The sequence below is a fragment of the Lynx canadensis genome, chromosome B2 (assembly GCF_007474595.2).
Source record: "Lynx canadensis isolate LIC74 chromosome B2, mLynCan4.pri.v2, whole genome shotgun sequence".
Taxonomy (NCBI): domain Eukaryota; kingdom Metazoa; phylum Chordata; class Mammalia; order Carnivora; family Felidae; genus Lynx; species Lynx canadensis.
The window spans coordinates 130,833,878-131,410,593 of NC_044307.1; the positions used below are offsets into that span (position 1 = coordinate 130,833,878).

Below are 576,716 nucleotides of genomic sequence, written 5' to 3' on the forward strand. Positions count from 1 at the left end.
CTTCTTCTTCTTCGTTTATTTACTTTGAGAGAGAGGGAGAGACAGAGGCATGAGCAGAGTGGAGGAGGTGGCAGAGAGAGGGAGACACAGAATCTGAAGCAGGCTCCAAGCTCTGACTGTCAGCACAGAGCACGACATGTGGCTTGAACTCACAGACTGCGAGATCATGACCTGAGCCAAAGTTGGACGCTCAACCAACTGAGCCACCCAGGTGCCCAAGAATGCCCCTTAATCTTGCATGAACCAGACTTCATCTGTCCTCCAAGATATATTTTAATGTCTTTTTTTCCCACCCATGAAACTCTGACTTCTGCATACTTGAAGTTCATTGACTGAACACAGACTCAGGAGTTTGTGGGACCTGGTTCCATTTGTGACCTGTCACTTACAAAGTGGATGGTGCTTGGCAATTCATTGAACTTTGTCCCTGGATCACAGGCTTCTTATGTGAAACGTGGGGTTGTTTTCCCGTTATTCTCACTTCACCCATCCCAACATCTCCTAAAGAGGCCATCGACTTGTTTTTTTGCTTTTATAGAGTGAAGCGAAAGTCTGTTTCAAATGCAGTTTTAAAAAGCTTTAATACTTCAAAGTGTAAATGTGATTAAATTTACAAAGATAACATGTGAAATGTTAATTATCTAAACTTCTCAATATACTTAGGTAATTCTGACAATTTTGAAAAGCACACATTAAGGGTTTTTTTCAGGCCCTCTGAGGGCGTCAGATTTTGAAACAAATTTGGAGTTGACACAGTCTGATTGAGAGCAGTCTGTCTCCTCTTGTCTCTGTGTGTTTACACAGTTGTAATCTTTGTCAGATTATTCATAATATTTATATATTTCCATGTGCCGTTGTCATGCATATTGTTTCAATAAGTGAATTGATCGTGTCCAGAGGCCGATAAAGTGGGTGTGAGACACGACAGAGCTTGCTGAGCTTGGTTTCTTTGGGCTTGATTAAATAAATGCACTACCCAGAAAAAGTAGAAGTGGGAGTGTGGTCTGAAATGCTTTCATTGCTTTCGAAATAATCTCTTCTGCTAATGAGAAACTGGCTTTCTAGGGCGAGTTGCATTTCATGAGAGGCTTTAATAAAGCCAATCCAAGTTTTAAATCATCCAGGAAGACATTTCTCTTTTGGCTTAAAGTCTAGGGACTTCCTTTTCTCAATAGCTGCATTTTATGGAACTCACGTTATTGCCAGCCAATTGGACCACTCTTCAATTGCTTTGAAAGATGTACCGGGGGATAATGCTTTCTCTCTAATAGTAGTCGAATTTTAATGGTGGTATACATGTTCCTAGGACTTGTGTGTTTCCATAAGGGAAACAAGTCCTAATTTTTCCGCCACCTTTCCAATTTAGGATTTAAATTGAGATTTGTTGCTACATTCTGCTGAAAGAAGTTTTGATACGCATTTGAGCTGGTGAAGTGAAAAAAATATTGCAAGCCAGTTTCCTGGAAGATTTATCAGGCAGTTTTGTTGATGTTTCTTGCTTCACTTCTCTTACCCATCACAGAAATAAAATTCCAGGCTAGGCAGCAGCAAAGGCCCTTGGATCTGTGTGAGCATGTCAAAAGCATTTTAAGAAGAGCAAAATATTTTAGAGGAAGAATTTGGAAAATCAGCCTTAAGGGATTTAACACATTTTTCTTCTCCTAATTCAGTCCCGTGTTTGTCCCTGTAAGGGAAGAAAGGTCATTAATGGATAAGATTTGCCTAAGCTCCAAAAGACTTTCAGAAACTAAAGGTTTTCTTGAATACAAATCTAAAGAAAATGCTTGTTTGGAAACTGGAATGAATGTATTTAGAGTGTAAATTATACTAACTTATTTATATAAAATAATCCTGTTCTATGTAAGATTGTGTTGTCCATTTGCATGTTTTTATTTTGGAGAAATTTAATTGACGGATTGGCTTTGATAATGGACAGCTGAACAACTTCGAGACTTTGGAAGTTTTGTATACATTTCTAGGAGGGCCAAAATGATCGATCAGAAATGCATGGCTGAGATCTTCAGTTGTCTTGCTACACTTTGCTAGCATATTTTCAACTCCCAGAGCAGGACCTGGGCTGGGATTGTCACCTTAATTGTTGTGGTGCAGAGGGCAGTTCTCTAGTAAGTGTTCCAGATTTGTTACATTTTAATCTTATAATTTAAAAGCTACAGGCTAATTCTAGTTCTTTTACTGAATTCCTCTCTAGTAGAAAATAAGGGGTGTGTGTGTGTGTACGTGTGTGTGTGTGTGTGTGTGTGTGTGTGTGTGATTGAAAAAGGGGAAATGTGAACTAAAAGCCTTATTGATATATGAACTTTTTCCTTCCCTTTTTAACTGTATCAGGAAAATGAATACAGATGAGTGTTTATATAAATTTGGGAGTATTTTTGAAATGTTTGGATGCTGGATAATTTTCTTTACAACCTCATACTTTGTTTCATATTGGTTACTTAGACTCATATTCAAACTTTGATTTGACCAAAAGATCAAATATATTATAGAAACATTAACTTATTTTATAAACATCTCCATATGGCAGGAGTCTATTTTTAGAATTTGATTTCATTTTTTTATGTGATAAAGTTGAAAAATCTTACTTATCATTTGGTAAGGTGTGGACACTCATTCTTTGTCCAGTGTATATCTGTAGAGGAACCTACGAAGTCTTAAATATTTTAATATGGTTTTTGAAAATAAGAAGGTTTAAGTGCTCAGGAAAGAGGATAAGGGAAAATGGTATTTATTAATATTAATCCCTTAGAATTTTCCCCATTTTTATGGCAAAAATATTTGAAGTTGTAAAATGTAATGAAATTAGGAGAATTTAATATTTGTGACTTTTATATATATTTTTGTTAGAGCCTGGTGGAATCATTTGTATGTTAAAATTTACAAAAATAAATCCAAAGGTTAATGGATAAATAGTTAGATTTTCTCAGTGCTCTGAACACTGATATTTAACATTATATTCCTCTTGGCGGGGCTAGTATGGTGCTCACTGCAGGTTGATGTATGTGGCTACCTTATATTCTGCGTATAATCTCAGTTCTGTCCCTCTTGGGTGTGATTGCAAGGTGGGGCATTCAGAGTGTGTAAGCAAGTCCTCTTGGTTAATAAATGGCTTATATGTGGCATTGATCGATGGTAGAAAGCCTGAAATCAGGTCTGATGCTGACTGCATTGTCCTTTCTGGAAGGAAGGCCACCTCGCAGTGCAATTAACATCAAGAAGGTTCTGAGACAACAGTTTTGTTTTTCATCCAGTTGCTCCCTTTGTGTCTCAGAGTCAGTCTCTAATTACCTTTATGGATGTGTAAAAATGTAGTCGTTCCTGGAGCTGCTGCTATGGTATTTATTTCAGGAATGACCTTTTAATTGCAAACTCTCCTTCCAGAAGAGGGTAAGGACCAGAGATATCAACAAACTTGGTGAAGTAGTGGCTGAACTTCTAATGACGCTGTTAGGGATGAGTGGGGAGGTCTGTGTTGAAGGCAGCCCTTTGAAATTGATGCACAGAGGGCAGAGCATACTTGGAACTCTGTGTTATTATTTTGCTGTTATGATGTGGGAGGCAGCCTGGCAGTATGGATGGAACTGGGACAGGCAGTGTATTTATACAGACAGGCAGAACCGCAGCTTTCTACGCTGTTCCAGACACTCCTGAGGCAGCTTTCAGAACCAGTTAGAGATTGTTAATGTGCTGTGCTGTAGGCTTTAAGCCAACAGTGACTTGCTGGTTGTAATAGAGAACGGGGCGGGGGGTGGGGGGGGGGGGTGGGCAGTTGAAGAGTATATGATTAGGAGTAACTGAAAGGGTAAAATGGATATTTATCTGCCATATTTACATGTATTCTGTAGTAATAATTATAGCAATAATGATAACAAAGAGCTCAATGCCAGCTCTTTGCTAAGTATTCTCCAGTCATATTCACCAATCTTTACAATGCCCTTGCAAGCTGGGTGGTATTTATTATCTCTATTTTATAGGTGAGAACTCTGAGGAGAGGAGGCATTGTAATGACTTACCCAAGGTCACACGCAAAGTGGATTGGGATACGGAGGCCTATTTTGTTCTGTAGCCCATGTATCAAATGGTTTCCTTGTACTTAACTAAATCACGCTGCTTATCTTCAAGAAGTTCAAGATACTGTAGCTTTTAAGGTCAATTTTTATTTCTTCTGGCTTGGAAGATGAATTTGTAATCAAAACTAAAGTTGATCATTTTCTAAAACACGGCTCTGGGGGCGCCTGGGTGGCGCAGTCGGTTAAGCCTCCGACTTCAGCCAGGTCACGATCTCGCGGTCCGTGAGTTCGAGCCCCGCGTCAGGCTCTGGGCTGATGGCTCAGAGCCTGGAGCCTGCTTCCGATTCTGTGTCTCCCTCTCTCTGCCCCTCCCCCGTTCATGCTCTGTCTCTCTCTGTCCCAAAAATAAATAAACGTTGAAAAAAAAAAAAATTTAAAACACGGCTCTGATTTCTCTACTTGTAAAATACGGAGGTTGTATTTATAGATCAAGATCATTAAAACCTTGTCATGTCAGTCTTACTACAGGAAAACAGCTTGTGGAATAAGTAACCTTATACTAGTTTTTGTTCTGGAGGGTGTAGGACCTTGTATGAAGAGGAAGAAGATCGTGAGTGTCTTTGTTTTTAGTGGATAACTTCGATTTTTGTTTGGGACATGCTGATGTCTTTATCTTGCTGAAATTATGCTTAGAGAAAATGCAACAGAAAGTATTATGTATAACAGGGTGAAAGTGAAGTGCTGGTTCTGTCCCACACATGTGGATTTAATGGTTGGCGGTGATATCCCCAGGCTTAGGGATGGACGGGAGGGCCAGCTCCCTGGGGAAGGTGCCTGAACCTTCCTCTGCTGCAGGCATTAGCCAACTCCGTCAGCCATCATCTTTCTTAGCTGTGGATCATTGTGCCTCATGAACTACTATAGGACTGCTATTTTAAACTCTCCCTGATGGGGATGATTGTATTTGGTACTCTAAAGGTACAAACTTTCATTCTTTTCCCTTCTCTCCTTTTCCCTCCCACAGATGAACACAATGACGTGCAGAAGAAAACTTTCACCAAATGGATTAATGCTCGATTTTCAAAGGTAACAGAGACTTTCAAACACTTTATGGTGATTTAAATGCCTCTTTCTGATTGATGGAGTTTGGTTGGAAGTACAGTGAATTTTGCCATGAAATGTGACCTAACTCTAGAAGTCTTCTGAGTATGCAGATACATTTATACTTTCTTTATCTATACTTTCTTTATTCTCTTCTCCAATATGTTTAAGATTTAATGGTGTAAACACCTTCATGGTAATAAACAGCTCTTTATTTTTACCTGGCATTCTCCAGATATATGCCAATAGTTTGCTGCTTTTGATACTGTGAATCCTGGGTACATTTAGGAAATGAATATATCATTGGGCAAATTTTGTGTTCATTTTGCTAGACAGAAGATGATTTCACTTTGCCTAGTGAAAATCAAATTATTATTCAGGCAGCTTTTCTACCCTGTGCAGAAATGCTTAGGGATTTTTAATACCTGTGGATGTGGCTAATAGTGTTTATCTGCATTGTGGTCCCCCCTGCCCCCGCTTTTTTTTTTTTTTTTTTTTGTGAACTTCTTCACTTCTTTCCCCAGGGATCCACTCTTTCTCAGCATTTCTAACCACTTGGAACATAATCTGTGTTTTGAGTAATATTCCTTTTAGGGGCAAAGCAAACTGAAAGAGAAATTGGCAGTGCTGTTTTCAAACTTGTAATTATCCATTGGTTATTGACATTGGAATTTGGTCCTCTAAGTTTGAAGTGGGAGGAAAATTTTCAGGACAGCATGATAGAAAGATGGGTAACAAAGGTTTCTTGGAGAAACATAATCATGGTCTTTTAAATAGTCAGAAAACTACTTTATTATTATTATTTTTAGGAGGGAGGGAGAGAGAGAGAGAGAGAGAGAGAGAGAGAGAGAGGAGGAGAGAGGAGAGAGAGAATGCATACCTGTGGGGTAGGGGCAGAAGGAGAAAGACTCCCAAATAGGCTCCACGCTCAGTTCAGAGCCCAGCTCGGGGCTTAATTCCACAATCCTGAGATCATGATCTGAGCTGAAATAAAGAGTCAGATGCTCAACTGACTGAGCCACCTAGGCACCCCAAAAGCTACTTTAATTAAGAGTTATTATTTTCAAACTTTTCTCTTTGAGAAGATTGCAGAGGTCAGGACCATAAACATTGATATTTCTTTGAGGCGAGGTGAGAATGTTTTAGATTACTTTTAGCAGCAGCAGGGTTTGAAAATTGTTCCACATCCCAATAATTACGGGTGATTATTTGATTGCAAGTGTTTTCTTTGGTTTTGCAAGTTTGTGTTGAGGGATGTTTTTATTTTGCCTCTGAGAACGTGGGGGTTGTGAAAACTGACTTTGACAGAAGGATCAAGAATATAGAAGTGCTTGCATAATTGGTGGTTTTATGTGTAGGATTATTCCAGAGCAGACACAGGTATTTAGGGGGAAATTTTAACTTGTTCTGTTTAGAGACATAGGTAAGTAACATCCTGGGTGCTTTGGATTTGGCATTATTCAAAACTTTTGAAGTATTCATCTACATGTGACCATGTTCTGAGTAACATAGTTACAGCAACTGAGAGAGTCTGGATATGAGATACTTTATTCCACTGGTTTTATGAGTGACCAGATACGTAAGATCATCTACCCTGATTGTTATTGAGGATGATATGGTCATTTCTAGGTGGAGCAAGTTAAGCAGACCTGCTTTTTAGCAGCTTAATATAGTCATTGGGAAAGAATTACTGTAGAGCTGATTTTAAAGATTGTTTGAAAGCATCGTAGTCTTCATAGACCTGTGTTTGGGGGACATTTGAAACGGGGCAAATTACTTTTGCCCCTAGTTACAAGAATGGAGAGAAACAGTGCAATAGGGCATGGAAAGGTGGAGGGTAGGAGAATAGAGGTGACAATTGAGAAAGAAGAATTGAACATGTTTAACTTGATGGGTATCGCCACGAATTTGGCTCAGGCAAGATAGCACCTCGGCAGTGTGGGACAGACTGTTGAATGGGAGCATCTCCCAGTGGATCTGCTTAATCTCCAGGCCCAGAGCCATCAGTGATGCAAGGCTGGCACCAAAGCTGTACCTCGTACCCCGTGTGGCCGAAGTACTCCTTCTCTAAACTTTAAAACTTTCCTCACTGCAGTTACTGTCCCTTGACTTTTTCTCCATTGGACAGTTCTCAGTGTCTTTTGAGCATTTGGCTCATGTATCTGAATTTTCTCAAGAAATAGCTCAGTGTTTATCACTGGTCATTAACATCTTTAAAAAGACCTGAAATGACACAAAGTCGAGTACTACCAGAATTGTTTACTTAATGAACTTGATCTTTAAATTTGTACATTTATAATGTGTATATTATTCTGTAATATTAAGTGAGGGTTTTAAGCCCCATGTAAATTATTTGCCCCAGGAAGGTTGTAATTATTGCCAGGATGGTGAAGAGACCAGGTAATTATTATCATTTTTAACATTTTTAACATTTCAACAGTTTCAGTTATGTAAACTGACACAGAAGCTAAAAGCTTATTTTGTTTGGAGAAAAAGTATCAAAAGGAGAGCTGACCCTGGGAACATTTCCTTTCAGATGACTTCTAGTAAAAAATCAAAGTAGAAGGAAAATTTGATGGTTCTAGAACACACTTACCAAAGGAATGGTGAATATTTGGATATAAAAAGACAGAGGGTTCATGGCAGTGGCATTGAACTTCATCCACATTTTTTCTTTCCTCTGGCTGTCTTAAGTCCATAAATCAGATTGCTTCCACACTGGTGATCAGGAAAGGGAATAGCAAATTTCTAGGCTGGGAGATTTCCAAAGACTCCCCATACAGCTTAATTCCACTGTGCTGGGAGAAGGTGGTTATTTGGGCATTGTGTCAGTAGGTAATCCAGAGGCTTGCATGAGGAAAAAAAAAAAAGTCCTGTTGAAGAGAATGAATTTGATTTCATTTATTTCTTATCCATGTCCTTTGGTATATTGTGAAGTTTAAAATAGAATTATTGATTGAGTCTGCTGCTTCCCTGCAGCACGGGTCTCTTTCCAGAGCAGTAGAGCCCTTGTGTTGAAAAATGCAAACAGACACTTGACAGCATCATCTGCCATTTAGGAATTTATTTTGAATTCTATCCCTGGGTATTTCCCTCATGGTCCTCTCCCCAGCCCATCTCAATCAAACACCAACTCTTGTTGATTCTACTACCTACATATATTCAAAATGTCTATTTCCCTCCATCTTTTTTTTTAAAAATTTTTTAAACATTTATTTATTTTTGAGAGTGAGAGAGACAGAGCATGAGCAGGGGAGGGGCAGAGAGAGAGAGACAGAGAGAGAGAGAGAGAGACAGAATCCGAAGCAGGCTCCAGACTCCGAGCTGTCAGCACAGAGCCCGACGCGGGGCTCGAACCCACAAGCCGTGAGATCATGACCTGAGCCGAAGTCGGATGCTCAACCGACTGAGCCACCCAGGCGCCCCTCCCTCCATCTTTTTGACACCACTTTTTGCCAACTCACTATTATCTGAGTTAGGAAAAAACGTGAAAGACTTTAAGATGGGTTGAAAGATTAGTAGGAGTCCTGTCAGCTCAGACATCTGGCTCATTGCCTTCCCTTATCTTTGAGCTACTCTGCAACTCTGAGAGTTGTAGAAAACAGATAATAATACAAACGATTCTTATCCATAAAAATGCAAAGTAGGTGGAATGCAATTGATTACTATCCCTTGAATAGACCTGTTTTGCATCTATTGCAAATTTATTTCCACTTTCCTTTATTGCATGTAAACAACATGTGGTCTTTTGAATTCTCCTTTGCACTGGTTATAACACCATACTGGTTCTCTCGTTAATTAATGAGTTGAAGCCTTTGACACGTGTTGATATTACACGTGCATGAGAGTCATGATTTTACGGTTTTTTGAAAATTATCCCTGAACATGTTGTCATAATCTGCCAGCTGGTTCTACCTTGCCAGGCTTCGCCTTATCCATTCCCTTCCTTCTACTTTCTACAGAGTAGCAGGAGTGATCTTCAAGTGTAAGCCTGAATGCCCTTTTCTCTTCAGCTAAATCTTTCAGTGGCTGTCCATTGTTCTTGGTGTTTAAGACCCTAAATCGTTGAGCCTTCCAATTTACTCCTGATTGCATTTCGCTTCACTCTCGCTTCCTCTTTATGCTCTGGCCATTGCGATGAGCCTTCTCATGGCCTCTACCCTTGCTCCTTCCTTCATCGTTTCCTGGCCAACTCCTCTTATTTCTTGCCTGAGCTTAAATGTCATTTCCCGAGGGACACCTTTTCGGAGCTTCCAGACTAGGGTAGATATGCTCTGTACTCTTAAAGCATTATCCTTTGATGCACTTATCATAATTGTATTTTAAATAGTTACATTTGAGAATATTTGCTTCTTCTCTCTGAGATAGTGATTTGCTCTGTGGGTGCAGGGATTGCCTGTTTTGTTCACTGGCACCACTTCTAGCATTTAAAAAGCATCCAATGAGCATTTATAGACTTAATAGATTAGTGAATAACAATGGCAGAAACATACTAAAATGCCTAATACTTTATATCCATAAACTGGTTGGAGGTGGTTATATTGGAAAGAGGTAGGAGTATAGAATTGAGTGCAAAATAGCATAAATTGTGTTATTTCATGGATATGAATACATTTTGCTGCATTTACTCACAAAAATAGACAAACAAACCTAGCTATGCAATTTCCTTATTTACCTGTTTTTTGGAGTTGTGCTGGAAAGATTGTTAAATCACCATTTGGATTTATACGTATGATTCTCACATTTGCTGCATAGGATTCTTCAAATAGAATCCTCCTATTAAATTTGGTGATGAAAAATGAGATTTAAACCCTAAAATCAGCTCAATTCATTCCTTGATAAGGGATTTGGTAAAGAGCTTGAGAATATTGCGTAATACGGATCTAAAACCATCCTGTGATTTTTTTTTCACTATATAAAGAAATATGATAGCTAAGACAGCATTCACTATAAATATATATTCTTTTTGCTGAAAATCCTTGTTAATATGTTACAGAGATATGCTTTGGAGTTTGGGAATCCTGAGAAGTCACATAGCATAGAATAACTTACGGTTGTTGGATTTGAAAAAGTTATGAAGGGCTCACAAGAAAATGATTATCTAAAGGAGCTAAGAGTTAGGAAATTTAACACTTATTCCTGGATGTGCTGCTCATTTATTTATGACCTCAGGCAAATTATTAGCCAATTTTTCCAGATCACTTGGTTTTTATTCCTTTAGCTATAAAACACACTTGATCATAATTACTTGCCTCATATTGCGCAGAAATATTGAGGCATTATTGTGAAACATTATAGGAGATTGCAATTACTTAGGAATGCTAAATTAAGACCCTCTCAGGTAATCCTAACTTGTGGTACCCCTGGTCTGTGCTACACATATATTTTAGAACAGAAATGGAAAAAAAGCATTGGCTCATTAAACCCACTTTATTCCATTGTCTGGTGGGTAAAGCTTGAGTGTTTTGTTCCTTCTAATTTTAAAAGCCTCTGGTTTGTTAGGGGGCCCGGTCTCCCTGGGGAGGCAGCGATGGCCTCATTGCTTCACCGCTGGGAACTTTTTTCTGCCGCCCAGCCTGCATTTTCTTTGGCTGACTTTCAGAGCTGCTCATCTGGCAGAGCTGAGACGTACAAATTGCAGAAGCTCTTTTATCAGTTTGGTGAGGTGATTCTCAAACGTGGTTTAACAAATAAAGGTTAGGCAGAGAATATGCAGACTTAAAAATGCTGAACTTCAGTTCGGGCAGATTTCTGCCTTTCCCTTTTCGAAGACAAAGAAGTGCAAAGTTTTCATATACATCACAAAATTCCAAACTTGAAATTTAAATCGATGGAGCATAAAGGAGGAAGTCCCTGAAGCGTTGTTTTTTTTTTTTTTTTTTTTTTTTTGTGGATTTCAACATGGAGAGCTATTCAAATGTGTTCCTTTTGGAGAAAGTTGGACTTTGCTTTTAGCGTCCCATTGCTTTCTACTGTTTTCATGTTGGAAGTTGATGGTCACAAAAATGAGAGTGGGAAAAGATGTGTAGGGAGCTTTGTAGAAGATGGGGCAATAAAAGCAGTCTGCAGAAGTTGGGTCCTCTTTTCAGTCTTGTGAAGGAGATGGTACAGGCTTCCTGGGTGCCGTATCGGTGCACCTACAGTAGAGATCTGAGCTTTGCAAGTTAGGCCCTGAGTTCACCGTTGATTTATTTTCCTGACCATGAGTATGGCAAGTCAACTAATTGTTTTAGGTGCCATAACCATTCAACTGTTCCTTAGGAAGTTTTGATTTGTATTTACTCACCAATACCTTTAAAAAGCAAACGATAAAACGCACTCTGTATTCCTAAACAGTTCCAAGCCGTGTTTTGGCTATGTTACATAAGTTTGGTTTTGTTGTTGTTTGCTTTCATTCAATTTGATACCTTTTGTTTGTTTTGGTTCTAAACATTATACTTGCAACATGATTTTCACCTGGTTACTGTGGTTAAAGTAAAAAAAAAAGTTGTTTAGTAGGCTGTGTTTTATGTTTTGTACATATTGAGTACTTAATAAATGATTTGGACTGAGCCTATTAATGTTTGTAAGTGTTAAGCAAATTTGATGATATTTGCTGAGTCTGTAACTGATGTTCAATTTTGATGGATGAGCAATTGATTGGCTCAGGAAAATGCCTTTTCACCCATTACCTGGAAAGGGGGGAGCAGAGCCACATACCTTGTGCTTTTCCACTCAGCCTGTGTGACCCCACCATCCCCACCTTCAGAGATGGGCTCTGATTGGTGCAGGGGTGGTAGGCCTGGGCCAGTGTAGGCTGGAGAGCTCTCAGGAGAGGATTGTTGAAGAGATGGTGGTTTTGGGGGAAAGAAGCTCTTTCTGTTAAACAGCTAGGAGACACTGGACCTATTTTCAGCTGTCCCTAGCCTTAGGAAGCCATTAGGTCCAGTTGCTACACGTAGCCACCCGCCAACTATGAGTGGAGGCAGATCGGGTTGGGTGGGGGTAGTTGATGCTGTTAATTTTGCTTTTACCATCTGTTGGGGAAATTAAAAAAAAAAAATCCTGCCAACAAAAAGACCTCTATTCGATATAGACTACAGAGCACACAGAATTTATTTTTGGGTATTTCTATCAGATTTGGTGAATGTAGGCAGTTGGTGAAAAACTGGAAGGTCTGGACAGAATTTCACACATTATGTAGTAAAGTTGAAGAAGGAATGATGAACACTTACCTCCTGGAGAGAAAAATGGATGCACCTTGTCTGGGCCTCTGTCTGCCTCCTAAGAGACTCGATTACTTTGAGGTCATTGTTATCTTGCATTGGAAAACTGGAGATGGGGGTTTGTTTATCTAATTCCTCACTAAAAAGTTGGTCCGGTTGTGTTTTTTTTTTTTTTTTAATTTTTTTTTTTTTTAACGTTTATTTATTTTTGAGACAGAGAGAGACAGAGCATGAACAGGGGAGGAGCAGAGAGAGAGGGAGGCACAGAATCTGAAACAGGCTCCAGGCTCTGAGCTGTCAGCACAGAGCCTGATGCGGGGCTCGAGCTCATGGACCGTGAGATCATGACCTGAGCCGAAGTCGGCTGCTTAACCGACCAAGCCACCCAGGCGCCCCAGTCCGGTTGTGTTTTTAGGGAGACACCCTAAGGGGATGGAAAGGGCAGGTCAGCTGCCTCTCCTTGATTACACAAAGGAAATGTCATTTCATTTACCTTTATATTATCACTATCAATACCGTAACTAATGCCTTGCTCTCGTCCCATGGTACCCTGTCTTTTGAGGAACTGCATTCTGCAAACATTTCCCCTGCTTTGCCGGTTGTGCATATCTGGAATGAACTGTATTGTTACAGACCTTGCCTGGTATGCACGTGGAGTGGGTTTATTCAGCCTGCACCTCACCCGGTTGTTTGTCCATGGAGTATGCACTTGGCCCTGCACCTGGCTGCCAGCTGTGTGAGCCTCACGTGTGGTTCCCTATCATCCCGGTTTATCAGCTCCCTCAGTTTGCTTGCTTACCCAAGATCAAGGTAAAAATTCTGTTACATGCTGTGTGACTTCTGATTCTCTGAAAGATATTAGGTAGGTTAGCTTGTGTTTTATAGTATTTTGTAGTTTTTAAGGCAAACACACATTCATTGCTTTGATTCCTATGTGAACACTGCAGAAAGTATTGCTCTGCAGTTAATTGTCCCTTGTGTGTTTTTTTTTTTAATTTTTTTTTAACGTTTATTTATTTTTGAGACAGAGAGAGACAGAGCATGAACGGGGGAGGGGCAGAGAGAGAGGGAGACACAGAATCGGAAACAGTGTCCCTTGTGTGTTTACCTGAGCCATGTTTCTCCAGTCTCTCACTCTTCTTCCTTTCCTCCCCTCCCTCCCTCCTTCCAAGCAAGCTTCTAAATGGAATCTTCTTCAGTTCTTAAGAACTTGTGCTGACCACCTTGAATTCTTCAAAAGAATGGCCAAGTGCCATGTGTTCACTGATTCTTTAAGTGACCATAGAATGTCTGGCTGGTTTTCTTTTGCAAGGTGTTTAAAGACCTCATTAGGCATTTCACTGCACTCATTTTGTTCTTACTCTTTTTAGTCCAAAGCAATAGTGCTTTCATTCTTTCCCCGTGGGGTGGAATCAAAAAGTTGATATTGACCATCATATGGTCTTCATTTCATTGGTGAAGCTATAACTTTAAAATTGTGATGAACCTATATTTATCACGTTGCTTAATCTTGCGTAGAGATCCCATTCTTTGTTTTGGTCTATTATTTAACTTATGCAGTAATAATAATACAAAAATCATAATAGCACAAAAATTAGGTGATAGAAGAAATCCAAAGAAAATATTCTTCAACTCCTTTGTTTCTTTTTAAAGTTTCATTTATTTTGAGAGAAAGAGAAAGTGCAAATGGGGGAAGGGCAGAGAGAGAGGTAGAGAGAGAGAATCCCAAGCAGGCCCTGCACTGCCAGAGTAGACTCCAACGCGGGCCCCCAACCCACGAACCATGAGATCACCCCCTGAGCCGAAGTTTGTCACTCAACTGACTGAGCCACCCAGTGGTTCTATAACTGCTTTTAATTTGACTGCCAAGAGAAAAACTATAACGTTTTTGTTATAAAATGCTTTAAAAAGTATATTTGTATGTAAACATAATTAGCCAAAATGGCATTGCTCTTGGGGCTCACTCATGTACTTACTGACCTTTAAGAAAATGAAGAATTATCGGGGGCACCTGGGTGGCTCAGTGGCTTGAGCGTCCTACTTTGGCTCAGGTCATGGTCTTGCGGTTCGTGGGTTCAAGCCTCCACATCTGGCTCACTGTGGGCAGCATCAGTGCAGAACCTGCTTTAGATCCTCTGCCCCCCTCTCTGCCGCTCCACTGCTTGTGCTCTCCCCCAGAATAAATAAATACTAAAAAAAAAGAAAATGAAGAATTACAAGAGCCAAAAGGGTGCTACGTTTGTATCAGTGCTGACATTTGCAATTCATAAGTGAAAGAGTCTGGTTTTAAAAATATTAAAAGAGGGGCACCTGGGTGGCTCCGTCGGCTAGGCGTCTGACTTTGGCTCAGGACATGATCTCATGGTTCATGGGTTTGAGCCCCATGTCGGGCTCTGTGCTGACAGCTCAGAGCCCAGAGCCTGCTTTAGATTCTGTGTCTCCCTCTTGTTCTGCCCCTCCCTGGCTTGTGCGCTCGTGCTCTCTCTCTCTCTCCTTCAAAAATAAATGTAAAAAATTTAAAAAATGTTAAAAGAAAAATTAAATTGCTTATTTCTTATTGAATTTTGAAAATAATCAACCCCTTGCCCCAAACAATCAAAAACCTAAAACAATAAAAAAAAAAAAATAAAAGAGAGAGATGCTAAAGCTTGCAGTATGTTATCAGAGGTTGGGGACATCAGATTCACCTGAGATTAATCAGAGAAGAATGCAAGAACATTGTGGTATATATGCTATAGATGCGTATGTGTATGTGTGTGCGTCCATGTGTATGGTGCACACATGCATGCACACACATGCAGTACCCAGTGGAGATAGTAACTGAATCGCATAGGCTGCCTCAAATCCTGATTTGAAAATAGGGAGCATAAATAAATCACAGAATAGGCAAACAGTGTCAAAGGGCTCAAATTTATTATTTGTAAGATACCGTATCAGATATGTTAGTTGTGAAAGCATTTAAAAACTTATGTTTTCACTCATCTCCTTATTATACTCAGTTGTAACTTGATTATTTATAATGAGATTAGGGCAGTCATAGGACAGGTTCTGTCTGTGTACTGTATCTGTTACTTGGTACAAATTTGGCAGCTCATGAGTTCTTGCTAATGTGCTCAACATGCCGTGTTGCTACTGGTTTTGTTAACATCTTGGTTCTGAAGGCCTTGAAGACAAGGCCTGCATTTGTCAGCCGTGGGTGGTTGGGTGGTCAGTGTCAGCCTGGCAACCCCAGGGAGGAGGCACTGATCAGCCTTCTAAATGGAAAATCTGAGTCCCAATTCTACCTCTGGTTGGTTTGCTATCGGTATAAAGAATTAGCACTTTGTTCTCATAAGAACTCCCAACTACACTTTCTAAGGTTTACTTTCTTATTCAATATTTGGCAGATCTTTCTTCCCATTGCCACTCCTACTATTGGTGAAAAACTTGACCTTTATGATGGAAATAACTGTTTTGGGAGTACTGAAGAAGGGGGAGAGTAAGCCAGTGCCAGCTTAGAGAGAAGGTGGGGACCCAATCACAGAGGATCTTTTACTTGGAGTCTGGATTGTCTTTGCCCATAATGGAGCCCTTTGCCTGTAGTTAGAGTTATTCTGTCTCTAATGCAGAGGCAGAGGGATCAGTTAGCCTTGTCCTAGAGGCACGAACCGGAGTGGGAGCCGTGATGACAGGGAGAGGTGGTTTTGGAGCGTGTGTTTGGAAGTAGGTGAAGTGGGGAGTGAGTGGAAAAAGTAGAATCTGAAATGACTTCTTTGTGTTTTGGTTTGAGCCAGAATAATGTCTGCTGGTGTTTTGTATTCAGTCATGTTCCCTAGTCTTTGGATGGTGTGGTGTGGTGTGGTGTGGTGTGGTGTGTGTGTGTGTGTGTGTGTGCGTGTGAATGTGCGTGTGGCTCCTTTCCACAGACTTGATCACTCCTGCAGAGGACTCACTGTTGACTAAACTTACCTCTCACCTGCACACGGCTATCCCTATGCAGAGGTTGCTACTCAGTCGCCCTATGACTTGGTATGCCTGTGGACACAAATTGTTTATCTGCACCATGTTTTAGGAGACTAAAAATAACAGGAGATTACACAGGTAAACTCAGATTTCCAGTTTCTTTTGAAAAGCCCGAGTCCTGAAAAGATATTTGCAAATGACATATCGGACAAAGGGCTAGTATCTAAAATCTATAAAGAGCTCACCAAATCCACACCCGAAAAACAAATAACCCAGTGAAGAAATGGGCAGAAAACATGAATAGACACTTCTCTAAAGAAGACATCCAGATGGCCAACAGGCACATGAAAAGATGTTCAGCGTCGCTCCTTATCAGGGAAATACAAATCAAAACCACACTCAGGTATCACCTCACGCCAGTCAGAGTGGCCAAAATGAACAAATCAGGAGACTATAGATGCTGGAGAGGATGTGGAGAAACGGGAACCCTCTTGCACTGTTGGTGGGAATGCAAATTGGTGCAGCCTCTCTGGAAAGCAGTGTGGAGGTTCCTCAGAAAATTAAAAATAGACCTACCCTATGACCCAGCAATAGCACTGCTAGGAATTTATCCAAGGGATACAGGAGTACTGATGCATAGGGGCACTTGTACCCCAATGTTATAGCAGCACTCTCAACAATAGCCAAATTATGGAAAGAGCCTAAATGTCCATCCACTGATGAATGGATAAAGAAATTGTGGTATATATACACAATGGAATACTACGTGGCAATGAGAAAAAATGAAATATGGCCTTTTGTAGCAACGTGGATGGAACTGGAGAGTGTAATATAAGTGAAATAAGCCATACAGAGAAAGACAGATACCATATGGTTTCACTCTTATGTGGATCCTGAGAGACTTAACGGGAACCCATGGGGAAGGGGAAGGGAAAAAAAAAAAAAGAGGTTAGAGTGGGAGAGAGCCAAAGCATAAGAGACTGTTAAAAACTGAGAACAAACTGAGGGTTGATGGGAGGTGGGAGGGAGGGGAGGGTGGGTGATGGGTATTGAAGAGGGCACCTTTTGGGATGAGCACTGGGTGTTGTATGGAAACCAATTTGTCAATAAATTTCATATATATATAAAAAAAAAAAAAAAAAAAAAAAGAAAAGCCCGAGTCCTGCCAACAATGGGCTGGGATTCCTCCATGGCCACTGGTGGCTGGAAATGAGCTCTAGCTGTTGCCTTCAGCCTTTGGGCTGATTCTCCGGGTGTGAAGGAGCCCATCAGGTTTGCTTCATGCCGTTGTACCGTCACAAGTGTCTGTCAGTATTCGTAGCCACTGTTCTCCCACAGACCCGGGCTTGTCCTCATGCGTTGTGATGACAGTTTGCTTGTATCCTCTGACACTTTTAAATCCAGAAGAGTTTGTGTCCCAGCTGCTGATATTAATACTGGTCCCTCTTGTCACAATGGCAGGGTTAGAGCTGGCATCCGGAAAATGCACAGAAGTCTAAGGTGAAAGGGTTGAAGGAGGGGGTGGCCAGGACTGGTCACCTATGACATCGTCACCTTCTGCACTCATGTTGCCTTTTCAGTATTTAAGACTAAATGTGACCCGTGGCTTATCTGCCCCCCAAGTTCAAGATTGTGCATTTGTACTGTTTTGTGTCTATTGGAAAACTATGAGAACCCTCTCTTGTGAATGGGGAGAGCGGCCTGAACTTGGCATTTCTGCAGGGCCAAGCACAAAGAACGTATTCACCAAATATTTGTCTGATTGAGTTATTAAGCTGTATTCTTTCTGTCAGAGAAGTCTCTGCAAATCTGTCTTTGCAAAGAATTAAAAATCTAAATAAGAGGTTGACTGTCAGGATGAATCAGTTTTTAATTTTATTCAATGATGACTTCTGACATTTCCAAACAGTTTCCCAGGGTGGACCCCATAATGAGAGCCTGTGATAGGAAGGCACAGATATGCTTTAAAGTTGTGTGCTTGGGAAAAAATCATCTTCATTTGGAGTTCATTTAAATATGATATATATTTTGTTGCTCTCTTTGGGAAGTCATTAAATACAACTCCCACTATTCTGCCCCCATCAATGAAATATTTCCTTCCATAAATGTCAAAGTCTGGTGCCCTTGTAATTTTGGTGGCAGTTTGGCAAAGACTTGTGGATTTGGAACCAGATTTTGTAGAATTAGATCCAGGTTCTGCCTCTCACCTGTCACATCACCCCTGTTTTGGTTTTCCTGCTTTAAGATACTATTATCAAGAAATAACTAATACATGTAAATAACACATCTAAATCTCTATAAATCTCTTAGAATGTATCTAAGTGGTTGCTATAACTATGTCTAAGAACATTTCATATTTCCAGTGTCTGTTTTTGTATGGCCCACAAGCTAAGAATGGTTTTTGCATTTTTTAGCTGGTGGCAAAACATAAAGAATATTTTACAACACGTGGACATTATATGAGATTCAAATTTCAGAGTCTACAAATAACGTTTTGTTGGAAGATGGTCATCATTATGATTGGCTCATTTGTTTCTGTATTGTCTGGGATGCCTTCATATTACAACAGGATTGAGTAGTTTTGGTAGAGACCACCTGGCCAGCATTGCCTAAACTAGGTACTCTCTGGGCCTTTACAATAGAAATTTTCTGGCCCCTGCTTATAGGGCACAAAGTACTGAATCACATATGTATAGGGTGTAAGTGGAACTTGCTCTTTGGCATAGGCTTGTTCTTTCCATTTGTTTATGAGACACTCCCAAGTTGTATTTGTCATGAATGTGTAGTATTTTGTGGTGACTGGCCATGTGTATGGTGAGTGTGGGTGTGTGCTTTCTGTGTAAGTTTTGAACCACAGTTTTGGATTTGTATGAGCCTAGGTACCTTTCTTTACTCTTTGTCCAATGAGGAGAGTCATAGGCTGTATTTCCCCCTCTTTGGCCATCTTACAGTTGTGGTCCTTCTGAGGACATCCAATGGGTATATACACTGATAATGCCATTACTGGGTTGGGGTGGGAGAGTACTGGAGAAAGAGACACCGCAAAAACCATATTTCTTCCTGATCGCTATCAATATTCATCTGAAATTGGGAAATAGAATGAAGAATTCGAGTTACTGTTCCTGTAGGGTTTTGTTTGTTTTTGTTCTTAAAGAAAGTGAAGGCATTGGTTCTACTGTATGAATGACTGACTTCCAGAAAGATAGGGCTGTGTCTCCATCATGTGTGTTTCAAAACAATGCTCCACAGGGAGGTTTTCTCAAGGTTTGTTGCTCAGGAAATGAATGAACTAGACAAGTGAGAGAGGAAAGGAGCGTCTCATCTAGAAAAATTAATGCTACTTCTTAGGCTTTCTACTTTGCCATTGAGCAACAGTGGGGCTTAGGGAAGAATCTAGGGAGTTTTCTGGTGAATTATGGCTTGTCTCATGGTACATACCTACAGCACAGTGTGGCGTGCTCTTGTATATCTTGTTCATTATTTTGGAATGGGATGTAACCTTACAGGCCATCATACTAGAAGATCTTTATGAATTGATACTAACGTGTACTCAGGTTCCGAATCTGCTTTTACATTCCTGCCTGGAAATGAATTATTTGTTTTATTCATCCATTTAGATATTGTTGAAACTTTATGGCACTTTTATGACAGTAGAAACACTGAAGTGATGTTTCTAATATGAATGATAGTATCAACCATTTATTGAACATCTGTCATCTTAGTTTTTAACAGATGAGCAAATAGATGTGCAAAGGCTAAGTAAAAGGCTTTTTGTCAGTGAGGTCATCGATGGATGGACATTCATAATTATTTGTCATATATTTATATTTACTTTATATTATGCTGGTTTATGTTATTTTATTTATTTATTTGAAAATGGATAGTGGATTTGAGAAGACCTTACTTCACTGCACTTGTTATCAGTAAGTTTTTAAAAATACAATGTATTGTCAAGTTGGCTAACATACAGTGTATACAGATGCTCTTGGTTTTGGGGGTAGATTTTCTGTGATTCATCGCTTACATATAACACCCAGTGTTCATCCCAACAAGTGCTCTCCTCAATGCCCATCAGCAATTTTTCCCTCTCACTCACCCTGCTCCCCATCAACCCTCAGTTTGTTCTCTGTATTTAAGAGTCTCTTATGGTTTGCCTCCCTCCCTCTCTGTTTGTAACTATTTTTTTCCCCTTCCCTTCCCCCATGGTCTTCTGTTAAGTTTCTCAGGTTCCACATATGAGTGAAAACATAAGTCTTTCTCTGACTGACCTATTTCACTTGGCATAATACCCTCCAGTTCCATCCACATTGCTACAAATGGCAGGATTTCATTCTTTCTCATTGCCAAATAGTATTCCAGTGTATGTATAAACCACATCTTCTGTATCCATTCATCAGTTGATGGACATTTAGGCTCTTTCCATAATTTGGCTATTGTTGAAAGTGCTGCTATAAACATTGGGGCACAAGTGCCCCCATGCATCAGCACTCCTGTATCCTTTGGATAAATTCCTAGGCACTAATAATGAAACAACAGAAAGAGAAATCAAGACATCGATCCCATTTACAAGAACCATATGTTTCTTGCATCAAGAACCATAAAATACCTAGGAATAAACCTGACCAAAGATGTAAAAGATCTTTGTGCTGAAAACTATCGGTAGTTTTTAAGCTTTTTTTTTTATCCTAGATAATCCCTCTTTGCTACTCCCATGAGTTTCACCTATACTCCTGTGTCTTGCTGTAAGATCAGAGTTACGCATCTATCCCTGAAAGAGCATCTGTTTGTTTGGTGGCTAGTTCTCTGAAGTGTACTTTTGCTGGTTCAGAGAGGAGGAAGGTAAGAAAGAGGTAGCAGATGATGAGGGCCCCTTCTCCCTTTTGCTTTTACTGATAGCAGGTGGGAAGTCGAAATGTGCAAGGAGCTCTCCCTTGCTCTGCCTCCTGCAGTATCGCCTCTGGTTCCTTGGGCCGTAACTCCCACATGGTGTATATCAGTTATGGTGACTGATGGAGATGATCGACGTGTCCCTGACACTATCGCTGCTCACCAGAAGGGCAGCTGGGACTAGAAAAGCAGCTTTGTTGCACACACAAATATGCCATAGTTTATTTTTTAACTGATTCTATAGTGAAAACTTTACCATACTTCCCCTCATTTCGAGTATGGGACCTATTGAAAAGCCATGTTAGTCATCATTAGTTGACAATACTTTATACTTAATTAAAAATGTAAAAAATCAGGAGGGGAGGAAAAATGGAAAATCCTAAATTTTAGGAAACTTCAGAATGGCTCCCTCCCTCCCCTCCTCCATTTTAGGCTCAGAGTAAAATTGTGCTTCATATGACTTAATGTATATATTTTTAAGGGAAAAGTGAAGAAGATAAAATAGTTGTTGGTTATAAAATAGCTGTATTATTATTTAAAAAAAATTTTTTAATGTTTATTTATTTTTGAGACAGAGAGAGACAGAGCATGAACAGGGGAGGGGCAGAAAGAGAGGGAGACACAGAATCTGAAACAGGCTCCAGGCTCTGAGAGGTCAGCACAGAGCCTGACACGGGGCTTGAACCCACGGACCGTGAGGTCATAACCTGAGCCGAAGTCGGCCGCTTAACCGACCGAGCCACCCAGGCACCCCTAAAATAGCTGTATTATTGACAGGCACCAGGACTGTAATCTCTGTGGGGATTTCATACTAAAGGGGGATACTTTGATACAACACGACTTAAAAAAATTTTTTTTTTGATGTTTATTCACTTTTTGAGAGACAGAGACAGAGTGTGAGCAGGGCAGGGGCAGAGAGAGAGGGAGACACAGAATCGGAAGCAGGCTCCAGGCTCTGAGCTGTCAGCTCAGAGCCCGACGTGGGGCCTGAACCCACGAACCATGAGATCATGACTGAGCTGAAGTTGGACGCTTAACCAACTGAGCCACCCAGGCGCCCCCAGTACAACATAACTTTGATTACATTGTGCTTTGTAGTTGTCTGGTCATTTTCACAGAATAGTATTTATTTGATTTTTAGCCTGTGATTTAGAGGAAGGTTAAGAGTGGGCTTAGGTTCATCAGTTCATTAACGGTCCAACTGGAATTAAAACCCAGGCTTCCTGATTTTCTGTGTAGGAATCCTCCTATTGTTTACAACCGTCCTAACACACACACACACACACACACACACACACACACACACACAGGCAAGGAGCTGCCTGTCAATGGTGGGATTTTCTGGCATCAGACACTAGGGTATGTTGGTTGGTAGAAGTTGATGCTATTCATCAATCAGGGTTGAGAGTTTGGGAATTCTATAAGCTTTGTCGTTTGAGATACTGGACTGGTACTGGACTTAGATACACAGCCCGAAATGTCTTAATTGTTCAGAAATTACAGCTAGAAGTATAGGTCTAGCACCGGAGAGCAAACATTGTTGACAAAATGACGTGCTTCTGTAGTGGAAATGCTGCAAGACAGCATCATACCGTGAATGTAACGTGAGGTGATGGAACGAGAGAATCTGCACACTTTTGTTGGCCTCTGCACACAGGTGCTGTATGCCCATTTATATTTTCAGTGATTCTCTGTAGCATTCCTTCTTGGGAACATATACCATAGACAAGGCATCTGGACCTTGGCCATAGCTTTATTTGCTCCCTTTGTAAGAAATAATGCAATTTATATTATTCATCTTAAAGCATTTGTTATGGATTTCAGAGTTTTCTGTATTTGTATTTCTTTCTATACAAGGCAAAGCTGAAAAGTCTGCTGCCCATCCAGACTTTTAATTGGAAAAAATGAAACCATTCATTTATTTGCCACAGATGTATATGATTTCTGCTACTGAAGAAACTGATAATTTACTTTTTCTTTTACAGAGTGGAAAACCACCCATCAATGATATGTTCACAGACCTCAAAGATGGAAGGAAGCTCCTGGATCTTCTGGAAGGGCTCACAGGAACGTCACTGGTAAGAGGGGTCATCTTTGAGAACCAGGCTAAGTGTCTCTCATCATTACTGATACTTGAAGACCCTTTACGGGTACTTACAATGTAAAGGCCCAAAATAGGAACATTTTTAGAAAGGTGTTTAAATGAATCTTTGATAGAGTAATATTTAGGCTTTATTGAGGGCTCTATTTTTATCAAAGATAAAATTATTTATTATATTTATTACTCCCAGACAGCCCAGGACAGAATTACAAGGAGGGATGGCTATGTTAAGAGGGCATAATGTTTTGAATAGTAGAAAACACACTTAAATGTTACTTAATAAATATCTTAAAAAGCTAAGAGCTGGGGCACCTGGGTGACTCAGTCAGTTAAGCATTCGACTTGGGCTCAGGTCATGATCTCATGGTTCATGAGTTTGATCCCCATGTCTGGCTCGCTGATGTCAGCACAGAGCCTACTTCGGATCCTCTGTCCCTCTCTCTCTTTGCTCCTCCCCTGCTTGCACGTGTGCTCTCTGTCTCAAAAATAAGTAAACATTAAAAAAAAGTTGTTAAACGCTATGCATTTATTTTTATTTGGTTTTCCAGTATTATCTTCATTTCTTCATCAAACCCAACTCTATTATTTTACATCGTAAGGTACTTTATACCCACACAGAAATAACAGTGCTAATGAAGAGTATGCATTTTATGGGTACAAACTTTAACACTAGAGGTAAAATTACTATAAAAGGTATAGAGAAATGCACTCCTGAAGATGAATTCCTTTCTTGCCAAAGTGTGGGGTGTTATATACTCTGCCTTTTGCCTTCCAGATGGTGGGTAAGGTACCTGTTGCAGAGGCTGATCCCTCTCTCAGATGAGATTCCCTGGCCAGTGAGGCAGAAAGTGCCTCCCAGATCACCTTTCTCCAGGTGGCAATTCCTGCCTTCCCAGGGGGGCCTTGTAATGCTACCCGGAACCTGGGATAGTGCCTCTGAATCCTCCCTGCTCTGGGCACGCTGACTGGTGCAGTATGAAGGTGACATGACTTCTCAGTCTTTCTGTGTCCAGCCCAGTTAAAAATTGTTTTTAATGTTTATTTTTAAGAGAGACAGAGTGTGAGCAAGGGAGGGGCAGAGAAAGAGGGAGACACAGAATCTGAAGCAGGCTCCAGGCTCTGAGCTGTCAGCACAGAGCCTGATGCAGGGCTCGAACCCATGAACCTTGAGATCATGACCTGAGCCGAAGTCAGATGCTTAACTGATTGAGACACCCAGGCGCCCTGGGCCCAGTTTTGATAAAAGAAGGCTTTCTCCCTGGAGCATTGGTTCCCAAAGTGGTCTGCACATTAGAATCACTAGGGGAATGTTTTAGAAATTCTAAACCCATACTACATCCCAGATTCATTAAGTCATCATCTTTGGGGGTAGGGTCAGACATAAGTTTGGGAGTTTTTGAATGCCAGGGTTGAGGCAAGGGAGTGAACTACTATGTCAAGATGTAAGTGGGGTAACTTGCATTCTGTCACCACCAGCCTCCATGGTGGCCTGAGAAGCCAGGCGGAGCTCCTGGCACAGAGGGGCTCCGTGTTGAGCTGTTCTCTGTACGTCTCAATGTCCATGTTTGTTGGCAATGTTGAGGCTGACTTATTTGATCCCGTGTTTTGTTTTCTAGCCAAAGGAACGTGGCTCCACAAGGGTACATGCTTTAAATAATGTCAACAGAGTGCTGCAGGTTTTACATCAGAACAATGTAAGTGTGCAGTGTGACTTTTGGGGTTCTTTGGTGCTATTGGGGTTATTTATTGTCACGCTGGCCACGTGCTCTGTGCATTGTCATTGACTGATTTTTGGAAACATTTTTCTTACGACAAGTATTGAACCTTTTCTGCAAGCGAAGGGACAGTCACGCTTTTTTTGATTACTTGGTTGATCTATTGTATAAATAATACATTTTTGAGATTTAGGTTTACCTGATTCTCTAAAGTGAAATTTCTCTTATCATTCACTTATATTTCTGTCCAAGGGTGCTAAAACAAAAATCTTGGTTTCTGTGGCAGAATTGTCCTAAAAGTTATTAGTATTATTATTTTTTATTTTAATAGGTGGATTTAGTGAATATAGGAGGAACTGACATTGTGGATGGAAATCACAAACTGACTTTGGGGTTGCTTTGGAGCATCATTTTGCACTGGCAGGTGGGGCAATTTTCAATCACTTTTTAATAGAAATTGAAAATGTATAATTTGTGTGTGTTAGTTGCTTAAGGCCGCCATCACAGAGCACCCCAAACTATGTGGCCTCAACACCAGAAATTTATTTTCTCACAGTTTTGGAGGCTAGAAGTTTGAGATCAATGTGTTAGCGTGGTCGGTTTCTTTCAAGGCGTCCTTCTTTGGCTTGTGGATCACTACACTCTTCCTGTGTCCTCATGGTATTCCCTCTTTGTGTGTGTCTTGTCCCGATCTCCTGTTCTTCCAGTCAGATTGGGTTACAGCCCACCCTTAAGATCCCATTTTACCTTAATCATCCCTTTAGAGACCCTATTTCCAAATATATTCTCATTACCAGGTAGTGGGGGTTAGGACTTCAAGAATTTGGGCAGTGGGGAGACACAATTCAACTCCTAGTAATTTGGAATGAAAGAGTCTGACAAACAGCTCTATTTTCCTGGCATAGAAAAAAAAGTATCTTTCTTTAAATATTAAATTAAAAAAGTTGACGTAATTTCAGATTTATAAAAAAGTTGCAAAAGTAGCTTGAAGAATTCCTGGATACCTTTCATTCGTGTCCCTCAAATGCTGACAGTTCTCTCTCTCTCTTCCCCCTTGGCTAAAAACTTGTGTATTTGTAAAAACAAACCTTTTTCCTAAAAGTAAGGAATTCTCTTACATAACTAGAATATAATGTTTATATCATATTATAAAATGTGCTATATACAATATAATACTAGCATCGTTAAGCATAATTACAATATATGCTAAAAATAATACGTAATTATTAAAATCAGAAAAATAATATCAAAACAATACAATTTTGTAATCTACACATCCTTTGGAGATTTTGTCAATTGCCCCAATAATATCCTTTATAAAAGATAAAAAACAAAACAAGATCATGCATTACATGTATTTCTCACATCTCCTTAGTCCTCTTTTATCTGGAGTAGTTTTTGAGTCTTTCTTTGTATTTCATGATATTGACCTTTCTGAAAAGTACAGGACGGTTATCTTGTAGAATATCCCTCCATGTGGGTTTGGCTGGTATTTTCTCATGAACAGATTCAGGTTATTCATTTTTTTGGTACAGAATGCCACAGAAGTGATGTTGAGTTCTTAGCATACCCTATCAGGAAACAAGTGCTTTCGATTAGTTTTTTTTTTTTTTTTTTTCTGGCAGTGTGAACTTTCACTATTTGGGTTAAGGTGTTTCCCCTGTATTGTGACTGTGCTTTATTATTAAAAAGTATTCTGTGGGGATATACTTTGAGGCTGTGTAAATATTCAGCTACTTACCAAACTTTTTTCCATGAGTTTCAAGATCCGTTCGTAGCTCTTCCCTGATCAGTTATCATTGTGATGCTTGGCAAACAGTGATATTCCAGTTTCACACGTTCAAATGTTCTGAACTTTCAAATTTATTTATTAGTTGTCTTTCTGCTTGTGTGGAAGAGCTTCCCCTTGCCACTTGTTTATGTATTTATTCATCCATCCATTCGTTTATAGACCAGTGTAGACTCATGAAGTTTTACTTGATAGGTTACTAATCTTTCACTATCTTTATTTATTTTGCATGCCTTCTTAAGTTGGCTCTTGTGTCCTTTTCTTATGTCCACACCATTCTTTGAGCTCTTTCTTATAATATGTGTGTTACTTTAGAATAATTTAAAATATCAATTCTAGATTATAATGGTTTTTACCGTCATCAAATGTACTTCATTCTTTGATTTCATAGTTCATCAAAAGTTCTTCCTTTCTCATTTTTGTAGAAGATAAAATTGTTTTCTTCTTATTAAAAGGTGTTTGTTAAGTGTATAGTATGAAAAATTACTTTGTGGCTATGAAAGTAATGTTCACTGTGACCAAACCTAATAGAAGTGTTGCTAAGATACAGAAAATACCATAGTGTATGATGGTGAGGTAAAAATCACCTGTAAATCCTAGTACCATAAAATAATTACTGTTAAAAACATTTATCTTTTCAGCGTTTAAAGGAAAATTTTGAGATAAAATGAATACCAATTACCTGATCCATAATGATTAATTAATGTAATATTCCTTACTCAAGGACTTGATTCCAGCAACTATTTTGAGTTATAGGCAGGCATGTTTTTGTTTGTTTGTTTGTTTGTTTTGAACAGGTAAAAGATGTCATGAAAGATGTCATGTCAGACCTGCAGCAGACAAACAGTGAGAAGATCCTACTGAGCTGGGTGCGCCAGTCCACACGGCCATACAGCCAGGTCAACGTCCTCAATTTCACCACCAGCTGGACAGATGGCCTCGCCTTTAATGCCGTGCTCCACCGACATAAGTGAGATATGACCTGACAAGATGTGGGCCTTACAAATTTGTATCTCCTCTCTGTCTCTCTCTTACTATTCCTCCCTAAAGCCCTTTGCCCACAATCACTGCTCTCCTCTCTTCACACATTTAAACATGAAGAAAAGAAACATTATGGAAGAAAATACCCATGGAGTCTTTATTTCCATAGGACTTAAATGCCACAGTGCAATGTCCGTGGTTTCTTCTACATATTTACACGTTTAAAAAATGTAAAATAATTCACATAGTTCAGTCCCACTCACTCAGCACTAACCAGTAGTATATATATTGAATTGTGTTATGTTTTCATTCTCATACCAAAAGGGAAACTCTATAAATCCAATGCAATTTCAATTAAATATAGATAACTGATTTGTGTGTGTGTGTGTGTGTGTGTGTGTGTGTGTGTGTGTGTGTGTGTGAAACTTGTAATTATATAAAAGACCAAAGGGGCAAGAAGAGCCAGTATATTCCTGAAGAAGAACCAGGCCGAAGTACTTCCGAAACAGAAATAAAAGTAGTTATGAAGCTATATTTATTAAGACTATATATATAGTCTATAAATAAGTACACGAATATAATAATAGGCTGAACCATGTGAAATTGCCAACATTTGACTGTTTTGACATATAAGAATGGCAGTTTCATATAGTTCAGCCTAACAGGATAAAAAACTCAGAAATAGCTTCATCCTGCTATACACCTGAGCTAATGTTGCAGATTAATAGTATGGGATAATTGGTTACCCATATGGAAATAAGTGTATTGGATCTTTACCTCCCTATACCCAAAAGAAAATTCCAGATGCATCAAGGATTTAAATGTGAGAGGCAAAATTTATTATATGTTTTATTGCTATTGTAAATTATTTAATGTTTCAGGTCCTGTTTCATATAGGTTTTTTGCTGATATATAAAAAATGTAATTGACTTTTCTAAATCTTAGATCTGGAAACTTGTTAAACTTTCACAAATTTTACCAAAATGTTTACAAGTCTTACAAAAATGTTTCTTCAGTTTTTTAAAAAGTTTTTTTTTAATGTTTAATCATTTTTTGAGAGACAGAGCATGAGTGGGGGAGAAGCAGAGAGAGAGGGAGATACACAATCTGAAGCAGGCTCCAGGCTCTGAGCTGTCAGCACAGAGCCCAATGTGGGGCTTGAACTCATAAACCTTGAGATCATGACCTGAGCCAAAGTCAGCCGCTTAACTGACTGAGCCACCCAGGTGCCCTGGTATATATTTTTTTTTAGACTGTCCCTGAATCATAATAGTTTCTTCTCTTATTTTCTCTTACCTCCTCATTTATGCCTTGTCCTTCAATACAATATTGATTTGAATTGGTGATAGAGAACAGAATGTTTTTTTCTACATAGTGAAGGGTGTGGTTTCAATGTTTTACCGCAAGACTAATATTTACTGTAGCTTTTTTTTAAATATACTTTTTATCTAGTTAACAAACTCCTACACCCAAGTGTCTATAGACCCTACACTTCTCCTTTATTAGTTTAAGAGGGTTGGACTCTGTTCCTAGATGGTTTAGAAATGTTATCAAGTAACTAGAATTTTAGCCCAAACTTTTACCCAACTATTATTTAATTGATTCAGCAAGTATATATGGAGTGCCTTTTATGTACTACATACAGCATGTGTAGCAGAGAACAAGACAGGCAAAAATCTCAGTCCTCTTGGAATTTCTGTTCAAATAGAGGGGGGGAAGACAATTAAATGAAAATGTAAGTTGTATAGCATATAGAAATGGTAAATGCACTGAAGAAAAACATATTGGGCAAGAGGGGAGGAGGTACCTGGCATGCAGGAAGTCAGTGGGTGCAGGGGCATGAGTAGGAGGAGAAATAGGAGATGAAGTCAGAGAAGGAACTGGGTCTGAGAGTAGGGGAGGCAAGTCCCAGAAATTAAGTGGGTCTAAGATGTAAGAAAAGATAGAGTACAAAGAAAATGATCAACTTTTGGGTAAGACAGAGCAATAACAATGTCCAGTTTGTGGGATTAAAAGAAAATCAAGATAGAAAGGAAATATTAGACAATGATAGTATGGAGGAAGATGGATGGTGAAAAGTTCTCTCAGGGCCTAGTTGTAGGAGTATCCCATGAGCTGATCAGAGCTGGATTTTCTATTCTGCTAATCTTGGTCTTTGAATTGGACAATTTAGTCCATTAACATTTATTGTAATAATTGATGTGTTTAGGTTCATTTTACCTCTTGTTTTAAGCTTTTCATTTCTTTTACCTTTTTTGTATATTTTTCTTTGCTGTCTTGTATTGATAAGTTACTCTTACCTTTTTTTCTTTACTATTTGGGAAATATCATATACCATTTCTAATCTTTCAGTGGTTACTTCATAAGTTTTATTCAGCATATTTGACTGATACAAAAAATTTAGACTCTTTTACCTATTGTTTTGTATTGTAAATTACTTTAAAAAGTAATATGACAAGTCTTTGAGATATAAAAGATAAATTTATTTTTATTTTAATGTTTGTTTATTTTAAGAGAGAGAGAGAATGCACACACATGTGCAAGTGGGGGAGGGGCGAGAGGCAGAGAGAAAGAATCCCAAGCAGGCTCCACGTTTACAGTGGGGATGTGGGGCTCAAACTCATGAACTGCGAGATCATGAACTGAGCTAAAGTCAGATGCTTAACCGACTGAGCCACCCAGATGCCCTAAAACATAAATTTCTTAATTTAAACTCACAGTGAAATAATCTAAACCTGAAGTGTATTAGATTATAACAATGACTATATATTAGGTTACAGCAATGTCCATATATTTCATCTTTACTCAGTTTTATTTGCATGGTAATTTCAGACCTGATCTCTTCAACTGGGATAGAGTTGTCAAAATGTCCCCAATTGAGAGACTTGAACATGCCTTCAGCAAGGCTCAAACTTATTTGGGAATTGAAAAGCTGTTAGATCCTGAAGGTATTGTTCACTGTTTAATTTCAACCTTGATTTTGCCTTTTTAAAATTTTTTTCTTTTTGGAAAGAATAATGAGAATTGTGGTGTATTTTTTCTTTTGAAATAGGGTGCAAGCCATTTCACTGCAGACAAGTTATTAGTACTGTTATACTTAATTTGTAGGATGAGTTGGGAGGAAATGTAATTATATCATTGGAGATTAGTTACTTGATACTAGCAGCATAAGATTTAAAGATTTAGGAAAATATAATTATTAGGGAAACAATTCAGTATTTGACTTATTTAATGATACATTTTTATATGATCTTCTTGCATATAATGTGAAAACTTTAGTTACAAATATTGCAAAGTTCTAGACTTATTTTCATATTATAAATAAAGTCCATGTCATCTTTTTGTTTTTATTTATTTTTAAGAGTATTTTTATTTTTGAGAGAGAGAGTCAGATCATGCACAGGGGAGGGACAGAGAGAGAGGGAGACACAGAATCCGAAGCAGGCTCCAGGCCCTGAGCTGTCAGCACAGAGAGCCCAACAGGGGCTTGAACTCATGAACTGTGAGATCATGACCTGAGCTGAAGTTGGTCACTTAACCAACTGAGCCACCTAGGCACCCCAATAAATTCTGTGTCATCTTAAATTGTAGTTTATCTTTGAACATTTTTGGGAAGCTTTTAGGGGAGACTTTTAAGAAGTGGGATATTGAGCAAAATAAATAATCGTGTTTGCCTTTGTCTCATATATTATTATATGACATAGAAATTTACTGAGCTATGGTATTGCAAGCATTATGTACTAGTATTGTTTATGGGTACCAAGGGTGGTTATTTTATATCTAATATTGAGCGATTCACATATTTTGGACATCTAATTTAAGCTGGTTCTTATTTTCTTCCCCTTTTAGATGTTGCTGTTCAGCTTCCTGACAAGAAATCCATAATTATGTATTTAACATCTTTGTTTGAGGTGCTTCCTCAGCAAGTCACAATAGATGCCATCCGTGAAGTAGAGACACTCCCAAGGAAATATAAGAAAGAATGCGAAGAAGGAGAAATTAGTATACGGGTACAGGTCAATTTTTAATAAAAAGTTTGACTTGCCATATTTGTTTTCTCTTACATACTAGATAAAAATACTTTCAGGGGATTTTTTTTCTTGATGGAGAACACCTTGGCTTCTCAGCTTACATAGGCACAAGAAGTTCAGTTTTTCAATTAGCATGCTTTCATATGTCATATGTATGCAATGGAGAGCTGTAGCTCAACTGATTTTATTGAGAAGGAACACACATCATTTCACACAATAAGGGTGGAGTTAGAGTCTAGGGCTGGGAGCATGCAGCTGCATGATATGCTTAAGAACCTACATTTTCCCATCAAGTATTCATTTTATCTTTGTCGTCAGGTGCTGAAGTTGGCTTTTCTCCTATTAGCCTAGTTTTGCTCTAAGTACTAATTTTTTTTTTTTTTTTTTTTTTTGGCCACTGAAGAAAAGATTTTTATCATTATATTTTCACAAGGGCTATCAAAACATAAGCTTTAGTTCCTCTTTCATTTAGGAGGAGTAGTTGACAATAGGCTACTAGGTGAGTTTTTCATTGAAGGGCTTAAAATGATTTTATTCATCAGGGTATAGATGTATTTTTGGGGAGAGATATAAAGTTATGAATTTTTCTTCCTGAATTATCCTGCCTTAAATCAGTCTGTGTTTTCTTACTCTGCTTTAGTCTAACCAGTTCTTTTAATTCATAAAATGAGAATTTTAACAGTTGGGTGAAACCTTAAAAAGTCATTTGGTCCAACATGTTAGCAGCCCAGAAACCAAGGGATACACGTGGATTTCAGAATGATAAGAAATACATTTTAGAGAGAAAGCATGGGATGTGAAGCTCAAAGTTCATCTCTGTTACTGTTTGTTTTGGGTTTCTTACTTACCTTTTCAACCACAGTTTTATCTGCAAAATCTGGATAAAACCACCCTACTTCATAAAGGTAATTCAGAGTGCCTGCAGTAATATTAAGAGGCACTCAGTAAGCAGCACCTATCATCATTATAACTTATAAATTTGTTTTGGCATTGCCATTCACTCATTCAACAAGTTCCTTTTTTAAAAATGGGCCACCTGGGTGGCTCAGTCGGTTGAATGCCTGACTCTTGATTTTGGCTCAGGTCATGATACCAGGGTCGTGGGATTGAGCCCTGCATCCACACTGAGCCTGGAGCCTGCTTGGGATTCTCTCTCACTCTCTGTCCTTCTGCCCCTCTCCACTCACTCCCTCTCTCTACCCGCCCCCGGCCCCCCCCCCCCCCAAAAAAAGTTAGTTAATTCTCATATAATGACATTGGTCTTGCAATCAGCATAACACTTTTTTTTTATTCTCTAAAGCTCGGAGAGCTTACTTATTATTTCAGATTTTTCTTTGGGTAGTAGGTACCAATCCTTTTATTTTCTCCATTTTGGAATACATCATGATTTACAAAAAAAGAAAATAACTTATTGAGGGAAAGAGGGCAAGAGATGTGTCCAATTCTGAACCCAGGACTCTTTATTAGTTTTGAAAATCAAATGATATTGAGGAAAAGCCCTAATGTTTTATAATTGACTGAAAAAATGCTGAGAAGCATTTGTCTCTAGTAGCATAGCTATTATCCTTCATTAATGATGCACCCTGCTGAGTGGCTCAGATAATCTTCTGAGGTTGCCTTTTGGTTTTAAAATCACTTCTTGATGGGATCGGAGTCCCTCTTGTTACAAAGATGGGATATTTTACTTTGCGTAGTTAAGGCCATACTTTCTTAAAAAGCAAGAAAGTTTCAGTTGCCTTTCATGATGTGTGGATAAATAATCATTTTCTCTTTAGTGCTCAGGATTACATGATAAGAATTGCAGAAGCCGTTTGCTTTTTGATTAAGAGCCAGTGTATTAACACTAACCTCTTCATTTCATGCTTTCATTAGTGCCTTAGAGGCTGAAATAAGTTAATTGGAAGAAATAAAATATGCTCAAGTTTTAATCATCTACCCTTTGACGGAGTTTGCCACCCGCTACTTTCCAGTGAACACTGAGAGCCAGTCTTCCTTTCTGGCTCTTCCTACAAAACATATGCTGTAGAGCCATTAGGTTGGTCAGCAAAAATATTCGCATTTCTCTATAAATCAAACTTTCAGTTGAAAGTCTCCTCTCATGTTTCACTTAATACCTTCTGAACATTTGCAGTTAAATAATACCTTCCACCTCACCCCCTCATGAATACTAGTGCCTATCTAAGTGACTGTTGGCTGGTCACTAACTGTCCTTGTTCTCAGGTGTCCGCATTGGAGTATAGAAGTTTGGTAGTCACTTGATCTCCAGGGTTATTTTGTCTCCACAGTTTCAGGATTTTAGGCCCAGAACTTACCTCATTTTCCCTTCTCTGTTGTTGGCACCATCTGTGTCTTAATTACCCAGTGTTTCATCTGTGTGCTCCCTGATTCTTCTTTTTAACTCCTGCAAATGGTTTATGGGGTCCGTTTGATTCTTCCACCAGAATGTTTTTGGTGTGTGTGTTTTTTCCGTTGCAGCCTTCATGCTGATCAAAGGCCTCATCTTCTCTTATAGTTTACAAGACCCAGACTACCTCTGTAATTCATCTCAGGCCACCGCCCTGTGGTCCTGGTGGACATTTCCCTTTCCTTCCCAAAGATTTTGTGCATGTGGGTTCCCGTCTATGAAATGCTCATCCATCTACCTACTATTTGCATGGCAAGCTCCCCGTCTTTTCTGTTTCGATGGGACTTTTTCAGAGAAGTCTTCCCTGATTAAACTATTGAAACCTATTGAAACCCTACACACACACCCCTACACACACGCCCCCCCCCCCACTGTTTCTTGCTGCCACAATATTTTTGTAAACTGTTAGGAATTTTATAATGTTTACTAAGAGCATTGGGAAAGCTGTGAAAGATTTTAAGCAGCGAAGTCTTATGATGTGATTATGTTTTCCAAAGATCGTCCTGCTGCTGTGTGAGAAGTGGATTGTAGAGGTGGGAGTGTGGGAGGCAGTGGTTAGCGGGCAGTTGTAGCTCTGAAGAATGACATCAGTTTTTGTGGAGATGGAAGGGTCTTGATGGATTTGGGATAGATTTTGAAGGTAGGGATTGCTTACACATTAAATGTGGGAGGCAAAAGTCAAAGAGAAGCGAAGGTGGGCCCCCTAGATTTTTAGCTGGAGGAATTAAGTGCCATTCCAATGGAAATGGATGAGACTACTGAGGCGAAGTAAACAGAAAAGAAAAAGGGGCCCAAGACTTAATTTTGAGGAGATTTGTTACTTAGAGGTTGACAAATATTATTTAACCGGGAAGAAAGCCAATGTGGTGTTACCGAAGCAGGGAGAGGAGAGTCCTGAAAATAGTGGGGGGTGGTCAGCCGTGTCAGATGTTACTGAGAGCTTAAGAAACATTGGGTGACTAGATCTCTGGGTTTGCTTGGAATAGTTCTGGTTTATTTGTGTCATCCTACCCACCATTATTATCAAAGTGTTCTAGTTTGTTGGTTAATTACATGGTCAGTCTAAAGATGTGCTAGAAAAAGTGGATTTGTCAATGGGAAGGTAATTGGTGACATTGACAAAAGCCTTTTCAGGTGAGTAGTGGGGACCAAAACCAAATTGGAGTGAACGGATTGTTGAGAAACTGTAAGTGCTAAATATGTGAGCTTTCATATATTGTTCTCTCTATATTTTGTGTTTGAAACATGTATAAATTGTGGATGAGAGGTAATAAAGTGGAGGAAGGCTGTACACAAATTTTAATGAAGTTTTGCTCTGAACGGGAACAATGAGTGAGATAGTTGATTTGGTTCTAAGATTCTAAAGTGTATGAGAAAATACTCCATTGCTAGGAAGAAGTTAAGATGAATTTATTCCACGGGTCCTTAAAAAAAGGCCAGGAAGTAAACTTGAGGGCAACTGCCTCAAAAATACCATCGGTACAACAGCCTACATGTGTGGCTGTATTTCATTGTCCTAAAATGCAATGCTAAATGCAATTCAGTAAAACTGAGGGTCAAAGTCGAGGTTCCAATTTCTATTTTCTTAAATTATATCATCCTGAAGGCCCCAAATGTTCCAAATTCTCTGTAAAATTTTCCTATTTTAAGCCCTTGTTGAACTCAAATAGCATCCCTTGTTGCATCCATGGAATTTATAACTCTGCTAATAGCCATTTTATTTTTGTTCCGAAGTGATTCATGTGGGTTATTTATCTCTCTCCAACTATATTTGAATCTCCGTGAATATAGAATCCATGAGTGTATTGCACTTTTGTACCCCTTGTCTTCTAGCATGCTTAATAAATGCTTCCTGCCTGATTCATGGCTTTGCTTGCCCAGCTCCTGAAAATTGGATGAATGCCTGAGTCATGGTGGCTCCTCCCTTAAGGTTCTCCATAACAGTGTGTCTTTGTTGAACACCTTCATGATGCTTGTGGGTATTTCTTGGGTTTGTTTTTCTAGAGCTCAGCGCGGAGGAAGAGCACGAGAGTCCCCGAGCTGAAACCCCCAGCACTGTCACTGAGGTGGATATGGGTCTGGACAGCTATCAGATAGCCCTGGAGGAAGTGCTGACCTGGTTGCTTTCTGCTGAGGATACTTTCCAGGAGCAGGATGATATTTCCGACGATGTGGAAGAAGTCAAACGCCAGTTTGCTACCATGAAGTAAATAATCTGTAGCTGAGGAGCAGAATACATCCACCGTGGTGGTGCCTGTGCCTTACTCAGGGGCTCTACCCTGATGTTTGTTGCCTACTGAATTCTGCTCCACAGAATGGTCATGATATAGTTCAGGACTTGTGATAGTTAAATAAGGCTCTGTTATAAATTGGCCTGGGTGATTACCTGTGCCTTGGAAGTAGATTTCAGATCGTATTCTTATCATGACTTGTGTGTTCTGTGGAGCCACCGACAACAGTTAGTGTGTAGGACTGCTTGTTTCTGAAGCTATAGTTCTATTGTAATAGTTAAAACAGCATATGGCTAATCAATGCACCAGATCTTTAGGTTTTGAGTGTTCCCTAGAAAGTGATTATTTTATTGATTGGATGATGAAGCAAATGTCATATCCATTCCCGTGTAATTTTCATATAATGAAAATTTCCTATTATTTTGAGGATATATGTTGTATTGTAGGGTAATGATTTGATTACATGGAGATTTCTTTTGATTAAGTAGGTTTTGGGTGGGTATATTAATTGGCAGGTTTTTATTTGCTATTTTGATTTGACAATAATAGAAATGGTAATATTCCTTGAGCGGTTCCTCTTGGGTGAGCATTGTGTTTATTTATTCTGTTTTCTCATAATTCCATGTCACAATCAGTAGCATAATCAACAGTTATTAAAAATAGCTGGTATTATCAGATGTAACATTGTCCTCTTTGATCTGTTCCCCTTTTACTGAGGACAGCTAGTATTTTCACCTTCAGAGCTTAAACAATCGGATCAAAGTCTACTTTATTTATACTCTACATGGAGACTTCTTTTCCTGAAGCGTTAATATTAGGCATTAACAACTTACTAAGATTTTTTTTTCTTCAATGAGCAGCTCACAAATCATAATGATGTACCTTTCTAGGATTTTATGATGGAGCTGACAGCACACCAGAGCAGTGTGGGGAATGTCCTGCAGGCAGGAAACCAGCTGATAACACAAGGAACTCTGTCAGATGAAGAGGAATATGGGATTCAGGAACAAATGGGCTTGTGAATGCTAGATGGAGGCACTTAGGGTGGATAGTATGGACAGACAGTCCCGGTGAGTGAAGCAAAGATATTAACACTCTATTCATTGACTGCATGCGTGGTTTAGCTTAGTAAAAGCCTGGTCGTGTCTGTGAAGAAAGATAATTTCAGAACTTTGCCTTGTAAAATTGCACTTTTCCTTTTGTAATGTTGCTGGAATTGTGTGCGATCTTTGTTCCTCTTTGATTGTTCACCAAAATGAGAAGGCAGAAGTTGGAATACAGAAATTAGCAAAAAAGGAGGAAGACATTTCGTTGGGATAGTTATCTCTTTGCAGTATTAAAATCGGCTGACTTTTTAACTGGAGACGAAAGAATGGCTATGTAGTATTTTATCGACAACTCCATCTTGTAACAGTTTTAAGGCAGTGTTTTTCCCATGGTTCTTTTATTTCATGTATTGTGTATTAGGGAGCAAGCGGCATTCCATCGCAATTTCCACCTATTTAATAAGCAGGAACTTCCTGATTGAAGAAACACTGATTCTGATATGAATAGAGGTGCTGTTATTTGCATCTTTGACCATACTTAATGGACTCCATCTTAGGAAGAAAGTAAAGTTTTTTTTTTTTCTGTTTCTATATTGAAAGACTAACTGCTACTTTAAATGGTTAGACAAGACTGCATCCCTTGCCCCATTTCTGGTGCCGGAGCATGTGTTTGCCTTTGCAAAGGGGAAAAGGAGTGGGGATGACGTGTGTTTGTCCCGGGACAGGCTGCACGATGGCTGATGGAATTGCAGGAAGAAACAGCTGCAGCAGACTCTCCGCCTGGTTGACACTCACGGAGGAACGCATTCAGAAGATGGAACCTGCCCCCTGGAGATGATTTAAAATCCCTACAAAGCTGCTAGAAGATCATAAAGTAACTCTGGCTCCTATTTCTTTTAGGACCGTATCAAATATGAAAAGGCAGCACTTAGGCATGCTAGGGGCTGATGGTTCTATCATTAGTGCAGGGATGGGACACTTCTTCAGTGTTCTCGATTATTCCATATTGATAAGGTGGAGCTCGTGGGGGCTTTTCAAGCGAGGGATGAAAGTGCCAGGTACAATTTATGGAAGGATGTATCGTTTCAGTATGAAAGTACTTAGTGTTCCCACGGCTCTCAAGAATTTTTGTTTTGGATGTGTAAGTGGTTAAAGACCCTGGTGTATTGGCATTAATGCAGTGTGTGGGTAAAGAAGCAAACCCTCAGATTATCTGTACCTGGTCCTTTAATGAAAGCTGTGTTTCTTCTATGGTATAGGAGAATATCAGGCACTAGATGAGGAATCATAATTTGGTGGTTAATTTAATTTGGTCACACAGAAGATAACTTTAGAAGCAAAATAGCTTCTCCGCAAATTGTTTGAAACTTTTAGTTTTCAGTGGAATATCTAGACAACTGATAAAATAAAACTTTAGGGATACATTAAACACAATTCAAGAGGCATTTGACAACACTATTGGTAGTGTTTAAATAAATACCTATATACAAGCATCTTATGACCTCGCCTACTCTTCCCATGGAAGAGGAGAATGGAAGGCGTCTGTACATCCTGAATTGCTTTCTTGGTAGCTCATCTGAATAGCTTCTGACTGTCAAATAGCATCCTACTTATCTCTCAGCTTACATTATATTGCACTAAAATGATCTCTGACTCTGTATATGTAAGGTTTGTTTTTTGTTTTTTTTTTTGGTCTTACAAATTCTACTTCTTAATTTCAGTATATTCATTCCAGTCATCTATTCTACTTTTTCCTTTTTTTTTTTTTTTTGCAGAACATGGACTAAAAGTGATGATATCCCGTTTGCAATCTGTTATGACACTGCATTTTCAATCTGCTTTGGTTCATAATGAAATGTGAAGATGTATAAGGGACTTGTTTCATCTAGTAGAACACTTAGGGTAATGATTGAAAATTTAAACATGCTGTCTCATTAAGTGTCCTTAATTACTATGACAGCTGAGTGGATTTTAAATAGGTATATGTGAAAAGAGTAGAAATGATGGTGTATCTTAATTCTTTTCTCTAGCGTTTGCAAAATGATCTTGAGGCTGAACAGGGAAGGTAAATTCACTGACGCACATGGTCGTGATTGTTGATGAAAACAGTGGTGAGAGCGCTACGGCTGTTCTCGAAGATCAGTTACAGGTATGGACCCTGGAGACGGGATACTCATAAGGACCTGTGTCTGAAACCCTTATATGGCACCCCTGTTCTTCAGGTCCTGTATCACTGTTCATTAGAAGAGTAGGACTCACCTTTGGGGTGCCCGGGTGGCCTCAGCTGGTTAAGCATCCAATTCTTGCTACCAGTTCAGGTCTGATCTTGTGGCTCATGGGATCGAGCCCCGAGTGGGACTCTGCCGGTGGGGCAGAGCCTGCTTGGGATTCTCTCCCTCCCTCTCTCTTTGCCCTTTCCCTACTGTGCTCTCTCTCTCAAAATAAAAATAAACATTAAAGAGCTTTAAAAAGGGAGTAGACTAACTTGAAGTTGTACTTCTGCGTTGGGGTCCTACAACTTGTGGGTTTACGGAGTACTCAGCATCTTTCCTTCCCTTCAGCCCTTGGGTAGATGGGCAGGGCTGTTGTGGTCCCCAGCTTCTCCTGCAAATGGAAACAAGCTTGGGAACCAATCTCAACAAGTGCTCTATAGATTCTTGTTCAGAATTGCTTGAGGACTTTGTTGAAATGTAGTTTCCGGGTCTCCATGCAGACCTAAATCCCTGGGGGTGGGCCTGTGGATCTGCACTTATGTGCATACTGAAATTTGAGAATTTCAGCCATCTAGAATTTAATATTCCTGCTTCTTTGGTACATCAGTGCATGAATTTCAACAAGAATTTTGGGAACCCCCTAACAAAATTGTGCTTTAGCACAGAGGTTATAGTGTATCTTTACAAGTCTTTATTACGAGGGTTATTGGTATTTTATTTGACACAGTGTTTGGATTACCCAATATGATGTCGCCAAATGGTTTTCAGTCACTCTCAGACTATAATCTTATCATCTGAAATTCTTTTTCTTTTATAACAGTTAAAGTTGGCCAGTGGTTCTGAGAACTGCTGGTGTAGTACTACTTAGTTATTGTAGTAACCTGAGAGATAGGATTCATGTTTTGCCTGTTTCACAGTGAGGAAACTGAAATTCAGAAAGGTCATGTGATGCCACTGAGATTAAGTAGGCATTGAATTTTCATGCCAAGATTGGAGACCCTGTCTTTGGCTCTAACTTCTCTACCCTTTGCATCCTACAAAGCTTACTGTGGTATTAAATATTGAAATAGTATAATATGAATTAAATAATTCTTTGCATATGTAAGTAATGTAGAAATTAAATGTAACATTGTCAATCATTATAAAATGGTGGTTAAAATAATTGTTGGGAAAGTCCTCATGAATATTGATTTTTAAACAAATTTACTTATTTAGCACTATTATACTCATATAAGATTATGTTCCTGATTTTGTGTAATATAAACAGAACAAATCAAGGTAAGCATTTTTTTTTTTTATTTTCTAGGAGCTCAAAACAGGTTTTATAAGGTTAAAATTTTTTTTCATGATTTTGGCATTGCATATGAAAATTTTCTTAGCACATAAAAGGTGGTTGATGCAATGAATTTTTTGAAAAGATAATTATAGCCTGAAAAATTTGAAGCACAAAAGTAGACATGTATGCTCTACTTTGAAGATATGTGTAAAAATGTCAAATTCTTGTATAAAAACCGCAGCGCTATGGAAAGAGCAGGATTTTGGAGTCAAAAGTTTAAAAGATAGGGGCACCTGGGTTGCTCAGTTGGTTAAGCGTCCGACTTTGGCTCAGGTCATGATCTCGCAGTTTGGGAGTGCGAGTCCTGCGTCGGGCTTTGTGCTGACAGCTCAGAGCCTGGAGCCTGCTTTGGATTCTGTGTCTCCCTCCCTCTGCTCCTTCCCCACTCATGCTCTCTCTCTCTCTCTCTCTCAGAAATAAAGAAACTTTAAAAAATTTTTAAAAAAATAAGTTGAAAAGATAGAGTTCTAGGGGCACCTGGGTGGCTCAGTCATCCAAGCGTCTGACTTCGGCTCAGGTCATGATCTCAGGGTTCCTGGGTTTGAGCCTGGTGTTGGACTCTGCGTTGACAGCTCAGAACCTGGAGCCTGATTTGGATTCTCTGTCTCCCTCTCTCTCGCGCGTGCGTGTGCACTGTCTCTCGAAAATAAATAAATATTTATTTTTTTTATTTTTTATCTTTTAATAATTTTTTCATGTTTATTTATTTTGAGAGAGAGAGAGACAGAGCATGAGCAGGGAAGGGGCAGAGAGAGAGGGAGACACAGAATCTGAAGCAGGTTCCAGGCTCTGAGCTGGCAGCACAGAGCCTGACGCGGGACTTGGACTCAAGAGCCGTGAGATCATGACCTGAGTGGAAGTTGGACGCTTAACCGACTGAGCCACCCAGGTGCCCCAGTAAATAAACATTTAAAAGGTAGAGTTCTAGTTGTACCACTTTCTAGCTATGTAAGGTGAAATTGTTAAACTCTATGGAAATTAGTTGTTCTCCTCTACAAACTTACAGGATTTGTCTGTATTTTAAAGCAACTTTTATAAAATTTTTCATAAATTGCTACCCAGTAGTAAAGAGCAATGGATGGCATGAATTTCTTTAAGGATCATTATAACTGTCTTTTAAGATTCTGTTGACAAAGGATGGTTTCTTCCTTTACTAGAAACTTGGTGAACGCTGGACGGCAGTGTGCCGTTGGACTGAGGAACGTTGGAATAGGTTACAAGAAATCAATATATTGTGGCAGGAATTATTGGAAGAACAGGTATGAAACTGTTATCCATAATGGGCAAGACAGATGGCGAAAAGTAACCTATCTTTAATTATGGCATTACAATAAACTTGTCTTGTTTACTTTACTTTGAAAGGAGAATACACAAATAATTTTTATTATATTAAAAATCATATTTCTATGTATTTTATAACTGATCATTTAGCTTATTCATAGAAATCTTATGACTTTATTGTAGTAACACTTAATTTGATGTTCATTATTTAGAATGTTAGTATTTAGACATTCTACGTTCACGATTATGATTTTTCTTTATATTTCTGTTGGGTATTGTGTTTGAACTTGTATCAACACAAGGCCTAGCATTTTAGCTCAGTAAATAATGAATAGATGAATCCACTCACTGCTTTGTGAATTTTAAATTACAACAATTTTCTTGATTTCAACCAGAATAACTACTGAAATTAACAAGAAAAGATTATTTAGCGATACCATTCATTTAATACTGGGTTAATACTATTTTTTTTCCAATACGGATTCCAGCAGCCAATGAAATTTTGGCACAAAGCTGCCTCTTTAAGTTTTCAGTCAGAGTGGTGGCCCTTGGCCCACCTTCCATCCTTCCAGAAGAACAACAATCAAAACAGAATACAAATAAGCAAAACTTTTCTCCCAAAATGTCAAACATTTGTGGTTTTCGAAAATAAGCAGATACTTTATTCCCACATCTCAGTGTCTGTTTAGATTCTTTTAAATGCTTTTCATTTCCATCCACAAAAAGCAACTATATTCTTTTCAAGGAATAAAACAAGTGTATGATGTTTTGTGGTTTACTAAATATGGTGGCCGAGAGAACATCTTAAAAAGTAGGTTGCAAAATTTGTCCCCGTGTAAATTGTTAATCACTACCTCCTGCCCCCAATCTTTGGCCAGAATTTTCTTATTAAGAATTCTATGATGGATCTTATTCTGAGTTCTGAAATATTTACATTTCACTTTATAAATATTTACATTTACTTGGACCCTCGTATTCAGGAAAAGGAGTCACATAGAATAGTTACATTTTACTCCAGTAGTGACAGGAGAAGACACTGATCATTAGAAAAGACCTTTGTGTTACTCTTCTACTGAGTAATTTAAAATTTGGAAGTAATTTGGCAATTAAAAATATTTTAAAAATAGAGAGTGACTAGTATTTTGGCCACTTGTATTACTGTAGATTTAAAACTAACCTTTGAATGGCTTTCTGCTAGTGTTAGGGTTGGAGGAATCGTGTTAAGATGTAGAATTGGAGCCAATGATGGTACTTAATATATACATGATTTGCTTTTGCATGGAATGAGACTAAATAAACTTAATCTGAATTAAAAAATCTTTCAAGGGACTATCATTCACTTGGTTGCAGAGGCTTTAAGGTAGTTAGAAATGGGATCTGAGAATTCCAAACTTCTCCAGGATAGGCCAATTTCAAGTGTGGCATGTAGGATATTCTGTAAGGGGTTCCAACCTACCTTTCCAACTTTGATTTTCCCTCTGTCCTTCTGTGTACCGAGGTTCAGATGCTGAGTTCTCAGCTCATAGCCCATTCTTAGGATGTCAGTGCCACATGAGTAGTGCTGGTTCATCTTCAGGGTGCTGTTCCCAATGCATTGCAGATTGTAGATTCCTCATAGTTTGTGTTGGTTTTTTTTTTTGTTTTTGAAAGAGTGAGTGTATTTCATTTATTTTCTAGCCTGTCTTTTGTTGTTTAAGGTGTGGTATCTGCTGTGGAATGTCTTCTTACCAGTTGTTTCATTTTTGAAATGAAGTAATCTATTAACTCCCTCTCCTTCCCCCACTCTCCCCAACCTGGAACCCATCTCTTCTTCTTTGCAATTGCCATGACATTTTGTGTGTGTGTGTGTGTGTGTGTGTGTGTGGTGTGTGTATTTAATTACCAAATTAAAATATAGTGCAGACATGTTATATAACATATTTAATAATAAATATTATACATATATTATAGTATTTATATATTATAAATAAGCTATCATTCATATATATATATATATATAATCTTTTGTGGTGTCCGCACTTTCTTTTGTCATAGTTTATGTGCATATTTTATCTTTTCTATATTGAAGACAGCATCTGTATTTGCCACTTAATTTCTTAATCTTCATCTTTTTTTTTTTTTTTGGTGGAATATAGAGGCAGGGAATAGTTGTTACATAAACTGATAAAAAAAGCAGTTAGAGAATGAATTGATCCCACTGCTGACACAGAACCAAGACTTTTCCCTCTCAACTATATAGAAAAGAGCTTCTGCAATAGATATTACACTTTGCGAAAAATGATCTCAATGCAACCATATGGTTTTCCGCCCCTCTTTCAAGTTTATCTATGTATATTACTAAATATCTTCTGCATGTTGGCCAATGAGATTTAAATATCTGTATGTTGGCTTTGGACTATGGCTAAACTTTCTCTTTTAATCACAATTGCTGTTGAACCTGGAACATTAGTATGGTTTTCTTGAATGATGCTGTGGAAAAACCATTAGTTTTAGGGTGTGGGTCTTTGATTTGATTCCCTTGTTAACTAGCCAAGTGATCTTGGACACATAATGACTTATCTCTCTTTCCTTCCTAAAATGAAGGGCTTGGAAAGGACAATTCCAGGAGTCTTCCTGCTTCTGGAGAGTTATACTGTGATTCTTTTGGAGATTTGCATAGTTGGATTTAGCCTTTTAGTTCCACGTACGTCCCTGAGAATTAGTTTAATTACCCATGTGTGGGGCTAATGTCAGCTTGATCTGTTGCAAATCTGAGAAGGATAATATCTTAAAGAAAGATATTAGGCCATTCATACCTTGAGCTTGGGTGTTTGAAGTCCTTCCTACCCTAAGTAAGAGTGAAGCCTCTACCAGCATAAACGTTAGAGATTTGGGAACTTGATTGAATTGAATGACCAAATGATTCTCCAAATATATTTCTAACTTTTGTTATTACATGTAGTGCTTGTTGAAAGCTTGGCTAACTGAAAAAGAAGAGGCTTTAAATAAAGTCCAGACGAGCAACTTCAAAGACCAAAAGGAACTAAGTGTCAGCATTCGACGACTGGCTGTAAGTGGTGTCAATGTCAGCATCTGTCTTGTAAGCCTGTGATATTTTATTGTTTCTATCAATGGTTCATACAATTTAGTGAATACAGATTATGAGTCATTAACCAACACTAGAATGCTGCCATATAATCATCTAGAACCAGGAATCTTATGTTTTAGCATTAGTGAACTGTGTAGCAGGTAAATTTTGCTATAAAATATGTTTACATTTCCTGCTTGTGGAGCAGGACTATAGAGTCCTTTTAAGAGGGAGTCATCTAATAAAATATTTGAAATACTAGATTTTGAAAGAAGACATGGAAATGAAACGTCAGGCCTTGGATCAGCTGAGTGAGATTGGTCAGGATGTGAGTCAATTACTTGATAATCCCAAGGCATCTAAGAAGATCAACAGTGACTCAGAGGAACTAACTCAGAGATGGGATTCTTTGGTTCAGAGACTAGAAGATTCCTCCAACCAGGTACCTTTTGCTTTGGATTATATGTTGTACGATGAAATAGAAGTTAAATGTTCAGGTTAGTTTTAGTTTTTATGAAATAAAGTATAATAGGTAAGCTGCAAACTAAAAGTGGGTTCCTTATACCTGGATTACTGAAAAACTGAGAAATTGACATGTAAAAAATCTTTCCTTTTCTGAAGTCAATTTTGATAGATTGTTGAAAAACTTACTAATACCCAGTAATTTCTCTTAATAACTGATAACACTTAGACACGAATCCATTAAATCATCTTTAAATTTTAAATAATCTTATTAATTTAAAAATATATTAGTGAATTCATTGAAAATGCAACTGTGGTTTGTACTTGGATGTTCATAGTGGTATTATTTATAACAGTGCAAAAGTGAAACAGCCCAAATGTTCCATCAGTAGGTAGATGGATAAACAAATGCGTTCTGTCCATTGCATGAAATACTGACAGTATGAATGAACCTTGAAAACATTGTGCTAACTACGAGAAGCCAGTCACAAGATTAAATGCACTGTAATTCTATCTATATGAACTATCAAAAATAGGCAAATCCAGAGAGATAATAAGTAGATTAGTAGTCGCTAGGGCCTCGGGGAGAGGAGGATGGGGAGTGATGGACTATTTATTAATAGGTACAGGGTTTCTTTTGGGGCCAATAAACCTCTTTTGCAAGTACAGAGTGGGGATGGCTGCATAACACTGAATATACTGATAACCACTCAAACTGTGTATTTTCAAAGGAGAATGTTATGGCATGTGAATTATATCTCAATAAAGCTGTGACAAAACGTTAAAACATTTGGCTGATTTATACTTCAGGTGACTCAGGCTGTAGCAAAGCTGGGGATGTCCCAGATTCCTCAGAAGGATCTTTTGGAGACTGTTCGCGTAAGAGAACAAGTAACTACAAAAAGGTCTAAGCAAGAACTGCCTCCTCCTCCTCCCCCAAAGAAGAGACAGATTCCTGTGGATTTGGAAGCTAAGAAAAAGTGAGAACAGATAGAGACATTTTCTAAACACAGTACCGCACATAATGTATTTGTACTAATTACTAATCATATGCAAATTTAGATGTAATTATTGTGATGGAAATTCAACTGCTAAACCACTCACTGCCCCCCAGCCTTCCAATGTTCTCCTTCCCACTGGCTAAGCGTCTAAATGGTCTCTGGTGATTTTATTTATCCTGTAGTCTGGAAAACTGTGTGACAGAACCCTTCCTTCTTCCTTTCCATCATCTACCTAGGGAGGATCTGACTGTCCATGATTCTGCATTTATTCTTTCTTTCACCACACTCTGAGAACCCTGGCAGGTTTGCTTTAGATAGATCTCCTTATTCTTTATGCCACTCCTTCCTCTTCACATTCAGCAATACTTCATTCAGGGAAGTCATTCCTTTGTCGTCCCCTTTTTCTTCCTTTCCCCCCTCATTCTTTTTTCACATTTTCTTTCTTTTTTTGTTAATTCCTTTGTCAGATTCATTAACAAATTCTTTATGTTTGCCTTAAGGATCCATCTTTGACATAATTTTTTTTGTTTGTTTGTCTTGCTGATTCAAAGGAAACTCAGGAATTTTAGAAAAGGACTAATCGCAGCTAATATGTAGCAAGCATTTACTAATGTCAGATACTCTGTTAAGCTGCGCTGTGTGACAGCCGGGTAATGTACCTCAGATACCCTATAGCAGCTGATCCTTAAATCAGCCCTTTTATTCTCTCCCTTTTATAGGAGGATCCGAGTGCTTGGGTAAATGGGCAATTATTTTGGGCCAGAATAAAAATGATATGGTTTCCCCGGGATAGCTTCTGTAGATGAAGTGGGATTCCAGTTTTACCGGATGATTTTCATTTTGGTAATAAGGCTGTGTTTCTCTGCCTCTTACCAGCATCTCCCTGTGGAGCCAGAGTGCCTCCAAGGTGCAGGCAGCAGCTGTGAAACCTTTGCTTCTGGAGCCGAGGCAGCACAGGAGGAAGATGCTTCTGATGTTAATAGTGCCATAGATTTTGTTTCCTGAGTGTCTAGTTTCTGCCAGGTAGATCTGGCACTGTGCCTCTCCAGTGCTGGCTTTGTGCATTTGGAAGGAAGAAAGGTTATAAAAGACCAAGGGTGCATTACTATAAAATCTTAAACATGGTCGTGTTGTGTGAGTGCATTCTGCTGCGGGAAACAGAATACTGTACCAAAAGTGACCCAAACAATGAGGTCATTGATTATCTCGCAAGAAGTCCAGAAGCAGGGCTTTCACCATCAGGCTTGTCCTCTCTGGTCCCAAGATTCTGCTGTAGCACTGGGCATAACATCCTTGTATAACCCGATTTATATGCGGGAAGGCCAGTTTTTCCTCATTTATCTTTTTTTCTTTTTTTAAATCGGGGAGAAAGACCTTGCCTGGAAGACATCAGCTAACGTCCCCCGAGGTCTCAGTGGCCAGGATTCAGTCACTTCCCTGCCATGGGTGCATGGGAGGTTGAGACCGTCTGGCCATTTTGGTCTCCTGTCATTGCATTCTGGGGGACTTGGACAGCAGAGACAAGTGTGGGGAGGGGAATGTCTGTTAGTTGAACAGCCAGCTGTGAGGACCATAGGCTTCCAGTCCGTGGTTTGATTGGTGCAGAAATCCCTTCAGTTAACTCCTGGACACAGAGAAGCTTGTGTACATCCGGTTCATTATGATAGGAGGCAGTGAGATCTCATTGTTAGAAAGGTTATTTTTATGCCCAGCCCAAGTCCGCCCCCTCCACTTCTCCCTGTATTTGCTAGTTCTGCTGCCTGGGGTGCCATAGAGCGGCACCAGCCTTCAGTATGGAACCTCCTTAGTATTGCAGGGAGTTTCATATTCTCATTTCTGCTGGCCTTCGGTGTAGAGGATCTTCAATCCATTCCTAGTGTGACAGGGTTTCCAGACCCTTTAATACCTTCAGTCTGCTGTAGAAACCACTGTTCGCTTGTCTTAAAATGGGCTCTCTGAGCAGATAGGAGCTTCGTATCGTTTATAATACATGCTTCAGAAATGGCAGTTTATTTCCTCTTCTTTTTTCTTGGTGCTGCTGGTGGCTGGCTGGTTTAGCCTGCTCAAGGTCTGGAGGGGTGGTCATTTCCTATAATCTAGATCTCTGTTGACATGGCCTGAAACCATTGCTACCTTGTGGCGTTCACATCACCCTTGTTTATATTAAGGGCAGAAATGGTCTAAGTCCCCAAGGTACTTTCATATGTGCGATTTGGGGATGGTGTTCTTCTTCTCTGAAAGATTAAATAGAAGCCTGCTGTTAAGATGATGGAATGAAAGTACCACTGTTTGAGGGACACCTCAACCATTGGTTATTTATCTACGGTGTCACAAAATCCCTTTACATGTTACAGGGAAAATTGATCTTGATGAAAAACCAAATATTCACAACTCGCCAGAAACACTTTAAGCTGTTTCCCAAGAAGAAACAGACAACCCGTGCTTACCCTAAAGTACCTAAAAATACCCAGAAGTTCTTTTGAGAAGCTCTGTGGGTAGAGTGCTGGTGAGGAGGACAGACTATCTGGTTTGAACCAGAGCTCTACCAGCTGTAGCTTTGTGGCCGGGGCAGTTGTTTAAAACCTCCTCAATTTTGGGGCGCCTGGGTGGCGCAGTCGGTTAAGCGTCCGACTTCGGCCAGGTCACGATCTCGCGGTCCGTGAGTTCGAGCCCCGCGTCTGGAACAGCCTGGAGCCTGTTTCCGATTCTGTGTCTCCCTCTCTCTCTGCCCCTCCCCCGTTCATGCTCTGTCTCTCTCTGTCCCAAAAATAAATAAACGTTCAAAAAAATAAATAAATAAAACCTCCTCAATTTCTTCATCATTAAAAGGGATAATATAGTATAGGTGTCTCAGGGTTGTGGTGAGGATCACTTAATAAGACGCACAGAACACTTTGAAAAGGGCCAGGTACATGGCTGACAGTGACTGTTTCTCCTCTCATTTTTCCTTGCTGTGGTTCCCACAGGCCTCTTCAGCTTTGTCCACTCTTTTTCTTTCCCACCATCACATCTCAGTTCTGGCTCAGGGTGCTACCGCAGCCTGTTTTTCTCTGGTCTTGCCACCCCTTCTTTCTCCTCAGTGGACACTGGAAGGTAAATCCAGTCATGTCAATCCTGTGCTTTCAACCCTTCATGGGCTCTCCCTTGCCCTTTGGTTGAGCCCAGACTCCTTTAATCTACCCTGCAGGTGGGTGTGGTTGTCTGCCCTTGTCCTTCCCTGCCTAGTACTCACTTTTCCAGTCACGCCTAATCACTTGCTGTTTGCACAGTGTGGTCCTCCCTTTCTTTGTTCTCCCTTTGCAATGAAAACATTTACTAGGCACAGTACTGGGGTTGTGCTCCAGGAAGGCATCCACCCCCCCCCCCCCCCCCGCCACCTCCCCTGACTAAATTAGGAGCCATAACTGTGAATTCCTGGAATCAGCATCTGGCAAGTTCTCTGGTGATTGCCTGCTACTTTCCATTGCCTCTCCCAGACTGGAAGCTCTGTGAGGGCTGGATTGCGTCTGATTTACCTTCATAGCAAGAGCCCAGTCCAGCGCCTGGCATATACTGGGCTCAATAATTATGTTAAATGAAAGAAGGCATTAACTTTAAGAATATCTGTATCTTTTTTTTTTCTTTCTGTTATTTTCTAATCAAATCTGTTTCATCATCTACAGGAGTTTGTAAAAATCTAGGTTTTTTACAAAGCTTAAACATTAATTATTTAAAAAATATTTATTAACTTTACAATATTATTTCTCTCTTCAAACTTTTAATTATAAGTGTGTGGTTTTATTTTGTATGGTTACTAGGTGTCTGTGTTGCCTTTTTTTTTTTTTTTGAGGAATATTTAAAACACATGCCTGAGGGGTCTTTTGATTGCTCTGTCTTGAGCCAAGTGAAACTATAGAAGGATAGGAATGACCAATAGTAACATCTGAATCTTAAATCAGGTTTGACGCTGTAAGTGCTGAGCTGTTGAGCTGCATTTTGAAATCAAAGACTGCCATTCAGGCCGCAGAGTAAAAGGGTATAAGAAGATGCAAGAGACTTCAGAAGTGAAAAAGAAGTTGAAGGTAAAACATTAAACAAAAACATCCTAGTGAATAAAATATTACATCAGGTTAGATTTGCTGTTGACATAAAAGTGTGATGGGATCCAGAGGCTTCCTGTAAAATAAATGTAGCCATAAGGTAGCTTTTAGGACGTTGTAGTAAATTTTCAATCCATCAAGCTGGCTGGCATTCAGACCCCTTTGTGGAGGAGGAATTTTTTTGCCCCCTTTTTCTTAACCTCTGAGATGTGCAGGAAAAAACATTTTCTAAGGTGGTCTAGTTGTTAGTATTATTTTTTACTTCGATTAGATCTACTTCAGTCCCTAATAATCTCTGACTTTGGGTATGCTGAAGATATTTTGCTCGCTGAATGCAACAGATGATTTCAAATCTCACAATTCCTTCCGATATATTTTCATTACAGAAGAGACACATTAAAAAGAAATAAATACCGTTAAAATGTATGGGATGTTAGCTACGCTACTTTGTTCCTTCTGTGTGACTGTAAATTGTGCCAGGAGATTGTAGTGACTTATGTCTTTGGTGCTCATTAAGTGTGTGAAAGCCTTTCACGAAGGAGTTGAACACCTAGAGCAAGTCTGTAGTGCCGTCTACACTGGCAATGGAGTTTGTCTGTGAAGAGTTTGGAGAACATTTCCAAAACAAGACGTGTATAAATATCAGCGGTATAAGCTAGAAGGGGGTAGTACCATGGAGTTGAGAGGAGGCCAGGATTGCATCTGTGTGTGTACTCGGGGAAGTCCAGGGGTGAGGTAGCACCAACGCCAGAACCACAAGGAGCTTGCTTTGGGCTGGGCGTGAAGGGCGCAGCAGGCAGGGGGCGCCCCTGAGCAGAGGTGGGGAGGTAGACAAGTTGTGTTGTGATAGTTTCTTTTTTGTTCTGTTTAGTGCTAGTGTGCATGTAAAAGTAGTTAGAGAGTTAAGGTTGGAGGTGGTTTGGAGTCAGACCCTGGTTGACATTTTGTGTTTGGATGAGAAGTTAAGACTGACTTCTGTCTTATCATTGCATTGTAACTGCTCTTATTTAGAGGTCACCATTGACTGTTGGTTTCTAAATCCGAAGGATGGATTTGTTTTCTTATCTCATCCGCTGCCTCTGTAGCGTTTGCTGCTATTTACCCTTCCTTCTTCTATTCTCACAGCCTTTGGCTTCTGTGACCAGTGATCATTCTAAAATAGACATCTGATCAGGCAGCTCCTATGCTTGCAATTAACTAATGGCTTCCCGTCGCAATGGGGACAAAATCTAAATCCTTAGCGCCCCAGCATGCAAGGGCCTTCCAGGTGGTGCTGTTTCCCCTATGAGTCCAGCCTCAGCTCCTACCAGTCTCCTACATACACCCTGAGCTCCCCACTCCTGAATCCTGCTCTTTTCTCACTTCCCTGCCTTCACCACGTGTTGTTTTCCTTGTGCAGAATGGCCCTTATTAAGCCTTTATGCTGTGTGGCTGAAAAGCCCTCTACTCCAGTAAGCCTCTTTTAGCCTCATTAGGAAGAGTTAAGTGATTCATCTTTTGACTTCCATGTTGCTTTGACAGAGGAATGTGGAAGGTTGTTACCCTAGAAACACCATTATCTGAGCCCTCTACACAGGGAGTTGGGAGGGCCAGAAAGGAGAGCTGTGTGCCATCATTTCATATGCTTCTTATAGTTCTGAAAGACCGGTAGATGATATTAAGGAGCATTGAACAACCCAATTCTCAAGGGCACTGAAATGGCAGAGAATTTGGAAGTGAGAGTGATCTTTATGAACCAAGTTCCAGAAAATATTAATAAGTTAATTTCCATTCTACGATCTAGGAACAATTTCACTTTTAGAAATCGTTACTATAGAAATTGTTTGTTACTATAAGGGATGATTGGCGGCTCCTATATTTTCCTTTAATAAGTTTTTTTTTTGTTTTTTTAGACAAGTAGTTATAGACGCCAAAAGGGTTTTGAAAAATGTGAAATGAAGAAAACTTAACCATCACTTTTATCTCTAATTTCCTTGCAAATTGGGGAAGATCAGCTTAATTGTGTTAGAGTAAAGGAATACCTTGCTCCAACTGATGTATACCTGGGTGGAGAATCCCTAGTTCAATCTGTCATCACCATAGAAAGTAGCAAAAAATCAATTTGTATGGAACAGGTAGTAATTCTTCTCCAGTATGATGGTGAGTTTTTGCATTGATACTTCAATAAAAATAAGTGGTGTTTCTTTGAATCTCTTGTTATTTCTTTATCTTTGTAACATGGTTGTTTTACTTAGTCCCATTAAAGCTGTGCAGAGCAAAGTAGGATAGTTTATTTGACAGAGCCTATATGTAGAAATTAGAAGTAGGACTCTTCTTTGGTTTGTCTGGTTGAAATAATATGGGTTGCCTAGAAGTTTTGATTGTGTATTAGGGGCGCTATTTGAGTAGTTAATTTTCTCAGTTGCGAATTGAGGAGTGGGAGAAATTTCAAATACTGACTGTTTATCCATATACCTGTGTGTGTGTGTGTGTGTGTGTGTGTGTGTGTGTCTTCCTGATTTTGTTCAAATCTTTCTTACTAGTTTTGGAAAGATTTTGTCTTCCCTGTCTCTGACATATAGGGGCATTGAGAATATCGAATTATAGAGACATAAATATTAAAATTAAGAGCCATTCTTCAAACATGAGGAACAAAATCTTCAGTTTGGGTTCCAAAGCATATTGTTATAGTTTAAAATTTATGTATGAATTATGCTGTGGTTGAAATTTATGTTAGAGTCTAAACTTATTATAAGATCAGACATAGTGAGGCTCAAAATATTTCTGTTTTTTTGTTGATTAATTTTTGTTCAGTGTCTCTGTCATAGAATATTCAGTTCATTTGACTCAGTTATTTTTATTGTGTGGCATAGACACTGAGGTTATATGTATGTGAATAGATATTCTGGATCTAAAACACTAATTTTAATTATTTTCTTTTGATAGGAACTCATAATTATAATGTGCAACTTTTTTCTTATAAAATCAACCAAAGGTTTATATTATTTGTTTGAATTTGCCTTTTGAAATTTAAATCAGCTTTGGAATTCTGTGGGGCAGCCTGGAATTACATAGTTTTGTCTTATAGTATTTCTCCTACCTCAACTTTGACTATAACACTGAAAGAGAATGTGGGAGGGACACGAAACATGAAAGTTACAATAGCATGCACATTATATTGAGAAGAAAGTTTGCAGTATTCTTATATTGGAATTTTATTTCCAGGCATTAGAAAAAGAACAGACAGAAAGAAGCCCCAGACTGAATGAATTAAACCAAACTGGACAAATCCTTTTGGAGCAAATCGGAAAAGGTGAGACCCTGATGTTTTTAAAAATGTGTTTTAGGTGGTAGCACTGAATAATATTTACAGTTTGACAAATTTATATTTAACACTTTTTTTTTCTAGAAAAGTGGTTTTCAATTTTTTTTAAGCTTTAAGCAGCAGAATCTTTTTTCACATGAAGTCCTGTGCTGAAGCTGATGACAAAAAAAAGTGAAGTTGTTCTGCTTTTCTGTAGAGTCAGACAACCTAAAGCTCTGATATCTTAGCAGAATGGTTGAAATCCACTGATGTAGAAAAATTTAAAATCTCCTCCTTTGACATTATATATTGGGACCTTTTTTTGGAGAGGGGGTGGCAAAAGAAAATTTTATGTTGGAAATCTTTGGGAAATGAAGTTACAGTAAGGTCAGTTCATTAAGATCATTTGGTTTTTGATCACGTTAAATTAATCTGTTAATTTATTGCAGGTAACATTTTATAGTTAAATTTGAGAAGGAGTTGCTTGTCTTGGAAATTTTTACCTGTATTTAGAAACTTTTTTTTTCCTTTGCCATTAGCCCTCAGTGACTCTGGGGAATGTAAAGATGAATAGTTTTGATATCCACTTTGCATATGATTCTTCCTTTGGTTTAGCTTTGAGAGACCTCTCCTGTAAATCCTATTCCTTATTCTAGTGATAGTAAATGCTTTGGAGGTCTGCTGCAGAGTTCTTTTTTTTTTTTTAAATAATGACCAACATTCAGTGAATATTTATTATATCAGAGCTCTTTGACAAAAGCCACAGATGCCCAAAGCAGAATCAGGAATACTAGTTTGACAAGAATCTTCAGTGTAGTAGTTGTCAGTCTTTTTAGTTTTTAACTTTTTATTCTGGAAAATGTAAATATATACAATGCAGAGTGATGAACCTCCTTATACTGATTACCTAGCTTCAGTAATTAATGATATTCTGCCATTCTTGAATTATCTATACCCCTACCCATTCCTCACTCCTTGTTATTATTGTTATTGTTTATAGTTTTTTTAAAGTAAAATTTACCTACCTTGAAATACATGAAACTTCACTGGGTTGTTTTGAAAAGCCTATACCCATAAAACAATATGTGGAAAATTTCCATCTCTCCAGAAAGTTCCCTCATGTTCCTTATGAATCAGTCAGCTTTCCATACCCCCTGAAAATCAGATTTTTTAAAACTTTAGATTATTTTTGTCTCTGCATTAAAAAAATGTCACTTAATTATATATATATATATACACACTGGGGACATGTAGACATACACACATTTATATACAAAACTATCTGTATGTCTAATATATGTCCATTTATTAGAAAATTATGCAAATATAACACTGTCTATCCATAGGTATTAGTACAGCTTAATTTATTTTTTTCTTTAAATATAAATAAAGCAAAATTTATTCAAAAATGGTGTTTTCATTCAAAAAGTGTCTTAATTACCCTGGGTGAGAGGACCCCACGTGGAGATTACTCTTTCAGATATTTACTTGAAGAAACCTACAGATACAGAGAGACCGTAATTTCCCCTGAGGTGCTGATTGAATAATTATAATAAATTGTGTGTTGAATTTATGTCTGTTACAATTGTAGGTTCTTCACTTCTGCATTAATATTGTAGTTTGGGAACCAGACTTTGTCTGGTATGAGTGTGGGGTGCTTTCATGAGTCTGGGTACTGAATTTGCCCTCATTTCTGCGTCAGCTTTTAGGCGCTATGTGAGGATTCGTAAGGCTGGTGGAGAAGACTGCCTAGGGGAGGAGTTGGTGAGGGGTGTTACGTTCCAGTGAGAATAACAGTAAATTGGGAAATAGGAGACCTCTGGGTCTCCTGCCCTTTCCTAGTTTTGTGTCCTTGGGTGACTCATGTAACCCTTTTATTTCTTTGCTTTCTTGCCCAGAATGTGAGGCACTCACTAGCATAGTTCAGCTTCTGTCACATGCACTCTTACTGTGAATAGATATGTACTGAGATATATACTCTGGAAACGGAGATCATGTCAAAGTTCTACTTGCAAAGTATCAAGTAGATGATTGGGGGCTATATCATCTGTGGCTTTTGTAAAGGAATGAATTTTGTGACGTAATGTGGACTTGTTTAATTTCATGGGAAACCCTTTATATTTCACATGACCATTTTATTTTTGGAGCATTTAGTAGGACTGGAAATGCATTCATTACAGGATCCTAATTTTATTTATTTCAAAAGACATATTTAGGATGGGGTGGGAAGCTGGGCACTGGGGGTGTTGGTCTGAATAGGGCACTTATGTTCTGGGTTTACTTTCTTGCTTTTTGAGCAGTGTGTACGTTGTGTTACTGAGATAAAAGTGATTTTTTCAAAATCTCCCCCACTATCTACCATTTTATCTGTTATTCTAATTTTATAGTATATATTACTTCTCTCCGTGTGGTTTTAGTGCTATTAATTCTACTGCTCTTATAAAGCAGAAATGTTGAGCAGAAATGAAAGCACAATTGGGTGCTTCTTGCTGTCCCTCCCTTTTCCCCAAGAAATTTGAAATAAGTCCTAGAGTATGGATAATTAACATAGAGGAAGTTTTTCACAGAGTGTAATTTGACCAGAGTCTGCCTATGTAAGCATGCAGATTAATGATTCAGCCCATTAGAAAACAAGTCTTTGGGGGGGGAAAAAAAAGAAAAAAAAAAAAAAAAAGAAAAAAGCCTGGGTAAAACAGATGTTCTAATAATCATGTCATTGATTCCTTCAAAATAATTCCACGAAAGTCCCACCACAGTGAAGTTTGATGGGACTTATATGCCTTGTGCATTTGAATTATGTTTTGTGGTACCTTATATAGCATAAAAATGTTTTTAAAAAAGGAAAATATATTTTATTTAACTTTCATGGCTATTATAATTGTTTTTCTTGATTCAGCTTATCTTTTTCCTAGAGATTGTCAACAAATAAAATAGAGTAGCTGGGCACTGGATGATATGGCTTTATGATGGCATATTATGACTAGCCTGTGGAATTTGATGGTGGTCCTAGGTTTTGTAAAATTTCTCTTGATTCCAATAGTGATAGATGGAAAGGTGTAAAGTCAAGTAAGAGTAAGTGCCATGAATATGTTATATTTTATTCCTTTTAGGTAACTAGTAAAATGATGGTCTATTGATTTGGGCTTTTGAATAGTCATTTAAGAGTTGGATGTTCTATAGAAATAGAAAATGTATAAATCGGGATCTCTGGGAGCAAAACAGTTATTTTAAAAGATAATTATTTTAGAGGCACCTGGATGGCTCTACCAGTTAAGTATTCAACTCTTCATATTGGCTCAGGTCATGATCTCGCATGGAGCCTGCTTGGGATTCTCTCTGTTTCTCTCTCTGTGTCTCTGCCCCTCTCCTGCTCATGTGCACGCACACACAAGTGTGCTCTGTCTTAAAATAAACAAACAAACAAACATTTAAAAAAGACAATTATTGGGACACCAGATGGCTCAGTCGGTCAAGTGTCTGACTCTTGGTTTCAGTTCAGGTCACAATCTCATGGCTCATGAGCTCAAGCCCTCTGTTGAGCCTGTCAGCTCAGAGCCTGCTTGGGATTCTCTCTCCTTCTCTCTCTGCTCCTCCTCCTCCTTCATGTGCATGCTTTTCTCTCTCCCAAAATAAATAAACTTAAAATAAAAGAATTCTTTTGAAGAGCAATGTATAGTTTTCTTTGCTTGATGTGCAAATTGTGCTTTAATTATTACCTGATATCTGTCCAACCTGCAATATCTCCAGCTTAGAGGAGAGGAGATTTAAATTTTGAGAAATGGTTTGAAGGGGCAAAATGAGTGAATTGTAATATATTGTCAGTGAATAATTACCTCCTACCTGTTTTCAGATGAGAAGGGATAATTTTCCATCTCAAAAATTTTACCAGCTTAATCTCCTTTCTCGTTTAGCATAAACTGCTCTGACATGAAAATGAAGTGGCTGATGTTATTACTTTGCCCCCCTAGAATAGAAATGACCTCATAGAAGCAGAGCCTGGCTCTCCATTGCTCAGAGAGTTTGTCAGGAAAATGGTGATTTGTTTTGTTTATAACCCTGTTAATAGAGACAAATGAACTTGGACTGTGGTGTGAATGATTTGCCAGGGTCTAATATTCTATTACCTGTGTGATCCTGGCCAGTGAACTTTAACAGCCGACATGGTTGATATATTCAAATTATGTCCCGTCACGTTTGCATTTCTGATTTTCTGTGGGTACAGTGTATTGTAGGATTTTTAAAATTGCATCCTCTGTAGCTCGTAAGTGACCTTTTGTTTTACATGCCATTTTATTCCTTAGGGCTCTCATTACCCTGGATTTTGATTGTGTATTTACAAAGTACCATTGTTTTTTTCCCCCTCCTACTCAAATAATAAAGATGTTAAACCCATTCTTTCAACATGCATGCTCTCCTAAGGAGATGAAGACTCCTTTGCAGATTTCCCATCTTTTTTCCTAGTAATTTTCAATGATTTGATGCATTTTATGTTAAGGGAAGGGCCGTGATAAAACTTACTATTACATAGAACTATTATTTTTATGGACATTCTTTACCACTCAAAAATACGGGCTAAAATTATGTCAGTAATAAACATAATGGTGTTTTTTCTGATGTGTTAAAGTAGATCATCGTACCACTGCTTTGATATTTTGATCTTTGCTGGTCTGTGTGGGGCATGCCCAGTAGGCCACTGAAGCTCTCGGGCCTGGCTGCTGGCCCGATTTTCCTACACTCCCAGGTTGCTCCCTGCAGTAGGGCTTCTCACCATTCATTCTACGGTTCCTAGGACACTATGGTTTGGTCAAACCAGACTCTTGAGCTCCCTCCTCGATTATTTAGCCAGTTGTCTTTTTTGTGATGACAGAGGGTTTACCTTTCTCATGTCAGAACTTGACAGGTCCACATAATTCATTGTATTTCCCTGGTTCACTGTAGCAGCTAGCAGAGTGGTAGGATGCACACAGTTTGTATAAAAGGCAGTGGCTGGAACTCTACTGATGTGCCTCTTGTGACAGCAATACCACTCCCCAACTGCTATTTCAAGCTTCCCATCTCCTGCTTTGGTCAGGGAGTGAAACAAATTAAGTTATTATTTTGAGAGAGAGAGAGGAGAGAGAGAGAATGAGAATGTAAGCAGGAGGAGTCGGGGGAGAGAGAGAATCTGAGCGCAGGGCCTGACACGGTGCTTGATCTCCCAAACCACGATATCATGACCTGAACTGAAATTAAGAGTTGGATGCTTAGCCAACTGAGCCACCCTGGCCACCCTGAAACATAGTTATTTCTAACAGTATCATTGTAATTTTGTTGTTATGTTAAAGGGACTTAAAAGAATGATCATTTATATGTGACATCGCCTCATTATTTTGAATAGGTCAGAATGTTATAACAAATTGAAAACAATTTTCTACTAGCGTATGAAGTGTCTGCTTATTTTTTATGTCCGCGTAGAAGGTATTCCTACTGAAGAAATAAAAAACGTTCTGGAGAAGGTATTCTCAGAATGGAAGGATGTATCTCAGCCATTTGGAAGATCTGGCAAGAAAGATTCAGCTACAGGAAGATATAAATGCTTACTTTAAGCAGCTTGATGATCTTGAAAAGACCGTCAAGACAAAAGAGGAGGTGGGTAAAAACAACCCCCTTTTCAGAATCTCCCCAGCAGTCCTTGCAGAGCTTGAAGGACTCCTGTCAGGTAAAGAGATAACCATCCAGACACATGACAAGAATCCTATGTCCAGTCCTGTATTTAAAAAGATGCTACTTGTATCATGAACGTTAGGTTAATGCCGCTCTGATTCACTTTTTGTGAGGATGTTCATCTCTCAGTGACTTCTGTGACCCTATTTTCTCTTCCGTAGAGGGACTGACAGATCTCCTCAGCCTCTACCCCAAAATTGAAAAGGTGCGTGCAGGTTGCTCAGCCCTGACAGTCTCAGCGCTCCACCCCGGATTTTGTCCAGCAGGGATTTGATACCTTTCTGGGCCACTACCCCGCTGTGCAACAGGGAATTAGAGCATCGTCAGCAGCAGCTAGAGAACGGTAAACCCATTCTCTTGGTTTTCTTAGTAGATGACTCCACTGTCTTCCTCTCAGTTTGCCTTAATGTTAACAATTAGTCCCAGGTGCCTCAGTTGGTTCAGTATCTGACTTTGGCTCAGATCATGAGCTCACAGTTTGGGGTTTGAGCCCCTCCTTGGGCGTGATGCAGTCAGCCCAGAACCTGCTTCGGATCCTCTGTCCCTCTCTCTCTGCCCCTCCCCCACTCACACTCTTGTTCTCTCTATCAGAAATAAATAAAACATTAAAAAATTACTCCCCATATTCACACAAAGAGCACACGTGTTTGTGTTACACTAGCCACATTCTGTTTTCCTCTGTGCCTGCTACTGTTCTGGGTCTTAAAGTATATTCAGAGTATTTCCTGGATTCACACTTGTCTGTAAAAGTGCAAAAGCTTTGACTTGCTCTACATATAATGATTCTTTTTTTTTTTTTAATGTTATCTTTATTTTTGGGACAGAGACAGAGCATGAGAGGGGGAGAGGCAGAGAGACAGGGAGACCCCGAATCCAAAGCAGGCTCCAGGCTCTCGGCACAGAGCCTGACTAGGGCTCGAACTCGTCAACTGTGAGATCATGACCCCAGCCAAGTCGGAAGTCAACCGACTGAGCCACCCAGGTGCCCCTACATATATGATTCTTAAAGAGTGTTCTGAAAGGTGCTCTTCCTTCCTTTTCTTGAAGGAGGCCAGCTAACATCATTACTAGTAGCGCTAAAAGGAACGATCCCTTACTTCTTTTTGCTCAAAGTGGTTCAGGTTTTAGCAATACCATCTCTTCTTTGAAAAGAAATCACGTTTCTTTTTCAAAGGCTGAAAAATTATAAAGAGTTTTTACTTTTGGAATAAACCGGGTTTTGGCACGTTAACTGTTAAGTGTTTTGAGAGCTCATCATTCATATGTTCTGTTTTTTCTCCTTAGCTATTGTGTAAGTCAGGAATTGTGTTGTATTATGTAATGTTATGGGTAATGAATGTTAAAAAGCTGTATGTTGAACCATACCCTGCCTTGTGGCAAATATATTTTGCAGTGACTTGTAGGAATCTGTATTGGTATACAATAGGAATCTGTATATGGTAAGCAAATGTGTCATGCTGTCTTTCTTCTGGAAAGGCATTTGGACACCATGCTTTTTTGTTCATTGAATTCAGTTAACCTACAGTGTAAAATAAATGTTTGAGAGTATTGCTTTTAAAATTTCCTGTATAAAACATGCCTTCATATTGATCCTTGTCAAAAATAGAAGCATATTTTGTAACAGTAAATTGAGAAAGCAGTACGTTAAAATATCTGTTTAACATTACGGAATACAACACAGTTCCTGACCTGAAACTGAAAAAAAATTCTAAATCTATTTTTTGTTTTTAATTGTGGTAAAATAGGCATAAAATACAATTTACCATGTTAATGCTTTTATTTTCTTTTATTTATTTTTTTAAAGTTTTATTCATTTCAGTAATCTCTGCACCCAATGTGGGACTTGAAATCATGACTGGAGATCAAGAGTGTGTGCTTCTCAAACTGAGGCAGCAGAAACCCCCCCCCCCCCATTTTAACCATTGTAAAGTGTAGAGTTTGTAGTGTTAAATATATCATGTTGGTATGCAACCACTCCCCAGAACCTTTTTATCTTGTAAAACCGAAACTCTATAGCCATCAAACAACAGTTCTTCCTTTCCTCCTCCCTCTAGCCCTTGGCAACCACTTTACTTTCTGTTTCTATGAGTTTGAATATTCTAGACACCCCATATAAGTGGAATCCTATAGCATTTGTTTTTTTGTACTTGGTTATTTCACTTAGTATAATATCCTCGAAGTTCATCTATTGGGTAGCATGTGTCAGTTCCTGCTTTTTAAGGACTGAGTAATATTCCATTATATGTATCATACCACATTTTGTTCTCCTTCTTTGTCAAGGGCATTTGGGTGCTTTCCATCCTTTGGCGGTTGTGACTAATGCTGCTGGTTTCTTAACTTTTGCTTCTAGTGGTTTGTTCTTTGTACTTCAAACTGAGCTTCCTTCCTTTCCCACACAACCTGTTGCTTGTCCTCGTGATTTTTACATCAGTGGCTGAGGTAGACATCATTCTGGCTGGCTTTTGCAGTCATTATTCTCAGAGTACCTGCGGTAACCTGGCTGTCCTGTCTGTGTAACACCCACCATTCTGTAGGTGGCGATTTGTCTACACCCTTGAGTTCAGAGGAAGACCGGGTGAGGGGACCCTGGTTTTCTTTTATTCTTTGGGTAGCTACTGGGGAAAAGGACCTTATATGAGACAAAAGAAACATGGTAGTACCATCTTTAGAGAGACATTCATCATGATGAAATGAAGAAAAAATGATAGTGAGTTAGTTGATATTTCAAACATCAACGTCCACAGGACTGAAGTCACCATCTGACTTTGAGAAATGCCAATGGAATGATTTAGGCTTAGTAACTAGCGGAGACCCTTGTAATTTTAATTACGGAGTTTAACTTATTAGCTATTAGGATTCACTTATATAGAGAAGATTAATGGTATGTATAATGATAATAATAATAGGTTTCTAACACTATTTTCTAAAAGTAAGTATTTTTAAATAACAGAACTGAAGAGCCAACCTGGACATGCATATTTGGAAACATTGAAAACACTGAAGATATACTAATGATTCAGAAAGTAAGGCCAGACATCTTTGAATGTCTTGAATGATCTTACAAAGGTGGAGAAAACCCTGCAGGAGAAAAAGGTAATATATATTGTAGGTCTTAGAAGTCTGGAGTCCTTTTTAATACCACATATCACTTATTTTGAAGTATATTTTCAGCTACCTAAAAAAATATTAGCTATTTGTGGTCAAAATTGATCAAAAACTCCTTATAATTTGAATGTTAGTTACTATAATGTAGGACGTCAGTTGAAAGAAACTTATTAAATATGACTAATAAAATAAAAGCATATTTTGTCCTTCTATACAATTAGTCTAGAATTCTCAACCTGTTCATAATCTGCTAAAATGTCTTGAATAAAATGAATATTACTTGAATTGATGTGTTCTTTTTTCTGTGTTGAATAAAAATGCTTCTCTGGTCATTCAGGATATGTGACTGTGCGTTATTTCATCAGATAAAACAGATCAGCCATTGAGCACTGCACACTGGATCCTCACTGAGTGTATTGTTATACTGGATTTTAGTGTGGAGAATATATTATTTCTGGCCCACGCACAATTCATGAAGGGAAAGCTTTAACGTTTTTTGGTTATGCTTATTTTTTCTTTCATGATTTTACACAATTCTTTTTAGTTGAATACCTCTTAAAAGTGACCTTAGTCTGTGTTATAGCCCGTATTATTACATGTGTACAAATTATTGTGTGTATTTTTAATCTTTAAAAATTTTTTCCAGCTCTTGATGAAATCCTTGAGAATCAAAACCTACATTATATAAACTTGCAGAAGAAACAAAGGCTTTGGAGAAAAATGTTCTCCAGATGTAAAAACAATGTATAAGCAAGAATTTGATGATGTTCAGGGAAAGTGGAACAAACTAAAGGTCAAGGTTTCCAAAGATCTTCATTTGCTTGAAGAAAATTACTCCCAAACTTGGAGCTTTGAGGTAAATCCAGAGGCCATTAGGACTTATCAGAGAGTAAAATGGTAATTATCATGTAAGACTCTAGTATGTATTATTTGGATATTTTGCATTTTTTTCTAGTCCCACATTTATTATGTATATAAGTTGGGATTTCTGACTTGCTCTTACTGTGCTGGAGAACACATTTGTTTTTGTTTTTGTTTTTGTTTTTTTGTGTTTTTTTTTTTTTTTTTTTTTGCTTTGCAAGAGAGCTTCTTGGTAGAGGTGAACTGGATCTTAAAGAAAGAGAAAATTGCTTAAAACTGGTCAAAGTAATGTTTCAGGATGAGGAGCTGGCATGATATTCAGACCAGTGATTAGGTTGCAGGGGAACTTGGTTAGAGTGGTAAAATTGCCCACCTCGTAACCAGACAGATGAGTGCTTGAAGCCGGTTTTTGAAGACTTCTTGAGACAACTCTGAGCTAGGCTGTCAATAAACGGTGTCATATTGGGAAAGCAGGTCAATTGAGGGACATGAAAATTCAGAAGTAGAATCCTTTCCTACATCTGAAAATGTTGACAGATGAAGCAGCGATGAAGTTCCAGAGGAAGGGGCAATGTTAGGACCTAAGGAGAAAGTGATAAAAGTCAATGTCAGGTAAGACAGGATTCTAACATTTCATCTGGGAGGAAGATGGAGAAGTAGTCTCCAGCAAATCACCTGGTTTCTATTAGAAAAGGTCTGGATGAAGAATAAGTCCATCACACTCTGTTCTCCGTCCTCCTGAGATCTCCTTACTTTGATCTGTCGTGTTTTGTTTTGTTTTCCCACTCTTGTATCTCAAGATAGACTTATGATATAGTGCCTGGCAAGAGAGGCACTCAGTAAGTATGTTTCAGTGAATGAAATGAAATTAGTAATAGATTTAAATTTGGATATATATTAATATATAATATAATATATTGTATATATATACATTATTTGGATTTAGTTTCTAAGAGAGTATATAAATGAGATGATTTACATATATATAAAATATATGTGTCATATGATGTGAGAATTTGTGTGAAGCATGTGATAAGTGAAAAGATTGAAAATTAAGACAAAATTATGAAAGTGATGTTTTAAAAATCAAAATCAGGGAATATGTGGTAGAAGAGAGGCTGGGGACTTTACAGATCAGTGTGAAGTTTCCAGAAAAGATGAGACAAGAGTGGTGACCACTGAACTTGGAGGGAGCTCTTTGCCCCAGTGGGCAGTTCCAATGAGTGACCAGGAGAATAAAGATAGTGAGGTTTCTCCCTCTCTCTCCCTCCCTCTCTCTCTCTGTGTGTGTGTGTGTGTGTGTGTGTGTGTGTGTGTGTGTGTGTTGGTAGTGGAAGGAATTTTTTTTTCTCAGTGTAAACTTCAGTTTTATACCAAGACTGAGCTCTCCTTAGAATAAAGCATTAATTTGGGGCCTGTGGGTGGCTCGGTCGGTTAAGTATCCAACTTCAGCTCAGGTCATGATCTCAAAGTGCGTGGGTTTGAGCCCCCGTCAGGCTCTGTGCTGACAGTCCAGAGCCTGGAGCCTGCCTCAGATTCTGTTTGTCCTCCGCCCCTCCCCGACTTGCACTCTGTCTCACCCTGTCTCTCAAAAATAAATAAATGTAAAAATAAATAAAATAAAAAAAGAATAAAGCATTAATTTTGAAGAGGAGTGTGTTATGTGTAGCTTAGTATTTTTGAATCATTTTACTTTGTGAGTGGATCCACTTCCCCTTATCTGCCTTCAGTTACAATTCTCACAACTTTAAAAAACAGAATTACCCTTACTCATGATTGTAAAATTTTGGTTATGGCTCAGGCATTGCATTATCAGTGGGGCTCAACTGAAGTGATTTTGCACCCTGCCCCCCTCCCCCCAGGACATTTGTTAATGTTTGGAGATTTTTCCGGTTGTCACAACTTTAGTGGGAGGGGGTGTGCTCTTGGCTCCTAGCGTGCAGAGGCCAAGGTTACAGCTAACGCACAAGAATTCCCTCACGAAAAAAGAATTTTCTGGCCCTAAATGTCAATAGTGTGAAGGTTGAGCAATGCTGGATTAGAGATTTCTCATCTTTTCTAAAGAGCATTGCTTTGCTTTCAAGTTTAAATCTGAGATGCAGTTAGGGAAATTAACAGGTTAATTTTCTTTGGACTTGCAAAAGTGTATTTTAGGGTTACCTAAATGTGTGCCAATATTTTAATACGGGTTTAAAGAAAGAAATAGTCTTCCAAAACGCAGAAGAGAGTCCTGTGGTTATAGTAATCCAGCTTTAGGCTTTCCTGCACTGTTGTTACTCATGTAGCCAGTCCAGGCACTGGCATTTGGAATGTGTGCCAAATTTACTTACATAACGAATACCCCAGATATTTAGACTTTTTAGTTGTTTTCACAGTAGCAGATTTGTAAAGTCCAGCTATTCTTTATTTTTTGTGTTTAACTACAAGATTGTTGACAGTGTTTGTATTCCCTAATTGCGCAACCTCTTTATTGAAATATATATATGTGTGTGTGTGTGTGTGTGTGTGTGTGTATTTTAATTTTTTTTAATGTTTATTTTTGAGAGAGAGAGCACGCGTGCATGCGGGGCAGAGAGAGAGAACGACACAGAATCCGAAGCAAGATCCAGGCTCTGAGCTGTCAACACAGAGCCTGATGTGGGACTCAAACTCACAAGCTGTGAGATCACAACCCATGCCGAGTCGGCTGCCCAACCAACTGAGAGCCACCTAGGCACCTCATATTTTTTAATTCTAAAGAACACTTTACTCCTTTATTTGCTTTGTTTTGCAGCATTGCGTGTTACTTAATTACTTATGGTTCATTTACGACAACTTAATTTTTCACCCAAAGCTAGTTACAATAAATATTCATTTGCAGGTTAGCATTTTTTCCCCCTTTTCAATGACCCGATGTACACTTTTTGGCCATTTAAATTCTATTTGTCTGTAAGGCATGAGGCACAGTAGGCTTTTGATTCATTGTTATTTTACGATGGTGTTTCTTAGGAAAAAAGTGGTTGGCTTGTTTATTTTTAAAATGGATTTTTTAATTATATAAGTAATGCATAGAGACTGTTCATTGTGAAGAATTGAATATAGAGAAGTATTTAGAATGAACATTTAGAGTCTCCCCCACCCCATACCATTTCCTTTCCTGAAGACAATTAATATTAACAACGGGTCCCATGGAAAGACATTACATGCTCATAGATTGGAAGAGCAAAGTTAAAATGTCTATACTAGCCAAAGCAGCCTACATATTTTGTGCAGTCCATATCAAAATACTAACAGCAGTTTTCACAGAACTAGAACAAACAATTCTAACATTTGTATGGAATCACAAAAGACCCTGAATAGCCAAAGCAATCTTAAAAAAGAAAAAGCTGGAGGCATCATAATTCTGGACTCCAAATTGTATTACAAAACTGTAGTAATCAAAACAGTATAGTACTGGCACAAAATAGACACAGATCAGTGACACAGAATAGAAAACCCAGAAATAAACCCTCAGTTATATGGTCAATTCATCTTCAACAAAGCAGGAAAGAATATCCAATGGGAAAAGGACAGTCTCTTCAACAAATGGTGTTGGGAAAACTGGACCACCACATGCAAAAGAAAGAAACTGGACCATTTTCTTATACCTTACACAAAAATAAGTTCAAAATGGATTGAAGACCTAAGTGTGAGACTTGAAACCATAAAAAAACCTAGAAGAGAACATAGGCAGTAGTAACCTCTTTGACATTGGCCATAGCAACTTCTTTCTAGATATCTCCAGGGAAACAAAAGCAAAAATAAACTATTGGGGCTACATCAAAATGAAAAGCTTATGCATAGCAAAGGAGATAATCAACAAAACTAAAAGGCAGCCTTCGGAATGGGAGAAGGTATTTGCAAATCACATATCAAATAAAGGGTTAGTATACAAAATACATAAAGAACTTATATAAAAACTCAACACTCCCCAAATCACTAATCCAATTAAGAATGGACAGAAGACATGAACAGACATTTCTCCAAGAAGACATACAGATGGCCAAAGACACATGAAAAGATGTTCAATATCACTTACCGTCAAGGTAATACAAATCGAAACTACAATGAGATAATCACCTCACACCTGTCAGAATGGCTAAACTCAAGAACACAAGAAATACAGGTGTTGGTGAGGATGTGGAGAAAAAGGAACTCTCATGCACTGTTGGTGGGAATGCAAACTGGTGTAGCCACTCTGGAAAACAGGATAGAGGTTCCTCAGAAAGTTAAAAGTAGAACTGCTCTGTGATCCAGCAATGGCATTAATGGGTATTTACCCAAGGAATAAAAAAACACTAATTCAAAGGGATACATGTACTCTTATGTTTATAGGAGCATTATTTATAATAGCCAGGATATGGAAGCATTAACTGATGAATGGGTAAAGAAGCTAAGTACATACATACCGTGGAATATTACTCAGCCATAAGAAGAATGAAATCTTGCCATTTGCCACGACATGGATGGATCTAGAGAGTATAATGCTAAGCAAAATAGGCAGAGAAAGACAAACATGTTATTTCACTCATATGTGGAATTTAGAAACAAAACAAACATGCAAAGGGAAAAAAGATACAAACCAAGAAACAGATTCTTAATTATGGAGAACAAACTGATGGTTACCAGAGGGGAGGGGGCTGGTGGCTGGGTGAAATAGATGATGGGGATTAAGGAGGGCGCTTGTGATGAGCATGGGGGTGATGTATGGAATTGTTGAATCACTGTTAAAAAAAAGGGTTCTTGCTAGAGGCTAACATATTCCAAGTAAAAAGGGAAAGCTTATGAATGTTATTAATTTTAATCATTTTTTTCACCCTAATAGAAACAATGATGTTGGAGCTCCATGAGGGACATTTAAGTAGTACACAGATGCATGAACTTGGAGTATGAATCCCCTACTGAAAATAATGATGATGCCTTTTATTGGCACAGCGCATTTAAACTTTGAACCCGTTCTACAGTACTTGCAAAAGTGTCGTTATTTGTGTGCAAATTTTAGTTTTCTGTTACTTGTTGACAAATAGTGTCTTTTTTCATCTGCCTACGTTTCCTTTGTCTGCATGGCTGGTTTCTCTGTACAGGTAGAGGTTTGGCCTGCGTATTCTTATTCAGTGTCATGTTCATGTAAGTTCTTAAATCTTTTTTTTTTATCTATTCCATGCCAAAATAATGACCTCAGTTCCTGTACTTAAGAATTAAAATATTGGTGCTTTTAAAACCCACTTCTTCCAGGCAGCTAGACATTTAAAAATATATGAAAAAGTTTTTTCATTATTGATTTTACTTGATTTTCTTATGAGTTATGAGCATTAAATATAAAATCCTAAGAGGCTGTTTATGTATCTCTTATCGCCAGTAATGATGTCTTTGGATTCAGGGGCTTCAGGTATTTTGTATTGTTTCTTTTTCCCTATTTAAATTCTTTTGTGGTGCGGTATCCCTGCAAAATCGTGCAACTGTCCCCAAGGCCCACACAAAACTCTGTCTTACGTTTACCACTGCTCCTCCCTTTCAGACACTCCTGTAGCCTCTTCCTGCTTTGTGCAGACTCTCAGTCCCTTGCCCTGACAATCCCATTGCCCTTTAAATCTGACTCCAGCTTCTAGTCGTGCCCTTTCAAATCCATCTTCTACAGTGGTGTCAGAGTTCCACTTCTGGAAAGTATGTGGTTGTCTTTGCCCTGGTAATAGAGAGTGCACTCATAAACATCCTAGCTTCTGCCTCTTCCTTGTTCTGAAGCCCCTCCTGCACTGTGCCCCCTGTCCCCACCCCCCTCCTTCCAGAGCTGAGTGGGGTGAGGAAAAAAACAGTGTAGTGGATCACAAAGACCCCACATTGGATAATTGCCTTTCTCCGGAAATGTTACTTGCTTGCTAGGAATTCACATCTTCCTCTTCTGAGCTCATCCTTTAAGAATAAGCTTGTTCCACAAGCAGTCTTTCGTCTCGCTCACCACCATACCCCCCAGCTGATTATTCCCTCCTCTGTGATTCTACTACGCCTTGTTCATGCCTTCACAGTCCCTCATTTCAGGCCAGTTTTTTTTATTAAGGCTTGACTGTGTGTCTGTCCTCCCCCGGCTGAGGACTGAGCTCTTTGACTACAGGAACCCTGTGTGGCAAGCAACAAGCAAGTGGGTGTGAATAATTGGTTTGTAGGTGCCTGCAGGCATCTTACCAGTCACATTTCTCTACGAAGTTGGGTCTCTAAAATCTAAATGCCCGCTTTTCATAAATGACGGGACCTTGTATAGTCACACCCCTTCCTTCAGTTGCTGAGCACTCAGAGGCACACACTGGCCCGCTGTTCTCTGGCCCAGCCTGTGGAAGGGGATGCGCCGGAGCTCTGAGACATGCAGAACCAACCAGGCTTTGAAATTACTCTGGAAGGCACTTCAGAGTAAAAACGCACTGGTAAATACCTTGTAAGAGTAACCTGCGACATGGCCGATCTCACTTTTTTCGGGTAACATATACCTGATACAGTGATTTCATAAGGTCTTTTTCCCCCCTCACTTTGAATGCATTTTACTTTACTAAAGGGAATATTGGTGCATTCTAAACCTTACATTTAAGAACTCTTGTTAGTTTCAGATGATAAATGCTGTAGCAGTGTCATTGTTGGTCTTCCCTGCTAAACGAAAGAGCACTTTTTAACGAGTGTTTTTGAGGTTAATGAATATTATAAAACCAAACAAAACAGAAGCCTCATTACCTCAGTTACTGTTTTAATTCTGGTTTCACACTTCTTCTCGCCTGTGTCTTGGGCTAGAAATTGCTTAAAAGCTGTGGACATTCCAACAGATGGGGAAGGAGTGAGATAAAATGCCAAGAATGTAGCTGTCAACAAAATCCTGGGAGGTAGTTGTGTACTTTGGAGTCTTATTGTCTGAAATCCAGAGTTACCAAGCTTCAGATTTCCTCCGTCCCTAGCTCAGGGGCCAGGCTGGGAGATGGGGTGCTTCGTTGGTTAAAGGAGTTGTTTTTATGACCTTGCACTCCTTTTCTGTGACCCACCGACAGGTGTTATCCATCTCAGATGCATACAAATAATGCCTTTGAGCAGAGATGGTCAGTGTAGACATTTTGGCCCTTCCAAACTCGAATATTGATCCTTTGGTTTTCAAAACTACCATATTATTCATTTTCTATTTGTTTCAGAATTTTGTGAGTGTAAATAAGGATGTAGTTTAGGACTTACAGTTTATTTATTTGTGTCTATGAAATAATGACAGTGAATTTAGAAGTTTACTAGTATTTTATTTTATTTTATTTTTTTAATTTTTTTTCAACGTTTATTTATTTTTGGGACAGAGAGAGACAGAGCATGAGCAGGGGAGGGGCAGAGAGAGAGGGAGACACAGAATCGGAAACAGGCTCCAGGCTCTGAGCCATCAGCCCACAGCCTGACGCGGGGCTCGAACTCACAGACCGCGAGATCGTGACCTGGCTGAAGTCGGATGCTTAACCGACTACGCCACCCAGGCGCCCCAGTTTACTAGTGTTTTAAAATGTTTTCTATTGCTTCAAAAGAGCTGAGGTCACCCGAAGAAGTGAGGACATTAGAAATTACCCAATGTGAACACATATATAATATTCAGAATATATATCATATATAACATATATGTGTGTATTCTGTAAGTGAATGGAGATGGATAAAAAAATTAAATACTCACTACTGTACATTAGAAACTCAGAAGTGCATAAGTTGAGTGATTTTTTTTTAATGGGGAGAGAAATAATTTTCATGTAAGCTCGTGCACTTTCTTTGGAATTTTTCTTGTATGATTGATTTAAAGATGAGCAGACTCTGGGTGCTTTTTCAAAGCGCAGGAAACACCTGCCACAGGTAGACTGAGACAATAATTTCTTTCCGGGGGAAAGGGGAGGTATTGGAGGGCGGAGCAGAGCTCCCCATCTCCCACACCTACCTGCACGCAAGTGCTAGCTAGAATTGCTCTTACTAACCCATTAATGCCCCCACAGGGTGGGGGGTTCTGCGAGAGGCTGCTGCTGCCAGGCCTTTCTAAAGTTCGGGCCTTCCCTCATTTACTGGGTTTCCTTCTGCTGAGCTGAATTCAGGAGATCTAGTGGCTCTTTCAAGCAGTTACTTTTGAGAACAAGGATTAATGTTGGCATTAGTTAAAAATATTAAGCTGAGTCATGCCAGCATGCACTCTCTCTGAACTTGGAAGTGGTAACTCTTCATGGCTTAATTTTGGTAATAAAGCACTTGGTTTTGTAGATCTTAGTAATAATAGCTAGGCTTTATTGCATGCCTGCTCTGTACCAGGCCCTGTCCAAACACTGTCTCTGTTTTTCTAGAGGCAAGGTAGTTGTTATTATTCGTATTTTAGAGATGAGCTGCTGAGGCTCAAAGAAAAGAAGTGAGTTTCTCAAGACCTTGTGGCTGGTAAGGGGCCGACCTTGGTATTTTCACTTTCATCTTCTTATCATGGGTCACACACCCATGCTTCTCTTAGAATTCGGTGTGGCCAGGATTATGTGAAGGGTTTTTAGTAGGGAAAACAGATTTTCAAATTCCTGTCTGTTCCTTTGTTACTGTTGGGATGATCAATTGGTCTTCATGGCTTGTCTGTCTCTGTTTCATTCCTCTTTTTTCTCATGTTAAAGTGTGTGAGAGAGAAGGAACAAGTGTGTGTGAATTGTGTGTCCTCCCCGTGGGTCTGTGTGTATCTGGGAGAGGGAGGAAGGAAGGGGGTTGATGCCACTTCTCACAAGCGCAGGACTGAGGCTGCTCTCTTCGGTCAAGGCTGGTTGTGATGAAAACCTCCATGGAGTGGAACGCTTCCACGTAAATTTCAAAAATCCTTGGCCCAGAAGACTATCAGTTTTTTATTTTTATTAATTTCTTAATGTTTATTTCTTTTTGAGAGAGAGCGAGTGGGGGAGGGGCAGAGAGAGAGGGAGACACAGAATCCGAAGCAGGTTCCAGGCTCCCAGCTGTCAGCACAGGGGCTGACGCGGGGCTCGAACCCATGAACCGCAAGATCATGACCTGAGCCAAAGTCAGACGCTCAATCGACTGAGCCACCCAGGCGCCCCTATCAGTTTTTTAAATTCAAAACTGGAGTTACTGAATTGCCCAGTTATACAGCAGTAATGCTGCTTTGAATTCTTAAGTTTAGAATGGAGAGTAACAGTGCAAGAAGTGGCAACAAATTAAATGGACAGTTAAAAGAAAGGCTTTTATGAACTCTGTATATGTATTTGTAGCTTCTCTCTTTTTTCACTTTTATCTTTTTTAGATATTTGTAAAAAGTTTATTTTGAGAGAGAGAAAGAGAGCGCGGGTGGGGGTAGGGGCAGAGAAAGAGGTCAGAGAGAGAGAACCCCAAGCAGGCTCCGTGTGCTCAGCGCAGAGCCTAACGTGGGGCCCAAACCCACAAACTGTGAGATCGTGACCTGAAGTGTAACCAAGAGTCAGAGGCTCAACTGATTGAGCCACCTAGGCGCCCCTGCACTTTTATCGTTTTGCATCCTGCCTCCCCCTGCCCAGGGCATGTCTTACCAAGTAGTCCTGTATGGTAAGATCTTAGGGCGTGGAGCAAATGCAGAAGAGAGAGGTAATTGATCAAAATAATATGGAAGAGCAAGAGTGCATGAGCCTGTGAGAACAGGCTAGTGACAGGCTAAAGAACAGAGGGAAAGCATGCTTGAGGAAGTGCACACCGTAACTGAAAGAGTTTACAAAGAAGCCGTACTTGGAAGCATGTGTGGAGTGCAGAGTGTCAGTAGAGGGGGAGGCTGAAAGGCCTAAACAACAAGTGCTTTCTGCTCCCTGTCTTCATCGGAGGAGGGCCCTGCAAATTGGAAAGGTGACCATTCTTGAGGGGGCATTAGCACCTAGATCAGGAGTTAGATGGGAAAACTACCCAGATCCTTCAGATGCCTAAATCAACATCTCAAGTAATGTGGGGATTTTACTCATGGTCTCAAGGCCATATTGTGCATCTTGTGAGAAAGTACCAGAAGAATGGAGATGATGCATGTCTTACTTAAGGGGGAACATTATTTTCTAGAAGGCAAAGACCTGAAGTAAGCTTGGTGTCCGTTCCTGGCAGAGCTGCGGATAAACGGCAAACCAGAGATCTTCCACATGCTTAGGAAGGAATGTGGTGGTCACCAGGAGTCATCATGGACACCACCGAGAACGCTTGCCCAGACTGATTTCCTTTAATTACTGCTTTCCTTTATTTATTTTTTGGAGGAGGGATGCTAGATTATCAGATATATAGATTCATAATCTTACATTTCATGTATGCTCATTTGGTTCAAATAATGGCTCACAAACTCATTTTTGGCAAGTATTGACTTCATCGCTAAAATACCTGAGAAATCTCTTCCGAACCTGTAAGAAGGAGGTGGCAAGCTAGTTAGATGCTAGTGTTACATAGATTCCCATATTTTGAAAACTAACCCAAAACTTTGTTGAATAATGAATGACCTGGGTCTTCGTGAGGAAATGCTCAGGTAGGCACTATTACTGGCCTTATTTTTCGCCAGAAAAAAAACCCAAAACCCAACAATAAAAAATTCCCAAAGAAAAAGGACACCCCTACTGTCAGATTTGCTGACAAGAGACAGGGGGAATAGCTGACAGCAAAGTGGAGAGACTAAAACTTCAAATCATTTTGTTGGCTTTTTATGATTACATTGTTAGCTATAAATGTTAGCATAACTAGGCAAAATTTAATATTTGTAAATATCAGTCTTGAATTTATTACAGCAGTCATTTAAGCAATCGATATGAGATAGGGGAAATGTAATTTAGAGGTAGTTATGGGAATTTTGGAGTTTTAGCTAACCATAAATAATAATTGTGACTAATATATCTATAAACAAACAAATAAAAAAAAGAAAAAAAACCCCACAACCTATAATAAGAAAAGTAAAACTGAAACAACTTTAGGTGGCATTTTATCAGTGGAATAGCCATACGTGAAACAGCAGGTTCTATCTTGACCATTCACTCCAGCATTATAAGGGGAAGGGTAGTTGGTTCTGTGTGGCGTGTTGCAAGGACATTAAAAAATTGATTTAGTGTCCTGAGCATGTTGATGAGTGTGGTGAGTGCCATAGCTGGATCTCATGTTCTAGAGACATCATTGAAGGAATTTGGAATGCTTAGCACCAATAGGAGACTAAGGGAAGATACAGTGGCTGCCTTTAAATCGGAAGGTCATCTTTGAACAGGAATGTAAATGTATCTCCATCCTTAGGGCTGAACGAGAAGCAAAGAATTGACAGGACATAAGGGAACAAGTTCAGCTCCACATCAGGAAAGCTAACAAGTGAGCCTGGCCAGTGACAGAATGAGAGGCCATGGGAAGAAATGATCATAACTTTGCTCTCGTACTGGAGACCACACTGCACCTACCTGATTGTATTAATGGCCCAGTTCCAATGTTACCGCCTCTGTTTCTCCCTGCAGCATGTTCTCTTTCTCACTTGTTTCTGATCCGCAGTACCATACACTGTAGGGATCTCAGTGGGTGCCTAGGAAATATTGGGTGAAAGCCATGCAGCTGACCTGTGGACTGTCTTGGGTTCCTAAGTCACACAGTGCCCAGCATAGAACTAGAGCCATCGATTGTGTTCCCTCCACCATGCTATTGATTTCTTCCTGCTTTGAGTAGCTAGCTTTTAGAGAAAAGTTGTTCTAAATCATAGGAGAACAAAAGATTTTTTAGCTAATTACACCTAGAAAAGCATTTTTCCTGTATTTTGAATTTATAATCATTGATATTACTCATGTTTAAGCAAAGTAGCTTGGTTCACTAGAGAGTGTTTTGAAATCTTTAGAATGATCACCAAACTGTCATCTCTTGAGGATTCTAGTCAATCATGAAGATCATTATTTTCAAATTTGGAAGATTTAAAGAAAGAAATGCAATAAATGAAAATGATGCTATCAAAGTTTTGAAAAGTTGCCTTTCTTCCAGTAGCGATAGGTCTTGAGATGCAGCGGGTTGAATGTCACTGAGTAATATCCCCCTTTGTTATTGTGTTTCATTTAGGCTGATTTGAAAGTCATTGAGAAGTGGATGGATGGTGTGAAAGACTTCTTAATGAAAGAGCAGGCTGTCCAAGGAGATGCTGAAGGGCTACAGCGTGAGCTTGACCAGTGCTCTGTGAGTTTTGCTGATTTAGGGACTCTGCTGTAATAAATAACATTTTCTTCTTTGTTATTTGCTGTTATTAAAATTGCAAAAATATGACATGACAACAAACCTAGATAAAATATCTTTCATCATAGACCTTTTTTTTTTTAACTTTACAGTTATTAAAAGAATGACTGGTTATTTATATGTCCATGTTTTGGCTAGGGTTATCGAATTCTGCATAGAGAGAATGAGAGCAATTTTAATTCATTAGGAGCTGCTATTTTATGTTCTGATGACAATTTTAGTGTCATAATTACCAATTTTATATTGCTCTTATTGTGCCACCTGGTGAGGCTTAAAGAAAAACATATTTAACATGTGAAATTTACCAGTAATACTGCATGCAGTTTGTATTTGGTGAAATCATTAGGCTTCTCTGAATTAATTGAGAGGACCATTCCCTGCCGAGAGTCAAATATTTCCAATCTAATTTGGCAGCTGGCTATATGAAGTGCACAGGTGAAATGAATATCTCAAGGCGCAGTATTGCTTAAGTAGTTAAAAGTCCTGACTCTCAAGTAGTCTGTTTTTATAGTATTTTCAGCAATGCAAGCAGACACGTTATAGTTATGGCATCCACTTATATAGCAATGAACTCAACACTGGCTTGTTTTGTGTGTTCAGGCCTTTGTTAATGAAATAGAAACAATTGAATCATCTCTGAAAGACATGAAGGAAATAGAGGCCGACCTTCGAAGCTCTCCAGTTGCTGGAATCAAAACTTGGATACAGACAAAACTAGTTGACTGTCAAACCCAAGTGGAGAAATTCAGCAAGGAGGTAAGTTTTTCAACCTTGCTATCTGTGTTTAAGAGCCAGATAGCTTTTCTTCAGTGACTGAATTCATTTTATAGCCCATCCAGTTTGAGAAACAGTGGTCTAGAATAACTATAGCATGGTAGCAGGTTGGGGCAAAAAGTGGATTTTTCTTCTCATTAGGGGAGTGTACTAATTTTCTGGTTTGGCTGCTTGGTGGGAATGAGCTTGGGTGTTCAACAAAGACCTAGAAAGGCAGAGTAGCTGGAACAGAATGAAGAGAGGAATTAGCGGGTGGGTAAGATTTGAGGTCAGAATGCAGGTGGCATGAATAGTATATGGCCTTTGAAGCAAAATTTTAAACTTTAATTTCAGGTATGATTTCACACAGAAAGCAGAGGGTCTTAAGCAGGGAAGTGATATTACCATGTGGATAATTTACTCTGGGAAAGCAAGAGTGAAAACAGATATTTAAGAGGTTATTGTTGTCTTGGCCCCTCAGACTAGAGAGATTGTGGTGGATGTCATGAGGAATGTTAGGTTTAGACTGTATTTTGAGAACAGAGATAAGAGTCTGGTAATGGATTAGATGTGTGATCTTGAAAAGGGAGTAGTCGGGAACAGCCGAGGGTCTGTGCAAAGCTTCCACTTTGTATGGATTGTGCTGCTATTGGCTGAAATGGTGGAGACTCGAGGAGAAGAAGTTTTTGTGAGGGCAGGTGAAACAATGATTTCCATTCTGGCAGGGTTAAGTGTGAGACTGAGACACGTAGATGGGGCTGTTCAGCTCTTTCTGCTGGAAAGAGGAAAGAGCAAGGCCAAGGGTGCCGAGAAGGAAGGGTCAGCCAGAGGAGAAATGCCAAGAGCCTGTGAGGTCTTGGGACCAGGTGGAGAAAGCTTTCCATGGTGCCCGGTACTGAGGATTTTTGAGCCCAAGGAGCACTGAAAGTCAGGCTTTCGATCTAACAAGATGGAGGCTTTAAATGACCTTGAGAAAAGTGGATCCAGTGGCATGGCAGGCCAGAAAGTCACATTGGGGAATGTTGAGCAGACAATGGGAAGTGAGCGATTGGGTCAAGTAGTAGCAACTTGGAGGAATTTTGCTATTTTTCTATTCGAGGGAGCAGAGAAATGAGGTGGGAGAGGGGACCTGGGGATCCAAGGAGGTATTTTTGTAATTTTAATTTTTATTATTTATTTATTTAAAGTTTATTTATCAAGAGAGAGAAAGAGAGAGTGAGAGAGAGAGCAGGGGAGTGGCAGAGAGAGGGAGAGAGAGAATACCAGGAAGGTTCTGCACTGTCTGCGCAGGGCTTGATTCCATGAACCGTGAGATCATGACTTGAGCCAAAGTCAAGAGTTGGATGCTTAACCGACTGAGCCATGCAGGTGCCCCTATAATTTCTAGAAATAAGGGATGTTATAGGATATTTGCATGCCCAAAAAGAAGGACCTTGCTTGGAGAAGATAATTTCTGGAGTGAAGTCTGTCATGTGTGAGAAGGCCAAGAGCCCCTCTACCAGTGAAAGAATTGCTGTTGGATAGTTTCTCCATGGAAATGGAAGGAAGGCAACTCTGGGTACAGTAGGAGATCGATGTAGTTTTACGATTGCTTCTGCTTTGCTAGTGAGGTTACACAAAGCTGAAGTGGGTGCAGAACGGGGGAAGTGGGAGGAGAAGGTGTGAATGCAGAAATGTTCCAGACAACCCTGTAGATGGTACCTATCTCTTCATGTGATATTTTTTGGTTAATGCTTATGTAGGAAAGACTTATATTTGCATCCTTGAATGTTTTGTTTTCATTGTTTTCCCCCAAATTCCTTACTCTGAATATGTCCAAACTTCAAGGAAGGTTTAGATAGTGGTAGAGGGAGCAGCTGTGGGCCCATTCCTTAATTTGCCGGTTGTTAACCTTCTCCCACATTTGCTTTCTCTCTCTCCCTCACTCTCTTCACACATAACACACAAACAGGTTTTTTTCCCCCTAAAAATGGACTTTTGACAGGAATTTGAAACTATCATGACACTTCCTCCCTGAATACTTTAGCATGAATACTAAATACTAAATACTTCACTCGTGAATAAAGACAATCTTCTACAAAACCACAAAACCATTGCCACACTTAAGAAAGTAATTCCATACTGTCATCTCTTCTGGCCAGGTTCAAATTTCTCTAAGTGTGCTATAATCTGATGGTTCGTGCTTGCATTTATTGAGATTTGGGGGCAAGTAAATAAGGAAAATGGTTTGAAAGTACCAGCAAGGAGGAAAGAAAGCAACAGCTAGATACGTACATACATACGTATAGACATAGATATTTAAACCTATGCATCTATCTACATACATACATATGTACATACAGATAGGACAGCAAAGAAATAATTATGAATTACTGTTGATTCATTGTATGAGAGTAAATGTGTGGGGAATTTTTAAGTGTCCTCAGCACGGAGGCAACCATGTGTTGTGTGAGTAATTATCTAAAGCAGTTCCAGAGTATTGTGTTTCATTGAGTAGTATAAAGGTGTAGATGTTTGGGGCAAATATAATGTGGCCAAATTTTTATTTTGCTAAGAAAGGATGGACATATGAAATCAACCAACAAATAAAAACAGTCTGTCTCATCTGTTATGTCCATGATGCCATGAAACGAGGAACATTTTATTTATTTATTTATTTTTAATTTTTTTTTTTTTTTTACATTTATTTATATTTGAGAGACAGAGAGACAGAGCACAAGTGGGAGAGGGGCAGAGAGAGAGGGAGACACAGAATCCGAAGCAGGCTCCAGGCTCTGAGCCATCAGCCCAGAGGCCGACGCGGGGCTCAAACTCACGAACCATGAGATCATGACCTGAGCTGAAGTCGGACGCTCAACCGACTGAGCCACCCAGGCGCCCCATAAATGAGGAACATTTTAATGCCAAAAGATAGTAAATAACCTCAGGATAATCAATTATAGTTTTGAGCTTTTTTCTTTTCTTTTTTTTTTTTTTAAAGTTTATTCCAGTGTCTTTCTTTTTCTCATTTCTCTCTGGATCTGTGAGAACTATATAATTATCCAGTGTCTGCAAACTACTAGTAAGGAGAATTTTCTGAAAGTGGAACCCAAGGAATCTGTATTTCTATGTATTTTTAAAAACAGCTGTCCCGTGTAAAGTGCTAATCACCAAGACTTAGGAACCAGGGCTGTGTGTATGGCTGTCAGTAAGCTCCTCAAGTGCCATGTGGGGCAATGAAATCAAAGCTCCTGTTTGGCCCCACTTATTTATTTAAAAAATTCTTTTGAGTTTGTTTATTTTTGAGAGCATGAGAGAGCGTGAGCTGGGGAGGGGCAGAGAGAGAGAGAGAGAGAGAGAGAGAGAGAGAGAGAGAGAGAGACAGAGACACGGAATCTGAAGCAGGCTCCAGGTTCCGAGCTGTCAGCACAGAGCCCAATGTGGGGCTTGAACCCCTGAACTGTGAGGTCATGACCTGAGCCAAAGTCAGATGCTTAACCGACTGAGACACCCAGGCGCCCCTGTTTGGCCCCTTTCTATTTTTATGGCTCTGATCCTGCTTGGAGAGTGGGAACAGGAAAGCCTCTAAGGATTTTGCCTTTCTCTCATGAGAGCCATCCTGTTTCTACACTGGCTTTTGTTCACTATCAGCTTTGCAGCTGAGCAAGCCTGGCAAGGTGACTCTGAGGTTTGATTTGAGTCAGAGGAATATCGAATAATGAAGTGAATGCTGGGTGATCTCTGTGGGATGGTACCTTCTCCCACTGTGGACGTCAGTTTGTGGTTGGAGGGAGGACCTCTCAACATATTTTTATATGAAATGTTTGGTTATCTGAAATATTTAAGTTATTGAATGAGATACAGATCATACCTGTTTTCCTAATGTAACTTTTTCTGTCTTTGTGCAATATACAAGTATAGTAGATTATCAAAACCAAAATTTTGTACAGCAGTGTTTTATAGGAGAAAACCAATTCTTTGGTTGCTTCCAGGTTTTTTTTTCCATAATAAACAATGCTACAGTAAATTTCCTTAAAATATATGCTTTTATGGTTGCAGGTTAGATTCCTTCATTTGAGATTACTCTGTCAAAAGTTATACATTTTTAAAATTATAATAAGTATTTCCAGGTTAGATTAATATCCAACATGTGGTGTAGAGTTATAATTATTATAATTATTATAATTATTGTTATAATTATTGTTTTCATTGTTGCTTATATTCTACAACATCAGCACAAAATGTATAAAGGATTTTATCTGAATGTGAAAACAAGGCTCTTTGTGGAAAGTTATCACTGTGTCCTTAGATATTGGAAACTAGAACTTGACATTTAATGTTTCAGCATTTGTTTATTTGGGTGAATGGCTTTTCCTTTCCAGATTGCTATTCAAAAAACTAGGTTGTCTGAAAGTCAGGAAAAAGCAGTGAACCTGAAGAAAGACTTGGCAGAGATGCAGGAATGGATGGCCCAGGCAGAAGAAGAATACCTCGAGAGGGATTTTGAGTACAAGTCACCAGAAGAGCTGGAGAGTGCAGTGGAAGAAATGAAGGTGAGTCTAGGCCGGTCAGTGCCCGTGTAAATAGGCTTCGTAGCTCCCCTTCTCCCTTACATATGAATGAATAAATGAATGAATGAATGAGTCTGTCTATCTATCTATCTATCTATCTATCTATCTATCTATCATCTGTAAAACATGATATGTACATATAATCTTTCATAGTTGGATTTCAATTTGAAAAAAAAAAAAAGGAAGGATAGCTACTATGACTCTAGTAGGGAAAGGAAGGCCACACTCCACTTGTTCACTTTTGCCCATGGGTTGAGTCCACGAAGGCCCCTGAGACAGTCTCTTCCATTAGAACTTCAGGGAGCCACAGAGGATGACTCAAAAATTTAGTTTTATCAGCTATGTTCACAGTGTTGTGCAATATCAGTGCTATCTCTTTCCAAAAGTTTTAAGGGAGAATCATTTTTTTTTATTAGGAACAAGAGTGACTTCCCAAATTGGTTGTGATTTATCTTCATTTCATCAAATGTATTCTTTTGGTTAATACATGGGAAACACATGGATATCAAAATTTTGTTAGAGCAGGTAAGAGTAGCAGTAGGAGCATTGTTGAGGGATTTAATATCAGTTTGGTCCACAGGATATATTTCCTGTAAACTTAGATTCCTGTGTCATTAGTCTTGAACACTTTCTTTCTTCTTCTTTTTTTTGTATAGTAAAAGAACTGGGCATCATTCCCAAATTTCTAACATTGCTTCAAGTGTCCTTCAGTGATCACGCCAAAGGAGATAGAGTCTTAAAGGCTATTTAAAAAAAAAAAAAAAAATAAGAGTAAGCCACACATTGACTGTTTTATGCCAAATTTAACTTGCCTAAAAGTATAACTAAAGCAAAAATCTCTGTGCAGATATTTTAAAAAAGGATTATATTTCATGAGTGCATTATTGAATATGAATCAAAGTAAATACAATAAGGGACTTTGTTCTTGTATGTGGTTATTTTCACTGAAGCATCTTTTTTAGTGTACTTTTTTTGGAAAGCTTTTTAAATATTCAGTATATAAGATATTTTAAAGGTAGCCTACCAGGTTAAGAATGGTCTTATTTATTTTCTTTACATTATTGGCATTGCAGTTCTGTGGTATTTCAAAGTCACTAGGGATGAAAGCTTAGAGAAATAAGTTTTTAACCCTTGATTGGGCAACGTTCCATCTATTTTTATTCTAACAACTGTTAGAATTTTAAAACCACTACATGTAATTAATTACTTTACTTGCAACTGAGGGAAATTTAAAACCATTTAGTAGTAAAGAAAGCTAAAAGGGGAAGTGAAAGACATTTTAGGTTGATTTTCCTAAATGTGAGACTTCATCGCCAGCCTAGAGGGAGAGAGAGTCAGGAAAGAAGCTATTTCTAGATTAGATCCTCCTAGTATAACTTCTATCACTCTTGAAATGCTGTTAATTATCAGAAGCATAGATAAACCTCTGTTCCAGGAGAAAAGAAATATGTTTAAATTATTTTTAAATGATACCTCTACTATGGTGCACCTTAGTTTTTGTGAAAATTTATTTATCTCACTCAGTTTAGTATGCTCAGACTTCCAGTGTTAAATGAGCTCACTTAGATTCTTATCATGGGCCCAGACTTTGAAAATACCTCCTGTTGGCAAACATAACTGAGCGTGACTTAGGTGTGTTAACATTGCTTTTTATTTTTATTTTTTATAAATCTTACAGTTAGCCTTCTTATTTCAAAAGCACTCTCTGGGATGATTACCTAAATAATGTTCCAATTAGGTCGTTAGAATCATGTCGGCATTTTAATTTTGGTTTAGTTATCTTTGAAAAAGGAAAGAAATTGGTGACTGAGAAAGGGACACAGTTTCAAGTTCATCCTTTCTTGGAACAGAGGGCAAAAGAGGATGTGTTGCAGAAGGAGGTGAGAGTGAAGATCCTCAAGGACAATATCAAGTTACTAGCTGCAAAGGTGCCCTCTGGTGGCCAGGAACTGACATCTGAGCTTAAAGTTGTGCTGGAGAATTACCAACTTCTGTGTAACAGAATTCGAGGAAAGTGCCACACGCTAGAGGTATGTTAATCAGTGATGTTTTTGAGATCAAACTCTGTAATTTACTGACCATTTCCATATCTTGGAAAAAACTAAAAAGCTCTATTTTTCTTTTCCAATACGGGATCATAAAGGAAAAGTCATTCCTGGATAACAGTTGATAAAAAGGAAACTGGGATTAAAAAAAAGAAATAGGAAACCATGATCTGCCTTCAGTTAGTAGAAGGTTCTTGGGAAAGTTATTTCATATATTTAGACTTTCCTTTTTTTATATGTGAAATCAAGGTTTTCATATTTCAGATGATCTGTAGGGTCTGTTCCAATTCCTGACATTCTAGAACAATGTACTGTGAGCCTTTCTTTTGTTTTGTTTTGCCTGGTCAGTACACAGAGATGAATTGAGGGTTTTTTTTTTTATTTCATTTCAACTGGGTGTCTGAAGTTAGAGAGTCACCTGACAGAAAGAAGAACTTGAATGTGCTGGTATTTTGCTGGACTATTTTATCGCTCTTGCCATTGGTTGAAGATGATTCTATTAATTTTTTTTTTAAATAAAATTAAGGTTTTGCTTGCTTGTTTTTAATTTTTTTTTTCAACGTTTATTTATTTTTGGGACAGAGAGAGACAGAGCATGAACGGGGGAGGGGCAGAGAGAGAGGGAGACACAGAATCAGAAACAGGCTCCAGGCTCTGAGCCATCAGCCCAGAGCCCGACGCGGGGCTCGAACTCACGGACCGCGAGATCGTGACCTGGCTGAAGTCGGACGCTTAACCGACTGCGCCACCCAGGCGCCCTGCTTGCTTGTTTTTATATCAGTGTGACTTTTCTTGCATTTTACTGAAAAGATGTAAGCGTTTTGATTTATAGAAATTAAATTTAACTTAAGCCTAAAACAAATGATTGTATTGTAGTAAATCCTAAAATGGTAAACAATCACAGCTGTGATATTTAAACTAAATTCACTCACTTCTTGCTTTTTCTGAATCTGTTTTGTGCTAAGATAAATATGTATAATTCAGGATGGTTAATAAGAAAACTTCAAGTCAAATAAAACCTCACTCTGTAATATTAATACACGGTTGACCCCGGAGAGTGTGGGGGTTAGGAGCACTGACCCCCCAACCTCACACAGTTGAATATCTATATATACTTTTGACTCCCCCAAAACTTAACTACTAATAGCCTGCTGTTGACCAGAATTCCTACTGATAACATCAGTGATTAGCACATGTTTTGTATGTTATATATATCATATACTATATTCTTACAATAAAGTAAGCTAGAGAAGAGAAAATGTTATTAAGAAAATCATAAGAGAAAATACATTTATAGTACTGTGCTGTAAGAAATCCATGTATAAATTGATTCATGCGGTTCAAACCTGTGTTGTTTAAAGGTCAACTGTATTATCTAACATAAAATACCTGAGGTCACTCAATTGAGAATTTAAAATTTAAAATTCTGTAAACATAATATGTAATGTTATGTATGCCCATTCTTGAGTCCTAGTGGATGATCTTGGACTTGAATTTTACCGTAGTTTTGTCCATGTTTTTGCTTTCCTGTTTATTTATAGGCAAAATAACAACTCATAATATATTTAAATAATGAGTGAAGTCCCCAAGTTATCCTAAGCTAACAAAAGACCACCAGGTATTCTGTGTCATTTCTTCACATTGTGTTTATGACCCAAAGGTGACAATTTGAGAATGAGGAATAAAATACGTATGTTGAGAATTTGGAATTGCTTTGAGAATTACTTTGGGATTAGTTTGAGAGAATTATTTTGAGAGAAGAGAAGGAAAAATGCCAGGAAAAATGATAAGAGAGAAAAGATGAGGCCTTGGTATCTTTAAAGGGGAAGATGAAAAGATGGAAATAAAGCTTAAAAATTGAAATGCTCTAAAAATGATGTTCAAGATGACTAAGGGGTCTGGGCAGAAATAGCCCAGATTCCGAAGTTTGGATAAGAATGCTTTTCTTCGGCAGAGTCCAACATTATTACCTTGATTATTTTTAGATTCCTTAACATATTTTTTAAATCATGAGATATTTCAAACTTCTAGAAAAGTACAGGTAATACTATTAATACCTATTTACATATCCTTCAGATATTAATGTTAACATTTTACCCTATCTTTCCAGATCTTGTTTTTAAAATAAAGCAAATTAGCATTCAGACTATATTTCCTTCTTTCTATCCCATCTCATGTCTCTCAATCCCTGTCTTTAAGTAATCATCATCCCGGAGTTAGTATACATTCTTCTCATCCATGTGTTTATATGTTTAATATATACACTTATGTTATCACTTGCTCTGTAACACACCTCACTGATATATAGAGCTTTATAAAAACAACCATTTACTCAGAAAAAAAAAATTTTAATGTTTTTAATGTTTAATTCGTTTTGAGAGAGAGAGACAAAGTGAGGTGGGGGAAAGGGAGAGAGAGGGAGACACAGAATCCGAAGCAGGCTCCAGGTTCTAGGCTGTCAGCACAGAGCCCAATGCAGGGCTCGAACTCATGGGTCACGAGATCATGACCTGAGCAAAAGCCGACACTCAACCAACTGAGCCACCCAGGTGCCCCCCAAAATGACAATTTATTATTTTATTATTTATGATGCTGTGGGCTGATTTGGCCCAACTGAATGGCCCTTCTGCTCCTATACCTATGTGGTATAGGGAGAGCTCACTCGGATAGCTGTGTTCAACTGGGAGCTCCGCTGGGGCATTCACGATGGCCTCTCCTCCTGCAGGTCTTTCTCCACATGGCCTGTTTTATGGCTTCTGGGCACTGGGCAGCTGGTTTTTAAGAGGGAGAGAGCAGAAGCTGCTAGTCCCGTGAGAGGCTAGGTCTGCAGTTTGGTAGAGCATCACCTGTGGAACATTCTTTTGTTCTAAGCAGGTTGCAAGGCCAACCCGCATCCTAGGGGAGGAGAAAACCATGTCACCACTTAATGGGAGTAGCAGCAAAAAATGTGTGGTTATCATTAGTTTGCCATGGTTATCATTAGTCTATCGTTAGTCTCTGGACATACATTAGTTACATTCTTCGCTAATGCAAAATGCACTTAGACTCTCAGGGACTCCCAAAGTCTTATCCAGTACAGCACAAGCTCAGAATCCACTGTCTTGTGATCCACATCAGGTCCACATGCAGATGTGGCTCCTTGGAGCAGTTTCTTCAGGTGCAGGTGTGTGGGAGCAGTGCTTCTGGATCTGGTGACCTAGGCACGAAAAAGACAAGTTACCTGCTTCCCATATACCCAACATACAATGGCAAGGATGGGCTCAGAAAAATCTCAGTGGGCACTTCCATTCAAAAAAGTTGGGGGAATAGAAGGTAAATAACTGTCACTGGTAATGGTGACTCAAAATTTAATAACAGTGATTCTGGAATCCAGCCAGGCACATGTGTGTAGCCCGTGCCCCACTTCAGGGGCAGGAGCTGTTGCTTGAATAGGGCCCAGTGGCTTCTTGGGAGTGCCTCTCTGGGAGCCATCTTTTTTTCCCCCCATAAGAAATAGGGTTCTTTTTAAAAAAATTTTTAAATGTTTATTTATTTGAGAGAGAGAGCAAGCAAGCAGGGGAGGGGCAGAGAGAGAGACACAGAATCCAAAGTAGGCTCCAGGCTCTGAGCTGTCAGCACAGAGCCCTATGCGGGGCTCGAACCCATGAACCGTGAGATCATGACCTGAGCCCAAGTCGGATGCTTAACTGACTGAGCCACCCAGAAATAGGTGCCCCAGAAATAGGGTTCTGCTGGCAGCGAAGTAGATCTCAGTCTGCTTTCTGTCTGTAAAAATTAGGGGACTAGACACCTCTTTTCCCTTTTATAGTCTTAGCCAGGGGTTGGTAAATTACAGCCTCGGGATTAAATCTGGTTTGTGGCCTTTTTCTGTATGGCTTGTGAACTAAAAATGGTTTATATATTTTTAAAAGGGTGGTTTAAAAACCAAAACAACACACATACAATAAACAAAAAAGAGTCTGTGACAGAGACTGAATGTGGCCTGTGAAACCTAAAATATTTACTGTCTGGCTTTTTATAGAAAAACTTGCTGTCCCCTGACTTGGTAAACACACCCCCTGGGGAGTACGCGCTGGAATGTGCTTTCTCTTAGTGGGTCTGAAAGAGAATCAACTCAGGAGGCTCCCTGCGGAACTCTTTCTCCTAAATTTATCAATTAAATGGGCTCTTCCTATAGATGAAGGGGCACTTCCTCTCATAATTTTGCTTCTAGAAAATGGAGTGTAAGTTTATCCCCCTGCCCCCCAAATTCCCCATAGGAATGGGGAATAAATGATTGTAACTAATATAGTGAGACAGTATAACTCCATTTGATTCAGATGTGACTCTCTTCATATATAGACACATACATATGAATTTAGGAGAAAATAGGAAAGAGTATACTGCAAATTGTTATATCAGTTAGCTCTGAGTTGGAACAGCATAGACCTCAGAGAGTTCTAATTTCCTCTATAATTATTAAAAAGTGTTGCAGTTATGAGTCCTTCTTACTTTTCTATTAAAAAAAACCCCAAACTAATAATGTTTCCCTCCTGGTTTCTCCTACTAATTATATAGTTTTATTTTTGGCATTTGAACAGATCCTTGGAATTTTTTTTAGTGTACAGAGGGAGGCAACCCATTTCTCTTTGTCCCATGACCCCCTCCCCTCCCAACTGGTCTAATACGATTTGTTGAAGAATCTTATTTCTTTTCACTATCAAAAAAAAACCCCAAACTAATAATGTTTCCCTCCTGGTTTCTTCTACTAATTATATAGTTTTATTTTTGGCATTTGAACAGATCCTTGGAATTTTTTTTAGCGTACAGAGGGAGGCAACCCATTTCTCTTTGTCCCACGACCCCCCCCCCCCAACTGGCCTAATACGATTTGTTGAAGAATCTTATTTCTTTTCACTTATTTGAAATTCCATGTTCATCAGTTCCTAAAGACGTATCTAGAGATACATCACATATTTAAATGACTTCTTACACAATTTAACTTTTTTCCTGCCCACTGCAGGAGGTATGGTCTTGCTGGATTGAACTGCTTCACTATTTGGATCTGGAGACCACTTGGCTGAGCACTTTGGAGGAGCGGATGAAGAGCACAGAGGCACTGCCCGAGAAGACAGATGCCGTCAATGAAGCACTGGAGGTGGGAACCTGTGTTGTGGGTGGTGGTTCTCTCTGTTGCCATGAGGCCAAATGAGCATTCACATGAGGAACATGGCTCTTTCTGTGGACAAACACATCGGCTTTCTTGGTAGCGTTCAGTGTGACTTCTGTCGTCTGAAGTATTTATACAATCATGTCTATTTAGATTATGGTGAGCCATGAACTCAGCCTCGTGGGGTGGTTAGCAGTTTGATAATTAGTACATTTAGACATTAGTGCATTTAGTAAATACCCTAATGATTTTCCAGCTTGTTTTTGCCAGTCCCCGGATAAAACTCTGCCGCATGCTATTAGGATAATTGTTCTCTTGTTTCTTCATGAAGTTATTTTTGCTCATTGGACAGTGGCAACCACGGTGTTTTCAGTGGCTCTTGCTCTGTTCTCTTTAGACGTGAAAAGCTGGGGACAGGTTAGAGGGGTCAGTATGTGAGGCCTGGGATCCTGTCCTAGGAGGTTGTCCCCAGGCCTAGGCTTGAGCTCTATGAGACCAAGAAATGTGCCTGCTTTTTCATTGTTCCCAAGTTACCAGCACAGTGTGTGACACACGATCACTTAATAACTATTTCTTCAGTGGATTAAAATGTGAAGAGGGTAGCTTTGCCTAAAATAAAAGAAGAGGAAGAAGGTATCTTTCCTTTTAAAACTGAAGGGACACAGTGTGGTAATTGAGTGGGTGACTGGACTGAAGGTCAGAAAGAAGTCAAATGTGGTACCTAAAGTCCAAGAGCCAGATGCTTGCTTGCTGGAGAAAAAAAGATTGATTCGCAAATAAAATAGCAGAGTGAGAGATGGAGAGATGGAGAGAGTAAAAAAAAATATGAAAGCGTACTTTAAAAATGATTTTCCTGGGGCACCTGAGTGGCTCAGTCAGTTAAGGGTCCGACTCTTGATTTCGGCTCAGGTCATGATCTCATGATTTTGCGAGTTCAAGCCCCGCATTAGGCTCTGGGTGGACACTGCGGAGCCTGTTTGGGATTCTCTCTCTATCGCTCTGTCTGCCCCTGCCCCGCTGGCATGCACAGGCACACACTCTCTCTCTCTCAAAATAAGTAAACTTTAAAGGATATAACATATTTTCCCAATATGAGAATTAAAACACCTGCATTCTAGAAATAAAGAAAATGGAGAGATATGTAAAACAAGATAGGCATTTTTAAACATTTTGGCATATTTCTTCCTAATTATTAGTTTTTGAAAATCCATCCACCCTGGAAAGCAGTACATTATAGTAATGGATAAAACCCTATAGTGTCATAACATTGGAACCTTAGGTCTTTTTACTGTGTGTTTTTGTGCTTAACCTCTGTGAGCTTCAGTTTTCCCATTGTAATATGGGAATAATATTTAGCCCATATAACTAATTAGATTTATGTATATAAAGTGGGTACATAAAATAGCATCTAGCTTTCTGTGTATGTTGTAGAAAAATGAGTACCTGCTTTAGTAATATAATCAATAACAATTTGAGGTAATTTTGCTTGTATGGTATTATCTTCTGCTTTTAAACTTTGCATCACACCATGAACTTTTACCCATGTAATTAATAATTACTGAAATTATTTTTATGCAATTATAGTAACATGGATCATCATTCTTACTGAGTTTTCAACTTTACATATTTATTAATACCATGATGGATATTTATGTAATCGTCTGCCTCATTTTTAATCTTGCCCCTTACATAGATTTCTAGAGAATGGAATTACTTGTTTAAAAAAGTAGACGTTTTAAGATCCTTGGTATATTTTGCCTCAGTAAATGCATGTATTTTTTCTTCTCCCGTCTAGTCTCTGGAATCTGTTTTGCGACATCCAGCAGATAATCGCACTCAGATTCGAGAACTTGGCCAGACTCTGATTGATGGAGGGATTCTTGATGATATAATCAGTGAGAAACTGGAGGCTTTTAATAGTCGATATGAAGAACTGAGTCACTTGGTAAGAATTGGGACATGCAGGGGTGTTGATTAGGTGTTACGATATAGAGCTCACCTCAAGAACGTATACCAAGAGGAAGAGTTGATAACCAACATTAATAGAAGTGTTTATGGCTTTGAAATACCAAGTGGTGAAGAGTAGACCTAATACTTCAAGGGAAGCAGAACTTGACGATTAAAAAATCTGTCTTTGAGATTGTTTCTACTTACGGACTATTTAATTTCCTTTAAGGATCATGTTATAGCCATAAGTATTATAACTCATATTATACTAGTAAATATTAGGACCATCCACGTTTGACATAATTTGCTATTATAAAATGCCCTAATCCCTTAGACACCTATCCAGAATGTATCACAACATCCATGTTCATATCAGTAAGTAGAGAAAAGAGATTGTTTCTTTATAGGAGGTTTGGATGGATATTACATGCTTTCGAACACATACTAAATAATAATGATTGATGCTTAGGTTATGAATAGCATCAAGCTTACTCCAAAAGTGCAGTAGACAGTGGCTCAACATATATGTAAATCTGTAGAACTTGACACTTTGGACAAAAAGAGATTTGTATATTCATTCTACTGATAGACATTCTTGCTCTATTTTATACTGTTATTGGTAGGCTTATTGAGGATTCCTAAAAATGCCCTAAATTTGTAATAAGTGACATTTTTGTTCTCTGTTTAATGTGTTATGTGGGATATCTTTACTTTCTTTCTTTTATTGAGGTATAATTGAAATATAACATTATATTACTTTCTGGTGCACAACATAATGATTTGATATTTATATACATTGTGACATAATCACCACAATAAGTGTAGCTAACATCCCTCATCTTACATAGTCCCAATTTTTTTTGTGTGATGAGAACTTTTAAGATCTACGCTCTTAGCACTACCAATCTGTTCTTGTATCTACGCGCTGGTTTTTTGTTTGTTTTAGATTCCACATATAAGTGGGATCGCGTGCTATTTGTTTTTCTCTGACTCATTTCACTTAGCATAGTGCCCTCAAGAGCATTTTTATACTTTATCATTGTATTTAGAAAGAAGTAAAAATTAATAATTCACTGTAAGATGGATCAGTTACTAGAAGAATCTTTTCACCGTTACCATTGCTAGTTATTATTTATTTAAAATGTAGGCCAGAGTTTTACACTAGTGCTTTCATAGTCTCTTTCTATTCTTGGTGGCCAGAACATAAGGGTTTCCTTATATTCAGCTCTTTATCTTTGTGCTGAGTGACTAATGATTCAATTTTTCCCCTGTGTAGGCAGAGAGCAAGCAGATTTCCTTGGAAAAGCAACTCCAGGTCCTGCGGGAAACTGACCACATGCTTCAGGTCTTGCAAGAGAGCTTAGGGGAGCTGGACCAACAGCTCACAACGTACTTGACTGACAGGATAGATGCCTTCCAGGTTCCTCAGGAAGCTCAGGTACTGCTGTGGATTTGAGGGCTTTTGAGTCATAAAAAAGGCATGTGTAACTGTCTCCTCACCTGGGAGAGAACTGGCCCCCCTTGCCGTTCCAGACCGAGTCAGTGAGAGAGGCTGACCTTCCTCACGGAGCAGGATTGGGTTCTGGAGTTCTTTTGGTCTCTGTGTGAGACCCTGGCACATGATCATCATTGTAAAATTATAGTTATGAAGTTGGAAAATTCCTTCTTTATAAATAAGTGGTGAACACTAGAAGTGACAAATGCGAAGACCTTAGTGTGTGTCCCCCCACGGTAGTCCTGCAGTTCAGGGGGCCTGTGTTACTATTAAACTTACTAAAGCCTATATAGGGGTCAGCATATTCTTAATGTACTGTGTGACTCTATGGAACTTTTAATAAAAAAAAAAAAAAAAATTCTCCCCTTTCTAATCTCTTTGTAGAAAATCCAAGCAGAGATCTCGGCCCATGAGTTAACTCTGGAGGAGTTGAGAAAAAATGCACGTTCCCAGCCTCCGACGTCCCCAGAAGGCAGGAACGCCAGGGGAGGAAGTCAGATGGACGTGCTCCAGGTGAAGAGGGCAGGCAGCTTCCCTCCGCTTTTTGATGTGTTGGGCATAAAGAAAAATTGGAAAGAGCTGATTACTTGGATGCCCTTGGTCTTCTTTGTTTATGACGTAAACAGTGGCATGGGAGTGACGTATTAGAGGTGCATTGTATCCCCGGAAGGGCAGCAGAAACAAAATATTGAATCTGATTTTATAGTTGAGTTGAGAAGAGAGAGCAAGCTAGATTTAGAAGTTATCTTTGTATAGATTTTTCCATGAACGCAAGCCTCTGTCGGTTCTGGTGTGGCTGGTGCACTGGGCTGGCTGAGAGCCTGCGATGGAGCACTGCTGAGAGTCCATTAGTGACGGAGGTGAGATTGACCGGGACTCTGAGCTTGTGGTCAAGGGCACTCTGAGTTTTAGGCTCCTGAACTACAGTTTTCAAACAGGTGAGAAAATTTGTGAAGCTTTAATTCCAGCGAGGCCAGCTTCGCCTTTTATTATACCTTCAGCCTCTACACTGTCAAGTAACTCGGGACAGTGGGCTGTGGAGTTCACTCAGTTCCTTTAAGGAATGTTTGTCTTGCTGCTTTTTCCTACAGCTTTTCAGCAGTATGTGTTGTGCTAATACTGTCTGCTGAGACAGATTGCCGTTCTGATGCAAATTGCTTATTATGTCCATTTATGCAAACAGAGGAAACTTCGAGAGGTGTCCACAAAGTTCCAGCTTTTCCAGAAGCCTGCTAACTTTGAACAGCGCATGCTTGATTGCAAGCGTATCCTGGATTGTGTGAAAGCAGAGCTTCATGTTCTGGATGTGAAGAATGTGGATCCTGATGTCATACAGAACCATCTGGACAAGTGTATGGTGAGGTCATCGGTGGATAATGTGTCCACTGGGTTTCCCAGCTGCTCTTATGGCGTCACCTAGTGCTTACATACATGGTTCATTAATAACTGCTAGTCTATATTGAGCTAAGAATACAGAGTGATGGTGAAAAACAGGTTAAAAATAAGAAGTAAGGTCCTGTCCTTCAAGGAAATTAAAAGAGATAAGACAGACAGGAGAAAGTAACATCAATTATTACAATGTAACAAGATAAGCTAGAATAGACATGCATATAACATGATTTAAAAAACAAGGGAAACACATCTTAATCAGAGTATGAAGTTAGGGAAGGTTTTGGCAGAATGTGACTAATAAGCTAAATTCTAAAGGATAAATTTGAGTCAGCTAGAAGAACCGTACTTAGAATAGATGTTAGGAATATTACAATGTAAAAGAAAATCATTTTTAAGGAAAGTCAAACTTTAAATCTTAACTTATAAAGTTTAAGCCTAAAATATGGAAGACAAAATTATACTTAGAATGGATGTCAGGAATATTATAACATAAAAAAACCATTCTCTAGGAAAGTAGAATTTTAAATTGATGTTTAAGCCTAAGATGTAAGACAAGAAATTATTTATAAGGCGTTATTACTATTTTAGTCTAGAACTTTATAACTCAGTTGAATAGAAATTTTTTAATGTGGCTAAGTGTACACAATCTTAGAATTAGCCTTCTCCTTAGGAGAGTCATGAGGAGGCTTAAGATGACTCCGGTTAAGACAAAAGTCTGGGGGAGTTGGTGCGTTTCAAAATTGCTTTCTCCATGTGTATTGCACACTGCAGGTTTGCATACTCGAAAACTGAAATGTGTGGAAGGATGAACAAATAGGATAAATGTGTGTGTGTGTGTGTGTGTGCGCGCGCGCGCGTGTGTGTGTATGTGTATAAGTACGGGTGTGTGTCTGTTGTGAGTATACATGTAAGCATTTATTTGTTTAATGAGATATAGAGAGCAAAAGAGCAAGCCTTGTCCTTGACCTTATGTAACTCAGTCCACTGGTCTGTTACTATGTGACAATGCCATGTGAGATGTTTCAGGTCAAGATCATGAGTGAGAAAAACAAGAGAACTTGCCCAGGTAAAAGTTTTTAGTTTCAAGTGACTAGGATGAGGAGGCCTCTGAATTTGACCTACATCACTCCAGTTTCTTAAAGTTACATACCTCTTGCTATATTGAATTTTTATACATCTTTTCATCATATAAGTAATGCATGCTTATTGTGGTAGACTGGTGGTACTTCAGAGAATTTTAAGAAAAAAAGTTAATGTTAATACTTCCAAATGTCAACAGCCAGAAATATGGCCAGTGTTAGCTTCATTCTAGTAAGAGCATTTATGATTTTTAAAAATGTAATTTAAGAAATGATAGACATTCAGGTTTTAGTCTTAATGTTTTTCCATTTTATGCAGGAAAAATGTTTTTATTATTCAGTACTTTCATGAACCTAGAAAACACACGTTTGACGTTTTTTAAATAAGTATAATCTCTATTAGTTTATTTTCTTATCTGATTTTAAAAAGATAATGCAACCTTGATTTCATTTCTCTCCTCCTTTGAACCAAATCTGAGGCAGATAAAGCCCTTTGATCTCCATAGTTACTTTGTAGCTGTCAATCTGTGGAAGCTGTGTTTTGAAATGTTTCCAATTAGCAACTTTTCACCACACTGTGTAAAATGTGCCTTGCTCTCTTTTAAAGAAACTCTATAAAACTTTGAGTGAAGTCAAGCTTGAAGTGGAGACTGTAATCAAAACAGGAAGACACATTGTCCAGAAGCAACAAACTGACAACCCCAAGGGGATGGATGAGCAGTTGACTTCGCTGAAGATTCTCTACAATGACCTGGGTGCCCAGGTAAGGGCAGCTGCAGTGCTAGCCTGTTTCGCTCTCATTTATATATTTTAAAATCTTACTCTTAGGGGAAGGCATGTTTGAATTTTATAGCACTAATAATAGTGTTTTCTTTTTTTTAAATTTTTTAATGTTTACTAATTTTTGAGGGGGTGGGGGAAAGAGAGAGAGAGGCAGAGAGACAGAGAGAGGGAGACATAGAATCTGAAGCCATCAGCACAGAGCCTGACACGGGGCTTGAACTCACAGACTGTGAGATCATGACCTGAGCCCAAGTCAGATGCTTAACCAATTGAGCCACCCAGGTACCCCAATAACAGTGTTTTCAATTATTCCAGTATTTTTTATTATATTTCGTTAAATCTGTATGTTAATAAATATTACAATGATGAATGATTGTATAGAAATTTGCTTTTAATATTTAATCCAGACTCATTTTTAGATTTTCTTTTTTTGTTGTTTTGTTTTAAGATTATTTATTTATTTGTTTGTTTATTTTGAGAGAGAGAGCATGAGAAGGGGAGGGGCACAGAGAGAGAGAGAGAGAGAGAGGGAGAGAGAGAATACCAAGCAAGCTCCACACCATCAGTGCTGAGCCCGATGTGGGGCTCGAACTCATGAACCATGAGATCATAACCTGAACTGAAACCAAGAGTCAGATGCTTAACCGACTGAGCCACTCAGGCGCCCCTTTTATATTTTCGATGGTAGTCACATTTCATAAGTTATTCTACAAGAACTCTACCAATAATAATAGCCCCTTTATAAACTCAAGTTACTGTTCTTTGGATTTCTGAATTGAATAGTCTACTGAGAAATTTATCAACTCTCTACTGAGAGTTTATCAAGACTCTGATAAATAGTAAGTGACAGGAAATTCACATTAATCTAGCAGGATCTAAAATCCTTTCAAGAAACACCTATAATTTGGGCATCTTAGTGAATCTGTGGGGGAATTTTTGGTCATTTATTTTGAGTAACTATATTTAGCAGGTTTAATGTCTTCTCTTATTGAGAACTCTGCCCTGAAGTTAGGAAAACAAAACAAAACAAAACAAACAATGACCACCATGTTTAAGTGAAACTTTATTGGCAATGTTGGAAAGCTGGGTTAGATAATATTTTAGGTCCTTCTTGGATTATTAAATATTACCTAAGTTTCTACATCAGCCCCGAGAACACTAGCTGAAACTTTGTTACCATTTTCAGATGAGTAAGAATGAGCAGTGCGTATATTTCCTGGACAACTTTTGGCTTCACTTCTGCAAGATAAAATTGCTGATGTGATATGTTTGTATCATTTTGATACACTACACATCTGGAGCACATAGTGTAGAGCTTCTTTCTGTTATTAAACACCTGAAGTTTTTTTTTAAATCAAATATTATTGTATTTATTCATCAACTAGGCATTTTATGGATGGCAATGGTGGTGTTGCTGGTTTTAATATTAGTTCTCTAGTTGTAACCATGGTTTTAGAGTTAAGTCATTTTCTCATTCAACACAGTTGAGACTTTACTGTGTGTCAGGTATCATAGAGGCAGTGGTGATACAGTGGTGAGCAAAAACATAAATTATCTTTGCTAGAACTTAGGGTAGTGAAGGAAGAAAACATTAAACAAGTAGTCATACAAAGTAATGCCACATTAGCAGTCTGAAGTGTTATGAAGGAAGGTGTATGGTGCTTGAAGAGTACAGGTACTTAGCAATTTGGCCCAGTCTGGAGTTATGAAAGCTTCCTTGAAGAAGTGGTGCATAAGCCGAGATCTGAAGGATGAGTAGGAATGGCCTCCTGAAAGCAGTGGAGGAGTCTTCTAGGTTGATGGAATGGTATGTGTAAAGGCCCTGTGGCAGGAGGCAGATGGTACATTTGTGTGGCCAATGCAGAGACAGCAAGGATGGGGAACATGGTGCTGGAGTGAGGGGCGAGACGAGCACACTAGTGTCTTAGAGTTGTGATAAAGGTTTTAATCTCAAGAGCAAGCTCGTATATTTGCTTTTAAAAGGTCACTTACTGCGGTTTGGTGGATGAATTGGATAAAGGCAGGGATGGATATGAAGAGAGCAGTTAGGAAGTCCCTGTCGCGCTCTTACTGAGAAACAGTGGTGGCGTGAACTAGGGTGGAGCGGTGGAGATGGTGGGGGTGGATTGACTCAGACATATTTAAGAAGTGAAATGAGTAGGACTTGGTGATGGGTTAGATGTGGGAGTACAGGGGAGAGGGAGATGAAGGATGACCCCTAGGTTTCTAGCTTGGTTACGTGGGAGATCATGGTGCCATAATTGGGAGGAGGCTCTGGAAGGAAAGGCAGAAACATGGAAAAATTATAAGCATGTATTGGGCATGTTCACATTTTAAGTGCCTTTGTGAGAATGGATTAAATATATCAGACGCTCACAAAGTTATTCAAGTCTGGGGAATATATCTGGGCTGACGCTAGGAATTTTATGAGTCATCTGCATAGAGATGGTAATTAAAGTTTTCAGTGATGAGATTGTCTAGGGACAGGATATAGTGTGAAAGAAAAGCCTATATGAGCCACAAAATAAAAAATAAATGAGTGGGATTACAGCACACTTGATCTTAGCCAAAAGGCCGAGAAGTGATTGAGTGGGACTACATTAAACCAAAGAGCTCCTGCACAGCAAAAGAAACCATCAACGAAATGAAAAGCCAGCCTACAGAATGGGAAAAAAAAAATGTTTGCAAGTCATATATATGATAATGGGTTAATATAAAAAAATATAAAGAATTCATACAGCTCAATAGCAAAAAAGCAAATAATCCAATAAAAAATGGGCAGAGGACCTGAATAGGCATTGTTCCAAAGAAGACATAGAGTGGATCAAGAAGTACATGAAAAAGTGCTCAAACATGACTAATCATCAAGGAAATGCAAATCAAAGCCACAGTGAGATATGACCTTACACCTGTTAGATGAGTAGTGTCAAAAAGAGATAATTCCCAAGAGAATGTGGAGAAAAGAGAACCCTTGTGCACCACTGGTGGGAATGTAAATTGGTGCAACCACTGTGGAAGGCAGTATGCAGATTCCTAAAAAAATTAAAAATAGAACTACCCAATGATCTGGTAATTCCACTTTTAGGTGTATATCCGACAGAAACAAAAAGACTACATTGAAGAGATATCTGCACCCTCATGTTGACAGTCACACTATTTAGAATTGCCAAGGCAACTGCAAAGGAAACAGTCAACAAAACGAAAAGGCAACCAATGGAATGGGAAAAGATATTTGCAAATGACATATCAGACAAAGGGCTAGTATCCAAAATCTATAAAGAACTCACCGAACTCCACACCTGAAAAACAAATAATCCAGTGAAGAAATGGCAGAAAACATGAATAGACACTTCTCTAAAGAAGACATCCAGATGGCCAATAGGCACATGAAAAGATGCTCAACGTTGCTCCTCATCAGGGAAATACAAATCAAAACCACACTCAGATATCACCTTATGCCAGTCAGAGTGGCCAAAATGAACAAATCAGGGGACTATAGATGCTGGAGAGGATGTGGAGAAACGGGAACCCTCTTGCACTGTTGGTGGGAATGCAAACTGGTGCAGCCGCTCTGGAAAACAGTGTGGAGGTTCCTCAAAAAATTAAAAATAGATCTACCCTAGCAGTAGCACTGCTAGGAATTTACCCAGGGATACAGGAGTGCTGATGCATAGGGGCACTTGTACCCCAATTTTTGTAGCAGCACTCTCAACAGTAGCCAAATTATGGAAAGAGCCTAAATGTCCATCAACTGATGAATGGATAAAGAAGTTGTGGTTTATATACACAATGGAATACTACGTGGCAATGAGAAAGAATGAAATATGGCCTTTTGTAGCAATGTGGATGGAACTGGAGAGTGTTATGCTAAGTGAAATATGTCATACAGAGAAAGACAGATACCATATGTTTTCACTCTTATGTGGATCCTGAGAAACTTAACAGAAGACCATGGGGGAGGGGAAGGAAAAAAAAAAAGAGAGAGAGAGAGAGCCAAAGCATAAGAGACTCTTAAAAACTGAGAATAAACTGAGGGTTGATGGGGAGTGGGAGGGAGGGCAGGGTGGGTGATGGGGGTGCAGATACCTCTTCAAAATACTGATTTTTGTTTCCTGTGGATATATACACCAAAGTAGGATTACTGGATCATATGGTAGTTTTATTTTTAATGTTTGAAGAACCACCATACTGTTTTCCATAATTGTATACTTGAAATCTGCTAAAAGAGTAGATGTTCCGTGTTTTCACTACAAAAAAAGGTAACTATTGGAGATGATGGATGCATTAATTAGCTTGATTATGGTAATCATTTCACTTAAGATGATCACATGGTACAAACGAAATATGCATCTATGAAACTACAGTCAGTAGCAAGAAGTGGTAACACCAGGAGAGTTCTGGGACAGGAAAGCCAGGGAAAAAGGGTATTTTGAGAATGAGTGTAGGCACTGGTTTTGAATTCTTGAACACTAAATATGATGTCCATTTAAAAATGTCCATTTAGATCTGTTGCCCTTGGAGTCATTATTGAGCTTAGCAGAGGCCTTTTCTGTGGAGTGATAGGGACAGAAACCAGAATGGGAGGAGGTAAGAAATGTGAGGGAGGTAAGAAAATGGTTTTGAGGACTGGTGAGGGAAAGATAGGAGAGAGAATGATCTTAGGGGAGTTGGAGCCAAGGAAGGGAGTTTTGCTTTTTTTTAAAAAACATCAGAGACTTGAGTATGTTTCATAGCTGATGGGAATAATCCTATTGAGAGGGAATGGTTGAATATCTAAGAGGGAGAAGGATAAATGCATAGGTAAAAGCTTTACAACTTGAAACTGCTTAATTCAGTATGCACTAGGTCTTAAAATGTATTGATTAGACTAGGAAGAGCAGATTGTTATAAATTGAACTGTAAATTATTTTCTTCTTGGAATATACAAATCTTTGGTAGCATTAAGTTTTATGATGATTGTATAGCTGCCTGGGCATGTCAAAGTCAGATAAGATCCTTTGAATACCTAATATCTTTTAATATAAATCATGTATTTGTCTCCTAAAGTCTGCATTAAGGGGCTATTAATTTAAAGTCATGAATTTTAATTAAACTCTGTAGGAAAAAATATTTCACTCTTAAGAAGGAATTTAATAATGATCAATCCTTGAGGTATGAAAGAGTAAAAATGAACCTAGGGGACCAGAAAAAAGAAATGTAATTCCGTGTTACTTATTAAGAAAATTTAGTCTTTATGTCATTCAAGAAAATTTCATCTCATACATGACTTATCTCTCTACTACTTTTGCAAATTGCATCTACCTATGTGCACATAAGAAGAACACATTTTTACTTATGTATGGTGTTGTGATGCCCTTAAAAATGTTATCTCAGCTTTAGATTATGAGTGATAACTTTGAGAGTACCATCATGTAATGTAAGGGGTCAGACCAGGCTCAACCAATGGCCATGCCACCCTGATCATGGCCTTAGCATCCTTAAGCTTCACCGCCCTGATCTGCAAAGTAGAAGGGATAGGGCCTATCACAGAGGCTGTTGTGGGTTTTATTGTATAGCATGTATAAGATTCTCCAGTGTAACACGGGAGCTATGTTAAGAGCCTGGTAGGGGCGCCTGGGTTGGTTAAGTGACCGACTTGATTTTGGCTCAGGTCATGATCTCATGGTTCATAAGACCGAGCCCTGTGTTGGCCTCTGTGCTGACAAGGTGTAGGTGGCTTGGGATTCCCTCTCCTTTTTCTCTCTCTCTCTCTCTCAAAATAAATAAACATTAAAAAAAGAGCCTGGTAAATGTTAGTTCAGTTGATTTTGCTTTCTGTCAACCACAAAAACAATTTAATAATAGAGGTTTATGTTGCATAGTTATTTATTATATTTTAAGTTAGATAATTACAAAACATAATTATGAAAATCATGCTATTCCCCCCTCAAATTTCTAGGCCAAAGTATGTATGTGTGTGTGTGTGTGTGTGTGTGTGTGTGTGTGTTTTAAAGTTTATTTATTTTGAGAGAGAGAGAGAGAGAGAGATAATGAGTGTGTAAGAGGGGCAGAGAGAGAGGGAGAGAGAGAGAATCCCAAACAGGCTCTGCACTGTCAGCATAGAGCCGGATTCAGGGCTCAATCTCACAAACTGTAAGATATGACCTAAGCTGAAACCCAGAGTCAGATGCTTAACCAACTGAGCCACCTAGGAGTCCTGTGTGTGTTTTTAAACAGACTTCTTTGAGAGGACTGTAAGGCATCTTCTGTTTAAAATAATAAAAGATACCATTTACTGATTCCTTAACTTTGTTACAAGGACTGGGCCAAGTCCTTTGTCATTTAATACTCTGTTGACAACTTTTGAGGGCTTTGCCTCTGCCAAGGTCACCTAGAAAGGAAGTGGGAAGAGCTAAGATGGAAGGCCAAGATTGCCTGACATTTAACTTCTATGGTATATTGTCCTCCTGTGGAGATGTAAGAATGGAGTGATTCTAGGTGCGAGAGAGAAGGGTTATGTATGTCTTGGGGTTTAAGTATGAGTAGAGTTTGGATCTTTAGTTATTACTTGGATTCACTCCTATCATGTTTATTTCTCTCTCTCTCTCTCTCTCTCTCTCTCTCAATCCCTCCCCTTTTCAGGTGACAGAGGGAAAACAGGAACTGGAAAGAGCATCACAGTTGGCCCGGAAAATGAAGAAAGAGGCTGCTTCTCTCTCTGAGTGGCTCTCTGTCACTGAAGCTGAGTTGGTACAGAAATCCACTTCAGAAAGTTTGCTTGGCGACTTGGATATAGAAATCTCCTGGGCTAAAGTAAGTTGTAGTTCAGGTTACCTGCCAGTATTACGCCAGGGTCACCTGTGGCATTTTGTTCAGGATGTCATTTATCTCCATTTCATATTAAACATAGCCTTTTCTTGTTTCCCATTATTTTTCCACCTCTGTGTGTTAAGAAAGAAGAAAAGAACATTAAAACCAACAATTTTAAGAAGATATTCCTACTTTGATTCCAAAAGCATTAAACTCATGGCTCATCAGTAAGGCCTTTATAGTCATTGAGCTTATGTGGTACTTGAAAACAATCATTGCCTTCAAAATTGGTGACACTTTTTGAGTATTCATTTTTCACAAAGGATTGTGCTGAATTTATTTATTAATTCTCTATAGTAACTTTTGTGCCAGCAACAAATCTTCCTACTGCAAACTACCTGATATACAGAGCATAGGAACAGAATTAAAAAAAAAGAAAACTAATAAAAGATCTAAGAGTTTTCTGTAGCTCTGTAGTAATTTTGAAATCACAGAGATTAGAGAGTAGATTTGCCAATTCTCCCTTTTGAGGTGGACAAAGAATTGAATAGAACACAAAGTAGTTTTATTTTTAACCAACACATTCTCTTTTCCTAAATTTATTTCCCAAGAAGCATGTATACTAGAGATACATGCTGAGTATAAATGTTCGATATGGTGACAGAAATTTATTTCAAGTCACAGGTATCAGTTTTGACATCTACAGGTGTTTGCTTGTGGGAAGTGAAGAGAAGGTCCTGGGTGATACAGCCGCTTCTTAATTTGAATACTTCGTGGAGAGGACCCTTGAAAGCAAGTCCAGATACGAGGCAGTAGAATCGCTCAAGAAAAGTATAGTTCTGCGTGGGCTGTGTGAGGTGACAAAGTTGTGGAAGAGGGGATGTAGGAAGGAAAGGAAGAACGCTGGAATTCGTGGGTGTGCCGTGGATGATAATATGTATTAATATTGCAAAAGCAAAGGCACCCCCAATTTTTTTTTGTTAAATTTAAGTTTTTCTTTTTTTTTTTTTAATTTTTTTTAATGTTTATTTATTATTTTTGAGAGAGAGAGAGAGAAGGGGAGGGGCAGAGAGAGAGGAAGACACAGAATCCGAAGCAGGCTCCAGGCTCTGTGCTGTCAGCACAGAACCCGATGTGGGGCTTGAACTCAGAAACCATGAGATCGTGATGAGCGGAAGTCAGATGCTTAACTGACTGAGCCATCCAGGCGCCCCTGCTAAATTTAAGTTTTTCAAGGAAATATTATCTTCTTTGTACATTTTGAAAGCTGTTATTTTCTTATGTTTTAAAAATTTATTTATTTGAGAGAGTGAGTGCACACGAGAGTGTGGGAAGGCCAGAGAAAGAGGGAGAGAGACAGAATCCTAAGCAGGCTTCTTAGGATTGTCAGTGTGGAGCCCAACGCGTGGGGCTCAAACCCATGAAACCTGAGATCATGACCTGGGGCAAAATCAAGTCAGACACTCAACCAACTGAGCCACCCAGGCACCCTGCCATTACTTTCTTATTAATAACTGAAGTCCTATAGGCTAATTGAATGACACATGCATAGTGTAATTTAAAAAGATAGAAGCAGGGCCCCTGGGTGGCTCAGTCAGTTAAACGTCTTGACTCTTGATTTCGGCTCAGGTCATGATCTCACAGTCCTTGGGACAGAGCCCCCAGTGGGGTTCTGCACTGACAGTGCAGAGCCTGCTTGAGATTCTCTCTCTGTCCCTCTCTCCCTGCCCCACCCCCACTCTCTCTCGCTCTATCACTCTGTCTCTCAAAATAAATAAATAAACTTTAAAATAAGAAGACAGAAGCAAAAATAATTTATAATCCAAGAATATACTGCTTTCATTTTAGTTTTTTATAGGCACATACATACAAACATGCATGGCCACAAACATTTACAAATAATTATATTGTGTCTAATGTTTTTTGACCTTGTTTTGAAAAACCTTTATCTTTAATATTCTACTTGCAAGTGTTTTTGTATCACACATTGGAGAGGCATGGTATTTTATTGTGTACTTTATATTGTCCCATTCCCATTTATTTCCATAAATTAGTGCCAATTTTCACTATTGTACAAAATGCTGTGAAGCTTAATCATAGCATACGTTTATAATTATTTCTTGAGGAAAAATTCTTAGCCTTAAAAATATTGGCCAAGGGATATATCGATTTAAAATTCTAATACATACTATGAAATTGCCCTTCAGAAATGTACCCACCAGCTGTGAGTGAGAGTTCCTACTTGCTTAACAGCAGGCAAATATCATGTTTTAGTTATTTACTACATTTTCCAAAGGTTAGAGGCCATTTATAGCTCTTTTTAAAAAATTGCCTTTTTGTCGTTTTGACCATTTTGGTCTTTTCATTTAGAGCTCTTGACCTATTGCAATTATAAATACTTAGTGTGTTGTATATTGTTCCACTTTTCTTAATCTTTTTTATTTTTCATTTATTATTATTATTATTTTTTTTGCCATTGCGCTTTCCTTTCTGTTCTGTATGTTTTTTTTAAACCACTGTATTATGTATTTTTTAAAGAATAAATTCATATTTTTCTTCATTGTTTCTGCTTTTAGTGCTTATAAAAGCCAACACTATTCTCTACTCCAAGGTTGTGTAACTATTCACTTATATTTTCTTCTAGCTCTTTTATAGTTTCATCTTTTACCTTTAATGTTTTAATCCAGTGGAATTTATTTTGGTATATATCATGAGGTAAGGTTCTAACCTTTTTTTCTGAATAGTTAACCATGTATCTCAGCACTATTTATTAATTATCATTTCCCCACTGATTTGACATGCTAAATTGTTTTTTTTTTTTTGTTTTTTTTTTTTTGCCTGTTGCTTTGCTTCACTGATCTGACCCTCTGAATTGTTCTTCAGCTGTTTAACTATATGGTTTCATGATATATTTCAACATGTAGCTGAATGGATTCCCTGTCTTTATGCTTCTGTTTTTTTTTATATACTTATATAAATTTTAGAATTATTAATCTGAAATTATTAAAAAATTCTGTTAGAGGGTGACTGGGTGGCTCAGTCGGTTAAGTGTCTGACTCTTGATTTCAGCTCAAGTCTCACAGTGGTGAGATCAAGCCCCACATTGGGCTCCACTGTAGGCTCTGTGCTGGGTTCCATGCTGGGCTGCAGCATACTTAAGACTCTCTCTCCCCCTTTCCCTCTGCTCTTCTCCTGTTGGAGCTTGCATATGCATGCTGTCTCTCTCTCAAACAAAATTCCGTTAGAAATTTTGGTTTGAATTGCCATAAATTTATAGACTTGTTTTCAGGGGAATTAATATCTCTGTTATAATAAGTCTTTTTAGTAACATGGTATGTTTCATTTTTTCCCCCCAATGTTTTAACATTCTATATAATGCTTTGGTTTTTTCCTTCAAAAACATTATGTATGGGTGCAAAGATGTTTATTCCTACATATTTATTTGTTTTTGTAAGTGTATAAAAAGTATGCTTTTTCTTTACTACTAATTACTTATGGCTTGTACATAGGTGACACTGATTTTTGCAGATTTAATTTTTAATCATTCATCTTTGTGCACTCAAATCAATTCAGTTAATTTTTTACTCATATCAATTCAGTTAGTTGATTCTCATAATTTTTTAAGGTAAAGACTTAAAATAATGGTATGTTTGTCTCTTCTGGAACTATTCAATTTTAAATTCCCATTTAATCTTATTTCAGGTTTGAAATAATGAAGATGGTAAATACAAGTCACAAATTCATAGCACATTTTTTTCACTCGAGTAAATCAAATGGAACATTAGTATGTAACATAATCACCCACTTTTTCAATATTGTTTTCAGATTTAAGAAACATTAATATTTCACAGCATTTTAATGTATTTGCACTTAAAATTTATGTAAAATTTTTTCATTGTAAAAATATAATATTTTCATTCCTGAACTTTAATACTATTTTTATTTGATAGCTTAAATATTATTATTTTCAGTGTAGTCACTTTCTTTACAGTAGTCTATTAGCACAGATAGTTGTATATACTGTTTACATTTAATTTCTTGTTAGTTATTTTTATAGTTCTTAAAGACAGTTCTAGTCAATCAGTACATTGCCACTGAAGGTATATAGAAAGGCTTAATTACAGAGAGAGTGGCTGTGGGTTTTTTTTTTTCTTTTCTCCCTTCTGGAGAAGAATATTTTAGTGTCTTTATAAGTATACCAGTATTTGATATAGCCAAGTGAATGTTTAAACCTTGACTGATTTGGGAATTTGCAATTTTTATGCCTTCCAAAATGAAATTTAGTGATGTGAGATTAAATATAAATGAGCTCCTTGAAATGATTTGTTTAAATGTTGGTTAAAAAAGGTACAATAGCAGTGGGATGGATATACTTATATTACCTTTTGATTGAAACAACTTTGTAGTTTTAATTTTGGGATCCAGCATTTTTGCTATATTTCTCTGAGTATGTGTCCTTTTTTAAAAAGTATTTATTGATTTATTGATTTTGAGAGAGAGAAAAGAGTATTTATTTATTTTGAAAGAGAGAGAGAGACAGAGACAGAGACAGAGACAGAGAGAATCCCATGCAGGCTCTGCACTGGTGGTATGGGGCTCAAACTTATGAGCTGTGAGATCATGACCTGAGCTAAAGTCAGTCGCTTAACCAACTGAGCCACCCAAATGCCCCTTGCTGAGTACACATCTTGCCTGGTCAAATTTATGAATGTGTGAATCAAGTTATCATTATACCATCCAGAGTATTATTTTTGCCTATGACAATTGTTAACTACAGCTTAGATGTGCTGGTTCTCTTATGATTTAGTTACGATGAAATATTTTTTTGTAATTCTTACACAACAGTTTATATATTAAGTCACCCAGTGCAGGGTGTTATCCTTGTAAATAAAGGTAGTATGCATCATTAGTTTCCTGTAGTAGTCAAGGAGATAAATTCATTATGAAACTTTCAGACTTACGAGTTCTGGAATTGTTCAGCTTTGCCATCTTATAGTGACTGAATATAAAATTGATTCTCTAGGTCTAAAATTATGATGAAGACACTTGGTGTTTGTGTGTAATAAATGGAATTTGTACTTAAAGTGAACAAAACTCAGCTTTTTTACAGCTGAGTTTGTTACTTTTTTGTATTTGCATAATTCAGTGTTTTAATTTTTGTTAGGAATTGAAGAACCCTGAACATTTAATAGGTTGTGGAACATTGGAAACCTTTCAGATATTGTAAATTATCTGGGGGACTCTTGGACTGCCATGCATATATGGAAGAAAAGTTCTTTAAAAATTAAAGTTGGATGAACATTTATAATGTTCTGAAACATCAAGTGGGTGTTGGTATTTTTATTTTCTAGAATATTCTGAAGGATCTGGAAAAGAGAAAAGCTGATTTAAGTGCCATCACAGAGAGTAGTACTGCCCTCCAGAACTTGATCGAGGGCAGTGAGCCTGTTTTAGAAGAGAGGCTTTGTGTCCTTAGGGCTGGGTGGAGCCGCGTCCGTACCTGGACAGAGGACTGGTGCAGTACGCTGATGGTATGTTTCAGGATGAAATCTTGTCTCCTTTAGTTGCTGAAAAACCAATACAGCTTTGATTGGAAGTTTAAATCCTGTTTTCTGTGTGTCACAATAATGTTTTGCTTCAAGAGAATTAATTTCATTAAACTACATTTTATTTTTTCATTTGAAAAGATAGTAAATTTCTAGGGTGAAAAATGTCTCTGTGAAGTAATACACCATTTGTGATATACATAGAAATATGTACTTTAATATCTTAGTAAGTGTACCTCTCGTTATATTTTAATGATTTGGTATTATATTTATTGTCATGCTTTCATAAACCATATATATATAATACTTACTATGTTCTAATAATGGCATACTAGTTAAGAGCGCAGGTTTTAGCATCTCATGGCCTAAGTAAAAATTTTGACTAGTAGCTGGGTGACATTGGTCAAGTCACTTCAAGCTCTCTAAATCTCATTTTTCTCATATGTAAATGGGCATTATTATAATTTCAACCTCATACAGTTTTTGTGAGGATTATGTGAGGATTATTATTATACAAGAAACATGTATAAATAACTAGATAGCTATACTTAAAACAACCAATTTTTGATATTATGGTGTTGATTATGATAATTGTTAAATGTTTTATGTTGTTAGTCTTTAGTTATTCCACTGTTAATTATTACCTGGATAGAGTGACCTGTTAAATTTCACAGTGGTTTTCTGTCCCTCTTATACTAACAATGAATATGGCAGCCTCCCTCTTTCTTCCCTTAGAGGGAGTTTATTTATAAATTATCATTTTGTTTTGACATATCTGGGATAGGACTTTTTTCAAATTCATAGAATTACTGGGTAATAAATAGAGATAGAAAAAAATAAATTATTGTGTGTTTGAGCATTTACTGGAATCAATCATAATGTGTGGGGCATTGAAGTTCATGGGATCATGTCTTGATTGGTGAGAACCGTACCCAGAATCGATTATTAAGAACAAAACTTGGGTAAATTACTTAAATTTTGCTACATTTTAATTCCCCTATATATAAAATCGGAATAAGAGAACATACCTTACAGAGTTCTTAAATGTTAAATAACAAATGTAAAACTTCTGGCTCATAGAATATGTTCATGAAATATTTTATACATTCATTTTTATTGTAACCAACTTACGTCCACATTCTCCCAGCCCTTACTTCTATATTCTTCAGTCTGTACTTTCCAAATTCTTCCTTCAAATAATGCCTTTATTTTCCTATTAGAACATTTAACATTAAATAAGTCTGGTGCTCATCAGTTCACCATTCTTAGAATCCAGATCACTGCCAAAACTTTTCTCATTGATTCTCATTTTCTTTTTTTAAACTATTCTTTCATATTAATGGATTTACAATTTGTTTTCTCGTTTTTGAAATACTTCTCAGTTTTTTTCTAGTTTCCTTTGTCCTATCAAATACAGTTCTTAGAAGTTGTTAATTTCATGTAAGGGCTGCCCCACTCTTTGATCAGGTTCTAAATTCTTGCTTTAGCCTCAGCTATTTTGCTTAGTTTTAATTAGTTTTACTGTTTTTTTCTTGTCTTCACATTTATTCTCTCACTCACATTTTCTGTCCTGCTTCAGGAAATGTTAGTGAGGTCTGTGCCAGCTATAATATTAAGTGCTGGTGGCACGAAGGTGACAAGCCACAGGCCTATCCTACAATCAGTTACAGTCCATTGAGCAGGCAGAATCTTATTCAGTGCATATTTTAATAATTCTTTTATATTACTGCTTTTTGAAAGTTTTTTTAATTTTATTTATTTATTTATTTTGAGAGTGAGAAGAGTGAGAGAGAGAGAGAGAGAGAGAATGAGAATCTCAAACAGGCTGTGCACCAACAATGCAGAGCCCGATGGAGGGCTCAAACTCATGAACCGCAAGATCATGACCTGAGCCAAAGTCGGATGCTTAACTGACTGAGCCACTCCGGTGCCCTTATATTATTACTTTTTAAGTGAGTTTTTAAAAAAACAGGTCAAGGGGTGGCAGATGAGATTACTTAGAAGAATGAAGAATAAGGGATACAAACAAAATGAAATTGAAAAAGAAAAGTTTCACCTTTTATCTTTCTTCAACCTTTAATAATATTGTATTGAGGTCTAAATCAAATAAATTTAAATACCATTTAACCATAGCTATGAAGTTTTAGGAATGAGACTTATTCACTGGGAAAGAGCTTTGCAGAAAGATGGAAACCTCTTTTGAAATTCAGCATACATTTAGCTTTTTGAAGGTCTTTTAAATGTCTTCTAAGATTATAAATGTCTGAAGTATTGCGTGTGATTGTACCAGCGTTTCATTAATTTCTTTTCTAGAATCATCAGAACCAATTGGAAATATTTGATGGAAATGTTGCTCACATAAGTACCTGGCTTTATCAAGCTGAAGCTTTATTGGATGAGATTGAAAAAAAACCAGCAAGCAAACGGGAAGAAATTGTGAAGGTACCAAGCACAGAGGATCAGTACTTCTACTTCTGGGAATGGAAGATTTAGTGTGGTCTTTTCTCTCATGCTCAGAGTTACTTGTGCACTCATTCTTTCCATGCATTTGATTCATTCATTTTTATTTTGGTGGGAGAAACTAAGGTTTCGAATGAGTCATGTGAGCAGCTCTTCATTACACTGATTATCCTGAAATATTTTCTAGGGATCCAAGAAATTTATTTAAACTACCTCTAATTCTGAGTTAGCATCACAGTGATGTTTGGCTTTGATTTTTCCCATGTGCTAATTTTGTGTTTTCTTACAATCAGCGTTTAATATCTGAGCTGGATGATGCCAGCCTCCAAGTTGAAAATGTTCGTGACCAAGCTGTTGTTTTGATGAATACACGTGGAGGCGCAAGCAGGGAACTTGTAGAACCCAAATTAGCTGAACTGAATAGAAACTTTGAAAAGGTTTCTCAACATATCAAAAGTGCCAAAGTGAGTAATAATATTTTAATATAAAAGTATTTTTCCTGTGGTCATGTGTCTCAATGATATGTGATTCTTGGGTATATACATCAAAAAATTTTATTATGTATTTACTTATTTATTTATTGAGAGAGAGGGAGAGCAGGGGTGAGGGGCAGAGGGAGTGAGAGAGAAAATCTTAAGCAAGCTCCACACTCAGCTCGGATCCTGACGTGGGGCTTGATCCCACAACCCTGGGATCATGACCTGAACCAATATCAGGAGTCAGAAGCTGAACTGACTGAACCACCCAGGCACCCCTACATCAAAAAAATTTTTTTTTTTTTATTAAAAATTTTTTTTTTTTCAACGTTTATTTATTTTTGGGACAGAGAGAGACAGAGCATGAACGGGGGAGGGGCAGAGAGAGAGGGAGACACAGAATCGGAAACAGGCTCCAGGCTCTGAGCCATCAGCCCAGAGCCCAACGCGGGGCTCGAACTCACGGACCGCGAGATCGTGACCTGGCTGAAGTCGGACGCTTAACCGACTGCGCCACCCAGGCGCCCCAAAAAATTTTAAATTAAAATTATTTTAATGACTTTTTCCTTGAATGGAGCATTGGTCCTTATTTATTTGTGATTTTGCATGTGAAGGAGAGAAAACAAGAAATTAATCTTGAAGAAAATAACCCATTTGAGAAAAGGTGTCAGAGTCTCATTCAGAAGTTAAAAGTGGCTATAAAATAATGAGACTCATTTCCAAGCTAGGGACGAATAGTAAACCCATTACTGTATAGTCTACTTTATAAACTTGTGCACACTGCACATGTGTGAAGTCATTTTTTGTGCTTTACATGTTATTGCATCTGAAAGTTACAAGTACTTTAACAATTTAGACCTAATGCAGAAAGCTATTATCTGCTGTTATAAATTTGAAAAGGGGCTTTATGAATTTAAATAAGAGGATGGAGCCCCTGGGTGGCTTGGTCGAGCATCCAACTCTTAATTTCTGCTCATGTTATGATCCCAGGGATGTGGGATCCGCACTGAGTATGGAACCTACCTGGGATTCTCTCTGTCTCTCGCTCCCTTTGCCCCTCTCCCCCACTCACGCTTTGTCTCTAAGATAAAATAAAAATAAAGTAAGAGGAGAATAAATAACAGATTTTCTTAAAAAGTTTTTATTGATTCTACCATATTATAATTTTTTCCCTCTGTCTGTGTCTTACAAATTCTCTTTCCTCTTTCCCTTGTCTAATGAGAGGAGGAAATGAAACATTTTATTGCAGTGTTCTCAAGGCCTGGGGTGTGGCAGGTGCTCAGTAAATGTTAACTTGAAAAGATGAAAGCCTTTTGATGGTTTGCTAGGGCAAAAACCAAAAGCCGCATAGCTCGCTTTGGGGGTCATTCAAACCAGCTGTTAATTTTGACAGAGGATTGTGAGTTTTTCAGGATCCCAGGTGGGCCCCTGGATTGGCATTTTTGAATATTTGGTTAATTCTACCTCTTGAGAGTCGTGTATGGAAATTATCTAGAGGAAGGACCCTGTTTTTTGCAAGAAGTAAATATATCTAAGTTTGCTTTAATTTGAAATGTCTGACATAAAAGGCCAAACTATCTTTCATAGCTCATGAATATACTTAGATTATTCACGTCTTAAGGAAAACAAGTAACTTGCTTTAACTTTTGTCTTCCTTAGCTTTGACCTTAACTTCCCTACCTTCTGTCCTAAGCTCATTTGTTCCTTTCAATAGATATATGGGAGCATTTTCCTCGTATAAAAGAGTAAGGCATGAAACATAAGGATAGAGTGAGAGGAAGTACAAAGAAGCAAAATCATTATATCCCCATAAATAACTTCTGTCAACATTTTGGCATACATGTCTACTCTTACATGTATGTGATATTATCAATTGTTTATATTGTTTCATATGTTCTCCTTTGACATGGTTTTCAACAGCTGTGGTGTGTTCCATTGTATGATCTATTATACTTTTCTAAGTCAGTTTTCCGCTTTTAGTGTGTTTGTATAAATATTGAATTGTCAAATCCTTTTACGCATGTCTTTATTTTTTATTTTTTTCTATTTTTTCATTGGGGCATTTTTATTTTATTTTATTTTATTTTTTAATATGAAGTTTATTGTCAAATTGGTTTCCATATAACACCCAGTGCTCCTCCCAACAGGTGCCCTCCTCAATGCCCATCACCCACCTTCCCTTCACTCCCACTCCACATCAACCCTCAGTTTATTCTCAGTTTTTAAGTCTCTTATGGTTTGGCTCCCTCCCTCTCTAACTTATTTTTTTTCCTACCATGCTCATGTGCGATCTCAGAATCCCCCACACTGCACTCCAGGCAGCCATAGTTATTTGCACACTAGTTCACATCTCTGACTGGAGTTTGGAGAAAATTGGTAACTCCAAGAAGCCCAAATAGATAAAGTCATTGCTATATGGATGAATGAAATTAAAGTCAATTCAAATAAGTGCTAGTTCCACTCTTGACACTCTATCCCTCTGATTAATGCCAGAATGTCTGGTGAAGAATGGATCTTGGGGCGCCTGGATGGCTCAGTGGTTAAGCATCCAACTTTTGATTTTGGCTCAGGTCATGATCTCATGGTTGTGAGATCAAGCCCCATGTTGGGCTCCATACTGGGCATGGAGACTGCTTAAGATTCTCTCTCTCTGTCTCTCACTCCTCCCTCACTCCCTCCCTCAGCTCGTCCCCCCCCCTTGTGCTCACCCTTAAAAAAAAATGTATCTTTTCAAAGAACACTTTTTCTTCTGCAGTTGCTAATTGGCCAGGAACCGTTATCATACCAGTGTCTGGTCACCACTGAAGCACATGAAACTGATGTACTTTTCGCTGACCTGGAAAAATTAGAAATTGACATAGAAAATATGTTAAAAGTTGTGGAAAAACACATGGAATTCAGTGATGAAGATGAAAAGGTTGGTTCAGGGAGGTTTTCAAAACCATGGTGTTCTTATCGTTCTGTTCTGTGCATTATATTTTTACATCAGTGATGTTTAACCAAAGAATCTGCCAAATCATGCCAAAGGATAGACCCAAATGTGATTTTCTCCTGAGTGTTGTAAGATTTGCCAAGTGATTTATGTAGTGCTTAAGAAAATAGATACACTTTCTGACTAAAGGTAGTGTTATTTTAGACGTTCTCTAACTTCTGCTAAATTAACATTCTTTATGAGATAAAGTCAAATATGAAATGTTTTTTAAAAACCTGAATTTTTGTTACTTATTCAGATGAACAGATTTTGACTGATCTACTTCATAGGTTAGTTCTCCTACTTGGGAACTGATTAGTAAGTGATGCTGTTATATATTTTTCTTTTGAGTAACTTTTTTTTTTTCCTATTAAACATTCAGATGGATGAAGAGAGAGCCCAGGTTGAGGAAGTTCTACAAAGAGGAGAACAAATGTTACATGAACCTATGGAGGAGAATAAAAAGGAAAAGATCCGTTTGCAGTTACTACTTTTGCGTACAAAGTACAATAAAACTAAGGTATTGTCCTGGGAGAGTCTCTGTTCTACTTGAAGAACTTATTTAGCTCTTGCCATTCAGATATTTGATGTTGCATTCATGGATACCTTAAAAAATAGGTAGAATAGTATTTATTACTAAATATGTCTATATTTTTGGATGGGACAGGACTCAAAGAAAATAGAAACATAAAATCTTATTGGGATCTCTTTTGGACTGTTAATAATGTATTAAATCTAAAAGGCATCTATCCTTTTTAGAAGTGACTTGTTTCAATTCTGTGTTTTATATGTGGAGGTCTTGATCGCCTCAACAAAAATTTTAGTTTACAAATAACTAAATTTGTGAATTGATAAATGATGATTTGTAGTCTAGAAAAAGATTCACTACCAGCTCTCTTTTCAATGACCATCTCCCCAGCTGCATTGCAAGTGTGTTGGTGTTCTCTAAAAGTCTGTTCTTAGGTAATCCTTCTAAGAACCATTTTTAGTTAGCAATGTTGAATATAGTAGAAGATTCTAGTCTCTCAGTTTGCTGCCTGTTGGATGTCTCAATCTGTTTGTACCACAAGCTTATAACATGTACCAAGCTAAATTTGTCCTCTCTCTTCCCTTCTAACCTGTGTTTCTTAAGTTATTCCTTATCTTAGTTTATTTCCTTAAACTCTCCATTCTAATTTAAGAATGGGTGGTTTTTCCTCACACTACATCGAGTAGGCATTAAAAACATCACTTCTGAATGAACTAAGATGCTGCAGAACCTGAAGTTAGGCACAGCGCTACCAATTACTTGCTTTATGACCTTGGGGAGATGACTGAATTTCTTAGCCCACTATTCTTTCCATAATTCAGACTTTTAGGATTTTATCCTGTTAGCTACTACAGTGTGTTTCAAGCTGAGTCTGTTTTATGTCCAGTTTTTCTTAACTCTAGCCCATCCTCCATATTGTCCTCAGAATTACTTATCCCAAAGTTGTCGCTGGTCATGACATTCCTTTACCTAAGAAAGTGTTGAGGAAAACCTTACAAAATACAGAAAAAGCTTTAAGTGCAAGGTTCATTATGATCATGGTACACTGATGCTTCATCTGACCTCCAGCTACCTCTTCGATTCACTCGCAGTCACCAGGTAGCAGAGTTTGCTGTTTTTCTGTATATTTTCCCAAAGAAACCAGTGCCTTTCCATCTTTAGGGTCTTTTCTAATTTTATTATTATTCTCTGGTGTGGGTTTTATCTCCTTATTTTACCTGAAAAATGTATTATCTTTTAAGGCTTGGCTCCATTTTTATTCCTAACATTTTTCAGATGATATTGTAGTTCTTTGCTTCACTGTTATTTACAGGTATCTTACTTCCCTAGAACTTCATCTTCGGGTGCCAAATCATAAATCATTACTGGTCCAAAATAGAAATAATTTTTAGACTTTTAACAAATGAATACATTTTTTAAGAGTACTAATATATACCACAAAAGGCGTATTTTATTTTGGGTTCACTAACATTAGTTATTGTAACTAAAATGTTCTTAAAATGTTTGAAATGCTTTTGTCCTTATTTTATTAGCCCATATACTTCTGCAAATCTAAAGTTTTTAAAACTTTCTTGTCTGTAAACATCAGAATCCCTTGGAGGAACTTAAAAAAAAAATCAGACTCCCAAACCAGTTAAATCAAAATCTCTTAGGTTGGGCCTATGTGTGAACATTCTTTAAAAAAAAAAAAAAAAAACAAACAATTTTCTAGGTAATTCTAATGTGCAGTCAGAATTTAGAGCCATCAGTGTATAGATCTTATTTTCTTATTTGAAATGTGTGTTAAATGACCTTTTCCCATTTGTGTTGACTAGGGTATGTATTACTATTTTTAAAATATGTGTGAGCTCTTTATAAAATAAATATATTAATCTCTTGTCATATTTGCTATAAAAGTATTATTTTATTGATTTTTATCTTATAATTATTTTATTTTTAACATGCAACCATTTAAAATTTTTGTTTAGCCCTACATGACTGTGTTTTCCCTTTGTGTTTTCTTTTCTTTTTGCCAGCCTGTTTGGAATCTAGAAAGTCCTTATTTTGCAGAGATGATGACTCTTCAGTTCTGTTTAGTCCTGGTTTTCCCCTATGGTTTGATAGAAACAAAACTTAGAAACTTTTAATAAAATTTTCATATAAAATAAACTTTTTCATCTATCTATCTGAAATTTTGGTTGTGTATGACATGATCAACATCAAGTAACACTAAGATTTTAGCATTACTTTGCAGTAGATTTGTATTGTTATGTCTAGCAGAATAAAAATAAAAGTATCCAGAAGTAAAGTCTGGGTCAGATCTTGAGGACTGTTTTTTTTTTTTTTTCCCCTCCTAGGGCATTTTGATTGATCACTCTCTTGGAATAAAATCTATTTTGGGAATCTAGAAAGCACATGTTTAAATTTTGAACTGCCTTGCTGCTTCTTCTGCAAGAGTATGGAGGCTCAGAAAATCCTAGACTATCTTTACAGACTGAATAGAAAAAGGCAGTCTGTAATGAAAGTGATTTTATTTTTAATTTGGAGCTTTCTATTTACAATAACTTCTGACCTTCTTGTTCTTTTATATTTGCTTAAAAATATAATTTGTCTTCTTGGACATATGGATAAATATCTGGAATGCTTTCTGACTAAAATTTGAATGCATGGCATTAGTATAACAAAACTAATATTAATTTCAAGTAGAAATAATCTTGTGGATAAAATCAGGACATCTATGTAGGCTTGCTTCTATCCTACTATCCGGGACTGTCCAGCAATAGGTGAAAGCAGTTTATCATGTTATAGGAGACAAATGAATATAGACCTCTAGGTTCAGTACCATGTTATTGACTCACTGGTTTTAGTCTTGAGTCTTGGTTTCATTTAGGAATGATAACTGTAAACATTTTCAGGATCACTCAGTGAATATGTGTTTATGATCATTTTCTCTGCCATCTTTGAATTTGCAAAGGAATATCGTTTTTTAGAAGTTCAATATAGGAAGATAGTGAAAGCATCAGGAAAGCCACCTTAATTCATGAGCAGATGTACTTTGCCATTTGCAAGTAGTAGATGGGCGTTTAATAAATTGTAGCCATTTGGAGTAAAGGACTTCAACTCCTGAAAGACTGGTAGCCCATCCCAGAGAGCACTGTTTTTGTTGAGAAAGCTCTGATTAAAGGATGTATTAATAAGTAGTCCACCCAAATAAGTTCACCCAGCTTAGGGTCTGTCTGAATTTATGTTAGGACCTGTTGTCTTATCTAGGAGAGTTATGTTCTGTAATATTGTTCTCAAAGGTTAAGATGTTACCCTGAGTTACCTGGGTTATTATTTTATCAAAACCACCACTGCATTTCTTACATTATGAACACATGTTAAACTTACTTATATTTTCAACGGTGAGGCCCAGAAGTGTTTAATCTAATTGTGACATTTTACTCAATGGGTAAAGTAATAACGGTATTAAAATGTTTTATTTCACATAGAACTTTATGATTTGTGGCATATTCTTATTTCCTCAACAGCTCAGGAAAGGAGTTGTTATGTTTTCTTGTTTGCTAAATGAGTTCAGGTGGCCCAAGTCTTAAAGAAAAACCTTTCAAGCTTTAACCTATTTATGCTGTTTAATAGCAGGTTTGGAAGAAAATCAGCATAGACATTGCTAAGGGTTTCTACAGCAATACAGGGCAAAAATATAAAAAATTAAAACTGAAAATTTTTAATTTGGGTTCATGATATTGCATTGCTGCAGAAAATAGTCTTGTGGTTTTTTTCTGTTTGCTGCTGTTTATTGTGGGTATATTTTAAGAGATGTGCCTTATTATTATTGTTTTTATAGGCAGTCCCTAATCAACAGAGGAGAACAGGTCAGCTTGCTCCTGGAATTCGATCGCCCCCTCCTCCCACAGATTATCTGGTTGAAATTAACAAAGTTTTACTTTCCATGGATGATACTGAATTATTACTTAATGCTCCAGAGCTAAACACTGTGGTCTATGAAGACTTCTCTTTTCAGGAAGACTCTTTGAAGGTAAAGCTCCAGGTACCTCATTTAAATAGCCACAATGAACTTAGAAAGAAAGCAAGGAATCTGTCCTTGTGTCTTTGTAGATGGTCTATAATTTTTAAAATTTGTGCCAAGGAATTAATAATGTGTATGAATAATCAGTCTTGCCCATTTCACCAATGAAATACTATCAAAATTTTAATTTTTCAGAAGTATGTATGCATAGTTATTAATACTTTGCAACATCAGAAACATTTTTTTAAAGTTTTTATTTATTTATTTTGATAGAGAGAGAGAGAGAGAGAGAGAGAGCATGAGTGAGTGAGGGGCAGAGAGAGAGGCAGACAGAGAGAGTCCAAGCAGGCTCTGTGCTGTCAGCACGGAGACTGGCGTGGGCTCACAAACTGTGAGATCATGCTCCGAGCCGAAATCGAGTCGAATGCTTAACCGACTGAGCCACCCAGGCGCCCCAGAAACTTTTTTTTAATCAAACACATGCACAAATCGTATTCTCTTTCTTATAAACTTGATTGTCAGTTGATGCAAAATATCAGCATTTATCTTGTCATCTAGAACGATTTAAGATTGGCCAGTTGTTGGGGTGTGAGGTATGTTGATTATAAGTTAATTAGGGATCTGGAAGTTTTTAGTTGTTCACAAGACTATTAAATGCCACCAGGGCTTTTTCATATAATTTGACTGCACTTATGTATAATTTTGCAATAAAATTGCTATTAGATTTGATATGTTTGATAGCTCATTTTAGTCACTTAAAGATATTTAAAAATATAAGTAATTCCAGCTTCAAATACTTTACCTTTATAGAATACCATTGAAGCTTTTTATATGTCCTGTACAAATGCTGCTTTGAACAACTGTGAGGATTTCTTTTCTGCCATTAGGATATTATGTAGCATTTCTCACACTTTGTTCAATACAGGGTATTATTTTTTAAAAAGTTGTCAGCTTTGATGAGCAACAATTATCATGTCTCATCATACTTTAAATAAGTGTTATGCAAGATAAATTTTTGGTCTTTTGTGATTCTGTTCTTCTGTTTGCTGGATTTTATTAATGTGTGACAATGCATTTGTAGAATATCAAAGATCAACTGGACAAACTCGGAGAACAGATTGCCATCATTCATGAAAAACAACCAGATGTTATTCTTGAAGCCTCTGGACCTGAAGCCATTCAGATCCGGGATACACTTACTCAGTTGAATGCAAAATGGGACAGAATTAATAGAATGTACAATGATCGTAAAGGGTATGTATAAATTAAGTTGATACTTTCTAAAAAAAATTTTTTTAATGTTTATTTATCTTAGAGAGAGACAGAGTGCAAGCAGGGGAGGGGCAGAGAGAGAGGGAGACAGAATCCAAAGCAGGCTCCAGGCTCTGAGCTGGCAGCACAGAGCCTGACGCGGGGCTCGGACCCACAAACCGTGAGATCATGACCTCAGCCAAAGTTAGCTGCTCAACCGACTGAGCCACCCAGCGCCCCTAAGTTGATACTTTTCTTAAAAAGACCTATAAGTTCATGGGCCATGACAAAGGTCATATGTATACTAAGCTTAATGAGAATATGTTTCACATCCATGTCATAGGCCTTGTTTAGTAAATTGTGATGAGTGTGGTTCCTTAAAGAAAGAGGAGTCAGATCACATGTAGATGATGATTTGCAATATAATATCTTAATAATTAAAGGAAGCACCTTTAATTTTTAGTATCTAAATAGCATTCATTTTCTTTAAAAAACATATATAGTATAAATGAGCTTCCTTTTTTCTAGATTTTGGCCAGAACTATTAATAAGTAGAAATAAAAACTGATGCTATTTTTAAAATATTTATTTATTTTTGAGAGAGAGAGAGAGAGAGACAAAGCATGAGTGGGGCCGGGGGTGGGGGGAGGGGCAGAGAGAGAGAGGGAGACACAGAATCTGAAGCAGGCTCCAGGCTCTGAGCCATCAGCACAGAGCCTGATGCGGGGCTCGAACTCATAAGCTGTGAGATCATGACCTGAGGTGAAGTCAGACGCTTAACCGATTTAGCCACCCAGGTCTTTTTTTTTTTTTTTTTTTTTAAGATTTTTTAAAGTTTATTTATTTACTTTTGAGAGACAGGGAAAGAACGAGAACAAATGGGGGAGGGACAAAGAGAGAGGGAGACACAGAATGCGAAGCAGGCTCCAGGCTCTGAGCTGTCGGCAGAGTCCAATGCGGGGCTCGAACCCATGAACCATGAGGTCGTGACCTGAACCAAAGCCAGACGCTCAACTGACTGAGCCACCTGGGTGTCCCAAAACTGACACCATTAGTAGCTGCATATGTGGTGGATAGGCAAATAAAGTGTGAAACAGAACAATGTAAAGTACTGCATAAGAGGAAAGTTAACCAGAAAAATGTACTGGAAAACTAAAAAGACATTCACACAAAAACTAAGCATTATGTTCTTCATCTTTGTTTTAGCTGGTGTATTTCAAGCAAATATACAGTCCTTGAAAAGATCACTTCTGACGGGCTTTGGGTGTAGTCCTTTGTATGGATTTTTAAAATAATCTCTGTACATTTAGAGAATATTCTTTTACATGCATCTTATGCATACTTCTACCTAATTCGATTTATTAGATGAAGATTAATTTGTTAAAACACAGTAACTTTTTAAGGCTCTAGATTGCATCAGGAAATTGGTTGTCCCATGCCATATGCCGGTCAACAGTATGTGTAAAAGGGTTCTGAGTGAACCTTGTCAATATTGACAGGCTGTCGTTTTTGTTTTTTAGACTTTTTAAGTTTTTTTTTTTTTTTTTTGAGAGAGAGAGCGAGAGAGAGAGAGAGAGCATGAGCATGAGTATGTGTGGGGGGTGTAGAGGCAGAGAGAGAGAGAGAGAGACAGAGAGGGAGACAGGAGACAGAGAATCCCAAGCAGGCTCCTTGCTGCCAATGCAGCCTGATGTGGGCTCAAACTCACAAACTGAGATTATGACCTGAACTGAAATAAAAAATCGGACGTTTAACTGACTGAACCACCTTGTTCTTTAGACTTTTGATAATTGTGTAGTGATAGATTGCATCTTGATTTTATTTTCCTATCTTCATTTCTTTGGTTATCAATGAGATTTCAATATTCTTAGATATATTTACTGGCCCCAGTATTATTTCTTCTGTCAATTGTTAGGTCATGTTCTTTGATTGTTTTTCTATCATGATGTTACTGTTTACTTATTAACTTGCAAAAGCTTTTATCCACGTTAAGGATATTAATCATTGATATTTTTTCATTGCTTCACTATTCACAGCTTTACCTGGGCCCTTTAATTTTCTTAATGGTGTTTTTTGACACATGGAAATTCTAATTTTATATAATCATATCTTATAAGTCTTTTTCTCTGTGATTTCATTATATTTATATGCATATAAGTTACCTTTGAATTGTAAGATTAGTTAAATATTAATGTATATTTTAAAAACAATTTTATTTGATAAAGTTTACATTGAATAACCCATCTAAATTTTATTATGGTATGTATTTTGGGTTAAGCCTCCAGATTCGTGGTTCTGTCCCCTGTTTCTTCAGTAGCAAGAGTAGAGCCCATGCATCTCTAGCTTTTAAACACTCCTCACCTTGTTTTTCTTGTGCAGTTTGGTTTAAAAAACACTAATCTACTTTATTTTGCTTTATTTTTTTAAACAAACTTTTTTTTTCAACACTTTTGTGGAATATTTTAGCTCTTCCTTATTATTGGTGGTACTTCCTTTATCATAAATTTTAAATGTATTCCCACAGCTCATTTTTGTTTAACTTTTCTTTTTATTAAAAGTTTATTTATTTATTTTTGAGAGAGAGAGAGAAGGAGAGTGAGAGAGCAGGGGAGGGACAGAGAGAGCGGGGGAGAGAGAGAATCCCAAATAGACTCTGCTCTGCTGGGGTGGAGCTTGATGTGGGCCTCAAACCCACGAACAGTAAGATCATGACCTGAGTCAGAATCAAGAGTTGGACGCCTAACTCACTGAGCCACCCAGATGACCCTTATTTAATTTTTCTAATTTTGCTTTGTTGCACTGTCAGTTTTTAGGCTGATACCATAATACTTTCATTTTTAAAACATTATAGGGGCGCCTGGGTGGCTCAGTCAGTTAAGCGTTCGATTTTGGCTCAGGTCATGATCTCATGGTCTGTGAGTTCGAGCCCTGAGTCGGGCTCTGTGCTGACAGTTCAGAGCCTGGAGCCTGCTTTGGATTCTGTGTCTCCCTCTCTCTTTGCCCCTCCCTGCCCCCCTCTCTCTCTCTCTGTCAAAAATAAACAAACATTAAAAAAAATTAAAAAATAAAGCATTATAAAATATTTTCATCTAGTACATCCAGAAAAATAATTCCCAGTATATCCAGAAAATTTTTTCATCCAGTATGTCCAGAAAATTTTTTTCATTGAGTATATCCAGAAAATGTATTTTCTCTAATTAAAAAAATTTTTTTTTAAATGTTTTTATTTATTTTTGACACAGAGAGAGACAGAGCATGAGCAGGGGAGGGGTAGAGAGAGGGGGAGACACAGAATCAGAAGCAGGCTCCAGGCTCTGAGCTGTCAGCACAGAGCCTGACGCGGGGCTCGAACTCACAGACCGTGAGATCATGACCTGAGCTGAAGTTGGACGCTCAACCGACTGAACCACCCCGGCGCCCCATCTCTAATTTTTCTTAACTTTAAATTCATCTTTCTTTTTTCTATATTTTTTGTCTGGTAAAATTTTAGTAATTTCAATCAATTTCTGAAAAAAAAAAAAGATCAATTTGAAATGTTTTTTTCTCTCAGGATTTGGGTTCTCTATCTCCTCAGTAAAGTTTTGAAGGTTTGTTGATACCTTTCTCCCCAGGACTGTTATTAAGCAGTTTAGTGTTTTACTTTCTTTCTTGTTTTTCTTTTAATTATTGAAGTCTGGTTGACCTATAATATTGTATCAGTTTCAGGTGTATAACATAGTGATTTGACAATTCTGTACCTTATTTAATGCTCACCACAATAGGTATAGTCACCGTCTGGCACCATGGAACATTATTACAGTATTATTGACTATGTTCCCTATGCTGTACTTTTCATATCCATGACTTACTTATTTTATAACTGGAAGTTTATTCTTTTTAATTCCCTTCACCTATTTTGCCCATCACTTCTCCTACCCCCTCCAGTCCCCAGTAGCCACTAGTTCGTTCTCTGTATTTATGAATCTGTTTCTGTTGTTTTGTTTTTCGGATTCCACATATATGTCAAATCATGTGGTGTTTTCTTTCTCTGCCTGACCTATTTCACTTAACATAATACCCTCTGGGTCCCTTTGTGTTGTTGCAGGTGGCAAGATCTCATTTTCTTTTTAAGGCTGAGTAATATTCTATAGTACATATACCACATCTTCTTTAGTCATCTCTTGATGGTCATCTATGTTGCTACCATATCTTGGCTATTATAAATCATGCTGCAACAAACATAGGCATGCATATATCTTTCAAATTAGTGTTTTCATTTCTTTCGGGTAAATATCCAGTAGTGGAATTCCTGGATCCTATAGTATTTATGTTTTTAAGTTTTGAGGAACCTCCATACTCCATAGCTGCACCAATTTACATTCTCACCAATAGTGTATGAGGGTTTCCTCCTGTCCACATTCTTTCCAACACTTGTTATAGCTTGTCTTTTTGGTATTAGGCATTCTGACAGGTATGAGATGATATCTCATGTGGTTTTGATTTGCATTTTCCTGCTAGTGATATAGAACAATATTTCATGTATCTGTTGGCCCTCTGTATGTCTTCTTTGGAACAATGTCTATGCGTGTCCTCTCCATTTAAAAACACATTTTTTAAAATGTTTATTTATTTTTTGAGAGAGACAGACAGAGACAGAACGTGAGTGGGGGAAGGGCAGAGAGACAGATACAGAATCCAAAGCAGGCTCCAAACTCTGAGCTGTCAGCACAGAGCCCAATGTGGGGCTCGAACCCATGGACCGTGAGGATCATGACCTGAGCTGAAGTCAGACACTTAACTGACTCAGCCATCCAAGTACCCCAGGTCTTCTCCATTTTAATTGGATTATTTGTTGTTTTGGGTTGAGTTGTATAAGTTCTTTACATATTTTAGATAATAACCCCTTATTGGATGTATCATTTACAAATATTTTTGCCCATTCACTGGGTTGTTTCTTTTGTTTTGTTGATGGTTTTCTTTGCTATGCAAAAACCTTTTATTTTGGTATAGTCCCAGTAGGATATTTTAGCTTTTTTATTTTTTGTCTTGCCTGAAGAGACATATCAATAAATATGTTGCTAAGGCCAGTGTCTAGGAGGTTACTGCCTATGTTACTTCTGGGAGTTTTATGGATTCAGGTCTCACATTTAGGTCTTTACTATATGCTTGTTTGTACTAGTGACTTTTTTTTCCCCCATAATTTTCTTACTTTTCTGGTTGTGGCCATTTTTTTCCAACTGGAGAATGATGAGGAACTCCTTTAACTTTGTTTGAGAAACTCTCTCTCTCCTTCAATTCTGAATAATAACTGTGCTGGGTAGAGTATTCTTGATTGTAGATTTTCTCCCTTTAGCATTTAGAATATATCATGCCACTGGCTTCTGGCTAGCAAAGTTTCTGTGGAAAAATCAGTTGATAGCTATATGGATTTCCCTTGTATGTAACTGTTTGCTTTTTCTTACAGCTTTTAAGAGTCTCTCTTTATCATTTGTTTTTGTGGGTATATCTTGTTTGGGACTCTCTCTGCTTTCCTGGACCTGGATGTCTGTTTCCTTTCCAGTGTTAGGGATGCTTTCAGCTATTATTTCTTCACATAATTTTCTGTCCCCTTCTTGCTGTCTTCTAATTTTGGGATCCCATTCATCAAGTGAATGTATTATACTTGATGATATTTCAGAGTTCCCCTAAACTAGTTTCATTATTATTGTTATTATTCTTATTATTTTTATCACTTCTCAGCCTTTTGGCTAAGATCAAATGTATTATTATTTTTTTCTTTGTGCTGTTCAACTTGGTTGCTTCCCATTATCCAGGCTTATGCTTTTCTTGTTTGTTATTCTCGAATTTGTGTGCAGTAGCTTTCTTCTGCACTCTGTGTGCATATGTGTGTGAGTATGAACTTGATTGTCTTGACCTTTGTAGTATATTGACACATCAATTGTATATAATGATCATTTTTTCTTCTTTTTAAAAAAAAGTTTCCTGTTTGCATATATGCATTTGGCTAATATGGTAGAACTTCAAGCACATTGTTGATTAGTAATGCTGATGGCAGAAGTTCTGCCATTTTCTTGATTACAAAAATGTTACCTTTTAGAAAATAGTTTATTCATTGGGAAGTTTCAAAAGTTTAGGCACCAAACTATATTTTTTATTCTAGGAGAGTGTAATCTATCACAACTTTTATTATTTTGTTTTCTTTGTTAACTTGATTATATTTGCTAAAAGGTTACCTCTATTATTCATCCCAGCACTTGGATGCATTATGTTCTTATTCTTAGTATTTTTAAATGTTTAATTTTGAGGGAAAGAGTGTGTGTGCGCATGGGGGAGTGGCAGAGACAGGGGGGGACATAAGATCTGAAGTGGGCTCTGTGTTGACAACAGCAAACCTGACGCAAGGCTTGAACTCATGAACCGTGAGATCATGACCTGAGCCACAGTCGGATGCTCAGCCGACTGAGCCACCCAGGTGCCCCTCTTATTCTTAATTTTTGTTTTTCTCTTTCAACTTTGGTCATCTATCCTAAATGCTTATTTTTCTCTATCCACATTTATCTACCTTTCACAAGCACTAAGTGAGAATTTCTTTCTATTCTATTTTTTTTTTTTTTTGTAAACTATCAAGACAATGGCAAACATCCTGTACTTTCATGGTTTCAGTTATCAGTTATAATCACATGAGGGTGACCACCAAGTCCATTAATCTATACCAGCTCCCTGTGCCATTTGGTCTATAAAACTTTCAAACTTTTTCAGGAGTAGAATTGAGTGATTCATCACTTACATAAACAACTGGTGCTCATCACAACAAGTGCCCTCATCAATACCAATCACCTATTTAGCCCATCCCCCTGCCCAACTCCCCCCGATGCCCCCTCAACCCTCAGTAGTTTGTTCTCTGTAGTTATGAGTCTATTTTATGGTTTGCCTCTGTCTCTCTTTTTTTCTTTCCCCTATGTTTATCTGTTTTGTTTCTTTAATTCCATGTATGAGTGGAATCATATGTTGTCTTTCTCTGATTTATTATACTGTATGTTAACTAACTAAATTTAAATAGCTTAAACAAAAATAGAGATAAAACTAATCTATGGGAAAAACTCCACAAACTTTTCAAATTTTGTTGGCCTATAGTAAAAGTGAGAGAAAAACCATGAAAATATATCATCTTACTTTGAGAACTCCCTTATGCCTACTTTACACTGGTGCATGGTATTAGTTTCATATTTTTCCAAATAAGTAATTTTACAACCATCGTAGACAAATAATGGAGCTCCCTTTTCCTGGAAGAATTTCTTCCCTTTATGTCAACCAGTTATTTCTTCCTTCTCATCTTGGATCTTTGGGTCCTTAAGTTATCTTCTCTCTTAAGAATGTCTTCTCAGGTACTCATCCTCTGTATTTCCTTTGGTGGCTTTCACTGGTATAAGGACAAAGTTCAGACCTTTCGTCTTGAATTTAGAAGGTTTTTAACAGTGTTATCCAGATGGCCTAATTTTTTATACCCTGTCTATGTTGCTCAAAAAAGGTTCCCTCATTCATTTCACACAAACTAGATTAAAATTTACTTTGTTGTCTTTTCCTTCCTAGTTTCTAATTCTTACTCAGAATTCCATCTTCTACAAGGAACAGTTTTCCTTCTTAATTTTATCATTCTTTTTCTATTGTCTAAAAAGTTTTTGAAATTCAATTTTATGACTTCACCCAGCTACCTACCTCTATGTGCTTGTCTATCCATCTATCCATGCACCATCTGTTTGACCAATATTTATTGAGTGTTGACTAATTCAAGGCACATGCAGCTATGTGTAAGTAGTTATAAAAGATTATAAGGCAGATGTACTAAATATATATAGTCTCTTTCCTGGGGTCCAAATGTATATAGTAGAAAACTATAGACAAGCACTTGTTAAGTAGTGCATGGTGCTGTGATGGGGACAATACAAGAGGCCTTGCTAGGCACCCTGAAGTATCTGGGAAGTCTTCCTGGAGATTGTGAAGTTACCTAGGTGAAGGAATAGAGCGAACACAACATTGCAACTGTCATAGATAAAAAGAGAGAATGCTGTGCTGTTAAGGATATGGAAATAGTCCAGCAGAGTTAGAACTCAGAGAGATGAAACCCAAAAGTCCAAAAGGGACTATATTAGAAGGACCTTGGGTATCACGTTAAGTACAGTTGACCCTTGAGCAATATGGAGGTAGGAGCACTGACCCCCCCCCCCTTCATGTAGCTGAAAATCTGTATATAACTTTTGACTCCCCCAAAACTTAACTACTGATCCTTACTGTTGGGCAGAGCCTTAATGATAACATGCTTACTGTTGACAAAAGCCTTACTGATAACATGGTCTATTAGCATGTGTTTTGTAGGTTTAATGTATTATATACTGTATTTGTATAATAAAGTAAGCTAGGAAAAAGAAAATGTTATTAAAATTATAGGGAAGAGAAAACACATTTCAGTATTTATAGGAAAAGTCCATGTGTATGTGGACCTGTGTAGTGCAGCCGTGTTGTTCAAGGGTCAGCTGTAGTTTGTATTTTACTGTGAGAACAATAGGGAGCCATTGCAGTATTTAAACAAGGGAATGAAAGTTTGCTGATTGCAGAATGCATTGGTAGAGGACAAGACTGAGCGCTAGAAGACCTGTCTATGCTGGTCACAGGATGATAGCTTGATTAGGATAGTAGCTATGGAAGTGGAAACTAAGGGAAAATTTGAGAATTAAATAGTTGAGTCAGTAAAATGTGGCGATTGGTGGGATGTTGGAGTAGGAGGAGGGAGGAGTAAAAAATGAGCCTCAAGTCTTTGACTTGAGGACCTAAGGTAGGTGGTGGTACCATTAGCAGAGACAGGGTACATTGGTGGTGAGATAACTTTTAGGGGGAAGTTGGCAAGGCCATTGAAATATTAGAGATTAGCAAACTCATATGTTTATAGTTCAGATCTAAACCAAGCATGCAGTAAGGCTGGAACTTCGAGTCTGATTCTCTGGAAGTTCACAGCCTTTCACAATACTGTGCTGTCTTCCATCTGAGCTGGCTGGGTTAGAGCGGAGGTGATGGCTTTGCAAGACCTTCCGGAGCATGCATCTCCCTTTCTTTTGACTTTTTCGTATTTAATCCATAGCTATGTTGCTTAGATTTATTTTGAATTTATGTTCTTTTTGCAGTGATAATGATCTTTACCAAATGTAATGTTTATATACTCCAGGTGTTCAGATCTTTGAGGAAGACTTTTTAGCAATGTTTTCTGTTCGTTATTGCAGCATCTGAAAAGTTGGAATTCTATGTTGGTTATTTAGTTTTTGTATAGTTTTGTGAAAAGTAGTGAAGATTGTCTCTGTATCTTCTCACAGTGTTTGTTTGAAGTGTTCTTATTTTTGTAGTGCCTAATAGAATGTTCCTTCCCTGTGGGCACTCAACAGATATTAACTGAGTTTTCAAAATGATTTTCATGGAAAAAGAAAATATAAACTTTATTTAGGAGTTAGTGATGCCAGGGACCATTTTATTATTTTCTGAAAATAATATTAGTTTTTTATTACACGAAGTAAAAATTTTATTAATATTGTTAAAATCTTAGGGATATCTTCTAAATCTCTCCTAGCACTACTACTCTAAAACAAAAGGCACAAGGAAATTTAGGATCCTAATCCAACAAAGCTTTCCTTTTTGTACTTATTTTATGTGTTCCAAATATGACAAGCAGTGGAGTGTGACTTTATCTTGCTTTTAAAGAAGCTATTTGCTTATTTATTATTTTAGAGGGTGAGCAGAGGGGGAGAGGCAGGGGGGTGAGAAAGAGAGAGAGAGAGAGAGAGAGAGAGAGAGAGAGAGAGAGAGAATGAATCTCAAGCAGATTCCATGCTCAGTGCAGAGCCCAACTGGGGACTCGATCCTGAGATTGTGACCTGAGCCAAAATCAGGAGTTGGACGCTCAACCAACTGAGCCACCCAGGTGCCCCAGAAGTTAGGTTTAAATAGGAATTTCGATAGCCCTGTGTCTCATTGACTAACCTGGGCTTTGTAGACACTTCCATTCTGTTCAAATGAAGGGGACGCTCCAGAGTAGTCATTGCCCAGAGTGTATTAGTTGGCTAGGGCTGCCATCATAAGATACCACAGACGGGGTGCCTTAAACAACAAACACATTTCTCTCAGTTCTGGAGACAGAAAGTATAAGGTCAAGGTGCCAGCTGGGTTAGCGTTTTTTTTTTTTTTTTTTTTTTTTTTATTAAATTTTTTTTTTTTTTCAACGTTTATTTATTTTTGGGACAGAGAGAGACAGAGCATGAACGGGGGAGGGGCAGAGAGAGAGGGAGACACAGAATCGGAAACAGGCTCCAGGCTCCGAGCCATCAGCCCAGAGCCTGACGCGGGGCTCGAACTCACGGACCGCGAGATCGTGACCTGGCTGAAGTCGGACGCTTAACCGACTGCGCCACCCAGGCGCCCCCTGGGTTAGCGTTTAATGAGGCCTCTCTTCCTGGCTTGCGGATGGTCAGCTTCTCACAGTGTCCTTCCATGGCCTTTCTTTTGTGTTGTTGCAAAATGAGAGAGAGAAAGAGTGAGGGAGAGAGAGAGAGAGGAGAGAAAGATCAATCTCTGGTGCTTATTTCTCTTCCTATTAGGACACCAGTCTTAACGGGATTAGAGCTCCGCTCTTACGACCTCATTTAACCTTAATTACCTCCTTAAGGGCCCTCTTTCTCCAAATATAGTCACGTTGTGGAACTAGAACTTCAGCATATGAATTTGGGGGGACACAAGCAGTCTATAACACAGTGATAATGGAGTGCAAGGAAATTTTGAAGTGTTTTGGCCTTTTGGGTTTTGTTCTAGCTAGGAACTGAGTGTTCTGGGAGTAAAACATCATATTTTTTCCTAAGAGAATAGAGTGATTTGTCATATTTTACATTTCATGGTATTTAACATGTTAAGTGTTTAAAGTTGGGTAGGTTAGCATGGCTACAGCTAATCAACCTTGATTTTCCAAGCTGGAGCAGTCTGTCTTTTCAGTTGAAAAGCTGCCTAGTGTGTGTGCATGTGTGCATACATGTTAAGAGAGAGAGGGGCAGGATTGCTCTTGGTATGGTGCATGTTTCTCTAAGAGAAATCTTTAACTGTAGTCCTTTGTGAAAACTGATCTTGTGGGAGCGGTGAGCTGTGAATTCACTTGTTGTGAGGCTTTCAATTTAAATGAGATTTCAATTGCCTCTTTAGAAAAATTATTTCTAGGGGCACCTGGGTGGCTCAGTCGGTTAAGCGTCCGACTTCGGCTCAGGTCATGATCTCACAGTCTGTGGGTTCGAGCCCCGCATCTGGCTCTGTGCTGACAGCTCAGAGCCTGGAGCCTGCTTCTGATTCTGTGTCTCCCTCTCTCTCTGCCCCTCCCCTGCTCATGCTCTGTCTGTCTCTGTCACAAAAATAAATAAAAACATTAAAAAAAAAAATTAAAAAAAAAAAAAGAAAAATTACTTCTAGACAGTCCTGGAAAGTTTGAAAACCTATTTTGTTTCTTGTCCTCTAGTTATTTTGATAAGGTTATGGAAGAATGGAGACAGTTCCACTGTGACCTTAATGACCTCACACAGTGGCTAACAGAGGCTGAAGAGTTACTGGCTGAAACCTTTGCTCCCGATGGTGGCCTGGACTTGGAGAAAGCCAGGATGCACCAGCAGGTGAGTGCTTTCCATCCGAGGATACGGGTCTGCTCAGAAGGTGGCATATTTTTTTCAGTATGGGACATTTAAGACTGATATGGAAAGTAAGGGCAAATCATGTTAGCTTTTCAGGAGTACATAGTCAACCTGTAATTTTTGTCCCAGTTCTACTTTCCACTTTCAAAGGTCTAAGAAAAATTGGTATTTACAGTCTTTAATTAGGACTTTAAAAATTCAAATAAAAGATGCTCTTTAGTGGTTAATGTAAAACACAATTTATTTTTAAAATTTTATATTCAAAACATTTGTTAATTTTGTACGTAAGGCTTTATTAAGGACAGAAAGATATCTGCATATCTCACCTCTGTTTTCTGTGCTTAAACACTAGACATCTTATTTTTCTTTGTATCATTGATAATTTTTGTACAAGTAAATTATTCTTGAGCTGTGTCAGGGCTGCTGCTCATGTGAGTCGAATGCAGTCTTGGGAAATATAACACAATAGTTAAATCAGTTCTGTTGATAATGGGTCTTTAAAAATAATAGTCAAAAGCAAGCAGAATTTCAGTTTACCATTGTTAAAATATATTCTTTTATTAAATCTTTAAAATATACTTTATGTAGAAGGCTCATGAGAAGTTAGAAAATGCTTTTTCTTTCATAAACATGTTAATGCATTTTTCTTATTTTATGGGTTATAGATAAGTGCTCACATTTGGCTTTAAAATATCCTTTTTTAATTGCTTAAAAATTTACCGACTCGTGAAGCAGTGTCTCAATGAAATACACATTGACATTTACTTATGTATGGTAGGACATAAGGGTATGTGGAGGTACACACACACACACACACACACATACACACACACACACACACACACACACACACACACACACTGTATTTAGAAATGCTTTCAAGCACATATTTGAAGGAAGACAAACCATCTACTTTACTCAAACATAATTCATTATTGGTGTATAGAAATGCAACAGATTTCTGATGCTTGTGCTTTCAGTGTAAACAGCTGTTGCTTATTTTATGTTATTAGGCTATCCTCTTTCAGTATATTTTGCTTGATGGCACTCATGAGAATGGGTTAGATTTCAAAATCGATTTCATTTCACGTGTTCATTGAGATGTAAGTAAAGTGTTTTAAAATGCCTTTTTCATGAACATAAAATATTCTTCCAGGACTTTGTTTTTCTTAACACTTAAACTGATGCCATAGTACCTTTGTGGATTCACTGCATAGTTCAGTTGTGGAGTTAATCTTGAGTTATACTCTGTTACAGGAACTCGAAGAGGGAATCAGCAGCCACCAGCCCAGTTTTGCAGCCCTAAACAGAACTGGGGATGGGATTGTACAGAAACTCTCCCCCACAGATGGAAGCTTCTTGAAAGACAAGCTGGCAGGTTTAAACCAGCGCTGGAGTGTGATCTTTGCGGAAGTGAAGGACCGGCGGCCAAGGTGATGTAGCGGTGATAACTCAAGGGCACAGGGGTAAAGATATTTTGGCAGAGCCTTTTAAGATACAGTTAGATGAGTTCAAAATTCCTCTATTATCTGATATCACGATACGAGTTGTAGTGACATTTAAGACCTCTGCTGTGATGTTCTATATATATTTTTATTTAAGAGAGAGAGAGAGAGAGAGAGAGCATGAGTGACGGAGAGAGATGGGGGAGAGAAAGAGAGAGAATCCTAAGCAGGCTCCATGCTCAGTGTTGAGGAACCCGATGCGGGTTTGATCCCACAATGCTGGGATTATGACCTGAGCCGAAATCAAGAGTCAGATGGTCAGCCAACTGAACCACCCAGGCGCCCCAGTGATGTTCTATATTTTTAGAATGTTGTCTCTTACTGTATTTTTAGGCTACCTGTAAAGTCTCACATTTCTACTCAGATGTGATATGTATGAAAAATATCTTTATTCCTCTCATTTCTGACATTTTATTATGATATGGCAACTGTGTGGAAGGAACTTGAACTAGGTCAGGAATACCTTGGACTTGCAGACTGAAGATCTGGGTTCAGGGTCAGACATTTCACTCACCCACTTCCTGATGGGGCCTTGGGGTCTTCTCTGAAATCCCTCTTACTTGGTTGTTCTTAATGTCTAAGGGTGTGTTACATCCACATATGCTGGTGCTTTTTAAATAATATAGTTCGTCATTTGCATAATATAATGAATACAATGAATTACTGTCTGATTTATGTCAGATTATGTTACAATGTCCCAGATTTTATTAGTGTGTCTTCGGATTGCAAAAATGCTTGATTACCAGTGAATATAATACTCAACATTACAAATTATTTTATATATTGCTTTAAAATTATTTGAAGTTATTTTTGAGACGCTCAAGATTTAATGGATGATTTCTACTTTGCTTAATACATTTCACCCCATTAATGATCTTCTTTTTAGGTTGATGGTAGTTTTGGATTGAAAAGCCCCCAATTTTTTTTTCTAATTTTAATTTTGTAGGTGATATATTAGTGATAAGCTATTGTTTTGTTATGGACCAATCTAATATTTTATCAAGTCCAGTGTTATAGTGTAAAATAGAACATAAAATATGGAGCTATGACTATTTGGCCGATGGCTGCTTTTTATAAAATAACATCATCTATTGTTTTGTGTGTTTCGGTCAGAGGCAAATAATGGTTTTTGCCTTTGGGTTGAGAGATTGCCATGTGGTAGAGACCACGTTTGGCACCTGGCATACATTGTTTCATTTTATCTTCTCAACTCTCTTCTGAGGGGACTCTTAGGCTCATTGTATAGCTTTTGAAACAGAGGCTGAGAAGGGAGAGGTTAAGTAATTTGTCCAGGTCTCACAGAAAGTTGGTGATAGCACGAACTTATGCTTTCACATACCGTGTGTGAACAAATCCCAGAAGACCACAGCTCTTTGGCCAAGTTTCCTCCTCTGTAAATAAGAGCTGTGACAACTTCTCAGAGGAGTGTTATGAGGATTAAATGAGACAGTGTTTGTGAAAAGGATATGGCAAACTGTTCATAGTAAACACTCAAAATATCTGGTTTTTACAATAGTAAGTGAAATGAAAACTTATTCTCTAAGCATGTTATTGCTGAGTTTTGGCAGTAATTGATTGGTTGGTTTGATCAATATCTTTTGAACCTCTAAGGAACTCAGAGATTAGGATGAAGAAAATATTCAAAAGGACAAATGATATGGTATGATTGAAAAGCATGTTGTTAAGGAGATACTGTGTTGTCACAGAGGCAGCAGTGATGGGGCATGGAATTATTTTTTTTCCTTTTTTTATTTAAATTACGGTCAGTTAATATACTGTGTAATATCAGTTTCAGGTGTAGAACCTATTGATTCATCACTTACATGCAACACCCAGATCTCATCACAGCAAGTGCACCCCTTAATGCCCATCACCCACTTAGCCCCCCCAAACCCTCTCCACGACCCTCAGTTTGCTCCCTATAGTTAAGACTCTGTTTTTTGGGTTGTCTTTCTCTCTTTTTTCTTTTTTCCCCTATGTTCATCTGTTTTATTTCTTAAATTCCACATATGAGTGAAATCATGTGGTATTTGTCTTTCTCTGACTTATTCTGCTTAGCATAATATTCTCTAGCTCTATCCATGTCCTTGCAAATGGAAAGATTTCATTCTTTTTGATGGCTAAGTAATATTCCACTGTGTGTGTGTGTGTGTGTGTGTGTGTGTGTGTGTGTGTGTGTACATATCTATATACCACATCTTCTTTACCCATTCATCAGTTGATGGACATCTGGGCTCTTTCCACAGCTTCACTACTGTTGATAATGCAGCTATAAACACTGGGGAGCATTGTACCCCTTTGAATCTGTTTTTGTATCCTTTTGGGTAAATAACTAATAGTGCAAATGCTGGATTGTAGGGTAGTTCTATTTCTGGTTTCTTGAGGAACCTCCATACTGTTCTCCAGAGTGGCTATACCAGTTTGCATTCCCACTAAGAGTGCAAGGGGGCTCCCTTCCCCGTGCCCCCCCCCCCAACTCCTTGCCAACACCTGTTGTTTATTGTGTCGTCAAGCCATTTTGATATCTCATCATGGTTTTATTTGTATTTCCCTGGTAATGAGTGATGTTGAGCATCTTTTCATGTGTCTATTAGCTATCTGGATGTCTTCTTTGGAAAAGTGTCTATTATATCTAATACCTGTTTCTTAACTGGGTTGTTTGTTTAGTTTGATAAATTTTCTATAGATTTTGAATACTAACCCTTTATCAGATATGTCATTAGCAAATATCTTCTCCCATTCTGTAGGCTGCCTTTTAGTTTTGTTGATTGTTTCCTTCACTGTGCATAAGCTTTTTATCTTGATGAAGTCCCAATGTTCATTTTTGCTTTTGTTTCCCTTGCCTCAGGAGACGTGTCTAGTAAGATTTTTCTGACTGGGGTCAAAGAGGTTGCTTCCTGTATTCTCCTCTTGTATTTTGGTGGTTTCCTGTCTCACATTTAGATCTTTCATCCACTTGGAATTTACTTTTGTGTATTGTGTAAGAAAGTGGTCCAGTTTCATTCTTCTGCATCTTGGCCTCCAGTTTTCCAAACACCATTTGTTGAAGAGACTGTCTTTATTCCATTGGATATTCTTTTCTGCTTTGTCGAAGATTAGTTGACTGTGTTGTTGTGGGTCCATTTCTGGGCTTTCTGTTCTGTGCCACTGATCTACATGTCTGTTTTTGTGATGGTGCCATACTGTCTTGATGACTACAGCTTTGTGATATAACTTGAAGTCTGAAATCGTGATGCCTCTAGCTTTTCTTTTCTTTTTCAGGATTGCTCTGGCTTTTCGGGGTCTTTTGTGGTTCCATACAAATTTTGGGATTGTTTGTTGTAGTTCTGCAGAAAATGCTGGTGGTATTTTGATAGGAATTGCATTAAATGTGTAGATTGCTTTGGGTGGTATAGATATTTTAACAGTGTTTGCTCTTCTGATCCATGAGAATGGAATGTGTTTCCACTTCTTTGTGTCCTCTTCAGTTTCTTTCATAATGTTTTATAGTTTTCCAAGTACAGATCTTCTACCTCTTTGGTTAGGTTTACTCCTAGGTATCTTGTTTGTGGTGCAACCGTAAATGGTGTTGAATCCTTGATTTCCCTTTCTGCGGCTTCACTATTGGTGTATAGGAATGCAACAGATTTCTGTATGTTGATTTTATATCCTGTGAGTTTACTGAATTCGTGTGTCAGTTCTAGCAATTTTTTGGTGGAGTCTTTTGGGTTTTCTATATAGAGTATCGTATTGTCTGCAAATAGTGAAAGTTTGACTTCCCCCTTGCTGATTTGGATGCCTTGTATTTCCTTTTGTTGTATGATTGCGGAGGCTAAGACTTCTGGTACTATGTTAATAGTAATGGTGAGAGTGGACATCCTTGTCTTGTCCCTGAGGGTAGGGGAAAGGCTCTCAGTTTCTCCCCATTGAGGATGATATTAGCTGTGGGTTTTTTGTATATGGCTTTATGATTTTGAGATATGTTTCCTTTATCCCTACCTTGTTGAGGCTTTTTATCAAGAATGGATGTTGTACTTGGTCAAATGCTTTTTCTGTATCTATTGACAGGATCACATAGTTCTTAGAATCCTTTCTTTTATTAATGTGATGTATCATGTTGATTGATTTGTGAATATTGGAGCACCTTGCAGCCCAGGAATAAATCCCACTTGATCATGGTGGGTGATTCTTTTAATGTACTGTTGGATTTGATTTGCTAGTATTTTGTTGAGAATTTTTGTGTCTAAGTTCATCAGTTCTCTTTTGGCCTGTAGTTCTCTTTTTCAGTGGGGTCTTTTTGGGACATGGAATTTAGGCATCAGAGGAGAAGTATCTTGAACTGAGGTTTGAAGCATTTGTAACAACTCCCCATAAATTTATCCGAGGGAGAGGCTTCTAGGGAAAAGAAGTTGAACAGGCAAAGGGGGAAGGCATGAAATAGCATGACCAGGTGAGAGATTTGCAAAGTTACAGGACAAGGAGGATTCAGGGGACTGGGGGTGGGATTGGAAGCTGAGGTCCCATAGGGTTTTGTGTGCCGTGCTAATAGGGTTTCATGGAGAGTCCTTCTAGCTTGCAAATCATCTAGCTCCCAGGCCTTCTTAAGGCAAAAGATGTATTTGCTGGCATGGTATTAACAATGCTAGCAGAAATTCTGCTAAAGATTTTCAAATGGATCTCTGTGGAATGTGGTAATTATTCCTCCTGGAACTAACAAGGTGAAGCTAATACATATTTTACTCATTTTGGGGAAGAGATAAGAATATTGAATCTCTTCTGCAACATCTTATATTTTAACTAAAGCAATATTTATTTTCATAAATTCATGTTTGACTTCATTCCAGGTTGTAACTTATCTTAAATTGGGGCCACCTTGCAATTTTAGGAGCTTGTGTGTGTACTGGTATCAGAGTCATTGAGGAATAGCACACAGTTTAATTTGTTTTTGTATTGAGTGCTTGTAGTTACGTATTTGTAGTTTGTCAACTTATGCTGTTATTCCTTAATGAGCAATTGTTATCTGTTTAAACATAAATCTATAACTTGTTTTTACTCTTGGTGATAACATTTAAAGGGTAGATTATATTTAGCTAGTTTGAGGATGAAAATTTTGTGACTCAAATATGTTATTGAAATTGCTTGATGTTAGTTTCCTTCATAGAAAATATATCCTTCATAGATATATTTTCAAAATACTGAGTTAGTCATGATTATGAAACATTGGAAATATAAATTCCAACTCTCTCTCTCTTTTTTTTTTTTTTTAGTTTTAGCTAGCCAGCATATAGTGCAACATTGGTTTCAGGAGTAGAATTCGGTGATTCATCACTTATATACAACACCCAGTGCTCATCTTGACAAGTGCCCTCTTTAATCCCCATCACCCATCTAGACCATCTCCTACCCACCTCCCTCTGTTAACCCTCAGTTTGTTCTCCATTGTTAAGTCTCTTGCAGTTTGTTTTTTTCTGCTCCTCTCCCCGCCCCCCCCCCATATTTTCATCTATCTTTTTTCTTAAATTCTACGAGTGAGATCATATCATATTTGTCTTTTTCTAATTGACTTATTTTGCTTAGTGTAATACATTCTAGCTCCATCTGTGTTGTTGCAAATGGCAAGATTTCATTCTTTTTGATGGCTGAATAATATTTCAGTGTGTGTCTGTGTATGTATGTGTATGTATATACATGAATGTTTTCCATGTACATGTACATGCATGTATACACACACACACATACACACACACGACATCATCTTTATACATTCATCAGTTGGTGGACATCTGGGCTCTTTCCACAGCTTTGCTATTGTTGATAATGCTGCTATAAACATCAGGGTGCATGTACCCTTTGAATTTGTATTTTTGTATCCTTTGGGTAAATACCTAATATGCAAATGCTGAATTATATTGGTAGATCTGTTTTTAGTTTTTTGAGGAACCTCCATACTGTTCTTCAGAGTGCACCAGTTTGCATTTCCGCCAACAGTGCAGGAGGGCTCCCCTTTTTCCACATCTTTGCCAACACCTGTTTATTGTATTGTTAATTTTTGCCATTCTTCCAGGGGTGGTGTGGTATCTCATTGTGGTTTTGATTTGTATTTCCCTGATGATGAGTGATGTTGAGCATCTTTTTATGTGTCTGTTAGCCATCTGGATGTTTTCTTTGGAAAAGTGTCTATTCATGTCTTCTGCCCATTTCTTAACTGGATTATTTGCTTTTTGGGTGTTTAGTTTGATAAGTTTTTTGTAGATTTTTAATACTAACCCTTTATCAGATATGTTGTTAGCAAATATCTTCTCCCACTGTGTAGGCTGCCTTTTAATTTTGTTCATTGTTTCCTTCTCTGTGCAGAAGCTTTTTATCTTGATGAAGTCCCAGTGTTCATTTTTGCTTTTGTTTCCCTTGCCTCTGGTGACATGTCTGATAAGAAGTTTCTCTGGCCGAGATCAAAGAGATTGCTGCCTATTTTCTCCTGTAGGATTTTGTAGTTTCCTATCTTACATTTAGACCTTTCATCCATTTTGAATTTATTTTGCATATCATATAAGAAGGTGGTCCAGTTTCGTTCTTCTGCATCTTGGCCTCCAGTTTTCCAAACACCATTTGTTGAAGAGACTGTCTTCATTCTTTTCTACTTTGTTGAAGATTAGCTGACCGTATAGTTGTGGGTCCATTTCTGGGTTTTCTGTTCTGTGCCACTGATCTACGTGTCTGTTTTTGTGCTGGTGCCATACTGTCTTGATGACTACAGCTTTGTGATGTAACTTGAAGTCTGGAATCGTGATGCCTGTAGTTTTGCTTTTCTTTTTCAGGATTGCTTTGGCTATTCAGGGTCTTTTGTGGTTCCATACAAATTTTGGGATTGTTTGTTGTAGTTCTGCAGAAAATGCTGGTGGTATTTTGATAGGAATTGCATTAAATGTGTAGATTGCTTTGGGTGGTATAGACATTTTAACACTGTTTTTTTCTTCCAATCCATGAGCATGGAATGTGTTTCCATTTCTTTGTGTCCTCTTTGGTTTCTTTCATGTTTTATAGTTTCCAAGTACAGATCTTCTACCTCTTTGGTTTGGTTTACTCCTAGATATCTTACTGTTTTTGGTGCAACTGTAAATGGAATCAATTCCTTGATTTCTTTTTCTATTGCTTTGTTATTGGTGTATAGGGATGCAACAGATTTCTGCATGTTGATTTTATATACTGTGACTTTGCTGAATATATCATGTATGAATTCTAGCAATTTTTTGATGGAGTTGTTTGGGCTTCCTATATAGAATATCATGTTGTCTGCAAATAGTGAAAGCTTGACTTCCCCCTTGCTGATTTGGATGCTGTGGTCTAATCGCTGAGGCTGAGACTTCCAGTATTATGTTAAATAGTAATGTGAGAGAGGACATCCTTGTCTTGTCCCTGAGGGCAGGGGAAAGGCTCTCAGTTTTTCGCCATTGAGGATGATATTAGCTATGGGTCTTTCAAATATGGCCTTTATGATATTGAGGTGTGTTCCCTGTATCTGGACTTTGTTGAGGCTTTCTATCAAGAATGGATGTTGTACTTTGTCAAATGCTTTTTCTGCATCTATTGACAGGATCTATGGTTCCTTATCATTTCTTTTATTAATGTGATATATCATGTTCATTGATTGGGAATATTGGCCTACCCTTGTAGCCCAGGAATAAATCACACTTGATCCTGGTGAATAATAATCTTTTAATGTTGTTGAATTCGTTTTTCTAGTGTTTTGTTGAGAATTTTTCCATCCATCTTCATCAGGGGTATCAGCCTGTAATTCTCCTTATTAGTGGGGTCTTTGTCTGGTTTTGGAATCATGGTAAAGCTGGCTTCATAGAATGAGCTTGGAAGTTTTCCTTTCATTTTTTAATCTTTTGGAACAGTTTGGGAATAGGTATTAACTCTTCTTTAAATGTCTGGCAGAATTTCTCTGGGAAGCCATCTGGCCCAGGACTCTTGTTTGTTGGGAGGTTTTTGATTACTGATTCAATTTCTTGCTGGCTGTGGGTCTGTTGAAATTTTTTATTTCTTCCTATTTCAGTTTTGGTTGTTTGTGGGTTTCTAGGAATCTGTCTTTTTCTTCCAGATTGCCCAGATTGTTGGCATATAATCTTTCATAGTATTCTTTGATAATTGTTTGTATTTCCGTGGTGTTGGTTGTGATCTTTCCTCTTTCATTTGTAATTTTATCTCTTTGGGTCCTTTCTCTTTTCTTTTTGAGAAGTCTGGCAAGGAGTTGATCAATTTTTGTTAATTCTTTCACAGAACCAGTTCTTAGTTTTGTTGATCTGTTCTCCTGTTTTGTTTTTGTTGTTGTTGTTTCTATGTCGTTTAGTTTTGCTCTAATCTTTATTATTTCTCTTCTTCTGCTGGCTTTAGGCTTTCTTTGCTGTTCCTTTTCTAGCTCCATTATGTGTAAGGTTAGGTCATGTATTTGCAACCTTTCTTGCTTCTTGAGATAGGCCTGAATTGCAATATATTTCCCTCTTAGGACTGCCTTTCCTGCATCCTAAAGGTTTTGGACTGTCGTGTTTTCATTTTCATTTCTTCCATGTATTGTTTTATTCTTTAATATTCTGGTTAACCCATTCATTCTTTCGTGGGATGTTCTTTAACCTCCATGCCTTTGAGGACTTCCAAATTTTTCTTGTGGTTGAATTCAAGTTTCATAGCATTGTGATCTGAAAATATGCATGGTATGATCTCAGTCTTTTTGTACCTGTTGAGAGCTGATTTGTGACCCAGTATGTGATCTGTTCTGGAGAATGTTCCATGTGTACTCGAAAAGAATGTGTATTCTGCTGCTTTCTAAGTCTTTTCTTTTAATACAAGGTTTATAATAGTAGTTGAGTGTTTATAAAGCTGTTATTTAAGTTAATTACTCTTTGATAAAGAGGGTAAATTACCTGTCTTGGTATTGTCAGTCTTTAACAATTAATACTATTGTTTGATTTATTTATTTTAATTTCGAAGCAGTGTTCTTTCCTGATGGATACTTAAAAATGAAAACTTGTGATTATGTAGTGATTATCATTAGATTTTAAACATTAAAAGACTCTTTCAAATATTACCGACTCTGTTAAATATGCAAGTACTTATTTAGCATTGGATTATATTTATATAGTGTATCATATGTTAGTTTTTTTGTGATTAAAAAGAAAAAGTCATAGCCATAAAAATGTAAATTTTTATTAGGGATAACAAAATGCAATTCATTTAAAAAATTGCATTTAACTTTTAAACTGGCAGCTAATAGCCACAACTATAAAAATAATGATACCACCACCAAGCTGTAAATAGCTTCCAAACCCTCTCTGAAAAATACATAATCTTGTCATCATGAGTTCTAGTCATATTCTCATCTTCTGACAGATGGTTTATATACTTATAAATGTTATTCTTATAACATTTAAAAGATCTAATTAAGGCAGTTCCTTTTTTATATTCATATGACTATTTGTTTCCTTATATCCTTTAAAACTTTTGCTTTGTTTTTTCTAGCTCTCTTTTTATAACTTGGTGCTATATTCAAATATAATACTTATTTTAACAAGCTAACCAAATTTCCATTTTTTTCTTGTCTTTCCTAATACTTGTAAAAACTTTCCATTCTCAGTGTCTTGCCTTCTTATTCTTTCTTTCCTATGAATAGAGTAATAGTTGCCACCTAATGTGAATACTATGTCATATAATGATGACTTTTTATCTCCATGGACTACTCAAAGAGAATTATGTGTTTTTTTCTTATTTTTTGAGGTAAAGACACTTTTCTTTCTTTTTTTAAACTTCCATTATGTTGTACAGTGGTCTCTAGCTTTAAAAAAATCTTTTGTATTAAATTTCTGTAGAATTTTTCATGATGAAAGAAGATAATGTTTAGTTTCAATGTTTTTGAGTTTAATGAAGGGAAAATGTTTATTATCATACTATCAAAGAATCTTTGGTATTGGACAATGTACATATCACTATTGACACTCATTTAAAAATATATATTAATTTTTAGGAACATTTTTGTGTGTGGTATATTTAGTCAGGATATCCAAAGCAAATATATACTGTTCTAATTGGATAATTTTTGTCAATGTTTTTCAATAATGTATTCTTTTAGGCTAAAAGGAGTGAGTAAGCAGGTGATGGAATATAGAAAAAGACTAGATGATATTATCTGTTGGTTATCAAAGACTGAGAGTGCTGTGCAAAAGAGATCAACTACTGAGCTGGAAGAAAACCTGCAAGAATTAACAGTAAGTGGTTTATTTGTCTCTATATTTGCCAATGCTTTTTGGTGCATGAACATTTATGCTAAAAATAAGAGGTTGCATGACTGAAGAAGAAAAGGGGAAGAAACTTTGTTCTTTGTGGTAAATGTGGTGAACTTTAGAGGAATTTTTTTTAAGAGCAGCTATAATTTTGTTCTTGCAGAGGTAAGGTTTCACTCAGAGAAAAGTGACAGATCATGTGGTCTCAGTATTAGACCAAAGATTTTTAGGGTATTTTAAACAGACTTCAACATTTTGGAATACAATAATACTGTAAAGTATAGTTCTTTGCTGTTAGATTTAGAAGATGGTTACTGATAACTATCTTTAAAACTGAGTTTTTAAAGAAAATTCTAAATGACTTAGGAGCAGCTCATCACAGCTTACCATATAGGCTTCTCATCATGATTGTATTAATCAAATGTCCTTTGTTGATCCACAACTAACAAGAATTTTTTATAGTTATATATGTATGCAATATGTAAAAATATGTAAAGATGAATATATAAATGTATCCAAATATCCATACCTTTTTTATATCTATACATTTTATACATTTTGTGTTAAGAATTAAAATACTGTTGCAGAACAATAAGATTAATGTGCTCATATTTTTATTAAAAAAAAAAATTGTTAGGGACGCCTGGGTGGCTCAGTCGGGTGAATGTCCGACTTCGGCTCAGGTCATGATCTCATGGTTCGTGAGTTCAAGCCCCACGTCAGCTCTGTGCTGACAGCTTGGAGCCTGGAGCTGCTTCAGATTCTGTGTCTCCCTCTCTCTTAGCCCTTCTCCCGCTTGCCCTCTGTCTCTCTTAAAAATAAATAAACATTAAAAAGAAGATTAAAAAGGAAATTGTGCATGTGGAAACACACATGTGCATGCATCTAAGTATGCCTAAAAGGATGCCCCCTAATTGGATGAAACATTTTGCTTAAGGAGTATGATTGAGGCATTTTGGGAAAGGAACTTTTAATATAATGAAAAATATGTGGCAAACAATTACTGAGTTTTCTTCTTGTTAGACAAATATCTAACAAAATTGTTCCTGTTTTACCTAAAAATTTCAATAGTTTTCTTGGAACATTTCACTTTGTGAACAATTTGGGGGCTGTCACAAAGAGTGCAATGGTATATTAGGTTAGGTAGAGATAAGGTAGAAATGAATGCATAAGGTGTTCCTGTGGTTTCTTTCTTTCTTCTTTTGTTTTTTTTTTTGAGTTTGATTAGAAAAGACATTATCTTCATTATCTAAGAACAGAATGTGAAACTACCAATGTAAATATGATATAATATGACACTGTTAAGAGATGGGGGTAAAGAGGGCCAAAGCACAAGGGCATACAAATGCACCCTGAAAATGTGTGTTCATTCCCATATCGGTTACAGTCTGTTAATATAAGTTCAGAGGCTCCTGGTGGTTCAGTTGGTTAAGTGTCCAACTCTTAGTTTTGGCTCAGGTTGTGATCTCCCAGTTTGTGAGTTCAAGCCCTGCATCAGACTCTGCACTGACAGTGTGGAGCCTGCTTAGGACTCTCTCTCTCTCTCTCTCTCTCTCTCTCTCTCTCTCTCTCTCTCTCTCCTTCTCTCTGCTCCTCCCCCACCCTCTCAAAATAAACTCAAAAAACCAAACAGTTTGTTAATATAAGTTCAGGCTTTTATAAGTTTATTTTCTAAGAAAATAAAAGAAATTAGAAATCCACATTTCTTTTTTTTTTAATGTTTATTTATTTCTGAGACAGAGAGAGGCAGAGCATGAGTGGGGGAGGGGCAGAGAGAGAGAGGGGGACACAGAATCCGAAGCAGGCTCCAGGCTCTGAGCTGTCAGCACAGAGCCCAACGCGGGGCTCGAACTCACAGACCATGAGATCATGACCTGAGCCGAAGCCGGACGCTCAACCGACTGAGCCACCCAGGCGCCCCGAGAAATCCACATTTCTAAGAATATTACCGAAAGAGACTTCTGATACAGTAGTTGAACTTTCCTCAGTATGACAACTTTCTTATGACAACTCTCTTCTGACTGCTTTAGGACTTAACCCGGGAGATGGACGTCCAAGCTGAAAAACTCAAATGGCTGAATAGAACTGAGTTGGAAGTGCTTTCAGATAAAAGTCTGAGCTCACATGAAAGACAAAAAATTTCAGAAAGCTTAAGAACTGTAAATTCAACGTGGAATAAGGTGTGCATTAAGAATTACTGTGATCCCTTTCTCATGTTTATTGATTTTGTTGTCAAGGAAGTGGGATTATATAACTTCTGCTTTTAAAAAGCATACCCAAACATGGGCACGTTTTACTAATGCTTACCGATGTTTGTAATTACTGTTTTTTTTCATCTGTCATGGACAGAAACATATATTCTCAGAGAATACTTTTTATTTTACATGGGATATTTTGGTCTAGGGATTTTGGGGTATATACTACATCAAATAATGAATGTTTATTAGAATTAGAAAATAAAATACCATATAAAGTTGTAAATTGTAGACCTTAAAATAACATCCTGATGTTGCACATGACTTCTCACCTATGTAGGTTTATTTTTAATGATTTTATTCAATCCATTAATTATTTTTAATGATTTATTCTTTTATTCATATATTTACTGGGGTCCAGGCAGAGTATGTGCTAGCCTAGTATATACTAGAAATGACTAAGCTAAGGTCTTTCCCCTCATGTCATTACTTTTTTTTGCAGTTAAAACAAATTAAAGGCAGATAAAGTCATAGATTCTATTTATTTTACCCCGGTACATACCATATCAGAGTGTGAGGTCTGTCTGAGGCACTGAATGGATGTGTCTCTGCCCCTGGTTTGGATAGATCCCATATCAGTCAATTTTACCCTTCTGGATCCCCTTAAAATGATACCCATCATTCTATATCTAATGATGCAGGTGCTTTATTGACCTAAATTCTCTAGTTGAGAATTATACCGTGATGAGTCACTGTTACTGATAACTCACACATGTATATCTCTGGCCTTGACCTCTCTCTATGCTCTAGGCTTCCATGTACAATGACCTGTTCAGTATGTTCACTTGGCTGTCCAATGGGTATCTCATACTAACATACAAAATTGAGCTCCTGATCTCCACTTCCTCCCTGTGCTTTACTGTACTTCTCCCACCTCATTTACTGGTAATTACTCATTATTGTTTGGTCAGAATCTTTGGAGTCAGTCTTATGAGTTACATCTTAATTTTAAAAACTCCAAAACTTGGAGTCACCATTATCAGTTTCTCCTTCAAAATACGTATCTATTTGATAGATGGTTTCCTGGACAGCTAGATGGCTAGATACATGATAAAGCAAATGTAGCAAAATTATAACAATTATAGGTGTTGGGTAGCATGCTGGGTATTCCCTGTACTTTTTTTTCAACTTGTTTTTTAGGTTTGAAGAATGTCATAAATTTGAATGCTTTTCCCTAACCCCATTGCTACTAACTAGTTCTAAGCCACCATCATCTCTTGTCTTGCTTACTACAACGGACTCCTCACTGGAGTCCCTGCTTCCTCCTCTGCCCTTTGCCAATCTCTTCTCAACAAAGCAGTGAAGTATTTGTTTAAACATAATTCCAATCAAGTAACTCCTCTGAGCAAAGCCCACTAATGGTTTTCCATCTCACTCGGAATAAAGGCTGAAGTCCTTACTGTGACTTGTTAGGCCCCTCATGTTCTGGCTTCTTCTTTTCTCTCTGACTTCATCTTCCCGTCTCTCTCCCTTACACTACTCTCCAGACATGTTGGCCCTGTGTCAAACATGCCAGGCACAGCTTTTGCATATTCAATGAGAGCACACATATGTATTTAACCCAAAGGATGTCAGTAGATATTGTGTGGAAGAGGACACAATGGTTAATTTGGGAGCACTGTGTTAGACAAAGCCAAAAGTTCCTTTATCACTTCACCTTGATTTTACTCTACTTAGGTGAATTATGAGTGTCCAAGGTCAGACAGTACTTACTGTGGAAAGAATTTCAATAAATGTACTTTGGGAAATACTAACCTGGGGCATTTCATTCATTCATGTATTTATTCACTCAGTAGTTTTGACTGGACTCTCGGTGTATGCCAGGCACCATTTTAAGAACTAGGAATACAGCAAAGAGTATGACACTGCTTCTAACCCAAAGAGTTTATTGTTGGTGAGACAAGTAGTCAAATACTTACAACATAGAGGTATCCATGGGGACACGAAGATAGTGCACCTACCTGGCTTTGGGAAGTAATCATGGAAGATTTGGTGGAGATCATATCCATGCTAATTTAGAAAGAATGAATAAGTATGGGTAGATGAAGAATGGGGGAAGGAGCATCACAGGGAGAAGAATCAAAAAAGTGGAAGGGTCTACAGGGGACAGGGAATGAGCACAGTGCATTTGGGTCCTGGAAGTAGCTCAGTGTGCAGCAGGAGAAGAATAAGAGATGCTTGCAGACCCAGATCCTAGAGGCCTCATCATGCCTCAACAAGGAATTCGAGCTCCATCTTGAGAACACTTCATCGCCTTGAGAGCAGTGGATGGGTTTTAATCAGGAGAAAGTCACATCTTGAAAAATCACTCTAGCTTCACTTTAGAGATGGATGGCATGATCCTAGCAATGGATGGCCTTAGGATAATATCAGGATATCAAGTAACTCCTCTGAGCAAAGACCAGTGTCCAGATCAGAATAACTGATCTGGAAAGATCAGTTAGAGTCATTAGATCACCTTGGGAAGGGGATGGCAGGGAAATGGGTGATGAATTCAGATTTGGACATGTCTGAATATCCAATTGACAGAATGAGCTGGACTGAAGATACATTTTTCGGAGTTGTCGGCCTGTTAAAACTCCATATGATAAATGAAACCATTAGAAACCAGAACTCAGGGAGAGAAGCCAGGGTCAAGGGTAGGAAGACCAAAAAAACCTACCCTATAGAGTGTCAGTATTTGATGGATGGGCAGAGGAGAATGAGGTGGTGAAGGATGCTTAGAAGATTGATCAGAGAGGTAGGTGTAAAGTCAGGATTGCAGAATATTAATGGTATTCCGAGGAGGGGAGGGGACAACATTAAATGTTACAAAGGACTAGGACAGCTAAGGACTGGAGGGTACTCTTGACAGTAATGTCAGTAAAGTGGGGGCTTTGGCAAGACTGCAGTGGATGTGAGGGTGGAGACAGAAGCTCAGGCGTTGAGGGGGAAGAAAAGCAGCAGAACTATCACTTAGAATAACACTTCCTCTTTCAAAAATATAATCATCTTTATTTATATAGTATTCTTCTCTTTGTTTGGCCTGATGCTGTAGATATGCAGAGAAGTGCCTACCACATTGAAGGAACGCATCCAGGAACCCAGTTCTGTGTCTCAGACAAGAATGGCTGGTAAGATACAGTTTATTTCTTAACAAAAAAATTTTTTATAGGCATAACAAAATTTTATAGTTTCAAGCATCCTATGGGAGTTAGAAAAACTTACTTAAAAACACAGTGCAGTTGTGACTTATTATTCTACTTTTCAGTTACTTGAAAAGAATGTCTTTTTTAAAACAAGATATATTTCACTGTCCAGCATGTGCAAGGCATTCCTTGCCATGGTAGCTGAGACTTATTTCCTGGGACTGGAGTGGGATCTGGGCCTCCACAGAGGCCGCTGAAGGCCAGGGGAGAACAAGGTGAGGAAATTGAGGAATAGTTTTCTGGAGACGTGCAGTCTTTTCAGGACATGAGCCACAACCTGCTGTGTTAACATATTCTGGGGTCGTATAATTAGACACTGATCAGGACTGGAAACAGAAAGTTTGAATATTCTTGGAACCAGGTGGGAGATGGGGATTTAGAAGTTCTCCATCCCAGTGAACATATGCACTGACAAGTGCTGATCACTGAGATTTGGAGAAAGAAGAGTCTGGTCACTGGTTATTTCCTTCTCTCCTTGTCCAGAGTAGAGGGTGGGCTACTGCACAGAGGCCACCCCAGTCACTGCTCATCACTGCCTTGCAGGCTCATTGAAACCATCTCACCCTGCTCTGCCTCTTCCGAGTCACCAGGCAAACCCCCAAGTGTGATTAACCCTAACTTTCCACTTATTCTGTGCCAGCTGTGGTGGTGCTGCTGATTCTCCCCTTCCTCCTCTTCTTCCACTCCCCCCACCGCTCCCCTCCCCTCCTTTTCCTCCTCTCTCTCTTCCTGCCTTCTTCCCTTCCTTTGTATTCCTCCACCCTGCCTCCTCCTCTCACGCATCCTCCTTCTCTTCCTCCCCCTCCTCCCCCCTCCCCTCCTCTCCTCTGTCCCCTCCACCTTCTGTTTCTCCTTAGGATTCTGGAAAAGTATGAGTGGTGAGACTTTTAAGAAAACTTATTTGAAATCGCAGGCTTGTTGAGGGCCCAGTTTGTGTTGTGTTCTACTTGTATTTCCCAGTACCTTACACAAGAAATACCTGGGGCCTAGTCGGCCGGCAGTTGATTATATTCAAAACACTTGAATTAACATTTGAGTATTGCTGCCTTGCAAATACAAACTCAACCCCTTAAGGACAGGAAACAGACTTGATGCATTTTAGGAAAGGGCAATAGGCTATCTTACCTTTTTAAATGTCCTTGTGACAAAGGAACAGAGAAAGTTTTAATACACAACATTTTAATACACATTTAGTAGAAGAGCTAATAGCAGAAGTACACCTTCCAGTAGGTGGGCAGTTCATTCTTAATAAGACATTCGTCCCTGGAACAGGTATGAGACCTGAAATTTATTTCACTGTGTCCCTCTCGTCCTACATGGTGTTTTTTTTAACTCCATTTCTTCTTCTTTTTATTATATTCAAAAAATAAAATTAACCATTTCAATGTGAACAATCCAGTGACATTTGAATTGACATGTGAATACATTCACAGTATTGTGCAACCACCACCTCTGTCTGGTTCCAAAATACTTCCATCATTCCAAAGTAAAATCTCTTACTCATTTAGCTGTTTCTCCCCATTCCATTCTACCCCCGGGCAGTGGCAACCACCAATCGCTGTGTCTCCATGGATCGTCTATTCTGGGTATTTCTCATAAACGGAATCAGACTGTGTTTCTTTCACTTGGCATGTTGTTTTCGTGGTTCATCCATGCCAGCTTCCCTTGCTGACCACGCTCGTGGATACTCAGCACTCACAGACAATCCTACTGCACTTTCTTCTGAGCTCCCCTGGCTGCCCATCTCTCCACTCATGACCTCTTCTCATTTTTAAAAGACGAAACACGTTTTGCCCAACAAGATCTTCTTTTTCCCATCAGAGAGAATCCCTGTACGTAGGTTTCTCTACATCTGTGCTCACAAACTGTGCGTGCTTCCCACTTCCCTGGAGGGTTTATCTCTCTTCTTTCTGAGATCACGTCCTCCCCTTGTGCTTTGCATCACATCTTCTCTTGGCTTTTTACTTACCCTCTTTCTCTCTTCTTTACTGGACCATTCTCGCTGGCATACGTTTTGATGCATACAGCTCTGGTCAGTGCATTTTCACCAACATGTAGTACTCCATGCACAGATCCACTGCAGTCCTCAGAACCCTCTCCTTTAGTATGCTCACTGGTCCCATGGCTTTAGCCACTTTTTAACTTTGGATAGCCCGGCCAGTGCTTAGGCCAATACACTTGAAGTCACCCTTGACTTTTCTGTGGAGTTAAGATCTAATTATTCAGCAAATCGTCGGTCCTGTGTGTCATCCCCACGTCTCATCCCAACTACTTCCCTGGTCTTGAACACCCTCATCTTTCATCTGTGTTACAGGAATAATCTCCTAACTCACTGTCCTGATTCTCTTCTTGCCTTACCACTCTTCCATAATCTATTCTGCTAGCAGCTAAGTCATGCTTTACAAACATAGGTTTTATTGTGTCCCTCGTGGCTCATAATCTTGTTATATCTTTTGTCATCCATAAATGAGTGCTAAAGTCTTACCTGGTCCAGAAGACTGTGTGTGATCTGCCTGCTGCCCCCCTTTCTAATCGCATTTCTTACCACTTTTCCCTTTGTTTGTTCTATTTCAAACACGTTGGTCTGCTTGCTATTGCTAACATGCTGAGAACATTTCCATTTATGGCTCGTGTGCTTGCTGCTGCTTCTTTCCTTCTTCTTCCAGTGCCCTTCTTTCAGATACCTGCCTGATTCACACACTCCATTCAGTTCTTTCCTCAGATGCTACCTCAGGCCTTTCCTGACCCTGACCGCCATTTCTCAAATACATCCCATCTCTCTCCCATCTTCTTGCATTAGTTTTACTTCACAACATCTGTCTATTCCACTAGCGTGCAGGCCCCCCGAGGGCAGGACCTTTGTCTCGCACATACTCCCATACTCGTAGCATCTAGAACAGTGCTTGCACGTAGTAGGTCCCTCTGAGGTACTTGGTGATTTGAAACGATGGGTGAATATTGAGGTTGTTTCAGTGTTTTGAAAGCAACAGTGAGGATTGGGCAGAATGATACGTGAGGTATTCTCTAGGGTCTGTCGTGGTAGAATTGCTGGGTCATAGAAGATGAACAACTTCTACTTCACTAGATGTTGTCTAGACAGCCTGTTCCGGTTCACACTGCCGCCAGCCACGGGAGGGCTCTCATTGTTTTACATGTTACTGCCACTTCAGCATTATATTCTCGGGACTCCTTTACACTTTTAAAAATCATTGAAGACACTCAAAGTGGGAGTTATGTTTATAAATATTTACCTAATTAAAAAAACCCAGAAATTTGAAGCATTACTTATTAATTTGTCTAAAATAGCAATAATGAATCTATTATGTTAGCAAAAACAGCATGTTTTTGTAAACATTAATATTATAAACTGATTTTTCCAAGACAAAAACAAATTGAACTAGAGAGTGACATTGCTTTACATTTTTGAAAATCCTTCGTTTCTGGCATCTGAGAGGACATCTGGATTCTCATTGCCACTTCTGCGATTAGTTTGTTGTGGAACCACACGTGACGCATGTAGTCTTGAGTGCAAAACCCCTCTATGCTCAGGAAGGAATGAGTGTGAAAAGGCAAATCACTTATGATAATCCTAATTTGGAAGGGTTTCTGGGCACCCAGAGCTCCCCAGACGTTGTGTTGTGAACCTGTGACGGATAGAGATAGGGCATTTCATTTCAGTTTGCATTTTTTTCAGTTGCCTGTATGATTGAGCCTTTTTCATGTTTCTTTCTTTCTTGCTTCCTCTTTTGTAGATTGTCTGATTGATATTTTTGGAGTTTAAAAAATTATTTTGGGAGTGCCTGGGTGGCTCAGTCGGTTAAGAGTCCCGACTCTTGATTTTTGGCTCGGGTCATGATCTCACAGTTGGTGGGATAGAGCCTTGTGTGGGGCTCTGCACTGCTTGGGATTCTCTCTCCTCTCTCTGCTTCTCCCTTGCTCCTATGGTGCATGCATGCGTATGCGTGCACTCTTTCTCAAAATAAACTATTTTGGTTACGAATTCCTTGTTTAGAGTGTACATTGCAAATATCCTGTCCCTTAGTCTGTGGCTTTTTTTTAATGTTTATTTATTTTAGAGAGACAGAGACACAGAGCATGAGTGGAGGAGGGACAGAGAGAGAGGGAGACACAGAATCCGAAGCAGGCTCCATGCTCTGAGCTGTAAGCATAGAGCCCAACGTGGGGCTCAAACCCACAAACTGTGAGATCATGACCTGAGCTGAAGTCGGATGCTTAACTGACTGAGCCACCCATGTGCCCCTATGGCTTCTAATATTTTTATTAGTGGTGCTATTTTCAGAATTCTTAAACATTAATGGTCTGTCAATAGCTTCCCCTTTTTGTGTGTTTTTAGAGCATTTTTAGTACTCTAAAATCGGAAAGCTTCTTTTTTTTATATTTTCAACTGACGGTTGTACAGTTTTGATTTTCATATTCAGGTTCTTAATCCACCAAGAACTAATTTCCCCAAGGTGCATGTGAGGTCAAATTCTGTCCCATCATCTCTTCGCTCCAGCCATGGGTGTCCACTCTTGCCAGCATAGCATCATTTATTGGCCAGTAAATTCCTCCTCATTGATCTTTAATGCAGTCTCTGCCAAGGTCAGGTTTCTCTGCCACCTATGCACTGTGGCTCGTCTCTTCCAGTGGTCTCTTTGGATGTCTGGGCCCATAAAATACTGAGTTATTCATTAATTATTAGCTAAGTGATACAACTAAATATCTGGTAGGGCATAACCCCCCACCTGTTTTGACTGTGGTCCTTTTCTTTTTTTTATTTCTTTTCTTTTTTTTATTAAAAATTTTTTTAATGTTTATCTTTGAAGAAAAGAGAGACATAGCATGAGTGGGGGAGGGGCAGAGAGAGAGGGAGACACAGAATCTGAAACAGACTCCAGGCTCTGAGCTGTCAACACAGAGCCTGACAGGAGGCTCGAACCCACAAAGTGCGAGATCATGACCTGAGCTGAAGTTGGTCCGCCCAACTGGCTGAGCCACCCAGGCACCCCAACTGTGGTCCTTTTCTATATTGATTTGAAAATCTGATTGTGAATATATGATTTTGCCAAGTTACATGTAGACTTGTTGGGATTTTTATTAGAATTGTGCTTAATGTATAGATTGACTATGTTTTTTTTAGAAAAAAATTTAAGCTCATCTAATATACCGTATACTAAAGTGGATTTCAGATGGAGCTAATAGTTAATTCTTTTATCAACACTAAAGAAAAATAATAACCAACCTCTCATTATTAAAAACAAAGCAAGACGAGACGCCTGGGTGGCTCAGTCGGTTGAGCGTCCGACTTCGGCTCAGGTCATGATCTCGCAGTTTGTGAGTTTGAACCCCTCATCGGGCTCTGTGCTGACAGCTCAGAGCCTGGAGCCTGCTTTGGATTCTGTGTCTCCCTCTGTCTGCCCCTTCCGCGCTCATGGTCTGACTGTCTCTGTCTCTCAAAAATGAATAAACATTAAAAAAAAAAATTAAAAACAAAGCAAGACAAAAACAGAAAAGCAAACAAAAAATAGAGAAAATATTTATCAAATCTTTGGAAAAGACAAGAGTGTAACTGTAAACGTTCTGGGAAAACAATCCCCCAAGACAAATTTATGGATTTGATAAAAAAAAATTGAATCCTGAAGTAGAAACATTGCTTTCAGCGACATGGCAAATGTTCATCTTTCCTATAAAAAGAATTCATCTAAACTGATAAGGAAGCAGATAAAGAACACAGTTATAAATTATCCCATATTTTAGTAAACATAAAAAAATGTTTGCATCCATTGACAGTCAAAGAAGCATTAAATGAAGACAATGGTGAAAGATGTATTTATCCATTGAAATAGGATATTGTTGGTGTGGACGTAGGATTTTTGTCAGTTCCATACACTGCTGCTAGAAGTCTAAACTTCTAACCATTTTTTTTAATGTTTATTCATTTTTGAGAGAGACAGACAGAGTGCGAGCCGGGGAGGGACAGAGAGAGAGGGAGACACAGAATCCAAAGCAGGTTCCAGGCTCTGATCTGTCAGCACAGAATATGATGTAGTACTTGTACTCACGAATTGTGAGATCATGACTTGAGCTGAACTCGGACACTTAACCAACTGAGCCACCCAGGTGCCCCTAAATTTCTAACTTTTAAGCAAAACAATTTGGCAATAAGTCTTAGATACATAAACTCTTTTCATATTTTCTGATCCCGTAATTCTACTTTGGTAAATTTATACTAAGGTGGTAATCAAAAATGTGCAAAAATACATAAAAAGATAACCCTTGCAAGTTCTTTTTTAAAGTAAAATTTCAGGAGCAATTTAAGTATCCAGCTGCAGAAGGGTTAACTAAAAGTTAGTGAATATATTCTGTGTAGATAGTGAATATATATACTAAGTACATAGTGTTGTACTTAGTATATATATTTTCTCTTATATACATATATACATACATAAGAATATATACTTATATAGATCAGTACATGAGTAAGTATTCATGATGAGTTTGTAGCTGGGGCCCAGAGGTGCTTGCACCTGGTTCTGGTGGTCCCAGACAGACCAGGTTTGGCCACTTGCGACTGACAGAATCCAAAGGCAGAGCGAGGACTGGTGGAGAAAAAAGAAAGGAATTTCTTTCAGTAAGGCCAATACTGGGAAGACAGCGGACTAGTATCTCGAAGAGTTTCCAAAGTGCTGAAAATACGTCTAGGTTTATGTAAGGAAAAGGTGGGACAAGGGTCAGTGATTATGTGCAGGTGGGCGGTGAAGGTCAGGTCCATCATTGTCCTGGAGTCCATCACATGGGGTCTTGCTGGCTCAGGGCATTCCTTGTTGCTTGAGGGGTACTTTCGGTTCCCATCTTGGGATGCTTTGCCTGCAGGGTCTTTTGCCTGAGTTCAGAGATAAGCTGGAAAGAAGAACTTAGTCAATTAGAAAGTTTGAAGTAAAAAGGGAAGTACTCAAAGACTTCTTTCAATTTTATTAAGAATGACTAATACTCATAAAGTTAATTGGAAAAGAATAGAAAATTAGAATAAATTGACTTTACAAATTAAGGCAAACATCTTGACAAAATAAAGTAGCAGTCCTAATTTTCCTATAGTCGATTTACTTTTTATTTTATTTTCTCTTGGTGTCAGTGTGAGTTCCTTCTAACTTACTGCTGCTCTAGACTATTGTGGGACAGTTTAATTGGCTTTATGGCTACCACGGACATATGGATTCGACAGGAAATACCACTGTCATTTTTAGGATGAAAAAATAAAAACATCTTACAATTTTTTTTTACTTAAACTAAATTTTATGTAAACACACACACAAATCACCACTAGGCCACCACAGTCAGAATCTCCTGTTGATGTATTAATACTTTGCCACATTTTTAAATTTCAGCTCATCCTAATGTCCAAAAGGTGGTGCTAGAATCATCTGCGTCCGATATTCCTGTTCTGTCTCCTCGTACTTCGGAAATTTCAATTCCTGCTGATCTGGATAAAACCATAACAGAACTAGCTGACTGGCTGGTCCTGATCGACCAGATGTTGAAATCCAACATTGTCACTGTCGGGGATGTAGAAGAGATCAATAAGACAGTTTCCCGAATGAAAGTAAGTACATAATGTAAAGGCTTGTCATGGAAATACCACACACAGAAGCAGACAAGATCTGTTTGGAGCTCCTTTGTTTGTCCTAAACCCTGGGAGAATGAGCTTTAAAAAACTCTCTATCTGTCGAAGAGCCATGCTGTTTGGCTAGCTCCAAAGAGAAAATTGTTTCTTGCATTTTTAGTGTTTTTGTAAGATGAGGTTTACCAACTTGAAGTGTAGACTCAGTGTATTTTATTTGTATTTAAAGTTTTTTTTTAATATTTATTTTGAAAGGGAGAGACAGAGAGAGTGCACATGTACTCATGGAAGCATGTGGGGAAAGGGCAGAGAGAGAGAGAGAGGAAGAGAGAGAATTCCAAGCAGGTTCTGCACTGTCAGTCCAGAGCCCCATGTGGGGCTCAATCTCACAAACTGTGAGATCATAATCTGAGCCAAAATCAAGAGTTGGACGCTTAACTGACTGAGCCACCCAGCCACGCCTAGACTCAGTGTATTTTAAAATCTAAAACTGATACCTTAAAGGGAGACACATCAATACAAATGTAAACTAGCGTTAGATTTAATGCCTACTGTGATGTAGGATATTTTCCTAAAGCCCCTTTTTACTTTATATTTTGTAATGAGCTTCTGTGTTTAATTGCTGACTTCAGAAGTGAGAATCTCATGCCTAGAAATTTGTTACCATGCATGCACCATCTAACATAAATTTTCAGTATTCATAGTGTGCTAGCTTCTGGGCTGTGTGTTATATAGGGATACTGAAAAGGACATACCAGGTAGAAATTGGCAATGTACCATAAAATAATAACAATAGCTATTGCTAACTTTTATTAGGTGCTTAAAATGTGCTGGGCAGTTTAGGAAGTATTTCACATGTATCATCTCCTTCACTTTTTTAACAGTCTTTTGAGGTGGGTATTGATTTTATCCCCAGACTACAAATATGTCCAAAGTGAGGCGGAGGCACTGGGTACACGTAAGTAGAGACGTTGCTCCAGCAAGGCAGAATCTGATAGAAGCCATAGCATAGCTATAAGCCGCCTGTTAGGGGAGCCAGGATGAGGAAGGAGATTACTTCACAGTGGTGGAAAGCGTACTGTGTGGGATTTTGACATCTGGAGATAAAGTAAATGGCATTCCTGATACAGGGAACAGAGTGAATAAGGACATGAGGTAGGGGAGCATGAGGGACATTGGGTCAACATTGGTGCAGGAAAGAAGTGTAGTGGGCGGTCAGATAGCAAAGGCAGGTTCAAGTTCACTTTGGGAGCGAACTCCCAGACCGTGCAAAGCCCGTTGGGTTTTTGGTCTGTGAGCAGTTCTTTTTACCCCTTTTCTTTTTCTTTTTTAATTGTGGCTGAGGACTGATGATAATAGAGTGCTGCTTTGGTAAGAAGACTGGGATGCTTCTTAGTGCTTAGGATAAATTGGAGGCAAGAGATACTTAAAGCAAGCACAAGAGCCCTTTCCGAGTGGCTAAGATGATGCTATTGCAATTAACGGAAATAAGGAAAGAAGAAATGGAACGTGGATGAGGGTTTGATTGATTTAGTTTCAGATATGTTGTGTTGAGAGGTTCTTAGGCCAATTAGAAGGAAATAATCAGCATTCATTGAAATGTTTCTCTGGGATTCAGGATTAGAAGTTGTGCATAATCCATTTCAAGATAATATTTGACACTATCAGGCTAATTGAAATCTGAAAAATTAGTGAATTTATAAAGAGGAAGAGCTGGGAGAGAATCTTTGCCACACTATTTGTACTTACTGGAAATTGTGTTTTCTAATCTTTATGGCTTTTTATTAGTTCTATGTTGGGAACACTACATTCCTCATATTTTAAACCTTTTGCCCCTATTTATCAGTACTGAGATAAATCCCCTGCAGCAGCATTTTTCACGTCTGCATGCATTTAATTCGCAGTTATCCCAATAGCCTTTTTTTACTGTCTCACCCCAGCCCTGCAGGTGACATTAGTTTATATTCATATCTGATGTAGGACAGATATGCAGGGTATCATCAGCAGAAGTCCCTGCTAATGTTTTCAGACCATATTTTTTTCATAGGGATTTTCTTCACTGAATCTGCTCAGACTTCATATAGCTGAGCTGTACGATTTTTATTATTTCTTTTTGTGAAAACTACAACACAGACAGAGAGTTAAGTGCTTTGCCAAGCGACCTAGATGATAAGTGGCAGAGTTGAGATTGAAACCCAGGACCCTTGCCTTCCAACCTCTCTTTCTCTGCTAGACTGCTGATGCCTCTCTGTAGGAGGAAAACGACAATTCTGATGTCAGCACGCTGGTTTTGCTTTGTTAGTAGTACTCTTATGGTACGGCTTATGACCTATCTTAATAATCATGTGTTCTTAACAGATCACGAAGGATGACTTAGAGCAACGCCATCCTCAGCTTGATTGTGTTTTTACATTGGCACAGAATTTGAAAAATAAAGCTTCTAGTTCAGATGTGAGAACAGCAATCACAGAAAAATGTAAGTTTTTTTTAAATGTTATATTACCCACTTTCCCTGAAAATGGTAACACACACACATACACATTTTCATAGATTATTTACCCAGAAATTAATATTATTTGATATTTGATAGTATCTATTAATAATTATAGTTTTGCTTCCATTTTTATTTTTTGTGAACATTATTATGATTCCCTCATGAATTCCTTAAAGCGTTAACCTTATTAATGTTCTAAAAATTTATTTCTTAATGTTTATTTATTTTGAGAGAGAGAGAGAGAGAGAGAGCAGGGGAGGGGCAGAGAGAGAGGGAGAGAGAGGATCGCAAGCGGGCTTTGTGCTGTCAGTGCAGAGCCCACATGGGGCTCGAACTCATGAAGCGTGAGATCATGACCTGAGCCGAAATCAAGAGTCAGACACTTAACCGACTGAGCTGCCCAGGCACCCCTAACCTTATTACTTTTAATTACTGGCACATTGGATTTTGTTCCTTTTAAGTTAGGATTTCTTTTAAAGGAATCAAAAAAGAAAAGTTAGAGAAAACCATCAGAATGCAAAACCATGCTTTCATTATAATTTATTTAGTAAAACCAGATCTCGCTTTGTCTCTTTAACTCCTCTTCTTCAAATTCATTCCAAAAAGAATTTATTGAGCAACTACCATGTACCTGTGGGCCGGATACTAATTTGGGAATAATTTAGTTAAAAGCAAAATAAAACAAAACAAAAAATAAACATACAAACACCACAGCAAAGATCCCTGTTTCATTTGCTTTCTGGCTTAAAATAAGCATCTGTGAAATCTGTAGAGCATATAAAACAGTCTAAATTCTCAAGAATGTCATGTAGGGATAGTCACTGTCTGCTTTCATCATCCCCTCTCCCATACCGCCTTCCACCCACTGTAACTATTCCATATTGTAGATATTCTTTAAAACATCCTGGAAGTTCCTCGTCTCCTTGCCTTTATTCACATTATTATTATTTTTTTTTTCCTCTCGGCCTTTTCTTCCCCAGTGAAATTCTGTGCAGCAGCTAAAATGTCACCCCCTATGTGATGTCTTCCCTACCCTCTAGTAGTCCCTGGAGAACTGTATTTTCTATCTTTAGTTTCTGCTGTGGCCTTTTGCCTGATAATGTCCTTGTAGATCTCACAATTATTTTAATTCTCTCTCCTTTCCATAGACAGTAAATATTCATCTTTCTGGCCCTGGGCCTCCTACAGTGTTCAATACAAAGTAAGGACTTCATAAATATTTGGGGCAGAACATAAACTGAAAGTTACTTTATTACCTTGTCTAATATTTTCTGAGGCAAAGCAAGTCAACGCTTCCTCCCATGAAAAGTGTGTTTTGATTTCAAAATAAACGTGGCTGCAGCAACATTATTGGAACAGAGGAGTTAGCAGAGAACTTTGTCACAGTGTTGGTTTATTTTTACTGCATAAGCCATTTTCTTTCTCCATTTTTTTTTTTCCAATTGATGGATTGCTTGGGTCTCTGTTGAAACTCTGGAGTGATCTCGTTTCCTATCACGTGGCAGGAGAGCTTCTCTGCCTCAGTGACCCCAAACTATTTACAAAGTCTTCTCCATTTTGCTTTATCCACATCTTATGTTTCCCCCACCCCCTCCTATTTGTCCACTGTTTCTTTTAAGGTTGTTTGACAAGACTTTTCTCTTTCTGAGTAGCTTCCCTTTGTAATTTAACTCCCTCTCTTTGTTTTTTTCTCCTTTTTTTTATTTGCATAGAGCCTACATGATCTTTGTCATTATTCATTCTATGGAAAAAAAAAAGCTCAGTAGGAGTGTACTGCCTATAATAACCTGCTTTTAACACTTATTCACAAAGAATAGAACAATTTGCTTAATGATAAACCTGTGATATTTGCTGTCACTTGATGTCTTTCATGTTATTTGTTCACTATTAAAGGATTCTATTAGTAATAGAGTTGATCATAAGTACTTTATGTAACTTTTTAACTGACAAGTAGAACATTATGATGAATTTGTTCTCTCTTGAAGTAAAAAACTTAGGCAATTTATTTAAACTGTTAAAGAAGACAGCTTAAAACAGATAATTTCATTGAACAATTTTTAGAAATTATTAAACGTAAGTATAATTTCCAGTTTTCGGAACACTATTAAAAATGATAGCTCTTATGGCTTGCTGTAACCCTGTTATCCCAAGAAATTTTACCAGAAGGTCCCATTATGCCTTAACTGCAATATTATTTTGTGGTTAAGCTCTTGTAGGCCTGGTATTTAACCAGAGTGCTCTGCACTCTGTGTGACATCCAAAGCATCTTCTAGACATTTTTGATGTCCTACCTACTTACGATCAATGGGTTGTTGAAGTTATTCGAAGCTACTGTTTACTAGTGCCTCAGTTCAAGGTCATGAACTACCCATAAAGTAATTCATCAAAAGTTTGTTTCATTAGATCTCTCTTTCCTTAGTCCCTTGTTAAAAATGAGAAGAGGAGAGAGGGTAGGGGAGAAAAAGGGTGGAGAACAGACAGAGGAGAAAAAGAAATAGAAAGAGATATTAAAAAAGAAAGAGGACAAGATCTAGTGTCAATTTTTTTATGGTAAAGAGCTACTGGGGACATAGAACTTGAATCTAATTTGCTCTTGGTGTTTTTCTTGAACATATAAAAATACTTTCTTTCATGCTACAGTAAAACAAATATGAAAAGTATTCTTAAATAGATTATTTCCTTTCAAAATCCTGACAGCCTTAGAGCATCTCCTTTGAAGATGACAAGTGACTACATCTGTGTCTTACAGTTCTGTCATAGGGTATTGTTAAACTCTACCTTTATTAAACCAGATTCTGTGAATATAAATTAGATAGGAATTTACTTTCTTTATAATTTTTGGTTTATCCATTTAAAATAGTTGTTATTTTTATTGTGAGCTATTTCAGTGCATTAAAAATAGAATTTATTTATTTTATTTATTTTTAAACAAAATTTTTTTAATGTTTTTATTTAAAAAAAAATTTTTTAATGTTTATTTATTTTTGAGACAGAAACAGAGAATGAATGGGGGGAGGGCCAGAGAGAGAGGGAGACACAGAATCAGAAGCAGGCTCCAGGTTCTGAGCTGTCAGCACAGACCCCAATGCGGGGCTTGAACTCATGGACCACAAGATCACGACCTGAGCCAAAGTTGGACGCTTAACCGACTGAGCTACCCAGACGCCCCTGTTTTTATTTATTCTTGAGAGAGAGAGAGAGAGAGAGACAGAGCGTGAGCAAGGAAGGGGCAGAGAGGTAGATGCAGAATCCAAAGCAGGCTCCAGGCTCTGAGCTGTCAGCTCAGAGACCAATGTGGGGCTCGAACTCACAAGCCATGAGATCATGACTTGAGCTGAAGTTGGACGTTCAACCAACTGAGCCACCCGGGCACCCCATTTAAAATAGAATTTAGAGGGGCACCTGGGTGTCTCAGTCGGTTAAGTGTCCAACTCTTGATTTTGGCTCAGGTCATGATCTCACAGTTTGTGAGTTTGAGCCCTTCATCGGGCTCTGAGCTGACAGAGTGGAGCCTGCTTGGGATTCCCTCTGTCTGCCCCTCCCCAGCTGTCTTTCTCTCTCTCTCTCTCTCAAAATAAATTTAGAAAAAGATTTAAAAATAAATAAGTAAGTAAATAAATAAAATAGAATTTAGGGGCACCTGGGTGCCTCAGTTGGTTAAGTGTCTGACTCTTGATATTGGTTCAGGTCATGATCTCATGGTTCATGGGATTGAGCCCTACATTGGGCTCTGTGCTGACAGTGTGGATCCTGCTTAGGATTCTCTCTCTCTCTCTCTCTCTCTCTCTCTCTCTCACTCTCTCTCTCCCCCCCTCTGCCCCTCCCTCACTCTCTCTCTCTCTCTCTCTCTCAAAAATAAATAAATAAACTTAAAAAAATTCCCCTAAGATGTATGTACCAATTTGCCTTCTTTTTCTTTTCTATTTATAACCTTACTTATGATAGACTTGGTATCAGGTATTTTTCCCCTTTACTGACAGTTACTTTCTGGGGTTATTTTTATAATGTCTCCTCCAGTGGAAAAGGTCAAGAACCAGTGGGATAGCACTCAGCATGGTGTCGAGTTAAGACAGCAGCAGCTGGAGGACATGATTATCGACAGTCTTCAGTGGGATGATCACAGAGAAGAAACCGAGGAGCTCATGAGAAAATATGAGGCTCGACTCTACATTCTCCAACAAGCTCGAAGGGATCCACTCATCAAGCAAATTTCTGATAATCAAGTAAGACTCATAGATTTTTTTTTTTTTTTGCATTATCAGTTTGTTGGATGTACTTTTTTGTTCCATCATGAACTGTAATTTTGGGGACCCTTGTCATGATGTTTTCACAAGTGCTTAGAATATACATCTAAATTTATATTAAAAAATTTGACCAGGAAGGTTTTTGAAAAAAATTGGAAGGCATAACAGATAGAAATGTACCTGTATGCCAGATTTATCCCTCACTGATTCTTTGCAAATGGAACACAACCATGAACCAGCATCTAGAAAGATAGGAGCCCTCCTCCTTTTACTCCCTTCCATGTCTACCTGAAGGTTATTTTTATTTATGAAATTCTCTGAGATCTTCATTTGAGGCTACCATAGTGACCAAATCAGGTAACAAGTGTAGTTTCTTTTAGTACCTTTATAACCAACTGTTTCATCTATATCATAAGAATAGGTGACTTTTTGTGATTGGTTTGAATATAAAGTTGACAACATCGAACATTAATGGTATTTTTAAAGTGCTATTTTGTATTCTGTCTATAATTATAGAAAATATTTGGGGCACCTGGGTAGCTCAGTGTGTTAAGTGTCCACCTCTTGGTTTTGGTTCAGGTCGTGATTTCACTGTTTGTGAGGTCAAGCCCTGCATCAGACTCTGCACTGATAGCCTGGAACCTGCTTGGGATTCTCTCTCTCCCTCTCTCTGCCGCTCCCCCCACTCACGCCTACTCCCTCTCTCTCTCAAAAATAAGTAAATAAACATTTTTAAAAAAGAAAATATTCTTGGATTGGGGGTTATAGGTGTTAGGTTATATTTTGGTATAACGTTTCTTTGCCCTTCGGGTAACTTAAGATGACAGTGTACATTTGTGAAGAATGTAATAAAGATATAATAAAGAATATGTGGGAAAGAAAATATAAATCCTGAGAACATGTATTTATTCTTCACACTTGTAGACTTTCCACAGTTACAATTTAGAAGTCAAGTGGCCGGGTGTCCTGATTTTGTGGATGATTTTCTATGTTTATGATATCTGCAGATTGTTTTAATTAAATGACTCAAGTATAATAGCAAAGCTGACTGAAATAAAATAAAAAGTGATACCAATGCTTTAATCAGCAGATATTAAAAATATTCCTTTCTAAACAATAGTGTGGCTCTTTTCTGCTTAAACTTTAGGGTGATTTTTTTTGCCAGTTGCTATAAAAAGCATTATAGGAACATTCCTTTGTCATTTGGATTTCATGGGGAGTATCTAGGTCCAGGGGTTCTGAGAGGTGGAAAACCAGTGCATGTGGACACACTCTGCATCCGTGTAGTTATTTAAGCAACTCTCAGTAAACCTCGCTTGACTCCTTGATCCACCCAAGCAGTTAACTTTGTCAACACACAGAGTGATCCAGGGGCACAGAAGACTTCCATGTTGTTGGCCCTTTTCATTTCTGCCAGTATGTAGAAGAACTCTATAGTAAGTTTATTCCTGTATGATTCACGTTGCTATAAGGATCAGGTATATAGCAGAACAAATGGAAAAGATAAATGGTTTGAGGAAGTAAAATATCTCAGAGAAGAAAAACAGAGAGTCTTGTAATATCATCTGCTATGTACTTGATCATTTCCTAGACACTTGCCTTTTCACTTCCAGAATTACTTTTTTTTTTTTAATTTTTTTTAACGTTTATTTATTTTTGAGACAGAGAGAGACAGAGCATGAACGGGGGAGGGACAGAGAGAGAGGGAGACACAGAACCGGAAGCAGGCTCCAGGCTCTGAGCCATCAGCCCAGAGCCCGACGCGGGGCTCGAACTCACGGACCGCGAGATCGTGACCTGGGCTGAAGTCGGACGCTTAACTGACTGAGCCACCCAGGCGCCCCCAGAATTACTTTTAATTAAGCTTATGTTCAAGAGTTTGTCTCATAATTTGCTTTTTTCTTTTGATATTTGTGTCTAAAACATGTCAAAACCTACGGGGAGGATGAGTGTTTAGGTAATACTAGTTACTGAGTGACCAAGGCTAATCATTACACCTACAATTACACCTTAGATATTGCTTCAAGAACTGGATCCTGGCGATGGTATTGTAATGGCGTTCGATAATGTCCTGCAGAAGCTGCTGGAGGAATATGGTAGTGATGACACCAGGAATGTGAAGGAAACCACCGAGTACTTAAAAACATCATGGATCAACCTCAAACAAAGGTAACACTAAGGGCCTGGCAGGTAAATGCATGTAGAGGTGAGAATTTAGTTGCTTTGGCTTTCTCATGGAAACATGCCAAATATGGGACTACTAGAAGTATATCTTATTACTTTTAAAAAATTTTTGTACTGTGCCGAGTTACTATTTTCACACTTAGTACAGAAGGTATATTTATACATTATCTACTTGAATTTCTGCAATGGGGTTCTCCTTGAGTGAGGCTAAACCTTGCCATAGATCATTTTATGTGCTCTGATTTTCCTCGGCCTCCCAGCATTACCTGGAATACATCCTGTAGTACTCTGGTGGTAAGGACCAGTTCGGTATTTACAGATGCATTAGGGTAATATCACCCCTAATTGTAATTAAAATAGTGTACTCTTTGGCCAGGTTATCCTCAGTTGAGGCTGAGAACACACGGATCCAACACCAGGCTTCTGAAACATGCTATGTATATTTAGGGCTTCAGCTAATCTATTTTCATTCCATTACTCTGTCAAGCCAGTATATTTGGAAGAATCTAAAATAGCATATGTGTTTATAAGAGAGATTTTCCTGTCAGTTGAACACCTAGGGTCTGAGGAACTGTAAGCAGTGGTTAGAGTCTCTTTAAGATAGCATACTTGGGGCGCCTGGGTGGCTCAGTCGGTTAAGCGTCCGACTTCAGCTCAGGTCACGATCTCGCGGTCCGTGAGTTCGAGCCCTGCGTCAGGCTCTGGGCTGATGGCTCGGAGCCTGGGGCCTGCTTCCGATTCTGTGTCTCCCTCTCTCTCTGCCCCTCCCCCATTCATGCTCTGTCTCTCTCTGTCCCCAAATAAATAAACATTAAAAAAAAATTTTTTTTAAAAAAAGATAGCATACTTATATTGATCATCAGGAAAAAGCGTTTACTTCCCGCATGGTACTGGGAATGCCTGTGTCTAATAAAATTATTCTCTCACACACATCTTTATATATTCAAATACAACCAACTGCCTGAAAGCTAATTTGTATCAAAACACATTTTATTTTGCAGTGAGTAAAATGGATGATATTAGAACACCTTATGATACAAATTATTGGTCATAAAGTATGGCCAAGCATTTAATAACAGTTTGACGTGGAGGTGTTTTATGCATTTTTACAATGTCATTTTTGGAGTCTTCAAAGTAGATTTTTAGGAAACTCAAAGTAAAGAATTAAAAGGCAGTATATGAGTGTGAGTTGCTACACATACCTAGGATTCTGGAGGAAATAAGACTAAGATAGCAGATACAAAACTTCAGAGTAGTTAAAGCCGAAGATAGCTATAATGCTGCCCTTTCTAGTATTTTAGTACATCTGTTGTTTTTTGTTGTAATTGGTTACTTGGATGTAGTAAGGATCCCAAAACTAGGGCAGGGAAGAGGGTGAATTAAAAACAACTATAGGATAAATAAGTCCTGGGGACTGCATGGCATCCATAGTTAACCATACTGTATTGTATATTCAAATATTATTCGAATGTATATTCAAATGTTATGTATATTCGAATATTACCAAGTAGGTTTTAAGAGTTCTCAGCACAAGAACAAAAAAATGTGTAACCCTGTGTGGTGATAGATGTTAATTAAATTTACTGTGTTAATCATTTTGCAATATATACTTGCATCAAATTACTGTTTTATACCTTAGGGCGCTTTCCTAAAACTAACGCAATATGATATGTCAATTATATCTCAACTTAAAAACCCAGCTTTAACACTAAGATAGTCCTTAAGCATACTTTATCTGTGTGTCTCCAAAAATCCATATGTAAGAATTATGACTTTGTTTTTGTTGTAAATGATACCAAAAACACTGATCACTTAGGAATGTGAAGCCTGCTTTATTTAGCACCTCCAATTCTTTTTTTTTTTTTTTGCTTTTACTTTGTAAATATTTTAAGACAGCCTACAGCAGTAGTTAGATTAGATGGAAGAGGCAATTAAAAATGAATTATATTCCAAGGTGATCTTTCATTTATCAGAGCTAAGACAAGCACAGTGTTCCAATTTTATGGTAGTTACAAGTCATTGTCCTTATTGTATTTTCTTACTGCATTTTGGAGGGAAATACATCAACATTAATATTTAGACACGATTTAGGTATATTACTATCTATAAAGCAGGGAAAATACAACAAAACTGTAGCTCACAGGATCCTTTCCTGAGTGACAGCTGGGGTTTCTATGTATTTCTAGAATTTTCCCTTCTAAACAGTGATACTTACAGTTTTTAACTGTTTTAATTGGAGACCTTTCTAGAATATACAAATCTTTCCTTGCCTTAAACAAAATATATAAACTTACAACAAACATTTAAAAAAAATCCTTGGCGTTCTTACTGTGATAGGTAGAATTAAAGAACTTTAAGGGCTATATACAATCTTACAGTTCATTTAAGCCAGTGTTTCTCGATGTTTTTATATTATCAACTCTCAGAGAGCCTTGTGAGATCCCCACTCCCATGAAATTTTAATACCATGGGTATACTGTATATCTCTTTCTGTACTTTATAGTTGTGCTTTATACATAAAAAGGGTACATTTTTCCACTCCCCTCCCTGCCCCTGCCCCACCAAACAACCACTTTTCACCTCCACTGAGAATGTGTGGTCCAGTGTAATGCTCTCAGGCTCTGAGAAGTTAAATGACATGTTCAAAGTCACATGGCAGAGCCAAGATGATAATTTTCTATACTAAGGTATGATAATGCTCTTCATGCTCTGAGTTCTGAAGAGTTGGTAGTAAATTTATTCAGGCTACTGTACTTTGTAAGATCTTCTGCTTTATTTTTAGTGTATAAATTTTATTGGGTGTCTTCCCATTGTCAGGATCTGTGCTAATCTGTTCACATGCATTATTTTATTTAATCTGCAAGCCACAGGAGACAGGCTGCGTTTTCATCAATGCCATGTCGATGAATAGACTGAAGCAGAGGAAAGTTAAGGAACACCCGAAATCACACAGCTCTTAAAAGCAGAACTGAGACTGGTATCCAGACCTTTTTGACTGTGCAGTCAGTCTTACCTTCTTTAAGAATAATTTTGTTCTTCTTCTTTGTTATAGGAATGTCAGCTATTGCTGTGACTGCTCTGTGTACCGGCCTCTCGGATCTGTCTGTGATTCCACTTACTGTTTCTTATCTGTGTTGAGTTTAGAAACCAGATCTGATTAACGATACAGGGGCCTCTGCTGATGAATAATATAACACTCTCCAGTATGTGGCCATTGTGCCCTCTGCAGTGGTCGCTGAGAGGGTTTATACAAGGGCTCTCCTCTTATCTCGAAGCCATACTCTGTATATGCGTCATTGTCAGCCAAATTCGGGGAGGGAGGTGAGGGGTTATTATACTTGCTCATGGAATACTGTCATTGTGGCATAATGTGTGAGGTTTAATATCAGCTTTCAAAGGAAATGTTTTGTATGAATTGCAATTGGCCTAAGTAATTTGGCCATTCACAGTTATAGGGCCTCAGTCCCTTATCTACGATGCCAAAATGCAATATGCTCTGATAACAGAAAGCTTTGAATTGACATGAGGCTGTTTATTATAGCCTTTATTTGTCCTGCTTAGTATAAATAGCCTTGTTCCTAGCTGCAGAAATATTAATGTGTTTGCTGCCTCAGACCCTACTTGGGGGTAATATGTCATACAGATACATTCATAATAATAATTTTTTATTGTACAGAAAATTCTTAATTCTGAAACACAGCTAGCTCCCACTATGTTGGATTCTGCAAACAACAGGCCTGTTTCTAATGTCTTTAACTAATGGACATGGATTGATCACTGCTCTTTTCATCTGTGAAATTGTTTTCCTCTTATATCTCTTAATGGCAATTAACAAATTTTTTTTTTTAGTGTAAGTTGAGATTATAGTGTGAGTTGAAATGTGCTCATAGTAACTTTTGAACTGTGGATGTCTGATTTGGGTCTGAAATGGTGTTTAGCCCTAGAGTGCCTATGTATATGTATATGTGTATATATATATGTATGTATATGTGTATGTATATGTACACATATACTTGCCTACATGCATACCCATACACACACCTAGTGATCTACGTTGAAATATTGTAAAGGAAATGAGACAATATCCTTTTGTGCTATAAGGACCATCTTATACATCATTAATCACGATGTGCTGGGAAGATGGAAGATTCTGTGCAATGAGCCTACTCTCTTTGTGATCCATGAATATGCCATCAGTGAGGTTGGAGGTGGGACTGAGAGATTTGGAGAGGACCACAGGTAATGTCAGCATCTGGGTTGGGTGGGGCAGAGAGCTTCCTGTGGGAACTTTAGTATTGCTGGGCAGAGATGACTGCCTCTTTGTGGTTGGTCGTAATAAACGTAAAGGGAAGATAGCCCTGTTATCGTGTTCTTTAGCACTGCTCATGTACTCAGAGGCAAGTAGAAGGAATGCAGATGGTACATAGGTTGCAGGGGAGAGGGTGGGGTTTGTAAAGTAGTGAGATGGAGATTGCTCTCAGTCCGTAATCACGGGTAAGATGTCTCTTTTGCTGGGTGGTACAGCCCCCACTAGAGCCTGTGGCTCGGCAGGCAGATCTTAAATTGAATTTCAGACACTACTTACCTGTTGAGGTAGGGAGCAACCCTTTTAACCAGTATGCAGTGACCATGGGTCTGGAGGTCATTATATGAACATAATGGGTAAATGCCTTGTGCTTTGAAAGAGTAAGGTTTTGCCTGGAAGATGAGAGAAACAGTATTTTCCTGGAAGTGGCAATGGAAAGCAAGGAAGAGGACCCTTATTCCAATTACTCACCCTGAGGCATATAGGATCTGTGAGGAGAAAGAAAAAAATGCCATTAAAATTTTCCAGAGGAACTGATGTTCCTAAGGAAGCCAATTTCCCTTAAGATGAAGGGGTTGATCTGTGGTCTGCTGATCATGGAAGAGATTTCTGGACATAATAGAAGAAGGGTTTTGGGGGTGAGTTGGGGTTGACTGGGGAAGGTGCAGAGTAGTATTGGAGTTAAGTCCTATATTGGCTGGGTAATGAAGACTGGATATTTGGTAGTGATTTAGCTAAAAGGGAAACAGGATGTGGTGATATAAATTCTGTCACAGAAATAGTTCTGTGGTCTTAGCTATTTACTTGCTGGCTGCAGCAGCCCTAGGGAGAGCAACTCCTTTGGGTTGTACAAGGTCAATGGCAGGCATCATCGAGTGGGGGTGGGGCCAGTGGGGGCTCCTTTCTTGAGCTTCCCAATTGGTGTGGCATTAGCAGCTTAGAATAGTCTCCTTAAATCCCATGGAGTGAATATTTCAATGCTTGATGATGACCCAATCTCTGTGTAACAAAGACTGGTCACCAAAAGACAATAGATTGTGGGGTATGTCTGTAGAGACTAATTCTTCATTAAATCAACTGCATTTCCCCAAAGTGTGCTTTAATACATTTTTTAGCGAAATGTTATTTTATTTACCAAAGAACAAAATTACCTTATGAAAGTATCCATTGAAAAGCTTAAAGAATTGTTTCATTGTAAGTTGTCTACATGCCACTCAAACTACTGATGCCACTATTTTCCTCTCAAAGGAGATAAATATATTTAAATCTCATGTAACTGTAAAGGTCACTTTTTAAGTATAGCAAAACTTAGCAACACATATCTGTGGGTTTCTTAAGGTATTCTTTTCCATTAAAGTAAAAAAAAAAAAAAGAGACATGTTTAGTTGTATTCACTCTTTTGACCCAATTATAACCACATGCTCACTTGATTAAATAATATGTCTTGTAGCTTAACTTATCAAAGTATTGTTTAACGTCTTTAAAGTAACATTTGAAAAGTCAGTTATATGGGTGGCCATGTTTTGTTAGGCTGCAAAATAACCATAAGCTATTTTGTAGAATATAGCTGCTTTTATAGCAGAAATCTCTTCCAAAAGCTGAGTTTACCTTTTAAAAATCCCAGTTCCCTTAAATATAAACTATTATAAATCTGTTACCCATGGATTCCTCAAATCTTTTATGAGAAGCTATTTATATGTTCAGTCTGCACCATTACTTGTCCCAAAGAATTCTATAGTCTGTTACTTCTGTTTGAAGTAAAAATTCTTGTTTCTGCTAAAGTTACCCTTCTAAACTTCAAATATTGTTATCTTTTAGGCTTTCAGCCTATCCTTTATTCTTTATAGGCTAAAAAATATTTTTAAAAAATTTAAGATTTAAAAAAAATCTTCTCTACCTTTGTCTAGTAGCCACAGTGTCCTAAACTTGAAATCCCCCTGCCTTTTTTTTTCCTCCTATAATAGTGCTCCTGCCCCTATATTCTCTAATTACACTTCCCAGAACCTCTTCTGACTCTTCTGATCTTAAGATGTAGCAAACCTGAACTATATAAATTCTATAGTCTGCTACTTCTGTTTGAAGTTAAAATTCTTGTTTCTGCTAAAGTTACCCTTCTAAACTTCAAATATTGTTATCTTTTAGGCTTTCAGGCTATCCTTTATTCTTTATAGGCTAAAAACTATTTTAAAAAAATATAAAGATTTTAAAAAATTTTCTCTACCTTTGTCTAGTAGCCACAGTGTCTTAAACTTGAAATCCCCCCTGCCTTTTTTTTTTTTTTTTCTCCTATAATAGTGCTCCTGCCCCTATATTCTCTCATTACACTTCTCAGAACCTCTTCTGGCTCTTCTGATCTTTTCTTAAGATGTAGCAAACCTGAACTGCCAGATATACACTCTTCACTGAGAATTGTAGACCAATGCCAGTTCAGTGCCGATGTGCTCTTAAGAACTTGCACATGAGTTCTTTCCAACCTTTTTGCTGCCTGCACAACACTCATGTATCCTCGTCAGTTACATTTCATTTACATGCAGTGATTCTTGATGATGCTGGACTTGAAGCTAGGGATGGGGGCGAGAATGGAGAGTCTCTTCTATAATCTCTGTGATGGATTATGTAGTTTTAAAAGGACCCCTGGTCGGGCACCTGGGTGACTCAGTCAGTTAAATGTCTAACTCTTTTTTTTTTTTTAACGTTTTATTTATTTTTGAGACAGAGAGAGACAGAGCATGAACAGGGGAGGGTCAGAGAGAGGGAGACACAGAATCTGAAACAGGCTCCAGGCTCTGAGCTGTCAGCACAGAGCCCGATGCGGGGCTCAAACTCACGGACCGCGAGATCATGACCTGAGCCCAAGTCGGCCACTTAACCGACTGAGCCACCCAGGTGCCCCAAATGTCTAACTCTTGATTTCAGTTCAGGTCACAATCTCAGGGTCATAGGAAGGAGCCCTGCATTGGGCTTTGTGCTGAGCATATAGCCTGCTTGGGATTCTTTCTCTCCCTCTCTCTGTTCCTCCCCCATGCATGTGCACATGTGCACTCTCTCTCCCTCTCTCTCAAAATAAATACAAATTAAAATAAAAGGACCTCTGGAGACTCTGAAATGGGTCCTTTCCTCATCTAGTTGAGGCAAATTACTTTAAAGGATAGAAAAAAAATTGGAGATATGAAGTGATTTATCCGAAGCCATATAGTTAGTGAATGTCAGAGGTGGTAGAATTAGTTGGTTTTCTGAGAGCAATGAACAAATGGCATTAAAGGTAATTTATTAACTTGTGTGATGAAGTGTGCATACATATTCCTGAGACTTTCATTTGAGCAATTATTTTGGCCTTATGATAGTATGATAAATCATGTGTAATTCCTTAAAAATGGATAAAAAGTTCTTGTAGTGTCCAGTATACCATACTTACCACTGGATCTCATTTTAAAAGAAGAACAAAATGGGTGATATGTTACCTTTGAGTTATATTCTATTTTAAATTGCATGTGAAATTATATTTAAAAATCAGACTATAAGTTAATGCACACTATGATTACATTTTTATAATAATATGAAGACAATTTGGACTGCTATAGAGTTTAGTTCCTAGTATGTTCATTATTTTTAATAATTGATTACATTCATGATAAAAAAAAATCTGACACCCAGATATATGTGAGCTTGAAAAAATTCTCTGGGACATTTATGATTAAATTGCACATTTGCATGCTGTAAGCAAATTAATTTCCCAGTGTTTCACTAAATTCATATACAAGATTAGGGAAAATGTTATTTATTGAGTCTTTATTTTTATATTTCTTTTACTTTATTTTTTTTTAGTTTATTGACACATTTATGTATATATACCTCATTTTATCCATAAATTATTACAGGATGGGAGACGTTATTTCTGTTTTTGTATTAATGTATTCAGTGCATACTGGAATTGCTACTGTGTGTAGGCCTTGGGGGTACCAGGTGCGCTGATGATCCAGAAGCTTCACACAGACAACAAAATAGTCACTTTTGGTCATGATTGGAGATGTGATAAGGTGGCAGAATGTCTTCCCAGGTAGGGAGATTATCTTGGATCATCTGAGTGGACCCCGTTCTATGACATGCGTCTTCATGAAAGTAAAGATGGAGGAAGGGGTCAGGAGCCAAGGAATATGGGTGATCTCCAGCCAGAAGCTGGAAATGACAAGGAAACAGGACTATCTCTAGGGCCTTCACCAAGCAATGTGGCCTTGCTGACAACTTGATTTAAGTCTGGGGAGCTCTATTTCAGAAACTACCTGACAGAACTGTGAGGTAATAAACTCAGGTGGCTCGAAGCCGTTGAGTTTGTGGAGATTTGTCATAGCAGAAAGGGCACACTAACAGCCAGGGTAAAGGACATCATGTGATTGTGTGGGACAAAGTGCCTGCACTTCATTGCAGGTGTCTGCACCAAGTTCTGGCGGGAGGGGAAGGTGAGCGGGAATGGGGGTGGGGATGAAGGATATTTAAGGTAAAGAATGTAAACACTAAAGCTCTGGACCGAGGATTAGTGATTGGTTCATTTTTAAAGGTAAATAAATAAACCCATTGGATTCTCAGACATTTGCATCCTTTTTTTCTAGGCTGGGCATTCTTAAGGTTTAACCGAGCTAATCTATAATGATCTGTTTTTACATTAGCTGTTTGCCACATAACCTATTACATACATGTGAATATTCTTCAAAATAAATGATAATGATTCTGTAAAATTAAAGCATTTGACTTCATCAAATTTTATAGTCATTAATTTTACATGAGTGTTAAGAGGTGCCTACTCATGGTCAACTAATTGCATGTGTGTACTCCTGTAATTTTTTGCTTTTTAGTACCTTTTTGGTACTGCCTTTATTTGGTTATTCGTAATAGTTTTTCTGTTGATGTTTTAAAAATTGGGTGGAAGATTAAACAACACCAGTACTGCCAACCACCCAAATTCTAGTGGGTAACTTCTAAAATTTAAAAAGTAACGAAATAGGGGCGCCTGGGTGGCTCAGTCGGTTGAGCGTCTGACTTTGGCTCGGGTCGTGATCTCACAGCTTGTGGGTTCAAGGCCCGCATCAGGCTCTGTGCTGATGGCTCAGAGCCTGGAGCCTGCTTCGGATTCTGTGTCTCCCTCTCTCTCTGCCCTTCCCCTGCTTACAATGTCTCTCTCTCAAAAATAAATGAACATTAAAAAAAATTTTTTTAAATAAAAAGTAAAGAAATATATACATATGTTTTAAAAAATTAGAAGTACTTAAAGGTGTATTACAAAATATAGTGGTTCTCTCACTGTTCACCATGGTTCACCCCCCCCCCCCCCCCAACCGCCGGGAGCAACTACTTTATCTTCTTTTGGCTTCTCCTTATGTCATTTATACATTTCCATATTCTAAATAAAATGAGTATACCATTATCTTCCAATACATCAATATTAGATATTGTCTATTGATATCCTATTCTGGTAAATACATAGGGCATAGCTTTCTCATGCCACTGTTCTCTTCCCTTCCTCATCATTGAATTTTTTTTTCACTTTATTTTTATTGTGGTAAAATATGCATAACATAAAATTTACCATCTTAACTATTTTTAAGTCTATAGTTCAGTGGTATTAAATATTCATGCCGTTGTGCAGCCATCACCACCGACCATGCCCATAACTCTTTTCATCTTGCAGAGTGAAAACTGTGTTCATTAAACGATAACTCCCCATTCTTTCTTTCTCCCATTCCTGGCAACCACCATTTTACTCTCTGTTTGGATTTGACTACTCTAAGTACCTCATGTAAGTGAAATTATACAGTATCTGTGTTTTTTTGACTAACTTATTTCGCTTAGTATAATGTGCTGAAGGTTCATCCATGTTGTAGCATATGTCAGAATTTCTTTCCTTTTTAGGGCTTAATAATGTTCCCTTGTATGTATATATCACATTTTACTTATCCATACATCAGTTGATGGACACTTGGGTTGCTTCCACATTTTACTTATTGTGAATTATGCTGCTGTGAACATGGGGGGCAAACGTTTTCAAGATGCTGCTTTCAATTCTTTTGGGTGTATCCACAAAAGCAGAATTGATAGATCATATGTTACTTCTATTTTTAATTTGTTGAGGAATCACCGTACTGTTTTCCACAGTGGCTATATCATCTCATTGCTGAATTTTTATTTTTATTCTTAATGTTTTTTTTTAATTTTTTAAATATTTATTAATTTTAAGAGAGAGAGAAAGAGAAAGAGAGAACACCCAAGTGGGGAAGAGGCAGAGAGAGAGGGAGCGAGAATCCCAAGCAGGCCGTGCACTGTCAGTGCAGATCCCGATGCGGGGCTTGAACCCATGAACTGTGAGATTGTGACCTGAGCCAAAACCAAGAGTCAGTTGCTTAACAGACTGAGCCACCCAAAGGCCCCTTAATGCTGAAGTTTTAGATAAACAGTTATTCTGTGTTGACACTGTTATGTGTGTCTAACCATCATCAACAGCCAAGCACTGAAGTTTACTATAATTTTGCTTCTTGTTTTTTTCATCTGAAATTAATAATTGCTTTGCTTTTATGTACTTAGGTTCCTTTGTACCTATTACTAATTCTTCCCACATTTTTCAATGACCTGACAGTATAATTTCTCACAAAGTCGATCATAGTAAGCAGTCTATTACTCCTAATATTTTTACTTAGAGACATTTCTTCTGCAGACATACTTTCTGGGCCATAATCCTGAGGATTTTCTGTGCTTTTCTCCTAGTTTGGAATCCCTATTTCATGGATCTAATGTGGGTTTGTCTTTTTTTTTTTTTTTTTTTTGTGCGTGTTTTTCTTTTCTCTTTTGGGTTATTTCCTTGTTTTGTCCGAATGTATCCTTTGTTAGTTTCATCTAGTTAAAACAAAAAAACCTAGCCCTCATCTGACCCAATTCATCAGCTGTCTCTTTTGAGGTCTCTTCTCACCATTAGCATGAAGGCCTGTTTGCTTCTCCCCCGTTTGCTTCTCTCTTGGCTCCCCTGTTTTCTGCTTCTTATATATATTTTCCTGATTTACAATCTTGATTGTCCTTTTCCTATAAATACTTATTATAATACTGTAATAAGGACTCTGAGAAATATGGAGATATACAAGACTCCTTCTGCCCATAGTGAGTCTACAGAACAGGAGGACAGAAAACAAATATATGTAATACAAATTAATTTAAGTGTGTAACAAGATCACAATCCAAGGGCTTTTCCAGGATCCATGTTTTTTAAAGCTTTTTTTTTCCCCAAGAGAGCTGCATTAGCAGGGGAGAGGGGTGGGTGTGGGAGGGGGAGGGAAGAAAGAGAGAGAGAGAGAGAGAGAGAGAGAGAGAGAATGTCTTAAACAGGCTCCACACTCAGCACACAGTTCATGGAGCTCAGTTCCACACTCCTGGACATGACCTGAGTTGAAATCAAGAGGCTGACACTCAACCGACTGAGCCACCCAGGTGCCCCCATGTGATTACTTTCTGGATAAAGAGGAGCAGTGACCTTTTATGAACTTAAAGCAAGGAAATCTAATTGGGCTGGGATGTTCTGAAGAAGGTGGTCCTTACCCCTGAAAGAATTGGCAGGATTTTGATAAGTGGAGGTGGTTAGAAGGACATTTTTATGTGGATATGAAGTTTTTGGGTGGACACAGTATTAAGAATATCCTAGAACAATAGGAGCATACCATGTTGATCTGAAGAGAGTTTTGGAGAGAACTAGGGAATAAGTTAGAAAAGTGAATTCGTGACAGATTGTGGAGGACATTGAGTTTCAGGAAAAGCAATTTGGGTTTATTCTAGGCAACCAAACACTACTGGAGACTGTTTAGTAGGTAAATGCTCAGATGAGGTTGATGACTTTCTAGAATGGCTTATGAATGGGAACATAAAGCTTTCGTGCCTGGCTTTTTTGACTTAGCAAAATGCATTTGAGATTCCATCCATGTTGTTGCATCTATCAGTTTATTGTTGAGTAGTATTCCATTGTATGCATACACCACAGTGTATCTATTTACCACCTGATGATATTTGGGTGGTTACCTGTTCAGGACCATTATGAATAAAGCTGCCTCAAAGATTTGGATATGGATTTTGTGTGAATATATGTTTTCATTTCTTTTGAGTAAATACTTGGGCGTAGGATTGCTAGATTGTTCTTGAGTACCTGGTTAACTTTATTAAAAAGACTGTCAAACTGTTTTTTGATGGCGGTACCATTTTGCACTCCCATTTGCAATGTATGAGTGTGGCAGTTATTCTACATTTTCCCCAGTAGTTGGTATAATAATTTTCTAAAGCCATTCTAATGTCTCATTGTGGCTTGAATTTACATTTCTCTGATGAGTACTGATGTTGAGTATGTGCTTATTTACCATCCATGTATCTTCTGTGATGGCCTGTTTAAATCTTTTACCCATTCATTTAAGAATTTGTTTATTGATGTGTGAAGATTGATGTTCATTGTAAAATCAAAGACTACAGAAAAGTACAAACAGGAAAGTGAACCACCTTAAATCCCAGCACCTAGAAATAACTGTTTTAATATTAACATTACAGGCTTTTATCCTTTTATCTAAATGTACAGACAGTCCTGTATATAAGACAGATGGATGGATGCATGATGTATGGATAGATGAGTGGATGGGGTAGAAAATATATATAAATATAAATGCGATTATATTACACATACTGATTTTTTTATTGTTATATAGTTCACATACCATGAAATTAACTCTTTTAAAGTGTACAACTCAGTGATTTTTAGCATATTCACCATGTTGTGCAACCACAACAATACTCTTAATTTCAGAACATTTTATCACCCCAAAGAGAAACACAATACCCATTAGCAGTCAATCCACATTGCCTTCTTCTCCAGTCCTAGGCAACAACTAATCTCTCTTCATTCTGTGTGGATTTACCTCTTTTGGAAATTTCATATAAACATGAATGGAATCACACAATATGTAGCCTCTTATGTCTGGCTTCTTCCACTTGGCATACTTTCAAGGTTGATACATGTTATAGCGTCTATCACTATTTCACTCCTTTTTATGCTTGAGTATATACTACATGTATACTACATTTTATCTATCCATTTCTCTATTGATAGACATTTGGGTTGATTCTACCATTTGGCTATCAGAAATAATGATGCTATATGAAAATTTGTGTGCAAGTGTAGATATATGTCTTCAGTTCCCTTGGGTTTAAACACTTAGGGTGTAATTGTTAGTATCCACTTTTAGCATTGTTTTTTTTTTTTTTCTTATTATGGAGCTTTGAGGCATAAAAAGTTTTAAAGGTTGAATATACAGGAATGTATATCTCTTAAATGTTTAAATTTATTTATTTTGAAAGAGAGAGAGAGAGAATGCATGAGTGATCACAAGTGAGGGAGGGGCAGAGAGAAAGAGGGAGAAAGAGAGAATTCCAAGCAGGCTCCACGCTGTCAGCGCAGAGCCTGATGCAAGGCTAAGTCTCATGAACCGTGAGATCATGACCTGAGATGAAATCAAGAGTCGGATGCTTAACCAACTGAGCCACGTAGTTGCCCCAGGAATGTAGTTGCCCCAGATACATTCCATGGACTGAAACTCCATGATAGTTCTATGTATTAGTTTTGACTTCGGTTTAATGAAGGGTTTATAGAAGCTTGATTTTCCAATGTTTTCCAAATGTAATATTATTAAATCAGTTTAAAGAACCAATTTGTATTGATTTGAGTTGTTTTAAAATATGTAAAGTAAGCCCTTAAAATTATTTTCATTTTATCATATTTCTTCAGATTTTACTGCTTCCTAGAATTCATTTAGCCACTTGTTGCATGAATATTTATTGATACTTCCTTTGAGTGTTAGGCATTATGCTAAGGTATTGAAATAAAATATCAGGGAATAACTTAATATACAATTAGGAGTTGTAAAATGGAGTCATGATTATTTTATGATATGGGTGTTATTTTGTTCATATTTATATGTCTCTCTCCCTCTTCTCACTATTCACATCACTCCTCTCATTCAGAATTATTCAAGATACACAGATCAATAAATATCCCAGTTACATTAGGCACTTAAATAATAAAGGTTCCTCGGAAGCTGTTAATGTGTTTTTCGGGGTTGCACGGTCCGGACTGTCACACCGAAAGCCATGGAACCGTGTGTGTCATGTTGTTACTTGCAGCGTTGGTGACAGACAGAGCGCCTTGGAAGCTGAACTGAGGACAGTGCAGGCCTCTCGTAGGGATCTGGAGAACTTCCTGAAGTGGATACAAGAAGCAGAGACCACAGTGAACGTGCTTGCAGATGCCTCTCAGCGGGAGAATGCTCTTCAGGACAGCGGCTTGGCCAGGGAGCTCGCACAGCAGATGCAGGCAAGTGCACGGGACACTGCACCCAGTGCTTTTATTTTTACTGCGCTCTTTTGATGCAGCTGCATGCAAATTTATTACCATTAAAAGGTGAGGTTGTTACCTAATTCTGTTAAGAGATCCATGCTCCCCTGTGAATAATTGGTTTCTGGAAATAAGATCTATAAAAATACTTTTACTTAATAATAGAGGAAAACCCCGTTTTATGGGAGTAATAATTGTTTATTTAGACTAACAGACTCAGAGCTGTTCTGTTTTTGTCATTTTAAGCCCTATTACACTTAGCCTTATTGAGTCCTAAATTATAAGGGCACCTCCTTTTAATATGAAGTTGTTTCTTTCTCCATTTATTATAAAGTACTTAATATAAAAGCTGCAAAGGCTCTGTGGCTTAATTTACAACTACGAACATTAGGCTTAAGAACATTATTACTTTTATGTCATTAGCTCGATACTACGATTGTATATGGAGTCTGAGGTTCAACTATCTCTCCTCTACGAAACATGCTAACACAAAATCTCTCCTTTACAAAAGTTTATGAGAAATGTCACATAGCACATGTGTATCTTTCCTCTGCCCTCAAGTACAACTGCTTCAGTGCCCTGGAATTTACCATCTTTGTATAGAATGACCTAATCCGGCCAATCACAGGCCTTCTCATTTAGGACTTGGTGTGAAAACCTATTTTAATGGAGAAGTCTGCTTGTCTACCAGTTTCACATCTGCATGTTTCTTTATGTCTTGTCAGTCTCACGTCATTCTGACAGTTATTATTTCTGATACGCTTGTGAACTCATGGCTCGGTGCCATCTGAGGCATGTCCGTCCTGTCCCGGCTGATCACTTGGCTCCTCAAGGGCAGACATTATGTTACTCCATATTGTTGCCTACCTAGTGTCATACGTGTACATTCTAGGTAAATACTGACCACTTCCTGTGGACCCTAACTTCACCATTATGAAATTCAGTGTGATGATCTTTTTGAGTCTTTTCTTAGAATTCTTTTCCCTTGAAATATCAGAATGTTCACAAATATACGAATCTGGTTAAAGGGTACAGTAGCTTTCTGGGAATTGTTCTTATTCTTTTTTTTTTTTTTTTTAACATTTATTTATTTTTGAGACAGACAGAGAGAGAGAGAGCATGAACAAGGGAGGGTCAGAGAAAGAGGGAGACACAGAATCTGAAACAGGCTCCAGGCTCTGAGCTGTCAGCACAGAGCCTGACGCGGGGCTCGAACCCACGGACCGCGAGATCATGACCTGAGCCGAAGTTGGACGCTTAACCGACTGAGCCACCCAGGCCCCCCATAATTGTTCTTATTCTTACAAATTTTCTCTATATTTTAAATTATTTTCACTAAAAAGTTATAAATTATGTTTTTAAAAGGACCTTTCAGGAATAGACTTCTTTGTAACTTGTTCCCATGTGTAAAGACTATTAGGGTATTTTAATGGTGGAGTCCTCAAGATTAATTTAATGAAAATCCATGTTTAATTACATTACTTCTCATTTTTTATTCATTGCATAATACACTTGTGACTTGGTAATGAGGGTGACTGAGCAACTATCGAGGTTAAATATGTCCTTTTGTCTTACCGTCTAGAATCTGAGGAAAACACCATACATGTTATTTGATAAAATATTTAGCTATCATCTCTTTTTCAGGGGGTTAGAGAGGGCTCTAACTGTAGGCAGATGCTAGAATATATTATTTTTTATGATTTAAACAACTGGAAGCCAGACTTATAAATGCTCACGGATGCTTACTTTACGTAATGGTGTTAAACTCAAAAGACACCAGGCTTGTGCATTTGAGGCTGCAACCGTGTATAGACAATGAGTGAAGGAGGCTTGACGTGAACCTTGATGATGAAGATCAGCAAAACAGACCTATTTTAAAGGTTGATAATGTCTTCTAGCACATTTTATCTTGGGATATATTTTTGCCATAGCCAAAATTCTTCTCAATACTTAACGAATACTCAAAACTGAGGAAATACATGTAAATGAAGATGCTTAAAATCTTTCCAAATAAAAATAACTAAGCCTAAGATTGCCTGTCTTCTGGCAACCAGCATCAAGAAGGAAAGCTTGCTGACTGAAATTATGGCATGTATAGTAAATGTCTCTCGAAAATAATTTAATGTTGCTGAAATTTAATGTTGTGACTCCTAAGAAGTATTAAAGAGGGGCATTTATTAAGAGCCTGTTACAGTGTCTTTGTCTAAGGATAAACACATGCATTTGTTTTTGTTTAGGGTATTTCCCATGATAGTAATTTGCATGATTTTTCACTGCTCTTTTTAAAAATGATCTTCATTTTATTTTATTTATTAAAAATATTGTCTTCTGTGTATTTATTTATTTTTGAGAGAGAGAGAGCAAGAGCACAAATAGAGGAGGGGCAGAGAGAGAGAGAGAGAGAGAGAGAGAGAGAGAGACAGAATCTGAAGCAGGCTCCAGGCTCTGAGCTATCAGCTTAGAGCCTGATGCAGGGCTCGAACTCACAAATCCTGAGATCATGACCTGAGGTGAAGTCAGATGCTCAACCGACTGAGCCGCCCAGGTGCCCCAAAATGATCTTCATTTTAAAACATCCTCTCTATTTTATTAAAAAAATGCTATGGCTTTATTTTTGGCACCTTATAAGTAGATGCATGTAGAGACTTAGTACCTTTTGCTTAGTATTCCTGAGATGAGAGAACTTAAATTATCCTGTGACTTTTTGTGCTGGTGACTCGTCCTTTTGTGGGAGTGAATAGAGAACTTTTTTGGGAAGGAAAAGATGTTTGTTGAAGAAAATAAATGTACAAACAAAAGTGCCTGAAATTATAAAATGCATTTTCTGGTGGCATGGTGGTGGTGGGGGTGGGTGGGCGGTTTAGGGGTGTGCTAAAAAAGGTGGAATGAGGGCCTTGGCGTATGTGTGCCCTGTGCACAAGGGGTGTATGTAGAACTGCTTACATGTCACACTCGCTGTTTGTACTTGCTCCGTGTCTCATGACAGCTGGATACAGAGATAGAGGAGTATTTCATGAAGATGAAGAAGCTTATTCTGTATTCATCTTAAGGTAATTTTGGGTGAATTTTGATAAACGATAGTTTAGAAGCACAATGGAAGATGAAGATTCATTTCTGGGAGTATGCTATGATACATGCCATTTCTGTTAAGGATGGATGACCATTTGGATTTATGTATTTGTGTTTCATTGCCTGACTGCAAGGCGGTAAGGCTTTACTCCTCAGCAGAGCTGGCAAGAGAAAACCCAGTCCTTTGGAGAGAGAAGCTCCGAGTTTCTGAGTGGTTCAGGTCACAGAGGGTCTTGTTCGACTTGCTGAGTTTTTTATATCGTAACCCAGTGGCAACAGGGAGAAGTCATTGAAGAGTGTTGTTGAGCAAGAGGGTGATGCAAGGGGATTTGTGTTTTATAGGACTCTAGCTGATGGCATTGCGAGGAATGGGTTTGAACTGGGCAAGATTAATAGCAGTGCATGAGGTCTGGTAAGATAGTCTTGCGGCCATCTGGTGAGAGGTGATTATGACCAGAAATGAGGCAATCACAGGGGGAATAGACCTAATGTCTTGATAGTGTGGTAGAGAGGGAGAAGATTGCCAGGTGGGATTAGAGCCTGAGATGAGGAATAGAAGGAAAGAGCAAGTCAGGGCAAGGGTGCAAGTTGGTGTGGAGTGTGAAGGAATGCTACGTTTCATTTGGATTATGTTGAAATAAGGTTTGTGAGTAACATCCAGGAGGAGATGCCCCAGTATGCAGCAGTCACTGTGTTTCTATATTTAGGTGAGGGAATTTGGCTAAAGTGCAGAAACTTTTTTTTCCCCCCTTTGGAATGAAAGCCTACTATTGGCTTGCCTATCAGTTTATCTGTTCGTTCAAACGCATTTATTCTCAATTTTCTTGTCTACGTTCTAGGATATTATTATCATTTTAATTATATTTCAAAATATAAGCTTTACATTTTGGCAGTAACCAATTAATAGAGCTAATCTGATTCTTTCCTGGAGAAAATCCTGCTGCCCTGCTGCCTTTCTGGGTTGTTCTTACAATAAGTAGGTGGCTGTTCTTGCTCTCGCACAGGATGTGTTTTTGGATTATTATATTTTCATCTCCTGTGTTCTCTTTCAGCCTAATTTTCATCCTCTCACTCCTTAGGTGCAGACTTTGATGATTTAGATTGTTGCCGATCTTCCCTGGTACCCAGCTCCATAGCCAGCATTGTGTTTGGGGGGGCGGGGGTGGTATACCTCTGTTGTGCAAACTTTATCTGCTGGTTCAGGGACAGGAATTACAACTTCATATATTTTTTTTTGATAGCAGATTTATGACATATAATTCCACGTTTCACACAATCCGTCCATTTAAAGTGTACAGGTCAGTTGTTTTTAAGTGCGAAAGGTATGTAACAATCACTACAATCAAACAGAACATTTTCCTCATCCCAAAAAGAAATCACAGGCCACTTAGCTATCAATCCCCCATTACCAACCCTCTAACCCCCTGCCCCTAAATAATCACAAATCTACTTTCTGGTTCTGTATATTTGCATGATAACTTAATATATTTAATTACATCATTAATTGACTGCCTCTTCCGATTCTGGCTTTGTAGAGATATTTTGATGTTGTTAGCCTATCCAGAGGGAGGCAGTAGAGGTTCTCAGTATAGACCTGCAGGGAAAAAAATATACAAGCAGAAGCAGAAAAATACACAAAAACACTGCTTGATAAACACAACAACTCTGTAAGACCCAATATAGGACTTTCAATCATGCTATAACATGAAGGGCTGAGAAAGCAGACAAAGTAAAAGAAGAGAAACAAATACTTTCAACACTGTATTTCTTTCAAAGAACCGTGACAACATTAGAGAAATAGCAGCCTTACCTGGGTTATTAGTTTGAGCAGGACACTGATAATGAGAAACGTCTGTCTTCTATTTCTGGCTGTGCCCCTTGACCCAGTCATTTAATCATTCTGGGTGATTTTGCTCATTTCCTAAGGGTACTTTACCCCAATTGATATTTGTAATAGTATCCAAGCTGCAGTGGAAAACACATCTCCCATATACACATACATATAAAACCCCCAAATTCTGTCCTGCGTTTTTATATCGTATAATCATGTTTTATATTTCTTACTCATAAAATTAAAACAGCTTTATGGCAAATAAAATGAGATCACGAAGATGCTGTGTAAGGGGAAACGTCGTAATTTAGAATGTTAGCAGTCAGTTACAGACTTTTTAAAAATTTTATTAACTTTACTGTTTAATTAGAGAAGTCCTAACCTAACATTAGAAATTCAGTTTCTAGTGGCTTTTCTCCTAGGCAAGCATCAGAGAGCCCACGGACGACACTGCTTTTAGGATGCTGTAGGTAAAGCCACATACCCCCCTCGCCACAGGCATTTTTTGTTTCGTTTTGTTTTAGATGATCTTGTTCTGAGACCTGTCTGGAGGTGATTTATAGCACTTAATGTATGGGCTGCTATCATTAGAGTCAGGTACGTTTCTGCTCTTCTCAAGATTTATAACAATGTCTATTCAGTCATCCCACAGAGCACGGCCCGAGCTGCATTCAGTCGGGGAGTGAACGCATCTCTCAGAGTGAGTGAATGAATGCCACTCCATCTCTTAATATAAACTAGCTTCAAGGCATGCACCGTGGTGATGTGTTGAATCTCCGTTCCCAGGAGATGTCTGCTATGTATCTGCAGCTTTAATGTTTCACTTAATATCCTTTTTGGCTACACAGCCAGAGCGCACTCCTCTCCAGCAGCAGGCAGCGTTTGGCTCAACAACTTGCTCATTGTCTGGCCATGCCGAGCTGAGCAAGTACCGGCTGTGAGCATCTGCTGGGGGGCTTTCTTTGTGGCGTTTGTATGTGTTTTTTAAATTGAGAAGAAGTTGAAGGAATACCAGCCTCCTTTTGCCTAGCATCTAAACCCCTGTATCTTTCAAATGCATTCCTGGAAACGAGCATGCTCAGAGAACTGGCAAATCATTGTCCAGTGACCGGGAGGAAATGATCATTGCTCTTCATTTATAATGCAAATTCTGAGGTGTCTCCAGAAGTGTGGTAAACTTAAAATGATGGCTGTGGTGAGAACATCTCTGCAGAAAGTTGTGGTTTTGTTACATCGTTTACAAAGGATGGCAGTTTCTTCTCCTCGGTATCAGAAGCTCTGTAAGGTAACTGAGTGATTGAAAATGAGGATCTCGGGTGTCTGACAATTCTACTGTTTCTCAGGCTCTAAAAACTAACCTTTCAGCGTTCTTAGCAAGGAAAGATTCCTTTTCTTAGTGACGGATTGTAAGAGCTGTTAAAGTGAGTTGCTTCATTAAATTTTGTTTAGGAATCTAAAACAAGTATTGTTTCAGTGCATATTTTATTTTGCATTTGACGAAAACCTATCTTCTGAGAAGGGCTGATAAACTGTTTGGAGAAAATATGGCAAAACTACATTCATTAAGACCTGTTACCTCCGTGATACTTTGTAGGGTCTTAATATTGCATGCTATATTAATTTTGTGTAAATTTTAGTAAATGTAAAAGAGCAGTTTAAAATAATCTTTCAGTAGATTACTTAAAAACTCTCCCTTTAGAGCTAATTGTTTTTTTCAATTAAAAAAAAAATAAAGCACATTTTAGAAACTCCTAGACTGAATCTCATCGTAAAATATCCCCTATACTCTTGAATCTTCATATGCTATAGTTAAACTTGAAGAACTTAATTTTATTTGAACAGGTGGATTAAGTACACTTTCAGGAGGCAACTTGTTTGACAGTTGCAAATTTCAAATACTACGTCATCCTAATCATAAACCATTGAATGAGCTCCTGTATTAAAAAAAAAGTTAGCTCTTCTATTTTTCATCATCGTTTTGTTTGATTTATACCAGGTTCATAGTGCCTCATTACTTTTGTCAAAAACTCGAGCAGTTTGATCAAAAGGAAGGAATTCTACCAGGAATGTAAAGCAATTTATTATAGCACCGCAGTATCACATTCTTCCTTCACATCATGCTCTCAGTACCATTCTCAAGAATATCTTGTTGCCCTGTTAGCTGCCCAAACTCATTTGGAACTGGAACAACTGTCTCTAGGGCAATATTAATTTTCTGATGTTACAAAATAGGACATGTCCAGGCACCTAAACCGCATATTATGTAGTAGTGCATTGGGGGCAGGAGGAGTAGTATTGTATTAACTTTGTCATATATTTTTACCTTTTGAAGTTTGGTCAATTAAACATATTTCTTTCCAGAAACTTTTTTTTTTTTTTTAAGTTTTAGGGGACAGATGAGTAGTATGGCATTCTTTACAGAAATACTTCCAAATGTGTTCATTTGCATGAAGTTAATTAAAATGTAATGTAACTTAATAATTTAGTTACTACAACCCTTAAATTAATTATTTCAATGTGTTGTGTTTTGGTTGACTTTAGATAATAAGTTTATTCTGGTATAAACACGTTATGTATTTCAGGGACAGGCAGTTTTGATAACAATAAAAACTCATTCACTAATGCATGTTACTTTACCTCTTTAACTACAAGTGTGAATATATAAACCATTCTTTTTGTATTAGCTAGGTTATTTTTCTGATCCATTTGTATGCACACTTTCACAAAATCAAATACTTTTCTCAATTCATGTGATCCAAGTATTTAGTCTGAGGCAGGAAACAGTAGAAGTTCAGATACTAGAGAAAGTTACTTAGTTTCATAATTATACCCCAAATATGCACAAATTCAACTACTGAAGTCATCGGGTAAGTTATTCCCATGAGAAGTATGCTTTGGATAGATTTCTTGAGACTCATAATTTCCTAAAGGAAACATTAAAATTTAAATGTTGAGAATGAATGCTACTTTTGCTTTTAGAAAATTAAAACTTGTGTTATTTGCAGTTGGAATGTTATCTTCCACATTTCTTTCCTCAGATGCAGAATTAACAACTGCCCAGATAATGAAATGAGAAATATGCAATTCCAGTACTCTCCAGCAGGTGTCAATAGAAGGCAGTGATATATGAGATTTTGGCTAAGGAACTGAAGTCCAGAATAGGAAATGGCCAAATTGCTATGCAAAAACCAGATAGTAACAGATATTATTTATTTGCTTGGTTATGTTTTGAAAATTGATCTTAGTTACTGAGCTGTATTAACTTACATGGTATAAATAAAAGTCTTAGTTGCAGAACTAAATATTTAACAGTTGCTATCTCACATATTGACATAGGTAGGTATCTATTTATAGAAAATGAAAACACATAATTGTATTATAATTATCAGTAGTCTGTATTACTTCAGTGTTTAAACAAGTTTGGTATTTATTTGCTTTAAGACACTTTAAATTCTTTCCCCCTTAAATTGTCCATGTTATAATGACTGTCTCTCCCTATACCTCCTACATTGTCTAAATTTAGTTTCTTAGAAAGGAAATGCTGTAAGTTTTCAACGTTTCTTCATAAAAATATAGAGGTCTCTTGTAAATTACATTTACAGACCAAAGTGAATGAGAAAAAAAAATGTTGCATAATGTAAAGGAGATGTGACTCTTTTAAATTCATATTGGCAGTTTGAAATCCAGTGTCTGTTAATATTCTTATCCTCTTTTTTAGTCATTTTTAGGATCTCTCTTTTTACATATTATATTATTCTCTGTGATACCATGTCTTTGCTTATTTTCAAACTTCTTCTGAGTGTTAGAAAATAGTTCATGTGTTACACATTTGGAAATTTGTGTTGAATATTCTCATTTTATGTGTTTTCCTGTATGTTTTGAAGGGGGGGAAATCATAGAAGGAGGCACCTGGAATTCATGGCTGTTGGAGTTAAAATGTGCTTTTCCTCCTCTCCACCTATTTACACATTCACTTGTCTTTTTGCCTTTGAAAATATTTCTTCCTTATGGTACATCCCATAAAATTTGGTCAGGAAACTGAAACAGAAGTGTTGTTTATTTGGAGATATAATTAGCAGCAATGAAATTGCCCTGATGACCTAAAATCACCTCATGTTGGATGCTAATTCTTCCAGATTTGGTTTTGATTGCTTAGTTCCTTTAAAATATTAATAGAGCACAGCAAAAATAGAACTGAATGCAGGTGATTAAAAAATAAAATCGACTTTAATTTGTTTTCCTTGTTATCTGATTATTTGAGGAAATTTTATTATTAAATCTTTGTATTAAAGCTGAATTTATGTTGAGTTGGAAAGGAATTTTGTAAGTCCTGTTTTCTTTCTTACTGCCAACTTTCGTAAAATATTTATTAATTGCAGGCATGGTGAAATCAGCTTTTTTTTTTTTTTTTTTGTAAAGCAGATTGAGATATGAACCATTATAGAAAAATGAGGAAAAAAATTAGTGTTATAAACTGAATTCCTCATGACTTAAGCATTAAAAAATTTTTGATTTAAGTATTATAAGTTCTATTTGCCTGCATATGTATGTAAGTCAGTTTGGCTTATATGGCTTTAATCATCTGCAAACCTTTTTGATCATGTAGTCCTATCAGTAAAAACATTTTAAACACACACACACACACATATATATATATATATATATATATATATACACACACACATACACACACATACATAAATATATATCCATTTAAAAAGTTATACACATATGCCATGGGAAAATCACATATTAAATATTAGTAGAGCATAATTTTGTTCTTACTTTCCACTGTTCTCTTCTTGCACCCCAGTTGGTTGTCCTTTTCTCTCTCATACACACACCATTTTGGTGACTGTTGATTTTGTGAAACTGGCTATTCGTAGCCTTGCCTTTTGGGGCACTCAGGCTTTCATGATGGTGCTGATCTTCAAGTCCTCCCTAAGAAACCATGTCTTCTATGGTTTCGATGAGTACTCTGAAAACTAGAGTCCAGAAGATCTTGCCCAACAAATCTAGATTGACCAGTGAGGTCTACAGAGGTTTGCTCTGTGTATGTGTGTTTGCATGTAGACAACATGGAACTATGTGGAGGGTTACACTGTCACCAGGCAAGGATGTATGACCACAAAGGCGCATAGTCTATGAACAGTTTCAGATTCACTGACAAAGTACATCTACATACCATTTTCATCTACATATGTGGCTTCCCTTTATTTAGAGATAGTTAAGATTGAGTATGTGTTTTTAAGAAGATGTGGAATGGAATGGTGTCTTTTCAAATCATTTGCACCCCACATAGTTAAATTTTATGTTTTTTATTCCCAAACATTTCCCCACCTTTATTATTCTTTTTCCAGGTGGGAAACTACTATTCTTGAGTACTCAAATATTCATGTGTTTTAGGGTGATGGTGCTCTTACTCTGTCCTGATCTGAATGTTGAGATGTAGGTATTGTAAGGTCAGCTTTCAGCCTCCATAATCAAATCATACACATGATCATTTGGATCATAGAAGAGGTCACAGTAATGGTTTCTAGCCTGAAGGTAAAACTCTAGTTGATCAGATGAGCATTGGCTCTTCTTGGTTTAATGAGAAATTCTTGGTTTGGTTACTTCAGAAAATTTATGAAGGCTGAAGCTTAGTGGGGGGAAATGCCATACATGGAAGGATTTGCCTACATCTAACCTGTCACTGTTGATGCATTAGGCATGTTGCCTCATAGCTGTATGGGCCCTGGGCAGATTACTTCCCTTACTCTCTGTGTATTTATGCACTCTTTCAGGAGGCTGAGATTATAGATGAAAGTGAGGTGGCTCTATGGAGACAATACTTACATCTCTGTGTGTCATCAGATATTTTCCTCTGGCTTCCAAAAGCAGCAGCATGATTTTTGGATGATTCTCTGATCTCTGTGTTGCCATAGCTCCCCAAGTCAAGGTGTATATCAAAATCATTTAAAAATACCATTATCTAACATTTTGTTAATCAGAAACTCATGTATAAATGAGTACTTTTAGGTAGGAATGGTATAATTAGGTATGATGTAATGCTTTGTCAATTAACTAAAATATAATTAGAACCACTCTATAAAATTGTATTTCAAATAGTTCCTTAATAACTAAGGTATCAAGGTTTCATTATTTGTATAAGTCTAGATCTGTGATCTATAAATCAAGGATAAAGTCATTCTGACAGAGTTGGACTAGCATTATGGATATGGATAAACTTCTCCTTTATTTTTAGAGTAGCATTTGATAATTGTGACTAAAATGCTGATGATGTACCTTTACCTAGGGGTAAAGTTTATTAAATTTCAAGGGGAAATTTCTAAGCTGAATGTACTGCTGGATTTTAAAGTTACAGACATTATCTACTCCCTGTTACTAGTAACTCTGATCACTGCCAGCTTCTCTTGGTATATTTGGTAGTTTATTTTTAGCTCTCTAAAATAAGCAATTAGTAGAACTCTTACCATAGAGATAGAAGAATATAGAAAATTTCATGCCATGGTAGCTTTCTCGGTTTCACAAAGTTTATTCTTTCCTGGGAAAGGTAAATGAGTCCCAAATAATTGAAATTGGAAAGCATATGAAGTGCATCAGAGGGTTTCTTTTCATTTTTCTTCTTCTAGTTCAGTTCTATGGAATTGTAGAAGATTAATTTATAACAAAGCTCACTTATAAAAGCAGACAGAGCCTTTTAATGCTCAATAAATACTAGGCTGATATGAAAGTATGGCTTGACAAAGCTTAAGCAAGAATTTTGGAAAAGCATCAAATGGAAGAAGGTGTTGTACTGTTTTCACAATAGACTATTGCTTTTGCTTTAAGAAAATTGAAAGGAAAATGGTCAAATACAGCAATAAAATAACTGCAAGCTTTCATGACTGAAAAAAGTCTTGTTACTACTGATATCATTTCTTTTCATTTTTAAAGTGTTTGAGTTTACAGTGTGTTTTCTCCTATTTCTTCATTAATATATATGGTATTAATCAATAATTATATTATTATTTATCCTTAAGAGATAGGTAGGAAGGAAATAATCATTTTTTTCACATTTAACTAATGGTGAAGTGGGATTTGTAAATTGACAGGTCAAGGAACCTGCCAATAATTGCTCAGCTACTGTGTGGCACGACCTGAACTGAACGTAGGTTGTTTGAATCTAGTGTCTCTTTACGCTTAATTGCAGATAGTCTTAGGGATTATACTGGGCTAAAATGAGCAATGCACTATAGAAGGTATAGAAAGAGAAATCACATTAACAAAGTAGTAGATACTGTTTTATTTTACATTATCTTCCTATGCATTTCGTTTTCTAAAGAAATGTAGCTTACAGTATCCTTTAAGATGTGAAGAGATGTTGGAAACTGAGTCAACTATTTCATTCTACAGATGATGAGACAGTTCACCTATAATGGATATTTTATTGCTGCTAGTCTTGCGAGGTGGAGATATACTTGTTTTCTCCTAGAAGTTTAAACCTAATGAAATATGCTCTTTTCAAAACTACTTTGATATTTGAGTTCTGGCTACATAACTCTAAAAGAACAAAGATCTTGTTTTAGTTTAAACTTATACATTGGATAATACTCTTTTAATGGGCTTATTTTACAGTTTTATAAAAAAGATGGATTGGTTTATTTTAATGCAAATTAATAGTTGGTTCTGGTTTTTGATTCATAATTTAGTTTGGTATGAGTCTCAATACACAAGTATTGAATTATGTATTCGCTGAAACTAATTCTCTATACTCAAATGTAGTTTTTATCATTATATTTAAAAACACATAACGACTCCTTAAAAGAATAAATTGAATATAGTCAACTAATTTTCCAGACTGTGTCTTTTCTAATAAGAAATTTATGTTGTGTTTGTTTTTTTTTTTTCAATTCAACTCAAAGATCAGTACTGGATGGCTGCCCTGTGCCAAGGTATATGTTAAGTGGCATAAGCATAAAATGCAATATTACATTTTCCATGTAAAGTAAGGAAGTACAAATAACTTGTTTAGAAGAATTTAAATGGTTAATACTATTCATGCCAGTCTAGAGTTAGACTGTGTGTATTTGAATAATCCTGGCCTTACCACTTACCAGTGATGTGACCTTGGGCAAATCATTTAACATCTCTGTGTCTCAGCTTCCTTTCAGAAAATGGTGTTGGAATTTGTTTCTCTCACACTCTCCGCCTTTCTCCCCTCTCTGTCAAGGGGTTGTTGTGAGAATTGAAACAGTTAATATTTATAAAATGGTTAAACAGAGCCTGGCACATAATAAATGGCATATATGTTGGTTACTCTTGTTACAGAGTGGGTTATTATCACTGTTATCGTGAGTATGTTGTATGTTGATCAAAAGAGATGGCCCATGTGATGTGCCTACCATAGGGCCTTCAACCTAGAGATTCTCTAATGTCTCGTGGGTGTGGGAGTATTGCCATCATTCTTATTATTTTTATCCCTAAAGGAACCCTTAGATTTTAACAGGGGGTTCACATTGCAATGGCTCAGGGAACTTTTCCTAAAGATTCATGCCCCTCTGGGTCTGAGATGCAACTTCCGCCATCCCTGCTTTTAACAATGGAGGAAGAAAAAAAGTCTTTGAAGTTTTTTAATTTTGCTATGTTCTCTGTTTGAGACTCAGCTTGAAGAAGTGCAAGTAAAAGCTTCCCTTGACCACTGAGCTTATGACAGAAGCTCTTGTAGGATGAGTATTCCTCAGTCTAGGAGGGGAGGGGCTCCTCTAGATTGTTGATTAGGCTCCTGATAGCACTTAAGGATCTAGGTAAGCCACAGCAAAACTGATGTAATCATCATTTATGTGAAACATCACATTTGGAGGAAGTTCTGTTCCATTACCAGAAACTGAACAGAGCAAAGGAGTTATCTTTACTATGACCGACACAGGAGGAAAAACCAACACATTTGCTTAGAAGAGAATGGAAAGAAACGCGGACCCTCTTCAATGTGTTCTCATCACTTTTAAGAATTATGGTTTATGGTGCCATCACATTTGAATCTAAGTTCACCCTGGAAACATTTGAATTACTGTTCTTAGTATAGGCATACTATTAATTATAGCCTTTCATGGAAAGCTCTTAATATTTGGCTCAAAAATGATACAGAATGAGTTGTTTTACTTTTTCTCAGGGCACACTTTGCAAGAGTTTAAAAACATAAATGAAGAGAAAACTTTTTTTTTTCTCAAAAACATTATCTGACACTATATGTTCTCCAGATTCAGAATTTTGAAAAGACCAAGGTGTGTGTGCACATACCGAGTAAGAGCTCCCACAGGATCGGCATCCCTCAGCCAGGATGGTTGTGATATGGACTCAACGGGAGTGTTGTTTCTGATTAGGGTTGTTTTTTTAATAACCTTTCTTTTCAGCTTCACGTATGATGAATGTTTTTCCATGTCATTAAACATTTTTTATATTGTGATTTTTTAATACTGTAAATTCTGTTGAATGGCTGCAGGATAATTTATTTAAGTGATCAACAATGATTAGATAAGTAGGTTATTACCAGTGTTCTCATGATAACTAATTCTGTGATGAACATCCTTACATACCATTGAGTACATCCTGATTATTTCCAGGATGTACTTTTAGAATAGAATAACTGGACCAAATTAACATTTAATGACATTAGTTTATATTTTGCCAAATTTTTCTCTTTAGGGATATTACCTGTTTTCATGTCCATTAGCAGCTTAACTGCCTAATTTCCTGTACCCTCTCAGAAAACAGGCGATATCGATTAAAAGAAATTGTTGGATGAAAAATGTAGCCATGTTGTATAATATAAACTAAAATCTAGTGAGGTTAACTGATTTACCTAAGTGTGGGACCAACTAGTCTATTCTAGAGGTGTCTGAATTCCAGATTCAGGGCTGTGAACCCAAACACTGTAATGTCTAAAACAGGATGTGACAAATACCATATTAATAAAGCTAGCAGTTTTTTGAACACAGAAGGAAAAAAGTGAATTCTGATTTGGAAATGTCAGGGAAGTGTTTACAGAAAAGGTAGTCCTCATAAGGATCTTGAGGAGTAGATGGAATTGAACAGAGTAGAGCATTCTGGGAGTAGACAAGTGGATGAGCAAACACACAGGGCACAAAAGTGTGCTCACTGTAGTCAGAGAACATAGGGTACTTGTTTATCAGAAATGGCTATGAAATTCACCCACTGACATTTTCATCTCCATAAAAAATGATTCTTTTGGTTGCCAGCTACATATGCCAGATTGACTTTTGATTGTTTCCATAATTTAGTCCAGTGTGAAAGGAAAAATATTTGTGAATATCGGAGATATTCAGACAAAGAGAGCATTTCCAAAGGGGAATTCTAAAATGAGAAAGTGCATAATATTCATGTCTTTGAAATAATGTAGTTCTTCTGAGTGCCTCCTTTAAATGGAACAAGGCATTTTGATATGAGAGTGACAAAAACAGTTATACCTTTAATTGTAACTCGGTTGATGAGAGAATGACACAATATTTCAAGCAAAAATAAAAAATAATTCACAGTGGAAATCAGTCTACCCACTATTAAATTACAGATTTGTAGAACTTGAGAGTTTATAAAAATTGGAACTATTTGACCAGTTTCCTCATCTTATGTATGAGGAAACAAAGCCTAAACATTTATGTGGTCTTTACTCTTAATATGCTTTGCTATATTACTTTATGCTGCCCAAGATCACACAGCCAAGTGATTCTTGGCTACATATTTAAGTTTCCAGGAGATTACTCTCATGTCCATTACATTTTATGTGTGCTTATTTTAATAGAATGTATATTTAACTTTGCCTAGTATTATAATTTTCTGTTTATTTCTGTTTCTCCTTCTGAATTGTCAGTTTCTTGAATTTGGGACCATATCTTATTTTAGAAGAGTTTTAGGAACACAGCACGTATTTTCAAATGATGAATAAATCACCCAAATTCTAATTTTTTCTTAGATTTACATTGTTGTTGTAATATAGTAGACTCCATGTTTTTCTTTTTAAAGAGTTTCATTGAGATGAGATTCATATACAGTACAATAATTTTAAAGTGTACGCTTCACCATTTTTTACCACATTCACAAAATTGTGCAACCATTACCACAGTTAAATTTTAGAACGCACCCCCCCCACACCAAAGAATCCATGAGCAGTCTCTCCTCATTTTTCTCCATTCTGCTCTCCCAGCCTTCAGCAACCGCTGATCTATTTTGTTTTGTTTTGTTTTCCTTTTTTTTTTTTTTTTTTTGTTTTTGTTTTTTTTTTTTTTTAACATTTTTATTTATTTTTGAGACAGAGAGAGACAGAGCATGAATGGGGGAGGGGCAGAGATAGAAGGAAACACAGAATCGGAAGCAGGCTCCAGGCTCTGAGCCATCAGCCCAGAGCCCGATGCGGGGCTCGAACTCACGGACAGTGAGATCGTGACCTGAGCTGAAGTCGGACGCTCAACCGACTGAGCCACCCAGGCGCCCCTGTTTTCCTTCTTTTTAACATAAGACTGGGAGTAGGTTTGAAACCTTAGGTGTTAGTTAAAAGGGTTGGAAAAATAATCCTAATTTACCATGATACATTTACTACTTTATCTTAGAGAATTTGATAGTTTTTGAGTTTTAATTATTAATAATAATAGGATAGCTTTTGTTAAATGGTTTGTAAACCTTATAGCACTATAAAATATGTTTTTTAGTTTTCATATTAATTATTTAGGGTACTGTAAAAATATATTGATATGGGAAAATGCTGAATTCAGAATCCCAAGACCTAGGTTTGATGACCTTGCTGTTTGATCTTTTGTAACGTTCAAGTGATATATAAATCCTCAGTTTCTTCCTATAGACTGTGGAGATAATATGCATTCTGTTTAATTCAGAAAGATATTATAGGACTGGTAAGTTAATGTTCATGAATTTGCTATAAGGGCTAGAGTATTACTAAAATTAAAATATTAAATTTTCTATGATTTCTTTTTCTACAAACCAGCCAACCAACAAAAACAATGACAGTATTTACCCACATGTACTTTTACCTTGGCTTACTGCTGGAATAATTTTTGAAATTTGTGAAAGAACATACTAACTTAAAGCTTCTATTTATCTCAACTCAGGCGGCAGAATGGTGAATACCAACCACCTCTTTCTGCAGTGCAGGGTCATTTCATTTTTCTTCTTTCCTACGGCACCAAGCCAGCTTCCATATTAAGGTACATTCTCTGCCAGCAAAATCATACTATTTCCAAACAACTTAAATTCACACTGAGGCTATGTGAAAGGGACCATGTCTTCAGAAAAGGACTAATGGCCCCCAAGGCAAGCAGTACCTCGTCAAAAGAAATATTCTGAAATTTCTAGGCAATCCAAAATTAGGGCAGCCATAATTTTTATAACCTATATATTATTTGTCTCAGATGCTGGTGGGCACGTATAAAACTTGGGAAGGCTTCAGGAAGATCTTTCTTGAATTTCAATGATAATTAAATATTCTGGTAATTCTCAGATGATTTTTGCATAATCTTTATTTTGAGAGTGAGGTTTTGATAGGTCCTGAGTAACCTGAATTAATGACTGTAATGACTGAGCGCTGTTTTGCATTAATTCTTGAAGCAAATCCTAGGTTGCTTCATTACATAGTCTGTCATTATGGAAGATCCTTACATGGCGTGGTGGTAAAGAAAGGGAAACATTTGCTCTTTTTGAAGTAATTGCATCTAATGGAAGTCTAATGACCTATTATGCTTATTTCTAAAAGCTGAGCAGCAAAGCTTGATAGGAAGCTACTAAAGGATTTGAGAAATTATAATGTAAACCAGAATCTCAGGAAGTCGCATGTGGTTGAGGATCAGTACTTTATGACAATTAAATAATTTAGTAATTATCTTGTGCCAAATGTCATCCTTACTTTAAAAGCTGTAGTGGTTTCTAGAAATGCATCCATACCACAGAGAGCTGAGGTAGAGGGCTGCCTCTGTCCAGGTGTCTTGCACTTTTAGGTGTCTTAAGGTTTCTCTGAATTTAATATGCAGATTAAACAAGGCAGTGAGTGTACCTTGTTCTTGTGGGTACTTAAATCCTAGAACTTAATAACCGATGATGACTTTGGATATTTTCAAGTTTAATTTCCTTATTTTCTAAAGATGAGAAGACAGGCTTCCGGGGAGGGGGGTGGTTAATTGATCTGTTTTAGGACATATTAATGGTTAGTGGCAATGATTGAACTGCTCTGACAAGGATATATTCCATTTTTGGATTTTATGGGACAATATGATATAAATGTATTTTACAGGTATCTGAGATGGACTGTTGACACCAAATGAATAAAATAGTTGGTGTAGATGATTTACTTGGAGATGGGTCCTAAAAATAAATGAATAAAACATAGCTGTTTAGATAAAACATGTATGGTAACATCTTACAGTTGCTAAATTTGGTTATCAGTGTAATGCTGATTATTTTACTGTCTTTCAACTAATCTGTAGCCTTGAATATTTCCATGATAAAGTGTTTCGAAAGTAGCACCAACTCTATGATAATAGTTTGGAGAGATTACTGGAAGCTCGGCAAACTTAACTGTTGAGAATTATGAAAGAAATTTGAGTTGCCCTCCTTTATATATTGTTCACGTTTTTAAAACTTAAGACTCTGACAAGTGCAGAATAATTTAAAAGCGTCTTGACTTAGCTGATAAGAAATATTTACTGAATCGGTAACTTCTCATTCTTTTAGCTCATTTAAATTTGAACAAGTCATTTAAAAATTTTCGTTTCTCCTTTACAAAAGCTGCACATGCCTACCACAAGAGTGTGACTTCCCAAAGCATGAAATATGTAGTATTGACACCCTCATTTAGTATAGTTTACTCATTCTTGTAGAGATCAGAAATAAAACTGCCTTTATGAAGGCACTCAGTCCTTCAAATTAATGTTAAATTTTTATATTGATAAGGAAGTTTGGTTTGTATCCCTATTTAACAAGATTTTCCAAGTCCTGCCTGGAGCTGACAGCTTTTGTCCAGGCAGGCTTAGGGATCCTTGACTATGATGTCTTTCCTTTGGGGTGTTGATGTAATGTCTTCCTCTTTCACATTTGTCAAGGTTAGTAGAAATTTATCAAGACACAGTTCTTAAACTCCTTAAAGCCTGGGACTATCCTTGCCTCTAGGAAAGACAAAAAAACTTTGCCAAAGGAACAATCTACTCATAATGGGTTGTTACAAAAGCCACTATTACTGACATCTTTTTGTTTTGCTTTTCTCATTTCTTCCGAGTTGCAACATAAAGCTGCTGTTTTATTATTTGACTTAATCACATATGGTATGGTTGTTTCAGGACTCCTGCTGTTATTTTTAAGCTTTCTGTCTTTTACCTCAATACATACATACATATATATATATATATATATATATAGAGAGAGAGAGAGAGAGAGAGAGAGAGAGAGAGAGAGAGAGGAGGGAGAGAGAGGTATAAGGTATATATATATACATACACACAAAACACCTTCACTTTGCCAAATGAACTAAAATTTCTCATCTGGTGAAAGAACGATGGAAACCATAATATCTGAAACCTGGAGTTTTCCTTATTTACTGAAAATTGTATGAAGCACATTTTATGCTGTTTTCCAAGAATGGATTGGAAGGACATATTTGGATTTAATTGGAATGAGACATAAGTAACTGAAAGAGTGTTTGGGAGATTTCAAAACGTATTTATTTGTTTATAATGCAGTTTGTGCTCCTGATTAATTGCTCTTGATTAACCTCCCTGCTATTTAAATTAAATCAAAATTAGCAAGTATTTATTGCAGTCTCCAAGAAACCTCATTCAAGGCTTAAAACACCATGGAGAGCAGTAGAATGTTTCCTTTCATAAAAGCCAGAATTTGAAGACTAGGGACCCACCTGCCCATTTCTGGATATTTACCAGTTTAGGACAGGTGCGTGTCAGGAAATGGGCTGGTTGGTTAGGCTGGAAGGAAGTGAGGAAAGGTACGCGTTTAAATATTTCTCCATGATACCATTTACATTGAAAAAAATCTTTTGGGAGGGTAAACAAAGAATTAAGGTACTTCTGAATCAGTGTGGGGCAGTGGAGGGGTGCCCTGCAGAGGAAGTGAGAGATTTGCTTTCTGGACATGCCTTTTACTGTACTGAGTGAAATGGGTAGTTCACTGATCTTTGCTGAGCTTTGGGGTTTCACCTTGAAATTGGTATGAAAAATTGTTTTTTAGAAAAATCTATGAATTAATACTGTCAAGGAAGTGTGATGACAGATAGCTCTTACAGGCATCTGTAGCAAATCACTTTTAATTTCGTTTGACAAATTAAAACAGATTTCATTGGTTTTACAAGTAGCACTTCACAGTTTTATTCCTGGATATATTAAAAAGGAAGTACTCCTTTTGTAAAATGCAGAAGAAAAGGCAGAAGAAAATAAAACTTACTCATTAATTTTGCTACTCAGAAGGGAATATTACTGTCTTTTCCTACTTTGTGTGTCTCTTCCGTTCTTTTTGAATATATATTTGTATGACGCATAGTCATACAAATTTGGAATCCTGTTTTGTAAGAGTACTTTTTGCCTTTAAGGATATTGCCGTTTTACTCCTCATTAAAATCATGATATTTTGTGGCAGTGTTAGGTATTCCATTGTATTTTGTGAACTGGACAAATAATTTTTTTCTAATTTTGACCTTATAGTGCTGCCACAGATTCTTTGTGTATACATCTTTGACTGTAATTAATTGTTAATTTTTGTTAGGATGAATTTGTGTAAGTGACTCTGCTGGATCAAAGGTTATAAGCTGCCAGGTGGCTTTCCAGAAGGCCTGTTCCAAAGTGTACTTTAATAGTGTATGAGAATATTGGTCCTATCATACTCTTGTTAGTCTTGAATTTTGTAAATTTAAAATATTTGTCAATTTGATAGTTTTATACTGCATCACTAATTACTTGTAAGAATTTTTTTCTGATATTTACTGGCCCTTTGTCTATGGCCAAATTTTAATTTCCTTTGAACTCCTATACATCTGTTTGATGTTTGAACACCCGATCGAGATCTATTTGATGTTAGGGAATTCAGATTACTTGGGAAGCACTTCTGTCACTGAAGTCATGAAGTAAATAGTTCCCAAAGTATTTGAGAGCAAAATTGCAAGTCTGAGTCCCTACAGTAAAAAGTTTTTGACATATTATGAGAAAAATTCAGACATTACAATGATTTAAAAAAAAATGTCAATTCACAGATTCATTCGTTCCCAAAATGAAGACAGAAGCTACAAGGGTGGTCTCGGCATTATTTGAATAATTAATGTTTTCTGGAGAATTCATTTTTACATTTTCAATTTGTTCTGAAAAGGTCTAGTCCACTCGTGACATAGCAAGTAGTATCTCAGTATTCATATTCCCATAAGATTTAAATAAATAGGTTTTAATTAAACGATTTCCAGAATATGAATTGTCTACCTCTGCAAAAAATAAAATCACTCGTCTGCAAGCATTTTGTATGAGCCTAGCCTCTTACAAGGTTTATGGAAGGATTCACTCCTTACAGTCTATCCTTGCCTCCCCTACACCTCTGTTTCTGTTGAGTAAAATTCTACCGCCATGAAAAAGTCTTTCCAAGTTCCCAGTGAACACAAGATTTCTCTTTGACACTGGCTTGACATTACCTTTTGGGTCTTTGACCTGACTGTGTTTCATTTATACCAACTCATAGGACTTACTCAAGTCCTCATTTGTTTCTGGCAGTTAAATCAGCAAAATACAGCGTTTGTAACAAAAGTAGATTTTCCATGCTTCAAAATTCTGTAGCACATCTGTCAAAGGTTTGCTATACATGGAAAATCATAAGCTTGGTATCCAACCTTGGCACATAATACATATTCACAAATATTTGATGAAATGAATTAGGATAGAATATTAGTTTGCTGGGTAGGCGTTGATAATAGAACTTCCCTTGCAGTTTCATTGTTAAACTCTGATCTGTTCAGATCTGTTCCCACTCTTCCTTTATTACCACTGAATAACTTTTGCCTTGTCATCAGTTTGGCAAGAGATAACCTGTCAATTACTTGTAGAAAATTACTTTGAAATGAATCAATATTCTATTTATCATGTCACCTCTACTTTAAAAGTCTACAGTCCAATATGTCTTGCACCTAATCCCCTAATTTTTTTTGGCTTCAGCATGGGCACTAGTTTTTCCCTTCCATCTTTTATGTCTAACTCTTGAACTTAATACTAAGTATGAAGTAAGAAATCTTCATTTTCAGATCTCACTAGTATAAGTATAAGTTAAGATGCATTTCCTGATATCTAGGATATTTAGACATTCAGCAGAAGACATTTGAAGGTTTCAGATAGCTTTCTATTCTCATTTTGGATCTCCTTTTTTTTTCTTTGTAAATGTTTGCCTTTGTGAGTTGCTAAAAAGAATGATTTTCAAGTTGTATTCCTGTTTTAGTAGTATTTAAGTTCACACTGCAGTGATTCTTTCTTGGAAAGCTAACGTGGAATATATTTTGTGGGTTTTTTTTTTCATGTCTTAACATTTTAATTGAGGGTATTTGCTTGTTCGAACCTAATAGAAATAAATTCTGATTGTACCCTCTCAACCTGCAATGTGGTAATGATCAGAGACCATAGATGAACTTAGTTTCATTCAATATTACTTATAAAATGGTGTTTAACATTGGGAAATAAAATAACTGATCTCTTTGCTATTTCGGTGTGATGACATCATCCTACAGAAAACACTTCAAATCATATGCCGTTTATACATGCACAGATGTAATTGCTAATACAAACCAAAAAAGATAAAGAGACAGAGCAAGAGAGAGCTAGATGGTGTCTAGGGCATATAATAATTAGCATTTTTAGTAACAACATCTGTTGCTGGCAATATTGCTGGCAGTATTGTAGGAGAAAGCAGTCATTAAAATTAGCTAATGCTCAGTTTAAGTGCCACACAATATACTGACATTTTCAATATTTTTACTAGTTTTGCATTTTCTCATTCCAATAAATTTGTGGTTTTGAGTTTGTTTGAATGCCTTGTGTTATATTAAAAATGTTCTTCAGATCACTCAAGATTGATCTGGGTCTAAAGCTTGTGTTTCCAATGGGTCAGAGTAGCATTGTTCCAAATTGTTACAGACATATATTATCCAACACCTTGGATTGGATCCCTGTGACTTTGGTCCTACTTGATTTAGATCCTCTCTGAGTTAGAAATTCCCCCCAACCTGAAGCATACATTTTCCTCAAATCTTATTCTCTTACCATTCTTGGTGTTTCATTCTGGAATTCTTATTTGAGGTTTAAGTGTCAAAATCAATGTTAAAAATTTAGTGAAGCTTGTCAGTTGGATTAATTTGACAGGTGACCCCTTGACTCCCAACCTGTGATTCCTTACTTGTAGATGGGTGTGTTTCCCTCAAGCCTCAGATGAATCCCTCTAAGAAGAAGGAAATGAGAGGCTTCCGCTCTACCATGTGGTATCCTTGAAATTTTTGTACAGCCTTTGTTGTAAACTTGTTTGCTCGTTTGGGAGTATGTCCACTTGAAAAAAGAAAAGTAGTCTATTTTCTCTTTAAAGGGAAAACTAGTGAATCAACGTTTGAATCATATACTAAGATACAGAACAAATTGGGACTCTGCATAATTGTTTATGAAAATAAACACAGTCAGAAATTATGTTTCTGGAAATATTTTGATGAGCTGAAATATTCCCCATTTATAATTTTGTACGTCCATATTGGGTATCTGTCAAACCCTGTTCTGGGAGATACTAAAATGTATACTGTGAAAGTATTTTTTGTGGTCCAATTAGTTGGGAAAATTCTGCAAATTATGTCCTCCTTTGGTGCCCTATGATGCATATTATAAATTCAAGGCTGTGAAAACTCTTTCAGTAAAGAAACAGACTGAACTTTGCTCATCTCAGTGTTTGCCAAACATTTTTTTCCCTGCGCCACTTTTTTATTATGCAAACCAGTTTAAGAAATCCTGATCCAGTCATCCCAAAATTTAACTGCTATTTATTTCTGTTGAAGGTTGAAGAAAGGGCCTCTAGCTAAAAGTTATTTGTGTGACTTGTAGCAGGCTTTTTGGCTCTTTATGATTTCTGACAACATTTTCATGGCAGGATTGACTCCTAGACTTCATTAGTACCCGTAGAGATGGACACAGATGATGTTAAAATTCACAAAAAACTGCTGTATAAACCATAATGAGTTTATTAATTTATATCGGAGGATGTCTTTCTGAAAGATTGTGATGCCCATGAATTTATATAAACATAACTTGGAAGGTCAGAGATAAATTGGGAGGATTATTGGCAAGATTTACACGGGAGAAGGACTGATGACAAAGGTCACTGTCAGTTGACCTTGTTCAGTTTTACTTGGGACTTCCCTAGTTTTCACTCCGAAGTCCCCTCATCCTGAGATACCCTCATAGTTCCAGACCAACCAGGGTGGTTGGTGACTCCATTGCCCTGTAACTCATGGCACATCATCAGTGACTTCTTGTGTTCCCCACATTTCATTTTTCTCTCCCCTCACAATTTGTGATGGTTAATGGTGTATGTCAATTTGGCCAGGCCGTAGTGACCAGATATTTGGTCAAACGTTATTCTAGAAATTTCTCTGAAGGTACTTTTTTAGATGAGATGAACATTTAAGTCAGTAGACTTTTAGTAAAACAGATTACTTTCCATCATGTGGGTGGGCCTCATCCAGGAAGTTGAAGGCCTTAAGAGAGAAAGACTGACCTTCCTAGACAGAATGCTTTCAGCAGACTACTTTCAGACTTGAATTGCAACTCTTTCCTGGGCCTATAGCCTGAACAGCCTACCCTGCAAATTTTGGACCTGCCAAGTCTCTGAACCATGTGAGCTAGTTACTTAAAATAAATCTCTTTTTCTTCCCCTTCCCCTTCCGCTTCCCCATCCCCTCACCTTCTCCCTGTCCCTCCATCTCTCTCTCTCTCTCTCTCTCTCTCTCTCTTTTTTACACACACACACACACACACACACACACACACACACACACACTTTGTTGGTTTTGTATTTCTGGAGACCCTGATTAATACCGATGTCAAGGATTGGTTACCACATTTTGTTCTGCTCTGTGTTTTTCTATGTTAGTCACCCATTTTTTTTTAGACCTTCGTTTTTCTAGACACATGGTAACCTTGATTAAACTATTCTCACTTCCACTAGACCCAAGGGACAGGAATCACTTCCTTCTTCTTAGGGTTCAAATTTAATTAATTTTACTTTTGAGGGCAATATCCTGGGAGGTATTTCTTTTGTCACTACTGTGTACTAGTTGTTTTTTTTTTTTTTTTTTTTTTAATACTGAAAGCCCATAGCAGTGAAAGTAAGCAGATTTTGCCTACAGAGAAGGATTTGTGATATTTAATTGTTACCAGTTGTGACACCCAATAACGTTACAGACTCTAGCTCTGGGAGACATCTCACAAGGTCATAGTCTTACAAAGCAAGAGGACAGTAAATATTAAAATTTTATTTTGCTTTCTTAAACAATGTTCAGGGAGAATGATTCTGCAGCTCTGTTTTGTAGCCTCTTCTGATGTTTAATCATTTTTATTCTCATTTTTTTTTGTCAGAATCTCAGTGATCTTGTAATTGAACTCATTATTTTTATTTTTTTTATTTAAAGATCTCTCTTTTTTTTGTAGGTAGTAAGCCAAAATATCCAAGATATTATGGTTCTGAAAGACATGAAGCTTAAAAGGGCAATTGCATTGCATGCCAAAGCCAACATTCAAGTTAGCACAGTCTGCTAGGATTCTAAATCTTGCTCAATCCCAATGAGATTGAATTGAGCAAAGATTTAAGGAAATTCCTGCACTCTTTTAAGAAAATGAAGTGTGGAATTACAGGATAGAAGAAACTCATTGATTTTTTTCTCATTTTCATTGAAGGGAGTCCACAGAACACAGTGTAATAGAGAAGTTTTGAGAAAATACTTAACTTTTTCTGTTTTGGCCTTATTTAAGAATTTTTTTTTCAACGTTTATTTATTTATTTTTGGGACAGAGAGAGACAGAGCATGAACGGGGGAGGGGCAGAGAGAGAGGGAGACACAGAATCGGAAACAGGCTCCAGACTCTGAGCCATCAGCCCAGAGCCCGACGCGGGGCTCAAACTCACGGACCGCGAGATCGTGACCTGGCTGAAGTCGGACGCTTAACCGACTGCGCCACCCAGGCGCCCCTGTTTTGGCCTTATTGAGGGAGCATGAAGCCACTGCTGCCTTTTCACTGGGGCCTCATCCTTTTTCTCTTCTCTCACCATTTCTAGGAGAGGAACATTATTATATTTTCATAGGTCAAAATTTGGTGTTCCTTCTCCTCCAGGGAAGAGAGACAGGCAGGCAGACAAACAGACAGGCAGACACACACATGCATGAATATTTTCAAGCGAGAGAGAAGAATTTAAGAATGCTTTTGCTACTAGGGCAGCCTTAGTCATGACTTTTGTGAAGGGCTTTGTGTTTTGTAACAACACAGTAGGGCAGTTAGGCTGGACTATTTTTGCAAGGAAGGAGATAAACACAGTTTTGAAAAGTTAGTATTAATAAATAGCCCTAATCTGTTAAGGTGTCTCAGCATTGATCCACACCAGGGGGCAGATGCATCCTTTGCATTCATTTATTTATTGATCCGTGGCCAGATTCATCCACAAACATCAGTCGGAGTACCTGCTATGGGGCAGGCACTACTTGAGAGCTGAGGATTCAGCAATGGGCAAATTCATCCAAAAAGACCCTGCCTTCCTGGTGTTCACATTCTAGCTGGAGAGTTGGGGCAAGGGCTGTGATGGGGAGAGAACCCCATTCCTGAGTCCTGGGAGGACAGACTTTTCATACTTACAAGTTTGTGAGCAGTCAATTCTGGTTACCCTCAATTGTGTTTGGAAAAATAACAACAGCTGCTTTGGGAGATATCTTTACCCTGCGTATGAGCAAGAGCCACATCAGTTTCCCATGTATTGTGAATATTGTTATTGGCCAGCTGTTTTATAGAGGAAGTAGGCTTGCACGGAATTTTCACGAAAGTATCCCTGGAACTTTACAAAAAAAAAAACAAACCAAAAAAAACCCAAAAAACTTATGAGAGCTCATTTAAAGCTGTGAGTGCGGTCTTCAAATAATTGTCCAGAAATGGCATTTTCATTGTCCAAATAGTAGCAAGAGTGACTTCCATCTGCTTTATATACCATCCTTTTCCCTGGTGGACAATAAACGGATTGAAAGTTCTCTATGGAAAGCACTAAATTTACGTAAAAAATATAACAGAGTAACTCTGTTAATGACATTTTTAAAAAGTTTGATGAGCAGATGAGGAAAACAACATGAATTTTCCATGGTTAAGTTCGTAAGCTGTTTTTTTTTTCATCCAAATGTTGTAAATTCTTCATTTGATGGTGTCCTTGAGCTTGTGGATTACTTATGAACTTGGGGTCCTAGATGGAGTATAAGAGGCAGAAACCTGAGAAAGAAACGTAGAAAAGTTGTGATAAGATTTAATCATATTTTGTCAAATAAAATATATACATACATACCATAAAAATATACATATAAATGTACATAAAATATTTTTAAACACTTTATTCTGACTGTTGCTACTGAAAATACCTGTCAGATTGTCGCTAATTTCTCCTTCTCTCCCCCAACCTGATTACTGTAGAAAGGAATGGATTCTCTTGTTATGAACCAGAGTCTTTTTCTATTTTTCTGAATTTTCAATAATGTCTTAGCACTAGAAGTACTCTCAGCAGTGTGCTTTGCTCATTAATTTTTAAGTGAAGTATTATATATATGTTTTTAATATATAAAGTAATCCCCCTTACCTGTGGCTTTGCTTTCTGTGGGTTCAATCACCCATGGTCAAATGCGGTTCTGAAACAGATGATCCTCCTGACACAGCATCAGAAGGTCAGTAGTAGCCTAATACTACGTCACAAGGCCAGTACCACTCACCTCACATCATCTCATCCACAGGCATTCTTTCGTCTCTAATCATCACAAGAGGGGTGAGTGTAGTACAGTTAGGTAGAGAGAGAGAGATCACATTCACATAAGTTTGATTATGATATATTTTTATGATTGTTCTATTTTATTACTGGTTATTGCTATTAATTTCTTCCTGGGCCTAACTTATAAATTAAATTTTATCATAAGTGTATATATATATATAGGAAAAATTATAGCGTATGTATAAGGTTCAGTATTATCCTTGATTTCAAGCATCTACTGGCGGTCTTGGAATGTATTCCCTATGGACAAGGGGGGACTACTATATTATATACTATGTAATATAGTAACCCCCATATAATACATAATGTAATTTTTTACTATATAATACTAGATGGTATATATTTTATATATTTATATACATTATATACTGTATTATATAGTATAATGCTGGTATACAATGCTTTCTGCCTGCTTCCGTAACATGCTGTTTTCAAATGTGTTGAATTGAGATTTAAATGAGCATAAATTCAAATGTTATCTTAAAACAGAGTAGTAAAGCTTAGAAAGAAGTGTCCGGCAGTTTCTAGGAAAAGCAAGTGGAGGAGAAAAGTGAATGAAAATACACAAAAGTTTCTCAGGATGTTCCCCAAAGCATAGAATCCTCAGAGGGTTTCCAATGAGTTTTGAACCTTACCATTAAGTTAAATATGTCATTTTAGTCTTAACTAGTCTTCCAAAATAAGTAGAAATTCTAAATAATATTATTTTTTCACATATGTAATATGGATTCCATGCCAGTTGCATATTCCTCAAGCCAAATAAATGAAGGAATGAACAAAGGAATAATGATTAAAAGAAGGCTACTCATCAGCTTCCTTTGGTCTGTGGTGCTTGCGTCACCACCAGTAGATTAGTGGGGATGAATCCTAACAATTAACTTGAAATGAAATAGGTGAAAGTGCTTCTGTACAGCAGTGTGAAACATGAAAAAGCATAAATTTCTTTCAGTACTTTGGGCTATATAGTCTGCATAAGGTTAGAAAGATAAACTTTTCCTAAGTTGTTCCCCTCCCAGGGAAGTTATTTCCATGATAATTACAGGAGCTTAGAAGCAATTCAGGTATTAAATATAACTTCTGGCTTTCAATATATGAATCTTAAGGAAATCTGGAACATTCTAAAGGCATTCAGATTAGAGCACTCTATTTCCTTTTATCAAAGGCTTTACCATGGGTAGTAAGAATAAGAGACCCCTCTTTCCTGGTGTTTATTTACAAGGGTGTAAAATACTTGATAGAGAAGTTAAGACACAGAAAACAATAATACTAAATTGTATAAAATATTGTTATAAATCAACCGTAAGTGTTTTAGATTATGAAAACCTTGTAATTGCTAAGAAATAATTTGCTGAAGGATTGTCCCAAACTGGAAGATCTGTGGTTTCAGTGAGTCAGTATACACGTTTTACAAAATTGCGCACTTGGTGGTGGTGCACTTGCAGCAGTCGTTTTCTTTACCATTTGTCCATAAAATATATTAATTCAGTTTCTGAAATACATGGAGCTAATCTTTTAATTCTGAGCCTTAATAAGTATTATTCCCTCTGACGAGGTAGAATGTTCTCATTAGGAGTCACATGTCTGATTCCTTTATATGCCAGTTCAGATGCTACTTCTGGGTAGCTCATCCCAACTGCTTCCCCCATAGACACCTAGCCTTGGAGTCTCTTTATGCTCACCCTGTACTCGTTCCCACCATGTCTTCTTCATCCTGGTTAGTTTCTTTGAATTTTGTTAGCTCAAACCAAAACCCTCCAAAGAATGCTTGATTGCTCATTTTTTTTTCACTACCTTATGCTCCATCCCTGTTTATATCATGTCAGCAGGTACTTTGGTCTCTGCCTGCAAAGTGTGTTCTCAATCAGACCATTTCTCTCGATCTTCATTGTTAATCAGTCAAAGCCATACCGTTTTAACTGGACAAATGTAGTGCCGATTGAGTGTTCTTTTGGCTTTGATAATTGTGCCCCTATAGTTAAATCAGCAGCCCCAGTGATCTTTTAGAACATAAATCAAGTAGTGTCCATTCTCTGCTGAGAATACACTAAAGGCTTCCAATCATACTTAGGATTAAATTCAGACCCTTTAACTTGCCCTACCAGGCCCTGCATAATCAGGCTTCCATTTCTTTGTCCAACCTTACTATTTTTTTTTCAAAAATTATTCTTGTCCCCCCTGGCTGGCCACATTTGAGCCACACTGACTCCTTTCCTCTTTCTTGTACACCTCAAACTCATTCCTACCACAGAACCTTTGTACCACTGTCCCCTTATCCTGAAACAGTTTTCACTGCTCTCAATGTACTACCCCTTGTTAGTAGTAGCATGGGGCCCTAAGGCTATATACCATTTTATCCTGTGTTTAATTCAGTTTCTACTTATCTGAACTAGATAAGCAGAGGACCATATGGCATATAATGGAGAAGTCTTGAACCAGTGAAGAAATTATGGAGTCTGAACTACCACTTAAATAATTCTCACAGTTAACTATTATTAGCACTATTATTAGCCTTGTTGCTTAATAACTACTTAATAAAGCAGAGATTGGGGTAGAACTTGAAAACAATTTATTGGATAGCTTCAAGTAATAAGAATGAGTCCCACAGAGGAGAGAAATAACTACTAGCAACTTTTTTGGGGGGGGGGATTAAGCCACAAGCCAAAATAATTTGCAGCAGCAAGCATTGTAATACTAATCACAGTCATGAATCACTTATATTTGTTTCTTATTCAATCATGGCTCAGTGGTTGCTTTGGAAGTTTGCATTTTCTCTGACAGGTTTTTCTTTGGTAGCCTTTTAATTTGAATTGAATTGAATTGAATTGAATTGAATTGAATTTTTTTTTAGATTTTAAAAATTGAGGTGTTAAATTTCGATTCTCATCTATATCACTGAAGTTCCTTCATATTCTCTAAAAAGACCCAGAATGTCTCTGTCCAGTGTTTGAAAAGAATTCTTTCATCTCCCCAAATCATGTGCCCGCTGGCTCATTGGACAGACAACCTGAAATCTATGCCAGGTCTGTTATAAATCGCAAGCCTGCATTTCTTGTGCCAGGTTCTACTCCAGGCGCAGGTGGGTTTCTGCACAGCCAACCCGCCATGGCACTCTACCACCTGGTGAAGAAATCTGTTAGGCATAGGAGAAGACTCTTTGTGGCTTTTATTGACTCTTCTTTTGCCTTTGAATCTGTGAACAGAAATCCACTATTGAGTAAAGCACCATGAATTCAATTCAGACCCTGCATTATTGATTTTCAAGCAGAACCAGGGCCATAGTACTGTTGCACTGTTGGTTACATTCAGGATCAATACGAATGTCTCTTGAGAAATCAGAGGGCAGTTTTCATTGGAATTAGACAGGAATGTGTTTTGTCTCCCATCTGTCCACAAGTTTTAAGTTCTTAATGATTTAATTCCATTTTTGGACGAATTAGATCCACTATATCCCTATTCTGGAGAATAATAGAAAGAAATGCATCCTCTAGTATGTAGATGATGTGTTTAGTAATAGAAACTAAGGATATTTAAAATCATCCACTGACCCAGCTACTCAGTCCCTGTCATGAGTTAATTATTTTAAAACCATTATTGTGATTTTACTTGATACCCCTTGCATTTAAATTAGTATAATTGGAAGTCTGAAAAAGCAAGTTGCCTCAATTTGGTACACAGGTTTGCATTTGGCATCTAATTCCTCTTATAAGAATCAGGAAATTACATGTTTTTAAACTTTTTAAAAAGGTTTATTTATTTATTTTGAGAGATAGAAAGAGAGAGAGAGAGCGTGCAAAGGGGAGGGGCAGAGAGAGAGGGAGAGGGAGAATTCCAAGGAGGCTTCATGCCCAGCACAGAGCCTGATGCAGGGCTGGATCTCACAGGCAGTGAGATCATGACTTGAGCCAAAACCAAGAGTCGGATGCTTAACCGACTGAGCCACCCAGGCACCCCAGTAAGGTACATTTCTTAAAGCTGGGCCTGCTGAGAGCCCAGCCTATGAGTGTTGGAGTATATTTGCTTTGAACATCTTCCAGTCTAAAATCGTTGCGGCCATGCTCTGTGGATGAACTGTAGGAATTTAATCACCCTTGGGTTTGTGTGAGAGTGAATTTGGCCTCCACACTTCTTCAGGTCATCTTAGGAGAGTTGAGTTGAACTTCTCTTTAGGATTTATTCATTCTTTTTATTTAGCTCCTTGCACATGTCCGTCAGCCCTGCTCTGCACAGTCAGGTTGTTGAAGCATATAATCAACTTGCATTTAATAAGCTACATAGAGTTACTGTTCTACGGGGAGTGTACTTGCAGGGACGCCTAATCTCAAATTTATTGCCACCCACTCAGTATCATTCAGAGCTTGCTTGAGAATTTAGGGAGAACTGTTTGAACAAAGCAGTCCAACCATTCTTCCAGATAACCAAAATCTATCTCCGGATTTAGTGGACCTTTGGGAAGTCCCTTACTTTGACCGCAACGTGTTGGTTCTCTAAAAGCTTGCTTTGATTAAATTCCACCTTGGTGTTTTAAAAAGAGAATTCACTTGAGTGTTAACATACTTGCATTGTAATTCAGGAGATGTATCTTTTTTTTGCAAACTAAATTAAAAGGTATAGCGACCATTCAGAGAAACCATCTGTCACTACTTGACTGTTATAATTAGGTTCATAATTTTTGATGACATTGTCATATGTTGGAAAAGAAAAGCTTTAGGACATCAGTTGGAGGTTCTGCCCCTTCTCTGTAAGGCTGTACTAGTTCAATATTTGGAAACCTCTTTGAATATTTATCTTCCAATTTTTTAATTATATTTATTTTTTTGTTGTTGACACTGCTGGTGTGATGTCTTCTTGTATGTGATATTCCTTACTAAATATTTCTCCATTTATATAAATACTCTGCGACAGGCAGTCTTTAATTTGAAATGTGAATTTATACCTCTGTGTATTACTCAGGTAAGTACAAAACATAGGAAATTAGTAACTGTACTTTAGTTGTACACTAAAAAAACTTTAGAATTGGTTTCCAAAATCCATTATGCTTCAAATAATTTTACTACTCCATAAATAACCATGAAATTAAAAAAAAAAAAAAGAAACCCCATTTCAATTTTCTATGTCTATTCATTCCTTTGACAAATATTTATTTTTATGCCTGTTAGGTACCTGGCACCATGAAAACCTGTGCTCAGTTCTGTTCCTCTGTTATAATTATTTAATGTTTTGAAATTAAAATATTTTGTGTTTATATGTTCTGTTAGTTAGAACTAATGTGATGCTGTGTCACCAAATACCGCAATAATAACAGCCCCAAAAGCCAGGATGCGCCAAATTATATTTGGTTTATACTTAAAGATTTAATTGTTTAGATGCATGTTTAGATGCATTTAATTGCATGTTTAGATGCAATATTTAATAAGTTTTGTGTTCCATCAAAATTTATATTCTTTCCAGAACAACTTTTGAGTTGAAAATTAAATTGACCATGTACAGTTCTTGATAAAATTAAACTATTTTGTCTCTAAAAATTGAGTCATATGATTTTGACACTTAGCAAATAGCCTGTTACAGTAGATAAAATTGCTTTGTGATCTTAGGAAGTTTGAAATCATAAGTGACTCTCTCAAGATCTTAGTAGCATATTATAAATTTGCTACTTTGTGATTAGATAAGCCCAACAAATTCATATCAAATTAGTCAAGATACACATTTTACTTTGTGCCAATAGATTTGTCAGCTTTTAGGTTATTATTTTTTTAATCAATAAGTAGAAGTATAGCTATGATTCGTTATTCATTAGTAAAGTACAACTGTTTTTTAAGCCATTAGGATTATTTGGCATTTAAGCAATGCTTTCTACTTTAAATGATGCCATTATCACTTGAGAACTCTGCCTGTCAATTTCGTTAGTCTAGAAATGCAACTCGTTATAGGATGAAGTAGAATAACTACTTAATGAGGCAGAATACAACTTTACAACCAGAATATGGGAGACGTCCAGTTTACCTTTAAAACTGTTTGGTGTCTGCATGGAAAAAAGTGTTAATATGCCTCGTAAAATTTCTCAAGAAGTATGCAATGGTGAATACATTTCTTGTTCTACATGATTTCTTTCTGGAGAGTTCCTTTAATCTATGTAAAGTTGCCCGCCTGATATTTGGTTGAGTTTGTTGAAATGTATCCAGAATGCAAAGTATCTCACTTGAACTACTTGTTGTATATAATCTGGAGAAGACAAAGGTAGGATGACTTCACAGGGAAGAGAACATAAATGATTTCTTGAGATCTCTCCCAATACTGAGAATGTGATTTTGTGAATTGATGTTTATATTACACTTGAGTTAGAAATAAGGAAGTATTTGAAAACCATGTGGCCTATTAAATACTGGACCACCCAGAAATGCCATTCAGTGTCCTAAAACAAAGGTCTTTAAACCTGGGGTAGCTCACCACATGTCTTGTATGAGAGCGGGCTTTCCTTGAGCAAGAGAGCTCTATGCCAGATATCCTTTGTGCCTATATAAATGCATCTCTCTGCCTTTCTTTCTTTCTTTCTTTCTTTCTTTCCTTCCTTCCTTCCTTCCTTCCTTCCTTCCTTCCTTCCTTCCTCACTAGCTTGCTCACTCAAGAGAACTCTATGCCAGATATCCTTCGTGCCTATATAAATGCATCTCCCTTCCTTCCTTCCTTCCTTCCTTCCTTCCTTCCTTCCTTCCTTCCTTCCTTCCTTCCTCACTAGCTCAGTCACTCAAGAGAGCTCTATGCCAGATATCCTTTGTGCCTATATAAATGCATCTTCCTTCCTTCCTTCCTTCCTTCCTTCCTTCCTTCCTTCCTTCCTTCCTCACTAGCTTGCTCACTCAAGAGAGCTCTATGCCAGATATCCTTCGTGCCTATATAAATGCATCTCTCTGCCTTCCTTCCTTCCTTCCTTCCTTCCTTCCTTCCTTCTTCCTTCCTTCTTCCTTCCTTCCTCCTTCCTCACTAGCTCACTCACTCACTCGCTTGCTAAGAATGCACAAGTAGTGTAATATACTGAATTCCTCTTGTACCACTGGTTTACTTTAGTTTCCTGCTTATATTGAGCCCTGGATTATTTTGGGTTAGCTTGTGAATTTAATGAGATCATAACACATTGTGATGGGTATGACTGCAGAATGGAAAATGTCACTACTACGTGCCAGTTCATTTAAATCATTTTTAAGTATCCACCTGTGCTCTGAACTCTCCATTCGAATTTTATTGGCTAATATGTTTTGCTCCAGTTTCGGTTCCTTTAACTCTTATACTTTGGTAAGTTAATCTGGGAGCATGTGCTCTCGCCCTTTCAGCTTCTGTTCTTGTTCTAATAAAGGCCCCTCTGCTTGATGGGTAGGCATAGAGGCCTTTCTTATTTTAAAAATCAATTTGAAAAAAGCATAGTTTGTAAAGGGCAGGAAGAACCGTCAAACTTTAGAACATATTATTTGGGAGATGTTCAATTTCTGCTGTTGATGTGCTGAAATGTAGTGAATGAGAAATTGCATCTAAAACAATGCTTTTTTTTTTTTTTTATCTACTTTTTTTCCATCTTCAGTGCCTGCCTGTTTCTGTGTTTTATGAAAGTCTGCCTTCTCTGGTAGGGGCTTGGTGATCTGGGGACAAGACAGCTCTGGGGATTAACCTGTCTGCCTCAGACTGACTCCCTTTTTCCTTTTAATCCTGCTGCCCTGTTAGTGACATTACCATGAGAAGGAGGAGGGAATAAAGGATTAGTGTAGAGAAGAATGGCAGTTTTGAGGGTCTGAAAGGGTAAAAAGAAAGAAGGAAAAGGAGAGTAGAAAAAAAATCTCACTGGAGGCAGGAGGCGAACTTGAGTTCTGGGATCCCCCTTCTTTTTGTCCAGAATATATTTAGGTTGGGTAGATGTGGGGAGACGCTTGAATAGTAGGAGCAGCTGTGATGCTGTATAATTAGGGGTGAAGCTTCAGTACGTGGGGTAGAACATGGCTCTAAGGGCCTCCTGAAGTCCAACTGTGTAACCTTGGGCAAATTAGTTAGCCTCTTTGGGCCTTGGTTTCTTCATCTGTAAAGTGGGGAGACTGTCAGTAGGGCTTCTTAAGAGTTGTCACGGGGATTAAATGAGCAACTATAGGAAAAGTGCTTAGGAAATGCTTATTTATTTGTAAGATTCATTTTTAATAATTATTAGGAGTGGGAATAGCAATGTGGATGATTTAAAAAACATGATTTCGAGTCATTTTAGAGAGAAATAGCTCATTGCTAATGTAAACAGACCATATTGGATCTCCAAAGAAACCACTCACTTATCTCATTTTGTGCTTCTACTTTTGACACAATGTCTTTCTCCTAGAAACTTTTACAGATCCTTCAGGGCCCATCTCAAATGCCATCTTCTTGGGGCGCCTGGGTGGCGCAGTCGGTTAAGCGTCCGACTTCAGCCGGGTCACGATCTCGCGGTCCGTGAGTTCGAGCCCCGCATCAGGCTCTGGGCTGATGGCTCGGAGCCTGGAGCCTGTTTCCGATTCTGTGTCTCCCTCTCTCTCTGCCCCTCCCCCGTTCATGCTCTGTCTCTCTCTGTCCCAAAAATAAATAAAAAACGTTGAAAAAAAAATTAAAAAAAAAATGCCATCTTCTTAATGAGTTCCTGCTGATACCTCTGGGCAGAATTATTTGGCTCCCTCGGGGGGGGGGGTCCCATGGCACTTAGTTAATATTGTTAATATGACACTTATTTCATTAAAAGTAGATCATGTTTTTAACATTTGTGTCTTCTCTCCTTGCTGACAAATGCAGATTCTGATAATTTTAATATTCAACATATGTAGTCTGTGTATACGAAACAGGTAGATGTTGTTGACAGTCGATTAGGAAAGATACAGGATTCTTCTAGTGTTCACTGGTAGGATTCTCTTAATACCTGAACCACCGCCATGCCTTTCACCCTGGATAGGAGATCCCTTCTAGACAGTGTAATAAATACCTGCTTCACATCCTCGGAAGTGCTCAAAGGAGCTGGCAAGCTGATCTGGGTGGTTATGGAAGAGGAATGTTTATTTTATTGTTCTTCCTCTGTCTCCTCCTCCTTCACTTCCTCCTCCTCGTGCTCTCCTTTCTCTTACCCCATCTCAGTTTTGGGGGTGCAGTTAATTTATTTAAAGCTCTTGTTTAAGTTTGTTCATCCACTTAGAAATACAGTTAATCTTAGCATAAATAGACTTTCCGTGAAGTATTGTATCACAGTGTCATGACATTTTAATTAATAACCAGCTGAATATTTTCTGATTGTAGACTACTTATGTATACTTGCAGTAATTCCCTTCCAATCTGTTATTGCATCAGTGTTTTATCTTGCAGCAGATGGTATCCTATAATTAAGAAAAAAAGATAGTGTTATTATGACACTGAATTTAAGAATAATAGCCATATACAAATCTGTGGGCTAGGCTGATGAGAAATATATACTGGTTTATTATTCTTAAATGGCTTAATAATACATGTTTTGTTCTGATATCTTTACAGGCATATTAGAAATCATCTGTATTATAATGTTATGTCATCTAATCCAAAGGGAAATAACGCATGGGCATTTATAGGCTTTTATTTATAAATGGATCATTTAGATATGTTTCCTCTCCAAGAGGAAATTTAGCCCTAGAAAACAGGAAAGAATTGTAGAGACTCCCATGTGCTTTGGAAAGTGACTTTTGCTCTCATATCGGGCTAATGATTGCTGCAGATTATATCCATCTCACTCTGAATCACCTCTATTTAAAAATTAGATAAAACTCATTAATATGAAAAGGAGAGTATTAGCAACGCCATAGATATTAGTGTGTTGCAATGGTGCTAGTAACTGGCCTTGGCTTGGAACCAGATCCGAGAGATTCTGTAAAGAAATGCCATGGTGGTGCCTCCAGTTAGCCAGGTTTCTTCCAGAAAATTATAAAGGAATCTTCCATATCAACTGATTGTCTTGCTGGTTGTATTTTATCACCCGAAGAGGTGGCTCTGTTGAACAGAGAACTGAATGCCCAGGTGTGGGTCTTGATTTTGCAACTTTCCTAGTTGTGTGAGTTGGGGCAAGTAATTTATGTTCTCTGAGCCTCAGTCTCTTCATATGTAAGATGGGAAATACTTAAATAATTGGCACTAAATTTTATCAATATGAAAAATATCCATAGAAGCCTTCATGACATCAGTAAAGTTTGAGCCTATAAAGTCATTATTTCAGTGATTTAAGGAACTTAGACATAAAATGCACCTTTGAAAATCTCTACAGTGTTATATTTGTAAATGACAGTGATGGTAAGGTTTAGTATGTAAGGCTATTTTGCAAATGGCATTAAATGATTCCAATTACTTATGACTCTATTTCATTCATAGATGGAGACAGAACCCCGTTAGGACTGGGGACAGTTTCTTTTAATTTCATTATGGCACACAATTTAGTGAAGAGGGATAGACCCCTTTGAGGTAGAGTACTAAGTCAGCTGTTTGAAATTCTTTGTGTAAACCGTCCTAGGGCCCTTGCAGCTATAGAAATAGGAAATGTAATTGCCTTCAGTATTCCCAGCTCTTTGTTTTGTCAGTGTTTTACAGATTTCAAGGTGTTTTTGAAAAAATAAAATTTATTCCCTTACTCAACAACAGGTTAGATGGCACACATCTTGGGGAAATTATCCTGCGTTGGTAGGGGAAAGAAAGATGTAAAGATGAAAGATATATGATGCCTTTAAAAAACTCTGGAATTTTTGGAGGGGAGATAAAACTATATCACTGAGGCAATAAAAGAAGACAAGTAGAATGAAGTTATTATCGAAAGAGAAGTACAGAGCCTTACAGTAATTCAGACCCGGGAGACATTACTTCTAGTTGTGAAAATTGGCCAACTGGTGAACGTTTCTCAGGATGAGGGTGGTGGAAAGGGAGAAAAGGGCATTGGGGGGTAGAGAGGGACAGTTTGAGTAGTGGCTTAGGAATGGGATGAAGCCAGTGTTGAGTAGTACCTACCAAAAGGAGCATGGTGGGAAAATTAGATTAGAAAACAGCACAGTGGGAAAATAAGGAAAAAAGGTAGAAGTAAGTCAGATTACAAATTTCCTGGATATCTGGTCAAAGAACTTGACCTGGACTATTTTGAAATTTGAGGAAGTTATTAAAGGTTTTTGAGCAAGGGAGTGCATCACTGTGCTTTGAAAGATGAATCTGGCTACAGTGTATAAAATAGTCAGAAAGGTAATAGATGGAAGGAAGGGGGAGAACCAGTATGATGACATCATTCATACTTCAAACAAGAGTCCATAAACAACTAGAGAATGGAAATGTCAATGAAAATGAATATGCAGTAGTCGATTTGGGTGGTTAGAATGAGTAGAGAATAGTCATTGGTACCTGGTTACCAAGGCTGTATGACAGAGGGAGACAGAAACGGTAGAGATGCCTCCAAGACTTAGCTCAGAAGAGGGGAAGGGACTGCGGGAGAGGAGCATTACCAAGAGGAGTGAAGTGAGGCTAAGTTTGATTGGGGGATGGGCAGAGGAGGCAGTGGGAAGGGATGAGGATTCATGTTCTGAATTCATCGAGGTTTTGACCTACACATCACATCAGCTGTCCAGCTGGAGATGGCCAGCAGGCGACTGGCAATATAGAATAAGCTAGTAGAGGAAGTCAGACTGTTAGGACAACATTTGAATAAATAGCCCTGGGAACTTAGATTAAAAGTCAGTGCTTGATGAGGCAGTGAGTACAGATATGTTTTTGGCAGTGTAAGTAAACCAAATACCACGTGTAGGTTGAGGGATTGAGGGGGCTGAGGGATTTCTTTTTAGGAAAGTAAGATGGATAGCCGAACGTGTTCTCACCCTGAGGGAAAAGAGCCAGTACAGAGGACAAGATGAAAGATAGGAGAGAGGAAAGTAATGCTTCTGAAATTCCATTTCGGTTACCATGGCATTGGTTAAAATTGAAATTAAGACCCTCAAATGGCTACTAAACCTGAATTACTAAATTGGTAATAAAGGCCTAATGAAAGTATTAGGATTTGTAGCATTAGACCATATACATGGAAGAATTGATAAGATCCTCCTGGGAAGAAACCAGTGGATATAACTGAGCCTGGGCAAATAAACAAACTGACTTTTAAATACAAAGCAGGCACAGTTAACTTCCATAATCCTGGGTTGGCAATGAATTAATAAATACTGGGTAGATTTCTTACAAAATCTTCTCTTCCATGTTCATCAGATATTTCTGGTATCCATCTAGGATAGTTGGCATACGAGAAGCTATGTAATTATACAATTCTGAGTTATATTTTTGTGGTTTATACTTTCCATGGGGAAATATGATAGGATAATGTATTGGTGGGGTGTTTATTTGTATATTTCATTTTTTTAGCCTACCTGTGATTTGCTTACTTTGTTAGTTTTCAGAATTAAAAGCTTGAACTTTGCTAAGAAAGCATTTTGTGTGTTTTTGGTTTGTAAATAACACCTAATGTAAAATCACTAGCATAAAATTCATTTGGACTTTTCAAGGAAGGTGGTTGCAAAGCTTGAGGATTCAGATAAAGAAATTGGTATGCTTTGTTCAGTGAAAAGCTGCCAAATTTATGAGGAAGTGCAATCATAAAATGTTGATAAATTGATTTCATCTAAATATGTTCCCTAGTGCCCTTTAGTCTTCTATAACTTGTTAGAATCAACCTTGTGCAGCATGAATAAAACCTAAATGCACAACCTAACTAAGGTTCTTTCTGCTTTCTCTGAATCACCTAAATATATTTCACCTTCATTCCATGCATACACATATGACAAAAATGACGGTGCAACATTTGAATGTTGTATCATGATTTTGAAACCATAAACAAAATTGGAGGTTTTATAAAACCCTGTCCTAAAGCTGAAATGGAAAAAATAAATCCGTATCTGGCTGAAAATTTTTCTGTTGACACTGGGCCAAGTAAACAGTTTTCTTCTCAGACAGTATTTCTGTAGCTGCATCACACATATTATGGCCTAACCGTGGCCAGGAAATAGTTCGTTGTCATTGCCTCAAGCTTTAAAAAAAAAAAAACAAAACAGAACCAGATATGAACTTGGAAAGTTGCTCTTTAAAATATATTTTAAGTGTTGGGTGTGTATTTAAAGAATTAATTTACATTTTTTTTGCTAATTTTACATTTTTACATTTTTAAACTGGTCTCCCTATTATCCCTCATTTTTTTCAATTTGTTCTCCATGGTACTGCAAGAATTGTTGCACTAAATCTGAAAACACCTTATTATTACAGCATCAGTAATAAATGCCCATTGTTCTTAGCATGGCTTTCTGAATCATCTATAGATTTTCTGTTCACATGTTACCTCTCCAACATCCTCCAAGTCTGGATCTCCCTCTCCATTAAGGACTAGGCTCTGTAAGTAGCCAGCTGGGTGGCTCCACCCCAAACATGTCATCTGCTCCCTTTCCCCACTTTTTGCATTTCTTCTTCCCCCTTGAGAGCAAACTTAAGGATTGTATTTCACGAGAAGTTTCGTTTCTATTAGTTCAAAGTAATTTCTCTTGGAAAATTGGTAGTTTGGGTAACAACGGACTTATACATGAGAGCAGCTGCCTGGAAGTGAGCAGATGTCCCCCTGTGCTGCTGCTCCCCAAGATTCTGACCAGTTTCGTGGTGTTCCCAACACTGAGCTTGTCTCCTATGTACCATCAAGTTTTGTGCTGCTGTTTTTCTCTTACACATCACTTTGTGCATATGGTACCTGCATTTCAGTTTGCAGCCTCTGGTGTATATATAGCTTACGTCTGAGTAGATCATAATGCGATTTAATCTACACAGAGGAAACACTTTACCAGTTTCAGTGGCACAGTGGGAAGAGTGGGGGTGGGTGGGATGCACCGAGGTGGGGTGTTGGTTTGTCACCAAAAGTAGGGCTGTTGGGTGCAGATGTGCTTGGCACAAGAGCATTACATCTGAGTGATGTCATTCTCACTGTAGAGACCAGAGATTTGTCCAGACTAATCGTTGGTACAATGATTTGTCAGTTTAAACTCTGTTTCTTCAAATGATTTCCAAGAAAAGCCATATTTTGAATAATATTGTTAACCTTTATCTTTCTGTCTTTGAATTCACAGCTCTGTTTGGTCGTTTGACTATAAACGTGATCTTTTTTAGATCTATCTCTGTGAGTTTGACTACTTCAGTCTCTTCATGTACATGGAGTTATATGATGTTTGTCCTTTTGTATCTGGCTTATCTCATTTAGCATTTATATATATATATATTTATATATTGATATATATATATATATAAATTTAAATTTATGTATAAAATTTATATGTATAATTTATAAAAGTATATACTTATATTTAGGTATGATATAAACTAATAGCTTTTGGTTCCATATTGGCCTTTTTTTTCTTTTAAAAATGTTTATTTATTTTTGAGAGAGAGAGAGAGTGAGCACACCGTTGGGAGAAGGGACAGAGAGAGATGGGGACAGAGGATCTGAGGTGGACTCCTTGCTGACAGCACAGAGCCTGATGAGGGGCTCAAACTCATGAACTGTGAGATCATGACCTGAGCCAAAGTCTGGCACTTAACCAATTGAGCCACCCACGTGCCCCTTTTTCTTTCTTTTTAAAAAATTGTGCATGGTATGATAACATAAAATCTACCATCTTAACCATTTAAAAACATTTTTTTAAACATTCACTTATTTTTTTGAGAAACAGAGAGAGACAGAGCACAAGCAGGGAAGGGTCAGAGAGAGGAGACAGAATCTGAAGCAGGCTCCAGGTTCTGAACTGTCAGCATAGAACCTGACGCAGGGCTCAAACCCATGAACTGTGAGATCATGACCTGAGCTAAAGTCAAATGCTTAACCCACTGAGCCACCCGGGTGCCCCTTAACCATTTTTAAGTGTGTGCTTCAGTGATATTAAATACATTAATGCTGTTGTGCGAGCATCATCACCATCTGTTTCCACAATTCTTTTCATCTTAAACAACTGAAACTTAGTGCCTATTACAAAGAAGCCCTTCATTCTCCCTTTCCCCCAGACCCTGGCAATCATTCTCTTCTCTGTCTCTATGATTTTGAATACTCTAGGTACCTCATATAAGTAGAATCATGCAGTATTTGTATTTTTGTAACTGGCTTATGTTGCTTAGAGTGTCCTCAAGATTCATCCATGTTGTACCATGCATCAGAATTTCCTTCCATTTTAAGGGTAAATAATATTCCATTGTGTGTCTGTAACACCTTTTGCTTATTTGTTTATCTGTTGATGGACACTTGGCTTGTTTCTGCCTTTTGGCTATTGTGAATATTGCTACCATGAGCTTGGGTATACAGTAAGTATACAGTATCTAAGTCCCTGCTTTCAATTCTTTTGGATATATATAGAGAGAGAGATTACTTTTTTTCAGTTTATTTATTTATTTTGTGTGAGAGAGAGCACAAGCAAGGGAGGGGCAGAGAGAGAGGAAGACAGAGAATCCCAAGTAGGCTCCATGCTGTCAGTACAGAGCCCGAGGTGGGGCTTGTGAAATCATGACCTGACCGAAATCACAAGGTGGACACTCAACTGACTGAGCCACCCAGGTGCCCCTATATGACTTTTTAATCATATCTATTATTCATCTCCCAGAGCTCTTGTCCCAATGTGTATTTCTTGTGAAATCTGTATGCATATAGCATTCTTTTATTATTTGTGCTACTGGGAGGAGGTTGATATAGAACTCCAGTGCTAGAAACTTCCATCTGAAAACATTGGTTCCTATCCCACAAGAATTCCACAAAGCTTTCATCTTTAAAGCTCTGCTGGGCTGTTTAAATCATGTTTCTTTAGAACTTCCAACATTTTTAGCTTTTCCCTGAGTTTTTCTCTGGTAGACATGCTTTAGGTAAAGCTCCTTCATTTATCAGTTGCTGTCTGAACTGGATTTTGTGACTCACTGACTTATGATCTACACTGAGCCATCTAAAGAGAGGACATGAAAATGTTCAGTTGATTTTATTTTGGTTGGTGTTGAGATGGGAGATTCTGACTCTGTAGTGATGTTTGAGTTCCCACTCTGAGTGCTCTGAGATATTATGGATCAGATAATTCACCACCTTCATCTCTTTGGGATACAAAGAGATGCCATCCTTGGAGAGGAGCACAGCATGCCTTCGGAGATGGGCGGATCTGGGGGAAGGATTGGTTTAACCAATCAGGATGCTAACTTGGTTGGACATTCTACCTGTAATACATCATGCATCTGTAGACTGCGTGAACAAGACTGAAGCTGTTAAATTTGACTGCCGTGCCTGTGGAGAACCGGTCATTCCATACGTAGCTCTCTTTCTGAAGTTTTCTTTTATGCTGAGCATGGGAACTAGTAGTACTTATTCCGATTTTTGAAGATCCTTACTTTTAACTACAAGGTACAAATCTTCATTGCTTATCTTCAATTTTAATGTGATGTATGGGCAGAGTTTTTACAGATTTACTTATTTATTGCTATCATTTATTTTTCAAAAGGTATTACGTATATTTAGTTTAAAAAGGTGGAAAGGATGTGTAGTGAATGGAACATTTTCTCCCATGAGACAGCTGCTACTGCTAGTTTCTTGTGTGTTCTAGAGATACTCGCTGTATTGCTTTTTTTTTTTTTTTTTTTTTTTGTCAGGTACAGCATACGTACAGAATGGTGGATAAAACATACGTGGAAGGTATAAAGAATCATAATAAAAACAAAGCAATCAGGAAAAAGTTATTGCTGGTCCTTCGAAGCTGTCTGTATGAGCCTCTCCTCTTAAGATGTAACCACAATTCTGACTGCTGTGATAACCATACTCTGTATCCAGCAAGGATGCAGGGACACTGAATGATAACTGTTCTTGTTACATATAGCATCTAAATGTAGAGACCAAGTCTTCTAAGCACTGATGTATTGCTCATTGTATTTTTTTTAAAGTGTTTTATTTTTTTTTAGCGTTTATTTATTTTTGAGACAGAGAGAGACAGAGCATGAACGGGGGAGGGCCAGAGAGAGAGGGAGGCACAGAATCCGAAACAGGCTCCAGGCTCTGAGCGGTCAGCACAGAGCCTGACGCGGGGATCGAACTCACGGACCGCGAGATCATGACCTGAGCTGAAGTCGGACACTTAACCGACTGAGCCACCCAGGCGCCCTGCTCATTGTATTTTTTTTTTTTTCTCATTGTATTTTTTAACCACACTGCAGATGTTTCCATGTGATGACAGTGCTTCTCCTCATCTGAGCTGAGACTTTGCTCCTCCCTTAGCCATGACATGATTTAGATCTTTGAAAAGCATTTCCACTTATAAGAGCACTTTAAAATGTAACACATTCATGTGATCTTAGACATGTTGCACACCTGCTAATGTAGAATGGTGATTCGGAAAATGGAAGACAATTATAAAATTTTAGAGCATTCAAAAATGGCATTTGGATTGGAAATAGCTGCATTTATATATAATATGAGAAGGATTAATATTCAAAAAAAAGAGCTCAGCCTTTTTAATTTTCATGATTTGCAGAGTGCTTGATACATAGCAGATTATTACTAAATGTTTATGGAATGGTACTGAATTGAACTCTGTCAAATGCATACTTAAGTCATTCTGTACACCTCTCATATCTTGTGCTCTGTTTGGTAGCTTGAAGATTTGCCTTGAGTTCGGTATTTATCAGCCAGACTATATGTCCTGTGCTATAGTTGTCATACTTCTTTGTCTCTTACTCCCAGTCAGTATCCTAAGAAGACTTTGGGTTTCTTTTGCTTTGTGTGAGGCAAAAAAGAAGAAAAGGGCGTTTGGGGCACCTCAGTGGCTCAATCGGTTAAGTGTCTGACTTTGGCTCAGGTCATGATCTCGTGGTTCCTGAGTTCAGGCCCCACGTCGGGCTGTGTGCTGACAGCTCTGAGCCTGGAGCCTGCTTCGGATTCTTTCTCCTTCTTTCTCTACTTCTCCCCTTCTTGCCCTCTCTCTCTCTCTCTTTCTCTCTCAAAATAAATAAAACATTAAAAAAACCCAGAAAATAGAGTTTATTATTATCATTTTATTATTGTTTTCTTTTGGTCCTTCTCTCTTCGTTTCGTCCATGTCGACGTATTGACAGTGATGTCTCCTGACTGTGGTGGAAACGAAGGTTTCGGCCAGCTGCAGTGGACACTCTTCTTGGTCCTTGTCTGTTGCTGAGGGTGGAGGACAGGTTTCTGGGATTGCTTTACTAGGAGTAAAAACAAGCACGTGTGTGTTTAGTGCGATTGTTTTATAAGATGTCATGGGACTTTTCCCGAGTAATGTCCCATTTGGAATTCCCTCACTTCAGCTGGCAAACTCGAGCTCTGCCGGTCCTTGGATATCATACCATAAACTTGCATGCCAAATGTTGGAGCAAAGAAAGGAAGCTTGTAAAGAAATTTCACTTTACAGAACTTGTAAAGTATTCACGGTTCGTCATTCTTTAAATTCCAGAAACGAGGGGGTAATTTGTGGGGACGAATAATTAAGGAAAGAAAAGATTTTGTGATGGAAAGGAGGAGCAGGCAGAATGGAGAGGTTGGCATGTGTATTGGAAAATTGTGGTAATTTAGCAGGTAATCAAAGACATTGAGAGCAGTGCATTTCATGATTTCAAAGGAGTGTAGACTGTTTTCTTTCATTTCCTCTCCTGTGGATCTGTTCTCTTCCAGTTTTCCCCCCCTCCCACTTCTTGTTTGTGAGGGCTTCGGGCTCTATCTTTTTTCCTTGTATATAAAATCTTTTTGTTTTACTTTAAATGATATTTCAGTTGGCATTGGGAAGATAATAATGTCTTCTGTTTCACTGTAGCATACTAATGGTCTGAAAAGAAGGGGAAAAAAAAGGAAACTAATTTAGAAGAAATAGAAGCTAAATTTTTCATGGTGAAGTAATCCTGAACTTTCCCGAGTAATCCTAGAGGATCGATGTTCAGATGTTAAGGAAAAAGTCAGACTCTTTGGCTTCTGAGGGACCTGAGGAGGCCCCAGGGTACATCAAAATGTTGCAAGATGTATTAGAACATGTATCTCCATAAGCTAAGTTCCCTGGAGATCATTCAGCCTTTAGAATATCTTGAGAGACAGTTGTAGTGAGAAAACTGTTTCCTCCTAACTCATCCCCTTTTGAAAACAACTTAAATCTTAGCTGCTCTAAAGGATATGAAAATGAACGAATTAGGTTTTCATTTGCTTTTTGTTTGTTTTTTGTTATTCACAGTCTGTATTCTATCCAACAGTTAAATCTTTTCTAAACCTTTTTTTCTGAAACTGAAAAAGAAATCAAGAATTGAGAAATATTTGTGGCTGCAGTTAGATTCTCAGAAAGAGGGGGACGTCTCCCCCCCAAATAAGTAGGAAGTAATAGAAACTTGCAGACAGATTGAATTTTTATCTTAACTGCCTTTTCCCTTGGAAATTCCAGAAATATGAAGAGTGAGGCAATAGCAAACATGGCTCCCATGTCCTTAGACCTTTAAGTGGTCTTTCTTAACAGCAAAGATATGCAGTTTTGTAAAACGCTGTTTTTAGTATTAAACCACAGAAATCCACTTCCCTTATGACTGCTAATATTTAGCCTTACACATTTATTTTCACTCTGTGATAACAGGCAACATACCAGTGATTAGTTTTCACAAGTGTTTGAGGTGTTCTGTAAGAATACACATCATTTTATGTTCTAAACATTCACCTTTTTAAGGTTTTTAAGCAATTAATAACATAGTATAATTTAGTACTTTGCGAGTACTTCATTGCATCTATGTGGCGAGGCATTTAACAGAATCAGTTGGAAGTGTATATTTGTAATTCTTTTGCCTTTTAGTCAGTGTATTTCTTAAGGAGTAAAGAAACTTGAGCTATAACCTGCTGCTTCATTTTGGTCACAAAAATATTTTTTCCTCAGAAGTGTGGCATTGAATTATCTATTGTTTTATAATGAGAACATTAACTCAGAGAACACACAATTTCTTTCAGACAGTCACCAGAATAATTATCAAAAGGCAAACCAGTACCATTTAATATGCCATACTGTATGAATATTGTGTTGGGTTTTGTTTGAGGACTCGACTGGATATTTTCAGTGATCTGTTAGGATAGTTTTCTTTCGTTCTCTTCCCTCCAGTATGATACATTCTTTCAAAATGATTTTATTCAACCTCAGGAAATTGAGAGAAAGGACAACATCTTATTTTGCAGTTCCTTAGAAAAGATTTCATCAATACATGACTGTCTCAGAATCTCCAGGGTTGTTAGTAGTATAATGTATATTAATAAGGTAGAAGGTTCTGGGGTTTGATGAGCTGTGATAGGCATTCTCTCTGCCCATTGGTGCCCAGCTGCACAGCTCAGCATAGATGCTCAATCTGGCAACTAGATCAGGTTGGCCCAGAGGATTCCCACTGTCCAGCCAGGCAAACTGTTGGATCTTGCTGTGGTAGCACAGTGCCCAAGCTGGTGGAGCACAAGGAAGACAGATACAGGCATGAGATTTGTTGGTGTAGTCTTCCCAGCGGTTGAGAACTCAGGAACCTACAGCCTATAAATAGGGTAAGTAGACTGGAGAAGCAGGGTTTAGAAAAAAAACCTGACAGGTAGGATACCAAGAAGTATCTTCCATTCTGGAATTTGGGCACAGAAGCTCTGTTATCAGTTGGGAGCGCTTCGAGTGCCTGTCACTTTGAAACTGTCTTTTGGGGGAGTGTGCTGCTCAACCATGTGGGTGACAGCAGGAAGACCTTAACACTAATTTCCCACAGGGGCACAGCTGGGACGTTGAGATTCTTTCTGCCTCTGGATGTGCTGGCTCAGATAGAGGGTTTGTGAAGTTGAGATCAACAAAGACAGTGAAGAGTTTTGACTTATTAATATGTTACTTACTTACTTATTTTTAGTTTTTAATTTTAAAATGACTTTTAAACATTCTTTTATTGAGGCATGCTTGACATATTACATTCGTGTCAGGTGTACTACGTAAAATTAGATATTTGTATATATTGCGAAATGATCGCCACCCTAAATCTGGGTCACAACCATCACCATACACAGTCACAGATTTCTTTTCTGCGATGAGAACTTTTAAGATTAACTCTCTAGCACATTTCAAATATTCAAGTCAGTATTATGAACCCTAGTTGCCATGTTGTACTTCGCCATGACTTATTTTATAACTGGAAGGTTGTACCTTTTGATTCCCTTCACCTATTTTACCACTGCTAGCCTCCAGCCTCTGGCAACCACCCATCTGTTCTCTGTATCTATGAGCTTGGGTTTATCTATCTATCTATTTATTTATTTATTTATTGGATTTTGATGGGTTTTGTTTATTTTAGGTTCTACAAATAAATAAGATTATATGGTATTTGTCTTTCTCTGTCTGACTTATTTACCATAATACCCACAAAGTCCATCCATGTTGTCACAAATGGCAAGATGTCATTCTTCCTTATGGTTGTATAATATTCCATTACATGTACATATAGATATAGATATAGATATAGATATAGATATAGATATAGATGATATACACACACACCATGTTTTTTTTTATTCATTCATTTATCAGTGGCATTTAGGCTATTTCCATATTTTGCCTATTGTGGCTAATGCTATAATGAACATAGGGATGCATATATCTTTTTGATGTAGTATTTTCATTTTCTTTGGATAAATAGCCAGGCATGGAGTTGTTGAATCACATGATATTTCTATGTTTACTGTTTTCCACACTGGCTGTACCAATTTACATTCCCACTAATGGAACACAACAGTACATAAGGGTTGCCTTTTCTCCATACCCTCTTCAATACTTCTTGTCGTTTTGATAATAGCCATTCTAACAGGTGTGAATTGATAGTTCATTGTGGTTTTGATTTGCATTTTCCTGATGATTTGCAATGTTGGTCAATCTGTATTGGATTGGTATTGGTCTTTGGAGAAATGTCTATTCAGATCCTCTGTCCCATTTTTAAGAAATGATTTGTTTATTTTTTTCTTGTTGACTTGTATGAGTTCTTTATATACTTTGGATATTAACCTTTTATTATATATATGATTTGCAAATATTTTCTCCTGTTCAATAGGTTGCATTTCATTTCTTTGATAGTATTCTATACAGGAGCTTTTTAGTTTGATGTATTTTCACTTGTTTATTTGTGTTTTTGTTGTCTTTGCTGATGCTGTCAGATCCAAAAAAATCATTGCCAAGACCAATATCAAAGAGATTACTGCCTGTTTTCTCCTAGGAATTTTATTATTTCAGGTCTTACATTCAAGTCTGTAATCCTTTTTGAGTTAATTTTTGTGGATGGTGTAAGATAGTATTCCTGTTTCATTCATTTTCAATGTGCCTGTCCAGTTTTCCCTGTACCGTTTATTGAAGAGACCGCCCTTTTCCCATTGTATATTCTTGGCTTCTCTGTCACAAATTAATTCACCATATATGTATGATTTATTTCTGCACTCTCTATTCTACTCCATTGATCTATGTGTATTTTTTTTTCATGCCAATACCATACTATTTTGATTACTTAGCTTTGCAATGTAGTTTGAAATGAGGGAGCATGATGCCCTCAGCTTTGTTCTTCTTTCCCAAAAGTACTTTCACTGTTTGGGATCTTTTGTAATTCCATGCAAATTTCAGAATTGTTTGTTAAGGTTCTATGAAAAATCCCTTTAGAATTTTGATAGGGATTACATTGAATCTGTAGATTGCTTTGGGTAGTTTGGTCTTTTTAAATTTTTGAATAGCTTTGTTGAGATATAATTCATATACCATGTAATTTATCCCTCCAAATTGTACAACTCAGTGGCATTAAATATATTCATATAGTTGTATAACTATTACCCTATTTTTATTACCCCTAAAAGAAACCTCATATCCCTTTGGCAAGATATCCTAATCCCTACATTCTCCCAGACCCTGGCAACTTCACATTTACTTTCTGTTTGTGTAGATTTGCCATTCTGAGTATTTCATATGAATTGGACTCATAAAATTTGCAATCGTTTACAAATGGCTTTTTCACTTAGCATCATATTTTTAAGATTTATTCATGTTATATCTTGTATTAATATTTCTTTTATTTTTATTGCTGAATAATATTCCATCGTGTGGATATACCACATTTTATTTATCCATTCATCAGTTGATGGATATTTGGGTTATTTCCATTTAGGCTATTATGAATAGTGCTGCTATAAACATTTGTGCTCAAGTTTTTGTGTGGATGTGTTTTCATTTCTCTTGAATATTCTACCTAGGAGTAGAATGCCAGGCCTGTTAATATGTTTCAAATTTTTTGTATATATTTAGGAACCATGTAAAATGGTTTGTAAATGCAATCAGTAGTAAAATCTATAGTTATTTGTGGTTTGCAATAAGAAGCTTCTTATATATATTTTATGTAATATATTTATATATTTATGTATTTTGTATATGTTTATGTGTTTTATGTTATGTTTTATATATATATAAAATAATGGTTTCTGAGTTGATAGACCTCTCACTGTTATTAGCTAGCCCTTCTTTTCTATCCACATTACTAAAATATTTAATCTTAGTTCTCAATTTTTGTGGCTGGTAACCTCTTATTCTGTTACTTTTTTTTATAGGAATGGGATGACTTTTGACACCATATGCAGATGTTTGCTTATAATTTATATGTACTAATTTTCAGTACCTTAAAAATGATAGTATATGTATGATAGTATTTTTAAAAGTAGAAAATTATAAGATATATTGTTAAATATTAAATAGTATTAATATTCATTAATGTGGTTATTAATAAACAATTGTCTTCCTTTGAAATGCAAACTCTTATTATTTGATTTGTGAGTTTATTATGTTTATAATGAGATCAGTCATTTTTAACTGAATTCTCCAAGAACGTTTTCCTTTAAAGGTGAAGATAATGAAGATAGGCTTCATCAGCAGAAATATTCATTGCTCCGTATTTCCAGACATATGGAAATGCCATAACTTGAGATTATAGTGTTTTGCGGCATGGAATTTTATATATTTGGATTTTTATTTGCTTCTGTGAGTCATTCTGCAAATAACTCTTCTTTTGTTCCTTTTTCTTTATTCATTCTTTCTCTCTCACTCCCTTTTATTCTTTCTCTCACTGGTTTTGTGAAAGAACATAATTGAATTTCTACTTTGATCTATCTTTAAATTTAATTCCAGACTATAATAGACTAACACTGGGTTTTTGGATGGTAACTGTTTTGTGTTGATATGGTTGAAATCATACTTCATTTTTTTTTTTATCGTATTATCATGTTCAGAATCTAAAGCAGCTATTTGGTCCTTAGATTAGACTGCCATCCACCATCTTTATTATTTAGCATTTATTTATATTGGATTTTTTAAGTTATAAAATACTGCATGTTTCTTGTGAGAAAAGCATCCATATATAGTAGTATATAAATATATAAAGTGAAATATTTCCCACACTGTGATTCTCTACCTCCCAAGTACCGTAACTTGGAACAACCAGTTTCCTATATAGCTTTCCTGGAAATTTCCATATGTGTGCAAGCACTTATATTCACATACATTTTTTTTTAAATTAATGGTGTTATTTTATATATTATATATGTTTCAACATCCTGCTTCCTCCCCACCCCCATCTGTAATTGACATTGGATAGCAGTGTAACTAATTTCTGCTTTTCTGTTTGCTTTGGCAGCCCCAGAGCTCTGAACTCATTTACAATTGCTAGGAGCTCTGTGCTCAAATACTTGCCTACTATAGCCCCAGTTTTCTGGTTTAATTTGTCTTCTCTCTTTGAAAAAAAAAAACTTCTTTCATTTTATTATGCCTTCTTTATGACAGCCATTTAAACAATTTTAGTGAATAGGAGAATTGAACAATTATGATTAATAGGAGAGAAATATTTGACCTTATGCACCAGATATTGTTACATGCTGCTCTGTATAATTTTAGTACTTTGGAAGTTCTAATTATCAAGGTGATATTTAAGAAATTGCTTTTCAACATAATCGTTGGTAACTGAAGTACTCCAAAGGGTTAATATAGTTCACAAACTCAGGAAAGCTTTTTATCTAATGAGAAAACTATTTTAAAAAGGAAAAAAAAAACACTAGTCATTTTTCTAGTTGAACCATGTAAACATTTTTGAAGTAAAGAGTATTTTTTTAAAGGCAGTGACCATTTCAGCCTTAAGATAAGCTCTTCTGCATCTGTCGTCATCTTTGTTGAAGTCACTGCACTGTTTTTATTCTTTGGCACTGTATTTAAATAGAAAATATATTTCATGTGTGTTTTTGTTGTTGTTGTTGTTCTTTCAGGCTGCAGTGTTTTATTTTGAATGTGGTAAATACTGATTTTATTACCCTTGGGACTGCTTATCTCTAAACACTAGGTGCTTCTCTTAAACATGGATTCACAGATGGTAAATCACTAGGATTTTTGTTCAACAGTGAAAGAAGTCACTTAGCATAAGCCTATCCTTGTTTGCCATTGTTTATAGAATTTCCTACTAGTACAGTATCCATTTTCTTAGCAAGGAGATTAGGTCTAGAATGTATCTGTTGGGAAAATTAGATTAAAATGGATTTTCAGTTCAGAACTACTAATTAGTGTTCTTGATTATCAGTGGTATTTAAAAATTAATTTTGGAAGATGTGTGTGTGGTTGTTGTCACTTTTTGTATGATAGAATGCCCATGCATTAAATTATGGCTCTTGGTTGTGATCTTTTCAGAGGGCAATGAGGTGAACTGGTCAGTAGGTCATTATCAGGTAACTTTAGTTGTGGGATTGTAGGAATTCAACTAAAAGAGCTAGGACTAGAATTATTATTCTTACATGATTGCAGTTGTTAGTGGTTATCTCAGCCAACTTTATTTTTTAGTGTCTTAGGGATGGGTCAGGATAAGCTTTCTGTAACATTCATTAAATCATTATTGCTTTCACAGCCAAACTTTTTGAAACAGTTTCTACTTACTTTGTTTTGACATCAGCCACTTCCTATTTATCCTCAATATAATGCAGTCTAGCTTTTGCTTCAGGTGCATGTTGCCATTACCAGGACCATCGATGACTTTACATCTTACCTCTTCCCTGGTCTCACCTGATTTTATCTTTCTGTACCACTTTTACAATGACAACACTCTCCTTCATGTGTTCTCATCTCTTGGCATATCACATACTCTTAATTTTATTGCTGCAGTTGGCGATTCCTTCCCTTTATTCTTTGTTGGCTTTCTTTCCTTTGTTCAGTACTTGAGTAGTTTTCCAGATTCCTGTCCTCAAACATCTTTCATTTTCACTTGATGCATTCTTTCCTGGCTTCTGTAACTTTTGTATTTGCTCATGACTCTCAAGTCAAGTTGGTGATTTCACAGACCCATTAAAATTCAAATCCCTTTCTCTTACTCTATTACTTTGTTTGGTTAATCTTGCCCAGTTACCCAAGCCAGAAATATAGGTTCTATTCTGGAATACTTTCAATCACTCCCCATATCCAGTCACTCAGTAGGACAAGGTACCAAGTCCTATTGATTCTTAATAGGTTTTTTTTTCTTGTCTTATTGCTTTTACTGTCAGTGTTGCTTGAATCATGAAGCCATGTAAACAGACAAGGTGGCAGGCATCGTATTAGGGTTGTTTGCAAGATGCTGCAATGGGAGTTTCTGTATGGAACAGATAGGGGGATAGTTATCAAGTTTTGAGATATCAAAGTAGAATTTCTAGCGGTGATCATCTGCAAAGAGTTCTAAAGAATATGTTGCCATTATCCTGGCCAAAGAGGCATGAAGCATTATCAGCAGGAGGAGAGAGGGGTCATTTCCAGGAAAGGATCTAGCATGTGTCAGGCAACATTAAGGTAAAACTATAAAGTCTAACACCACAAAGGAACAGGGGGAAAATGGCGTCATGAAAGAAAATAGTTTAGGGTAAAACAACAACAAACAACAACAACAACACAGAGAGAAAACTAAGAGAGTCATGATAATTACATTTAAATAGAGGAAGGATTATCTTCTGAAAATGTGAGGTTTTTTTCCTATGATATAAGCAGAGGGGAAAATAAGACATAGAGGAGACTTTTTCTGATTTAATATAAAATGTGATTTTGGAACCTGATGCATTGAAAAGCAGTTCTCCATTGTGTCAGATGTTCACATAGAATTTCGAAAATACTTATTGATTATACTATAGATGGAATCATTATATTGATTATCATAATATATCATAATAATGATATGAAGTCATATTAATTGAAATATTATACAAAAGTAAACTCTAGAGGACCTCTAAAGTCTACTACAAACATAATATGTTGACAGTATCTTTTAGTTATAATGTTAAAGAAATTCAAAAATTTTATGGTTTATTAACAAAAATATTTGCAAGAATATACTACTGAATAGAAAAAATTTAAACTCTTTTGTATCTATTTTCTTAACAAGTATTGTGAATAAAATTTATAATTTTTTTCTCTACTAAGATTATTAGCTTACAATTTCTTGAGAAATTGCCAGAAAAAAATGTCTCACTGAGTTTTTATATCCCTTAAAGAGCATCTTGCAACGTACAGATTTGAGTCAGGGAGATATATAATCAAGAGTACAGTTTATATTTATTTGTGTGAAGCTCTGGTCTCAGGAAAATTGCTATATAAATACTTAGTTTAACAACTGTTGTTATTAGGGGTTTGTATGAAAGTCTGCCAGCGTGGTCCCAATATTTACATCATAGATCAAAATGTTTTGAAAAGAGCTGCTTCTCAACTGTGATCTTTGTTGTTTTGAAATTCAAAATGTACTTGAGTTATTTTCATTTAATGCAGTTGAAATAGTTTCCATTGCCAGTTTTTTTTCCCTCTTTATTTAAAGACAAGAAGTTCTTGGACAAAGTATATCTATTTCAGACTAATAACTAAATAAGATGAAATAAGAGAACTTTTTTTTTTTTTTTCTGGGACTGAGGAAGAAATAAAAGCTTTGCACTTAGATGTTAGTATCTTAGTGATCCTAACTCATTCTCACCAATGGTAATAACCCATTATTGAAATTATTCCTTGGCCCTAAGATAATTATAGACTTTGGATACCATGCTTATATTAAGTGATATAACAAAATGCTAATTTTAGAGTGTGAGTTTGTCTTATGCTTTTAATCAACTCAGCTGAGCACAACTCAGTTATTAAAGAAAACATCCTGAAGATTTGAATAATATTTCCATGAATAAGGTAATTAATTTGTGATTGGTTGATTTTATGCTTTAGGTTCACCGAAATCTTTACTGCTCAGGAATCTTGACACAGGCAATGCAGGTGTTTACATGAATATAAAATTAGCAAGTATATTTAGCTATAATTAAAATCTAGTATGGTATGTAAAACCTGTTTGTCTTTGACTGGAACTTATTTCAAGTTAATGAGATCTCAAACAAGGCAGAGAGTGTAGGTCCCTTTTTGAAAAGATGATGTAATTTTCTTAATTACTATGTGTGCATTAGCCAGTTTTGACTCTGTTACAAAGCTGCAAAAGCATGGTCTGAACTTTTTTTTTTTAATTATTATGGCTAATTTTTTTTTTTTTTTTAACTTATACTACTTGTACAAATACCCTATAGTATGAGCCAGGTAATTTTACAGGTGTGGATTTAATTTCTAGTATTATCCATAGAGGTTGCATACATTGTGTAAAAGCTGCAGTTTCTTTTTTTATTTGCCCTTGTCATATTTAGGTCTTCTTTCCAGTCATTTCTCTGTAACTACCTGCTAATCTGACATCCTTGACACTGTAATCAATTTCTTGTTTGGGGACAATCTTTTGTTGTTTTAACCCTAATCCCAAGAGACAAAATTGATGTACTTTGAGAGACTGGGGAGGGAAGTTCCTTAATTTCTGGGTTCTGTGTTTGCTTTCCTCCCTCTCAGATAAGCCACACTACTTACTGCTCAATTCCGAGCATTTTAATTTTAATTTTTTTTTAACGTTTATTTATTTTTGAGACAGAGAGAGACAGAACATGAATGGGGGAGGGGCAGAGAGAGAGGGAGACACAGAATCGGAAGCAGGCTCCAGGCTCTGAGGCATCAGCCCAGAGCCCGACGCGGGGCTCGAACTCACGGACCGCGAGATCGTGACCTGAGCTGAAGTCGGACGCTTAACCGACTGAGCCACCCAGGCGCCCCAATTCCGAGCATTTTATGCACCAGTGACACAAGGTCAGTTTAGAGATAACATGTCACAAATTTACTTACCTCCTCCATCCTGTCAAGAGACCCTATAACTCCGTATTTTCTTTTTAACTGGAAATGCGTTGTTTTGGAATTAAAAACAAAAAAAAGGCAACAACAGTGATACAATTTGCTCAGCCCAGGAACAAGAAGATGTTTTTCCCACAGGCCAGTTGCTTCATTCTGAGTATTAGAATTAGGGGAATAAATATTGGCATGACTTTATTATATGGATTTCCCTGAGTAGATTATACTTATGTAGATTATGTGCTATGTATTATGGGATATGCTTCTTGAGTAGATGTTACGTAATCTGGAAAATTTTGACCCTGAACCTGATTTAATACTTTTCTTGCTCCTTGGTTGATACAGACAAACTTTTATTTTTCTCATGGAGTCTATTAGAACCCACAGCACTCTGTTTCATGCCCCCTTTCATTCAACATCATCATATATAGTTTTAGGGAAAATAATAGTGGATTGTCCTGAAAATTTATTGATGCTTGGGAGAGAAGTATGAGGCAAAGTTAAAGGTACTGTGTCATCAAGGGCTTTTGTCTCCATCAGAGATTGACGGGGTCTAGAACATAAAGTACATGAGTGATCACCAGTTTAGAGTTAGAGCAGATCTCAATGAAGAACAAGAGTTGAAGATTTAAAGGAAGTTTAAGGAGCACCTGGGTGGCTCAGTCAGTTGAATGTCTGACTTCAGCTCAGGTCACATCTCATGGTTCTGGAGTGTGAGCCCCACATCAGGCTCACTGCCTTTAATGCAGCCTGCTTCAGATCTTCTGTCCCCCTCTCTTTGCCCCTCCCTGGCTGTGTGCATGCCCCCCTCCCCAAATAAATAAACATTAAAAAAAAGGTGGAAGTTTAAATTTTTGTTTTATCAGAGGGGACAAGAAAATAATGTATTTCAAGGGAACTACAAATACCCAAAGTCTAGGTTAAGCTTCAGAATATTGCATGTTCGTAAAATAGGAAGGAAATGAGTTTAACTTTGTCTAGTGAGGGAGTAGGTTGGATTGGATAGTTTTTATGTAAATATGCAAAGTTTTGTTTATTTTGTAAACAATTGGGTTTTGTTAAAAATTTGTGTTAATTTGGCTAAAGTGGTTCTGTGTTGTGGCTCAAAAATCCTATTGTATACTTCTATATACATGCACTCCACACTTGCTAAAATTATGTTTTACATGTGTAGTTGAGTCCATGGTATCTACGGCTTGCCATATTTATTGTTTATTTAATTATTTTCATCATCTTCCTAAAAAGGGCAAGATCAGTGGGGAATTTTTCTTCATAATACCGTGTCGCATATCTCTTTAATTTACATTTGCAAAGGAGAGATATATATAAAGGCACGGTTGCACAGTTGCTCAAGCAAATTGACACATGGGTAGGAAAAGCAAAACCCTACAGAACTATATGCAAAACTCCATGGTTATTAAGTTTTCCTAATCTTCATCCTTGTTAAATGACAAAAACAAACAATTTAGTAAAGAATTTGACGTCCTTTGTTCAAGGGAATATAGTCCATGGACTGGGCAATGCAGTGCCTCACAAACAGTGAGTGCACTGTTCTGGAGGGATTTAGGGAAAGAGTGGGTTTTCTGGAGCATTAGAAGAAGCAAGGTAGAAATAGGGTGATGGGCTGGGAGGTGGGGAGATTTCCTTATAGGGCTGGAAGGTCCTATTTTCTAGGGTAAGGCAAGCCAGCTGGAGCTGAGTTGGAGGATGGTGAAGGCTGTGCGCTCCGTGTCCTTGACAGTAGGGCGTTTCCCATTAAGTGCAGGCTGACGTTGGCTTAGTTTTGTGATAGGGGCTGGGCCACTGGGGTGGCCTCCATTTGGTGAGTCCCAATATATACAAATTACCTTTATCATCCTTTTATGCCATTTTAAATGAGCTCTAAAATTAGTATTGAAAAACTTTGACTGGTTGAAATGGCTGGTATTTATAGGTCATTTTGGATCCAAAGATCCAAAATACAGAGTTTCATAGAGGTATAATCAGGCTCTAAACTGAATTAGGCTTTAGGTATAAAATACCAGAGTATTCAAAATTAATGATCTCTCATCTCAGTGATTGAGAATTTAAGAAAATATTTTATAACATGGGATATTATTTAGTTTTACAAATTGTTAATATTCTAATAATAATCCAAGAGGCTTTAGAAATGAATAGAAAATTATGATAGCTAGGTATATGTTTAAGTATGTGTTTGGTTACACATTCGTCATACATTTATAATTTTAGAGGCCTAATTTATATTTTTTTCCCCAGCAGTTTTTTTAGTTTTATCTTTTCCGTAGTGTCTTATTTAAAAAAGTAATTATAACTATCATTTCATAATTCTTAGTTTATCAGAGAAACTAACTTGATCTTTATTTCAGTATATAGTGCTAATGAATTTGAATCTAGTTGGCATAGAATTCTCTAAAGGCCTGGAAATATGTCCGTGCCAGTTATTAAGTTGAATTTTTCTCATGTAATTTTTTTTCTTGAGAATACTATAGTTCAAAGAATTATTTTTGCCTATCCTAATTACTATGCATACTTTTGTATTTTTTAGTGTAATAGAATTGTAGTTTACCCTTTTAAAAATAGTCCTAGAACTTAGATACTGTTTAGTTATAAAGTATTTTGTTGTGAACATGTATTTAAGTTTAATGGCTCCAGAGACAACTTTTGTATTTGTCTTTGGGTGTTGCTGCTAATTCAATTTGAAAAGAACAGAGAAAACCCAAGAATTGAGATAAATGATGGAAATCTGATCCCTGTAATAGAATGGTGCTTTGCAATATGAACAAGGTAGTTTGGTTCAAGACAACAAGTTAATATGGCCTTAGCTCTTTGATTTATAATGGGAGATAGAATCTTAAGGGTTAGAGGAAAGATAGAAGCATCTGAAAAAGATAAAATGATCCAGAGAAAGCAGCCTTAATGTTGGAGATCAAGAAATCTGTGCAGAACAGAGGGGTTGTGGCGGCTTAACAGTATCGGGGGGGAAAAAAGGTTGAAAGCTGTGTTGGCGATGTGAGTGTTTAGAGGTACTCAGAGCATGGTTCTGACTGGCAGAAAGTGGGAGATAGCAGAGTAGCACTTACTGCTAGTGAGGGGTACCGGGAGGAAGCCCCTCTTTAAAAAAATTTATGTCAAAATGGTGTTCAGTGGCCCATCACATTGAATCAGCACACCTTTATTGAAAACTTATTATTTAGCACACACTGCGGGGCCACAGTTCTCTTATTCTTTGAACTTGAAAACCTTTTCTTGTTGATCTCTGATAGGGGTCACTGAACAGATTCTGTTTTACCTGATTAAGTAAATGGGAACAAGACTTAGGTTGACTTCTATTTTCCTGGACCTACTTGATAGTTCACTTTGTCAAACTTCTCCCCTTTCTACGAGATTAAGAAAATTAGTTGGTTACAATGTCATGTAATTCTATTCGGTTTGAAAAGTTATTGATGCATATATTTCCCTGCCTTTTTAACGTTTATTTGCTTCTTAGAAGCATTATCCCTTAGGTATATGATGAATCACCATTTCCTTTGCTGAAAGTCCAGCCTTATAAACAATCAAAGCATTATTTAATTTAAAATGTTATAAATCATGTGCATGTTAATGTTCTTTCCTTAACATTTAATTGGAGATTTTCTCAATTAGCTCACCAAAATGTTACAAGGTTCCTCTGTGGCTGAATGCTATTTGAACAGAGATGCAACTAATTAGAATAATAGAACAGAATAATTGTCATTTCTTTATTTTTTATAGGCTGTTTTAAAAAGGGATTTTTTTAAGGAAGCTGTACCAAAAATGTATTATATTAGTAAATATTAGACCCATACTCTTCCTTAAGGCACTTTTTCACCTCATTATCCAGACACTCCTTTATTCTCTGTCCTAATACCAATCAAGAAATGGAATGTTTTCCCAAGTTAAGAAAACCTCTCATGCATAAAAATTCAAACTGCTAACACAGATATATCAGGGGATGGCTTTTAATTTGACAAAAGATCTACATTACAAAAGAATTTCCTGAAGATTACTTTAAATATACAGCTCCCTTAGAGTGCTGACCATCAATTCAAAGAATGCTCTAAATTTTAAACGTGTTCTTTTATGGGCACACCTGTTCCTAATATTGCTATGTAAATGGTAACTATTTTCATGTGTGTCCCAATGTGGTGGGTAAATGGAAACTGGTTTGTGAGTTATTCATGTTTGCTAATGTTGGAGAAAGAGTCAAGATGGTTTAGTCTACTCTTACTATACTCTGTCCAGCTAACCTCTTACAATCTTTCTATCCCAGGCCCAGAGGAGAGGATAGGAGAGGAAGCAAAATCTCATTCTAAGAAGCTCATTCTATAGAAAAAAGGAAACCCTGTGGAATTGACAGCAATTTTTCTTTCTCCTCTTCTAGTTCTTGGTACTTTAGAATTGAGATGATCTATTATGTGTCGTTCAAGTAGACTGACGTGTTTAACTGGATCCTTAAAGCCCGTAGGTTTTAGAGCCATCATTTCTATGAATTTGTGAATCTACTCATACTTGTTCTTCATGAAATTAGGGAATGGTTTTCCAGGTATTTCATGGATAGCTCAGAATGTGAGCTCCTTTGGAGTAATACTTTTATGTCTTTTTATGGCACCTAGTACTTGAGCCATATCATAACTTCCCAAATAAAAGATGGCATATATTGCAATTGTTAGACTCTCTGAGAGGCTTTATTGTTTAAATGCCTGTTATGAATGTAATTTTTTGGTAATATTATTACTGTCGGTTCAACAGTCTTTAATAAGCATTTATCATATGACAAGGACTATGCTAATTATTTTACCTCTACTATTTCACTTAATCTCAACACAGATCTATACAGTTTGCGGTATTATTAAAATACTTTATATGTAAATAAGTAAATTGAAGACAGATTAAACTCTTGCCCAGGGTTAACGAGTTGACTCAGAACCTTCCAAGTTGTCATTGACTCATCTTCTCTGTCACTGGCTCTTCCACTGCCTCCTCAGTAACACAATATTTACAAACTGCACTCTTTCATTCCTGTTACAGTGAAGATATTCCAGTCATTCATTATTTTTTAGTTATAGTACACTTGCGAGCAGTTCAACCTGATGTTCCATCCCTCATTTGGGTGGAAAATTAACCAAGACGAGAAGGGAGAGACCTCGGGAAATCGATACAACTTTGAGATACACTCTTTTGTTTCGATGTTAAAATTTAACCTTTAATACCTTTGCAAAATTTACTCAACTGTCCATGAAAAGATAAACCTTCTACCTCATTTCACAAGAGGGCAGCACTCTCTTTTAAAATTTAAAGTATGACTTTTAAAAAATACAGTCACATTAACTTTTTGTCAAGAAGTTAAGCTTGAGTGGTTTACAAAAGAAGGACTGAAACCTCTCTGTGGAGAAATTTATGAGTATGAAAAGTGCAAAATCTTTAGAGTAACTTGGGATCCTTTCAGAAAATGGAAAGATTAAAATAACCCCTAGAATTTTTTACTTGAAAATTGAATTAGATTAACTACTTTGGTAACTTTGTAAATCTATGTGTCTGCCAAGATCATGGCTTTCTCTTCAGTTGTAAAATCACAATAAGAATGTAAAAATTTAAATTCATTCTAATTGTTTTATTCCTGTTAATTACAAACTGTTGAACAATGATTGTATGTTTAGCATTCTATACGTTATTTGAGGGATAAATAAATTTAACTTGTTTTCTCTTTCTAGCAAAGAACTTATACCTTATTGGGGTTAGAGGGAAGATAAAACAAATTGACAAAACAACCTGGAAGCAAAGCAAGGCAATATGTAAGAAAAGTACAGGATAACAGTACAGCATGATAAAGATGAACAATATTGGATAGGAAATTGTTCAATTAAAGCTATGGTGCAAGTCTTTGAGTAGAAGGTGGAAATTGAATTAGACCTCGATGGATGGATAAAATTTCAATGAGTAGAAAAAGGGAGGCTATTGTTTAAGAGAAGAGAATCCTATTAGTGGAGAAAAAGTAGAGTGTATATTGGAGAAAGTTAGAAAAGCATATTCTTGAGAATATTGTGAAGAAACCATGCGTGGATTGTATAGCAAGGCCACTAGTCATATGTGACTGTCTACATTTAAATGAAAATTAGTTAAAATGAAACAAAATCAAAAATTAGTTCCTCAGTCGCATTAGCCACATTTCAAGTATTCAATAGCCATGCTACTTTATTGGGCATCAAAGATAGAGAACATTTCCCTCATCACAGAAAGTTCTATTAGACAGCACTATATTACAGTTTAGATAGTTTTGGCTTGGGATGTGGGGAACATTAAAGAAAGGTAGTAGGGGGGCACCTGGGTGGCTCAGTCAGTTGGGCGTCTGACTTTGGCTCAGGTCATGATCTCACAGTTCGTGAGTTCAAGCCCCACATCGGGCCCTGTGCTGACAGCTCGGAGCCTGGAGCCTGCTTCGGATTCTGTGCCTCCCTCTCTCTATGTCTCTCTGACCCTACCCCGCTTGCACTCTGTCTCTCCCTCTCTCTCTCTCTCAAAAATAAATGTTAAAAAAAAAAAAAGAAAAGAAAGGTAGTAGGCTAATATGGTAGTTATCAAGAACTTTGGGATTTTTAAGGCTGTAAGCAGGGAGTGAACTTTTTATTTATTATTATTGCATGCTTTCAGTGGACCAAACACAGTTTGACAGGTATTGTATAAATGTTCTAAAAAGTCATAGCTAATTTACATTTGAAATCAGCTGTTGTTGTACTAGTTTATAGCTGAAGCAGTGGAGAGTGAGACAAAATAAGTGACCTTGTGATTACAGTAGGTTTTAAAGAGAATTTAGTTGGGGCGCCTGGGTGGCGCAGTCGGTTAAGCGTCCGACTTCAGCCAGGTCACGATCTCGCCGTCCGTGAGTTCGAGCCCCGCGTCAGGCTCTGGGCTGATGGCTCAGAGCCTGGAGCCTGTTTCCGATTCTGTGTCTCCCTCTCTCTCTGCCCCTCCCCCGTTCATGCTCTGTCTCTCTCTGTCCCCAAAAAAATAAATAAAACGTTGAAAAAAAAAATTAAAAAAAAAAAAAAAAAGAGAATTTAGTTTGGTTTGTCATGCTAATTGGAAACAAGAGAGAATTGAGGAGAAGGAGCATCAGGAGGGGTGGCTCGAATCACTTCTGTTGGGAGGTGAGTGAGAGAACTGTAGGAAGAGGGTATCAAACAATATTAAGACATTTTGATAAACAGTTATCACTGAAGTGTATTGGTGATTCCATATTGTGTGAAGTTTCAACATTTTACGAGTTTATGTAGAGATCATATGGTATTGATTCAGGAATCCAACAACTACTCTTTGATTGTCTACTATGTGTCAGGGACATAGGGCTACATCTGGGGATACGTCAGTGAGCAAAATGGAAGAAGTATTGCTATTTCAGGAACCACTTCACTAATGTGATGGATATTTTATTACTTTGAACATTTTGGTGACATATATACAGGAATACTAAGAGGGCATACATATGCTTCTCAAAATAATCCATTGTAATATATTTTTCAGAATTTTTATTAATTTGGGGGGGATATGTGAAAATATTCCTGGTAATGCATAGAATTATATTAGTCTCAATTGTGCTGTAATTAAAATGATCCAGCTATGAATGAATTTTTGTTGAAACTAATGACCAGCCAACTGTATAGTACTAGTGAATATCTTTGTTGATAAGAGTATTTGAGTGTTTGCTGAGGTGTCAGAGGATCATTTTACAGAGAAAAATCAAAGTCCAGACAAGGGTTCAAATGTCTTTTTCTGGATCAAGCAGCTAGATAGTTACAGATCAAATCACAACCCAGGTGCCTTGACTCTAAGAGTGTTATTGTTTCTTATGTATGCCATGAAAGATATATTAGGGCTGGGATGTAATAATACAAATAAGTAATCTAGTTCATATGCAACATTATTACTTTCTCATATTATTAAAATGGTTCCATATTGCTTTTCAGACTATTATAATAATAGTATGATCTAATTCATAATTTCTAATGAGAAAATTATGTTCTAATGATATAAGTTCTTGTCATTTTAGCCATAATCATTTCTGTAAGAGTACATAGTGTTGACTGAAAGGTAGTTAAGAGGCATATAAAAAAATATGCAACATCCAGGGCCACCTGGGTTGCTGAGTCCTTTGAGCATCTAACTCTTGATTTCGGCTCAGGTCATGATGCTAGGGTCATGGGATTGAGCCCCACATCCTGCTGTGCACTGAACATGGTGCCAGCTTGAGATTCTCTCCCTCTCTCTCTCTCTTTCAATGTCCAGGGAGATGAAGTATGAACGTGTGTGCCTGAGGGCTGGAGACAAGAGAGAAGGTTGGAGGCTCAGGTCATTGCAAAGAGAAAGACCAAAAAGTGCAAATCTCCTTAGGCTACAATGTAGTTTCATATTATCATTCCCTCTCTCTCTCTCTCTCCCCCCCCCCCCACTCATGCACTCGCTCTCTCTAAAATTAAAAAATTATGCCACAGCTAAAAAGGAGCAACCAATGTCTCTGGGAGTAGGCACAGAGAGGGGGTATGATGAGTCCAAGAATATTGAAATCCCTAAAAATATCCTGTAGCAACAAGATATTTAACAGCGTTATGTCATCTTCGTAACATCCTTAATAACATCATGTTTGAATCTACTAATTAATGGTAGACTTGAAACTTGTGAATGTATACTTGGTTTTTGCACATTACCAACAGTCTTTCTAGTGATCAGTAAGTCTGATGATCAAGATGGGTGTTATAAGTTTGGTAAAAGAAGAAGTCTAATTGAAAAATGATGTTGATTTTATTGTATGGATCTCATTAATTATAAAGGCGTATCTGAAGTAATATTTTAAAATATTTGCGCAATAGCAACATCACTTGGGTATTTGTTTAGCTTCCCAAGGTTACAATTTTGATGTCAGTACTCATCCTAAAAGCATAAATAGATTTTGTGTTGTTCTTTTAAAGGCTCTGTTACATTATAATCATCCTGTATTTTTAGTTTAAAGATAAAACACCAGCCAGATCAAATTCTGTATTTAAATTGCTTTAAATTCCTTGGTTTGGCAAATTTAAAATAGAGCTGGAGAATATACCGCCCCCCCCCCCCGCCCTGATCTAGTCCTAAACAAGATTGTGCCAGACCTCAGTGTGTGATGGCTGACCGTGTCTTTCACCTGGAGTGGTACATTTCCTTCAGTATTTTGTCAGAGTAACCTTCATAACACATCAAACATACCTTCTCCAGACATGAGAAGCTGGGCTGGGTTCATAGTATTTTCTCTCTAGCTACTGTCACTGAGCTCCATGAACAAAATTGCTAATTGTACTGCACCGTCTCCTTAGCCAGTGGTAAACCTGGCTCTCACTCCGCCAGTCCCCTCCGTTGGATTCCCTAGCTCAACTTGAAAGATGAAATGATGCTTCAGTTGCCTTGAACAAAACAGGCTAGATATTCTTTTGTGGGTACATATCAACTGACTTTATAAACATTCCAAAAAACTATATACCATAAAAGAGCAGGTATTAGATAATAGAGATAGATACTGGTTTCCTTGGAAAGAGAACCATTTGAATTACATACCTCCTATTTAGAAACACAGTTATTATTTAAGTGAGCTGGAGTTACAAGTTATTGAGTAACTTACGAGAACAAAAAGGCTTTGTCTCTCCTTTAGAATAGTTTACCATTGACCAGCCCACTGCTGTTGAAGGCTTATTTCTATTGAGGGCCGATTTGCTAGAATGTCAGACCATCTGGTCCCTCAAAACTTCTGAAACTTTCAAAGGCAAAAATGATGGTCTGTGGTGGCATTTACCTTCAAATCTAATTATGCCACCATGAAAAATAATACATATCCACCCAGAAAGACAAATGTGTTTTAGTTGGGAATTTCCCATCTATTTATTGATTTAATCTTGGGTGGAAAAAGTATCATGTGCTTCTGGTAAAATTTTCACACACTGTAAAAGGCACTTAGATCTCCAGCCTCTCTCTCAGAGGTAACTGTCATTGGTATCTTAATATATGTCTGTCCAGAAATATCTGTATTTCATATATTGTACCTTTGCATAACCGTGTCAATCCCCCCCCTTTTGGCATATACATACGTAGCCTGTATACATACATATACAATAGAGATTATTTATTATCAGCACATAGAACCATCTCCCTCTTTTCCACTGTGGCACAGCATTACATTGTGAGAAATCTGCCAAAATTTATTTACACAGTTGTCTATTGATGGACATTTAGATTGTTTTCAGCTTTTTGCTATCTCAGGACTTACTGAGCATCCCTGTACATATGTCTGTATGCCTGTTTACAAATTAGATTCCTAAGGGCCGAATTTCTGATTCAGAAGTTATATACATTTTAATGTTTGGTGAATATTGCTAACTTATCCCCCACCCCCCATTTGGCAGATTTTTAAAAGTCACTTCTGCTGCTTCCAATAATCTCCAGGAAATGTAATGGCTTAAGCTTAATTCTATCAAACATAGGAATTCTTCATTCTGTGATCTGCCTATTGATTTCATTATGAGCTGCATAATACATTGTCTGGGCTCCCTGTCTCTGGGCTCGCCGTCTACACAGTGCTTTATTGAAAACTTGTGGGGGATGGGGCGCCTGGGTGGCGCAGTCGGTTAAGCGTCCGACTTCAGCCAGGTCACGATCTCGCGGTCCGTGGGTTCGAGCCCCGCGTCGGGCTCTGGGCTGATGGCTCAGAGCCTGGAGCCTGTTTCCGATTCTGTGTCTCCCTCTCTCTCTGCCCCTCCCCCATTCATGCTCTGTCTCTCTCTGTCCCAAAAATAAATAAACGTTGAAAAAAAAAATTAAAAAAAAAAAAAAAAAAAGAAAACTTAACCAGTGTAGAAACTCATTGTTCAGAGTAAACATATGAAGGAAGAGAGATAAAGGTATCAAAAGTAAATATAACTAAAGATATTCGGGACAACAAAGAGGATGGTTGTCTCTGTCTTTTGGAAGAGCCATACTTGTAAGTATAGGAGTGGCTGTTGACTGGTTATTGGTGAGACTACTGAACGTGAATCATGATGAGTGAGTCAAAGTTCGCAGTGTCATTTTGCAGAGAATTCCAAAATGGATGCTACAAAGGAAGATGGCAGGAGCATGGGCCAGAGTTGAAGCAGAACTGTGCTCTGAATGGACTGGCCTGCAGGCTTCTCTGATGCTTAGTGTTATACACAGAAGCATAGCTGGTCTCGCTAGGGCAGTTTGAACTTCCTCTGGGTTCCTTCAGTACATATCCACATTATAGGAACAATGCCCTCCTGAGAGAAGTATCAGTTTTTTACTTGTGAGTACAAACAGTACCTACAGTTTTGATTTATCTTAACATGTTCATTGTTATTATTAAAATCTGTATTTTATTTTTGGCTTTAATTTTCTAAATCCGGATAGCTGAAGAAAATTAGAAAAGCCTTTAGAAAACCTATAAGAACTTTCTCCAAAGCCCTTTGTGATTTAGCTTCATGTCCCACAGGCTGTCAATTGACATCTGGAATTAGGAGGCGTGGTTGCCTGGGATGGTTTCACTCTTGTCTGATGCTGCGTGTATTTTAGGAAGGATATGGTTTTGAAACATTAACTTGTCTTGGCATTATTTTTAGTCACCTAATAAAGTGCTCTCTGAATCATTAAATATTTAGAAGGTTGCTACAGGCTGACCCCTGCACCTGGTTGGCTAATTCGGAAGCAGATCAGCTGCCATTTCTCTTCCTCAACCCCTATCCTACCCATCCACTCCTCTTAAACAGAAAAAGCTCTTTGTGCCTTTTAAAACGTCTTGTAGACTCTTCTGGCTGTAGGTTATGGGGGGAAAAGTACTGGATCTTTTTCTTATGAAGTATAATTTTTATTTCCCGACTGCCCCCTGTATAATTATCACAATAGATGACATTACTGAAGAGATGAAGGTTAAAAACAATTCTTTGTGTACAAAGCATATTGCCTGAACTTTCTGGGATAAAAGGAAAGTTCCGCCTTTCATCAGGGGGGCTCAGGCCTCCATTTTAGATTGAACCTTCTGCCCTTTGGGGCTGTATATTACTTTAAATGGCTCCCAGCTGACAGAGTTGGTTGTTGGCTGATGTTAACTAGAGAGCTGTAACGCATTGAGGACTCCTCTTAATAGAGCGACAGCAGCAGCAGACAATGAATGACTTGAAATCTCAGATCATGATTAGGGTCTTGAAGCTATCTTATTTTTGAATTTTAAGCCCTGAGTTAGAAGGGTTGGGAAAAGGAGAATTGTGTATATTCTTTTCAAAGGTGGTATAATCTGGATCTTTCTCCAAGTCCGAAGGGGCTTATAATAAGTACGTTTTTCTATCCATGCCCGAAGCTCTTTGTTTTGAATGAAGCCATGATGTACTGATTTATTTGTAATCACCTACTGACCTCCATATGCTTCACTTTGGAGGTTCCCAAGAAGCGGTTTTTTTTTTCTTTCTTTTCTTTCCTTTTCTTTTTGTTCTTTATATTGACCGATGTAAAAAGAAACATGTTAGGTTTTGCATAGAAAATATGCTTTATAGAAGTTTACAGTTTTTAAAAATCTGAACTCTATGTTTAGCAGGAAGGGTACTTTAAGATCTACTATATGGGTAAGGTATAAGTTGCTTTTCAGCAAAGCATTTAGACTGCTCTTTTTGCTTATCTTTGACCGAAGCCTAAAGAATGTCTTATTGCCTTGATGAAATTGCTAAATAAGTCAGTCATCTTTTAATAAATTAAATGAAATACAGTTTCTAAACATAAAAAGTTTCTTAATTATCCTAGCCTTTGAACGTTTTGGCCAAAATCATATATACATGTAGCTCTTTTCACTTTGGCAATGGAATGTGGTTTTTATTAAGTAATTTAGATTTAGATTTTATTGATTCCATTATTGAGTTTTCCTGTGCTTCTCTCTGGTTCTGTAACCTTTGCTTCCTCGTGGAACTGCCTGTCCATGTTTGAGACGTGGCTTATTCAGTGGGAGAATCTTAGCATTTTCAGTGTTGGTTGTTACAGGCATTGGCAGTATTATGTTCCTCCCACCTCTTGAGGATTAGTGCACAATTTATTTGCACACTCGTTTAGACTGGCAAGATGTCGACTACTTCAAATTTCATTATCCAATTTATTAAGTCTCTCTGGTGATGTACTGCTTTCATTGGAGGCCTCTGTTTTTTTGTTTTAATGATTGAAGGATTATAAGACACAATGTATCAAAGAGGTGCTTGGTAAAAATAGAAATGGCCGTGGAGATGTAAGGTGTATTACCAAGATGATATTTTGTATACAGAGTTTAAACTGAGAAAGTATTTTTATTTATAGATATCAAATACATAGTAAAGTGTGTTTACAGTTATAAAAGCAATTAACTTTTATATTTTACAAGTCTCACTTCTGATGTGTCACTCGGTTATCAAAGAGAATAGTACTTTTGAATAATATATTACAGTTTAGCTATTTGAATTTTATAGAATATTTTTGGATTTTTACATAAATGATCAATTTGTCTTTAAAACTTTACATTTTTAATGTCAATTACATGGCAATAAAAATATTTTAGTTGCCTTTCAGTGTTTGCATGAGACTATAGTTACCCTATTATTAAAATTCGGTAAGAACTAACAATTTTTTTCTTTTGAGTGGTTCCATATGGACCCACTGAGTATTTTTCCCCTTTTTCTCCTAAAGAGGGTGTTATCATAGCTAAGTTCATCAATATCTTAGTTTTTGAGATTTTATAATTATACTTTAGGAGCCTTATTTAAGCAAGCAGAGGATGTTAGTTCTGAGACTGGGTGTCAGGCATTTGTAGGGACCATCAGGGAAGCTAGTCTTTGGTACAGAGACTCTTGACTGATGGAAATTCCACCTTAGAATTCCAGGTGGGAACCTCCTCTTCCCCTCTTTCTTTATCCTGGCTCCATCTCTTCTAGCACATAGGTACCTGTTATGCTTTGGGGAAAACTCCCTAATATGCAGGGTGATGTTTCTTTTCCCTCATAAAGATTAGCCTTGTCTAAGGCTAGAGGATATTTGGAGTTCTAATAATAACATATCATTCTTGCTCTGGTGTAAGAACCCATTAAATGTAAGACTCTACTTGAGAGAAAGACTATGGTATTTTCTGTTGTTCCGCAGAGTTTTTATTTAATTCATTCTTCTGATACGTGCATGGGGGTTTGCATGTTTGCACGTGTCTCTGATCACAAGCATCCAGCACCCTGGGTGGTAGTTGGAAGTTTGCCCAGCTGAGAAAGATTGTTCTTTTTTGCTCACTCCTTTATTTATTTATTTTTTGTGGTGGTGGTGGTGCTGGTGGTTCCTTTTGTCTTGTATTTATGTAAAAAGTTTATTTGTTGCTGCTGAAAGATCTCAGCATGTGGCCTCAGAGCCCTCACAGATCAGGGTCAGCCTGGTCAGTTTCTGTGTAAGTTTTTCTGCTACATTTTGATGATTAGTCTTCATGCTGATGTCAATGCTTTTCTTTTCTTTTCTTTTTTTTTTTTTTTTTTTGGATACAAAATGCTCAGATTAATTTTACTTATAAACTTCTGAATAATCATTAGTTTACCACACTTGTTTCTGAAATTAATAGTGTGTGTGTATAAATCTGAATTGGGCACCTTGAGGTGAAATGCATTCTGCTAGAAATCTCATAAAGCCATTTTTCCCCTGGAGACATGTTGGTTTTATGAATAAATGATGAAAATATTTTAAAAGCTTGTTAAATTTTGTATAGATCCGCATATGTAAAACATATGCTATTGAAATACTGATATGAAAATAAGCTGGGAACGAAATGGAAATAAAAGTGGTTTGCAAATCCAAAAAAGAATAACCATATTGTATATTGTTCCCTGATAGATGTTTTTTTCTGTTGTTAATGGAATCACTTTCTCCATATGATTGACTACTAACAATTTTGATGTTTAAGTAACTCAAATAGGCTTTTAGGAGATAACATATTCCAATTTCAGGGGTTTTTTTTCTTTGCTCTGTGCCCTGATGCAAAATGTAAACTTAGTTATATTAAGATTAACATCATTCCATGTGTGATTGTGTCATCTTTAAAAGCATTATATATTTATGATGAAATTCTGTGCATAGCCAGAGAAATATGCTTCATCTGGACATATCTGTCAGACTTTTATTGGTATACTACATAGGTATGTAATGCAAAAGCAAAACCACATTTTTGCCTTGGAATGATGTCCATAATATCTGTGCAGAGACTATATCATTTGGAACTTTTCCTTTAAAGCAATTACACTGAAAACTTTGCAGAAGTGTTTCTGTGAGTGCCACTAATAATTTAACCTCAAAATTCAACATTGAAAGTAACTGGTTATTTACTCCCATTTTGGGTAGTTTCACTTCAGTTTTATTTCAGACATAAGCCAATTCTCCACATGAAAAGAGCCTGAGTGACTTTTGGTAGTGTCAGTGAGATAAACGCTCCTCTGAAAGTATTTTCCCCATCACTTTATTGTTAAAACCTTTTTAGAAACAATACAACTGATCACACGTATTTTGTTTGGTGGTTTGTGTCGGTTTCCTGCGCCCGCCCCCTTTTATTTTCATGGGTGGGTTCCAAAGTGGAATATGGATCCCACGATCTATTCTGGACGGAGACAACTTGAGAGATACTGCACTGCAGTTTGGGGAAGGGAGGCCTCCAGGAAGTGGGAGTGAGCTTCTCTTCAAACTGTGTGAGGGGTGGTGGAAGGGAGGATGCTGATTAAAATAATAAACAACTGCTGGAAAGAGAAGTGGATTACCACACTGCTGTCAGATCGGTGAGGGGAGCGGGGAAGCCCTCGGACGCTGCCCTCCCCTGCCGCAAAGTCTGCAGAAGGGGGCCTTTCCATCTGCTGCTGGAACTTTTCTCCGGACAGATAGAACAACTTTTCAAACAACTTAGTTCTGTTGCACTGACAGCATCCCTTAGGCATAGCCTGACCTAGGGAAATGGACTGAAACTAGCTTGGTGGTTGCCATAGCAACGCAGGCTGCGGTGTCTGGGAGAGTGCAAGCCGGTGGCCTCTTGTCCCCTCTTTGGGTGTTTCTTCAGACAAGAGTACACTCCTTGCTGTTTGAACTCTACATAAGTCATGCTCTTTGAAAACTGGCTCTTTACCCAGGATTTTTTTTTTTTTCTTTTTCTTTCTGAAACCAGTCTGAATGGAGGAAGTTGGTAATACTTGGCTTTTTTTTTTTTTTTTTTTTTTTTTTTTTTTTTTTTTTTTGCCTTCTCTCATGCAAGTTTCCAGGATATAGCTTCTTTTTTGCTGTGTGTAATTGAGACCAAACTCTAAGCTTGGGGCCCAGGAGAGAACAGTTGTGGGCTGCAGGTCATTAGTGAGGTGAGCAGAAGGGAATCCTGGGCTTCCCAGAGAAAAAGGAGACCATGCCAGCCTCGTGGAACACAGCTACCAGAAATTATAGAGGCAGGTCTATTCCTTGCGAACTCCGAAGTCCATGAAAAGACGGACCCACGGTGGGGTGGCTAAAATGTCCCGGCACAGGCTGCTGCTGCTTATGGACCATAGCTCAAAGGCAAGGCTTGTAAAGGATTTTACAAAGGATTTTAAAGTATAGCCAGAAAAGATACGGATTTTAGAAGTTAAAAGCTGTTGTCTGAAGGAAGTTTGCCGGAAAGATGTAGGCTTCAAGGGCTACTGGACGATGATTGGTTTGAACTTCAGTTTACGGGAATTGCTGACAAAATTTGAAAAGGTATGCAGAAAGGGGACTTCATGAATGTGCTTTTTTTCTTCCTTGTCTGTTTTTTTTCTTAAACTCTGCATTTAGATGACAGATATTCTGTTGACTCTTTGATTATTTAATGTAATTTCTAAGGCATATTTGATTTGACATATCCTCTTTTACACGGTTTTCCAACTAAAGAGCAAATTAGCAATTCTTTCCTTTGGTCAGGAGAGCTTCTCACGATGCCTGTCAATTTTAGAATTCCACATCAGAAGAGGTCCTTTGTACTGAAGTCGACTGGTAATTTAATTGAAAGTTATTTTGGAAAGAAAAAAAGAAAACCAGCAACAACACTGGGTTTTCATGCCAAAGTCTGACTTCATCAGGCATGGGTTCTGTTTTCCATACCCCTCAGGTTTCTCTCCTTGCAGTTGGCTGAGCACTGCCTTTCCCAGCCTGCTTTCTGAAGATTCAGTTCTGAGAGTTGGGAGAAGATGCCTCCCAGTGACAAGGGCCCATCCGATCTTAAACTTTTCCTTTTTTATTTCGAGTGTCTGTTTTATATGGGGAGCTCTTGCATGCACTGTGGGGCTTTCACACTTGGATCATTAATTTTGTACTCAGTTCTTTTTTCCATAGGAAAGTTCTTGGCACACTCTAGGATTGAGCCCAGGCTGCCAAAGCTACCTTACATTTATAGTTAAACAAAACAGAGAACCTCAACGTGCTGCTCATGGGCTCCTGCCCTTCCTTAGCCTTTGGATGCCAAGCACTTATCTTCTTTCAACTTCCAGTCTTTAAAGAAAAAGAAAGAAGTGAAGTAATTTCACTATGTGCTTAAGTCAATTATTTATCAGTTGTTAAAGATGTGCTCAGTGTCTTTCACCCCGAATACCCTATGGTTCCTTATGAGTACAAATATAAGCAAGACTGTATCGAGTCATTAAAGGAATAATGGGCTTTTTCTTACTAAACTACAATTGCCAGAGGAAAATGGCATAAAACCACGTCATTTGAAAAATTTAGAAGCTTTTCCAGAACAATTGCAGTCATTGCTTCCCTCCTGGTGATAGAAACAGTGTGGTGGGAAGAGTGTGGAGAAAGAAGAATTTAGCTTCTTCTGGTTGGATGCTCCCCCTGCCCCATGTCTCCTGCACCCCGACTGTAGCACTAAGGATTGTAACACAGGACGCACTTTGACCTCTTGCTTTAATATGTTGTTAAGCACCTAAATTCCTGAGAGTAAGGATGGTTCCCAGTCAACTTGCTCACCATTTAAAAGGGGAAGAGGAGGGAGGGAATATCTTTTTTATGGCAGCTGGTAACAGCAGGTGACAAACTTTATGACCATAAAGAGGTCTGTTAGCTTGGTTTGTATAGATTTCTCTGTTTCTTCCTAAAAAGGTATAGGGCATATGTTGCATGAATAATTCATTACTTAGACCCCCCTGTGAGGCAGTAATTGTGGGCAATGGCTGGACTTTTGTATTGTAATTGCTGCCATTAGTCTTAAAAAGCCTAGGTCAGATTCCAGAGGTTAGGAACCTGCCTTAGCCTTCTGGCCATTTTATTGGCAAGGTTACAAGTTCTGGTTATATTAGTATATTTCCTCTTTTAACTCCCAAACCTTATTATCTGCCTAGTTCTTATTCTTATTTTAGTAGCTGAGTTGACAGTAAAAGAAGTCTGCTGGCTTATTCCTATCAAAGCCTTGATTTGGGATTTTTTTTTTTTTTTTTTTTTTTTTTTTTTTGAGACAAAGGCAAATTCAAAGAAACAATCCTGCCGCCATTCACAATCTGAAGTTCTCCGGATATGTTTATTTTTGGGTTAAACGCTTTTATGAAAACCAACGTGAGAGTTAATCTCTTTGCCATATTTCGTTTGTAGGAAGTTGCCATGCGTGAGTATATTTTTCTCCAAGTCAAGTATTTAAAAAAATCCTTTGTGTATTTTCACAAAAGCTGTCTCATATATAGCCTGTGCTGTGTTGACTCGTTGCCAGGAAAACGGGTGTTTTGGAAAGGTACCACTACCTCACACCTCTCAAGTACAACTACCTACCTTCCCCCAGCTTGGAAAGCAATGATGCCATTTTTAGGGAATGATCAAGGCCTACTGCTGTAATGCAAAAGCCACACGATACAAGAATAACAGTCTTTCTATAGTTCTTTTACTCTCCATTCCCCCAGTCCTGTCTTCTTCTCGGTTTTAGGGATCTGCTTCTTGAGAGGATATGTACCTCGGTGGTGATGTCACGCTTCTCATGTCAGTAGTTGAAATGCTTCAGTCTGGGGTTTAGGTTGTCATAGGAAAAAGGTAACTTTGCTATGCTCCTGAAGCCCTTTCAGGCTTTAAGAACCCCAGGGTCCAAAGATGCGATGTGGTGGGTCTTTCAATGATGGTTAATCCAAAAACTTGTAGACTGATCAGGTAATTGAAATTTCCAAATGACTGCAGACCTTCCCTGTAACTTCAAAGGCAGCAGTCAGTTTGTGAAATTGAAAGGAGGTATTCTGGTTGATGTTTTTGAATTTTAGAGAAATTCAGTGGTTTTTTGATTTATATTGTATATCTGTTCATACACAAGTGTTTGGCACATGATTGAGTTCTGTAATATGGTTATCTAGTCCCAAAATGGGTGATGCCAGGATTGATTTTCTAGCATAGGCAGGACAGGCAGATTACACTTGGTACTTGGTACTCATTCCTAATCTCCTAGAACCAGAAAAGGCAATGCGGAGCATCCCTGGGAATCCAGAAGGCAGGAGGTATTCTCTGTTGTTCCCTCAAGGTGACAGCTCACGAGGGATCGGGAGATCCCAGCCGATGGAAACCATGTGTACCCCATAGTGGTCCTTAAGAGGAGGTGGAGACTGGAACTTCTTTCCAAGGGAGGATGACCTTGTGGCAGGATATGCCTGCCAGAAAGCAGGACCTTGTCATCTAACCAAGTGATGAAGGAGCAGCCCCAAGCAGGCTCCAAGCTGTCAGCGCAGAGCCCAACACGAGTCTCGAACCCATGAACTCTGAGATCATGACCTGAGCTGCAGTCGGGCACTTACCGACTGAGCCACCCAGGCGCCACCACAATGTTTAGTTGTAAAACAAATGTGTTCTTGAAGACACAGCAAACTTCCACTTTCAAGGTCTAGTCATGTGTTCAACAGTTAGTAAATAGTTATTAAGTGTGTGGTACGTACCAGGCACTGGGCTGAGTTCATGGATGGAGTGGAGAATAGGTTAGACATGCCCTCCTTGAGCTTATGGCCTAGTGGGAGGAAAATCAAACCTTAAACACAGAAAGTGTTCACTACAGTGTGTGATGCAGCAAATGGAGATAGCTATGAGAGTAACAGGTAGGCCTAGTCTACTCCAGGGGCAGAGAAGTCTTTTCTGGAGAAATTATATTTAAACTGGGACTTAAAAGATGGGTTTGAAGTTAATGTAGGGAAATGTGTATGGGGGGAAGAAATTGAGAGGTTTCTGGGCCATAGGACAGATCAGGAGGTGAGGACTTGGGTGCTCCAGGATTATAGTTTTAAACATTTAACATGCAATAATCTTTAGGTTTTCAAACCTGTTCAATTTTGATTATACCATCTGACTTGGGGAATTAAGGTGGGGCAGTAATTTGGCCACATGAAACATTTCACAACTGCTCCTAAGAACCTTATGTTCGTATTGTCAACCCAAACTGTGTACTCCAGGAGGAAGGCCATTGTATTTTAATTCACCAGGACTTTAATATGTTTCAGTAACAACCTGGTATAGATTCAAGGATTTGGAACACCTTTGGGCTATGAAAGGTATTTTGATTCATAGCAGTGTTTCCTCTGTTTGAATTTACAATGTATATTGTTTATTGATTCTTTATCATTGCAAATGACTTGCTCAAATTCTCTTGGAAGGGCAGTTAATTGTGGGCTTGTTCCACTAAGTTATTCAGCTTTTTTCCTACTCCGTTCTAACATATTTATAATCATAGATAATGGGATAAGAACATTACTGGCATTGATTTCTTTATAAATGCTGCTATAGACCAGGCAATACTACTTTCTATTGTCTGTCAAATGTGATTCCATGATTATTAATAGAGTGATTAAAATCTATGAGATTTGTTGTTGAAAGCAAATGTAGTCTATAAATAATTCATTGAATAATTTAATGAAATTAATCATAATAATTAGTTGAATAATTAATTTCAATTACTATCCCAGAAGCTTCACAAAAGCCTCAAAGCATATTTACATATCATGTATGTAAATTTGATGATATTTTTTGGTTGTTATATTATTTCTTGGTGATATCTGACTTGTTAAAAAAAAATCATGATTCCTCATTTCAAATCCTAAAGCTGTGGCAACAACAATCCCACTGAGTTCCTGTTAATCAATCCCAAACTGTCTCTGAATTCCAGTCTTGTTTTTGAAAGGAACAGTGGATTTCTTTTCCCCTAATGCTTAACCTTGTTGATTTAGCCTGAGACTTGGGATATGGTAGGGAGATCGTTGCTGACCTCACTCCTTCACCTTCAGGAAAGGGGTCAGGACTCCTTCAGAGAAAACATTGCTGTGGCCATGTAGGGTTAGGTAAATATGCCATATGAAAATAAACCAAAATTATATCAACAAGGTCTGAAGAGGATGAATCTATTCTAACACCAATTCAGTTGTTGAAGACTTTCTGGGGGCACTATATTCTTAATCTCTGTTTCCTATCAGAGGGTTCAAGCAGTTCTGTTTATTAAAATCTAAAGAAACTGTTTTGCTGACATGGTTATAGCCACTACTGGATTATAGTACATTATAAAGAAGTAAAATGTATGTGACATACAGTGATAAGTGTTGTCATATAATATCTCTGTGGGTTAGATATTAGAGAAATGTCCAGGTAAGGGCAAAATTGGTATGAAAATACCAGTTATTAAATTAGCAACTAAATAAATACTTTCCTTTACTTAGGAGGTTAATTTTGACCTGGGTAGTGGGTGTTGCGTACAAGAAACTAATTGGTGAATCTCTCTGAACTTTGTTGTCGTCTTCTGGAAGGCTGTGCTGACAGTGTGTGTGCATCTTATGCTTTTGATGATGTTTTCCTATGTTGTCATCTTAGTCTAACCCCTAACTTTGTACATTATGCTTACGTTGTTAGAAAGTATGTTTCGAGGGAATCCTTAAAGATCTGTTCTGTCTTGTTTTTAAATGTGAGTTCAGCTGCTTGAAAACTTTGCTTTTGGCCTCTCTGTGCACATGACCAGCTTATGTTAAATGCCTGGAAGAACATTGCTTTGTGCTTCTACATGGATTACCTTCCCATAACTAATTATCAATAACTATTTTGTGCTGCTTAATGTTCAGAATGGCTTGTAGGTGACAGAGGTACGCATTAGTAGGGCAAGTCCCCCAGCTGTGCAGTGAGAGTAAAACCTCCTTCATGGAATTTCAATTTATTTTAGCATTTGGTGCTACATTAGGGTCATGATCTAACAGCCTCCCATGCTGGCATCTTGATTTTAAAGCCAGTGCATCATTGCACAATCATCTATGAAGGAACATGATGCATTAACCGCAGGTAATTCTAAATTTCCAATGAAAGAATAGGCAGTGCTTTGCAGTACAAGCCTCTAAATAATTTTAGTTCCCGTGTTAAATATTTTAAATGAAGAGATTAAACAAAATGATTACTGCACTCCCTTCCAACTGTTGATTATATGAGTTTCCTTGGTATTATAGTAGCTAATCTGCCAGTCAATTAAGGTGAACTTAATGCTTTCATTCATGCATTTATACATTTGTCTGTCTACCTAGCTGTGTCTATTTTAAGTTAGGCTAATGCTGTGTAACAGACTGCGAAGAATACAGAAGAAATAGTAAGGTGATTTTTATGGTTTTAGGAGCTTTTAATATATTTGGCCAGATAAATATACCACCAAATGTCAGTAAAACAAAATAATGTGTGCTCATTTTCTTTGCTTTCTGGTTGTTGATTTTCTTCCTAATTTTTGTGGAAGCTCAGGTGTGGAAGGGTTTTTCACATACTGAAAGTTGCATTCCAACATGAATATATGATGACTGGTAGTGCTCTTAACCAGGACTTGATGAAAATACCTGCAGTCGTTGGCCAGTGAAGGAGTTCTGTTTTACTCCATTTGTCTTTGTGGCTGGGTTGGAAAAGGCATCACCTGGTTGGATACGAGGAGCCAAAGGTGCTTTGTGTTCTTGGTATGCAGATTTGCTGATTTTGTTGAATACTTTTGTGAAACTTAAAAAAAAACTTGGGGCGCCTGGGTGGCTCAGTCGGTTGAGCGTCCTACTTTGGCTCATGGCATGGTCTTGCAGTTTGTAAGTTCGAGCCCCGCATCGAGCTCTGTGCTAACAAACAGCTCAGAGCCTGGAGCCTGCTTCAGATTCTGTGTGTGTGTCTCTCTCTCTCTCCCACTCCCCTGCTCATGCTCTGCCTCTCTCTGTCTCCCAAAAATAAATAAATGTTAAAAAAATGTAAAGTTCAAAGAATTAATAAAACTGTATGTGGATCTTAATGCACTTCTGTCTTCCTACTTCTCTTGGCTATGAAAGGAAGCAAATATATCAGGCTACTTTAGGAAGTAGTGGTTTGAAGTTTCCTTGTGGTTTTCCTTGTGATTTGTGTGTAGGTCTAGTCCACTGACAGTAGTTTTTAGGAACTGATCCAGCAAATTTGAGTCCAGATTCACTTTGGCCATAGAGAGCAAAGAGATGCCTTGCTCACTGTGTCGTTTGGCTTCTTGAGAAAGATGGCTATCATGCATATATAGAGCATGATCTTTTAATATATCTCTTTCGATGTCTTGAAATGCATTTCAGGACACAAAAGTAAAACAGTTACATCCTAAAGGATAAGGACTAGGTTCAGAAGTTGACACCAAAGAACCTTTCAATAGAACTTGCCTTACCTTTTACTTGTTTCACCGAGAATTTCTCTTTGAAGCATTCCAGACTGAAATTATAATGAGATTGCCATTTTACGTGCATGATGTTGTCCAACCTGAGCACCTTGAATCCGTATCTGGCTCCGTCCCCTGGTCCCCTGTTGGTGTCTGCTCTGCACTCTGTGGAATAGAGGTGCTTGTGAAATGCCCAAGAGCCAACAATGTCCGAGTTTTTGTTTGGTAGTGAGCCTCAATTCTGGGCATACCCAGATCACGCTTTGCAGGTGAACCTGATTTGGCTTTGTCACTAGGGTAAGATAACCCCAGAGACCAATAGGCTTGCAAATTTGGACCATACGTTTTGCAGAAGCTGTCCATCAAACTCTGTGTTCATCTCTCCCCCTCCTCATATCTGACCCTATTAATGTCATGTTAGACACCACAAATCTCAGAAATTATAATACATCATTTCTGCCCTTCATGTAGAAATGATAACTTCCTACCATGCTTATTAGAGTACAGAGGTGCAAAAAGGCCTTTCCACGTGTCCTTCTGGTTAGTCTAGATCTGTAGATGTTTAAAAAACAATCTTTTAGATCCCGACCTCTAAGTGTTGGTTCTTGATGGATTGCTAATCAGGAGTGAGTTCTAAATTAGTGAAAGCATTCTGAGTATTCAACGAATTTCTATTTAATTTTTCATCATATTCATTTGGAATTGGAAAACTTAAGAGTGAGGCTTATAAAGCAAAACTGAAGATGAGAAAGGTAATAAAACTATGGAATTTAAGAATTTATTCTCATTTTACTAATTCAGATTCATGACCTGAAATAATTTTTTAATTTCTGTAGTAAGTTGCCTTAATAATCATTACCAGCTAATGCCATGGAGACTCACTGTACACCTTCATGGCCCCCTCAGGTTCTTGTTTTTCTGTTTTTAAGTCCACACTCATTCGTTGGATGGGAGTGGCTGTCACACTAGAGTTAGGTACAACTAGCTTGCTTTCATTTTATTCAGGAAGAAAAGATGATTCCAAATGAATACAGATAATTGTGTTGACAGCTTTATAGTGGAGAGTATTAAAAATTGATAAAGACCTGTGTATTTATTTTTTTAATGTTTATTTATTTATTTTGAGAGAATGCATGCACGTGTGAGTGGGGGAGGGGCAGGGAGCGTGGGGAGAGAGAATCTCAAGCAGGTTCTGTGCTATCAGTACAGAGCCTGTTGTGGGGCTTGATCCCACAAACTGTGAGATCATGACCTGGGCTGAAATCAAGAGTTGGACACTTAACTGACTGTACCACCCAGGTGATCTTACACTGTGTATTTTAAATTTTAAATTTATTATATTTATCTAATTACCAAAAGAAACCCTGTTTTTGTAAAAAAAAAAAAAAATGGAAACTCAGAAGTGTAAAGAAAAAACCAAAATCACATTTAAGTTTCTTGTACAGAGATTATACTATTTTGATGTTTCTTACAGTTTTTTGATGTATGTGTGTGCAATGATGTACAAAAACATATGCTAATTTAAACACGTACTTTTAAAATTAAATTAACATCATAATATATAGTTTTGTATCCTTTATTTTTAAACTTAATATTATATACCATTAATGTATTATGATAGCTTCCACTGTTTTACTTTAAAAATAATTAGCGTAGTAAATGTGTTTATACATAAATCTTCCTAGGATAGGTAATTTCAACAATTTTAAGGCTTTTTATACAGATTGTGAAAATGCTTTTTCAAAGTCTGAACCAGTTTTTATTACTAATTTATAATCATTGTTATTTACTTTATACTGAAACTTAGAAAAATAATTTTCTGTTTAACAGAAATATTATTTTGCCATTTTTATTTCTTAATGGGAATGAACGTTTTTATGAAAATATTCTTTTAAAATTTTAGAAATAAACTATTAAGTTGGAAGGACAAACTATTAAGTTTGTCTAAATGAGAGAAAAATAGGTAAAATTATGTAACATCTATGTAAAACATCATATTTTGAGGGCATTTTTGCCTGTGTATAAAGGGGAAAGAGAATCTGGGTATTAGGTAGTGTTCAGTGATTTGGTGATAATAATTATATAAAATTTCAAAAATTTCTTATGAATCTGAAATACCAACATCTAACAAACTGGCGCATGAAATTTAGATTATAATACATTGTGTTTTTAAGAACTGGGGAGATCAATATATTGAAGATTTAAAGGCTATTGTTTTCAGTGTAAGAATTGTAGAAACACTTGAATTTGTTATTTTCATTTAAAGTGAATTTAACTTTTGCTTAAAAATAACTCATCTGCTGAATATAAAAAAATAAAGTTCTGTATAGCAACCCTAAGGGACTGTTGACGCTAATACCTAACATTTGCATTATCTCTTTGCTCTTTTCTCTTTAGGACATCCAGGCAGAAATTGATGCACATAATGACATATTTAAAAGCATTGATGGAAACAGGCAGAAGATGGTAAAAGCTTTGGGAAATTCTGAAGAGGCTACAATGCTTCAACATCGACTAGATGATATGAACCAAAGATGGAATGACTTGAAAGCAAAATCTGCCAGCATCAGGTCAGAATAGTCAATATCAAAATAAAAAATGATGGGGGAGGGAGATTTTTATGATTTTAGTCTATCAGAGAATGAACAGGAAGCCCTACCACCATGCTATTTTCTCAGAAGTAGTTTAAGATCTAAATGCAGGGGCACCTGGCTGGCTCAGTTGATAGAACACAAGACTCTTGATCTCGGGGTTGTAAGTTTGAGCCCCATGTTGGGTATAGAGATTACTTAAAAATAAAATCTTGGAAAAAAATAGAAAAAAGATATAAATGCAAAAAGTTTTGTTTTTTTTTTTAAGTTACAGTTTTAGCTACATTTATATCCAGGGCCCTCTGCCAACTGTTCTTCACTATTCACAAATTTGCACATCATATTTTAAATTTAATTATACTAATAGGAATAATGTTACCAATACTTGCTTGTTATTGAGTGTTTACCTTGACCAAGTACTATGTTAGCATCTTCACAAACATTGTTTAGTACTCAAAATATCCCAGTAGGTGAATAGTAAAATTCTTTCTTACATGAAGAAACAGAGGCTTAATGAATATATGGAACTTGAGAAGTTTTTGAGCTAACAAGTTCCAAGCCAGGATTTTTTTTTAACATGAAATTTATTGTCAAATTGGTTTCCATACAGCATCCAGTGCTCATCCCAACAGGTGCCCTCCTCAATGCCCATTGCCCGCTTTCCCCTTCCTCCCACCCTCCATCAACCCTCAGTTTTTTCTCAGTTTTTAAGAGTCTCTTATGGTTTGCCTCCCTCCCTCTCTAACTTTTTATTTTCCCCTTCCCCCCACCCATAGTCTTCTGTTAAGTTTCTCAGGATCCACATAAGAGTGAAAACATATGGTATCTGTCTTTCTCTGTATGACTTATTTCACTTAGCATAACACTCTCCAGTTCCAACCACGTTGCTACAAAAGGCCGTATTTCATTCTTTCTCATTGCCAAGTAGTATTCCATTGTATATATAAACCACAACTTCTTTATCCATTCATCAGTTGATCCAAGCTAGGATTTGAATCCAGATCTTTATGACTCTTGGCCGTGAATGTTTTGCTTCATTATGCTAGTTGTATGTCCAATTAGAAAATGTATTTATAGAAATTAAATATAGCTCATGGACACTGAGGTAGAAAACTGATGATTCGTGTCTGCCTTTGTAGAGAGTAAAATAAGGATGAATTTGAAGACTAGGATGCCGACGAGGAAAGGACCCTGAGAAAATATGTAGTGTGGCAATTATTAATGCTGTTGGGAGTCTGGAATTACATTTAATGGATGGTGAACAGTACCCAACTGGATATGAGGTTAGAGGAAACGGACTGAGAACATGCTACTGAGCAAAGATCCAAAGAGGAATTTTGGTAGAAAGACCTAGATTTTGCATTTGGGTCAGTTTCTTTTAAGGTTCAGAAACTGTATGATGTTTTGAAAAATGTACATCCTTAAACAAAATGATCTTAAGTTTGACTCTCTGATTTTGCAATTTACTTACTGATCTTAGACAAGTTGCTCCATTTCTCTGATCTTTAGTTTTCTCATTTACAAAATCAAAATATAAATATTTAATCCACATGATTGCTCTGAAGACTGAATGGGATATTCTGATAGTTCCTTAACCTAGGTAAAGCCCGTCTAATGTAGCATCTAGTTGATTTTTACTTATGTAAAGGGGCTCAGTGGCTCTGCTTCATCTGGTTTCTGATTTCATAGAACAAGTTCACAGAGAGTAGAAATCTTTAGTGATGATTTGTTGTGAATAAGCTTTAAAAAAATTTTTTTTTCTAAAGAGATATCCTGAAAGGTTGTTACTCTTCTGGGTCTCATAGAGGGAGATTCACACTTCTTTTTATTCTTACAGAAGGGAGTAGTTTAGCATGACCATGGCAGCCTGTGTGTAAAGGTCCTCTTGGAGATTATGTCAGCATCTGCCAACTACTTTTTTTCAATAAGAGGAAAATTTGGGAATATTGTATAGTGACAGAATATATTTAAGTTTATTTAAGATTGAGTTTTCTACTGTCCAGATTCCATTGGGTTGCAACTTTATGTTCCCTGTAAATAAAAATTTTTAAAAATGATTTAAAATGTTAACTCTCATGAAAAACATTCACTGAGGTTCTAGCAAAACCAACATCTAGTCTAACAAGTGAAAAGCCACAGGGCTGGTCCTGGTGAAGACTGTCCACGTGGTGCTGGAATTTTGAGAATTTGGAGGATGGGTTCCTTAGGAAGGAACATTTAAGGGACACCTGGGTGGTTCAGTTGGCTAAGCATCTGACTCTTGGTTTTGGCTTAGGTCATGATCTCGTGGTCTGTGAGTTTAAACCCTGTGTTGGGCTGTGTGCAAACAGTACTGAGCCTACTTGGGATTCTCTCTCTCTTCCCCTCTCTTTCTGCCCCTCCTCCCTTCTAAATAAATAAATAAGTAAGTAAATAACTTACTTACTTACTTAAAAATTTAAAAAAACACAGGAATTTAATGAAGGCCTACATCATAAACAGATCATTCCAAATGGAAAGCTACAGACAAAAAAAATTCTTTGGCCTTTGATAGATGCTATTCCTAAGCCTATCAAATCACATTTTTTTCTAACTGGGAAAGAAAGAGCTCTTAAACTACTGTTGGAATATTAAATAAAGTTAATAAATAATGTTATTTTTAGAAGATGGGAGAGTAAGCTTTTGCCAGTGGACTTCTGCATCAAGATAGATCATATATTCCAGTAAAGTGTGTTATTAATATAATAATGAATTAAAATAACTTTTAGCCACATTATCCACCTCTGGGGATTCAGGTCTTTTCTTTTCAAGTATTTAATAAGAATAAGCTTCTGTGTTTAAGGCGTTGCAAATCACAAATAAGATATGAGTCCTAAGGGACTTCCAGGTGTGTCCAGGTTAAGGTGGGTTCAGTGAAGGGAATGGTTAACTTTTACTTCAGAGGCTTCATAAAAGAGGCAGTTATTAAACTGAGCCTTGAAAGGTGTATAGTTATTCCCTGGATGGAAGGGGTCAGTCCTGGAGAAGGACATATAAGTGGGAGGCTTGACATAACACTGTTTCCATGGAGCAGTTAAGACGTTCAGTCTGGCTAAGACTAGAATTTGCTGTTGGTGTGGAGGGGAAAGACTGTGGCCAGAAGAAAACAGATGGAGAGAGAAGTGAGACACACACGTGAAACAGCTGTGTGCACCGTGCTCATTCCTCTGGTAGTGGAATTTGAAAACTTTTAGGTGACATGATTAGATGTGAGGTTTGGAAAGATCCCTCCCACATGTCTGTGGAGGATGCTTTATTAGATTAGTGTAGTTCTGAAGACAAGGAGAGCCGCTAACAGACCTGTTCGGTATCCAGGACAGGGAAGGGAGACTGAATAGGTACTCGGTTCATGTTGTTGAAGGACTGGTGAGACATCCAGAAACAAATCACCATTGGATGGCCGTCTCTTCAAAACAGAGCTATAAGCAAAATAAAGAAATGGTGAGATGGGGAGCATCCAGACAGGGGAGGCATATAAGCATTGTGAGCAGGCAAGAGGGTGAAAAGTTAGGAGATGGCACAGCAAGGAATCCCAGAAAACCATTAAATATAAGAGATAGGTGAAGGAAAGGAAAGCCAGCAAAGGATCCTGAGAAGTGGGTGGCCTTGAGGAGAGGAGAATCAGGAGTGTTGTCAGGAGCCAAGGGAGGAGGGGTTTTGAAGGGAAGGGCATGGTTAGTGGTGCTGACAGCTGAGGGAGTGGAGGGAGATCAGGGCTGCAGAGGCAGGTGGAATGAGAGGAGCTTTGGTGACTCTTTGCTAGGACAGAGTTTCCATTGAGGTGAAAGTCGATGTCAAGAGGACAAAGGGTCAGGATGGGAAGTGGAGAAGTGGAAACAGAACTAGTCTGCACAGTCTCATTTTCTCAATCAGCTCTGCTGTGAAGGCAAGGGGGAGAGAGACTACACTGCTATAACTATGTTATTACACATAACAGCTTTGTAAGTATATAATAACTGAAGGACTATATCTACACCTATATTCACTAGTCTCTGCTTTCATATGGACCAGATATGCTTCACTAAAGAAGTAAATGATACATTCTTCATTTTTAACTTTGAAAAATAGGCAAAAGAAATTATATTCACATTCATTATTACTTGGGTATTTACAAAAGATGTATATTTCTTCATATAAGTATATATAAATCTGTAACTATATGTGGTGATGAATGTCAACTGGACGTACTGTGGTAATCATTTGGCAATATGTACCTTTATTGAATCATTGTGTCGTGCACCTGAAAGGAATATAGTGTTATATGTTAATTATATCTTAATTAAAAGAAAGATAAAACAGTTTCTTAAAAAAGATAGAAGTTTATTATACTCAGTAGTAGACCTTCATACAGGAAGCACACGCCGGAGAGAAATGGAGCAGGATAGCGTTTAGTCATGTTAGACCATGGAGCTACCCTGTCTCGATTCAGTCACTGGCTTTGCCACTTAGCAGCTGTGCCACTGTGGGCAGGTTACTTAGCCAATATGTGTTTCCTCGTGTGTCAGATCGGGATAATAAGAGTACTTTCCTTATAGGCTCATCATGAATATATCATTTAATTAGCCTAAGTAAGGTGCCTAAAACAGTGGAACACAGTAAGCACTCAGTAATGGTTAACTATTATTATTATTTTTTTATGGATTACCATTCTGTGTGGTACTAATTAGTTCAAAAAACATAGAAATTCTCCCTACTTTATTTTTTTTCTCAGTCATTAATATTGGGAGTTTCTGAGAAGGTCCCCAACAAATGGTATACGTCTGTCCTGGCTGGATTCTGAACAAATAAGAAACAAAAATATGTCCAAGAAAGAACAACAGTGTTGTTAATTGCTGATACAGAGGCCAGGTTGGACGGGGTGGCCTTAGAGAGAGGGCTCAGTGGAGGTAGCCTGTTAGCTGAACCCCAGAATGAGACAGCGTTACCAGCGGTCACCAGACAAGGTGGCTGCCCAAGGGAGAAACCCTACGCGGAAGAGTGGGGAGGAGCTCAGTCTGCAGTCCTGTTCTCAAGAGGCAAGGGTGGGCAGAGCTCAGCATCCAGTTGTTCCCCAGATTGGTGAATCAGGTTCCTCACTGCACCTGTACAGGGACTGAGAGAGTCAAGAGTCAGAGAAGAGGTCACGAGTGTGCTCAATGAGAAAGTGCCTTCCCGTGGGGCTGGGTGGGAAAGTGTTCTCCTTAACAAATATGGAGAGGTGACCTATATCCCAGCCACCTGCCTCTTTCAAGTCCTTATTGAAGGTGATACCTGTGGGTCACACTGTGAATTTCTGCTCCTTTATTCTTCCCTCCTGTTCCTTTCAATCACAGCCTACCCTTACACTGGCTTCTCTTGTGAACAAATTCTGCTGTATTTTTAATATTTCTATAAACTCTTCTACCACTTTTCCATATACTTCAAGGTTGGCTTTCCCCTCAATTGCCCACTTCACTTAAAACTCTCTTTGATAGAGGGTAATTTTCCCATTTTCCTCACCTGGCAGCTGGTGGGAATATTCTGAATCTTTAATAACTGCTGGAGACACCAAACAACCAGAATGCCAGCCGGAAACTTCCAGTATGGCACGTGCAGACACACGGGCTGAACAGGAGCCCTGACACCCAGGGATAAGAAAGAAGTTGACACCCCCTTGTTATATTTTAGGCATTGCCACTCCATCTCAACAGCTTCTCCTCAGAAGTGAATACATCTATTATTCTACCCTCTTCCATCTTATTCCTGCTTCCTCCGGAACTGTAAGACACTCCTCTACTTTCCTCATTGATTTGAGCATCTGACTTCCCTTTTATTCTTCATCTCTTTCTCAGCTATCATCCTGGGGGTCAATACCCATATTGATGATATTTTTTCTATTTTGACTTCCAAGTTTCTTCTTACTTTGTCTATAAAAGCCTTTGTCCCTATTTCTAAGTCTCACAGACCTGGCCATACCTGGGACTCAGTTGATGTCCCGTGTTATCTTGGCATGCCTGAGATGATTGATCTGCAGGAGACCAAGGACAGACCATTCTCCAGAGCACACATTTTATTTTACTATATTCCACCTGGCCATGTGCAACAGAATGCCACTGGTCTTGCCATGTTAATTAGAGAAGAGCCCTCTGTTGTATCAAATAGGAATCATTTGCAACATCATTGGTAAATCAGCTGTCCTTCAAATTAAAATTATGGCCCTAGTGAGGAGGGTGTCTTTCATCAGCTTATTATATACCAGGACCATCTATAGATTTTTACCTAACTTTGTATTTTTATCTTGTTTATGTAATTCATCTACTGTATTCCAACTAGATTGGTTAAAAATGCATATCCTTTAATAATTTCCAGTTGTGAAACCCTTAGCTTTTTTCTGTGTTCTTTCAAACCTGCCTTCCTTTCTCCTGATCTTTAGTTGCTTAAACCTTCTTCTTTTCAGGCTCCATCAACCCCTTCTACTCCGCTTGGATTCCATCATAAGCTATTTCAATAATATCAGGTGTTTCTTCTTCCCCCTGAATTTCTTGTTTTCTCCTTTTAAATCTCTGACACTCTGATGACCACACTCTCTCTATCCCCTGTTCTTGATTCTGGGTTTCCTAGTGTTGTACAAGAAAGTAAAAAATGACATTTCTTCTACTATAATTTGACTCTGTCTTCTTACAATTGGCATTGTGATTCTGAATGATTTTGTCATATTTACCACCATCCCTATTTTGTAAAGATTTTTGTTCCTTGTTAGCTCCACAAACCTCTCCCTCTGCATGTGACCTTCTTTCATTCTTTTCTAAGAATGAGGCCATCTGATATGTGTCCCTTCTGTGCATTCAGTATCTCAAATTGTGCTAAAGTTGATGTTGTCATGGCAGGGAACATTTACTCTAATTTATCATCATTTTTAGAAAGAGAATGTCTGCCCAAGATTATAACAGCTAATATTTATTGAATATTCATGTGCTAGACCTATCCTAAGTGCTTTACAGGCATTACCTCCTTTGACTATGGTGTGGTCATCGGAACTATGTAATAATATGTGGCTCACTACCTTGGGTTAATACTATTTTGCAGTCTTTTTGATAACTTTGAGTAGACTTTTTTTTGAGAGAGAGAGAGAGAGAGAGAGAGTGAGCACGGATGTGCGTGCATGTTGGGGAGGGGCAGAAAGAGATGGAGAGAGAATCCTAAGCAGGCTGCACCCCCAGCATGGAGCCTGAGGTAGGACTCAATCTCACGACCCTGAGATCATGATCTGAGCTGAAATCAAGGATCGGATGCTTAACCAACTGAGCCACCCAGACACCTCTTGATTATACTTTTAAATACTGAAGTCCAGTGTACAAAATATTTTTTGCAATCTAAAAACAACACATACAAATATATATTTCACTTAGATTGATAGAAGAGACAATAGCTAATGATTTGAAACTTCAGCTAAAAGATAGACTGTTAGGAAATTTGAAAATATTTTTCACTCCCGGGGAAAATGTGAATTGGAAATAAATTCAGTAATATGAATGACATGGCTTAAGTTTTTATGTTAAATTTGTTTAATTTGGGATTATGTTAATTAAATATCCACTTATCAGCTTAATGATGTTAAATATAGATTCTTATTAACATATGGTTTCAAAGGCCAGTGAAATTGTCAAATCTAATGAAAACAGAGTTCAAAGATAAAATTCTATCTTTCCTTTCTTTTATGAGCCTCTTAAAAATTCAGGGCACCCTTTTAAGAGCCCTTAGAGAAGATTAACCTTTAACATCATGATTACATCTAATGTTATCACATTTTACAATGTCACTGACACCACTTTTAGCCTTAGCCAATTGATTTTACTAACTATATTGTAAAACTACTAAAATTTCCTTTTCTTAAGTTGAATAGAGGAAGATTCTGTTCCTCTCTTCTTTCTTTTTTCCCCTCTGGTTCAACACTTTCTGATAGAACTTTCTGTGAAGGTAGAAGTATTCTGTATCTGTACTATTCAGTGTGGTAGCCACTAGCCACATGTGGGAGTATTGAGTGCTTGAATGTGGCTAGTGCAACAGATACTGTGAATTTCAAATTTTATTTATTTTAATTAACGTCAGTTTAAATGGAAGTAGCTACATATTGTTGGTATGTATTGGAAGCACAGCTTTGGTGTTCTTTTCAACACAGACTGAATTCCTTTCTTTCCTAGTTGTCTTAACTGCCTTTCTGGGAACAAGAATAACTCCTTTTTAATGTAACTGGTTATTCTTGCACTAGTAAAGGTATTTTCATTCATTATAACTCGATTTATAAACTATGGGTTTCACTGTAGATGAAAAATAAATTTCATTTGTTGTAAATGTGCCAAATTGAACATTTAATTCTGTGCATTCCTTGCACAATAGGAGACAGTATGTATTTGCTCATATTAATTTGGGGCATTGTATTCTTTGGTGGACCTACTTTGCAAATGTATCTTCACTTACCTATAAATACGTCCGAACAGTTTCTGCCCTCTTAAATGCTGCCCATAATGAAAGCAATGCAGTGGAAAGAGTTTAGATTTTAGTTTGGATCCCAAACTCTCTCCTTGGGTTTCCAAGCAAGTTTCTTCCCTGAGCTGTGGTTCCTTCAGAGAGCTGTTAGGTTTCTTGTATCAGAGTATATTTGGTTTACCTGCCTTCCTTCCAACTTGACCCCAGGACTTATTTCTGAAATAGGGCAGTGCCTGATTCCAGAGTGAGTGCTCCATGGATGTTTGTAGTGAATAAGTGGAAAGCTGTATTTTATTTTTATAAATGCCACTGCTTACTCACTCCCACTGTTTGCTCTCTTTTTCATATCTCTACATTGGGAGAAGTAATAAAAACTTCTTTAAAGAAATATTGGAAAGTAAAGGCTTTTGTGATTTAAAATAGATATTAATTCACGTTTCTTCCATAATTCCTTTTCTACCATATTTGAATAATGAGGTACCATTTTAATGGCTCCTTACCTTCTAAGAAGTTTTTTGCATTATATATTTTTAAAAACAGCTGGTGACTTAAAAACATTGATAGAGTTGTAAAATAAATGATTCAATCTAAAAGGAGCTAACTTATGTAAAGCATGTTCTATATACAGGTTGCTAATCCATTCAATGAAAGTATATCTTGTTTTGATCATGTGAGGTACCCAAAGAATGAACTGAAGCAGGTGAAAATTAGGATAACAAGTCAGTTATCCAGAATGTGAGTACTCACAGATATGTGCTAGGTAAAGAAATGGTTTGGGGTGCCTGCATGGCTCAGTCAGTTAAGTGTCCAGCTCTTGATCTCAGCTCAGGTCTTGATCTCAGGGTCATGAGCTCAAGCCCTGCATTGGGCTCCATGCTGGGCATGGAGCCTACTTAGAAAAAGAAAAAGAAATGTTTTAAGGTTATGAATATATGATTGATGACTGGTCATCTATAGTTGTGGGGAAAGGGGAAGCTTTAAAATTTTTAGAGTTAAAATGAGAAAGGACAGGTATACCAAAAACAAATTTAAGGTTTCTACTTGCAAAACATTCAATCCAGTGCCCAAGAAAACGCTTTCATCTTGAAAGATGAAAGAATTAAATTGGAACTAGAACACTGAAGGCTACTACGGAAGCATGCATTTATTTGGGCATATGGTAGTAATCCACTGAACACATAGTTATAATCTATTGGAGAATAACCAGAACAGATTTTCCAGGCAAGGTTTCTGCCAAATCAGCTTGCTTTTTATGATGGAAGAAGGAAGATGCAGAGAAATACGTACACCAATGTATTCTCATCTATTTCAAAGTCACTTCAGTATCTCTCTTTAAAAAACATTGCCTTCGGGGCGCCTGGGTGGTGCAGTCGGTTAAGCGTCCGACTTCAGCCAGGTCACGATCTCGCGGTCCGTGAGTTCGAGCCCCGCGTCGGGCTCTGGGCTGATGGCTCAGAGCCTGGAGCCTGTTTCCGATTCTGTGTCTCCCTCTCTCTCTGCCCCTCCCCCGTTCATGCTCTGTCTCTCTCTGTCCCAAAAATAAATAAACATTGAAAAAAAAAATTAAAAAACATTGCCTTCATCTTTATGAAGAGTCCTTCGGGTGCTAGATGCAATAGATTTCAGTGATCAATTTCATTATTTTGTGCGGTCAAAAGAGTTAATTGCATTGGAAAAAAATCATTTGCATGCTCTTCAATACAATGCGTGTATGTAACTGGATTTCAAAGGAATGTAATGTCGATTTAGTTATTGATTAAAGAGTTAAACTACAGACATTGAAGAAGCAGGATCAAATTATCTAAAATAAGAGGTCAGGCTATGTGCTTAAGTGTTTTGCACACAGAGACACTGAAACACATCTTGATTGACTAAAGGCCTCTGATTTCTAGCTGTCATTTTTTTTTTTTGCATTTAAAAATACTAGACAGAAATTGCAACACCTCAGTCAAATATATTTATGGCAAAATGATCCGTAAGTGGCAGAGTTTTCAGTTAATATGATTGAAGTTATTTAGTTCTGCTCTGTGACAAGTAAAATTACTGTTTATCAGGGATAGGTAATTACATATTTGGCCTAAAATTAATCAATATGAACACAGGAGAGCTGGCACTCAAGCAGAATCAGGATCTCATTAAAGCAAAATTTTGTAAAGTGAGGTCAATCATGCCACCTGTAGAATGAATAGAAGAGATTATAAATGCAAGAGAATAACATGAACCTGTTAATCATACAGTTCTCAAAGAATTATAAAATACCTCAAACTTCTTTCTGTCATTTACAAATCATTTTTTTATTATTTCATACCTAGCTCTTTTGAATAAGATATAGAATTTTAAAGGTTGAATAGTTTGCTTTATATTATTAGCTAGCTGACAATGGAACTATAAATAGATGACAGGACAGTTGGCCTTTTGTATGTGACTGAATGTTGGTTCATGGTATTTTAGAGATCTATGGAACTCCATTTTTTTTCTTTTAGCCAAGAATATTGGCAGATAGAGCATGGCCATTATTTTATGAACAAGAGATGAACTAGAGATCAGATAGTTGTTCTTCTAAAAACATTATGAACTTTTAAACAAAGACTTAGGATGTTGTTGAATATTCACCACTGGAGTACCACCTAATGTGACCAATGGGGAAATACTTGTTTAAATTAACTATAGAAGAGTTATCAGCTTTGGGACAGAAGCTCTAGTAAATCGATGTCCAGAAAGGAAATTACTGATAGAGCTGAAGGACAGTAGAGGCCATATTTGGTTGGTTGGTCTCATATCACTCAGGGAAGGAGCAGTTTTGTGGCAGTGGGGATCATAATGCTAATGTCAAGGTGACAGCTAAATGAGAGGATATGAAACCTGATCAGCAGAAGTTTCTTGCACCTGAAGTTGCCCCAAGTGGGTGACCTTTGTTGCGTAACAAGGCTGAGGTCTATTTCCATCAGCCCTCACCTTTCAGTCTGAAAGGTCAAGGTAATTCCATTTCACACAGTTGAATACTTACATCCACATTCACTATCCGCCCACTGGTGTGGTGCAGGGCTGAGTCCCTGGAGTTGTTTCTGACTGATCCCTCTTTTCAAGTCCAACGCATGAAGTGTAGGATTGAGGCTGAGTAAGTGGGCTTTCTTCAAGGCCCCAAATTTGTGCTTTTATTTGTATTTTTATTCTCAAGGGCTTTTACTTTTTTTTTTTTCATTTTGCATTCATTTTTATTTTTTTTTCAATATATGAAATTTATCGTCAAATTGGTTTCCATACAACACCCAGTGCTCATCCCAAAAGGTGCCCTCCTCAATACCCATCACCCACCCACCCCTCCCTCCCACCCCCATCAACCCTCAGTTTGTTCTCAGTTTTTAAGAGTCTCTTATGCTTTGGCTTTCTGCCACTCTAACCTCTTTTTTTTTCCCCCTTCCCCTCCCCCATGAGTTTCTGTTAAGTTTCTCAGGATCCACATAAGAGTGAAAACATATGGTATCTGTCTTTCTCTGTATGGCTTATTTCACTTAGCATCACACTCTCCAGTTCCATCCACGTTGCTACAAAAGGCCATGTTTCATTCTTTCTCATTGCCGCGTAGTACTCCATTGTGTATATAAACCACAATTTCTTTATCCATTCATCAGTTGATGGACATTTAGGCTCTTTCCATAGTTTGGCTATTGTTGAGAGTGCTGCTATAAACATTGGGGTACAAGTGCCCCTATGCATCAGCACTCCTGTATCCCTTGGGTAAATTCCTAGCAGTGCTATTGCTGGGTCATAGGGTAGGTCTATTTTTAATTTTCTGAGGAACCTCCACACTGTTTTCCAGAGTGGCTGCACCAATTTGCATTCCCACCTCAAGGGCTTTTACTTTTATTGGAATCTGAATCACACAAAAACGTATCTCAGACACATGGTTTCCTGATTATAAAGTTCATAATTTAAGAATCTGAAGGTCCTTTTCTGTCCTAAACCCCGAAATTGTTATTGAAACAAAGACCTCACCTTTAAACCAGGGGACACAGTACTGCAATCAACAATTTCTGCCCGATTGTTTTCTGTTCACAATAGACATTTGTCACTGGACACCAGTCAGCCTTGAGCCAAATAGTGTTCTATGCAAGCAATGACTGGTTGTTTTCCAGCTTTTGGAGGTAAATGCTGGTGATGTTCTACTTTCAGTAATTTATTTGGTTTTAAGGAATGTTAAGGCTTTAATAATTTCCTTTCCTAAAAAATTAATTAGCTCTTTTAGAAAGAAAAATAATATGGGCCTGTTGTACATACTCAATTAGTACCTAAATATATAAAAATCGCATGTTTACTGTGTTCTCAGATGTAAGCTCATCTAGTATCTATCTTTCTAAACATTTTGTATCTATATAGTTGCTCTCTTTTCCTCTCTATCACTTTCTTCACATAGATGGATGAAAGGAGAAGAAAATTGTAGTTCAGTGTGCATGTATACTATACATAAGCTACTGAAACTTGCTTTCATAATTTTATATCATGGAAATTCTTCTTGAAAACCTCATATTTATGCCTTTGTGGTGTGTAGTTATCCATTTACAATTTTGGTAGGTATTACCAACATATCTGCATATTCTAGCTTCTTCAAAATAACTTGTTTAGGGTTTTTTTTTTGTTTTTTTTTTTACTAAGAGTCAGGCTTTTTATTGGACGTGAACATTAGTTCGTCATTCAAGATTATTAGTCTAAGGGAAGATGTATGATTTTTTAAATGCAATTCCAACTTCTAAATGTGGTCAGTACTGTCTCTCAACAGGGCCCACTTGGAGGCCAGTGCTGAGAAATGGAACAGGTTGCTGACATCTTTAGAAGAATTGATCAAATGGCTGAATATTAAAGACGAAGAGCTTCAAAAGCAAATGCCGATTGGAGGGGATGTTCCAGCCTTACAGCTCCAGTATGATCATTGTAAAGTAAGTTGACCGTATGTGGTGGGGACCTTTTTTGATACATTTTGATTTTGGCAAAGTAGACACTCAAAATTCTATATAAATATCTGAGTTGAAACAATTACCACTGAATTTCACTCCCACACCCCATTTCTAATTGTCAGTATTTAGGCATTTAATTTAAGTTGCATGTATCTTCTGAGAAGCAGATATGCTGAAGTGTTATCACCTGACACATTAATTCTTAGATCCTTGTATTATTTAAATTCTTTGCCTTATTAACTTTCCTTTTATTTATTTAATACTGCTTCATGCCCACTTTCTCATATATTACACATCAGCTTGCTTTGTTATATATACATATTTTTTTCCCCTTACATGCAATGCAAGTTCTCATTCTAAATCTGTACATTTTAATGTGGTGTTAGAATTCTGTTCCCACTGGAAAAATGACGACTAACACATGCATCTTCTAAAGGAAGAAAGGAAGATGCCATCTATGTAGTAAGTTTGCTTCAAAATGATAAGACCTTGAAGTTTATTTTACTTTGAACCCTTGTGACTAGGTTATTCAAATTTCCATTTGGGTAAATTTTCTTTTTCTACTTGAAAAGAGACTATGATAGAGAAATAGTTCTAAGAAAAAAGAAGATGTTGTTGGAATGTAACATGTAAAATAACAACAACAACCAACAATGATAGATTTTAAATCAGTGATTTAGGAAAATCCCATTCTCTTTTTTTCAGCTTTCCCTTCTATTACTTATTCATATACTTTTTTGTGGATTTAAGTGATGAAAAAATAATACAAAGCTGTTCTAATGGAAGTGCTCTGTTAAGGAATAGAATCTGCGTGTGACCATGTTCTGCTAGTTTTGATTAAAACCTAATTCTTGAGGCATGAAATGATTTTCCTCTTCTGGCCTTAGCCAGTAAAGTGCACATCATTGTTTCCAGTAAATGCTGGCTATGTTCTTTCCAAACCCTTCTCCCAGCAGAGTTGCCCTGTTTTAGGTTGTGTTACACCTAAGAGTCTTAGAGTTGCTGTGCATGAACCCTTTAGGCCTGGGCATTTAGATAATAAAGATGATCCTGATAACTGATGCTGATGATAATACTGGTTCATTCATTTGGCAGGTATTTACTGAGTGCCTAATGTGCACCAGGCACTATTCTAGGCATTGGAGAGTCAAATGAACAAACCAAAGTTCTTGCCTGATTCCATGTAGTAAGAGATAAACACTAGATACGCAATAAATACATAATACATCCCATAGTAATAAGTGCCATGAAAAGAGTAAAGCAATGTCAAGGAGAGAAAGAAGGATGGGAGAGTATCGGCAGCAGAGATGCTGTTTTTGTGGAGATCAGGAAAGTGGCATAAGTAAGGTGGTTTTTGAGAAAACAACTGACGTAAACATGAGGCAGTAAGTGATGCTACTCTGTGGGGGAAGAAATCATAGGCAAAAGGGGACAAAAAGACACTGGCCACAGAGGTTGCAGTTTCTGGCCATATTCGAGGAATAGCATGGATACCAGTGTTGTTAAAACAGTCAGCCAGGGGCGCCTGGGTGGCGCAGTCGGTTAAGCGTCCGACTTCAGCCAGGTCACGATCTCGCGGTCCGTGAGTTCGAGCCCCGCGTCGGGCTCTGGGCTGATGGCTCAGAGCCTGGAGCCTGTTTCCGATTCTGTGTCTCCCTCTCTCTCTGCCCCTCGCCCGTTCATGCTCTGTCTCTCTCTGTCCCAAAAATAAATAAACGTTGAAAAAAAAAAAACAGTCAGCCAAATAGAAAAGAAGGAGATGAGGTTGGGGTAGGAGTGGGAAAAAGGGGTTCAAATCACAGAGGTCCTTGAAAGTCCTTTGTAAGGGCTTTAGCTTTTACTCCAAGTGAGGTGGAAGGTATGGAAGGTTTTGGTAATTATACTGCTGTGATCTGACTTACATTATATAATATTTACAGGTGAAATTAGGAAGAATAAAATATAGAGGAGTTGAAGAACATATTTCAGTAATCCAAGTGGGGGATCGTGATGATTTGGACAAAGGTATAAAGGTGGAGATAGTGAGAAGTAACTGGTTTCTGAATATATTTAGGAAGAACCAAAAGGATGTGCCAACGGAATGCATATGTGGAATACAGGAGAAAGAGAAGGGTTTATAGTGGCAGGAATCAAAGGTTTTTGGACAAAGCAAATGGGACAGTAGCTGGAGGGGGGAATGTGGGGCCAGGTAATGGTTTTACACAGATGGGGACTAATTCAACATATTTCTATGCTGATGGGAATGATCTTGTAGAGTGGGAAAAGTCAATAATGCAGGAGAGAGATTACTGGGTAGGGGATGGGATGGGATCCAGTGTACAAGTGTTAACAGTTGGTCTTGGGTAGGAGGGCAAAGAATTCGTCCATTGTAACAAGAAGGTAAGTTGGTAGATTTGCGTGTGGGAACATTTAGATGTCCTCTTTTGATTGCCTCTGTTTTCTCAACAAATAAGAAGCAAGGTCGTCAACTGAACATGAGAAGAAGGAAGACAATGTGGAGGTTTGGGGAAAGAGGAGGTAGAAAATGTAGTCTAGAAGTGGGTGAGTTAAACTAGGAATGTACAACAAGACTACGAGCATTACGAAAGGCCTGCTTGAGGCCAGTGCTCATGAATTTGAAGTGAGAACAGTCACTGTGAATGTTGTTCCTTACCCATGTGGAGTTGTCTCACCAAAGGCGAGGAGTCAGTTGGAGAGTTGAATTGACTCAAACACATGTGATAGAAGAAGAGAGGGGCAAGGGGGTTACAGAAATACAGGGGAGCTATAGTAATGATCGCATGTGGAAGTAAGGCTGGGTAAAGGAAGATATGAGGATATTAGAGATGAGGGATAGTAAAGTGGTGTTAGAAGTCAATGAATTGGACATGGCAGAGGAGCTGAGGATTAATCCAAATGGGGGAACTGGGAAGGGGCACAAACTGTAAAGAAAACAGATTGTGATCAGAGAAAGGATGCTAGAAATCAAGTTTGTGGTGGCGTGCATTTATTGTTAAATGACAATCTCCGGTGTCCTTTTGTGAGAGTGAGTTGCACAGGCAGGGTGGAGAACAAGGTCCTTGGGGAAAAGTGGATAAGAAGCTGAGAGGCTGGGGTAGCTGCAGGATCATCTACAGGCACAGTAAAATCATCATCACCAGGAGAAAGAGCCTGATTTGTTCAAAATGTTGATTATGAGAAGGAATAGTGATAGCAGTATGGTTAGGGATTAGTATAGGTTGGAAAAATGATGGCTTCACAGTCCTTTTATCTTTTGAGTCTTAAAACTGTGCAAAATACCTTTGGTTGGGGATGGGAAGAGGAATAGTTTAAGTTGGATATAGTTTAGCCTTGGTTTCTAAATTTCTTAGTGCCTGCTACCAGACTTTTCTCTGGTTACTATTACGTCTTTATCACAATTGCCATCACTTAGCATGTTGTGCATAATCCAGACTACTGTTGAGAGGCGTAGGTCTTATCAGTAAGTAGGTCTTATCAGGATTTTCCATTTAATAGTCTATACTTCTTTAACTTTGAGTTTTATACTAGAAAGTTTATATGAATATGGTACTGATTGAGTTTCTGAGTGTAGGGCTGGGTTGTTTCTCACCTCATTGTTTACCCTCACTGGAAATAATCCTTTGTGGAGTTTCATGTTGATTGTAAATTCTAGAATATGATACTTTATTGTGATCTGTCATAGTCTGCCTTCCAGTTTATCAATGATGGAAAACTACAGGCTTTCTTAATATCATGTATTAATAAATGTTTTGACACAAGCATCATGCATAACTCTGAGAACTAAGCAGGCTGTTATGCCAGAAATAAACTATAGAAGAGATTTCAGAGATTTGTGGAGGTGTGATTTAGTTTGCAAGGGCCACATAACAAAACACCATAGACTGAGTAACTTAAACAAGAAAAATTAATCTTCTCACAGTTCTGGGGGCTAGAAGTTTGAGGTCAGGGTGTGGGGTTGGCCTCTTCTGAGGCTTCTCTCCTTGGCTTGTGGATGTCTCTTCCCTGTGTCTTCACCTGGCTTTCTCTTGGTGAGTATCTGTATCTTTTAAAACTGCTCAAAATACCTTCCTTTTATAAGGACGCCAGTCATGTTGGGTCAGGGCCCCACCCTAATGACCTCATTTTAACTTAACTACATCTTTTTTTTTTTTTTTTTTTTGATATTTATTTTCTTTTTTTTGAGAGAGAGACAGAGCATGAACAGGGGAGAAGCAGATAGGGAGACACAAAATCAGAAGCAGGCTCCAGGCTCCGAGCTGTCAGCACAGAGCCCTATGCGGGGCTCAAACTCAGAAACCGTGAGATCATGGCCCGAGCCAAAGTCGGACACCCAACTGACTGAGCCACTCAGGTGCCCCTACTTAAGTACATCTTTAAGGACCTTATTTCCAATCACAATCACATTCTATCAAAAGTAACCTTCTTTCCCAGCTGTCAAGTATAATGTTTCTAATCACTATAAATTATTACAGTGAGGGCAAATCACTATGCATTAATACAATTAGGTCAATATTTAAAGACGTGACACCTACCTGTAATTATTTACCTTTCTTACTAAACTTTGCCAGCCATAATCATTGAATAGTCTAATTGTAGTTGAACCTCAACCTTGCCAATGTTCTAACTTAAATATAATTCTCTGTGATCTTAAAATTAAAATCCCTTTGGTTGTACATATGGTTACTCTGTTTCAGGTCAGCTTTTTCTTTCCTGCGTCCTTGGAGATGTCTTTGACCCCTGCCTTCAGGTTCTGTTTATCAGGAACAATCTTTATTTAGAATTAGAATGATCAATTATTAAAACTGTAAGAGGCCCAAGAAATAATTTAGTCTAGCCCCCTCACTGATAGTGGAAGAAAATGAGACCCATGGTGTGTCTTAATGAAATCTGACTTTTCACCCCTCCCTTCCTTTCTCACTCCCAACAAATTCCTATCACTTACCCCCATGTCTGGCAATTTCTAGGACACCAGAGAAACATGGATGCAGAAAACAGACACAGTCCCTGTCTGTGTGGAGCTTACAGTCAGGGGAGAGCCTACGCCTGCCCTGCTTAACCTTACAGTCTCTGTTTCTTCCCTGTGTTATGAGAAATCATTTCCAACAAGGATTGTGGTTGAGCTGTGGACTGTGCGTTGCTGTCCCAAATCTCTGATTGTCTGTCTAACTATCCATTTCTCCAACCCCCAGCTTTGGTCCCTGGCTGATAATTCAAGCATGTTATTAGTTCTTGTATACTCTTATTTCTGATCTTTTCTCTTTATAAGGGATTCTAGAACTCTTTTCAATTATAACATTATGATGTAGAATCAAACAGAACAAAATAATCTCTATACTATTTTTTTCACAGGTATGTTTAGCATTAAATTTAGATGCCTTTCCCTTTAGTTGTGTCTGTTATTATAAACTGTAGTTTTTTCTAATTTCTTGCTATTTTTTGTTTTTAGTTGTCCTAATACAATTTAAAAACTCTTTTTAATTTTGAAGAACTCTTGCTTTATAGATTAAAAATACATAGTTGGAATCAAACAAAATCAACCCTTAAGTGGCTTGATACTAATAGTAAGCAAGTTATTTTGTTCCTTAAAATTTCCCCATAGAAAGAGGGGGACCTTGGATTTGATTTCTAACCTAACTCTTCCTTGCAGATAGCTAGCTGTCTAAATTACCTTATTTTGAACAACATAGTATTATGTCAAACTAATGTGACCTAATCTCTCAATACTAAATTAGAATGTCTAGAGATTACCAGATGGAATTTTTTAAAGGGGGACAAAGAAATTTAACACTGATTTGTTTACTCTTCCAGGAAGTATGACCTCATAAATGCAAGCCTTGAATTTCACTGTATACAAGTCTTTTAAAGATCAATTTTAAAAGTGATACCATATATCTTTCTGTTGTGGATAAGACAAATACACTTTACAAGATGCATTAAAAACCACCTGTGCTGATATTACACAAATCAGCACTTAAGTATTACATTAAAATTTCCAGTGACATTATATACAAAGTAAAAAAGCTATGTCTCAATGCCTTAGGTGGACGTGGGGTTACTGTATGTTAGAAAACCACTAAGTGACTTAAAAGCTGCTTCAAGGGATATCAAATGCTGATGTCAAAGAGTTATGTGAACAATTTGAATAAATAATTCTAAGTAGACATCCGACTAACCTCTGTCCTCAGCACTTTGTATTCAAGTTCATTGAAAATATTCTTTCCTCTTCCTTTTTGGATAGTGGTGTATTACTCTCTCTTCTAAGGTACCTTATGTTGGGCCCTTCTTTTTTTTTTTTAAGTTTATTTATTTATTTTGTGAGAGACCAGGAGAGCATGAGTGGGGAAGGGGCAGGGAGAGGGGGAGAGAGAATCTCAAGCAGGCTGTACGCAGTCAGTGCTCAGAGACTTTATGGTTGGCCTTTCTATACAAAGTTAGTTAGTGAACTAGCACATGGGATTAGGTAGACATGGTTTCAATTCTCACCTCCTCCACTCACTAGCTCTGTGATCTAGGCTCTGGAGTTGATTGTCCAACCTCCTCAGTCCTGTTTCTGACCATGAGTATAAATAGGTCACTTACAACAATACATTTAGTAAGTGCTCAATAAGCAATGGCTGTTTGAGTTCTTTAAACTAGGACTTACATTTTCTAGTGTGTTTCTTATTTTAGTTGTTCTGTGTCCACATTTTTTATTTTTCCTAAGATTCATGATGTTTGGGCAACTGTAAATTTTGATGTCATAACTATATTTTTTTTAGCCTATTGGTGGCTTCAGAGATAACTTAGACTACTAAGGGAATAGGATAAAGTCATTGAGACATTTTTGAGAATTAGACAGGATATAAGTCTAGAGGCTAGAAGATGATTTATTTGTTCTTTTTACATTTTTTTTTAAATCTTTATTTTTGAGAGAGAGAGAGACACAGAGACAGACTGCAGGGGAGGGGCAGACAGAGAGGTAGACACAGAATCCAAAGCAGGCTCCAGGCTCTGAGCTGTCAGCACAGACCCCAACGTGGGGCTCGAACCCATGGACTGTGAGATCATGACGTGAGCCAAAGTTGGACGCTCAACTGTCTGAGCCACCCAGGTGCCCCTTATTTTTTGTTCTTAATAAAAGAAAACAGCTTATCCTGGAAAGGCCAAGCTCATAAGACACATCTGTATGCACTGCTTTAGTTAACTTATCAAAGATTTATAGGCAAATGATAAATGTATAACCATGAATCTAATTACCTTTCAAAGCAATATTTGAATGCTACCATAACTTATAAGTAAAGAAATAAAATCAATATACATTATCTTACATTTGCATTTGTATGACCTTATCCTGGATCCAGTCTGCTTTCACAGATAACCGTGGTTAGAGACTCTCAGATTTATGCATGCAGTCACTTGGATACTTAGAGGTTGGTTTATGGGAACTCACTCTCAAAGTCTTCTGGTTCCTACATGTATTTCTATACTCTAGTCCTTTATATGTGCATCAGTGATTTAATGACACTTTTTCATAACCATTCTTTGATAACGGCATTGCTAATCACTTCATCTATCCACCCACCCACCCACACGATTCACTGACTGCTTTATGTGTTGAAAACAATGTTAAATGTACAAAGGGCAATAAGGCACAGCCTCTGCACTTCAGTGACACATTTTAATAATTTTCATTCTGAAAAGCTCCATGCTTGTGGCTGTATCCAGATGGAATATTATATATTTAAATGCTGAAGGGATGGCTCTGAGACTTTTAGTTAGAATAGTACTATAAGGTCATGCTTCAGATCACTGCATCTGCTTAAACACCTAGCAATTATAAATAAAATGTAAAAAAAAAAAAGCAAGGAAAATCAAACATGCAAAGTTGGACTCCAGAATATGGCAGGCATTCCATAGATGAGAAACAAAGCAGAAAAGCAAAGTAGTCACTAGGGTTGATGCTGCTGGGGAAAGGTACCAGTCCTGGATGTTGAGTGAGCAGAAAGGCACGTAACAGTCTCTGCTTAAAATCTCTCTCTGACACCTTGAAACGAATGACTCACAGATTGGCATGCTTTCTTCTGTCAAACAAATGTCCCAAGAACTGATATTGTAAAACATCAGTGTATTTTGGACCCTTAATTAAATGCTTATACTTTCTTGGATGTTTCAACGAGTGACTCAGACAGAGCATTGATAGGTTTCAGCAACAATGATGATAAATAACTTCGTTCAGTGCTTTCACAATATATGCACAGAGGCAAACTCCTTAAGTAATAATAATAATAAAAAAGAATATGTCAAGGGCTCTGAGGGTAAAGCATATGGTACAGGTACAGTCAGTAGTTGCTGATAGCTCTTCCCATAACTGCTGGGAGCTTGTCTTGATAGTTTTGATCATTTTTGTCTTGTTTAAAACTGTCTGGAGTGTATGAGCTGTTTTAATTAAATAAAACTCTACTGGGGCACCTGGGTGTCTTAAGCATCTGACTCTTGATTTCAGCTCAGATCATGTTCTCGCAGTTTGGAATACGGAGCCCTGCATCGGGCTCTATGATGACAGCGTGGAGCTTGCTTGGGATTCTCTGTCTCTCAAACTCTCTCCCCCTCTCTCTGCCCTTCCTCTTCTTGCTTTCTGTCTCAAAATAAAATAAATAAACATTAAAAAAACCCTACGATACCTGTTATTTACCATCTAATACTGCCCAGCAGAAATAGTCCCCCATTACTATCTAGGATTGACTTGTAAAATTAGAGTCACCTTCCAGTCTTTATAAGTATCAGCTGTAAACCCCACAGAGTCATATTATTTTTTCTTATGTGGGTATATATTTAATATCCTCAAATATCAAAATAAATTACTACTTTAAAACAAAGTGTTTTTAATGACTTTTAGAATAAATGCATATAGTTGAATTTTCCCACCTAATGACCTAAGTTTTTCATATCATTTTTAAAGTTCTATAGAAATTGAGGTCGCTTATATGCAGCTTCATTTTCAAGAATGCGAGATTATCATTCAGTCAAGTTACTTAGAAAGCACCTTCAGTGCACATAGCATTCATTTGTAATGTTACAGGTTTATTTCAGTCACATACTTTAACATTGGATAAAATTGCCAGTGCCGTTTTTGCTGTTCACTTTGCACTTCATCTTCTGAACAATGTAAATTCTAAGTTATGTAAAGGCTGTGGTCAGAGCCGTAACACCCTTTTACTGATAGAATGCATGTTTGATTTTATAAAAGGAAATCACTAAAAATAATTGAAAGTGTACGATTCCGATATAATTTTAGTGAGTTTGTTCCCTCGGGGCCCCTCTGTCCTTTACTTAACTCAATTTAAAATTCCTATATTCAATCCTTATTGCATAAGAGTCAGGACATTTGGGTCTTTTTTTTTAATGTTTGTTTATTTTTGAGAGACAGAGTGGGAGCAGGGGAGGGGCAGAGAGAGAGGGAGACACAGGATCTAAAGCAGGCTCCAGGCTCTGAGCTGTCAGTACAGAGCCCAACGCAGGGGTTGAACTCATGAACCGTGAGATCATGATCTGAAGTCTGACGCTTAACTGAGCCACCCAGGTGCCCCTAGGATATTTGGGTCTTAAACTGACTTGTCAAAATACATTTGCAAACTTACTTATTAAAGTAACAAATTCGAACAGTGTCTTTTTTTTTTAATTTTTTTTTTTAATTTTAACGTTTATTTATTTTTGAGAGAGAGAGACAGAGCATGAGCAGGGGAGGGGCAGAGAGAGAGGGAGATACAGAATCTGAAACAGGCTCCAGGCTCTGAGCTGTCAGCACAGAGCCCGACGCGGGGCTCGAACTCACGGACCGCGAGATCATGACCTGAGCTGGAGTCAGACGCTCAACTGACTGAGCCACCCAGGCGCCCCACGAACAGTGTCTTTCAATCAGCAACATGCCACCATTAAATTTAGGCTGCGTGTGTGTAGGATTATTCTCTCTATATGGTAATCTGACACTCTAACTTCAAATCTGTAATTTCAAGGTCTTGCTGTGTGATGAAGTTACCTAATGTGGGAGATTGACCTTTTTCTAAAATTGATTAATTTCCAAGTTCCCCTCCAGCCATTGGCACCTATGTTGACTTCCTCCTTATTAAATGCATAGCCCACTAAGAACTGTTAGTAAAGCTATTACTTGTATTCATTCCTGGAAGCAGCCATTCTCAAAGTGAGGCTACACCTACCTGCCACACTCCATTTAGTTGTCTGCAGTTGATTTATCTCCTAAGCCTCATAGGTATCATTGGAACTTGACCCCAAAAGGCCATAGAATATCCAAGTTTAGAGGGAGAGGCAAGGCATCTTAATAGCTATCACTGGCGATGAAATTAAGAGTGGACAACAAATGGAGCAGGAAATAGAGGTATGTAAAACCAAGCAATTATATACAGTCCACCCCCTTAATAGAACAGCTCATTTCTAATGAACCACCTCTGGATATATTTACCCTGGTATCATTTATCTAATACTTTATTTGTTAAACAAACTTCTGTGTTGCAGTTGATATATGCCATGTACTTTGCTAGGTACTGGGCATCTATCACTTCATAAGACTAATTTTGCCATCACAGATCTCACCATCTACAAGCAGAGACTTGAAAACAAGTAACTATAATGGATAGCAAAGGCATAGTAATGTGAGCATGAACACATGGCCAGGGAGGCACAGATGAATAATGATTGTCTGTACTTGGGAAGATTGGGTAAGGCTTCACAGAGCAAGTAGCTTTTGAGCTAAAAAGAGATCTTTGGAGTAAAAATTCACTGAAGACTGTTACCAAAACTCCTGGAGGGAAAATCCTCCAAATGAGTCATGGCATGACCTGGAATGTACAATAAAGCAAGAGGTGTTGCTTACCGGCCTTTTCAGTTATATTTAGAATAAAGCTGAAAGAGAAAAATAGTACAAGTTTAGCACCTTACATGGTACCTGGTAAAGTAGATATTGCATATATTAGCCGAATAAAGGAATACATTTACATGTGCATGTATTTTGAAAAGTGTAGGAAGGAATACTCTTTTACTACTGTGAGAAAGTGAAGCATTCCTATCTTAGTTTTAGCATTTATACTTAGTATTCTGACTCAGGCATCATTTTTTATGTCAATGGGGTGGAACCAAAATGAATTTATATATTAAATGTTCATTTAGGGACGTTAACCAAAACTTTTAAAGCACTGTGAAGGAGATTTTTTTTTTATTTTGTCTGCATACTAATGAAAAGTAAGCCTGTTTTCTTTCCCTTTTCTCATGTAGTTTTATTAGTGCTATCAAATTTAATGACTCCTCTGCCCTTTTTTGCTGTCATACTATAATGACTTCAGATCCATATATGCTGATTTAGCTTTGAAAGCAAGTTGGGGGAAAAAAAAGTAAATTACATTCTAACAGATTCTCCTTATGTTTATATCATTTATTTTTTCTGCTTGTATTCTCCAATAAATGTTAAGTGTTTTGTTTTGTTTTGTTTTGTTTTAAACAAGAAACTGTGGAAGCCTGCTGTACCAGCAGTACTTTTATTTATTAAGTTGAGATGCCTTGCGTCTAGGGCCGGCTTTGTGGATGTGTGTCCCATGCAATTACAGTCACATAAGCCTTCACTCCTAACAGGGCCCTGCACTTGGTTTAATGCTCTGGTGCTGCCATCTTGAAATTCTTAGTAACATTTGAACAAGGGGCTCTGTGAATTATATAGTCAGACCTGCTGGCATCAAAAAAAAAAACCATTAATGTTTATGTTTTGACACACATAAAACAACACTTTTACAGTAATGAAAGCCTCTGAAAACTTAATTCACGCGTTCTTTTTCTCAAGTCAGTAAGCCATCCTGAGCTCCCACTCTCACTCACACACCCCTCGTTGTAACTTACCCTGTCTCTGTGTGTTAGTGTCTGCTGCGATGTGACCAGAGGTCTATTTTCAGTCCTTCCTTTCCTGTCAACTCCCTAATGGTTCCTCTGTTCATTCTCTTTACTTGACTTCTAGAACACTACGCTGTGCAGATTCTCTTCTTACCTCACTGGCAGCTCCTTCTCAATCTCCTCTGCTGACCCCTTCTTTTTCTCAGCTTCCTAAAAGTGGGATGTACCAGGAGCCAGGTCATGCCAACTCCTCTATTGCCATTCCTTCCTGAACTCATCAGGTCTCCTGGTTTTATATGCCATCTGTATGTCAGTCACCACCAAATTCATATCTATTTACATGTCATGTCTACTTGGGTATCTAATAGACATCTCAAACTTAGTACGTCCAAACTGAATTCCTGAACTTGCTGCTCAAAATCATTCTCCCTGATCTTCCCTCATTTCAATGGAACGAACTTGATTCTGATTGCTTACATAAAAAATAATAATCACCTTCAATCTTGTCTTTCTTTCATATTCCATCTGTTAGAAAATCCTGTTGGTTCCATGTTCAAAATATAAAACAGGAATCTGATTACCTCTTACTGCTATTAGGAGCTACAATTATTAGTCTCTGTTTATTCTCAGTACAGTGCCCAGCGTGTTCCTATTCCAGTGAATCAAAACTCCACAGTGGCTTTCCATTTGATTCAGAATAAAAGCCACAGTCCTCAGAATGGTCTACAAGACCCTATGTGATGTGACCTGTCTCCTACTCACACCATGGTCACTTCATTCTTACTATTTTCTCTCTTAAACACTGGTTTCAGCCATACCAGCCTCTAGCTGTGCCTTTAGTTGAAGCATCATGCTGTCTTCTTTTTTTTTTAAGTTTATTTATTTATTTATTTATTTATTTATTTATTTATTTTGAGAAAGAGAGAGAGAGCGCGCAAGCTGAGGAGGGGCAGAGAAAGAGAGGGAGAGAGAGAATCCCAAGCAAGTTCTGTGCTGTCAGCATGGAGCCTGACACCCGACTCAAACTCACAAACCGTGAGGTCATGACCTGAGCCAAATTCAAGAGTCCTGGTTGCTTAACCAACTGAACCACCCAGGTGCTCTAATAATGCCATTCTTTAAGAGATGTAATTTGTGCTTGCTTCGGCAGCACTTACACTAAAATTGGAATTATTGAAGATTGATGGGCATGGCCTCTGTGCAAGGATGATATGTAAATTCGTGAAACGTTCCATATTTTTTCAAAAAATTAAAAATAGAACTACCATATGATCCAGCAATTCCACTTCTGGGCATTTATCTGAAGAAAATGAAGACATTAGTTTGAAGACATATATGCACCCGTGTGTTTATTTCCAATATCCAAGATGTGGAAGTAACTTAAGTGTCTGTCAATAGACGAACAGATGAAGAAGATGTGCTATATATAGATAATATCACCCATTAAAAAAAGAATCAAATCTTGCTATTTGTGACAACATGGGTAGACGTGGAGGATATTATGCTAAGTGAAATAGGTCAGACAGAGAAAGACAAATACCATATCGTGTCACTTACGTGTGGAGTCCTAAAAGCAAAACAAATGAATAAACGAAATGGAAACAGACTCATAAATACAGTAAACAAACTGTTGGTTCCCAGGGTAGGGAGGGGCTGGTAGATGGGTGAAACAGGTGAATGGTGTTAAGAGATACGAACTTGGAGTTAAAAAAACTTAGTGTCGTGAATATATAATATACAGCATAAGGAATACAGTCAATAATATTGTAATAGCTCTATATGATGACAAATGGTAACTAAACTTACCATGGGGATCATTTTGTAATGTATAAAAATATCAAATCACCACGATGGACGCAGGATACCAATAGGATATTGTATGTCAATTATACTTCAGTAAAAAAAATAAAAATAAATAAAAGTAATAATTTGTTCAGTGATAAATGAACTAGATTCCATTTAGTATTCCTTTCTTAAATTTTAAGTTGTGAAAATATCATGACAGATTTTATAAAATAGAGAACAAAAAATTGACCTTAATTTTACTACTGTAATGCGACCATCTTCATTTGGGTGACTATTTCCTATTAGGGCATATCGTCTTAATCCTGACTTTTTTGCTTAGGTATATATATCATGTCTATTTATTCATGTTGCTATGCCGTCATTATCACAGTAATTTTTCAAGGTTATGTAATGGTCCCTAGTGTAGCCATACCCTAGTGAGCCTAAATATTTTCCAGGTGTTAGACATTTAATTTGCTTTCAAATCTTTTTAATCATAAATAACTTTATAATGAAAACCTTTGTGTTTGTAGCTTTTCCTTGATCATTTTCCTAGGATATATTCTCAAAGGTGAAATTCTTGTTTCACACAATATGAACATAGTAATGATTCTTGATATATTGCCAACCTACTTTCCTGAGTGATTGAACCAATTTTCCGCCTCTAGCAATGTATGAAAGTGAAGTTTCACTGCACCCTTGCCTGTGATTTCTCATTTTTCCCCCTCTTTCCTGTGGACCTTGTATTATTAGCATTAAAGTGCTGGTATTCCATGCCAGTATGGGAGTTTAGAAAGCAGTTTTAGGATGTCAGGTATCTGACTCCATTTCTCTCTCAAAGAGAAGAAAGAGAATTGGTTGGATGTGTTTGGTTTAATTGTCCTTTGAAGGATTGGAAAAAAGATGTCCATTGTTAGACTAATCAGTTGGAGAAATTTCGTATTTATATTAAATTAGTGTATGTGTGGGTCACCTGGATGACTCAGTCGGTTAAGCGGCTGACTTCAGCTCAGGTCATGATCTCACAGTCCGTGAATTCGAACCCTGCATCAGGCTCTGTGCTGGTAGCTCAGAGCCTGGAACCTGCTTCTGATTCCGTGTCTCCCTCTCTCTCTCTGCCCCTCCCCTGCTTGCTCTCTGTCTCTGTCTGTCTCTCTCAAAAATAATAAACATTTAAAAAATTTAAATTAGCGTATGTGATATCATTTGGCTAACTATTTTTGCCATCACAGAGCTTTACTTTGCTACTTTAGTCTGGAACAAATTGGTTCACAAAAAGTTATTACACTTCTAAAAATCTAAAGGGACATAAGAAGCTTGGAACCTACTTTCCAAACATTTTTGCCTAATCTTGGAGGGTCACATAATTCCATTTTTCTCAGAATGAAATAATTGTTCCCTTAAGAGAGTTAAATTCACTTGTTCCTGCTAATGGAAGGTTGGGCACCCATCTCCATCATCCAAAGCTGTAGATAAAATAGCTAGAACTTTCCTTCACAAATTGCAGTGAATTGAAGCTGAGGGAAGAATTCTGTCTTAGAGAAGAGCTGAGAATGTTGGTAAAACTTTAGGTTAGCATCATTTTAAAAGTTAACTACTTATTCTACAACACTGACCGGTTTTGAGATATGTTCACATTCACTGTCTCACCTGTGAAGTTAGTAAAATGAGAGGTTTTGTTATTAACATGCAGAGAAGTTTCAAGACAAACCCAAGGGCTCACCGTAGGTCAGGGCGTGCCTACATGACGTGCACTGGATTGTCACACAGGCTTTTGGCTACTAATCTCTGCTTTTACTATACCGCTGAATGGTTTTTTAAATATCTCCTTATTCTTTAATACATAAATTCATTGAGTTCCTGCCTTACCCTCTAGGGAATAGATGTGTGCCTTCATAGAGGGCTCAGTCCGGTGTAGGAGTCAGGTCTGCAAAGAAGTCAGGACAGGCACGTGTGCTGAATGCTCCAGCAAAGCAGATGCCTGGAGCTGGAGAGGCTCAGAAGAGAGAGGCCTGGCCCTGCTGGGGAACCAGGTGTTGTTTATACTAATAGCGAGGATGGTATTGGTGCTGTGACGCTAAAGGGTCGGGGAGGACAACCCTTGGGAATCTCTTTGACCAACGAGGGCCAGTGAGAGCGCCAAGAAAGCACACAGATAGTGTGTCGAGAAATAACTTTTTCTTTGAAGGGCTAAAGGAGATGACTCCTTCCCTCCTCAGTTGCTCAGAGCCATTCCATGCTGCTTTCTTTGCAGACCAGCTTCCTATGAACTACTCCCATTTCCTGGGAGTTGCCTTCCTTGATTCTTTCTAGTCCGCTCACTCCTTTTTTCATTCATTCATCCCACATATATACCAAGCGCCGAGACCTAAACAAGGAGAAGGAGTTTTTGAAGATTTGAAGCAAAAACTTTCTGGATTGCAAAGGGCATGAGGAGGGAACACTTGGCATATTCTAGGAACAGAAATGAAGACTTTGAGACTAGAAATTAGGGTATTTTTAGTAGTTGAGATTGGAGAGCAGGGAGGGTCCAGATCTTGGTAGGAAGTTTAGAATTCATTTGAAGCCACTGGAGGGTTTTCAGCAGGAGAACCAAAAGATCTGCTTTATCTGTAATTTTAGTATCATGGTCTAGAAAATTTTAGGAAAAGTGCATCTCAGTGAACGTTGGCACTTTTTATAGAGACAGTTTGGATTATGGCTTTAGATTAAGGAAAGGAGAGGGGCGCCCAGGTAGCTCAGTTGTTTGAGCAGCTGACCCTTGATTTTGGCTCAAGTCACATGATCTCACGGTTTGCGAGTTTGAGCCCCACATCATGCATTGTGCTCACAGCATGGAGCCTACTTAGGATTCTCTCTCAAAAAAATAAATAAACCAATTTGACAATAAATTATTTTTAATAAAAAAATAAATTATTTAAAAAATAAAAAAGAAAGGAGAGGAGACAGTTGTTCCTTACAGAGGAAGGGGTGATACCAGGATTTAGTTCACACCCACATAGGTATGTCTTTTCTCCCCTTGTCTCAGTGCAGAGTAACGAGTTACCAATTTAGAACAGAAGCGGATGTCAGGATTCCTCTCCTTCTTCCAGAGTTCCTCAGACCTTATTTTCATATCAAGTGATTTTTCAGATCCTGCCCATGTCGGTGCTGCCAGAAGTAACTGATGTTACTCAGCCACTCCAGTGAGCCAATGCCATGTTCATGACGAAAATGAACAGCAGCTGATTGACTTAAGAGACTTTCAGACTTAAGGCACCCCAGTCACTGTTTATGCAGACAGTCCCTGACATCACGATGGTGGACTTACAGTTTTTCGACTTTGTGATGGTGCAAAAGCCATAGGAATTCAGGAGAAACTATATTTCGAATTTTGAATTTGGATCTTTTCCTGGGCTAGTGTTATGCAGGATGTCCCCTTCCATGATCCTTGGCAATCGTAGCCAAAGCCCCCAGGCCACCATGCAGTCACAAGGGCCAAGGACGGATCCTGTTGGCAACCATTCTGTTCCCATGCAACCATTCTGCTTTTCACTTTCAGTACAATGTTTAATAAATTACATGAGACAGCCAACTTTATTCTAAAATAGCCTCTGTATTAGATGATTTTGCCCAGTTGTAGGCTACTGTAGGTGTTCTGAGCACATTTAAGGTATGATGTTTGGTAGATTAGGTATATTCAATGCATTTTTTTAAATGTTTGTTTATTTTTGAGAGAGGGAGACACACAGAATCCGAAGTAGGCTCCAGGCCCCCGAGCTGTCAGCATAGAGCCAGACACAGGGCTCAAACTCATGAACCGGGAGATCATGACCTGAGCCGAAAATTGGATGCTTAACTGACTGAGCCCCCCGGGTGCCCCTCAGTGCATTTTTTGACTTAACGATGTTTTGAACTTACAGTATCCGGACATAACCCCATCATAAGTGAAGGAAGATCTGTTCCTTCTCATCTCTTAATTTCCTTTCCTTCCCAATTATAGCAAGTGGAGAGAAGTGTTCCTAGACATTACAGGAGGATCATTGAGAATCTCTCTCTAACATTGAAAGTTGAATAAGGAGCGATTTACCCTGTTGCCAGAAACTCCTAAGAATACCAGTAAGTGGCCAAACAGCATGCTGAGTTTGAAAGGGGCCCAGAAATGATAGGAACGGTGGGCTCTGCTAAACAGGATGTTGGGCTGGGAGAAATTCTGTTGAGAATGAAAACACTGTGATTTTAGTAGTTAAAGTCTGATATTTGAATCAGGTCTTCATCAATCAGACATTCCAGGATTTCATTTAGCTTAAACGAGCATTCGGAAGCTGCTTCACAGGGAAAACCATGGAAGACTAGATTACTTCACCTGTTCATTCTGTTTCCTTGAATTGCTTTTCCCTTAATTACCTTGAATCTAATTCCAGTCTCTTTTTCAACACACAGTTCACATATTTTTGGAAAGGTTGCTTGTGCCTCCTTTACCTCCCTCCACCTTCTGTCTCTTTCCTCAGTGCCCTGTTTGTACTTCTCTCAAAGATTTGTGGCACGTCACACATGGTGATCAGCATTCTCCTCTCCCATCGACGTAAGTTCCTTAAGGACTGGGATCATTGTGTATGAATTGCTGTCTACTCTTGTGTTTGGCATATTTCTTTCAGATTGTCTGAATTTAATATCTTTTAAATTGTCTTTGTTGGTGGAAATCTTTGTTGGAAAACTCTGTCATATGCTCTTATGCCACCTTACGATGAGAGAGAAGTTGAACATTTTCTTATGGCCATGGGACATTGTGCTCTTCATTCATTACTTTTGACTTGGAGGTATTTGAGACCATATGTCCTCGTATTAAAAACTTCAGAGCATGTAACTTTTAAAATACAGTTTCAAGGGCACCCGGGTGGCTCGGTTGGTTGAGCATCCAGCTTCAGCTTGGGTCATGATCTTGCGGTCCGTGGGTTCGAGCCCTGCATCAGGCCGTGTGCTGACAGCTCAGAGCCTGGAGCCTGCTTCAGATTCTGTGTGTGTCTCTCTCTCTGCCCCTCCCCATCACACTCTGTCTCTCTCTCTCTCTCTCTCTTCCCAAAAATAAGTAAACATTTAAAAAAAAATGATGAATAAAAGACAATACAGTTTCAGTTGTAGTTGTTGAAATGATTTTGTATCTTCCTCCTTCTTACAGCTGATCTGGTCTAGTGCTTACAGGCCAGAGCTTGATTTCACATGCGCTTGCCCAGAGTGGGGATTGAGGTCTTTGGACTCTTAGAATGGAAAACGCATAAGCTTTGTGGTAAGGCTGTCACAGAGAGCATTCTTAGGTTAATGGCCAGACCTTGAGTCAGCAAGGTAACTAGATGTCTGCGGTATAAGAAATATGTAGTTACTAGGTGCCTTTCCTGTCAACCACAAAGACTTACTTCCCTCTAACTTTCATGATAGGAAACATTTTTCCAGAAGCTATCACCCTCATCCTTTGTGTACCCGGCTTTGACAGTGCCAGCCTGCTAAGCCGGGCAAGCACTTCCCTCAGGGCTTTTGTATTTGCAGTTCTCCCTGCCTCCTCTTTTGCCAGATAGTCTCATGGCTGGCTTCCTCACTTCCTTCAGCTCTTTCTTCAAATATCACTGTCTTTGAGATGCCTTCCTACCCCAACCCTCCCTTTCCCCTTTATCCTGTGTGGTAGATTGTTACGACAGTGAATCATGATTCTGTATATCTTGGCCCCTCTGATGAGGATCATTGCTGTTCCCCTCACGAAGAAATGCATTGTATCTCCCCATTCTCTTGAGTCTATGCGGGTCCTCAAGACTTGCTTCCAGCAATAGAATGTGGCCGAAGTGCAAATTCTAGAACTGCATTGTCTTATGTGGTAACCCTTAGCTATATGTGACCATTTATATTTAAATTAAATCAATTATAACGAGATAAAATTTAGAATCCAGTTCTTCGATTATATTAGGTATATTTCAAGTACCACATGGTTGCAAGCAACCAGTGGTTACCATATTGGACAGCATGGTTTTGTAACATTGTTATCATTGCTGAAATGTTCTAGAGGGCAGAGCTGCTCTAGAGCCTATGTCTTAAGAGATCTTGCAGCTTTCACTCCGCTCTTTGGGAGCACTAATTACCAGGCTTTGGAGGAGCCCTGTCCAACCTACTGTGCGTTTAGAGGACCACACAGAGGGAAACTGAGGTATGCCAGCCAGTAGCCCACAATAATTTCCAGACATGTGAATGAGCTCGGCTTGGACTCACAACCCCAGTTAAACCACAGATGACTATAGCCACAGGAGTAATCTTTGGTGGCACCAGCAGAAGACCTGATCAAATTGCCAATCCAAAGAATCATGAAAAATAAGTTGTCATTGTTTTAAGCCAATGCGTTTCAGATGGATTTGATACACACTAGTAATAACAGACTCAACCTTCGATGTAATGACTGCAGTAGTTTTGAAACTTTGTCCTATGCAGTTAGTTACCTCATGGATCAGGTTGTGGACAAAAAAGGGAAGATGGAGTGAGCCCATACCACCCCTTTCACTGAACTCTGTTACTTGTTTATCCAGGGAGAAAAGAAAATATTTGCTATTAATTAAACAATGATCAACAATAAAGTAAAAAACTTAGTAGTTACTAGCTGATAATTAGATGGTAGGAAGGGCTGGCTCAATCTGTGGAGCATAAGACTCTTGATATCGAGGTTGTAATTTCAAGCCTCATGTTGGATGTAGACATTTACTTAATAAAATCTTTAAAAAAGTACTTCTGATAATTAGGCGATAGGCAAAAACTAACCTTGCCTCAAAAAATTATTTGGTCAAATCCAGAGCGAAATGGAATCCAGTAGCTATTCCAATTTAGAATAATCGCATGTGGGAGACTTCGTTATATTTTGCTCTTCTATGTTGTGGAATCCTACCAGGTATTTAATCTGAAAGCAGTTCTTCCTTTATTCCTTATTCCCTAAGCAGTTATTGAGTACTTCCTATATATGTCTAAGCAAGCACTGAAGAGAATTTCTAATGATTAAGATGTGAGCCTTACCCTAGAAGAACTGACAGTGTAATGGAGGGGACAGATGCATGGTGACAATATATCAGCATGAGCTGTGTTAGAGAGGTAGGAAGTGCTCCAGAAACTCTGAGAGTGGGAGCATACTGAACATACACAATGAGCTATTACTTTGCAGATGGGTGGGGAGAGAGGATAGAAATAAACACATTACCTAGGGAACTTTTGTGGGAGAAAGAACAGAATTATTATTTTAATAATAACTTTATTGAGATATTATTCACATAGTATAAAATTCAAATGAACAGTTCAGTAGCTGTTAGTGTATTCACAGGATGGTACAACCATCATCACTGTCTAAATTTAGAACATTATCCCCAAGAGACACCCCATACCCATGACCAGTCACTCCCCCACTCTTCTCCCAACTGTCCAGCACTAAGCAACCACTGTTCTACTTTCTGTCTCTATACGCTTACCTATTTGGACATTTCATAGTAATGGGCTTCTGTGCCTTGCTTCTTTCACTTAGCGTAACATTTTCAAAGTTCATCCACGTTGTAGCATGTGTCAGTATATCATTCATCTTTATTGCTGAAGAAGATTTTCATTTTTGGGGTATACAGCATTGTGTTTATCTGGTCGCCAGTTGATGTTTGGGCTGTGTTGACAATTTTGGCTATTACGAATAATATTGCTGTGAACATCCATGTACGAATTTTTATGTAGACTTAAACTTTCAGTCCTCTTGGGCATATACCTAGAAGTGGACTTGCTGGGTCATATAGTAACCCTTTGTTAAACGTTTGAAGGAACCGCCAAATTGTTTTTCAAAGGGGCTGCACCATTTTATCATTCTACCAGCAGTATGTCAGGGTTCCAACCTCTTCACATCTTTGCCAATCCTTGTTATTGCCTGAGAACAGAATTGTTTTGAATGAAAATATAAAGTCATTAAGACAGAAAAATTCCTATCAGATTATGCTATACTCACTTAAGGCAGCCCACATAGAAGTTATGTGATATTAGAACCTACAGCTGAATGCCACTTTGTAGCTCTGTATACAAAACAACTCTGTTGGAGTCTAATTATCTTATCATTAATGTTCACCAGGTGGTTAGGAAATGCTGGTTTTCTTTTATGTCTAAGTGAGAGGTAAAAGGTGGTGAAATGATTATATGTATAATACTGTTCCAAAGTTAAACCCATTTCTGACATGCAATTAAATATAATTGAAATAGGACAAATTGAATAGCAAAATTAAATTTGCAAAATATTGTGTGAACAGATATTAGTAAATGTATGCTCTTTAGGGTCTTTGGTTGGTGACTTGGCATTGGGGCTTGAGCCCCACATTTTTCCTTACTTGGCATGATTCCCACCTGCCCGCACTTGCCTCTTCTACTCCCCTACCTTGGCATGTCAAAGGAGTTCACGAGACATTCCCCTGCCAATGCCCTATGCAGAGAGGGTGTTTCAAAAAGTGCTGAAGTTTAATGTTGTTAGGAAGGAAAATAGATTCTCCACCTCTGGAGGGGGCTTTCTCAGACTCAGATTTGTGTTTCGTGAATCTAGGAGACTTGACTATGATATAAAAACCCGAAATGTAAATATGACAGTCATTACCCCACCACCACCACCACCTTGTCCAGCTCTTCACTGGCTTCCCAGTGCCCATTATTGGTTGTCTCCGATGCTTAGTGAGGACATCATACAGTGGTTTTTGTGACCTGATACCTGCTGGGCTCTCAGCACTTAGTGTTTGTAGTTCCCTAAGTGCACACACTGACATACTCCTTTATTCTTCTGCCAGCATTTAGTTTCCTCTTTTGAAAGTACTCTTGTCTCTCTTGTCTCTCTTTCCTCCACCAGGAAGCAATTCTAAGCCCCCTAGCTCTACTAGGTCCCAAAACACTGATGCAGGTGCTTTGTTTACCACAGTGAAAAACAAAAACCAACCAAACAAACAAAAACCCAGAAAATGTCCTTGGACTTGTGGAGCTTATACTTTCTCTGAGAGAAACAGACAATAGACAATAGTCATACTAACTAAATACCTACCTTGCATAGTAGAAGATGTTGGGAAATGTAGCAGATGGGAGAGTTGGAATTCTACATTAAATAGCATGGGTGGGTGGGCCTCACTGAGAAGGCCTCTTGGGATAAGGAATATGCTGTGTGGATACCTGGAGAAAGAGCCTTCTGGGCAGAGTAAACAGCCAGCCAGTGAAATTGCCTGTCATGACGTCATCTGTGTTAGAGTGATAAAAGTCCAGCCATCAAGGAAGTTGACAGGCTCGTTTTCCCAAGTATCCTTCCTGTAGACAAACATGTATTTCCATTCAGAGGTTTGAAAATCTAAAAATAGTTCTAACCCAGATCTCTCCTATGCCATTTCCCCTCACCACACTCCTCAATGCACATTTTGTGGACTAATAATAATCCAGAACTCCCAGCTGGGCCCTGCTGCACACCTAAGTCATGTGGATCATATTACATTCTTTTTCCACCATGAGATCAGGATTCACCCTCTGTGAAATATGTGCCCCTAATCATTTTATGTTTCCAGAGGACCGGGTCTGCTTCTGTCCTCCGTTCTCTGAGTCACATTCCTTTACGTTCTGTCCTCTCTCAGGTTTTAATTCCCTTCCACATCATCAGCCAGTTGGTGTTCCCTGGTTTCTCTTTAGTGCCACGTCTGTAAAGACTGCCTGTGAATCCTCATCCTGTTTGCTCAACCGGAAGGAGGAGGTGTTCCAGCTCCTTCAGCTTCCCCGTTAGCAGCTTGCCCTAAATAGGGTCATGTCTGGGACTTGACTTCCCAAAAGAAGAAACCTAGCAGAGCCCTTGCACATTATTGTAAGAATATTTACCTCTCCCAAACTTACTGGTTAGATTGGGGCTTGGGGAATAAATACTCTTGATCACTAAAATTTTTATAAATCTGATACATTACCCACTGTTTTTCAGTGCTATCTTTTCAGCAACATGTTCTTTCATACCATTATTTCATATTTTATATTTCCAGGTGCTTCAGGAAGTAGATACTAGGAGTACTTTCATTTATCTGGAGCTTCTTGCTATAACACAGTAATCTAAATTTAAAGAATAGGCTAAAAACCCGGAAATGTGTACAGATATTTCTGCACTAAAATGTGTTTGCCCCCATTTCTCTTCTGTCTCTTTTATTTCCACATATCAGAAACTGTAAATGTCAGAAGATTGTCTTGTTTGTCTTGAATGTCACATCTTGGGACTCCTTCACAAGCTGCATTTCTTAATAGAAACAGTGAAAGCTCTGTCACATAGTCATTTAATGCCCCTCGATGCTAGCGGATGTGGGGATTTATTGACCTGTGCTTGCTTCACAGTCTGTCTTTGGTTATATGGATGCTGTGTAAATGTATCTACGGTTTTAGGGCAAGTTTTAATTCATCCTATATCCTGTGTGTTATTACTGTGTCTAAATTGCGGGTGGGTGCTCTTTTGTTGTTGTTCACTCTCTCCTTTTCATATAAATTTTTGGTCAAGATAATAATTGTAAATAGTTTAAAAGTCTAATAGCATTTACAGTGCTTATCACAAAATCCAACATTCTGTCACTCATCTCCCCTCACCCTTGCCCACCAGTGATGTTCTCTTTCAAACTCATCACTGGTGTTTTTCTGGTGTTTAGCTCTGGTTTTTCACATCAGATGATTATTCTGGGTTTCTAGATTTTTTTTTCTTTCATCTCTTGTGGACGATGAGGATTTAGCCTGCAAATACCCTGTCATCCCAACATATGTCAAATGCCATTTAAAAAAATCAGTTGTGTTCAGAAGCCAAAATTTTACTGATTCTAAAATAGTAGTACGATGCAGTATTTTAGAAAATGAAAACAGAGTTTTAATAATGCATTGTCAGGGAACTGCACTAAAAGCAAAATATTATTAGAGCCACTAGGTGTTTCTGTGTATAATTTTAAGAGGATAACAATAATATTAGAAACAATTTTGATTTAGCTGTAGCATTCAGATGGTACGTGAGAAAATCTTCATTTCCTCTTACCTTGCAATAGTCAGTGAGTGAGCTTTGTTTTTAAACTCTAGTCAATTTGAGTCTTAATCACCAAACATTTTATGGGAGCAGAGGTGAAAGTTTAACCCTACTTAAAAGAACAAGAGTACTAAAGGCAGACTTCTGAGAATCATAAATTTGCATGAAAAACTTCACAAGGGAAAAATTATAATTGCCTCAGTGTGAGAGATGGAACGTATTTGAAGATAATTGGAGACTGTCCTTTATGTGTTCTCTTTGGTTTAGTTTTGATTTCATGTACTTTAATTTGTTTCTATCTCTTAGTTTTTTTCTTTAATATATTCTAAAGAATGTAAAGCACTTCTGAGGATCTCATTACTACTTGTGAAATTGCCTTCTTCAGTACCATTGGATGTAATTTTTTTTGTCAGTCTTACAAGAAAAAGGTATCTTTGAACAGGCTGTTCTAGTTTAGCAATCTGACAGTAGTGATAACCCTAAAAGTGCATTTTGTGTAAGTTCAAATATACTGTAACAATTTCTCTTAGGTGAATATTGTAAAGATTCTTGTTTTGCATATTTAAATCCTGTCATGTTTTTGCTTTTATATATATTTCATCATTAATGCGTGTAAAAATTGTATTTTCACTTCTAACTTTGCTTAAATGGTTATGAGTCATTCTGTCATTCCCTTGATAAGTACTATCAGAAGTAGTTTCATTGGAGATGTTCCATTACTTGGTGAACACAGTAGTTACAAATTCAACTTTTGCTTCTCTTTGCAAAGGCCCTGAGACGTGAGTTAAAGGAGAAAGAGTATTCTGTCCTGAACGCAATAGACCAAGCTCGAGTTTTCCTGGCTGATCAGCCAATTGAGGCCCCTGAAGAACCAAGAAGAAACCTACAATCAAAAACAGGTGAGACTGGTTTCTTTCATACATCATAAAACACCTGTGAGGAGAACAAAAACCTGAAATAAAGTAGGAGATTTTCTTACAGTATTTCAGCATCTAATAGTAAAATTTTACCTCTGAGTGTTAGTTTAATCAAATATGTCATTATTTAACAAATATCTAGATTTTTAAATTAAAAATGAAATGGCTGTATAATTCATATCCTTATTTTAAAAGGAAATTAACTGCAGAAGAATGGATTTAGGAAAAGGCATCCTGTAACTAACAATAATTTCTTGGAGAAAGAAAAATTTACATTTCTTATATTTAAGCAAATTGATAACTTTAAGCAAAGTGATAATTATAAGTGGAAGAGTGGTATTTAAAATACAATATATATAAATATTGAAATACCCACAAAGATTTTTTTAAACTTCTAGTTTTCCAGATAACTTTTTAAAATAAGACACTAAAGCACCTTTCTTTTACAAGCAGACAATGGAGTTTATTTAAATTAAAATCAACCCATTTATGTACTATTTATGCACTTTGACTTAAAGCTGAAACAGTAACTAACTCATTAGCAAATAGCAGTCAATCACACAGTAAATTTAAGAGATGAATTTTGGGGCCAACATAGATCTTCATTATGATTTTTCACTGTTGTCAATAAAAGCATTCTGATGCATTTTTAAAACAAGCCTACCATTCAGACTATTTAAAAAATTTAAAAAAAATTATTTTAGAGAGAGGGAGAGCACAAGTGAGGGAGAGGGATAGAGGGAGAGAGAGACTCTTAAGCAGGCTCCATGCTCAGCCCGGAGCCCGACATGGGGCTCGATCCCATGACCCTGGGATCATGACCTGAACCAAAATCAAGAGTTGAACTTTCAACCACCTGAGCCACCCAGGCACCCCTGAGAATATTTTTTCATCCCTCACTTCACATAGTGCAGGCAGATCTGAAAGACTTCTTCATGCTGTGTCCCACAGCATAATTCACGAGCATTTATTACTTGTAAGGAAAGTACAGGTGGAAAATGCTTTTTTTGACTGTAGCCAAACTGGATCAGATATTTGGACAAGTAGCCATTTTCCTCCTCACCCTTTCTCAGACTAGGGTCTGAGAAATATGTATGTCTGTGTACACACATACACACACACACACGCATGCACACACACACACACACACACAGCATACCTATATTTTCTAGCATTCATTTTTTAAAATTTTTAAAAAGTGTTTATTTTTGAGAGAGAGAGAGAGAACACAAGCAGGGGAGGGGCAGAGAGAGAGAGAGAGAGGGAGAGGGAGAGAGGGAGAGGGAGAATCTCAAGCAGGCTCCACGCTGGCAGCACGGAGCCCCATACAGGGCTCAAACCCACAACTGTGAGATCATGACTAGAGCCAAAATCAAGAGTTGGACGTTCAACCGACAGCCACTCAGGCGCCCCTTCTAACATTCATTTTTATTTTCTGCTGGTAGCATCATTGTCTTTCCAGTCAGCCTACTGGGGACTTAAGCCATTGTTGGGCCTCCACTTCCAACAAACCCCTCAGTGTGCAAATCCCTCATAATTGTTACATCTCACTTTGAAGAAGTATTCCTTCTGAGTACGCTGTTGTATATGTATCACACACACACACACACACACAACATGCACATACACACATAGTAGGTGCTTACTGCACAGTTGCTGAATGAAGGCATGCATGCATGTGCCATGCACCTGTGGGGATGCTTGGGCCTTGAGGAGGTTCAGGGAAGAGGGAGGACCACCGGGGCAGGATCGTCACAATCAGTGTTCCCCAGTGAGGAACAGAGTGGCTTTGCCTGGGCAGCTGGTAGGAGTGGGGAGCTTGTCCGTGTTGTCTGGTGCAGATTACAGAGGACCTGGAAAGTCGGACAGAACATTTCAACTTAACACAACAAGAAAAAAGGCACTATTAACAATTGTTGTTAAGCTTGGAAGAAAAAATAAGTTCACTTGTCTCACCTTTTCCAATTTAAAGTCCACCTTAAACCTGCTTTTCTCGTCCTTGCTTCCCTAGCACTTTCCAGAGAATAGAGGAAATGTTTTTGTAATAAACTGCTTCATAGCAATCAAAAAATGTTATCATATCACTAAAGCTTCACTTTACTATAAATTTTCCTTCTCAGTGCTTAGTTAGTCTAAAGGATAAGATAATATTGCTTTTTTGAGTTCTTATTTTGCTGATACATTTGGGATGTTGCCAAGCCCCATTTCCAATACTATACTGGGGGCAAGAGAAAGAGTCATCAATTTAACTTTATGATTTTCTTGTGATTTGTTTTTTTATGATTAGCAACTTTTATACTTTCTTTCCCATTATTGTTTTCTGCAGTGCTAGCTGATGTTACCTGCTGGTAAAAGTAAATGAAAGAAAATTATCCAAAATAGCTTTTATACTTCTGTTGTTCACCATGAATTAGATAGAGCTGCTATCAGAAATAGCATTTGAACATTAGTTGTCTTGTGTGATGCTACCTGAAGTACTCCCTGTTGGAGGGGTAGAGCAGGGAAGATAGAAAGATTTTTTATTCTATTTAATATGCTGTGTGTACCGTGCCATTGGGACACTCCAAAATGGACCCATTTCTTTACTTTTCAGTAACTAGTTCAGAAAATACTTCTCTGCATGATTTTTCTTTTCTAAATGCCTTTTCTTCTTCCAGTTCTTTTTTTTTCTATTGTCAATTATCTTACAGTGGTGTGTGTGTGTGTGTGTGTGTGTGTGTGTGTGTGTGTGTGGTAACCCGTGGTGTTTTACTTGAGTGCTGTGTATCACAGGTATGAGTTGTTCTCAGGCTTCTGTCCTATTAATTGATAAATGCTATTAAAAAGAAGCAAAGTAATTATTTCAACTAAATGATAAGTTACTGATAAAGAGTCTCATCAGGTATGCTCTGCTAGATATTTCCATTCTTTCCCCAGTTTTTTTGGGGATATAAGTGACATATAACATTCTGTGAGTTTAAGGTGTACAACATAATGATTAGATGTATGTGTATATTGTGAAACAGTCACCACAATAAGTCTAGCTAATATCCATCACCACACACAGTTACAAATTGTATTCCCTTGTGATGAGAACTTTTAAGATCTACTCTCTTCATCATCTTTCAAGGATGTATATTTAAAATATTTAAAGATCACTGTTAATGTTACTGCCTTACCTTAAGCCCTTGCCATTTTTTGTTAGGACTATTGTTACTTCTTTTTTGTTTTTAAACATTTATTTATTTTTTAGAGAGAGAGGGAAGAGACAGTGCTTGTGCATGTGGGGGAGGGGCAGAGAGAGACAAGGGCAGAGAGTCCCAGCTGGGCTCTGCAGCTCGGGGTTTGAACTCACGAACTGTGAGATCATGACCTGAGCCAAAGTCATGTGCCCAACCGCCTGAGCCACCCAGGGGCCTCTCTTGTTAGTTCTTTCTTAATTGTTATCTCTGCATCAACATAGACATTACAGTGATATATCTGAAACTCAGAACTGGCATTTGCTTCCCTGGTTTAAAAACCACCAGTAGCGCCTGTGATAACATCTGAGCTCCTTCACTGGGCCCACAAGGCTGGACAGGGATTTGGCCTGTTTTCCCGTGTGGCAGCGTCTTATCTCTCTCTCTGCCCCCAAACTGATGTCCATTTGCCACCAAACTACTAGTGATGTTCTGCAGGCAATGGTTTTCCTTGTCTTTATCCTGTGGCTTACTGTCCTGTTTTTGTTTTGTGTGTGTGTGTGTGTGTGTATGTGTGTGTTTTCTGTGTGTGGGTCTGTCTTACCTGAATTCTCACTCCTTCCTTGTTTGCCCACTCAGCCCCTGCTCATCCTCTCCCAGCCAGTGAAGGCTCAGTGTCTTTCGGGGTCCTTTTCTCTCCCAGCTCTCTTCCATGCCTCCCTGGAGGGTCTCTCCGGGATCTCTCTGACTGTGTTACCGGTATCTGTGTGCGGAGCTCAGCCCTCCCCGTACTTAGTGACCTTTCTCACTTACTGAGAATCTGACTATGCAAAATTATCTGAGCAACCAAGATAGATATTATATAGCAAATGCAGTGAAGATCCGTAGTTTTACTCACGGAAAAGCTGCTCTCTCAGAGGTATTAGCTCTTACTTTAGACGCTGTTGTAACTAGTTTCATTTGTTTCCCAGTGAATCATGGGCATGTGGCAAATGGAAAGGACAGGACACGGAAAAGGGTGACCGTGAGCAATGATTGCCGGCAGTGACAGCAATGAGGAGAAAGAAATTATAAAAAGGATATATGACACTTCTAAACTAATGCAAAACAGAGTAGTCTTTGGGGCTTTTTACAATAAAAGAAAAACTGAAGCTATGAATTATGGTCTATTTATTTTTGAAGACAGAATGTAAATCAGTTAAGAGAAGGCATAGGAATTTATGCTCTGTTTTAGTTTATTTCCTTTTAAAATGGCAACCGTAAAAATACAGAGCTGAAGAGGTAAAGTGTAGCTGTCTGGAACACTGACTGCCCAGAATAAGTCATTCCCCTTATACATGGTTATTAGGTAAATATAATTTTAATTGAACTAGAATCATCTGAATAATTAAAGAAATTTTACAAAGTTCACAACATTGTCAGTATCCCTTTGTCTGGTTTGAACAATATGGAACTGTTTAATTTGATTTCATCTGTATCGTGTCAATACAGTAATTTTCCTTTTAACACAATCTAATTGTTTTTCATTTGATTTTAGTCACCTGGTTTATATCTGTTAAAAGGTAGAATAAGACAGTAAATGTCTTGTTGTCCTTTGTATTGTTCTTTGTACTTCTAAACCACTTTTGTATTCTCCTAACTATCCCAATAAGTCAGGCAGATAGAGCAACATGCCTTTTCTTTTTCTTTCTTTCTTTCTTTCTTTCTTTCTCTTCTTTTCTTTCTTTCTTTCTTTCTTCCTTTCTTTCTTTCTTCTTTTCTTTCTTTCTTCTTTCTTCTTTCTTCTTTCCTTTTCCTTCTTTCTTTTCTTTTCTTTCTTTCTTTCTTTTCTTTTCTTTTCTCTTTCTCTTTCTTTCTTTCTTTTCCTTTCTCTCTTCTTTCTTTCTTTTCTTTTCTTTTCTTTTCTTTTTTTTTTTCTTTGTTCTTTTTCTTTTTCTTTCTTTTCTTTTCTTTTCTTTTCTTTCTTTCTTTTCTTTCTTTTCTTTCTTTTCTTTTTCTTTCTCAGTAAAAAACACAAAGGCCAAGAAAATACTGTGATGCTGAACAAGGTCACCAGCTAATGTAGGGTAGATCAGGAACACAGCATGAGCTTCTATGTTGCGACCCTTCTTAACCGGCAGTGAGTGTTTTGGCTGGCTTTGACCACATCTCTTCATTTTTATCTCCTCTCTCTCTCTGCTCATTGGCCACAGACCTGGCTCCTTCTCCACTTTCAGTGTCTAGAGCTTCTTCACCCTGCACAGCTGTTTTTTGGCTTCTGCCTTATTCTCCCAGCCTCTCCTTACCCCTTGCTGTTCTCAGTTCCAGCTTTCAATTCCTTTGGAAACCAGACTCAGCCACAGTCAGCCTTAGCCCACGTCAGTCCCCAGACCTCTTGAGATAATCAGGGAATGCACATGCCTTGTCACCTATTTGTCACCTATAGTTCAGGGTAAAGGTCACATTTGCACAGGGGAGTGAGAGCTTTCACATCAACGTCCCTCTCCCCATGCTGCATAGAGATGTCGGTGCACATGCACACACATGCATACATATTATATGATTTGAGGTTAGGTATCAATCGCTAAGTAAAACTTTTGTAGGACAGTTCAGCTCTAAAAGTGTTTAGACAGTTGTACCGTTTATTGTATGAGTGGGTATAGAAAAGCTCTTTTCCTCTTCTCAGCTTTTCATGTTGAAGAGAAAAAATATTGCATTATTTTTATTCATCAATTTCCCCATGAGTCTTCTTTAAAAATGATTCCAGTGAAGGCATTACTATTGCTACAACTATTATTTTCTTCCAGGCTGTCTGAACATTATTTCTTTTTCAGCGTGGTATACTTGATCAGTTGATTTTGTTTCATTTAAATGATAGTCCTAGGAAAAAGACAACTATTAGTTAATTGTACTTTTTCTGTACTTTATATATGTGTGTGTGTGTGTGTGTGTGTGTGTGCATGCATGTGTGTGTACTTTATATAATTATGTATGCTTGTACTTGTTAGTGGTGAATCATTTTTTTCAGATAAAAAAGTATGTATGGATTAATATTTTTCATCTTTGGTCTTCAACAGCTGTTTATATTTACTAGGAGTTAAGGTTTTAATTCTGGGCATACTGTTTTATTTTAATTATTAACTGTTTCATAATATTTTAGAAAGTCCATTATTAGGAATATTTTTCTCCTCTGTGAAATCTTACATATGATGTAACATAGAAGCAATAAATGACATTTTCAGTCTACTATGTCAGTCCATTTTATGCCAATATTAGCAAACGTGCAAATAAAATTTCCTGATTGTTAAATGAGTGAAAGTGAAATTATCATATAGCTTAGTACAAGTTACTTTTACATGGATTCCTAGTATAACTTAAGTTTACATTAAAAAGATGGCAGTAATTATTTCCTTGCATCTCATAAAATGAGACCAAATTACACATTATAACCTAAGTAATTAGGCTAGTAAAACTAATGGGTGTTTTTTTCCCAGGGCATTTTTGTTTTCCTAATAACAGCTTTATTGATTAGAATCTTAGTTATTGTAAATGGCAAACACCCAACTTCCATAAGCGTAGGTACATGGGGGAATGTATTAGCCCCAGTAGCCCAGTATGGTAAGGGCAAGGTCACAGCTGGCACAGGGACTGGAGTGCCACGCAGAAGCCTTTTCTCTATGTCACCCTTTCTTTCTCTCTCTACCAGTTTTGATTTTCTTAGCTTTCCTATAACCATGTACCTCATGACCTGGCCCCAAGGAGGGGCAGCCCTTCTTTAGATCCAGCGCATTACACGAGAGGGTTCTGACGGACTCAGCTTGAGTTAGGTGGAGCTTTGGGTCTGCTGGGATTGGCACACCCCTGCTGTAAATATAATGTTAGATGGAAGAACGACCAGTGCCCAAGAAGGGAGGGAGAGAAATGTTAGTAAACATAGATGTTCACAAGGCAACATTGATCACGCTGCCAAGCACCTCACATGTCTTGTTTCCTTTAATCCTCAGAACAACTCATTGAGGTGTGAGTACTGTCACCACCCATTTGACAGATGAGCAAATGGAGACTCGGAGAGTTTTGGAAGCACACTGTCACTCGTGACAGCATTGAAGTGACATGTGGGGCTTGTCGCTAGGCTTGGTGCAATTAACCACCATAGTATACTCTCATTACCCTTGTAATCAGAGGTGCTTCCAGCACTTTAGTAGAAATAATTTTCTATATTCTACTTTAAAGCAATTTCATACAATTTCATACAATAGGAAATATGTCTGTAAGTCTTTACTTTTCCCTTTACTGTTGCTTTTTCTTTACTAAAATACCAGGCTGCTTAATAGAATGACATACCAGTTCACTGATTTCCTAGCATCAAGAGAGAATGTGGTTAAGCAATATTAGACTTTGTCTTTTTAATTTTCATATAAAAAATTGAAGGATAAATAATAGCTTTCAGGCTTATAGACCAAGACAATAATTTAATTAACTTCTCAAGTCCAAATTAGATTAGTAATGTAGTAATGCATGAAAAAACACAGAAAAATAGAATGTTCCTTTCTTTTCCAGTGTTCTTAACTACAGAGCAGCAATGTGATCCTTCCCAAATTAAAGTTCTATAATGTATGGATGGATGTAATCAATCTAGTCTTCAGCTTTCCTAAAATATATGAGTCGGCTGAATAAGCCTACTGATTGGGTAAAAATTTCAGAAACTTTTTTGCATGATAATGAATACCATAGTAATGAAATCCAATTTAAATAAACAAATCAACATTCTTGATGAAGAATTATATGGTAACAATGATAACAAAGGTTAGTTTGATGGGCACAACATTTTAAATTAATTGTTCACCATCTGTTAGGTTCTCTAATCACTATCACAACCATCCGTAAATTACATTTGCCTCATAAAAAAGATGGCAGTATTTTACATGTATGTATTTTCTTATAATCAACATCTGGGATGTTATTCTCTTAAATATAAAGAATAGGAGGATACTAAACTCTTCTAATGGGGTAGTATACTTACTTTGCTATTTTTGTTGTTCCTCTCAAAAGCTGGAATCTTTAAAAGTGAATTAGAGGGTTTGCCATTTTTTTAAAGTTTATCTATATATTTTGAGAGAGAGAGTGTGTGTGTGCAGGTGGGTCAGAGAGAGAGAGAGATTGAGAATCCTAAGCAGACTCCTCAAGCGCAGAGCCCGATGCAGGGCTCAATCCCATGAACTCGAGCCAAAATCAGGAGTCAAAAGCTTAACCAACTGAGCCACCAGACGTGCCAAGGTTTGCCATTTTTTAAAAAAAAGTTTAATGCTAGCAAAGACATAAAGTCTTCTCTTCATTTAAACTCCTCACTTACTATGGCAGTACATAAATATAAGACTTGCCTAACTTGTTTTGCAAGAATGACTAAGTATTTTAGATACTGAGGATACAAAACAGCGAAGAAAACCCCTCCTGGAGTTTACATTCCCAGCTTCCCTTCTTCTCAGTTCCACCCCTTCCCCCCAGTGACCTGTCTGCTGCTGTTCAGCACACACAAATGACATGTATAAATTACAAAGCGGCCATCAGTGTGAGGAAATTCAGGGAATATTCAGTTACAGAAAATTGAAAGCTGAGTCTCAGGTTGCTTAGCCAGGTCTGTTCCAGGGTGTCTCTGATGTTCCTGCTCTTTTCTTGGAGGCTTTTTTTTTTTTTTTAATTTTTGAACGTTTATTTATTTTTGAGAGAGGGAGAGACAGAGCACAAGCCGGGGAGGGGCAGAGAGAGAGAGAGAGAGACAGAATCCTAAGCAGGCTCCAGGCTCTGAGCTGTCACTACAGAGACTGACATGGGGCTCGAACTCAGGAGCTGTGAGATCGTGACCTGAGTTGAAGTTGGTTGCTTAACTGACTGAGCCACCCAGGTGCCCCAAGGTTAATTTTCTTAATGATCTGTCCTTACTTCTTTCTCAGTTCAATGCTGGGTTTATTTACTTTGGCCCATTTTACAGGAAGGGTAAAACTTAAAAGTATCCAGACTCTGGTTCTACCTCCATTAACTTCTGATCAAAAGTACCATTTATCTCCCTCCACAGTATGCTGCATTTCTGATTTCCTCTCCATTTTCCTTCCCTCTCTTACTACCTTGCATATGGGTGTTTGTGAAAGATACTTCCCACAGCTCTTTACTTTGGAGATCTTGCTTTTCTCTAAACATACTTGTTCAATGTCCTTTTTTTCCCCTTAAGGATTTGAGAAGTCCCTTGGCTGCATGGATGGGTACATATCATCTTTATCATGTTCTTACTGAAAGATTTAGGCTACACATGAACAGGTTAATCTAGTCTGGGTAACCTCTTATTATTGTCACTCTTATAATGTATTAAATGAACATAATTAGAAATATTACAGTAATCAGCTGATGACCCTTGATGATGTACTTGTAATCTAGTTCATAATGATTGTTATCATCATACAAAATAGGAAAAGGGTGGAGTCCTCTTAAACACTGATCATCAGAGAGATTAAGTTAATCTTAATCATGTAATCAGAAAATGTAGGAGAGAATATATTTCCCATTATTTTAATCAGAAACATCTTTTGATCATGAAGGGGAGAGAGAGAGAAATGGAGGGCAGGTAAAGAGAGAGTAAGAGCAAGTCGGGTCTCTAGAGATATGAGGATGCTTTGCTTTTTCCTGTGAATTTTTATTGGCTAATTCTTGGTTTGTTTATGTGAAAAATCCCTAGAGATGTCTACGTCTCCCAGACTTAGTAATAAAATCATAAAAGGAATCATAAAAGAAATTAGCCTTTGTTGAGGCCCTCCTGTGTGCCAGGCATGTGCCAGTAACTTTATAGTTATTAACTGAAGTTCAAAAAAATAAGGAATATATTTATGATTACATAACTTGTTAGTGTTGGAATTGGTGTATGATCTCCTAATCTTTTCTTGTACTAGACTAGTCCAGAAGTGAAAATGCTACTCTGGAGGGTTTCTTTTCTATATTTGCTGGTCTTAATATTTTCATCACTTGGTGAAATACAACAAGATTGTAGATACATGCAAAAAAAAAAGCAAAATGTACAAGTAAGATATTTGGAATTACCATACTTGAAATAACTTTGTGAAGTTTATCCTTCTCTTTCACAGTAAAAACCTTTTTGTAAATGCTTTATATGGGTGTGGGGAGGAGGAAAGAAAAATAAATAGAAAGATTTCCACTTGAAGTTATAAAGTTGAGTATGCTCAGTAAGGAGTAAAGCTAAAAGTTCCATTGAGCCCAACTCAGTTCACTAATTATATATTGAGGACTTACCGGTCTCTAGACTGGGTGCTGCTAAACCAAGATGGAAAGAAATAAAACATGCATCACATAAAGCTTTCGAACCTACAAATAAAAAGTCACAGTGCAGGGGCACCTTGGTGGCTCAGTCAGTTTAGCATCTGACTTCGGGTCTGGTCATGATCTCATGGTTCGTGGGTTCGAGTCCCGCTTTGGGCTCTGTGCTGACAGCTGAGAGCCTAGATCCTGCTTCAGATTCTGTGTCTCCTCTCTCTCTCTCTCTGCCCCTCCCCTCTCACGTTCTGTTTCTCTCTCTCTCAAAAATAAACATTAAAAAAAATCCCAATGGACATTATAAATGTCAGTTTCATATTGAGCAAGAAAATACCATAAATATGGAAAGTCTTTATTTAAAACAACTGGGCTGATTCTAATAGAGTTCTATATTATTTCATAGGAAAAACATATACTTTAATTTTTTTTAATGCAAAATGTTTTTGTACAAGCACGCATAAGGAGATTGTTTTCCCCTCTACTATTAAGATTTCTTTGAGATATAGTGGCTTTGGCTTTCTTAGAGAATTGAATTTTAGACCTCTGAAAGCCCTTGGTATAAAATATTTTCCCAGCATGAGAAAATAGGGTTCCCACTCGATACAAGTGAGATGAGAGGGGTTATTTAGCTCTCCTAGGAGCAAAGGGCAAGATGGGGGGCAGAGCTGGTCCCAAATCCTAGTCTCTGCCCTTGGTCCAGCTTTGTTTTCCACCTGCATTGCAGGGTACCATGGGCAGTCTTTCTCTCCAAGCTATAGAAGTAGTGTGGTATAAATGCCACCAATTCATTTGCATAGTTGAGGAATAAAGATAATTGGACAAGAGAGAAAAATTGAAGATTGATCATTGCTTTCTCTTGTCTTTTCTTTTTCTTCTTTCTTCTTCCTAAAAAATAGTTATCAATTTTTCCTAAAAGATCTGTTGTGACATAATAATCACTATTTTAAATTACATAAATTCTACATGAAATTAATATAATAATTATATTTATTAATATAAATTTACAATATTTATAATTTATTTATAAATGATCTATTTATAATAGATATGATAACCTAGAACAGGTTAAAAATCTATATATATAATAGATATAATAACCTATTATATATTATGTATAAATATATAATATATAGGAAGTAAGTATAATTCCACTCTCAACATTTGGTCAGTTAGATGGGAAAGCCTGTCAAGGGAAGAGAACGGAGAAACAGTGCTGCCCCTCAAAGAAATCCACAGAGAAACACGTACATGCACACACACACACACACACTCTACAGGGAATAGGAAAGTGACAGAAAAAGAGCTTCTGGTCTGAAAATTGTCAGTAAATTTATTTGGTTTTATCCTGCTGTTTCCTCCGTCTCTCCGATTAGCCTCTATTACTGCCTTTTCAAATGCAAATTAGATTACCCTCTTATCTTTGAGCTTCATTTGCTCTCGGCCTTCAGTATTTAGTGGCCCTGCGCTGCGTGGGAATATGACATACCAACTCACCGGAGTGGAAATACTCCAGCTTCAGCAGCAGGGACCAGAGAAATCAATTTGTGAGCCAAGAAGCTGGCGGTGCTTCGTCCTGGCAACCCATTACAATCATCTGGGGAGCTTTTAAAATATATCCACACTGCCCTTCACCCTTGACCAACTAAATCTGAATCTTTTAATATTTTGGGGTAGGGCCCCTGGGCTCAGTATTTAAACACAAACAGGCAAGCAAATAAACTCTCGGAGGGGGTTCTCATATGTCCCCTGAATTCTGAACCACTGGTTCCAGAAAATTCTCTACTCCTGCATGAGGGTCTTAAAATTTACGGCAAAAAAATCTCTTCAGAAATTTTGAAGGAAACGTTGTCCTTTGATTTTCAAATAACTAGAGGATGTTTAAAATGTAATTTTATCCCTTTATTATTTTCATCTTTTATGCCTCTTTTTTTGCTGTTTTAAATTGTTTTTCTATTCTCTTACCCCACATTGTCATAACTTAATATTTCAGATGTTGCTGCTTATTACCTGTTTCACAAAGGTTCTGGAAGGTTTTTGTTTGGTTTTGTACCTCCTCCCTCTGTTCTTCGTTTAAAGTAGTTATTCAAAGGAGATCAGTACTGTAATAGGAGGCACTTTTATTCTGACTCGTGATCAGTTAATATGTATCCTTTCTGGCAAACAGATGGGGAATTGAACATAGAGCTTTTCTCTTCTCCCGAGTAGCTGCTTGAGTAGGGATTATATAATAAATACCACAAAAGGACTGCTCAATCAAAAGATTTTACATTAAGTGAAGACAAAAATGTCCCAGCCATGTTGGGTGTTTTGTCACAGGACAAAGAAGCTGTGTGTCTCCCTACCGGGTTACTCGGTGACTGACTCAGAAACAGTTTTTACTTTATTCAGGGAAAAATCATCACAATTAAGTTGTCTGTTCTGAAATTAGTACTGTATCTTTTTCTTTTACAAAAGCCAGTAAAACACGAGTGCCTAAAATAGATCTTTGAAAAAGCCCAAGTGACAAACACAGGTGTTCCCATCATAAAAATTACCACTCCCTTTCTCATGGGGCTATTAAAATGATTTTTTTCCATCTCACGTAAGTAGCATTTATTTATTTTACATATTTTATATTATTTATATATAAGTATATAAAGTATAAACATAAAACATTTTATGTTTATATAAACAAAATATATTACATATAAGTGTTATGTATTTCTCATTTTCTATTTAAGGACTTAAATAAGCTTTGTCTAATGGTGTATCTTTCCTCCAGTATTGTTGGACTGGACTGTATCACAGCTCAAGCATTGCTAGAAGCTGGGTGTTTGATTCACTTGTTTTCCTTATTTATCACTTGATGGTGGGTTCGGTCTATCTATCATAACACAGAATCTCATTGTGCTTTTAAGCTGCTTTTAAGTCTAAATATTGATGTCGAGAATTTTCTGGAAATTTAAATAGATAAAAATATGTGTTCTATCCCCTTGCACTTGACTTTTAAATAATACTAAAGAAAGAGGGACAAATATATGTTGCATATGAAAGTTAGTGTTTGTGAGAGCTTGCTTTACTTCATCTCACCAGGAAGTTCCATGAACTTCCATTTATATTTACAAATAATTTGAAATATTTTGAAGTAAAGTTGCAAATGCAACTGATACCAAAAGATAAGATGTTATTGCAAAGAAGAATAAGCATTTCTATCTTAAAATTTGTCTACAGTTTCCTTGTATTGATTTCCTTGATTGTATGTTTCTGACTGGCCTCTGTTTTTAGTAGACAAACAGGACAATCCTCCAAGCAGAGAGGTAAAAAAGGGGACACACCTGGAGGGAGCACCTGAGTGGCTCAGTCAGTTAAGCATCTGACTTTGGCTCAGGTCGTGATCTCACAGTACACGAGTTCAAGCCTTGCATCAGGCTCTGTGCTGACAGCTCAGAGTCTGGAGCTACTTCAGATTCAGTCTCCTCCCCCTCCCTGCCCCCCCATCAAAAATAAATAAACATTAAACATTTTTTCAAAAAGGAAAAGAAAAGAAAGGGGACACCCTTGAGTGATGAGAGAACTGAGGCCCAGGAGTGTTTAACTGGAGATCCATCTAACCTGATCTAAGGATGTCTGCTCTTGTCTTGTCAGCTTTCTCATCTCTGTGTTTCTGACAGTTGGCTTTGAACTTAACTTTCGTTTCTGTCTGTATCTTTTGCTTGTCTTCTAGACTCTTCCTCTTTCTTCCTGCCCCTGTCCTATGGCAGGGCCTTTCCTGTCTGAAGGTTTGACTTTATTTCAGACATTCTGGAAGCTTTCTTGCTGTATCTGAAATATTTGGGATGATCCTTGAAATTTTGCTGTCTTCCTGTTGACATGCTTGTGGACATGCTACATGTCTGGGCTACAGAAAGTGCCCTGTATTAAAGATGAACTGTCAAACAGATTCAGCGACGATGCAGTATCTAAGATACATTATTTGTCTTCAGTTATTTTTTTTAAGGAACATGATAAATTAATCTTATTTTCTCAGAGTCTTTCTGCGTAACTTAAAGCTATTTCTCTCCTAATTATACTTCCCATTTTTATTTAGGACAGTGAAATGAAATACTACCTTTGGATTTTATATAACTAGATATATGCTAAAGAAAGATTGTTTTATTTTTTTTTGAGTTATTTTGTTACATTTCAAGGTTTGTAAATATATTAAAATTCAAAAGTCACCAAAACTACCGGACCACTCATTACTCTAACTTATTTCTTCCTTTGAGAAGTAATAGGGAATCAGTAGAAGGACTGTGGAGAAACTTCTTCTTCCCCTGGCTTGTGTAAACTGTGTCTCCATGCACCTATCAGCACCCCTTCAAAAGGTGGTGTTCACACTTGGCTATTGATCAAGCTTCCAAATATTCTTCTTCTTCTTTTTTTTTTTTTTCAATTACAGAATTGACTCCTGAGGAGAGGGCCCAAAAGATTGCCAAGGCCATGCGCAAACAGTCCTCTGAAGTCAAAGAGAAGTGGGAAAGTCTAAACGCTGTCACTAGCAATTGGCAAAAGCAAGTAGACAAGGCATTGGAGAAGCTCAGAGATCTGCAGGGCGCCATGGATGACCTAGACGTTGACATGAAGGAGGTGGAGGCCGTACGGAATGGCTGGAAGCCCGTGGGCGACTTACTCATCGACTCACTGCAGGATCACATTGAAAAAACCATGGTCAGCATCCCTGTCTCAGATAAAAGATTTGAAGGAATGTTTTATTGTTAAGTATAATACAAAGAGAGCCACATATAAAACCCGTTTTAAGGGAGTTTATGAAATCAGTCCCATTACAACTCCACCAAAATCAGGATATAGAGCTTTCCCAGTCACACAGCAGATGTTTTCCATATGCCCCTCACCATGGGAACCCCCTCCCCACCAAAATAATAATTAATGAGATTTTCACAATAATTTACTCTTATTCTTCTTTATACTTATTTTTTTAACCAACTCTGTGTCTCTAAACACCGATGTATTTTTTTTTTAAATATTGTAGAGTCCCTTTTAATCCCTAGATCTCCCCTCTATCCTTTTTTTGTTTCCTTTGCAATGTATTTGTTTAAGAAACTGAATTGTTTGTTTTATAGTATTTCTCGCAGCCTGGGTTTTGCAGCGTGGCATCCACATGGTGACCCTGGGCAGGTTCCTCTCTACTCTGTAGTTCCTGTAAATTGGTAGCTGGATTTCGAGACTTAATCAAAAACATGCTGTTTTACTGAGGACTCTTATGTAAAAACTTTATCTCACTGTCTGAGTGTATTATGGAAGGATTAGTTTAGCTATAAATTTTGTTTGTGGTCAGGAATTGCCCAAAATTAAGGATGATAGATCTGTGGTCTAGAGCCCCTTTGGTTCCCATATTCTAGAACATATCCAGAAAAAAAGTTAATAGAATTTAAGCAATAAGAGACACAGTAGTAGGGTTTATGGTAGCCTAGTAAACTATATGGTAGGTAGTCATGAACCAAATCAGAGAATGCACCCATGAAACATCAGAAGCTGTTAGATGACAATATCAATATTGTGAATGTGATTTTTATTGCAAAAGATACATATCTTTTGTGCACAGACATTGGATAACACTTTCCCTTTGTTTTATGCGTGTGGCTAAATAGGAAAGTGAAGGGTCTAGGAAATGAACTGAGTATGCAGGCTAATTATATAAGTAAATATATGTACATGTAGACATAGGATAATAGTGACTAGCATTAATTGAGGCTTTCTGTGTGCCAGGAGCTGTTCTCAACCAGTGTACCTCAATACCTCTTTTAATCCACATACCAACCCCACGAGATAGGTGTTGTTAAGCCCATTTTATAAATGGCAGAAGTGTAGGGGCACCTGGGTGACTCAGTTAAGGGTCCGACTCTGATTTTGGCTCAGGTCATGATCTCACAGTTCGTGAGTTTGAGCCCCATATTGGGCTCTTCACTGACAGCTCAGAGCCTGCCTGGGATTCTTTCTCTCCCTCTCTCTCTGCCCCTCCCCTGCTCCTACTCGTTCTCTTTCTCACTCTCTCAAAATAAATAAATAAACTTCAAAAAATGACAGAACTATAGATATTGCCTAAGCCCACACAGCTAGTAAGTGGTAGAGTTTCCATGATTTCTTTCTTGCTCTTTCTTCTCTTTCACTGTAGAAACCTCACTCATATTAATGTAATTAAGCACAACTCTGATCAGCTCTTTGAATTCAGTGCTTTGAAAGTTACAGATTGAACTTGAAACTTAAAAAAATTTCACTACTAAAGAAGCATTGGTGTCTCCCACCTTTCATTATAGATATGCATAAATGTGCAGAGCTCTGTGAGTTAAGTCAGCTTCCTCTGACAGCTCTGGTCTCCTGAAAGCCATTTCTGTGGATGAATCTGAGTTTAAAATAATGAACCGAAAATAAAGCCTTTCAGTATAGGTTCTTTGGAAGTGACACACACACTTCTTGCCATGTAAATGATTTTTTTTTAACGCTGGAAATCTTTAAGTCAGTAGTTTCTAAACAGCATATTTTTTTGGACTACAAACATGCCTCTTGGTTAGAACAAGAATTTACCCATTTGAATTTAAAGTATGAAGTTTTAATTCAGGATGACTAGTGTTGAAGGAAAAAATGAAAAGTTGTATCTGGCCTAAAAGTTGTTAAAGGCCTAAAAGTTTGGGAGTTGTTAATCCCATTTGATTAAAGAAATTACCCACTTCTGCACCTAGATTCTTTTGTTCAATTCACTGCTTAAGTGGAAAGCCAGGAGAAATACAGTTAATAGTTAAGAGAAAGGAATAAACTGTGGGTTAAAATATTTTAACATCTTATTAGGAAAAAAGAAAATAAAACCCACATCTCATTAAACCAAACAAAATGGATTCAAAATCTGGGATGTTTTACATGTACGCTAAAGTATACGCCAAATCCCCCTGAAGCTGTTGGCAGGTGAAAATAAGTACTGATTATTGCTAAATATTATTAAATGTGTCAAAGCAACTGGAAAACAAAATCTTTGGGGGTAATCAAATAACCTTAATGCCCTAAAATTATCCTTAATCATTCTTATTTGCCAAATATACCCCTTACAACAGGAGAAGGCTTTTTTTTCCCCCACATCTGCCATCAGGCTGGCAGCACCTTTAATATGAGCAGATGTTTCTGTTTTGATAGCAAGGAAGACCACGTAGACTTTTATTCTCCTACAGGAAAGTGCAGCAAACATGATACATTGGTTCTTAATACTAGAACACACAGCAGATCTGCAACCATTTTAAAACTTGCTTTACTTCAAGGCCCTTAATTTGAAAGCTCTTTAAAAAGCGAAAGGTAAACTTCCTTAGTAGAAAGGTTCCTTACTTCCACAAAACACTAAACCACAAAAACAAAACCCAATGATCATGGTGGTCAAAGGTCTTTTAATATTTTCACCTGTGGCTTTTAAGAGAAAAAACAGTATTGTTACAGAGGAAAAATTAAAACTCCTTGATGCGCTGTAAGATTTTTAAAATGTCTTGAAGTTATAATCTAATTTTGAAAAATTTTCCCATCTTTTGAACTAAAAGACTGTTCAAAAACATAAAAGCTGTTATTTTTATTATTTGAAGTTATAGAAACCTAAGGACACTTTCTAGCATTTCATTTTTTTAATTATGCTTTTCTTTTAAAAAAATTTAATGTTTATTTTTGAGAGACAGAGACAGAGCGTGAACAAGGAAGGGGCAGAAAGAGAGGGAGACACAGAGTCAGAAGCAGGCTCCAGCCTCTGACCTGTCAGCACAGAGCCCAATACGGAGCTCAAACCCATGAACTGTGAGATCATCATGACCTGAGCCAAAGTCAGATGCTCAACTGACTGAGCCACCCAGGCGCCCCCCCCTAGCATTTCATTTTTAATCTTTGATACCTACAAAATACAAAGACATTGATTTTAAAAGCTGACTAAAATTCTTGAGTCCTCCCAAGTAGTCTGGTAGAGAATATTAAGGTATAATGTTCAAAAACAACTGAAGAAACCTTGAAGGATTTGAGTTCTGTCATTATTCTTAAACTGAATCTGAAGGAACTCAGATCCCTTCCAAGTCCCAGCAGAAACCTCCTCTTTCCCCACCCTAGTCCCACATGTGTCTGCTCTAAGCTTCCATGTTAGCGGTTCATTCTTTAGACCTAGAAGGCCTCTGTTATCATATTAACTGCTTTTCTCGTTGACCTGTATTTGTGAGTCTGTGTGCACATCTGTCATCCATAAAAGACCAATGCCTGCAGCCGTGGAGGAAACTGATCACAAGTCTAAAAGCCTCTTCCTTCCATTTTGCAGCAACTGAGATGCCTTTGTGAGCTTCCTTTCTTCTGCCTGATTTTGAAATGTTGATACTTTCTAGGGTTCTGGCAATATTTCTTACTTTACACACATTGACTTACATGTTCACTGTTTCAAATGTCTTCTACACACTGCTACCTCCTACGTGTGTACCTTTCATACTGACTGTGAGCTCTGGGTCTGTTCTTCTGACTTTCCATCTTGAGTTTCTTCTTGTGGCTTTTGAGCATGTTTGAGAATTTTCAAACACTAAAAAATATTCTCTGATTTACCTAAAATGAATTTCCTTATTAAAGTTATATTCATAATACTATTTTGAGTTTTATCAATGGTAATGATTATTTTTAGCCTACACATGTTATATAAGGGGGAATTATATAGGGTAACTAGTTTTGGAAGAGAGAAGGTTTTGAAGAGAGAAGGGAGAAAGGACATGGTTAAAGAGGCTTTCTTTTTATAAGCATAATGGGGAAATCAAATTAATACTTCAGTATTCCAATAAAAGTTCATGGTCTTCAGAACACTCTGATATATAATATTTCATTACCTAAACTTGTTATGGGGGAAACGGGAGAAGAAAGGAGACTTGTAGACATATGCTTATCTCTTAAGGGGTGGGATCATAGAAGTGATACAGCTTGAGGGCTGATACCAACTATATGTTCAGGACACCTAATACATGTAAGTTCAACTTGGTACATAATTAAGTCTGATTTTGTGACATACTAAAGAAATAACAATATACTGTTCTCTTTTGGTATCTCAGTTCTTTTCCCAACTGTATATTGGCTTAATCTTGCCATGGATATCATTTTTGTGGGCCTTCATCAATAGAAATGAATTCTCCCCTCTTGTATTGCAAACTTTGCACTGAATACTAGAGAGTGTCTATTCTCAAGAAGCTTCTATTCTTCTTGAGGGACATCAAGTATATGGATGTACTAAGAGCTCTGATAAGGAATGATATGATATTTAAAATATGTAACAACTGCCTTGTATGACACCACAGAATGGCTCCCACTTATAAAACTGAGTCTGTGTGTTTGGATGTGTGCTGGTTTAAAGTCCTGACTGGGTTCAGGAAGGCAGAGAGAACGCCGCAGAACATGTAGAGGGGTCTCCAGCCAAGAATGCTGAGAAGAGCCTCAGGGAAATCTTCCCTGAATTAGGATGGATGGGTGGGGCACCTGAGTTGAGTCTTTTAAAACATCAATTGGATCTAAGCAAAGACTTTGTTGGAAAAAGGGAACATGAACTTAGAGGCAGGCAGAATTCTGTGGAGAATGGAGAGAACTGTGTTTTCATTATTCTGTTTGCTCTTATGGGACGAATTACTGTCACTGGCCCAAAATATCTTTTGTTTTTTTCTTTCTCTCTTCACATACATCCTCCACTCCCACCTATGGCATCTCTCTGTACTGTGCCAGAGGTAGCATTTGTCACTAAGCCTCATTTACCTCTTTTCTTATGTACCCTTCTCTTCCTGCCCTTCCTCTAACCACAGTGATCATCAATGATTTTGAAAGGATCAAAACTTACCTCTCGAGTATATAATAGTCGTAGGTTTTGTGGTTAGGAAAGTTGTTCTCACTGGCCAATATCTCACTTAATTTTAAATGGAAGTGAAGATGGAAAACATGAAATTGAAAGTAGAATCAAGACTAGAAATTAGGAAAGTGGATAATAATGGCAAACATTTTCCAGATGAAATTACATGAAATGGTAGATTTGCAGGAAACACATAATCATTTCTTTTTTTTTTTTTTGCATTATACTTTGCATTATAGTTTTTCTCTTTGTGCACCTATTTAAATTCTCCAGGTTATAAAAGATGGCTTTGTGCCTGGTGGTCCCAATTGCTAAAGACCTGGACTGAGCTGTCAGCTGTTGCCAATGGGTTGCCATTGGCAGCTGATCTTGCCATTTTCTTTGAAGGAAAGTTCAAAATACTACCTTCTGTTATATTCTTTTCCAAGAACATCATTTTTGTTTTTATTCTTCCAGGCATTTAGAGAAGAAATTGCACCAATCAACTTAAAAGTTCAAACAGTGAATGATTTATCCAGTCAGCTGTCGCCACTTGACCTACATCCATCTTTAAAGATGTCTCGCCAGCTAGATGACCTTAATATGCGATGGAAACTTTTGCAGGTATCAGTTTATCCCTGTTCATAATCCAGCTTTATACCCCAGTAGGTCCCCAAACCCTGTCTCATTATTCTACCACACACTATCGTTTTCTCTGTCTTTGTTGGTTGTATTTGATAACGGATTTGTAGCATGTAATATAATCAGATATTTGTCTTTCCATATCTTGAACCCAAAGGCCTCATTTATTTATGAATATTGGTTTTAATGTAATTTTATGAGGTGCTATTCGTGTGATATTTGTAGAAAACTGCAAAGGGTCAAATAAAGCAATTGAAACCTGTGGTAGGTTACAGAAACATTTTCCATAATGGCTCATTTTTCTTACTTTAATTGTGTGTGTGTATGTTTTTTTCTTTTGAAAAGTTAAGAAATCTCTATCTTTCTTCCACTGTGTGCTATTTAGGCATCTTGTTCATCTTTTCCAGCTAGCACATTTGTACTAGTGTGGTGTTTACTTTGGGCTTTTAGGTCTTTGCTGCTCTGATGCAGTTATTTCAGTGACTCTGGATAGTACTTGCTCATCCCAGATTTAATAGAGCCACACCCAGAAGGACTCTGTCGTGTTAGTAGGTGTCAGCATTTGCAAGTCACTACACATGCTGGTCAGTCATTTTTGTGTGTGTGTGTGCAGCCTTTGCAGAGCTCTGTCCTGTTCAAGGGCCAGGTCCTAGGAGTTATGATGATCACTTTATTCCCCCCTGAAAACTAGCAGGATAATTTTAAGTGGAACATTGAAAAAAATAACTCTTATTTCTCTCTATCTTTTGGGCCTAAAATGCAATATTTAATGAGATAAATATGCAATTTGAGGTGATACACAAAAGCATTTTTATTTTAAAGATATACTATTTTACAGCATACTAGGTTTCCTGAATTAACCCAAATGTTGAAATACCCAGTGGTTTGTATGTCCTTCATGAAGTTGAAGATGTAAGAAAAGAGTGCATAGTATTAGTCGTTTCTGTGTTTGAAAAGAGTGTTAATAATCTGGGATTAGTAAGGCATGAGCTGTTAAACTCGTACCTGCTTTTCTAGTGAGTGGAACACAGAGGCGTTTGACTTTTACTCCTTTTATCTTCTGCTCCATTTCCCTAATTCATTACCTTCGTGCAGGTATTCCTGTGGTCCATCCTGATGGCCTTCTGCTTCTGTTATCACTATCTTCAATGATTAGAAGTCAAGGAGTACATTATGCTTGAAGGAGGATGTATATTCTCCTATCCTTATCTCTGAGTCTTGTAACTGCTAGAGTTCGGATGTTGCTGGTTGAATAAGGGGAACGAATCTATGCTGGCAGCAATGTCACTATATTTCAGGACTAGCGTCTTCTCTTCTCCTGAACATAGAGTGTGACGTTTGAATGCTTTTTGGCCTTAATGAACGAAGCACTTGCTAATGTAATTTAAATAGCTAACCAGGAGAAACGCGAGCTGCCCAGTGAGCCAGAGATATACACGTTTCATTTAAAGGCCGCCGAAAATAAGATTGACAATCTAAGTGGAACAGCTGACTAGCACTACATAGACCAGGACCAGGGAAAAGAAAATGCAAGTGTCAGTAGGCTGTGTACAGTTGTTATTGATTTGCATTTAGTTTCTCAGTATACCAACTTTGCATTTTCGTAACAGAGAGCTAACTGTGAGGACAAATCCAGAGAGTATGCTAATTGACTGGTATACACTTGAATACCCCCACATCGAGATGATTGGACACAAAGTTGGAGGCAAATAAGGCATTCCCTACTCATATATCCTTTCTCTCTCCATCTATCTCTACCTGTCTGTGAATCTCTCATCTAAGTCTGTCTCTTTGTCTTTCTGTCTTTCTGTCTTTCTGTCTGTCTGTCGTCATCTGTTTTTTCCCTTGGGGTATTTTATTTTATTATTATTATTATTTATTTATTTTTTACATTTATTTATTTTTGAGAGACAGAGACAGAGCGTGAGTAAGGGAGAGGCAGAGACAGAGAGAGACAGAATCCGAAGCAGGCTCCAGGCTCTGAGCTGTCAGCACAGAGCCTGACGCGGGGCTTGAACCCACGAACTGTGAGATCATGACCTGAGCCGAAGTTGGACGCTTAACCAACTGAGCCACCCAGGCACCCCTTATTTTATTATTTTTAAAGTTTATTTATTTATTTTGAGAGAGAGAGAGAGTGCAAGCAGGGAAGGGGCAGAGAGAAGGAGAAACAGAATCCCAAGCAGGCTTCGCACTCTTAGTGCTGAGCCTGATGCAGGGCTTGAACTCACAAACCATGAGATCATGACCTGAGCTGAGATCAAGAGTGAGACGCTTAACCAACTGAACCACGAAGGTGCCCCTCCCTTGGAGTATTTTAGCCTTCTTTTCCATTTGTTCCCTGTGACACTTTTTACCACCTTCCTTACAAAAGAGAGATGAGCTGGGGCGCCTGGGTGGCGCAGTCGGTTAAGCGTCCGACTTCAGCCAGGTCACGATCTCGCGGTCCGTGAGTTCGAGCCCCGCGTCGGGCTCTGGGCTGATGGCTCAGAGCCTGGAGCCTGTTTCCGATTCTGTGTCTCCCTCTCTCTCTGCCCCTCCCCCGTTCATGCTCTGTCTCTCTCTGTCCCAAAAATAAATAAACGTTGGAAAAAAAAAAAAAAAAAGAGAGATGAGTAGCCACTGGCCATGGCCACATCTTGACTTTAGATGCCTTAGCGCTTTACTGCTTTCAAGGCAATAGAGAGGAACAGGAAAGCAAAAGATCCTGGCACCAGATGAGCTGGCTGTGGATACCAGTGCTGTCAGGTGCTAACTTTATGTCCTTGGACAGCTCTTTGTGTCCCAGGTGTCTCATCTGTAAAATGGTGATAATATTAAATAATACCTAATACGGCTGTTGTGAAGGCTAAAAAAGTTAATTTGTATAAACTGCTTAGAAGAGTTCCTGGCACTATTTGCTGTCATTTGGTACCAGAAGAAGTCTGTTTTAATCCCAGTACTTTGATTCCGGAGATAGAGGAGTCTATACAAGCAATCATATCTTGGGCTGTAGCATCATTTAGGATAATACTTAAATTAAGTATGTTATTAAAGTCCTTGTGTTCAAATCACATCATTTCTTGCATGTGTATGTGCAGGTTTCTGTGGATGATCGCCTTAAACAGCTTCAGGAAGCCCATAGAGATTTTGGGCCATCATCTCAGCATTTTCTTTCTAGTAAGTACTAATAAACTTCACTGTTCTCATTAAGTGAATGAATGAACATGTTCTTTTCTTTTCCCTCAACAAGCCATATTCTTTGCTACAAATATATTTGCTTGTGTAAGATAAATATATAAAAGGAAGTATTAAGATCAATTACAGTATTGGTTATTGGTTATTAAGGTAATAATCTGGTCACGATCGAAAAGTCTTTGAAGTGGAACAAAACTGAACTCATTCTTAGCTATGGTTTTTCCCTGTACTATCTGCTATAATAACTAATGTATTATCTTATTACCATTGCTGTATCATAAGTCAAGGTCATGAACTTTGTCACATTAAAGAAATCTTTTTATATTTTAAGATTTCTAATTTTTCTTCTTAAAAAGCATTTATTAATTTAAAATGCACCTGTAGCTTTAGAAATAAATTTAAAAAAAAACTCCACACAAATCTTTGAAATTTTTATTAGGTTCACTGTGATCATAGTTAGCTTTTCTCCTGGTCAAGTATTGCCAATTTAGCCAAACCATATTTATAGATTTTTACATAATATTCTGCAACTGAAGTTTTTAGTTTTATGGATTGTTGATGAGATCTTATATAGGTAATTTGAGCTCCTACTTTATTTTTCACTCCCTACTTGGAAAACTAAAGAATGTAGGATTTAGAGTCACCGAAATTGAGATGACAATATTAATTCTGCATTTTATCAGACCTGTAGGTTGCTGAAAATTCATTTCTTTGTCTTAAAATTATGATAATCATACTTATTTTTTCTGATCGCCTTGAAAATTAAGTGAGAAAGCATACTGAGTTTCACAGGCACCTTTCACAATTCTTGGCACCAATGCTTTCACTGACTTAATTTTTTTCCTTTTATTTTCTCTGGCAAACATGTCAGAAAAGTTTGTTCAACTTAGTTTAAGTGAAAGTTTAAAACTTAAGGCAAAGCTTATTTCCCGCTTATGATAACTTCTTTGTATCTTTATAATAGTAGAGAAAACTGAAGTAATACCATGTCTTCCAACTAAATTGATTACATTTATATTTTCCCTTAATCTTTTGTCATGGTTGGTAATCTGCATTACCTCAGTTCAAGGTCAGGCTTTTCTCTTTTCACAGTTTCAAGAATCTGAATTAGTCATTTCCTGCCCTTTCTGTCCTATACCTCTCCAGGGCTCATGCACCCCCTTCCCGTCCCCCTTCCAGCCTCTGCCCACCCACACGTGTTTTCTGTTTCACACACCTGAGCCATTAGATAGCCTGTCTTCGAGTGATTGTAGTACTTATTGGAATATACTAGGTGCCAGGATGCATTTCTAAAGTTTGGATGCCATCAGTGTTGATAAAGTAAATAAGTTTGCAGTATATTCATTAGGTATGAACTACATCGTATTTCCTAAACTTAATGTTATAGAGTGTAAAGCTCTGTGCTAACCCACCAAACTAAAGAGCGATTTAACAAATAATTGTGATTCTCCTTTTAGTTCTAAGGTTGAGTTATCTCTTCGTATTGATGAAACCCTACACTTTCACCTAGCAACCAGCCTTCCATAATAAAAATCCAACTCATGTTCTTTAGGAAATGAAACGTGGTAAAATTCACATGCACTTTGTGAAACGTAAGCACATTGCCTTTTATTGTCTAGAACTGATAGTCCAAGGAGGTCAGAGTTATTCAAATCAAAACAATTACTAAAATGAATGGAGAAGTGTAAACAAAATCCCAATTAATAAATTGAGTAATTGTTATCTCTTGCTGCTTGGAATTGTTGCCTTTATTATATTCCTTGGACTTTAGCCATGGTTATAAAAGGAGTCTGTTTAGTTAGACACAAAATAAAAACTGACCTATTAGCCTGGTGCCAACACTGAAATGAGGTTGGCTCTAATGAGAGATTTAATATACTTAGTTCCACATGTTCATCACCCTTTTAGATTTTCATGGACATAGTTGGAGAAGGGAGTGCTTACATGTTATAAAGAGAAGAATCATTGAATAGAAAAATGGCCGAACTAGTGGTCAGAAATCTTGAAATCATGCCTGAGCTCTGCCATTTATTTATGGGCAAGTTATTTCATTTCTAAGTATTTATTTTTTATTTTGTTTTTTCTATATTTATCAAATGGAGCTCTAATATGTATTTGTTGGCCTTCTTATCAGTAGATAAATTTGAAAATGCTTTGCAGAGGTTAGAATGCTTTATTTTTGTAAGATATTAATATGACATGAAATTCAGAAAAAAATCATTGATGACAACTGGCTATATGAGAGTCTAGTGATAATTGCAAAGATTTGTTTCTTTGCAATGTGCTTGTTTATTAGTTCATTTAGCAAAATTCCTTAATAGCCCCAGCTTTACATGTATAACTCTTCTTAAGTAAGTCTTAAAATAATTGGCTTATGTAGGAATAATATGTTTTTATAAGTAAGGAATAACAGGAATTATAAAAAGTAAGTACCTCAGTAAAACAAAACATAAAATCACAATCATAGTGATGTCTAATGTAAAAGTAAGAAACTATATTTTGTGTGTATTTCAGATTAAAGTAAGTATTTGGGATTCTTCTATCCAGATAATTACTTTGTTTTTTTTACAATCCTTTGCCTATGTTTATCTTAATCTTTCCTTTTTAAAATTCATCCAGATGAGTTTGTTTAAATGCCATCTGTCCTAGATAGTTACTCCTGTGAAACAAAGTAAAGCACGGTATTAATGATCTGGAAAATTCATTCTTGAGAAATCTAGTTTATAATCTGGATATACCAGGTAAAATTAATTTTGGTTTTAGCTTAATCAAAAAATATGTACAGAGCACATTTTCCAGATAGCACTAAGTTTTAAATTGGGGTGGTTGTAAATAAAAAAAAAACCCTTGATTTTTAAAAGTATTTTTAGCAACAGGTTCAATTAGTTAGAGTTGGTCTTAGAAAATGAACCTATGTTGTTTCTTTCCTTGCTTCAAATGAATCTTTAAAAAGCCACTCTTTGTTTAGCTTAGCAGATTTCACAATTATAGGAATCCAGCTCAAAAACCAGAGCAGTTCTTGGTGAATTTGCTGTAAAATGTGTTCAGTTGTTTTGCATTATGGCATAAGGCTTTTTGGGTGAGCAGTGTTTCCAATAACCTCCCTTTGTTTCTTCAGCTTCGGTCCAGCTGCCGTGGCAAAGATCCATTTCACATAATAAAGTGCCCTATTACATCAAGTAAGTTGATTTTAATTCTCCTTTATGATACAAAAAGTAAAGTTATGTTGATAACTTAAGAGGCTTTCCTCTGTAACTTTCGAAAGTGGAATTCAATCCTACTATCTGAAGGAAACTATATATATTTAATATTTAAAAGAAGTTAGCTTAAAAATCAGAGTAATATTTGCAGTTTATAAGTTTATGACGTTCGTTTAAAAAATCAGAGTAATATTTGCAGTTTATAAGGCTAGGGCTGTTGGCATGTTTAGCATATATATTTTTTTAAAACAGATATTAAAATATTTGGGGAAAATAACAAAATTTCTAAACATGTTGGACTCTTGGGGCGCCTGGCTGGCTCAGTCAGTAGAGCATGCAACTCTTGATCTTGGGGTTGTGAGCTCAAGCCCCACGTTGGGGATAGAGATTACTTAAAAATAAAATCTTTAAATAAATAAGTATGTCAAACTCTTGACACAATGATGTTTCTCAAACTGCACTGATTGTAAAGAAGAGGAAGTCAGAGGCTGGGTAAATTGATGTGTCTTTATTGAGAGAAGGTTTATTCATCTGATCCAAATTTAAACCATTCGAAAAATTTTTACATTTCCATTACTATAAAAATAACAACAATAATAATAATAGTAATAATAATAATAAATATATAGCAATAGTTACAGCATAGAGAATTTTAATTTGTGGGGTGAATATTGACTTGAATATTACAGGTTTAGGCATAAATCTGATGTACTGCAGTAGACAGAATCATGGCCCCACAAAGATGCCCACGCCCTGATCCCTGGATGTGAATATTAGGTTAACGTGAAGATGGAGAAAGGGGCATGAGTGAGGGAATGCTTGCAGCCTCTCAAAACTGAAAAAGGCAAGCAAATGGGATTCTTTTAGAACCTCTGGGGAGGAACACAGACCTGCAAACCTCAATTTTAGCTTAGAGACGCATTGATTTTGGAGTCCTTTGTTACAGGCAACAATAGAAAATGAATACATGTACTATACAAAATAGGGAAGTCAATGAAATTATTTGAGATTAAGTTATTTTACTCAATTGACAAGGCATTTTTATTATATGAGTTTTTAAAAATGTTAATTGGATCCAACAAGGCGGATTTTTGTTTTTACTGGATAAAGAAAATATTCATTCTCTTGCTTGATTGTGTTATATAAGTGGTTATCTGTTTGATTTGGCATTTTGAAAATCTATCTTTAATTTTAGCACTACTACTAAAAGAGGAATTTCTGTATGCAGGTTGGTTATATAGGACTAGAAAAGACATTGTCTAAGTCAGAGTTTCACTGATTTGGGTTTTTTATAAACTTCAATATATATGTGTGTATATATATGTCTATATATGTATATATATGTGTATATATGTGTGTATATATATATGTGTGTGTGTGTGTGTGTGTGTGTGTGTGTGTATGTATATATTTAACGATGGCCAATATTTTTAATGTGACCTGTAGGATTGTAGCATCCCAAAATATCTTCAACACCATTAATGAAAAATTGAATTTTCTTAAATATATATATTTTTAGTGTTAACTGTCTTTTAGGACTTCGAAATATGTACTTAGAAATCTGCTCGGATATATAGGGTACATAGGATGAACTGTCCTATTTCTAGAAAACTTTTTAACCTGGTTCTTCCATTACCTGCTCTGTTGTGTAACTTAACAGTTTATTTCTTCATAAACAAGTACATCGATCTCTGGAGGTAGGGTTATATGAGCCAGTATTTCCACATGAATTATTATGAAAAAATTTTAATTCTCAAATAAATTAATAAGCAAGTAAATAATGAGTGAAACGCTTTTAATATACACTTCTGTTTGCATGACTGCACAACTAAGTAGAGGAAGAATGTTAAAAACAAATTTAGCATGATTGTCATGCAACTAGTTTCCTGGAACATATTAGGATGTATTAATTTGGCCAAAAAGAAAGTAAGAATCAGGAAGAAATTTAGTTATATTCAATATGTGAGTATACAGTTTTGTATACTCTAATGCCAGAATATAGCAAGAAAGTTGAAAGGAGAATGGGAAGAGCACACTGTCTTTATTTCATGTTTTAATTTTACAGATTAGCTAAAACATACTTTGATGGCTTCCCAATGCATTTCTTTCTCTGTAGGTATTTATTTTGAGGTGTATCACAGTGGTTCTAGGACTCATTTGTTTCTATAAAAGGATAGAATATAGATCTCATCTATAAGAGTCTGGGTAGCATAAATCCCTCTATGTTAACATCTTAAGTTGAAACTCGTATCTTTAAATTATATTTGCTGCTTCAAAGGTAGACCTTCCAAAGCTGATCTAGTTATTTTTTTCTTTTCTAATATAATCCAATGACAGCTCATTGTTCTATCGGTTTAAGGAACCCTGAAATGGCTCTTGTTGCCTGCATAATATACAAAAATCTACCCATAAAAGCCAGATTTCTTTCTGTCTGAATTATTAGTCCTGTGTTTGTGGGGTACCTGGGTGGCTCAGTTGGTTTAAGCGTCCGACTTCGGCTCAGGTCATGATCTCACGGCTCTTGAGTCCAAGTCCCGCATCGGGCTCTGTGCTGACAGCTCAGAGCCTGGAGCCTGCTTCGGATTCTGTGTCTCCCTCTGTCTCTGCCCCTCCCCTGCTCGTCTCTGTCTCTCTCTGTCTCAAAAATAAATAAAAACATTAAAAAAAAAGTTTAAATTATATTTGCTGCTTCAAAGGTAGGCCTTCCCAAGCTGATCTAGTTATTTTTCTTTTCTAATATAATCCAATGACAGCTCATTGTTCTAGCAGTTTAAGGAAACCTGAAATGGCTCTTGCTGCCTTCATAATATGCAAAAATCTACCCATAAAAGCCAGATTTCTTTCTGTCTGAATTTTTAGTCATGTGTTTGTGGTTTGCACACGTTTTTCATTTCCTCAGCTAAAAGTTAATATCCAAGGAGTTTCAGGCATAAAGGGAAGAACAAGTAAAAGCTTTGGGTTGGGGCACCTGGGAGGCTTAGTCAGTTAAGCATCTGACTCTTGATTTTGGCTCAGGTCATGATCTCATGGTCATGAGCTGGAGCCCCTCGTCAGAGTCAGGCTCATGCTGGGTGTGGAGCCTGCTTGAGATTCTCTCTCTCTCTCTCTCTCTCTCTCTCTCTCTCTCACTCTCACTCTCACTCTCACTCTCTCCCTCCATCTGCCCCTCCCGTATTCATGTGAGCACACTCTCTCTCTTTCAAAAAAAAAAATAATAAAAGCTTTGGTTTGAACTTTCCTAATAAGTCACATTAATCATATAAAACTCATTGCTTCTCATTTTGATCCAGAAATAATAATGACAATTAGTCATAGTGGGTGATAACAATTATCGAAATGAATTATATTTTTTTGGATTTTCATTTGCCAGCCACTGCACTAATCCTGTGCATGGATTCTCTCCACTGAAGCATAGGTACTGTCATTACCCCCATTTACAGGCAAGGCTTAGACAACAGGCACACACAGAGCTTGCTTGAGTCACACAGCCAGTACGTGGAGAAACTAGTGTTCAAACCCGGGGACTGACTCCAGCTCCTGCCCTCTTGACCACTGTGAACCACAGCATTGGTTGAGGTAGAGAACAGAAATTTTTAGTCATGTGGACAAGTTGGGTAGATGAAGGCTTATATTTAGGAAGGAGTGGTCAGGTGGAGAAGATAGGAGCAAACCTTTTTTTTCATACTATGGACTGGTTGCTATTTATTATGCACCTACTATGTGCCAGGAATTGAATGCAGAGCTAATTTTCATAGGCTAATTTCTGTCAGGTAGTATATGCTTTATATGTTTCAGGAAATGTCACACCACGGTACAGTAATGGACAAAGGTGCTTTCCTATAGGTAGAAAAATGTAGTTCTCTACAGTCCTGCCAGTTGGATCTTGACAGGATTTCAGAGGTAGGGGAACAAGGTCTGTGACCCCCAATACCTTTCCTCATTTACATGGTCAGAGATTTCTGTCATTGGATAGATTTCCATCCATGAGCAGGATGCTCAACAAAGCTGGCTCATAAGTCCCGTAGGGCTTTTAGCTTAACTACAGAAATTAAAAAAAAAAAAATTTAATGTTTATTTTTGAGAGAGAGAGACAGAGAGACAGAGTGTGAGTGGGGGAGGGGGGGGAGGGACAGAGAGAGGGAGACACAGAATCACAGGCAAGTCTCCAGGCTCTGAGCTGTCAGCACAGAGCCCAACGACATGGGGCTGAAACTTACAGGCTGTGAGGTCATGACCTGAGCTGAACTCCAGTGCTCAGGTGCTCAACCGACTGAGCCACCCAGGCACCCCAGGGCTTTTAGCATAGATGTCCATCCTGTTCATAAGTCATACTCTTTCATAGACTTTAGTAAGGTGAAGTTAGGAAGTATGGTTTTCCTTTCTCCCTCTACGATGTCATCTCTGAAGCCAGAGTGCATGACTTTTCAGTAAGCTTTAGCCTTGGTAGAAATGATTACACTGCTCTCGTGACAAGGCTTCACACTCACATCTTAACAGTCCTCTGGCTCTATTTTTCCCATGAGAATCTGAGGTGCAGACCTAAATTCTTTATAGGATTCTAGGTGTTCTCCTACACACAGCTTTAATATGAACATTTTAGTAATGGCTTCTTAATTCATAATATATATTGCATTCTCTAAAACTGACATCCCTCAATATTATAGTGTATAGTCATCAGAATATATGATCTTTACCTTCAAATACCACTACTATGCATACTCTAGCTTACTGTAACTCCCCTTGATGAACAGGTCTAAATCAGAATTTTCCTTAATTTATTGTATCTCCTATATAGTTTCCTTTTCTATTCTTGTGTCCATTAAGGATAATTCCCCTTTCTTGCCTCCCAAGGGCATTCTCTGCTGCCCTAATCTGTCAATTTCCGGGGAAAATAACAGTTTATAGCTGTAAATGAAATCTTGGAGAGCGAGTAGCTGTTCTTTATAGCAGTCATGCAGTTTATTTGCATAAACTGTATATACTTGTCTCATTATATATGTACAGTCTAAAGGAGAGAATTAATGCTTCTATCTTTAGAGGCATCACGGTCCCCGTTTAAATGATGTAGGTGAAATATTTCTTCCTTAAGAAAGAGCAGAGAGGAGTGGCAGCTATGGGATATCCAAATATTCAGCCTAACAAGAAAGTCAAAGCTAACAAAGGCGTAGTATAACAAGACAAAGAAGAAATTAACATAAAGCATTTTATCTTTGAAGGTTGCACAAAACTCCTCCCCAAACCAAATAAATCCATAACAAAGATGTAACTAACACTGGAAGATAAATACAGTTCTCTCCGAAAGGCCTCCTACAGCTGTCTTCATCTCTTTCTTCCGCCTTAATCAAGATGAGAGATGGCATCCTTTCGGTGCCAGATTTTTTAAGTGAAGAAGTCTTGGGGCACACTTTGAGTCTCTTTCCAAAAGTAGAGCTTGCACTTTGGTTTTAATGATGAAGAAATTAATGAAATAGAGCCGGAGAGAATGTGCTGGAGAGTCGATTTTTCCAAGCAACAGTCTGGGACTTTATCTGTGTTGCAAATAAATATTTAAAACTCACTGGGCCAGCTCTGCTGGTGAGGAGGTAAGAAATTGCTTTATGAAAGAATGTAAGCACCTTGGGAATCCCTAAACCTCCTACACGTGGGGGCAGCTTCAGACAAGTGGGCACACCTTGGCTCATGAGAAAACTGACAGCGGACAGCCTGCCCTGCAGCAGCCTCATGTTGGCAAACTGTAACCAGACAACTTCTAGTGTATTTACCACTGCCCTGGGTTACTGAGATAATTCAGGTGGAGTTGACATTGTCTGAGAAAGACGTTGACTAGTTCAAGACTTAAAAAGGTATTATCTTTCCTGCCATTCATCTATACATCGCTGGGGCCAGAGTTACTCTTACCATGGAGTGGAATTTCGGCTTGGAATCTTATAGATTACTCAGCTCCATTGTATTATAGTAGCACCATCAGCCTTACTGTACAGTTCAACCTTTAGGGTCAGGGATGCAATTAATAAAATTCTACCATACAGCACAGAGAGGTCACTGTAGGGCCATTAGGGAGGAAAAAGAAATATTTGTACTTCGATCTGTAAAGATTAAATTTTTAAGATAGTCATGGAAACTAGCAAAAGTACAGAAGTAATGATCAAATAAATTGTGAAATAAATAGAATATCTTTTTCTGTATGGATTAAAAAGTAAAATGATACAGTAAGATTCAGTACAACCATATAGAAAAAAATCACAGTTAATTTCTCCTTTAAAAAATATATATGAAAAAAGATAAAGTAGTAAATTTTTTTTCCAAAACCAAATAATACACATTCAGCTTAAAAAAAAAAAAAAAAAAACTAGAAGGATACAATGATAAATTCAACTCTAGTGGGAGTTAAAATCATGGAGTTAAATCATGGAGTTAAAATCTCAGGCAGGAGTATACAGGACTTCCCGGGGCCAACTCAATAACAGATAACCCACAGGAATATTGATTAATGTTGATTAATGGTCTGATTCTCCCAGTTTGAGAGCTTAGAGGAACGTAGAGTTTGGGTCAGAGGTGAGGCTCTGTCTGAGTTCTGGACCCAAGCAGAGATACTACCAAAATAAGGCTTCCCTGGGTTTACTGAGTGTGTTGCATGCTCATTCTTCTGGAAAACCTTCCAGTGTCCTCAAAACAAGTATCATCTGAAGCTCCTCTCACACCCAGACACATCTGTTTTGGTCATGAATTCTACTTTACTTAAAATCAAATACAAGCAAACCTTGTCAAGTACGACGAATTTTTGTAACAAATTGTTCTATCAATCATGCCTGGAATATTGACATTTGTATTTTAGAGTGTGCTGCAGCCTTTGTTTCTGTATAGCCCTTTACACCCCTGTGTCTTTGAACCTACCTCTGAGTATGAAATTATTTTAAGTGTATTTTATAGTTGAAGCCAATAGATTTGAAGGTATCCATTGTTGATAGTTTAGTCTTCCTGCCTTGCATCTTCATTATCATGACAAGCTAGTGGCATTTTCTTTTTTTTTTTTTTTTTTTTTTAAATTTTTTTTCAACGTTTATTTATTTTTGGGACAGAGAGAGACAGAGCATGAACGGGGGAGGGGCAGAGAGAGAGGGAGACACAGAATCGGAAACAGGCTCCAGGCTCTGAGCCATCAGCCCAGAGCCCGATGCGGGGCTCGAACTCACGGACCGCGAGATCGTGACCTGGCTGAAGTCGGACGCTTAACCGACTGCGCCACCCAGGCGCCCCGCTAGTGGCATTTTCTAAGGAAGACTCTATGCTTTAACAATATCTATTATCAAGTAGAATTCTATATCTTCTTTTGAATTTAAACAGAAAGGTTGTTTTTCCTGGAAATGTTGACATTCAAACTTTAAGTTTTCCCTTAGATTTATTCTTATGTTTCAAAAAATATAACCTGGCTTTCCTGCCTTTAAAAGCCTGGAAGATGGCAGAAAGTATTTGAAAGGGTTTAAGATGCTCTGTATAAACCTGAGGAACACATAAGTTTCCTCCCCATACAACTTCCTCACTTCCTGCCCAGTCCATCCCCCACTAGCCCCTCAATGCAGTCATGCACACAAGCGCACACACTTGGTGTAAGAATCTGCATACTGGGGGCGCCTGGGTGGCTCGGTCAGTTAAGCGTCTGACTTCGGCCCAGGTCATGATCTCACGGTCTGTGAGTTCGAGCCCCGCGTCGGGCTCTGTGCTGACTGCTCAGAGCCTGGAGCCTGTTTCAGATTCTGTGTCTCCCTCTCTCTCTGCCCCTCCCCTGTTCATGCTCTGTCTCTCTCTGTCTCAAAAATAAACGTTAAAAAAAAATTAAAAAAAAAAAAGAATCTGCATACTGGCAGGACTACTCCATATTCTTCATATATTCTGGTCTCAAGTGAAACAAAGATTGGGGGAATTATATTTTCCAGAATGAGAATGTCACCTCTTAGATCTTTAAGAAGATAAATAACTCAGATAAATAACATTGCATCAGATTGCCGAAATTTGTTTTCACTGTGTATACTTGAATCACCCGAATGCAAATTGATTATTTGGGAGCTCCTGCTTGATTCCAGTATTCCTATATATTACTTCCATAAGCATATGTAAAAAAAGTATTAGCAGAGCCTGCAAAAGCCTGTGTCAACTTCATTCTGGAGATTTTTTAACAGCAACTCTTAGCTTCTACTCCGCTTTGTACTCATGGCATTGTTTTTCTCTTCCTGATTTCTCCCCACCCTGAGGACAGGTCTAGTGAGTTGAAGACAGAAAGGCAGCCACTCCATTGGACAACATGCAGTTCACTGGTAATTTTGATAGGGCTAGTTGGGTAGAGGAGTGAATTTGGAAACTGAGTGAAAGTGGGTTCAGTAGTGAGTGGGAGATGAGGTTGTGCACTACTCATTGGAAAATTTTGTCAAGAAGAGAAAAAGGATGGTAGGTAGCAGCAAATGTCAATTCAAGGTAGGGATGAAAGAGTATATAAGGGTAGCAGATCCTTCAACATTTGTATTCTGAGAATGGTCTTATTGAGTCAGGGGAGTGTTAAATGCAGCATAAGGGTTTTTAAAGAAATCTTTGGGAAGAATTTGCCTTTGGTAGGAGGGAGGAATTCCTTGGTAAGGAAGGGAGAAGAAGACAATCTGGCAGATGGTAGGACCTTTATTGATTTGGTGGTGGGAAGATGAAGGAATTCGAATCTGGTGGTTTCTAGTTTTCCAATGAAGTGTGAGATCGAGTTAAATGATATAAGGCAGGGAGGGAAACTTACTTAGGTTTGGGAGAAAGAAGGCAGTAGTAAATTGTCTTGGGGTCTGGGAAGCAAGTTTATTAGGGAATGTTGTGTGGTTGCCAGCAGTTGGACATTTGAGGTCTGAAGTTAAATATTTAAAGTAAAATTAGTCTGTCTGTTGAATGATTTTCTCCAGCTGTATTCATGCACAGCTGCTCAGGTCCAGAGAAGGCAAGTAATTGAGCTGATCTGTGCTTGGGTTTTGCCAGGAGTGAGAGGGAAGCAAGGCAGATGAGATTGTTTGTAATGATTATAATGATGGACCTTGGACTCAAATTTAGACAGATTCATCAGAAAGATTTTAAAATCTCAGTCATGCAAGTATACTTCCATATTAAGAACTCAGGCTTAAAATCCGACCATCTGGGTTCAAATTCCATTTCTACTACTTACCATGAGACCTTGAGCAAGTTCTCTAAATGCTCTCTGCCCTACTTCCTTCATTTGTAAATGGAGATACTATTGGCACCTAATTCATAGAATTTTTATTGAGTTAACACAAAGAAAGAGTTTGGAAGAGCACCTGGAACAGGCTGGACACTCAAATAATAGGCTATTATTGTAATTAATGTCATGTGTCCTGACCTAGTGTGTCATCTTTGACTATGCACAGCCAAGAAGAACTATTTCTCTTTCTGTGATTATCTGAACAATATGGGTTGTTCTTTTTCTTACATTTGTATTTTTAATTAACTGACTCACCTTTAATTTTTTTCTCTTGTATGTCTCTAAAATTGCAATTTAAATGAAATGACACATGGCAAAACTCACAAAATCCAGTTTCAAGCATAAAATTGAATAGATAAGTAACACATAAAGGTGTTTGGCTAAGCGTCAGTTTTGGGGTAAGCAGGATGCCTTCTCATCATCTTTTAAGGTTTTATGGAAGAAATGAGGCCACTCTAATTAGGACAAATGGGTTTTAAAAAGTGTCTTCCCCAGATTAGTCTATTGCCCGGAAATCAGTATCTTATCAGTCTATCAAAATTACATGTGTTTTGCCGTTAGTTCATTGTCTCCTATGTCGGACCATGTCGTTTCACAGCATTTTTGTGTTCTTTTCATTGGTGTACAATCTCATTTGTGTTTTACTTTCTGTGGCTCATCGGAACATGTTATGAATAATAATGGGTATAAACATATATCACTTATTAACCTTACTGGTTTACTGTCTCCTCAAAGTCCATAAAATACAGAGAGCACATGTTATCGTAGCTGTGACACTTTCAGAGGGAAGGGGTAGTTACTCTTTTAAAAAGTCTACAGGATAGCAAGTACAAACTAGAACTGACCAGGGCATTAAAGGATGATTTTAAAAACCAGGTAATGGAGATCTAATACACAGCACAGTGATTACAGACAATATTATTGCTTTAATATTCAAGTTTTAAACTTCAAAGTTTCTAGGAAACTGGATTTTAAATATTGTCACCACACAAAAGACATGATAATTATGGATAGAGGTGTTAGCTAACACAACTGTGGTAATCCTACTGCAGTGTATACGTGTATCAGACCAACATGTTGTACACCTGAAACTTATACAGTGTTATATCACAGTTAAAAATATAAAAACAACAATTTAAATAAATAAATAATGGGTAAAATCTTGACTCTCATACAAATATGAAAAGAGCATGTGTCAAAGATTTCATTTATCTCACTAATAAGGGAATGGGGAGAAGTTATAACAGGTTCCAAGGGGAATACTAAGAACTGCATCCTTAGTCAAACAAGGGATGCTAAAATGAGTGTACCAATAGGTGCAAAGCTGACAAACTGGTCAATATCCACAGGACAATAATCAGTTGCATCCCAGTGGACACAATTTGCATTTCTATGGACAAGAGCATTTGCACTGCTATCATTTTCTTCAGTTTGCAGAGTTTAAAATAGTTCAGGGACAATTTAAGCTTCATAGGACACCCACTGATTTTTTGGCCCCATCAGAGGCCTTCCCAGTTTTTCCCCACACAAGCAATCCTGGCATGGCTCGGCACCCAGGTGACACGTCACACGTTCTCTAGCACGTGCTTCATGTGATTTTGGACTTACCTGTTCACTGCTGCTTTGTTAGATTTGTTTACAGTTTATCAAGCTGTACGATGTTAGGTTCTACTCCTCTTTCAGATTTGAAGTTGGCCAGAATCGAAACTGTTGTTGTTTTGGAGGCAAAATATGCTACTTTCATTCTGTTTTGGTTGCCTACTCTGGGAGGACTTGGAAGCATTTGGGCTGGATAAGCTGAGCGATCTGCAGCTGTTCAAATACTTAGAGCCTTTGGGTTGATTGTGGATTTTGCTTTAAAACCCTCCCCCCACTGAAAAAAAAAAAAAAAAGAAAGAAAGAAAGAAAGAAAGAAAGAAAGAAAGAAAGAAAGAAAGAAAGAAAGAAAGAAAGAAAGAAAAAGAAAATCCAACAGCCAACTGCATCTACTACTTTTTTTTTTTTAACTGTTGTTTGGTAAGCTGCAGTTATACTTTTGTAACCAGAGGCTGTGTTTATTTTCAGCGTTGGCAGTTCTGCCTAATGAATCAACTGGTACTGAATTCACAAAGGGAGATGCCGTTTCCCTCCCTCCATCTGTTTGCCAAATGTGTGTGTTCCCTCAGCTCCTAGTAGTGGTTTCACTAAGAAGAGCCATTAGCAAGCAAGTCTTCTCATTGAATTCTCAGCCGCTGCCACGCTGCCTGATGGTATTTTCCCTTCCTGGTTCCGTAGGAGCTGTTTGCCAAAGCTCCGCGTTTGTGATTCTAGAGAAAGAGTACTTACATTTGTTAAGTATGAAGTTTGGCTCTGCGTTATTCAGAGCTTTAGTTTGGTTATTGAGCTTTGATTTGGTCCTTCACGATGAGATGTCTGCCTCTGGACAGTAGGGTTGCCATGGGGATTTAAATTACTCAGTAGAGACAGGGGTTATGGGAATACTGGTAGGCTGGCTAACCCTGGAAGCTCCTGATGAATTGTTTTTGAATTACACTCTATTTCCAGCAAATCCTTCTTTAGTTCTTGTTCATGGTAAGAAGGAAGTTATTCTATCAACAAAATTTGGAGGTAGAAGTGTCTTTATTTTTTGTTTTTTGTTTTTTTACTTTTATTCATGCATTAGAAGCTCTTTAGGTTACTTAGGTTAAGTTACTTCTTATACATGAATGTGCATATCAGCTACATGAGGGATTTTGTTAGGATGAAAATTCTAGTTCAACAGAAGGAATGGGGGTCTGAGATTTTGATCAGGAAACTTTTTCTTTTTTTCTTTTTTTTTTTTTTAATATATGGTCTGAGATTTTGTATGGCTCTCAAGCTGTGGGCCACACTGTGAACAGTAAAATTTATAGGTCAGACAGCTTCGGTACTCTCTCCGTGGTCTTTGGAGCAACTTAGAGAGTAAGATGGTGGAATGTTTTGCTTGGTGCTCAGTAGCAGAATACAAAGTAGAAACATTCCACCTCTGCTTTGGTATCAAGTACCAGGTAGGGGAACTAGCCAACTTTCCAGCTCTTGCTAAGATAGACCTTCACATTTTAGGTATTTTATTTTGTGTGAGTTTTTGGAATTCCCAGGACATTTTACATACCCAGTTCCATATCTACACTTTAAATGGTCTCAAAGCAAATTCTGAGTTCTCAGGGGTTCTGTTTATGCATGTGTAACAGTGATTATGTCCTTTTCCTAGTGACATATCCCACTTTTTGATATATTACATAGATTAAAAAAATAATCTCTCTTCAATTTCATTGTATGAATATTTTAATACCACTCTCTCTTGTGTACTGGGCCATTTCATTTAGCTTACTAAACAGTTTGGTAAGAACTGAGTGTTGTCTAAGAAGTCTTTGGAGTACTATTAAACGTTATTACTCTATTCTGACCTAGAAAAGGGACAGTAAACTATCTTTAAATATAAGGACACTGAAGTTAAGAGCTGTTCACCTCTCTCTCTCTCACACACACACACGTACACAAAGAACCCTATTATGTGGACCTAGTCTACCTTCATCTTATTCCCAAAAAACATCTAATCTGTGAATTAGTTTTGGAATTACAGAAAGAAGAAAACTATAAAACTTTCTTCTAAAGTGAAGACGAAGCATCATGAGAAAAACTGTTCAATGCCTATAAGAAAAATACTGGTTAGCTGATGGAGGCTGATGGCTGAGAGAGGAGAAAGAAGTCACACTGGCAAGAGAGATTCACACATTAGGGGCGTAGAGAATCCAGATATACATGAAGAGGGTGCTGTTAGGTTTCCTTTCTTAGGTTTCCTTTCAGAGGGTCTGTGAATTACACTGACAAAAGACAGATTATCGAGAGAAGAGCATTTGTTTATGCCTGCTGTGCATGTACAGTGATGTGTAACTCAAAAGGATGGCTGGAATTTGGGGCTTATATAGCCTACTTTAGCAGTGGAAGGAAATTGGGGAGAAAGGCTCCTTTGTGAGGAACCAATAGGTTTCTTTAGGAGAGATAAATGGGCTTTTGGGGGGGAAAACGTGTGATAAGAAAGTTTGTGATGATGTTTGTTTATGCAGGTGCAGGTGGTTTTTCTGTCTTCTTCATAGCCGTGAAACTCCCCCAGAGAGAGGATTTATGGTAGCCCTCTTTCCCAGAAGTTGCTGCGTTCAGTCCGATAAAGGAAGCTCCAAAAAGGCTCCTTTCTGTATCTGTTCAATCTCAGATGTCTTTAGCTTAAAATGATCTTTATGTCAACTCTAGGGTTCTGAGTGAATCCCCACAGGGGAAAAGGGCTAATTTACACCAAGGAAGGAGAGACTCAAGGTTAAAGAGGAGGGCGCCTCACTTGATTGTGAGGTGAACATGTTATTCAGAGTTAAACACTTCATTTCTCTGTTCTTTGGAAATTTGATTAGGACTTCTAAAGTTTAGCAACTCTTTACAGCACTTCTGCTCTCCGAGGATTTATTCTGAATGAGGATCTATATCTGCCTAACACAAGTAGAATTATTCTGGAAACTGCATTGATCCAGCCAGCTACATCAAGCCTGCGGCCCCAGGGTCACACACTTCATATCTAGGTTTAATTTTTAGTTGTAATTCTTTTCAAAATAGATAAAACAAAATTCTTTACTCATATTTTTACAACGTCACTGCTCACATAAAAATATCTTATTGTTTCAAATGGTAAGTAATAATTGGACATTGGGTTTCAGAATGAGCCGTCATGGGGATAATTTTGCGTGATTTTGAAAACTTAGAATAAAAATTCCATTTGCATATGTTCTATGGGACATACATTATTTTTTTTATCCCCCAGCCATCAAACACAGACAACCTGTTGGGATCATCCTAAAATGACTGAACTCTTCCAGTCCCTTGGTGAGTGCTATTTTATTTAATTAGCCAAAACAACCGATAGTTGTATATTCTTAAAAGGGAAGTAACCACCAGTTTTTCTTACACAGCATGGTTCGTTTAAAGGATTGTTTCACTGACACAGAAAAACAGTTGAATTTCTGAGGGCAATGCAGGAAACAGTTTTTCACCATTCTTGAGGGAACACGTGGTTTGAAGTAGCGTGAGGTTGATTTTAAAAGGAAGAACACAGCCTCCTTCCTATTGAGTTATCTTAAACTTCAGCTTTGTTTGAAAACAAAAACAATAACAGCACAGCCACCTTGAATTCACCCTTTAAGTTTCCTTTTAACTCACATTTAATGTAGTTAATCGTACTAAATTAGCTTGCCTACTTGCATTTTGCCAAAGTAGTCATGAAAAGCTAAAATCATTTTAATATAAAAATGTAAGAAGGGGCGCCTGGGTGGCTCAGTCTGTTGAGCATCCAACTTCAGCTCAGGTCATGATCTCAAAGTTTGTGGATTTGAGTACACGACGGGCTGTATACTGACAGCTCAGAGCCTGGAGCCCGCTTCAGATTCTGTGTCTCCCTCTCTCTCTGTCCCTCCCCACCTCATGCTCTGTGTCTCTCTCTCTGAAAACTAAATAAAACATCAAAAAAGTAAATTAAAAAATGTAAGGAAACACATGAGATGAGAATCCTGATCTTGTAGATTTCTAGTAGAATATGATGTTGAACTGATTCTCTAGACTGCTTTCTTTGAAAGAGTTTTCTTTTTGGGTAGGTGAGGCAGTGCTGGAGAGGGAAAACGAGGCCCTAAGGCTCTCACACCAACTCATTTCAACATGGGGAGCACCCTTTTTGATTTCTTTAGTTTCATTTCTTTAGGTTTCTCTCATGAGCTTTCATTTGGATGAGTGAGAGCAGCTACAAAGGTTGAACAAAAGAGAGAAAAGCCATGGGTTTCTTTCCTTTGTAAAGTGAGGGTACAAACTTTGATGATTTCTGAGTTTTCTTCCAGTTCTGCTAGTTTCTAATACAGATACTGTGTCTTTAGAAGACAGAAAGAAATTACAATACCTTTCCTTTTTAATTTTTTAAATCAATGTTTATTTTTGAGAGACAGAGAGAGAGAGTGAGCATGAGCAGAGGAGGGGCAGAGAGACAGAGGGAGACACAGAATCCAAAGCAGGTTCCAGACTCCGAGCTATCAGCACAGAGCCCAACATGGGGCTTGAACTCACAAACTGCAAGATCATGACCCGACCTGAAGTCAGACGTTGAGCCACCCAGGCGCCCCTACAATATCTTCTTTTAACTTGATACCAAATCTTTAAGTTTTTTTTTAATTGAAATATAATTGACAAATAACATGATATTTAGTTACTGGTATACAATATATTGGTTCAATATTTGTATTGTGAAACTGTTACTACAGTAAGTCTAATTAACATCCATCACCTCACATCATTACATTTTTTATTCTTGTGATAACTCTTAAGATCTCCTCTTTTAGCAACTTTCAAATATACAATACAGTATTATTAACTATAGTTAATCTCTTGTTTCAAAAGATTTGAATATGGACTATAGGATAATTTTAACCATATCTATAAAAGGGTAGAAGAAGCAGATAGATCCGGATGGAAGAAATAAGACTAGCTCTATGAGTAGTGAGAGGGACAGCCTTATTGACAGAAAACTGATTGTCCTTGAGGAAGGTGCCTCTGGAGGAGAATCCCTCCCAGCAGTAGAGAAGGAAGGGCCCTGAGCCTACGGTGTGATGGATTTAAGCCTTCAAAAGTTAACAGGCCATGTTTCGTTTTCCTAATTTCCCTCCTTTTGCTATTGGATAATGCTTTCTTGAAAGCCATGTAGCACTACTTTGGAATGTCTCTCACTATGGTGCTAATGAACATTTAATTATTCTCTTAAATAAATGCTGTGGATTTTGAGAGAAGAGTTTTTAATGAGAACAGACATAATACTTTTCCATCATCTGAAGTAAACAAATACATTCTTGCCATGCAATGTAAGTTAACTAATAAGCATACTTTTGAATCTGTTCTCTTTCCCATTTCAGCTGACCTGAATAATGTACGTTTCTCTGCCTACCGTACAGCCATCAAAATCCGAAGACTACAAAAAGCTCTATGTTGTGAGTTATTCTACCAAAGTTAATCACTCGGAACTTTGGATTGCATTTGTTGTTTTTTGTGGGTTTTTTTGTGGGGTTTTTTGTTTCTTGTTTTTTGTTTTTTTTGTTTTGAGACAGAGATAAATGAAGATGTGGATGTGTTTGGAGAGTAAATCTGATATTCAGTGTATCACACTCAAGGAATTGGCTCTGTTTCTGTAAATGCTCTACTATTTGCCCCATCAGCATGCATGCACTAGTAAAACAAATGAACATATGCCATTCTCAGTTGGCCAACAAAATTAGCCAAAATACGGGAGTAACGTAAAAAGCTTTTTCAAAAATTATGCTGCAACCCAATTTAAAAGGATTAAATCAACAAATCAAAGTAGTAGATCATTGCCTTCTTAGTACTTTGTATTCATTTGGAAGTATAGGATTCGAGGGGTGCCTGGGGGCTTAGTTGGTTAAACATCCAACTCTTGATTGAGGCTAAGGTCATGACATCACTGTTTGCGAGTTCAAGCCCTGCATCAGGCCCTGCGCTGACAGTGCAAAGCCTGCTTGGGATTCTTTCTCTTTCCCTCTCTGCCCCTCCACCACTCGTGCACGCATGCTTTCTCTCTCTCTCTCTCTCTCTCTCTTTTTTCTCTCTCTTTCTGTGTCTCTCTCAAAAAGTAAACTAAAAAATAAAAAATTAAAAGTGTTTCTTTTGCAATTATAGGATTTTAAACAGTTTGATTCAATGCAATCACATAATATAGAAATACTAAAAAATAACATTCTTGATCCAAATTTGAACTGGCACCTAGAAAATTAGATAAAATTCTCTATTTAAATATGTCTTGAGACAATTAGTATTAGCAACATGAACTTTTCCTGCAGGGAGTTTGTTCAGAGTAATATTCTGTGATAGCCATTTTACTAAAGGGTTATTCCTACCCCCAACACACATACCCAAACAACCTAAATTTAAATAGAAATATGAGTACTTGTAATAATAAAGTATAGATTTAATCTATCTAAATTCTCTTTGTGGTTGTAGTTTTGATGATTGAGTTTATTTAAAGAACATGTAGGGCACCTGGGTGGCTCAGTTGGTTAAGGGTCCGACTTCGGCTTAGGTCATGATCTCACAGTTTGTGAGTTCAAGCCCCACGTCGGGCTCTGTGCTGACAGCTCAGAGCCTGGAGCCTGCATTGGATTCTATGTCTCCCTCTCTCTCTGCCCCTACCCCGCTCATGCTCTGTCTCTGTCTGTCTCAAAATAACAAAACATTAAAGAACGTGTAGACTTTGTCAGATAGTTAATGAGAAGTGACCTTTGTCTATATTTTTAAGGCAGAGTAATTTGAATAATTCCAAATATTCTTGTTTGCTACTTTTTGTTAATAATTGTTTTCTGTCTAGGCAGTTCAGTGAAGCTTTGAATATTACTCTTTGCAAAATGAGATATGAAAGTTAAAAACTCTTTAAAAGTCAGTAGAAATTAGAATTACATTTTGAGCTGGTAACATGAGGAGAGGTGAGGAAAGAGAAGTATAGAATCATTCAGAAAAAAAGAACACAAAAAAAACCCCACAGCAATGCAAAGCTTTAAAGTAGGGAAAACTTGGGCACCTGGGTGCCTCAGTCAGTTAAGCATCTGACTTTCGATTTGGCTCAGGTCACGATCTCACGGTTTGCGAGATCGAGCCCCGAGTTGAGCGCCATGCTGACAACATGGAGCCTATTTGGGATTCTCTCTCTCTCTCTCTCTCTCTCCCCCTCTCTCTCTCTCTCTTTCTCTGCCCCTCCCTGTGCAAATTCTCTCTCTCAAAATAAATAAACTTTAAAAACTTAAATGAATAAAATAAGGAAAACTTAAGTGATGTGTGGAAAAGAAGTCTCAAGGGCTAAAAACACACCTCCAGATTCATGGATGAAAGAAGACCCGAGGTGATTTTGATGCCCATAATCCACAGAGCCCCAGATAATGGAAGCAAGTGGTGCAGAATCACCAGTACAAAAAAAGCAAAGCCAACACACCCTGGCCAGTGATCTGTATGTTGAGCCAGAGGGGAATAGGAAGTGAATTAGGAACACACAGAAGGGACGTTCAGTGAGCTCAGTGAGTCCATGGTGACAGCAGTTTTGAAAGGGGCTCAGCTGCATGCCCAGTATCCAGCTGATGGATCTGGAAGGTCTTCTCAGGCCTGATGAGCTATAAAATGAGGACAAATGACTCAGGGGCAAAATCTCCGTTGACCAAAGACTGCTTTTTGTCATGATGAACGTGGTCCGAGTTTTCAGTAGTACTTCTGGCTGGATAAACGTACCAGCACATTTGGTGTTTTCCTCTGTTGGTTCTTTTGAATTCTCAGGAAAAAACTCCCTCCTACAGTTCATTCCTTCAAATCTGAGAAGAGCAGAAGAGGAATACCTCCTGCTTCTAAACTACATGACATTTAGAAATGTGCACTTAGAAAAGTGCCAGATTGCGTTGGATTATAAATATTCGAGCTGATGTGTTTGGAGCCACCTGGCCTCACTTTCCCCACTGCCTCTGCCCCCACTGCTCTCCAGCCCGGGGCCTTTACACCACTTGTCAGCTCACCTGTTTATGATTAATCTGTTCCTCCTTCTCCTGTCCTTTCTGTTCACTTGAAATGCCTTGACCCTTCCTCTGCAGTGGTCTGCAACCCTTTATTCCTCCAGACACTGTTAAAAATTTACTTCTTTTGGAAACGTTTACAAGCTAATCCCACCTGCCTCCAATTTCTCCAGAACTTTATGATTGCCTATAAGGACTGTTTCTCACCTAAGCACCATATGCTTGCCTTTGTGTAAGAGATAATGTTAAGAGGATTGTCCCGCCCCTGCTGTCTATGGCTTCAGGTCAGGGGTCCTCCCATTTTGTGTAAACCCCCACCCAGCATAAGGACCTAATGTAGAGGGCGTGCTGTCACTGCTCGGTCACTGTTCGTTCATTTGTTGGGCTCCACAATTGTGTAGGAGCTAAGACCATGTAAAGAGACTTGGTTCCCACACTCGAGGAACCTACATTCAGAGATAGCATGTTACATACGGATACACGCTTTCAGCAGATTCTTGTTGCCCTCAGAATGGAATGGTCTTTACCTTGGCCTGTTATTCTGTCCCCTCCATTCACTATGCACCACAGAAGACTCCTGCCATCAGCTCTAGTGGTTGACTGGAATGGCCAGCCCTGTATTCTGTTCTTCCTGCCTGGAGACCCCTTGTCTTAGCTCTCAATGTTATTCTTGTCCCACGTCAGGTACCTTCTCTTCCTTTGGCTTCCAGCCTATTGCCTATCTTTAATGGGGCTTTCAATGATTATTTCATTCTAAAGTAGGTCACTCCTGATATTCTGTTGCTTAGATTCAGTTCTTTCCTTGTGTGGCACTTGTCATAATTCTTGATATTCTATTTATTAACTTACTTACTGCCTGTCTCTCTAAATGAGCTAAATTTTCATGTGAGGGATGAGTCTGTTTTCTTCTCCACCTCCAGCCTCATTCAACTTCTGGCACAGAGCAGTCTCCTAGGATATACAGAGTGAATGATTTGAGTATAAAAGTTATAGGAGTAGGGGTGCCTGGGTGGCCCAGTTGATTAGGCGTCTGACTCTTGATTTGGGCTCAGGTCATGATCTCATGGTTCATGGGATTGAGCCCCAAGTCAGGCTCTGCACTGACACCGTGGAACCCGCTTCGGGTTCTCTCTCTCTCCCTCTCTCTCTGCTCCTCCCCCATGCACTTGCTGTTTCTCTCTCTCAAATAAATAAACTTTTAAAAATAATAAAAATATAAGAGTTACAAGAGTACACTAGAAAGCTGGTGTAAGAGGATTTATGGCAGCACTTCTTACTGTTAAAATTTGTTTAATTTTGGCATATTCCTAAATGTGATACGATATTGCAGCAAACATCAGCAATGTGATGACCCTTGGGACTGTAAAGTTGAATGAACAAAAACAAGTGGAGAAGAATATAGTACAGTTTGATTCTATTTATTTATAGTTCGAAATAATGAAAAAATAAATGCTGCATGATTTGGGGATACATATACTGAAAGCAAAATGCAAAGATTAGCTGTTCTCCCTGTGATCACGAGGGGAGGCAATTAAGGACATTTTCCAAGGCATTTTCAAGATACCAGTAACAGTCTCTTTCTTTAGCTGTGTAACAGATTAACGGGGATTGGTTCTACTATTCTTCTTTAGGCCAAACATGTGTATTATACATATTCTTTTGTATTCTTAGTTAAATTTTTTTTGTAATAGGCAGTAACAGAGAAGCCAAAGGAAAGTGGTGTCAGAAGAGGGAGAGATACCCTTTGTCATGATGAACAAGGCAGGCTTCCTTGACTAGCAAGCATATAAGCCAGGCCTTAGAAGCCACACAGGATTTAGGCACGTGGCTATTTATCAGGGGTAGGGAGGAAGGGACTTATATGCATAAGCATCAAAGGTGTGGATGGAGTTTAGGGAACATAATGGAGTCTAAATGGAATAGGTTATGAGCTATCCATTCAGTATTTGGAAATGTCCTTAAAGTCAGTTTGGGTCCACATGGAAGGTCACTTTTTTTCATGAAACGTTTTCTGATTCCTTTGGTTGTTTGTTCCTCATGTTTTCAAAATGTTACATTTAATGTTTGTTTTTTATAGAGTAGGGTGCTGTCAGACCATTTTCTGTTTTGTGGGACCTGGGAGATAGGCCCAGATTAGATAACATCTAAGGCAGAAGGAAGGATCAAGTGAACAGGGACAAGTACATAGTTCAGGCAAAAGATCATGGGTGCTGAACCAGCAGGTGGTGGTAGCAAGAGAGAAGAGGGAGAAGAGGGATTTGTAAGGAGGAGGGAAAACTAATGACTGGGGGGATTTGCTAGTTGATAACTGGCAGAGGGTGAAAGGGAGAGGGTGTCAGGGCATTTCAGGGTTTGCAGAGTCATGGTCTATAGAAGGTACTGACACCATTACTGGATTTCAGTGTAACAGGAACTCAAGACCTTTATTTGCAACATACTGAGATGGAGATCCCCGAAAGAGAATAGTATAGCTCTAATTGGGAGCAGAACAGCAGGCGTGTGGGTCAGGAGTTTAGGTAGGAGATCAGGATGGAAACCAGAGTGTGGAGCCATCCAGAGAGAAGGCAGTAACTGAAGTAATGAAAAGTAAGTGAGGGTATCAGGGTTACAGAGTGAAGCAGCAGATACAAGTCCTTGAGTGCCACCTGTCCTTCTGAGATATCTGAGGAAGAGAGGGTAGGAGAGGTGCGAAGAAGGAATGGTCAGGTGCCTGGGTGACTCAGACAGTTAAGCATCTGAGTCTTGATTTCAGCTCAGGTCATGATCTCATGTTAATGAGTTCAAACCGTGCATCAGGCTCTGCGCTTGGGATTCTCTGTCTCTCTCTCATGTTCTGTCTCTCTCTTTCTCTCTGTCCCTGCCCCTTCCCTGCTTGTGCATGCTCTCTCTCTCAGAATAAATAAATAAACTTAAAAAGAAAGAAGGAATGGTCAAAGATTCCAAGAACACGGGAAGAGTTACGGAAGCCCAAGGTCAGGTGCTGAACTGTGTGTTTTTGAAGAACAGAAGTATGATCCATTTCCATTCGATCCCCTGTGCCTCATATGGGAGATTAAAAAAAAAAAAAAGTCTGAAAGTTGGTTAGAAAATGATTCTGCTGTTTGTTTTATTTGCCACATGACTGAGCTGTCATTTGTCTCCCTTGGAAAAGAGAAAATCATAATTTTGTGCGATTTAAATGTAGTCAGTTTTTTAAAGGAACCTAAGTGTGACACATTTCAGGAAGATGTATGGCCTGGCTTAGGCACTAAGGCAAAGTGTCAAAGTAAATCACTAAAAATTGAAGACATGATAGTCTGTGGGATGTGGCACATTACTGTCACAGCTACAAAGTGTGTTACAAAGGAGGCTTTTCCAGAAGAAATGCAAAGGCAGCACGATCCAGGAAGTGGTCTTTTGGAATTTGGTCTAGTGTCACTTTATTGCCATGTGTGGATACAATAGCAGTGCTGAGTTGCTGGCATAATTAGTGTTGGAATTGAGAAAACTCAGAGCACTTTGGCAGTGTTTGAATATATTTATTTGTATCTGTGTGAAATTATAGATCTGTAGCTGCCGTCATTCAGCACTTCTCTTTGTCAGATACTATGAAGAATGAATTTGAATTTTGCTCCTGCCCTCTGGAAGTTTATAATTGAAAATAGTGTATATTGCCAAAAAGTGGGATGAAAATGATATTGAAGATTCTAGATGGTTCTTAGTCTTCTTTCTGATACCGTCTCTCACTAACTCATGTAAAGCTTACATAAGTTATTTTTATAATTAGTTGACATTTTACCAATAATATATTTGACATTGGAAACAAATGGATTGACCTGCTATCCAGACTTATGAGTTTTATATTTGTTCTATCTCTCTTTTTTTTTATAAAGTTTTCCCTGTTGAGTTGTTTTAGAAATCATTTTAATCTGTCTAGTTCTAAAGCAGTTCCTTTCCATTGTAGATAACCTGAAAAAAATAAATGATTCTATGTAGTGTTTAGGCAGCTAGAGTGGACACATTTCATGTCTTTAAAAACTCAAAATTAGTAGTTATCCAATGGTTAAAAATAGATAAATACGAAGGAAGCTATTCATTCATTTTATTTCACTGTCAAAATATGTCATTGTATTTTTTAAGGTAGTAGTTTTGTGTCAGGCAAAGAGGAAATAGATGGTTATGTTAAAATAAAAAGTTTCCCTAAGCTGATTTCTTTTAATATTAAAAAGTTCAATATGGAGATAGGGAAAACATTCTTTAAAGCCGGAATTTCAGTGAGCAGTCCTTAAATTCATGTGGATTCTGTAATTTTCCAAACCCATTTCTTCAGATTTAGAAGTCATTTCTGTACTCAATAAATGTACAGGACATGGTAATTTGATAATCTCCTGTTTCCCTGTTCCCGGTTAGCTAATGGAATGACTAGAAGTTGATTAAAAAGAAAGATTAGGTAAGTTTTTTTCTTTTTTGTCTAAAACTCTTCCTCCTGGCCTGTGAGCGTCTCCCGTAGGGCACACGTGCCAGCCCTTCAAGTGCCACGTATCTGCCACACCATAACCACGTGCCACCCACGTGTAAGCCACTTACCATCCACACTGCTGTTGTCATTTTAGAGCCCCACCCCCCCAGACTTCCTTGAATTCTTGTCTTTTCCCAAGAAGTTCTGTCTTCCTGGAATTCTTTCCTTGCTTTACATGGTCTCTTGCATCTTATCCTTTAAGGCCCATTTCAAATCCCCACCTCCCAGGGGAGCATTTTCCAGGCTCCTTCTACTCCCTTATGGTAGTAGCTCTCATAGAAATCTATGTATTCTTCGCCTATTGTATTTTCACTCCTTAGTAGTATGCTTACTCTCCTTCTCTGACTGGCCATCTTTGAGAGCAGGGTCTCCAGCTTGTTCTTGTGTGCCCTGCTCTAGCCTGCTCTACCCTGCTCTAGCACCGGCCAGTCCCACCATAGATGTTCTGCACATGAAATGTAGAAGTGGGAGCAAATACATGGAGACCCATGGATGTGGGCCTGTACTGTGGACCTCTGCAAATCTCATGTAGCTACAGTGGCCTATATGCCAAAGCATCAAAGGAAGCAAACCAGGTTAGGATCAGATTGGGAGGGCATCCTAGATCAGGTTTGATTCAGCAGGAAGTAGAGAACAACTTCTTTAACTGACCATTTTCAGTGAATTTTGTAACCATGATGTGTATGTTTAAAAACAGAATGATTAGTTTGGCAGTGATATAAACGATGACTGGGAGGGGGTGAGCAGGTTGGTCTCAGGAGTTAGAAGAGCAGTGTCATATTTTAGATGTTCTACTATTTGGACTAGATTTATTTATGCCTTCCTATATTTATTATTTTTTTATTTTTTTAACGTTTATTTACTTTTGACAGAGAGAGAGAGAGAGAGCATGAGTGGGGGAGGGGCAGAGGGAGAGGATGACACAGAATCTGAAGTAGGCTCCAGGCTCCGAACTGTCAGCACAGAGCCTGACGCGGGGCTCGAACTCACAGCGTGCGAGATCGTGACCTGAGCCGAAGTTGGGCACTCAACCTACTGAGCCACCCAGACACCCCAGTGCCTTCCTATATTTAAAAGTAGAAAGAAAAAAAAAAAATAAATAAATAAATAAAATAAAAGTAGAAAGAGCCTTAAGAGAAAAGAAAAGTCACAAAAGGAAAGTAGGAAGAATTGATATTCCAAAGAGCAAAAAAATGGGATCAGATTGAAAAGTAACAAAGTTTAGGTACAAAAGCATGAGAATAAGAGATGCAGATAAAAGAAGAGTTTAGAAATATAAGAATATCAATGTTATTTATTTCTTTAAAAATTGAGATTAGCTTGAAAGAGTAGATTCTTAAACTGAAGAAGCTAAATACTTAAGATTAGAAATGTTTTTGTTCTAATGTTGTTAGGTTGTATAATGTAATGACTGTGCGTATTCCTTTCTCTCATCTGATTAGTGGATCTCTTAGAGTTGAATACAACAAATGAAGTTTTCAAACAGCACAAACTGAACCAGAATGATCAGCTTCTTAGTGTTCCAGACGTCATCAACTGTCTGACAACAACTTATGATGGCCTTGAACAAATGCATAAGGATCTGGTCAATGTTCCTCTCTGTGTGGATATGTGTCTAAACTGGTTGCTCAACGTATATGACACGTAAGTTGGCCTTTTTTCTCTCTAAAATATAATCGTCAAATGAAATGTGTTGATAATGCAAAATGTGTAAATTTTGAAGTGAATTTTTTGAAAAGGTACTTCCAAAGTACTTCTCTTAGTGGAAATATACATGTTAATTGTTGTACAAGAATAACTTTCCGGGGCGCCTGGGTGGCTCAGTCGGTTGAGCGTCCGACTTCAGCTCAGGTCACGATCTCACGGTTCATGAGTTCGAGCCCCGCGTCAGGCTCTGGGCTGATGGCTCAGAGCCTGGAACCTGCTTCCGATTCTGTGTCTCCCTCTCTGTCTGCCCCTCCCCCATTCATTCTCTGTCTTTCTCTGTCTCAAAAATAAATAAACATTAAAAAAAAAATTAAAAAAAAAAAAGAATAACTTTCCAAAATTTGAGCTCTTAACCAACAGTATAACGAAAAAGAATGTCCACCCATTATTTCAAGATTTTGTTTCAGTTTGTAAATGGTGTCAACTTTGTCGTATCATATTTGCTAGGGGAAACCTAATATAAATAAGTCCTATTTTCTTCTTCCAGAATGTCTTTTGGTGTGTCTTTTTTTGAAAGATAAAAATTTATATTTGTTATGAGTTAAAATAATTGACTGGCTCATAAGAATCCACTCTGCAATTTTTGTATGACAACCTAAGAGCAATTTGAATGGCAATTAAAGGGATTTAATTTCTCTTTTGGTATTAACTTTATTTATTGCAATAGGGGTGATGTGTTTGTATGGTATTTTAAGTAATTTATGCTATAGGACACTCTAATATCTGTAATTTAATTAGATACTCACTGTTACATAAAGAGCACTCTCAACTTCCAGCATAACTCATTCGCCATTAATTTGGCTTTTTTGAATGTGACAGTGCATTTGTGAAATAATCAATTCTAGAAAGACCTGCTGTGGGCTGACATTTCTGAAACATTAGGAATTATTCATTCTTCTGGTAGGGGGTTAAAGTATGCAAAGATGAAATAAGAAAATGAGAACTGTTGTTTTTCTCTCAGACCCTAAAAGTTATTTTCCATTAATTAGCTGCATAAAAATTTGTGTTTCTCATCCTCTTATTTGATTTAGAGAGGAAGAAGATAGATGATAGTTTATAAATCCACACGTTTAGCAGCTGATTGATTCTGTATAAGAAGTAAATGGTGACAACAATAGCTTTAGGGATGATTTGATTAAAATTTTGTTTATCCTTTTGTTTAGAAAACTTTTTCCTCTTTCAATATTCATAAATATAACAACAAAGTTTTTTTTTATTAAAAAAATAAATAGCTTTTGTGTACTTTAAGACTCTTAAGAAACTCACCAAAGAACAAACAGATAGCATGAATCTCAGTTATAATAATGAACGTGGGATTTACTATCTCCCTGTCTGGTATCTTTTAATACATTTTGTGTTATTGTGATTTTTTTATACTTCTAGGGTAAAATATGATTCTTGGCATTAATTCACTATTTAGCTAATCTTCAATTTTTTAAACCTCCAAAAGAGATATTTTCTATATAGTAAATTCATCCAAAGAGCTGGTCAATGAAATGTTTTAACTACAAAGCCTGTAACTTAATTTGATGGCCTGGGAAGAATGCTAAATTCATACAGTACTTAATTAAGAAGTTCATTAAGTTCTCTAGTGGCAAGGTAGAGGTGCATATTTTGAGTAATGATTTAAAGAAGAATTGGAGAAAATGTTCAATCACCCTCCTCCAGTTCTGACACACTGCATTAGTTTGCTACGTCTGCCATAACAAAGAACCACAAACTAGGTAGCTTAATAAAAGAAATGTATTTTCTCACAGTTTTGGAGACTAGAAGTCCAAGATCAAGGTGTCAGCAGGGTTTCTTCTGAGGCCTCTCTCCTTGGCTTATAGATGGCTGCCTTCTCTCTGCGTCTTCACATGGTCTTTCTTCTGTGTGTGTTTGTGTTCTAATCTTATAAAAACATCAGTCATACTGGATTGAGGCCTACCCTATGACCTCATTTTAAGTTAATTACCTCTCTAAAGACTGTATCTCCCAAATATAGTCACATTCTGAGGTATTAGGTGGATAGAGCTTCAACACACGAATTTTAGGAGGATATAACTCATAACATATAACACATACATCTGCTGTTTTCACTGGACAGCCCGAAGGGAATAGTGCCACTTAGGTGAGAAGGTAGAATGTGAATGTGAAATGTTGTGATTCCTATTCTAGGGAATCAAATGTTGGCATATTTCCACTTTCCATCATCAAGTGTGGACACATGGAAAATGCTACACTAAAGTACTGTTTCTTATTTAGAAAGATGGTTTCTTGAAATTTTCCATTTTAAAGGAAAAAACGCTTTTAGGATTTATTTTCCTTCCATGCCAAAGAAACGTAGTGAAGATCGTGCTGGGTCCGAATGGTGTATGCATTCAGTCTGGTTTTCTATTTTGGAGAGAAATATCATGAATTAACCTAAGGGCGGGGGAAAACCCCACAAGCACAGTTAATTATATGATGGTAGTCTCAGATGGCCAGAGTTGATTGCCCAAATTTCTCTAACAACTGTGATTTATCAGTTTGTCTAAACAAGAGTTATTAACTCTTTTCAAGTCATTAGTTTTCTTTGAGAATCCAATGGAACTATGATCTACATTATCCAATGCACTAGGACATTTTGGACCCTAATAAGTCTCTGAACTTTGGAAATGGCACCACGATCTAACCTTTCCATTCATTCAGCTATTTTGATATTCACTCATTAACCATATATTTTTTAACTGCCTTACTTTGTGTAGTGTGATACAGCCAGAACTGATATTTTCAGCTCTTGAAGTATACTCAGGCGGCTCTTGAAATAATGAGTGATACACACCCAGGAGATCAGAGGATTCTGGAAGTAGAAGTACTTTGAGGATCTTCCATTCTGCCCTCTTCATTTTACTGATTAAGAAACTGAACCAGTGAGACAAGACAATTTGTCCATAACCACCAATGCAATATATTAGTGATAGATAGGGAACTAGTTCTCGGGGTTTTTGATAATAACTTGACTATTTCTGCCGTATCACCATATCGAAGAAAAATAGTATTTTTTTTTTTAATTTTTTTTTTCAACGTTTATTTATTTTTGGGACAGAGAGAGACAGAGCATGAACGGGGGAGGGGCAGAGAGAGGGAGACACAGAATCGGAAACAGGCTCCAGGCTCCGAGCCATCAGCCCAGAGCCCGACGCGGGGCTCGAACTCACGGACCGCGAGATCGTGACCTGGCTGAAGTCGGACGCTTAACCGACTGCGCCACCCAGGCGCCCCGAAAAATAGTATTTTATAAGTTATATTAATTTTTTTTTAAGTTTTAACATGTGTCCAACTCCTAATATTATGATTTTTTTAAAAAAAAAAATCTTTCTTCCCTTGTGAATGATGAGAATCCAGATTTTTGGTTCTGGTTGCTTGGCAGCCAACCACTGCACTTTTGGCATCTCAATATCTCATCTGAAAAACTGAGATAAAAATATCTACTGTGCTTACCATACATAAGATATTTATGAAGGGCAAATGAACTACTATATGTAGAAAAGGCTTTCCAAACTATACAGATAAAATTTATTCCATTTATAAGTTCACAGCCTCACTCAGTCTTCATCTTCCCAGGTTAAAAAGCCTTCATTTTATAATCTTCCTTCTAAATTTAATAGAAATCAAAAATGTTTAAATCATGATTTGAAGCAACAGTCCGGAATGCTTGGTTTAAATATTTTTGTCCCACAGAAAATATTAACCTCATTTGCTGCAGTGTTAACTCATTTTTATACTATGCCAAGGTGGATATAATTTTATAAGGTGCATATCTTTCTAGTTAAACTAGTTTCAGAAGTTACTTATGAAGACTTTCAGGGAACCAAATACTTAAATATTGGGTTATATTACTCACTAATAAATTTCTTTGTCTCCCTCTTCTCCCTCAAATCCAGATATCTTATTTAACATCGAAGCCCTCTATCATCTGGTTCCATATAACCTGGACAACTTTATCAACCATTTAGCCTTGATGCAAGTCTTTGCTACCCCTGAACGAGTCTTGTCTCCGATGCTCACATCCCTGTCTCTGTCCCCTTGCCCAGGCTTTTCCTATGATAATCAACCTTCTCCTAGGGACAGTCCAGCTATGTCATGTCTTCAGGGTCGGATTTGAGGCTTATCTTTTCTATCATATGTTGTAACTACTGAGACTAATAACTACTCAGACTAATCACTAGTCATTAATAACTAGTCAACCACAATGATCTTGTACTTGATTATTCCCACACATAAAGCTTAGTCTCCTATTTTCTTGTGCTTTTCCTGTTGTTTTCTTGTCTCCTCTCTAGCTAGTATGTGACCTTATCACAGGTGGGAATTTTATCTTGTACTTTTCTGCTGGTCCTCATGATACACAACAATGCCGGGATCACAGTACACCTTCATAACTATTAATGGTGTGATGAATGGATGATTGACGTTTTCAGTAGTCATTTTCTTGTGTTATCGCCATAGACCGGAGGTCATCCTCTAATACGCATCAGTTGGATCTTTTTTCCCATAAGAGATTGCTTTTCCCTTAGCCACATCCATGTACCAGTCCATCCACACAGCCTTTTGTTATCTTCTGCAAGTCTGTTGTCTGACTGTCTAGAGAATAAAATTTCCTGATTTTTGGCGGGAAGAAGCCAGACATAGTCTATTTTTCTGTGATAATTAGGAAACACCTAAAAATGTGAACTAGAAATACAATTTGTACCATGGTTCAGTTTAAGGTTAATTTGGAAGTATTTCTATAATGGTAAGAAACTGCAATGAGTATATTAACTTAGATTCTCCTTACAATGCTATATTTATTTCAGTTTAAGTGTTAGTTATCTCCTAAGTCACTTCAGAATGTTGTGCACATGCATATTAAGGGTTTGATAAGCTTGTTGGATATGATTTAATATAGATTATAAACTCTAGGTTATTGAGCGACTGCTTTGAAAATACATTTTACTGATCTCTCAGCATGTTTTCCTTTTTTATTTATTTTATACTTTATATGTTATGGTATATATACAGAAACTTACCTTAGTATTTATAATTTGAGAATAGAAGATATCAACTAGTATTCATAGGAGGAATATCAAGAAGAACAAGATTTAAACACAGTTTGATAATAAGAGCACCTAAAATTAAAATTACATGACACAAATATTTATCTGTTTTTGAGATAGCATGAATTACTAAATTTTATGTAATGATAAAGTTACATAGACATTTAGTCATAGGTTTTGGGTATACTGTACTTGTGTATTGGAAACATATCTTGAGAAAATTGATATTAAAAACCTAAACTGAAAACAGATCCTGAATATGGAATAATAAAGATAACAATAGAGGGTTGTTGTTGTTGTTTTTTTTTTTTTTTTTTCTGGATTGTGTGTTATTCCATAGCAAGGATCATGTTACAAATTTTTGTAGTTTCTGCATTTGCCTTTCCCCATCCCCAGGCTGAAGTACATTGGGAGATTTGATAGACAACTCTGAAATTCTTTGATAAATGACAGAATGAGACAAATCTCAACAGTGTTTTTAAAGATAAAATTTTTCTTCTAGTTAACTTATAGTCCCTCATCGGCATAGTACAAAGCTATTTCCTGGTGTTGAGTAATTAGTGTATTTTGTATTTAATTATAATTTAATACTTCCTCAAACAGAGGTTTCACACCTGCCTAGGTAAGATCACCGACTATTAAGTTGCAATAGTAATTTTAAAAAACTGAGTTGGCAGAGATAAAAATCTATGAAGACAATAAGTTTTTAAGTATTTAACCAGTTATCAGCTCTCAGTATACTATTCCAGTTTTCTTACATTTGATTTTAGATATATCATTATCCTTTTCTTGCCTTATTAAGCTACATGCATATTATATATAGCTTTAGCTAGTTAATTTTTCTTTTTTATTTCTTTGAGAGAGAGAGAGAGCGAGAGCACAAGCGAGCAGGGGAGGGGCACAGGGAGAGGGAGAGCAAGAATCTCAAGCAGGCCCCATGCCCAGCATAGACCTTAATACAGAACTGTATCTCATGACCATGAGATCATGAGCTGAGCTGAAATCAAGGGTCAGACACTTAACTGACTGAGCCACCTAGGCTCCCCTTTAGCTATCTATTTTAAATCTTGCATTTGTAATTATTAACAGATATTTTCTAATTCATAGTATTTCTGAAAATATTTTTTCAGCTTTATGATTATCATTTTTATTTTACCTTCGTTTTCCTTCCTAGTTCATGTGTTACATGTAAAGTAACTTCAGGCTACATATTCTTCCAGACTAGGTCAAACATCCTATTAAAATATGTCATGAAATTGTGGTATCGGCTTAAAATTGATTATTAAAAGTGAATAGAAAAATTGCATCTCTAATATGCAATTATTTTTTAATAGTTTACCCTCAAAAAATAGATACTCAGAAATAATTAGCCTACTGTTTATAGCTTTAAATGCATCTAACACATTGAGATTTTTGCAATTACAGGGGTCGAACTGGAAAAATAAGAGTGCAGAGTCTGAAGATTGGATTGATGTCTCTCTCCAAAGGTCTCTTAGAAGAAAAATACAGATGTATGTAAGACCTTTCCTATACGATAGTGTTTTTGTAATAATAATGATAATAACAATCAGTTGGCAGCTTACTTTATATGGTTTGCTTGTAATAAGAGTTTCCATTCTTTTTAACCCTTATGTACATGTACCAGGCTAGATAAAGGGTGCCAGTTAAGAAGTGATGTGGAGTTGTGTGAAATGAGGTGAGGTGCCTCGATGAAGTGAGAACCAACTGTATATACATCTTATTTAATTCTATCACCTCAGAATGTAAGCACTGTGACTTCTGTTTTCCAGCTGAAAAAAATGACTACTGAGATGGGTTGAAAATCCAGTCAGTGGCTGAAGAGGCTGTTATGGGACTAGAATTAGATTGTAGATTTTTCTGACTCCAAAGCCCAAGTTTTCTCTATTTCTCTATATTTCCAATGCTTGAAAAGAAATTAAGATGGACTAGAACCTTTATACTATATTTATAGGAGAACTTTGCGTACTTCTAATGTCAAAAAAAAATCGAGATGGGCTAGAACTATTACAGACATTGACAAATAATTATATTTTATAGTGTGAGAAAATAAAAAGTGATAAAATATTTTTATTTTGTTCTGTTTTTTTTTAATTCACCAAATAAGTAAGTGGTATCCTTTTAGCTGTCAGTTCATGAAGGGTGGGCATCTTGGCATTTTGAAAGGGATGGACTGGGGAGCCAGGGACATCTGCCTTCAAATCTCAGCTTTGCCACTTAGTGGCTAAGTGACTTTGGGCCGGTTACGTGATCCCACTGAAGACCGCCAGCTAAGAGGCAATATTACTCCCATTTCACATTTCAAGAGGCTAAAATTTAATGGACTTCCTTCAACTGAAGGATGAAGCTAACATTTCTCACTTTGAAAGCAATTAGGGATAATATGTGAAAAGTACCTAGAAATCACAGTTGTAGCAATTGCTGCTGTGTCTCCACACTTTTACATTTTTCTGGTTTAATTTTGTCCATAAAATGTGGGTGACTTGATCCTGCCATGCATGTCTTTAGATGTTTCTTCACAGAATATATCCGTACATTTTGGGGAGAAGGAATGTGGAGATGTTTGATCACAGGTCCTGTACATTTAATTGAGTTTTGCATCTTCTGTGAACATACATTTTTCAACAGTTTCATTTTCTGGAATGTCTGTGAGGTGATTTGGCTGCGAATTTCAGCTCTGGATCAAGATGACTTGTTTTTCTTAAAACAGTTTGACAAGAATGTCAGTGAAAAGAAATGTGGGATTTATAGGAAACAAAAGACTGATTGTAAGATCAGGAGGTGAGGTACCTTGATGGAGTCAGACCCTAGTAAACCATGCAGAAAAAAAGCTTTGCAGAAGGTTTTTGTTTGGTGGCACCTTATGTATTCAGGATTTAAATTGTCTTCAGCATCATAATTGTCAAAAATAATCATTTTCAAAGCTAAAAAGGTTATTTCTACGAGTGGGAAAGGAAAATGTTAAGGAAAGCATCACTGTGCCAGTATGAGAAAAGGACTTTTCCTCTTCTGTAGTTTGGGGTTTTCATGTGTTCCTGAAAGAATTTAGGGTTCCTTAAAAGTAACACTTACATCATGGTTCTCATCTCACTCCAAAACAGATACAAATTCAACCTCAGAGTTGATCACGAATCTTAAAATGTCAGCATGATCTGTTTTCCTAGATCAATGTTTCCCCTCCCTCTTTCCTTTTCAAGTTGATTATCAGAGAGTAACCTCAGACCAAAAGAAAGAGTTACAACACAGTGACTATAGTTATAGAGAAAAAACCAAATTCTACACAATATATGAAGGGTTTTTTTTTATTTGTGCACCTACCTTCAAGCATATTTCTGAAATGTATAATCTTTCAGCCGAGGATGGTATTTCAGCATGTCTGTACTCAGACACTCGTAATACAGTGGACACACTTCTGACAAATGTTGGCAGATGTGATACTCCGTATTATTCAACATTAAATTTTCAGATTCCCTTACTTGGCAAGGGAAGTAGAAGCCCTGCAATGACAATTTCTGATATTTACCTTAATCCATGAAGTATGCCATTTTAGGACTTAATTAAATAAGACATCTCTTGGGTTGAAGTCCTTAAATCTTTCCTGTAAGTATTGAGACTTTGGAAACGTTCTGGGGTTTTGTTTTGTTTTTTAATTTGAAGTCCTTAGCAACTCTGATTCCAGTTTTGATTTCCCCAGTGACATCAGAACACTTCCTCGTTATTATTTCCTTTGTTAGATTAATATTGAAGACAATTAGCTCTCCAAACTCCATGGCAGAGGTGTTATTCTGAGTCAAGTGGTAGCCATCTGCACATTGATTTTGCAATGGCTAATGTCAGTGTCTTCACCCTGGTGACCCCTCCTTCTCTCTTCATGCCTTCTTGAGGATATCTCTTGATTAGGTTCTAGCAACTGCCTGACCTTGCTTATAGCTGAGTGGCTTTCTTGCTTTATCAGGACCACATTTACAAAGATCTCTTAGAATAACCTTTTGCGTCTCTTCTGTGCTGATTTGTTGGAACTTGGGTTTTAGATTGTGACCTGTCCCCACATTCTGATACTCCTTTTTGTTTATGACTAGACTATCAAAATGTGAACTTATATCAGAATTCAGAAGTATGTCAAAATGAGAAGGAATCTTACGGTTTGTGTTTTGTGTGTAGTTTTACCTTCATGGTAGCATAGTAGTACAACCGTCTTCCCCAAAAGAAGAAAGTTAGGCGTGATTGATGTCACTGAAACGTGTACTTGTCTGTGTAGAACATTATTGCTTAGGATGTCTCTTCCTAGGAATGGGTTTAAAATGCAAATCATAAGAATCCTGCATAAATATTTTCTGACTGTGACAGTCTTATTTTTTTTTAACGTTTATTTATGTTTGAGGGAGAGACGGAGCATGAGCAGGGGAGGGGCAGAGAGAGGGAGACATAGAATGTGAAGCAGCCTCCAGGCTCTGAGCTGTCAGCACAGAGCCCGACGTGGGGCTCGAACTCACAAGCTGCAAGACCATGACCTGAGCTGAAGTCGGACGCTTAACCAACAGCCACCCAAGGGCGCCCCAATAGTCTTATTTTTAACAAAGTAAAGGTGGGTGGGGGCTTGGACAAAATGGGTGAAGGGGAGTGGGAGATACAGGCTTCTAGTTAGAGAATGAGTAAATCACAGGAGTAAAAGGTCCACCATAAGGAATATAGTCAGTGGTGTTGTAACAGCATTGTATGGTGACAGATGGTAGCTACACTTGTGAGCATAGTGTGATATATAGAGATGTTGAATTGCTGTATTGCACACCTGCAACTAATGTAACATTGTGTGTCAACTATACTCAAATGTTTTAAAAAGTTAGAATAAAAGAAAAATAAACAAGTAGAACTCTAACCAAATCTAACTAAACAAATGGTAATAGAAATTAAATTTATCTTCCTTAGGTTTGCTTTCTCTGTGTATGTATGCTTATAATTAAGGTGACATTTCATTATAATCACTGTGTCAGTATTACTGAGCTTGGTTCAGTTGTCTGAAAATTCACTGTTAACAGTGTTAGATTTGGCATTATTTCCCGTAAAAAAAACCCCAAAAAAACAAAAATGATACATTTTGGTCTGATATTCATTTGCCAGATATTGTTTGAAAATGGCTTTTGGGATCAAGTAAGTATTTACTCCCCTTCTTTCTGTTCTTGGAAAACTTCACATGGAAAGCATTTCGAATTTTTGTGATTTTTGAATTTTCAGAACTTGGAAATTCCTTTCCAAAAACGGTATTCATTTCTATGAGAAAGTGGATCATTTTTACCTGAAATTTCTCCGTAGATAACTAACGTGATTCATGTCCACTTGATTTTTTTTTTTTTAATCTACATCATTTAAATGACAGAACCAAAGACATTGTTTACATAGAACGGTATAAGCAGATGGAAGTTACCCTCTTGGCTCTCCTCCTCACAGATCTCTTTAAGGAAGTGGCGGGACCAACAGAAATGTGTGACCAGAGGCAGCTTGGCCTGTTACTTCATGATGCCATCCAGATCCCTCGTCAGCTGGGCGAAGTAGCAGCTTTTGGGGGCAGTAATATCGAACCCAGTGTCCGCAGCTGCTTCCAACAGGTAAACACGAGGGATCCCTGGAACGTAGGATGTGCCAGGAATGGTACTGAGGATGTTCCTAGAACTGGCAGGGGAAACTTGGGCTGGACCCACATGGTAGAAGACGCTGGGTACCATCCCTTAAGCATGCGGTTTATTTCTTCAAGCACATGGTTCAAGGAACAGCAACCTCCTCAAGGAGATTTACTGTTTGTCAATGGATAACACCCTCAATCTTTAAAATGTGCTATGAGAGTGCTATGATTTGGCCCTGACGTTGTCCCGGCACTCGCCTCTTACCACTCATCCTCTTGCTGTCTGCTTTCCACCCGCAGTTTTATTTACATCCTTCATTCCTGCCCTAGCATCTTTGGTCATGTGCTCTCTGTTTAGAATATTCTTCCTTACCCTTCACCTACAAACTTCATTCTCATTGCTAATCCTTATTCTTTTTTTTTGGATGTTTGCTTAAATCTCACATTCTCTGAAAATCCTTCTCTGAGCCCTTCAGGTGAGGTTGTGTGTCCTTACTATATTCACCTGAATCTGCTCTGATTTCTTAAGATGCTCATGAAAGTATGATTACATACCGAGTTATAGAACTAATTGGTTAGTGTGTTTTTTCCATACGAATCTCAAAATTCTTTTTAATGCTTGCTGTATATAAAAGCATTCTAGAAATGTTGCTACTGATGTTATACGTATGTGTAAAGGAAAAGGCTACAGATATTTTGCCAAAGCATATCCAGTGATTTATTATTGCTGATAAAAAAAATGCTCACACCATCTCTTTAAGGAGTACTGATGTTATGGGTTATTACATTTTATAATGGCCCTTTTACTTGTTTTAGAGATATAAAAATACCAAATGAAAATTCTAAATATGATTCTCCCATGTACTGGTTCATAAGATGACCTTCACAAAAGCAGGAGAAAGATTAAATGAATGAGTTTTATAGGATTAAAATGTTTATGTGAAGAGAGTACTAGAATTGTGTGATTTGGTTTTTGGGTTTTTTTTAATCTGAGTCTCTTAATGTATTGAGTTTTTTTCTCCTTCCTGTATAATTTCTGCCTTTTCTTTTTTTTAATGTTTTTTTAAAATTTATTTTTGAGAGAGAGAAAGAGAGAGAGAGAGAGTGAGAGAGAGCATGCATGAGCAGGGGAGGGACAGAGAGAGAGGGAGACACAGAATCTGAAGCAGGCTCCAGGCTCTGAGCTGTCAGCACAGAGCCCGACGCGGGGCTCGAACTCACGGACTGCGAGATCACGAGCTGAGCTGAAGTCGGCTGCTTAACCGACTGAGCCACCCAGGTGCCCCTAACCTCTGCTTTTTCTAATTTTAAATTCTAAGATTTTCTGTCCGATGAAGAGCCTTTAACGTTTTGTAATTTAACTGGCCTGGAAACAGTTTTGTAAGTTTTCTTTCACTTCATGTAGATTCTCAGAAGATTATAATACAACACCAGCTGCAATTTAAATGAAGACATTTTCTTCACTTTCCATATATTTGTTTCTTTACCAGAATAACAACAAGCCAGAGATAAGTGTGAAAGAGTTTATAGATTGGATGCGTCTGGAGCCACAGTCCATGGTTTGGCTACCGGTTTTACATCGAGTGGCAGCGGCCGAAACCGCAAAACATCAGGCCAAATGCAACATCTGTAAAGAATGTCCAATTGTTGGGTTCAGGTGAGACGATCTGTCTCCAGTGGTGGCACAAGACTATTTTCTGTTGTTTTGTTGTGACTTCAGTGTATGTCCGTCATCCCTTCCCACTGATTCCCTCTGGGGATTTGTGTCCTCAATAAATGGGATGCTTAGCATATTCATTCTGTCTATCTGAAAATGTCATTCCTTCTTATAGCCACTACATGAAACTTATCTTTTTATTATTATTATTGTTATACCACTTTGCCCCAGAAACAGAGATTTTTCTGAATTTCTATTCATATAGATCCCAGAAACGTTCATGCATGATAATTGTATGACTCATTATACGTACATGGCTCTGATAGGATTCGGTGATGTTGTAAGGCCTTTGGAATCAAACTTAGTAAGCAGAAAGCAACACTTTTTAAAAATTTATTTTAGAGAAAAATTGGAGGGGAATGGGGGAGAGGTTGAGAGAGAGAGAGAATCTTAGAGCCCAACGTGGGGCTTGATCCCATGACCCTGGGATCATGACAGAAGCTGATATCAAGAGTCAGATGTTCAACCGACTGAGCCACCCAGGCACCCCCAGAAAGCATCATTTAAATAGTGAGAAGTCATCTGATTACTTTGTTACTTCTGCCCAGTTCTAATGTGAAGTTGATGAACCCTACTGTTCACCTTCACAGGAGGAAGCTTTGTCAGGAAATTTTGAGATTCACTTCTTACTGATGGTATAAAAGTTGGATGTGTCATGATTCTAATTCTCTGCCATTTGCATTCCCATTCACACATTACAGAAAGTCTTCTGACGTGGGTATTTGTCTTCTCATCATGTTGAAACATGGAAACATGCTTTAGAGACTTGAATTCCAAATTTTGCTTTTTTTTTTTTTTTTTCCACTTGGGAGGTGGTTTTGTTAATTTCCCTTGTGAAATTCAAGATTCTCCTGGCCCTAATTTGGAGCTAAGGTACTAAGAAAAATTCCACATTTGTGGCCAGTCTGCCTTTTATTTCCATGGTGATTTGGATGAAAGTAATTCCTTACCACAAATAATTGATTTGGATTAAATAATAGACATACAAGCCAATGAACTTTCTTTTCTTCTCTCTAGGTATAGAAGCCTCAAGCATTTTAACTATGATGTCTGCCAGAGTTGCTTTTTTTCTGGTCGAACAGCAAAAGGTCACAAATTACATTACCCAATGGTGGAATATTGTATACCTGTGAGTACCGAGCCACTTTCTATTGTTTTTTTTTTTTTTAACAACATATTGCTTTTGAATTAACTAATGTCAAAATTATTCTGTTCATTTAGACTTAACTTCTTATGGAAAAAAATCACTTCCAAGGTTACTTAACTAATTTTTTTTTGTGGTTTTGTTTTCTTTTAAACAAATACATCTATGTTAATACATTAATACATTAATTAATACAAAATAATTAATACAAAATACAAATACATTAATACAAAATAATTATAGTTTTTTCAGAAAAATTACTTGTTACATTTTGTGTACATCTGTGTTTTGATTTTCAAACTTAACTTTTTGCTAGCGACCTTTTTTTAAGAGCTCACACTGACCTACATTGAAAATGATACTATATGTTCAGAAACCATGTTTTTTTAGACACATTTAAAATGTATTTTCAGGGGCATCTGGGTGGCTCAGTGGATTAAGTGTCGGATTCTTGATTTCAGCTTAGGTCTTGATCTCAGGGTCTTGAGTTCAGGCCCTGTGCTGAGTTCTACACTGGGCATGAAGCCCACTTAAAATACATACATATATATATATATTTTTTTTCATAATTAAATGTATTTATATTAGCAAAAAAGTAGAAAATGTAAAAAAGTAAAAAAATTGATAAATCTAGCTCCTAAATCAAATCAAATCTCTGATTTTGTTCAGATTTATTTTTATATTTACGTTATTTTGATCTTTTTTTCACTGAACACATTGTATGGTAGTGTTACCCCCTATTGTCACACAGTGTGATTTTTCCTAGTTACAGTATATTTGAGTGAATTACTAAAATTTAACCACTTTCTCAAACGTATTTGGACACTTTATTTTCAACTATCTGATATTATAAACAACACTCAAGAATATCTTTGTGAAAATAGCTCTTTCTGTATATTGCATAAATTACATTTCCATAGAATAAAACACTGGAAGTAAATGATCTAGGTCAATGAAATGAGTATTTTTATGGCCAAAATTCCTCATGTCAACTTATTTCCAAAAGATGTTTATACTACTTTACATTATTATCACATTTTATTAATATTCCAGTTTTGCTAGCATTAGATATCGATTCTTGTTCCTTTGATTTAAAGCTATTTTTTTCTGAAGTATCTTCATTTTCTGTCAACAGCTATTTTTTAGCTTCCTTCCAAATAGTAAACCAAAATTTATTCATAGACTATACATTTTCTTTTGTTTAGGGAATTGAGTTACTTCTTTGAATTATAAATTGACAGAAAGGCAGCAATACTTACAAAATATACACATGTAAATCTCACAGTCTTAGGTATCTTATCTCAAATAATAGGTACCCCACATATGGAGAGGAAACCTCTAGAAAATGCTATGGAATTATAATAGATGAAATACCCATAGTGCATAATAACTTTAACTAGGAAAAAAAAATCCCCCAAGAAAATTTATGAAGTACCATTTATTACTATGATTAACATATTTATTCAGTCAACAAATAAATATTGAGCACTTACCTTGTGTCAGATGCTGCTCTCAGCTCTAATTCATCAGTGTACTACCAAGATAAACAAGATTACAGTCTTTCCTGCTACTTTCCATTTAGGAGGAGGGGATGTGTGACAAGGAACAAAGAAACAAATAAATGAGATCATTACAGATTATAGTAAGCAGGCTTTAAAGAAATAACTGGATAATGAGACAGAAGATTAGAGGAGGCACTTTAGATAAAGAAATCAGGGAAGGTTGGCCTCAGAAATTATTTGAGTTGAGACTGAAGGATGAGAAAGAATCAGTTGTGTAAAGAACTAGTCGAAAGGTATTTCAGAGAAGAAACAGCAGACACAGAAGTCTGGAAATGGGCAAGAGTTTGGCATGATTGGAGCACAGAAGAAAGTGGAGTATATTCCACAAGAGGTCACACTAGCTATGTCATTCACACAGTGAAGATATGGAACCCCTTGTTCAAACTGTCTTACAACTTTCAGCATGGCAACAGCAGAGCACTAAGCCAAACTTAGGGAGCTTGTGAGTGTGGGACCCCTGCAACTGCACAAGTCACACATTCATGCAGATGGGAAAGAAAGAAGGGGGGAATGACACAGGAATAGAAAGAAACAACTGTATCTGTCAGAGTGAATTTCTCCCTCCACAAAAGAGAGAGTGGTAGGAGTTGAGATTAAAGAAAAAGGGGGTTATCAGATTGTGCTGAACCCTGTTGGTCGATGTAAGACATTGGAGAGAAGTATAGTATTAATATTTGCTTGATTAGATAGGGTGCCTCGGTGGCTCAGTTGGTTAAGCATCCAAGTTTGGCTTAGATCATCGTCTTGCAGTTCATGAATTCAAATTCTGCATCTGGCTCTGTGCTGACAGTATGGAACCTGCTTGGGATTCATTCTCTCTCTCTCTCTCTCTCTCTCTCTCTCTCTCTCTCTCTCTCTCTGCCCTTCCCCCAATCATGCTTTCTTTCTCTTTCAGAATAGATTAATAAACTTAAAATATATATAATTGCATGATTAGATCTAGGCATTTAGGAAACTGATTATAAAAAGTTAATGTCAAAATAGGAAAAATCACAAAGTAAATATACGTTAAAAATGTATAAAAATGACTACATGTTTCAAGATGTATAAAGTAAGTAAAGATGTATATAAAATTACTACTTTTCATGGTCTTAAATACAACAATTCCTAAAGATTTTGCAAAATACCCATACAATTTGAAATCTGCATCTCTTCAACAGCAGTCATTTGTCTTGAGAATCACGGATACACTGATGTATTTCACTCTCCAACTGTCATTTTTGAATGAATTCTGTATATTACCCAAAGCTTTTCTTGTTACTTGGATTTTACAAAGCCATTGTTGTCATGTCTAAGATCACAGCTTACCCTGCTTTGTAAGGGGTGGCTTCCTTTTTGCCAATGTGCTTTGGGAGGTCCTTTGCCCCTCTTCTGGAGTTTGTGTAGTGATCTTAATAAACAACCTGCTCATAAATCATATCTTATGACAGGTTATTTTCTGTATTTGACCCCACAACCCTTGATAGAATGACTAAAAATATATTTCAATTCAAATTCAAATTGAATTTTTGAACAGTATACTCTTGAATTAATAGTAATGAATGACTACGTGAACTCTTCTCCAAATTTTCTTTCTTTTCATCCACATTCTTTGGATTTTTGCTCTCCTCTTTTAAGTGAGCTTTTTGTTGTTGTTTTTTTAATGTTTATTTTTGAGAGAGAGAAAGAAAGAAACAGAGCATGAGCAGGGGAGGGGCAGAGATAGAGAGGGAGACACAGAATCTGAAGCAGGCTTCAGACTCCAAGCTGTCAGCCCAGAACCCGATGTGGGGCTCAAAACCCATGAACCGCGAGATCATTGACCTGAGCCAAAGTCGGATGCTTAACTGACTGAGCCACCCAGGCACCCCTTAAGTAAGGTTTTTTTATACTTCATCTATCTTTTACCCAACATTCCCTAAACTCTTTTGATGTCTGCGTTAGAAAATGAACTCAAGGGGCACCTGGGCGGCTCAGTTGGTTCAGCTTCTGACTCTTTTGGTTCAGGTTATGATCTCATGGTTTGACCCCAGCATAGGGCTCTGCACTGACAGCACAGAGCCTGTTTAGGATTCTGTCTGTCTCTCTCTTTCTCTCTCTCTCTGCCCCTCCTCTGCTCTCTTTTGCTCTCTCTCTTTCTCTCTCTCTCTCAAAATAAATTTTAAAAAATAAGAAAATGAACTGAAACATGAATTTTTCTTTTTTTTTTTTAATGTTTCTTTCTTTATTTAGAGAACACGAGCAGGGGAGGGGCAGAGAGAGGGAGACAGAATCCCAAGCAGGCTTCGTGCTGTCAGCGCAGAGCCTGACACAGGGCTTGATCCCATGTACCATGAGATCATGACCTGAACCAAAATAAGAGTCAGACACTTAACCGACTGAGCCACCACCCAGGCGGCCCTGAAATGTGAATTTTTCAATACAGTGATAACCACTGCTTGCGTGTAAATGGATCAGACCTTCTTGGCAGATCCTGGTGTTTGCATTTCTCATAGCGCATCTCCACTTGTGGTTGGGATGATGCTTCAGTCATATTACTGACTTCATTAGTCAGTAACAAGTGACTGTTGTTGAAAGCTTTCTGAAGGCTTATTTTAAACCCTCAAAGCTCCAGAAATATTTCTTCAAACATATCAGCTTACTGTGACAATGTTTATCTTTGGATGTAAGCAGACGAATGGTGTGTGAATTCTCTATCATAATTTATGAAGGCATTTTTTGAAATTGTTAGTAAACCATTTATAGACAGAAGTGGAGTTCTTCTTTCTCTCGCAGATGTCTTTTTTAAACTTGTCTTTCCCTCTACCACCGTATAACCCAACTTTGTTCATTTAAGAAGTTTGTGATTAGGCTCAGGTAGAATTCATCTAAAACAGCCAACATGACAAAAATTCTGTTTAATCCTTGTCTCTCCATCCCTCCAAATCCCACCCCTTCACAAAAACGTGTCAGTTTTTACATCGTGTGTAAAATCTTCCCTACCTTCTCTGGCTTCCCCTCAGGAAGACTCTGATAACATACTGGATTGTATGTTATCTTGTATTATTTTCTGTATGGTGTTTTGGCCCCCTCAACTCTCTTTTTAACTCCTTGAGGACAGAAATGAATCTTGCACTTTTCTTACTACGCTTAGTTAAATCTGGCTCATAAAGGCTAAATGAGCTTATATCTTATCTTATAAACACTAATTACAGAATTTTAAAGCCGAAAAAGATCTAAGAGATCATCTAATTCATTCTCATTTTAAAGAGAAAACTAAGTCATAGAAAAGGTGATGTGTTCAAAGTTGGTGGCCTGGATTTAGTGATTTTACTCCATTAGAGAAATATACATAATTAGGTGCATTAGCTAACTGGTTTCTGTATGCTTGCTGGAGTGTTTTATTTGTTGGGTGCTCTAGTATATAGGCATTTTGCTGTGGACTTGGAGATAGAGTGAAAATGTAATTAAGGAAAGAAAAGACCTCCATGTGGAGAAATTTAAGTTGATGTATTTTTAAAAAATGACTAAGCTTGTGGATTAAGATAATAGTCAAAATTTTTTCTTGTCACCTGTGTACTACATGTTTGAATTCAGGGATTACTATTTACTTAAAAAATAGTGACATTTTCTATTAAAGATGTTTAGATTTTAAATTTCTTTTTTATTAGAATAACAGTTTGTAATCATTTAATTTCATAGTGAAAATTACCCTGATTGTGTCTTTTAAAAGAAGATTGTGTGCTCCTGTTGGAAATAACCAAAATTTAATTCAAATTATAAACATTTTTGTATGTTAAGACATGTAAAAGATAGTCGTTTAAATTAGAGAGGATGATGCAGTTCACATATGATTTATAAGAGCTTATACAATTGCTGACAGTAAGAGAGAGCCGGATAGGGTTAAATATTAAGGAGAATAGAAAATGTTTGGAATTGCTGCTGGGGGCAGGCATGAGTCAACAAGGGATGAGCAAATTGATGGCTACATTGCAACAGGAGTGTAGCTGAGACTAATTGGCAAGGATTTGCACTGATTCCATCATTGCTCAGTCGCTTTGGAATTAAAAAAGATGGTAGGTGTAGTCAAAGGCCAAGGGAGTGAATGATTCAGAGGTCTTAATGATATTGGGATGCTTTGAGCTGTCCCCATACTGAAGAACCCCCAAATGGGGTTGAAAGGCTCAAGATCAAAATCATGGGGGGAAAGAACAGGTTTATTCATATTAAAGAAGTAGGGGCAAGGGTCAGGGTGGTTATTTTTTCCAAGTTAGAGATTTAGGACTGAACAATGTTTTGAGTCATGACAAGGTCTGAGGTGTGAACATACCCCAATATGTGGCTAATGTAGAACATAAAAGGTTTTGAGATCAGATGGCATTTAGAAGATCATCAGTATGTCTCTAGAAGTGACAGGTAGCTGTGCCTGGCCAAGTACAGTCAAAGGGGAGTGGATCGGGACATTGGTTTTAGTTGGTGAGAAGATTGAGTCTAAAGGCAAAATGCTGTAAACCTTTATTCTTGGCCTTTGTGGGGGAGAGGTGATACAGCCCGTCATGGAGAGAGGATGGTGGGGGAGACATTGTTATCACAGGAACATCAGGATTCACTGAAGAGATGGGTTGCAGTTCCTGTTAGGAATAAGATGTGGGGGAATGTGTTTATATGTCAAAGAATGCAGAGTCCATGATAACAGGGAAAGAAAGGTAACTAGGCAGAGGCTGTGAGCATCTGGTAAGGGACTGTGGTGCAGTCCACATAGAGAAAAGGAGAAATGGAGAAAGGCAATAATGAGGGTGCTTTTTCTTTGGCAAATACAGGTATTAGAACTGAAGCGTGAGTGGGGATAGGCAGATGGTTTGAGAGACGTGTTAGCTTAGGGAGAAGAGATGGGATGTTTGCAAAATTTTATTGCTAGAAAAGTCAGCAACATCAGCTATTCCAGTATTCAAATTGATGGAGTAGAATCATTACAAAATTCTCTGCATATGTGCAAGGTTTAGACAGGACTAGTTTGCACTGATGTTTCATTGAGATTTTGATAAGAAGAGGGGGAGGACAGGAAAAACATACTGCTATGGGAAACAGCTTATTACACTAAGGACACTTAAAACACATTTGTATTGCATTTTTTAAGCAAATGCATGTTACTTTTAAAGCAATAGATTCAAGCATATTCTTGCCAACATTGTTTAATATATGGGGAAATACACCAAAGTTTCGTATTTCAGTGTTTCTAGAAACTGTAGAAAAACCCATTTTCTACTGAGAAAAAAACAGAGAAGGTTTTCTTTTAAAGTTGAAAGTGAAATCACATTTTTCCTTTACAAACCAACTATATGTTGTTAGCAAGAAGCAGACAAGAACAACGGGAAACACCAGAATTAGTTGTTCTGTCTACTCCCCTCCACCTGCCAGCATCAGTGTATTTGTAAGACTATCAAAATCAAATACAAGAAAATGCTGGCTCATTCTTAGGAAAGCTGTGCATTGCTTTAGTGACGTTTGTTTTTGGCAGTGTTGTTTCTTCAGATGAGACGTGAGATGTTTGCCAGTTGGCTAAATGTGCAGCATCATTGCCGCTTCTGTAAGCTCGGCATCCTGATGTGGCTTCTCAGTTCTTGCTCCCCTTACCGTGTGCTCCCAGGAAGTTGAGTGCATTTAGAGTGTGTCATTAGCTCTTAAGTCGAAGTTTGGACGACATCCTTTTTCCTTTGGGTGCCTTATTACTCTACTTATTCTTGACCCCCATGGTGATTCTGTTAATGCTAATTTTTTAGTTTCATGTTTTTCCATTAGAATTTGAAAGGCTCCAAGCTTGTCTTACAAATTCCATCCTATTCGTGGAATTCATGGTATCTGAATTTCAACTTGTTGAAATCAATTAAACTTAAATCAATGCTGAGAAGTTGTTTTTGCAATTGAAAAAAAAAAACCCTATTGGAATGTCTTTAAGATAAGTCCTGTGATAATGAAATGTACTCCTTAGAAGTATGCATGTGGCATTTGGGATTATTGACTTCTGTGTTTAAGAAGTAAACCTTGCTAACGATGGTGCTGTTCAACAGTGATTTTTACACTTGTGCACAATCCAAGCAATGATGTTTAATTATTCTACTCATGTGCCAAATGGCTGTGTTGTTTTCTTATAGAACCTTGGTTTTCCTCTTTGTACTTCCTTGTTTTACTTGGTCCAGAAGTTACTCACCTTTGCAGTGAACAGTTAAAGCTCTGATGTTTGGAGTATTTGTTCGAGTAGATATTGCCATCCAAGTTATGAGCCAAAGACATTTGGGGGATATTTTAAATAAATATGGTTTTGCTTGTTTATTTGCAGTCGTTTTTGATGTTTTGCTTAAATTGCCAAGTAATTATAAGTTGGATGTTTTGGCGGCCTCTAGCTGATTTGACATCATTGTTAATAGTCCTTTGTATTTTTTGCTTTCTGGATCCTTGGTGTTAATAGGAGGAGTTTTTTGAGCCGAAGTAGTAAAGCAATTTATTCAAGGACCTACTTGACTATGTTATGAGGGTTAACATTTCTAAATTCTAGATTCTTTTCTACCTCAGCCTTGTTGCTCCTTTTAATTCGCATTAATGAGAAGGAAAAGACTCTCAGTCATATATCCATGTTTTTGAAGTTCAATAATACATAGGAATCAGCATTTATAATAAGAATATACAGTTTAAAATATGAACAGTGATATGTAGAATAATACACATGCCTTTATATATAGATACACAAACACAAGTAAAAGATTAGCTCTAAGTTTTGCTTTATATGATGTCTGTATTTGTCCTCAGTCAAGGAATAAAATGAAGGAAAATTTAAAATACTCCCAACTTTGGTTGGCAAAATAGAACTCAAGAGTTAAAAATCATCTGATGCCAGCTTACACAGGAATTTTTAACATTTTGGTAGAGTCACATGGATAGACTTACCCCAGGGTAGCTTTTATAATTCAAGCAACATGTTTTTATATTTTATGCATTCATTTGTATTAGTTGGTGGGGTGCAAGTTGAGAACTAATTACTTCTTATTATCCAAATAAGTTTTCATCATTATCTCTGTGCTACTTAATAGCAGCACAGTGGAGGGAAGTATAATTTTGAGTATTCACGTGCCTACTTGTCTGTGTAAGTTTAGTTTTAAGATGTTTTTCCCAGTGACTCACCTTCATTAGCTTTCCAGAAATGACACTTGGAAAGACAGTCCTCGTTTGGATATATAAGTTCTTCTGTGCTTGTTAAGAAGCAAGCCAGAAGGGGGGTGCCTGGGTGGCTCAGTCGGTTAAGCCTCCGACCTTGGCTCAGGTCATGATCTTGCAGTTCATGAGTATGAGCCCCGCGTCGGGCTCTGTGCTGACAGCTCAGAGCCTGGAGCCTGCTTTGGATTCTGTGTGTCCCTCCCTCTACCCCTCTCGCCCTCACTCTCTTTCTCAAAAATAAAATTAAAAAATTTTAAAAGTCAAGCCAGAAGATTTGGGGGGAGATGGTGGTAGAAGTAGCTTTAGAGTTTTTCAGTATCTTTTGACTGTCATTTTCTTCCCATTTCTAAATTAGTTAAGTAAAAGGAGAGCAGCTAGACAGTAAAACTAACCCCTGGACAACATTTACACCAAAACTAGGTAGTAAGGTATCCCCCAAAACAAGCCACCACCCAGCCACAAACCTGTAGAATATCATTAAGAGGAAAAAAAGGCAGCAAGGTGCCTGAGAACAGGAGAACCGCAAAATAGACAACAGGTCTTTAGTGGAAAACTCAAAAGGCTGGTTTGGGAGAACTGTGAAACTGGGAGGAGCCCAGAGGGGAGGGTCTGCAGTCTCTGGGGTGCTGGGTTTCTGGAGTCCTCAGACCTGACCCACCAGGGCTTCCTTCCAGCAATAGCCTCACACTGGACATACTGCTAAGAATGAAACTGACATAGCAGGTCTGAGCAACAGAGACAAAAGAAAGAAATGGGTAATCTAAAGTAGGGCAAGGGAAGAGGACCCTGAAATCAAACTCAAGTACCCTATTTTTGAATACTCCACAAAAGCAAAAGAAGAGGGAGCTCTGTGAAGGTAGAGAAGCTTTCCAGAATTAGGAAAGTTAATTTCACAACAATGACAAAATTGAGCACTACAAAGTATCAAGTTTAAATCTCAGGGGTGCCTGGGTGGCTCAGTGGTTAAGTGTCCGACTCTTGATTTTGGCTCAAGTCATGATCTCACAGTTTGTGAGTTCGAGCCCCATGTTCAAGCTTAGGATTCTCTGTCTCCCTCTCTCTCTGCCCTTTCCCTGCTTGTGCTCTCTCTATCTCTCTCTCTCTCAAAAATGAATAAATAAACAAATGGACAAACATTAAAAAAATTTGACAATACATTATATTTAAAAAGATTAAATCTCATATAAAGTAAAAGAAAAAAAAATCTTCCAGCCATTTAAACAAAAGGAACAATATGACTTAAAAAGGAAAGAAAATTAAATAATCAACAGCAAAGCTTTATACCAAAAGATAATGGAGGGACATATTTAAGAAACTCAGGTTGGGGCGCCTGGGTGGTGCAGTCGGTTAAGCGTCCGACTTCAGCCAGGTTACGATCTCACGGTCCGTGGGTTCGAGCCCCGCGTCGGGCTCTGGGCTGATGGCTCAGAGCCTGGAGCCTGTTTCCGATTCTGTGTCTCCCTCTCTCTCTGCCCCTCCCCCGTTCATGCTCTGTCTCTCTCTGTCCCAAAAATAAATAAACGTGGAAAAAAAAAATTAAAAAAAAAAAGAAACTCAGGGAAAAAAAGAATGTGAGTCAAGGATTTGATATTGAGAAAGCCAACCTTCTATTATCTAGTAAAGATACAGGAAAATTCTCACCAAAATATAGGAACTTGGGTAATATTGTACCTAAGAGCACTTCTTGAAGATTTATTAGAGACCAGTCTTCAGACAACCAAAATAATAGAGAAACAGCATCCTAAGAACTGGTAGAGACCATTAAATATATTGTTACCTGTAGAGCTTAAACTATGTGGGGCTAACTAGAACAGGTTCCTACTGACCAAAGATAGGACAATTTGAGCTTCAATACTGATAATAATTACAATAAGCCAAAATACACCAAATATGTTAAAAATCTATGAATTCATAATGATAAGTGAAAATAATTTTAAACAGTGGTCATCTTCAAAGGATGATAGGAAACCAGTGCATTACTAGGGAAATAGGTCAATGAAAGAGAAAAATCACACATGTAATCCTGCCTTTCCTGAATGAACTATATTACTGAGTGACCAGATAGTAGATGAAGGGACATGTTTTTATATAATTATTTAAACTAACAGATGAAAATGAATGATAGAATCAGATTATTACCATTTTTAAGTCCCCATTGGATGGATATAGATATTTAGCATGAAGGCTGCTAGGATCACTGAAGAGTGATAACCAGACCTCACGTGCCTGCCAAACACTAGTGGTAGATAGTCTTGCCAGATCACACTTGAGGCTGATGCCTCCTCTGGAGCCAGCCGCTAGTTTGCAGGATACCCAAAGGATTGAGGAACATGCTGAACTACTGCACCAAAAATACACAATCAGCAAAGTTGAGTGAGGTCAAATTGCCTGTGTTTTCTAACAGATAAATTATAAGGAAATGTCAAGTATGGAGGAGAAATCTGCACATTAAAAGTGACTTAAAATATATCAGATTTTTTTTTAAACTAGTGAGACTAAACTACAGTGTCTAGGGGTAGACACTGGGGTGAAAAAAGTATTTTTTAAACACAAGGTAGCTATTGCTTATAAAAATGAGGGTAATGGTTATTATGGAGATAAGGGAGGGCTATGACTGGGATGAGGAACATGGAAGGGGCTTCTGGAATGTCTGGAAAAGTTTAATTTCCTGACTGGATGATATTTGCCTTATAATAATTCACTAAGCCCATTTACATAGTCTCTTCAGCAAAAGGTGGTGGGGAAAACTGGACAGCGACATGCAGAAGAATGAACCTGGGCCACTTTCTTACACCATACACAAAAATAAACTCAAAATGGATGAAAGACCTACATGTAAGACAGGAAACCATCAAAACCCTACAGGAGAAAACAGGCAGCAACCTCTTTGACCATGGCCACAGCAACTTCTTAGTAGACGTGCATCCCTAGGCAAGGGAAACAAAAGCAAAAATGAACTATTGGGACCTCATCAAATAAAAAGCTTCTGCACAGCAAAGGAAATAGTCAACAAAACTAAAAGGCAACCAACAGAATGGGAGAAGATATTTGCAAATGACATATTGGATAAAGTGTTAGTATCCAAAATCTATCAAGAACTTATCAAACTCAACACCCGAAAACATATAATCCAGTGAAGAAATGGGCAAAAGACATGAACAGACACTTTTCCAAAGAAGACATCCAGATGGCTAACAGACACATGAATGGATGCTCAAGATCACTCATCATCAGGAAAATACAAATCAAAGCCACAATGAAATACCACCTCACACCTGTCAGAATGGCTGACATTAACAACTCAGGCAACAACAGATGTTGGTGAGGATGTGAAGAAAGGGGAACCCTTTTACACTGCTGGTGGGAATGCAAACTGTTGCAACCACTCTAAAAAACAGTATGCAGGTTCCTCAAAAAATTAAAAATAGAGCTATCCTATGACCCAGCAACTGCAGTACTAGGTATTTATCCAGAGGATACAAAAATGCTGATTCAAAGGGTCACATGCACCCCAATGTTTATAGCAGCACTATCAACAATAGTCAAATTATGGAAAGAGCCCAAATGTCCATTGACTGACGAATGGATAAAGAAGATGTGTGTGTGTGTGTGTGTGTGTGTGTGTGTGTGTATACACACATATACATATATAGGTATATGTATATATATGTATATACATATATATATGTATATATATATAATGGAATATTACTTGGCAATCAAAAAGAATGAAATCTTGCCATTTGCAACAATGTGGGTGGAACTAGAGTGTAATATACTAAAGGAAAGAAGTCAGAGAAAGACAAATAAATGACTTTAGTCATATGTGGAATTTGAGAAACACAACAGATGAACATAAGGGAAGGGAAGGAAAAATAAGATGAAAACAGGGAGGCAAACCATAAGAGACTCTTAAATACAGAGAACAAACTGAGGGTTTCTGGAAGGGTGTTGAGTGGGGGGGATGGGCTAAATGGGTGATGGGCATTTAGAAGGGCGCTTGTCGGGATGAGCACTGGATGTTGTATGTAAGTGATGAATCACTAAATTCTACTCCTAAAGCCATTATTAATTACACTATATGTTAACTAACTTGGATTTAAATAAAATTTAAAATAATAATAATTCATTAAGCCATACATTTGTTGTAGATAGTTTTATAGATCTGTGTTTTATTTTTACAATAAATACAATAAAAAGAATTAAAAAAAATAAGTTGGTCCAGTCACAAACATTTTAAGCATGGTTATCCCTGGGTGGTCAAAGAGCAGACAGTTTTAAGGTTTTCCTTTTTTCTTTTTCATGTGCATTTTTTCCCTAATTTATGTACACTCAGTGTGTCTCAGACATGCAATTTAAAGGTTATCAAATGACATTTCAATATAAGTTTTGTAAAAATCAACCTACAGGGTGTCTTAATGTAATAATAGGTATTTTAGTCAATGGCTATGGGTTCTCTCTTTTACAAAAGTTAGGATTGTTGCATTTTTCTAGGAGAAGTGACATAGTGCTGGTATGGTGAAAAGACCCAGGTTTGTAAGAGCAGCTTTCTCCTTACTGATTTCTAGGTCTGAATCCTGGAAAGCTGTAGTGTCTTTGTCTGGAGGGGTCAAAAAAGTGATGCTAATTTCACTGCCCTTGATAGGAAAATGAGACTGAAGGGAATCTATTTATAAGGGGCAGGATTCTATGCCAATTCTATGCCTTGTCTCATACAACGAGATCTACAAAATCTTTTGTTCTCCTTCTTTCTTTTCTTAACAGCAATAGATAAAAACCTAGTCTTTCAAGAAATGCATGGATAACTTTACCAATGTGGGACAATTTGTGTAATAATGAGTGACTTTCAAGTCCATCCTCAGATCATAGTATCAATAGTAATTTGCTTAAAAAAGAAAAAGCACAAACTATTATACCTAGCGTGAAGATAGAGTTGAGTTTGATGATATTTATTATGCTAGGTGGGTGGTCCTCTTTTTTTTGCTTTTTACTAAACCATTGCTCTTGCACTTTGAAATAGAAGATATTAGGTACTGTCATTAGGTAGCAAATTAGACCAAATACGTAAAAATATCTCTTAACTTTTTTTGGTGAGAAAATAGGTACAATTCATTTTCTTGACTCTCTTTCAACTAAAGAAATGCATTCTGCTAACTGAAAATAACACCTCATTCTTGTGGGATGAATTATCTTCCACTTTTTCTTTTAATATTACATAAAATTTATGGCATTAGTGAATTTAGTGCCTTTATAACTATTGTAGAAGAAAAACTATTGGTTTTTTTCTTCAATATGAAAATCGATCAGGAAATAAAAGTATGCTCTTTCTGTATGAGAATGCACTTGTTTTATCAAATGTTAAATTTGAACATGATCAGAAACTCGAATTTAACGTCAGCCCCTGCTATACCCTCTGGGGAGGCAGGTAGTTGCTTTTTACTTGTTTTTCATTTCGTTTTGTTTTGTGGGAGGTGGTTTTTGTTGGTGGTGGTTGGCCGGTTGGTTTTGCTTTGTTCTTCCGTGTTTTGAATGTATTTAGCTCAAGAATGCTTGATGTGGAGTCAGACTTGTACTTTTGAATGATGTGTCATTTCTTTCCCCAAGCAAAAAGTTCATGGAAGAACCTAAATTTAGATAGTTAGAACATTCTGCTAAGTGGAAGAAGCCAGTCACAAAAGACCACGTACTGTACAATTCCATTTATAAGAAACATCCAGAATAGGCAAATCCATAGAAACAGAAGTGGATTAGTACTTGCCAGAAGCTGAGGGGAGGGGAGGGGGTAAGAGTTGGGGGTGGGTAGTGATAGCGAATGGGTACAGAGTTTCTTTTTGAGGTGATGGTCACACAACCCTGTGAATATATAAAAGCACTGTACTCTACACTGCCCAGTGGAGGCAGACAGAGTAAGTGGCCCGGGGCCTGCCCACCTCTCCTTTTCTCCCACTCACCCCACTCAGGGCTGCCTGAATTAAAACCCGGGGTATGGCTTGAAAACCACTGGCTCTAGTGGTGAATCCTTTTTACTGCCAGATGAAGGTGGACCAAGTAAAAAGCTGGAGGCTGGTATTTCCTCATATATTAACAATGTGTTAAGAGCAGACCTGGAAATAAATTGCATCATAAATGCTTATCCTTGCATAGGGGCCACCTTTTTGTACTTCTGTCATAGAAAGCTTCTTCCCTTCTTCGCTTTACCAAAACATTCAGGGAAAATATCTACAAATACAATGATCTGCAGCTGTGATACCCATTGCTAGAGGTCCAAATGTCCTTTACAGTAGATGATATGTCCTTTTGGCTTTATTCTCAGCCAGAGATATTCCGTCTCTAAAAATGTCCTTCTTTATTCCCAAATGTCTTTCTTATTTCTCCTGTTCTATCTGGTTAGATCTTAGCGCCCCCAAACCATCATCTCTCTTAACAATATTTTGCCTTAGGTTCGTTTTCATTAATAGCTTATTTTCTATACTTCTTTATATTTGGAAGGATCAGTACCTAAATAACTACAGATATTATATGGTTTATTCTGTGTTATTCAGGAAAAGATTGAACATTGTGGGTCTGATGGCAAGGCCTTGGGACAATGTGGGTGGTCCTTGCTATACTTTTTTTTAATGAGATAAAAATTGATGAACTTTAATTATAAATAAGTTGCTTATTTATGTTTCTTCTCTGCTCTGCAAGCCTAGAGAATCAAAAGTTCCCTTAACTGTGTACTAGAAACAGACACATTTAGGTAGAATAAGAGCAGATGGAAAGCTACAAACTACATAAGGGCTGACTCAGAATTTAGTTGTTTTAAAAAATAATTATATTTTTTTTAAGCTTCTGTTTGCAAAACAAGTTGGTATGAGTCCCGGGGATGCTTGCCATGAAGGAAAAGATGATGGACTGGGGAGGGTGCAAGTAGAGGGGGGCAGGCAATAAGTAAGCAGTGTATTTAGCATAGTATTAGAATAATAAACCATTATTCTAGAAAAGTCCTCTGGTTTTGTTTTGTGAAGTGATTGGAGTGAGGTTTATCCAGGTTTGTATTAAAAGCCAACTAGCAGGGGCGCCTGGGTGGCTCAGTCAGTTAAGTGCCCGACTTCGGCTCAGGTCATGATCTCACAGTACATGAGTTCGAGCCCCGCGTCAGGCTCTGTGCTGACAGCTCAGAGCCTGGAACCTGCTTCACATTCTGTGTCTCCCTCTCTCTCTGCCCCTTCCCTGCTCATGCTGTGTCTCTCTCTGTCTCAAAAATAAATAAACATTAAAAAAATTTTTTACAAAAGCCAACTGGGAGTCCAACGACTAAGGTTTTAATTGAGTCCTCTGCAGGTAATGCAAATTTATTAAATACATCTTCAGAAGGACTAAAGTTGGCATCTGTATAACATATTGCAAATAAAAACTAGAATTGGTGATAACTGAGGCTTAGGGAACAGTTTATAAGATGGGAAGAGGGAATGGGGTTGGGATAGATTTCAGCCCATGTCACCCTAAGTGATTATTAACTAATCACCTTGACATGGCTAAGGAAACAGTAACATTTTATACTGCATTAAAAATTTAGTCCATGTTTGGGAGCCTGGGTGGCTCAGCCAATTAAGCATCCGACTCTTGATCTCAGCTCAAGTCTTGATTGCGGGGTCAAGAGTTCAAGCCCCACATTGGGCTCCATGCTCAGCAATACCCACCCCCCCCCAAATAAAATAAGAAAATAAATATATATTAAAAAATAAATATAAAAGTTTAGTCCATATCATTCTTGGGAATGACAGATGGGTAGTATTCCTTACAATATCGCGGCCTGCTCTTTCTCTTATGTTATTGCTTTCTCATGTTCCATACTTCAATATATGCTGGCTCATGTGAAGTCATTAGACTTGTTTATTCACCTTAGTGGAAACCATGTTATATCCAGAATGCTTCATCATCACTAAACATTTAGTATCAAATTGCAACTCTTTCAGTAACAGGAATCAACCAATAACATTGCCAAAACTAATTTTACTTCATGGCCTAAGTTTTTAAATATTGGGGAAGTGAGCTAAGGATGGTTTATTTTCAACAGAAAATAAAAAATTATAAACTGATTGCTGGATGTGTTTAATGATGAGTCCTGATTGCCATGTTATTTCATGACACGACTTGTTATTCCAAAAATACATAAAGCCACTGAAACTGTTTGTTATTTCATTGCATGAATTTATATCTGCTCTAATTTTATTGGAGCTAGATATCTCCTTCCATTTTAATGGGAGAAGTATAATTTTTTCATCCTCCTAGACAACATCTGGGGAAGATGTACGAGACTTCACAAAGGTGCTGAAGAATAAGTTCAGATCAAAGAAATACTTTGCCAAACATCCTCGGCTTGGCTACCTGCCTGTCCAGACAGTGCTTGAGGGTGACAACTTAGAGACGTAAGTTCAACTTTAATATTAAAACTTCTATGTACTCTTTTATCTGATATTGTCTTTTATTATGTTAGTGACACCCAGAGAAATTATCTGATACCAGAAAGAATTTGTGTTTTGGTAAAGCGTTTCATTTTAAAAGAGGTAAAACTATGGGGCGCCTGGGTGGCGCAGTCGGTTAAGCGTCCGACTTCAGCCAGGTCATGATCTCGCGGTCCGGGAGTTCGAGCCCCGCGTCAGGCTCTGGGCTGATGGCTCTGAGCCTGGAGCCTGTTTCCGATTCTGTGTCTCCCTCTCTCTCTGCCCCTCCCCCGTTCATGCTCTGTCTCTCTCTGTCCCAAAAATAAATAAACGTTGAAAAAAAAAATTTAAAAAAAAAAAAAAAAAAAAAAAAATAAAAGAGGTAAAACTAAACTCGGAATCAGTCTTCACAACATGAATTTTTACTGTTGGCTTTTGATAATACCATGGCTAAAATTTTAGGTTTAATTTTGCATGTGTTCCTCCACTTTAAAAACACGTATTACTGTGTGTTCAACCTTTGCCTTGGTCATGTCTTTTCCTCTTAAAAATACTTAGAGCCAATTGTGGTATATTCTGTTTCATTACCTTACTCATTTCCCATTTTTCCTCCTTTGGGGATATTTTTGCTATTTTATGGAGTATGTGTTGCACTTATTTTACATGTTAAAAAAATTTTTTTAATGTTTTATTTTTATGAGAGAGAGAGAGAGAGAGAGAGAGAGAGAGAAATGGAGTGTGAGCAGGGGAGGGGCAGAGAGAGAGGGCAACACAGAATCCAAAGCTGTTAGCACAGAGCCCAGCATGGGGCTCCAACTCATGAGCCATGAGATCACAACCTGAGCCAAAGTTGGATGCTCAACCAACTGAGCCACCCAGGTGTCCCTATTTTACATGTTTTTAATGTAAATATATTAATAATATTGAGTCTCTTGCTTTTGATATACCTGTGCTAAAATCACATCAAAATCTTACATTTCTAATTTATTTTCTCTTGAGCATGAAGACAGTAAAACAAGATAGCTGTATACGGTACATAGACAAAATTTCTTTGAAGTATGTAATTCAATTTTATAAGCATGAATGAAACAAAGTCTCAAGGTAGTAAAATTACTATGGCATTATAAGGAAGAGTAGCAATTGATAGCCTGAAATGAAAAGAAAAATAATTTTTAAAACAAGCCAGAAGAAATGCAAGAAGTAATTTTAAATTACTAAACAATTATATATCAAGATCAAAATAGGTCTGATTTTAAATTTTTGAATCATATTTTATTTTGTTTTATTTTATTTTAAGAAAGAGAGCATGTGTGGAGGGGAGGGGCAGAGCAGGGGGGAGAGAGAGAAAGAGAGCGAGAGAGAACGAGAGCGAGCGAGCGAGAGAGAGAGAGAGAGAGAGAAAATCCCAAGCAGGCTCCATGCCCAGTGCAGAGTCTGACCTGGGGCTCAATCTCATGACTGCGAGATCATGCCTGAACTGAAATCAAGGGTCTGCTGTATAATTGATTGAGCCACCCAGGTGCCCCTGAATCACTTTTTAAAATATCAGCATAAACATGACTTCCGTGGCAATTTTCTTACACTCCAATCTTGGGAAAAATGAACTTTTATTGCTAGTCATTAGTAAAGTGCCTAGTAATAAAAATAGTGATGTTCTAGTTACAGAAAGATGCCCTCTCAAAATGCCTATAGAAAAGAAACTCAGAAGATACCAAGAGCACCCCAAGTTGTGACAACCAAAAATGTCTGCAGTGCCAAATGTCTCTGCAGGGGTAAAACTACCTGGATTGAGAACCAATGATCTAGAGGAGAGACTAATTCACTTATCCTTACATTATGCACTCTCAAATATCAATTGTTTCCAGACTTGTTACAAGAGTTGATTTAAGATTAATGTCTCTAGCGACTGGATAAGTATAGATATTTGGTGTCTTTAACTTTTTAAAAACATATACAGTAATAAAAGTAATATATGGTTAAGAAAAAAAAAAAGAAACTCAGAAGTGTGAAGTTTTCTACATTATACAGTAGAAAAAAATATATAATAAGAAGTATTAAAAAGTGTGTTGAGTGCAATTTTTGTGCAATCAGTCTTTCTTTCTTTAACCTTTAAAACCCACTGTTCATTTTATTGTGTATCAGAGAGATAAGCAGAGAGCAGTAATAGTCTAGTATTAGGACAATCCATGTCTCAAAGATTTCAAAGTAGAGGACAGGCTATTTGGCCTGGATTTTTTTCCATATAAAACTTTGTAGAACACTGGCTTTGCTGCATTTTTGTATAAATGTATGTTGTGGGGTTTTTTGTTAATTTGTGGAACTTCTAAGAAGCAAAAGAAAGACCACAGCCAAAGCACAGTAGATATTTCATCGCTCCGTAGGTACTGTTATGGGCGCACAACTGTATATGTTGATAGATCCAAAAATAGCACGTACGCATTTAAAGCATACAAAATATTTCAAATTTTTTGACAACTTTGATATCAAACTGTGTACAATTAAAATATTATGCCTCCCAGTTATTTTTTTCACAGTACATTTTAGAACAAATTTTGTTGAAGCAATCTCAGTTTAAAGAGAGCTATTCATCTGCTTAAAATCCATAAGGAAAAGTAGATTTTTGGTTCTCTCTTTGTTTTGTGGGTACGTATTTGTCCTTCTCTTTGAAAGGTTTTATGTTATTACATTCTTATTTGTTTTACTATGGAATACACAGTTTAACTGTGCTGAACACCCCATGATAAAGGCACAATTTTACTTCCCTTGGTATCAGATCTAATTAACCTTCGCAGTAATGCCTGAAGCATAGAATTATCACATAGGTTTTTTTTTTTTTATAGGATAATTTGATAAGTTTGAACCAGTGATGTGCCTTTCACTCTTATGATAAACCATTGGTATTTTGTGTCCCAATATCTACATCCTTCATATGAATCATGCAGGTCGATTCATCTTTTTTTTTAAATTCCTTTTAAGCATTTTTGATAACTTTTCTTTTAATGTCAAAATAATCACTGACATCAATCATTCTATTCTGAGTGACTCAGTTAAAGTAAAAAAGAACAGAAAAACATGCCAAATAATTTTGTGCTATGATTTTTGGCTGTAATTCTGAAAATGCTTCATTTCATCTATCATGAATTTACCAGCATTTTCAGAGAGAGGAAAACAAGAGAAAGAAAGGAAAGAGTATAAGATTAAATCAGATGTCACAAGATTCTTTTTGAAAAAGATTTATGAGATACTGGATAGAGTGGGCAGGTTTTCTTTTTTAAATCATAGAACGTGTTTTTGGAGTTGGTATAGTTCATTTTTCTGCTGAGCCCTTTCTAGTACAGGGCCACTTAATCTTCTGGTGTAACAATTTATGTGAGTGGGTAGTAAAGTTTGATTTCATTTATTCTCCTATTTGTGGGAGAACATTGGAGAAAAACCAGCCAAGTGGTAAATGTGTTAAAGTTATTTATGAAGCTGATTGGAATTTTCTCTTGCTTCTTTCTTTTTCATCCCTGCAAAATGTAGTGTCTTATCCTATCCAGTAATGAGATATGCGTGCATGGAGGGTATTTAGGGGAAAAATGAGTTACTACTAAAAGGAGGTAAACAAACTCATGCTTAGGTTTATTCAGTTAATTTTGTAACTATGTGTGCAAGAATTTTCAAAAAATAAATCAACATAAATGAGTAAAACTTGATTAAAGAGTTACCATTGAGGGGCACCTAGTTGGCTCAGTTGGTTAAGTGTCCGACTCTCAATTTCGGCTCAGGTAATGATCTCATGGTTTCGTGAGTTCAAGCCCCACGTCAGGCTCTGTGCACTGACCCTAGGAGCCTGCTTGGGATTCTCTGTCTCCCTCTCCCTGTGCCCCTCCCTCACTTATGCTCTCTCTGTCTCTGTCAAAATATATAAACTTTAAAAAAAGGTTTAAAAAAAGTTAGAAAAATTTGCCATTGAACATAAACCTAAGAAACAAGCTAAAATAGTGACAAAAATAATTTGAGAATTTTGAGAGATTATTTTTGGCTAAAAGGTAAGTTGGTTTCCTTAAAGATTAAAGAAGTAAAATAGACACTTCTGCCTGATGTTGGTTAAAGTGGAATAAATGAGTTTCATTGTTCTTTCGAGTTCTTACTGTAGCAAGAACCAACTCGTAGTCAAGTGTAACTATGGTTGTGGAGCACTGGATTGGAGGAGGTGACAGCTAACCTGAGACCTGGAAGATTAACAGAGCTAGACTTGCAGTGTTTGGTGTGGGTGACGAAAGGGAGAGTTTCTAGGCAAGGGAAGTATCTTCAAAAGCCCAGAGACAAGATCATTCTGGAAACTAGGGTAGGAAGCTGGGAAGAGTAGCAAGAAATAAGAGAGGAGAGAAAAGCAGGACCTACCTAATCAGGGGCCTTGTAAATCATGCCAAGGTGTTTGGGTTTTATCGTGAAAGACATAGGGAGCCATTGAGGGTTTATATGTGAGAGCACACTGGGACCCCACTTACTCTGGAGCAAATGGATCAAAGAAGGCAAAAGACGGGAAGCCTAAGGCATTAAAAGAATCGTTAAGTTTTTCAAGGAAAGTCTGGATCGTATTTCATGTTATATTAAGTATATTTAGTAAAGAGTCTGATTCTTTGCATATTAGTGTGTGATTAACCAAAACACCCTATTCAGCCACCACTCTGGAAAGCAGGGATAGGCTACATTATTAACTGTGGACTAACACATAGATCGGTCTTATTTTGAACCCTCTTAAATTATAGACTCTATAACTATGCCGCAGTGAGGATATTGCCTTGTTTTTGTCTCCCAGAATTAAATGAGAAGATGTATCACTTAACCTTTCTTTCTCTACAAATCAAAATACTTTGAAGTCAATGAAGCCTTCAGTTTGACTTTGTTAATCTTTATTTCTTTTCTTAGACATGTTCTCAATATATAAAAAACTTACTTTTGAGAACTTCTTTGGTTCAGCCTTCTACCTCTGCCATTCTTATCGTAGTTCAATGAATCATTTTTGTGCTAACTGCATTAACTCCACAAGAACTAGTCATGTGGTTTCACAGAGCTTTTCCAGCTTCAATTAAGATCAGAAATACATATTTCTCTCGTGCTTAAAGTTCACTGCAGGGGCGCCTGGGTGGCGCAGTCGGTTAAGCATCCGACTTCAGCCAGGTCACGATCTCGCGGTCCGTGAGTTCGAGCCCCGCGTCGGGCTCTGGGCTGATGGCTCGGAGCCTAGAGCCTGTTTCTGATTCTGTGTCTCCCTCTCTCTCTGCCCCTCCCCCGTTCATGCTCTGTCTCTCTCTGTCCCAAAAATAAATAAACGTTGAAAAAAAAAAAAATTAAAAAAAAAAAAAAAGTTCACTGCAAATGTTGTAGTACACTTGAGTTTTAGAAATGCTCTCTCGAGGAGTTATTATTTTTTGGAAAGTTTATAGTAAATCATTCACGTAACATTTAACATCCGTATCTATTGAATAACACTGTGTTGTTTCATTGTTGTTTTAACTATCTTACATGTGGATGATTAAGTCTATTTACAGATATTCTGACAGACACGGCCTGGATAAATGCCTGTTTTTGAAAGGAGGTCCAAATAGTCTTAGTTTTTCATCCCAGTAAGATGCCCTTCTTCTCTTAGTCTTTGCTATTCAAACATCAACTTGTGCTTCCAGCAGGAGATAATGAGATCATTAACTTTTTCTTAAGTTTGTATGTATAATAGAAATAGAATCAAGTAGAACTAGAATGATTTAAACTTTCCTCCTTTGTTTCAATCAACATGAGCTCTTGCAGGAGACTTATTTAATTAAATAGAGAACTCATTTCCTTTAGACTTTTAAAATTCCCATATTCATCAGTAGCTCCCCTAGGGTCCCCCAGGGTCGGGAGTGGTACTGAATGATCAAGCTCCAGAGTCAGGCCTGACTCAAGCCGAACACATTTCCTGATATTATCAGTTTCAGAGATTCAACTTCCGGAAAGAATTTTGTGTGAAGAAAGCGTATCACCATCCAGTTGCTTTCAGCCTTATTGATAATGTAAAAATTTGGGGCTGTGTATAGGGGAGAAGATCTAGGTAACATCTTCTTTCAGTGTCTCTGTGAGTTGTGATACTCTGTGTACACGTGGATTCGGATTTTTACATTGAAAACTGGACAAAGAATCAGAACAATCTCATTTTACTGCAACGCTGCCATCAGTGGATCATATAGTCTTTGGAATTTAACTTTATCTTTCTGACCAAGTTTCTTCTCCGGGAAGAACAAAAATCTGATTGCATCATCCCTTGGTATATTATGGAGCATTATGTTTAAACTTATTGCATGAGCATTTTTGTTTCTTTTCTTTTTTTTCCAATAAGACCATTTCAAGATGTGTTTGCTGTCCTGTAACAAATATCCTGTAATATTTGTGAAAAGCTCCCACAGGCACTTGAATACACAGCATCTTCTCCAGAACAAACAGGGACTTTGTGTTACTTTTGATTTCCCCCCCCGGTGCACCTCGGGGCGACCAAACGTGAGAGTAGAAGGCGGTTGAGAATGCCTTCTCCCCCAGCCTCCCACTGCTCTTGTCTGAAATCGCTCTCGAGTGCTAGTTCTGTGACTTCTGTTTCCCTCTCCCCCTCTGCAGTCCTGTGACACTCATCAGCATGTGGCCAGAGCACTATGAGTGAGTATTCACAGCTCCGTCTGCAGGAGCCGGCACTCTGATCGGTGTCATTAGCAGGGGGGTGATTATGAAACTCGTGAACTAAGAGAATAGTCTACCTCCTGGGTAACAATCCTCATGGTTTGTTTGCATGGCAAATTCAGTGTTTAACCAAGCTAACATTCCTAATGGCAACATCTGTCAATATTGGAACATAAAACTGTTTCTTTGCTTTTTCTTTTATAGCCCCTCACAGTCTCCTCAGCTGTTTCATGATGACACCCATTCCAGAATAGAACAGTATGCCACACGGTAAGAGACTTTGATGGGAGCCCTCTGCTGCGCTGCCGCCCAGAACGTATCTATTTCTGTATGAATCCTGTAGCATTAACATGCCTTGATTTAAGGGATGTTTTGTGAGAGTCGTGATTCCATTATATTTGGAATCTGGGCTCTCATCTTTCCATGTTGCAGTTTGCACTTTACCAAATACCTGCAATACATTCTGTGAAGAGTAAATCTCCATGGGATGTGATTATTGAGCTCATGAGAATCCAAACACCATACAAAACAGGATTTAGATAGTGTAACCCAGTTTAATGAATGAGAGTCGGAATTGAAAGTGTTCTCAGGAGATGGTGCACATGTGACTTACCATATGTAATTAAATTTATGCTAATGCTTTATTATAGAGGTTTATTTTAGACTCCTTAAACAATATAAAGTATCGTCTGGTCTTGATGGCATGCATAAACTTTCATAAACGAAGGGTATAGTAACTATCTCTGGTGCTAGCAAGTAGCTATGCCTAAAGAGGTTAGTTTAAGCATCATATAAATAGTAACATTCAAACTGGGTCTCAGCCAGACAGAATTTCTGGGAAAAGGCAGGCTTAGATTAATGGAAAAATGTACTCAAAAGCATTGAGCTGGGAAAGAACATGGCTTGTTTAAAGAACTGCAAATAAAGGAATGAGGAATAAAGGAATAGAAGCTCAAGTCAGATAAAGAAGGCCCACTTGCTAAGGAGTGGGGCTATATCTTTAGTTAAAGGGGGGTCATGGAGAGTCTTTAGGCAGGAGAGGAGCATAATCAGATTTCTGAGAATGAAAACCAAACTGGAGGGTCTGGGAAATCAGTTAGGAGCCTAGGTCCCTTGAGAGTCTATATAACATGGTAAAAGATGGAGGCCGACAAGTCTAAAGACAGTGGTGGTAGAAAGGTAACTCAAGATGAGGTATTATTTTAAATTTCCAATCTTGTTAGGAGATTTGGACCTTTTCCTATTTTGTCAGAATCATGACAGTTTGAGAAAAACAGAGAATGGACCTCCAACTAACCATGCCCCGTGTGGCCACACTGTCTAACCTCTTTCTTTTCATTCTTCAGCCTGGCCCAGATGGAAAGGACTAATGGGTCTTTCCTCACTGATAGCAGCTCTACCACAGGAAGTGTGTAAGTAAAACATGAAATTAGCACTGCCTGGGAAGGCTAGTTTCTGTGTCCTGGCTGTCGGAAGTAATCTTCACTGATTGTGGCTCTGAATTTTGATCCCAATCAAAATTGATAAGTGTGGTTACAAAAATGTCTACATAGATTTTATGCTCTCAAGCCGTGATAACATAAGTTGGATATGTTTATTTATTTAGTTTCATATAAGTTAATGAAAAAATCCTGTATTTATCAACTAATCTGCCTCAGGAAGATCGGATTGTTTTATGTATAAATACAAGTATAGATATTCATTCCATTTGTCAGATACTTCTTGTTGATAATTAACAGATGTATTTCCATAGAATAATGCCCTTCTGTAAAATCCTCTTTTGCTGACTCGCATTTTCTCCATCATCTCTGCCATTTCACAACTATGACCCACACAAGTTTGGACATATAGTCCCCACTCTTCATTGAAAAATATTGTTTCTCTTGCCAATATTTTATTATCTTAGCAAGCAGGAAAAGCCTCGTTGACTTTAGAAAAATACTCTCAGAAAAATTTTCTAGGCAAATATTTTATCTCTGATTATCCTATTATTGTGTGTAATATTGTTTAGGACCTTTCCCTTTTCTTCCCTCTCCTCGGAATTAACATTTTTTTCATTTTGAATGATATCTAAGAGATTTCAGTAGTGTCACATTTACTTGACTTAGGCAGGTTCATTGTTTGGATCTGGTGGGAAGCTGTAGGTAGTCAGGAAAGTTACAGAACATAATACTCAGATGTCTTATACTACAAAAGGCCATGGAGAGAGCCAAATTGAAATACTTTAAGCACTCTAATACAGAATAGCTTCCTACCAATATTTTTAAAAGTGTTTTACTATCATTAAGCTTATAAATAAAAATGTATGAGGTTTTTCAATTTTAAATTTCAAACATTAGCATGTTAATACTTTACAAGAATACAGTTGTGATTTGTGCATTATTATTCATGTACTATGAATATGAAACAATTCCCAAACCAAGATAATAGCATATTTATAATGCTTGTTTCATATTTAGCTACTAGTATGTATTTTATATAAAGCAGTTAGATATCTGGAGTATCCCCTAAATCAACATAATTTCTACAAGGTTCATAATAGCCAAAGAATTAGATGAAATAGAAAAATAGTAATAAAGACCAAAATAATTAAAATCAAATTTAAATTCTTTAAAATGTGTTTGTCATGCCCTCTGAACAGAGTAAAGGTAATGTTCAAATTTAGTACATCCTATCTTCAAATTAAAATAAACACTCTTTTTAAATTTATTACTGATGTCTGAGAAAAAACAATAATCAGATGACTACAAGCTGAATACATTTTAATATACCATCATTAGACATATTAACTCATCCATCTGTCCAACAAATGTTTCTTATATACCCACCATGCAGTTATGTGCTAGGGCCAGTTTTGAGATCTGATGGATACATTTTCAGGAAGTTTGTAGGCTGTTTGTTAAACAGAGCCATTACAGAAATTAATTTGTATACACTTACAATTAAATAGAGTCAAATGAAAATGAAGGTAATACTCAAAACTCATCATGCCTTAGTCTACCTCATTGTACTATTTCTGTGTTCTTGGGGTAATTAATTGTATTTGTCAGATGGTGTGCAACTGCGTGTCTTTTCCAGACTCTACATTCAGTAAAGTCATTAGTTTGAAATTGGCCTTGGTGAGAGTATTTAAACCGTAGAAATTGCAAAGGCTACAATTCAGTGCCTTTTTATTCATTAATTTTTTGGAAAGCTTGTTAAATGTTTATCAGCATGCCACTGCCATATACCCAGTACTGTAAAAGTCTATAGATGTAAATACTGTCTTCATGAGTCTTATGGGTTAGAGGAGAGATGATTAAGTGTTTCTACAGAGGAAGAGCATGGGAAGGGCATTTTTGGTAGAGAGAATAATGACCCCCAAAAGAAGTCTACATCCTAATCCCTGAAATTTAAGAAGGTGTCACTTTATATAGCAAGATGGAACTTGCACATGTGATAAAGTTAAGGATCTTGAGATGGGGAGATTATCCTAGATTTGGGTGGACCCCATATAATCCCATGAGTCCTTATAAGAAGTGGGGAGGGTCAGTTAGAGAAGAATATCGCCATGAAAGAAAGAGGTCAGATACAGGGAGATTTCCAGATGCTACGCCACTGGCTTTAAAGGTAGAGGAATGGGGGCACCTGGGTGGCTCAGTCGGTTGAGCGTCTGACTTTGGCTCAGGTCGTGATCTCGCTGTCCATGAGTTTGAGCCCCGTGTCGGGCTCTGTGCTGACAGCTCAGAGCCTGGAGCCTGTTTCAGATTCTGTGTGTCCCTCTCTCTCTGCCCCTCCCCCACTCATGCTCTGTCTCCGTCTCTGTCTCTCTCTCTCTGCAAAAACAAAAATAAAACTTAAAAAAAGAAAAGAAAAAATTTAAAGGTAGAGGAATGCAGGTGGCCTCTAGTTGCTGGAAAAGGCAAGGAAACGAACTGTTCCTTAAATGTAATATTCAGTTAAGTTAACACTATAAGAACGTATCTATCAGCCACTAAAGTGAAATCTTTTTCCAGTTCCTGGTGCATTAGTATTTTCTTAGTGAATATGTTAGTAAATCTTATTTTGATCAGTCCGGGAAGCCTTTGCCCTTTCACCATTTGAATTACTGAATATCCTGGGATTCTTTTCCTGCGACCATGGCAGTGACTCCTCCATTTGAGTAAGATTGTGAACAAGGACACCGAGTCATTGAAGTCCTGTGCTGGATCTGGAATCCAGTGGTGTGACATGGGGTGGCCCACCATCCTCACTTAAATGTGTAATATTTACCTCTTTAAGCATTTCCATGTAACCAGTACTATCGGCTTGACAAAGTAAGTATTACACATGCTACAATAAATACCTTTTCTCCCAGTGGATAGAGCCTTCCAATGAAGATGCCTACCTTCTTTGGGCTGAGAGCACTCCTCAGAATTTGTGACAGAAGGGTTAGGACCCAAGCCCCACTATTTGCTTCTCTGACTGCCCTTCTGTGTTTCCTATCTAATCATGTAGCATCTTGGATCACGGGATATTTGGAAGAAACGTTTGCTGCTCTCAACAGGGTGCCGTCACGCTGTTCCTTCTTTGGTCCCAGTGTATTTGTTTCTTACGGGACCTTCCTACAGTGGCAGGAAGTATGTAGCACACCGTAACCCTGGCCTTTCCCTGGAAAATTCCTGAAGTCCAGCATCGACAGGGTCATGAAACAATCCTGAGACGATAGATGACAGTTTTCTGCACCACCTAACAGTGTCGCCAGCTTCTAAATGAGGGTTCGGTGGCTCCTCAAGGCAGCTCTTCTGTTTCGCTCTTAGGTCTGTCCTGAGGCAGCCAGCATCAGAATCTTAGCAATTTTCATCGTTGGGAAAAACTAAAAGCTAACTCAGAGTGCCTTAAGCAAAAAAAAAAAAAAAAAAAAAAAAAAAAAAAAAGATGGTATTAGTTAGCAAATTTCTACAATACGTTTTGGAATGTTTCTCATTCTTGAATTCTCTACCTTTCCTCCAGGACCTTTTGAGTGGAGGTTTCTGTTATTCCAGTCTAGGTCATAAAAATATTACTAGGTTTCCTTTGAATAACAACAGTGATGATACAAAACAACCACCATCTCTCCCTCCGTGCAGAGTGTATTGAGCCAGACGCTGCACTAAGCACTTTGCCATCTTCACTTATTTAATCCTCACAGAACCTTTTGAGATGCTACTCGTGTTTCTGTGACCACCATTTTACGGCTGAATAAACTGAGGCCCTAAGAGTTTAAGGAGCTTGCCCAGGGTTTCGTAGTCAGTAGTGGAGCTCAGATGCAGGCAGCCTGGCTCCCAGCACAGGCACTCCCGACCACCCCTGACCAGCTCACTGTGCCGTGGGGGAGGGTTTCCCAGATGGGAGAACTGCGGTGGGGGGTGGGGGGCAGGTCAGGGCATCTTCATTCCCCCTGGGGATCATCACATTCCTTGTCCTGCTCCTGCCCATTCTGCACGCACGCTTCTGCTTCACAGTCCAGACCTAACCAGGAGAGTTTGTAATTCAGCCCCTCCAAGACCCATCTCCTAAAGGTGCTTTGGGATGGTCTCAGCCATAGGTGATCAAAGAGATCCCTGTGCTTTGAGGTGTGAATTTTGAGATTTGAATTTGGGATTGTAAGTTACCCAAGGTCCTTTTGTCATTTGTGTCTTGAAAAGCAGCCATCCTAACCTGTGGTTTGAGCCTTTTTCTGTCCCTCAAATTGGTCTGTGGAACCAATTCCCTGGCTCCCGACTGCGTTCATCTTCTGTGAAGCTGGTTAATGAGTTGTTGCACTCCCATGCATCTTGGACTTCTGCCTCCCCAGCCTACATGTTAATCAGTCTCCCAGCTCTTCCCCACATACACCCAATTCCCAGTGCTCCCTTTCCTCCTGAAAATCTGGCTCTGGATAATATAAAAAGACATTAATTTTGAGGACATTAATTTTTAGGAGGAGTTAAGTATCCATGAGTCAAACAGAAAACAGGACCTAAGATAGTCCTAGGGCATCTCAGTGGCAGGTACTGAAGGATAGATCCCAAGGCCATTGCCATCAGGGTGTCTCTCCCCCCATCTGCTGCCTGCCCTTGAGTGACACTGTTTTATGTGGAAAGATCTAACTTGGGAGGCTGGTGTGGTTCGCACTGGCATTGCTGTTTGCACCTCTGAAGCCTGGAATGGAATAACCCTTGAAAGGAGGGAAATTATTGTTATTTTTATTTATTTATGTCTTGCATTCTTTCAAAAGGTCATTGAATGAATCACACTTCTTTTGTCATCTGATATGTACTAATTTTGTAATCCAGATAGTATTTACTATGCACAACTTAAATATGGTATAAACAGAGTCCATTTGAGGGTATTTCAGTGGCGCAGATCTATATTTTTGCAACCTTTTCTATTTTAGCACTATTGACATTTAAAGGCCCTAATCTGGTACCTCACGTACTATCTGTACTTAAAGGGTATGCTCTTGGTTTTTACTATATATAATTAAGAGCTTGAATGTATTTATTTTTATATTTAACTTTTAGGTCTAATAATCTGTGAAAAACACTTAAGGCTAAAATTATGTGTTATATATAAATTATTTTTTTTAAAGAAATTGCCTTAAACCCTTTTCAGATACCTTAATAAAAGAATGTAATGATAGTGGTGATGATGATAATTACAATAATATGTTAAACCCTATCAACTTCCCAGAAGAAATGAAGCTAGGCCAATGTTTACAACAAAATATATCTCAGATCTAATTGTGACTTGTTTGTGTGTTTATTTGTTTCACTGTGGATAGTCCCCAAGTCCTTAAAGCAAAAATTTAGTTTGTGTTAATATTAAGCACTAAATATAGTCCCTGAGTCTGACGCTTACTGGCATGAATGTTCTAAGGGCATATATGGTGTGATGGTATTTTCCGACAAGAGAGGACCTCCGTGCTAGGATTTAGTCATATCATAGACCCACCAGGTAGCTTACGGGACCCAAGTTTTCCTTTAGCACTTCTTGTTCGTATTGTATATGTTTTTAACTTTAGTTTTAGCCCTTCATTTCCTTTTAGGTGCTTGTACATAGGAATCATAAAATTGTTTTTTGGGGGGCAGCGGGGATGGGGGGTGCACGTCTGGGTGGCTCAGTCGGTTAAGCATCCAGCTTCGGCTCAAGGTCATGATCTCACAGTTCGTGAGTTCAAGCTCCGCATCGGATTCTGTGCTGACAGCTCAGAGCCTGGAGCCTGTGTCAGATTCTGTGTCTCCCCCCGCTCTCTGCCCCTTCCCCGCTCATACTCTGTCTCTCTGTTTCTCTCTTAAAAAAAAAAAATTTTTTTTTTAACCAATGTGAGAATCAGTTTACCTGTCATTGCAGTCCCTGAGATTAAGATCTGCTTTTGTTCTCTCTATTTTGCATTTTCCTTACTTGTGCTTTCTTTCTTCTGTTCTATGGACAAAGTGCTTTGCTGCACATTTGTGCTATCTGGCTGGTCATATCAATGGCTGGGTCAGGACTCTAGATATAGTTCCATAGTCTTTCGACATGGAATATTACAGAGAGTAGGAGGCTAAACCTTTTGCTTTTGTTTGCAAGATCTGCTTTTTTGTTTTGATTTTTGGTTGATTGCTTGTGATGCTTTCTCTTTAAAATAGAGACATTTCATGTTTCTCTTTTGTTATTATTTTTTGGGGTACTCAGACTTTTTAGTTTTTTTGTTCTTTTTTTCTTTTTAGCCTGAGAAATATTTACAAAATGTTCAGTTACTCTCTTACTTTGCTATTACTTTATTTTATCTCCACTATGTCTTTATACTTTGTATTTTTCCTCTCTGTATATGCTCCCTCACTATGGATTCTCTCTTCTGAACCAGATAAAGTGCCTCCAAACACTGATGGTGATAAGGATCATTGTGTTTAAGTTTTGCCATCCTTAGCTACTTGGTGTCACACGGTGTTGATGCGTTAGCCTGAAAGTCAACTTCTGTCCCTTCTGCCCCTTCTGCCCCTTCATGATACAGTTAGGTTTAGAGCATTGGCCATATATTTCCCATGAGGAAGATGCCTACCCCTCAGACACATCCTTGCCACATTTCTGTCTGATTTAGCTACTTGGGCAGCCCAGGAGCTTTTAAATGCTGCTGCCCTACAGTGGTCCCATACCTGTCCCTCCTCTTATCCTCATCCTTCTAAAGTTAAGAACAAGCATGAGATTCTTCTAGAGGCACCTTTAGTTTTCAGCGATACCACATTTTCTCAGGAAAGGTAATCAAAGGGTGATGTCATAGCTTCTTTCAGTCTTTATCCCATCCATGCTTCTTATTTCCAGTTTCTAACTGTGTGGTAAAGGTCCTACTCCTCACCCTACTGAATTTGCCAGTAGAAGGATGGTAAGGTCAGGTATCAATGTTTATATTATCTCCATATATAAATTTAGAGAGAGGGAGGGATTTACCAATCAAGGAAGCAAACAAAATCAATCAGTAGTTCATCTGAACCTTGGCTTTGGCTGTTCTGCAGGCCTAACACTCATTTTTCTTTCATTTGCTTCATCATATCACTCTGATCTCAGTGCTCAGGACACAGCTTTTCTATGAGTTCGCTAACTCTCAGATGCAATTTCAAGTCCCCTTTTTACCACAGTAAACTGTGGTCACACAGGGTTGGATTTTCAAATCAGACTCAGAGGAATCAGAGATCTTACCTAGTATCAAGTGCTGCTCGTCAGCTGCAGGGCACAAGTAAGAGGTCCCAGACTGCCACTGCTGCTCAGCAGACTCCTTCTGACTGCATTAGGGTGTGCTCTGGCCCCAGTTCAACAGGTGAGGTCTCTAAGGGACATTTGCAGGCACGTCCCTTTGACAGGCACTGGTTCTGTCATGAGACAGCTCCATTTTACACTCTAAGAGCTACTTACATGCTTTTCTGAAGCCCTATCCTATAAATCCATAGTTTCCAGGATTTGTTTACCAACACCATCAAAACACACCGGGTACAATCTGCTAAAGTATTCATTCTGTAGCTGGACCCTCCTGCTAGTGTTAGCCAGGAGGTCTGTCATTTTCACGAGTACAGAGAGATCAGACTGGATCTCCCCATAAAGGAAAGGAAGACCTTTCAGGCATGATGCTGAGCATTTACTTCTCAAGAATGTATCAATTTTGTCTTTTTTTTTAATGCTTCCGTTTCTGCCAGTCATTAGATTCGACCACATGATTGATATGTCTAATTCATTAGACCAGTAGTTAGAAAAGAAGGAGAATGTAAATAACTGTATGTCCTGTTTTAATGCAAAATGATTGATGGTAATATCAAATAAAAATATGGCAGATATTTTATGAGTATCTACAATGATCATTTTTGTTATGTTATTTAAATAAAAGAATATGAGGATTATATTTTTCCATTCTGTGGGTTACAAAGCATTATAAAATGACTTTCAACCAAATGCTAAAGACAGTGAAATCAACTCAGGCCTCAGTCCATTTGGGCTGCTATAACACAGTAATACAGGCTGGGCAGCTTATAAACAACATTTATTTATCACAGTTTTGGAGACTGGAAAGTTCAAGATCAAGGTACTAGCAGATTTGGGGTCTTGTTAGAGCCTTCTTCCTGGGTCATAGATGGTCCTCTTCCCACTGTATCCTCAAATGGCAGAAGGGACGGGAGCTCTCTGGAGGGTCTTTTTAAGGGCGCTAATCCCATTCATCAAGCTCCACCCTCATGGCCCAATTACCTCCCAAATGTCCCGCCTCCAAGTACCATCACACTGAGGCTTAAGTTTCCACATATGAATTTCGGGGATATACATTCAGTGTAGAGCAGTTTATTTTTGATTAAGTCTATTAATCTACTCTTTTGGCATTCGATTATCGATTTTGCCTAAAGTATCTCTTATATTAACTAAGTAGTGTACTTTATTTGATACCTCTGCTGAGTAGAATATCTCTTCTGAGGTTTGTGATATGTACGTGTTAGTCTAAGGCAAAGCATGAAATGTTGGTATGCGTAGTATACCTACCTTTTAGATAAATATCTTCCTAGAGTTTTTTTTTTTTTTTTAAATACGGTTTATTTATTTATTTTAGTAATCTCCACACTCAACATGGGGCTTGGACTCACGACCCTGAGATCAAGAGTCACATGCTCCTCTGACTGAGCCAGCTAGGTGACCCAAATATCTTCCTAGAGTTTCAAAGAGACATAGAGGAACATTGAGCTTTAGATCAAACTTGGCCCAGCAGCCATCCCGACCGTCATTGTTTCTACTTCGCTTCCATCCAGACATGAGCCTCAGTGTGTGTGTGTGTGTATGTGTGTGTTATTTGTCTCCCTAGGGAGGACGAGCATGCCCTCATCCAGCAGTACTGTCAGACGCTCGGAGGGGAGTCCCCGGTCAGCCAGCCCCAGAGCCCAGCTCAGATCCTGAAGTCGGTAGAAAGGGAAGAACGCGGAGAACTGGAGCGGATCATTGCCGACCTGGAGGAAGAACAGAGGTGTGTTCAACCTGGGAGAAGATTTGTCCCCCCTGGGCAAACTTCTAATGGGAGATTCCTTAATAATAACTTCAGTATGATCCCTACCCATTCTCTTTTCAGAAGTGGTTTCTAAGAAGTCAAGGTGGAGTCAAAATCTTATTGGGGATTAACAGACTGGGGCACTGGCTGCAGATTATGAACGTGAGGGTTCAGGGAACACTTGATTAAAGCTATAGCTTTGTCCTTGCTTACTCATCTCACTGTTTAATGTTTCTACCTGAGAAGTCTCCTGAGCTCAATCTGAAGCTCGAGGGCAGTTTCGGAGAGAAAACCGTGCCCACAGTAGTAATTCCAGTTGTTCCTTTTCTGCACTAGAAACCTGCAGGTGGAATATGAGCAGCTGAAGGAGCAGCACCTGAGAAGGGGTCTCCCTGTCGGGTCACCTCCAGACTCTGTCGTGTCTCCTCACCACACATCTGAGGACTCAGAACTTATAGCAGAAGCAAAACTCCTCAGGCAGCACAAAGGTCGTCTGGAGGCCAGGATGCAGATTTTAGAAGATCACAATAAGCAGCTGGAGTCTCAGCTCCACCGCCTTCGACAGCTGCTGGAGCAGGTAGAGTGTGTGCACCGCGGTGGGGCTCCCACGCCCCCTCCCAGTCTGTCTCTGTCCCGGAGCATGGTCCCAGCATCAGCAGAGGGGCTCACTTGCAGACTGTCACCTCCACACCTGATTAAGACTGGCTTAGGAATCCCTCTTCAGATGGAAGTATCACACCCTCCAATCGCTCAAAAAGTGGAGTTTCCCATTCTTTGGTAACGCTGAAATCTGTCTCAGCTCTGAGTACTTTAAAAGGAAAGACCCTGTAACATACATCTGCATACATGTGGGAAACTCTGTAGAGTTTAAGGGGAAGGAAGTGATCTGAACTGTTCAAGTGAAAGCCTTTCTTCCAGTGAGCTCTTTTCAAGAAATTAAGTAACAGATGTTTATTAATGTGCAGCTATCATTTCCTAACACTGGGCCATGTTTTATGGCAATTTGTATACTTTCTTGACGATAAGAAATAGAATTTACGTTATGATGAATGCACACCTGTATGGCAAATACAAAATAATTATTATAAAGAAAGGCTGTCTCTTATTTTCTACTTTTAAATTTCCTTCCTTTCTTCCTTACTCCCTGTGCCTGCCTGCCTTCTATCCTTCCTTCCTTCCTTCCTTCCTTCCTTCCTTCCTTCCTTCCTTCCTTCCTTCTTCCTCTCTTCTTTCCTGTGTTCTCTTTATCTCTACGTCCCTTCCATTTTTTTTCTCTCTCTCTTTCTTTGTGCTGGTCAGCACCTACCAAATCAATTTTATAGCTCATCAGTGGGTAATAGCCCACAATTTTGAAAAATACTGTCCTTTGAGATATAAAAGAGGCATCAGACAGAGTGTTTTGGTGCTTGCAGTCTTTTTAGGGACCAAGACAAGATAGTACAAAATATAACAAGATAGTACTGCACATAGAGATACAGTGCCATAGAGAATTAAGTACTTGATTACATCTAGCAGTTAAAGAATGGGAGTCATGCCACAGAACTAGCAATGAAGACGCCTTGGTAACAGGTGCATATTGGGTAGAATCCCCACAGATGGGGCTAGACTTTCTCTTTCTTGAAAAATCTATGACACCAACATTCATGTCATCTTTTGCCTTTTTCTCTGGACTGTAGAGTGTGGGGCCCCAGGCAGTGACTAGGCATGCCTTTCTGCAGAAGTGATTTATCCAAAGACAGAAACAACTTTTTCTCCAGTGATTTTCTCAAATTTCAGAAAACCACCTTGTCATAGTTGCTGTCAGTATCTTTTAACTTGTCAGAATCATTCAAAACAGTGTAATTTCTGCATTACCTACACAACAGGCCACAGATCACCCCTTTTGACCATATAGTTTTCTGTATGTGTGTCACTGTTTTGGAATTTATATTAGACTGTTTTGGGGAAGGCTTACTTTGGGCCTCCAAAGGGTGCCCCATTAGAAAACAGTAGTACCCCTAGAGTGCCCCAAAGCCTGGCTTTCTTTGAGTCCTTTGGAATGTTTGAGTCCTCCTCCCTGCCAGTCACATACACTGGAAAAGCTACATACACTCTAGCAGTGTGAATTTGAATTGTCCCCGTGGTGGAAAGGATGAATTTTCTCTTGAAATCTCTGATTTAAAATATGAAGTATTATCATTAACCTAGTGCAGCGATGGAATCATTGCAGAAACGAAACAATCTTTATTTGCCAGAGCCTATTGGAGAGCTAACGGCTCTTCTGCATACGCACACTCCACACCCTCCCCCTAACTCTCACCGCCCCATTAGACAGAGCTGCCTAATGGCTCATGTGCCTCCAGAATTGCACAGTAATGCTTTTAGAGATAGCTGATATCTAAATGGCTTTGTGTATCCCAGACTGTGGACCTCTTATCTCTTCTTAATGACTTAGCATGAATGCCAGAAGTAGATGGAAAATTTACCTGATAGTAAAAACTGGCAGAGCCTCCAGACTTCAACTAATATAAATCTAATGGAAAAGCCGCCATCAAGAATATTGTAATTTCTGCACTCCCTGGAAAATGAATCGCGCTTTCTAATTTGACTACGTACTTGTCAATTTATCCATCACTATTTCAAAGCTTTGTGCAGAGTGCATTTACAAAGTGTTTTTGAGGTGTCAGATCCTGTTCTGATCTCAGAGGAAACACTAACTGAACACCCTCCTCACAAAATCCTTTAACACAGGCAATCGTTTCACTGTCTGTCCCCAGTTTACAAATAAAGAATCCACAGCACAGGAGCGCCTGGGTGGCTCAGTCAGTTGAGCATCCAACTCTTGATTTCAGCTCAGGTCAAAATCCCAGGGTCCTGGGATCGAGCCCCACATCAGTCTCTGCACTGAGCACAGAGCCTGCTTGGGATTCGCTCTCTGCTCCTCTCTCCAACTTGCATGCTCGCTCACTCGGAAGGAAGGAAGGAAGGAAGGAAGGAAGGAAGGAAGGAAGGAAGGAAGGAAGGAAGGAAGGAGGGAGGGAGGGAGGGAGGGAGGGAAGGAGGAAGGAAGGAAGGAAGGAAGGAAGGAAGGAAGGAAGGAAGGAAGGAAGGAAAGAAAGAAAAGAATCCAAGGCATAGAAGGTTATAAAATTTGCTCAGGCAGGTACTGAGTGGTGGAGTTTGAATTCAAGCATGTGAATCCAAAATTGTGTTCTTAAGTCTCTAATACCACATTGAAATATTGATTTAAATAAACAAATGAGCTGATTTTGAAATTGGATAAATTTACTGTATGAGAAGCAGTGCTCGTTTTTTTTTTTACAGATGAATGAAACCTGTTTCTAGATTCACTTGGTTGACATAAAAATAATAGCACAATTGAGGGATGTAACTGACACTGAAAAATAAATCTTGCATTATAACCAACTGAGCTGTTCAAGGAGCCCAAACTGAAGGGAGCAGACCACCCAGTATTCAGCTGAGATCGTAGTGAACCCACCAGACTGATGAAAACATGTGTTCTGAATGTCTGAGACCAAAGAACTCTACATGTCTCAGTTATCCATGGAAGTAAGAAACAGAAACGTGTTATTTGAATTCTTCCTCTGCCTTAACATCTGCATGTGATTGCAGCCGGAATCTGATTCCCGAATCAACGGTGTCTCCTCCTGGCCTTCACCTCAGCAGGCTGCACTGACCTACTCGCTGGATCCAGACCCTGGCCCACAGTTCCACCAAGCAGGTTGGTGTCCTTAAGACCCGGCCAACTCCCCCGCTCTGCTCTACGCTTCGCCATTGGTTGGTTTTTCATTTTCAACTGTGTTCTTACTCCCCGGTACCTTAGAGCAGAAAGGAGTTTCATACTCTCTTCGTGCTCAGCTGCGTACAAAGACATTTTAACAAGACCAAAAAAGCAAACATTCCAGAATAAGAATCTATAATATATTTGCTTATATACTGTGTAGTAGTGGATTGAATTTTGGTGAAAGATGGAAAAAAGTACTCTTTTCGTTTGGGGATGAGCAACAATTTAATTTTGGCTTTGCCTTCAGAGTGATTCTTTTTTTAAAGTAAATTTTCTGTCTTTAAAATTTATATTTATACGTATTCAGAAAATAATCCTAAAGTATATTATATACCAAGCGTGGTTTTCTCTGCCCAGGTCTGGGAATGAATATTCTGCTTTTTCCATCCTCATCCCTATAGACATTGCCACCCCTCCTGCCCCTGTCTGAGGCCAAGGTCTCATCTAGCTTATTATTGGTCACAAAGGGGACTTGTCACCTCTGCTAGGAAAGCCTCTGTCAACGAGTATTCAGGAATGGCATTTTGTTATTGATGAAATGTAAGTTCTGAAATTCTACTGAAGACCATATATTTTAACCAAATTAATTTGTTTCTAAGATATATTTTGCTGCATTAATCAGAAAGAAACCTAAGGTATTAATATTATCTGAATTGTTTTAAAGAAGTGAATTATTTTGCTCTTGGTTATAGAATAAAAATCAAGGTAAAAAGTATCTTCAAAACTACCTCTAGATTTGTAGCAGCATAAGCTAGTCCATGCCAAAGTCTCCAAGAAGAAAGAAGGAAGGAAAAAGAAACTGGTAGAATATTTTTTATATAAAAAAACACTTGGAATGCAAACTAATGGAATTTCATCTAACAAATTGAAATAATATGACCACATTAACTTATTTTTCACTCATAAGTTTTCCCTTGGCACATGGAATCTTCCTACAGAGACATCTAATGCATTTTATTTATATGAAATTATATTACCAGCAAATTGATACAAAAATGGTTTTAATATTATTCCCCAAAATTGTCCTTTTCATAGAGTCTTATTTTCATGTTGATATTTAGAGGCCAGGATTAGGGTTTTTCTCCCAATGTTGGGTTTTGGTGGAAAGCTGGATGTTCATTTCGGAACGCCTATTGTTTTGTTTCTCTGCTGCCCCAGCGGCGGAGGACCTGCTGGCCCCCCCCCACGACACCAGCACGGACCTCACGGAGTTTATGGAGCAGATCAACAGTACATTTCCATCTTGCTGCCGTGAGTATGAAAGACCCCAGCACTACCACTCCACCTTCCCTTCCATTTCTTCTTCCCTGCTTGGCGCCCTTTGTCTTCTTTGGTAAGATAACAAAAGCCGCTCTTAGAAACAGGATTGAATATGATTTGAAAATAAATCAAACATTCCGTATGTCGACCAAGCCAATGAAGCTCAGCCTAGATACCATCGCGTCACTGGCTGTGGTGATGGTGCTGCTCTCTGAGAGGTTTCTGTTGTGCCTTCTGAAGGATAACATGAAGGCAAACAAAACAAGTTGCTTTGTAAGAAGAAGTTACCCTCTTCAATGCAAACTGTAGTACGACATGTGTTATTACTTCAAAAAAGAGCTTTTAGCACCCAACAAGGCATGGAAATGGTCTTTTCTGATGTAATTCGCTCTCTCTCTCTTTTTAAGATTTTAAGTAATCCCTGCACCCAACATGGGGCCCAAACCTACAACCCCGAGATCAAGAGTCAAGCTCCACTGACTGAGCCAGTCAGGCACCCCCACTCTCTTTTCTTTGAGGTCATCAGATTCATTTCTGGGAGGGGATTATTTTCACATATTTTTTTCTCTTTTGTTTTCTTTCTTTTGGTTTCTCTTCTCATCGAATGAAACAGTCACTGCATAAAGGCCAAATAATTGAAGGCTTCACAGATTATGACCCTGTGACTTTTCCATATGAACAACCAAGAGCCAGAAAATAATCAAATGAAAGCAGTCCAACTCCCAGAGGAAATTACATAATGTTCTTATTTATTGATTTTTCCCCCCAAACTTTTTAGATTCATTCTCGTCATCTCAAGGTTTCTACTGAGCTCTCACTTAGGCGGTTTCAAAGGGAAGCTGTGCACTTTGAATGCATGCTAACTACTTAATGCCGCAATTTATCCTAAATAATCTTTTAAAGAAATTTGAATATGTAATTTATAACTTTTAGGGTGATTTCCACTCAAGTTGATTTTTAAATCTAGGCAGCCATCGAAGTAAGATGTTAGTATGTATGTATACCACTGTAGAGACTAGATATATGTTATATATGGTAGTACATATATAAAACTGCTTCTCATCTCTCCGCTTTTCATCCTGTCCTCAGCAAATACCATCCTAAATGATGAAAAAAGGCATCACCAGGAAGGTAGTTAAGTAAGATATATTGACTTCATTAAAAAATATGCTTCAACTTCTACAATTCTGCAGTTTATAAAAATGCCATCATTAGCAGGGAGTGGAACTAGCTCTTTGAAATATAGTCTTCCCTGAATTTTCAGAAGTATTTTCCTAAAGGACATAGTACAGAATTCTATAAGCACATAAATATATTTATATTTGGGAATGTGTCATTTTCCAGTTATTATCTGTGATTATAGTTCTCAATGTTTCTTGAATTGTATTTATTATAGGTCAGTCCCTACACTCCCCCAAAAAACATGTGCCCATGTGTGCAAATGTGTATGTGCACATGCACACACATACACGTGCACACATACTTTTTTGGCCTTCTGGAGTCTCACAAAGGCTTCAGAGGGTCACTTGAAGCCCCTACACTATCAGATTGTTGCCTGTTTTCTAGATGCTGTAACAGCCACAGTAGATGAGCAGATCAAATCTTTTATATTAAGGTTGAATTTTCTAGGGATTTTTATTCTGAGTTGTATGTTATTTAATGGCTAGATAAAACCTCATCTTAGTCACTATAAAAGACAGAATTTCAAGATTAAATTTCTAAATGAAATTACTTTTTAGTTCAGCTTAAATCCAAATACATTAATAATTAGTTAGGAACAAATTCTGCAAATCAAAGCCTATTTATAAGTTTGCATTTAAATGTCATGATGGACATGTTCAATTTAAAAGTCAGTTGGCAGTGAGTTAGGATGGGAAATATGTTTAATCAAATGCTTTACAGTGTCTATAGATGTATAATTTCCACATTAAACTTTTTAAATATTTACTTATTTTGAGAGAGACAGAGTGAATTGGGTAGGAGCAGAGAGAGAGAGGGAGAGAGAATCCCAAGCAGACTCCACATTGTCAGTGCTGAGCTGACATGGGGCTCGATTTCATGAACCATGAGATCATGACGGGAACCAAAATCAAGGTCTGAAGCTTAACCGATTGAGCCACCCAAGTGCCCCTAAATTTTTTATATTAAAAATTCATGGTGTTTTTTTTTTAACAGTTTGTCACAAAACAATTACTCTTAAATGTTTTTCGTAGTATATTCTTATATGTAAATGTTATAAAAGTCTAATCTGGCATATTTTAGAAGAGAATATAATTAAATGTAAATAATCATAATTATAAGGCAAAATGAATAAAAAAAGAAATGAGTATGCTGCTTCGGAGTGTGTCTCCTTCTCTTTCTCTGTCCCTCCCCCCCTCACTCTCTGTCTCTGTCACTCGAAAGGGAATAAATGTTAAAAAAAAAATTTTTTTTTTACTCTCCAAGATAGGGACAGCTTTCCCTTAAAAAAAAGGCTTATTTATAAAATTGATACATAGTTTTAAAAATTGTGTCTAAAGTTATTAAACCTTTTAAAAATTGTTGCAGAAAAGATATAGCACCTGACTTAGACTTTGTGCCCAGTACATGTTTCTGAATTGAATGAATGCATGAATAAATACATTTTCTAACAGGAAGGTTTAGTTGGTAAAGTTTCCCAAGATAGTATACAGAAGGTTTGCAGCGTTCATTTGCTTTCTGGCCTCTTTTAAGTTGCTCAGCTAGCAATATTTTAATAAACTTTTGCATTCCCAAAGCTTCCTGACCACCCTTGGAGGATTTCTCTAAGCAAATCGGATTGGCACTCTCCCAATGCCAACCCAATCCTGTTACTAATGAGAGCTTTAAAACTGCTTGTCACCAGCATACAATGAATTGATCTGCATGTTAATCTTGACTTTTGATCCTTTGTGGATTAACAATTAGCATGGTCACAAGTGAATTTACACTCCGGGCAGTCCTGGAATTAAAATGAAACTATAATCATAAATCCTAATTGCATGAATTGCCTACTTAAACATGGCATTTGTGTGTGTGTACCTATAGATTGTTGTGCATAACACTTTAGAATTTCTCTGTCTCAAATTAATATACCCGTTGTTCCTGATAGCATCCTTGAATTATGGCCTTTTAAAGTCTTCGTTTAATTATTTACATTAAGTTTCAGAGCAGAGAGGGAGGCATTTTCATCTTTTCCTGGCAAGGCGTTAATGAAGGGAATTTGTGTTGTCTGTTAACTAATGTACATATTAAAATTTTCACTAACTGCTATAAGTGGGTTTTTTTTTTTTTAATGTAAAATCCTCTCCGTGTTTTCATTTATGTCATCCATATATAGAGGATATGAGAGGATTTGGGGCCGATAGACCAACAAATGCTTTTAAAATTATTTTTTATCTACAGGCATATTTTCACAGTGAGTTGCCTGTGTTTATTAAACTTGAGTGGCATTCATCACAAACTCAAAACCTACTAAAATGCAAGCATTTCCTGGTTCCTTTTAAAAATATATGGGTGCAGTTTGTTCAGGGGAGTACCGTAGCCTTTTATTTGATAAGAATCTATAGGGCTCATGATGCTGATTTGGAGCAACGTGGCTTCAGTTTTGGTTTGGGTTTAGCTGTGCGTTACGAGTAAGAGAAGTATAGTAAGAGAAGCGTGTATAATAAGAGAAGTGTAAGTGCGTGTGGTGTCCTTGATATTTGTGCAACAGAGCGCTCCCTCAGCGTAGCTCAGTGGGAAGGATGCCCACTCATGTTTTCCTGCTATGACCTATGCATCTGGCAGGACTAGGCTGGCTGGATTTTAGCCTAATTCGTTCCCTCCAGGCATCATAAAGTTGCCCTTCTCCTTCACTCTGATTTTCTCACAAAGCCCCCACTATGTGGTCGTGGATGTTTTTTTTTTTCCCCTTCAGCACAAAAAGATGAGAGATGGAAGGAATGCAACATGCTAGATGATGAGGGACAGTTCTTATTTGACCAGATGTCCCCATCAACGGGGGTGCAGAATATCCTCTGACCCGCCTGCCCGTGTCCGCCCTCACAATGTCCCCTGGGGCATCCACACTTTTGTAACCAGGAAGGAATTCGAGCTGCTCAGCAGCAAGGGCGAATCAGACCCCATGTAACGACTTCTCCAGTGCTCTCAGCTGGGCCCCAACAAGGCACAGTGATTAGCCCAAGTATCTAAAGACTGTGGGAATTTGGCCAGCCCTTTGAGGCAAGCACATTGCCACCAGCTTCCTAGACCCCTGGGGCGAGCGTGAGCCAAGGGGGGCAGAAACTGAACACTCGTGCCCCTTCACTTCCCGAATCACCTGCTGGTCAAAATTTGTACTAGTTAGCAAAATATGCACACTTGCTCTGTTCGGATACATAAATCAAATACATGGCGTGATTTCAAGAGGAAATTTTGAATTTTTTTTCAAAACAAGTTATTTGCTGAATGCTTCGGTATGGACTTATCTGAGAGAGCCAGCATATGTTTTGCATATTTTGGTAGAATTTTTATATCTTCTAGGACATAGGATATGAGAAACTAGGGAAAAGAAACTAGTCTTTGTTAAAGCATCTAGCCAGAAACAAAGAAAGAGAGAGAGAAAGTGGAAGGAAGGAAGGAACCAAAACTTGTTTCTTATTTTCTTATTAGCACCCATTTAACAGCTGGGAGCCATACACTCCACACTTTTGCTTGCCTGAGAGGGGGAACCAGCAAAGCAACCCTAGCGCCTTCAATTGACTTCTTTTGTTTTCTCTTTCAGCCAATCTCCCCAGCAAACCACAGGTAAGCGTTAATGGGTTGATTGGCTCAGGTGTTGTCGATTACAACGGGGAGTAAGCAGATTAGCTGCTTTTGATTTGAGTGCAGATTTTATTCCCCATGTAACTTAGTAAACTTGCTTGACGTTTAAATGTTAATTCTGTACAACAGTTTGTCAGTCTGGGGAGAGGGAACCCTTCCCACGCCAGTTCTTCCAGATGCCCAAAATACCAAGTGCCTGATCCTTTGTGTTCTAACAGCTTTTTAAGGGCCGCAAATACACTATGCAAAGTTACCCTGGGTGGATTTGGCTGACCACTGTTCTCCCAGATATGTACTTACGGTCGCTATCACAGAACATTAACTTAAAGCAGTGACTGCAACGGTACACAATGTGGTTTTGTTACTTTGAGAGGGAAAACATTTTGATTCTTCATTTAAAAATTTGCTGAGGTTGGGGAGGGGAAAATTTGCTGAGAAATGTTGGCAGCTTTGGCTTTATACCTTTCAGTGTTTTCCTTATCAGGTGCTTTTAGTACTAATGAGCCACAAGACCATAGTAAATCTTTGGAGAACATGTTCTTTCATGAACTTGTTTATTAATCTTTAATATTCTGACTGTGTTATTATCTTGATGGCAAGAGGGGCTGGGGTCTTAAGGAGAAGCACAGACAGTTGGTCTTTAGGACCTGGAGGGAAGAAAAGGAGATCTCAAGCCAATTAGCAGGTGTGATGTGAGAGGTCAGGAGATGGAAGGACTTCATCTCCATGAAGAATCATCTTCCGATTGCTTGTGTTGTCTTGGTGAATCAGAAGCCAGGGCTTCAGCAGAGAGTGAGGACAGGAGGAGGTGTCAGAGGTGTGAGGAGAGACTGGAGGATGTGCCATAGCTGCTTGGAGATCGGGAAATAACAGGGAAATAGTGTGACTGCAAGGCAACGTTGAACATGACTTACGGTGCCTCCTTGTGAACGGCCGGCCTGCAAAGGCTGTGTGTTGTCTCCTGGCCGCCACATTCAGGTTCATAAGCACAGGCACCAGAGTCGGGCTGAGTGTTGCATTTAACCAGAGTTGAAGTTTTGGTTTGGCCAAGAGAGTACAACAATTCAAGGCAAGAGGCAAAGGTATGATGATGATTGAACAAAGTATCGAAGCTTGTAGGGAAAGAAGTGATGATATGTTAGGTGCAGGAGACAGAAAAAAAAGGGGGGGGGGAGCAATGGATTGTGGTAGCAAAGGGTGGATGGAGTTGGGGTCCTAATGGAAGTAAGTGAGAAAGTAAGGTGGTTGTCAGAGGCAGGATGATTGAGATTGGAAGTGTTGGAAGGGGTGAGGTATTGGTGATGGTCCATTTGGAACTTTGAGTGCCTGACAAGGGTGGAGGACACATTCTCTGGAGGAGAGGAGTTCAAGGAACTGAGAGGCCAGATTTTTGGAAGAATCATCTATGTGGGCAGTGAAATCACTAGGGTTTAAACATAGTTTTAACACGATGACAGTGAGCCATTCTTCAAGAAGTAAGGGAACATGACCCAAGGGGCCAGAAGATGACTACAGAGTGGGTGGTATAGTCTAATGGCATGGGATTCAAAGTTGGGTGGAGAGAGAGAGAGAAAAGGGCCTGAAAAAACACAACGTGGACCTAGAAAGGACGTATCCAATACATGAAGAGTGTGGGAGATAGAAAACAGTCGTATGTGAGACGGTTGTGGAGGAACCTGTGTCTTCAGGGGAGATCCAGATATTGATGCGTTCAGAGAAGAATTGACAGGCATGGGTTTTAATGATGATGGATCCAACTGTATGACCTTCCCTTCAAAACATTGATGCCACTCCCTTGAGTGTGAGCTGGATGTATATCCTCTCTTGCCTACGTGTACTGGCCCTGGTCCATTAACTGGCACCACTGCACACCCTTAAACTGTGATTCATGTCTTTCGTGCCTCTTGTCTGGACCCCAGCGTGGGTCGGAGATCGGTTGGAATTGTCGAGGATCCCCCCTCAGCCACAGACCTCCCACAGTCCCCCAGGGAGTGATGGAGTGCTTGCACCAGCCTAATTCACTCATCTCTGGTACCTCCAGCAAGAAAAAGCCGAGTGCTCTCTATTTTCACTTGGTTTCCAGCCTGGGCAAGAGAAAAGTCTTCCAAACTTCCTCTACACTGGCTGCAATGATAAAAAGCAGACTAGATGCCTTCGGGATGAAAGAGAAAGACCTCATCCCAGGGAGCAAAAGTCACATGGAAGTAAAGGGTCCCCTTTGAACACAGCCAAAGGGGCTGTGAATAGTTGTGAAAGAAGTACTTTTATTTCTCAGAAGAGTTGACAGGTCTCTGCTACCTGTAATGTTCTGTGTAAATGTTGTTCTGACAGCACTGTTTCCCTTCCCACAGGCAATGTGAAGTATTCATCTAGCCAGTCAACATTTCCTGACTTAACAGTGTTGCCCTTTTCAGCAAATGCCAATTCCGAGTTCCATTTAATCAGAAGCTCCATGGCTCCTTGAAACATGCTGTTGAGCGCTGACTGTGTGTTCTACTGAAGGAGTAAAACACTGACTATCCAAAGAGAAAGGATATTTTGTTTTTATAATAATCATATATTATTGGTTTTTTTTGTTCTTCCCTTTCTATGCAACTGTAAATTAATGAACAGAGTGGTATTTGGAAATGGTATTACATTTGTCACTGATTTGTATACTGTATACAGCATTGGGAAAGTGGGTGGGGGCTTTCTAATATGATACCTTCTTGTTATTAACCATAACAAAAATTGCATAAGAATTAGAAAACAGTGTTACATTTTTACATTCCTTTATATTAACCTTGTACAATAACTTCGTTTATTTCTTCTGCTCTTTTACCATTATGTTTTGGTTATTTATAATTCACCAGCCACATGACCACATAGATTTCCTGTATTCATTTCCATGATTTGGCCAAATTAATAAGTCATATATTTCAATTAAATATTTATGTATATGAATTAGGCTACATCTCTTACATACCACTTAACTTTATTTGACATCATACTTAGTGACCACTTGGAAAACCACAGTAAAAGTCCTGTGGGCCTAACTGGCATTCCTACTGGGATTTGTTTCCAGCATTTTATTTCCCCGCTCCATGTAATAAGTAGATCTTGATTTCTTTATTTATTTCATGTCCCAGTATATATGATAGAGGAGACTTAGAACAGCATTATAATAATCTCAAAGATCATTTTTACCAAAGGTTGCTCATTTAAGTATATTCTCATTTGGACACAGAAAGAGAACATGGGATAACATTTCCTTAGTTGCTAAGTCTTGATTTTCACCATTAAATACACAACAGACCTTTACTTAATCGTGCTACCGGAACACATCTTTGTCTCGAATTCCCTTTGAAGAGAATTTTATTTTGTTTATGTATACTCAAGCCATTTGTAATTCTTGAAACTCCCAGTTCTTTTCTTCCTGACAGCAGACAAATTCAATGCCTGTTTCATTTTACCTTTTGGATGAATGATTACATCTTTTATTACTTTTCATTTGATCAGTATATTTGGAAAGGATGTTTATCAAAAGCCCGTGTCACTGCTTCCATAGAGGAATAAAATTATGCCTAGATGATGGTACCCCTGCCTTTGAGTCAATGCTGTTAGGTATTTGGTTTGGCTTCTGATTTAACATTTAACTGATTCAGTTGAAACGTGTTATGTAATTACCAAATGTAGAGAAACCAAAAAAGAAAGAAAGAAAGAAAGAAAGAAAGAAAGAAAGAAAGAAAGAAAGAAAGAAAGAAAGAGAAAATCACGTGTTTTGATTCAAGCATATGTGTATTTAAAACATCAGGACATTTTAACTTTGGGTTCTCTTGAACTGGGATTTGGCCAGAAGGAGGCTTAAAGTTAGAAATTGCTATTCTTTTAGAATAGGTTGGGTGGGTTGGGGGGCAAGGGTGTCTATTTGCAGCATAGATATTTTGAGAAGAAAATTGTTTTATATAAGAGGAAAGCCATGACCACCTTTCTACCTCAGATGCATCTTCATCCATTGTGTTGGAAATAGCTTTATGCCGCTGCAGTCTGCAAAATCTAGAGCTTTTATCAGGCCACATCAAACCCAAGAAAAGCACCTATTTAAAGAAAAAAACTTTCCCTGAACTCTGAACCCAAGTTGTAGATTTGGTGTCTTCCTTGTTCTTACTTTGAAAAGTTACGTATTAATTTTTTTCTGCTTGTAATTGTGTGCAACATGTCTTCTATCTGCTATTAAGGAAAAGCTACATAAAACACTACATTGTAACCTTCTAAGTAATAATAAATAAAAATATATATATATCACAGTAACAACAAGGGGAAATAAGTATGTAGTTCTTTTGAAATATGTGGTAAAGAACTAATCATAGACTATCATCTAATCTGATTACATGTTGTATTTTTCATCCTGAATAAAAGTAATTTTAACACAAGATGACTTTGATATTCTTCAGCTGTGTTCATTGAGAGACTCTGAGCTCTGAGTGTACATTTATGAAAATAAACTACGAAAAGAGCCTGTATAATGATAAAGCTATTATTTTCTTCTATTTTCTCTCCTACACAATGAATGCATTCTTCCTCTTGTTCTACTGTCTTTCTGTGTGTCCCTCTCCTCTCTATTATTTATATAATTCTCAGTTTCCTTTACAGGTAGAAAGCTTATAGATAGGGAAAAATGATGTTGGGTGTTAAAAACATACACATGAAGCCTATCAGGCTTTTGTTTTAATAACTTGAATGCTATTGTATTTACTTGATTCCTCTTCCAAATCCACTTAGCCGCATGCCCTTAAATAATGTGCTTTTTATATGTGCACTGGGTTTTAACCATTCTGGTAGTAAGTTTAATCCATTCCTGAAGCCATCCTGTGGGAAATAGTGTTGAGAATTGTATTGCTTGATTCTAAAAGTAAAGGCTACCTATGAAATAGAAAAAAATCCCCAAACATGTAATTTGTTAGAATAAAACAGATACATTCTAAGGAACATGCATTGTAAGCATCCTGTTTACCCCAAAGTAATAGTCACATAAAGCATTCCTAAGGAAACAATTGTTAAGTTCTAGTAACCTGTTGAGTAGGTAATTGGAAAGGGAAGTGGGAACACAAAACAAAGTATTGTTTTTACACTAAGCCTTTAGCTTGTTATTTCTGTCTATCCTTGAGATTATATGTACATTTTTTTAAGCTTATTTATTTATTTTGAGAGGGAGGGAGGGAATCCCAAGCAGGCTTTACACTGACAGCACAAAGCCTGATGTGAGGCTCAAACTCATGAACCATGAGATCATGACCTGAGCCAAAACCAGGAGTCAGACGCTTAACCGACTGAGCCACCCATGTGCCCATGTACATTTTTAAAGAATGTAGTTTGCCCTTGGTTTTCTCCCTGCCTCCCCCCCATTCAACTGTTTCAGTCAACCAACTATTTCGGTGGCGTTTCTAAATTCATTAGTTGAAACTTTAATGCGAACACAGTAAAACACCACTAACACCACACTACCCAGCACTCTAGATAAGATCCAAATACTTCATTCCATATGATATTAGCTAGTGTTTTTGTGAGGTTAATTAAGTGATAGGAGTGAGCCCTTGATGGAGGTCAAGAGCCAGTGTCACTTGTGCTATGTCCACTCCCTGGGGTATTAGTTATCTAATCGGTGCGGCAGCCATAAAATCTCAATAACAAGCATGGCTTTAGCCCCTGGGATGTGAGATTCAGCTGATGGGGGAGGACTTCTCTTGCCCATATGTCTGGGGTTGACTGGTTGTTGAGTGGCATCGGGTGGCCAGTCTGGATTGTTGCAGCAACCCAGCCGGCTTCTTTCACCCACTACTGAGCTAACTGGGTATATTCTCATACACTGACCCAAGTGTGGGTGTGCAAATGGAGGGCTTTGCTGAGAACTGGCACACCACCACTTGTACTAAATTCTGGTGGTGAAAGCAAATTGCAAGGCTAGGTATGGAGACTAGATCCCAGTTCTTTAATAAGAGCAATTGCAGAGTTACTGAGGGTGTGACTATAGAGAGGGGCCATAAGATTTCACTGTATGAGCTTCGAGGTAGATAAAGCAGGGGACATAGGCCAAAATATTACAGTGTCCATTTCCTTGGGCATTATGTCCACTGTCTCAATGGAATGGGAAACGAGTGGACTCTATACAAGGCATTCTTTTTTTTTATTATTATCTTCATTTTTGAAAGAAAGCATGTGTATGAACTGGGGAGAGGAAGAGAGAGAGGGAGGCACAGAATCTGAAGCAGGCTCCAGGCCCTGAGCTGTCAGCACAGAGCCCGATGTGGAGCTCAAACTCAAGAGAGATCATGACCTGAGCCGAAGTCGGAGGCATAACCAATTGAGTCACCCAGGTGAATACAAGGCATTCTTATAAAACAAAGGTCAAGAAGATCATTCCCTCCTCCCTAGGCTACCAATTCAATTTCAGAAAGAAACACGTGTAGGAAAACTTAGCATATCTCTGCCCAACTTTCTCTGGGAGGAGACCTCAGGACTGAAACTAAATTTAGGAGGAAAAAGAAAGAAAACAGAAAAAACCTAGATGAAAAATGGAATAAAAGGGATATTGTTTTAAACTGCTCAAAAGGTTTGTTCAAGCTGAACTGTTAATTTTTAGATGGAAGAACACACAACACATAGAAGGTTCTTCACTTTGTCCAAATGAGTAGGGCACATGCCCTATTGTGCCCCTGCCAAAGCATTTGTTTAGAAACATAGTTTATTTGCACTTTCTATAAACTTAACCGACCTGGCCCTAATGTCTAATTTTGAAGATATTCCAAGTGGTGACATAGTTTCATATTTTAGAATATTTGCAGTGTATATTCGGCTTCAGATATTCTCTTACAGCTTATTTTTTGGGGACTCTTTTGAATTTTATATGTGGGTAATTAGGGAAAATTATTTGACAGTTTCCCTCAGCCTAGCTCTGTTCTCTTCCAGGGAGCACAAATGTTGAATTCATAATTAAATGAGATGAGTTCCCAGCCTGCTATGGGATGTAATTACAATTAGTTCCTGATATTACTTTTTTTAGGCCACTTTTCAAAAATATTAGAATACTGATTTTTAAATTTTTACTTCAATTATTTTTTAAATTTACATAAAATGACATTATAAAACTGTTGGAAAGAATGGAGTCATTCTAGTGTAAATCTGACCCAAGTGAGCCTATCAAAATTGAGAACAGTCTGATTCATTCTACCCTGTGAATTTCACGAGCCATGTTGATTGCTTGGCAAATTGTGGACAGCCACACGTTCCAGTGGGGATGTCTACAGTTACACTTTCAAAAGCCTCCCGCAACCACCACCCCCACACCCCCAGGGGCGCCTGGGTGGCTCAGTTGGTTAAGCGTCCAACTTCAGCTCAGGTCATGATCTCGCAGTTTGTGAGTTGGAGCCCGGCATCAAGCTCTGTGCTGACAGCTCGGAGCCCGGAGCCTGCTTCGGATTCTGTGTCTCCCTCTCTCTCTGCCCCTCCTATGATCATACTCTGTCTCTCTCTGTCTCTCAAATATAAATAAATGTTAAAAAAAATTCAAAAATTTACCCCCATCCCACACGATCCTCCTGTACCCTGTTCTCCCCTTACTATCACTGTTCCTCCACCCCCACCAAGTAGGCTTATATTGTCAATGATGCTTAAAATAAGGCGCTGCTTAGTACCAAACAAAATGCATTCTGGATACTATCTCCCCAAAATGTCTATGATGAGTTAATGAAATGAAAAAGGTAAAGAGGAAAGTTAGAATTAACCGTGGATCAAAATTGTGCCTTGACTTGAAATTTAGTGGCTATAACTGCACTGAAAACAAAATATCCATATGCCTGAGATGTGTGAGGCACTGCTTAAGCTTCCAAAGACCGAATGAGAGAAAAAATTCCTGCCTTGGGGAGTTCCTAATCTGGTGGTAAGCCCCATCATAATCAAGTGGTTACAATAATAGTAACGGGACCTGGGAGGAGGATTAATAGGTCCCTATAAGAACACGTAGTGTAGTCTAGACCCCACAGGATGTGTATCCAGATACAGTTCAAGGAAAAATGTGAAATTCACCTATAGAGAACCATATCCTAGTGACTTCACTGGGATGCTTCAATGTACTTATTAGTGATGTTAGAATCCGAAGAAGACATCACAATGATCACCGAAAATGCCCTGGATGTAGCAGCATTGCCCCCCAAAAAGACTCCCTGGTTAAGAAATTTAGGAAACACTGCATGCTCTAATGCCCTTTAAAGATTCACAGTGCACATGAACATATTAAAAGCTTTTAGAAATCCCGAAGGAAAGAAACCTGCCTGTGTCGCTCTGCATTTCTAAGCATTTAACAGCAGAACTTTTTGCTGCTTACCTCTCAACATCCTGCAGTGTATGTTTTAGATGCTGAATTAATGTCATAAGTTTTAGTCTTGCAAATACACATGGGTGGTGATCCCATGCAATCCAGAAAAGTGATAAGTGAATAGTAGAACGATTAATATTAATTCAAGATTTTAAAACAGAAAGTAACCTTATATGACAATCAATATATTCCTGTCATTACAGGGATACGCTAAAGCATGGTTAAGAATCAAGACAGTTTGACCTCAGCGTAGCTCTATCCCGGGCTCAGAAAATATATTTCTAGAGGAAAATGATTTCTGTTTCTAAAATCCGTGTCTTCCTAGATGAGCCATCCACATACCAAACCAGGCATGAAAACAACAGGATCTAGGAATGGCTGGGGTATCCAAATCCTGCTCCTGAGACCTCATTTTTTTGTTTATTTCTTTACCTAATTAGTAATGAAAATTTCTGGTTCTGCTAAAACTGACCAAAACATTATCCAATCACAATGTGGTTGTCGTATAATAAGCTGAGTTATAAATAACATTTATTTTCTCTCCTCTAATTGCCCCTTTCTTTTGAGGCCTGGATCTTTTGCATGCAGGTTTAAACACTCATATCCTCACCTCCACCTCCCCGCCCCAGATCTATTCATAAGATTTTTTTAATATATAGCAGAACAATGCTCTGCATTATCACAACCTGGTTTTTTTTTTTTTAATTTTTTTTCAACGTTTTTATTTATTTTTGGGACAGAGAGAGACAGAGCATGAATGGGGGAGGGGCAGAGAGAGAGGGAGACACAGAATCGGAAACAGGCTCCAGGCTCCGAGCCATCAGCCCGGAGCCTGACGCGGGGCTCGAACTCACGGACCGCGAGATCGTGACCTGGCTGAAGTCGGACACTTAACCGACTGCGCCACCCAGGCGCCCCTATCACAACCTGTTTGAATTATCCTTTAAGTTTATTCATTTGTATATTTTAAGCAAACATGTACTGATTGTTAAATTCATTTTCCACGTTATTGATTTTAAGAAGAGAAGTCCTAAATGGTAGTTATTAGAAATGTGCCCTGTGAATCTGAACAGAATCCGTTGAGACTTAGGTAGCGAGCATCACTGCTCCTTGGTTTTATCTCCCACGGATAAATTGTCTAAGGGGAGTTCCTGAATCAAAACAGTTTAGGACCAAATCTATGAACAGAGGGACTAGAGTCTAGGCCACTGCAATTGGCCTCGCCTCAAAGACTAATTAACTCAATCTTAATGTTTTTGAGAGGATAAACACAGCTAGATGTTAGAGCATTAAATTGTGGTCCTTATATCACATTTCTCAGGGAATCAACTGGAATCTGATCAGGCCCTTCCTGGGCCTACTGCATGAAGGCCACGCTCAAGAATCTGTTATATCCGCCTGCTGGCTCCCCAGATAACCTGTGGGTAAAACAAAGTGGAGAGTTTGTTTTGGTAAAAGTAATAGGGGAGAACACTACTTGACAGAATTTTTGTAGTGTCTCTGAGGCGAAAGGGCTAGGTTAGGATTGCAGAAGAGGGGTAACCCGATAGCTGAGGATTTGTAGGCATAGCAAAGTGAACGTTTTAAGGCAGAGGTTTTGAAGAATTTGGTAGAACACAGTTGTTTGATGCTGTCTGCTGAAGAACTGAACAGTTTTTTTTAATGTTTATATGTATTTTTGAGAGAGAGCGAGCACGTGCGTTTGTGGGGAAGGGGCAAAGAGAGAGGAGACACGGAATCCAAAGCAGGCTCCAGGCTCTGAGCTGTCAGCACAGTGCCCAATGCAGGGCTTGAACTCACAAGCCGTGAGATCATGGCCTGAGCCAAAGTCAGACGCTTAACCACCTGAGCCACCCAGGCGCCCCCAAAACTGAATAGTTTGATGTTCACATAACTGGGTTTTTCAGGAAGTTTCTTGAACAAGGAAGTTATACTAAAGTTATAATGATGACTTTAGTGTTCCTCTAAACTATGTTAGTGAACACTAAAAACTATGTTAGTGAAGACAATGGAATTCTAGACTCATGACATTGTAGACAAAGTTGAGTGCTCATCCTTCTCAGCTTCTTCAACCTGAGCTGGAGGATAGATCATTTATCTCTGGGAACATGATGAAGCCACGACTTCACCACAATTTATGGTGTCACAGTTGACATGTTTCCAGGGTGGTGACATGTCACAGGTGTCATGTTTCCAGGGTGGTTGTTTCAACTGCCACGGAGTGTCAGGTTTTCCTGTTCTTTTTGTCAAATGATCATTTACTGGATCATTAGATGGGACCGCAGCTACACACAGTATGCAAAATTCTGGAGATCACAGATCTGAACAGTGCAACCCAGACAAACAGCAAGAAAAGGTTTGTATTCCATTTATCAGCCAGGAACCATAAGTACCCAAACTAAACCCAGAGAGTAGACGCTATCATCCCTCTGAGGAGCCTACAGATATGGAGTTACTAGCAAAAATGTTTAAATTTATAATTTTTTTGTTTACATCCTGGATTTTTTAAAGTAATATTTAAGATATCAAAAAGGTCTAGAGAGCTGTAATCATAACATTCTTTCTGTAAAATAGCACCCATTCCCTTTAGAGGTCCATACTACACGGCAACTCTATTCTGAACCAACCACCTGTTATTTTCCTGTTTCAGTCTTAAGATATGTCCCATAAACAAACAAAACTAAGTTTTGATTTTCTAAAGTAGTTCTTAGCATATTTACCCAAGGGTTCACAGTTTGCAAACAGATGTTAGATAGTCATAAATGCCTCCTTTTTAAGATAGTGGAAAAGGAGTAGTAGGATTCAGAGCATTATAATGATGTATAGAAATATGTGAGGGAGAAAAGAATAGGATTTCATAGAAAGTAAGCCTACTTGCAGAGAGGTGTTGCTTATTTTCAATGAGCAACAAAGAATTTGTCCCATTTAAACTCAACTTTAAAGGAAATGCTAAAAACAAGTGGACAGAGCCTGCACTTAGCTGTTTAGCTGTTGTGGCTGGTGCCCTTAGCAAGGTGAGTAGACTTTTGCCACCGGGTCAAGAGAGGAACTGTAGTATTCTATTGGTCTCTAATGATTCACAAAAAGTTGAGTCCGAACACCCAAGCCTTGTCCAAATCTCTCATATCATATATAATTAGACAACCTTGTGACGATTGGGTAGACCCAGAGTGGGAGGTTTTAGAAGAGTTCATTGTAACTCAAGAAAGAAGTGTTTGTACTTAGATTCCAGAAGCAGCTGAGTACCAAGGATTTGATTGAGTCATATAGTAATTTGGAAATTCAGAGCAGCCAGGAACTCCAGTAGCCAGTGAAATCCTAGAATCTTCTTTATCATTTCTTAGTTCCTACCCTGGGAAAGTTTGGCAAGGCCTAGCCTGTTAAGAGAAAGGAATTTACCTCTTCAGGAGAAATCATGTTGTAGGTGATGAACTTTGACAAAACTGTAACCTCCCTTTGGAAGTCTTATGTCACCTGTGAGCTAAATAAAGCAGTAAGCAGAGGGATAGAACCAATGTTAGAGCTCACCCCATCTCAAGAACACAAAAAATGGTCATCCACGTATTCTATAAGAATAGAATCACAAGGAAATTTAGGTCCTAGAGTTGGTGGTTGAAGACTTGTGAAAAGTATGAGGGAGTTTCCATAGTACTTTTGGTCATAGCAGTCCGGTATATTGTGGATTTTTCTAGAAGGCTAACAGTGATCGATTATTTTGACCTATAAAGACACCAGAGGAAGTAGAACACAGATGTAGTAGTGTACAACTGAAACCTCGGGAGTCACCTAAAAGAAAATAGTATTTGGGTTTGATACTACAGGGAAGCAGGGAATAACTATCCTCAGAGCCTGAACAAATATATATTCCATCCCTGGGTTATTAACAGGAATGTCATGAGTGTTATAGGGAATGCTACAAGGTATTATGAGTCCTTGATTAGACTTCTGGCTATGGTTTGTAGTCCATCTTTAACTCTGGGTAAGAAGCTACCGTGCAAGTTTGAGTTGACATTTAGACAGGGCACTCTTAACCCTGATGGGCCCAGCCCCTGTAATCGTAATAAGTACGATGTGAGTAGAATAGTTTGCCCACTAAAAGTTTGGTGTCTCCTTGAGATCTGCAATGTGGACTTGATTTGGATATGCAGACATTGGTAAGTCACTGTCCAAATTAACTATGCCGTGAGGATGAATAGGGGTCCCTCAGGTGTTTCAAGAAAAGAACTATTAACATATTTAGTCTGGCAATTCAATTTGCACAGCAAACGGCTCTTTATGAAGTTAGCAGGTGTGCATGTTCATTAAGGAGGAAAACATGTTCCTTGGTTAGAGACCCCAGGGCGACAGTTATGGACTGGGACACAGGGAGTGTCTGAGGATTATTAGAGACACCTACCACCTGAGTATTCTAATTGTTCTGTGTTCTGTTTTAATATATTCTAATAGTTTGCTCCAAAGGCAAGGTTGTATAACTGGTAGAATTTCAGGTGGATATTGCAACACCTGTAGCAATAAAAAATTTGCAAGGCTTCCCTTTACTATTTAGAGACATTTTCCTTGTAAGTTTGAGGCTAACACAGTCCCCTCTCAGAGCACCTTTACTGATTATTCACTATACTTTGTTCCTATAGATTCTGGGCTAACACAAGATAATTCTTTCTCCAATGCATTTTTGTTTACAGTAATATTTCATGTATGGTTTATGTCTTCACAAAACACAGCCTTTTTCTACACGGGATGACTGGGATGGGAATCATCTAGCTAATTTTTTTTGTTGTTGTTGTTTTCTTTTGTTTTCTGCAAAGTCACCTATTTGTACTCTTATTCTGGTGTTGTTCTAAGTGTTTTTCAAATTATTCAGCAAAGTATCGGAGGTCTGGTAATGGGGCTATTAACCATTCTGATTTTTGCCTTCATATTAAATTCCCTCTTTCTAGCTTAAGACTATTAACAAAAAGTGAAAAGAAAAGTAGAGTCACATCTACCTCAAAATCTACTTCTAAATTTTGCCAAAAAGTAGCAAAGAGCCTATTCTTGAAGTATCAGATGAGCTCCTCCTTGCTTTGCCTCCGAGACTATACCATAGCCCAATCTATTCTCACTGGAAAGTCTTTGGGGCTAGCCTTCAGAAGACTGTGTGCAGCACTTCTACCTTTTCCAACCCTCTCTACATTCCTATGTAAGTAGGATTCATTTCAGTTATCTTGAGATCTTCCCAAATCTGCCTTATTCTCCTAATTTCTTGCATCTGAGCTTCCACTAATGCATTAATTAATTGGTATAAATCTGGAAGCCCTGGATTTTTGGTTCCTAAAGCTATCCTGCATTCCTTTGCAAATTTCCTTCTATCTTTTTTTGGGTTTGGAAACCATTTGACAATGGCTCTCAGCCCAGAGCGAGACCTAGGCTTAAAACCAAGTGTAAGAGGTTTTTCTGTTCTAAGGATGATTTAATTTTGAGTTAATTGAACTTTGGGGTTTTCAACCAACCAGGCAGGAAGGGGAGAGTGCCAGAGGGAGAGATCCAGTAGGGGAGAATGAAGGTGTGTAGTATAGTGGAAAAGGAAAAAGAAGATAAAGGTGATTAAGTCCATCTTGTGATTTGAGGAAATCCAGAATGGAGATAACTTTACATTTTTCACATTTTATTTTGCTTTGCTTGAAAATTTTCTTAAGGAAACAATTTTGGATCTGGATTTCTTTTAGATATTTCTTCACACAAATCAAAGTTTGCAGATGGTGGATGTTTGCAATATTGCTCCCTTTTCGGTTCTAATGTGCCTCTCAAATGAACAATTCTGATTATGCCAAAAGTTCCCCCAAAGTGGCAACTGTAATTCCAAATTATCCTTGTTGAATTATGTCATTTAGAAAGTAAAGCTCATGATTTGGAGTGAGTTTAAAACTGTGAGGACAGGACACCCAGACAGAGGGGATACAGATGCATGTGTGGAGGGAGATAAACCCATGGGAGTCGGGGAATAGTCAGTCAAAGGGGTGTTTGTGCACCTCATGGCTCAAGCCCCCCAGCCTGATGACCAAGCTATCTTTCATTAATTACAGAAGACAGAAAAGCTTAGAGAGATCTTTCCCAGAACTGGACTCTTATGGACAAAGCAAATCAGGACTGAATAAAGTTCTCCTAGGTTTGGGAAGTGACCAGGGCAGTTTGTTCAAAGGATAAGTTCCAGTAAGAAACCTTTCGAACTTCTCAGTTCCCAGGGCCAGTTTGATGAAGGGATATATTGGGACCTCTTTTCTATAAACTTTCTCTTATAAATGTGCAACCAAAGTGACAAAGACAGATAGAAACAAGGAGTTGGACCAAAAATAAAAAATCTATTCTTTTTTCAAATCTAAGCAGATAATAAAGCATTCCTAAAATGAATTTCTTTTTTTCCTATAAGTTAAACGCAGTACTTTGGAAGCTCATCACCAAAAGTTTTGATTGAGTAGGTTCTGGGGTGGGGTGGGTGAGGTAGGATTTGGAATTTGTATTTCTTTTTTTTTTAATCATTTTTTAAATATGAAACTTATTGTCAAATTGGTTTCCATACAACACCCAGTGCTCATCCCAACAGGTGCCCCCCTCAATGCCTATCACCCACTTTCCCCTCCCTCCCACCCCCCATCAACCCTCAGTTTATTCTCAGTTTTTAAGAGTCTCTTATGGTTTGCCTCCTTCCCTCTCTGTAACTTTTTCCCCCCTTCCCCTCCCCCATGGTCTTCTGTTAAGTTTCTCAGGATCCACATAAAAGTGAAAACATACGGTATCTGTCTTTCTCTGTGTGACTTATTTCACTTATCATCACACTCTCCAGTTCCATCCATGTTGCTACAAAAGGCCATATTTCATTCTTTCTCATTGCCAAGTAGTATTCCATTGTATATATAAACCATAATGAATTTGTATTTCTAACAAGTTCGTCTAGCAGGAGGTCAAGGAGACTCAGAGTAGCAATGCCCTAGTCAAGAGCCTGGGACAGCTACAGTGAGGAAGTCTAGGTAGGATGTGGATAGGAAGTCCAAGATTCTCAAATTTTGGCTCCCTAAAACCACAAAACAAAGCAAAACAAAACAAAACCAAACACTAAAATAACCTATTGATAATACAAAGCTGAATTTATTTTATTTCAAGAGAGAACACCGCTTGATGAAGTCCCGGGTAGGAATGTATATGAGATTCTGGAGACTGGTTTATAGTAGATCTTTCGGTGCAGATGTTTGATTAGGATGGAATAAATATCATGATATAACAGTTTGGGATTTGTGGATACAGCAAAGCAAAGATTTTAAGTCGAGGGCTTTAAAAAATTATAAGGAGTAGGGGCGCCTGAGTGGCTCAGTCGGTTGAGCATCTGATTTTGGCTCAGGTCATCATCTCGCGGTTTGTGAGTTCAAGCCGCACATCGGGCTCACTGCTGTCAGCTTTTCAGTGCAGCGTGCACTTGGGATCCTTTGTTGCCCTCCATCCACCCTTCCTCTGCTTGCTCTCTCCCAAAAATAAATAAATATTTTTTTAAAAAAATTGTGAGGAGTCAACAGATGTTTGATGCTACCTGTTAAAGAGTTGAATGTGCTGATGTTCATTTAAATGACGTTTGGGGAAGCTCCTGGGGTAAAAAATGGGGTTATTTGCAACATGTATCTTCTGCAGCTAGAGATTCACGGAATAATAAAACCATGTTGACAAAGATAGGGACACACTAAAGTTTTGTTAGTGAGGACTCCTAATAGCAAAATTACATAAACATAAGCAGTAAGTTGTGCATGCACAGATTTTGGAGATATATTTTTACACTTCATTTAAGTTATACCACAAGTTGAATGCATATGCAATTGCCATATTATTGATAAAAATAGACCACAAACTTAGCAATACTGACATTAAAATTAATCAATGAGCATGTAATTTACAGGGTTTAAATAACACATCTTCACTATACCTTCATCTTCTGCATCATACAAATACTTATTCAAAGTTACATTGTGATTTTTATGTTTTGCACCTAAGGAAGCCTCATGTTATGAGTTGGGAAACAGAAGAGGGAATTTATTTTGCCACGGGTGGGGGGATTGTCTTATTTTACCAACTCAAACTAAAAGCATAATGCATACATTTGTTTGACTTAATTTCGGATATAAAGAATTTGGGTGAAAGGCGTAGGAGCGGTGGCCTAATATATTTAAGAGAAATCCCAGTAATCTTTAATCAAATGAGAAAATGGTTGTCACATTTATGAGGAAAAAAAGAGCTATTGTTGATAAAGTAGAATCTTTGGACCAATATCAGATTGATGGCGCATAAAGCAAGCTGAGGGCAAAATATAAGCTAGCACCACCACCCCAGGTGGAATATGTGTGATGTTCCTCGGACACTCCTGGCTACCCAAGAACAAAGGGAAGGGGTTTAAGTGCTTGCCATGGTGACGTGGGAAACGAAGGCAGGTGAAAAATTAAATTCCCTTACTGCCTACAGTCCATCGACAAGTCCTTGAAATAGGCAGAGTGAACTTCCTCTAGGAGCTCAGCTGCCTCGATGATGACACTTTGTTAGGGACAAAAGGAAATCTTGGCTTAATATCGTCCTGACCCCCCCAGGATCCTATAAATCTACTTTAACACATAAAAATTCCTTTGGAAACTTCCTTTATCTCAACTCCCCCAAGATATATGCTGGCAACCATACTCCAGGTTTATGGCCCCCTGATATACATCTGAAGGGTCTTATGACTGAGGCTTTACTAAATAGTAATAAGTGACATTTTCCTGATGACAGCTAGCCCCTCAAGGTCCTGGATATCTTGCTTCCAAAATTCCTTAGAGACTTACTCTATCCCTCTCACCCTCCCAACCTGAAGGCATATAATCAGTTACCTGTCACAACCCCAGTGCAGCTCTTTCTGCCCCTGGATGCTGTCCCCATGCTTTAATAAAATCACCTTTTTTACACCAAAGATGCCTTCAAGAATTCTTTCTTGACCATTGGTTCCAAACCCACACTGTCACCCCAAAACCCCATCAAAATGATCCTTCTAAGCAATATTGTCAGTACATTTGGGGTTATTTTCTTTCAGACAGTGCTTCTCAAAGTGTTGTCCCTGGACCATCAACATCACCAGGGAACTTTTTAGAACTACAAATTCTTGGGCCCCACCTCAGACCTACTGACTCAAAACTCTCTGATTGGGTCCAGCAATCTTGCTGGTTCTGATACAGGTTCAAGTTTGAGAGCCCCTTGTGTAGGGCAGAATCAAATTGCACTGAGACACAGATCCCTGTGTTTCTTCCAAATGTTTTGGGCCCCAGAGATTATAGGCACTGAATAAACCTATCAGAAAGCCAACGGAGGCTGAGAGAATTTCCGTTATAATAACAAATTGTAGTTTATAAATGTTTTTGGAGATCTCTGAGGGCCCATAGAGTTAGAAAACAATTGTTATAATGCTTTTTAAAAAGGTAAAATTATGTCTCTCATAACACGAAAAATATAAAGTGAACACAATTCAAAATTTTTATATAACTCATTAGATTGAAATAACTAGATGTTGAATCCATGCAATGGAATATTTGAGACCAAAGCAAAAACAACAAGGTAAAGACTAGGGATTTGCAATTGAGAAATATGTGAGTACACAAACTTTTTGAAAGAGGACGTGTAGATAGGAAAGAGTAGATATCCAAAGCATATAAGGAACTGATAGATCAAGAAAAGACATGAAAACTGATTAGGAGATCATTAGAAACTTTAAGAGTACCTTTTTAGTAGAAGGTATATGCAGATTGTGAGGGACTAATTGAAGAAGGGGCTCATGGGAAATTATCTGTATTAACTCATTTAACTCATTTAAGAAATGTAACTTTAAAAGGCTAAACTCAGAGCAAGAGAGACTGCATCTGGAATCTTAATATTCTATTTCAATCAATCTCCATAATATCCATGAAAAGCCTGGTATTTCAGAAAGTTCTGTATCTACTTACTTTGCAGTTAACAAAGGGGTAAACATCTCTGAAACTCCACTTTGAGGACCCAGATCTTCTCTCTAATAGAGAGTTGACCTATATTCATTCTAGGAGCAAATGTCTGTCTAACTCTCTCTGTTTCTGTCTCTGTCTCTGTCTCTCTCTCTCTGTCTTTGTCTCTCTCTCTCTCTCTCTCTCTCTCTCACACACACACACACACACACACACATGCACACATACCTTAAAGGCAAAAGAGAGTTTGATTTAATATTTTCATTGGCCAAAAATTCCATGTAGAAGTTACAATGCTCATTTACTGTAATCATCCCAAGGTGGTCCCCATTTACCATTAAATTTTGAGGAAAACAGGAGGGAAAGATTTCTAATGCTGACAAAGTAATTTGTTGTAAAAATAGGAGTTTTCCTGTTGCCAACAAAGAGTATTCTGTGATCCTTTGAACGGGGGTCTTTCCTACTTAGCCACCTTTAAAAGTTAGTAAGTCCTCAGGGTTGTGAGTTTGAGCCCTGTGTTGGGTGCAGAGATTACTTAAAAATAAATATCTTTTTTTTTTTTAAAAAAAGTAAGTCTCTGAGCAATACAGAACTTCCATATTTGAACATTTCTTGGTCTAAGGTCACCATTTTTTTCTGTGATTAACAAGAACTAAGTGTTTTCTTCAGGGAATCATGGGATAATTCCTCTAACAATATAATTTCTGAAAAAGCTAGGAAAGAACATGTGCTGTTACTACTGAGCTCTTGCAAATACCTTTAATTATGGCAGATATTTAATAAGCACAGGGCTTCAAGGCTTCATGCTTTCATATGTAACTTCCCCAATATAAAACTAGTCACTAAATCTGGTCACTTCTTAATTGTCTACAGGCCTTGGGAAGATACAATCACCTCTAAATTGCTCAATCCATTCTTCCCTGACACTTCACTAGAAATGAAAAGTACAAACCTCCCTGCCTTTATTGTTTATATTGTCAGACACTCATGCTAGACTGCTTATACACATTGCTCTGGTCCTCATAAAACCCTGAAGGGTGGGTAATTTGTTCCCATCTTACAGATGAGAGAACCTGTTCATCATGGCTGCTTCCTCAAGAGGACCTGGGCCTTGAGCCTAGACATGCCTCACTCCAATGTTGTGTTTTTACCTCAAAAATCAACCTCTCAAATGAGCAAGCCTGTCACAGTTAATTCAATATCAGGCTAAAACTTAAATAAAACATTACAAAAAAAAAAAAAAAAGGCGGGGGGGGGGGGTGCCTGGGTGGCTCAGTCAGTTGAGCGTCCGACTTCAGCTCGGGTCATGATCTCAAGGCTTGTGAGTTTGAGCCCTGCATCGGGCTCTGTGCGGATAGCTCAGAGCCTGGAGCCTGCTTTGGAGTCTGTGTTTCCCTCTCTCTCTGCCCCTCCCCTGCTCATGCTCTGTCTCTCTCTGTCTCAAAAATAAATAAAACATTACAAAAACAAAAATAGGCTAAAAATCCAAGGAGGCAAGGACATTATGAAGTAAGGTTTGGGATGACAACCACTTTTAGCAAAACTCCAGGTTTTTCTTTATGCTTATTACAAGATGATGGTTCGGATAAGGCAGGGTGAGTGTTTCCAGTGCTTTCCCCAACTCCCTCATATTGGAGACATTCTGGGCATGGATCCCCTTTCCTTTGTTTCACAGGTGTGGAGGGCTGAGTTAGTCATAGCCTCAGGTTCATGTCATCCTATGGCTCAGCTTGGTGTCAGATTCCTCTCCTGTTTTTATCTGTCTGATATTTCCCTTTTATCACCATTATTCACTCACCCTGTCCTCCCCCTGCAAACATTTTAATGTGTCTGATGTCTGATGCGATCTTATTTTCTATGTTCTTAAAAAAGCTTGTTGTGGTTTCTGTGCAAATGTGTGGATGTCGGGCCTCACTGTGAAGCATAATCCTACCCTGGGGACACCCTAGAGCCAAGAATGGGGACTCCATCCCAGCTCCACCCCTCACCAGCCAAAGGCACTTCTAGGACCAGGTATCTTCCATGAGTCTTCCTCCATCTCGAAGTAAGGATGGGCTACCTGGCTTGCCTCTGTCTCATAGTTGCAAGAACCAAATGAGCCAATGATTCTAAAGACATTTTTAAGCTATAAAACATTTAAGCTCTTGAGTATTTAAAGCTGTAAAGCTCACATGTATGGTTTTATCTCAGAAATCATCTGTGTAATGAATAGTGGTAGGGCTGTTTTGACAAGGCCATATTTTGAAGTTGTCCCATATAGGAGACCTTTGAATCCAAGCTGTTATGACTGAAATGTGTTCCCCCAAAATCCATTATGTTGAAGACCTAACTATATTTGGACATAGGGCCTATAAAGAAGTGACTATATTTGGACATAGGGCCTATAAAGAAGTGACTATATTTGGACATAGGGCCTATAAAGAAGTAATAAAGGTTAAACCAGGTCATAAGGATGAAGCCTTTATCTGAGAGTACTGGTGCCCTTATAAGAAGGGGGGGCAACAGAGTGGGCAAGCAGCCATCTATAAGCTAGGAAGAGAAGTCTTACCAGAAACCAACCCTGGTGGCACTTTGATCTCAGACTTCTGACCTCCAGAGCTGTGGGAAAAGTAATTTCTGTGGTTTAAGTCACGCTCTCTGTGGTATTTTGTTATGCCAGTCTGAGCGGACTAACACAGAGGATTCCTTAGCAATGTATGGTTTGGGTGCAAAGAGATCACCTTTAAACATATGTTTCCTAACCTTTGGATGTGTCTCAGTCCCTGGAATATTCTCAATACGAAGTTGATTTGCATTTTACTTAATATGTGATAGATGGCACTTTGGAAAAGGAGTCACAAAATCGGCCAGCACTTCTTCAGGTGACAGCAGAGTGAGAAGTAGCCACAAGGGAAGTTACCCTTAAGACCCAGTGACCTAACAGTAGTTCCTCCAAGGATGTGTCCCAATAGAATCACACAAAGTTCTAGAAAATCCATTTGTTGCTCTCTAACACCTAGAACAGGAAAACATGAGATATGAGAAAAGTCTGGCTGGATAACAGACAATGAATTAGCTAACTTCTCTCCCAGCCTTTGATGCCTCATTTCTCAATCCCTTCTTTAGCATTACTAAACACAAATGTCATTTCTGGGATGGCCAATATAAAATGTAGCCAATGTTATTATTAGATAAACATCTGATACCAGAATCTCCCTTTAGAAAAGAACTGTTTCTGTGTTTGGAAAAATACCCTGTCAGAGCTTGGGGATAGCTAGTGACATTTCATGGTCTACTGGAAGAAATACAAATGTTCTATATAAGGCAAAAGGAGAAATGTGTTTGTTATTCTGGAAAAGGGGTTGAGGGGGTGGAGACAGAAGAATGCCATTGTGGTCAAAGGGAGGGGGTTTGCTGAAGGCTGCCTGTCATGTGATAGCACTCTTCCCTATGAGCCCCTGTATCTCCAGTAAAGTCAATATCCTCATGCATGGTGTGATGTGAATGCATGTGTTATGGATGCAGGTGGAAGGTGAGGTTTTTGCCTTGGCAGTGACAGGTAGCTCACTTGGATACATGGTGGATACAGAAGGCAGCCTAAACATCAAGAATCAGGAGAAATGGTGTGAGGGCCCGATGTTCATACAGGTCTGAGTATTTGAGTTGAACTGCCCTACAAACACCAGGGTGGATATTCAAACCACATGAATCGAAGGAGAGAGCCAAGTGGCCCTGAATTTCTTCAACCCCTGAGTGGAGTTTCGAGCAATGTGTGTTCCAAAATATCTTCACTGCAACCTAACACCCTTCTCTCATGCTCAGCCACCCTCTTGGCTGGCTTTCCTAGGAAGCTTGAGACCAGGAGAGGCCGAGCAAAGAAGAGCCACATCAGGTTGTAGGAGTGACCATCAGTTGGCTGGTCCACATACACTTTGGAAACTCTGACTGGCTCCTAAATGCTGAGCTAGTGAATCCCCCGTTCTGCCCCATGGCTATGGTCCGCACGGAACCATGCCACATTTTTGGACACATGGAGCTGGCCGGCCATTGGTGTGATTTGGGGATAGTGCATCATCTTCCTAGATATTTCTACCCTCTGGCATTTCTTTGCTGGCAGCAATTTTCCTGAGGCTTGTGTTCAGCTTCTTCCTCTGTGTAGCATTTTAAATGGCTGTATCATTTTAAACTTTGGAGAAATAGAAATAGAAAGGCCTGAGAGGCTGTGGGCCTGGCAGTTTTGCACTGAGCTACCAGCCAGGATAGGATGCATCTCTCTGACTCCTGACAGGTAAGGAGCCAATTTCATTTTTTTGTGTCTTCTCTTGGTGGATGGTGCTAACCAGCTTTTAATCCCTAAACAGAGGAGACAGTGGAAAGCAGTGTCTCCATTCAAATGCCTCTCCTTGGCCTCTAAGTCCCTCTCTGCAAGCAAAAGAGCGGTTCTGACCTCTTTCTTTCTAACAGTAATTACAGCCCTTATTAATTTACTATAAAAAGATAGATGCAAAAAAAGGGGGGGGGAACCTGATGAAGCAAGACATGAGGTTGAATAAGAATATCATTTCCCCTCCCCTGCTCCACATTTCTATTCACTATAATGAACATGTTCCCTTGGAGGCAGAAACCCAAGGCTCGTTGTGACAGAAATGGATATGAAGCAATTCAGGTTCATTGCCATGGAAGTGTTATGATTCAGTTTCAGTAGACAAGAGGTACTCAGGGAGTCTTCTTGTCTCATACATTCTCATACATTCTCATCTCCACTCTTTACTAAATTTACTTAATTGGAAATTAGAATTTGCATTATGGGGATAAGGGTGTTCTTCCTCCCACTCTATGGCCATCACCTGGAACATCCTTCTCACAGTGTCCACTCACAGAAAAACAGAGGGGTTGCAGAAGACAGAATGCTTCCCTGGAGGTGAACTGATGCATTCAGGCTTTATCTTTCCTGCTAGCATATGCACTGGGAATATGTGTTAGAAACTCCTGGAGACGTTAAGGTGGAGATCGCCAAAAAGAGACTTTCTAAACTGGCACCTTTCTTTTTTTATATATATTAAATGTAATTTATTGTCAAATTGGTTTCCATACAACACCCAGTGCTCATCCCAACAGGTGCCCTCCTCAATGCCCATCACCCACTTTCCCCTCTTCCCCACCCCCCATCAGCCCTCAGCTTGTTCTCAGTATTTAAAAGTCTTTTATGGTTTGCTTCCTTCCCTCTCTGTAACTCCTCCCCCTTCCCCTTCCCCATGGTCTTCTGTTAAGTTTCTCAGGATTAAACTGGCTCCTTTCTAATGAAGTTGTGGGTTATTTGGAAAACCCAGGTTCATGGTAAATGTGTCACCAAGACTTCAAACATCTCATGAGGACAGAAAAGATGGAGTGGGGATAAGACTGGAGGCTGTATGTGACTCCCAGTTTCAATATTCAGTGGGGGTGGGGGCACCAAAGCATTGGGTGAGGGAGACTTGGAGAAAGAGAAGAGAGGGTAGAGGAAGCCCTCCTGCCTGTCCTTGAGCCCTGCTCACCGCAGGTCTTGAATGTGTCTCCTCTTCTCTATCACATGAGATGTGTAGGACAAAGATTTTCTGGCTGTGTCAAAGCCCAATCATGTTGGGAAATAAATAGTTTATTGGAAACACAAGAGGAAAAATACAGCATGGTGAATATAATATGGATGAAACAACATTAAGTGTTCAGAAATTGGAGAATAATTGGTAGAAACACAGATCTCTTCCTTCACTGTTTTCATATATGACTAATTCTGATTGCCAGTTTTCCCGGATACAGATGCCATGAGACAACACCAGGAGTCTCATTGTGTGATAGACAGGGGCAGTTTTTGGAAATGTTTAGTTGGCCCAAAACAAATACCCGTTGCTTTCCTAAAACTCATGGAGTTCAAGGTCAGCCTGCTGTGCTCAGAGGACTCCTTGGTAGAAATCCCTGCTTGTTAGCTGAGACAAAGACAGAGATTTTCAAATGAAGAGACATGTGGTTGAACGTGGCTCATCTGCTTTGATAAATATTCAAGGAAACAGCACTGTCCAGCATGTGGAGATAATACCTGCTTGACTCTGACTGTGGGAGCCCTCAGTGTCAGACATTTTTAATGGAGTTCGGCATCCTGGCCAGTCAGAGAATGAGCCTGTGGCTTTTAAACAGCTATGGAAATCCAGCAAGCCTGTCAGTGTCTATTGTTAAAAATCATCAGTTTAAAATAACCCATGTGGTTCTCAGCCAAGGAGCCAACTCCACTTTGGAAGAATCAGGGAGGCAGAGCTCACAGGGAACCATAAGAGCTCACAGTGCAGACCATAAGAACAACAGAGCCCTTGGAGCTGAGCATGGGCTCTCACAGACCAAATGTGTATGAATTTCCTAAATATTGCAGGGAAAGATCCCAGGAAGAATTTTTTTTTCCAGTGGGGCAATAAATTCTTTCCTTCCCTGTTGTGGGTTGCATTGTGTCCCCCAAAATTCATATGTTGAAGCTTTAAGCCCGAGGACCTCAGAATATGACTGGATTTGGAGACTGGACTTTTAAAGAAGTGAGTAATGGGGTGTGCACACAGAGAAAAGACCATATGAGCACATAGGGAGAAGGCAGCCATCTGTAAGCCAAGGAGAGAAGCCTCAGAAGGAACCAAATCTGCAGACATCTTCGTCTTGGTCTCAAGAACTGGAAGAAAGTAAATTCCTGATGTTTAAGCCACCCAGTGTGTGGTGTTTTCTTATGGTAGCCCTAGCAAACTAACACATTCTCTTTATCAGGACCTTTGTTTCTTTCTCCTTCTCCCTTCTGGTTTGGTCTCTTCCATATGAAAACTCAATTTAAAAAAGAATCTCAAAGTCATTTGCACAAAGAGGCCTGGAAGTGTTCTCTGCCTCTGGGCTGTCATATCACTTGGATTTACTATAATCTCTACCATGAGTCCCAGGATGGGAGATCTAAATGATGGCTAAGCACCAGGAGGGATATGGATGGACAGTGGTCCTTTCTGAGAGGTCCCTGTACATCAACCTTTTGTCTCTGGAGCCTCAGGCCAGAGGTTAAGATATAAACCTGACTTTTATTTTTTCCTACAATGGGAACCAGGCCTGGGTACGAAATACCATGTTTAAAATCTTCCCCTATCATAGGAAAACTCCAGTGGCTCCCCAAATTTCTCCATCATCTTCACTGTAAGAAATCTTCAACTGAAGAGAGAACTGTCAAACTCCGACTACAGGTTCCACAATGTAATAGGAATTCAACTCAAACAAGTTTAAACGTAACAGACTTCCTTATCTTGAATAATGGCAGGTCCAGGAGTAGAATTAGCTTCGTGTTTATTTAAAGGTTCAGATCTGTCACCAAGGGCCCCGTTTGTCCCCTCTCTCTCTCTGTTTTCCTCAGTGTTAACCTCCTTCTCAGACATGTTAGCAACCAGAAGCAATGGAGCTTTATGCTGTAGGCAAGAAAATTTCTCAAGAACCTCCTGGAGGATTTCTATCTCAGGTTTCTGCCAGGACAGAAGGCTGCAGGTGGGAAAAGATGCCTGGTAGTGACCTTGCATTGCAGTCTAAGTAATTATCAGACTTGAGAGGCAAGCACAACAATGAATGCATAGGGAAATGTGTATTGCTTTAGGCCATTTGAAGGTCTGGAGCTTACAGCCACTTCCAACAATGCAATGAGATCAATGGCATGAGTGACTGGGCTAAGGGACACAGGACAGTTGTGCCTGAAGATTCCAGGCAGCTCCAGGTCAATATATCTTATTTCACCCTTGTGATTGTGCTAGTCTTTTGGTCTCTGCTCATCTTCGTATATTTTATTTTTATGTTTTTCACTGCCCACACATTGACTGTTCTCTCTTATTGCCCTAACCAAATTCCATACAGAGACAGTCTGTGTGGTCTGCCTGGCAGCACCTTTTGTTCTTGACACTGCACTGGACCTGCCTAACCTATGGCCAGGTTGCCCTCAAGCAGGGGTCTATTTCTGGTCCCATCAATGACTGCCTCTTCCTCTTCAGTGGGGGTCTGGGGGCAGAGCAGGGACATTGGCACAGTCAATGTGGTTATCAACCTCTCTCTTACAAACTCCAAGAGTAAGTCTGTATTTAAACTTTCTTAAGTGTGGTAACACCAAAAGAGAAAAGGATATTATGGTCCAAATCAAAATGAAATAAAAGCCTAATGTCATTCTCTTTCTAAGTGTATAAGAAGGGAAAAACAAGGGGCGCCTGGGTGGCGCAGTCGGTTAAGCGTCCGACTTCAGCCAGGTCACGATCTCGTGGTCCGTGAGTTCGAGCCCCGCGTCGGGCTCTGGGCTGATGGCTCGGAGCCTGGAGCCTGTTTCCAATTCTGTGTCTCCCTCTCTTTCTGCCCCTCCCCCGTTCATGCTCTGTCTCTCTCTGTCTCAAAAATAAATAAAAAACGTTGAAAAAAAATTAAAAAAAAAAAAAAGAAGAAGGGAAAAACAAAAAAGGTTAGGGACCATAATTATTTATGTTTGCATTTTACTTGTTAGACCTAAATTAGAGTTTTGGGTACTGCAGTATTAAACCATATTAGAGTATTTAAAGACATTAGACAAGTCTCTAAGTCCTTTATTTTCATTGTTATTTAAGCGCTGGTCTTTCAAATGCCACCATGGAGCAGAGTAGAAGGGAATAGTGATGCAGGAATTTGAAAAGGCTGATATACATGCTGTTCCTGTAAAATACTCAGTCACCACCCAGATGGACTTACATTCTGTCCACAGCTAGGACAATGAGAGGCAGCTTCACTCTGTCTGTCTCTGTCTTTCTTTCTCTGTCTCTCTCTTTCTCTCCGTCTCCTCCGTCTCCCTCTCCTCCCTCCTTCCTAGAAACATCCAAAGAGAAAGGAGGAACTAAGGGCACAACTTCATTATTTCCACATCTGGTCATTTCTAAGATATTTACTAAGGGTCTGTTACTGTGCTGGGCAAGATCTCACATTTCATGTAATTGGACAGAATAAATGCAAGATGAAGGAAGTGTCTGCAAAGAAATCTGCATAGATGAAGATGGGACAAAAGGAGAAAGAATCTGTGGGAACTCAGGAGCATGTGTGCAGGGAGGTGGCAGTGGGAAACTTTCAAAGGGGAAAATTATATTAAACTAGGCACATTTTATTGTTTTATGACTTTCTCTGATTGCTTTATGTCTCTTCTCTCCTGGCTGCCTTATTAACAGAGACAGGGTTTACACATGAATACTGTGTAACATTAATACTTTGGGCATATAGCAGGCAATCAAGGAATCCTTGTCAAGTTCACCGTCCAAGGAATGGCTGTGAACTGCCATAACCCAAATTATAAGGACGATTACTATAATAATCAGTTCAATCAGGATAATTGAAAGTGATTGTTGTGGAAAAAGCTAAGGCTTAATTTGATGTTAAGGGATCAGTCCAAAAAGGATTATAATGGAGGCTGGCTAGGACTGAAGCTGAGTGGGTAAAGGAGAGTTAAAGATGTGGGTCTGTGTGTGTGAACTCAGGTAGAGTTAATAGAAATTTAAGATAAAATGAAGCACAATGGGAAAATGACAGTCATATCATGATGTCTCTGGAGTTGAAGCAGAAACGAAACAGGGCCAACAAAATGGGACCTGGTATGGTCTGATAAGCATACTGTGTTGAGACCACTTATGCTACAATCTAAAGAAATGAGATTAGAAATAAGAAGACACCATGATAACACATGAAAATCATTTAGAACTGTGCCTTCTATACAGGAAGAACTTCATAAATGTTAATATTATCAGTTTTTCACAAAATTGTATCTTGGTAATTGCTAAATTTTCAGACTTTAAATGTTTCCTGAATATACCCATTGCTGAGGTAGCTATTTCTTTTTCCTGTTGGCTACTGCAACTATCCATGTAATACTGGAATAGACAGATGTGTGACTTTCTTCTATGCCTGCAAACATGCCTGTCACAACATTTGTGGATGCCTGGGAAAATCTGGAGTAATAAAAGCCTTTCCCCCCCCCCCCGTGTTAATGCTATGAAAGGCTTATGCATAGTGATTTCTATTTTTCAGCAGGTAGAGAAAAACCACACCTGGCTGAAATACTGAAGTCATCTTGCCATTATTCAGTAATGTTCACTTTGCAACGTTGACCATCAAGTGTTTTCTTATCCTTGCTTGCTCACTAGCAGCAGTTGTTGGGCTAATTGCCTAGTCTTGTGGACACTTTGCTTTTTAACACTTTCTTTCTTTTTTTTTAAATTTATTTATTTATTTTTTTTATTTTTTATTTATTTTTTTTTTTTAATTTTTTTTTTCAACGTTTATTTATTTTTGGGACAGAGAGAGACAGAGCATGAACAGGGGAGGGGCAGAGAGAGAGGGAGACACAGAATCGGAAACAGGCTCCAGGCTCTGAGCCATCAGCCCAGAGCCCGACGCGGGGCCCGAACTCACGGACCGCGAGATCGTGACCTGGCTGAAGTCGGACGCTTAACCGACTGCGCCACCCAGGCGCCCCTATTTTTTTATTTTTTAAAATTTACATCCAAATTAGTTAGCATATAGTGAAACAATGATTTCAGGAGTAGATTCCTTAATGCCCCTTACCCATTTAGCCCATACCCCCTCCCACAACCCCTCCAGTAACACTCAGTTTGTTCTCCGTATTTATGAGTCTCTTCTGTTTTGTCCCCCTCCCTGTTTTTATATTATTTTTGTTTCCCTTCCCTTATGTTCATCTTTTTTGTCTCTTAAAGTCCTCATATGAGTGAAGTCATATGATTTTTGTCTTTCTCTGACTGAATAATTTCACTTGGCATAATACCCTCCAGTTCCATCCACGTAGTTGCAAATGGCAAGATTTCATTCTTTTTGATTGCCAAGTAATACTCCATTGTATATATATATACCACCTCTTTATCCATTCATCCATCGATGGACATTTGGGCTCCTTCCATACTTTGGCTATTGTTGATACTGCTGCTATAAACATGAGGGTGCATGTGTCCCTTCGAAACAGCACACCTGTATCCCATGGATAAATGCCTAGTAGTGCAATTGCTGGGTTGTAGGATAGTTCTATTTTTAGTTTTTTGAGGAACCTCCATACTGTTTTCCAGAGTGGCTGCACCAGCTTGCATTGCCACCAACAATGCAAAAGAGATCCTCTCTCTCCGCATCCTCGCCGACATCTGTTTTTGCCTGAGTTGTTAAAGTTAGCCATTCTGACAGGTGTCAGGTGGTATCTCATTGTGGTTTTGATTTGTATTTCCCTGATGATGAGTGATGTGGAGCATTTTTTCATGTGTCAGTTGGCCATCTGGATGTCTTCCTTGGAGAAGTGTCTATTCATGTCTTTCACCCATTTCTTCACTGGATTATTTGTTTTTTGGGTGTTGAGTTTGATAAGTTCTTTATAGATTTTGGATACTAACCCTTTATCTGATATGTCGTTTGCAAATATCTTCTCCCATTCTGTGGGTTGCCTTTAGTTTTGCTGATTGTTTCCTTCGCTGTGCAGAAGCTTTTTATTTTGATGAGATCCCAGTAGTTCATTTTTGCTTTTGTTTCCCTTGCCTCTGGAGACGTGTTGAGTAAGAAGTTGCTGCAGGCAAGATCAAAGCGATTTTTGCCTGCTCTCTCCTCGAGGATTTTGATGGCTTCCTGTCTTACATTAAGGTCTTTCATCCATTTTGAGTTTATTTTTGTGCATGGTGTAAGAAAGTGGTTCAGGTTCATTCTTCTGCATGTCGCTGTCCAGTTTTCCCAGCACCACTTGCTGAAGAGTCTGTCTTTATTTCATTGGATATTCTTTCCTGCTTTGTCAAAGATTTGTTCCATTGATCTGAGTGTCTGTTCTTGTGCCAGTACCATACTGTCTTGATTACAGCTTTGTAGTATAGCTTGAAGTCTCGGATTGTGATGCCTCATGCTTTGGTTTTCTTTTTCAAGATTGTTTTGTCTATTCAGGGTCTTTTCTGGTTCCATACAAATTTTAGGATTATTTGTTCCAGCTCGGTGAAGAATGCTGGTGTTACTTTGATAGGGATTGCATTGAATATGTAGTTTGCTTAGGGTAGTATCGACATTTTAACGATATTTGTTCTTCCTATCCAGGAGCATGGAATCTTTTTTCATTTTTTGTGTCTTCTTCAATTTCTTTCATAAGCTTTCTATTGTTTTCAGTGTATAGATTTTTCACCTCTTTGGTTAGATTTATTCCTAGGTATTTTATGGGTTTTGGTGCAACTGTAAATGGGATCAATTCCTTGATTTCTCTTTCTGTCACTTCATTGTTGATGTATAGGAATGCAACTGATTTCTGTGTGTTGATTTTATATCTTACAACTTTGCTGAATTCATAAATCAGTTCTAGCAGTTTTTTGGTGGAATATTTTGGGTTTTCCATACAGAGAGAGTATCATGTCATCTGTGAAGAGTGAAAGTTTGACCTCCTCCTGGCCGATTTGGATGCCTTTATTTCTTTGTGTTGTCTGATTGCAGAGGCTAAGACTTCCAATACGTGTTGAATAACAGTGGCGAGAGTGGACATCCCTGTCTTGTTCCTGACCTTAGGGGGAAAGCTCTCAGTTTTTCCCCATTGAGGATGGTATTAGCGTTGGGTCGTTCATATATGGCTTTTATGATCTCGAGGTATGCTCCTTCTATGCCTACTTTCTTGAGGGTTTTTATCAAAAAAAGATGCTGTATTTTGTCAAATGCTTTCTCTGCATCCATTGAGAGGATTGTATGGTTCTTGCCCTTTCTTTTATTGATGTGATGAATCACGTTAATTGTTTTGCAGATATTGAACCAGCCCTGCATCCCAGGTATAAATCCCACTTGGTCATGGTGAATAATTTTTTTTAATGTATTGTTGGATCTAGTTGGCTAATATCTTGCTGAGGATTTTTGCATCCATGTTCATCAGGGAAATTGGTCTATAGTTCTCCTTTTTCGTGTGGTCTCTGTCTGGTTTTGGAATCAAGGTAATGCTGGCTTCATAGAAAGATTTGGAAGTTTTCCTTCCATTTCTATTTTTTGGAACAGTTTCAAGAGAATAGGTGTTAACTTTTCCTTAAATGTTTGGTAGAATTCCCCTGGAAAGCCATCTGGCCCTGGACTCCTGTTTTTTGGCAGATTTTTGATTACTAATTCGATTTCCTTCCTGGTTATGGGTCTGTTCAAATTTTCTGTATCTTTCTGTTTCAGTTTTGGTAGTGTATATGTTTCTAGGAATTTGTCCATTTCTTCCAGATTACCCATTTTATTGGCATATAATGGCTCTTAATATTCTCTTATTATTGTTTTTATTTCTGTTGTGTTGGTTGTGATCTCTCCTCTTTCATTCTTGATTTTATTTATTTGGGTCCTTTCCTTTTTCTTCTTGATCAAACTGGCTAGTGGTTTATCAATTTTGTTAGTTCTTTCAAAGAACCAGCTTCTAGTTTCATTGATCTGTTCTGCTTTTTTTGGTTTAGATAGCATTAATTTCTGTTCTAATCTTTATTATTTCCTGTCTTCGGCTGTTTTTGGGTTTTATTTGCTGTTCTTTTTCCAGCTCTTTAAGGCGTAAAGTTAGGTTGTGTATCTGAGATCTTTCTTCCTTCTTTAGGAAAGCCTGGATTGCTATATGCTTTCCTCTTATGACCGCCTTTGCTGCGTCCCAGAGGTTTTGGGTTGTGGTGTTATCATTTTCATTGACTTCCATATACTTTTTGATTTCCTCTTTAACTGCTTGGTTAGCCCATTCATTCTTTAGTAGGATGTTCTTCAGTCTCCAAATATTTGTTACCTTTCCAAATTTTTTCTTGTGGTTGACTTCAAGTTTCATAGCATTGTGGTCTGAAAATATGCATGGTATGATCTTGATCTTTTTGTACTTAGGGCTGATTTGTGTCCCAGTATATGGTCTATTCTGGAGAACGTACCATGTGCACTGGAGAAGAATGTATATTCTGCTGCTTTAGGATGAAATGTTCTGAATATATCCGCTAAGTCCATCTAGTCCAGTGTGTCATTCAAAGCCATTGTTTCCTTGTTGATTTTTTGATTAGATGATCTGTCCATTGCTGTGAGTGGGGTGTTGAAGTCTCCTACTATTTAAGGTATTACTATTGATGAGTTTATGTTTGCGATTAATTGATTTATACATTTGGATGCTTTCACATTTGGCGCATAAATGTTTAAAATTGTTAGATCTTCTTGGCCTATAGACCCCTTGGGTATGATATAATGCCCTTCTGCATCCCTTGATAGAGTCTTTATTTTAAAGTCTAGATTGTCTGATGTAAGTATGGCCACTCTGGCTTTCTTTTGTTGACCATTAGCATGATAGATGGTTCTCCGTGGGTCTGTTGTAAACAGCATATAGATGGATCTTGTTTTCTTATCCATTCTGTTACCCTATGTCTTTTGATTGGAGCATTGAATCCATGGACATTTAGAGTGAGTACTGAAAGATATGAATTTATTGCCATTATGATGCTTGTGAAGTTGGAGTTTCTGGTGATGTTCTCCGGTCCTTTCTAATCTTTTGTTGCTTTGGGTATATATATATATATATATATATATATATATATATATATATATATTTTCATCTCTTCTCCCCTCAGAAAGTCCCCTTTAAAATTTCTTGCAGGGCTGGTTTAGTGGTCACAAACTCCTTTAATTTTTGTTTGGGAAACTTTTTATCTCTCCTTCTATTTTGAATGACAACCTTGCTGGATAAAGAATTCTTAGCTGCATATTTTTCTGATTCAGCACACTGAAATTATCCCACCTCTTCCTTCTGGCCTGCCAAATTTCTGTGGATAGGTCTGCTGCAAACCTGATCTGGCTTCCCTTGTATGTTAGGGACTTTTTTTTCCTTTGCTGCTTTCATGATTCTCTCCTTGCCTGAGTATTTTGTGAATTTGACTATGATATGCCTTGTTGATGGTCAGTTTTTGTCGAATCTAATGGGGGTCCTCTGTGCTTCCTAGATTTTGATGTCTGTGTCTTTCCCCAGGTTAGGAAAGTTTTCTGCCATGATTTGCTCACATAATCCTTCTACCCCTATTTCTCTCTCTTCCTCTTCTGGGACCCCTAAGATTCTGATGTTCCTTTTTGATGAGTCACTGATTTCTCTAATTCTTAAATCGTGCTGTTTTGCCTTAATCTCCCTCTTTTTTTTTCTGCTTCATTATTCTCTGTAAATTTGTCCTCTATATCATTGATTCTCTGTTCTGCCTTGTCCATTCTTGCCACCACTGCATCCATCCATGATTGCAGCTCAGTTACGGCATTTTTAATTTCATTCTGGCTATTTTTTACTTCTTTTATCTCTGCAGAAAGGGATTCTAATCTATTTTCGACTCCAGCTAGTATTCTTATTATCATGATTCTACATTCTGGTTCAGACATCTTGCTTGTATCTGTGTTGGTTAAATCCCTGGCTGTCGTGTCTTCGTGCTCTTTCTTTTGGGGTGAATTCCTTCATTTTGTCATTTTGAAGGGAGAAAAGGAATTAATGAGGTAGGAAAATTGAAATAAAAAAATTAATATAAAAAAAATTGAAATTAAAAATTAAACACACAAATCGAATAGATGATGCTAGATCCTAGGTGTGTTTTGGTTGGGGTTTGAAAGTGGTTTGATGGATTAGAGAATAAAAAAAGGGGGGGGTAGAAAATCGTTTGAGAATTTGAAGAAATGAATACACTGAAGTAGACTAAAATGAGATGATGGGGGTAAAATATAATTTGAAAAAAATATACACAAAAGTAAAGAATGTAGTAGAAAAAAATTAACAAAAAATATTTTTAATAAAAATTAAAAATCAATATGAATTTTTTCATTTTCTGTATTTAAAAAAGAAAAGGAATGAAAAACGATAAAAAAGAAAAGAAAAAAATCGTTTGAAAATTTGAAAAAGTGAATACACTGTAGTAGACTAAAATAAAATGATGTAAGTAAAATAGAATTTGAAAAAATTTACATAACAGCAAAAAATATAGTAATAAAAATTAAATAAAAATATTTTTAATAGAAATTGAAAATAAAAATGAAGTTTTTCTCTTTCTGCATTCAAGAAAAAGAAAAGAAACAAAAAAGAGAAAAAAAGAAAAAGAAAGAAAAAAAGGAAATTGAGAATTTGAAAAGGTGAGTACACTGAAGTAAACTAAAATAAAATAATGGAAGTAAAGTAGAAGTTCAAAACATTTACACAAAAGTAGAAACTATAAATAAAAATTAAAAAAGATATTTTTAATAAAAATTGAAAATAACAATGAATTTTTTCTCTTTCTGTAATCAAGAAAAACGGAAAAAGGGAAAAGAAAAAAAAAGAAAATTGAACAGATGAACCTGCTAACAGATTGAAGTAGGATTAAAATTGCTTCATTTTCCCATAGAAGTCAGTCTATGTAGCTCTTTATAGTCCATAAATTAAGCCGGTGGTGAGACTTGTGTTCTTTTTTTTTTTTAACGTTTATTTATTTTTGGGACAGAGAGAGACAGAGCATGAACGGGGGAGGGGCAGAGAGAGAGGGAGACACAGAATCAGAAACAGGCTCCAGGCTCTGAGCCATCAGCCCAGAGCCTGACGCGGGGCTCGAACTCACGGACCACGAGATCGTGACCTGGCTGAAGTCGGACGCTTAGCCGACTGCGCCACCCAGGCGCCCCGAGACTTGTGTTCTTGAAGAGCGATGTTGGCCCAGCTGGGTGGGGCTCAGTGTAACAGCTCCGCTCTCCACTAGATGGCGCTGCTAGCCTACTGGGGTGGATTGTTGCAGGGCTCATAGGTGTTTATGCACATGCGCGGGAGCAGTAGCATGGCGCCACTCAGCTACCAACTCTGTTCTCCCTGATCAGCAATCGCGCACCCGTCCTCCGTCTTCAGCTCTCGTCCACTCCCCTCTTCTTCACTCTCCGTGACCAGGCCCTAGGCAGCACCTCTCTCCCGCATCTTGTCTCAGATGCGGCCGTTTTCCCTGGCCCCCTACTTCCAAGGGACTGAGGCTTCGACCCGTTCCACCCCTCTGCAGGAGGGTCTCACCGAGCAATGGCCGAATGAGCAATGGCTGAATATTGGCTGTACCCAAGTATGCCCGCTGGACCCTGTTGTTGTCGGTGACCTGAGACTGCGGCCAGGTGCCCGCCCATCCCAGAAAATGTTTGCAAGACACTGTAGCAGCAGCATCTCAGGGATTATGGAAAATCACAACACACATCTGGCACCAGGCTTCACCCTTAACGACCTTGCCCCAGCACTATCGAAAGTGGCCACCTTCTGGGGTCTGCTGGGACCAGGTGGCTTCAACAGTCTCTACCAAATGTCCTTCCAGCAGTGGAGCTGCTTTTCCCCGTGTGGCCTGAGAACCTCCCGGACCCCACTCTGTTCCTGGGGATTCGCCCTTCCCACCAGAGCACCACCAGGTATGGAGCTGCGGAGTTGCAGCCTTTGCGCTCCCCTTGTTACAGTCTTAATGGAATTGAAACCCTCTCCTTTCTCCTTTCTCCCTTTTTAGTTTAGTCCCTGTGGCTGTTTCCAATTTTCCACTTTCTCTCCAGCTGCTTCAGGGGAGGGGTGATTTTCCTATATTCTCCCCCTCTCCCCAGTCTCCGTCCTCTCTCTGCCCATAAAAGCAGTTCCCAACCTTTTGGGGCTTCTTGCTCCCCAAGTTCAGCTCTCCGTGCCGTGTACCTGTTGAATTCTGTGGTTCCGGTTGTGTGTGTTGGGTTAATCCTCCAATCAGTTTTCTAGGTGTGTAGGATGGTTCAGCGTTGGTCTGGCTGTATTTTATGTATGTGAGACACACAAAAAGCTTCCATGCTTTTCCACCATCTTTGTACTCCTTGCTTTTTAACACTTTCATGCTCACTTATAAGTATATTACATGTTTAGAAAAACTGGCATGCCCTTAGATTTGCATTAAAAAAAAACAGGAAAATTAAATTTCCTCAGGGCATCACATCAAAACAGAGTAAAGCAGCCATCTGCTTCTTCCTGATTAAGGCTGGCCATTCTGAATGAATTATGGTACCTATTAACTACCTGTGTTTCTTTCTTTCTTGTTTTTCCTATATAAAAATTAAAGACGTTTATTTGGAAATTAGAATGTCATATCTGTTCATAAATTTTTTCCTTTGCCTTTTCTTTCACATTTCCCACATAAATAGCATTATTTTAAGAAAATCCTAAAGAGACTATGAAATACTTTTTAGAAACCATGAGAGTAACACATGTGTAATTAGAGGTTCAAATCTTAGCTAAGTAAGTAATCTTTATTTTGACATCCACTTTAAGATTGAGCACAGAGCGGCATATAGTTTCCTTTGAAAGCCTCCACTGAAACACTAGTAAAGAGTTATAAACCCACAAAAAGTAAAAAGAATGGAAAAGAAGCTAAGAGTAGGATGAAAATTTCAATAAATACATGATGTCTTAGTCACGGTTCTTCAGAGAAACAGAACCAATAGGATATATATGTACATATTAAAATATTTATTTTAAGGAATTGGCTTATGTGGGGTCTGGCAAGTTTGAAATCTGTAGGGAAAACCAGCAGGTTAGAAATTAGGCAGGAGTTGACGCTGTTGTTTTGAGGCAGAATTTCTTCTTTGGGAAACCTCAATTTTTGCTTTTAAGGCTCTCAACTGGTTGGGTGACGTCCACCCACATTACAGAGGGTAATCTCATTTACTTAAAGTCAACTGATTGTAGATGTTGACCACACCTACAAAATACCTTATGTCACTGAGATCAGTGTTTGATTAAATAACTGGGTGTGGTAGCCTAGTCAAGTTGACCCTGTAAAACTAACCATCACATATGGGAACTGATGAAACAGAAGAGAATTGTAAACAGAAATGACTGCAGCCCAGAGGAGCCAATCATTCTCCCTCTATTAAAGAAACGCACACACACATGCACACCTGTTCTTATGCCTAAGCACAAAACACTTAGAAGTCAGGGTACTACTACCCCCTGCCAAGAACTGTGGTAGACAAATCCTAAGTGATCGCCAATGATTCCCACCTTCAAGCATTCATATCTTTGTATAATCCCTTCCCCCTGAGTGTGGCAGGTCCTATAACTGGTTTCTAACTACTTGACAATGACAAAGTTTGCAGGATGTCACTGCTATGGTTGTGTTATATCTTACAAGTTTCTGTTTTCCAAGACTCACTTGAGAGATTCGTCTCGTGGGTTTGATAAAGTAAGCAACCATGTTGAGGAAGCCCATGTAGAAAGAAATCAATTAGAGGTGACCTCTTGCAGTTGAAGGTAACTTCTAAATGAATTCTTCCAACAACCTAAGGGTGCTAGGAAGAGAATTCTTCCCCAGCTAAGCCACTAGATGAGAATTGTCTTTATTCATAGATGGCATGATCTTTTATAAAGAAAATATGAAATCTACAAAAAAAGCTACTTGAGGGGCGCCTGGGTGGCGCAGTCGGTTGGGCGTCCGACTTCAGCCAGGTCACGATCTCGCGGTCCGTGGGTTCGAGCCCCGCGTCAGGCTCTGGGCTGATGGCTCAGAGCCTGGAGCCTGTTTCCGATTCTGTGTCTCCCTCTCTCTCTGCCCCTCCCCCGTTCATGCTCTGTCTCTCTCTGTCCCAAAAATAAATAAAAACGTTGAAAAAAAAATTAAAAAAAAAGCTACTTGAAATAAAAAGTGAGTTTAGCAAAGTTCCAGGATATAAGATCAATTTACAAAAATCAGCTGTTTCTCAACAAATAACAACAGTGGAAATTGAAAATTAAAAAAAACACGATTCAACATTGCATATCAAATATAAAATGCTTAGAGATCAAATTAACTGAGGTTGTGCAAGATCTGTGCATGGAAAACTCTAGAACATCACTGAGTGAAATTAAGGAAGCTCTAAACAGATGGAGAGATATATACCATGATCATGAAACAGAAAACGGATTTTTTTTTCAGATGTCCATTCTCCTCAAGTTAATCTGTAGATTCAAAGCAACATTAATCAAGATCAACACAGTTTTTCTGTAGACTTGATGAGCTAATCCTAAAATTAATGTGGAAATGCAATGCAAGATACCTAGAAAAGTCAAAGTCACTTTGAAAAGGAAAACAGAGGATTTATTTTTTACTCCAAATCTTATAATAAGTGTATAATAATCAAGACAGTGTGATATTGTATAATGATAGATCAATATATCAAGGGAACTGGATAGAATCCAGAAATAGATTCATACATATGTAGTCAATTGAAAATTCAATAGAGAAATTCAACAACTGGTGCTGGGATAATTGGATATGCATAGTGAATAAAAAAATGAACCAAAAGTATATTAAAAAATGAGCACAGGGTGCCTGGGTGGCTTGGTCAGTTAAGTGTCTGACTCTTGATTTTGGCTCAGGTCATGATCTCATGGTTCATGAGTTTGAGACCTGCATCAAGCTCTGTGCTGACAGCATTGAGCTTGCTTAGGATTCTCTCTCTCTCTCTCTCTCTCTCTCTCTCTCTCTCTGCCCCACTTCTCTTTCTCTCTCTGTCTCTCCAAATAAATAAATAAACTTAAGGAAATGAGCACATAATGAAATATAGCTGTGAATGTAAAGCCATAAACTAGAAAACCTCTAGAAGAAAGAATACAAGAAATATTTGTGACATTGAATTAGGCAGTGATTTCTCAGACATGACACCCATAACATAATCCATAAAAGAAAACATTGATGATTTAACCTTTATCAAAATCAGGACTTTCTGCTTTTATAAACTCACTGTTAAGAGGATAAAAAGACTAGCCACAGGATGGAACAAACTATTTGCAAACACATATGTGATAAAGGACCTGTATATAGAATATATAAAGAACCTTAAGAACATAGTAATAAGAAAAAAACAATCCAAATAAAATCCAATAAAAGTGGGCAAAAGATTTGAAACAGCACTTCACCAAAAACAAACAAACAAAAAGAAATGGTACATGGATACAGAGCAAGTCCATGAAAAGATGTTCAACATCATTAACCATTAGGACAATGCAAATTGAAACCACAATGAGATACTATTACAAAACTATTAAAACTATTAAAACCTAATGAAAAAACACTGACTATACCAACTGTCCCTATGGATATGGAGCAGCTGAAACTCTTATACACTATTTGGAATAAAAGCTTGGCAATTTTTTTAGCATATTAAACATACACTTATTAGGGCATCTGGGTGGCTCTGCAGTTAAGCGTTCAACTCTTGGTTTTGGCTCAAGGCATGATCTCAGGTTTCATGAGTTCAAGCCCCGTATGGGGCTCTGTGCTGACAACACGGAGCCTGCTTGGGTTTCTCGGTCTCCCTCTCTCTCTCTCTCTCTCTGCCCCTCCCCAGCTAGCTCTCTATCTCTAAACAAACAAACATTAAAAAAAAAATAAGTATACACTTACCATATCATCCAGCTATTTCAATCCTAGTATTTATCCAAGAGAATGAAAGCATATATAACCACATAAAAATTGTACAAGAATTTTAGCAGCTTTATTCGTCGTATCCGCATATAAGTTTCCTAGGGCTGACACAACAAATTACTACAAACTTGGAGGTTTAAACAACAGAAGTACATTCTGTCAGTTCTGGAGGCCAGTCGTCTGAAATCAAGGGTCAATGGGACCATACTCCCTCTGTAAGCTCTAGGGGAGAAGCTTCTCTTGCCTCTTCCAAGTTCTGGTGGCTCCCAGAATTCCTTGGCTTGTGGCTGCTTAGCTTGGTTCTCTGCTTCTGTCTTCACATGGCTTTCCTCTTTTCTCTTTTCTTGTAAGGACACTAGTCATTGGATTTAGGAACCACTTTCAATCAAGAATTATAGCCTCAAATCCTTAGCTAATTATATCTTCAAAGGCCTCTATTTTCAAATAAGGTCACATTGGCATGTACTGGGGGTGAGGACCTGGGCATATCTTTTGGGAGGCCATAATGTTCTCCACTACAGGCCCACACTGGAAAAAATCCAGATTTCCATCAATATGGGATGGATAAACAAATTGCAGGACATTCTTACAATGGACTATCACTTCATAATAAAAAGAAATAGTATTGTTACATACCATAATATGGATGAATTTCAAAATAATTATGTGAGTGAAAAATGCCAGAAAGAAGAGAAGGCATACTGTATGATTCAACTTTTTTTAAAATCTAGAAATTGGAAACTAATTTATAGTTACAGGAAGCTGATTATGTGTTGTCTCTGGAGAGGGGGGGTGTGGAGGCAGGAGGTTACAAAGGGACATGAGGAAACCTTTTTGGAAGAAAAGGATATGTTCAATATCTTAATTGTAGTGATGGTTTCACAGCGTATATTTGTGCCCAAACTTCTCACATTAGGTGGGTTGTTCTTAATATTCGCTCTGCCTCTGAATGCTTCCTTTGCTTAAGTTCCCCTTTCCCTGCTCCATGTGATTCTCATCAAACAAGGGAGAGCCCACCCCCTCTGCCAGGTAAGGCTACATAGAGACCTTGGCAGAGACTGATTTTGATGCTGGAACAAAGAGGCCCCAGGTATGGACCATGAGGGCCTGCAGCTCCTGAGGCTTGGAAAGTCACCCCTGCTGCATGGGGAGAGAGTCTTGGTTTAAGTAAGGTCTGCAGAAGAAAACAGAAAAAGGGAAAGTAAACTCCGATGATATCGTTTGAATCCCTAGATTGAGCCATTCCTGAAGCCAGTTATAATCTTGGACTTCCCAAATAAATGAGCCAAGTGATTCCCTTTCAGGCTTAAGAGAGTCTGAGTTTCTATTACGACAACTGAAAAGAAGAATGACTCCCAAAATGCTGAATCCAAATTTGTGTCACTCCAGGGTCTAAGCTCAAAGCAACAGTGTGAGGGTCTTAGTGTGCGAGAATCAATCCAGTGGACATGTTGCCTTGGAAGGTAATAAACAATTAGATGAACTACAATCCAGATATACAAGGAATGACAGTAGAGTGTTCTTTAAAACATAGGAATACATAGACATCAAATCATTTACAAATAATTCAGAAACCTGCTGGAAGGGAATTGTATTGTCTTTTGAAGGCAACAGAGAAACATAGGGCAGAATTGTTCAGAGTGGGTCCTGTCAGGCTAAACTAATTTCTTTTTCAGAATAAAATGCCTGCCAGTTAGATTAATGGCAAGTGTGGCTGTAACAGAACATTAGGCTCCAGACAGCACAGCCTCAGTGCTTGACCTTGGGAGAGCTGCATCTTCCCTTGGGCCCTCAATTTCCTCATCTGTAAAATGAGGTCATTTCAACATTTGCATTCTTCAGTTCCATAACTTCATTTTATTTTTTAAAAAGGGAGGGGGGAGGGGAGCCTGGGTGGTTCAGTGGGTTGAGTATCTGACTTCAGCTAAGGTCATGATTTCATGGTTTGTGAGTTCGAGCCCCACATCAGGATCCACGCACTGACAATGCAGAGTCTGCTTGGGATTCTCTCTCTCCCTCTTTCTCTGCCCCTACCCTGTTTGTGCTCGTGCTCTCTCACATGCTCTCTGTCTCTCTCTCTCTCTCTCTCAAAATAAATAAATAATTATTTTTAAAGGGAAGGGGATATCTGGCTGAGGGGTTCTAGAAAGCCTTCATAGCAGGGATCTTGACAAGGCCCCTGAGGGCTGAATCTTCCCCTAGAGCAGAGTCCATCGGGCTCAGCACTATTGACATTCTGGTCTGGATAATTCTTTGTTGTGGGGCTGTCCTGAGCATTGTAGGATGTCCAGTAGCATCTCTGGTCTCTACCAAGTTGATGCTTCTATCATCCGACTCCCCTGAGTTGTAACAACCAAAAATGTCTCCAGATATAGACAAATGGTGCCTGAGGGGCAAAGTTGCCCCCAATTACAAAACTTTTGAGGTTTTGCAATGGAGTGTATTGCTCAATTTGGGGATGCTTTCTGGAAGGTAATGAAGCAGGTGGTGCCAGCACCTGGGTAAACAGGATCTGAACGGATCTTGAAGACTTAGAGGGAGAGGACAGAGGCAAATAGGTTGGTACTCAGCCAAATCCAGTAGAAACAGGAAAACCAAAGTGCTTTCCTCTAGGCTGGGGAAACAGGCTGGGGGTGAGAGGACTGGTAAGAGCATTTGGATCTCAGGGGAGAAAAGACGCAATAGCATAAAACCAATGGCAAAGGGGCCAGTTGTAACTGGGGGTGTAGAAGAAATAATTCTTTTTTTTTTTTTTTCAACGTTTATTTATTTTTGGGACAGAGAGAGACAGAGCATGAACGGGGGAGGGGCAGAGAGAGAGGGAGACACAGAATCGGAAACAGGCTCCAGGCTCCGAGCCATCAGCCCAGAGCCTGACGCGGGGCTCGAACTCACGGACCGCGAGATTGTGACCTGGCTGAAGTCGGACGCTTAACCAACTGCGCCACCCAGGCGCCCCAGAAGAAATAATTCTTAATGAAAGCCTGGAAGAAAGCATTCTCCTTTGATCCAAACTAGCTGAACGTGGTCATGAGACTTTGCGGCACAGGTCTCTGCCACCCCAGCCCCAGAGAACCGGGGGAGGTGATTAAAGAAGCATCACAGAGGATTGGTGAGGAAGGACTCAGCCGGAAGGATGACTGCCATTGCCTGATAATGGACAGACTGCAAAGTCCCGCCTGGAGGAGTCAGGGTCCACCTGCCGTGTGGGTTTCTGGTATCCCCCTCTCCCCACCCCTGCCCCCCCACTGTCCCAGGGGGAAAGTTATTCTTTTTTTCCCATTTCTTCTTCTTCTTGTTTGTACTTTGAAAACTCACTTTGGTCTTCTAAAACTCTGTTCCTTTCCCCTGATCATTTTGCTCGCCTACAAGGGCTGAGTTATTACTCTCATTGAGTCTATGTAGACCCTCTTTGTTTAATTTGCTCCACCTCTTTGTTTGGAGTCCTGCCCTTTGCTTGTTGAATGTTATGGACAATTTAGTGAAAGGATACTTGCATGTTGAATAGGAACTATATCTTTGAGTGAGTTGATGTGAAGGTTACAAAAGAAGCAAAGGAAACAGTTGCTGCGCATACTCCCTCTTTTCCTCCTTCTCTCTCTCTCTCTCTGAAAGACATTATGAATTATGAATCTTTATCTCAACAAAGAGAATCTGTAAAGGGTGGGAAAGATAAATAAGGACCAGATATAGAATGTGTCAGGATGTGGGAAACTAAGAAGCACAGGACAGTTTGTCTCAAAGGGACAAAGGCTGTGGAGAGTCAACAAAGTAACAGCTCAGGAATAGGAGCTCCTGTGGCTATTAGGGTTGGGATGCAGAAGGTGCCTATGAGTTTACTCACCCAAAAGTGAGACTTCAGGGAAACTGTAACTCTTATTCTTCTTGTATTGCTGATCATTTTTAAAATAAAGTTTATTCATTTATTTTGAGAGAGACAGCATGAGTGGGAGAGGGGCAGAAAGAGGGAGAGAGAATCCCAAACAGGCTCTGACTGTTAGTGCAGAGTCCTGTGTGGGGCTCAAACTCACAGACTGTGAGATCATGACCTGAGCTATAATCGAGTCTGACGCCCAACTGACTGAGCCACCCAGGCACCCCTTACGGATAGTTTTTAGAGCCCCTGCACACTAACAGCAGGAGACACAAGATACACGTATGCATGAGGGGAGAGAATTGATTAGTCCACCCCAATAATCTTAGTATGATAAATATAGCATATTTTTCTGATTAGATAAATCATTGAAGCTCACTGTAAAAAATCCAAATAGTATATAAAACTGAGAAGAAAGTAAAAATCACTTGAAATTTTGCCCTTCTGAACATGTCGATGACTATCCTTTCGCTGATTCAATAATTAAAGCAGTCCTTCTGGGTTGAATGCTTTGTCTTTCAGATCTCTTCCCCTCCCTTCTCTTTCCCAGGATGACATTGGGGTGTGTGAAGAGGCTTCCTGTGACTTCCTGCCGGTAGAGCAAAGGGGTTCTTATATTTAACTTCTCTGGTCTCTATAGCACTGTGTCTCTGCTGCCATTTGTGGTCTCAAGTTGGAAGATGCATGGTTGCATCTTCCTTGGCTTGGATGGGGCTCTTGGTTTATTTGGTCTCCCCTCAGCTCCTTCTGAGCCTATAGGCCTTCTGAGTCTCTGTTGTATCCTGTTTTGCTCTCTTGTTTTTACCAAGACAGGCCTATGGCTGGCCCATTCATGGCCAACTGAGCTATTTTCCCAAACCATTGGAGGGCAGCAAGATGAGTAAGTTCTCGGGACTGAATACAGCATAGTGACCATAGTTAATAATACTGTATAATATACTTCAAATTTGCTGAGAGTAGATCTTAAGTGTTCCTACCCCTCCCAAAAGGTGACAGATGTGTTACCTTGATGTAGTAATCATTTCATAAAGGATATTCATATCAAATCATTACACGTAGTATACTTTAAATATATACAATTTCATATATAAAATAAAAGTGGGGGTGGGGAGGATTTCTGCTACCTGTCCATAAAGTGAAGGCAGCCTCCAGGCATCTGTCCAGAATCAGATGTGAACCGATACAAAATCCTGGGGGCCCACATAATTCCCCTCAGTTTAATCTGTACCACCTTCTGCTCTCTTGGCCAAAGCCTGGAGCAGGGCCATTGGTTCTGTTTCACCACTGTCCTTGTGCTGTCCTGCAGGGTGAGAAATGAGACTCTCTCCATATCAGCTCTAACACCCTCTATAGGCTCCCCCTTGCCCAACAACTATGCTGGTGGGTGACACGAGAAGAAAGATGAGCTAACTTACCAATAAGGGGAATATAAAGCCTGTTGCAAGGTACAACCCAAGATAGGATGTTCTCCAGTCGGAGGATTGGCCCACTGGAGACAGAATAAAAGGAAATGGATTATGCTTCTCAGATGATCTGGCTTTTGCAGCATTGTTGAAGATTGTAAGATTTCTCCCTTTCTGGAAGTTTTAAAATTGGATGTCTCAGGGGCACCTGCATGGCTCAGTCACTTAAGTGACCAACTCTTGGTTTCAGCTTGTTCATGATCTTGCAGTTTCGATGGTTCGAGCCCTGCATTGGGCTCTGTGCTGGCAATGCAGAGCCTGCTTGGGATTCTCTCTCTCCCTCTCTCTCTGCCCCTCCCCACTTGCACTATCTCTGTCTCTCTCAAGTATAAATAAATTAAGTTGGATGTCTCAGATCTATTAAACCTTCCCCCCTTCCTTCCAGGCAAGGAAAGATGATCCTACTTTGTCTCGAAGTCCCTGTGTTAATGAGATACCCTGGCTGTTTCTTTGTCTTCCTGGGGGGAGTACCTGGAATTATACATGACTGAATACTTTGCACCTAACCCAGAGCTTGGCACATAGTTGGCTCTCTAAAAACATCTTTTGAAGGGAAGAACGAAAGAAGAAATGACAGATAAGTGCTATTCTATAGAGTTGGACTACAGTTTATTTTTGAAGATGAAGGAACAGAGACGATGCCCCTCCAAGGTCGTGGGCGAGTCTGTGAGTCTGTGTTCACATTCCCATGGCTAGACAGCAAGATATTAAAATCTGTCAACGTTTTCACACTGTCCACCTAGCTGGCTGCTCTGCTCAACACTGACATCTGTAAACAGGTCATTTGTATTCTTGTGTCACCTGCATTCCTCTAAAGAAACATCCCTTAGGTTCACAGAAATTAGTTATCCCTCAGGCTGGACAGATGATGGATAGGTGGCTTTTTCACAAGCCGCACTCTGTTTGGAAAATGCCAGATGCCTTCAGTGTTCCGCCTATGCTGGTGATGCTCATGATTAGAGAGCCCAGGGCTCACTCAGAGCAGGAGCACCAGAAGCAGACGTTTCTCCCCTAAGGGAGCTGTCTCAAGCGACCCAGGACTGCCCTCGCACTGGGACCATCTGTGACGTCCTTTCTACTCCCCACCCTCCTCTGAGAGAACCTTGACAGAGTTGCAACCTTGGAACAAGGAGGCTGCCTGCCTCTTCTCTCCACGGTTCTCAGCGGGATCTTTCTCGGTGTAATTGTTCCATTTACTCTTCCTGTCCTCTTTTAAAAGCCTGGCATTCAAAGCAGAAAGAATTCTGTTCTAGGATGTTGCAAGGGAGCAACAAGAAATGTACCCACGTTTGAGTGCCAAAATCTACTGTATTCCTTTGTTTAAATAAAAGCAGGACATTTGCTGCTATGCATTCTTCTGACGCCTCCCTCTTTCTTCTTGATTTATCAGACAGAACTCTCTGTGTGTACACCGTTCCAACAATTAAGATGGGGAGGACACTCACATTCCTAGTGTCATCCAGCATCTGCCTTTGAACCACTGGACAAACTTGGATATAGCATTGGGGCACACTGGGACAGGGGAGATTGGCTCAGGGGACATGCTTACATCCCAACACCTCTGGAGTCCTAGGACATCATGAACATATCATGAAAAAAAATGTCTGGATTTCATCCTCCATTCTTGTCATTTGTGCCTTAGACAATTCCCCAGAAGGCAAACTTCAGTTACTTTCAACACTCTAAAGAAAATGGTATTTTATGTGCTTGTAGTACATTATTGATAGACCATTAGCGAATGTTCTTTTTAATAATGTTTGTTACAATGCCAATGAGAAAGCCTCTTCTGGTGCCTTACATTTCTTATACATACATATTCTCCTTTGCTTAAACATGTAGCTTGTGCTTTTGAACATGAGCTTGAACACTATCAGCTTGCTAGGGCTCTCATAAGGAAATACCATGCCCTGGATAGCTTCAACAACAGAAGGTTATTTCTCACAGTCTGGAGGCTGGGATATCCAAGACAAGATGTCAGCAGGTTTGGTTCGTCTGAGGCCTTTATGCTCGGCTTGCAGACAGCTGCCTTCTCCTGGTGACCTCACATGGTTTCTCCTTCACCCTTGTGAATCCTAGCATCTCTGTGTGCCCAAATTTCCTCTTATAACGACACCAGTCAGATTGGATAAGGACCCACCCTAATAGCCTCATTTTCATTTAATTACCTCTTTAAGGTCCTGATGTTCAAAAACATTCATATTTTGAGGTACTAGTGGTTAGGTTATCAACATATGGGCTTGTGTTTGTGTGTCTGTGTGAGTCAAAATTCAGTCCTTAAAAATCACCTAAGGTTTTTTCCTGAATGTTCTTTGGTGACAGCCACTGAGATAGGCCCTTATACTTTTGTTTGAGCCTCACCATGATCCTGAGTGGTAGCATTAATCGTCTACCTGGTCAGATCCTGTAAGCCAGGCCAACCCACCAACAGATTACCCACAGGGCTGTCTATGGAAATTACCTGGCAATCAACCTCATTTATGAGCCATACCTCGTACTTCATCCCTCTAGATCTGCAGCCCCATCTTTCACCCGCGATCTCAGGCTCCACAGACCCAACCCTCCTACGTACTGTCTGGGGCTGCAGCTTCTGGTTCCCTCTCCACTGAGCCCACTCCAGTAAGGGTTGCTTTGCAGATGAGAAAAATGAAACAAAGGAGATCCAGCAACTTCCCCATGGTCCAACACATGACAGAGCCATGATTCTGACCTTTGGGTCAGGTCCAGCCCTGCCTTCTTTACCCACGTAGCTCTCAATCAATGATGTGAATCAGTTGGAATCAATAACACCTACGCTTAGAATCCTCGAGTCTCTCTTCATATCTTTAAAACACATATTCTAAATAAGTAACCCCATTAGCCCTAAATCTATTACATCAGCTAATTTCTCAGTTGGAAGTAGGATAATTGCTTCTTTTTCTGGTGACAAAAATCCCTCACCTCCTTTAAGAAGAATAGGAGAGGAATCTATTTTCATCCTTATATAATTATAATTCTATTTCCCATTGGGGTGCTCTAAGCAGCTTGGGGCTTAGTCATTGAGGTTTCCCAGACTAGGTGAAGGTCAAAGCCCATTGTGGTCACGATCTCTTATTTCCACAGGTGACTCAGAGGTTTTTCTTCCTGAATTGCCACACTTTTTTATTAATGTTCAAGAAAGATACTCTGAGTGTGTCTGAGTAAAAGCATGATTTAAGGCCCTATGCACTCTTGTTCACAGCCCAGACTGATTTTCTGAGGATTTTTTTCATGATGAATTTAAAACTTCTCTTGGATTTGACTTTGATCTCTGTTCTTGGGGATTTCTTGAAAGTTCCTCCTCACTGATGAGGTAGCTGGCAATCAGGTGACATAAGGCTTTATGACAAGGAAAGCCTCCTTCCCTCTTGCTCCTGTTTGTCTGCCAGGAAAAAAAAATGTGCTCTGGGTTCCCTGAAATGACAAGCACATCAAGGAAAAAATATTCTGCCCCTCCATTTTTATTAAATACTCATTCATTCTTGGGAGATTGCACATATTTCGTTAAATTTATCCCCAACTATTTCATGTTACTGATGCTTTTATGAAATGAACTTTGGTAGTTTTAAAAAATTTCATTTCCCACTTGTTTTTTGATAGTATTTAGAAATATAATTTTCATTCTGTATGCTAGGGCCTTTCCAAATTCACTTATTAATTCTTAGTACTTGTGGTTTCTTTAGGATTGTTTACTCACATGATTATGTATCTGTAAAAAGAGATGTTTTATTTCTTGCTTTCCAATCTATGTTTTTATTTGTTTTTCTTACCTTATTGCACTGACTAGGCCCTTCAGAACTATGTTGAATTAGAAATCATGAAAGTAAAATCATTCTTGATTTGAGGTGAAAAGAGTTTAGGCTTTTTCTAGGTATAAAGCCAGCTGCAGGGTTTCATGCACACACACACACACACACACGCACACACACATATGCACACAACCAGGTGGAACAAGTTTACTAAGAGTTTTTGTAATATGAATTATCTCAGGTTTTATTTGATAAAATTCTTTCTTCTCCCAATTGGGGAAAATTCCTTTGTCTGTTCTTATTGAGGTAAACTCATATAACATAAAATTAAGCATTTTAACTGTATAATTGAGTAGCATTTAGTATATTCACAATATTATCCACCATCACTTGTATTTAGTTTCAAAATATTTTCACCACCCCCTAAAGGAGACCCTGTGCTCATTAAGCAGTATCTCCTCATTCCTCCTGCCCCTAGCCTCTGGCAACACTAACAGTATGGACTTATCTGTTCTGGATATTTCATACAAATGGAATCACACAATACGTGACCTTAAGGTTGCACTTCTCTCATTTTGTATAATGTTTCTAAGCTGATCCATGTTGTGGCATATAACAGTACTATATTCTTTTTTTATAGTTGAATGATACTCCATTATATGGACATCCTACAGTTTGTTTATTCATTCATCTATTGATGGACACTTGGGTTGTTTCTATCTTTTGGCTGCAATAAATAATCTGTGTAATAAACATAAACATTCATGTACACTGGTTTGAGTCCCTGTTTTCAATTCTTTAGAGTATATACCAAGGATTGAGTTATTGGGTCATACAACACTACTATGTTTGACTTTTCGATGAACCACCAAACTGTTTTCCACAGTGGCTGTGCCATTTTACATTTCCACTTGCTATATTACGAGGGTTCCACTTTTTCCATATCCTTGCCAATACTTGTTACTTTTCTTTTTAAAAAAATTATTATTGCAACCATCCTAGTATATGTGAAGTGGTATCTTACTGTGTTTTTGATTTGCATTTTCCTAATGGCTAAAAAAAGGCCCTTGACATTTTGATAGGGATTGCATAGAATATGTAGATCACTTTGGGGAGTATTGCCATCCTAATATTTAAGTATTTCAATCCGGGCAGACAAGATGTCTTTCCATTTATATTTACATATTCCTTAATTTCTTTCAACAGTGTTGTATAGTTTTGTAGAATTTCTAGTACAATGTTGAAAAGAAGTGGTGAGAGGGAGTGTCTTTGTCTTATTTCTGATCTTAGGAGGCAAGCTTTCTGTCTTTTACCATTTAGTGTGATGTTAGCAATCAGTTTTCACAGGTGTTCTTTATAATTTGGGGAAATTCTCTTTTTTTAAGTTTTTTTAAATGTTTATTCATTTTTGAGAGACAGAGAGAGACAGAGCGTGATTGGGGGAGGAGAACGGAGAGAGGGAGACACAGAATCTGAAGCAGGTTCTAGGCTCTGAGCTGTGAGCTGTCAGCACAGAGCCTGATGAGGGGCTCAAACCCACGAACCATGAGATCATCACCTGAGCCAAAGCCAGAAGCTTAACCAACTGAGCCAGCCAGGCACCCTGAGGAAATTCTCTTCTGTTCTCAGTTTGTTTAGTGTTTCAATCAAATACGTTTTGTCAAATGTTTGTTGTGTATCAACTGAAGTATCCTATGTTTTCCCCTTTATTCTGTGGGTTTGGTTTTCGACTTTGTCCAGCAAAGCCAAGTATTACTCAAGATTCCATGCAAGTCAAGAGACGTGAGAGGAAAAATAAGGGAAGTCTCCCTGACCTGCTCTCAAGCTCCCATATTTATTTAGCATATATTTAGGGAAACATTGCACAATATGTCAGTGGGCTTCATGCCAGTAAGAACATATAGAAAGTGTGCAGAGAAACAAGTTAAGACAGGATGAGATGTTCCATGTGATAACATGGTCTGAGGAATTTATGAGCATAGGCAGAAGCTAATCCCTAGATACACATTAACTAGATAAGCAAAGAAGCATGGCTGCTGCTTTCAGCAAGGCCAGAAAGCAGTTTTCTGTTATGCAATGCATTCCCTATAATCTCATAGCCCAGGACATAGCTATTTGATTTCCCACATCATTCTATTAATGTAGTGTATTAGATTGATTGATGTTTGTATTTTGAGTTACTCTTGCGTTCCTGGGATAAATCACACATGATTTGCCTTCACTTTTGAAAGATATTTTTGCTGGATATAGAATTCTATATTGGCAGTATTTCTGTCAGAAACACTGGTTTTCAGTGGTTTTATTATGATGTGCCTTGATATGTTTGTCTTTGTCTCTTCTGCTTCTAGTTTGTTAATTTTCTTGGACTTGCATATTGATACTTTCTATTACATTTGGGAACTTTTTGTCTGTTATTTCAATCAAATGTTTTTCTGTGCCTATTCCCTTCCTCTGGAACTTCAATTACAATCTATCAGACTAGAATATTGTCTCAGAGCTCACTACAGAGGATTTCTTTTCAGATATTTGTCTTTTTTTCTCTCTGTACTTCAGTTTGCATAGTATCTATTGCTGTTTTCAAGTCACTGAGATTTTTTTCTAAAGCACTGATTCTTCTCAAAGCAGCAAGACTACCTTGTTTTCCCCTTTCTGAGCTTTAGTCAAGAAAGTGCTTCTAAGCAGAAATCCAGAGCAATTATAATGCTTATTGTGTTGATTCCCTTTCTGAGGGATTACAGTCCTTTGGTGCTTGTTGTCTAGTGCCTGAAGGTAATTATTTGATATACACTATCCAGTTTTAATTTGTTGGGGGAAGACTTTTGGGATTCATTTCTCCATTATGTCCACAGTCAGATTTCACCTGTTACTTTTCCTCATTTAGGGCCCAAATGATAGTTTGGTTTCACCTTTTTAACTGATTACCTTAATATACATGTCTCCAAATGGTAACTTGACTCTGAAATTGATTGATAAATCAAAAGATCTGTCACCATGACACCAGAGATTTAAAGCAGGAAGTAGACATTGTTTAGACTAAACAATTTCTGGAACAAATCCAAAATCAATGACCTGTCTGAGGGGTCTAAGTCTTGAAAAGGTAGGATAGAATGAACATCTCTTACTCTTAATGTTTATTATTTTGAGAGAGAGAGAGAGAGAGAGAGAGAGAGAGAGAGATCACAAGTGGGGGAGGGGCAGAGAAAGAGGGAGACAGAATCCAAAGCAGGCTCCAGGCTCCGAGCTGTCAGCACAAGAGCCTGGCTTGGGCTTGAACCCACAAACCATGGGATCATGACCTGAGCTGAAGTCAGAAGCTTAACTGACTGAGCCACCCAAGCACTCCAAATATCTCTTACTCTTACATTTGTTTTCTTGACAATATATTTGATTTCCATCCCACTTGTCTGCACGGAGTAGGTTTTGGCTCCAAGTTTTCTAAGAAGTACCACCATCACCAACAGGAAACCATCAATGGCCATCATCATATTTCTCCTACTAATAGTTTATGTATCTGTTTATGGAGCACCATATATAACCTGATTTAGCACATTAAGGTCAGAATAAAGAAGAACTACAATTTCAGAGGGATTGGAAGGACATTTTCAACAAAGATTTATTATCACATCCACCATATATCATATGCTTCATATGTGCTAGTTACCTTATATGTAATACTGCTAGTCTTCATAATCATGCTAAAAGGAAGAGAGTCTAATTGCCATGTTACTGAGTCAGGAACTAATACACGGTGAGACAAAGTCCTTCTAAAGTCCCGTACTATGTGACAAACAGAACTAGAATTTAAATTTTTTTTTTAACATTTATTTATTTTTGAGACAGAGAGAGACAGAGCATGAATGGGGGAGGGTCAGAGAGAGGGAGACACAGAATCTGAAACAGGCTCCAGGCTCTGAGCTGTCAGCACAGAGCCCGACACGGGGCTTAAACTCATGGACCGCAAGATCATGACCTGAGCCAAAGTCGGCCACTTAACCGACTGAGCCACCAGGCGCCCCCATAAACAGAACTAGAATTAAATTCCTATCAGATGTACTCAGAAGTCTCGTTCTATCCACGACATCATATTAATATTAGCAATTTTTGGAAAAGCAGCAAAACCACAGAACTCTTGTTTCTCTCCTATTTTGCATTCTGTGGAGAGATGTTCATCATGCGTCTCTCAGCAGCGGTTCCCCACTGGACAGATACCACTACTTGCTTCTACGGCCGAAGCACTGTTGGGATCTTCACATACAGGGATTCTCACACTTAGCACAGCTTCCTTTAAGCCTCCAGAGACTGGCATCCTGTTCGGATCCCAAACGCTCCTCTAAGGCTCCATTCCCTTTAGCAATGACAATATGACTTAGTAGAAAAACACAGAAATTCATTATAGTAAAACACAGATTTCAGCTTCAGCATGGATAGTCTGTGTATTAGTCACATGGCTATATTCAAATTGTAAAATGCTGAGGTCAGTAATCACACTCACTAAATTGTATTTAACATCCAAAATGTGCCTTTTGTTGATATAAAGGTTAGATAAACCTCTATATGAACCTACAGTCATGTAGCTATTCTAAGGGCTAATAAGGTCTTGTTATTACCCTTTGCCTATTTACTTGAAATATGATGTGGGAACAGTAAGGTATAGCTTAAAATATTTTCAATAGTCTTGGATTGAAAGCAGGCATTCCAGGTACAGAGAACAAATTGTGTCTGTCTGAAAATCACTTGCAGTATGAGATTTGGAGCCCCTATTAAAAAAAAAAATGCACTTTTCTTCCTATTTTTCCAATTGACAGTATATTAGCTTCTGGCTTTTGTCAATGGTTCATTTCCAGTTATCTTACAAGTATGCCTGAAAACAAAGAGATACTATTTTCCTTCCTAGAAAAAAAGCACACTTATTTCTAGCAGCATCTGAATAAAAAGGTTGCTTCACTTTCATAATTTACCAGTGATTTTTCTGGGACTAACAGTTGTATTTTGCCAGAAACAATGAAGTAAATTTGAAAATTTCAAACACTAATACTTATAACAATTTTAAAGCTGAACTAGGAACACACAAAGTAATAATGTTTCCTTTGCAATTTCTTTAGAATTTCTTATATAATTTGGAATGTGTACTTAAGTAAATGAAAATTCAAACATTGCACTTCCTAAAATTTTATGACACATTGTCAGCCCAACTGTAGGAGATTCTCATGAGAGTTTATTGAGATTCTTCATTGCTGCTGTATATATATGTGTGTGTGTGTGTGTGTGTGTGTGTGTGTGTGTGTGTATTTCAATATATATAATACACATATGTTATATATATACAATTTATTAAATATATATATAAGAAATATATATATTTAAATAATAAATATATATATTAAGAAATTTAAGAAATTAAAAAATTAGAATGGTGAAAACAATATAAGAACCCATATTCCTGCTGTGTTGAATTAATAATGGTTAGCATATGCTTATATTTCTTTCCTTAAAAAAGACAAAACAGTAAAAGAGCATTGCAGATATAGTTAAGTCTTTTTAATGGCCCTTCTCCATTGTCATCCCTCCCCTTATATCCCACACAACCAACTGCTACGTTATATATTTCCAAATATAATATGTATTTGTGCATACTTGTTTAATTTGCGTAAGTGGCATAATCTGATATCTGTTGATCTTTATTCTGATTTTTTATGCAACATAGTGTTTCTGTTCGTGTTGATGTGTTATGTATCCATTTCATTCTGTTTTAATGTCGCTATAGTACTCCATTGTATAGTTCCATTTATTTATTTATTTATTTATCCGTTCTCATGTTGGTGTTTATCATTAAAAAAATGATTAATACTATAGTTTATGTAGTTAATCCTTATGTAGATTTATCCACAGTTGTCTGAGATTTTGCTCATAATTTCTTTATTAGTATGTAATAAAATAGAAAATGAACACAATCTGGTGACCAGCAATCCTACTTTTGGTATATAACCTGAACAAATTCTTACGAATGTTCACAAAGAGAGCTGCAAGGGTGGGTAGCCTTAGAATAGGTTGTATTAGGTTTTGTTCCTGGGTCCACTTTCTTTTTTTCCTGGAGTATCAAAGTAAATTTACTTAGAGCATCTGAATGGCTTTTTGCTCACCTTCATTCTTTGTTGGTCTGTATACGATCTTGACACACAGTTTATTTTCTTTCAATGATCTGAAGATATTATTCAATTCTTTCTTCTTTCAGTTACAGAGCATTGATATATCTATATTTAGTCTAATTCATTCTATGTTAACAAACAGTATTTTCTTTTAAAAAAGGTTTTTGGTATTCTATATCTTCATTCTGCTAGTTGTGAATTTCTTTTTATTTATCTTGTCTTGGATCAACAAATCCAAAACTTCTTTATTCTGATAATTCATATCTTTTATCAATTCTGGAAAAATTCTCAGCTCTTCCCAATCTCCCCTTCTGAAACAATGTTTAAAATGAAGAGATGTATATTTATTTTCATTCTATCTTGTCTCTCTCATATTTTTTCATATTTTTCATATTTCACTTCTTTTTCATATTTTCTAACTATTCAATTCTTTGATGAATTTGGGTTAATTTCTAGAGCTCATTTGTCCACCTTATTAATGATCTCTTTAGCAGTGCCTCATTTCTATTTAGCTTATCAACTGAGATTTTAAATTATGTCAATTTAAATTCCTCTATAAGTATTTAATCTTTTAATTTTTAAAACTATGTTGGATAATTCTATTATCTCAAGTTATTTTAGGGTATTAAGTTTCTTTTCGGGTGTGCCTTCTGTCCTCTGCTTGTGAAGAATTCCCTCCTTGTGTGTAAGCTCATGTTTGGTGGGCACAAAGTGTGGGACCCTGTGTTGTCTTGAAGAAGGTAATTTTTTCCCACAGAATATGGACCTTTCCTTATGTAAGGACTATCACCATCTTGGGAAAATCCTTATGTTGATTTCTCACTCAAGGGGTTCTTAGCGCAGAAATGTAAATTAAAATTTGAAATTTGTGTGAACAGAGGCCTGAGCCCTCTTTTCTCACCTAGATGCTAGCTAGGCAAATAAGAGATATTGTCATCAACCTGGGCTGATGGATGATGTATTTCTAATCCACACCTGTCTGAAGGGTATAACCCATTAAGACTTTTGGCTTCACAAGTAGGTCATAGTTCTAACCCCTTGCCTCATATGAGCTCCAGGCCTCAAATCTTTTCCCTGCATGACTCTTAGAGCTCAAGTCCCTTGATAACTGGGAAAGGTACTTCCACTTTGTACAGCTACAACATTGGCTTCTGCTTGATGCTTGGTTATAGTCTCCTCTCTGTTTTGGCCTTGGTAATTTATGGTTTGAGAGATTTTTGTTATATTTTCTAGAATTTCTAGTGTTTTTTTAAAGAAGACAGTATATCCAGTTACTGGTAGCACTCTGCATTGTCAGAACTGATGAGGTCTATTGGGTTTTCTATGTAGATAATCATATTTTCTGTATCAGATAGTGATTTTATTTTTTCCTTTCAAGAATATGTAATTTGTTTTTTCTCGTGGTTCAATGTTGCAAGACTTTATTTTGAGAAAGAGAGACAGAGAGAGAGAGAGAGAGAATCCCAATCAGCTCTATGCCATCAGCGCAGAGCCTGACACGGGGCTCAAACTCATGAACTGTGAGATCATAGCCTGAGCCAAAATCAAGTCAGGCATTTAATTGACTGAGCACCCAGGTTTCCCCAGGACTTTCAGTCTTGAACTTAATGGTAATTTCACCATTCAGAATGATGAGGGCTATAGATTTTTGGTAGATTTATTTAATCATGTGAAGGAAAATTTTAATCCCAATATCTTAAAAGTTTTTTTTTTTAAATCATAAATGGGTATGTTAAATCATTATTTTTTCTTGGGAGTTGATCATTTCAGAAATATTAAATAGAAACTGTGCTGTCCAGTTAATAGTAGGTTTGCAACCTACTAGAAATATGTACAACCTCCCCTGCCCCCACAATGGAGTCCTAAACCTTTAGACACGTCACTTCCTGGTCTTCTTCTTCTTCCCCTCTCTGTTTTGCAGGCTTATTTTTGAGGGCTTATTTTCACAGCTTATCTTCCTGGACTAGTTTCATGAGCTTTGCATGAACATTTGCCACAGAATAAGGGAGGAGGGGCTGAAGTCTCTGCGTCACTCAAGAAATGTATGTTTGTTCCAATCAGACTACCTTTTGCCTTACGTGGGCATAGGCAATGCTGGGAAAGGCTGTGACCTCTGTAGTACTCAGCCAGTGAGGAACCAGGGGAGGGACTTCACGCTAGGAGAGAAATTGTCTGCTCTAATTGCCCCAAGTATGCCAGTCCATCAGACACCTGCTCTTTCAAGAAGGTTGATTGAAGCCTCCTTCACTGGTGCTCGGGTCTCCACGTCTCTCCTTTGATTTGCTGGGTGGGCTTGTTTCTCACAACATTGATAGTGTTATGAAGGTTGAACTATATTTATAGTTTTATGAAGGTTGAACTATACTTTTATTTTAATATTTTATATTTTTATATCATTTGATGAATCCAAATGATTATGACATGATTTCCCTCTTAACTTTTATTTTGAAACTTTTAAAAGACAGTTTAGTGAGCAACTATATATCTTTCATCCATATTGTTAACTTTTTGCCATATTTGATATGTCTGTCTCTTCTTGCATGCACGTGCACACACACACACACCACACACACACACACACACGACCAAGAAGCAAAACATGTCATCTCAAAATATGCTACTTGGCATAAGGATTATTTTGAATTGAACTGAAGGTAATTGAGAAGAAGCAGACAGAAGAAGGCTATTTGCTCTCCCTCCTTTTGCCCAAAGCAGGACATAAATTTTTAACGGTGTCTCTTCTCCTCTGTCAGGAAGGCCAGAGGTTAATCACTGGAGACCACTCTAAACCCTTATCAGAGACAGCACCAGAGGAACCTACATAAACCTTGTTAAAACTACTGCTAGTTTCCCCATATTATTGCCTTCCCACAGTCTGCTTTGCCAGAAGTTGAAAGTGCTTTTCCTTTGTCTTGCACTTCTGTAAAAACTTATTATTCTTTGTTAAGATACTATCTAAGCCCAAGTTTAAATCACACCCTTTTGAGTTTTTCATTGCTGAGTGCTCGCGTACTACATACAGTGCACATGTTAATAAACTTCTATTTGCTTTTCTCTTGTTAATCTGTCTTTTGTTGGCCTAATTACGGGGCCAGAGAACCCCGTACAGGGTAGATGGGTAGAGGAAGAAGATATTTTTCTTCCGAAAAAACACATAGTGTATTTCAGTGAACTATTTTAAAGCAGTTTCTAAATACTTTTGCATGTATCTCCTAGGAAAAAGAACATCCTGTGACATAATACAAAATTATCATCATACTCAAGGAATATTGTGCTATTCCATATGCCAGTGTTAATAAAGAACATTAAAGGCATTCCCTAATTTATATTTCAAATATAAATATGGAAATATGGACATATTTATATTTGAAATATAATATAATATTTAAAATACATAAAATAAATATAATAAATATAAAATAATATAAATATTTCACATATAAATATCAGATATAAATATGGATGAAGCAATGTTGCTATGGCAAGCCCACAACTGGCTACAGAACATAATCAACTGCAAAAAAACAAAAAATGTATGTGTTAATGGATTGACATGACACATCAGTGAGAGCAAAGTGCAGACATTGCCTTGGCTTTGGAAAGATGTAGGTCACTGCGGACTTTAAGAAGCGCTGCTCTAGGAGAGTGGCAAATATCAAGCCTTTAATGGAGTGGATGGAAGACAGAAAAAGGATGGGAGGAGTTGGAAACAGTGACGCCAGAAATCCTTGGGAGAAATTTTGCCATGAAGAGAAGCAGAGAGATAAATTGTGGCTGAAGGGGGACATGAGCCATGGAGGATTTCTTTTTTTCATAGGTGATAGTAACGCTGTGCTTTTATGTCTGTTGGAATAATCCATTAGAGAAGATGAACAATAGAGGGAAAAGGCAGTTCATTGTACAAGTGACAACCTTGAGGAAGAGACTGTCGGCAGTAAGCAGAGGGGGGAGTGTTAGCTGGAGAAGGGTATTTCTCTCACTGTAATAGTAAAGCAATCAAAGAATGAGTCCAGCACAGGGAGGTTTGGGAGGGAATGGATTTGTGCTAGGCTAAGAGTTGGCAAAGTTTCTCTGTAAGGGCAAGATGGTAAATACTGGAGACTTTCCCGCCTTGCCGTCTCTGCTGCCGCTACTCAGCTCTGCCACCGCCTCAGGAAATCAATCACAGACACAACATAAGCAAATGAGTGGGATTGTGTTCCAAGAAAAGTACTTTATGGACACTTAAGTTGAATTTTCATGTCATAAAATAATTTTTCTTTTTTCTTTTTTCCCAGTCATTATAAAATGTGAAACACATTTTTTCGCTCATAGGTTGTAGGGAAAGGAAGCTGGGGACCAGACTTGAGCTGTGGGCCATAATTTGCAGATGTCTGTTCCTACACTGACTGCGACTATTTTCTATTAGGTGTAAACCAGGGCCTCCATCATTTGAGAGCATGGAGAACGTGGGGCTGGGATGTTAATTTTTTTTTTTTTTTTTTTAAATGTGAGACAGAGAGAGACAGAGCACAAGCAGGGAAGGAGCAGAGAGGAGAGGGAGACACAGAATCTGAAGCAGCCTCCAGGCTCTGAGCTGTCAGCACAGAGACCGCCGTGGGGCTGAAACTCACAGACCGCGAGATGACCTGAGCTTGAAGTGGGGCGCTTAACCTACTGAGCCACCCAGGCGCCCCTGGGTGTAACTTTGATAGGAGTGGAAATCCAAAGCCACACAGTGGTTAAAGTGGTTTTAAAAACAGATTTTAATCAGGAAAATATTGCAATAGGGGGAAAGAGATGTCTTTATAGAGCTGGACTCAATTTCAATCGACAAGAATAAGTGGATTTATAAGCCAAGAAGCAGGCTTGGGGGCAGTGGTGGAGGTCGGCGGATAGGAACTACCGAGGAGACATCAAGGGTGGGGAGAGTTCTCACTGATTGGTCAACTAGGATTTCTGCTGAAGGCAGGTTAGTGTGAACGAAGATCACTGGGGTGGGGGCGGGGGGAAGTGACGGAGGATGAGGAATTTGATCAGATATTCAGGGAGATCTAATATCAAAGATGAGAGATTCTCACTACAGTGACTTAGCAGGGTGCTTGCTAACGCTGGGCCAAGCAGGGCTTTTTGAGGAAAAGGTCTGGAAGAGCCTGACTAAAATTTGGTCAGAAGAGAGGCTTTGTTGGGGAGAAGGAGAGATGGAACGTAATCATTTTGCAGTGAGCGAGATAAACTTTATGATGGGTCTATGGTAGCACTATTTTGCCAAATTAATTGTCCGGTTGAGATTTGTGGTTACAAGAAAAAAAAAAAAAAGAAAGAAAGAAAGTGAGTTCATTGAAACCGCTGTGTGAATTTCTCCAGGCTCATCCAGCGGACTGGTTGCAGGTGAGCAGTAAGCGGGCGCGCACTCGCCGCGAGAACTGGTGTGCTGGGGAGTTCAGAGGGAGAGCGATGCAAAGACATTAGCAGCATTTGCTCCACACGGAACACCAAAAGCTGCAGGGAGAAGTGAGGACATGAGTGTCGTATAATTCAGTGAGAATGTGGCATTATTGGAGGTCAGCACATTACGGGAGTAGTTACCAGAGTACCCTGGAATAAGAAGTTGAGAGAAAGAGAGAAGTAAGGACCTGATACATTAGAAATGGTACAGTCTTTTGTTGATAAGCTGTGGTCATGAGTTGCATGGCTGAGGTGGGGTTGAGAGAAGAATTGGAGCTAACTACATCGGAGAACCTAAGTGGCCACAGCGTTTGTTGAGATCACAAGCTAAGCAGGAGGTGTGGTGGAGAACGAGGCCGCTACACGAGCCCCTGCAGTCACTGGTGAGTAGGAAGGAAAGATTAAGGAGCACATTTGAAGCAAATAGCAGTGATCAGGGGGTTTGAAGTTGAGGAATAAGCAGTTCAAGACAGCAGGTGGCATATTTTGTTTTGTTTTCTTTGTTTCCCAGAAGAAGAAAGGAACTGTGGCCCGACAACATCAGGCTTGTATTTAATGTTTGTTCTCAGTGAGTGCTTCCATGGATTAAAATCCTAACTGAAATGCATCTCCCTGGGTCCCGTTTAGAACTTTCATTACTGTCTTCTTGTTGATTACATTTCCTTTAGGGTCACTATTCTGTTTAACCGTGTCATACACAGGAGAGCCTTTTTCAGGCTCCCACATAGCTCCCCATCAGTACTGAGGAGCTCCCTGTTCTTGTAATATTCAAACTAAAATTCAAAATGTAGCGCAATAAAGCATAGTTTAGCTGCATATCTGCATACTACTGGTAAAATGTGTGAATTTACTTTTGACCTGACTCACAAGAATCAATAAGCCATTGCAAATGCAAAACTCACAGGTGGGAAGAAACAATTTTCTCCCTGGGCTGAGGCCACATTGCTTCTCCTTCTAGATGGAGACTAAAAATCTCCTTAAAGAAGCTCTGTATCTAACAGTCACAAATCACAGGAAAACAGTTGGGTTAAAACAACATTCACTGGTAGCTTTGGAAGGAGCCAGTGTTTGCTAGCACCTGTAGGGGGCACTAAACACAGGCTAGTTCATACTGGGCCTATACAAGGGAGATAACTAAACTGGTCAGTTGCCAAGAGTTTATTATCTGATAAGAGCCTGAGAGCAAAACATTAGCACAAAGGTCATTTTTTTTTTTTTTTATGAGACTCTTAACTACTGAGAACAAACTGAGGATTCATGGGGGCTGGGGATAGGGGAAAGTGGGTGATGGGCATTGGGAGGGCACCCTGTTTGGATGAGCACTGGGTATTGTATGGAAACAATTTGACAATAAATTATATAAAAAAATTTTTTTAAATGTTTATTTTTGAAAGACAGAGACAGTGCGAGCGGGGGAGGGGGGAGAGAGGAGAGAGAGAGAGAGAGAGAGAGAGACCCCAAATCCAAAGCAGGCTCCAGGTTCTGAGCTGTCAGCAGGCTGGAACTCAAGAGCCATGAGATCATGACCTGAGCCGAAGTCGACGCCCAACTGACTGAGACACCCAAGGCGCCCCTTGGGTCATATTTATTCTGATCAAGAGAAAGAGATGTTTATGGAAAAAATGGAAAACGGATGAAATAAACATTTTTTAAAAAGAGTAAAAAATTAGCATAAATGACCTGAAAGAAAAACTACATAGACTAATTACCATTAGAGAAATCAAACTTTAATACAAATTATTCCCCTACCTACTCACCCACCCAAAAAATATACCAAGCCAAGTTTATTGGCAAATTTTTGTAAATTTTCAATGAGTAGTTAAACCATATCTTATAAAAAATGTACCTAAAAATATAAAAAAGCTAAAGCTATCTGACTCATTTTTATTACCTTGACATAAAAACTGGGAAAAAAAGTATAAGAACATAAAATTGTAGGCCAGGAAATTGAATCTAACAGTGTATTACAAATAATCATCATAACCAAGTTGGTCTGTTGCAGAATGAAATGGTAGTTCAACATTAGAATATCTGTCAATATAATGCTCCACATTACCTGGAGATTAATGAAGAACCATTTGCAGAAAATAAAGCATTTTATGAAATTCAACATCAACTAATGATAAATCTGGTAGCAATAAAAAAGTCTTAGCAAGCCAAGAGCAAGACGAAATTGTCCTAACCTGGTAAAAGATATAAAATATCAAAAGTAAACATGATGTTTAATGGTCAACTATTAGAATGTATTCCCATTAAATTCAGGAATAAGACACAATGCCTGCCATACCTACCCTTGTTTACCCTGAGGGTGTAAGTCCTGGTCCTTTTAATAAGAAAAGAAATAAGAGGAAAGGTATGACGATCAGAAAGCCAAAGGTAAAACTCAAGCTCATTGCTTGAAAATATTAGGATCTCTTAAGAAACAAATTAAGAGAATAAGTGGGCAAACTCTTTGGGTTAAAAAGAGCTCGACAATACGAGATTCAGTAATGTTTCATGACACCATCCATAACAAATGAAAGAACACAGTAGGAAATGTAACACCAGTTTTAAAACTATAAAAAATGTGGAAATCCTTTTCAAGAGCTAGTCAGAAGTATGGCTTGGCTAAAGGTTTAGAAAGATGAACTTCAGGAAAGCAGTGGAAACAGAAGAAAACTGAGTCAAACACTGTACATTTTCAATGACATGTTCTACTGTTAGTCTGGGCTCTAGACTCCTGTTTTTTGTCCTGTTAATCCCAGTAATTCTCACCAATGGCTGGTTTCCCTTCTTAGGCATTTGCTTGTTACTGTGTCAAAGACTGAGCTCCTGGAGGGTCTGACTGTGTCTTAATTCACCTCTGTGTCTTTAGTGCCTGACAGTGTTTGGCACATAGGGGTGAGCACAGCATAGCTTTCTTTTTTTTTTTTTTTTTTTTTTTTTTCCATGTCTTATATTTTGCTTCTGTACTATCACCATTTGCTTTTTTTTTTTATATGAAGTTTATTGACAAATTGGTTTCCATACAACACCCAGTGCTCATCCCAAAAGGTGCCCTCCTCAATACCCATCACCCACCCGCCCCTCCCTCCCACCCCCCATCAACCCTCAGTCTGCTCTCAGTTTTTAACAGTCTCTTATGCTTTGGCTCTCTCCCACTCCAACGTCCTTTTTTTTTTTTTTTTCCTTCCCCTCCCCCATGGGTTCCTGTCAAGCTTCTCAGGATCTACATAAGAGTGAAACCATATGGTATCTGTCTTTCTCTGTATGGCTTATTTCACTTAGCATCACACTCTCCAGTTCCATCCACGTTGCTACAAAAGGCCATATTTCATTTTTTCTCATTGCCACGTAGTATTCCATTGTGTATATAAACCACAATTTCTTTATCCATTCATCAGTTGATGGACATTTAGGCTCTTTCCATAATTTGGCTATTGTTGAGAGTGCTGCTATGAACATTGGGGTACAAGTGCCCCTATGCATCAGTACTCCTGTATCCCTTGGGTAGATTCCTAGCAGTGCTATTGCTGGGTCATAGGGTAGGTCTATTTTTAATTTTCTGAGGAACCTCCACACTGCTTTCCAGAGCGGCTGCACCAATTTGCATTCCCACCAACAGTGCAATAGGGTTCCCGTTTCTCCACATCCTCTCCAGCATCTATAGTCTCCTGATTTGTTCATTTTGGCCACTCTGACTGGCGTGAGGTGATACCTGAGTGTGGTTTGATTTGTATTTCCCTGATAAGGAGCGACGCTGAACATCTTTTCATGTGTCTGTTGGCCATCTGGATGTCTTCTTTAGAGAAGTGTCTATTCATGTTTTCTGCCCATTTCTTCACTGGGTTATTTGTTTTTCGTGTGTGGAGTTTGGTGAGCTCTTTATAGATTTTAGATACTAGCCCTTTGTCCGATATGTCATTTGCAAATATCTTTTCCCATTCCGTTGGTTGCCTTTTAGTTTTGTTGGTTGTTTCCTTTGCTGTGCAGAAGCTTTTTATCTTCATAAGGTCCCAGTAATTCACTTTTGCTTTTAATTCCCTTGCCTTTGGGGATGTGTCGAGTAAGAGATTGCTACGGCTGAGGTCAGAGAGGTCTTTTCCTGCTTTATCCTCTAAGGTTCTGATGGTTTCCTGTCTCACATTTAGGTCCTTTATCCATTTTGAGTTTATTTTTGTAAATGGTGTGAGAAAGTGGTCTAGTTTCAACCTTCTGCATGTTGCTGTCCAGTTCTCCCAGCACCATTTGTTAAAGAGGCTGTCTTTTTTCCATCGGATGTTCTTTCCTGCTTTGTCAAAGATGAGTTGGCCATATGTTTGTGGGTCTAGTTCTGGGGTTTCTATTCTATTCCATTGGTCTATGTGTCTGTTTTTGTGCCAATACCATGCTGTCTTGATGATGACAGCTTTGTAGTAGAGGCTGAAGTCTGGGATTGTGATGCCTCCTGCTTTGGCTTCTTCTTCAAAATTCCTTTGGCTATTCGGGGCCTTTTGTGGTTCCATATGAATTTTAGGATTGCTTGTTCTAGTTTCGAGAAGAATGCTGGTGCAATTTTGATTGGGATTGCATTGAATGTGTAGATAGCTTTGGGTAGTATTGACATTTTGACAATATTTATTTTTCCAATCCATGAGCAGGGAATGTCTTTCCATTTCTTTAAATCTTCTTCAATTGCCTTCATAAGCTTTCTATAGTTTTCAGCATACAGATCCTTTACATCTTTGGTTAGATTTATTCCTAGGTATTTTATGCTTCTTGGTGCAATTGTGAACGGGATCAGTTTCTTTATTTGTCTTTCTGTTGCTTCATTGTTAGTGTATAAGAATGCAACTGATTTCTGTACATTGATTTTGTATCCTGCAACTTTGCTGAATTCATGTATCAGTTCTAGCAGACTTTTGGTGGAGTCTATCGGATTTTCCATGTATAATCATGTCATCTGCAAAAAGCGAAAGCTTGACTTCATCTTTGCCAATTTTGATGCCTTTGATTTCCTTTTGTTGTCTGATTGCTGATGCTAGAACTTCCAGCACTATGTTAAACAACAACGGTGAGAGTGGGCATCCCTGTCGTGTTCCTGATCTCAGGGAAAAAGCTCTCAGTTTTTTCCCGTTGAGGATGATGTTAGCTGTGGGCTTTTCATAAATGGCTTTTATGATCTTTAAGTATGTTCCTTCTATCCCACTTTCTCAAGGGTTTTATTAAGAAGGGTGCTGGATTTTGTCAAAGGCCTTTTCTGCATCGATGACAGGATCATATGTTCTTCTCTTTTTTTTTTGTTAATGTGATGTATCACGTTGATTGATTTGCGAATGTTGAACCAGCCCTGCATCCCAGGAATGAATCCCACTTGATCATGGTGAATAATTCTTTTTATATGCTGGTTGAATTCGATTGCTAGTATCTTATTGAGAATTTTTGCATCCATATTCATCAGGGATATTGGCCTGTAGTTCTCTTTTTTTACTGGGTCTCTGTCTGGTTTAGGAATCAAGTAATACTGGCTTCATAGAATGAGTCTGGAAGTTTTCCTTCCCTTTCTATTTCTTGGAATAGCTTGAGAAGGATAGGTAGTATCTCTGCTTTAAACGTCTGGTAGAAACTCCCCTTGGGAAGCCATCTGGTCCTGGACTCTTATTGTTGGGAGATTTTGATAACCGATTCAATTTCTTCGCTGGTTATGGGTCTGTTCAAGCTTTCTATTCCTCCTGATTGAGTTTGGAAGAGTGTGGGTGTTTAGGAATTTGTCCATTTCTTCCAGGTTGTCCAATTTGTTGGCATATAATTTTTCATAGTATTCCCCTGATAATTGTTTGTATCTCTGAGGGATTGTTTGTAATAATTCCATTTTCATTCATGATTTTATCTATTTGGGTCACTCTCCCTTTCTTTTGAGAAGCCTGGCTAGAGGTTTGTCAATTTTGTTTATTTTTTCAAAAAACCCAACTTTTGGTTTCGTTGATCTGCTCTACAGTTTTTTTAGATTCTATATTGTTTATTTCTGCTCTGATCTTATTATTTTCTCTTCTGCTGGGTTTAGGCTGCCTTTGCTGTTCTGCTTCTATTTCCTTTAGGTGTGCTGTTAGATTTTGTATTTTGGGATTTTTCTTGTTTCTTGAGATAGGCCCTGGATTGCACTGTATTTTCCTCTCCGGACTGCCTTCGCTGCGTCCCAAAGCGTTTGGATTGTTGTATTTTCATTTTCGTTTGTTTCCATATATTTTTTGATTTCTTCTCTAATTGCCTGGTTGACCCACTCATTCGTTAGTAGGGTGTTCTTTAACCTCCATGCTTTTGGAGGTTTTCCAGACTTTTTCCTGTGGTTGATTTCAAGCTTCATAGCATTGTGGTCTGAAAGTATGCATGGTATAATTTCAATTCTTGTAAACTTATGAAGGGCTGTTTTGTGACCCAGTATATGATCTATCTTGGAGAATGTTCCATGTGCACTCGAGAAGAAAGTATATTCTGTTGCTTTGGGATGCAGAGTTCTAAATATATCTGTCAAGTCCATCTGATCCAGTGTCTCATTCAGGGCCCTTGTTTCTTTATTGACCGTGTGTCTAGATGATCTATCCATTTCTGTAAGTGGGGTGTTAAAGTCCCCAGCAATTACCACATTCTTATCAATAAGGTTGCTTCTGTTTATGAGTAATTGTTTTATATATTTGGGGGCTCCGGTATTCGGCGCATAGACATTTATAATTGTTAGCTCTTCCTGATGGATAGACCCTGTAACTATTATATTGTCCTTCTTCATCTCTTGTTACAGCCTTTAATTTAAAGTCTAGTTTGTCTGATATAAGTATGGCTACTCCAGCTTTCTTTTGGCTTCCAGTAGCGTGATAAATAGTTCTCCATCCCCTCACTCTGAATCTAAAGGTGTCCTCAGGTCTAAAATGAGTCTCTTGTAGACAGCAAATAGATGGGTCTTGTTTTTTTATCCATTCTGATACCCTATGTCTTTTGGTTGGCGCATTTAATCCATTTACATTCAGTGTTATTATAGAAAGATACGGGTTTAGAGTCATTGTGATGTCTGTATGTTTTATGCTTGTAGTGATGTCTCTGGTACTTTGTCTCACAGGGTCCCCCTTAGGATCTCTTGTAGGGCTGGTTTAGTGGTGACAAATTCCTTCAGTTTTTGTTTGTTTGGGAAGACCTTTATCTCTCCTTCTATTCTAAATGACAGACTTGCTGGATAAAGGATTCTCGGCTGCATATTTTTGCTGTCTAGCACCCTGAAAATCTCGTGCCAATTCTTTCTGGCCTGCCAAGTTTCAAAAGAGAGATCAGTCACGAGTCTTATAGGTCTCCCTTTATATGTGAGGGCACGTTTACCCCTTGCTGCTTTCAGAATTTTCTCTTTATCCTTGTATTTTGCCAGTTTCACTATGATATCGTGCAGAAGATCGATTCAAGTTACGTCTGAAGGGAGTTCTCTGTGCCTCTTGGATTTCAATGCCTTTTTCCTTCCCCAGTTCAGGGAAGTTCTCAGCTATTATTTCTTCAAGTACCCCTTCAGCACCTTTCCCTCTCTCTTCCTCCTCTGGGATACCAATTATGCGTATATTATTTCTTTTTAGTGTATCACTTAGTTCTCTAATTTTCCCCTCATACTCCTGGATTTTTTTATCTCTCTTTTTCTCAGCTTCCTCTTTTTCCATAACTTTATCTTCTAGTTCACCTATTCTCTCCTCTGCCTCTTCCATCCGAGCCGTGGTGGTTTGCATTTTGTTTTCCATTTCCTTTAAAGCGTTTTTCAGCTCCTCGTGACTGTTCCTTAGTCCCCTGATGTCTGTAGCAAGAGATTCTCTGCTGTCCTGTATGCTGTTTTCCAGCCCAGCGATTAATTTTATGACTATTATTCTAAATTCACTTTCTGTTATATTATTTAAATCCTTTTTGATCAGCTCATTAGCTGTTGTTATTTCCTGGAGATTCTTCTGAGGGGAATTCTTCTGCTTGGTCATTTTGGATAGTCCCTGGTGTGGTGAGGGCCTGCAGGGCACTTCCCCTGTGCTGTGGTGTATAACTGGAGTTGGTGGGCGGGGCCGCAGTCCGACCTGATGTCTGCCCCCAGCCCACCGCTGGGGCCACAGTCAGACTGGTGTGTGCCTTCTCTTCCCCTCTCCTAGGGGCGGGATTCACTGTGGGGTGGCGTGGCCCGTCTGGGCTACTTGCACACTGCCAGGCTTGTGATGCTGGGGATCTGGCGTATTAGCTGGGGTGGGAAGGCAAGGTGCACAGCGGCAGGGGGGGCAGGCTTAGCTCGCTTCTCCTTAGGTGATCCACTTCAGGAGGGGCCCTGTGGCAGCCGGAGGGAGTCAGATCGCTGCCGGAGGTTTGGCTCCGCAGAAACACAGAGTTGGGTGTTCGCGCGGAGCGAGCAATTTCCCTGGCCGGAGCCGGTTCCCTTTGGGATTTTGGCTGGGGGATGGGCGGGGGAGATGGCGCTGGCTAGCGCCTTTGTTCCCCGCCAAACTGAGCTCTGTCGTCCGGGGGCTCCGCAGCTCACCCTCCCTTTGTCCTCCAGCCTTCCCGCTTTCCGAGCAGAGCTGTTAACTTATGACCTCCCAGACGCTAAGTCGCGCTTGCTGTCGGAACACAGTCCGTCAGGCCCCTCCGCTTTGCAAGCCGGACTCGGGGGCTCTGCTTGGCCGGCGAGCCACCCCTCCGCCCCGGCTCCCTCCCGCCAGTCCGTGGAGCGCGCACCGCCTCGCCGCCCTTCCTACCCTCTTCCGTGGGCCTCTCGTCTGCACTTGGGTCCGGTGACTCTGTTCTGCTAATCCTCTGGCGGTTTTCTGGGTTATTTAGGCAGGTGTAGGTGGAATCTAAGTGATCAGCAGGACGCGCGGTGAGCCCAGCGTCCTCCTACGCCGCCATCTTCCCAGAATCCCCAGCATAGCTTTCTTTAACGGCTGGCGCAAGATTTTTTTTAATACATTTTTTTATGTGCTTGGTCACCTGATGCAATGGCTTGAATGTGTTTTGTGTCATGCTGCACACATGTAGAGGGCTGATATAACCTGCATATGGCCTAGTGATGCCGTACCTTAAAATAAGATATCTTATAGCACTTTGTCAAAAGAGACTGGTCTGCAGAAGCTTTAAGCCAAGGACACTGAGTTTGCGTTCGTGATGAAATGTACTTTTCCAAGAAAAGGCTGAGTAGGGTGGTACTTCAAAATAAGGTCAAACCCATAGGCTGCTGAAAATACACCCTTTCAAGGATTCTGTGTAGGTTCTTAACACTTGATTGTGAATTGCATATTGAGTCATTCATTTGGAGACTTTACCTCTCAGGCTTTTGTTTTGAAGTAATCAAACCAGGATTGAGTTTTCTATTCCTGCTTTCTCCACTAAATGATCTCCTTCTAGTGGCTTCTGATTAGAAGATTGCCTTTTACAAACTGACTCAATCTCGGGAGAGATACACAAGGGATGTAGTTTTGCTGTGCTACATGCTCTTTACCTCCAGCATCCGTGGTTTTTGCTGGTATCCTAATTGCATTGCTTTTTTTCTTTATGATTCCGTTTCTGTCCTAATAGAATAACAGCAATGCCTTATATTTTTGCATTGTTTTGTAGTTTATAATGTTCCAGGTTTTTTTTCAAGTTGAAAAAATATTTTTTCCCTTCTGCCTTTCAAATAAAATCTTCCTTAGAAGCTTAAAATAAATAAGCAGATTAAAGGGTTACGTGCCTCTGGCGAACATGTGTGTGTGGGAAGGTGGGAACAAAGGTATGTCTTTAGAGTCCTAAGGTCCTAAGGGCTTGCCTCCTAGAGATCGGCGGATCCAACTTCAAAGTCACTGACATGTATTTTTACCTCAGTCCTTCACACCAGGTTGGGCAGGTATTTTTCATTCAAATTTTCCAGCTAACTGAATTCACACAACTCATGCAAAATCTTGCACCTAGTAAGTAACAGAGCCAAGATTAGGGCCAGTATTTTTCAAAGGAGTCTGGTACTCTTTTCACAGACATGATGGGTATTTACAACCTGCGCAAAATGAGTCTTACATGTGAAATGAGTAACCTTACATAGATTTTAGTTAAAGTTATCATACTTATAAATATCTTTCTTCATTTGAAAATTAATCCAACTGCTTCAATCAATTATGATACATCCTTTCCATGGACAGCTTTACAGTCTTAAAAAGAATAAGGCACTCTATATGTACTGACATATTTCATTGTTAATGGGAACAAGGCAGAACAGTGTTTTGCATATAGTTTTTAGTGTGCTATTTGTGTAAATTGTATACATGTATACTTGTATGCATATATGTATATGCATGTGTCCAGAGCATAACAAACCAGAAAGAATATACCAGAAATTGTTGACATTAGTCCTTTCAGGAGAGGGCCAGGGTGACTGGGGTTTAGGAGTGGAAGGAAGAATGACTTTTGGTCTTACATCAAGGTATATTTGGAATTTGTCTCATCTACATTTAATCACAATTAGAAAGTATTTTACGTGCAGTGCCTGGGTAGCTCAGTCGGTTGAGCATCAGACTCTTGATTTTAGCTCAGGTCATGATCCCAGGGTCATGGGATTGAGCCCTGCTTTGGTCTCTGTGCTGAGCATGGAGCCCGCTTAGGATTCTCTCTCCCCTTCTATTTCTGCCCCTCTCCCCTGCTTGCATGCTCACTCTCTCTTTAAAAAAACAAAATAAAACAAAACAATTTTTTATGTAAAAACTTGGTCTATGACAGTAAGTTTTTATTAAGGGCTATTTTCTGACTCTTAATTGTATCAGGGTTCGCATGATATGTTCTCATGTCACTCTGTACTGTATCTTTAAATTATTCATCAATCGGCCATTATTTAACTATTTTATGATTAATTGATGAATATCAATCTCTTTCACAAGACTGTTAGCTCCAGAAGGTCAGGACCCAATTTTTTCTCTTCTCAGAAAATATTGTCTAAGACTTGAAAATGGTAAAAGAGGTTACTGGATGTCCTTTCTTTTTCTAGTGGACTCTGCAACATGATCTGACTCTCTAAATGTTTGCATCTTGATTATCTTTCTACCAAATAAGCCATTTTAGAGCTCTGTATGTATAGAAGTTACAGAAAACTGATAACTATGCAAATTATTCTTGTCCATAGGAATGCAAAAAATTTGTGGTAGCTTATGCCCCTATTGAAAAGATGATACCCCCAAATATTACATTTTATTGCCTTATAGGATATTGACTAGTTATGCATCTATTAGTCAATTAATTACAGAATTCTCAATTTTATATATATATAACAATTATATATATAACTATAATATATATATATTATATATATATATATAACAGAAAGCTAAAGCTATCTGACTCACATGTGTGTGTGTGTGTATATATATATATATAACATATTCTTCTTTGAAACGTTTTTAACATTTTACCACTTCTTATTAAGTCAGAAAACTGTGAAGGATCTGAGATGTTCTCTTACTTGCAGAAACACCAGACTCTGAATAGGATGTCACGCCTTTGTTATTATAGTAATGGCAGAGAGGTACTGGGGCCTCATGCTCAACACCTTGCTGGGTGATATGATGAGAGCCACTGAGTGCTCACTGGTACACACAGGAGGTTATACCACAGGACAGAAACTCCAAAATGATTTTTATCAGAGCTTATATATGACCTGGAACAACTACCCTCTTCCTCCTAGAGTAAGAGATATTATTTTTTACTCAGAAGGTAAACATATCCTCTGGTGGAGGAAGGGAAGATCTCCACCCTGCAGAGTACATTTGGTGGTGGGGAAAGATAAGAATGATTTTATTAATCTGAATGGGTGCAGATATCTACTGTAAGGACGTAAACAAATTCATGAGGAATATCCTTAAACGTGAAAGAAAATGCTGCTGGCAGAAAAAAGGAGATTTTCCTTATTATTGTAGCATAGCAACTTCAGTGCTCAGGAGGCCTGCACCATGTAGGAATATGGAGTAGTATAGGACGATTTCTTGTCAACAGTTCCCTCATTAATAAATTAAAAAAATCTTTGACATGTATTCACTTTGTACTTATATAAAGTCAGAATTTTTGATCTGGAAATTATTCTTGAGAAATCACAGTGTCTTCCTGGGACCCAAAACATATAAGGGGCTGAATAAGTAAATAATAAATAAATACAAATGTAAGAATTTAATTTGGTCTATTTTCCAAAAGTGATCATAGCACTTTAATGATTTAAACAATATTATTGAAAATGTGTATCCTCCCTTTCCTTTTCCATCTTTTTACTGATAGGACTTGTGGAGTAAGCATTATTAATTGAGCTAACTTTATTCTCAAAACAAGTTAATCTCACTGTGTACATTATGTCTTGCATTTCTTCATTTCTTTTCAGGAGATTAGCCCTTAGTCATAACGTATCTTGTATCAGCTAGCAGTGAGAAGGGCTTGATGATCATGGTGTGCTTTGAGAAGGAGAAGGGTCTAAATAGACAAGTTCCAAATTCCCTTGATTACAGTTTATATTGATTACAACTCTTTTGCTTGCAAATAACAGAAAATCAATTCAAACTACTCTAAGCAAAAAGGAAAATTTACTGGAGGGATAATGGACTATGTCATTGAATTTGAGGGCAATGAAGCAGCTGAATCTTAGGAATAAAACTAAAGATTGCAGTGCTGCAGGGAACCCGAGAGCCCTTTTTCCATCTCTCATTTCTGTCTCTCTCTGGACATCTGTTTCATTACTGTCGCATTACCACTTTCTTATTAGCTGCATGGCCTGGTAGAAAATGGCTGGTGCCTCCTTCTCCTAAGTAACAGTTACTTATTGCAGACGGGTGACCCACTAGGAGACAGATCTCTTGCTCGCTCAGGCTAAGGAATTGCTTTCCAATTCCCAGGGAAGAGGCTGATTGCTCAGCTGTGTCAGGTACCCAATCAATGAGACAACAGGGTGTGGGGATGGGGTGACACGTTGTACAAATGCGTTAGTGTCTGGGATGACCTTGTGGAGAGCAGGGAAGGAGGTAATTTCTAGAAAAGGAGAGTGAGTCAGATAACTCAGTAAGTGCTCACTAGAGTGACTTTTCAAAACAATTTGTGAAAAAGGAGAACATCAACCCAGCAAACTGGGAAAGCAGAAGAGAGGGCAAAGGCACAGTCTAGTAATTAAGAAAAAGAACAGAGAATGTAAAGTCGTGGGAAAACAGAATAAATGAGACTCAGAGGGAGAATGGAGAAGGTGGAAATTTTCCAGGAAGGTGATAATGGTGCTTGCATTTTCTTAGAGGTGTTTGGAAGTCTAACGAACAAAATTGTGAAAGGGTTTGTCATCTCTCACATACTGTTCAGTTGAATTTTCTGCAGGGATGGAAATGTTCTTTACCCCAGCTACCCAATTCAGCAGTCCGTTAATCATGTGTGGCTACTGAATGCCTGGAATGGAGCTAATGTGACTGAGTAGCTGAATTTTCAATTTTATTTAATTTTAATTAATTTAAACTTAAATAGCCATATGTGGCTACCATATTGGATAGTGCAGCCTCATACAGAGGAACTGAGTCTACAGATAATGATCTTACCACAAATAAAAGTAGAACCTTTACCCACAACCTGCAGCGAGCCACCAAGGAAACCAACCCCATTATCTATGATAATCAGCCCACAAGGCCAACCTGCTAGATGTCAGACTCGGGGGAAGCCAGCCCACTGCGTGTAATAACAGCCAGGCAACCAATGAATCGCCAGAGTAGCATTCAGCCCCAAATGTTCAAGACTTGATTAATAACTGAAAGCTTCACTAATTTCTTCCCCTGTTTCCAACTTAGGACCGGCCAGAAAGAGCCAAATATGTACCCCTAACCGATCACGTAGGATGCTTCACTTCTAGTTACCTACCTGTGGCTTCCTCATGCTGACAGCCTCCAATCCAGGCACACCTGAAGCCATCTCTTTCTTCCACTATACAGCTTTCCCATTCTTCTGCCTGCCTTTGGGTTTCTGCCAAAATTCCAGTGATGGTGGTTGACTTCCTTGCTAAAGCAACTCTGAGTAAACAGCCTTTCCTTGTTCTCATCTGTGTGGTCTTTGTTTATTTTCACATAGCATTGATTTGATGTGTTTTCATTCATTATGTACCAAAGGAAATGTGGAGAGTTAGAGACGACCATGCCCTTAATTGGTTTGGCATGTAGCCCTTACTGCTGTACTTTCTTTTTTTTTTTATTGTTATGAAGACAGTTTTTTTTAATAATTTATTTTCATTTTTTAACTTGCATCCAAGTTCGTTAGCATAGAGTGCAATAATGATTTCAGGAGCAGGATCCAGTGATTCATCCCCTGCGTATAACACCCAGTGCTCATCCCAACAAGTGTCTTTTTCAATGCCCCTTGTCCATTTAGCCATCTCCCCACCCCAACCCCTCTAGCAAGTCTCAGTTTGTTCCCTATATTTAAGAGTCTCATGGTTTGTCCCCTCCCTGTTTTATATTATTTTTGTTCCCCTTTCCCTCTGTTCATCTGTTTTGTATCTTAAATTCCACATATCCGTGAAGTAATATGATATTTGTCGTTCTCTGACCAATTTCACTTAGCATAATACCATCTAGTTCCGTCCACATTTTTGCAAATGGCAAGACTCCATTCTTTTTGATTGCTAAGTAATATTCCATTGTATGTGTATACCACATCTTCTTTATCCATTCATCTGTAGATGGACATTTGGGCTCTTCCCATACTTTGGCTATTGTTGATAGTGGTGCTATAAACATTAAAGTGCATGTGTCCTTTCATCCCTTCAAAACAGCACACCTGTCTCCTTTGGATAAATACCTAGTAGTGAAATTGCTGGGTCATAGGGTAGTTCTATTTTTAAAAATTTTTTTAGGAACCTCCATACTGTTTTCTGGAGTGGCTGTCCCAGTTTGCATTCACACCAGCAGTGCAAAAGAGTTCCCCTTTCTCCGCATTACTCACCAACATCTGTTGTTGCCTGAGTTGTTAATTTTAGCCATTCTGGCTGGTGCGAGGTAATATCTCATTGTAGTTTTGATTTGTATTTCCCTGATGATGAGTGATGTTGAGCATTTTTTCATGTGTCTGTTAGCCATTTGGATGTCTTCTTTGGAAAAGTGTCTATTCATGTCTTTTGCCCATTTCTTCACTGAATTATTTGTTTTTCAGGTGTTGAGTTTGATAAGTTCTTTATAGATTTTGGATACTAACCCTTTATCTGATATGTCATTTGCAAATATCTTCTCCCATTCCATTAGTTGCCTTTTAGTTTTGCTGATTGTTTCCTTTGCTGTGAAGAAGCTTTTTATTTTGATGAGGTCCCAATAGTTTATTTTTGCTTTTGTTTCCCTTGCCTCTGAAGACATGTTAAGGAAGAAGTTGCTCCAGCGGAGGTCGAAGAGGTTTCTGCCTGCTTTCTCTTCTAGGATTTTGATGGCTTCCTGTCTTATGTTTAGCTCTTTTATTCATTTTGAGTTTATTTTTGTGTATGGTGTAAGAAAGTGGTCCAGGTTAATTCTTCTGCATGTCGCTGTCCAGTTTTCCCAGCACCACTTGCTGAAAAGACTGTCTTTTTTCCATTGGATATTCTTCCCTGCTTTGTCAAAGATTAGTTGGCCATACATTTGTGGGTCCATTTCTGGGTTCTCTATTCTGTTTCATTGATCTAAGTGTCTGTTTTTGTGCAGTACCATACTGTCTTGATGATCACAGCTTTGAAATACATCTTGAAGTCTGGGATTGTGATGCTTACAACTTTGGTTTTCTTTGGGTTGCTTTGGCTATTCAGGGTCTTTTCTGGTTCTGTACAAATTTTAGGATTGTTTTTTCTAGCTTTGTGAAGATTGATGGTGTTATTTTGATAAGGATTTCATTAAGTATGTAGATGGCTTTGGGTAGTATCAACATTTTATCAATATTTCTTCTTCCAATCCATGAGCATGGAATGTTTTTCCTTTTTTTTTTTTTTTTTTTGTGACTTCTTTGATTTCTTTCATAAGCTTTCTATAGTTTGCAGTGCGTAGATTTTTCACCTCCTTGGTTAGGAGTATTCCTAGGTATTTTATGGGGGTTGGTGCAGTTGTAAATGGGATTGATTCTTTGATTTCTCTTTCTGTTGCTTCATTATTGGTGTATAGAAATGCAACCGATTTCTGTGCATTGATTTTATATGCCTCGACTTTATTGAATTCCTGGATCAGGTCTAGCAGTTTTTTCATGGAATCTTTTGGGTTTTCCATATAGAATATCATGTCGTCTGCAAAGAGTGAAAGTTTGACTTTCTCCTGGCCAATTTAGATGCCTTTTAATCCTTGTGTTGTCTGATTGCTGAGGCTAGGACTTTCAATACTATGTTGAATAACAGTGCTGAGGGTGGACATCCCTGTCATGTTCCTGACCTTAGGGGGAAAGCTCTCAGTTTTTCCCCATTGAGGATGATATTAGCGTTAGGTCATTCGTATATGGCTTTTGTGATCTCGAGGTATGATCCTTCCATCCCTACTTTTTTGAGGGTTTTTATCAAGAAAGATGCTGTATTTTGTCGAATGCTTTTCTCTGCATCTATTGAGAGGATCATATGGTTCTTGTCCTTTTTTTATTATTTTATATTTCTTTATTATTTCATATTGCATCCCAGGTATAAATTCCACTTAATAGTGGTGAATAATTCTTTTAATGTATTGTTGGATCTGGTTGGCTAGTATCTTGTTGAGAATTTTTGCATCCATGTTCATCAGGGAAATTGGTCTGTAGTTCTCCTTTTTAGTGGGGTCTTTGGTTTGGGAATCAAGGTAAATCTTCCTGGAATGAGTTTGGAAGTTTTCCTTCTATTTCTATTTTTTTGGAACAGCTTCTAAAGAATAGGTGTTAACTCTTCTTTAAATGTTTGGTAGAATTCCCCTGGAAAGCCGTCCAGCCCTGAACTCTTGTTTTGGGGGAGATTTTTTTATTACCGATTCAATTTCTTTACTTGTTCAAATTTTCTATTCCTTCCTGTTTGTTTTGGTAGTTTATATGTTTTTAAGAATTTGTCCATTTCTTCCATATTGCACAATTGATTGGCATATGGTTGCTCATAATATTTTCTTATTGTACATATTTCTGCAGTGTTGGTTGTGATCTCTCCTCGTTTATTCTTGGTTTATTTGGGTCCTTTCCTTTTTCTTTTTGGTCAAATTGGCTACAGGTTGTCAATTTTGTTAATTCTTTCAAAGAACCATCTCCAGGTTTCATCTCCATTGATTCATTCTACTTGTTTTTTTTGTTTTTTGTTTTGTTTTGTTTTCAATAGCATTGATTTCTGCTCTAATCTTTATTATTTCTCATCTTCTGGTTTTGGGTTTTATTTGCTGTTCTTTTTCCAGCTCTTTAAAGTGTAAGGTTAGGTTGTGTATTTCAGACCTTTCTTCCTTCTTTAGGAAGGCCTGGATTGCTATATACTTCCCTCTTATGACTGCCTTTGTTGCATCCCAGAGGTTTGGGGCTGTGGTGTTTTCATTGGTTTCCATGTACTTTTTAATTCCCTCTTTAACTTCTTGGTTAACCCATTCATTCTTTAGTAGGATGTTCTTTAGTCTCCAAGTATTTGTTGTCTTTCCAAATTTTTTCTTGTGGTTGATTTCGAGTTTCATAACATTGTGGTCTGAAAATATGCATGATATGATCTCGATTCTTTTTGTACTTGTTGAGGACTGATTTGTGTCCCAGTACGTGATCTATTCTGGAGAATGTTCCATGTGCACTCAAGAAGAATGTATATTCCGCTGCTTTAGGATGAAATGTTTTGAATATATCTGTTTAGTCCATCTGGTCCTGTGTGTCATTTAAAGCCATTGTTTCCTTGTTGATTTTCTGCTTAGATGACCTGTCCATTGCTGTAAGTGAAGTGTTGAAGCCCCCTACTATTTTGGTATTAATGTCAATGAGTTTCTTTATGTTTGTGTTTAATTGATTTATATATTTGGGTTTCTTACACATTGGGGGTATACATGTTTACAGTTGTTAGATTTTCTTGGTGGGTATACCCCTTAATTATGATATAATGCCCTTCTGCATCTCTTGTTACAGTCTTTATTTAAAACTTAGATTGTCTGGGGCGCCTGGGTGGCGCAGTCGGTTAAGCGTCCGACTTCAGCCAGGTCACGATCTCGCGGTCCGTGAGTTCGAGCCCCGCGTCGGGCTCTGGGCTGATGGCTCAGAGCCTGGAGCCTGTTTCCGATTCTGTGTCTCCCTCTCTCTCTGCCCCTCGCCCGTTCATGCTCTGTCTCTCTCTGTCCCAAAAAGAAATAAACGTTGAAAACAAAAAAAAAAAAAAAAAAAAAAAAAAAAAAAAAAAAAAAAAAAAAAAAAAACTTAGATTGTCTGATAAAAGTATGGCTACTCAGGTTTTCTTTTGGCAACGATTAGCATACTAGATGGTTTTCCATCCCCTTACTTTCAATCTGAAGGTGCCGTTAGGTCTAAAATGGGTCTCTTGTAAACAGCATATAGATGGATCTTGTTTTCTCATCTATTCTGTTACTCCATGTCTTTGGGTTGGAGCATTTAGTTCACTGAGATTTAGAATGAGTACTAAAAGATATGAACTTATTGCCATTGTGTTGCTTATAGAGTTGGAGTTTCTGGTGGTGTCCTCTGGTTCTTTCTAGTCTTTGTTGCTTTTGGTCTTTTTCATTTGTTTTGTCTTTTTTTCCCCTCAGAGAATTCCCCTTAAAATTTCTTGCAGGGCTGGTCCTTTCAGGTTATCCTAATGGGAAACCACTGTTTCATAGGTATTTATATATTCTTAAAAACTGACAAGAGCCCCAATCATCCTTAATATATGGGGACATGCATTCAATTATCTGCATGTATTTTTTTATAGGTGCCTGTTCATACATGTATAGCTTAAGTTGACCAGAGTTAGCAAACAAAAATATAAGACTCCCAGTTAAATGTGAATTTCAGATAAACAACAAATTAACTTTTTTTTTTTTTTATTTTGGGGACAGAGAGAGACAGAGCATGAACGGGAGAGGGGCAGAGAGAGAGGGAGACACAGAATCGGAAACAGGCTCCAGGCTCCGAGCCATCAGCCCAGAGCCTGACGCGGGGCTTGAACTCCCGGACCGCGAGATCGTGACCTGGCTGAAGTCGGACGCTTAACCGACTGCGCCACCCAGGCGCCCCACAAATTAACTTTTAATATACGTATGTTATATGCAGTATTTGTCCTATTATTCTAAAAAGATTGATTGCATAAAATAAAAAATTAAGCTGATATCCTATATTTTATCCCACAGCTGTAGCATACATGCTCTTCTCTATGTGGGAGTGTCTCTTACACAGCCTCATGCTGGCCAGGTTTGATATAGGGCAGAAACTTCAGGAAGAAGGGTTAGCAGAACCAGAAATGTTTCTAGATATCCTCTGTCATGTCCTTCTTTCCTTGGGTGGGAGGAATGAGTCAGATGAAGGCAAGAGAGGCTTCCCTGTCTAAGCAGATGGCTGGGGAGGTTTGCATTTGTCCAGGTGGGGCAGGGATACCAGAGTGGAGGGAATCTCTGGGACAGCAGCCCTGTGGTACCCATGGCATCTGTGCTTAGTGGTTCAGTGTTGTACATGATTCCAAGAGAGATTTTATGGCCTCTGTAATCCTTCCAGGGACTCAGAAATACTGCTCATCTCACTGAATTTAGTTAGGATTCTGTACCTGCCTTGTTTCCTGATCCTGGCTTAATAAACCTACAAAGCTCACCCATTCTTAACAATTTTATTTTATAATTTTTATTTTTAAATGTTTAGTTATTTTTGAGAGAGACAGGATGTGAGTGGGGGAAGAGGGAGAGGGAGACACAGAATCCAAAGCAGGCTCTAGGCTCTGAGCTGTCAGCACAGAGCCTGACACAGGGCTGGAACCCATGAACCATGAGATCACAACCTGAGCTAAAGTCAGATGCCCAACCAGCTGAGCCACCCAGGTGCCTCCATTATTAACAATTTTAATGAAAATTTACTGCGTGCCAGGCATTGTTGTAGTTGCTATGGATTTTGCTGAGAATAATACAGAAAAGATGCCTGCCAGTTTTGACTTTATATTCTACTCTGGGAGAAAGATAAATGAGCCACAAATAAATGACTACATATGTACTGTTGGTAATGAATTATGTGAATAAAAATTAAACGGTAGGTAGAAAGAAGGTGGGCAAGGTCCTGTGCCAATTTCTTCCCCCAGTCATCAAAATAACCTACTGATAAAACAAAGCTGAGTAATTACCTCTGTGATTTCAGTGCTGAAAGGGAGAACACTACCTTGTCAATGTTAGAAGCGTCTCCAATGTGCAGGGGAAAGGTGGGATATTGAGGGTGGGTTTTGGTAGTCTGGTTTAAGGCAGGTTTTTCACTGTCAGGGCTGATTGAAAATGGTAAACACAGAGAAGCTTGGGTTTGGAAGAGAGCTTTGAAAAGGGAACTGTATTTGATGAGTTCAGCTGAGCAACCTATTTCCCTGAGAAGGAAGTTACTTGAATGGATTCTAGTATTGCTTGGATAAATGGATAATGGGAAGTTCTCAAAATAAGCAATAAAATGATCTACAAATTAATATTCTGGGCAAGAGTTTCCCAAGATGGTGAAGTCCTGTTCCTGAAAATAGTGAGCTGTGTGGTTGAGATCATTTGAGGGCTAGGAAGTATTTCAGTTTGGGTGGCCACAGAAGGCCTCTTTAGTTGATGACATCTGAGTGGAGACTTGAATTATATGAAGAGTTAGCCATGGGAACTTCTGGAAAAGAGCATTCCAGGCAAGAGGAAGAGAAAGGACCAATGGGGATGGGCCAATGGAATGGGGATGATTTTGAGTGTGCAGTGAGTGACCAGCAAGATAACCAGGATGGCTCAGGAGTCTAGTGAGTGAGGGAGAAATTGCTTTGGAGTTGTAGTCTAGATTCAGATTGTTCAGGACCTTCTCAACTCCAGGAAGGGGTTTGTATTGAATTCTAAGTGATATGGAAAGCCATTAATGGTTTTCAAAAGAGGAGTGATCTGATTTACAAGTTTCAAGAACTCCTTGGGCAAGGAGACCAGTTTTGGCAGAGAGGCTATTATAGTGGTCCAGGAGGAAGATCGGTTGCCTTGGTATTTAGCCGGACCTCTGGAAGTGATGTAGAGATACGTTTTAAGGTATATGGGTTAGATGCATAATATGAAGGAAAAAGAAGAATCAAAGGTAACTACTAGTATTTTGGCCTGAACAACTAGGTTAAAAGTTATGCTATGTGTTATAAACTGAATTGTGTTTCCCTAAAATTTGTATGTTTAACTACTAATTCCCAGTGTGACTGTATTTAGAGATAGTGCCTTTTTGGTGGTAATTGAGGTTAAAAGAGGTTGTAAGTGTAGGTCCCTAATCAAATAGGGCTGGTGTTCACTAGAGATCCCTTTCTCTGTGCCCACACAGAGGACAGGCCAGATAAGGACACAGAAAAGGTAGCCATCTGCAAGCCAAAAAGAGAGCTCTCACCAGAACCAACCCTGATGGCACCTTGTTCTTAACTTCTGGCCTCCAGAAGAACTGTGAGATTATAAATTTCTGTTGGCTAAACCACCCAATGTGGTATTCTGTTATGGTAGCCCCAGTGGGCTGATAAACTACTATGGGAAGAGTAGATGGAAGAGTGGGCTGAAAAATCAAGTGTTTTCACGGAGATGTTGATTATATGAGTCTTAAAATCAAGGTAAACAATGTTGAGATATTGTAATGGGAATCAGTTGTGTGACTCAAGCTTTGACTTTTCTTCCCTGGACATCTGACCATCACCACCAGCCTCCTGTCCTGCCTTGTCCAGTATTTAATGCTCTTATGTCATTTCTTATCTTCTTACTGAAAACTAATTTGTGAAAAGGATTAGCCGTGGTGGGATGTAAAATCTCTGGACTGGATGTTAAATATGCTGTGTTCAGGTGCCATCTTTAATCCTTACTATCTATAGCCAGGGAGCCTTGGGCAACCAATTCACTTACCTCACTAAGCATCAGACTCCTTCCCAGAATAAGAATAAGGATATTTGCCTTACAGGGTTACTGTGAAATAACAAGACAGGAGAAAAATGAATGTGAAAGCATTTTATAAAGTGAAATTTCAATAAAAATGCATGGGTTCATTAATATTCAATTACATTTTGGTGTGGTGAGTTAGCTTCCTTGGGATGATTGCACATAAACCGGAGATTACAAATATTTGACCCATGAAAAATCTGTCTAGAATTAATGGTGCAAGAGAACTCTGTCCACTCTCCTTAACTAAATCTCTTCATGTAAATGAGTGACTGAGCTATTTACATCTGAAACCAGTTTCACCCTCAATTCTCTATGGAATGGATATAATTTTCGTTACATACTAGACTGCCCTGTTCTAGAAGATATAATACAGACTATAACATAGTTATAGAATCATAGAATGTTAAAGTAAAATGATCCTTAGATATATGTCCAAGAATGGCAAAATTGCAACTTAAATCACTATGCCCTTACCCTTTGACCACGGAAAACATTGCTTATCTATTGGAGTACACTTTCCCACTAAGCCCTTGTATAGCTTGAAATCCTTTTCTTTGTGATACTAACATAGCCATTGCCATTCGGTTTTAGTGGGCAAACTTCTTTTCCCATCTGTGATTTTAATTATAGCTCCTCATTGTTCAGATGGAAAAACTGAGGCCCCCAAAATTAGTCTAATGGTGCTCAATGTTTTCAGTGGGTGCTGAAACTATCCTAGCGCATAGTTGATTCTAGTACTATTCCCAAGTAAAATAAATGTGCTTGTTATGAATATGCATGGGGTCTCCCCCAGTATCTCCCCATAACCTACATACAGGTCATACAGATGATTGCTCACTTGAAGTATTTCTTTTTGATAGAAGATATCCCTAGAGAAGCTAGAGATGGCATTTGTTCAACAAATCTTTCTTGACCAACATTGGCAGTATTGAAACACTGCTTTCTAGAGATACGATTCTAGTCTTTTGCTTAATTAATTAATTAGTAAGCGAGTAAAATAAAAGTAAAGACAGGAATTGTTAGGTTCTCGTAATCTGTTGTTTAATTTACTGTATTACAACCAAGTTCTTTCATTATTAAATCTCTTTTAACTTCTGAAAAAGGGAGGCAGAGAGGTTTCTTCTTTGATCTTCTTAAGGATGGTGATACATTAATGGATGCTATCATTTCTCAGACTGCCAAAACAAGATACTAATAACACTGTGATCTCTTTAAACATAATATCCTTCCTACAGTATCTTCCCTTGACAAGCATAATTACTGGAGCATCCACAGGGGCCTCTTAATGAAACTTTCCATGTTTGTGGTCATTTTTTTTTTCATTTAATTATCTGTCTACATGAGCAGCACATGAAAATAGTTGCCTCCTTCCACAAAGAAAGGAGAATGTCAATTCATTTCTAAGGACAGATGAAACTGGGCGTGCCTAAATTAGAAAAAGACTCGCTTTCCTTTTGGGCTAAGTAAGCCCCAAATATACCAGCCCCCATGTTATAGTATATTTTGCCACCTCACTATACCTATGAATTTGTAAACCTTTCATCAGACTCTCTTGCAACACGATGTCAAAAGGAGACTCTTCCTATCTCAGTGTCAAGTGAGGCCAAAGACAGTATGTGCCTCCTTCAAACATGAATTGTAAGTCAAACCACCATAGTTGCATTCATTCTTAAGCCACACTGAAGTTCTAATAATTGTTCAGTTATTGAGTATAAAGAGAATCAAAGAGGATTTCTTTGGTGGATTTCTCTAAAGAGAAGTCTCTTTGGAGATATTTTGGTCTGCCCTACCAAAAGAGGGAAATATGTGTGTATTGGAGGCAATGCTTCCAAATCCCAAGTCTAGTAAGAATAACTCCAATGAGAACACATTGACGGCTTGGTATGGCATCTCTGTAGGCATAGCACACACATACATGAGGCTTGATTCATGCTTGAGAAAGTTAACACAACTGGTGGCATGGGAGTGGGCTATGTCTGGAAAAGCACTGCCTGCCTTCCAACTGCAGATCAGAGGGCGTGAATCCTAGGGACCAAATGTGTGAATCACACAGGTGATGTCAGCTTGAGGTCATTTAAAAGGAGGCTTTAAAAAGACTTCCAATTATGGTAGTATGAAAAAGCTGGTGAATCCTCTCAGACAAGCTAGACAAAATTCTAAAAAAAAAAAAAAAAAAAAAAAATAGGGCTCTGGACTGCAGGGCCCAGATTATGTAGACCACAATTTGCAAAGCATGTATTCTTAAAAAATTGGAGTGCTTTGGGTAAGAACAGAAGTCTATGGCATTGTTGCTTGGGTTACTTTCATTCTCTCTCTCCCACCTCAGCACAGTTGGCAAGCAATGTTGTTTTACCAGCTAGGAGTTGGTCACAAAACCTAGCAGCTTTATTGTCAGAGGGAGCAGAATCAATTTGGGGAAGGTGGCAAAAATCAATAGCTATGTCAGATAAAAGTGAAAAATGTGGTAGAAAATAAATAGAGAAAACCTGTAGCTTTATTTGCCCAACTTTGTGGTCCTGGTTAGGGTGAGCAGTGGACCAGCTGAGGAAGTTCTGGAAAAGAGAGCTCTATTGAAGGAATGAAATAAGCTCTCCATACATCCTTGGTTTACTAGAAAACTATTTTTTCCAGCTTTATTGCAGTAGAAAGTATAAATCAAGGGAGACCTTAGAACTTGCTGAAACTTGGAGTGTGCTTATCCGTCCATATGCAGATCAATAGGCAGAAGGCCCCAACCCAAACTACTGGACAACCCAAGCTATGCAGCCACAAGTATGACCCATAAGAATCCAGGCTAAACTATAACAATAAGAATGAGAAACTGAACAGAGTCATCAGTAGGTGCACATTTTGGGGAGACAAGCATTGCAATTTATACCCAGGCAAATAAAAGCAACTCATGAATTATGAGACAGGTAGAGAAACAGGAAAATGCTCAAGGGAAAAGCAATAGAATCTGACCCTTAGTAGGCATAGAAATGGGCTTTTGTAGACAAAGATTTCAAAGAAGCTGTTATAAATATTCTCAGAGAACTAGAGAAAAATACTATGACAATGACTCAGCAAACAGAAAACTTGAGAATAGAGACTCTGGGGAAAGAATCAAATAAAATTCTAGAATTAAAAATTCCGAAAACTGAAATGAGGAATTCACTAGATGGATTTAAAAGCAGATTTAATATGGCAAAAGAAATTATTACTAAACTTGAGTTGGATAAATCTTAGGAATAGAAAAAATGATGAAAGAAAAATGAACAGATTCTCAGAGTTTGGTGGGATAATGTCAGTGTACCAATATACTTGTGATGGGCCTCCCAGAAGGAAAGGAAAGAGAAAACAATATTTGAACAAATAATGGCTGAAAACGTCCCAAATTTGGTGAAAACCATAATTTACATATCTAAGTTGCTTAACAGACATCAAGTAAGATAAACACAAAAGACCCACTTCTAGACTGTCATGGCGCAACTGATGGAAGCCAAAAATACTGAAAGCAGCAAGGAAAAATTGACTCATTGCATAAGAGGGGATATCAATACAATGAATGGTTGACTTCTTATCCAAAACAATGGAGTCCAGAAGGCAGGAAATGATATACTTAAAATGTTTAAAGAAAAAATGTGTCTATTAAGAAGTTTATATCAAATGAAACTTTCTTTCAAAAGTCAAAGAAAGCTACTCTCAGATAAAATCTGGGGAATTTGTTGTCGACAGACATGTTGTGCTAGAAATACTAAAGGAACTCCTTCAGCTGAAAGAAAATGACATCAGACAGTGACTCAAATTCACAAGAGGAAATGAAATGAATATATGAGTATATATAAGGCTGTGTGTTGGTGTATGTGTGTGTGTGTGTGTGTGTGTGTGTGTGTGTGTGAGTTCATTCTGTGAAGATGTTGACCTGCCAGTTGAGGGGCCAAGCAGTGAAAAGCCAGGAAAGAAAATCAGGGGGGATCAGGAGTAGTTAGAGCACAAGACTGGGTGCATGATGACAACTGCAGTCAGAGGGGTCCAGAAGGGGGATCTGTGAAGAAGGCACAAAAGATTCCTTCAGAAAAGAATAAACTTTAAATTACTTGCCAGATTCAGAGAGCATAAAGCCAACTTTAAACAGGAATAGTCAAATCAGAAATTTCCAATCCCCCTTAACTCCTCCTTCCACCTGTCTCTGCTTTCATTCTGGCAAGGGTTGCAAAAGCAGTTAGTCGGTGGGGAGAAAGAGAGAAGAAGCCAACCACAGCCCTTCCCAAGTGGTAGGCAGCCCACCTATAACTTTGACTCAAGATGAGGAGGGAGATAAGCCTCATCTTTTTTTTTTTAATGTTTATTTGTTTATTTTGAGATACAGAGAGAGCATGAGTGGGGGAGGGACAGAGAGCAAGGGAGAGAGAGAATCCCAAGCAGCCTCTACACTCAGTGCAGAGCCCAATGGGGGGCTTGATCCCAAGATGGCGAGATCATGACCTGAGCTGAAATCAAGAGTCAGATGTTCAGCTGACTGAACCACCCAGCTGCTCCAAGCCTCATCTTTTATTGGGGATCGAATTGTGGATTGATATAGAACTGGACAGTTTTGATTACTGGCTTGTTTGTGATTTAAAGATCTATTCCCCACCTGAGAGGGGCTGGAAGAGTTGCAATCTTGCTTATCCAGGAGTAGAGGACATTCTACCCCTTGCTCCTACCTCACAGGTTTAAAGGGTAAATGGGAGCCAAAAATAATGTTCCTTTTATAAATTCATCCCGTCCTTCCTGTGTATTACATATATGGTACACTTGCTTGTTCTTTGCCATAATTGAGATTTATAGACCATCAATCCTTTCATTTTTTTCCTCCCTGTTCATTCTTCTTAAGATTTAACATTCTTATCTATTCAGAGAAGTCCTCAGAATTTGTTACTTCAACCAAACTCTTCCTATGTGTTTAATGATTACCTCTGTTTTTCCATACACAAATCTTGAATCACTCTAACCTTTAGAGAAAATCACACACAGGAGTTCTTGGTGCCAGGGTTATTTAGTGGTCTCCAGTCTCAGATGGGCCATTTACACTCCTCATCAAAGCTTTGTCTACCTCTGGTGGGTTTCCTTTCCCATTTAGCTCATGATTATCACATATTTTAACCACACTGTTCAAGTTTCTTATTTTACACTGGCCTTTTCCTCTTTCAGCTAGTGAAGCTGCTATCTACCTTCCAAAGGTAATTGAAGTTGAAGTGGGATAAAAAGAGGAAAGACTTCATGCTCATTCACATCTTTGCTTCTTCACCTCTAGCCTTAATGATAGAAGCTTCTGTTTACAGCTGTTCTTGAGCTCATTCATCCTCTCCCATATCTTCTATATTTACCCCTATTCTGTATTTTTAAATTTATCCTCTTCACTGGCTTCTCAGCATCTTCTGAACATGCTAAAGGTGTTCTCACTTTGAAATTAATCCCTCTGTCAGACCCTTATATTCCTTCACATAAAGTCCTACATCAGGGTACCCTTTTACAACCAAGCATATTCAAAAGAGGTCTCTATTTTCTGCCAGTACTTTTTCAAAGTCCTTAACTCTGCTCCTAGAAATAGATGTTAACAGTTTGTATTTGACAAATAATATACTATTTTCTCATAGTATCCCCTGGTTATCTTTCTTCATCCCTGATGCTTCATTTCTTCTGTCCATCCCTTTATTTAAGAGTTCTGTCCCCAAAGTTTTACTCTTACTCTGTATTTTCTCCCCAAATGATGGCATCAGCATCTGATCTCAAAGTTTTAACTGGACTTATAACCTGGGTCTCTGGACTGGATCTCTGTGTATTCAAGGGCTTGGACTTCTTTGCTTGGATTTCCATTCCCCAGGCACTACAGTGTATCTAACACTCATCTTATTGTCTCATCCTGGTGCATGTGCCTGGTCTATATCCGTGAATGGCTATCTATCATTTTACTATCCAAACCATTCACCTGAGATGAATTCTTAGCAATGTAATTTAATTATTTTCTATCTACTCATATTCAATCAATTTTCAAATCATATAGATTTTTGTCACCTTGATATTTAGCCTATATTTCTTCATTTTAATTTTTTAAATTTCTTCATTTTAATTTGTTTATTTATTTTTTGAGAGAGAGAAAGAGAGAGAGAGACAGAGCGTGAGTGGGGGAGGAGCAGAGAGAGGAGACATAGAATCCAAAGCAGGCTCTAGGGTCTGAGCTGTCAGCACAGAGCCCAATGTAGGGCTTGAACCCACAAACCACAAGCTCATGACTTGAGAGGAAGTTGGACTCCCCGACTGAGCCACCCAGGTGTCCCTAGCCTATACTGCTTAACTTCTGTTAAAGTCTCAGTTTAGACTGAGTGGGCAATTCAGGCAAAGCCTGAATGGGGAATTACTACACTCTGTTTCTACAACTCTGCCTGGCTAAATATTTTTAAAAGCACTGTCTTGCTTAAATGTCTTTAATCTTCACAGCTTTCAAGTTAAAGCCTAAATTTCTTATCAGGTTTATAAGGTCTTTCATGATATAGTCTCTGCCTCTCTCTTAGACACTATTCCCTACCTCCCTGGACATAATCCTTGCTCTTTACCTTCCCAATACAGCTGAACTCTTTTTATCTTCACTCAACTATTTGTTCTTATTTAAATCTACTTTGTGTTTCATGTTTCTATTTGTGCACACTATCCCCACTGTTTCTATACCTTTCCCTACTTGCTTCTCACCCTTCAAGTCCCACAACTTTCTCTTCTTTAGTAGGACTGTTTCCTCCCTTACTTATACGTTCACTCGCTTCTATCAAGAAACTATTATGTCACCTGGGATTCAGTCGGGTTTTCTGTAAGGTTCTTAGGGGCAGAGCCTGGTCTTGTATGCATTGTATACACAACATAGAGCATAATGCCTGGCACATAATAGGAACTTATCAATATTTCTTCTTTTTTTTTAATTTTTTTTTCAACGTTTATTTATTTTTTGGGGGACAGAGAGAGACAGAGCATGAACGGGGGAGGGGCAAAGAGAGAGGGAGACACAGAATCGGAAACAGGCTCCAGGCTCTGAGCCATCAGCCCAGAGCCTGACGTGGGGCTCGAACTCACGGACTGCAAGATCGCGACCTGGCTGAAGTCGGACGCTTAACCGACTGCGCCACCCAGGCGCCCCAATATTTCTTCTATATAACTGACTAATAGCAATAAATTGCTCTGTGTCTAGATAGCACACTTCTTCCTCTTATCAGTCACATTCTTCTAGGCTCTGTGTGGGGGTCATGACTGACAGCCCATACTTAAATAGGTCTAATTTCATCACTTGCAGCCAGGTTGCAGATGGATTTCCAGATCTTTCTTTGGCTCACTCTACCGAGGCCTTCAGTGAGCACTCAGTCATTTCAAGTGGAAAAGGTCATACCCCATCATTGTTTCTCCTATTTATTTATTTTATTTATTTCTTAAATGTTTATTCATTTTTGAGAGAGAGATAGATTGTGAGCAGGGGAGGGAGGGAGACACGGAATCTGAAGCAGACTCCAGACTCTGAGCTGTCAGCACAAACCCGACGTGGGGCTTGAGCCCGCAAACTGTGAGATCATGACCTGAGCCGACGTTGGATGCTTAACCCGACAGAGCCACCCAGATGCTCCTTATGTATCTATTTAAAAAATAAATAATCGAGAATTTTGGAATTTTGGAATGTTCTACAATCCCAGTCAACACTTTAAGGTTTGGCACAGAGCAGGCCATCTAAGCTTCTTCTAACTGGAAAACACAACCTGGTGTTCAGTGTTGTATCTTCATTTTTTTTTTTTTTCCAGAAAACAAAGGCAAAGGCATGTGAGTTTCAATGACTTGCCAGAGGAGGTTTCTACATTTTGGGCGAATAAGAAAAAGAATGCTTGTTTCCCTTATATCCAGCCCTGGATCCCTTCCCATGTCTTTTTTAAGTAAACCAGGAAATGAAATTAAGGTGTTATAGAAATATTCTTCTCAAATTGCTAGTGTTTTAGATGTAATTTGTTTTTACTTCATTCACTCTCTTATCACTCAATCTACCGAATGATATTGGCTGACCACCCTTTACATTAGACATGGTGCTACAGTTGACACTTGCCACCACCTAGAGCTGTTCTTAAATCTCACCCTGCCACCTAGAATCTGTGGGATCTTGAACCAATTGATAAATTCCTTTAAATACCCTTTAGGGTTTAGAGGGAGCACAATAAGTATGATTGACTCTGACCCTAAAGATTTGTTTTTTAACTGGATGCATGGGCATAGTAATCCCTAAAATAATAATGGCACAGCATAAAGAAATTGCTGCTGGTCTGCAGTTCCATGTGAAGTAGTTAGGGTGCAAGAGAAAGAACCTGATCACAGTGGTGGGCAAGGCCTCATGGAAAGGTCAGCTGAAAACCAAAAGATGTGAAATTTGTGGATGGGAGCCATTGATTTCTTTTTATACACTTGAAGTGTCTTCTGGGCTCAGTGATGTAGAAGAAATCGTCCTCTTTAAATTTCTTACAATCCTCACTTGTTTTCCTCTATTTCTTCTCTCTGTGGTGGCTGTCCTCCTTTAACCCGGCTATTTTATATGGTGCTTATTTTTCACAAACCATTAGCCTGTCATGCAGGCTTATTTTCTACCTGCTCCTCCTTTAGAACTTGGAAAGTTCATTTGGTCTGGTTGATAAAGTCATGGCCCAAAGTTCCAGAATTCTGGAGATCTAATTCTGGGACAGAAAAATCCATGGCCACTCAAGGAAAGAAGCCATTTGTTATCATTGTATTTTGTTTTACTGACGTTGTAGATTTGACATAAATATAATCTAATGAATGAATGTTGGCTACTTGGCTTGCATATTGATAATTCAAGATAGTTTATGTATTGTACACATACTAATAAAATAACCTTTTGAAGGTAAAGTCCCTTCCATTGATTTATTCCTTTTGTGTTTGTCCCACCATACCTTTGAAAACTGTCAAGAGACACACATTCTATAGCCATGACACAAATAATGTGGATGAAGAAAGGCTGCTTTGCAAAACATCTGAGTTTCCCTTGCATGCTTTCTTCTGTACGTGACCCTGCCATCTCCTGCACATATCAAGGGGCAAATAAAACTCCATTTGTGAAGCAAATGTTTCCCTTTATTTAAAGTACAGTCAGGATATACCAAAGTCCTGTGTCATTTCTTCCTAGTAGAAGGGAAAACCAGGCGAGTGGAAGGGGTAGCCCAAGCACTGATCTCATCTGTCCATCCAGGCAGAGATGAGTTAAGAAAAAATATCATAAAAAGAGTTGATGACACTCTTCCTTAGTTAGACTGTAAAGCTGCCTGTTGGGAGTCATGGATTTCTAAGTAAGCAAAGAAACGTTCTTTTTAACTGCTACTAACTTCTAGCATTAGAAATAAACAGAATAAAATCTTGAGATAATCCTTGGGAAAAAGCAGAGTAATAAAACTGTCAGTCTTGGTGCCAAGAACAGTAATTGTTTTGCCTCCTGGATTTTGGCTATGAAAAATTTGTGAGACCCTAGTTGGTGATGATTTTGGGGAATGTCTCTTCAGTTGCCTAAAAACACCTCATGGGCTTGATTTGTTGACCTTAGAGTTGGATATGGGGGTTTTAAAGTATTTTTGGAGATTATTGCAAAAGGCTTTAGTGATGGTCAATTATAATATGATAATCTTAGGTAAATGGTTTGGAATGATGTATCATAGAATCCAAGAATATAGAAGTAGGTAGAAATCATGAGATTTAGGGAAAAATGGTAAAAGGATGATATAGTTGGGAGTAAATTAGTGTAAAATGGGACAAAAATCTTCCATAATTCAAGGATAAGGTGACCTAAGAGGGCCAAGGACAAACAAAAAGGAAAAAAAAAAAGGAAATATTGATTGAAGTAGTTCCTGGTGAGCTTTGGGACATTCTTCAAGTACATTCAGTTGTGTGATACAATGCCATTGCAAATACAAAGGACACTGTGATATGTCTGTGAATCATTCATGAAGTGACATTAAAATGTTCTCTTTAATTAGTGATGACAACTGACTGGCCAGTTTAGGGGCCTCGGTGGACTGGACTAGATTAAGTTCACCAGGGAGAGTGTTCTGTGACCCAGCACATGGGAGAAAGTCCTCCTATCTTGTCAGAGCTTCACTGAGTATAAACTCTATGTCTCTATGTCTAGCTGGAAAAAAAACCAGCCTTTTTACTTTTAGAAGAGACTTTTTTAAAAGTAGGCATGATTGGAGGGATGCATTTTCTAGGGGAATGAGATATAAAGGAAATTGACTGCAGAGAGAGCAAAGGTCTTTGCATATTAAAAAGAAAGAAATGAAAAACAGTGTGCCTGACTCGCCTAGGGAGCCAGAGAATGCACTTTTCTAGGGAATAGAATAAGGTACTGTGTTTTCCAAATACTGTATTTTTTCCCAGGATGCCAGCCCCCACACAGAGGATCTCTAGGGTAAAATTGATGGTGCCTGCATTGTGGCAGTTACAAATGGCATGGCCTCTTTGGAAGACAATTTGGCAGTTTTGTGCAAAGCTAAACATAGTCTTTCCATATGATCCAGTGTTTATGATCTTAAGTATCTACCCAAATGAGTTGAAATTTACATCCACACAAACCTGCACATGAATATTTATAGAGGATTTATTCATAATAGCCAAACTTGGAAGCAACCAAGATATTCTTCAATAGGTGAATGGATAAACAAATTTTGATACATCCACACAATGGGATATTATGCAGCAATAAAGTAGAGCTATCAGACCATAAAAAGACATGGAGGAAACTTAGAGGCATATTGCTAAGTGAAAGAAGCCTGTCCGAAGAAGCTACACACATAAGACTCCATCTATATGACATTCTGGAAAAGACAAAACTACAGAGACAATGAAAAAGATCAGTGGTTACCAGAATGAAGATGGGGTGATGAATAAGTGGAGAACAAGGGATTTTCACAACAGTAAATCTATTCTATATGATACTGTAATGGTATATACATGACATGTATTTGCCAAAACCCATAGAACCGTACAACACAGAGAGTGGATCTTGATATTATTGATGGACTTAATAGTAATTTAGGAATTTGGTTCATCAACAGTAACTAATGCAAGATGTTAATAATAGGGGAAACTTGGGTGGGGGAACAGGGAACCTATGGGAACTCTGTATATTTTGCTCAGTTTTTCTGTAAACCTTTAATTACTCTAAAAAATAAAGTCTATTAAAAAAACTTTTGTAACCTACTGGATTCAGAGGTAAGGATGAGAGAGGACATTGGAGGTCAGTGAAAGGAAGAGAACATCACCTCCTTCCTCAAACAGTATATTAAAGAGCCCAGTCGGATTTTCTAAAGCATACATTCTAATTAATGCTAGAACCAAACACCAGCCTCTGAAGTTGGAAGAAATCAGCACTCCCAGATTGGGATATGAACCAAGGATCAGTGGCATTTCTTGGCCCAAATATTAAAGCAGAGGAATATGGTCTCTTTGATGATGTATTAGTGCCTGATTTTTGAAAGAAAGTTATTTGCAAGATGGGCTATGACCTGAGTTATAGAACAGACCATTAAAACTTACAAGGAGGATTTTTATTATATCCACAATGCTGGTCAATGTCAGTGAAGGGCAAGTAAGATTTCTGTTCTTGTGAGAAACAGCTGTGCCAGGCTATGACTCTGTGTGGTATTAGGGCGTCATACGTTTAGAAGTTGTTTTCTTAAGAGTGAGGCTGGGTTGCCCTGTGATAAGAAACCATATTTGCCCAACCTATCCTTGCAGGCTGGCATTTAGCCTGAATTTTATGCCCAGAGAGGAGACTTGTTTGTTCTTTCCAAGCATTGAGGACAAACTTCAGAGCACTACAGTCTTCTAAATTATTAAAATCTGGCCACTTAAGTCTCCTGCTTAAAACCTTCAAAGCTTCCCAGTGCTCTTAAAATAATGTTCAACATTTTAAAAGAATCTCTAAGGTCATACAGAGTCTCACTTGTATCCACCAGCTTTGTTTTCTGCCACCACACTTTGCTCACAGTGCTCCAGGCACAGTGACCTTCTCAATGTTCCTTGAATTGCACAAGCTGCTCATCTTTCTTTCTGGAGATTCTTTCCCTGACACACCCCTCCTCCTATACTTACATGAATAATTTCTTCTCTTTTTTTCAGGTCTCAGGTTAAACATCACTTTGAGAGGAAACTCCTTGCCTGACATCTCCAAAGGTAGGGTGCCTGTGATTTTATTATTGCACCTTGTACATTTTTATGAAATTATTCAGCTGTTTTCTTCCTTATTGGACTGCAGACTCTGTGAGGTTAGGAGTTGTCTCTCTCCCAGACACTGGTCTAACTGCAGTTTCTTGCTTAGGGTCTGGCACAAATGAGGTGGACAAGAAATAGTTTCTGATGACTGAATGATCTGTAACCATGAGCTTAGCCATTTTAGTCTCATGCCGAGATTGTTGTATGATGAAACTGCATTGCTGGAAGATTCTTTAAAGGCAAATATTAGCTTAACAAAGGGGATTTGTTTTTAATGTAAAAAGGCAACAACAGAACTCTAGCAAAAATAAAATTGCAAGAAAAATTCAGTCCTCATGCTTCAGAGAGTAAACCAATCACCATTTCAGGGTAAGTTGAAAGATGTTTTCCTCTTGCCTCATCCATCAAAGTATTATAGTTGGCAGAGTTCTTTATGAATTCACTTTTCTTCCTCTGAATGATCTTGGATGTGGCCTGCTATGTTTCTCAGACAATACAAAGGCTGAACATCAGAATACTCCAAAAACAGAGTTGTTTGTGTCCACAACTGAGTGTGAAAGGTGAATGTCCAAAGGGTACCGCTTTCTCACAGTAGGTTTAGGCTACTCCTCCTGAAAGCTGAAGAACGCTTGTGGCAAGGTTAATTTAGTTAGGCTCATTCCTAGTGCTATGGTTGCTAAGCCTTTTGGAGTTCTGAGGAGGAGAGCTTCTGTTCTTAAATTCAATAAAGGCAGTACTCTTCCAACTCCTGAAGAAGATCTCAGAGATTCGAGACTCCTCTTTGTGAAGAGGGAGAGAACTTTCTTTTCATCTTAGAATTCAGGATCTTGACAATATTTGTGATGAGCTCTTCTAAGACTTGAGTGTGAATGAAGAGACATGATACAGATTATGGTATTATATGTACTTATAAATATATATTAGTGTTTATTAATGTATTGACACTAGGTAGAGATCTTTCTAATATGAACATGTGTGTTCTCCTTATGTAGTAAATTCTATGCTATGAAAATGATCCACTTTTCCTTGAACATTGGGGTATTTCCCATGTGACTATGCTATGAATATTTTTTTCTAGAATTATTACTGCAAATATAAAAACTGTGAAAGACTGGGATACATGTTTATTGGCCCAAAGACATAATCTGAAATTTTTATTTCTATAAACTTAATGACTAATATGAGTTTATTTTGTTTTAATTTGTTTCTTCCCTCTGAATTTAAATGCCAAGAAAATTCCAATGGAGTAAGTCATAGAATTTGAGGAAAATCATTTCATAAATTTAAGAGATGTAATAATTAATAGATCTTTAACTATGGCTCCTGTAGTATTACACAGAGATGAGATTTGTTTGGTCTAAACTTAGGGGAGTAAAACCCTCAAACCATATTAACCTAACTTTTTGACGTCTAGGAATGAAGAGTTTTTACAGAGTTTGGGAGGCAAGTTATAACTAGATTTGTGTGTGTCTCTGCATGTGTGATTCTTTCATCCAAACATCTCCCTACAGAGGAATAACTTTTATGTATTCATGCCTTACTTCAGTTGACTCTCTATGCCAGTGTAGAAATTGTACTTCTAGAAAGATAGAACTGTCCTGTTGTAGCTGGTAACTAGGGCATTGCAAGCAGAAGGCAATTGCGTGAATAAAGATTAAAAAAGAGAAGGTAGGCCAAGATGGTTTCCCCTGTTTCCTAACTGGCGAAGGAAGATTTGTTTATAGGTGACATGTGCAAAAATGGTAACCTGTGTAAAACATGAGCATTCCGTAAATAAGGAAACTAACACTGTGGGCCTACTATGTGCCTGATACTATATATACCTGTACTTCATTTAGCCTTTATGGTAGACTTGTGAAGTAAATGTTATTATCCACATTTCATAGGAGTTAAGGTTATTGCCATAGTTTAGGTGATCAGTAGGGAACGTGTCTCTTTGACTCCAAATTTTATACTCTTCCTATGATACTCTTCATATATCGCATAAAAATAATTAGATGTTTGAGCACAGTCAGGAGTGAAGCAGCTAAGGAAAATGACTTAGCTTAGCTAAGGTTGTGGGTGAAGGAAACATATAAACCTCTCCTGAGAATTGATAATCACAAACCTGTCCACAGGTGGGTTTGAAAACCTCAAACTGAAAATTTTGTTTAAAGCGGTCTCAGATTTGACCCTCAGGCTAAATAAAAACCAATCAATCATCAATCAATCAATCAATCAATCACAAAATATACAAGGAACTAAGGCACCATGAGTGAGAATAAAGACAACCAGAATCAGATCGGCAAAACTTCAGATATTGAAATTATCCGACTGAGAATATAAAATAACTGTATTTAGCATGATTTGTGATTCAAAAGATATTCATCCAAATATGTATAAAGATCAAGAGACCATGAAAATGGCAAACAAGTTCTGTCAAAGAAACAATGGGAATTTATAGGAGTAAAAAACATTATAATTAATGTGAAAGAACTGTTAGATCTAAGCAGAAGTGTAGGAACATCTGAAGAAAGAATCAAGAAAATTGAATATGGCTTTGAAGAAATTTTCTGTAGTTCAATCCAGAAAGAAAAAGCGGTTAATCAGCTTGGAACATAGAGTGATAACTTCCCATATGTATCTCATCCCAGAAGGAGATAATATAGAAAGATGGGGGGAAAAGAAATATTTGAAGAGATGATAGCTGAGAATTTTAAAAATTGTTTAAAAACATCAAATCTCAAATTCGTATTTACCAGCAAGGCAAATAAACAGCCACGTGATAATGCAGAGTGTGGTGGCAAAGATTAGATCTGAAATACATGTGGAGAGAAAAAGTTGGTCACCTTCATGGAAATGCAGTTGGACAGAGGGTTAACGGCTCAATGACAATAAAAAAGTGAAAAATTACTGGAATATTATCTTCAATATGCTGAGGGGGAAAAAAACCCAAACCCTGAATTCAGAATTCTTAGAATTGGAACTCTACACTGGAAGAAAGTACTTTTCAATAACGAAAGCATGATACAGACATTTTCAGTCAAATTAAAAATTGAAAGAGTTTATCACACTAGACACTCACAAAGGGAAATTCTAAAGGATGTACTTTATGTAGAAAGAAAATAATCCCAGATTAAAGGCCTGAAATCCATACATGAATGGTAAGAGGAAAAACTGGTAAATGTGGGGTGCATCTAACACACTATAACTTCATAAAATAATAATGACCTCTAATTTGTGGTGTTAAAAAACAAGATGAAAGTAAAATATTAGACAAAACTAAAATATGAATTAGAAGGGGATGACTAGAGTTACATTGTTAAAGAGCCTTATATTCTTTAGGAAATGAGAAAAGCTTGACCTTAAATGCAGCAAGAATGCATGTTACAATGCCTAGGATATGGAGTGTGTAATTTGCAAACTAATATAGAGGACAGAGGAGAGTGAGAAAATGAAAACAATAATTACTTTAAAAGTAATTTATAATTTTTATGAATTTATAAAGTATTATAAAGTAAATTTATAAAATAATTTATAGTTAATCCCTCAATTATAAGGCTAGAGCAATGGTTTTCAACGAGGGGTGGTCTGGGCAACATCTGGAGATTATTTGAATGTCACATGTGGGGGAAGGGGGATGCTACTGGTATCTAGTGAGCAGAAGTCAGAATTGCTATAGGACAGACCCTTATAACAAAGAATTATCCAGGCCAAAATATCAATAGTGCCAGGGTTTAGAAATTCTGAAATAGAGAAAGATTAAAAGTAAAAGAATTGAAGATGTTCAGATAAATCAGTCATGATAGGCTTGTTGTGACATCAAACCCCAGAATCCCAGTGGCTTAAAACAAAAACATGTAGTTTTCACTCATGTCCATTGCCAGTCACTTGGGGCTCTGCTCCATGTCTCCTCCCTTCAAAGCCCAGGATGACGAACAGCCATTCCCCTGAACTGGGGTAATCATAGTAGTAGCAGGAGGGTCTAGCACCATCAATTTTTGCTCCTTCTTGAAGGTAAGGTGTTTTGTTTCCATCTATAAATCATTTGTTAGAATTTGTCCCGTAACCCAACTGCAAGGAGTCTGGAAAGTGCAGTCCTAATCTGTGCCCAAAAGGGAGGAGAACAGAAACATTTGGCAAACCAGGGAAACGACCACCACATCAGGCAAATTTTACCCAAAGAAGGCTACTGTAGCCATATTAGCATCAAATAAAACAACGTTGAGGCCAAAGCATTACTAGAGATAAGGAATCCCTTCACAACGATAAAATAACTCAATTCACTCAAAGCCATAACAATTCTAAATTTGTATTCACCCACAACATAGCCTCAAGATAAATAAAGCAAAATTTGACAAAGCTAGAAGAAGAAGGAGAAGGAGAAAGAGGAGAAGAAGGAGGAGAAGGAGGGGAGGTAGAAGGAAGAGAAAAAGGAGGAGGAGGAGGAGGAGGAGGAGGAGGAATCCATCAGCAGAGCTTCTGAGAAGGGGTTCACCTAGTGAAAACAAAATTTTCAGGTTCTGAAGCAAAAATAAATCAGGTACAAATCAACACAGGTTTTGCCCCAGATCTCCTTAGGGACCACTAGGCATTCTAATTTGGATGAGCTTTCTACTTCTCTCAAGAGACATGCCCATTTCCTATAATTGAAAATTAAAATGTATTTTTAAATTAAAATGTATTAAAATGTATTATTTTACTCCTCTGCTCAAAACACTCCAGTGACTTCCTATATCATTCGGAGTAAAAGGAAATATCTTTACAGTGACCTTCAGGGCCTGTACAATCTGACTTTCCTCCCACTTATCTTTCTGATCCACTCTAATACTCTGTTCCTAGCTAATACAACTCCAATCACACTGGCCTCTACTGTTCCTTGAAAACACCAGTTACACACTGTTATGGACTGAACCGTGTCTCCCCCCTTCTCCTAAATTATTGTGTGGAAGTCCTAACCTCCAGCACCCTAGAATGTGACTGTATTTGGAAACAGAACCTTTGAAGAGCTGACTGAGTTAAACTGAGGCCACTAGAATGAGTCCCAATCCAATTGGACTGTTGTCTTTATAGGAAGAGAATATTAAGATACAGAGGGACACCAGGGGCATGCATGTACCGAGGGACAGCCATGTGAAGAGGGAGTAGGAAGGTGACAATATACAAGCCAAGAAGGGTAGCCTCAGAAGAAACCAACCCTGTGGATACCTTGATCTCAGCCATCCAGGCTCCAGAACTGTGAGAGCATTAGTTTCTGCTGTTTAACTACCCAGACTGTGGTATTTTGTTATGGCAGCCCTAGCAAATGAATACACAGTCACACCAGGGCATTTGAACTTGTTCTCTCTGCCAAGAACACTCTTTGAACAAGTACACACTGGTCTCATTTTCTTGCTAGCTTCAGGTACGCTTTTACACAAATACCTGCTCAGTGAGGCCTTTCTGGGCACCCTACACAGAAGTGAAACCTGCCTGTCCTGGTACTTCCTACGCCTTTTCCCTGCTGTACTCTCTGCGCCGCATTTCTCCCCACCTACCACGTGTATGTCCTACCCATCCTATGTCCTGTTTGTCCTATCCTGTCCTGTCCCATCTCTGTGTCCTGTCACTAGAATGGAAGCTCCACGGGGTAAGATCTTTGTCTATTTCATTGCCTCCTTTACTCTCAGAGCCAGAATAGTGCTTATCGCAAGGTAGGCATGCAATGAACATTGATCAAATACATTTTAACAAATTGCTCTCAGTAATCCAAATATTAAGGGTTTAAATGACTGGTTTTTAAAGGAGACGGCAGGCATTCCCTACAGAGGAAAGCAAGCTCACTGGCAAGGGGATCTAAGGCCTGCTGAGGCCGGTGAGCTCACTGCAGGGTGAGCACAGAGCTAATTGTAATTTAACCCAGAAAACAAAGCAAACGTGCCATTTGCAGAACTCTGGGATTTCAGCATTCAGGCAGTAATTCTGAAAGTTAGGGAAAAAACAGTTTTCCTTTATCTAGGGTAGCATTTGTGGATATAAAATTTTTTCTTTTAAGGGTCAGTTTCTTATACTCTCATTTTTTTTTTTTTTAAGGAAGTAGAACTTCCATTATTTAGTTTGGAGAGTAGAAATTTAACAACAGCCTGTACTGTAAGGGAGCATAGTACTCTGTTTGTATGTGTTATGAATAGTTGGACTCACTCAAATTTTAAGGTACTGAAATGTTTTGGGGCACCTGTTTGGCTCAGTTGGTAGAGCGTGTGTCTCTTGATCTCAGGGGTGTGAGTTCAAGACCCACTTTGGGTGTAGAGATTATTTAAAAATAAAATCTTTATGGGGCACCTGGGTGGTTCAGTCGGTTGGGCGGCCGACTTCGGCTCAGGTCATGATCTCGCAGTCCGTGAGTTCAAGCCCCGCGTCGGGCTCTGTGCTGACAGCTCGGAGCCTGGAGCCTGTTTCAGATTCTGTGTCTCTCTCTCTCTGACCCTCCCCCATTCATGCTCTGTCTCTCTCTGTCTCAAAAATAAATAAATGTTAAAAAAAAATTTAAAAATAAATAAATAAATAAATAAAATCTTTAAGAAAGAAAGTTATGGTGAAATATTTTAACATGAATACAGCAGGCTTTATTTGTCCTCTTGGCTCTCCTAACTTTTATTGCACTCTATAATAATAAATGGATTTTTCATTCTGCAGCAGTCTCCATTGATTTGATTGATTTACTCCATTGATTTAAAGACACACTTCCTTTCACGTTGCATTCATGCACGACACAGGAATTCAGTTGTGTGTAAAACATGTTACTTTAAACAAATAAGCACAACCAAACTGTGTTCAGATGGCTTGGCTTTTGGCAGTAAAGTGAAATGTGGCCAGGGATGGTTTGAATGTATTTCATCTCATAGGCATTGAGAGTAGTTACAGATCTTGACTTTGGACTTGCTCAGAGTTGGCTTGAATCCCGTGTGACCACTTCCAAATTACTGTGGTCAAACCATGTAACCTCTTTTCTGTATTTGTGGAATTCATAATTCAGAAATGTATAAATGAGGATCATAGCATTTACCTCATTTAATTCATATAAGGTTAGATGAGATAATGCACATAAAATATTTATTTATTTATTTATTTATTTATTTATTTTTTTTTTAACGTTTATTTATTTTTGGGACAGAGAGAGACAGAGCATGAACGGGGGAGGGGCAGAGAGAGAGGGAGACACAGAATCGGAAACAGGCTCCAGGCTCTGAGCCATCAGCCCAGAGCCTGACGCGGGGCTCGAACTCACGGACCGCGAGATCGTGACCTGGCTGAAGTCGGACGCTTAACCGAGGCGCCACCCAGACGCCCCTGGCAGGAAGATTTCTTTAAAAAAAAATAATACACAAACAATCCATAATCTTAAAATACACTGCCCTGTAGATGTAAGGAAAAGTCAAATCTCATCAATTAAGCCATCTTTTCCCCCACCTCATGAGATCTCTATAGTCAGACTGTAGAGTCAGACTGTAGAATTGCATTGGGAACCTGAAGAATCCTTACCACTGTAGAGACAAAGCAAGTTTTTTGTTTTGTTTTTTTCTGGCAGCTTTGAACACAATAGAATGCAAACAAGGGTTTACCAAATAAACCTATTGTTTTCTAAATTTTTCTATTTGTTCTTTTATTAGGTTAGGTGTGCAGAATTTCAAGGCCAGCAAAATAAATTAGGGACAAAACAGTTATTTGGTAACTTATTTGTCTTAATTTGATAGTTGTAGGCTCAGGAGTCATGGGCAGCAAGGTACCCCTCTTAGACATAGAAAAGAGGGGCCCCTGCTTGGGAAGCCATGTAGGACTTTAGAGGGTCCTGCTCCGGCCTTCGTTTGGCCAAGCTTCTTCCCATCAAATGAGGAGTCCGGGCAGCTAAGTGCCTGCCCCCTTTCTAGTCTACACAAGAAGTACCTAGGACCCCCAAATTCCCTGCTTAAACCCCTCAAAGTCTGTCTTTAAGCAGACCACTGACAGTGTGCATACTCCTGGGTCTCAGACATGGCCAAGGAACAATGGTTTGGGGAGTGGGGGCATGGGGTGGGGGGTATAAATGGAGCCACATGTGTGGATTAGGGTACCTACATGAGTGTGCATGAGGCCCCTCATCATGAAGGATAGAGCCTGGGATGAGAAGTGAAGAGGGAATAGGCTATAGGGTAAGGGGCCTGGGTACAGAGGGACTGTCATATTCTAGAACTCTAAGGAACCCAAGAATTCTAAATTTAAATCTAGTCTCCCACTTTGAAAAGTAGGTTATCAAACATATTTCATTTAGCTATTTGTTTCCTTGGTTTGTATAACTTTTGTGCTGTGTTATTATGCTATGTTATAGAATTCCATTTGCACTCTTGTTCTGGATCCCACAAATGACAGATGTAGGCTGCAACACAGGACACGTTACAGAGAGTCATAGATTATAGAATGTCAGAACTCGCAATCATCAAGATCAATATAGTGCAATCATTTCATTTTACTAGAAGAAAATTAGATCAGGGATTGACAAAAATTTACAGCTTTATAGATTCTTTGAGGAAAGAAAACACAGATGCTGTGTTTTCAGATGTGATGGTTAAGATTCAGATTTGATGGTTAAGAATGGCTTCAACCATGTTAATTGCTGTGTTTGAAATTTATCAGAAGATATTGATATATTATTGTGGGTTTTGTGCACTTAGAAAAATGTTTGGTTAACTTTTCCTGATGGGTGGTGGTTGGAGGTATATTGGTGAGTAAGAGTTCAAACCTCATACTTCTTCAGGTAACCCCTGACCACTTCTAGAAGTTTCTGGTCTAAGCCCTTAAAAGAGAAGCAGACCCAGGTGGATCCTTATATCTAGGTGGCCATACTCTGTTCCATCTGATACCCTCATCCTAGCCACTGCTGAATGCACCAGGAGCAAGTGCCCAACTCCAGGGAGCCCACTTGACTTGCCAAACACCTAGTAAATGACTGATAGGATTATTTTGTCTGACAAGGATATTAGTGACTAATTAGACTCTCGCTTAGTAAATGTGAATGTAAAATAGAGAGGAAACTGAGGGTAGGCATGGGGGCAGAAGTTAAGTGCCACACAGAGAAAAAGCAGCATGGGGACATCATGAGTAAGCAGAAGCTGGAAGAGCAGAGCAATGAGCTCAAGGATAGAGTCTAAGAGCAGAGAATCAAGGAGAAGAGCTGAGTCATATTAGTGGTGAAGGCTGGGTGAAGACAAACAGATTTGTAGCTGAGCTGGGGTTGGGTCAGGGGTAGAACCAAAACAACTTGGTCCTTTGCACCACTCAGGTTCTCAGTGACTTGTCATTCAAGATATTCCAAACTTCATGAGGCCTGCCAGACTGAAATGGCATTTTCCCTCCAAGAAATCTTGCCATTTAGCTTTTCTGGGAGACTAGAAACATATCACTCCTCATGAATAACATCTACTGAGCCCTCAGTTTTCGCCAGAACTGTTTTAAGAGTCTTTCAAGGATTTTCCCTTTAACTTCAGAACAATTATGTGAAGTAGGTACTTTCACTAATCCCACTTTAAAACACCAAGGCAAGAAAGGTTAAATCAGTTGCCCAAGGTCACGTAATGGTTAAACAGGCAAGAGAACTTGGAATTCAAATGTAGGCGGTATGATCTAGAGCCCATGCTCAAGCCAACCATACAATACCACCTCTGTATGTTTGAGATTTGTTTTCCTTCTTCCTGTGTTTATTATTATTTTACTGCTTACCTCCTGTGTGTCATATTCTCCAATGGGTTTATGTTCCTTGCAACCCAGAGTTCCTAAGTAATCCAATTCTTGGCAACAACAGACCTGCCGTTTCAATCACTAAGCAATTAATTTTAGCTTTCTTTTCATGGACATATAGTCAGAAGTTTTTTGTTGATTCTGCTGTGCACACAGCAGGAAAACTCCTTGGAATATAATGCTTCACTCTGACCTGCTCCTAAGAAGAGTGATCCTCTATAACAGCACATCCTGTCCTAGACTCAACTAAATTGTAGTCTGTCTCCTCCCCTAGACTGAGAACTCCTGACAGCACTAATTGTTTTATTTTATTTTATTTTATTTTATTTTATTTTATTTTATTTTATTTTATTTTATTTTATTTTATTTTATTTTATTTTATTTTATTTTTTTGTGTCTGGTAGGTCTGACAAGGTCTGGGACAAAGTAGGTGCTCCAAAACAGATCAGTAAATAAATGAACATACTGCTTTCTTTTTTATACTCTGGGCTTCAGCTGTCCATTCACACTCTGTTCTAGCCTTCCTTGGGAACAAGCCAATTGGGTCGATAGAAAATATATACCTAATCCAAGATGGCTTTCAAGTCATTTAAGAAAACTACTTTGGTATTAGAAGTAGAAGGCGAGACCAATAATTTTGTATTAAGATATATGTAACTGAATTAATAGTACATCATTAAAAAATAAGATCTTATTTGTACAGCACTTTATAGAGTGAAAAGCATTTACATTTAAATGGTCTCACTTCGTGCTCACAGTATACCTTTGAAGATTTATTATTTTGGTCTTGAAGTCTGCTCCTGTGTAAACCATGGCAAGCAGCCACGTGGGTAAGTGGGGTCTTCTGTGCTGCTGTAGTTCTGTGGGACTCTTCACTCTGTGGGTCAGGGATAATGCTGTCTAGAAAACCTGAAGAATGGGATGGGATGGGATGGGATGGGATGGGATGGGATGGGATGGGATGGGGATGGAGGTGTTCTTTCCCAGCTCCATTTTTGATAAAGGCTCTGAGAATGTGGGGGGCAGGTGATGGTTTGTCCCCTGGGTGTCACCATACTTCTTGTCACCAATGTGCCAGTTTTCTCCAACCCATCACACACCTAACTGTGAATGGATGTTCAAGAAGCATTTTTCTAAAGGATCAGATTTCAAAGGAGACATCTCTCTCTCAGGACTCTCTAAGAAGAGTGAACCATGGAAAACTCTCTCTCCTGATCTTATTTATCTCTGCCCCTCTCCTTTCCATGCTGCCTTTCCCCTCAATGTATTTGTCTGGTCTTCCATACCTTTCCTTGAGAATTTCCATCACTCCCCACATAGAGATGATCGCATCACCCTTTCTACCTTCCTAAACCTTAGCCCAATTATTAATTCAAGAAGCTCTTGTCTTTTCAGTTATTCATTATTCAGAGGGGAGACTATGGGCCATAGTCCTGCAAGTTATAATGGTCAGAGGATCTCCAAATCCACTGTCGTCTCCCCACCAGAAATAGCCAGGCAACTCTCCTCACAAGTTCACCTGGGATGCTGGCTCACAATGTCACAGCTAAAATTCCTTTCTCTGAGATAATATAGTCAAATATCATATGCAGGAAGAATAGTCATCTTACCCCTTGAGAACAATAAACTCTAGCATTATTGTAAGGGCCTTAGACTCTTTTCTGGACTTGGATCAAGTTACCAAAACCCCTACTAGGTACAGATCTGTTTATTTTTGCCATCGAAGAAAGATAAACCACTTCTGATTAATTTTAAAAATTTCAAACCCTTTCTTCCTCCACACCAAACCTAGTTCCTCTTTCCCAAGGGAGTGGGTTTAACTGATTCAGCCACAGTGCTAAGAAAATGGAACCTTAGAGAAATTAAGTGAATTACCAAGCAATGGCAGATGTATGTTCTACAATGTCTCATTCATAAATATTAATTGTATATTTTGCAAGAGATTTACTGGCAGCTCTGAGGAAACTTCTGATGGTAAATTATTGAATCTATTTGTTGGTCTCATTTTCTATATTTACTTCATTTCCTTTCCAGCTCCCTCTTTTTTTTAAAGTGTTAAATATATCCAAAAGCTCTTGATTTATAATGATCCAAGATGTAAAGTTTTGTCTCTTACACTGATAAAGTGGAAATTTCTGAAGACAATAAGAGAAAGGTTAAATATTCTTTGTCATAACTTCTTTACAGATTCCCCAGAGTTAATGTTTATAGCATTTATGTTCTACTTAATTATCCCCTTCACTGACCCTGTGCCTTACACATAGTAGGAACTCAAGGCAGTCTTTTAGAATTCCATGACTTTGAGAACGTTTAAGTAAAATCATCCCAGAAGTCTGAACTTTGCCAATAATACACATGCCAGATCAATTCCCCACCAGCCAATTCTGTTCTGTTGAGATTGTTTTTTTTTTAAAAAATAAAATTCTGTGAAAGTTAATGTGTCTGCCAAAATGAAGGGATCTCAAAAATATTTATGTATGTATGTATGTATGTATGTATGTATGTATTTAAGAGAGAGAGAGAGAGAGAGATAGGGTAGAGATGGGGTAGAGAGGGAAGGAGAGAGAGAGTACCAAGAAGGCTTCATGCTGTCAGCATAGAGCCCAATGTGGGGCTGGATCTCACAAATCGTGAGATCATGATCTGAGCCAAAATCCTGAGTTGGATGCCTAACTGGCTGAACCACCCAGGCACCCCTTCCTTTATTTTTGAGGAGTTCCATTTCTGGCAGAAAAAAAATTCTGGCTTATTATTTTCTAAGCAGTGTCTTGCTTGGGGAGATGTTCACTTCCCCTCCTTTCTCGCTCAGCTTTTCTGGTCCAGCCTAAAGACTGACGAGTTAAACAATACCACCAACAAAACACTTCTTCTTCACTTTGCCTCCCTCCAAAAATCTCATTTCACGTTTGTGCAATTCCCCCCTCTCCACCATATTTTGTGTGCTCTCTCCCTCTCTTCTCTTTCTGTCTCTCCTATATTTAATACACACTTGCAGAAGGTGGAATTTCCCCTGGTAAATGCTTATTACATATATTATGACAACCACTCTCTGTGCCAGAAATTGGTCTTTTCACTTTTGCCAACAGCCTAATCATCCCTGGGACATATTTCCAGATTTTCAAAGAAAGAAGCCCTGGTTTCAAGCTAAGAGTAATGAGCCCCTTGTTTCAGATTTGTGGGTGTGCTACAGGGCAGGTATGACTCATGATATTTCCAGTAGCCACAAAAGAGTGTGACTGGTAGTCAAAGGCATTATTTGCAAGCTCAGGGAATAGTGGATGAAGGTGCACCATGCAGCAAGAATACGGATGTCGAGTGAATGCCTGTAAGGGATGGACAATGGAAAGCAAATAGACCCACTAAGGCCATAGAGAATGAGGCCTGATTATCACTGTCATGGTCATGGGAGCCTTTTTACTCCTTATTCTTCTGCCCTTCTGCCACCGCTCCTCCCCCCAACAGACACAAGGACAGCACAGTGAATGGCAGGGGCAGTGAATGGGGAAGCCGAGGAAATGGGGACCAGGCAGAGCCTCTTCCTCACAGTCTGAGTTTTTGAACCTGAGTTGTGCTCAGGTAAGAGAATCCAGAAAAAAACTTTGTATCATTTGAGAGACTGAAACTTGATATAAGATAGGACTAGCTTTTTAAAACATACCTAAAGATGATAACGTTTATTATTTCCCGATCACCAGAGATGCAATGAAATCTAAGAAATTGCCCAGAGAGAATGAAGAAAAGACAAATGTGAGAAAGAATAAAGATTTCCTTTTCTTCATACACAACTATGCCCAACTTTTTCAATAAATTAGTTACATGTTCTGTGAAATTTTTGGCAAAAACTTTACATCAATTTATTTAATTCATTATTCATAACCTTACATAAACCTCATAATTCATTAACCTTACATAAACAAAAGAAATTCTGAATGACTTGGGTGAGAAGGAATTTTTGCTGATTTGAATAATGAAGATTTGAATAGCCTCTACAAAGCTTTTCTAGCACATGCTTAAGATGCTTATGAGCTCCTTTCGGTTAGACAGTACTTGTAGCAATTCAGATAATGGCTCATAGCCTTGGTCCTTGCTAAAATCTTACTTTATATAACACAACACATTGTTGGGTATTGTGAAGAAGTTCATTATCTTCCTTTGAATAGGAATACAGAAGAACTATTTATTTCAAGTATTATCTTAGATAATGTATAATGTTCTTAGTCTAGCTAACTTTGTCCTGGCCATGTGCCCGGGTATAGTTAATTCACATGGGCTTAGAGGATATTTTACTGTGGTGAGCTGAATAATTTCTTGGGGATAGATATCCCATTTCTTCTATTTATATAATAATTTTTAGATTTACTCTTTGGGGGCTGTTCTGAGATGGTTTGAACTCTAACCTCTAGCGTGCCATAATGCATACTAGGCCCGTATGCAATAAATTAACCCCCCAAGCAGGGAAATCTTAGGGCTTCTGTGAAAGCAATGGAAATGTCATGAAACAGAGAATGTGCATACACTGAGAATGTTAGACCCACCCCATGTGATTGCCAAGGATTGGATGCATTTTCTCTCCAGAAGAGATTAGATTAGTAATCTCCAAATACAGGAAGAAATGTGTATGGAAGGGTAATTAGTTTCTTCGTTCTTTTCATATCCCATACTGTTAAAGTATATCCAAAGAGCAAAGTATAAAATACAACATCTAAGATTTAGATTATACACAATAAGAAAAAAATTAAAGAAGGATTGCTAAGAGGGAGTGTGGACTCCCTTGGACCAGTTATAAGCAAACGCAGTTCCTGGGTTTTGATGTTGAGATCTGTGCCACTGAGGGCAAGTGATTGAGCTCTAGAAGTTGCAATACCCTTAACTGCATTCCCCATGTTCCCATATTTCACAAACATTTCAGTTCGGGGTATAGGGAGGTCTGTGAAAGCTGGCCTCCTTTTATGTTGCCTTCCAGAGCATCAAATATTGCACTAGAACCTAGCTTAAATGTTTTCAAACTGAACTGCTCTTCCTAAACAAAATTCATAACCTGGACATTCAAAATTAAGATCCCGAGTCTTGTTTATAACCAACTATTTTTTTTAAACTTTTTTTTAACGTTTATTTATTTTTGACAGAGAGAGAGAGACAGAGCATGAGCAGGGGAGGGGCAGAGAGACAGGGAGACACAGAATCGGAAGCAGGCTCCAGGCTCTGAGCTGTCAGCACAGAGCCCGATGCGGGGCTTGAACTCACAAACTACGAGATCATGACCTGAGCCAAAGTCAGGCGCTCAACCTACTGAGCCACCCAGGCACCCCTATAACCAACTATTTAAAAAATCATTAAATGTTTTATGCATGTCTATATGGGAACAAGGTGCCTATTTGCAAAAAGTGTGGAAATAGGCATACCCTTTCAGAAATTCTCCTGGAACCCACCCTTTTTAGAAATTGCAAATGCCCATGTCATTAAATAGGGTATTCCTATTAAACTGTATGGTTGGTAGGTAAAAAATCCCATACCTTGTAACTCAAATAATCATATTGAAATCTAATCTGTGCACCCAGTTGAGTGACTCAATGAAACCATACATGACAAGCTTATTATCTTGAGAAATACAAAGCAGAAAAATGCAACTTTCTATTATTGTTATGCAAACAAACTCCGTAGGAAAAATGTGATGACAGATTCAATGAATGCAATGAATGTAACTATAAGAAAGTTATAGTTTCAATATTAGCCTACATATTTATATAATCTATTGGCATAAAATAATAATAAACATGTGAAAACATCATTTACCTTGAAAGTTTTTTATTATAATTTTCTTAGTGTTAACCAATCATTTAATGCATTATTTAATACCTATTAAAAAGAAAAATCATTCACTTTAGGAGACGAATTATAGACTTGCTTTTCTCCAAAATATTTTCTGTAATCAAAGGCAAAGCCTTTCTTCCTTTGAACTATACTGTCTTCATTTCTTCACACCAATTCATGCTACCAACAATTTTTGCCTTATATTTTTATTGTTACCTTGAAAGAATTTATAGGCTGTAACTATGTCCCTCTGAGTCTTCTCTTTTCAACTATGTAAATTTAGCTCTCTTAGGCCCTTCATATGTCATCCTGTCTGATGGCTGAGTCATTTTGGATTCTCCTCCCTTGCATCTCCACAGGGTTGTTACTCTACATGTTGGCCAAGTTGTTGGGAGCTGAGGTGCACACGAGGTCCTTTGTGCAAAGTCCTAGCCTGTGTCTCTTCTTATGCCTAGGGCTTAAATCAGACACCATCTCAGATTAGATGGAATCTACTAGGTTCTGTGCTGTCCTCACAGTGGGACAAGGGTAGAAAGAGTCTCTTGTGTCACTGGGTTTGACTTAAGGAAGCAGTGGGAGATTGGGCCAGAGAGGAGAAGAGCCAATGCTTTCTCTCCCATGGCATCCTGCAGGGAACCTTTTCCTAATGTGTCACCAATAACCAAGCAGAAAGCCAGGTGCTGAGGAGCTGGTTCTTCCGAGAGCTTTAGTTTTATCCTAACTGCAGGGCTTCTTTCTTAGGTAAGTCAAGGGCTCTGGTTTGTTTGTTATCACTTCAGCCTCATTATATCATAGTCATGCTGTGAATGAGGCAAAGATGCCATCACAAATATTTGAAAAAGTAAAGATGACTACCTTGGGAATTCTGGAATCCCTTACATATGGCATTTTAAAATAGATCCAGATTCTCTGAGCTCTGTCTGAGTCTTCTATAAGGAAGTAGTAGAAATAGTCACAGCAGCAGTGGTGTGTTAGTGTTCAGAAAAAAATTATGCACATATAAATGTACATAAGTATATTATAAAATTTACTGATATAAAGGATGTGTGGCACACAATCGACAAATAATAATAACATATATAATACTCTTCATTGTAAATTCCGTATAGCCAATTGATTCTCACAGATCGATGTGGTTGGATTTTGCTCCTCTATTTTATGTAGCCAACCCATGGTTGCAACTGATGAATGAGCGTAGTTCTGAAATGAATGTTGGTTAATATTTTTATTTCATTAGAGATTAAGATGAAAGAGACAGAGACAATGATTTATTCAAAACTTCATTAGTGTGTCAATGATGTCAGCAACTTTCTGCTTCACATCCTGGGAGAATAGTCAATTTTTTTGTGCTACTCACATTGTAAAGGCAACAGACACAAGTTTAATCTGCATTATCAACATTTTCTCCATTACTACTCACAACTAGACAATCAAAAAAGGAATAAATCAGGCTCTGATTGGTAGCCACCATGATCAATTTAAAGTTACCGACATATTACTGATTGCAGAGCCGGGAAGAGATGCACAGTAGCACATCTTCATAGATTCTTCCCATCATAAAAATAGAATACATGTAATGACCTCAAAGGCATAAATAATAGAAAAATGTAGCACAATAATCAGGATGTGATGAGTTTGGAGTATTTTTATGTTTATTTTTAATGTGATTTATTTAATATGTAAGCTTGCATAACGTAATTTTTAATAATGGCTTTGTTTAACAACTGGCTCACAAGATTCCTGAAAAGTTATTAGTCAGCTCTTGTAAGTCAGCATAAGTGGGCTCCAGAACACCAGGACCACAGCTCAGAGGGATTAAAACATTACAATGATGGGAAATCAGAGCTGGAACGGATCTGATCCATTGTTCCTGGTAAGTGTGGACTCTGATGTGTCATGGTTTGTATAGGAGACTCTATCAGCCCATTAATTTCTGGGCTGGTCCCCAGATTCCTGGTGGTATGAATCACTGAGAAAGTGTCTCTAGTCCAAGTTTTCCTTTCCTTGGCAGGGGAGTGGCAGCTCTTGATGAAGGCCAGGCCAACTTCTGTGTCTGTTTGCCACACTCCGTGTTTTGTACATGTGTGGGGGGGAAGATGCAGCAGAGAAAAAGGCACATGTTGGGAAGTTGTATCCTAACCACCCAGGACTCTAAACTCTAAGGCAATCTGGAGCTTTGGGAACGTCTGGGTTCTCTTAGGAGAAAAAAAGTTTTTCTCTGTATATTCAGAAGCAATCAGCTGAGAGTAAGCATGGAAATGTTAAAGATTTAGGAGAGAAATGAAGTTTCAATATTGTGATTATGCAGAAGGGGAGAGGGAAAAGTTAAAATCCTCAACTCCAGCTGGGACTAGAATCATAATAGCTCAGAACAGTTAACATTTACTGATTCACTGCATATTTATAATATGCTAAACATTTTACATGCATAATTTCACTTAAACTTCACCATGGCCATATAAAACAGATATTATTTTTTCTTGCCATATTTCATATAGGGAAATTGGTCAATGTAGTTGCACAAAATAATACAGATAGATATGGGCAGAGCTGGAATTGATAGAAACCACAAACCTTTGAATCATGAATATATGCAGTTGTATGATTTTCTCCATCAGCTGCCCCTATATTGGGACCAAGAAGAATAGGGTTGGGTTTGACTGGTTAGATGGGATAGAAAAACAAGAGTGGTGTGGGGGGAGACTTGTTCTCAGTCCTCTGGAATTCTTATCTATGAGCAGGATGAAAAGTGGGGTCAGCTCAACTATTTCTACCACCATTAAAACCCAAGGGTCAAATACCACCAAGAAGGACAAAGTATTATGAATAACCAAAGATTGTCAAATTCCAGAGTCCTGACTCCAAGAATGGAGACTATAATAATAGTTCCTTCACCTAAAGCTCCTGGAACCACTTAACTATTTGTCTTCCTAGAATGTTATCTTTACCCCAAAACTAGCCTGAGAGAAGCAGAGGCAAATGACTACTGGCTGTCAGACTAAAGATAGGGGTTAATTAAGAAGTGACAGTGGTGTCTGTCCCTGGGTGTAGAGTAATGTCTCAGCAGGCTGGTCTGCAACTGTCAGAAGCTCTGCTGGTGGTGGAAGTGGAAAGGAGAAAGTGGGAAAACAGTCTGTCAACAATGGCAGGTCCTGGGTGGGTCTGTTCCACTGCTGTGCTGAGTTGGTGATTTGGATTCAATATGGTTTGGACTCCTTGTACTATCGGCCCCACTTACCACCTTCAAGGTGGCAAAACTACTGGCAACAATTTCCTTTCTGTTACACAAGTCATCTCTCAGCTTGCTTGATGTTTAAAGAGAAAGCTTATTATAGCTGTTATTGTGGTGGTTTAATGGCTAGACCCAAATCCATGTCTGATGACAAGGATGAAGGAAAAGGGACATGCTTGCTAATATCTCCATGGCAGTTTTAAAACATGACCTCAAAATACAAAGGTGGGGGTTTATGTCTTTTCTGTAACTACAGTTACAGGCTAGACGGTTATCTTTGAGTCCAGGTCAGAAAGGGCTGTGCAGCGCCTACCAGGTTGTCTTGGTACTCTCCAGGACACTCCCACACAGAACCCGGTCTCCTTGCTGTGAGGTGCTCAAGCCTCATGGAGAACAACAGGTAGATGCTCTGTTCATGAGTGCTAGTTGAACCAAGGCATCTCATCTCGACAGACAGATGAGTGAAGAAGCCATCTTATAAGTGGCTCCTCTCCTTCCAGATATGCCTTGTTCCAGCCACATAAATCTTTCCAGCTCAGTGCCCAGATATTCTGGGGTAGAGAAAAGCTCTCCCAACTGGGCTTTCATAATTCTTGACCTACAGAATCTTTGAGCATGGTAAAATGGCCACTGTGATATGTTACTAACTTAACAATGGTTTGTTTCACTACAAAGTTAACTAGAACACATACTAAAGAACTCTGCAAGCATAAACATTACAGCGCATCTGGCATGTGAAAGACCATGATCGTATTGTTGTGTGCATTGAGAGGCAAGAGTTGCCTGGGTTCTTGGCTCTTGGAACAGGGGAGGTTCTGTGAGTGAGACCCCTTATCAACCTCCAAGTGGCCTAACATTTCAAGTTAAAGTTGATAGAAGAAGCACAACCAAGGAATAAGGACAGTTATTATAATCCCTCTAATAATGATATTAGTCATCTATTTTCCCTGCAGTGTTGATTTGGGGCTATTTCCATATCTTCTTATTTAATTACATTTCAGTCTTTCAGTATTTTGGGTATGTAGTATATGGGGACTATTTCTATATCTTCTTACTCTATTTACTTTTGAGTCTTTGCCTGTTTGGGGTGCACAGTGACAGCAAGCATTCAGAGCAGTATTATATGCCCAATGGCAACATGAGGCACAGGCAATGATTATACCCTGGCCCAAATCAAATATAGAGTCAAATGGCTCACGTCTCTGGTTGCTCCCAGAGGCCACCGGGAATGCAATTGGTGAGATGCTTGCTCCAGTTCCTGGGATGGTCAGACCCAGGTAAGCTGTGGTTGAAAATTGTTCTGGGGGCAGGGGATTTCTATTTCCATACTTCCAAGATGTCATAACCAAAGTGAGCTGCATATTGAAAAAAAAAATGTGCAAAGGCTGCCCAGTTTCTACTATTGTATCAATATCAAAATTGTCTTTTTTTTTCTATAGCTTCCTCTTGATATTTTACAGAATGGTTTCTTGGTTAAATTTCACTTTTATAAGACCTGAAAAACTGAGAAAATTGGTAGTTATTTGGGTACTGTTATATGCAAATTGTTTGAATTAATCTTTGGTTAAATAGTCTGCTTGTTCAATGCAACAGTTGGTCATTTCCCTCAATATTTGGTAGCTTATTTCCTAAGAATCATTTAGCAGTATATCGAATGAAATAGTAGTTGTTATGTAACATTGTTATGGTCTAGTGCAGATATATTATTAATAATATAAGTAAATAAATATTAAATAATGTATAAATTAAACATTTGTATTATCTGCAATCAAAAACACTTCCAGGAATTATAATTGCTTTACCATCCAGAGTTCTTCCTACAATTACAGAAATCAGATTTCTTGGCAATATATTAACTTAAAAGGAAATATTGCATACTCTGGGAAAACCCTCATTAACTGTAACTTTCTTCTAAAAAGAAAGGTGGACTGGTGAAGTAGGCATGAACCTTGGTTTTCCTCCTCTTTAGAATCTTGGTTTTCCTCCTGTTTAGAGTCCTACAGGCTGGGTGTGGGAGAAAATGTTCCTCCTCCTCTTGTGAGGGGTGAGTATATATCCCAGTTTGCTCTAGAAATATTCCACCTTTATATCTGCTCTCCTGATATATTTATTATAGGAACACCTTTTCACTCTCAGAAGTGTTACAGTTTGGATGATAAATTATATGATCACTCTACTCACAAGTCTAGGACACAAGTTCAAGTTCCCTACTTACACATATGCACTTAGTACAGATTCCCTTTATGCACATGAATCTCTGGCCACCACACAGAATCCCATGTCCAATTTCTTCCATCATGTATAAAATGGAATCCATTAAATCTATATTCCCCTTGGTTTTTCACTATAAGACCAAATTACCTACAATCAAAGCTTAGTTTGTTTCATTTGTATGAATTAAACACCTGTGATTTTTGTGGAAAATCATTTGGGTTTGGTTTAAATTTTGCCAACATAGCATTTGTAATTATTAAAGGCTTAATTTAAACACAGCTACTCTGAGGATGGACTAAGTACTGTTTTCCAAAGGAATTCCTTAATTTCAACTAGATTGAAAGGGCAGGTACAGTGTAGAGGAAGGAACTTGGGGTCTGGAGCTCTATGTATGTTTAAGTCCTCTGTATGGAGAGGGACAGTACCTGACAGTTTTCCCAAGAGTGTTCTAATTTATACATGCTTTTCAGCGTAGCTATTAAGAGTACCCTTTTCTTTTCCTTTTTTTTCCCAATGTGATTTATTTTTTTTGTTATTTTATTTTACTTTAATTTTTTATTTTTTTTTAAATATTTTTTTTAATGTTTATTTATTTTTGAGACAGAGAGAGACAGAGCATGAACGGGGGAGGGTCAGAGAGAAAGGGAGACACAGAATCTGAAACAGGCTCCAGGCTCTGAGCAGTCAGCACAGAGCCTGACGCGGGGCTCGAACTCACGGACCGTGAGATCGTGGCCTGAGCCGAAGTCGGACGCTTAACCGACTGAGCCACCCAGGCGCCCCTAATTTTTTAAATTTAAATCCAAGTTAGTTAACATATAGTGTAATAATGATTTCAGGAATAGAATTTAGTGATTCATTACTTACATATAACACCCAGTGCTCATCCCAACAAGTGTCCTACCAATGCCCCTCACCCATTTAGCTCATATCTCCACCCAACAATTCACCAATAACCCTCAGTTTTTTCTCTGTACTTAAGCATCTCTTATGGTTTGTCTTCCACTCTGTTTTTACATTACTTTTGCTTCCCTTTCCTTATGTTCATCTGTTTTGTATCTTAAATTCCACATGAGTGAAAGCATATGATATTTGTTTTTCTCTTATCTTGCTTAGCATAAAACATTCTAGTTCCATCTATGTTGTTGCAAATGGCAAGATTTCATTCTTTTTGATCACCAAGTAATATTCCATTGTATATAAATACCACATTTTCTTTATTCATCAATCGGTGGACATTTGGGCTCTATCCATACTTTGGCTACTGTTGATAGTGATGCCATCAACATTGGGATGCATTGGGAGGCATGTGCCCCTTCGAATCAGCACTCCTGTATCCCTTGGATAAATACCTAGCAATGCAATTGCTGGGTCATAGGGTAGTTCTATTTTTCTTTTTTTGAGGAAACTCCATACTGTAAGAGTACCCCTTTTCATTCTCAGAAGTGTCTTGGTTTAGAAAGTAAATGATATGGGGGCACCAGGGCTCAGTTGGTTGAATGTCCCACTTTGACTCAGGTCATGATCTCATGGTTAATGAGTTCAAACCCCACAATGGGCTCGCTGCTGTCAGTGCAAAGCCTGCTTTGGATTCTCTGCCCCCCTTTCTCTGCCCCTCTCTGCTTTGTGCTCTCTCAAAAATAAATAAACATTAAAAAAAAAGAAAGTAAATTATATTGTCACCCTATTTACAAGCCATGTAGAATCAAGCAAATAACTAATCCTGTAGTGTCTCCATTTCTTATTTGCCTAAAAATGCCCATCTTAGAATGTTATTTTGAGGAGTAAATGAGAGTGCAAACATGAAAGAGCATTTTAACAACCCAATAAACTAAGTAAGTGTAATGTATTAGATGAGCTTGCTTTTTTTCAATACTTCTGCATGGGGTAAGCAAGATCAAGGATTTGTACACTTCCCATGGCTGAGCCTAATTCTTGATAACAGTGCAGTTGCTGCCTTTTCTCTCAGGGGTCCAGCTGGCCCAGTGGGACGGACAATGCACTTTTTGTTTCACCCTGTCAAGGCTCTCCACTACATCCTATGTAGACCACACTCACTCCTGCTTCCTAAGTTCACGTTCTTAGCTGAAGTCCAGCCTGAAATCACATCTTTTGAAAGAAAACTTCTATTAGCATGTTTAGGGGTTTGGGGGTGCTATCTAAGATTCTGACTACTTAAGTTTAGGTACAAAAACAGTAAGTAGGAAATGAAGCATACTTTTATCAGTTTGGGAAACCAATGATGCTACAATGCGGAGCTCTGACCAATGGCTGGATTAGCTCTAGGCTGGAATTCTGTTTCCTTCTGCAGATCTAGATCTTGAAATTCACCTGCTTAGGTGTGCCAAGGTTGGGAGAGAGAGGAAAAGGGAAAGGAGAAAGGAGAGTGAGGGTTGTTTATAGAGCTGATTCTGAGCCCACTGATTAGATGACCTTAAGCATTCTCACACTTGAAATTATGAAAGGGTGACCAATTCTTTCATTCCAAACTAATTACACCCTTCTTTATTATTTTTTTTGCAACTTAATGATCTGATTTTTATTTAGATGCATCAAATTATGAAGAAATAGTCACAATCTGACATATCCATGAGAGTTCCCCTTTTTTAAATATGAAATTTATTGTCAAATTGGTTTCCATACAACACCCAGTGCTCATCCCAACATGTGCTCTCCTCAACACCCATCACCCACTTTCCCCTCCCTCTCACCTCCCATCACCCCTCAGTTTATTCTCAGTTTTTAAGAGTCTCTTATGGTTTGGCTCCCTCCCTCTCTGTAACTTTTTTCCCCCTTCCCCTCCCCCATGGTCTTTTGTTTAGTTTCTCAGTATCTATATAAGAGTGAAAACATATGGTATCTGTCTTTCTCTGTATGACTTATTTCACTTAGCATAACACTCTCCAGTTCCATCCACATTGCTACAAAAGGCCATATTTCATTCTTTCTCGTTGCCAAGTAGTATCCCATTGTATATATAAACCACAACTTCTTTATCCATTTGTCAGTTGATGGACATTTAGGCTCTTTCCATAATTTGGCTCTTGTTGCAAGTGCTGCTATAAACATTGGGGTACAAGTGCCCCTATGCATCAGCACTCCTGTATCCCTTGGGTAAATTCCTAGCAGTGCTACTGTGGGTCATAGGGTAGATCTATTTTTAATTTTTTGAGGAATCTCCACACTGTTTTCCAGAGAGGCTGCAACCAGTTTGCATTCCCATCTACAGGGCAAGAGGGTTCCCATTTCTCCACATCCTCTCTGGCATCTATAGTCTCTTGATTTGTTCATTTTAGCCACTCTGACTGGTGTGAGGTGATATGTCAGTGTTACAGCCTTCTTTAAATGCCATTTTTACTTAGAGGCAACACTGCACAGTTTAATGAATTGTTCTCTGATTGTTTCATGAAGGTCAGTTTTTAAATTGTGATGATATTATCAGCTCCTCCATATCACTGATTGATTCTTCACCTCTTCAGTATCTTTGAGAGAATCTAAGATAAATTGAACTCGTACTAGATAATTGTTATTAGTTGAATGATTGAGTTGCAGACTTAAATAGGTAAAGTTTTGAGGAAAAAAAACTTGCATTTTTTTAATTTGTTAGATCACATGGTGGGACTGTCCCCTAATGCTGAAAAGATCCCTGCAACTATATTGCTATAAAGACCCCCCACTCCTTATAAAGGGAACATATCAACAAACACTTCACCAACCCCTTCATGCTCCTGAAAACATCAGAACCGTGGAAGCATGGAGAATCATCCAGAAAGCCAGTGGAAGAGACCAGCTGCTGGTCGACAAACTCATCTCCTCTTCCTCCTGTACTTGCCGCTAAATTTTATTTTCCAGCCTCTCTTGCAGGTAGGTGCAGCTGTGTGACTGGGTGCTGGCCAGTGGAATTCTGGCAGATGTGATGTAGGTCACTGTCTTGCCCATACCATCTCCCACCCTGATCTCCCATACTCTTGCCCTTCTGCCTGGCCAGAATGGAAAAGACCCACAGGGAAACACTGAGAGTCCTAGACTGGAGGGCTTTCATTGTAAGTCAGTCCCTAAATTAGAGCTTGTAGGAGAGCTACTCAAAATGGAACACTGGCATTGGACTTAAAGAGGCACAAACTTGTATTATCTTGAGTTGCTGAAATTTGAGGCTTACCCGTGATTAGTTAGTGTTGGTGTGCTAGTGCCTTCTTAATCTTACCAGAATAATCAAGGGTTTCTTTCCCTCGCAAACTATGTCACTTAATGATAGTGACTGTAAGAATCTATTGACTAAAATATGCCTTGATTTCAGAGAAGTTAAAAGGTGAAAAAATGTGTATCTTAGAATTGATGAAGTAGGATAATTCAATGTTCCTGTGTGGAATTTTTCATACCATGGTGTGATTCCCATAGTCAGTGCCTTGAAGAATGGACAAACTACTGTCTCTGATGATCAAAACATAAGCTCCTAGAGGACTTAACAGGTAGCTTCTTTACTCTCTCTTTCATGTCTCCCACACTCAGAATATCCCCTGATACATTGTAGGAACTCAGCAAAATTTGCCGAATGAGGGACTCCTGTCCACATTTAAGGAACAAAATGGTAATTTATTAATTTGTGATAAGAAATCTGACTTGATCATGCTGGCTGTGGCATTCAGGTCTATGTGAGGAGGGGGTTTTCTACCTGCAGTTAAGCCTCATGGGAAAGTCAATGACAGCGAGGAACATGGATTCAAAATCCGGCGATATTTTGATGAATCGGGTGTTTAATGGCATCAAGGTGTGATGCATGTTAGCAGGGTTTCTGAAGTGCACGGGAGAAGTGTATGTGGAGGCAGAAACCTTCCCCTTTTCATGCGGACTCCTGAAGAGATGCCTCAAGACTGAAAAGCTGAATTTCTGTATTTATTTAAATTGTAGCCTTCAGTGTTAAAAAAATCTAGAAAGCTGTTTGCTTTATTTTGTTCTAAATAATTTTAAGGGGATGCTTTGTTTCTGCTGACTGTGTCTAGCTCTCTGTGAGGATGTCTCTGTCACTGGAAGAGGAACACACACCACGTAAGAGCTTGTCCTCCTCGGACGCGCCTTGAGTTGGCTCTTTATGGCAGGGCAGTAAGAAGGGACCGTGTCTTGCCCATTGCTGTATCCCCGGTGCCCGGTATTGCACCTGGCACAGAGTTGGTGCACCATGAATATTTTATAAAAAGTTGTAGCCCTTATTTATAATGGCTGAAAGGATGACTCAGAGCTGAAACTCATATCTAACTCTTATCTGGAATTGGAAAATAATATTAGCCCCATTTTTGAGTTTTTTTAATGAGCCAGACATTTTACATATGTCATTCTGTCTAATATAAAAGGAAAGAACTAGGGCATCTGGATGGCTCAGTGGATTGAGGGTCTGACTTCAGTTCGGGTCATGGTCTCACGGTTTGTGGGTTTGGGTCCCGTGTGGGGCTCTGTGCCGACAGCTCAGAGCCTGGAGTCTGCTTCGGATTCTGTGTCTCCCTCTCTCTCTGTTCCTCCCCTGCTCATGCCCTGTCTCTCTCTCTCTCTCTCTCTCTCTCTCTCTCTCTCTCTCAGAAATAAATAAATAAATATTTTTTAAAAATAAAAATAAAATAAAAGGAAAGAACTAGCACTATTTCTATAAAACAAAGAATTTGAGACTCAGAAGGACAAGCCATTTGCACAAAGTCCCAAAGTAACAGAGCTCAGGTGTGAGCTCAGGTTGGATCTTGGATTAAGGTGTTCTTGCCTGCTCTGCCCCATGACAAACGGCGTGCTCTGAGCAATGGAATAGCATCGTTGCTCTGACATGACACAACTCCGGCTGCGCATGCTCCTACCTTCGTGGTGGAGGCGCCTGACCTCAGATCAGCAAGTCCACACAGAACTGAACAGTGCTACTTTTTTGAGAAAAACAGTTCTCAGTTGAGCCACACCCTTTCAGGTACCAGCCCGAGGCATCTGGGATGGCAGGTGAACGGGAGCGCGGAGTGAATGACCACACGCCATCCATTACTTCCGCTGCTCAGGATCTGCCGTGAATCCTAGGTGCCAGTTTAGGCAGCATAATGTACTACAGGCCGAGGGGCCAAAACATTTGCAAGGACATGGGCTTCTTAGAAAGTGCTAAAGGTGGGTGTCCCTGGGAAATGAAAAGGTTACAATGTCATCATCTTTTGAGTTATCACACAACCCTCATAGTTTTCCTTTTCATCTGAATGAAAAATCAATATAGTTTTACCCTGTGGCAGAATGGAACTGAGACTTAGATTTCTAAGTAAACATCTCTGACATCCTGTTTTAGGAACAGTTTATTTTGATTCAGACAGTTACAATTTGTTTTTCCTCCAGGAAGTAAGGGTGGCAGCGCATGTTATCCCCTTTATTCCTTCCCCGAGTCCTCACCCGTCTTACTCATAGCATCATACTGGTCACAGATGGAGATGATTTCACATGTGCTGGAACAGTTCAACATTTTTCATGTTTCAGATTGGCCAGCCAACATATCACCCCTGTTTTATTCAGTGCTACAAACTCAACTCAGTGAGATCATTCTCAGGGAACTGATTGTTTACCAGGCATCAGGTTCTATGATAGTAGTTTATAGTGGTCTTTGCAGAAGTCTTGAATGCAATGCTCCCTGTTCTCTAAGTGCTGGTTGGAAACTGGGGAAATTTTGTAAACATGGTGATTCTATCTAGAAATTTCTGTGTAGGTACAAGACCAATTAGGGTCTGATGACTGTGCAGCATGGGGCTCTGAAAAAAAACAAAACAACCGAAGTGCAAGGCGGAATATTATTCTTTTTCAATGAGATGATTCTACCTTCATTTGTGGTCTAAATAATGAAAAATATAAAATGGATGACAGAATTGAAAGCCAGTCACTTTCTGCACTGTTTCTGAAAAGGAGAATGTGAATAAATATCATTAGGTGTCACAAATTGTCTTTGAAATTATTGTCAATGAAAATAATGCCCTTTATATTTTCTTTAGCTAGAGTCGTACCTCTGTCTATAATGACATAGGTTTGTTATTAACCTCTCTGATTATTGGGGTGACATTTAGAAATAATAAGTATCTCACATGGAATGTTGAGATAATAATGGGCGTGGATTTGCAACCACAGTCTCAACCTGAGCATGCAAGTTGTGTTATATTTCTTTATTGTAAAATAATGTCTATCTTGAGTCCCCATCTTATCAGATTGGTGAGAAGCTGGTCATTGTTGGTGACTAGGAAGTTTCCAGTTTATGAGAAAACAACAATGGTAATCACAATGATAAGAATGATAACAACACCACCCCGTAACTTCAAGGTGGCCCCTCTAATTTGCTGTAAGAATGCAACACTCTCAGCTTTTGAGGTCCTTAAAAGTCAGTGTCTACGTGGCTTCCATGCCTCATTTTGGCAAGTGAAATTTTTTGATGCCAAGAATTCAGCTTCATCACACATACCTATTAGTCCTTCTCCTTGAAGTGCTCATTGGGAAAGGCATAGTTGTTTTGCTTTCTGACCTTGATGTTTTTATATTGACAGGTGGTGGGTTTACTATAAAGCTAATTAAAACTGGCTTCTAGTGGTCCTTTTAGGGTCATTCCAATGACCAAAGCCCTGACAATATGTTCACTTGATCATATATTTTGTAAAATTTTCAAATGTGAAATATTTTAACCAACATCAGTGAAGACCACTCTCTCCATTCTAATTTCTTCTCATATTAAATATCTTTGGTGTTTACTGGCGTTTTGGAAGTCATATTACATGGAATTGAGGAAATGTTTAGTTTGTTTAGCTCATGTTCAATGCCTTATGTTTATGATTATGTTATTGATCGCTGTAGGTATAGCATAAGAATAGCTTCCAGGATTCCTTCTATATTGCAAAACAATGGTATGGGACCAGAAGTTGGTTGTGATCTATAAACATATTTTAAGGCACTGGAAATATTTTGGTATTGGAGGAAAAATAATATTTGAAAAGTTTGGAGCCAGAAGTTAATCTATGGGAAATTCTCCCAGTCATCAGATGTTTAATGTTGAAGCAATTCCTACTGATGCCTAGGGAAGGCATTCTCTAAAAGGAAAATACTCGTTGATGCATTATATAATTATAAAGGTAACATACAGGGCGCCTGGGTGGCTCAGTTGATTAAGGGTCCGACTTCAGCTCAGGTCACGATCTCGCAGTCTGTGAGTTTGAGCCCCGCATCGGGCTCTGGGCTGATGGCTCGGAGCCTGGAGCCTGCTTCTAATCCTGTGTCTCCCTCTCTCTCTGCCCCTCCCCCATTCATGCTCTGCTCTCTCTGTCTCAAAAATAAATAAACATTAAAAAAAAATGTAAAAAAAAAAAAAGGTAAGATACATTTTTCTTTTTACAATGAAAATCATGAAAAGCATCAGAATTTTTGTATTTGTAAAGCATAAACTTATAGCAGTATTTTATTTTTTTAAATATAATTTATTGTTAAGTTTACTAACGTACAGTGTATACAGTGTGCTCTTGGCTTCAGGAGTAGATTCCCATGATTCATCACTTACATACAACACCCAGTGCTCATCCCAGCAAGTGCCCCCTTAATGCCCATCACCCATTTTCCCCTCTCCCCCACCTCTCCCATCAACCCTTAGTTTGTTCTCTGTATTTAAGAGTCTCTTACGGTTTGCCTCCCTCTCTGTTTGAAACTACTTTTTTCCCCATCCCTTTCCCCATGGTCTTCTGTAAAGTTTCTCAAATTTCACATATGAGTGAAAACATATGATCTGTATTTTTCTGACTGATTTATTTCACTTAGTGTAAAACCCTCCAGTTCCATCCACATTATTGTAAATGGCAAGATTTCATTCTTTCTCATTGCCAGGTAGTATTCCATTGTATATATAAACCACATCTGCTTTATCCATTCATCAGTTGATAGGCATTTGGGCTCTTTCCATAATTTGACTATTGTCGATAGCACTGCCTATAGCAGTATTTTAAATACTAAGTATTTCTCTGTGTAAAATCATGTTTTATACATCCCAAAATATTAGCTCACATCTTAATGTATCTGAGGTATATTGTCCCGAAGTAACCGGGTTGTTTCAGGAGAATTGGCATGTAAAATTACCACCAACACAAGAATCCTCAAGAAGTGATCCAGTGGCAGAACTCCTACACGGATTCATTGATACATTACTAGTATTAATTATATATCACTATACTAATACCATAACATTTAATGCTAGTATTATCAACATACTTAATATTTTCATCTATATAATTATATAAATAAGAGAAATATTATATAACTATATAGCTCACTATAGCATGACTGGAAATAAATTTTTTATATGCCATAGTTTCAGATTAATTCATACATTGCTATCCAGAATTATTAATTATATATAAATTCAGATACCATGGGAAGAGAATATTCTAGTGGAAGCCAAAAATGTAAGAAACAATTCTAGCAAAAGACAATTTGATACAAAAAGACAAAGATTTGGCATATCAAAAGCCCTCTTATTGAAACCAAAACTAAAGGTTTGTGTGGTCATCAAAGCCCCCAGGGATTTCAATAACAACTTTATGGGGAAATTTCATTGACTTTGGTAAGTACCAGGCTTGTTTGTGTAAATTTACTTGAGCACTGTTTAATGAAAAAGCAATTGTTTCTTCCCCAAAATCACAATGCTAGTTATATTTACAGGAAATTAAAGAGAATGTACAACAGACAGTATAAATATTTTTCAAGTAGATATAAACAGCAACAGCAGCAAAAACAAAAAGAACAATGTTCAAACTGCTATAAGATCCCAGGTAGTGAGTCCAAGATACAACGTGTGTATTGTATAATTTATAAAGTATTTCAATAAGTCAGACATAACTTCCTGAAAGTCAGGAGGACTCTCCAGACAAGAAGGTACTTGAATGACACATCAATCAAATACAAATGCACCAGATGAACACCTTGAAGATCAGGGAAGAAAGAACACTCAGTTTTATTGATAATGTGTTGTATTATTTTTAAGCATTTGAAAGAATAGTTATGCCTGTTACATTTTTAAGTGAATAAGATTTGCCCTTCAGAGGGTAGAATGAAAAATGATGTTCCTTAAATAATGATAATTACTAAAATCATTAAAATTTTTGAATGAATCACCATATTTGATTCACTTTTGTAACGAGCACATTGAAAAATGTCAAAATGAAAAGTAAATGTGACTCAATTATCCTAGATCCTTTATCAGAAGGATGGGAAAATGTATAGAAATTAAATGTTAAATAGGTAAACAAGTTACCAAATATAACTACTTTATTGTTGAATCTACACCAAATGTGACTAGTTGACCCTGACTGTATGCTACTGTTCTCAGTGAAACATTATGAATAACTTTTAATTCTTTTGCCAGCCAAAAATTCTGTGTGAGAGGAAGTGATAAACAGAGGTAAGGAATATGACCTTGGATTGCTGGATAATCCAATTTGTGAAGAGGAGTGACTCATATGAACACATTGGAAAATGATTTAAATTTCTTGGTGTTTTGACATAAAATAGTGACTTCAGTGACTATATTGTAAATGCATAATACAAGCCTGCAGTGAAGACATTGGTATGGCAAATGGGTCAGTGGGCATCACCATCGGAAGAGTATTTGAAATTGGTGACCACAAAGGGAAACTTGAAATGACCTGAAGTCTTCCAGCCCATATATAAACTATGGACTTGGTAGAGGTTCCCAAATTTGACAATTCAAAAGATTTACATGATATTACCAAAAGGAGTTGTAAAGCTGAAAAAATTTTTACTAAACTTAAATAAAGATAATAATCATTGAAGAGGATGCAGCTGAAAAGGGTAAACAAAAGTAGCATCACATAGGTGTGCCAGACAATTCTTTTAAGAAAAGTAGTTTTACAAGTAAAACTACTGTATTTATGGATTTGTGATGTTTTCTGTTTTTATTTTTTATGTTTATTCACTTACTTTTTGAGAGAGCGAGAGAGATGCAGAGAGAGAGAGAGAGAGAGAGAGCACCTAAGCCAGGAAGGGACAGAGGGAGACGGAGAGAGAAATCCCAAGTAGGCTCCGCACTGTCAGCTGTCAGTGCAGAGCCTGATGCAGGGCTCGAACTCATGAACCGCGAGATCATGACCTGGGCCGAAACCAAGAGTCACTTAATCGACTCATCCACTCAGGTGCCCCTGTTTTCTGTTTTTAAATGCCTTTAAAATCTGTAATCTGTTGTGATCTCTCCTCCTAAATTTATTTTTAAATCTTATTTTATATTCATAACTTTTTACCTTTAAAGACTTGTTAAATTGTGTACGCTTCATATCCATGAAACCCTGGATCTGTCCCTCTCACTGTAGGCTTTATTCCAGTGTGAAGGTTTCTTCATTCTCCCTCTGTAGGCTCCTGTCCCTTCTTGAGTGGAACCAAGTTGTGGTTTACACTTTAGCTGGGAAGGTCAGAAGGTGACTTCTGCTTTGGGAGCAATTACCTATTTCTCCGCTGGAGTCCTGAAGCCCAATAGAGAGGGACAATGCCAGGGAGAGTGGGGGAAACTGAGACCAAAACAAAAATTCTACCTCCAGGTAGAGTTCTGTCATGCTCAGCTCAGATTGCTAAGCAGTTAGTGTGCCAGCCCCCATCTCCTGTTCATCCTCCGCTGCAAAAGCAAAAATGAAAGCAAAAAGTGAAGACCTCACTTGATCATGTGACTGTCACTGATTTATTCATTGGGCACCTGCTCTGCCCAAACAATTCTGTGCCATCCACTGGTGTTGTTTTCAAAGATCTTGGACTTTAAAGAAGGACCGGATGTGGAGGTTGGAGGTGAGGGGTCAGGTGGCCACTCAGCCCGGAGCAGCCGTGTCATTTTCTACTTGATATGTTGAACTTTGGCCTAGGATTTTCTGAAAGAACGTGTCTGTGTTTCATATCATTAGTCTTCATGGAGTTTTAAATTCATGATTTGTAAGGTTCCTTTGTAAGATCCAGCCCAAGCTCGCTTATTGCTTGTCCAAGATATGCATCCTCTATTCCCACCACGGGGGCCCACTTCTTCTCTTTTTCAAACATCCCAAGTGCTCGCAGCTTCCACAACTCACACACACTTCCCTCCGGAATCCAGGAGTGCCGTCCTGCCCTGTCTGAGAGACAAACTCCTTTTTCTCCCATTTCCGGCTTAAAAGCGATGTCTACTCAACGGTGGCTCCCTTGACCCCGTTCACATTTTCTCTTGCCCTCTGGCAAGCTCAGGCAATGACTTATGTATTGATTCAATTTCGACACAGGACTTTGACATTGTCTTGTAATTATTTGTCCTGTTTTCTCATTAGGAGTTTTCCCACAGTGTTTATCTTGTTAATCTTATGTCTTGGAGACCTAGCTCAGGACCTGGTAACATGGCAGTTCATGGGCAAAAAAGTTATTCAGTGAGTAAAGAAAAGATGTAAAAAATAAGATAAGCTAAACAGTATTTGTCAAGTGAAAGGAATACTTCCCTGAAAAACCATTTCTTGAGCTACAAGCCTCTAATTTGTGTTTGTACTAAACAAACTAAATGGCAGATATGTTTTAGCTTCATTCTACCCTGTAATCCCTCTTCCCCTCCCAAGCTGACACAGCCTTAGGCTCTCTGTTTCCTTCTGGTCAGTTCTAGGAATTGTGTTAAGTCAATGGTTTCTTCCCTACCAGTTGCTTCCTCCGTTTGAAATGAGAGTGCAGAGCATGTGTTCGCCCATTTCTTTTAACGGTGTTTTCCCAATGCTTATTCCACTGTGGAAAATCTAATGTTCCTTCTTTTCAGGCATGTAAGGAAGATCCTTTTCCTCCTCAAAAGTTGCATTTCTGAGGCAATATCCTCAAACTATGCCATGGTGTAGGAATCAAGTAAATATTATATTTTTATCAAAAAAAGGGAAGGTTGCTTTAAAAATACATATTGAGCACAGGCTATGCTATGTAATGGGGTCACAGAGGTGACCAGGACAGACAGCGTCCCTGACATTATGGAGTTTGTTGTCTAGCTGGGGAGATAGGATTAAAGAAATACTCCAAACAAATAACTATACCAAATACTAATAATTATGACTGAGATAAATGCACGAATACCCAGCCCAGGATGCAATGCTACATTAGAAGGGCCCAGTGTCATGTGGATGGAACTCTAGTTTGAGATCTGAAGATGAGCAGCTATGTGATATGGGGAGGATGGGTGGAGGAGGGAAGCCTTAAGGACAGAAGCAGCAGCATGTCTGGAGATCCTGAGCTCAGAGGAGCCTGCAAAGATCGAGGAAGAGAGAAAGTCTGGAGACAGGAGCAGGGAGGGCTAGAGAGAGAGTGGCTGGAGGTGAAGTTCATTAACAGTAAAATAACAAAGCGGTGCGGTCAGCCTTGAAGCTCTGATGCCGTCCAGAGGTTCTTTTTCAGGCCGGCTTTCTTATTTCAGCTTTATTGCTTTTTCTGCTGTTTAGTTACAAATAAAACACAATATTTTCTCCCCTTTCCCGTTCAGATGTGGGGCATTTTAGCCCAATTATGGGTAATTTAGGCATCTGTCGACATACATGGAACTCCAACCATCTTTTGTGTGTTTGCCCTCAGGAAACAAAGCCTCCTGAAATTCAAACAGCCTACTTCCTGTGCTTTTCTGGAGCACCCCGTTTCTAAGTTGGGGACTGGCTGCCTTGCTACACAGGTGTCTCATCTGTGATAACTGCTGAGGAATGAATGTTAAACTCATTCTGAACAGCAAATGATAAAGTTCTTCTATCTGCCAGGGAAACTGTGGTTTTCATAATTTTATTGCTGAAGAAATAGTTGTCATGGCAATAATTTACATAACTTTGAACAGCCATTGGTTAAGTACTGTTAATGGTGTGCTTTCAATGCACCAAGAAAGTACTGCATAATGAGGATTTTGCTCAATGCTTTGTCGGAACTGCTATATTTCCTTGGTTTTTCTGACATAATTGATCACATTTTCAGAGCCTCAGGTGATTTCTATACATGTTTATTTTAATCCCTCAAGAAGTTCCATTATGTCAGAAATTGTCCCCTTGCCTCTTTGTGCTTTAACCTCATGCTCAATTCACTCAGTTGTGTGGGTTTATAGAATGCATTTGTGAGATCTGAATCTTAGCAACTCTGAAATAATTTAATTGAATTTTTTTAAATATATTTTTTAGTGCCTGCTGTGAACAGGGCACAATGCTACCTCTGCCGAGGATAGAATGGATTCTGAGGCATGTGCCTAAAAATGCAGAAGGAAATTTGGAAATAAAATAAATGTGGCTCGATGTTATGATTAATAGCATAACATTATGAAATAAATAAAATGTTATTTGGTTTTATGATTAATATAGAGCAGCACTGCTATGAGTTAGAAGTTGCAGCTCATGCCACATGAGACAGGTTGGTGTGTGAGCCCTGGAAGTCACAGCTGAATTTTCTATATCCTTCCTGGGGTATTTTCTTATAATTCTTATCAAAGGGAGGCAGCATGATGAAGTCATTAAGAATGGAATCTGGGACTCCTGCATTTAAGCATGTTTCTTCTCTTCTCTGTTGAGTCCATTTCCTCTTTGTAAAATAGGGTTATGAAGCTATTTTCTTTAGCGATTCATTTTGAGGAATAAATATGTTAGTATCCATGAAGTAGGTAGAGCAGTGACAGCATATGCCACACAATCAATCATAATGATGATAACGATGATGATGATGTTGATGATGTTGTGATCCATTTAGGTACATGTGGCACATCTTCGTTTCCTGATTTAGTCCAACTCCTGGTCTTTCTAATCAGTAAATTGTCTGGCTTAAAAAGATGGACACATGCATCCATCCAACCATCCATCCAGTAATCACTTATTCAATAAACATAAACTAGGAGTCACAGATTAGATACTGGAAATAGAGTGATGAATAGACATAGCTGGGGTAGAGGGGACAATCAGTGGCTGTCGCCATTTTGGATTTCATGGGGCAATAACATTGTAAATACAAATTTGGAGATTGGAGCTAGGTTGCCAACATTTTACTTTGCTGAGTAAGGATGCTTAAAAGAGGCAATTTCATTTGGCATCACCACATTTTAACTTCAAAGCAGTAGGAAGAACATAGTATCGGAATAGAGGAGTCTATAAAATTAAACAATTTAGTGTTGAGGAAAGAGAGCTGTTTACCTGGAACAAAGTAGGTGCTGGATTATTATTTGTTGAATGAACGTGCCATTTCCTTCTTTTCCTCAGACCTCTGCAGAGAATCTCCAGTGAATCTTTGTTTGCAGACCAGTATTTAGGAATACGGAGGAAAGTGGGCTTCTGTTTGTGCATTTAGATTAGAATCTGCAGACACCTTTTACTTCATACTTCTTCAAGGGGAAAACTAGAAGCAGAAGTGTAAGGTTCTTTGTTTAACAGAGATAGTCAATGATGTTTAAATAAAAAGGTTCGTCAAGGGTAAGGCGTAGAGTGTTCTTTGATAAAATGTGGGAATGAATTTTATTTCATAAATCAAAAATTTGTATGAGCTTTTTGTGAACTTTATATGCTTTGTGGTTGAAGGTTATATTCCTGAGAGTTTAAACAGAAACTTCATGGTTAACAGTTAAATATCTTAGGAAATGCACTGCTGGTTCTCAGAGGAGATAACGAGACAGAACCCTGTAGACGTATAACTTGAGAGACCTTTTATTCACTGGAATCGTCTTTTATCAGTGCCCTTTGTTCACTGTGATCCTGTTTTTGAGAAATGTTACCATTTTCTCACCTTCTATCCTTTATCTTTCCCGCACACAACTATAATAGATGTATGTCAGCAGGATGTTTCTTTCCAAGGCTTATCAGATACCACTGGGCACAACATTTTCTCTTAATTTTCACCAAGGTTGAACTTTTTTTTTCTTAATAGTTGTATTTGTGCAGGAACGACTGATAAAGGGGTAGCTATAATCCAACTGATTTCTTAACAGTGAAAGTAAAAGCATTTCTTTTCATGAAGATATAATACATTTATCTAAATGAAAGCTGACTTTGTGCTTTTGAAAGTGCCACAATTTGAAGAACAACAAATTAGTGTGGGAGCAGCACATGTAAGGGTGTACTTCTCTGCCTTGTGATCATCCCTTGTAAACCTGGATTCTCTGGGGCTGCAAGAGGCTGACTGATGAGTGGGGGTTTTTCTAAAGATCTCGAGTTGCAGACTGCAGGAATGAAGCATCACATGTCCTGAAAAATCAGTGAGTCTTCTTAAGACATGTCTCAAGTGTCAGACAGACATAGGATGACGATACTGCCAGAAATCTACCTCAGCTTCTTTGGGACATAGAAATCAAATTATCTCCAGGAAATGGCGTTATGATCATTTAAATTTTCTTTTCGGATTTTTTCAACTTCCTGTAATGAAAATAAGTTATTTTTATAATCTCTGAAAAGGAGTGTTATGCTTTTTCAAATAAAAGGTCAAGTAATATATGTCAAAGACCTAAAGTTCTTAAAGAGTGATTCATATTTTTATTCAAAATCTATTTACTCTTATTCTAGACACAATTCTAATGTGTTTGGTTATTTGTGTTATTAGCTTTTATCAATGGAAAAGACATGAACAATAGTGGATAAACAACTTGCAGTTGAAAAAGCAAAGGCACCAATTATAATTTAAAAAAAAAAAGTAGAGCCTGACAGGAAGAAAAGTGGCAAAATATTCTAAATCTAAACATAAAAGACATTTTTTTTAAAACGAAAACAATCCAACCCATTCCACTGAATATAGGGACATAAACTTTTTGTTCCTTGATTCTTCCCCCCAACAAAGGTAACATTATATTTTATACCTTTTAATTAAGAAGACAGAGATATATGTATTGTGCATTTTTTTTCTTTTAAACATGTTAAAAAAGAAATTTAAGGGGAAACTGTCATTCTATGGGTCTTACCTTATTTGAACTTTAGTTTCTTCATCTCTAAAATAAAATGGGATATATTAGTCAGTGTTCTCCAGAGATATAGAACCAATAGGATAGATTTTTATATTATTTATTTTAAATTATTGATGATTTATTTATGATAAATAATGGTAAATGATGGCTTTTCTATATTATTATAATATGTGTAATGAGATTTATTATAAGGGATTGGCTTAACATGATTATGGAGCTATGATCAGTCATCTGCAAGCTAGAGTCCCAGGAAGCCAATGGTGTAGTTAGAAGGTCTGAGAGAAAGAGTCAATCGTATAGATTCCAGCCCAAATCTCAAGGTCTGAGAACCAGGAGCACCAAAAAGAAAAGAAGATTGATGTCCCAGTCCAAGTAGTCAGGGTAGTCAGGTAGAGAGTGAATTCAACCTTCTTCTGCCTTTTTGTTCTATTCATGCTCTCAACAGATTGGATGATGCCCACTCCCACTGGGGATGATCATCTCATTTAAATGCAATCTATTCCAGAAATACCCTTATAGACATCCCACAAACAATATTCAATCAGATATCAGAGCATCTCATGGCTCAATCATGTTGACATATAATATTAACCATCATATTGATATACGATACTAATTATGTCTGTTAGTCGGGGTCCAACTAGAATACAGAAACTACATAGGAATTATTAAAGAAGTTTAGTATAAAAAACTGTAAACTATAATAGAGGATTACTATAATGAGGGATTGGCTAGTAAGAAGGAAGGAAGTCCTAAACAGTTTAAAAAGAGTGAAAGTAAGGAACTTATCCCTAGGGCTGAGATAGACCCCCCAGAGAACGGACCTTCCAAACTGAGATCCAGACCTCATTGGAGAGAGCATGGCCTTGGCCCAGTGAATGGCACAGAAGTCACTGTGGTGCCATGCTTGTAGCTCTTGCTGAAACTTTACTGAAGTGCCAGTGGAATTTTTTGTGAAGCTGCCTTGAGCAGTGGGTGGGAAGGGATGTGTCAGAAGTTTCTGGATAAGCATCCAGAATCCAGGAGTCTCTCCAACCTTGTTCTCTAGTTAGCATTCTAACTTCTGCTGGGTGTTCCCAACTCCAATGGCACTCTGGTATGAAACAGGTCAAGTTTCAGGGAAGATCTAATAAATTTCAAGTCCCTCGGGGGGGGGGGGGAGTTGTTTTTGAGTCAGAAGTGAGGAGAAATGAGGAAGGTAATATACATACACTGAAAATGCTAAGGCCCTTCTCCAGGAGGATTTAAGACTCGTTTTCAGAAATATGCTGAAAATATAATTAGCTTGGTGGTTTTTAAGCTACATCCCAAAGGAAATATTAATTTGATTTCTTTAGGTTGCAAGAAACAGAAAAAAAATCATTTCTAGCTTAAAAAAAAAGGACTTCACTGGAAAGATGTTAGGGAAGCTCACAAAATTAAAGGAAGGGTTGAACAGCTGAGAGTTTGAAAGGGAAGGTCCTAACATAGCACTGGGGTCTGAGAAGCAGAAATTAATGCCCTTTCTATCTTCTCCTGTTGCCGTGACCTCAACACAGCTGCAGTGATTGTCAGTCCCTGGGTCTCACCATTAGGCAAGATTGAGCTGTTGCCTAAATCCTTCAGTGATGACCCAGGGCATGGGTCACAGGGTATGATCATGAGCAACAGACATCTGAACTGAGTATCAGGGTCAGAACTAGAAATACTGGCATCCTGTTGAGCTAGGCAGCTGACAGAAAGCTGCACAAAAGAGAAGTTTTCTTTGTAGCCTGTTCTTGCTAATAAAAATGTGAGGCCCCAACAGGCAGCAGCAGCCAGCCCTGTTCTCTCAATTGGTAGCTAGTCCTCATTTGGGAGTCTTCAGTTTGTGACTAGCAGGACTTCCATTTGCATCAGATAAAGCCTGACAATAATGAACATCTTCCTGATAACTCTTGTCACTCCTTTCCAAGGAGCTGAAAATGGTAATTAATGCAAAAGCTGTGTTTATTGGTGCGTGAAATTGAGTGTGTACAGTCCTTTGATACTGTGTCTTCTTGATAGTGAAAGTTTGGGAGGGGGCGGGAAACATACTGCACATTAAAGATTCAGTTTATTTGACAAGATATTACAACAAAGGCAACTTCATGTATATGAAAATCTTGGGCTTTTGTTTGCCTTGCCAAAGTAGAGACAACAGAACAAGAAGCAGGTGTTCTTCCCATTCCCCCTCCTCCCAGAGTTTCAACCCACTCCTGTGCTTACACAGGGTTGGAATGACATTCTCTGTTTCACTCAAGGACACAGCTCAGAGTTCTGTCCCTAAACCACCTCTTACTTTTGAGTGGGAGCCCAGGGAGAGCAATTTTATCTGACAAATTCCCAAAGTCTTCAAGGAGGCCTTGAGGCATGGAGGGGTAGAAAGACCCCTCCTGCAGCAGAAGAAAATAGGAAACTGTATTTAACTAATAAGGATTCTGGGACTGATAGCCTCATAGCTGGAAGCCCTGAGTATGCTCTGCATTTGGTTATTTCAAGTTGTGAGTTTCAGTTGTGGCCAAATCAAGATTGGGTGGGGTTTTGTGAACAAATATTAGCCATGATGGAACCAAAAGAAATATTGAAGGGAGTCTTGGAGGAATTTTACACACAGGCACACCCACACACCCATGAGGAAGAGGCAGTGTGGCCACAGAAACAGGGATTGGAATGATACATCTGGCCACAAGCCAAGGAATGCCACAGGAGCTGGAAGACGAGTGTGGGCAAGAGTTGGAGACTTTGAACAGAAACAACAGGAAAGATGCTCAAAATGTGGGAACTTCCTGGATTGGAACATCTAGTGCTTTTGGACTCTAAACACTGAGTAATGATAAGAAAAAGAAGTTTGAATTGGGAATTTTTTTTTTTTTTTGGTAAAGCAGAAACTTTACTCTTGCAACAAGAAACTTATTAAGGACATCTCCTTTTTTAGGTGACTTCAAAGAAACCGCCATCAAGCTGAAAGAGAGACATAGTGGCAAGAAAGCCAGGAAATTAAGCAGTATTGAATATATGTCACAGGTTCTTGGCACATGGAGCTGAACAGAAACAAGTGGATCAGAAAACCAGTAAGTTTTTGATGGAATTGTACTGTCAAAGTCATCACAACCCTGGACCAAAAAAAAAAAAAAAAGCTTGTGATTATAATTCAGCTTGAAGATGACCAAATTACACCAATAGGATATGGGCTACAAAAACTGTGTAGCTCCCAAAGAGGGAACACTTCCCAATGCCCAGTTTGGAGGTGACAGTGGAGTATAATATACCAAAAGAAACTTCCAGAAAACAGAACCAGGGGCTGTAGAGAGCTATGGACAAGAAAGTTCCTCAAAAAACAGAAGCAGATTCAAAGTGCAGAACTTCTTCCATGGCTAAGGCAGAGGATCTTTCTTATCTCTTCCTGGAAGAGTTTCTTTTTTGCTGTAGAGTCTCCCATTCTTCCCTTTACACAAGGAAATTTTGATTGAACTATGGGTCACTGGACATGAGGGGGCACACCTATCTCTGATGGTGAATGCCATATGCCACCAAGGGGAGCCTGGGCTTGGTCCAAGACACAGTGCCTGGATGGGACTTTGGGTTGACTAATTTGGGGAGGCAGTAAGTGTTTTTCATGTGTGGGGAGAGGGTGCACCAGAGGGTCAGGCTGTGCAGAGGTGGCTTACTGCCCATGAATATTTATGGTTCACTTTCTATCATGCTGCTGGGAAATGGTGTCCTGTCAAGGGTCACTGTTACCAACCTCACTTGCTTCATGGTGAGGTCGTATGATGAGTACTCACCAAGAATATGTGAAAGGAAGTCTTGTGTATAATTTATGGTTTAAGAATCTCTGCCTTCTCTACTTTCTCTTCCCCCTTCTGCTTGGATGTAGTGAACTCTGAGACCTCAAGGAATTGCAGGAGTGAGGGTCCATGAACACAAGGTGAAAGCATTCACTAACGAGGAACACCTGCATTGGGTTGTTACATGAGAGAGAGGAAACAACTTTTGTGTTAAGTTGTAGGATTTATTTATTGTAGTGTTTTGTGTCATATTAATGCACTCCTCATATATATATGTACCACAAACACACACACACACACACACACACACACACACACACCACATACTACTCACAGGTGCACACACACAAATAAATTATACACACTTTCTTATACTCCATTGGGATTCTGTCTGACTTCAATGCATGTATCTGCCAGCACATGTACCAGAAGGTCCCCAGATCCATGACCTCTGGGGACTACTGAGGGCATATTTACAGTTAAGAGACCAAGTTCTTGATTGGCAAGGACTTATGTTGAAGTTTGGAATGAACTCAAAATGCTTGGCTCTCTTGAGTCTTATCTCTATTAAAAGGTCAGGAAGCCTTTTGCTATACACGGAGATAAGTAGGTGAGGTGGTGGGAAATAGAAGTAGTTAGAACTGGAATGGACTTACAGATAATTACATAGATGGAGAATTGAGGTGATTTTCAGGAGATGACAATGCTGGTGGTAGAACTAGGTTTACGGCCAACACCTGCTAATTCTCTGTTCAGTGGTCTACCTGACTGGTTTTCTTCCCAATTTCAGAAGCCATGTAAATCACACATCAGGGACTAATCAGCAGCTCTAAAAAAAGGCTTATTCCTAGAGGAAATTAAAACTATTGACAACAATAAAGTTCAAGATTACTTGTAAGCTCCAATCATCCCGCTCTGCCTAGCTTCATGAATGATTAAATAGAAGGTGGTTATGTCCAAGAATCAGCACTCTGCACTCATTATGGGATTTAATATTTTCTAAAACAGTATTTTCCAATTTGCATCCTTAATATTTTACTTTTTAACCTCATTTTTCTAAAGTTCAAGTAAGTATTTATTTGAAATATGGCAGATGGCCTTGCCATGTTAACAAGGATTTGGGGACCATCAGCATGAGCTGTTTTAAATCCCAACTTCCTTCCAGATCTGCCTGTACTGCTGCACTTTCTTATCTAACTTCAGAAGACTAGAACTTCTGCTTCCTGCCTAACATTGAACCTTTTACCCAACTCCTGGTGCCATTTCTGTCTAGTGCTTCCTCAAGTTTGCACCACCAACTATTCTCTCATTCTCTCTCTCAAATGTTTAAAGTCTCATCTTAGCCTAGATACATGCTTATGTCTCTTTGAAAACAATTCTCAAATTAAATCATTCGACCTTGAGCCCTCTTGCAGCTAATAATTTATCTCCTTCCTTCTCTTGTGGCTATCATCAAAGTTCTTGAGTTTTCCATATTCACTCTCTCCACCCCATGTCTCCTTTACTTCATACCTCACTGCAGTATGGATGTTCCTCTAAAAGTCACTAGTAATTTCCTAATTGCAAAGCATTGGAATCATTTTATTTCTACCTCCTTTGACTTCTCTGTAGTATTCAATATTGCTTATCACTCCCCTTTTCCCTTCGGTTCTCCTTCTACCTCTCTAACTGCACCTTCTCCAACTCCTTTAACAAAAACGTCCTATTTGCCTTGGGAAATCACTGGTCTAAGCCAGTGATTCAAATAGTGTCTTGCTCTTGAGATTATTGTGTGAGTGAAGTGATATAATTTATATAAAAAGTATGGCAATCACTTGGAACAGAGCAAGTGCTTGGAAAAAATGCATTCATTATTAATGAGTTCAGTTTTCGATTTGTCAATTTGAAATGCTTGTGACAGCTAGAAATAAGGATCTGGATTTCAGGAGTGAGAGCTGGGGTTGTGGATCTGGATTCCTTAGTGCATGCATGGCAGCTGAAGATATGGGAGTCCATGAAATGACCCAGGAAGTGCATATCTTCAGGATAGGCTGAGGTAGCATCCCAAAGACTTAGTGACTTTCAGCAACAAAATATTAGGTTTTCACTCATGTTGGTATTTATGGTGGGTCTGTAGAGGAGTTCTGCTCATTGCTATCATTCAAGAACTCAGGCTTCCTGAAGAATTGCCAACTCAAATGTAGACAAGAGGGAAAAGAGCTCTAGAAAGTCTTACATAAGCAAGGAAGTGCTCTGGCCTGCAAGTGATCCAAATTTCTTTCTGCTTATACTTTATCGGGTAAAACTTGTCACGAGGTGCATTATCCATAAATATGGGCAAGAAGTGCAATTCTGCCAGAGGCCAGGGAGGTGGAGAGCCAGAAATATTGGACGAGTAGCACCAATCACTACCAGAGTCTGCCTAGAGTGAAAAGAAGGGAGAATATTTAGGAGAATGTACTGTATTGCCTTTTATTACCTTCTACTTTTTCCTTCCCCACCCTAGTGCCTACGTTGTTTTTCAAATCTCACTTTTCCATATACTCAAATCTGATCCCTCTACATATCTGTGACCCTTTAATCTTGTTTACCCTTTCCTTCTAATTTGAATATAAAATTCTATCAATTCAATTAGCAACATATTTGCTGAATCCATTCCCTCCTCTCTATCAGCTCTGGGACTATTACTAGAGCCTCCAAACTGCTTTCAGTCAGAATGACCTTCTAAAATACAAATTTTGTCATCCCACATGGCTTTCAAAATAGATTTTTTTCCAATAAAATAATTCTCAGGATAGGATAAAGATGGAGTGATGGTGATTATGTACTAGAGTTTTTATTTATTAAAATACAAACTGGGAGTAGAAAAACCATAGAAAACAGACAAAGTATAAAGGAACAAATTTACATGTCTCCCTGTGGCATTTGATATGATCAACTATGCCTTTTTGAAACTACTCATGTGGATTTAGCACTCCTTCTAGTTTTCCTCTCACTGCTTATCTGCCCTTCACCAGCTATATCCTCCTCTGCAGGAGGCTTAAATATTGCTAATCCTTGGGACTCTATTTTGGTTCAAGTCTCCTGTTCCCATAGTCTGTATCTTCTCTCTAGTGATCTCACCCAGATCTTACCATTGGTTCCCCCCGACACACCCAGCACCAAACTTTTTCTTAATGTTCTTTTAAAATGTAAAGCATAGTGTGCTCAAAATTTAATTTCTTTCCCCCATAAGGATTCATCTGCCCAATTCTTTACAAGTTGCACAAGCCAGACATATGAGAACCATCCTAAGTTTCCTGTCTTCTCTCCTCTGTCTACACAATTAGAACAAACACTGTTGTTTCTAGGCTAACTGCCTGTAGCCTTCTTACCCTCTTCTCCATTCCCATTGCCACTGTCTTGATTCAGGCACTCATCATCACTTCCCTAGGGAACTGCAACAAAGATTCTTCATGCATCTCCCTCTATCCCCTTACCTTTCCCCTAACCCTCAAACCACCTGTCTCTACTGCAGAAATACAATGATTCTTCTAAAACCCAAAACAGATCGTGATACTCCTCTTTTATTTCTTCAACACCTCTCTACCAACTTCAGGATAAAATCTGAGGTCCTCAGCATGGCACAGAAGGTTTCCATACCTGGTTCTTGCTTGCTTCTTAGTTTTGCTTGCAGTCTAACTCAGTGGCTTGAGTTAATCAAAGTACAAAGTTTATCCTTCAAATTCATCAGAAGCACCTTGATATTTAGAGATGTCCGTTTTTAGTCTTTTAAGACACCAACTGTTTACTTCCCTGTAAAGATCATGCATAGTCCCTTCTGCCTGCCATGCTCTTCTCTTACCTTTCCTTTCTCCACACACTCACCTGTCTCATGAGATCAAGTATATTCTACTCATCATTTAAGATGGCACTCTGGAAGGAATTATTTCTAAAAGTTTTCGTGCCACTTCTGAAACCTCCCTTTCTGTTCTAGGTCCATCCTCCATTTTCTATAACATCCTGCATTGACATTTAACTTGACAATTGGTTATTAAACTGTAGGGGAATCTTGTATTAACCATGAGTTGCTTAAGGGAAAACACTTTATTTTTATCCCTAGCACCTAGAATAATACCTGGCACAAACATGGCGTTCAGAAACACCTTTGACATAAATGACCATGCTCAGTGCTCCTGTGGAACTTTGTACAATAATTTTTTCACTGCCTTGTAATTATTTCATTTATATATCTTTCTCTACAAGATTATGAAATATCTCCAATATTTATGCAATTCTAGATACAAAGTAAGTACTATAGAAATTTTACCTGATGTTGTCTAGTTTGAACATTCTTTTATATTTCAAAATAGTGTTCGATGTAAGGTTTTATTTCAGAATTTAATATAAAGCAGGGTATATTATCTGTTATTATTTTAATGGTGACTGTAAGATACAGAAATGGGGAAAACATGATGTTAATTTCATATAGACTTTTTTCCACTTCTCTAGTTATTTTAATTCTCTTAGGTTTTCAAGATTATTTCCAACAAACATAAGACATTGTACCAGTGTCTTCCTAAGAGAACTGGAAGGAATAAGAGAAAAGTAAGAACAGAAGAAGGAAAAAAAATGAGCAAAGAAGAAAGGAAGGGAAGGGTGGAGAAGGAAAAGACAGAGATAGGAAAGTTTACTTATCCACAGTTCTGATATTTATTTCAAAATAAGAAAAAAATTAAAAAGGATTAATGAGTCAAGTTCTATTTCATGAAACAGATTTAAATTATCTTTACATATATTTAAAACCACATTTAAATATTTCTACATTTTAAAAGAGTTCATTAACAGGTGTACTAGATATAATATCATGTTTAACTTGTGGATTTAACACTTATTAGAAGAAATGAATATGTTTGTTCCCTCTATTGCTTAATATCACCTTTTGTTATATACCACAGTGAAAAGACACTGTTGTAATGTTGGTGTGGAAGAAACATTAGCATTTCCAGCACATCTTAAATGCATATTGGCAATATTTGAGAAGTATAAATAAATTCTGATGTGTTTTTTCCTTATCTGTCCCATTTTTTGTATTTAACAAACTCTTTAAATTTACTGGTTACATCTATCCCATCAGTTCTGAATTATTTTCTTGGGGTGAATGATTAAGGGGAAAAAAATCTCTGCTAGGGGAAAAGTTCTCAGTAACTTGAGTTAATCAAAGTACAAATAAAAGAGGATTAAATTCAATGAGGCAGCTACATTTCTAACTATGTTTTCCATCTCTTCAATCAAGACAAGGGGCTTGTTTTTAAGAGGCTTATAATCTAATTAGGGAGACAGAGCATATACATAAAAACATGAATAGCACTATGGGGAATCCAAATGAGTAGTCCAGACAGTAAATGTTTCCAATTTCAGAATCCGGAGGAGTGCCTGAAAGCTGGGGTGGTTGGACTTGAATTGATCTTCATAGAAATGAGGGAACCTTCAGCAAGGGGTAGGAAGAAGTGGGGAGTAACTGTTAATGCATACAGAGCTTATTTTGGGGGTAATGAAAATGTTCTAAAATTGTGCTGACAGATTCACATCCCTGTGAATATACAAAAAATCATTGAATTATATATTTCTAATGAGTGAATTGTATAATACTGAATTATATCTCAATAAAACTGCTATCTTAAAAAACATCAGCTATGGTCTTGGTACCAGTTACAGAAATGAAGACTTTAGTAGCTCTGGATATTCTATCACCCCCCCACCCCGTTTCCCTTTCTCTGCTTTTTTGTAAAGGAAGGCTGGGGTGATTAACTTCACAATTTAGTTTATAAGTCTCTAGACAGACAGTAAGAAGCCATATCAGAAATAGATGTGGATGACTGCATATCACCTGGAGTTCCTGAATTTTTGAGACAATATAATGACTGATGGACTTACGTCTCCTTTCTTTGAGAAGAGCATGAGAATGACTGTCTACCAAGAATAGTTGCAACACATTAGGTAGAAGCTTGATAGTACTATATGACATTAGAATATGATGGAAGTCAAGAATGGATGCCGAGTGGTCCATCTTTGGCCTGTTTTGCTCTCAGATCCATTCTTCTCTCTCTTCTGACTCCGCTCTGTGTAATCCACCCTGTGGCTGTATTGGGAGGAGTGACTTCTGAGGAATGCATTTTCCAGGTTGTATATATAGCTACTGGCTTCTGGATTGGTTTGACCAGTAGGAGGCACTAGCAGGTTGAAGAGCAAGAAGAAATGAGAATCAAGGGTATTTCTTACTCTGTCTTCCTGCCTTGAGCAGGATCTCTGGCAACAGCTCCATCTTCTCTGTTCCTGAAGCTTCTGCCTTGGCTGCAGCTTTCCTCCAGTGACCTTAAATTTGAGCTTTCTATCAAAACTTCCTCTCTTCATTCTTCTAGCTAAGGTTAGCTAGTGTTAATCTATGTGTTGCCTCACCATCTCTTGTTTGGCTTCTCAGACCTTCCATCACCTGCATAACCAATTTCCTGTCCTAAGTTCCCTCTGTTTAAAGCATTTTGAGTGCTTTCTGGTTTTCTGTTTAGAACCTGAAACTATGAACTTAATAAATGTTTGTTGAATGAAGACTCTTAATAAATGGGGAACTGGAAAATTCTGGGGCTGCTCCAAAGAAAGGAATGCAAGAGGTGGAGACATTTGGGTGGAGATAATGAGTTTGATTTTAGACATTTAGAATTTAGGAAAATAAGATGGTAATGAATCATTTAGTCAAAGTAGGGAAGAGCATTGGAACTAGAAACAGAAAACTTGAGATCTGTATTCATAGAAATAAATCCCGAAGTAGAAGCAATAACAATAGAGAAAAGTAAACATGTAGAAGCTGAAGACCAATAAAAGATCATGGAGGAAAACTTGAGGACCCACAGAGACAGACTAGAGAGAAATCAAATAAAGGATTAGAAAGATTAGTCATAATGGTAGGGAAGAGATCTGCTTAGCATTGGGGGCAATATCATGGAAACCAGGTAAAATAGAGAAAAAAGGAAAAAATAGTTAAATGCTAAGTAATACATGTAGTCATGAAAAGAATGACTGAAAAAGATTACTGAATTTGGTGATTAGGAGGTTATTGATGATCTTGAAAGTGTGGCTTTATTAGTAGTACGATGGCTCATCACCCATTGCCAAATGGTTAAGTAGATGAAGAAAAATTGAAGTTAAAAGTATGCAGAGATAATGTGATTATAGAAATTCAGAAATGAAAGACAAACAGCTAGACAGGGTAAGATATGCAACTTTTTGTTTTGTTTTGGGAAAAGTAAAATCTAAAAATATTTGTAGACAAAGGGAAAAATACCAATGGTTATTTCATGAATGAAAAAGAAACTACAGAGGATAAATGATGGAATAAAATGCTGGAGAAAAGAGAAAAGAGCAAAAAGTTGGTTCAGGACAGAGGCAAATAAACACATTGGGGAAAATGTAAAATGCTTATTTGGAGATAGAAAGTCCTAGCTGCTTACAGATAGAGTGAAGCTATGGGAAGTTAAGGAGCTTGTGGTAGATAGCCTGGTGAGTGTGAGGGGTCACAAAGAATGATGAGCTGTTTGGGGACAGTGTGTGAAGATAGAGAGCAGGAGATCATAAGGGATGTCAGCAGAGAAAGTAGTTGGTGGGTCAGGTTAAGGAAATGCTGGTGAATAAGGGTAGGTTTGAGGAGAAGTAGGGTGCATAGGAGAGTCAATAGTACTTGATTACCCAACGAATGAGGCTACCTAGAAAGTGCTCAGTGAAGGCTACAGTAAGTTTATTGCCACCAATAAAAAATGCTTCTGTGAGTGGAGGTGGGTAAAAGATAATGAGCTTGATAGATGGCGTCTTTAGTTTGAATTGAATAGTATGCAGTCAGAGATTTTGGACTCATTCTCAGAGCAGCAGATGCAAATTTGAAGTCAATAAGAAAGAGTTGATAGTGAAGCCAAAAAGTTAATAAGAGCTCTGAGGTACACAGTGTAGAACAAGAAAGTTAGACTGCCAAGGACTGAATGCATCACCACATCTGGGGATAAGAAAGGAAATGGAGCCAGAGAATATGCAGATATGAAAAATTAAGAATCTTTCTCAAGTGGAAAGTAGCAGTGCTTCTAAGTTCAATTCCCCTAACTCAAATGTTTCACAAGTAGAGCTACTGGTTCTGTCCATATCCTGCACATTTGCATCCCTAATAGACATCTTGCAGAGCATTTTGAATGGCCTTAATGTTTTTCCACATTTAAGAAGATGAGCCCATTCACAGAGAAGTACACTAAATGAAAGAGAAATTTCTGCAAATAGGCACATTCATGGGTTACAAAGCACACTGAAAATTCCTGGAGATGTATATGTAAAAGCTGAATCTATGTGTGTGGATGGTGGAGAGTGAGAACATGAACTTGTCAATCAAGCCATCGAATTCTTTCTTGAAAATTAGAAAGATAACTTTCCTGTTCCGAGTCCTTTGAAATAGATTCCTGTACTGCCATGTTCTCTCAGGAATTTATTGTGGCCAAAGACCACAATATGGTGATTTTGTCTTTTGCTAGACATTGGACACATTTGTGGGACACAATATTATTTTATTTATCTAGGGTGAGCTGCTTACAACATAAAAAGCTCTAAAAAGTTCCTCAGAGTTAACACAATTTTGAAGCTGTGGGTGGCATCCTGGTAATAGTCATCTCTCATCCCCAGTGGAGTCAAGCCAAATTGCTTAGATTGGGGACCAATAAGGCACGCAGAGGCAGAAGTAGGGGTTATATCAATACTTGGCAGAATACGACCAACTTAAATTTACTTTGGGATACTTTTTTGTAGTTGTTAAAAGGAGCTTATACATTAAAAAGAAGTCAGACTTTCTGCTTTGAGGGAAAATTCCTGATCCAAAGGCCTGGAATCATCTAAATATTTCTGTGATGGCCATCTAGCAATTCCTTTAAACTTATAAGTTATTTCTTGGTTTCAGAATGAAATCTTACCCCCATAAGATGATTCTAACTACTTGGTAGGATTCAGATCTTCTCTCTCTCCTCCATTTCACTGCCATGTGCAGCTCAAACAGCTGTCATCTCTGGCCTGATTATGATACTTATTTCTTAACCCTCTCCTTACCTTTCATCTTGTTCATGCAAATTTGTTTTCTCATATTACTACAGGCATAGACTTTTTAGAGCATAAATTGTTAATGTTATTCCCTCATTTATTCATGAACATTGATTGAACACTAACTATTTTTCAGACACTGTATTTGATGCCCGAAAAAAAATAGTGATTAAAAGAGTCCAATGGGAAAGACATACAATTTAGTATTCACACTGAAAAAAACATATGGATATGTAACAACAACAACAAAAACCTGACCTACACAGAGGTGTCAGGAAAGTGCAGACTGATAATGGAAGAGGGGTGAGAAGCAATGAGGGGGAAAGAGAGGTTAATCGAGACAGAGGGAACATCATGTACAAAAAGGAGTGGTGGGGTGGGGGGCATGATATGTTTGAATTGTTGAGAGAAGACCAGAGAGCAAGATGATAAGAGTTGGGACAGGTAGCAAAGGCCAAATATGCAGGTTCTTATGAGCCCTTTTAGGGTCTTTGGTTTTCATCACAAGAGCATTGCAAAGTAATAGCTTTTAAACATGGTCAAGATGGGATTAGATTTACATTTTAAACAGATCTGGCTTTGATGTGAGTATCAGATGGGAGGAGAATCAGGGCATTTGGGGAGTCTGGACAGTTCTTTACCACCATAGTCCAGATGAGAGATAATGGTAACTTGGACCAGTGAGAGAGGAGATAATTTATGGATTAGAGAGACATTTTAGTAGTGATCTGGGACAAGATGAATATGGGGATGAAGACAATTTAATATCAAGGATGCCGCTTATGTTTCTGGCTTATGAAATAGCAAAGATGATGGTGACATTCACTGGAAAAGGAACACCAAATGAGAGCTAGTTTTGGAGGGCAACTAGATGTAATGAGTTTGGATACACTGAGTTTAAAGTGACTTTGAGATTTTAAAGTTTAAGTGTTTAATGGCTTCCCATTGTCCAAAGAGTTAAATTAAATCTCTTTAAAATGGATATATAAAATCTTTGTGACCTTATCCCAGGCTTATCTTCTCTCACACTCACATATGTTCCATATATCAACCATTGTGAATTAGTGGAAATTTCCTGAATGCCCCAAAGTATTTCACAGCTTGATAGCTTGGCAAATACTGTTATTTTTACTGGACATATCCTTTTTCTCTACTCCCTTCTAGAATGTCAAGTTAATACTCCCTCTTCAAGACTCAGCTTAAACATCATCTCTTCTGGAAAGAGTTTTGTTTTTTGTTTTTAGTTTGTCCCTAACCTTACATATGTGTGTGTATGTCTGTGTATATGTGTGTGTCTATATGTACACATGTACAGACAATGCATGTGTATAAATGTGTATTGTGCATGTATATAATTGTTCATGATTATAAATTTATTAATGCTACCCACTAGATTGTGAACTCCTTGATGTCAGGAACTATAGTTTGCTCATTTTTATAGACACATTTCTGTGTAAACTACAGTAGTCAACAAATGAATTCAGTGATGAAATAAATGAAAAAATAAATTTTGAATTATTTTCCTTCTTGCCAGGAAAATATATATTTTTTTAAGTAGACTATTTTTGGTTAACATAACCAGAAACTACTGACAAGACTGAAAAGCCAGAACTCCTTTCTTCTTTCTTTCATTGAGCAATTACTTATTGATTATCTACTTAGTAGCTCATCAGTAAAAAGACACATTGGAAACCAAAGTTAATACAAGATTTCAGTCATCAAATGCCTCTTTCATGAAGGACATAGTACAAGGGTGGGGACACAATGACAAATTGCCAGCCCTTGAGGATCCTGATCTGATAAAGGAGATTGGACAAAGAGTCTGACCTCGAGGTGGGCCTGGCTGTGAGTAGAGATGGATGAGTAGCTCTATTTACATTTGGGCTACTCTGGAGTGTGTGAGGTGTGCACCCGGGATGGTAAAGAATGAGTCTGCAAAGCAAGAATTTCTGCTGAGACTGTGGAAGGTCTAAGTGACAAATTTAGTACAGCTGTACAAAACTTTAAACACCAGGGAAGAATCTGGATTGGAGCTGATAATGAAGACCTTTTACAGTTTTGAGCAGGAGACATATTGAGGACACCTATTTTGACCCCACATAATCACTAAGCAACTGATAATGCATTGTAATTATTACCATAATTTTGAGGGTAAAGAATCATTATCCCTGTTTTATAGACAAGATTAAGAAGCTTGCAGGCAATGCAACTATACAGTGACTAAGTCAGGATTTGAACTCCTAGAACTCCTTTCCTTATGAAAGATTTATATTAATAATATTAAACCAAAGAATACATCAATCTCCATTTCCTTGCCTGATAAAAAGTAAAACTCTAATTAAAAAGCCATAACGTCTTTCCTAAGATTCCTAGAATATCATTTTAACACGACCATAAGCTAAAAGTCAAAACCAATGTGAAAAAGCTGAAATTTTAAAATGTTTTTTTCCCTCTGATTATAAAAATTATATAGAACCACTAGGGAGAATATAGAAGAACACAAAAAATACAGAATGTAAATATGATCTCACCACCAAAAGAAAGCCACTTTTCTTATTTTATTTGTAAATCTTTCCTGTCCTTTTTATGTGTAATCATCTACATTCTACCAGCTTTTCTAATGGAAAAAAGTGTTTAAATGTCCAGAAGGCCAGCTTTCCAAGCCATCTTCCAATGCATGATCAGAGTGATTATGTGTTCAAAAATATATGAAAGTTTTCTAGTTCTATCCAGGGCCTGCACCTCCTGCGTCCTCTCCTTAAAAGGTTAGAGGATTAGTCAGAGCCAGGTTCACCTTCTTTCTCTTTCTCCCTTTGTAGAAATAAATGAACTTGGCAGCTTTAAGAGTTAGGTTTGGGGGAGTTAGCAAAAGATCACATTTTATCCTCAAGGGCTGAGCTTTGTGCTCAACACGGTTTTTAAGCAGGCAGCCTTGCCATGGGGGGTATTATTCAACTACTGGAAGTTATTATCTCAACTGCTAGAATGGATGAGTCATACTCTGAGTCACATTTAGTTTCTTGTAGACACCTCTCTAAAGAATTATGTGAGAAGGACAGATGATTGTTAAGGAAGAACTCAGGCATTTCTAGCTTCCCAGGATGTGAGTGAATTTGCACCTCCACATCTGAGTTCTAACACCATGCATCTGATCACATTAAGGGGTAAAGTGATAGCAAAAGTGTAAATAGACCACAAGTTTGTCCAGCTAGGTGGAATACCACAATACAGTCTGACAGATTATAAAACACACACACACACACACACACATCACATATATAAATTATGCATAAATATGTACATACATGCAGGCACACACTTAGATCATCAAAAAAGTTCCAGATCTAGGATATTTGTCAGAATTATTTCTGTTTATTTTATGGCAATTTTGAAAATGCCAAATACACTTGCTTTACTTTTGTTTGATTTTACAAAATGACAGCATTTTTAATCAGTTGGTATAGTTTACTTCTAATATGGCAGAGTGGCTTATTAATTATTAGACATCTTTTCCCCTAAGTGTTCATTCATTCTCTTATTACTCACTTGGTTACTTGGCTGAGGAGAAATGTCACAATAATTGGCTGTGGATTTCTCAGCTTCATTTTTAAGGCAACATGAACACTGTCAATGTTTCCCTCGCCTTGTCTGTGTGTGTGTCTCATCCTGCCATCTGCTCATGCCTAGGTATAGTAGTTTGCATACACTTTATTCATGGCCCCAAATCCCTGTTTGCTCTCCTACCCTGTGAATTACAGTGAATTGTGTTGAAATCTAGAGAGAAGGCCACATGACAAAACACTGAATGTATCAAGCCTCCTCAGCCTCTCCTCCTCACAGCCCAGTCGGGGCCATCTTTAAATACATTGCTTATTAAGAGACTATTAAAAACTGAGAACAAACTGAGGGTTGATGGGGGGGTGGGAGGGAGGGGAGGGTGGGTGATGGGTATTGAGGAGGGTACCTTTTGGGATGAGCACTGGGTGTTGTATGGAAACCAATTTGACAATAAACTTCATATATTGAAAAAAAAATACCTTGCTTATTTGCCTCATTTTCCCAAAGCCCTCATTCAGAAGGCTGTTGAAGACTTTGAGGGGACAGCTGTATTACAAAATGCCATTCTAGAGGGATGTCAGTCTGTTCAAAGGAGTCAAAAAGACTTTTTCAGGTTTCTTTTATCTAGAGGATCTGAGAGGGCTACTCTCTATGAAGTGTGGGTCAAGCAAATGAGTCTTTAAAAAATGGCTTGTTGGAGAGTTGAGCAGCATAGTCTGACCATGGCTCAGAAGCATGCATTCTGACAGGGAGCCATTGTACAAAAAAGAGACTAGTGGTCCATTTGTAATTTTCTTAGGTTAAATTGTCTGCTATCATTATTACATTTCCTCCTTTATTGTTCTTTGTCTTTGTCTTAATTCCCTCAAAATAGTAATTTAAAAATCAGCCAGAGTTACATTATTTTTACAGTCATCCATCTTTTCACTCTGAAATATAGGTGACTTTTATCTTTGGTCCTTCTTTGAAAAATTGTATATTCTTATTTATAGAGGACCCAGCTCATAAATGTAACTATAATCCTACACTACACATTGTTGATGTACATTAATCACCTTAAATAGTTTTCTAATTAAAGAAAAGAATGTACCCATAGGCTTTACCAACTCAGATTTTAAGAATATTGTTAGATATTGAATAATTTAATAATCATGTTTTATCTATTTTAACTATGTGTCCCACATCAATGACACATAAAAGTTTCATAGTTAAAAAATGAAGTAAAGCAAATATGCTGGATGCAAAGATTACATCAACCAAATGGAAGATATTTATAGTAGATGCTATAGTGTTTTTCCTAGATTTTCTCTTGAAGACCAAGACTTTTATTTGTAAAAATAAATTATTTTAATTATCTAACAAATGATGATTTTTAAACATCTATTATATAGTAGGGTAGTGGATAAGACAGATATGGATAAGACAGGGATATCTTTACACTCTTTTAACACAGATTCTATCAAGGTAGATGGATATGGGATGAGTAATACACTTGATGACTTATTTGACAAGAAGCACAAGATAATGTAGGAAACTTATATTAAAGGTAATAACCTACTTTTTACTTCCAGGATTGCAGTATAACAAGATGATAATTTCTTGAATTTGGAAGTTTCTTTCATTGGTGAAAGTCCCTTGCAAAAGACAAAAATACAGTTTTGTGATTTCAGTGTAGAAAATAAAAATAGCACCCCACTCGGGCTCATCTGGCTTTAGTTGTTTTGCTCTAAGTCTTTGCTCCTAGCTTTCTGATGGTGGGCTCCATTGCATTCTTCAAGAATAGTCCACCTTTCTCTATCTGTTTTTTCTATATCCTGCTTATTTTCATCATAGCACTTGATAATATTAGTAACCATTTCATATTTTTTATTGCCTGTTTTTTATTCCCAAATTACAGGACCCATATATTCTTTATTTACCTATGTATTATCCAGCAACTATTATTATGTGGACATATACTTTGCTGTCAATAAAAATTTGACAAATGAGTGGGTATGCAAAACTCATAAGACAATGAGACAAAGTTGAGTTTCTAGTTGTTCTAGAGAATATAAATGATGTTCTTATCCACTTGACTATAGTTTATTAAATTATAAGCAATGAAGTTTCAAGATATTTTATTATTTGTGGTTTAAAAAGTGCCATCACTGCATAAGTTTGGTAATCATTGACAAATAAACTTACTCTGATTCCCTTACTGCTGGATTTCTCAGAACACATGTGTATTTAACATGTAATCTCTAGTAATGTATATACACACACACTCTCCAAGGGGTATAGTTAGGAAAATGTTTGCTTACTCTGTCAGCAGGTGGGACATATTAAGTGACAGATCACCAATTCTGCAGTCTTGTTCGGCAATTCGCAAGAGTTAGCTGAACTAACTCTGAGTCTAACTCAAAAATGGCCTCAGGAAAGCACTGGGACATGAACTGATCAAATGGGTTGTGCTTCCAGCCTTTTGGACTTCAAAGACCTCTGCACCCTGTGAAGGAATTGAAAAATGATCAATCAACTTCCTGCCCTCTTCTTGCTGAGCTGTTGCCTATGTTCTTCAAGGCTCATCCTGCTGAGACCTTCTCTCCTGAAAAATCCTTATACCACCCTTGCTACTTTTTTCTTGAAAGTAGTTTGCTGGTATTACCCCTGACACCCAGCAATCCTATATCAATACACTGCATAGCAAGAAACATTTTAAGATCAAGAGAAGCTGTCTATCATCTGGTCAATTCATGCTCAGAGCCCTTGTCCCTGTCCAGTTGGGTATTTTTACTTTCCAGGTCAAAATATGATATCTTCTGAAGTGACAGGGGTACAGACCTGTGGTGAGGGTTCATCTGGCCTTCCCCTTCTGCAGATGGTCCAATAGGCAACTCCTAAAGAAGAGGGAAGGGGGTTCCTTTGTGCTTTTGCTCAATGTGGCCACCATCTGGTAATTCTCCTGGTGATACAAATCTCCTGGGGTTACCTTGTAGGTCCTACATCTTCTCAGACCTGTGCTCATTTGGAACAGGGAAGTTAGTGAGTGGCAGAGAGGCTTCCAGACACTAGCCACTTCCATTCAGCCTGTGCAATGCCATTCTCATCTGCCAAGACCTGAGGATGGTATCCTCACCCACCTTTTCAGAGTGACCTGGATTCTTGTATTACTTATAACTAAAATTCAATTTGACTGTAGCAGCATGCTTCAAAATCTCTATTTGCTCCTATCTTGAATCTAGCCTATCCAGTTGTATTCCAGCCCTACACTGTGGAAATGAATTTGCCAAGCATGACGGAGAAGTGTCACCTATCACAAGAGGGACGTTATGGGTCACTGCTTCCCCCTTCCTTGAAAGTGTCCCTTAGCTGCTAGGAATTGCTAGTGATGCAACCTACCTCGAAGACGTTAACATTCTCTTGAGAGCAGCCGTTTTTGTTTAGAGCGGGCAATATTTGAGCTGTAAAGCAGAGACCATTGCGTCATTCTGACTTGAAGTAAACTATTTCTCTATCTTTAAATTGAACACACAACTATTGGAGACATGAATAATAAAGTCTTCAAAATGTTTTAGCACCATAAAGAGTTGGGATATTTTCTTCTTACAACAAAGTTTTTGTGAGAATGTAATCATATATGTAATATGCCTTGCACATCACGTGGCACATATTAGATAGTCACATTTAATTCTTTTTTTTTCTTCCATATATCTAATGTAAGGAAAAGGAAAATACATGTTTATGCTTGATTTCAGCATCCAATTTTTCTCTACCAGAACCCTAATGCTCCTGGGCCAGAATTCTGACCATTTCAAGGCATATATTGAATTCTTCTGCAGGTTATACTGATAATGGGGAGGCAGTTGGGGGTATCTCTCCTGAACCATATTTTTACATCAATGAACAAAACTGGAAGATCCAACTGCACAGACTGAGTATTCATTTCTCTATATCACATTGACATGCAGCAGAGTTAATACCTTCAAGCATTCCCAGCCCTTCCATTTCCGTGGCCCATAATCTCTTCTTTCTGTGAGGCAAGCAAATAGTATTTTTGATCCTGATTACCTGGATTAATATTGAAAACCTCTTCAGGTTGGTGTCCTAGAGAAATTGGAAAAGTTCCCTTTCTATTTGAAATGACTTAAACTGGGAGGCTGGAACAAAGGACTCATCTCTCCGATAATCATCTCACCTTCTTGTCACTCGGAGTCCAATTAAATAAACGACTCCCTGATCTTTTGTCAATTGTCAGCAGATCTGGCTTTCACTTTTAATCAGCCTGTGCATCATCGTGGACTTTCAATTCTCTTCTCACCCTTTCTTTTGTCCATAAATATGATGAGAGCAGGAATGGAAAAGAGTTAGGTTTAAGAATAAGATAAATATGCAGATTTCTTGAAACATTCTTCATATTCTTTCTAAGCCACCTTTTTCTCTTTCCTCTGCAAAAATAATTAGGCCACTGGTTTTCACTTGTCAGGATCACTGACTGACTTCTGAATGCTGCAACAGCCTTCCATTCAGAAAGATGTTTTTAGGGGTGCTTTTTCCCCCTAATTTTCATTGCTATTTCTATCTTTAAAGCACATAGCTTCCATTTAAACAACAAAAAACATGCCCTTTAGCTGGAAATTGGCTAGGGGAAAAATAGGTGCTTAAAAAGAAGAATGTATTGTCTCTCTTTGAAACACTTTGGAGTCTGTCCTCCTCCTCAGTGGCTATGGTCCTGTAGTGAGTGTGTTTCTGTTCTACCCAGAATGGATGGGATCTTGTGCAGAGACTTCAGTCATGCCCTACAATGCACTCAGCAGCTCCATTGTGGGGGGAGAATCCGGAAGTTGCAGTCTTTTCTGGCAGCAGTACAGATGACCTGCCCAGTGCCTGGGATAATTTGACCTATACCATCTTTTCTTTACCTTCAACTCAGATGCAGATGTAAGCTTTCAATTAATGTGAGTCAGGACCAGAAGCAAAATGCCAAAGGAGAGTTAAAAATAGCTTGCAAGTCTTTTATTTTTAGCCATATGACCCACCATTAGTATTCTATTACTTTCCCCTTCCCCCCAAAATTTTGCTAGGCAAAATTTAACAAGACACTGTTAAACTCATGGCTGAGTTTAAAGATAGAGAAGGAAAATCCCTATAAGAGGAAGGTGAAAATCAAGGAACTGAGCTGTCTCAGGGTGCATTTGCTGGATGTAGTGACCAGATTTTAGTTGCCCTTTGGGGTGGGAGACCAAGATTTGCACTCCAAAAGATGGGGAATCAATGAACATTTCCATGTAAAGCCAGTATCCTCACACTTGGTGAAAGGATGAGCTAAGAAAAAAAATATATATACTTACCAGCAAAGATGGACAAAGAAAAACTACCTGTGTTGGCTTTGGTGATGGTGGAAGAAAAAAAAAAAGTCCTCTCTAAGAATTTGTAGCCCTGGGCCTGGCCTCATTTCATTCAGTGTTTGGAAAAGATAATGTTTACCTGTTGAGGACACTGGAGGTGACCATGCATAGTAGCATAGTCCCCAGGGAACATAGCTGAAGAAAATGCAAATCCTCTCAATAGGGCCATGCTCTCTACACAGGCCATGAGCAGGTGTCATTAGAAGTGACAAAAAGGAAATTTAGGTCTCCCAAGAACTTCAAATGGAAAACTAAGATTCATCTTACTTTCTTTAAAAGTGTAATACAAATAGTTCTAAAAAGAAAAGATGAAATAAATCTATGATCAATTAATAAGATATTAGAACAAAGCAGGAAGGTTTAGAAAAGAACCAAAATACAATTTCTGGAAATGAAAAAAAATAACTGCAATGAATCATTTCATAGATAAGTTAAAGAATAGATTAAAGAGAGAATTTATGAACTAAAAGTTAGGCATAATGACATTAATCAGAATACAGAAAAAGAGGTAAAAATATAAACCTGAAAGGTACATTAAAAGATGGAGAGCAGAATGAGAAGCTGCCACATACATTTAAGTAGAACCCAGAAAAACAAAATTAAAAAAATTAAGGCAACATTCAAAGAGGTAACAAATGAGAATTTTCCAGAATTGAAAAGACAGGTGAATCCACAAAATACAGTTGACCTTTGAACAGTGCTTGGGTGAGGGGCGCTGACACCCTGTATGGTCAAAAATCCACATATCAAGGCGCGGGGATGGCTCAGTCTTTTAAGCATCCAACTTCAGCTCAGGTCGTGATCTCATAGTTTGTGGGTTCTAGCCCCACGTCAGCTTCTGTGCTGACAGCTCAGAGCCTGGAGCCTGCTTCGGATTCTGGGTATCCCCCTCTCTCTCTGCCCCTCCCCTGCTCATGTTCTGTCTCTCTCTATCAGAAATAAAACATTAAAAAAAATTTTTTTTTAAGAATCCACATATAACTCTTGACTGTACATCTTTACTACATTAGCCTTGTTGACTGGAATCCTTACAAATAACATAGTCAATTAACACATATTTTGCATGTTAAATGTATTACACACTGTATTCTTACAATAAAGTAAGGTAGAGAAAAGAAAATGTTGTTAAAACATCAAAGGGAAGAGAAAATACATTTTTAGTACTGTGCTGTACTGATAGAAAAGTCCACGTAAAAGTGGACCTGCCCAGATCAAATCCATTGTATTCAAGGGTCAACTGTAAAAATAGTCCTAAACAGGATACATTCCTTTTTAAGAAATCCCCACATAAACACATTGTAATGAAACTATACAACACCAAAGACCTTAAAAGCAGACAGAAAGAAAAGACAGATTACTTACAATGAAGCCTGTTTTTAACTGACAGCGGATTTCTCAACAGTAAGAGAAAACAGGGGGAAATGCTTAGAACATAAAAACAGAATAGAGAGCTCAAATAAACTGACTGGGATAAATCTAAATAAGCCAGTATTTATAATAAAATTAGTAGGGGCGCGCCTGGGTGGCTCAGTCGGTTAAGCGGCCAACTTCAGCTCAGGTCACGATCTCGCGGTCCATGAGTTCAAGCCCCGCGTTGGGCTCTGGGCTGATGGCTCAGAGCCTGGAGCCTGCTTCCGATTCTGTGTCTCCCTCTCTCTCTCTGCCCCTCCCCCGTTCACGCTCTGTCTCTCTCTGTCTCAAAAAAATAAATAAAAGTTAAAAAAAATTAAAAAAAATTAGTAGACTAAAAATCTATCACAAGAATTTTCTTCACTGAGGAATTTTATGCAATTTTTTCCCCCAGTTAAACTGTAAGAGTTGGCCTTTGCTGTCAATAAGGTCATATTCATTAATTAAATATGAATAAATTCACTTCTCTATATCCAGCACATAGTAGGTGTCAAATGCCTACTATATTCCAGGCACTATTTTATGTGCTGCAAATAGAGAAGTGAATGAACATGCCAAAATCTCTGTTGCCATAGATCCTACATTCTTTCAAAAAGTAATTTACTGGGGCGCCTGGGTGGCGCAGTCGGTTAAGCGTCCGACTTCAGCCAGGTCACGATCTCGCAGTCTGTGAGTTCGAGCCCCGCGTCAGGCTCTGGGCTGATGGCTCAGAGCCTGGAGCCTGTTTCCGATTCTGTGTCTCCCTCTCTCTCTGCCCCTCCCCCATTCATGCTCTGTCTCTCTCTGTCCCAAAAATAAATAAACGTTGAAAAAAAAAAAAAAAGTAATTTACTAAGTGGCTATAATGTGCAAAGTATTTTCTTAAAAGACATCTGCATGTTAAAAAAGAAAAAAAGACAGAGGTTTTGAGCCAAGGATATTTTAACTTTCCTGTGAGAAAACAAAAATTAAAATGTCCTTATTTTTATTTGTTAAGTTCCCATAAAAAAAAAACAACAACAACAAAACTCTGTAACCAATATATGCACTGTACTTTCACAAGAAGATCACAGTTCGTAGCATTTTTGCTTCTGAATTAGTGATGTCTGAAAGTATTCTGCCAAAACATCCTGAGAGTTGAGGAAATATCAGATAATTAAAGTTAATTCAATAATTAAATCTATTAGGTAATCATATCTTACTGGATAAAGAAATGATGAGGAAATTAAGAAATTGAACCTCTAGAGTTTATTTCCAGTTGACTACAAAAGCATCTGAAAGCCCCTCAGCTGTAGGAACAGTGTCTGCTTTGTTGAGTGTTCTATCCCCAGCACGTCACACAGTCCCTGGTATGAAGTAAGTACTCAATACATGTTGACTGAATATTATATTGTGAATGAGTGACCATAGCAGGTCAACTAAACTAAATTGCACCATGCAAGGCCAGTCAGAAAAATGGAAATCAGAATTAGTTGCATTTTCCTATCTACATTCTAGAGGACTGGAGAAAATAAATAAACTGGAATGTACAAAAATACTTATGACCCTTTAAATGAAACTCTATATGAATTGAACTGTGATGGTTATTAGAGTTTTAAATTTTATGATCTGCATTTGTTCCTCACCCAAATGTATTCAATAGCAGCATAAGTATAGAAAACGCAGTCTTACCATACTTGTCAGCTAGAATCACTCATTGGCAAATCTTCTGTGTGTCTGGGATTACATGGATAATGCAGTGTGTATAATGTAAAAGAAAATTAAATACAATGGCTGTCTACCTCTGATAAAAAATATCCTTAACATTTGCTGATCTCTTCATTTTTTTTGGTAAAAGGATGAGCTCCGGATTAGCATAAAACGAAGTAAGTTGAAGACGAATTTGTGCCAGAAAATCCAGTCTGCATTTTTCAGCCAGGGATGAATGGATGAATATCGTAATCCTGCTTGAAATCTAATTAATCTCAAAAAGAAAGCCCTCAAGGGACCAAAGAGCACATCTTTTAACTTTTTATGCATGATACCTGGCATGGTGGGCACCATGTGTAGGTCTGGTCCATTCTCTGTGCTGCAGTGATGTGGTGAGTAAAAGCCCATTCAAAGATGTGAAGCAGTCACACCACAACATGGACTTTGAAGAGGCAAATATTGCTAGAGGGCAGGAATTCATCATTTCAAAATCTTCAGGTGAAGAACGTTCTCAATATGTACTAACGATCATTAGCAATTGGCTTCAGCATAAAATCTATTGGAAACAGACATCTTCAGACCATAAACTGATTTGGGTTAAAAAAAAAATGACGCTGGTGATCATTTGAATGCATGAAATCATTCGCACATGCCTAGACTGAAGGAAAAGAAGGAAGAAATGGATGGCAAAAGTAGTCTCAACACAGGATGCCAAGGCAATTAGATAGCTCAAATCAAAACAAAGACTAAAAGCGGCCCTTTAGGCCAGTTACCTAGGGTATAACAAGTAGGGTAAAGCACACATATACTGTATAAGGAAGCTCTCAGTTACTAATTTTTTTTAAAGTGAGTTTATTATAAAGACTGTGGGGAGGGGCGCCTGGGTGGTGCAGTGGGTTAAGCGTCCGACTTCAGCCAGGTCACAATCTCGCGGTCCGTGAGTTCGAGCCCCGCGTCGGGCTCTGGGCTGATGGCTCGGAGCCTGGAGCCTGTTTCCGATTCTGTCTCCCTCTCTCTCTGCCCCTCCCCCGTTCATGCTCTGTCTCTCTCTGTCCCCAAAAAAATAAAATAAAAAAAAAAACGTTGAAAAAAAAAAGATTGTGGGGAGACAGGAAACTGGAAGAAGTGCTAGGGAGTTACTGGTTTGGGGAGGGGTATCTGAATTGGCCTGGGATCCTCTGGGGACCGTTTCTGTGTTGGGGTATCATCATTGGCTAACCCTGAGAAATCACATCTGAGCATTCCCAGAAGACCCAGAGTAATCATATGCACTGTTTTTAAATTCATCATTATGAAGATAGGGAATTTTCCTTTCCCCAAATAAATATAGCAAACAGAATCTACATACTTCTCACAACCTCTCATCACTGTCCTATTGTAATGACTGAAGACACATTAAGTTTTTAATTATTAGCAATCTGGCTAGCACTTCATAACAAAGTCTACTTGCTAATTGAGATGAAATGTGTTTTGTCATCAACAAATTGAAACAATATTGTCTCTGCATGCTGCAATATTTGTTTCTCTCTTTTCATAGCCTAATACGAAAATACCATTAGTTTAGCACCATTTGGTCATCAAACCCTCTGAGTTTCAGAGTAATTCCAAAGGAACCAGATATTCTGATACAATGCACTCAATATGTTGAGCTCCACTCATTAATTTTGGAAATTAAATGGTTATGCTTATTAATGTGACCTTTCACCACTCTCTAAGCTTTTAAAATGGAACTGAAACAAAATGGCATTACATGAATCCACATTGGGAAAATGTGGATAATGCCAGTGTTCTTTTTTGGTGGGGGAGGGATTCTTCAAGGGCAAACCAAATTGTTTCTGTTCTATATGCATAGGTTGGGGAGAAGCAGCTTATCAAAAAGACAGGAAATAAAAGAGCAGGGTAACTATTATAGAACTTCAATTTAGAATTTTTGAATTCTTTGTGCTCAGCTTACTGCTCTTGATGGTGCATCTGAAAGGCACAAAAATCAATATGAGAGGGCTTTAAAAGACGCACAGCATGAAGGCCCAATCTGCTGCTTTATAGCCCAACTCCTCAGGGCTGGGAAGGAGGTTTAGCAACATATATTTTTTGGATTTGCATGTATTTCAGGGTGGGGTACTTTCTTTAAAAAACAGGGACATGACTGGATAGTTGGCCTCAGTGTCACCTCTTGACCATAGTAAGTATTTTCTGTTTAAGTCAATGAGTCTAGGGGAAAAAAAACCCAGAAGAGGAATGTCCTAGGTTTTATCTTAGCCCTCACATATGCTGACGCAGCATGAAAGAGGAATGTGCCAAGAAACATGAGAAAAAAGCCAGTGGTGAAGAAGTTTCAGATGAATTGTGAACTCTTTCTTACTCTTCTTACATAATCTTTTGTGGCAAAATCCATAGCATTGAAAATCAGGCATTTCAGTTTCTGGCACTTCCTGCAAAAAGAGTTCATTGGCCTTACCTGGGGAAAGAATATGCCGACAGCAGTGACCTGAACAATTTCATCTTCCACGCTACCTGTCATCTTGAGTCCTAGCCATTTGTCTTAGAGTCATTGTGTCCCAAAGAACTGAGACTACCATCTTCTGGTGGCCTTCAGCATAGTTAGGGGACTGTCCTTAATATTATCACTTTCATTGCTATACAGATTTCTCTATTAGTGTTTGGATCGTTAAAATTTGCCTGTCTTAGGTTTCAGAAATAAAAATTCAGGTTTGGTCAACAAAATGGAGAACTAGCTCTGGCAAAATAATGTTGCCATTTTTTTCTTTTACTGTTTCTAACAACCCATCTGTGTTGCAGGTATTGCAGTGAAATAAAAAAAATTGCTTGATGATTCATTTCTAGAATCAGCACATCAAGCGAATACTGTATGTAGTCACAACTATATGAGAAAAATTGTTTGAATTGCTCATAAAGTATAATAAACATGATTTTGTGTATACAATCATGCATGGTAATATGAATATCACCAGTACACAATGTATGAAGTATGATTATATATAATAAAGTGCACAGATATAAATTATAACTTTACGGTATTTTTAAATTATGCAAAAGAGAGCCATATGGTTGAATATCCAAAGTTAAATGCAATATATCTTTACTTTACAAATGAGATAATTAAAACTCAGATAGTATATGCCCTGAGTCATGTATTATAAGAAGCAGAATTCAATTGTCCCCTAATATTTTCTGAATCCAAACCTGGTGCCAATTGCTGTCTAGTTATAAGACCTTAAGCCTTATAGAAATACCAAATGCACTGAAGTGCAATACTTTTCAATGAGATAAAATTTACCTGACTTCTGTTTTTCAGTACTGATATTTATTGACTAGTTTAGTGATTTCAAAATACTTTTTCCTTGTATCTACTCTCTCTCTTGACCTTGTCTGTTTGAACAGACATCATGTCTCAGCTCATTTCTTTTCTCTTTTGTTAGGGAAAACTTAAAGAACATATAACATAATTTCTGTTAGGAAAAAAAACTATTCTAATTCTCATACTGATTACCCATATTTATATATTATCTTGTTCCAGAAAGGATTTGAGTTGTCTAATATACAACATGAAGACATGTCTACTACTCAAGAAAAATCTGTGAAAGCAGACATTAACAGTACACAATGACATTTACTGTAACATGATCTATTGCTACAGATCAAAGAACACTAGTAACACACCTGTATCAAACAAAGTTAAATTTTTTAGTGTTATTATTGATACATACCAAGATAGCTGTAGTGTTTCCAAAAAAAAAAGTGAGTTAAGGAAAGCTACTTGCAGGCTGGAGTTGATCACAGGCTGGACTTCTCAAGAACAGGTTAGTATTTGTAAAGGGGCAAGTTTTCAAACAGTCAGAAGTCTTATGAATCCAGGCAAAGTTCGATCAGTTTATCTGTGGCTTTATCTTGGAACATATGGGTCTGAATAAGGTGGGAAATTTGAGTTTAGAGAATTTGCTTGCATGTCATGGCTTGGTATAGTTTAACCTGCTCCGTGAGTCAGAAGATAGGTCTGCAAGTTGCTTTTTTTTTCTGTTTCAGTTTTCAATATCAAAATAACTTTATTGTTGGTAGCCTTGATTCTGTAGAGATAAAATCTGTGATTCGTCTCGCCTACCCTCTAACAACTGTCTTTTTTTCATTCATTCTTCAGATATTTATAAATAATCAGATATGTGACAGGCACTGTGCTATTGTTGTATTATTGTCTTATTAGTGTATTATTATTACAGACCTTATAATCTAGCGAGACTGATTTAATTATATGATTAAAGAAACTTTAATTTGACTTTTCCGTCTGCATTTTTAGGAAAGATTCTAATTTTTAACAGAATTACTCTCTGCAATGGACTGAATGTTTGTGTCCCCTTCAAAATTCAGATGCAGAAAACTTCTTTTCTTTTTAATGTTTATCCGTTTTGAGAGAGAGAGCATGTGCATGTGTGAGAGCAGGAAAGGAGCAGAGAGAGAGAATCCCAGGCAGCTTCATGCTGTCAGTGCAGAGCCCAACATAGGGCTTGATCTCAAAACCATGAGATCATGATCTGAGCCAAAATCAAGAAGCAGATGCTTAACTGACTGAGCCACCAATGTGCCCTCTCAGATGCAGAAATCTTAACCTTCAATGTGATACTGTTAGGAGGTGGGGCCTTTGAAAAGTCATTAGATAATGAGGGTGGAGCCCTCATTAATGGAATTAGTGCCTTTATAAAAGGGACCCCAGAGAGCTTTTTCAATATCTTTCTACCATGGGAGACTACAACAAGAAGAAGGCAATATGCAACCTAAAAGAAGACTCTTACCAGAACCTGGCCAGATGGCAGCCTGACCTGGGACTTCCAGCTTCCAGAAATGTAAGGAATAAATTTCTGGTTTTCATATGCAACCCAGTCTATAGTACTTTGTTATAGCAGCCCAAACCAAGACTCCTTCTAATTCATGTGGGAAAATATTTGTTTTTTACCTGCTGTGGCAGAGAATGTTGACTGCCCTAGCAATAGAGGTATTGTATGATAGATGAGCACGTGGCTATCTTAAATTACAACTTGATTTCTCTAATTTTATAATTAGACGAAGCCACTTGATGGAGTTATGGCAACAGGGTATAAGTGAGAATGATGTTTACATTCCAGGAAGCCTGTTCAACTCAAAGGAAAGGTTTATGCCCTCTGTAATGGCTGAAGTGATGTGGTGGCTGAAGGTTGACCAGCCATTTTGAGCAATGAGGTGGGAACTTTACAATGGTAATAACAGAGGACCAAAAAGAAGAAACTAGAGTCCCTAAGGACAATTGAATCCCATGGACCACTAACTTCATTTGCTTGAACAAGAAATAAATATTTATCTTCTTAAACCCATTTCTACTTGAAGGCTTCTGTCACTGCTGAAATCTACTTTGCTCAAAAGTAAAATAAGCAAGAATTGAAAATATTGCATGTGACAAGCCCCCAGAGATGGACAATGGTTATAATACTGAATATTTTAAACTTTAGAAATTTTCCATCATAAGACTGTGCAAAGCTTCTTATGAAGCATTTCTTATATTTCAGAAAAATTTTCAGATGTGAGATTATTTGATGGCAAATTGGTACAGGAAACAGGAAATGTACTAATTACTTCAGTTTAGGGATAAGGGAACAGTGATTCAGAGGAATTATCACATGCATGCCTAAGTTTACCAAATAGAGTAGTGACACCTTGAGGGTTAAAATCCAGGACATCCCTGGCCCAGAGATTTTTATACCACGGTTGTTGAGGGATAATTCATACTTTCTCTGGCACTCAGGATCATGAGAGGTTAATCAGAACTCCGTGTTTTTGTGGTAGCAACTTAAGTTTGAATCTAAATCACAGCTAAAATCTTTTTGGAGGCTTGTAACTGGAAAGGGTCATATCTGGGAGCCCTGGATCCTAACTCTGACTCTGTTCTAACTTGACTTTTTGTCTGTTAAATAAAAGAGGTAAAAAAAAATATCTCTGAGGAATATCTTCTCTCCAGGGTTTCAACCAGCACTGATACCTTTTGATTGGTAACAAGAATCTAACTGACATACACCTGCCTGCTTCCTATTTGTGGAGAAATGATAAAGGATCCAGAGGATGTTTATTGTTTTAAAAAAGAAAATGTTTTCATTAAGTATTTGGGGTCCCTCTGTTGTGGAAATCCTTGCCTGAGAATAAATATCAACAAAGCTTTGTATGAATTGGGAATAACTTCAATTTCTATTGGTTTCCATGGCAGTAGAGTTGTCATATTTAGCAATTAAAAATATGGGATGCCCATTTATGTCTGAATTTTAGGTAAACAATGAAAAATAATTTTAGTATCAGTATGTACCTTATAATATTTGAGAAATACTTATATTAAGAATTATTTATTATTTATCTGAAATTCTAATTTAACTGTGTGTCTTATATTTTATCTGAGAATCCTATGTGGCAGATACTAGAAACTGGCTTATTCACTCTTCAGTTCAGCCTTGTTCTAGTGTCTCACTATACGATGGAAGCTATAAAGCATTTTGCATATGATTCAGGTACTATCAATCAGATACACTTAACCAAGACTGAAATTCAGACCTGGCTTACACAGTGAGAGAAAAAGGCATGAAGCTCCATCTCACTGGGATAGGTCATATAAAGGCAATGTTGTCCTGGAGCTAACAGATGTAAGCAGAGCTTTCCAGTTTTGCAAACTGCTTCCTGGTCGTGGCAGGAGAAGCAGCTCTTTAAGGACCCCAGTCCTATGGTATAGCCTTGAGAATTACCCCTGGAAACAGCCTAGTCTATTTCTTTAACCATGCCTTGATCCTGTAATAAATGCCATTCTGCTTAATTTGGTTGGAATGGTTTCTCTTCCTTGCAACTGGACCATGACTGGTAAGTTCCTAAATTATTTAAAGTGGTAAAGGAAATGGGGGAAAATGAAATGTTCTCCTCCATTTTTAAGCTTATAAACCACACAATAAAAATAAACATTTATTAAAGAAAAAATACAATCTCCATCTCACCATCCTAAATAATCCTATATATCAATTCATAAAAAAAATCATTTTTGTGTTTCTAAAAATTCTAGATCATATGCAGACCTTGGTTTTCACATTGTAATGACAATGCAGATATAACTTCACCGCACTTTTCTGCCTTAACATTATACCATAAACACTTTCTGTGTTGTTACATAGCTTGCATAATTATTTTAATGACTATATAATAGTTACTCTAG

At 38.2% G+C, this 576,716-nt stretch overlaps 1 protein-coding gene, 1 non-coding gene and 1 pseudogene across 5 annotated transcripts; all 3 read left to right on the forward strand.

The window, feature by feature from the left end:
• The first annotated feature begins 36,273 nt into the window (after positions 1-36,273).
• LOC115515013 lies at positions 36,274-63,729 on the forward strand (annotated as a pseudogene).
• LOC115514483 (utrophin) lies at positions 63,640-416,451 on the forward strand. Of its 4 annotated transcripts, none has more exons than XM_030316511.1 (53): positions 63,640-63,844; positions 75,910-76,023; positions 76,681-76,836; positions 81,195-81,365; positions 83,234-83,413; positions 88,431-88,565; positions 90,373-90,522; positions 91,801-91,962; positions 92,404-92,532; positions 93,203-93,376; positions 95,098-95,253; positions 101,895-102,065; positions 107,414-107,593; positions 109,922-110,050; positions 110,362-110,532; positions 113,300-113,461; positions 113,898-114,035; positions 117,868-118,071; positions 119,132-119,304; positions 130,817-130,967; positions 132,243-132,418; positions 142,593-142,728; positions 144,774-144,923; positions 148,036-148,111; positions 155,572-155,786; positions 158,163-158,280; positions 162,316-162,521; positions 164,557-164,711; positions 179,224-179,413; positions 262,755-262,927; positions 276,189-276,345; positions 301,818-301,947; positions 316,837-317,105; positions 322,732-322,878; positions 325,977-326,055; positions 329,192-329,252; positions 343,346-343,407; positions 345,471-345,545; positions 354,057-354,258; positions 360,801-360,886; positions 364,839-364,996; positions 366,501-366,667; positions 367,745-367,856; positions 384,875-385,011; positions 391,657-391,695; positions 391,921-391,986; positions 393,063-393,128; positions 402,011-402,169; positions 402,527-402,767; positions 405,803-405,911; positions 407,133-407,225; positions 411,997-412,019; positions 414,389-416,451. In XM_030316511.1, exons 1-53 carry the CDS (start codon positions 63,731-63,733, stop codon positions 414,395-414,397), a joined length of 7,362 nt encoding a protein of 2,453 aa, XP_030172371.1. In that variant the 5' UTR covers positions 63,640-63,730; the 3' UTR covers positions 414,398-416,451. The 4 variants fall into 4 exon arrangements, with proteins under 4 accessions (XP_030172371.1, XP_030172372.1, XP_030172374.1 ...); XM_030316512.1 differs by having other exon boundaries at positions 117,868-118,059; XM_030316514.1 differs by lacking the exon at positions 407,133-407,225.
• LOC115515110 lies at positions 289,369-289,475 on the forward strand. The gene has a single exon (XR_003969173.1). It is a non-coding gene; the product is annotated as a U6 spliceosomal RNA (small nuclear RNA).
• Positions 416,452-576,716: the final 160,265 nt, after the last annotated feature.

Bases quoted from the DNA above. Each gene is read 5' to 3' on its own strand.
- LOC115514483 (XM_030316511.1), top strand. From the start codon at position 63,731: ATGTATAAGCAAGAATTTGATGATGTTCAGGGAAAGTGGAACAAACTA. The intron at 132,419-142,592 runs GTGATGTAGCGG...GTATTCTTTTAG, and splicing joins GTGAAGGACCGGCGGCCAAG to GCTAAAAGGAGTGAGTAAGC. The intron at 407,226-411,996 runs GTGAGTATGAAA...TTTCTCTTTCAG, and splicing joins TACATTTCCATCTTGCTGCC to CCAATCTCCCCAGCAAACCA.